Source organism: Malaclemys terrapin, chromosome 9, assembly GCF_027887155.1.
Source record: "Malaclemys terrapin pileata isolate rMalTer1 chromosome 9, rMalTer1.hap1, whole genome shotgun sequence".
Lineage (NCBI taxonomy): Eukaryota > Metazoa > Chordata > Testudines > Emydidae > Malaclemys > Malaclemys terrapin.
Genome location: NC_071513.1, coordinates 782,114 through 1,353,695, shown reverse-complemented (window position 1 = coordinate 1,353,695; position 571,582 = coordinate 782,114). Strand labels below are relative to the sequence as shown.

The following is a 571,582-nucleotide window of genomic DNA, read 5'->3' as shown; positions in this document are numbered from 1 at the left end:
CATCGTTCGACACTGTTGACCATGAGATCCTGCTGTCTCTCCTGAGAGAGGTTGCAAATGAGATGGACTCAAGAGCCAGCAAGATGCAGATGACATACAGCTACTTATCCTTCATCCCAGACAATCACGCCACTATCACCAAGATGGCCCAGTGTTCGGATGAGGTCAGCTCATGGCTGAAGAGCAGTTGGCTGAAGCGGAATCCCAGCAAGACAGAAGTGATACTAGTGAGCCCAGGAAGCATTTTGAACAGTTGCAGCCACAGTGCAGCCTCCTTCGGTTGAAGGCAATCACCCACAACTGGTCAATTCAGTCCAGGGGCTAGGAATACTCGGGGATTCTTCACTGACGCTCTGGTGCTTTCTACCATCTTCGGTTCAGTAGGAGACAGTCATCCTGGCAGGCAGTGACCTGGCCTCAGTTGTCTTTATTCTCTCTCAGCTTGACTACACCAACGAGGTACACCTGGATACAAAACCATTAGTATTAGGGGAAACTCCAGCTAGTACAGAACAGCCCAGCATGATTGCTCAGCAACATGGGCTACCACAGACACATCGCACCTGTCCTCCACTCACTCTACTGGCTTCCCATAGAATATCGAATCAAGTTCAAGGTCTCAGTCCTTATCTGCAAGATCCTGCCTGGCCTGGGCCCAGGGTATTTAAAGAGCCTAAAGCTCAGGGGTGAAGATTGTGGGCATCAACTCCACTTCTCCGGCCCAATGGAACTCTCCGCAATAAAGGTAAAGCTCATCGGCGTGGGAGACAGAACTTTGTTGGGGGCCACTCCCAGAGTTTGGAATGAACTGCCCCCCAGGCACTACCGAGCTTCCCAAACGTCCCCGCCTCCTGCTGCTAGTTCCAGGAACACTTGTCTGACCTGTCTTCTCCACACACAGAGCAATGGGGACAGTGGAGTGCAGACACCTCCCCGGAGGAGACGACGAGAGAACAAAACACGTGACAAGCGCTCAGATAACACAGAGGTGAGTGTGGTTTAAGAACAGTAACAGAACAGGAAAAGAGGGTGGTTGAGGGGTGGGAGACAGACGTTGGTCCATATTACACCAAGCACCCCTCAGACTCAGGCAGAGAGTACATCTCCCGGGTGCTGAGTCAGGTGAGAGCTAATGAAGCGCTTGTGGAGACTTCAGAAGGAAATTAACAGGAAGAGGTAAATAGCGAGAGGGAATGGGACCCTGTTGTCAGGTGAAGGCAAATACCTGGTCTGCTCTAGTGGAGGATGCAGAGAGATGCCCTGTGGCAAGGCAAGCTGCCAGTGAGCTCAGCCATCTGGATTGAAAACAGTGGGGAAAAGACTTGGGGCAGGTTAGGCTGTAGGAGACAGGGGATGTCCTGTGAGTTAAGGTCAGGCGTAGAGAGCATGTGATGATTTTGTTTTACATGTAACCATTTGTTTCCAGTGTTCTAACTTAATCTCTAAGGTGCCACAAGTACTCCTGTTCTTTTTGCCGATACAGACTAACACGGCTGCTACTCTGAAACCTGTTACTATCATTTGAATCTCTGCTCTCCGAGAATAAACTGTATTATATACGCTGCAGGGAACACAAGGAAAAGTGCTGTGTGCTAAGCGGCGTGCGACCCTGAGCTGAATCTGGCAAGCTGGTGCGTACTACTCCTGTGGGAGCAGACGATCGGAGAGCTCTGTGACTGCTCAGCGGCACAGGGGCTGGGCACCCCAGCAGGATGCTTGCAGGACTCGGGGTTGGTAGGCGCCTATCGCCACCTGCACCGAGCGTGCGAGGCCTGGACGTCACTGCTTGGGCTGCCAGAGGCGGATGGCGTCAGGGCACTGATGCACAGCAGCATGGCCCCATCCTCCAAACCACAGTCTCTAGGAGATTGCCCAGCTCAGCTGTTGGCATTGGGCCCATCACTGCTAAGTCTACACTGCAAGGAAAGCTTGTGGGCAGGGACTCGAACCAAATCCCAACCTGAACCTGAACACCAGTTCAGAGGGGTTTGGGGAGTGAACCAGAACCAGAACCAGAACCGAAGCCAAAAAACCAAAACCTGGTAAGCAGTTCAGGTGCTCAGGGGGGCTCTTTGGGGTGCTGAGGAAAGGCGCTCCCCTCTTCCACCCCAGAAGGAGGAGGGGGCCAGAGGCTATACTTCCCAGGAAGCCTTTGGAGGAGATGAGAGGGAGAAGGGGGGGAGAGGGGTTCTGAGACTGGCCATTCTCCTGTTCTTATGCCCATGTAGAGGACTGCCCATGACACCTCCCTCCCTTCTCCTCCTCCTTCCTGCTGAGGGCTTGTCCCTGCGACACAAGTCAGCGTAGAACGCTGGCTAAAATTCATTCTGTCACCTCAGCGGCCAGATATGACTGACCGAGTTCTGGAGGATGTTGCACTAGTGCATGCAAGTAACTTGTTTAAAAAATAAATAATTTTTGCCAGTGAAAGAAGTATAGATCATTGTCCGGGACCCTCCCAATCACCAAGACAAACACTAGTTGCTAAACTGTTTTAAGTTTTCCAGTAGCAAATACTGGTAGATTTCCACCAATGTCTGTGCCTTTAAGAGGAAGTTTAAGAAACCCGACTCTGCGCAGGGGTCAGTTTGCATGAGTGAGTTCGACCCAAAGCTACCACAGCTGTGATCTCCCCTGCGCCTGTACAGAAACCTTCACTTACAGCGCCGCTTCATGGCTCCGTAACGACATATTCCGGCTCCCGGCTCATGCTCCGTCTGATTCATGGCCATTCGGGATAAGCTTTGCTTTATGCAATATACGGTATTTCCAACTGTCAGAGGCTTCCCAAGAAGGTGACAAGCTAGATTCAGAATTCAGAGCTGTGACACAAATAAACGACAAGCCTGTCTGAGAACTCCGGTGTTTTCAATGTGTTCAGTGCAGATTAGATGCTGAAACCAAACATACTGCAGACAAACAGAACTGCTGAGCGTTGGGTAGGAATGCTAATGAATTAGAAGCCTGAACTTGGACTGACTTACAATCTCTTCCATCTGGCTACAGGGGCATGTAGTCTGTCCTGCGCTTTGGCAGATCTTGCTGATGTCTCAGTCTATATGTATTTGTACAACATAGAAGTTGGGTTTATTTCTATTTTCTTATTGACTTTTATATGGCACCAGATTGTGCTTGGAAGGCCCAGACCTGTGGCAGGTTTATTTGGAGGTGCTCCAAGAGAAGCAATATGACCAGCGAAAGACTAGGCCGGAGGAGAGGAATTCAGACAAACCAAACTCCTCAACTCCATCAGCACTTCAATCTTTAAAACTTCCTAGCCTGTTGAGAGGATAAAAGATAAAATTATTTCACATTCTTCACAAGCTAAAAGACTATTTTGTACTTTCAAACAAAATGTTTGAGTGGGAGAGAGACTGTAGTTTGAGCTACAATTCTATCAAAATCTTTCCTTAAACATTTGAGTCCCAGTCTCTGAAGATTACTGCCAAATAAACACCTTTTGCTTGGTAAACATGCCATAGGCAGTGTTAAAATGGGCACCACGCCTTTCTTAATCCCTGACATTTCACATGCTTTAATGGTTTCTCTTCTTCTGTATCTTTAATAAAAGGTTGAAAAATATTTTTAGTTATGTGTTTGCCATCAGCACTATGCAGGCCAAGGTCTCTGTATTCAAACCCCTGAACCATGTCAAGTGTTTGATGTTGTACAGTGACAGGATCATGGTAACACCCTTGACTGACTTTCTTATTTATTATATTTATCCATTTACTCCATTGAAATTAACATAACATTCTTCTTTCCATTGGCTGTAATAATTAGGCCAATTATTAACCTAGTTATAACAAAATCATTTACAGTAATACTTTTCTAGTTGCTTTGATCCCCCCCTTGGAAGCCCGTTAGTGTTGACACCGACACACTGCATATGCCAGTTAGTGACTTAAGAACCAACAACAGGATGGTAAGTAACAGGCAAAGCAATTCAGACATTCAAGGGAAGCCCATAATTCTATGGCAGCCCATCATTTTTATCTTGGAAATGTACCGTGAACTACCTAAAAGCTCTTACATAAGGGACATGAACTAATAATTCAGTGCTTTATTTAGGGTCTTTTATTGCATTTAGCAGCATTGAGTTTAAATTTGCTTAGGTGGGCAGTCTCTCTTACTGGTTTAGTCCTAGCAGTTTAATGTCATCGCTACCTTCGGCTGCCAGAGATGGTAAATAACCACAATAAACTGCACAACTGCCCTCTAGCCAAATGTGCTCATTACAGAGAAACAAGGGAGATGATACAAAAGAGACACTGCTCGTGATCAAGTGTCTTCCACAGAATATTAACCAATTGCTGTGTTACTAAATGTCAGTGGCTATTATTGTTTCACACTGATATTCATTGACATACGTTGTTTACAGCATACAATTTTGCCTGGAATTTTCCTCACAACCAATATTTTTGCCTTGCTAAAATTATATCCTTCCCAGGGGGTTGATCTCTGACAAATGATCATTTGTTTGAAAGTTTCCATTTTGCCTTTAGATTAGAGAAGCAGCATCCATGGAACCTCTGCAAGAACTTGGCAAAAACAGAAACAATTACTGTCAAGAGCAGATAATCCACATCTGAGAGCTGTTGATCAAAACAGTTCAAGCATGTCAAAGATATTGACAGTCATTCCCATAATCTCTCAAGAATAAATGGATTCACGCACCACGCAGGATCCTGCTCATTAATTCTGCTATGAGAATTTCAATTAGTTTATTCAGTTATTTTCTCACTTGAAAAAATGTCAAGCAGAGGAAGACAGTTTGCAAGGTGGGGTCATTGTTAACATACCTGAGGAAAGTCCCATATAGCTATCGAATAAAAATCCACATGTGGCCACTGGGCCCAGTCCTACTCGCCCTTCCGAAACCTTCACATCTTCAGTGGAATTACACACACCAGTTGGGGTCTATTAGAGCATATGGAGGACAAGTTCCTGCTCACATTACATCCCCCCCAGGGCGGTCACTTATCTATGCGTATCAGGCCAGAGATCCAGCCCTCTCATCAAGCCAAATGGGAGACAGGAGACTCTTCATCCAGGCCACAGAATGGCTGCAGAGATTCCCTCCGACCCAGCCCACCCTGTGACATGGGTTGGGGACTTCGCACAGGGAAGCCTAGCTTTCAGCCCAAATCATCAGCTCTCCAGCCACATGACATATGTCACTTGGCCTCCCTGAGCTTGGAGTCTGCTACTATATATGTGCTATCAATATTCCTACTAGGAAAGAGTATCTTAAGCCAGCCAGAAAATAACCCAGCTCCTGGTGTCCATGTCTCCTGCCCGCCCAGAAGCTATGACAGCAATGCAGATGAACACCGGTTTGGTTCATCACTTGAGGGCCAAACAGACCTGTGCCTGGGAGAGGAGCAGCAGAGAGGAACTTCTGCACCCTTCCCAGAAGCTGCAAGTAAGGGTGTAAGCCACATTTCTGGGCTTGCCTACCTGGGTCAGCTGCAATCACCACTGTCACCCATTATCAGCACAAGCATCTTCTGTAGTGCAGATAAGGCTGTTTCATCTGGTGTGGGACAAATGGACTGTCTGCCCATCTCTAGCAGCGTACTATAGAATATGCTAGAAAGCTAGAATTCAACGATCTTTTCCTTAAGCTCCAAGAATCACCTGTCCTTCAGCAGATGTTCAGACTTGGATACTTTTAGCCAGCCGTGGAGTTGCTGTGAATCCGTTCTATGGGTTCTCATCTCGCATGAATTGCGGTGAGTGTGAGCTAGATCCAAAGCCCAACTATGCTGTTAGAAAGACTCCCACTGATTTCATCTGGCTTTGGAACAGGCCCGTTATTGCAAATATTCACCATTTTCACTACAATGCTATTCTGTCATATAATGACCACTTACCGTACTAGCGCCACAATGGTGCAGTGCAAAGGGGGATGCTTAAGCTAATTGGACATGTTACGTTACAGATTTGAGACCTTAAACACTAACCGTTTTTAAAAAACGTGAATTGCAATTCGCTGTCACGTAAGTTTCCCACAAAACTGACAAGGGCAGAAACTGATCCAGAGGGAACATCTGTGCACAACTCCCGATGCCTCATGCCGTTTTTGAAGCAGGTTCAGCTCCAAGCTCTGGTTTTGGTCAGGCGCAGAATTCCTACTTCTGAGTTTAAAAACAGCCCACAGGTTGTTGAGTCAGTTGACACTGTTTACATGGGAAATGCAGAGACGCACAATGTGTTCTGTGCAGCAAACACTGTTCTCTTCACAGTATTAGTCTCACACAATTCCGCTTGTCATGAGCCACGTGGAAAATGGAAAAACCCATCAAGCAGAACAAGATCTACCCAATCCTTTGTGTATCTGTTGCTCTGGCCCCTCTGAATATATATTTGATCTGATGGTTCTCTGCACCAGAATTCATTTTTCTGAAGAAAAGGCATCAGCCTGTTCTGGAAAACAGGACTTCCCTTTGAGGATGTATAGGAAATATTGATGCTGCTAATGTATATGTTATCAGATTACTACCTACTGCTTTAAAAGGCTACTCTAGCATTGGTGAAGAGAAGCTGTGGGCAAGAACTGAGTACCAGCAGAAATAGCAAGAAAACTCAAAATAAAGAACCCACTTGTTAAGTTGCTGGCAGTACATACCATGACAGTTAACATTTAGATTTATTCTCTTCATGCAAGCTTAACAAGTACAACTCAGATTCATTGCCAATTTGCTACTTCTTGTTGGATTGCTGGCAGGTCAGATACCACAGGGATGGGCACATTAAGTATACAGAGACGGGGGAATAAAAGCAGATTTCCAATTTCCTTGGCACATTTTAAAGTACCCTGCATGCGAAACTGCATGCAGTGATGATCCTAATTACCGTGAGATAGTGCGAGGTTATGCCCAATCAGCCGGCAGTGATAGGATAGTGACTTTCGCCTCGTGGCTCTGTTGGGCCTCTGACACTGGGTTCTCACCACTGCCTCATACTTCAATTGAGCTGTCAGGCTCTTCTTCCGTTACCCTGTATGGGACTGACACCGAGGTGGTCTGTCCCCTTATGGGTAATAGGGCCTACTGGTGACCCCAATCCTGTTCCATGGCATGGCTCCTTTAAAAGTTTGGTATGCAAGGGTCTATGAAAATGGCATCAGCAGATATGGGGAGAGAGGAAGCGGCCTCAGGGACTACTCTGGGTTTGAGGAAAACCTATGCTGCTATTCCTTTAAGGTCCCCAGAGTGAGAGTTTTGTAGGGGGGGGCAGAGCAGGGCTCCCCCCTCTACCCCAAACACCCCAAACGCCCTCTGGCAAAGCGGGCGGAATGTTCTTCGCTTGCTCCCTCTGAACCGAGACACCGGCAGGGGGAGGCTCGCGGAACCATAGGGCTGGCAGGGGCCTCGAGAAGTCATCAAATCCAGACCCTGCTGAGCTCTTCCAGGCCAGGGAGAAAAGGGACTCACGTGAACAAGGCGCCAGCTGCAGGAGCCGCCGGTGGAAAGCCACAGCTGGTCACAGGTAACGAGCACAGCCCAGCAAGGCGAGCGTGGGCCTCCTGGACCAAGGGAGGTGCTTGACAGGAAATGCCCCTGGCGCCGAGGGGGGGGGGCGGGCTGGGAACACCCCTGAGCCGAAAGAGGAGCTCTTTTGAAGGAAGCTGATTGAATATCCCCCTTCTCCTGGGTCTGGCTAATTTAGTTCAAAGACCCTAGAGACAAGCGGTTTATTGCTGAACGCCCTAGAGGGAGCTGAAGGGAGTGTGTCTGCAGGGCTTCACTGTGCCAGCAGGGGGCGCTCCGGGCCACACCCTGCCACTGCGCTCCCCAAGCACCTTAAAGTCCAGACACTTTTATTCAGGTGTCTAAGTGAGGACTGAGCAGCCTGGCTTTGACACCTACCTATGAAAACCCTGGCCTCTTATCAGATCAGTGACTGCTTGAGCATGGGCGGGGACAGATTGTACGAGACAGGTTCTCTGCAAAGCCATGTCAATATGAGCTTAGCGGTATGAGAAATATGCTGCATGGATCCCCCTTCAAAAAGCAATTAAGGAAAGCATGCATAACGAGACAGTTTATATACAAATGCAAACGAGTGCTGTGCAAATTGAGGACATTATACAAAATAAATGGAATTTAATCAGTTTATAGTTCTTTTGGTGGGCCTGCTGCTTTCTGCTGTCAGTCATGTAGCTATAATTACCACCTTGTGCTGGCTGATTTCCTATTGTCTGGGAGTTTCCAATCACTAGATCTCACATTCTTCATGATCTTTAAAAAATAGTTCTGTCAAATCGACAAGTGCAGTCTATCAAGGAAAAACGACAACATTTGTCACAGAGAGATTAAGCGGACTCGATTAATAGACCAAAAAAGGAAATGAACATCCACAGCTACATTCGATAATTCTTTTCAACCTAGCCACCAAAATTTGGGAAGGGATATAAAGCCCTCTGCTTCAGGGCATCAGCCATCTCCAGCTGAGGGGGTAGGAAAGAGCTTCCTTTATGGGCAGATTATTCTAGTATTGGTCATGTCGCGTCTCTTGCACTCCTCCTCTGAAGCAGCTGGTCTTGGCCATTACTAGAGACAGGACACAATACCAGACGCCCCCCTGGTCTGATCCAGTCTGGCATATTCTATATTCCTAGTTCTTAAATTTATGGTGAGAGTAAATCATAAGACAGTGAAAGCCCAGTATGCTTAAAATTAAGGGTCCAAATCCATGAGAATCCTTCCATTGGCTTCAATGAGTATTGCCTGGGACCCTAAAGGAGCTAGTCTGCCTTTCACATCTGTCCTTTTGCCTGTGCTAGTTCCTTTACTTTTCTAGTGCTAAAGAGAAACCTCTCAATGTGTAGTTCAGAGATTGTTCTGACATGCCCAACAGACCATAACATCTAATAAAGTACTATACAGAATCAAGCCTTAAATTAGTTCAGGCAAAGCGGGCAATATGATGTGTAAATATTCTGTTTGTGCAAGGAAATACAATTTTACGTGTGAAAAATAGATGCTCATATTTCAACCACAGAACCACGAACTGTAATCGCCTAAATTTTGTCACTTGAGAAAAAACTCCATCCACGCCAGAGCTGCACAAAGTGTTCACAGCACTATCAAAAAGCACACAAGTTAGCCAGCGTTGGGTTTGGTTATTAAATTGGAACTCCAGCCAGGTTCACGGAAAGTTTGCCTTTCAAGTGACCTATGGACAGGGCCGGCTCTAGGCACCAGCGCTCCAAGCATGTGCTGGGGCGGCACTTTCCAAGGGGCGGTGCTCCGGCTTTTTTTTTTTTTTTTTTTTTGCTTGGGGCGCAAAAAGCTGGGAGCCGGCCCTGAGCGGAGGTGAGCTGCGGCGGTGGAAGGCGGTTCCTCTGCCCCCCCCCAGGGTTACAAGCCTGGGAGGGACGGGTAGGAGGGGAAATGCGGCACGCCTGGGGGAGGAGGCGGAGCCGGGGATTTGGGGAAGGGGTTGAAATGGGGCGGGGCCGGGGGGGGCACGGGAAAATGTTTTTGCTTGGGGCGGTAAAAAACTTGGAGGTGGCCCTGCCTATGGATCTTATGCAGTTTGACATGGGAATCACAAGAAATGCTGGTGTCTCTGTCTGGGATTGAAACCAGGTGACAGTGAAATTAAACTGAAAACCACATTGATATTTTGGATTTGTTCAATCCTGGGTGTGTGTGTGTGTGTGTGTGTGTGTGTGTGTGTGTGTGTGTGTGTGTGTGTGTGTGTGAAAGAATCGACAAGGACCTGAGCCACACACCTGAGCAAAGCAAACCTATTGAGCTCCAGAAGGCCCTAGTGCATACATTAGCATGCCCACTCCTATTGGTTCCTACCAGAGCTTGGACCCCGTCGCTATTGGGAAGCAGGGAGAAGCTGGAACAGGCGGTATGCCACACGCAGCCTATCACACCTAGTGTCGCAATGGAATAAATCCTGCTCTGACTTTACAAAGCTACCTAATTAACCCACGCATTGCCAAGCCAAGTGGGAGGTTTGCTCCGCTCGGCTGTCTGTTTAGATGTTTGAGGGGCATACACGTGTCCCTACTACTTTGCTTGCGAGGAGCCTGCAACGTTCCATGTGGGTTCTCTTCAATGTAGATAGTGTGAACTTCCGTATGTTGCTGTATGTGCACACTGTATCCTCTTCATCCATGTTCTCAGTGCATAGGCTCTGGAACCAAGTGCAGAGCCCTAGGAGTGGAAACATTTCATTCAGGAGGTTGAGACACTCCCTCATAGAACCATATTCCTGGGATATTGCTTCCCCTTGCAAGAGACCCAAAGAAACAGAACAGGTGCTCCAGCGTATACTGTTGCCCAGCTGCAAAGGTCTGGGCAAGTTATGATGACAGACAGAATGGAAAAAGAACAATAACTGAGTGATTGTAGTAGATAGAAATAGGGTCGTATCCCTTTAAAGAGTCTGTGGCCTCTAGTGGCACTCACCATGTGCTATGTTTCAGAAGCGCCCAGAACCCAAACAGGGTGTGTTTGAGTGTCAGAGTGCGCATGGCAAGAGTTTGTGCTAGGCCTGGTATGTTTGCACATTTTTAGTAAGCAGGGTTATTTGGACCCCGGCAGTGCCTGTGAGGTTTCTTATTGTGCAAGGAGCACAATCTAATGTTGAGCTTGTGATATTATAACAAACAGGAAGCATTTTCTTCTTAGAAGTGCCCGTACTAACAACTTACAGTCAGGATACCCACCCTGCAATCAGATCCACTTTGGCAGTGACGGATCTTAGCAAGCAAGCAATCTGCCCCACGTGCACACAGCCCAACTTAGATTTCTCCCAATCCAAAAGATTCATAGATTCATAGATTATAGGACTGGAAGGGACCTCGAGAGGTCATCGAGTCCAGTCCCCTGCCCGCATGGCAGGACCAAATACTGTCTAGACCATCCCTGATAGACATTTATCTAACCTACTCTTAAATATCTCCAGAGACGAAGATAAACCTGCACACCAGGAATTTACTGCTACAATAAAATTGCATAGATTCTGTTTATTTAATATATACCATATACTCCACCATTCTTTTCAGAGCGCGGTTCATTAATACCAGTGACCTCCCTAAGAACAATCACCTTCATACCTGTAAAGAAATTCCCAACACTACTCTAACTCCAGAGCACCGCACCTCAGCACTAAAACAGAACAACTACACAGAAATAGGACTCTTCTTGCGCTGAATCACAAAGCTGGCAAGTTGCCTGAAGATTTAGATTTCTCTGCACCTGTCACATTTTTAATGGGGAGACATTCGCCTCAGAATCTAACATGTTTCCTTCTTCACTTTTTTCTGCAATTTTTTCTGTAATTCACATTACACAGCCAGATTTATCTCAGTGCTACACTGAATTAAACAAGAGAATCTGAACCTCAATCCCAAGCACATCTAAAAAATTATAATTTATTAATTTCTAGGTGGATGCCAAAGAGAATTGATTCCGCAAGAAGCTACTTGACATTAGAACTCGAAGCGAGCGATGGAACTGGAGCAGCTCTGTAGTGTCTGGATGCTGTGTGCTGGCCTGGTTATGGGGATGGTCACTGTATGCATATACTGGGGCTAACTCAACAGGAGCCTGTCTGGAAAACAAAAGAATGACTCAAGATAAGCTACCCCAGAAGAAAACTGGAATTGTGACGGGACAATGCCGGAACGCGGGGGCGGGGGCTCGGGACTAGCTTGGAACAGAAAGGTCAAAGCCCAGGAACAGAAGAACTAGAGCAGGCAGGCTTTAAAAGGGACCCTCAATCAAGAGTGGGGGTAGATGTTTGGGGAAACCAGACAGACCCAGGGACCCGCTGAGGGCGTCTGGAGAAGTCAGGCCTGCCTAGGTTACCGTCTGGGGATTGTAAGCCTGTAGGTAAGAGACATGTATATAAATGATGTTTTAAAACACTTCCCTCTAAGTGCTTTGTTCCAAGGGTTGCCACCGTTCTAATGGCTGGAAACCGACCACCCTTGCCCTGCTCCCTGGATGCTGCCCGGTTCCCTTTTTGACCAGATGTTCTGGTCGAAAACCGGACACCTGGCAACCCTGTTTGTTCTACTGTTAAAAGCAACAGTACCCTGGTTTAGGAAGGCTGCCCGCTCACCAGGGGCACCAAGGGGCCATTGGCCTCCCACTTTTTGAAAGTGGATGGGCCTGGCCTGTCCACTTTTCGCCCAGGTCTGGCCCCCTGCCTAGGGTTGCCAACCCTCCAGAATAGGCCTGGAGTCTCCAGGAACTAAAGATTAATCTTTAATTAAAGATCTGAAATCTCCAGGAATTCATCCAACCAAAATTGGAAGCTGAAGCCCGGCCTGGGCAAGAATGGCCCAGGTTGTCTGGGCAGGTGTGGGGACAGAGCATTTCTTCTCCAGACATTTCCTGCTGTTTCCAGGGTTGCATAAGGCAGTGCAGCTTCAGTGGTGGAAACAACAAGCACTAGAGTAGCTCTACGGATGTATGGCACAGAGCAGGACTCCCCCAGGCACAGTAGCTGAAACATGCTGCATACCCTCAAGCCAAATGTCTAGCAATCAAATACCTGTATAAAGAAGTGTAATAAAGCGTGAATACAGATTACTCACCTCTTTGCTTAGCTCTGTGAACTGCAGAATTTGATTCATCAACACCTTCTGTTACCAACAGATGTAAAGTCACAAAAGGGCTTTTGGCCTTCAAATACAATGTAAAGAATTTTGGTAAATACAAAAGTGTACACCAATCTCTTTATCAGACGGGAGTCTATGAATTCTGCAGCTGGCTTTCTTGGCTGATACGGTATTTAGATTTCTCAATAGACTCAATCACTGGTTTCAATAGCCTCATCTTTATCCGGAGAAACAACAGCCTGATTCAGATCTCAAGTGTAAATGAAGAGCAAGTCAGCTGAAGTCTACAGAGTTACACTGGTGTAAAATGAGAGCAAGTGAGATCAGAATTGAGCGCTTGACGTCCATGTTACAGGCAAAAACACAAATAAAATAAACCAAACATTTGTGGCAGGAAAAAGTTGATGAAGGAATAACAGAAATGATGGTCTCCTGCAGAAAGAACGGGGTCTCTAATTTGGACAGCTGCACTATTTCATAAAACAGATTTTTTTGATGAACACTCAAGTCCGACAATCATTCCCAATCTCAGGACAAGGAATTACAATTCTTTTTTCCTTGTAGCAATTTAGCTGATGTCTTTCAAGCGACGAACAATCATTTTGAATTCTCAGCATCAGCCATAAAAGACTACCTAAAGGTTTCTGATCTCACAATCAAAGCTTTCCTGTTTGCAGGAAGATCTATGTGCAAATCTTGTTTGGTTCTGTGAAGACGTTTTGGATGTATTAAACTCACAGGCACTGTCACACTGGACAAAAACCAAAAACCACAGGGCACCATCTTCTTCCCGTCAAAGTGAATTCAAGTTTTCTCTGACTTCAGCGTAACAGGATCCATCTGAATGCAAATGGAAGCTGTTAGGAACAAACAGTACATTAGGTGGGTCACTGAAGTCCACTGAGATAGCGTGTAAAAATCTAAAGCTACTTAACGCATTGTCAAAGACTTCAAAAATCCTGGCTCAGCTTCAGAAGCAAACATTAAAAACCTCTGGGAAAAAAAAAAATCAGACAGTTCCTGTTAGCGAGGGATTAAAAAGCAGTTTTACCCTGCAGAGCATCTGAGAGTTTTACTGTAGGGATAAGTTTGCAATGAACAATAAGCAGAACTGCAACAGGTCCTGTGGGAGAGCTCACACTCTGGACCCTCCCCTTTATTCAAACAGTTAATACTGTCATTGTTTAGTGTTTTATGCACTAATGCCCTCTGCTAGGGAGAATCAGAACCGCTCACCTTTGTCTCAGGCCCTGTACTGCTGAGAGCGCGTTCTGTGTGGTAGGGCCCAGGCTCCTGTAGAAACTGAGTCCGAGTTCAACTGCTGCTCTCACCAGGAGATTCGGAGTGGCCATGGTGTAGCACAGGACAGCCATAAGGCCTAGGGGGATCTTGGGTTTGTTAACACACTGTTAACTTCATCCATTACAGTAACCTCCAGAACCTTGTGGAGATGGGATTCATGCCAACACAGTCTTACCTATGCACAACACATTGGAATGATTTGCATGATTCCTACAAACTTTCTCAAATGCGGCCTACCAGAGAATGTGGGGGAATGAGGGTGGCCATATCTCTCTCTCTCTCTCTCTCGCACATACACACACACACAAATGGACAGCGTCCCAGTCTTAGAAACTGTAGCCAAATGTTCTAGCTTCCATCAAATAGGTTTACTACCTGATTTTTCTTCACTCCATGGGATAAACAGTCTTAAGAAAATAAATTGCAACTTCCCTTAGTGGTGCAAAGAGAATACTCTTTTGAAGATGGGAAAGCTCCCCTGCCACAGTTGTAAAGACGACTACGCCACAAAGGATTGCTTCAACTGAACACCTTATTTATAAGGCTGAGGGCAAAACAACAATTCCACATGCTATGGGAGGAGTCTCGTCTAAACTCAAGAAGTTAACGGATGTGCATGTGAAAGGTACAGGAGACTAGAGGCAGTATTCTATGGGTGGTCCATTATAGCCACGACAACTGTTTTTTTTTTTTAAAGCCTTTGCCTGCTTGTGATGCTAATCCATATTTTATGTTATGTTTCATTTTCATAGAATCATACAAATGTCAATCTAGAAGGGACCTCAAGAGGTCATCTAGTCCAGACCCCCACACTGAGGGAGGACCAGCGGGAAGCAGCGACCAGCACATCCCTCAGCCTGCACCACTTCCAGCAGCTCCCATTGGCCTGGAGCAGCGAACTGCGGCCAGTGGGAGCTGCGATCGGCCGAACCTGCGGAGGCGGCAGGTAAACAAACCGGCCCGGCCCACCAGGGGACTTACCCTGGCGAGCCGCGTGCCAAAGGTTGCCGATCCCTGGTCCAACGTGTTCTTAGAAACCTCCAGTGATGGGATTCCTCAACCTGCCTTGGAAGCCTGTTCCAGAGCTTAACTAACCTTATAGTTAGAAAGATTTTCCTAATATTTAACCATCATCCCCCTTGCTACAGATTCAGCGCATCGCTTCTTGTCCTACCTTCAGTGGACAGGGCGAACAATTGATCACTGATCTCTTTGCCCTTAACATAGTTGACGATTGAGGGTGGGACCTGAAAACAGTCTTCTTTTCGCAAGGCTATACATGCCCAGTTTTATTAACCTTTCCTCACAGATCAGGTATTCAAACCTCTAATCATTTTTGTTGCTCTCCTCTGGACTCTCTCCACTTTGTCCACAACTTTCTTAAAGCGTGGTACCCAGAATTGTACACAGTACTCCAGCTGAGGCCTCATCAGTCCTGGGCAGAGAGGGTCAATTATCTCCCATGTATTACTTTCAACATTCCTGCCGATACACCCAGGAATGATATTAACCTTTTTCACAACTGTATCAAATTGTTGACTCATATTCAATTTGTGATCCACTATAGCCCCCAGCTCCTTTTCTGCTGTACTACTGCCTAGTCAGTTAGTCCCCATTTTGTAGTTGTGCATTTGATTTTTCCTTCTTAAGCGTAGGACTTTGCACTTGTCTTTATTGAATTTCATCCTGATGATTTCAGACCAATTGTCTAATTTGTCAAGGTCATTTTGAATTCTAATCCTGTCCTCCAAGTGTTTGCAGTCATTTCCAGGTTGATGTCATTCACAAATTTTGCAAGCACACTCTCCACTCCATTATCCAAGTCGTTAATGAAAATATTAAACAGTACTGGACACAGGACTGCTCCCTGTGCAATCCCACTAGATACACCCTCCCACTATGACAGCGAACCACTGATAACTACTCTGAGTACAGTCTTTCAACCAGTTGTGCACCCACCTTATAGTTCTTTAATCTAGACCACATTTCCCTAGTTTATGAGAATGTCATATGTGACTGTGTCAAAAGCCTTACTAAAGGCAAGATATAATATGTCTAGTACTTTCTTCCTATCCACTAGGCCAGTAACATGCCAAAAAGGAAATGAGGTTGTTTCGACATAATTGTTTCTTGACAAATCTATGCTGGCTATTCCTTATTACCCTATTATCCTCTAGGTGCTTACAAACGGCTTACAAACTGGGTAATAATTTGTTCCAGTATCTTTCCAGGTATTGAAGTTAGGTTTCCAAAAATTCCCTGGATCCTCCTTGTTCCCCTTGTTAAAGATAGATTCTACGTTTGCTCTTCTCCAGTCCTCTGGGACCTCGCCTATCCTCCATGAGTTCTCAGAGATCATTGCTATCGTTTCCAATATTGCTTCAGATCCTTAAATATCCTAGGATGAATTCCATCAGGCCCTGCCAATTTGAATACATCTAACTATTCTTTAACCTGTTCTTTCCCTATTTTGGCTTGCATTACTTCCCCTTGTTAATATTAATTGTGTTGAGTATCTGGTCACCATTTACCTTTTTAGTGAAGACTGAAGCAAAATAGGCATTAATCGGCCTTCTTGATGACATCCATTATTTGTTCTCCCTTCCCATTAAGCAGAGGACCTGCACTTTCCTTCACCTTTCTCCTACTCCTAATGTATTTAAAGAACCTCTTCTTGTTGCCTTTTACGTCCCTTTCTAGGTGTAACTCATCATATGCCTTACCCTTTCTGATTTTGTCCCTACAAGCTTGTGCTATTCTTTTGTACTCCTCCTTAGCAAGTCATCCATGTTTCCACTTTTTGTAGAATTCCTTTTCGATTTTCAGGTCATTAAAGAACTCCTCATGGAGCCATATTGGCCTCTTACTAGTTTTCCCATATACATAGGGGGCGAAGCCAACCTGGCTGTACCAACACAGGCTCCATAGTGTAGACACAGACACAGACACAGACGTTCCCACATTGAAGGAAACAAAGAACTGGCAACAGTTCTTTCTTATATCATTCAGCCTAAAAGCCACCAACAGATGTAAGACCAATCAAGTTTTAATAATCATGAACATAAGAACGGCCACACTGGGTCAGACCAATGGTCCATCTTGTCCAGTGTCCTGTCTTCCCACAGTGGCCAGTGCCAGATGCTTCAGAGGGAATGAACAGAACAGGGCAATTTATCAAGTGATCCAGACCCTGTCATCCAGTCCCAGCTACTAGCAGTCAAAGGTTTAGGGACACCCAGAGTATGAGGTTGTGTCCCTGACCAGCTTGGCAACCAGCCACTGATGGACTCCATGAACTTACCTAATTCTTTTTTTTTAACCTAGTTATAGTTTTGGCCTTCACAACATCCCATGACAACAAGTTCCACTGGTTGACTGTGCGTTGTGTGAAGAAATGCTTCCTTATGGTTTGTTTTAAACCTGCTGCCCATTCATTTCATTGGGGGACCTGTGCTGCTCGTGTTATGCAAAGGATTAAACAATACTTCCTTGTTCACTTTCTCCACATCAGTCATGATTTTATAGACCTCTATCATATCCCCCCTTGGTCGTCTCTTTTCCAAGCTGACCAGACCCAGTCTTTCTAATCTCTCCTCATATGGAAGCTGTTCCATACTCCGAATTACAATAATGATTCTGGTTTCTGGAACTCTTTCATGCACTGCTTCTAGGACTACCAGAGAGGGGGGAAAAAGGAACAGTCAGTCCAGAACTTCTTTCCCCATGGCAAAATGGAACAGCCCTCAGAAGCCTGTTCTAAATCTAGTGTCTGAGTTAGGGAAACATACTCTGCTGAAACTAACCCATAGAAAAAGCACAGAGGTTGAAGATAACTGAGCATTTCCTACAGACACATGTAGAGTTAAAACACAAACATTTAATAAGTATTATTGGTTTAAACAGTACTCTGCTCAATTATAATTGCTGTCGGGTAAAATGTTAATTAAATGCACAAATATTCATTGTAATAGTAATGTAACCATAATTATCTCATTACACATATATAGTCCTGTATAAATAGTTGAGTTATTTACATCAGGGTTGAAATTACACATCCCACAACAATTAAACCCCTGAAAATCCAATTGATCTTTAAAGTTTTATTTTTTACATAAATCTGAGTTAAATGCCTGACAAAGAGCTTTGTGTAGCTCAAAAGCTTGTCTCTCCCCAATAGCACTTGGTTCAATAAAAGATATTCCCTCACCCACTTTGTCTTCTAACGAATACATTTGTTTTTATGAACCTAGGATTTTTTTCTTGCCAGTCGACTTTACTGAAGTCAAAACAAATATTTCTACTGTTTCTCATTTGGTATTTTCTTCTTGAAAACTTAGAAAGAAGAGAGCTTCCGGATACCATTGTTTTGTAAAGGAAACAAACCACACAACATCCTGGCTTTATATGTTGTCTAATATTTCATCATCTGACTATTGGAATGTTTACTCCTGGAGGAATGCTGCACCATTGTGTGTGTGCGCGCAGTATTCATGTCCCCCGCATATTTTTTTGCTTCCCCACAGAAAAATGACTTTCTGATGGGGAAGCAAAGAAGCCGCAAGAGCAGTTATGTGCCGCTCGCCAGCGGTGCTGGCACATCGTTTCAGGTGCCAATAGCAGCTAGCCAAGAGGTAAATCACGGGGGGGGGGAGGGAGAAGAGCTGGGGACACCACGGCTAGTGGCGTCTACCCAGCTGCTAGTCCCAGCTGGGCTGGGGAGGATGGGACTTCCTCTTCCCCTGCAAGTAGCATCCAGGGCTAGGTCAGATCCACTCCCAGAAACCTCTCCGGCTACAAGAAGTTCCACACCCCGCCGCTTCCTGTCTCCATCACTCCTCAGCTGTGATGGTGGGGAGGGGTCACTGTTCAGGAAGCCTCTCCCCCAACCACCCAACCCCCACAAATCTGAACTTCTCATACCCAGATCACCCCACAAAACCTGCACCCGGAACCCATATTGAGCCCCACCTCCCTTCATCCAGACCTCATCTCTGCACCCAGACCGCCCCCCACAACCAAATCCCCACCCCAACAAGCCTCACCCCCTGCATCCGGAACCCTCCTGCACCCAGCTCAGGGGACTGATTATATAGCCAAGGTACAAAGACAACAATATTGTAACTGGCATCAGTGGCTCAAGTCGAGGTAGGCTTGGTACTGTTCTACAGAAGTTCTTATTGCGCAGCGATGCAAGTCGCAATCTGCCAGGTATTCAGTGCATCTGATTTGGCAATTTCCATCTAGCTCTCAGTGTACAGGTGTGCATATCACACCAGGCACCAGCACAGTTCACGTTAGTTGGCACCCCTTCTTGGCAGACCTAGCCAGTTAAAGAGTGAATGGATGAGGACTATGCTATGGGCCAGATCTTGGACCCTACCCTACCAGTGCAAAGCAGCTGTGGCGGAGAAAGCAACCAGAAAGCCAGAGAATCCCCTCTTGCCACTATGGCAGCACCTTGACGCAGTGAGTGTGGCTAGGAGAGAGGAACTGTGTTAGCGTCTCCCATCTGGGTGTACGTTACAGCCCCCTGTCTACGGTGAGAGCCAGCTCGAAAAAGCTGCCATTCGGCTGGCCAGGGCTAGCAACAGCTCATGCAACCTGCACTGAGGAAACAAATGCAGAACAAGGTGGCCAAAAGGGACATAGGTTGAGACTTTAATTGTCTCTGCTTATTGGATATCTGGAGACAACCTTGCATAAGTAATCAAGCCAAACACACTCTGGGTGCCCTTAACAACAGGGGAGAGAATCAGCTTGTTGAATCATCATAAATATTCAACAAACAGTCACCAACTCTCTTCAGAGAGCTCATTACATAGCCACACTTTTAGTCTGATTGCTTTAACATCTTTCCTCTCATTGTAATTTCTATCTACCTGTTACAGAAGCATCCTATCATGTAAATTACGCTAATCCAGAACAGACAGGGATGAACTACGCTGAAAATCTTTTCACAGGAAGAGAGTCTTACTGAATCTGCCACTGATGTCACCTGTCACAGTCCACTACAAACCAGATTTAAAATGAAAGGTGCCATGTATGTGACATAGCAGTAAACAACCCTTCATCTCAAATGTTCAACCCAACGCTAAAATGCACGCTTACAATTAAGCCAGTATTGAAAGCTTATCCCCATTCAAAGCACATTCCTCACTTTAATTTACATTAGTCAGCAAAATATTTTAAGCGGAAATACTGTTTTTTAAGCATTGGTTCAGAATACAGGCTACTTGCTGAACATTCATTCCATCGCCTTATTTTGTTCTTTATGTTCTTCACAGCTACGTAAGTAGGTGCTGCGGTATAGCTGCACAGCGTCTTTCCAACTGCTTTGCCGTCTCCCCAGATGTGTACAACGGCACACTGCATGCTTCAGCAGGTTCTCAGAATGGCTTTGCTCATGGGTGAGAGAGCACAGAATCTAATTTTAAAAGATACATTTAAGATTTGAGACCTTGCGGTCACCCAGCCTCCCAAGAGAATGTCATGAAAGTCTAGACACGGCTAGGCAAAGCGCCGTATTACCTGCATTTGGTCTGCAAGTGGCAGTAACCAGGTTCTTGTAGTGGGGGGGGCACCTTGGGTTCATTAAGCAGATCCCAAATTCCAAGCCAGCTACCTGAGTGCCCTGCTTGCCTCCTGCTAGACCCCTGACTCCTTGGCTCCCTCACACGCTCTTTGCAGGGGTAGCGCTAATCTCCAGAGTAACTGTTACAGAAGCCAGAAGTGGGTAAGACACTGGGAGAGTGGGCGGTGCTGACCGCCCCCCCGCGTTACAGCTGGGTGGGGAGACACAACAATCACAGCCCAGAGCACTACATGGGCCTCTCTAGATCATGACAGTTTGGGACCTGATTCCCAAACTATTGGGATTGGCATTTCTGCTCTCTGGCGGTTAGCAATACGACATATACGGCCCGGGCGTGGCAGAGTCCTGGAGACCCAGGGGTGGGTTCAAGTCGGTCTCCAGTTCCCTGGAGGAGGGAAGGTGAGCCCCTCTGAAAGAGGGCCGGTTTGGAAACTCCTCCAAACTAATGGAATTCACCCCATCCAGGGGACAAGAGTCATTAGCTGGAAATATGAACGCATGCTGGGGGCCTGCCACACCAGATGTACTGCTGGGCGAGCCCAGCAGAACCACTTGTTCTAGAACCACCTTTCGCATTCAGTCCAATGTGAACGGGGTAAAAAGCTAAAACCAGCCTTTAGAGGCTATAAAATGTAGCTACCCCCTGCTAGCGTAGTTCGAATACGAGTCTCTAGGCTGTAGCAGTACTTCCAACCTCGCGTGCTCAAAAATCATGAGTGTTGTGGGTTTCGATCTGTGGTTTGATTTCTGAACTCCCCAGACCCATTCCCAGTATGCACGGTGACAGTTAGTGGTGCCCACTCTCCCAAGGTTATTGGGATTATGGCCCCCACTGTCGGGGCTTACACCCCTAGATCTGCTTGTTGTCCCCACCCACTGCTCCAATCCCTTTAGCCCCCACCCTGTTCAGTTCAGACACTCAGTTCTTCCCACCCCCAGCCTCACTGCTGCTCCTTCCAGGCTTCATCGCTCCACTCTCCCAGGCCTGGGGGGCTGCAGCAGGATCCCCCCTCCCTTTTCCCAGCTCCAAGGGCTCTTCGCCCCTTCTGCCCCTTCCCAGGCCAGGTGCTGCAGGGAGGGAAAGGGGAGGAGCAGAGGCCCAGTCCTGGATGCGGGGGCGACTGGGTGGGCTCTTTGCTCCTTCCTCCCCTCCTGGGAGGGCCGCAAGTGGAAGGGGAAGACACTGCCGGCTTCATAAGGAGGCTGGGATATCTCACGTCAATGGGCAGACAAGCTCCAGACCCCTCTGCAATCACTCAAACACTGCGAGAGTTGGCACTGCTGCCGAAACACACCCACCGTTGGGAGTCCTGCATCGGTGCGGCCGGTCCTTCTGCCCAAGGAGTAAGCGCAGTAAACACAATGATTATAAAAGCTACTGACTTTATTGGTTTTATTCATTCAATTTCGCTGGTGTGCTAATTGAAGCACAGCAAGAATAAACCACTTACCTAGGGTCACAGAGCGTCTATGGCAGAGCTGGAAACATAACCCACTGATCTTGACTCCTAGGTTCCTACTATATTGTTTTAAAACATGGCATAAGATTATACACAGACATAGATGTATGTGGAGTAGAGACAATATATATTGTCACATGTTAACAAGCATGTTGACAGTGAATCAGTTTATTGATCACTAAATTCAATCCATTTCGTTAGTCTTAATTGCAGTTATCTAACTTGACATTTACATTGAGCCATTATGTTTGTATGCAACAGGTCACTGAATAGTTACTTAAATTGCCACCAGTCACATAGGAGAAAAAAAAAATATTGAAGACAGAAGATGAATAAAATAAAAGACATTACAGGGGGCAAGGTGGTACAGCAGGGTCCTTGCACCTCTGGGAATCAGAGTTCAAATCCCAGTTCAGGGCACAAGAGGAAACTAATTCTGTGGTCTCATTGTTGCTTCCCGTTATGCACATCACAAAATCACCATGGGAAATGCTGTCTGTTCAAAAGCACCACAGGATTGGAACAAGACGGTATGTTCTCTAAACCATCAAAGACTCAAAAATTCAATGTGCTCTTATCTCATTCTGAAGAATGGATGTAGAAAGGCTAGAGGCTGGAATTTAGGACTGTCTCCCCCCACCCTTCCCATAGCCATGCATTAACAGTGACAGGGTTTAAAGTATGCAGTAAAAAGGGGACTGTGATATCAGCCTTAACTCTTACTTTTGTTATGAATTTGTGTTTAGGTTCATTTTAAATAGAAGCGTCCAAGGAACGGAATAAGTGTTCTAGCTGCTCCAGTCCCTGTAGGAAATACATCATTAGGCTGTTTTGGGAGATGGGGGGCATAAAACATGTACCTGAGAGATCAATTCATTATGAACTGTAAGTTATTTGAGCACAAAAACAGCCATCTATGACCTGCAAACTTTTGTTTTTCTTTTACTGCAAATAACGATTTCCAAACCTACCGAACTGTCAGATCTGCCTTGTCCTTTGTATTCAGGGGGCTGCTTTACAGTAGAGATTGCAATGCCGTGGGAATAGGAGTTTCTGAAACTGAACTTTCAGCTCATTGGCATGACCGGAATTTACAATGACGGGAACACATCCTGGCCAGGAAGAGCAGAAGTGACTCGAGGGATAGCTTCTCTTAACACGTTCACCTAGGACAGTGGTGTTTAACAGAGAATCTTCGCAGACACACAGCACAGCATTTGTCTGACTTGAGGAATGCTTTATTAGTAGTTACCTAGCCGCAATTCTGACCCTCTGCGGTTACCTTCTATAGAGCTGCAACGGATCCCTGCTCTGAATCGCATGGTACTGTCTCAGCAGGAGGAGCAGCACATCTAGCGCCTGCCATCTGCCTTTCAGGCGTTGGCCAGCAGCTGCCACCACACAGTGTTAGAACTACACCAAACCTCCCCCCGCGCTGAGGGAGGAGCAGGGTAAACTAGCTATTACCCATCTGACCTGCGCCAGAAAGACAAGAGGCACAGTTCAGGACAAGAACATTCTTCGGACACACAGTACTTCACGTCAAAGGTGCATGTATTTTGAAGTATTCCGGTATTTAATGTGAGGCAGGAGAGGATGAGCAGAGTCACCAGAGTCCGGTTATCAGCTGACGGGGGTGTCTGCTTTTCATAGACGTTAGAACACTAGAGATGGTCAAATTTTAAAAATAACAAGACAGGAGCATTTCAATTAATAGAAGTTCAGAGCTACCTTTGCTACGCCAGAGCATTCATTACTCCTGAGAGTTTGGAGAACCACTCAGGACCCCTAGAAATGTCTGTGAATCCCAGAGTTTTCACAAATTAGGCACTAATGGCTATTCAGCTCAAACACTGGACCAGAGATGGGTTATTTGCTGTTCCTTATTCTACTTTTTGAAGTGTTTGTCATCCAAGCAGCCAGCAGAAACAAGCCTGAAAGTTACTAATGAGAAACAAGCGTTTAGAAAATGAGGATTGGCTCACAAGCTATTTGCAAGCCAGAAAGGTAGCTAAATTATTATCTGTTTTTATCTGAATAAATCTCCAGCTCTTCACAGGACATCCGAGTCAAGAGGCCATAACTAATCAGATGTTCCTTTGTGACATTCAAACTAAACGTCTCATGACACTTAAGATCAAAAAATTAAAAAGTAGTTGTTGGATACAGGACTCCTATCTCCACCTTTTCCAAGGAAAATTCATTGTTCCAGTAATAGTAAATCTATATTCCGTAGAGGTAGATTCTTATCTATTATAGCAGCATATTTTTAATTCTTTATTAAAAGGGCTAATACAATACCTAGAGCGTTAGACATTGTCCTGTACTTATAAAATGCCATTTAATTTTTAAACAATGTCTTTAATTAAATGTATTTTAAAACAAGCAAAATAGAGTCAAACATTCCTATTAAAAGATCCTAATTACTCACAGCCAGCTAGAACAAGCTGTGGGAAATTCTGATTATTTCAGCAGCTATTCCACTTCAGCTCTTGCTCACCAGCCAGATGTCCTGAATCTTTGGAATTATTCTACATAGAATCTGAGATAGAGGAAGTGAGATCTAAATACACGTCTCTGCAATGTTCAGAAAGGTTCATGTCTGGTGTCCTAGGCTGACCCCTTTTATAGTGTAAAGTCTGCACCATTTGAAGATGGCGTCCCGTGAGGTAAAGAGAAGATGGGTTCAGCTACAATGAGAATTAAACAAAGCCTTAGTAGTTCTTGCAAATGTCTATTGGTTTTATAGTTTTCCATACATTAAATGCATGCCAAGACTACAGATAACAGGCAGCACAAGATAGAAAATTCTGCCTAAACAGACAGACTACATTGTAAGCTTCCCTATTCATCTTTTCTTCAGATCTCGTCATTCTGTTCTTTGAGAAGTAGCCTTCCTAGAGCTCGTTATGCCAAAGTGAAAGTACACACGTTAATTCCAAATCTAGCAGCTAGCCCTCCAGATTTACCCCAACCCACAAAAGTGACCAAAGTAATCAGCATTCTGCCCAAGCCTGGAATATTCCCCCAATGCTGTCACCCAGTTAGTGTCAGCTCAGCATTACTCAAGGTGTCTGTCCCTGTACCTGTTCTGACCTGGTCCCAGCCTGTATATACATCCCAGCTGTGTTCATCATAAGATCCATTATGCTCTTCCAGGCATGGCTGAGATCCAGTCGAACAGGGTATTTTGCACACAGTGCCTCCTAGTGGCTGAACAGTATAAGACAATTTAGCATTCTATTACATCTCCCCTTTAAGTTCTACATCCCTACCATTTACACTATTTATACTATCATGCTGTCTTTGAAGTTCAGTATATATCAGTCTTAGGTGGCTCTGAATCATACTGGTTTTCTAATTATATGACCTAAACACATAACAGCTTGGCCATCTGGCTGTCCATTAGTTGCAACAACTGGCGGTGGTTGGTTTGAAATGCTTGAGTCGTCTTCCTGTTCTGCATCTGCTATCTGTACAGTTTGTTCTGTTGATTGTTCTTTCTGAGGAACAATCTGTAGATGTCGATGGTTCCTGTTGAACTCTCCACGGTTGGTCTCTATCACATTTGATCTGGGCACTTGAATTTTTTCTTTACAACAGCTGGAGCTGTTCATCCCATTTCTCCATCCAATTTGACATGAACACAGTCACCAGGTTTAACACCCAACAGTTCTGAGTATCCTCTATTATTAACGTGTTCATTAGCCAAATCAGTTAAAGAGCCTAAAAGAATCTCTCCTCATCTGGCCACTTTGGAGATTAGAAAAAAAAAAACAACCTAAGTTCTGAGTTGTCTTCTCATCAGGAGTTGTGCTAGACTATATCCAGTAGCTGCTATTAGTGTTGATCTGTAACTCAAAAGAACAAGGAATGAATCTTCTTGCTTTAGGATTTTCTTGGCTGTCTGTACGGCTCTCTCAGCATCTCCATTCGCTTGTGGGTAATGTGGGCTGCTAGTAGTATGATCAAAATCATATTTCATTTTGAATGACTTAAATTTTGCTGCAGTGAGTTGTGGTCCATTATCCATCACTGGTGATTCTGGAATACCAAAGTGAGCAGAAGTGTACTTCAGTTTCTCGATAACACTGACATGTTAGTTCTTTCAAGTACATTATTTCTATGTACCTGGAAAAATAGTCCACAACCAGGTATGATATCCTCTGAATTCACATAAATCTACAGCTAGTCTCTTCCAAGGTCTGTCTGGTAGAGGTGTTTGTACATTGTATGTTTCAGCGTTGTCTTTTAAGTTGATTTGTACAGGATCTCCTTTGAAAAGTCCAATATAATCAAATCCTCTGTCAGGTTCTTCCCTCTTTCTCACTAAGCCCATCATGGCCGCTGTGTTACAGCTGAGAACGTTGTTGGTCTTTGAGCCTTTGATCACCTGCACTCTGAATGCAAAGCTTTTGTCTTTGTACGTTTCTAGCCCAGGCCAGGTGACTTCAGCTCCAGAAGGGGTTGAAGTTGATTGTAAGTCCCTTCTGAGATGACTGTGACCTCTGCTCCTGAGTCAACTCAGAGTCAGTGTTACCATGAACATACAGTATCACTTTCCAAGCAGGCTCTGTCATCACATGGGATAGATCCCAGAAACAATGGCTCTCGAATGTTTGTTCTGGTGCAGCAAACACACAGATATCTTCTCTAATTATGCGATCTCCAGTTTCTTTGTGGAGTTTGTTTACAACTCAAAATCTTGCAAAATGCTGCATCCAGTCTCTCCATTGTGAAGATCTGTTAAAGCTGAAGTTCTCTGGAACATTGAGGAGTAGCATGTTGAGATCCTGCAACCTCTGTTGCTTTGTTCCAAGTTTACTCTTGACACCATGTCATGTACTTCTATATAGACTGGCCACAGAGCGTGCTTATACATACCAGTTGTGTTCGTAAGATCCTTTAATGGTCCACCAGGTACAGCTGAGGTTCGTTTAAATAGGGGGTGTTACACAGCACCCCTGAGTGGCTGAACAGCATAGTACAATTTTGAATTCCATTACACAAGCTGCAGTGCTCGGGCTTCCAATGAGTTTTTAGGAAAACTCAATGTTGCTCACTTTTGGCTGCCTCCCTTTTCTTTTGAAGTCCAGGCCAACCCAGCCCTGCCTGGATCAACACTACCTATGCCCTCTAATATCCCAGGACACCAGCAGGTCAGGGACGTAGGCAGCCAGACTCATGGAGGGAGATTTCAAGGGTGAACACTGGGACTGGGCATGGATGGGCTCTCTGCCCAGTCCCAGAGATGGATTATACCACAGCTCATTTGAGAAACGAGGCTTTTGAGCGTAGTTCCCTTTCCTCGGGAGCACTCCGTTCCAACGCATTATCTGTCCGGCAGTGAAATCCCAGATTTAAAAAGCCATTCCTGTCTGGAGTGAGGAGCCCACGGAGATCCGGTGCCTCAAGGTCCCACAGTCAATAAGTCTACCCTTTATGTGCAGAGGTGACATGTCAGGACTGAGGTGCATTGGGCAGCGATTTGGTGGGAATCGCCAGGGTCACCCAGGTTTACCATTAAACACCTTTTTTATCACACAGTGTGTGCCACGTACTTCCTCAGCTCCAGAAACAATAGAAAACGGGTATCAGCTTTTGTACAAAATGCAGAAGTTGCTTTGTGTCGTGCACGTTAGCGCATAATGAGACTGTTTGCAATGTCTGTCCAAGTGACTGAAAGTGGTCAGTTTTTAGGATCCATGGAGCAGGCCCTCTGCGAGGGCTAATTCCAAATCACAGAACTGAAAAATATCCCAAAAAGTGATATTAATATTCTGTCTGTCACCAAGGATGCAAGACTGTCCTCTCAATGCAAAAGAAGTGGTTTGATTTCCTTTCTAAATGCAGAAGAGTAATGTATTGTTATAAACAAAGATGAGCCTAATTTTGGAACATATGGACTCTACCATGTGCTTGTTTACTTAGATTGGATGCTTTAATTTGTCTTGGCACTTGCTAGTGTTTAGGGTGCCTTTCAGGATAAGGAATAGATGTATGGACACATTGTGGGCTAGAATGGAATATAATTAGATAGCAAAAGCTTCACAAAATCCTTCTTTATTATATCCACAACAGTGAGCACATTGTATATTGCTGTACCCTGGAATAGAATACTCACCATATCTTAACAGACAAATATAAAGATTTAAAATAGTAGCATGAACAATTTTCCATATGTATTTTCAGAGGGGAAAACTGACATACAAAGTTAAATTCAGCTATACAAAATCCAAATTAATGAAGATTTCTTCACGTATAAATCTTGATCTGGTCTACCAAGGTGTGATTTAGAGCTACTAAAAGCCGTAAGAACCTGTAACAATGTCTTGCTTATTCAAAATATTTGAAGAATTCTATTCACCTTGAGAAACCAGTTTAATCACTAAATATAAACACAGCATTCGCTGTGCACACCTGTATAGGACACGTTTGTGGTTTTTATCATTGAGCCAAGTTCTGAAGTCTGGGTCATGCAAAACAATTAAATCTTTGGATGTCAGACCTTGGTCCGTTGTTTGAATATGCAACCTGGTGCCATGGTAGATGCATTTTTATACTCAAATTAATTTTACACGCTTGACTTCCATCTTGAGATTCTCAGATGGATACTGCAGAGAACACAAACTTCCTCAAACACTTGCCACTTACTGGCTTGTTATAACAGAGTTTCAGTCTCTGGCACACAGTTCTATTAATGATGGTTCAAATTAGAACACATGAAGTGCAAAGCCAGTAGAAAAGGAGAGAAGCAAGTTACGGTTGCATCAGCAAGTCAAAACCAGGAACAAGGTCTGTAGAACAGTTTTCTAACTAACTAATTAAAAACTAGCACTGACATTTTTAAAGTAGGAAGTCCTGGAGCAATGATTCACGAGTAGGGTTGCCAACTTTCTAATTGCACAAAACCGAACACTCTAGCCCCCCCCCTTCCCTGAGGCCCTGCCCCTCACTCATTCCATTGCCCTTCCCTCAATGGCTCGCTCTCCCCAACCCTCACTCACTTTCACTGGGCTGGGGCAGGGATGCAGCAGGGGGTGAGGGCTCTAACTGGGGGGGGCCAGAAATGAGGGGTTGAAGGTGTGGGAGGGGGCTCCAGGCGGAGACAGGGAGTTGGGGTGCGGGAGGGATTGAGGGCTCTGGCTGGGGGTGCGGGCTCTGGGGTGGGGATGAGGGGTTTGGGGTATAAGAGGGGGCTCCAGGCTGGGGGGTTGGGCCAAGGGATTTGGAATATGGGAGGGGACTGTGGGTTGAGGCAGTGGTTAGGGTGTCGGGGCGGGGGTACACAAATGATAAATGTAGCTAGAGCAAAAGTCAGACTCCCTGCCTGGCCTTCACCAGGACACTGTTGCACTCCCGGTTATTTATGGATTCAGTTTAAGTCATTTAGGCATCTCAATAGCTGTGCCTGCAGATCAGGTACTTAAACATCTACGTGTTCTAAACAGCCAATAAAGAATCACGGGGGCAAAAGTCTTCCCTGGCCTACCTGAGCCCACAAGGACTGGACGCAAAACAAGAGGCCAGTGTTCGAAAGCCTTGCTGATAAGGGGCAGGGCTAGGCTACGTCTACACTGCATAGTAAGCCTGCAGCTTGGGTGTTTCCAAGTGTCCACACTGCATTGGACAATACAAAGGAGTTTGTAAAATTATATTAGAAACAAAAAGAATCCTGACAATAATATTGGTCCATTACTAGACGGAATTGGTGAATTATCAATAGTAATGCAGAAAAGGGAGAAGGGTTCAAGGACTGTGTGTGTTGTATATTTGGGGAAGAAACAGATTATATAATCTCATTGTATGGTGATGACTTTTTCCATTCTCCTAGTATCTCTGAGGGATGTTCAACAGAAACGACTAAGGTTAAACATTTTTAAAATCAGCGGGCCCAGATAACTTGCATCCAAGAGTTTTCAAAGAGCTGGCCGAGGAACTCGCTGGACTGTTATAACATTGATTTTCAATAAGTCCTGGAGCAGTGGGGAAGTTCCAGAAGGCTGGAAGGAAGCTAATGTGGTGCCTGTTTTTTAAATTGGTGAATGGAATGACTGGGTAATTATAGGCCTGTAGGCCTGACATTGATTCTGGGCAAGATAATGGAGAGGCTGACATAGGATCCATGAATAAAGACCTAAAGGACGATAAAGTAATTAATGCGAACCAACATGGGTTTATGGAAAATAGATCTTGCCAAAGTAGCATGGTGTTTTTTGGTGTTTACAAGTTTGACTGATAAGGTTAGTGTTGACATAGCTAAGGGGTGAATGACCTTACCAAACCTTTACTCGTGGGCATAGTTCTGACTCTAAGGGCAGGTCTACTGCCGACATAGCTTCCGCCTCTCCCAGAGGTGGAGTAATTACGTTGACGGGAGAGCGCTCTCCTGTCTCCATAGAGCATCTTCAGTGCAGACGCTCTAGTGCATCTGGTGATATAGCGCTTCTAGAGCGGACTAGCCCTCAGACCTCTGTGCCCACACTGTGAGAGAACTACTCCAGCATAACACTTCACTAGATTGGCACCAAAACCTTTAAAACAGGACTGCAGAATGAGGCTGTCAAGCCATGCCCAGCAGCATTGGAACAGCTCACCGGCGGGTTCTCCATCACTTGACATCTTAGATTGAAGAACCTGTGGGGATCTGCCTCATCCCAGGGCAATGCCCTAACCATCAGGCCAGAAACAGAACGTGTCAGTCTCTCTCTCTCCCCCCCCGCAGACCAGAACTGACAACGCTTCACTGGCGAAGAGCTTGTTGAAACGGAACTGTCTCCACAAAATGTTTCAGCTTTGACAAACAGCGTATTTTGCTGAAATTTCATTTAGTCCAAAATGTTCCAACCAGCTCCAGCTTTGAGCCCTGAGCTCGTTACCAATAATCAGCATTCAGGGCTATGCCTGCTGCTGCTAACCCAGCACGCCACCTGCCAGGCTGTATCTTCCTCCTCTTTGTATTATCAATCACTCCTGCAGAAAACTACAGAAGTGGTGCTTCTAAGAGACATGTCTGGAATCTGAAGCTCTCCCAACTCTTCAAGCTGAGTTTATAACTCCCACTTCTGTTTGCTTCTTGACCGGCTGCTCGATATCTACCCACTTTTTAAATACCTTTGTATCTGCTGAATAGCCGAGCGCGCTGTATGAGCGCCTCCGGCTAATTTCTCCAAATCAAACACCTGCCCAGGCAATTACAAATCCAACAAGAAAAATCAGATCTCAGTAAAAAGCTGCATTTACTTTCCAACAATGATTATACACTAAAAACGAGGAGGTGTAATTAGCATGACACTAAATAATAACTAGAATTATGAGAGGGGTTCTCTGTATAAAACGATGGAAGAGTCAGGGTTTAGGAACAATTTTATCTCTGTCAAAGCACATGAATACTAACCAGAAACCACCTTTGCATGCAACAGAGCCATGTCACAACTCTCCATATCCCCCCTCTGCTATTATAACCCCCAGGACAGGGCTCCCCAGGACTTCGGTTTGGCAACTCATAGGACAAGCTGCAAGACCCTCCGGTGTTCCCAGACCTTCTAAAGGGACAAGGGAGTTGGTTAAAGCCGTAGTTCTCAACCTTTCCAGACTGCTGGGCCCCTTTCAGGAGTCAATTTATCTTGGATAACCCCAGGTTTCACCTCATTTAAAACCCAGTCGCTTATAAAATCAGATGTAAGAATACAAAGGTGTCACAGCACACCATAGGCGCCGACTTACCCTTTGCCCAGAGCGTGCTCACCCCCCCCCCAGCCCTTCCCACCCCTGCACCGTCCTCACCCTGCCCCCATTCCACCCCTTCCCCGCCTCTTCTCCCCCTCCTCCTCTGAGCATGCTGCATCACCGCTCCTCCCCATCCCTCCCTGAAAGTCCAAAGCGCCGCCAAACAGCTGTTAGGCAACGAGGTGGCAGGAAGCGCTGGGAAGAAGGGAGAGGAGCAGGGACACGGTGCACTCGGGGGAGGAGAGGGCGGGGCAGCTTGGCTGCCGGTGGGTGCGGAGCACCCGCTAATTTTTCCCTGTGGGTGCTCCAGCCCCAGAGCACCCACGGAGTCGGTGCCTATGCATCACACTATTACTTAGAAAATTGCTACGTTCTCATTTTTACCATATAATCATAGAATACATCAATTGGGATATAAATCTTCTATGTACCTTTCAGTGTCTAGCATAGAGCTGTATAAACAAGTCACTGTCTGTATGAAATTTTAGTTTGAACTGATTTCACTAGTGCTTTTTATGTCGCCTATTGTAAAACTAGGCAAATAGCTAGGTGAGTTGATGTCCCCCCAGAAGATCTCTGTGTACCCCCAGGGGTACATGTACTGCTGGTTGAGAACTACTGGGTTAAAATACAGGGTGGGTTCATTACTTGGTTCTGCTACAATGGGCTGGACAGACACAAAGAGGCATGGTCCTGGCAGACAGCCTGGACTCTAAAAGCCAGATGGAGATAAGGCAAAAGGCGAGATACCAGGAAAGTGGCCAGGGAGGGGTGAAATCCTGGAGTGGGTTTTGTTCAGGTTTCATATTGTTTCATGCTTCCCCTGTCCCATGGCCTGAGTCTTCTCAGGTACAGTGACTGAAACTGAGCACAATACTCCTCCTCACGCAGCCTGGTCTCCCTGTACTCCTCAACCAATTCCCTTTACATACTGCACTTTCAACGCGGCTACTCTCAGCCCAGAAATTACCTTACAATTGGTAGACAGGCCCAATTCAGGACTGCCTCCATCCCTCTCCACCACCATTCCAAGCTCTGGGAGGAGGAGACTGCTGAAGACACATTCCTTCTTATAGATTTTGTTGCCCACCTCTTAAATCAGTTTATATGAATTCAACTCAGGGTCACAGAAAGGCAGGACATGAGACTGGGTGACACCTCTGGGTCATCTGTTGTAGTCCCCTGATATCATGACATTTTGATTAAAAAACTAGAAGGATATCAAATTAACATGGCACACATTACATGGATTAAAAACTGGCTAACTGATAGGTCTCAAAATGTAATTGGAAATGGGATATTTTCCTCAAGCAGGTCTGTTTCCCATGAGTTCCCACAGGTACTGGTTCTTGGTCCTATGCTATTTAACATTTTTATCAATGACCTGGAAGGAAATCCAAAATTATCCATAAATGTTCTGAGTAATACCACAAAAATTGGGGGAGTGATAAATAATGAAGACGAGAGGTCACTGAATCAGTTGGTAAACTGGGCACAACATGCATTTTAATACGGCTTCATATAAACATACACATCTAGGAAAACAGAATGTTGGCCTTACTTACAGGATGGGGAATCTACTCTGGGAAGCAGTGACTGAAAAAGATTTGGGGGGTGTAGTGAATAATCACCTGAACATGGGCTCCCAGTGTGACGCTATGGCCAAAAGAACTAAATGTGATCCTGCATAAACAGGAATCTTGAGTAGGATTAGAGAGGCTGTTTTACCTCTATATTGGCACTGGTGTGACCACTGCTGGAATCCTGTGTCCAGTTCTGGTGTCCAGAATTTAAGGAAATTGGAGAGGGTTCAGAGAAGAGCCATGGGAATGATTCAAGGATTTAAAAACATGCCTCATGGTGATAGACTCAAGGAGCTCAATCTATTTAGTTTGACAAAGAGAAGGTTATGGGGTGACCTGATTACAGTCTGTAAGTATCTACATGAGGAATAGATATTTAATCATGGGCTCTTCAGTCTAGCAGAGAAAGGTATAACAAGATCCAGTGGCTGGAAGCTGAAGCTAGACAAATTCAGGCTGGAACGAAGGTGTATATTTTTAATAGTTAGGGTAATTAACCGTTGGAACAATTTACCAACTGCTGTGTTGGATTCTCCATCACTGACCATTTTTAAATTCAGACTGGATGTTTTTCAAAAGGATTTGCTCTAGGAATTGTTTTGGGGCAGGTCTCTGGCCTATGTTATGCAGGAGGTCATCAGAGACGTATTCAGCTGCATCCTCAGACTAGCTAGGTTGTTTGCGCCAACTGTTCCTACTGAGAGGCTGTTCCAGAACCTCATCCCTCGGATGGTTAGAAACCTTCTTCTGATTTCCAGACTAAATTTATTCCTGTCCAGTTTATATCCATTTCTTCTTGTGCCAACATTGCCCTGTAGCAGACATAGCTCTTCTTCCTCCCTGATATTTATCCTGGAGGTAACGAGAGCACAATCCAATCCCCTCTCCGCCACTCTTCTCCTAAGTAACCAAGCCGAGCTCGTCCTACTCTCCCAACAAGATTCTCTACCTGATCACAAGCTATTTGGGTCAGTGACTGTCTTTGTTATGGATTTGTACTGCGCCTGGTGTCAGGGGGCCTGGTTGGGGCCCTGGGCACTACTTCAATACAAATAATTTATCTGAATGAATTTCCCTCCTTCTAGTTACTATTAAACTCTGTGCTCTTGGTGATGGCCCCTGACACCTTGCCCCAACATCAACTGCTTCGGTCTCCAGTATTCAAGCCAATTCATTGGTCAGTTAAGGAATGCAACTCACGCCAACTGTTGACTTATAGTTTAGTTCTTTGTATAACATGGCATCAAAAAGGTGGAAGCTCCAGTAACTAGTGTCCACGGCTGGACCATGTTGACAATTTATGTTCAGAACGTTCTAGCATATGCGCTATTAATCACTGGATCATGTTATCGCCATATGCATAGTCAACAGTATCCAGTAATGTATGCAGGCAGCAAGTTCAGAAGGTTTTTGCATCATCTAAAATATGGGGAATCTGTTTGTGCCTGTACAACTACCGTATTATCAATTACAGCTGTTTTAATTCACTTTCTCCCCGAGCACATTTCTACAGGACATACCTCATTCAGACCACAAAGACCAGAGTCAGTTTAAATATCCATGGACTTGAAGGAGATGCCTGGGGGTTATCTAGAAGGCCCACAACTTTTGGTGGACTCAGAGGGAAGTGTGGCATCCCTTTCTAGCTAGGATGCTGAAGGAAATACTTTTTGTGATTTACAGGGCTAACCAAACCCAGGCTACGAGTCAAGTGCCTGTCTGAGGCCATGCCGGGGATGGGAAAGTCATCAAACAAATGCGTACGACATGTGGTTTCGCCCAAGGAAATGGGAAGCCTATCTACTTGATTTATTGTTTCACTTTGTTTTAGATCTGCAGCAAAGAATTTTTTTTCTAGTATTTTGTACACGGCTTCCAAAAGATACATAGATGTGACTAGCTGGTAAAGCAAGGGTGTCACTTCTGACCTACAATGCTCTCCTCAAGTATTTGTTCCTGGAAGGAGAGGGGCAGAGTACCGGATCATGTTTGTATTCGTTAAAGATCTGACTATTTAAACCAGCACAAGAGTCAGGTTATTGGCCGGTACAGAGGAGGCAAAATCTGCAGTGGTTTTTGTTTGTTTGTTTTTAAATGAAGAACTTTCCATGGCTTTCTCATTAAGTCAGGATTACAAGATGTGGCTAGTTTACAATATCTGCAAACCATTCCAAATGTTAAATTCTGCCTTCAAATATTGCATCTCTCCCCCCATTTACATGAACAAGTACAAATACCTGTTCGATTAAACAAAAAGCTGGTTAGAAACTGAGCAGAAGGCGATTCCACAGTTCATTACCTCTGCCTTCCCTGGCATTACTGCAGTTAATGGGAATCAGCACTTCAACATTTCACAGGGCAGCATCCGACCCACTAGATTACAGAGGTTTAGAAACGCATCTGCTAATCTTGTGCAGACTGAATTTTCCACCATTACAATCCACCATCAAGCTCTCTGTTTTAGATTAAATTCAAGTGCAGTTTAGAACAGATACTTCCCCCCTCTCTTTCTGCCGCCACTGAAAACAATCAGTTGTTTGCTAAGATCATTCTCTTCATTCTAGTCAGTTTCTTTTTGTCTTTAATTTGCAACCTAACTGGCCAGACAAGTCAGCATGTTTAGCAATTTACTGGGGCTGTCGATTAATCGCAGTTAACTCACACGATTAGCTCAAAAAATTAATTGCAATCAATCACAGTATTAAATAGAATACCAATTTAAATGGTTAACTATTTTGGATGTTTTTCTACATTTTCAAATATATCTATTTCAATTACAACAGAGTACAAAGTGTAGAGTGCTCACTTTATATTTGATTACAAATATTTGCACTTTAAAAATGATAAACAAAAGAAATAGTATTTTTCAATTCACTTCATACAAGTACTGTAGTGCAATCTCTTTATCATGAAAGTGCAACTTAAAAATATAGATTTTTTATTACATAACTGCACTCAAACAAAACAATGTAAAACTTTAGAGCCTACAAGTCCACTCAGTCCTACTTCTTGTTCAACCAATTGTGAAGAGAAACAAATTTGGTTACATTTATGGGAGATAATGCTGCCCACTTCTTAATTACGTCACCTGAAAGTGAGAACAGGCGTTCGCATGGCACTGTTGTAGCCGGCATCGCAAGATATTTACATGCCAGATGCGCTAAAGATTCATATGCTTTTTCATGCTTTAGCCACCATTCCAGAGGACATGCTTCCATGCGGATTATGCTTGTTCAAAAAAATGTGTTAATTAAATTTGTGACTGAACTCCTTGGGGGAGAACAGTACGTCTTCTACTCTGTTTTACCCACATTCTGCCATACATTTCATGTTATAGCAGTCTCGGATGATGACCCAGCACATGTTCGTTTTAAGAACACTTTCACTGCAGATTTGACAAAACACAAAGAAGGTACCAATGTGAGATTTCTAAAGATAGCTACAGCACTCGACCCAAGGTTTAAGAATCTGAAGTGCCTTCCAAAATCTGAGAGGGATGAAGTGTGGAGCATATTTTCAGAAATCTTAAAAGAGCAACACTCCAATGCAGAAATGATAGAACCCGAACAACCAAAAAAGAAAAATCAACCTTCTGCTGGTGGCATCTGACTCAAATAATGAAAATGAACACGCATTGGTCTGCTCTGCTTTGGATCGTTATTGAGCAGAACCCATCATCAGCCTGGAGGCATGTCCTCTGGAAGGGTGGTTGAAGCATAGCCTTACTCAAGAACGCTCTAATCCTGAACAGCCACTAGGCTCCACTGTGTACCCACAGAAGTTGGCCAATAAAAGATACTACCTCATCCACCTTGTCACAATGCATTTTACTTCAGGTAAAGTTAGACACAGAGCAAGTATTTGGAGCAAAAGTTGGTAATTGAGTTTGCAGGTTGGAGGAATCAATGGAGCAATGGTGGGCATTTCACGAGTGAAATCTTTATAGTCATCCAGTACCCAAGCGATGTGGAGTTACATTCTGAAAGATCAAAATTCAATTCTTTATCATGATTTACAATAACTCAAATATGCTCTTTAGACACTGAATCCCAGGTCATGGTGAAACCAGCATATACCAAAGACGCTAGAAGGTGTCGTCAATGTTCTGCAAGCATACTAGTTACTGTACTCGCTTCACCAATATTCACTCACATCTTGATGAAGACACTTGTCTTCCTGGCAGTAATGATAATAAAATAATACTACTACTAATAATAAAATAAGATCAAGAAAAAAAGCCTATGAAATAGGCCAGTCAACTACTTTATCAGGTTACCCTCACTGATTGCAACAAGTCTCAATTAGTTCTGGGGAGCCATTTTGAACCAACAGCATGTTCAGCCTCTTAACACTTAGTCTGTCACATGAGTGAATAAAAACAAAACAACTCAAATGGGCAGGTGGAACAGCCAGATAATTTTTCAGTAATAACAGTTCCAGAGCAGTTTTTCTCTGAATGCAGAGCACTTTGCTGCAGTTTAGTAATTGTCAGTTCTTTGAGGGACACCCCAAAAGTAAAAGAAATCTTATATCTAAGACCAAGGATACCAACTTCAGGAAAAACACCAGAATGAAAGCAGATGAGTGACTGTGGTCCTGGGGCAGTAACTTCTGCACTAACCACTTTTATTCAACTTAACTATTCAATTACCGACATGCATGCTTGCAATGCGAAGTCAGGTACCTACTGATACATACAGTAGTGTTTACAGGGCTAGCCTCTATAGCCAACACACACACTCTAATGTTTCAGGAGGGATTTAGTGGGGCTCATGTTGTTTTAAAGAGGATAATCCGAGCTGAGAGAAAAATAATCTTTTCCAAGTCCAGACCACTGGATTCTGAGCGGCCCTGGAGCGCTTGCTTACAACAGGCAAAGATGGCTGCAGAGATGTAACTGCTTCAGAGTGGCGTGTGGTAGAGGTGTAACCGCACAGGAAGAGCCTGACCCCAGATACACCTTGTCCAAAGCCTCGCGCTCCGCCCAGCCGAGCGTGGTGTCTCCCCTCGCTATTGCTGCCATCTTCTCTGAATTCCCAGCTGTCGAGACTATGTTCTGCTGCTCCCTGGATTGCTGTTTCCATGGAGATTATCGTTACAGGGAGCAGCATTGCGGAGCATAACCTGAGGAGGTTGAAAGCAGCCAATCAAGCAGGAAAGCTGGGTCCAAACCACCCAAACTCACCAGCGAGGACAGCCGATGGGCAGACACGTCTGACAGGCCATGGAAGATACCTTAGCCCAGAGGTTCTCACACGTTCCGTACAGAGCCCTTTGCAATAGTGTTGTGCTGACTCCCACCTTCCCATCCTGGAATCTTACTCTTGCAACTACTGCTGCAAGAACTAACAGCCACAACATTGTAGTACGACGTCTCATTCGAAAGACAGACCCTCCAGGAGCAAAATATTCTCCAGTGCCAGGCACTGACTCGGAAGGGACAGCCACAAATCTAGCACCATCTGCTCAACTGGCCCCATCACCATCAGCTGGGCACGGGCAACAGAAGAAAAGGAGAGACAAAAAGACTTGTCTTGTCACCTCATTAATTCACTCAAATTCTTTCTATGGATAATTCGGTTGTACACACTGTGAAAAGGCAAGGGGGGGGGTCTTTTATTATTATTTTTCCTTAGCTTTTTGGCAGTCTCATTTGTTGGCAAACATGGCATTTTTAAATGAACTGCTCTAAATTCAGACCCAAGCCTGGGACATGTAATTTGTAGCCAAGCTCACACCCAGCGCAGAGTTTAGCTGGCGTTATTTAAATGTGTCACTGAGTGAGAGATTTCTGGAGCACGTGAATGATTTCAAGGCGGACAGGAATGCCTGACCGTGAGAGACTAGAGGCTCAGCCCTATGCTCTTCTTTGACAATTTAGAGCAGTGATTCTCAACCTGCGGCCCAATCAGCACGGAGCTGCAGCCCATGTGACATTCTCAGGGCCATACAGGTCGTATTGGATGCGGCCCACAATGGTAAATAGGTTGAGAACCACTGATTTAAATGAAAACAAATTTTAAAATTCTGATTTCACTTCTGCACCTTTAAATACTGGTTCTGAACTTGCAACTTATTTTCTTGCCTCACTTAAAACGCGGGGGGGGGTAAAATCAGTCAAATAAAAGGTGAATATATTTTCTTATTGTTTTAAAAGTTAGTTCGTTGTATACAAGAAATCTACTTGCTATAGCTGTCATTCTCCTACCAACTTAGTGGTGAAAATCAACCTGAGATTCTGAGTAAAGCTGCCAAGCTAAACAGAACCCTTACAGAAACAAAATGCCAGGATATGGAAACTCACTCGGAGCACCCAAAATATGAGTCCGAATGTACAGCTCAGGTATTACATTTCACAGTTTCAAGTTGTTTGAAGTGAGATGCACAATGCAGAAATCATCATTGTATTAATGCCATTAAAAACACGCATTGAGTGTATACACGCCCCATGGTGAGCCTGGGTTACTTTTGCACAAACTCAGCACATAGCACGTGTCTGCAGCATACCCACAATAATGAAACCAAAGTCTGCCCTTCATTACATCCACATAACAGAGGATACAGAGTTGAGATCCATGGGCTGCATTCTGAACTGCGTTTCACCTGTGCAAACCTAGAGCAACCCCCCCAGGGCTCAGCGACAGTGCCCTGCATCTAGAATGGCATCCCAAGAGCAGGTCCGTCCCACTATCAGATTCTACTACATAGCTCTGTCTGGGGGTTACTGATTTGTAGTGGCCAGAATGGGACAGACGTCTACAGCAAGATTCCATGAAGTCAATGGATCTTAGGTTTAGTTTAATACCAGCGTAACTGAAATTAAATCCGGTCCTCATACTCCAGTGATTTCATTTGAGGCTAAAAAAATGACACGGGCCAAATGCATTTGTCATTTACATCTAGGGCAAGATCCGGGGCTTCATCAGTAACATAGCAGAGTTTTTCCCCACAGTCCCTGTTAAAATCTGTATTTTCTTCAGGCAACTATCTGACTCGCCCTGAGGCCATCATTCAGCATGGATGGAGGCTGCATGTGAGACGTAACTCTCTCTTTACAGTCTCAAGATTCCTGAATACCTTGTTGCCCTGTGGCCCAGGTGGTTAGCCAACGCTTGGGGTCTTGCCAGGCTGGAGATACTGAGGATAGAAGTCAGGTATTTCTTTGGTACAATCTTGTTTACTTAAAATGCCCACAAAGTTCTGGTGCCCTGAACACAGTAGGAACAAAATCTCAGGCAGTTTCCTTGCTCACAATTTCCAAGCCTGCCCTTTCTAGCTAGCCCTGTATTCGGTCTCTCATCCCTCCCTGGGCCATGCTCACAACTGCTTCTCTGACTTTCTCCTCATTTTCTGGTTCTGACACCATGGGGTCATTTCAGATTTTTTGGGGGTGGGGGACAACTTTAACCATAATTCCAAAGGCTACTTGAGCACCTGAAAACTTTCTTTTTTTTTTTTGCAGATAACTTAGATACAGTACTCCTGTCAGATAATAATTTCTAATTCCTATATAAAGAAAGAAAATTAAATAAATATTAGGCCCAATCAGCTCTAATACTTGTTCTGACATCTTGTCAATTCACTTAAGGCAGTGGTTCCCAAACTTGTTCCGCCGCTTGTGCAGGGAAAGCCCCTGGCGGGCCAGGCCGGGCCGGTTTGTTTACCTGCCGCGTCCGCAGGTTCAGCCGATCGCAGCTCCTGGTGGCCGCGGTTCGCTGCTCCAGGCCAGTGGGAAGCGGCGTGGGCCGAGGGACGTACTGACCGCTGTTTCCAGCGGCTCCCATTGGCCTGGAGCAGCGAACCGCAGCCACTGGGAGCCGTGATCGGCCGAACCTGCGGACGCGGCAGGTAAACAAACCGGCCCGGCCTGCCAGGGGCTTTCCCTGCACAAGCAGCGGAACAAGTTTGGGAACCACTGACTTAAGGGACACTGGTTAGGTCTAAAAATTTATGTCTATTCTTATTTTGCTACTAACTCTGAATACAACAATTGAAAAAACTGTAGAAAAATCTATAAAAAGCAACAGAGGGTCCTGTGGCACCTTTGAGACTCAAAGCTGCCACAGGACCCTCTGTTGCTTTTTACAGATTCAGACTAACACGGCTACCCCTCTGAGACTAGAAAAACCTAGATGACTTTCTGTCACTTCTTTGCAGTTCATCAAGCTTGGAATAGATCGTTTAACTTTTGGACATATCCTACTAGGGCAAGGCCCTGTGAGTTTATACTGCACCTGCCTGGGGCTCTAGGGGTGTTACCTCACTACAAATAATAGACTAGAAACTGGCTTTAAACAGGAGTGAAAGTGACACTTTTACAGTATTGCCGACCCCAAATGTTCAAAAAAATCATGAATCAGGCTCTCCAAAAATCCTGAGATTGGCTCTAAAGTCGTGAGATTATGTAAAAATTATAGATTTGATGTTCTTTTTATTTACATTCTGCTTTTTGAGCCTTTAGGGTGCACTGGGGTCACATTTTGAAGCGTTCTCCACAGCCACAAGGGCTAGAAACTTCATTTTTCTTTAAGAACGAAGGCTGAAATCATCACATATCCCCTTGACTCCAGGAGCAGGGTCTTTAAGGAAAACAATTATCATGAGACGCATGAGAAAATCGTGAGAATTGGCAGCACTGCTTTTACTTCTGTTTAAAGGCTACTTACTTTCCAGAAGGCTCTTAAGCACAACACTACAGTGACTGAGTTGCAGTTTTCACAGCAGAATATTTTAAATCAAACACCAAGAAAATTCAACGTTTTAAAGTTGGGGGGGGAATTGACACTTCTGAGGTACATCAGGGCAACTGCAGGCAGGACAGGAAAATAAACAGGCACAGGAGCTCTGGACAGCTCTTCCTCTCGAAAGAAGGTTGGAGGGTCAAATCTTCTAGTCCTGAATCAAGCAAAACTTCTATTGCCATCAGCGCCTCCACTCAGATATAAACATCACAGACGGTGCCCAGTGAATAACACAAATCATGACAATAATGGTCGCCTTTATGGACTCTGTAGATGCAGTTTCTGTTCTTTGTTCTGGAATTGGCCTGGATACAGCTGAAACCCGAAGAATTTGAGGCATAAACACATCTGATACTCAGACGACGCTCTCTGATCCCTTCCTTTTCTCAAATGCAGAACAAACAATGACTGAACAAAATGGTTTTCAGTTAAAATGTAAAATTGCCCAGCAGCCATTGCTCTACAACCCAGCCTGGGGCAGAAGCTGCCACCCCTTGGGACTTAAGTGAGCTCCTCTCATCTGACTCTCATTCTCCATCCTTCCTGACCTCTGTGCTGCTTTTCATGCTGTCAACCATGACCTCCATCCCAACCTCCTGGGACCATTTGCCGGAGTCTTAGAGAACTGGCTGCCTTGGTTTTGCTCCCATCCATCAGAGGCCTCTATTTTGCAGCATGCAGCAGAGAGAAAGAGGCTGGTCCAGTGGATAGGGAGCTAGCCCTGAGAGACCTACATCCCACCGGGACTTCCTGTCTGATCTCAGGTCAGTGCCTTAGGGACAGAGTTTCAAAGGTTTTTAGGCAACCAAAGACATAGCTAGGCACCTAGTGGGGTTTACAAAGCACCTAACCTTCTAGGTGCCTAAATACCTTTGAAAATCTGGCTGTTAGTCTCTCAGTGCCACATCTGTACAATGGGGATAACAGCCCTGCTCTACCTCGCCGAGGGGCTGTGATGTAAGGCACTTAGATAATACAATGATGGGGCCACATAAGTACCAGAGGTAGCGTGAGAACTTCTCTATGCCACTGCTAGCCCTTCCCTGGGTTTTGGGCCCTTCTTTTCACCTATACCACTCACATCTTCCTCTTTTCTGAATGTAACATTGGCTCAGAGGTCTTGGCTGTATTTCTTCTGAGTCCCCTGCATTCGCTCTTCAACCATCCCCCCCCCCCCCCAGGGATTCCTGTTTTACAGGTTCATCTAATGACTTCCAGATCCTTAATTAAATTACCAGCCTTTTTTTATCTTAATCACCCTGCCTCCGTTTGTAAACAAAACACTGACTCCCGGCCCCAGGGACACAAGCTGGGAGAAGCACCTCCCCTCTGCAGAACTCACATTTCACACTAATGGGGAGCAGTTCAGAGCTCCGCCTGGGAGCACCCCTCCTGTACGAAACTGGGGGGAGGGGAAGGAGAGAGGAGAGAGGAGGGCCCCCCCCCGCCCTACCTAATTGGCGCCCTTGTCCAACACACAGCTCCAACCCAGCCCTTGCGTCTGCAGTCAGTCCCCAGGGAAATCCCTCAGCCCACATGACCCAGCTCTTGCTCCTGCTATGCTGGCCTGTGCCTTGGGCAGTGTGGTCTCCACTGTCTCAGTCATCACCACACAAAAGGGCATTTAATTGCTCCCCCATTTAGCCTGAATGATGCATGCTCCGTATACCAGTTCACTTCAGCTAAGTCTGTGATTGATGGCCACCACTGACACCCTCCAGTTTAACAGTATTTAGTGCAAGAATAAAGTAAGAAGTTGTAACTCATCTAAATTTAAAATAATTTGAGAATCCAGACTATATCATCCCTACTATCTGATTCCAGGGATCTCAGTGTCACCTGAAAAAAGAACAGGAGTACTTGTGGCACCTTAGAGACTAACAAATGTATTAGAGCATAAGCTTTTGTGGGCTACAGCCCACTTCTTCGGATGCATATAGAATGGAACATGTATTGAGGAGATATATATACACACATACAGAGAGCATGAACAGGTGGGAGTTGTCTTACCAACTCTGAGAGGCCAATTAAGTAAGAGAAAAAAAACTTTTGAAGTGTCACCTGAGCCACCATCACAAATAATGGTTGATTGTTATAGCTGGTATGTATTGTTCATAGATGGGGGTGGACAGCTGTTTTACAAAAATCAGAGACTAAAAATAAAGGCACCCCTGTGACACTAAATCCGGGCAGGAGAAATGTAATGCAAACATTTACATGGTATTTCATGTTAGACTAGGAGCAATTGTTGAGGGTAATGTTGCTTTCTTCCCTGGGCTCATTATAATGGATTGCAGCCCCCCAGTGGTAAATCACTGTATCTCCACAACACTATCGGTGTGTTATAGGAACCATTCATTCGCATTGTGTTACAATTAAAAGAGGAGTTTGTCAGGACCATACAAGCCTGATATTTTTTCCTCTGAAGTCAGTGAAAACACTCAGCTGACTTCCCAAACTAAAAGACTCTAGAATCGCTAACAAGGAGATCGGCGAAAGGAGCGGCTGCTACAGGAACTAGCTGTTGAAACGCTGAAGTACGACCTGCTCCTAAATGAGCCAAGAGGAATTAACATAATTACAGGCTCAATGAAAAAGGCAGCAATACACAGGGGCCAAGTTTTAGCTTAATCAGGTTCCAGCGACCGTTTCCTCTATGCCTGACCTCCTAGGAAGAGTCTCATTTGTCATTCTCACCACATTTACATACAGTACTTAGTGGAGCCATGCTTCATTTGGATAAAAGGGGGCTAAATGGAGTGCTCATTAACTCTAACAGATGGTTTTGCATAAGTTGCATAGTTCCTAGCAAGTGGAAGTGATTAGCTGGTACAATAACAGGCTAATGTCACACCGGAACAGAGAAGGTTACAAACCTATCCAGAGATGATACTCTCTGTAACACAGGCTGATTAGTCCTACAGAGTGTTACTGTACCGGCTCCTTTGATCGTGATCTTTCCCAGGATAGTTTAATAACAGGGTTTTGTACAGCCATACTGACTGTTTAGTGCAGTTTGGTTTTTAGGGATTTCTGCTAAAGCACAAAGCTTTTCTGCATGCTAGCCCATAAACGGGCCTTGTCGAGACAGAGCAGAAGCTGTGCTGAAAACAGGGATTCTGTGGGCTGTCGGAGAGATTCTGGCAAAGGATCTGCTGGGTTGAGAAGCATTGGTCACAGCTTTACGCTGTTCCTAGCCCTGCACTCTCAAGCCCATCCGGCTCACTTGTGGACAGCGTCTGATCCATCAAACGCTGCTGACCAGTGCTGGGTGACTGCAGAGCCAGCTGCAGCCCAGGAGGAGGTAAAGACATTCACCTGGTTTGCACAGCCTTTGTTTAGACAGTGCTTTAGAAAGGTCAGTGGTCAGGACTCAGGCTTGGTGCACTCTTCAGCAAGCTCTCTGGTACCTGCAGCACTCTGGTATCTGCAGCATGGAAATCCCACAGCAACTTCATGCAAATTAAGATGCTGGGGCCCATCCTCACTTGGTGTAAATCAGTTAAACTCTATTGCAGGGGTCGGCAACCTTTCAGAAGGGGTGTGCCGAGTCTTTATTTATTCACTCTAATTTAAGGTTTCGCGTGCCAGTCATACATTTTAACGTTTTTAGAAGGTCTTTCTATAAGTCTATAATATATAACTAAACTATTGTTGTATGTAAAGTAAATAAGGTTTTTAAAATGTTTAAGAAGCTTCATTTAAAATTAAATTAAAATGCAGAGCCCCCCGAACCGGTGGCCAGGACCTGGGCAGTGTGAGTGCCACTGAAAATCAGCTCGCGTGCCGCCTTTCGCACGTGTGCCATAGGTTGCCTACCCCTGTTGACTTCCACATATGTCGCCAGGCTATACCCTCTCAGCACCTGGCCCAGAGATTTTTTAAATTAAATTTGAAATGTCAATTTTGATATTAAATTCAATGTACTCAACTCTCCGCCCACATGGTCAGGTTCAATAAGATGCAGATTTGTATAGAGAGAGCACAGCACAAGGTATAAATTGTTGATGACAGCTGGGAGCTTTGACAGCCAGGAGACAATCAGTGAGAGAAGCATGGGAACTGGTAAGTACCTAGGGTGACCAGATGTCCCGTTTTTATAGGGACAGTCCCGATTTGTGGGTCTTTTTCTTATATAGGCTCCTATTACCCTCCAACCTGTCCCGATTTTTCACACTTGCTGTCTGGCCTCCCTATAAGTACCAGCTCCTTGGAAGGTAAAATCCTTTGAGAAAGATTCCCATGGGGCTTTTGGAAGCTTTGAAATTTTTCATGATTTTTGGCAAAACTGGTCTAAACTTTTGCAGGTATTGGCTGAGTGTTCAAGAGTGATATTCATTAGAATACAGGAGAACCTCAGAGTTACAAACAGACCAGTCAACCGCACACCTCCTTTGGAACCGGAAGTAAGCCATCAGGCAGCAGCAGCAGAGAAAAAAGAAAACAAACCAACACAGTACAGTACTGTGTTAAAAGTAAACTACTAAAAAACCAAAACAAAGGGAGAGCAGCATTTTTCTTCTGCATAGTAAAGTTTCAAAGCTGGATTAAGTCAATTGTAAACTTTTGAAAGAACAACCGTAACATTTTGTTCAGACTTATGAACAACCTCCATTCCCTCCTGTGTTCGTAATACTGAGGTTCTAGAACACTGCACACAAATTACATGATAGCTTATTCATAAATGCACAAAAAGACGTGGAATTTTCATCTCTACAGCACTGTTTGTATTGGAAGCTTTTTGTGGTTGTTTATTCTGGTAGAATGGGGAATTTACAGTTTGAGTTGACGGGCTGCCCTCTCCAATATTTCCCTGCTTTATCTGGGCTTGGAGCAGCAGAAGCAGCATTAAATACCACTGCTGTAACAACATCACAGTACTTAGCAAAAAAGGAAGTTTTGTCATTTTTTGCTAAGAAACAAGCTCTGAATTCAATCTGCAGTGTGTCGTCTTTTCATCCGACAAAATGGGGGTTAGGTTCTGAAGTCAGCGCATAAGGCGAAAATCACGTATAGTCAAACGCTCCTTGAGTGGAATGGCGGGGGGAATCACCCGCACTACAGGTACAGTATTTAAACTGTTATTTTCCTCTTCTTTTTGTTTTGTTTTGCCGAGCGCGTATAGTTAAAATCGCGTAAGTTAAATGCGCCCATGATGCGACCGCACTGTAGTTCGGAAGACACCCATTCGTTTGAACCCTAGTGGATAAGCGTATATTATGCAAACTACCTCAGCTGCCTGGCATGCTCTCAGATACAAGTGACTGAGTGCTATACTATGGTATCTCCACCCACGTACTGTATAAATCTGTAGCAGAAATCCAGGACGTTACAATCCAGGTTGAAAACTGACTGTAACTGTAGTGGTACTGGAAGGTCTGGACCTGTTCTGCAGCTAGGCTGTGGAGGTAGAGCTGAGCTGAGCTTTGGGTCACACCTTAAAGCAACTGGGTGGGGACAGACACCTGAAGGTTTGGAGCCAAGTTTGAACAACAGAACAGGGCGTTTTGTAGCGAAGGAATTCTGAATTAACAGGAGGGCATCTGACACCCAGAGCTCCACACTCAACCCAACAGAAGCCAGCCTGTGCTTTGCTCGGCATGAAGGAGCTTTGCTAGCAGAGACCTTCCTTTGTCTCTGGCAAAGGGATTTAGGCACCCAACTGCCACTTTTGGCACCTAAGTCCAGCACAGAGGTGCTACGGATCACCTCAAAACCCCCCTCAGCTGCCGACGAACTGTGGAGGCCCCTAGTCCCTAGCAGAGGTGTTGGCACCTTGGGAGGTCCCTTATGGGGCCTAATTTCCACTGGTGAGCACGCACAAACCACCTAAATCCTGATGCCGCAGAGCAGGATTCTCAAACGAGGCATTCCGCCGCCTCTCACCTGGGGGCCCCGATCCAGGTGTGCTCAGGGCATGCCAAGCAGATTGGGCCTCCCACAAAAGACAGATGGGGAAACCCAATTGGGAATTTTCAGGGCATGCCCATAGCCCAGAGTCAGAGCACTCCCCAGGGAAGAGAGGGCAAGTCCCTGCTCCAATCCGACAGAGCAGAGCTTTGAAAACAGGTCTCCTACATGCCAGGCAAGTGCCCTGGAGACAGTAAGAGGCTGGGGGTCTCTCTCTGCTTAGATACGAACAGAAAGGACTGCCCTGGCTGGGCACGACTCCAGGAGAGGGCTCACGGTTATGAATCCCGAGTGAGGAGCGGCTCCTCCCTCCGCCCGCGTCCAGCTCCTTGCTACCTTTGAGGGGTGGGGCTAGCATTTCCCAGAGGCTGGTTCGGGGAGCTCCCTGCTCAGCCAACCCCATCCTCAGGCCCCGATCTCTCCCTGGGCATCGGCTACAGATCCTGGGCACCCAACTCGGGGCCGAGGATTCCACTGGGGCGCAGGATAGGGGACCATGGCCCAGCCGGCAGGGTGCAGAGATCACTGCCCATCACGCTGACCCACGTCATCTCCTTGGGCTCCCCCAGCTGCTGCCTCTTGTCTGTGTCAGCTCTGTGGGGCAGGGACCACCTGTCTGTTTGGGCTAGGCGCTGCACAAACCCCTGTGGAGTCCTAGGCCTTGGTAATGCACATAACAAACAACAACGGGCATTGCAACCCCACGAGCCTTTGTGGTTTTAGCCCTTGGCTCTCCGGTTAGAGAGAGACGCTACACGTCTTTAGGTTCTCCTATGGGATGTAGTAATGAATTCCAGCAGAGCACAACGCGGGGCCTTCGGGCAGTCCCTGCACTCAGCAGGCAGCCGTGGGATTCTCTCTTCTAAGGAGGAGACGTCTCACCCTCACCCTCCCAGTGGCAGGCTGCTGTGCAGGCCACGAGGCAGAGCTCATAATTTGTTAAATAAAACTATTCCTCGGGGTCTATGGTGATAAAGACCAGCATCAAAAAGGGAGACTCGAATGGGGTTATTGAAATCACCCCCAGACAGAAGCAGCTTTAGAAAAGTACTGATCAATAGCCGTTGAAAAATTGAGAAGATTAATATAAATATCCAAATGTTCAGGACAAATGGCAGAAGGTTTGTGACTGCCCAGGGTATAGATTTTTAGAGGCAGAGGCATTTGTTAACAATTTGGGGATGCATTAGGCTCACCAGAATGGCTGAAACTAGAAAGGGAGATGGTGGGGGGGGGGGAAGAAATATGCTATTTGTGAAAGTTTCCCCAAATGTTTTTAATTTTTTCCTTTCAGCAAAAGTATGAATTTGAAAACATTTGGCCATCTGTATCTGAAACCCCTTGTGAGCCATCCCCATCACAGCATTTTTATGTAACTGAGATTTCAAATAATGGAAGCTAGGAGGGGTTTGTTATTTTAAATCCTTTAAACAACCCAAGCCACAGTTTATTCTTCCCAATACACCTTTCTAAACAAGAAAAGCATAGCTCTGGTTTATTCCCATTCCCGGCGTTATGGTTGTCAAAATCCTGCTACATGTAAGCAGGAATCTCTCTGATGCTTTGATTGAACACAGGATGTATCCTAAAAAATGGGGAGCCGGTCACCCATTTGCTTATTTGACCCCTGTGCATGGAAACTGCATTTACCAGGGTATGGCTCTCTGTACAACACCAGATTGCTTCATTACTAGTTAGGCAAAATGGACAGACTTAATCAAATATAAAATGTTATATTTTTCTATGTTATAAGAACATGACCTGATTCAATAATTCTGTGAGGAGCTTTAAAGAAATAGCCAAAGAGCATTTTTTGTTTGTTTAAATAAAACTAAGTCACAAACCACTCTATTTTCCTTGAACTGGTTTTCATCACAACTAAGCTTATGCAGCAGAAAAATCAATCTGTGTCCAGCCCCATGTGACACATTCCAAGTTGGCTGATTAGCTCCGTTCCTCCCTACAGGTCTGTTTATAAGTGACTTGTTTTTACTTTGAATAAAATATTCCAGAGGAATGTTTAGTTAAAGACACAAAGAACATTGCTGGGACACTCTGAAGGAGAAAACTGTAGCAAACAGACTAAAAGCCCCCTCACAGTGAGATCAACTCAGTAAGTGACCATGCTAAAAACCCCTCCAGCATTTTATTTATTATTCCCATTTCCTCTTGCTGATGCAAAAGCAGCAGCTTCAAAAAGTATCCGCATAGTGATACAAAACAAGTGATCTCAGTGAGGGAGGTGCTGTTTAAAGAAACTTCCACTTCTATACACACTTGGACATCAAGTGGGTTATTCAACAAGCTCTCCAAGAAAAGTAAACACCTTAGGAAACCATTATATTAAAAAGGAGTGGCTCAGACTACACACGGATTATTAAAATGGTACCTTTGGGGGCTGCTGGTGAAGCTGATGGCATGTGTTACTGGACTGCTGAGATCAGAAGCAGTACTACTGAGGCCTTAAGAGACCAGTATGTGCTATCAGCTCTGGAAAGGGTTGGAGCTTTTATAGCTGGGAACAGGGTGTTCTGGGAAATGTAGTTTTGGAATCAGGTGGTGGCACAGAGTGCAGCGCATTAACAGGTGGCTAATTGGCTCCCCCAGAGAGCTCTGATTGGGAAATGAAATGCAAGTGGCTCATCAAGATAGCAGGCTGGGTGAGCTAAAGGATTAATTAGCCCAGCAGCTGAGGACTGATCAAAAAGGCACAGGAAGGCAATAGTGTGGGAGGGGAGGAGAAGACAAAAACAAACCAAACCAAACCAGACCAGACCAGACAGGTTAGCCTAGGGAGATCTCTTGGAAGCAAGTCTGGCTCTTCCAGGGTCCTTGGAAATGACACGGCCGCCCACAGGTGGAAAGGTGTGGGTAGCGGGAACCTCTGTAACCAGCGCAGTGGCTCTCCGGCCGGTGGAGTCTGAGCAGGGCTCGGTGGCGTGGGAAGGCCGGGTGCAGACCATGCTCTGCCAAGGCTGGCTGGTATCTTTGCAAGGAGTTGAACAATGCACCGTTATCTGAGAAAGCTACATTGCAGTAGTTCAGTGGGATGAGTGTGGGCTATTTGCATGATATGAGTATTTATTTTTAAGCAAACAGGAATCTTAAGGCCAGTTACTCAGGGGATTGTGAGTAAATCCCTCCTCTAAATCAGGCCTTGTCAGTCCCATTGTGTTTCCAGGCCTCTACAGCAGCTGTGGTCTCTCACAGCGAGACCAGGCTTCAGAGGGAAATGCTGCTGGCCATTCGGATGGCTGGCTTGGATGCAGACCACCGGGCTGCTCCTGGCCTCATGGGAGGACGCAGCTATAAGGGCTCAGAAGCTGGACTTGCCCCATTGTAGCCAGAGGGGGGACCCCAGAATCCACCCCCTGAGCCCTACTGCCTGGGGCGCCTTCCGACCCAACTTCCCCCCAAAGTTCTGGCAGGTCCAAGCTCCCTTCCCACCCCCACTGGGGGGAGATGAGCGGCAGTCTCACCTGTTAGAAATCTCACAGGTGGATGGGTGTGAGTCTGAACTGCTGCCCTGGGCGGGAGAGAGGGACTCAGGTTGGGGCTATTGCTGGGGCATAGACAAGCTGTAACGTTTGGATCTGTATCGCTGGAGCTTCCCAAAGCCCAGCTGAGCTAAGGGAGGGAGCCAGGGTTCCTTGCCAGAGCCTCCCTACCTAGATTGACATACAGGCCAGATTCTGATCTCCGCTACCTCCACTGGTGTGCCGGACCCTCTCCGTGCCCTCAGCACGCAGCTTTCCCCTCCAGCTCTCCTGCCGGGGAGAGGTGCGGGCAAGGCTGGTCCTAGTTCCTGGCGCGCAGTGGGCATGATTCTGACCTCACGCTGGTTGGAAATGGATTGCGGCAGCTGTTTTGGATTGATGTGGGTAGAGGTGAGAGGCCGCTGGGAACTTAGCAGAGTCCACTGAGTTGTGCACTAAGCCCAGGTGCAACCCTGTCCGTGAAAGCCCAGCACACTGAAAACGGGAGCAGAGACAGAACCTCTGGTGGCAAGGAGCAGCTGTATGTGGAGGCCATGTGAGCAGAATGGAGGTGGGAGCTTTCTGGCAGCGGTGCAGCCAATTCAGATCCCAGAACACTGGCCTGACTCTGACCTCGCTCAGCGTATAGCAGGAGCGACAACACCTTTGCCTTCAGTGGATACATGTGCCAACGAGCCAGAGGCAGTGAGATCAGAATCAGGCTCATTTGACTGGACCTGTCTTTGCAGCTAAGGAAGACTGAACCCCTCTCTTTTGGATGGGGGTAGTGGAGGAATTGAAAAATATCTGCAGCACGCAGAAGAATGAGTGGACCAGTGAGGTAGAGTTCAGAGTGACAGCCATTGGGTACTTCAAAATAGTTGTGCAGAAACACTTCATAAACAAACCCACATTTACACAGCCCAAACTCATTTTTAAGGCTTCTAAAATATCCCACCTCATACCTAAGATAAAAAGAACAGGAGTACTTGTGGCACCTTAGAGACTAACAAATTTATTAGAGCATAAGCTTTCGTGGACTACAGCCCACTTCTTCGGATGCATACAGAGTGGAATAAATATTGAGGAGATATATATACACACATACAGAGAGCATGAACGGGTGGGAGTTGTCTTACCAACTCTGAGAGGCCAATTAAGTAAGAGAAAAAAAAATCACTTCAAAAGTTTTTTTTTTTTCCTCTTACTTAATTGGCCTCTCAGAGTTGGTAAGACAACTCCCACCTGTTTATGCTCTCTGTATGTGTGTATATATATCTCCTCAATATATGTTCCATTCTATATGCATCCGAAGAAGTGGGCTGTAGTCCACGAAAGCTTATGCTCTAATAAATTTGTTAGTCTCTAAGGTGCCACAAGTACTCCTGTTCTTTTTATAGAAAGTTTATCGTTTTTATTCAAGTCTGTGAGGATTTCCCATAGGAGTTAACAGGCGCTCGCTGTTATCCCTCTAGGAATAGCTTTCCAGCCCCACCGGGGTCCTTTCCCATCTGACAGCCAGTCCTCCTGCAAGGATTTGAAGAATGCTGTCAGAGGAAAAGAAGCACCCCTGTCCCCTCAAGAGAAGGACGCATCTAAGCCCAGGAGACCTGCCGGTATGAGCAGAGCCATGGGTCAGGTAAGGGGGGGGAGTGTGGGTGGGCAAATTGGGGAGGGTTTCTTGGAATGTGGAGTTTGTAGGTGTGATAGTATTTCTCTATGGACTATTCTTTCTGTGTGTATGCACACACATACACACATGCTACACCCATGTGGAATTAGATTACATGTGATAATAGATTACATGCTGATGTGGGGGGTATTTGTGAGTTTTTCCAGCATCAGCACCCTGCAAGGGTGGAGGAAAAAACTGTCTCACCTCTTCTTGTCTCAGCTAGTAGTAATTTGGGGTGGGGTGGGGGGTGGAAGGAGGAAACATTCCCCTGGCAAGTTGATTATGTTTTGTGACTGACAGCTGTTGGGGGAGTTGGCTTCATGTGTCACTAAATCCTGGAGAGAAGGATTAGTGAGCAGGCGATAGGTGTGTGATAAGTTGCACAAGTCTGTGCAATTGATCGACTACTTGGCTTCAAAAGACCCACATATTTGTTTTAAGATGTACTGCATGGCTCCCAAATGTATCACTCGGACTGCACCGCCACAAATCTACACTGTGTGTCAGATATCTGTCTGAAAGGGCAGTGAAGGCAGCAGAGCTCGGAGATGTGCAGTTATTAGATTTCACAGCACATCAGCAAATATGTACTCTTTAGATGCCAAGTATTTGATCTCCCCAGCAGTCATCCATATTCAGACATGTACCAGAGTCGTACTCGTCGAATTAACAGCTAAGGAACAAATGAGAGAATGCAGAACCCAGACACTCTACTTCACGAACACCCATAAGGTAAAACTTAGTACACCTCTACCCCGATAGAACGCTGTCCTCAGGAGCCAAAAAATCTTGCCGCGTTATAGGTGAAACCGTGTTATATTGAACTTGCTTTGATCCGCCGGAGTGCGCAGCCCCACCCCCCGGAGCACTGCTTTACCACGTTCTATCCGAATTCGTGTTATATCGGGGTAGAGCTCTATTGTGGATAAATTTTCAGAACTGTTTAAGTCACTGACTGTGCATCATACACCTGCAAATAGATTTAAAGCTAGGGGGAAATCTGCAATAACAAATCAACGGGCTAAAAATCAATAGGGCTCAACTGTAAGAAGTTCTGCTTGAAGAGATAATGTAACATCTTGAACTCACCAGTATTTAAAGACACTCAATTTTGTGCTGTCAAAAGCACTGCCTCTCAGAGCCTTTCAGTATTGAACAAGATCATTTCCTGCTACGGAACGCTCCTTTTCCAGGAATTTAAACCACCCAGAGTTCTAGCATTTGTCCTTTTGGTTTAAAAAAATTGAAAACATATATCAAGTGTCTGCATCTGTTAGCTGTTTTCTGCTAGACCATCACATCCTCCTGCTGCACAAAGCACCAGGACTTTGCCTCATGTAAGGCCAAGAGACCCCAGTAGTCGGCGGGCGGCGCTGAACCTGGGACCTCAGTATATGAGCCTCTACTGCATGAGCTAAAAGTCACCTGGCTCTTAGCTAAGGCTGTAGCAGACTCATTCATCTCTAAGTGGTCTTGGGGCCACTAGAGGAGGCACCACACCCAGGAGATGTGTGGGTTACATTTGCTCATTCCCATAATTCCCATTAGCCTCCCTGGTGAGGTCAACACAGTTGAGAACTTTTAACTAAATTCAAGGACAGTGCAAATAATTTCAGCTGGACTCGGTCTCTTCCACTCAACAGCATGGGAGCTAGTGACAAGATCTTTGCCATCTGCAGTGACTCCTAGAAAGGGTGGGCTAGTTCACAAAGACAGGCAGTAGTTTTCGTTCATTTTAAAATGTATTTTCAGCTTAGTGTGTGCAGCCATCCTAAGAAACTGAAGCTGGTGTTGCTTTCTTATTGGGAGGAGGCTCATGGAGCCCAAGCTGATCATGGGGATTTTCCCCTAAAGAATTTGTATTGAAATAAAAGAATTACGAAGACGCAGCAAAGCGATGTGAAAGGGGAACCCAGCCTGGGAACTAACCTGATGTTCCCTTTCTGGCACTCCCTCTGGTGAGTGTTTTACTGACTCTGCAGGGGCAGAGTACAAATACCAAGGCTTGGTCTGCCCGTGAGTTATACCAGCATAGCTCCATCAGTCAGGGGATGGGAAATACACCCCCCCCCCCCCCCCCCCGGACCTACGGAGCTGTGCCAACGAGACCCCAGGGTAGGCTCAGCAGAAGAATGCTTCCAGCGACGTAGCTAACGTTGCCTGGGGAGGGGGGTCCTCCCCCACCAGCAAATCCCCTTCTGTTGGCATAGGAGCTATGCAGGACAGTCTCTGGAGTGCACCCTGACTCACATGGAAACAAGGGCTTCAGTCGGAGCAGCAGAGTGTGGATTTAAACTAAAAACAGTTAATCTGGTGATAAATGTTCTCTCCGTTCTGAATCAAGCTATTCTCCCTAAACTCTTACACCCTGGCCCATCCACGAGCGGGATCTGCAAGCATTACACAGCACCCATACATTAATGTAACCTTGCATAGCACAAGGGCTAAGGGTCGAATACAAATGCTTGCACAGCTCTTTAGCTGAAAAAGCAGTTGTGGTGTGCCACCAAATTGTTCTCTACAATAGAAAAATTGGGGTGAGTGTATTGACTGATATGGAGTAAGAGGCCCAAAGAGTTAAAAGTGTTAACATAACCCAGTTGCTGTCCAACATGAAAGCATGGTAAGCCAGGGTCGGGGTTTGGTATAGACAGTCCAGCCTGCTTAGTACCATGGCAAACAGATTATAAAACTGATGCCAAAGGTCAGAACTGTATTGATTGAAGCACACAAAAGGGAAAGACTCAAAATGAGATAAAGAGCATTGAATCTAAAATGAATTGATTAGGAAAAACAAATTGAATCAAAATCTATCAAAGTCCCTTTCTGGAGACAGAGAATATCGGTTAAGTCTCTTATTCAGTCAAACAGTCCTTGGTGGGACAGTTCTGTTGCTCAATTCTGAGTGGAGAATGGCAGTCACTGTCCTGCTTTAGAGAAAACAGACAGCCCCCGAGAGAGAGGAGATGGGATAAGAAAGGTGGGGAAATAGGGGTTTTGTTGATGCTCTCAAGATAGAGGGTGGCTGCTTAGTCCTGGATGAATCCTTTGCGCTGGCGGGTTGGCCATACCAGCAGTTGCCTTAGACCCTGGCTCACCTCCTTGGTCAAGAACATCATTTGGTTGGTTTAATAGAGTCCTTCTCTTTCACTGGTCCTTCTCATGCCAAGCAGAGCTGAATGGGCCGTCTCATCTCACCTTGAGAGGGCTATGCAGTATAGTTAATTTCAGGATCAGGTGAATAGCTGAGCAAGAGCCAGACAGGAGGAAGTTTGGGTGGAAGGGGACTGAAAGGAGGACACGCAAGGGAGGGGAAGACAGAGCAGGATCTCACATCAATCAGGTTGGGATCCTCACCGGTGTAGTGATGATGGTCAAGAATTCCCGCTGGAGTATCCAGGTCTGGTGTCACAGCAACAATCCTTCCACCACAGCCACAGTGACAATAAAAGAATTTTTTCTCCCTTCTTTATTTAAGGCCCCCCCAAAAAAATCGATAGGTAGAATAATCCATTCTCTCATTATTTTGTCCACCAACTGATTTCTGACACACCAATTTTGGTTCATTGATTTCTGATCCTCTAATCCTCTTGTTTAACAGTCATAATCTTAACACAGTCCTTGAATGGTATTAATTTAAACAGAAGTTTCTACTAACTCAGTCTTTGTCTCCTTCTCACATCAATTTTTTAAACAGGTTTCTGTAAGAAGACATTTGTAACAATTCTTGAACCTCTACCCACTGTTCACTGGTTAGACTAACAAGCAACGAAGGCCTGGTAGAAGATGGGAATCTCAGCCTTAATTCTACTTGTTTTAGAACAGTGAAAAGAGAAGGTTGGCCAAGAAGCTTGGGAGCCTCTGGCTGATATTCAGAGTCCAGTTTTTCAGCTAAAATTTTTTATGAAAGAATTTATCAAAAATATTATGACCTGCTACACAATGTTCCACCCTCATATTTTGCTGGCACAAGTGGCAGAACCTAGACTGTGGGCTCCCGGCAGCAGAAACTCTCCCTGGAGCAAGTGTCTGCGCTCTCTGATGGGGGGAGAGGGGAGAGAGCAGGCTGCATCCAGCAGTTGGAATATAAAACCGCTGGGGGCTGTAGGAGGCAGCATGACCAGCTGTCCTCCCCAGGGTAGATGGCCCAGGGGTGCCAGCATGGAATGGTTTCAGTGGTAGGCTGACGCCAGTACCATGACCTCCGTAGCCAACACAGTGACCTGCGACTGGGGGGATGGCAAGATGAGCGTTACATCACCCCGAACTCTGACCTCACGTTGCCTGCCCCTTGGGCCTGTCCCTGGGACTGACGGGAAGCGTGTGCATGGGGCGATGAGGAGTAGGAACAAGAGAATGCTATTCACTTGTCCAAGGGTTTTGCATGTAGCAGAGTCTTCATGCCAGAACCATTAGTCAGATTATGCAGATATGAGCAATTCAACAGACACAAATGATTGTGGCAGCAGAGAATGTGCCTGATGTGAACTCCCAACACAGACAAAACCTATTGAAAGAAACATTATTAGCCATCACAGAAGCCTGGGGGACAGCAATATAGAGCCATAATCCATTTGCTAAGGAATCTATTAGTGCCTAACGTATGCAAAACTCCAAAACACAGAGACTCCGACACCCAAAGTAGCACTTTCTGCTCCAGGAGACATCACGACAAATGGCCCTTCCAATTCTATGCGTACTTGAGGAAGCCTGGGATAGAAAACGGAGCCTGTGCCAGTATCAAACCTGGATGGGACAGTCAGTCCGTTTCAGCGCCAGATCGCTCAGCCTCCTTGCTTGTCTGCTGGGAAAAAACAAATTAAATCTTCCTTTAGAAATAAGGTCAGCGCAGTGAGGAGCGAGATCTTGAGAACTCTTTGCCCTTTGCAGTGGGGAGTAAAGTTCTAGCATAGTGCTTGAAATGAGAAGGAAAGCCCACAGAACGAGCCCAGTGCGCCCGCTCCCGGCACGGTGACTCTGGAGTAGGGCTCATGGAAGCCTTCCACATCAGCGCCCCCTGGTGGAGGCTTAGTTTACAGCAGGGGTCGGCGACCTTTCAGAAGTGGTGTGCGAGTCTTCCTGTATTCACTCCAATTTAAGGTTACGCGTGCCAGTCAGACATTTTAACGTTTTTAGAAGGTCTTTCTATAAGTCTATAATATAGAACTAAACTATCGTTGTATGTAAAGTAAATAAGGTTTTTAAAATGTTTAAGAAGCTTCATTTAAAATTAAATTAAAATGAAGAGCCTCCCGGACCGGTGGCCAGGACCCGGGCAGTGTGAGTGCTGCTGAAAACTAGCTCACTTGCCACCTTGGGCACGCATTCCATAGGTTGCCTACCCCTGGTTTACAGGCAGAAGGGACGTGTTCGCAGCATGCGGCAGATCTCACAAGTTTACACAACCCCAATGCTGGAGATGCAGCACACTTCAGCTACAGCTGCGTGCTTAGCCGCTGGGGGAGAGTTTAAAGGACACTATGTCCTGTATTTAAACAAACATACAGTCTTAGTTAATGACCATGCTTGAAAACACACCCAAATCCTGCCTCCTTTTATTTCTCTGAAAGCAGATTGTGCAGGTCAAAAGCTGGCATTGGCTTTTTGCAAAATACCTGCAACTGAAACCAAACCATCCCAAGAAGGATGGGGCTCCCCAAGGTGTAATGGCTGGCAGGACAACATATCTGCCTGGTGAGCTTTTGAGGTCAGCTTTAATTTTATCAGAAATGTCTCCAGATTTCACCTGCCGTAACTGAACTGATTAAGACTAGCTGGACCCGGAGGATTCTACAACAAGAAGAAACACTAGAAGTTTGAAGAGGATGAAGTGGGTTCTAGCCCACAAAAGCTTATGCCCAAATAAATGTGTTAGTCTCTAAGGTGCCTCAAATACTCCTGTTCTTTTTGCTGATACAGACTAACACATCTACCCCTCTGATAGAAAACTTAGTTGCTCAGACCAAGACTTGTGTGGTCACTACATTCAAAATGAATTATTGGACCAAACACAGTGCTTAATTATGTGCCTACTGAAGGGGTCCATTTTCAGAGAAGGACCCGGGGATTTAGCCACATGACTTCAGCTCTATGGCTAACGCCCCACTCACTGGGCTAAAAATGTCAGACTACCCCTGTACTGTAGGCAGCCGAGCATACTTCAGTGCCTTACAACCTGCCTTACAACCTGCCAGGAGAGGAAGGCCTGATAACGTCTCATGAGCAGTAAGTGAAATGGGCCGTGTTACCTGGCCAAGGAAGGACTATGCAGTTTTATGTTTAACCAACTTTTCCCTTTAAGGGATCAATTTTGCCAGCTCCCCACCCGAATTTTGCAGGTGCAGCTTTGTAAGCAAAAATGTGAGTGCGATTGACAGCAGTCAGACAGCAGGATGATTGGCAGGTGCAATCAATTATTTAGCAGCTGACATGGCATCAATGATACAAAACTGGGGGTGCAAAATGAAACCATATCTGAAAAGCTGCCAGTTCCCTGGGTTCCAGGTCGGTGAGCTCCTCCTGCTGTAACTTAGGGTAGCAGGTCAGCGGCACAGGGTAGTAGAAGGATTGCACACTCACTGTGCATTGCAGAGATCTAGTGCATTGCGGAGCAGTTGACACCAGTGCAGAGGGGTGTGAAATGCTTCTGCTCTGAGAGCATTTACACCCTGGTGTGAGCGACTCATGCAGCTGCAGGCCGAAGGTCTCTATAATGGGTCACCATGCAGGATGGGGCTATTGTGGGATGGAGAGCAGGATGGCAGATTCGTGGCCAGTGTGTGTGCACAGCAAGGGTGCCTTGGGCCACGCCCGGGATGGGGAACGGGACACAGACGCGGATGCGTCTGCTGTCCCCCTATGGCCAGAGGAGCAGTTGCAGCCCAGAGAGGCGCCCACACTTGCCTTTCCACCATCCCTCTGAGCGAGGGCGCAAGGTCACAGGGCAAGTCCACAGGCTGCCCTGGGGCATGGTGGGATTGCCTCAACCAAGCCCTGGAAGGGAGATGTTAATTGTACTAATTCTCCAGGTGTGTCTAATGCAGCCCCACAGACGCTGCAGCAATGGTGGCTGGGAAGCATTCAGCACAGGCCTTTGAACAAGCACATTTCCCTTTGATGGAGCAAGGAAAAATCTCCCTCCTGGCCTGCGGAATCTAAGCCCCTTTGGCACTTGCCCGCTAGGCTGCTGCAGCCTTGTGCGGAGCCCTCCCCTCCTCGGGAGCCACTCTCTGGTCCCGGGACTCTCTGCAGAGAAAAGAAATCCCAGTCACAGCTAACTAGGAGATGCCAGAGCATGGTCCATCCCCGGTAGGGCCTTGTCCCCTCCCATCAATTGAACTAATCTCTGCTCAGACTTCTCCCACAGTGGTCTCTTAGCTTAACCCTTTCGGGCCAACTTCCGCTCTCAGGAGACTTGTCTTCACTTTGCCTTATAGGAAACCTGCTGCCAGCACGATACCTCCAGCGCAGCGGCACCAAGAGGGTAGCACAGGCACTTTACCACCTGTCGTCCGCACCTGCTCCGAGCCTCAGCCAGGCCCGTGTGAACAGCACTCTGCGATCTTCCATGGTGGCAGGTGCAGGGTCTGCAGGGAGAGCGTGTGAGGTGAGCACGGTGGCAGGTGCAGAGTCTGCAGGGAGAGCGTGTGAGATGAGCACGGTGGCAGGTGCAGGGTCTGCAGGGAGAGCGTGTGAGGTGAGCACGGTGGCAGGTGCAGGGTCTGCAGGGAGAGCGTGTGAGGTGAGCACGGTGGCAGGTGCAGGGTCTGCAGGGAGAGCGTGTGAGGTGAGCACGGTGGCAGGTGCAGGGTCTGCAGGGAGAGCGTGTGAGGTGAGCACGGTGGCAGGTGCAGGGTTGGGCACGCAGTTGGGTGGTGGGTGTAACAGGCCAGGGGAGGCTCTGCCAGATGCCCCGTTCTGGGTTTGGCGGGGGACGTTTTTCCTTGATTATGCCCCATGCAGGTTCTGGGGCAGCTGAGGAGGTGGTCTGTGCTATTCAGCTTCCTGGTTTCAGCAGTCATCTCCCTGGACTCCAGAGCGATGACTGATGAACCCAGGAAGCTGAGTAACATGTACCACCTCCTCATCCGCCCCAGAACCTGCCTGGGGCATAGCAAAAGCTCAGGGTCTTCTCCGGGAAGAGACGCTGTCACGCTGCGGCTTTTCATGGGCGGCTTGGGGTCTGGGGAGGGGAGGCGCAGTGCGGCTGTGGCTGGCCCAGGGCTCCTCCCGGCAGGTGGGGGGGCTCAGGGCTCCTCTGGCTGAGGGGGTGGGGGCACGCCAGCAGAAGGGGCGGAACCTGGGGCTAGCCGCCCCGAAGGGGGGCTCCACCTGCCACCCGTGGGCATGCACAAAACTCAGACTGCAGCAGAGTTGTGCAGTTCTCATCTTTTGTAAAAAAAAAACCTTCTGAAAGGATGTCACAGAGTGAGCCACACTGGCTCCAAAATGATTCTTCTGGTGGCTTAAACTGCTTAATGAGACAGCAGGGCGGAATAGCATGACTCAGAGTGGCTGTATTACAGGCTTCATTTTATATTGTCTCAAAAATCCTGGGACTGGGACAGACATTATCATCCCCCGCTGCAGAAGAGTTAGCGGCATCCCTTCCTGGCCAGATGCTGTTGACAATCGTCTTTTATTGCCTCTTTTACTTTTAATAGTCATTGAAGCATTTGGGAAATTGCATTAAATCTTCTTCATCCTTTCTTTCAGCCTCTGGTGAAGAGTTTAGTTTCGCTTTGACTTTGTCAGAGCAGTTCAAACAGGGCTGCACTTTAAACAGCCACTAGTATTCGGGCACCCTCTGTCCCGGCGGAGATGCCCAAATATGAGCCTTGTGCCCCGAGGAGCTCAGGTTTCAAAAGTGGCCTTGAGGGCTTCAATGCAGCAAAACATTTCAGCACATGCTTAACTTTACATATGTGAGTAATCCCAGCCCTGCTCTGCCAATCCCTCACTGAGAGATTTACAAAGATGTGGTCGCCCCATCTCACAAAAGAGATATTGGATTTGGAAAAGGTTCAGAAAAGGGCAACAACAATGATTAGGGGTATGGAACGGCTTCCGTATGAGGAGAGATTAATACGACTGGGACTTTTCAGCTTGGAAAAGAGATGACTAAGGGGGGGATATGATTGAGGTGTATAAAATCAAGAGTGGTGTAGAGAAAGTAAATAAGGAAGTGTTATTTATTCCTTCTCATACTGCAGGAACTAGGGGTCACCAAATGAAATTAATAGGCAGCAGGTTTAAAACAAACAAAAGGAAGTATTTCTTCACACAACACACAGTCAATCTGTGGAACTCCTTGCCAGAGGATGTTGTGAAGGCCAAGAATATAACAGGGTTCCAAAAGAACTAGATAAGTTAATGGAGGATAGGTCCCTCAATGGCTATTAGCCAGGATGGGCAGTGATGGTGTCCCTAGACTCTGTTTGCCAGAAGCTGGGAATGGGCGACAGGGGATGGATCACTTGATGATTCCCTGTTCTGTTAATTCCCTCTGGGGCACCTGGCATTGGCCACTGTCGGAAGGGCTAAGTAGACCTTTGGTCTGACCCAGTATGGCCGTTCTTATGTTCTTATGACACAAATGGGAGTTTGGCATCCAATACCTTTTGCTGAATGGGGATGGAATCACACACACTCTGAAAGCCAACCATATGCTCAAGAACTTCACCAAATAGGGACCTTAATTAATATGACCCCAATCCTGCAATGGTTTTCTTGCCCTAGGGGCTGCCCATGCAGCACTCAGGGCAGGATCACAGCCTGTGTAACTGCTACTAGTGGTGGGTGAACACCAGGAAAAAAGAAGTGTCTATGCCTTGGTTCTCATTTGAAAAGAAAATTGACCGACTCTGTCTCCGGCACCAGCACGATGCTTTCCGTGAATGTCCTAGCCAGCGAGTTTGCCCACAGCAATGGTCACTGAAACAGCAAGTACTGCAGAAGATTCACAGAAAGCCAAGTGTGCATTCACGACTACCAGAAGTCGCACAGAAATCCTATTTTAAGCCTTACACAGCCACCATTCCCTGGTGAGCACAACCATGTTCCCTGGCAACCTCTGCCCGAAGGAGAGCCAGGTGGCCAATCTGCATCAAATGGGGGGGGGGGCACTGACCCTCTCTCTGACAGTCCTGGGACAGGGTCTGCCATGCCCTCAGGGCAAGGGCACCAGGGGGTGTGTATGAACATTCATCTTCTGTAGACACCGAACGTGGTGATTAGCGTTAAACGTTGGATGTGTGAATGGTCCTTTCACACGTGTGATGCCGCTGCCCGGCCGCACTCGCTGGTGCCTCGGAGTTCAGTCTGGGCTTCCCTTCCAGCCAGGGAAAGGAGCAGGTGACCACAGCACATACATGGGGAGGCCAGGCTTCCTAGTCAAACTTGGGGCTTCCGTGTGGCAAAGTACCGTGCATCCACCCCCCACCACTCCCACGGACATAGTACCAACCATTCCTTTTCCAGGACACAGGTGCTCTCAGGTCTTAACTGCCTGCCACCCACGCTTCCAGCTCCCTGCCAGTACACCCAGCATCTGTGCCATGCCCCCTTCCTCCCAAAACCCACCCCAGCTCCTACACTGCTCTGCAAGGGACAGCAGTCAAATGAATGCTTCATAGATTGACACAACTCTGTGGGCACCAGGGAGTGAGCCCTAATGTCACCCTATGGAGAAAGGAGCAGCATCGTGGGAGTGCCTAGCACTGCAGTAGGACATGTGCCAGAAGCATTGATTATTAAAGATATCACATTGTACATACGGGTCATGATGCTTCATAAGAAATTGCTTTCCTAATCACTAGAAAGGATCTAATTGTTCAAACCATTTCCCAGGGCCTGGAGCAGCTCCAGATACATAACAAATAATTTGTTTTCCACCTCGGAGCAGCTCTGAATGTTAAATACAGCTGAAGTCGCTTCCCTTGGCTGTCGGCTCCTCCAGCCACCACACTTCACCGAACTCATCTGGCCCAGCACGTGTGGCAAGTATTTCCTGCATGGTACTTTCTCAGCGCCACACACAAGATGAAGCCTTTGAAGTTTTGTAACCTTTGCAAGCTCTGTAACCTTTTCAAGTTACCACTTGTATGAACTTCCAAGCTTTGTAGTAAAGACTTCCTCTGTTGGACCTTATCTCCTGAACCCTGAACTCACCGAACCGAACTGAACTCCACCATATGAGGGTCATCTTATCCTCATTACCCGGACCGCTAATTTATACCTATGATTGCCTGTAATTCCTGTATGAGTGATGTACCCTCACTGCTTGCTGACTGTACCTTGATTCATCCACCTATACCCCCCCATTGGGGATATTGCAGACTGTATGTGTTATGAGCTATCCAATATCAAAATACTAACACCCCCCTCCCCGATGACTAATAATTGAAGTTTCAACACTCTGTATCATTTATTTTTAAACATTTTCTAATAAAATTTTAAATCCCATCCCTCAGAGAGAAGGTGAACGAGGGAGTGTATGTGGGACTGGGCGGAGAGGAACTGCAAGGAGAAGAGAGCCCGGAGATAGGAGCCACGGGTGCCTGATGTAATCTGCCCGGAGAAGGCAATGACGGAGTGCTGTGAAGAGAAGATGCATGAAAGGAACTGGACTGGGAATGCTTCTCGGTGACGGACACAGAAGGAAAACTCAGTGTATGTGACAGGCGCTGCCCAGTTCCAGAGAAAGGAATCAGCCACGCACACAAGCAACTGCTCCTTGACCTGCTCAGCAGCCTGGATTCGTGATCGCAGGTGGACACACCAGATCTCCCCCGCTTCGGCTTCTCGGTCTCCATGCTGTCTCCGGTAACTCTCCGCCTGTGTAAATGTGGGGGTGCATGAGGGTATGACTGCGGTGAATGTGTGCGGGTGTGGATAAGTTCCATCTCTTTTCTATCTGACCCAACAGCGGCATCGTAACAAAACTAATACAAGTGTGACCCTGGGTTGGTTTTTAGGGGAACAGAGGTAACAGTTAGGTTCACTCCCTCTGGGGCACCTGGCATTGGCCTCTGTCGGCAGACGGGACACTGGGCTGGATGGACCTTTGGTCTGACCCAGTATGGCCGTTCTTATGTTCTTAACTTCCCTTTAAAAGATATTGACAAGGTGCTGTCTCCATTGTCTCTGGCCCCAAAAGAGATTCCGAAACCCCTGCCACCAACTCCTGGCAGCCTCTTGTGCAGCGTCATAAAAAAGAAACATGGCCTCCAGTAATATATATACTTGGTGCTTTAACAGGGCCAATTTCACAAAACTGAAAACAATTATCAGCCAAATCAGCTAGGAGAATGAATTTAATAAAAAAATGTGAATAATTGGGAATCATTTAAGAACACCTCACTAGCTGCCCAAAAAGCCAAAAACCCACAACTGAGGCCGAAGGTGTGCTGGTTAAAAAACTAACCTGGTTGAGATGGTAAGTGAAGACAGCTGTAAAAAATAAATATATAATAAATGGAAGAAAGGGGACATTAATATAAATCAGAAGTTAGAAACTGCAGAAAACTGATAAGGGAAGCCAAGGTACACAAGTAGAAATCTATGGCCAGCAGAGTTAAGGACAATAGGAAGGTGGGTTTTTTTAAATATAGAGAAACAAAAAGAATTCTGACAATGGTATTGGTCCATTTCTTGATGGAAGTGGTAGAATTATCAATAACAGTGCAGAAAAGACAGAAGTATTCAATAAATATTTTTGTTCTGTGTTTGGGGAAGAAACAGATGATACAGTCTCATCATATGTTAACACTTTTTCTATTCCACTAGTATCTCTGGGGGATGTTAATCTGAAATGACTCATGCAGACATTTTTAAATCAGCAGATCCAGATAATTTGCATCCAAGAGTTTTCAAAGAGCTGGCTGAGGAGCTCTCTGGACTGTAAACACGGATTTTCAATAGGTCTTGGTGGAGTGGGGAAGCTCCAGCAGGTTGGAAGAAAGCTAATATGGTGAAAGAATAAACGGGATGACTCAGGTAACTATAGGCCTGTCAGCCTGACATCGATTCTAGGCAAGATAATGGACAGGCTGATACAGGACTCAATTAATAAAAAATGAACCATGCAAACCCCATGGACTGAAATGGGGTTGTATGCATATAAATGAGACTGGAATTTGGCTCAGTGCCCCTGTTACTGTTTCTAAGGCACTTTGAGATTCATGGATTGAAGGCGGTGCAGCGTATGTGTATAATACACTATAAGAGAAGGACTGTTATATGTCTGCCCCCATATTTCTCACACCTCCTGGAAAAGGCATCACAGAGACCTCGTCTGCAGCTGGTCTCCTCAGGGTTCCAGCAGAACAGCTGACTCCAGCTCTGGAGAAGTTCTGGGATGTGGGCCTGTCTGTTTAAGCAGACAGTCTCTGCTGGCTTAATAGCACAAAGGTTAAAGTCTTGCTCTCCCGTACAGACCAGTGCTGGCATTCCCGCAGTAAACCAACCCACTTTTACAGCTGGAAGCTCAGAAACAACAAGGGGCTTCCTTAGCTGAATGCACTGACTGAATTAACAGTTTCAATGCAACTGGGATGATTTTGCAGAAGGCCAGATAAGTTGGGCAGCAGTTCTCAGGTGGCGTTTAATAGCAGGGGCTCCTTGGTATCCAGAATGACGGGACACAGAGAGGAGAAAAGATGTGCTGTAGCGGTATGACGATAGCTCAAAGCAGCGATTGCCAACCAGACTTCATCACTACCCCCGCAGCAAATCCAAGGAGCGGAACAAGTAGTCCCCGCTCCTTTTATTGTGCACTGCCTTGCTCTCCAATCTATTTGTCAGCGCTAGTGCACTGCTGGCACGCCTCACCGTTCTGCTGCTACCACGGTAATAACAGAGTAGCTACAGAGTGCACTCTGCTCTGGCCCTGGGTGTACAATAGCAACTGTAGCACCAGTTTCAGCCAGGGCTCAGCACAGGGTAATTAATGCCATTAATAATCCACCCTCATCATCCCCTTGTGGGCACACGATGGGAGCAGTCATCTCCCCTGGGTTTCTGGTAATATATAACGTAAGCCCTGCAGATCCCAACACCAGGCCTGGCAAGAACTCAGTCACAGTAATGTTTAGTTGTAGGGGTTTTAACTAGTGTGAAGGAGTAAACTAGCAAATATGTTGTTTTGCAATTACTCACAATTATTTTAAAGAAAACTTCAAAATCTGTATTAATTGAAGCCCTGCTGGGGCTTATTCACCAACCCACCAAGCTAAAAAGCATTAATTTGGCCCTGGATTGCCCCACTCCTTCACAAATAATCATCTTGATTATAGCCAGACTGTGTGAGTAGCCTCATTGGTACACATAACTTTAAATGATTTCAACTTGTTAATTTCCTGACAAGTGCAATCAAGAGATAATGTAAGTTGCTTGTTAGAGTACAGACATCTCTGAATAAAAAATTCTCACTTCCATCATTAGGAACAAATGTTTTCTCAAAGTCAGAAGAATCAACATAATCTGCCTTTTGATGCTGTGCTGGTGCCTGGGGAATAAGTGTCTCATCACGCTCTTTTAGTTCTTTAATCTCTTTAATTTAAGGCACTGGCAACTTTCCAAAATGATTTACACTCCTTTGTATTGCCACACATCTTCCCAGTTTTGCCTCTGAAATTTTATTTGCATGTCTCTGTCTAAAGAACTACTATTCAAGGGGTAGATGGGAGCTACAGTACCTGTAAGTGAGGGGCTGTGGTATTAGCATTGTTTAATGATGAATTGAAAAATTGAATACTTTAGGACAGATGTTCTAACAAGCAGTGAGATCTTGGCACCTCTCTGTCAGACGTGATAGGTTACGCTTGAATCTGTCATTTCCTATGAATGCTCTATCACTGCGAAAGAATGCACAATAAGTATTAGTTCTTCTTGTTACATCTCTTCCTACATGAGATGTTTCACTTATTTTGCTTGGATCTATAGGAGTTTGTCTTTCGCCATCTGGTAACCTTATCTGCATGTACCGTGGTGTGTACAGAAGAATCACAGAGTATCCACTTCGATTTCCTCAACAAAGTGTTTAATTTTTATTGTCAGAAAGAGAGAATATTTCCATGGCATGGAAGAAATCCAGACAGATCCTCACCAGGTCCCAGCCCACCTGGCCTCCCAGGCAGTCAATCAATACAGCTGACAGCTAAAACTTTCATTCACCTTCCATCTATTCCCAGGTCATTTCTACCCAGTAGGAAATTAGCAATTCACAATGGACTTTCGTGCATGGTGATATAGTCGGCCTTTTAGGCCCATATGATACAAACAGCACATGACTTCACACACTGAGCGCGAGGCTACAAGGCCAGTCATTCAGTGCTATAGGCAAGGATGGCTCAACCTTCAACCCTTTCTCCATAAATTGCAGCTGCCATTTTCCCTTTGTAAAATGCTCAGATCACTAGAGTTTTTCCTGTTAAACTGAATAATTAGGGCCCTACTGACTTCATGGCCATGAAAAATGCATCACGAACCATGAAATCTGGTCTCCCCACTGTGAAATCGGGTCTTTTATGCTTTTACCCTATACTATATAAATGTCATAGGGGGAGATCAGTGTTTCTTAAAGTCGGGGCCCTGATCCAAAAGGGAGTTGCAGGGGGGTTAAAAGGTTATTTTAGGGCAGTCACAGTATTGCCACCCTTACTTCTGCGCCGCTGTCTTCAGAGCTGGACAGCTGGAGAGTGGGGGCTGCTGACTGAGGGCCCAGCTCTGCAGACAGCGGCACAGAAGTAAGAATGGCAATCCCATACCAGGCCATCCTCCTTCCTTCTGCACTGCTGCTGGCAGCGGCTCTGCCTTTAGAACTGGGATCCCGGCCAGCAGCTGCCACTCTCCAGCTGCATAGCTCTAAAGGAACCCTGCCACCAGCAGCAGCACAGAAGTAAGGGTAGCAATACTGCAACCGCCCCTACAATAACCTTATGAACCCCCCCCCCAAACACACACACACACACACACACAACTCCTTTTTGGATCAGGACCCCCACAATTACGACACCGTGAACTTTCAGATTTAAATAGCTGAAATCAAGAAATGTATTATTTTTAAAATCCTATGACTGTGAAATTGACCAAAATGGTCCGTGAATTTGGTAGGGCCCTCTGAATAATGTTGTGATGATGGGACGTCAAACATGACTTCAGCACAGGTCTCTCTCTCTTGCATCCCTGCGATGCTGGGGGCTGGAGATGAGAAGTTCTGCAGCTCCCTTTCCGGCCGACATTTCTACCATTCTATGAAAGCGATGCATTGAAGTGCCAGACTCCAGCCCTGAGCACGTCCAGTGACCCCCATTCATGCTTGTTCTTCGGTGGGTCTAGGACTGAACACAGGTGCCCCCAGAGATTGCACAACTAATCCTGGCGAGCGGTTGGAGTACTGAACGGCATGGACCGAGCCCCCTTGTTCCACACGCTGCCCAGGCCTGGCCTACACACAAGACGCACTGGTTTAAATAGAGGTTCGATTTTAAACTGGTTTAGTTGAACTGCTGTAACTTTGTGTGTGGACTCTGTTAAACTCATTGACACCTGGTTTATAAATTCACACCTGGCAAGCCAAACGGATATAGCTATTTTATACTGATATAAGTAGGTCCACACAAGGGTTAGCACCTGTTTAACTAATTTGGGATTTAAACCAAGTTAAACCAGCGCAACTCCTGTGTGAAGACCAGCTGTAAGAATGGCCCCTTACGCCCCACATTTATCACCTACTCGCAGCTCAAGGTCTGCATACAGCCACGCCTGTGTAGAGTCAGTCGGCAATCTAGGATGCATTTAATCTCCAGGAAGCACATAGTTTTTCACTCTAAAGTCTGAGGATCGGATTCTGATCTCTTTCACAGCACAGTAAATCCGGACTTACTCCAGATATACAGTGGTGTGGATGAGATCACACACTGTTACTAGTTATTTGCATTATTGTAGAGCCCAGAGGCCCAAACCAGGACCAGATCCCCCCAGCACTAAGGGAGAGGAAGTCACGGTCCTGAATTATTTTGCCATCTGGTTGGCTCTAGGATTGGATTTTTACATACCTGGTCTGTGTTTGGAAAACGCAGACTGTGGCTACTCATGGCTGTGTCCATGCTCAAACATTGCACAAAATGGTCATTCGTCCTCTGTCCTGGCAGCCAGGAGCAGCCAGCAAAGGAAAATGTTTCTCAGTGGGATGTATTTGTGGGGTAGGAATTTAAATCTAGTGTCCTCCAAGATTTTGCTTTCGATATTATGACAATCACACGGAGGCCCAACATAAATGGCCCTTGAGGCTGCATCGGGAGTACAGTAATGAAATGCATTTGCAAATTTAGAGCTGTCTCCCCAGACAAGTGATTTAGTGCAACAGCAAAAACTAGGGTTACCATACGTCCGGATTTTCCCGGACATGTCCGGCTTTTGGGGGCTCAAATCCCCGTCCGGGGGGAAATCCCCAAAAGCCGGGCATGTCCGGGAAAATCGGGAGGGCTGGGTGGTGCTCGGCCGGGGCCGGCGGTGCGGGGCCAGTGCGGGGCCGGGGGCATGGTGCCGGGCCGGGCGCGGGGCCGGACGGGGAGCCGGGGGCGCGGTGCCGGGCCGGGGTCCGGGCTGGGAGCCGGTCAGCCGGGCCGGCGGGGAGCCGGGGAGCCGGGCCGGTGGGGAGCCGGGGAGCCGCTCAGCCGGGCCGGCGGGCAGCCCGGGGGTGCGCCGGGCCGCCGGGGGCCGGCAGTGCTGGGCGGGCCGGGGGTGGTCGGCCGGGGCCGGCACCCCAGGGCCCGAGCCGACCCAGGCTGGAGCCGCCGGGGGGGCCAGACTGGGCCGCGCCTCCTCCCCCCCACACCCCCCTTACCTGCTTCAGGCTTCCCGTGAATCAAATGTTCGTGGGAAGCAGGGGAGGGGGCGGAGACTTTGGGGAGGGGGCGGGGTTGGGGCGGGGCGGGGGTATGGGCGGGGCTGGGGCGGGGCCGGGGGCCGTGGAGTGTCCTCCATTTGGAGGCATAGAATATGGTAACCCTAGCAAAAACAATCCCATGGAACTGCAGCTAACTGTTTTAGGGAAATGTGTAAGGGCATCTGCACAGATTGTAGTAGCGCTAGAGGCTAGCTTGTTGCTTAAATGAGCTTTATTGCTCCTTCTATTACAAAAGGAACATCTTTGAAGTGCTACCAGCTAATCAGGGCTTGTGACTGTCCAATGCTCTGCTCTACACATTTCATCTCAGCAGTTTCTCAGTGCACTGAGAAATCAGGAGCAGTGATTATTTATGGTGCCATTGAAAACAATCACCCAGAGTAAGGATGAGAATATGATCTTCTGATGATTGCAGATGGTCATGAGCTTGGTTCACAAAATTATGGTGTCCGATATTATATTTGCCCCTTAACACAGCTTAGATTTCTTCCCAAGATTTTTTTTCTAAATGAAAGAATAGTGTCATACTGGCTTTGAATTTGGAAAACAGTTTCACATAAAGAAAGGAAAAAGGTCTCTGGGGTTCAAATCAAAACCATTTGCTAGGAAATTAAACCGGTCTTTGAAACCATATTGGCGGAGTTTCTTTCCCAGAACCAGCTGCATTATGGTAGCTCGGGTCTGGGGTGTGAATGGTGCAGGGAAGGAGGCCGCACTGTTCCAAGTGTCCAGGGAAGGAGCAGCCCAACCCCACAGTACTTCTCTAGGCAGGATGTCCCCTGAGGCCAGTGGGCTTTGCGTGTGGCTTAGAAATAACACCGCAGTGTTCTCGGAAGTGGGAGCTTAGGGGTGCCTGGGCTCAGTGCTGGGCTCTGCTCAAGGCAGAATCTCAGAACCCTTCCTGAGCAACCTCTCCTCTCCACTTGAGAGGATTGAACACCGTCATCCAGGCCAGTCTGGACGCTCCCCAAACATTTGTCCTGGGGTATGATTGTTTGTGCGAGCCCGAGCGCAGCAGGTGCCACTGAACACACACAACACGTCAAAGGCAAAGGACTCTGAACTGCATGAGCCCTGCTGAAGGCCTCATGCCAGTGGTGGAGCAGGCATCAGCAGTCCCCTTTGCCATGCCCCCAGGACACCGTCCTCCCCTACACTGGGACCACTGCGTGTCCTCTGCCATCATTCCACCAGTCAGCAGAAGGGGAGAGTCTCCTCCGGCCACTGTATGTCCACTTTTTGAAGCAGAGCAGACTTAGCAGACAGGAGAATCCAGCTACAAGTCTTGAATAATCATGTTAGAAATGGAACCCGGATGCCGTGTTGGGCCCTGAGGGTCCTTTATAGCTCCCACTGCACACGACCACCATTGTTCCCTTGGCTCCCAACCCCGGGGCCAATGAAAGCAAGGCTCCAACTCACAGGGGTACCTCAGGCAGCTGCTCACGTCATGCTCTGGTAAGTCAGGAAGGGAGAGTGCCGCTGACACTTGGAAGAGCAATCAGCAGCTCCTGGCTTTGTTGCTAATCTTCTCCTCAACACATGACAACATTACAAAAACCACTCCAAAAGCACAGAATCACATCCCCCAGGCAATGGGGTGCAGCTACCCCCAGCTCCTGCTAGTGTTATTCTGAGAGACTGGGACTGAGAATATTTATCTTCCCTTCACTTCTTAAACCTAAACAGGATTTAGCACCTTGGTCCCAAATAACTAGCATTTAATTTAAATACTCACTCTCAATTAAGCCTCTGTGTAATTATAATTATTAAACGTTCATATTGTGGTAGCACCTAGAGGTTAACCAGGGGATCGGAGCCCCACTGCACTGCATGCTGTAAAAAAAGAAACAATCCATAATATATGACAATCCCTGCCCATAAGAGCCGAGTGTCTCAGAGACGAGGCGTGACAGGTGGAGGAGACAAACAAGGGGACCAGGATGAGGCAACACAAATCCTAGGACGAGCACAGTTCTTAGCCAGTCAGGAACAGGGATCTCTGTCTCTCATACACACACTTTATTTTCTATATACAAGTTTGTAACCCATCCACAAAACCCATCCACAGAAGCAGCATGAAAAGAACTCTAAACAAAATCAAGACTAGACAATAGATTGATGACTTGATGTCAATTCTGTTCAGCCTAGTAACGATTCTAACTTTTAGACTTTTGATTTTTGGCCTCTCTCTATCACTTCACGGGAATCTGACTCAGAGATCTCCATGAAACGCTCACGGAGATACGGGGCAATCCGTTGCCGCAGGTTCTTCGGCAGAGCTGCTTTGTTCCTTGCCCCATTAAGGGTAACTTTCCCGTGCCACTGTGCCGTCATGGCGGGGGGACCATTGCTGCACACAGGTGAGCCACATAGGGGCCAGGGTGGAAGCTGCAGTCTTGGAGAAGACCCTCCCTTGATTCCGTGCTCACCCTCAGCAGCGAGAGATCTTCCATAATGAACACAGCCTGTGGAAAATGTGGGGACAGGAATGATTATAAGGCCCCCCCTACAGTGCTGGCTCTCCCCAAGAGCCCCGTGCCCAGTGTACAGTACGGTCCTGGAACACTGATTTCCCCTACTCCTGCGGTTACTCACCATTTTGGGGATCTCGTGGCTCACGTGTGCTTGCCTGGGGTCAGCCAGTTAGTGACAGGTATGTGAATAGTGGCTGTGTTTTAAATCACTGAATCAGTGGTCTGGGTGTTGCAAACAATACTGCTTCTGTAAAATGTTGCACTTTGGCTTCACAGAGATGACCTTGAGAGCCCAACCTCCCTCTGTTATCGGCGGCTGAACGGCTGTGCAGAATTAGAAAGCGGCCACGAAGAACTAAAGAGAACTTTCTGCATGAGGTTATGATGCACTCTGCTGCTGAGGAACAGGAATTGAAGGAGTGGCGGGACAGCGAGAAGAGGGACTGAAAGGAGAATGTGGTGCGCCAGAACGAAGCCATGGAGCAGCTCTTAACGATATGAAGCGCCAAGTGGACATGCTCCAGGCACTACTAGCACTGCAAACCGAGCAGCTTCGCGCCCGCCCCCCTTCCCCCTTCCCTTTGCAAATATTATGGAGCATACAGCATGTGGCTATAAGCGTAGGAATATTGTCATCGGCCAGGTCCAGCCTCCCAGATAGGCAGCACCAGCGGGCCTTTAAACGGCCAAAAGCACACTCAGTTATCCTGCACTTGCTCAGCCTGTTGTTAAACTGCTCCTTGCTGCTGTCAAGGTGCCCAGGGTATGGCTTCATAAGCCACGGCATTAAGAGATAGACAGGGTCTCCCAGGATCAGAATGGGCATTTTCACGTCCCCAACGTGATCTTCTGGTCTTGGAAGAAAGTCCCTGCTTGCAGCTTCCTGAACAGGCCAGTGTTCCGAAAGATGCGAGCATCATGCACCTTTCCAGACCAACCTGCGTTAATGTCCGTGAAACACCCACGGTGATCCACAAGCAGTCATCCTGGGCAGGGATTCACTTCCCTGCCTTAAATAGGTTTTACATATGGTGGGAATCCTTTGTTTTCCAGTGTGGTTCCCTCCCCCACTCCCCCCAGTGGAAAAATACTGGTATTCTATCATGGAGTCCAGCACTAGGTGACTTGATCACATAACCCTGCAGTGTTAATGCAGCCATGAGTCAGAGGCTGTTTGTAGACTCCCAGGAAAGCTTCTCAGGAAGGTGGGAGATTAGCATCTTCAAAGAGCTATTGTTCTCCCTAATGGTCCATTGACTTGTTCCCAGCTAACCAGCCAGACTGGTTGCATTCTGTCTGGTGGGCATTCCCCAGGTGCAAAACACTTTTGTAGTACAGATGTATAGTCAATATTCCTAACTTTATATACAAAAATGGTACATGCATACAATTAGAATACTCCTATTCAGTAAATCATAACCTTTCCAATGATACCTCACATGACCTATCTTGCATAAAATACATTATGATTATGACACAATCATATAATATTACTATGAAATTATGGGAAGTATATATGGGAATCTCCCCCGTAGATTACAGCCAGAGGGTTAGTCACTGACTAATGCGAAGGCAGTGTGCCTAAAATCCTCCTTAGGTCTTGGTTATCTAACTTCCGAGTTTCAGAGTAGCAGCCGTGTTAGTCTGTAGTCCACGAAAGCTTATGCTCTAATAAATTTGTTAGTCTCTAAGGTGCCACAAGTACTCCTGTTCTTCTAACTTCCGAGTGTTACCAAAAATTTTAGTGTTATCCATAGGTGTTTTTACAAAGTTCTGGGTTTCTTTTTCCAGGTTGCCTGAAAGCATTTTAGTGTGCAGCATTGTTAACACAATGTAGATATCAATATCTTTTAGAGCAGTGGTTCTCAAACTAGGGCTGCCGCTTGTTCAGGGAAAGCCCCTGGCGGGCCGGACTGGTTTGTTTACCTGCCGCATCTGCAGGTTTGGCCAATCACAGCTCCCACTGGCTGTGGTTCGTCGCTCCAGGCCAATGGGGGCTGCAGGAAGGGCGGCCAGCACATCCCTCGGCCCGCCTGCTTCCCGCAGCCCCCATTGGCCTGGAGCGGCGAACTGCGGCCAGTGGGAGCTGTGATAGGCCGAACCTGCAGATGCGGCAGGTAAACAAACCAGTCCGGCCCGCCAGGGGCTTTCCCTGAACAAGCGGCAGCCCTAGTTTGAGAACCACTGCTCTAAAAGATATTGATATCTACATTGTGTTAACAATGCTGCACACTAAAATGCTTTCAGGCAGGTAAACAAACTGGCCCGGCCCGCCAGGGGCTTTCCCTGAACAAACGGCGGCCCTAGTTTGAGAACCACTGTTTTAGAGTGTAGGTGTCTTGGCATTTAGCCACCAAAGCCATGAGATGATGTGCCTCAATTTCCCCTTCCACACAGCAGTCTAGGTTTGTTATGCTTTCTCTGCTGTGCCAAGCTCTAAGCCTGTTTACAGGTACTAGCTGAGAAGCAGTATTCTTACAGGACTTCCTTGGTACCACTCCCCGCATGTTCAAAAGTTTCTTTCAAAAATCATGCATGTCCCACATTTTTAAAGGATTTACCACCAATACCAAATTTTTAGTGACAACCAATAGACTGTGTATTATAAGACATAACAGTACCAGAAAATTCATGACAGGGAGGTGCTTCCAAGTATGTTTATCATACCACGCCTTCAGTTTAGACAGACCGGTTTGTTAAGCATTTATGGTGTTTTGCAGCCCCTTCCTGAACCATGGTCCTGCCATGAGGGCAGGGGACTGGACTCTATGACCTCTCGAGGTCCCTTCCAGTCCTAGAGTCTATGAATCTATGAAACCATAGTATGTGTTCAGGTATTTGATTTTTTTCCCCCTTTAGTGTTTTGTTCAGTAAAAGTTCTCAATTCATGTATGTCTTTGGGGCTTTGGCGAGGAAAGGGTGTAAGGAGACCCTTGCATGTTACTGGCCACCCCCCTGCAGAGCTGCATTCCATCTCCAGGGCTATGCCCATGCAAACAATCCTCCACACCACCTTGGGGGTTTTTTGTATCCTCACTCCTCATGCTGGAACCCTCCCCACCCGCTTTTCTCAGCTCAGGAGAATGCGTCCTCCTCCCCTTTCTCAGGTCGGTCATTAGCATTTTCACTGACACCCAAGTCATTAGAAAGACTCTTATCCTGCCTTAAAGAGACAGCGTTTGTTTTCACGAGTACAGCGGAACACCATTTTGCAGTCTAGGTTTGTTATGCTTTTTCTGCTGTGCCAAGCTCTAAGCCTGGACTGGGGTCGCGCCTCTCTCTGTTCCCACGAGGTCTATTGTAGGAATGTTCCCCTCCGGGAGGTCACTTACACAGAGTTCCCTCTTACAACCTAAGCTGCAGGTGGGGAGCCTGGGAGCTGGAGCACAGATGCCAATCTAGCAAATTTCTCCTGAGCAAACCCTCCCATGCAATCAGTGAAGAGACGCTCCTGTACCCCCCCGCCACACACACATTTCTTCTTAACGTCTCTGTCTGGGCCCCCCTCTAAGGCACACACCTCTGTGCTCTCTAGAGTGGGATCTATCCCCTGTTCAGCTGTGGGCTCACAGCTAACAACCAGAGCAGTCCTTTCACTGGTAGGCACTACACCTTCCTCCCTCTTTGAACTGGGCTTGCCTGCAGGTAGAGCCCATGAAACCCTCACCCACCGCAGCGGTCTCTAGGCTTCCATCCTCTCCTCTGGGCTTCCCTCTAGGACACATCTTCCTATGCATGCTAGAGTGAGGTCTGTCCCTCGCTTATCTGCAACCTGAGGGCAGCCAGCAACCTGGACAGTCTTCTCACAGACAGGCAAAACATTCCCTTCTGCCCTGGAGGAAAAACTGCCTTTAGCCACCAGGCCGCAGGAGCTGGTCTCAACCACACCCTCCCCTGGTAGCAGACTGTTTTCCACTGCTACATTTCCCCAGAAGTTCCTGTTACCTTCCTCTTTCCCTCTGGGGCTTCAGCACAAAATTCTTCCTTGTTGCTGACAGACCCCTGGACAGCCTGAGCCACGTTGAAAAAGTCGTTTCCTAATAATAATAACTGAATTCCCTCTGATTTGCCAGGAACTTAACGGGATAAATATTAACGCCCGTAAAACACTGTTCACCTACAGAGTGCTAAGTATTATCATAACCCACCAGCTGGTGTGTTTTATACCTTCCCTTCTGTGCCTGAGCCCCAGAGGATGGGAGTCTGCTCCAGCCCCATCTCGCAAGGCTGGCTTTTTAGCTCATGCTTTCAGTTCTGGAGGCCCCTGATGTCAGCCGGGTGGGCAGCTGTTGCATTACCACCAACATCTTTTGGAGTATCCAGGTGCCTGGATCCATCCACAATAGTCCAAGTGGTCTCTGGAGAGAAGGCAGCTTATTGGCGCTGTGCCCCGCTTTTGGCTGAAAAACAGAGAAAACAATCGTCGCCGTAATTTATTTCTATAGAACATCTCAAGAGATTGAAGATCTTAAAGCGTTTCAGACAATCGCTTGATTACATGCTGTAATTGAGAAATTGTACGTAGGCAAGCATTATGTCTTGACAACATCTTATATACAGCCATGGATATTTGCACTAATACTAATTAATCTTTGCCATTATCAGAATGGGAGAACAGATAATTAGTTTCGAGAAAGAAATGAAGAATTACACCTTGTACAATAGATGGATTAGGAATGCATAAAATCACCTACCCATGAGAAATGAAAAATAAACGAATTACATAGGAGTTTTAAGCAGCATGAATCCTGAGAAAAGTTTTTAACTATAAAAACAGACTACACAGTATTTCCTGGGGCATTTCATCCCTGAATAGTTGGGCCAGTTTGTCTTCATTGTGCTAGTGGCCAAACCCTGCTCCCCTTAGTCCTACAAAGAGTCCCATTACAGACTTCCCATCCAAGTTTTTCCCTCATCCTTGTGACTGCTTATATGGATGAGGGTTGCGGGATCAGGACTTGTCTGTCTTGATACTCATTCATAACTCAAAACGCACAATGTTGAAGACAATGGGCAATTTTTCTAATGACACCAATGTAAATGTTAATACCACCATGTAGAGATAAGGCACTGAATCAATAGGTGTTCATTTAGTCTTAGTCCCACCATTCACCATAACTGCAAAACACTCCCAAATGAGACAAGGTTGCTCAGTGCAGCAGCATCACTACATCGAATCCGACACTGGATTTCATCTCCACATTTATTCAAGCAAGCAATTTCCCCAGGATCCTAGACAGCAGTTGGCTCTCTGAACGTAGACTCTAGAATGCAGAGTTCCCTGATCAGCAAGGTCAGACAAGAACACCCTTGCTTTATACTACGCATTGTGAGCAAAGCCCACAGGTAAGTGGGGAACATGGAGACCGGGAAGATGGGTCGGAAACGAGAGGGAGTGTGGGCTATATTGGCAGAGAGAAAGGAGAGTCAGGACAAAACTGGGAGGAAAGATCAAACCAGTATCTTAGATGCCTATATACAAATGCGAGAAGTATGTGGAATAAGCAGGAAGAACTGGAAGTGCTAATAAATAAATACAACTATGACATTGTTGGCATCACTGAAACTTGGTGGGATAATACACATGATTGGAATGTTGGTGTGGATGGGTACAGCTTGCTCAGGAAGGATAGACAGGGGGAAAAGGGAGGAGGTGTTGCCTTATATATTAAAAATGTACACACTTGGACTGAGGTAGAGATGGACATAGGAGATAGAAGTGTTGAGAGTCTCTGGGTTAGGCTAAAAGGGGTAAAAAAACAAGTATGATGTCATACTAGGAGTCTACTACAGGCCACCTAACCAGGTGGAAGAGGTGGATGAGGCTTTTTTTAAACAACTAACAAAATCATCCAAAGCCCAAGATTTGGTGGTGATGGGGGACTTCAACTATCCGGATATATGTTGGGAAAATAACACAGCGGGGCACAGACTATCCAACAAATTCTTGGACTGCATTGCAGACAACTTTTTATTTCAGAAGGTTGAAAAAGCTACTGGGGGGAAGCTGTTCTAGACTGGATTTTAACAAATAGGGAGGAACTCATTGAGAATTTGAAAGTAGAAGGCAGCTTGAATGAAAGTGATCATGAAATCATAGAGTTTGCAATTCTAAGGAAGGGTAGAACGGAGAACAGCAAAATAGAGACAATGGATTTCAGAAAAGCGGATTTTGGTAAGCTCAGAGAGCTGATAGGTAAGGTCCCATGGGAATCAAGACTGAGGGGAAAAACAACTGAGGAGAGTTGGCAGTTTTTCAAAGGGACACTATTAAGGGCCCAAAAGCAAGCTATTCCGCTGGTTAGGAAAGATAAAATGTGGCAAAAGACCACCTTGGCTTAACCACGAGATCTTACATGATCTAAAAACTAAAAAGGAGTCATATAAAAAATGGAAACTAGGACAAATTACAAAGGATGAATATAGGGAAACAACACAGGAATGCAGGGGCAAGATTAGAAAGGCAAAGGTACAAAATGAGCTCAAACTAGCTACAGGAATAAAGGGAAACAAGAAGACTTTTTATCAATACATTAGAAGCAAGAGGAAGACCAAAGACAGGGTAGGCCCACTGCTTAGTGAAGAGGGAGAAACAGTAACAGGAAACTTGGAAATGGCAGAGATGCTTAATGACTTCTTTGTTTCGGTCTTCACCGAGAAGTCTGAAGGAATGCCTAACATAGTGAATGCTAATGGGAAGGGGGGTAGGTTTAGCAGATAAAATAAAAAAAGAACAAGTTAAAAATCACTTAGAAAAGTTAGATGCCTGCAAGTCACCAAGGCCTGATTAAATGCATCCTAGAATACTCAAGGAGCTAATAGAGAAGGTATCTGAGCCTCTAGCTATTATCTTTGGAAAATCATGGGAGATGGGAGAGATTCCAGAAGACTGGAAAAGGGCAAATATAGTGCCCATCTATAAAAAGGGAAATAAAAACAACCCAGGAAATACAGACCAGTGAGTTTAACTTCTGTGCCAGGGAAGATAATGGAGCAAGTAATTAAGGAAATCATCTGCAAACACTTGGAAGGTGGTAAGGTGATAGGGAACAGCCAGCATGGATTTGTAAAGAACAAATCATGTCAAACCAATCTGATAGCTTTCTTTGATAGGATAACGAGTCTTGTGGATAAGGGAGAAGCGGTGGATGTGGTATACCTAGACTTTAGTAAGGCATTTGATACGGTCTCGCATGATATTCTTATCGATAAACTAGGCAAATACAGTTTAGATGGGGCTACTACAAGGTGAGTGCATAACTGGCTGGATAACCGTACTCAGAGAGTTGTTATTAATGGTTCCCAATCCTGCTGGAAAGGCATAACGAGTGGGGTTCCGCAGGGGTCTGTTTTGGGACCGGCTCTGTTCAATATCTTCATTAACGACTTAGATATTGGCATCGAAGGTACGCTTATTAAGTTTGCAGATGATACCAAACTGGGAGGGATTGCAACTGCTTTGGAGGAGAGGGTCATAATTCAAAATGATCTGGACAAATTGGAGAAATGGTCTGAGGTAAACAGGATGAAGTTTAACAAAGACAAATGCAAAGTGATCCACTTAGGAAGAAAAAAATCAGTTTCACACATACAGAATGGGAAGAGACTGTCTAGGAAGGAGTACGGCAGAAAGGGATCTAGGGGTTATAGTGGACCACAAGCTAAATATGAGTCAACAGTGTGATGCTGTTGCAAAAAAAGCAAACATGATTCTGGGATGTATTAACAGGTGTGTTGTGAGCAAGACACGAGAAGTCATTCTTCCGCTCTACTCTGCTCTGGTTAGGCCTCAGCTGGAGTATTGTGTCCAGTTCTGGGCACCGCATTTCAAGAAAGATGTGGAGAAATTGGAAAGGGTCCAGAGAAGAGCAACAAGAATGATTAAAGGTCTTGAGAACATGACCTATGAAGGAAGGCTGAAAGAATTGGGTTTGTTTAGTTTGGAAAAGAGAAGACTGAGAGGGGACATGATAGCAGTTTTCAGGTATCTAAAAGGGTGTCATAAGGAGGAGGGAGAAAACTTGTTCACCTTAGCCTCTAAGGATAGAACAAGAAGCAATGGGCTTAAACTGCAGCAAGGGAGGTTTAGGTTGGAAATTAGGAAAAAGTTCCTAACTGTCAGGGTGGTTAAACACTGGAATAAATTGCCTAGGGAGGTTGTGGAATCTCCATCTCTGGAGATATTTAAGAATAGGTTAGATAAATGTCTATCAGGGATGGTCTAGACAGTATTTGGTCCTGCCATGCAGGCAGGGGACTGGACTCTATGACCTCTCGAGGTCTCTTCCAGTCCTATAATCTATGAATCTATGAATATACATCCTTCTTCCAGGTGCTGTTCTGAGAGCAGGAGCGCCGCCAGCTTTTCTGCCACCCTAGGCAGCGGAAGGTCCCGCCCCAAAATGCCGCCCCCCCCAGAGACAGCGGAAGGTCCCGCCGCCGAAATACCACTGCAGTCGCCGCCCCCCAAATTGTAGCGCCCTATGCGACCGCCTAGGTCGCCTAATGGGATGTGCCGGCCCTGGCTGAGAGCAGCTCAGCAACACCCACAAAATGGGCCTACAGACTTCATCTTCAGAAAGCCAGTATCCCACAGCACCCACACAAAGATGCTGGCCTCCCTCAAAACCCACCTTTCCAAGACTGCTGCACTGGCAGGCCTTCTGTGTAAAGGGGGAAGAGACTTTCTTCTCGGAGCACCATTCACTCTAGCCCTGACAGGCCTGGGATTGCAGGACTCATGCTATAAAGCTCTGACCTAGAGATTTCAGATGCCCAGTCTCCCCGCCCTGCTAGCTCCACCCCTAGCTATTGTGTAACTCTTGGCAGAGTAACTCTCAGCGCAGCAGGGAAGGAACAGAGAAGCTAGGGTGACCAGACAGCAAGTGTGAAAAATCAGGACAGCGGGTGGGGAGTAATAGGAGCCTATATAAGAAAGACCCAAAAATCGGGACTGTCCTTATAAAATCAGGACATCTGGTCACCCTAAGAGAAGCCATTCCAGGAGAGTGGCCCAGCTGAAGTCTCCCCACACTCCGGATCTTTGCAGCGTTATCAGCACAGCACGCAGTCTGACATTGGTCAATCTCTGCTGGTCAGCAGCTCTCTGACCTCCTCCCCTACCCCAGCCCATCTGCAGGGGGAACCAAAAGAGCGCTGAGTGTGCACCAGACACCTTGGCTGTAGCTGCAGTAGGAGGACAGCAGAGGTAGGAACGCCGAAAGGAGGGCCAAAGAGACAAGCTGTTACTTTTAATGCTCTCCTCTGCAAAAGGAATCCTTGGTGCCACTTCCTGTAGGTTCACGACACCAACCTGGGCAGTGCTGCCTACTAGGAATAGTTGGATTCTCCAGGGTTGAGGATGGAAACTGTAGCTTTCTAGAGCAACTGAAATTTGCATTACAATTGTTCGACATAACAGCGCTGCAGGCAGAGGAGAAAGGTGCAGACTTGTCAGGATCTCTGGAACTTTAGCAGAGGCTAAACCAAGCTTTCAAAAATAATAAAAAAAAAATTATTCAAAACATTCCTTCATAAACAGGAAGATATAGGAGAAAAAAAAGATACAGGCCGCTCTGCAGGTGCCGCCAGCTCTCCCCTCTGACCACCACACACAACCCCTCTTCCGCAGCTGCTAAAGGAGAAAGGAGAAAGGGGAACAGTGGCCAGTCAATCCCCTCCCTGTGCTCCCCCAAAACCACCTTCACTGTAACATTATCAGATCCCTCCCTGTTTAGGGTGACCATACATCCCGTGTTGGCCAGGACAGTCCCTTTTTTAAGCTGTGGGGGGCAGGGCTGGCTCTGGCTTTTTTGCCGCCCCAGGCAAAAAAGCCTCCAGCCGCCGCCCCACCCCGCACAGCAGGGGAGGGTGCCGGGAGGTGGGGGGGAGGGCGGCCGGAGCCCCGGAGGGAGGGCGGCGAGCCCCCTCCAGGTGCCGCCCCAAACACAAGCTTGGTGGGCTGGTGCCTGGAGCCGACCCTGGTGGGGGGACAAGTTGAGATGCCAGCCCGCCACACGGCAGCAGGGGAGGCAGAGAGCTGGGAAGGGGAGGCAGGGTTCCAGCATGGGTGGGGAGCGGCAGGGTTCCAGCAAGGGGCCCGGCAGCCTCCTGAGGGCCCCCCCCGCAGGGTTCTAGCCACGGGCAACAGTCTCATGGGGGGGGGGGGCTCGGGCGAGGGCTGGAGGTGTCCTGTTTTCTCTTTGGGAAATATGGTCACCCTATCACTGTGGCTCTCTGCTGCACAGCTGCCATGAAGAGGGCACCTGGCAGAAGGCCAGGACAAGAGTCATGAGCAAATGGTTAGTTTAGTCTCTCTGGGAAAGCGGCAATTTTGTGTAACTGTAAATTGGCAGAGGGTTAAAAGGACAGAACTATCAGAGCCATCGAATCAGGCAGCCTGTTGGCCTAAGGAACCACAAGATCTCCTCACCATCACCTTAGCTTCCATCTTCCCGCTACCCCATGCAACAGACATTCGTTCCATCTCCTCTGCATTAGGCTGTAAGCTCTCGGGACGTGTTCGTACAGCATTCAGCACAATGTGCTCCCAGCCTACGGAGGCTGCTGGGCTCCACTGCAACACAGGTAAATAATCCACAAGGAAAATATTGAAATAAAGTACTTTGAGAGTAGGTTTTAGTGCGCACAGAGTGCAGAGAAGGCCTTGTTCGGATCTCCTATGTCGGGGCATTTCCACCTCTTGCTAAGCAAAGCAGATAGTATTTCCCAAGTATTAAGAGTTCATTACTGAGCTCTGCTTAGGACATGAGAATACTGGGAACAGAAGGTTCCTTCCCCGCCTCATGTGGCCATCTGCATGTGGCTTGATCAAATCCATGGAAAGGCTAAAACAATAACACTTAGCATTTTATATCATATTTCACCTAAACAGCCCAAAGCGGTTTGCAAACACGGATTCATTAAACCTCACCATTAAGCCCCTGTCTGGAAGGCAAGTGTCTTAACCTCTAATTCACATCGAGGTAGACATGGAGTGATCAAGCCACTTGTCCTCTGTTTCACAGCAGACCAGACCAAAGAACAGAACTCAGGAGTCCCAGTTGTCAGTCCCCTACTCTAGCCACTAGTTCACACTTCTAGGTGAAGTGTCAACTAGTTTAGGCCTTGGCTACACTCGCGGATTCACGTGGCAGCGCTGTGAAGCGCGAGTGTAGTCGCGCCACCAGCGCTGCGAGAGCCCTCTCACAGCGCGGCAAGTACTCCACCTCTCCGAGGGGAATAGCTCGCAGCGCTGTATGTACTCCACCTCTCCGAGGGGAATAGCTCGCAGCGCTGCAAGTACTCCACCTCTCCGAGGGGAATAGCTCGCAGCGCTGTATGTACTCCACCTCTCCGAGGGGAATAGCTCGCAGCGCTGTATGTACTCCACCTCTCCGAGGGGAATAGCTCGCAGCGCTGTATGTACTCCACCTCTCCGAGGGGAATAGCTCGCAGCGCTGTATGTACTCCACCTCTCCGAGGGGAATAGCTCGCAGCGCTGTATGTACTCCACCTCTCCGAGGGGAATAGCTCGCAGCGCTGTATGTACTCCACCTCTCCGAGGGGAATAGCTCGCAGCGCTGTATGTACTCCACCTCTCCGAGGGGAATAGCTCGCAGCGCTGTATGTACTCCACCTCTCCGAGGGGAATAGCTCGCAGCGCTGTATGTACTCCACCTCTCCGAGGGGAATAGCTCGCAGCGCTGTATGTACTCCACCTCTCCGAGGGGAATAGCTCGCAGCGCTGTATGTACTCCACCTCTCCGAGGGGAATAGCTCGCAGCGCTGTATGTACTCCACCTCTCCGAGGGGAATAGCTCGCAGCGCTGTATGTACTCCACCTCTCCGAGGGGAATAGCTCGCAGCGCTGTATGTACTCCACCTCTCCGAGGGGAATAGCTCGCAGCGCTGTATGTACTCCACCTCTCCGAGGGGAATAGCTCGCAGCGCTGTATGTACTCCACCTCTCCGAGGGGAATAGCTCACAGCGCTGTATGTACTCCACCTCTCCGAGGGGAATAGCTCACAGCGCTGTATGTACTCCACCTCTCCGAGGGGAATAGCTCGCAGCGCTGTATGTACTCCACCTCTCCGAGGGGAATAGCTCGCAGCGCTGTATGTACTCCACCTCTCCGAGGGGAATAGCTCGCAGCGCTGTATGTACTCCACCTCTCCGAGGGGAATAGCATGCAGCGCTGTATGTACTCCACCTCTCCGAGGGGAATAGCGTGCAGCGCTGTATGTACTCCACCTCTCCGAGGGGAATAGCGTGCAGCGCTGTATGTACTCCACCTCTCCGAGGGGAATAGCTCGCAGCGCTGTATGTACTCCACCTCTCCGAGGGGAATAGCTCGCAGCGCTGTATGTACTCCACCTCTCCGAGGGGAATAGCTCGCAGCGCTGTATGTACTCCACCTCTCCGAGGGGAATAGCTCGCAGCGCTGTATGTACTCCACCTCTCCGAGGGGAATAGCTCGCAGCGCTGTATGTACTCCACCTCTCCGAGGGGAATAGCTCGCAGCGCTGTATGTACTCCACCTCTCCGAGGGGAATAGCTCACAGCGCTGTATGTACTCCACCTCTCCGAGGGGAATAGCTCGCAGCGCTGTATGTACTCCACCTCTCCGAGGGGAATAGCTCACAGCACTGTATGTACTCCACCTCTCCGAGGGGAATAGCTCGCAGCACTGTATGTACTCCACCTCTCCGAGGGGAATAGCTCGCAGCGCTGTATGTACTCCACCTCTCCGAGGGGAATAGCTCGCAGCGCTGTATGTACTCCACCTCTCCGAGGGGAATAGCTCGCAGCACTGTATGTACTCCACCTCTCCGAGGGGAATAGCGCGCAGCACTGTATGTACTCCACCTCTCCGAGGGGAATAGCTCGCAGCGCTGTATGTACTCCACCTCTCCGAGGGGAATAGCTCACAGCGCTGTATGTACTCCACCTCTCCGAGGGGAATAGCGTGCAGCGCTGTATGTACTCCACCTCTCCGAGGGGAATAGCTCGCAGCACTGTATGTACTCCACCTCTCCGAGGGGAATAGCGTGCAGCGCTGTATGTACTCCACCTCTCCGAGGGGAATAGCTCACAGCGCTGTATGTACTCCACCTCTCCGAGGGGAATAGCTCGCAGCGCTGTATGTACTCCACCTCTCCGAGGGGAATAGCTCACAGCGCTGTATGTACTCCACCTCTCCGAGGGGAATAGCGTGCAGCGCTGTATGTACTCCACCTCTCCGAGGGGAATAGCTCGCAGTGCTGTATGTACTCCACCTCTCCGAGGGGAATAGCGTGCAGCGCTGTATGTACTCCACCTCTCCGAGGGGAATAGCTCGCAGCACTGTATGTACTCCACCTCTCCGAGGGGAATAGCGTGCAGCGCTGTATGTACTCCACCTCTCCGAGGGGAATAGCTCGCAGCACTGTATGTACTCCACCTCTCCGAGGGGAATAGCTCGCAGCGCTGTATGTACTCCACCTCTCCGAGGGGAATAGCGTGCAGCGCTGCAGGTGCTGATTACACTGGCGCTTTACGGCGCTGCACTCGCTGTGCTGGGGGTGGGGGGTGGTTTTTCACACCCCTGAGCGCAGCAAGTGCAGCGCTGTGAATTGCCAGTGTAGCCAAGGCCTTAGTCTCCTCAAGGAAGCCAGCTTCATACTTTGAAAAACGCTGGCCTAAGGTTTTATAAAATCTGTAGAGATTATTTATTCTCAACATCATCTCCTGCATCAGTGGATACCAGCCTAGATGATTATGGCATTGGTTGATTGTGAATCCCCTGCAGATGCTCTCAGCTGGGAGCTGCTCATTGGCCTAAAACAAAAAACTCTGGTTGCCTGGCTCTCCCAGGCAACCAAACAAGGTGACGCAATCAAAGGCACACATGACCTTCCACGCTGATAATTCACTTATGCAAATGGCTAACCAGTGAATTACAAAAGTCAATATGACAGATTGGAGGGGACTGTCACTTTTGCTTGATCAATCAGAATTTACAAGATAATGTTAAAATAAAGAATGAAACACATGCAAAAAAAGAGGACTTCACTCTGCTGCTTAGCACATTTGATGGGCTCCCCTACTGAGCAAACAGATTTTCTCAAGGTCAGAGGAACGTTTGGGCAGACAGGCTTTCTCTGCTTTAAGTGACTGCTGCTTTTCTGATATGCAGGCTCTTGGGAAACAAGCTCTGCCATCCTTAATGGCATTCTTTTTAAATTGCCATATTGCGCTCACTAGCATAAAGCAAAAGGATGTAACTGGGGCAGTTATTTTTATACAGTGAAGATCTGAATGAATCTAGCCATCATTGCTGACAGTGCTTCTGCAGTTGCTTGTTTCTAATATTAAGATGGTACTTTGGATGTTCCAGTTGTCAGCAGCCAAGTTCTCCCCCCACTTACACCTTCTGCAACCCCATTGACCCAGGGGGTTGCACCGTGCACATGAAGGCAGAGTTGGTCCCTTGAAATATGTAACATTTCATATTCAGCTTTGCAATATTGCAATGTTTGTAGAGAATTTTGAGATCCTTGGGGGAGCTATATAGTAATACTTTACACCTCCAGAATCTAAGGTATATAGACTTACCTTCCCCCTATCAGAAGTTGGCATGCTCCAGAACTCTTCATCCATGGAGAGTTACTAGCAGATTTTATACAAGGGCAACACATGGTACAGGTGGTGGGGGGTCATCTGTTTTTTCAACCTTGTACCACCTTAAGCAAGAGAATTCCTACCAGAAAAGTGGCAGGTATTAGATATTGTATTTGGAATAGAATTCTAACTTTAAAACTATTAAAGACTGGCTGGGATCACAGGGCCTTTTCTACTTCTTCCCTCAATTATTAATAGTAAAACCTTCATAATCTTTGGATGATGGCTCCAAAAGGTGGGGAATTTTAGCACTGCTAGCTCTGCATTAGATGTGGATATGTAAGAACCCACCAGAGTCATAGTATACTCCTATGCAACTCTAGAAGGGCTTGTCTGCACTTGAATTTTGAGTCAAGTTTTGATACGTTACACAACATTATTGTAAATTATAGTGCAGACACTCTACAGGCCTTTAGCAGCTTAGGGTGAAACAACTAGCAAGGTATGTTTAGTGTTTGTAATAGGATTTATAATCCTGTAAATTCATGTGGCAAGACACAACCAACAATTCAAGTGCAGACAAACCCAAGTGTCTGTCCAGAGAGCCTGGAGACAGGAACTCTCTGCAGTATTGGTAAGACAACAGTACTTGGGCCTGAGTTAGGATTTTACAGCAACTAACCCGCTCACAAACTTCTCTTGAGCTTTGAGGACATATCCTCCAGGAGAAGCATGAAGAAGTTTGCTATCCAACCACATACAGCAGCTACCATTATCAAGTCAGTGTTTCCCTACGTTCCACAACGTGACCTGGAAGTGGGGACAGCATGTTGTGGCTAGAAGACACTGAGTTTTTAATGGCTTCTAGCTGCCTGGCTTTGCATGTCATTAGAAGTGAGTTGTTTGGTAACATAAAATAAATGTCTGGTCCCACTCAGGGCCTGGAGTAATAGCTTTATTATAGGTAGTTATGTGTGCCAAGCAACTTCCAGTATTTAGTAAAACAACCTGCAGGGACTGCAGTGTGTGTCATCGTGTGTCCAGCACTAGTGTCACAATGGTAATCTAACATTAGTCTTTCCACAGTGAAATGAAAATACTGGTTGTTTCCTTCTGAAAGCCAATGGGTAGTCTCCAGTGCAGTTAGTATTAGCTGGTAACCTCACAGCAAGTAGGAAGTACATAGGAACTTTAGATGTTAAATTCAAACCAATTCAACAGAAGATTACTAGATTTTGGCTGCTATCACAGTTTGAGTATTACCCTTACTTGCAGCATTCTGCTTGACCAAAGATGTAGAGAACATCTTTGAGCAAGACACAGAAGCCACTCCTCATCCCAGGAGCTGCAGGTGCTGAATGGATTATTTTCAAGTGGAATTCTGCAACAAATTAAACATGAGAGCGGCGGTATCGCGTCATTACCAAGCTGACACATTCAGAGCTAACACACTGTGTACGGGGGATCTGAACAGAAGGGAGATGCACCTTTGTTTATAATGGAGAGATGGGCCAGACTGAGATACAATGTAACACCACTGATGTCAATGGAGTTACACTGGGAATTAGTGTAGTCGAATGAGGTTTGGATCATTATCTTGTACCTGTTCTCTAGAAAACACGTGGCTCTAACTCATTACTGCACCATAGAAATAACGCCTTCTGATGTGAACCCAGGAACCGCGAGCCCCTTCAACCTGGTCATCAGGACCCTGCCCCATGAGCCTCCCCAGCTGCCCCTGTCAAAGAAAGTGATCAGGTTGGTTTGACAACAATTTGTTCTTGACAAATCCATGCTGACTGTTATTTATCACCTTATCTTCTATTCTATTTACTTCCTTGCCCTCATGTCCCACCTGATAACCAACTGGTGGGACTTGCAGCCACCTGAGGAGGGCAAGGAACCTGAAGGAGCAGCCTGTACTCCACTCTGGTCCCATGGCCCACAAGGGATATTAGTTGTCACCTCCTACATGGAGCCGTGAGCACGGGCATGTACCTGCCATGGTTCACGAACTCCCCTGACACCTTCCCTTTTGCAGCAAGAGGGAGATCCTGGTGCACATCTACACCGAGTGCATCAGGTTGTAGCCCGTCCTCCAGCTCCTGCAGAGCGTCTTACTGAAGTTCTGGCTGTGCTTCTCCCCTCACCTGATTTTTGCACATCCCATCCATGGCCCCACTAAGTTGAGAGACCAAGACGGCCATTCATCATTCCAGGACGAGGAAGCTCTGACTGTGGGACCTATTTCCTGTGCCTTATCCGATCACACCTCGGGGCAGAGTTCTTCTTGGCAGCAGCCACTGGCCCCCAGCATGCCTTTCAGGAGTAATGCACGCTCTTAGGGGATTTCTGCTTGGTGTTCCCTCTGGATCCCTGATTCTTTACCTCTGACCTCACTCCCACTCCTGTTTTTTCATTTGTTGTCCCCAGAAATCAATTGTAGCCTGGGCTTAGTGGTTCTTCCCCCTTAATTGAAGGGGTATGCGTTAGTTATGGGCAGGCCTAGACCAGCCTGCCCCAGTACTACAGGGAGTACACACCTTCCAACTTTTGCAACAGCCTCCTTCAGTACACAACTCTGATTCATCCTGACAGCAGGTCCTTCTTGTGCTCTCACAAGTTTCTGCCCAAACAGATAAAGTTTGGCAAAGTCATAAGCAACTGAAAACAAGGTCTGTTAATGGGAAGTGTCAGACAATCTTACCAGCCCCATCTATAACTGAAATAGCATCTATTTGTCTTTTTGTCTCCAAATTATAAAGAGAGAAGTGATGCTAACAACCAATGCTTTCAGGTCATTGCTGAGAGACACAGCCTGCCCGTCTATGAAGAATGCCCTTGACCAGTGGTCCCCAAACTTATTTGGTCATGCTCCCCCCTCCTTACCCGGTCCTCCCGCCCTGGCCAGGAGCCACAGTTGGGGCCAGGAGCTGGTGGCTGGGAGCCGGGCCAGACCTGCAGCTGAGGGCAGGACCAGAGCAGGGGGCAAAGCGGGGCTGGGTGGTACTCCTTCCCATGGGCCCCACCGCGCTCCCCGGAATGTTCCTCCACACCCCCTAGGGGGGGCACACCCCTCAGTTTGGAGATCACTGTCCTAGACTGAGTAGCTCTCAGATGGACTGTGGTGACTCTCATACCTTCCGCACCCAGGGAAAATGAAGGTAACAAGTCCTTGAACTGACGTGTACAGACATAGGGGTTCATTCTGGTCTTTTATACCGACAAACTCATTGCGTTAGACAACATTACTGATGATTCACACCAGTACTTGGGCGATCCCTCAGTCTGTGCGCATTAGAAGTACCACTGATTTTGCCTTCCCTAATACTTGGTGCTTACCTTGTGCATTATTCTGGATTAGGCTGTGGCTAGTTTTGACCGGGGTCCTAGTGGGGAGCCAGTTGTGGTCACTTAATTAGGGTGAACTGCAAAGAATGGGACAGAATCCCCATAAAGCTAGTGGATATTCCAATACTTAAGGTAAGGCATGATCCAGCCGGGGTCGATTTATTGAGTCTAGACTAGACCCCCGAGTGCTCTCCCGTCAACTCCTGTACTCTGTCGCCGTGAGAGTCGACGGGAGAGCGGCAGCAGTTGGCTCACCGAAGCAAAGACACCGTGGTAAGTTGATCTAAGTACGTCGACTTCAGCTACGTTAGTCACATAGCTGAAGTTGCATAACTTAGATTGACCCCCACCCACAGTGTAGACCAGGCCTTAGATTCACCAAGCCAGCATAAAACAGCTTCTTTATGACCTTACTGGTTACTCAGAAGTCCAAACAACACAGTTCCCTTAAAGTGATCCAGCCTCAGGCCTTATATCTGATTGCAGGAACTGAAAGCTGTGTCATTCTTTGTTCATGTTCAAAACAGGCATTCTCGTTCAGCAGCTTTCCTTCCATATCAGCTGTTTTTTGTTTTTGATGAAGCCTAAGTAGATCTGAGATGACAGGATCAGGACCCAAGGATGTTTTATACAATTTCATGTCTTTTTGACAAGTTGGGATTTCCTCGGGGGAACAAAAGGTAATTAGGATGACTTTGAAGGAGGTCCATCACTGATACTTAGCTACAGGGCCGCCGGGGGGGGGGGGGGGGGGGAGAGGGGGGGACAAGTGGGGCAATTTGCCCCAGGCCCCACAGAGAATATAGTATTCTATAGTATTGCAACTTTTTTTTATGGAAGGGGCCCCCGAAATTGCTTTCCCCCAGGCCCCCTGAATCCTCTGGGCAGCCCTGCTTAGCTATAGAATTAACGTAAGGCCATTTGCTTGTTCCTCCACCATTCACAGATTATTCGCTCTACATTTCAAAGACAGGTTTCAGAGTAGAAGCCGTGTTAGTCTGTATCCGCAAGAAGAACAGGAGTACTTGTGGCACCTTAGAGACTAACAAATTTATTAGAGCATAAGCTTTCGTGGACTACAGCCCACTTCTTCGGATGCATATAGAATGGAACATATATTGAGGAGATATATATACACACACATACAGAGAGCATGAACAGGTGGGAGTTGTCTTACCAACTCTGAGAGGCCAATTAAGTAAGAGGGAAAAAAAAAAAACTTTTGAAGTGATAATCAAGCTAGCCCAGTACAGACAGGTTGATAAGAAGTGTGAGAATACTTACAAACTCCCCTTGTAAGTATTCTCACACTTCTTATCAACCTGTCTGTACTGGGCTAGCTTGATTATCACTTCAAAAGTTTTTTTTTTTTCCTCTTACTTAATTGGCCTCTCAGAGTTGGTAAGACAACTCCCACCTGTTCATGCTCTCTGTATGTGTGTATATATATCTCCTCAATATATGTTCCATTCTATATGCATCCGAAGAAGTGGGCTGTAGTCCACGAAAGCTTATGCTCTGTGGAAGCAGAGAAAGAACTGACAGGAAGGGGATGCAATACATGACAGTTCGTTAGCAAGAGTCAGGCTAACTGTAACCCTGATAACGCGAGATTTGTAGAAGCGAGGATTGTGTGAGGCGGGTGAGAAAGAACTGTGTAAGAAGTCATTATGACCTGGTATAGATAAGGTGTAGAAGACCTTGTGTAGATAAGGTATAGAAAATATTGTATGTTGGCAAGAGTCAAAACAAGTGAGGAAATGAGAGATCAAGATGGCCTATGTATAAACAAAATGCAACTGTTGCTCATTATTGTCTGTAACAAAAGGTATAAATGCTTGCTGTAATTGTTTACCTGTTGAGAGACCTGCTTAGCTCTCTCCCTCTGCGCAATTGTGAGAGTTAATAAAGCATCTGACTTGCTATACCTAAACAAATAGTGAGAACTCTGTTTTTCTCCGACAATTTGGGGGCTCGTCCGGGATGGCAACGCCCGCAGAGGCACCGGCAGCTGCTACGGATCGTTCCCCTTCGAACCCCATGGCGCCACAATAGAGGTAGGAGACCTTTTGAAATCTCTATTGGGGTGTCGGAGGAGGACTGTCCGTGGGGCCGTCTGCCCCTGTTGGGCTCACGCCATCCGAACTTATTGACTGTGCAGCAAGGTCAGATGCTGAGCGGCGTAATAGGGGAATTGTTTGCCGCCCCCTGTAAGCATATGCTAGGTGTATAGGGTTTGCACCTGTGTTGAGGGGTTGTTACCGCCTCAGGAGGGGTTTTTACCGCCTCGAGTGATGCATCGAGGTACTTGGGAATAGTACCTGGAGGTACTTGGGAATAGTACCTGGAATAAGGCCTTGGTATGTGTATGTGTGTGTGTGTGTGTGTGTGTGTACACCAGTGTGAATTGAGTGTTACCGGAAGACGCCCAGAGTACTCTGCGAAGTCTTTTGGCTTGTGACCAGAACTACTCTAATGCAAGCCCGGTAGCTAGAGGATCTTTTAGGAGATCCGACCCACGGTGGGCTAACTCGGCCTGGCATCGTCCGGCGAGGAGGCTACCTGGGTCTAGGAGTGTGTGAACCCATCTTCCCTCCCCTTTTCCTCTCCGTGTGAGCCACTGACAGTCTGATCATCTCACTGGATGCAACAGAGTAAGCGGCGCCATCTCTCTGAGACTAGCTGACGCTCTTTGCTGAAGGGAGGTGTAGGAGGGTCGTGGCCATCCTCGTTAGTCTCTCCTGTGTGAAAACCCTGTAGGGAGAGATCCTTAGTTTATGTGCCGCTAGCGCGGACAGGGCATCCTCCTCCCTGTGTGTGTGATTGGAAAATGGGTGGGGGACAGTCTAAGGATTCCCTCTCACCCACTAAGGGTACCCCAGCTTATTTCATGTACGTACATTATGGTACTAAAACCTGCAGGTATTTAGAGAATTGAAATCATTACACGCGTGAAAATTCATCTAAACAATGCCCACTAGAAGGTACCTTCAATCTAGATAAGATCATACATCTCAGAGGAGCTTTTAATCACCAAAAAGCCTCTGACACACAATGGGAGCAATTTGTCTATTGAGGAAAGGAACGGGTTAATTTGAAATTCAGCTTGGTCCAGAGATAAAGAGAAAGTTAATCTGCGTTCAAGGTAAAGAATCAATGCAGACCAGGCTAAGTACAAAGAAAAACTGCTTTCGGCCCCAGCTGACTGTGAAAAAATATAGACATAGTCAAACCAAAGGCAATACAAGTTACAGTGCTGGGATTACATTTGCAAAGCTTAACTGTCCAGTGAGATCCAACAGTCTGCCTTTGCGACCCTGGAGCCGGCGTGGTTTGGGGAAGCTGAAGAAGCCACAGGCAGCCGGCCTGGACTGGAATCACTGAAAAGACGCCCCAGGAGACCTCAGGGTGTAAAAGAACTGCCCTCCCAAGAGAGGAAGCAAGTTGGAGATTGCACAGCACCTTCTCTGAACGTTCTACACAGACGTGGCCAGTCTGGACGTACGTGTGTGAGTATGAAAGTGTGCCTACTCTCAGCCGCAGTAAGTCTGAGAACCGGAGAGGGATTTAGCATTCCTCTTTCCACCCCGGCTGACCGGGAAGGGTGTCAGGTGGATCTACCCCAGTCGTAGCAGGACTGGACAATAGAGAAGTTGGAGAAAAGGGAAGAGTTGTGTACTTGATAACTAGAATTGAGCAATTAAGAGCATAGATCATGAACCAGGCAGCAACTCAAACCTATGCCCAGGGCAAGTTGCAAGCCTTGAGACAGGACTTCCAGGCAGAAAAGGAAGCACTGGCTAAGCAAGTACCGGTCCTTCAGGGACTTGTCAAAATTTAACCATTTGTGTTTGCATATGCTGTAAGAGCAGTGTGTTTGCCACAAGAGAAAATTGAATAGTTAAATGCCAATGGGCCATGCGTTTTGCCCAAGTGGCAAGCCTCACGAGGGAGGACTCGGGTAGCCTTGTGAGTAAGAATTTTTAAGAGAAGAGACCAGGAAGGGTGGGGGCTAGTTGAGAAGCCCACCCTCCTATCTAAATTGGTAGTGAAAAAGCTGGTGCCCATGGAAGGGACGGTTCAGCGAGAAAAGCAGGATCGGGCCCAAGCGGGCAGGTAATAGATAGAGAGATTGGAGAACAGGTTGGAAACTTTGAGGGCATAGTGGAAGGAAAGGAGTAAGTAATTATAAGCATGGGGGATTTCAAATCCCCAGGATAATAATTGAAATGGTAAAATGTGTGTAAGACAGAGTCTTTGTACCAAGGTGCAAGGCTCTCCTTTCTTCTGCTGAATAAAGCAACTCTTCCTTATCCCTGTCTGGCTGTTATTGGCTCTCAGCTAGGTGGACCCGATATTTTGGTGACAGTTATGGCAACTCCGGTTAATGAATTTCTGTCTTATACATTTAGGTGTTAGGTGTGTGGACGGAACTGAGCCTCTCATTCGTAATTCCTCAGAGTGGAAGCCATCGCGTGCAATGAAGCTCTGAGGTCGAATTGGGATCCTTCTGTCCCGTCCCTTGTAGCGGTCAGTATTAGTAGAAATTCCTGTAATAGGATCCTATTAGGCCATAATTCCCTCTGTTCTCTGTGTAATTCTCTGTTAGAGTGTCAGCAGGCAGATGGGTGGGTCTCTGGTAAAACCCTCTAAGGATAGCCTTTTGAATTATATGTTAAGTAAATGGCTTTTACCCAGTGTTCAGGAAAGAATAAAGATTTGAATTTGTTTTTGGGTAACAAAATAGCAGATAAAAGATCTGGTAAAAAGAGAGAGAAGGACAGTGCCCCTGGCTCTGTGTGGTCGAGCTGTCACTTTACTAGGGGTGCATGGAGATTTTGTAAGCACAAAAGAAACAGTTACACCTTGTGTAGAAATTGATGTGGCTAGTGTTGTGGAAATTGAATTGTGGAGAGGATGTGCATTTTCCCCAGAACATGTGCAGTGTATATTGTAGCAGAGGTAAAAGAAATGCAAACCTACCAATATAGGTTGTGTTGTCTTTTTCAGATCACTGGGTGTTTGAAAGCAGGAGTTAGAAGTAAAAGGCAATCAAAAGTCTGGGAAAGTTAATTGTGACTTTTTACATAAGAATTTTTAAGCTGTGGATAGCTTTGGATCTGGAAGCAAGCCAGAAAGCATCTGTATTAATGCAATTTTCTAACTAATAAGGTAGAAGCCACTGAAACCTGGGCTGCCTATGAAACAAATACAAGGAAATATGGGGTAATTCCTCTGTTTTGTCTAAAATCAACAAGAGTATGTGTGTATATAAAGGAAATATTTTAAGCAATGACTGACTACCCAGAAGGGGTAGACCTCTGTTCTTTTGTCTTTCAGATCATCAGAGAAAACGGATGCCAGCTGAACAGCATTCAATGTACCATGCATTTATTGGTACAATAGGAATTATTTTTGTGTTCTTTGTCCTGTCTTGTGGTGTTTGTCTTGTGGCCAGAATTGTTGGGTTTAATATTTTCATAAGACAGTCTAGTTCAAAATTAAATAGAAGGGTTAAATCAAAAAGCAGATACTTGTTTTTATTCAACTTGGAATACAAAAAGTGTTTGGATAAATCAGGAAAATGTGATATACTAAAGTCTAATACAGTTGCTTAAGAAAGAAAAAGAAACTTCATTGGCCAGATTTTTTTTTAATTGAAAAAAAATTGTTGTTAAAATTTGCATACCAACAGTCTTTGGAAGCAAGGACATGGAAGGTTAACCCACTCCCCATATTGCCCATGGGATCCTTCTGGCTACTTCAGATTTCTAGCCAGAGGGCTGGGGAGGGAGGAAAGCTATTGGACACCTGAGGTTGTACCGAGTGGACTCCTCAAAAGTGGGTGTGCTTGTTCTGGTTTGTTGCTCCAAAGCTCTGTAATAAAGTTATTTTACTGGAAGGGTGTACATGGCATACATTGAATAATAAGACTAATGTACTGTATAATGGCAATGTGTATGTGTTCATTGTTGGGAAAAGGTGTATGAGTGAAAAGTGGAAGTTTCCTTTGTAGATTAAAAGAAGCCAAGAAGGGGAGAAGGAAAAAGAACAGAATGAGTTAACTGAGGAAAAATAGCTAGCAAGCTCAGTCCAAAGATAAGATGCTGGCACCATCCAAGGACACTGCCCACAGCTAAGACTTGGCTGATAGCCAAGAAAAGGGGGGCCTGAATGTGCCCAAGCAACTATGAGATCTGCAAAACACTGCCAAGCATTAATGAAATGTGTTAGGTTTCTTTTCTCACAGATAAAAGAAGTGCTACCCAAAGACCCTAGCAGCCCTGCCATTCATTGAAACAAGGAGACTGAGTCTACGTAAAGTCCATCAACGAAAGACTGCTTTGGCTCCACACTGGAAAGGCCCTTTCCAAGTCCTGTTAACCACCACCACTATGAAGTGCCAAGGACTACCTGCCTGGACCCATGCTTCTCACTGTAAAAAGACCCCTCCACCTCGGGAGGACTCTCCGACTGATGATAAGCCTATTTCTCCTTCTAGCTCTGCTGTGTCTTCTGGACAGCAGGAAAAAGAAAGAAAGAAAAAAAAGACAAGGTGAAGTGCTAGTAACCTCTCCCTTGTCCACTGATAGACCTACTGTGCCTCTGGATTTTTCTAGAAGAAGCAAAACCATTACAGGGTGATGTGCTAGTAACCTCTCCCCTGTATGATGCTAAACCACACTGTTTCAGGAAAAGAGAAGAAGGAACACTTGCTTCATTGAAACCACAAAGTCCAGGGATTCCTGACTACAAGAGACATTAAGAACTGACCCTGGTGAAGAAACAAAGAATTATACACTGGCAGGAAGAAACTTGTGGGACCCATGCTTGGGAACGTGGTATTGATTGGATTTTGGGGTTTATTCTACAGGCTGCGCCCTGTGTTTTGGATAAGTCCTTCAGCATGTATTGCCCTCCCTAATTGGATTTTAAATGATAAGTACCAAAGGCACCTTGTTGCCATTGCCCCTGCCATCTCCTCCATTACACTATTACCCCTGTAACACATCCAAATACAGACAATGCCATAGATTTGATAAAACCAATGACTAAGGCCTTCACACTTTAGTGATTTATTTAAATATTGTTTGAAAAATATATATTTTTAAGGTTCAGGATATCCCATATAAGCGAACAATTGAATGGATCAGTGGAGATAAAAGTATATGATATCACTACCAGTGAACCCCAAGAATTTATAATTGCTCACAGGGGGCTGCCATTAGATTAGCACAACAGAGGGCTTGGGTTATTTCCTCTAGAAAGAAGAGAGACTTGACCGGATCCCTTTGGGATGGGGCCAATAATGCAGCAGCAGTTTGGAATATTTTTAAGAACCAAGAACATGATGAGAAATTGGGGCAACTAGAGAAGGCCATTGGCCTTGTTTCTGGAGCACAACTAACCCAGGTACAGGCTGGAGTTGATGAGTTACATGTTATTTCCGCCCTTAGTTCAATGACCCAGAAGTTGCTGACAGAGATGGTATTGAATATCACTGAGGCTGGGAAGGCATTGCAGTGGGATCTAGCATGCTCAGAGATTCAGGATTTCTTGAATGACCAGCTAATGGCCATTCGGAATGATCTAGAGCACCAGGCTTGGCCCACTGCCCTTACAGATACATCAGGAGTACCATCTGATCTGTGGCCATGGAGACATACTTGGAAACTTTCTGGGTGGAAGTGTGGACGTTCTCAGTGCTCCTTCCAAGCATATGGACCGGTTCAGGGGGTGTGGGCTCCCACATACCGAATCCTGCCGGGTCCATGGGGAGGATGCATGCGGGATTGGGTAATTCACCGAGACATTTGGGAAATTAGACCTCCTGGTATGCCCAATCGATTTTTAGTCAGTGCTCCTGGGATTACATCTGACATTTGGATGGGGTTAGGGAGTCAATGGACATTTTGGCCGTTACAACCCCCACAGCTTCAGTGTATCCGTAAACTGAAGCCAGGAGAAGTTGTTACTCTTCATGACTACGTTTGCTGGGAGGGTAGGGGACAAGGAACTACCCTGACAGGACACTTATTTTTTTAAGCTAATGATAGCTGTGTGTATGTTAAAGCCACCACATTGCAAGACATACATTTTAATCTCATTACCACTGCAGACAATCATATTATTTACTGGCCTGCAGATAGAATTTTGCAAGTAGTCCTTAGGTTCCAGATACCCTTTAATTGGACTAGTTTAGTACTTGATCGATTTCAAAATTTGCTTTCACTGTTACCAGAGGTTCAGAAAATCTCTGAAGTACAAGGGCAAATTCACATGCTTCAAAATATGTATCAAGTTAAAAAGTATGCCTTTCAGACAGCTTATAGAGTATCCACCTTATGTACTAAGTATGATGTATTGTGTTATATGACTAAGATTGTACAACAACCCCATCATATTATCGCTATGGGAATGTTATTGCTTGTGTTGTGCAGGAGTATGTTATTGTTGTTGTAAAGGACGTAATAATAGTAATACCTTTCTTGTCCATGCTCATCATGCATTGTCATTACATCCAATCAAAACCCCTAAGGTTGAAGCATCTGATGTAGAATCTGAATTCCGAGATTTAATGCAAATAGAGATTTGAAAATGTTTGTTGTACTAGTAGTACAAAAGGGGGGGTTGTGGAAGCAGAGAAAGAACTGACAGGAAGGGGATGCAATACATGACAGTTCGTTAGCAAGAGTCAGGCTAACTGTAACCCTGATAACGCGAGATTTGTAGAAGCGAGGATTGTGTGAGGCGGGTGAGAAAGAACTGTGTAAGAAGTCATTATGACCTGGTATAGATAAGGTGTAGAAGACCTTGTGTAGATAAGGTATAGAAAATATTGTATGTTGGCAAGAGTCAAAACAAGTGAGGAAATGAGATATCAAGATGGCCTATGTATAAACAAAATGCAACTGTTGCTCATTATTGTCTGTAACAAAAGGTATAAATGCTTGCTGTAATTGTTTACCTGTTGAGAGACCTGCTTAGCTCTCTCCCTCTGCGCAATTGTGAGAGTTAATAAAGCATCTGACTTGCTATACCTAAACAAATAGTGAGAACTCTGTTTTTCTCCGACAGCTCTAATAAATTTGTTAGTCTCTAAGGTGCCACAAGTACTCCTATTTCAAAGACAGATGAATACAGAGATATCCTGTGTCTACAATTCATTTAAATGCCAGGATGTTCTTTTGATCTCTGAATTATCAGAATACAGCAGAGACAGGGATTGTTGATTACATTGTCGGCCCTACTCATACATACGTAAATACACAAAAACACAAACATGATCTCCCCACATCTTTTGAGGGTTATTTATTTTACAGGATGTTTAACCCTTTCTAGCCATGTGTCACACTAATATATTCAGGGTTGTGTTTACTGGATACTTTAGATCAGACACACTGTTGCACTCTGCATTTCTTTAGACAAGAACCCTACATTTAGGCCCAGACCCTCAGAGTTATTAGTCGGCTAATTCCCATTGAAATCAAAGGGAGTTCAACACCTAGATACCCATGAGGTTCCTGGTCTCTGTCACTACATATTTCAAGTCAATAACCTTGGTGAATACAAACATTACTATCTTCCATAATTACCTTGCAAGAAATGCCGTGAAGTATCCTGTTCTCCTCTGAACTGGCAGTGTCTAGGGTCACCATGTGTCTGGCTTTCGGGTCTTTAAATAGCCGTCCAGGGGGAATTTGTCAAAAGCTAAAAACGTCCAGGATTTCCCCCGGACGGCTATTTAAAGACCCAAAAGCGCTGACAGGGCAGCCGCGCTGGGGGAACCGCGGCAAGCCGGCGCCGCCACTCACCTTTTGGGGCAGCGCGCAGCTGAGAGCTCCCGGTGCGGTGGTGTCAGCCCACGGGGCCTCCAGCCTGGCCCGCAGGAGCCTGCAGAGCGCAGCTCTGCCCCTGCCCCGGCACACAGAGAGGCAGCAAGGAGGTCTCACTCCCCTGCGTGCTGCAGCGGGGCGGGCCCTGTAGACTCGGGCAGAGAGACCCACCTTGCCCCTGCCCCCCTCCCCTCAACCCAACCCAACCGTAGGAAGGAGCCAGAGGGACTGGGAGGGACCTGCCTGCAGGATGCTTCCTGGGAGCCACTCCAGGTAAGCACTGCTGGGCTCACCTGGCCCCCTGGCAGATCCCTCTGGGGGGGCTCCCCTCAGCCCCACTGCCCTGAGCCCCCACCCTAACCCTGTTCCCTCAGCCTCCCCCGCAGTCCCCCCTGTGCTCCCCACTCTCAATCTACTGCCCTCAGCCCCCCTGACCCTGTTCCCTCTGCCTCCCCCACAGCCCCTCCCTACCCCCGATCATCTCACCCTGCATGGATGTGGAAATCTGTCCCGGATTCCAAGCTGTCGTTAGCCCCTGGGGCAAAAAATCAGCAGAGGTTTCCAAAGGGAAGTTTGCAGCCTTTGCTCAGACCCAAACATTTTCACTTTAAAAAAAAAAAAAAAAAAACCCAAACCCATCCTGACACCTCTGCTCTGTCCAGATTTGCTGTTATCCCTGTTGAGGCCAAAGTGGTTTGAAAAATTAAAAACCCATGACACCATTGTGTTGCTTCCCCCTGTGTTGCTCGTTAATCTGATGGACCTGCCGATAATGAATAAAGATGAATGCCCTGGGAGCAATGTGTCAGGCAGACAGTTTGTCAAGTAGGAAAGTGAATGCTGAAGCCCTCACAAAATGCAGAGGCTTTTCTTAACCTGAGAACTGAAAAAGAGCCAGATCCCCGGCATGGGTTTGAAAGTGACAAGAGCCTAGCGACTGACCAGAGCAGCATCAGGTTTGAAGTGACGAGGAGGGTCTGTGTCATGAAGTCTGCATTTCCACTGAGGACTCTTCCATCGCCAGGGGAGCGCTGGCGCAGGTCTGCCGCCCGGCACAGCAATGCGGAGAGGTGCCAGTGTAGACCCAACCCACTGCCCTCAGCCCCCGTCCTGACCCTGTTCCCTCAGCCTCCCCCGCAGTTCCCCCGTACCTCCCACCCAGAACTCACTGCCCTCAGCCTCCCCCGCAGTCCCCCCGTACCTCCCACCCCGAACCCACTGCCCTCAGTCCCCGCCCTGACCCTGTTCCCTCAGCCTCCCCCGCAGTCCCCCCGTACCTCCCACCCAGAACTCACTGCCCTCAGTCCCTGCCCCCGGTTCCAACAGCCTCCCACACAGTCCCCCTGCTCCCCACAACCCACTGCCCTCAGCCTTGCCCTACCCCAAATCTCTTCTTCAGCCTCCCCCATCATCCCACCCCCTCACTCCCCCTGCTGTCCCACCCCCTCAACTTCCCCCCATTCCAGTCCTGCTCCCCTCTGTCTCATCCCCTCCAGACCCTGTCCCTCTCCCCAACCCTCCCCCACCCCACTCTACACAGCTCTCTCTACCCTGTCCCATTCATGCTCCCCTCAGCCCCTACCCTACTCCCCCCATCCCAGTCCTGTCCCACTCAGTTCCTCCACCCTGCTTCCCCCGGTCCATCCCCACACACCCACCGACTCCCTCAACCTCCCTCCCCCCAATCCCACTGCCTGGACCCACCCCCATCCCACTCAGGACATGCATGAAAAAGAAGCAATGGGCTTAAATTGTAGCAAGGGAGATTTAGGTTAGACATTAGGAAAAACTTCCTAACTGTAAAGGTAGTTAAGCACTGGACAAATTACCTAGAGAGGTTATGGAATAGCAGTCATTGGAGTTTAAGAGGTTAGACAAACACCTGTCAAGGACGGTCTAGTTGTTACTACTCAGTCCTGCCTCAGTGCAGGGGTTTGACTAGATGACCTGTTGATGTCCCTTCCAGTCCTACATTTCTGTGATTCGGGGGGGGGGGGGGGGGAAGATAGCTCAGTGGTTTGAGCATTGGCCTGCCTAGTAGTAGTGGCACACAGTTCTCTGACATGCAGGTTTATAAAATTGTAGTTAATATACAGTTTAGAGCATAGCAATTGTAAAGCTCTGCATGTTCAGATCAACTGAGCTGAAAATTGTGATCTTGTATTCAAAACTATTAAGATGTGGGCTGAAATAAAATCAGCCTGAATTGCTCAACAATATCAATGGAATCAGCATTGCGCTGCTCTATATTGTAAAACATTACAGTGAAATCTTGCAAATATTCCATAGCACGCCGCCTTGCCCAAGTGGTAACTAAGCATAACATCTTCCTGTTCCAACATTCTTAACTTGTATCCCTCCTAGAAGTTGTTTTTTTTCAAACACTGAATGCTGCTAAATTACGAGTTTTAACAGGTTTTTTTTTTTCTTTTAAACCACAGCACTGAATGTTATTCTAAAATTGTTTTCCAAATATTCTTAAACTCCCAGTTTATCCCCCGCTGATGTTCATTGTGAAAAGTATTGCAGGTCTAATAATAATATTTGGCACTTTTGTAATTCACTGTCCAACATGTGTTTTGTGCCCTCCTCTGGTGGATTTTTAGAGGATAACTGTATAGCTACCAGCTATGGGAGTTATATCTTGAACTCAAGTAGCAGAAGCTCATGCTTTTAAGTCTGGATGGCTCGGACTTTGGTGACTAGCTATGATGGAGGTTGCTACACTTATAATCCCTTTAATCAGAAGTTCTGAATATGCTTTGTTATAGGCAGAACTAGCCTATAGTTAAGCAACTGAAAATTTAGAATGGGAAGTGTTGAAATGTTGGGAAGCCTTATAATTTTGCCAATCTGGAACGAACATCCCATCTGAGGGATGGGGGCGGGGAGAGAGGACAGTGAGGCAGGACCAGGAAACTGGGACAAGGAATCCAGAGTGGTAGTGGGGTCAGTTGAAATCAGATGAGGAGCTGGGACGGGTTAGACAGCAATAGGAAAGACATAGACTGGAGGGGACGGGGAAGAAGGGTCTTTGACTACTAAAGACCACTCCGTTCTCCGAACATTTGATTTGCAGTAAGCAGGGGAGGGGGAGGAACGGGGGTGGAGCGTTCAGGGGAGGGGGCGGAGTCGGGGCGGGGGCTTTGGGGAAGGGGCAGAGTTGGGGTGGGGAAGGGGTGGAGTTGGGGCAGGGCCGGGGGCGGAGAAGGGGCGGAGTTGGGGTGGGGCGGGGCCGGGCCGGGGCCCCTTGGAGTGTCCTCTTTTTCCAGGACTGCAATATGGTAACCCTAGTAGTGTCCAAACCATGGGCTTTATTCAAGAAAAAGAGACGTCCTGCCTCTTATGCTCCTGTCACCCAGTAAAAAGGCAACACCTGAGCAGCAATCCCTTGCGGCTGAAACCTTCTCCTTGACTCTAGCCCTTGGGAGAACCAGGCAGCATGTCTGAACAGTCTGCGCCCCCTCCAAGCACTTACACACCATCCTACAGCCGCTGAGAAGGCACAGCCTGCGCCTCACCAATCTGAGCCGATCTCTTTTACTCCAACCTAAACATGGACCAGAATTCAGCCAGAGGATAGCGCTGCAATCAGAGTCTTCACACAGGCTCCTTCTAGTAGGTAATGGAGTATAAACAGAACAGAGAGTTTTGTGAACAGCTCCTGCAGAAGAGATCTTGGTGTCAATGTTTTATCTGATGGATGTGGAGAGGAAGCCAGTGGGGACAAGCCACTTGGGTGAGCTTTCAGGAAGTAATTACAGTGTTGTATTACATTGTGGAAGAGGAGAGTTTGGTTTTTTAGGTAGCAATTTATACCTTCCTGCACTTTATTTTAGCCATGTTCTGTTGCAGGTTCATGAGCTAGAATGCCTGGAAAATCTTGAGAAAGAATGAGGGGTCTTGCTACACAGACTTTATCCAAAGTTTTGCAGTCCTAGTTTGCACCGGAAAAGTAAAATGTGAACCCTGAATTTGTAAAATACATTTTATGACGGAACCTTTGCCTTTGATCTCTGTAAATATTCCTATGATAAGATTACTTTTAAATCGTATCACAATTTATAAATTGCCCTGTGGAAAGCTGCAGAAATGAAATGAAATGCCCCCTCAAACATAAATGCCAAATAAAATCCCATCTTCGTAATTTGGGTTTTGTTCATCGAAGGCCAATCAAATAGGCACCTACTTGTAGCCTTTTAACTATGGCATAAAAATAAGTCAAGATCTGAGCACAACACAGAAAGTGAGGGCCTACCATCAATGTACATAATAGCATTATCATAGTTTCTAGCCCATTCCTTTCCCCAAATTGTTAACCACTAGAGCACCTGACCTAGGGATGTGATGGACCTGAAATGTATAAATCAAAACGAGCCGTCTCTTTCTAAATACCCTGGTCTAACTCAGTCCAAAGTTATGGGTTTGAAGCATCAATGATCAGGTGAAATTCTCTAGCTTGCTATGTGGGAGGTCAGGATAGATTATCAGAATGGCCCCATCAGGTCTTAAAGGTTATTAATCTATTATGTAGCCTAATATTGTTTGGCATTTTGACTACTGCTGGCATCTCCATTGAGCTACCCACAATGACATTCACCCAAGCCGATTTCTAAAGTGGCTACAGTTAATTTACAACAAAGAAGTGATTGTACAAGTTAGGCCGATGAACTTCTTGTGATAAATAAAAATAACTTAGCTGGAGAAAACAAGAACTGAAGATGAACGACAGCCATTTAGGAGAGATACAAAAGGAGAAGAAAAACAAGTATGCTAGATTGGGAATGGCTTGATGACAAAAGGGCCAGGTTACTTAGAGACGACATCAAAATATATCAAGCAGATCGAAAGGCAAAACCTGTTACTGTCCAAAACCAAGCTAAATGGAGAATTAGAGCGAACAGCTGATAAACCAGACAGCCAGGGAGTGGGTGAGAGAATTCCAATATGGCTGAAAGCATGACGTGAGGTAGAAATGGGGAACGTTATCAAAAAAATAACTGAAAAAAGGATTAAAGAGGGAAGTTAGTGGATAAAAGCTAATTTTTGCCTGTATTCAGAACCCAGACCATACAGCTGAGCTACTGTGAATGAGCGCTCACTTACGGGGAAACGATGGTTTAAGTTAAATGTGCATGTGTAAGTAATTGCACAAGAGTCCCTCCAGTTACCATGCGCCATTACCACACTGACGTTCACACCCCCTTCACTTTTATTATCCAAAATTTTTGAATGAGCAGTACAGAGATGTCTTCCTATCTATTGCAGGTTGACTCTGCTGTCCGAGGCCCCAGTGCAAGTCGGGAGTCACTCACGGGCCTCAAACAGAGTGACTATGGGTTTACACTAGTCAGTGACCTCTTTATCTGGTTTTAGAATCTTACACTTTAAAATACTCAGCTGGAGCATACAGAGTCAACTCTGCTCCGAGAGCGAACGGAGAGAGATAGAGTCCAGGTAAGAGTGCAGAGGCCGGGTGCAATGGAGTGGCGTTGGGAGAGAAGGTTACTGACCCCTCGGAAGGACAGGCCTCCAACAGAAGGCGGTTGGGACTCTCTGGACTGGGATGCACTTGCACTGTATTATTCAATATGGATAATTTTTTCTCTTTGTCAATGAAGTTTAATTCTATAACTGACAGTAAACTTGGAATCAAGAGCCATCTTACAAAACTTTCCTCAGAGTACTGTTATTTGTCTGTAAAACTAAAGCATTTTTAAATAAAATTATAGTAAAAAACATGCTAGAAGATTAATGGGTAGACCCCAGTCGTCGCGGGTGGGATCAAACCTGGGATCTCTGTAGCTTAGTGTATGAGCCTCTACTGTAGGAGTTAAAAGCCAAGACTGGCTAATCTGCTAAAACTGTAGCAGATTTATTAATCTCTAAGTGGCCTCAGTACCACTAGAGGGGACAGAGCACGAGGAGGTGTGTGGGTTACATCTGCAGCAGGAATGTACTATCAGCGAGCCAAATTCTGCTCTCCCCCAATTCAGCATATCCACAAATATTGAACTGGTTGAATCTGCTGAGTTAATTACTTAGACACGCACAATTTCTAAGTACCATTATCCTATCCAGCTAGTGAAATTAATATTTTTCCAGTCTGATCAGTATCTAAGTTTTGTGCAATTGTCTCCAATGTTCCATTCTTTCCAAAATATAAAGTGATTTGAAATTGTGAAGCTCTATTTTATCCAAAGCAGTTGTCCATATTTCTCGTGCTGTAAGGTTACAAAGCAAAGTTTTGTCATTACCTAGGCTACAGAAATACAGCTCTATTCACAAACGGATAGGCTTCCCCAGAGCCTGACTTTGATAGTAATGTTTAGAAAAACAAAACTTGTATTCATGCTTACCTGAAAATCTCTTCAGTTCAAGAAGCCAGGTGTGCAGCTACAGCAGAAACATTCAGTCTGCTTGTAGGTTTAAGGGCAAATTCAGAACTCTCACGTGCTCCAGCATCACTCCAAGATACAGGACAGCCTATTATAATATATACCAATTGAAATTAAACTGTGTGTGTCAGTTCCGGAATAAATGAAGTTCTTTCTATGATGTACTCTCTTGGCTTTTGTACCCTATGTGGTCATCTGCTTTCTAAGGTCCCAGTCTTACAAACTACTCCACATTGGCTGAGGTCAGTGTCTGTGCAGCACCCCTTTCACTTTAATGGAATCCACCTGTGCACACAACCTTGCCGGCTAGGGGCCTAACTGGCTGCATTCAGTCATTTGCAGTTGGTCTCCCAGTTATCAGCGAGGTTGTGCTGTGAGGACTGCCAGAATCCAGCCCTCTACTGACACGTTCCCAGAGATAGCCTCAGGCTTAGAAAAGATCAAACAAATCTCCCCAGCAGAGATGTCCAGAGAGAAAACACCATCAGCCCCTCACACACATACACAGCATCAACTCCCTACTAACCCCCCCCCCGACACCCCATTGGCTCCCCTCTAAACCCCCCCAGCCCCAACCCCCCGCAGTACATGGGCCAAGAGAACTCTGTAAAGTGTGAACATCCAGTATCAACACCACAATACAAACCATCAGCTCCCCTCCAACACCGCCCGAACTCCCTACACACCCCATCAGCTCCACTCCAACTCCCCCCAGTCCCCAACACACCCCATCAGCTCCCCTCCAATACCCCCGAGTCCCCCACATCCTATCAGCTTCCCTCCAACACCCCCCAAACCCAAAAAACCCGCAGTACATGGGCCAAGAGAACACTGTAAAGTGTGAACATCCAGCATCAACCACACACAAACCCACCATCAGCTCCCTTCCAGCACTCCCCAATCCTCCCCTGCACCCATCAGCTCCTCTCCAATTCCCCCCAGAAACACACACACCATCAGCATTCCTCTAACACCCAATTGAACCTCCAACACCCCATCAGCTCCCTTCTAACACCTACACACACATATACAGCATCAACTCCGCACTAATGCCCTCCAAACCCCTTCACCCACACCATCAGCTCCCCTCTAGCCCCCCGCCCCCCATGCACACATGAATTCACATCTGTGCTTCCCCTTCTGCAAGACTCGGGGCCTTCCTCTTCCACCAGCTCAGACCTGGAGAGACCCACCTAACCACAGGACCCTGAGCTCTCCCTGTAGTCAGGACGGACAGACAGACACTTTGCTCCCAAGATTAGCAGTAAAGTGTCTCCAAATAAGCACTGAGAGCCAGAAGAAACAAGCCCCAAACTTCAGCACTTCCTAAGCCTTTTTAGTTACACTAACTAACCAGCTGAACTCCCTTACCTAAAGGGCCTATTTGATTACTGATAAAGTCTTACATGGATATGAGAAACCTGCTCTCCTTGCACAGTACAGTCAGGAGACAAAGGAGCAGGAAGAAGAGGGTGTATGTCAGGAAGGGGAAGTTTCAAGTCCAGTGATTTAAGTTCAGGTCTGTGATTTCAGACTTCACAAGTTCTAGCACTTTGAGATCTACTCAGGAAAAACACTATATAAGAACTAGGTATTATTACTCTTAACTCCACTGTGACCATGCTGTTCTCTTTGACTATCAGTTCTTCCCCTCTGAAAGATAAAGATAAAAATACTACTACTTATTTACCGTACTAACCTATAAACAAGTGCTCTAGTAAAGCTATTCCTTTCTTAGTCATCCTCACTATGCTGCAAGAGTCCCCTTTTATATACATTTTCCCCAGCATGCCTTTGTGGGGGCTGGCCCCTTAAATTGGCACAACCCAACAGCTGCAGGCTTGCAGGATAGGTTTTGCAAGTAGTAGCATTTCCTGGCTCTTTCAGCTGGTAAGTACCTACTATTATTTTTTCCTTTGGTTTGCTAAGAAGCTGGTTAGTTATCCTGCTTTCCTGCCTCCTAGAAGTTCTGAGGCTCAGTTAGTTATACCTGAAAAGAGCTGTTACAATGTAGCTAGTAAATAATTAGGAAAGTCAAATGATAGTATCACCCTGAGAGGAAGTAAAAGTTTACCTCAAAATAAACAGGTGTGTCAGACTATGCTAGTAAAGCTCCTCCCTCCCAATCCCTGCAGACTGTCTGGGAAGGTTACTTCCCTTATAATTAAAAAATGGTGGTCTGGCTGACTAGCCCATCCTATGGGCCGTGGGGAGTGTAAGGGCACAGAGCTGGTCAGGGTGTGCTGCTGGTTCCCTGAAGGTGATAACAAGGTATATGTAAGGGGGGGTGGCTTCCTTTTGAGGGCTCTGGTCTTCTCTCCCAGAGGTACAGAGCAGAGGGAAAAACCATTGTTAGCATGGTGTGGCTGACTGTGATGGAGACTGGTACTCCCAGAACAACCCTTGATATAGTAAAGTTCTGGGCAGCAAAGATGGTATCCTAACTGGTTTTACTGTAATATCCTTCCTCTGTAACAATCAAGCCCAATGGGCTATGCGGGTGTTGGAAACTTGCCCATCTTTAATCCGATTAGATAGCAGAAACTAAAGGGGTGTGTGCGATGAGCGTAATACGATCAGGCTGAGGCCAATTACAAAAGCAAAATGCTGTATGGCCCAACTAGTAGCTAGTAAGTACGTCTCACAGTTGTGATGGGGCAACAGTCTCTACTGATACCCAAGTATCTCCATTATGGCACCTAGTTCTACGTTTAGGTGCTGAAACTGGCACTTGGACCCCTCCATTAGCACTGTGGTGCCCAAGATCAACCACTGTCTCTGTGCCTTGTGATCTCTAGGCCCTGTGCTGCATGCTATGATGAGAGCGCTGCTATTTCTGTGAGTCTGTTTGTTCCTCATTGATACTATAAGTGAGACCATGGTTTATCAGCATAGGCAGCAAACTAAAGCCAGTGCATGGCAGAATTCTGAAATAGAAACTAGTAATAAAGAGAAGCTGGTTCATGCAGCAAACGGCTTTTCATTTCACAATATTTGTTAATGTGCTGACCTCGCAGCCAGCCTCCTATCATCCACAGGAAAAAGTGTAATTCTGTGGTAACCATAATTCTGAGCACAAATTACAGGCCTGACAATAGTGGAAAGCAAACATCCTATTACAAGGGTTTGTTTTCAGTGCTAAAATAATGGTGTATTTTAACAGTTGGCCAACAATAAAGAAGTCTGAATGCCAAAATCATTTTAGCAGAAAGGTACACAGGGAAGGGGCAGACAAGAAGTGTATTTGCTTTTTGAAAAGAAAAAGGCTGCACTGTTCCTGGAAAACTTCATTATCAGGCAGAGGCATCTTATAGGCCAATCTATCACTGTTCTGAATGTGCTCAAATTCAGAGCAGATTAAGCTAGGTAGAACCTCAATATGCCTCTTTCCACAAATTACCTCTTGCTGGGCTAATTAGCCTTACTTAGGGCTTGTCTACATGAGGAAATTGACTGGCACAGCTACAGTGGAATAACCTAATAATAATAATAATTCGGCTATAGCTATGCCAGTCAGTTTTTCCCATGTAGGCAAACCCAAAGAGAATGATGCACTCTTCTAAATTAAAGTGAATTATAGTTCTATAATGTATCTTACCAGCATCTCTTGCCATATTAAACCTGCTTTTAATATGCTTGTTTCAAATCTCTTTATATTGAACAGTTAATTTCTAATAAGTAGTCAATTAGGAAATAGCAAACAATAAACACTTTGAAATTAGTCATAAATTCTTCACACAACAAATCATCCTCTAAAGGAAAACAATCATTGTGATCCTTTAGAACTCACCAGTGAACTTGGGCATGTGCTTCCTGCAGGAAAGATTTGAGCTTGGTGCATCTCCTTTCCAGAGTCAAGCACAGGGCTTTACTGCAGGGCTGTTTCGCACACGGCAAATACTCTTAAGAATAAAATGGTGGCTCCCTCATGCATGTGCATTATGATAGTCTTTAATTACATGATCACATTCTATGTCTTCCACAGGATTGCTGCTTCATTTAGTGTACAGCATGGGTAGCTATTTAGTAATTCCTTGTGTGCTTTCAGCATGAATTCAGTGTTTGTGATGAATTAAACTATTTTCACAACACCCTTTGAGATGAGTTGTTATCCCAATTTACATGCAGGGAACAGAGGCATGAATTAAAGACAGTGTTTAAAAAGTGCAAACTAATTTTGGGTGCCTCCTTCAAAAGCCAAAGGGCCTGAGTGTTCTTTATTTTTATGTTTTGAGTATGTAAATTTCATATGTTCAGAGCTCAGCTTCCATTGACCTCAGTTATTGCTGAGCATTCCCAGCTACTCTGATGATCAGATCCCAGGTATCTCCTGCTGGACACCCAGATAATGAGCACACAATTAGTGATCACTCATGCTGTTTGGTTTAAGAGATTTGCCCAGCATCACATAGAAACTCTGTGGCAGAGGCAGGAATAGAATCCAGTTTTCTAGGGCAGCATTCAACTGCCTTAACCATGAGAACTATCTTTTTTTTTTTTTTTTTTTTTTTCCTTCCTGTTGTCCTCAACATCATTCACTTACACACCTTCCAACTTCTGCAACAAATGAGGCAGGGTCCTGCAGACAACAGCCTCCTTCACTACACAGCCCTGATTCATCCCCGGGGCGTGTCCAGCCTGTGTACTGAATGAGGCTGGTTCCTGTGGAAAATAATTAAGGACTAACATAACGCATACGCACAAGTGGGCTCAATTAGGGTTGCATGGGCAGCCTTAATTTTGGCATTTCCTAACTTTTGAGTGGTTGGCTTTGTGACCATAATGTTCGTTTAATATATTTTATTAACTCCTTAAATTAAAAAAAATTACCATGCAGAACTATATTGACCTTCCCCGCGCAGGTCATCATCAAGGGTCAGATCTTTAGATTCACAGCACAGGCCTCTGCCATCAGAACTAATTGTGTAACTGGTAGCAATAGAAAGCTGTTATCCACATGGACCTGCCAGTACAGGGGAATGAGATGCAGGCTTTGCCAGTGGATTTCACAGCTGTTTGCTGACTGCAGAGGAATGAGGAGACTTGGGACTCCTGAGTTCAGTTCCAGGTTCTGTAGGGAAGCTACAGATTGTGTCCCCTAACTTCTGCCCTCTGGTGCTCTGCTCCTGCCCTTCCCCACCCACTTCTTCCTCCCTCCATCTTCTGTCCTCCTGACTCCTGTTCCTCTCCCCTCTGCATTCAAGTGGAGTCACTCAGTTCCCTCCTTCTCCTCCCAGCACTCTCTTCAGGAAAATCTCCCACTGACTTCAGTGCTTATAAACCTGTTTAAGCTATCTGTGTATGAAAGGTCATATAGACACATAAGATCATTCTCATTAAATAGCATGAGTCCTGACTTCATGACAGTAGCTGAAACTATTTTAAAGCCTCTAAATCAAAACTTCACAGGTTACTGTCTCTAGGTGTAAAAATGCAGATATCAGGATATACAAGATGTTTGTATCTGCAGTAATGTGTGGATGACTGTCAGAAACACTAATCCTTTCTCTAAATAAGTCTCTCTTGCTTTAGGGCTGAAATATTACAATAAAATTAATCAAAATAGTTTCTGTCCCTTTTAATGGGGGGAAAAACCACTATAAAAACAGTTTGACTCAGTCATTTAAAAGTTTCAATAGAGTGTTTAAAACTAGATATTGGTCTTTCCCAGTTTCAAATCACATCTTAAACCAATTCAGTAATGTGTGGCACATGAAAGCTTAAATTAATGGGCAATATTCCAAGAAAAATGCCCAATCCTATAAGCGGCTCTATGTAATAGGAACAACAAGAGACAGAATGAAGTAGCAGGCTGTTGCTGTTAACATAAAAATGTTAAATTTATGTTGTAAATTGACTGGCTTAAGATCTAGCCAAGCTGATGAAGTAGGACTGGATTTCTCAGTGCATTATATAAATCTGGGGCTCACTCCAGCATGTCTGAATAGAACTTCTTGTCCCTGGCCATGGGATCTAAGCAACTCCAGCCCCCATTGTGATAGATCAATATAAACCTCCATACCCACTCGGAACGAATTCCAGTGTGTCTTTTCTCCACTCCCATTAAAGTAACATATATATATATAGACAGAACTCCAGTTTCAGAACAAACAGCCACAGGAACAAGTAAAGACGCTGTGTCATCTCTTTCATTGCTAGCAACTCCCATGGATTTCCTTGGAAAATGAGAGCAGAATGTGTCTATCATGTACAAATCCGTCCCATGTACAGAATGGAGGGACCTGAAATTCATTAGGTGATATTCATGCTGAAACAAATAGCTTAAATGGAATGAACATACAACTGTACAAGGACAGAACCCTACAGATGCTCTCTGCTGCATGCCATTCCAAAAACAGCAACACATTGCTATTGATTCCTAGTGCCTGAGGATCAGCTGTGCTAGTGCTTAAAATAAGGGCAAAGGCAAACTAAATAGCATTGGTGCTATGCTGTCATTGACCTTCTTCCGTCGATGGATTTGAATAATTACCCCGAAAGCCAGCAAAATGCACACAGGGTGGGGCTTCCTGAGTAGGGCTGGATTTCAGTGGTGTCCGGCTGTGAGTCTCAAGACTAAGAATCTCCTTTAAGAAAAGAACAGATACAACACTTCCTTTTGAACTAACAGCTTAAAGACCATTACACATGAACACTGGTTGCAGAGATAGTATGGTAGGCCATCATGCATCCTTTCCAGTCAACAACCACTGAACTGCATGCAAAATACCTCCAACTCTTGAGTTGGGAGCATAACAATTAGTACAACCAATTAAAACTACAGGCCAAACTGGCTTCCTGTGAGCTTCCTCCCCCCCCACACACACACACATGCAGCTGATGCCAGAATATCACTCTTTATGTACTCTGAATTTATAACCCTCTACAGAGCCCTGTTGCAGACCTGAATTCATGACCATCGTAGGGGAACAAGAAGTCCTGAATGTCAGATCCACAAATAACTATAAAATCCTTAGACTTGTAGTTTGACTATAAACTCTCTGAGGCAGGGGCAATCTCTTTGGTATATATCTGTACTGTACCCTACATAATGCGGGGCTAGGGCCTCTAAGCACTGCTGTGACACACATAAAGTCACAAACCAATACTTTGTTTGACATTAGTTAGGGCTGTTTTAATCAAACTAAACCATGGAAAACTTGAAAATACAAAGTTAAGGATTGAATGATTGCAAAATCAAGCGCACTCAAGTTAAGAAATGCCCCAGTTAATATTTCCTATGTAACCTTAATTCAGCCTCCTTGTGGATACGCATTATGCTACAGTCTTTAATTACATACAGAGATGGCAAGCTTGGATTTAAGTGACTTGCACAGCATCTGATAGAAATTCTGTATCCCTACCTCTGCCACAGCCCAATTCTCTAGGGGGGGCATTCGGCTAGCTGTATACATCTGTGGAAACATAGCATGGGATCATGTAGTTACAGACTGTATCATAATGCAAGTGCACAGGGAGCCTTAATTCTGGTATTTCGTAAATGTTGTGTTGGACTTTGCAATGTGTGGAAAGAGACGACTAAAGGAGTATGAAAGAAGTCTATAAAATCATGACTGGTGTGGAGAAAGTAAATAAGGAAGTGTTGTTTACTCCTTCTCATAACACACGAACTAGGAGTCACCAAATGAAATGAATAGGCAGCAGGTTTAAAACAAACACAAGGAAGTATTTTTGCACACAACGCACAGTCAGCCTGTGGAACTCTTTGCCAGAGAATGTTGTGAAGGCCAAGACTATAACAGGGTTCAAAAAAGAATTAGATAAGTTCATGGAGGATAGGTCCATCAATGGCTGTTAGCCAGGATGGAAAGGGATGGTGTCCCTAGCCTGTTTGCCAGAAACTGTGAATGGGTGACATGGGATGGATCATTTGGTGATTACCTGTTCTGTTCATTCCCTCTGGGGCACCTGGCATTGGCCACTGTCAGTAGACCGGATACTGGGCTAGATGGATCTTTGGTCTGACTCAGTATGGCCGGTCTTACGTGTATTATCCTAGGCTTTCAAAAAACAAACTGAGAACTCTGTTTATTCAATCATATGGCATCATATTGACACTGGCATGGATCATCAGTAAGGGTTGCAATCTTTAGATCTACTTGAACTAATGGAGTAACTGATAGTAGACTGTCCTCCTCAGTGGACCAGCACTAGAGGGAGATGATTCATTTTGTGAATGGGTTTCACAGATCTTTTCTCTCAGAGGAATGGTGATACTCAAACCTTGGCCTCCATTCCCAGCTCTCCAGGGCAGTGTGCTCTAGGGGGCAAAACTCTTCTGCCCATTCCCTCCACCCCAAAGTGTCACCTTTCTGCCCTGTTCTCTCCATGTCCTGGTCCTATCTCTTCTCCACTCTGGCTCTTCATCTAACCCATTTCCTCATCTAGACAATCCCAGTCTCCACTCAACAGGCTTCTCATCCCTGTCTCCCTGCTCAGTTTCCACCCCCAGCTCCTTGTCCCAGTCTCTGCACAGCCAGTCCCAGTTCCCCCAGGCTTCTCATCAGATCTTCCCCCTGTCCAATGGGTCTCCGTCCCAGTTTCCTTCCCGGACAGTCAGTCTTCCACCCAGTCTCTCCACACTTCCCCTTCCAAACTTTGTCCACCCAGTCCCACCCCCATCCCAACTCCCAGTCTTTCCCTCCCTACCTTCCCACCAGAGCCCCCAGTCCAGTGTCTCCCCCCCCACCCCCGCTATTTGTCCTAATCTATTTCCTATTCTCCCTGCAATCCAGCTTTTCTCCCTCTCCATTTGAATCAAGCAGCTGCCTCCTCCATGCCACCTGGGCCCAGCAGGGGGGCATTTAGTGCTTAGGAGAGAAGCTCCCTGCTCTCAGTTCAGGTCTCCAGACCCCAGCACAACCTGCAGCAGCTCAGAGCTGCAATTACAGGGAAAGTCCTACACAGCCTCAGGCTGGAGCATGCCCAGTGCATGCAAAATCTTTCTTTGGGAATTTAACTGGCAAACTTTAAAGTCTGTAATGAGTATGTGTGAACTGCAACTTGGAGCATGTCTACACTGGCAGAGTTACAGCGCCGGCAGGTACAGCGCCGCTCAGAGAGCGCTGAAGGGAAACCGCTGTTGTGTGTTCACACTGTCAGCTACCTGTGCAATAACATATTCGCATTTGCAGCGGTATTCAGAGTGGTGCATTCTGGGCAGCTATCCCACAGAGCATCTCTTCCTCTTCTGCCGCTAAGAGTTGGGAAGGCAGAGGGGGGTCACGGGGCATCCTGGGTCCTGTCCCAATGACCTGTGATGCATTGCTTCACATCCCAGCAATCCCTGTGCTTCCGTCCACATTTGGTGCCTTCTTTCAACGGTTTGTGTACTGCATGCCTTGTCTCTTCGGGCTGCAGGAATGTATCCCGAACCGTTGACCAGTATGCTGTTCACTCTGACCAACATATCCTGAGTGGCAGTGGAGTTATTCCTTAAACTACAAAGGCAAGAGGAGTGCGACCTTGATCTCACCAAGCGTAGTAGCTATGACATGAGCTTGCTTGTCATTCATAGAGGTGCTGACTACAGTGGAATGCTGCTTTTGGGCTTGGGAAAACAAGCACTGACTGGTGGGATCACATCATGATGTACGCCTGGGATGACGAGCAGTGGCTGCGGAACTTTCGGATGAGGAAAACCACATTCAGGGGACTGTGAGCTCGCCCCAGCCCTGCAGTGCAAGGACACAAGAATGAGAACTGCCCTGGTGTTGGAGAAGCACGTGGTGATTGCACTGTGGAATCTGGCTACTCCAGATTACTACCAATTGGTCGCTAATTAGTTTGGAGTGTGAAAGTCTACCGTTGGACTCGTGTTGACGGAAGTGTGCAGGGCCATTAATCGTATCTTGCTTTGAAAGACTTTGCACAAATGGGCTTCCCTAACTGCGGAGAGATGATGGATGGCACGCATATTCCAATTCTGGCACCACACCACCTAGCCACTGAGTACATTAATCAGAAGGGGTATTTCTCAATGGTTGTCCAGGCACTTGTGGATCACCATGGGCATTTCACAGACCTTGACACAGGCTGGTCCAGAAAGGTGCATGACGCATGCATTTTTCGGAACACTGGCCTGTTCAGGAAGCTGCAAGCAGGGACCAGAAGATCATCGTAGGGGAAGTCAAAATGCCCATTGTGATCCTGGGAGACCCCACCTACCCCTTAATGCCATGGTTTATGAAGCCATGCACGGGGCAACTTGACAGCAGCAAGGAGCGGTTCAACAGGCTAAGCAAGGGCAGGATGACTGAGTGTGCTTTTGGCCGTTTAAAAGCCGGCTGGCGCTGCCTCTATGGGAAGCTGGATCTGGCTGATAAGCATAGGAATATGGTCATAGCTGCATGCTGTGCACTCCATAATATTTGTGAAGGGAAGGGTGAAAGCTTCACTCAGGGTTGGACCACAGAGGCTCAGTGCCTGGAGACTGAGTTCAAACAGCCAGAGACCAGGGCTATTAGAGGGGCACAGTGGAGGGCCATAAGGATCAGGGATGCCTTGAAGCTGAAAGCCACTGATATTTGTTGATCTGCTTGGGAGTGCAGTGCTTGTAATGCTAGGAGGTGATTGGTGCACATGATGCAATATGTGGATTAACATAATTGTATGTTGCTTTGCAGTGCTCTTTTTGCTTTCAGTTAATAGAATAAAGATTGCCTCTCTCCTCCAGTTGTCTTTAATTAAAAGAATTGTTTTTTTTTGTTTTGCTTTCAAACCAGCAGCAGAGAGGGGTATGGGGGAACGGAAGGTCCCAGGAGGCGGTGGGGTCTCGGGACGGCTAAAGATTTGTGTATGTCCAGGGATCATATCCAACCTTCTCCTTTGGAGTACATTGCAGTAGATCCTGTACTTCAGCAGGGCCAAACTGCAGAGGGCTGGGTGAGTGCAGTGGGTAGTAGGAGTCCGCAGTGCTGGACTGTGAGGGGGGAGGAGTGGAATGCCGTGGGTATAGACTGGAGCCAGGAGGTTGATAAGAGTGTGTTGGTGATGTCTGTGGAGGCTCATGGGAAAGAGTTTTGTGACCAGGGCTGCAGGGAAGGGCAGGTGTGGAGCTGCTCAGTTTGAAGAGTTAGTATCACCTGGAGCATGTCTGTTTGGCGCTTCATAATCTTTAAGAGCTGCTCCGTGGCTTCATTCTGGCGTGCCACATTCTCCTTTTGGTCCCTCTTCTCGCTGTCCTGCCACTCCTTCAATTCCTGTTTCCCAGCGGCGGAGTGCATCATAACATGCAGAAAGTGCTCCTTAGTTCTTCTTGGCCGCTTTCTAATTCTGCACAGCCGTTCAGCCGCCAATAACAGAGGGGCCAGGGCAGAAGCCACAGTCTTGGAGAAAACCCTCCCGATAACAAAGAGGGAGGCTGGGCTAACAAGATCATCTTTGAAGTTTAAACACAACATTTTACAGAAGCAGTATTGTTTGTTTGCAACACAAACACTGATTCGGTGATTTAAAACACCACCAATACTCTCTCACCTGTCACTAACTGGCTGACCCCAGGCAAGCACACATGAGCCACAAGACCCCCCAAATGCTGAGTAGCTGCAGGGGCAGAGGAAATCACTCTTCCTGGACCCTGCTGTACACTGGGCATGGGGCTCTTGGGGGGGAGAGCCAGCACTGTAGGGGGGCCTGATAATCATTCCTGTCCCCCCACTTTCCACAGGCTGTGATCATTATGGAAGATCTCTCACGCTGAGGGTGAGCAGGGAATCAAAGGAGGGTTTTCTCCAAGACTGCGGCTTCTGCCCTGGCCCCTATGCAGCTCTCCTCTGTGCAGCAATGGTGTCTCTTTCTCTTTCTCTCTTCTGCCCCCCCCCCACCACTCCCCCCGTGGTGGCATCTGAAAGTTACCGTTAATGGGGCAAGAAACAAAGCAGCTCTGTTGAAGAACCTGCAGCAGCAGATTACCCAGTATCTTCACAAGTGTTTCCTGGAGATCTCTGAGGGAAACTTCAATGAAGTGAGGGAGTCAATCAACAGCCTGTTCTGCCACTTGGACTAGGCATGCAGTGGGAGACCAGCCTGCTTTCTGCAACCCTCCTGCCCCCAACAACTCGCTTCAGCAATTCCCAAAATCAGATCCAGGGGCCTCCTCTCCTGTTTGTGCTTCTCCAAGATCTGACTGCTGTGACTGGCTAGGCTCCTCTGGGGTACAAAAAAGCTCCTGGCTGCCTGCATCTCTGGCCTCCGAGTCCCCCCGCCTCTAGGTCCCCCATCCGCATCCTCGTCCAAGATTTCCTCCTCCTAGCTCGGTCCACTCTCAACTGGCATGTGAGTCACCGAAGTATCCACAGTGGCCTTCATAGTGCAAGAGGGGTCGCCACCGAGAATCGCGTCCAGCTCTTTGTAGAACCGGCAGCTCGTGGGCACAGCACCAGAGCGGCGGTTTGCCTCCCACTCCTTGTAGTAGGTTCCACAGCTTCTTCACTTTGACCCTGCACTGCAACGTGTCCTGGTCATGGCCCCTTTCTGCCATGCATTGTGAAATCTGTCTGTAGGTATCAGAATTCCTATAACTGGAGTGCAGCTGGGACTGGACAGCCTCCTCTCCCCTCATGCTGACAAGGTCCAGCAGCTCGACATTGCTCCAAGTAGGGGATCGCCTGGTGCTTGGCGCAGGCATGGTGACCTGGAAAGATGCGCTGAGACCACTGCCTGCATCACCAAGCAAATAGGAAGGGGACTTTGAAAGTTCCAAAGGAATTTATGGGGTGGAGCTGACAGTTAGTCACCTGAGGGCAGGGCAGTAGAGGTCAAACCAATGACCAGAGATGCGAGAACAGGCATTGTGGGACACCTCCCAGAGGACAATTGCAGCGCTGTAGCCCCAGCGCAGAAAGCTCTATGCCTCTCATCAGGGTGGCTTTTTAAAACACTACAACTGCACAGTTTTTTGCGCACTAAGTGGCTTGGCAGTATGCACCTCAGGAGTTACAGCGCAGAAAGCTGCTTTACTGCGCAGAAACTTGCCAGTGTAGACAGGACCCGAATTTACTGACAAAGAGTTGTGCATACTGTAATATTTACTCAGAACATGTTAGTCTACAGGACCTTAGTTTAAAATGTGCTTTAAAAATACTTCATTAATGTGTTGCTGAAGATTATAAAATCACATCTCAAAAATCCTTGCATAGATTTTTAGATGCACAATCTGAGTGTTCATCTTTAGCCTTAAATGCTTGGATCTTCAGACATCTAGTGTGTGGTTGTTTGTTTTTTTGTTTGTTTTTAAACAAATCCTTCAAAAGACCACCCTTAACTAAAATGCCCATTTTGATTTTAATTACTATAGTACAAAAAACTTGCTTCCAAAGTCTTCCTGTCCATCCCTTTCTCCCTTCACCTGCCTGTTGAAGAGAGCCCTTAAAGGGACAATACTCCTTTCTTTCCAGATAAACTCATTTGTCCAGATTTCTTTACTTCTATTCTCTTGAAACGAGTTAATCAAACCCTCCAGCAAAATCAGTACCTTAGTAAGATATAAAATCCTTTTGTTATGCCTAAACATATTTGGAAACATTCTTTAAAGTTGGTGAAATTTCATAAACATGTCTATTGTTATGGAGATCACACAAAGTAAATTGGTGTTCCCTTTTTCTAAAAGCAATGAACGTTGTTATGAACATACTAAACCTCTGAGACTGATTTAATTTAAAATGTCTTTGTTTCAGTGAGTTAAATACGTAGTAATCTGGAATGATTACTTTATGAAGGCTAAAGAGTACATTTAAAATATAAAATCAGCTTAGAAATAAATACTGATTAAAAAAATGTAAAACCGAGAAGAGCTGCATCATGTATTCCATATTTAATGTTGTATTCAGCAGGACAGGTGACTTGCCCTTACTACGTTTTTTGCAAATAAATCTGACAAACTTCAGGGTATATCAAAAAACTGTGACTGACACTTTTTTTTATTCCCAAGTTTAGTGCTTTTAATTAGGTACCTTCTGCATGTCCAGTCTTTCTCATCTGGCATGCAGTGGAAAACATGCTCCATATTCTTTAGAAAGAAACTGCAGAAGAGTGTTTTGTCTTTTGTTTTTCTTCTCTTCTTTCCCCCCCCCCCCCCCCCACTTCCCCGCAAAGTCATTTGCTCCATTTGGGTTCAGGGATTTGGCTGGAAGGGGGTGAGCAGGGAGGGGGAGGGAGACTGTGGTGAGAGGGTAGGGCCTGGGGCAGAGTGGGGGTGGAGTATGGGCAGGGCCACAGGCAGAAGAGTTGGGCTGGGGAGCTAGCCTCCCCAAGCCACAGCTTCACCCACGGCCCATGACGCAGGTAAGAGGGGGTCAGCTCCTGCACACTGCAGTCCCCTTAGGTAGGGGCTGTATTCACAGAGCCAAATGTGCTGGGGCCATGCATCGTGAGGGAGAGGGTATGGGGATCTCTGTGGGGAACTGTGACTTGCCGCTGCCATGAGGCAGGCCAGGTGGCTCGGTATCCTTTGCTGCCTCATCTCTCTTCCCTCCCTTCCCCCCCCCCTCCCGGTGGGCTGCAGTTGGGCATAGGTGCATAAGTTTAATAATAATACTGCGTAGGGCCCCATAAATCCTAAGGACAGCCCTGAATAAGCACCTTCCATTAGTGTATTCAGCAACTTGACTAACATCTATCATGTTTGCTTTCTGTGCAGTGGAGTGTCTTGTTGTGTGTTGGGGGGTGTGTGGGGTTTTTTTTTTTTAAGAGTGATAGATGTTAGCAACAAGAAGAAAGTCAAGGAAAGTGTGGGCCCCTTACTGAATGAGGAGGCAAACTTGTGACAGAGGATGTGGAAAAAGCTAATGTACTCAATGCGTGGTTTTTTGCCTCTGTCTTCACAAACAAGGTCCACTCCCAGACTGCTGCACTGGGCAGCACAGCATGGGGAGGTGGTGACCAGCCCTCTGTGGAGAAAAGTGGTTCAGGACTATTTAGAAAAGCTGAATGAGCACAAGTCCATGGGGCCGGATGCGCTGCATCCGAGGGTGCTAAAGGAGTTGGTGGATGTGATTGCAGAGCCATTGGCCATTATCTTTGAAAACTCATGGCAATCGAGGAAGGTCCCGGATGATGGGGATTACATTAGCCTTTTTCTAATCTTTAAAAAAGGGAAGGAGGCTCTAGGGAGCTACAGGCCAGTCAGCCTCACCTCAGTCCTTGGAAAAATCGTGGAGCAGGTCCTCAAGGAATCAATTCTGAAGCACTTAGAGAAAAGTGATCAGGAACAGTCAGCATGGATTCACCAAGAACAAGTCATGCCTGACTAACCTAACTGCCTTCTATGATGAGATAAATGGCTCTGTGGATGAGGGGAAAGCAGTGGACATGTTATTCCTTGACTTTAGCAAAGCTTTTGATACGGTCTCCCACAGTATTCTTGCCAGCAAGTTAAACAAGTATGGGCTGGAGGAATGGACTATAAGGTGGATAGAAAGCTGGCTAGATTGTCGGGCTCAACGGGTAGTGATCAATGGCTCCATGTCTAGTTGGCAGCCAGTATCAAGCAGAGTGCCCCCAGGGTTGGTCCTGGGGCTGGTTTTGTTCAGTATCTTTATTAATGATCTGAAGGATGGCATGGACTGCACCCTCAGCAAGTTTGCAGATGACACTAAACTGGGAGGACTGGTAGATATGCTGGAGGGTAGGGATAAGATACAGAGGGACCTAGACAAATTAGAGGATTGGGCCAAAAGAAATCTGATGAGGTTCAACAAGGACAAGGGCAGAGTCCTGCACTTAGGATGGAAGAATCCCATGCACCGCTACAGACTAGGTACTGAATGGCCAGGGGGCAGTTCTGCAGAAAAGGACCTAGGGGATACAGTGGACGAGAAGCTGGATAGGAGTCAGTGTGCCCTTCTTGCCAAAAAGACTAACAGCATTTTGGGCTGTATAAGTAGGGGCATTGCCAGCAGATTGAGGGACGTGATCATTCCTCTATTCGACATTGGTGAGGCCTCATCTGGAGTACTGTGTCCAGTTTTGGGCCCCACACTACAAGAAGGATGTGGAAAAATTGGAAAGAGTCCAGCGGAGGGCAACAAAAATGATTAGGGGTCTGGAGCACATGATTATGAAGAGAAGCTGAGGAAACTGGGATTGTTTAGTCTCCAGAAGAGAAGAATGAGGGGGGATTTGATAGCTGCTTTCAACTACCTGAAGGGGGGTTCCAAAGAGGATGGATTTAGACTGTTCTCAGTGGTGGCAGATGACAGAACAAGGGGTAATGGTCTCAAGTTGCAGTGGGGGAGGTTTAGGTTGGATATTAGGAAACACTATTTCACTAGGAGGGTGGTGAAGCACTGGAATGGGTTACCTAGGGAGGTGGTGGAGTCTCCTTCCTTGGCGGTTTTTAAGGCCCGGCTTGACAAAGCCCTGGCGGGGATGATTTAGTTGGGGTTGGTCCTGCTTTGAGCAGGGGTTGGACTAGATACCCCCCGAGGTCCCGTCCAGCCCTGACAGTCTGGGTTGCTGGGCGCCGGTTAGCGGAGGCAGAGCAGAGCAATGCCGCCGGCGCTGGGAGCAGGGGCGAGGGGTGCGATGGCGGTCCCAGCAGCGGGTCTCTCGCCAGAGGTGACCGGGAGCCGGTACACGGGCAGGGCGAACGGGGCAGCCGCCCTGGCCATGTCCAATGCTCCGGGGCGGGGCGGGCAGCGCTGCGGGGCTGGCGGGGGAGGCGGGTCCCAGCCCCTGCCAGGGGCCCCCAGGGGCCGCTCCCCGGCCCAGGGCCCCGCCGCCCTGCGTGCAGTGAGTCCGCTCAGCTCCCCCGTCCCCATCAAACGGGGGGGGGGGGGACAGACTGACCGTCTCCGCGCTCCGCCCGCCGGGCTCTGGGAGCGCGTCCTGCCGCCCACCCGAGGGGGCGGGGCCCTGGCGGGGGGGGCGGAGCGCGGCGGAGGGGGCGGGGCCCTGGCGGGGGGGGGGGGCGGCGCGCGGCGGGCGGGCGAGCAGCTCAGGCGCCGGCGGGAAGCCCGTCTCTCAGGCTCTGTCGTGAATCGTGACTATCGCGATATTGGCCCGGCGAGGTTTTGCGTCTCACCGGCCACCGGTTCTGCTGCCGACCTCACTTTGCCCTTATTCGAAATGGCCGCCGCCTCCCTGCGATGACATGGGGACCGAGGCCATAGGCTGCCCTCAGTCAAGATGGCTGCCAGTCCCGGGCGGCTCTGCGCGCGGCAGCCAGGCTGCCCCTAGTAAACATGGCCTCCATCTCCCACCGCTCCTTGGGCGCTGAAGCCAGGCTGGCCTCAGGGAAGATGGCTGCCGCCAGTGCTCCAGGAAGGGAGAAGGGCACTGTGAGGAGGCGGCTGACCCGCTAGAACGGCCTTCCCCGGGGTGACCGAGCCCAGGCGCCTGAACCGCCCGAGTTTCATGGCCAGGCAGTTGCTTTGGCAGCGCTAGGAGGGGCCCTCATGCAAGGAACCATAGAGCAAAAGGGGCGTGGGCAGAGTGACCCCAGAGCAGTCCCTATAGCAGGAAAGAGCCATAGAGCTGCAGGGGCTGGGAGCGCACCCTCTCGTGGCTGGAGTGCGTCACTGCAGCTCAGCAGGTCCCCGCAGCAAGCCGTGTTCGCCCTGGGGGGCACTGAAGTCTCTTCCCTTTGTAACCGCAGGGGTAGCTCTACCTGGCAGCACACCCCAGGCAGCACCACCCAGCTCCAGGGCTTGTCTTATCTGGTGATGCTGCTTCGCTCTCATCCGATGAACAGCGAGGAGTCCGGTGGCACCTTAAAGACTAGCAGATTTATTTGGGCATCAGCTTTGGTGGGGAACAAACCCACTTCATCGGATGCATGGAGTGAAATGATGCAGGCATTGTTATGCTGACACGTGCAGAGACGGGAGTCGTGTCACTATAACAATGCCTGCATCTGTACAAGTGGCTTTTTAACCCACGAAAGCTTATGCCCAAATAAATCTGTTGGTTTTTAAGGTGCCACCCGACTCCTTGTTGTTTTTGTGGATACAGACTGACACGGCTCCCCCCTGAGACATCTCATCAGATGGGCACTAGTGACCCGGTTTTGTGAGCCCTGGTCTCCGGGTGCACTAGGGGTATGGGGCTGAGCCTGCGTCCGTGCAGACAGGGACAGTGTGACTGGCAATGGAGGGAAAGAGCAGTGCAGGCCTGGGGGGCTCCTGGATACACAGCCTGAAAACTCAGTGTGTAAACGGGTGACTTCCTGTCATTATGCAAATGAAGCCTTTGGCAAGGGGGACAGGCTGCTTCCCTGGGGCTGCTAGTGCAGGTAGCCCTACAGCGTAGCTGCCCGAGGAGCTCCATCCTGACCTGTCCGGTCAGTGCAGCTGGGCCTGCTGCCAGAATTGCTCAAGGCTGCAGCGGGGCTATGGTAGCAGCCGCTGCTCAGCGGCTTGAGGAGACCCGTTGTTCTGTGTTGCCTGGCAGGGCCAGTAACAGTCTGTAGTTAGAGAGAGGGAAGGGAGTTCACCATGGCCTGGTCTGGCCTGGCACTCCCAGCCGTTCACATCTGCACAAAGTGGGTGTGAAAGCCCCAGAGCAGAGGGGAGCCATTCACATTCACTCTGCACAGTGGGGGCTTGGGGGCAGAGCTGCGGGGAATCGGGCTGGGTTCTTTCTTTGCCTGCTGGTTTCTGAGCCTTTAGGCTGCACGCGGGGCCCAATTTCAATCTCTTCTCTTTTCATAGGAGCTAGAAACGATTTTTACAAACCCAGAGTGGGTTCTTCTGCAGTCACGTGACTCCAGGTGCTGGCGCTTTTCAAAAAGCGCCAACTGTTGGTGTGAGCCTGGAGAGCCGGCAGCACTGGAGTGCCCACGATCCGTAGCTGAGCACTTGTCTCCAAGGGCAGCAGCAGGGACCAGCGCGAGCCACAGGCTCCCTGTATGGCCACGTCAGCGGATCCCACCCAGATGGGACGCAGTCCCAGGGAGTGGGGAGACCGGCAGTACAGAAACCCAAGTCTTGGCCAAGGCCCCTTGCTGCTCCTCCATGGAATGGCAGTGTTAGTGCAGACAGAGGGGGCTGTTTCTGGGTTGCCTTGGCCTCTGCGCTGGTCCCCCCGCTGCCCTGCCCCTCCACAGAACTGAGCCGGGGGGATGCAAGTACAGAGCCTAGTGCCCCTATTTCCTGAAGGGGGCTCAGCCTAGAGCCATGAGTCTGAGCCTGCCTCTACCACCTTCCCCGGCCCTCCCTGGTGGTTAATCTGGCGGGAGCGTGGGCTGCCTGCAAACTCCTGAGTGCTGGAGCTTGTCCCGCTCCCCCTGGGGCCCCTTGGCCGGCAGCCCTGGGAGTGAGTGACAGGCCCGGAGATGGGACAAAGGAATTCTCCCCAGCCCTGCTGCCCCCTCAACCCCGAGTCCTAGCAGCACCACTGCTTCCCCGATCCTCCTCCTCCCCCAGGCAGCCTGGCTGCTTGCCCTGCCTGTGAGTCAGCTGGGAGCAGCCCTGGAGGTGGCACCGGCTCTCGGCTGGGAGAGCCGCACACCTTGGTACAGGCGAGAGGAGGCAGGGATCCCAGGGCTCCGGAGCAGGGAGAACGAGGGACAGGCCTGAGCCCCAGCTTGCCCCACCTCCAGCAGGGAGAGAGAAGACCAGAGCAGGTATTTTTCCCCCCGCCCCCCATGCCGAGAGGAGGGGGAGCACTGTCCTGCTGGGAGGGGGGCATGAGCAATAAGAAGGGGCTGCCCCTGTGGTGGGGATAGGTTCCTAGGGAGTGGGGAGGACCAGGACTGGGGCTGGGGTGTGGATTTGGGGCAGGCGAGTGCCACCTTCACTCGGCGGGGGCAGGCAACAGCAGGGCACTGGCTGAGCGCCAGAGCTGTGCGGTGCCAGCCGGGCAGGGAGCTCAGGGAACTGGCAGGTGGGTGGGGACCTGCAGCAGTGCCTGGCATCAGCCCCAGCCCAAACGAGGGGTGACAGGAGCAGCCTGCGTGAGCCCCCCACAGTAACGGCTTCCTGGGGGGCTCTGAGCAGCACAGACTGCACATGTCTCCAGCCTGTCCTTGGTACCATGCCTGGCCCCGGCATCCTCTCCAGGGAGTGTGGCAGCCGGGGGCTGTGGCTTCCCAGCCTTGTGATGGGCCTGGGGCTACTCGCAGGAGCCAGGCACTGGGGAGCTTCAACCCCCTTCACACCCTCCATCCACGTGTGGCCCCAGACCCAGATCCCTGCCAGCCAGCATGGACCAGTATGGCCAGCTCCAGCGCGTCCCCGGGTCAGGGACTGTGCTAGCCCCGCCGGCAGGCACAAGCGGGGGTTTGGATTCAGGCCTCTTACCCTTGTGCCTCTGCACAGCAGGAGTGACGCAACCCAGCTGGGTCTGGGGCATCCAGGAGGGGCCCGTTGGGCTGTGACTAACCCCCCAGTGCACCGTGTGCTCTGCCCCACTCTGGCACACGTCCTTCGGGCCGTGCTGGGAAGTGCGTGGAGGGCACGGCTGAGATCCCTGATCTCCATGAAAGTGGCTGGGGGCTCAGAGTTTTCCTGCCACTGCCTGGGCTGCAGAGGACAGAAATGCCATCTTGGTTAACGACCCTCGGAGCATTCCTCACACCAGGGCCTAGCTCCCCTGCTGCACAGCGCCTCTGCCGAGCCCTCAAGCAGGGGTACTGGGTGAGGTGGCAGTTCCACGCGATCCCTTTTCCCTGGCCTCGGTGGGTTTGGCACTGCTCTGGGGATGCAGGCACCTGTCCCCAGTGAGCACACTGCAGCCAGGCAGGCCTGTCGTCCAGCTGCGCTCACTACCCTTGGGCCTGTGGGGAAGGGCTGAGGCGCTGGTGGAGTCGAGGATGCCCCAGCGTGAAGCAGCGCTTGGTACTTGTAGGCTGCAGCGTGGCTCTGGGCCGGGTTGCTGCATGGAGCCCACTGCTGCTCCCAGCATGGAGCCTGGGGGTCCAGCCAGAGCAACTGCAATTTAACAAGGTGGGAGAGAGTCCTCGGTGAGGGCCCAACCAGCCTCTGCAGCACGCCCCCCCCCCCCCACTGCTCTGCCATGCATCCCACCTCTGCTACTGCCCCTTGCCCTGGCCATCCAGCCCTCTTGGAGATGAGGCTGGGCGTTTCAGGGCTCTGGGCTATACAGCAGCCTGCAGAACTGGGGCTTGAGCAGCGGGAGGGCACACAGGACTGGCCAAGGCAGAGGCTGCTCAGGGCTGTGGCTACCTGGCACAAGGTCCCTTGTCAGCCCCAGGCCTTTGGGTTGCTGCTGGCTGAATGAGCCCTGGAGCTGGGGGTGCAGGGCAGCAGGGCAGGGACAGGGTGAGGAGTAGGGAGCACCCAGCCCTGAGCCTCCCAGAGTACCTGTTGGGCTAATGCATGTGGTCGCACCCTGCTTTGGGGCAGCCTGTGTCCTCAGCCCCCGCTCCTGGAGCAGCCCGCTGGCAGGGGCAGTGCAGGAGGCCAGTGGGTCTGTCTCACCTGGGCAGAGGGATGGGGTCAGGACTCCTGGGTTCTACTCTCTGCTCTGGCTGGGGTCTAGAGGGTAGAGTGGGGAGGAATGGGAGTCCAGCTCTGCCTCTAAGTCCCTCTGTGACCAGTGGTGAAGCCTCTGTGCCTCAGTTTCCTTCCTGCACACGGGGGTAGCCCTGCAGAGGGGGCTGTGAGGGGCCATCCCGGAATGCCAGAAGGGCTGGGGAGACACTCTGAGCACAGGTCCTGCAGGTGGGTTAGCTCTGTGCAGCAAGCCAGCAGCTGGGATTTCCCAGACTGCTTCCTCCAGCTGTGCAGCTGGGATCCCTGCTCCCAGGGCAAACACCGCCAGCGCTGATGGGCTGGGGAGGAACTCCCGCCCTGTGACCACCACCATGCTCTATGGCTCAGGCTGTGCACTTCCACCGGCAACCTCCCCTCCCCTGCCTTGTGGCCAGAGCAATCCTCCTGTTGCTGGACAAGGGCGATTTCCCCCTGCCCTGGGGCATGGCCTATGGGCCAAGCATAGCCTGGCAGCTGCCCCTGGGGATCCTCCTCCCTATGGCTCCAGCTGCTTGCCAGCCCCCCTCGCCACCCTACCCCCTTCCTGTCCTTCATTAACAAAGGGGTGGGTGGCAGGGGCTTGGCCCAGCGCAGCACCCACCTCCTGGTGCAGGGAGTCCCGCGGGTCCATGGGGCACCCTGGCAGCTGGGTGGCACGTGGCTGTATCCAGTGGCTCCCAGCATCCTGCAGAGCTGGGGAAGGAGGCGCAGGCATCAGGGCCTGAGGGGATCCCAGCTCCCTTCACTTGCATGGAATTAACGGCCAAGGCAGAAATGCCAGGCCCTCCCAGGCAACTCTGCCCCGGTGCTCAGGGCAGCTGGGAAGTGGGACGTTGGGGCTGCTGTGAGTGTCCCCCTTGGGGGCTTGGTGAGCATGCGGGACGGCTGCCAGAGCCCCCTAGTGACATGCAGCAAGCTGTGGCTGTTGTGGGAGTGCCAAGGGGAACGGCAGGGGCCTTGGCGTGTCCAAGGGCCAGGGCACGTGGGCATGTGCCCTGTGCGTGCAGAGCCCAAAGCAGCGCAGGCCAGGGCCCTGCAGACAGGACCCTGCAGGGGGTCACTCAGTCACCCCCCAGGAAGACCAGGCCTGGGCCAGGCAGGGGTGCTCCAAATGAAGCAGCTGCCCAGGACAAACCTGGTGAGGGGCCCCCGCCCAGCCCGGAGATCCTCCCTACCGTGGCTGACGCATGAAGCTCTCCGCTCCCCCCGGGCATGGGGTGGGCACGGCTCCATGCTGTGCAGCTGGCTTGGGCTTGCCGGGGCTTGCTGAGCACGGGGGGCGGGAGGAGAAGCCTGCTAAGCTGGTTAGGCTACACCGGGTATGTTCCTGTTTGCCTCTTGGCCTGGCGCCCGTCCTCTGCGTCTCCACCACGCGGGAGCTGGCTGGCTGAGCCCCCAGCGATGCCCAGTCACCGGGACCATGCAGGCCCCCGAGCACAGGCTGCCTGGTCCCACCCTCCCACGTGCTCTCTTCCCCTGCAGGAGGCCTGACCCCGCAGTGTGGTGCTGGGGACGCAGACCCGCCACATGGCGAAGGGCCCCGGCTGCTGCCACGGCTGTGCCACCTGCCTGCTCGGCCTGTACAGCTGCCGCTGGGCCGAGAACAAGAGGAAAGGCCTGAGAACAACCAAGGTGAGTGGGTGGGAGCAGAGCCGAGCTTGGGCCCTTGGCCTGCCCCTCACGCCGTGCCGCACGGGGAGAGCCTGGGCCTCCTCATGGGGGGCTGGGGTTCCCTCTTGGGCAGAGGGCATCTCCCTGTCCACTGCAGTGCGGCAGGTGGGGGGGCCCTCGTGGCCCAGGCTGTGGGAGCTGGGCAGCAAGCGCACCTGTCCTCATGCTCGCAGGCAGCTCTCCGTGGGGCACAGGGCAGCAGGTGCCGGGTCACAGCAGCACTGCCCCGAGGGGGGCGCTCAGACATTCCCCTCTGCTCGAGGCACAGAGCTCTGCCAGGGCTGGGAGTGTTGCCAAACGCTGGGCCAGGGGCGCATGGCCCATCCCGTGCTCTGGGGGCATGACCATGGTGGGGGCAGGGGGTCAAGTCTCCTCTGGCACGGCTGCATTTCCTGGGAGCAGTGGTGATGTTAGACTCGCTCCCAGCCCTGCTGGGCTCCTGCACCCATCCCGCACCACAGACCGCCCACAGCCTCCTGCGCGTGCCAGGGTCCCCAAGGCCCTGCAGTGCTGGGGGGCCGGGAGATCCCAGGGGCTCTTCAGGGCTGGGGCTGTTGGGGGATCCCAGGGGCTCTGCAGGCTCGGGGGCGGGGGGCCCTGGGAGCCTCTGAGGCCTCTAGCTCCCATGGGTGGGGCTGAGTAGCAGCTTGTCCCATCTTGTTGGGAATTTGAGAACAAACCCTGATTAGAAACGTGCCCCGCTTGGCAGCAGCAGCAGTTCACTGGGTGTGGGGCATGTGGGGCCGGCCTGAGGGCAGAGGACACCGTCTCTGGGTCGGTCCCTGCTTACACTGCTTGGCTAGGGCACCCGGGCTGCCAGCACGCCCACATGTACTTAGTAACAGCACTGGAGGCTCTGTGCTTCCACCCAGGGTGTAACGTACCTGGCAGCCGCACAGGCAGGGCTTAATTTGTACCGAGCTGGGGTGGTACCGAGCGGCCGGGGGCATCCGTTATGAATGTCAAATACTTTTTTTAGCCCCAGCCCCTCTTCCATTGCACAAGGCAGTGAGGCCATGGGGAGGGGAAAGACGGGCCCAAGGTCACACAGCAAGTCGGGGAGGGGCTGAGAATAGAACCCAAGAGTCCTGGCCCCTGCTGTAAGGACTATTCCAACCCTAAGCTGTTTGAACCCCCACTTGTTCTTATGGGACTCCTGTGCCTGCCCCATTTGGGGCTGTGGCTCCATCCTGGCCTGCTCCGGCCTGTCCCCGATGTGGGTAAAACAGCCCCCCTGGGTGGTGATCACCACCCTCTTTCAGGGCTTGGGGGAGGTCCTGGCACCTCTTCCCACTGTAGCGTGGAGGCAGGGGCGGGCAGAGCACAGAGCCAGGGAAGCAGCCGTGATGGCCTTTGGCACACAGCTGGCAGACAGGCGTGGGGCCAGGCTGCCCTGGGCTCTCCCGCGGAGGCTCTGAATGCCCGGGTGGCTGATAGCTGCTCTGGAGGGGCCAGTGCGTGGCCGGTAGGAGCCTTGCAGTCTCTTACGTGTCCGCTTTGGTTTTCAGTGCGACTGTAGCTGGTTCTTCTTCCTCTTCTGCGTCTGCCTCTTCGCACTCGTATGGCTCTACCATGCCCTCATCCTCCTCAATGACTTCCACAACTTCAATGAGTACGTACCTGTCTGGACCCTCCCTGCCCCCCACAGTCTGTCTCCTCTCCTCTTCCCCCCCTCCCCCATTACTCCATCCCCCCACTGTCTGCCTCCCCCAGCACCTGGCATCTCCCTTCCCCATCCCCCACTGTCTGCCTCCCCACCCAGCACAAAGCACCTCCCTTCCCCACCATCTGTGCCTGCCCCTGGTGCCCCCAGCACCCAGCCTCGTCTGACTGTCCCCTCTGCTTGGCAGGTTCCTCTTCAGACAGACGCAGTGGTGGGTAGACTGGTCCCTGCCCCTGCTCGGAGTCACGGTGCTGCTGGTCACGTATTCGGCCCTGCTGCTGGTAGGTCCTGCTCTCTGGGGCCCTTGCTGCAGCTACCTGCTGGAGACACTGCTCCAGATCTGCTGTGCTGAGCTTGCTCAGGTCCTCTGCTCTTTGGAAGCTTCTGAACGACGCTGATTGGCCTGGGGCTGGGACCCAAGGGGGTGGGCTGGCCTGGGGCCCTGGCTGTCTGAGCAGGGCCCTGCTCTCGGAGATCAGAGTGTCCCAGGAGGGCTGCTGGGCGGGGGCTCAGGAGCTGTCCTTGCAGGAAGCTGGAGAGGGTATCCTAGAATTATAGGAGTGTAAGGGACCTCGAGAGGTCATCTAGCCCAGTCCCCTGTGCTTATGGCAGGACCAAGGATTATCTAGACCATCCCTGACCGGTGTTTGTCTAACCTGCTCTTAAACATCTCCAATGATGGAGATTCCACAACCTCCCTAAGCAATTTATACCAGTGCTTAACCACCCTGATAGGTAGGAAGTTTTGCCTAATGTACAACCTAAACCTCCCTTGCTGCAATTTAAGCCCCTTGCTTCTTGTCCTAGCCTCAGCGGTTAAGAAGAATTGTTCTTCTCCCTCCGCCTTGTAACAACCTTTTATGTACTTGAAAACTCTGATCATGTCCCCTCTCAGTCTTCTCTTTTCGAGAGTAAATAAGCTCCGTTATTTCAATCTTCCCTCATGGGTCATATTTTCTAGGCCTTTAATCATTTGTGTTTGCTCTTCTCTGGACTTTCTCCAGTTTGTCTGCCTCTTTCCTGAAATGTGGCGCCCAGAACTGGACACAATACTCCAGTTGAGGCCTCATCAGCACAGAGTAGAGCAGAAGAATTACTTCTCGTGTCTTGCTTACAACACTTCTGGTAATACGTCCCAGAATGTTTGTTTGCTTTTTTTGCAACAGCATTACATTGTTGACTCGTGTTTAGCTTGTGGTCCACTATTGTTAGCCAAATGAGTTCATTTCCCCCTGGAGCTGCCCAATTACCCTGAGGAGGCACGGGAGTCTAGAAGACGGCTTCAAGTTCTTTATTGATCAGTCAGCTGAGTAGGTGTCCCCCTCGACCAATGCCAGAAGGAGGAACACAACTTACGAGTGCAGAGCAAGCCTTTTTTATACACAGTAACAAACAACTTAGCGTGCATACATTCTGCTAACCTATGGAATTTAAAAATTCCTTTCTAGGAGTAAACAGGATACGTCTGTTGGACTTCCTTGATTGTTTTGTATACGTATAGGCGGAAGGCAGCCTCTTGCCTGTGGGGAGCAGCTGGGAAAATAGGCAAATAGTTGACCTTTGCTCTAACAAGGTTCTCCCCCCTTAAAAAGCATTTTGAGAGCTCTATGGCCCCCAATCCTCAGTCTTCACCGGCTGGTACAGTGCCATCATTTGTTGATATACAATTTGATTAGTCATTCGTCGGACTAACACAACTAAACAGGGAGCAAAGCAAGCTAGGATTAGTAGGGTTGATTGATCGGCCAAAAGGTCAAGAGCCGCGGCTGTTCGGTTGGTTAAGATTTCCAAAACAGCCTGTAACCTTATTCGATTTAGGTTATAAATAGGTTCTCTGGTTGTTCAAAATATAAATAAGTACCTGGCCCTAAAGGTCCCCCCCAGTTGTAAAAACCTATTTTCCCAACCATAATAGTGATGGAAGTACATAAGCAGAAATATTAACAATAATTTCATTATCTTTTCCTAAACAGTCCCTTTAGTCTGTCCAGCTGCTGGTATTCCCAGGTGGAGTCTTCACCTGTGCCACCCCGGGCGTCCGGAGCCAGGGTGGGCAGAGGGCCGGTGTCCTCTTCCACTGACTCAGTTTCCAGGTTAGGGTTCAGAAACCATTTTACCCATGTATGGTGCGTCCATTTGTCACTCCCAAGAATTTTAACTGCAGCTTGGCTGATGAGCGAGATAATGTGCGGGCCGTCCCACCGTGGTGTAAGGGGGTCGCGCTTCCACTTCTTGACAAGGACCTGATCACCGATCAATAAGAGCCACTAGCTCTGCCGCTTGGGCGGACAAATTAGGGCTAAGTTTAAACTTGTGTATTCCTTTGTCCTTAATTACTACTGCTGCTCTGGTATACCGCTTGCCATCTATCACATAGCTGGACCCGTCAACGTACCCTTCAATTTCAGGGTCGGGCCAAGGCAAGTCCGAGAGGTCAGGGCGGGTTTTGGTTTCCTGTTGCAAGACTTCAATACAGTCATGAGTGGGGCTGGTCTCATAGGAAACCCGAGGGTCGGGCAATAGGGTAGCTGGGTTGAGGGAGCTAACTGTCCTAAAGGTTAAGTTAGGGGCTAGCAAGAGCCCTACTTCATATCTGGTATGTCAACTGGGATTTAGATGCTTTTCCCCAGCGCCTGTCCCCAGTATTTGAGGCACCCCGTGGGGGACCACAACCTCAGTGTCGTCCCCCCCCCCCCCCCCCCAGGGTCAACTTTTCAGCCTCCTGAACAAGGAGAGCAGTGGCTGCAACGGCCCGTAAACAGGCAGGCCACCCTTTGGCGACAGGGTCCAACACCTTTGAGTAGTATCCAATGGGTCGCCAGGTTGGTCCCGACCTTTGGCATAGAACTCCAGCAGCCACCCCTCCCCTCTCATGAACGTATAGGGTAAGTGGCCTCCGAGGGTCGGGGAGGGCTAGAGCGGGAGGCTGAACCAAGGCTTCTTTTTCGAGAGCTAATGCTTTTTCCATCTCTCTGGTCCACGTCCAATGGAGCAGACCTTCTTTAGTTACGGATTCATACAGTGGTTTGGCTCTTCCCCCGTAGTCAGGGATCCAGAGCCGACAGAAGCCAGTCAATCCCAGAAAAGCCCTTAATTCTCGGGGGCTCCAGGGTTGGGGACTATTAAGTATCACCTGGATTCTTTCTTTACCCAGACTACGACTTCCCTGGCACAAACGATACCTGAGAAAAGTGACCTGCTGCTTAACCAGTTGGGCTTTTTCCTTTGAGACCTTATACCCCTGTGCCCCAAGGTAATTAAGGAGCTCTATAGTTTGCTCTTTATAGGCTGCCTCTGTTTCAGTACTTAAGAGCAAATTGTCGCAATACTGGACTGTTACATGAAGGGTGTTTAGCCAGGAATGGGGCGAGGTCCCTTCTTAACCGGCTGCCAAAAATCTCGGGTGCACAGGTAAGGCCTTGTGGGACAACGGTCCAAAGGTATTGAGCTTTGTAGTGGGTATCGGGGTCCTCTCACTCAAAGGCAAACAGTCTCTGAGACTCCAGATCAAGGGGGATGGAAAAGAAGGCATCTTTTAAATCTATGACAGAGAACCAACTGTGATTTTTGGGAACTTGGCCCAGAATAGTATGGGGATTTGGGACAACTGGATAGGGGGCTTCTATTAACTTGTTAATCTGTCTTAGGTCCTGGACCAACCGATACTGCCCATTAGGCTTAGGCACCCCCATTATCGGAGTATTGTATGGGGACGTGCCTTCCCTGAGCCACCCGCACTGCAGAAACTTTTGAATCAGAGGTTTTAACCCGATTCTAGTGCTCAGCTTAAGAGGATATTGTCGAATTCGGGCCGGGTTGCTTCCTTCCTTAAGGGAAATATGCACTGGTGAAGCATTCCAGGCCCGAGCGACGCCTCCCTCCTCCGCCCAAACCTCAAGGTTAACCCCTGACAGCTGGCTCCCTTCATTCCTCCCCTGGCACTCCGGGAAGTGATTTCTAGCGCTTGTCAGGGCCATCTGGTAGTTGGAGGATTGCTGTTTAGGAAGTCTAACTTCCATAGTCCCATTGTCGAACGAGATCTCCGCCTGCAGTTTAGTAAGGATATCTCGTCCAAGCAGCACGATGGGGCAAGAGGGGCTGCAAACTGGTGGGAAATTGGACAGTCCCCTATTTTCACTAGGAGAGGCAAAGTTTTTTCCAAAGCTGTAGTTTGTCCCTCTATCCCTTGGACCATGGCACGTCCCCGAGCTCTACCTCGGGGAGCCTTATTAAGGGGGAGCAAACTAAGAGTGGCCGCAGTATCAATAAGGGCTTCAATTGGGCGGCCCTCCACTTTAATATTTACCGTGGGATTCAGGCTAGCAGCTTGTGCTGTCAGGAGGGACCGCTGGGTCCCCCGGCCCCCCTATGGGGAAGACTCCTCCCCTGAACGTCCTGTACTGTTGTAGAGGATGGGAAGGGACGGGGTTTTATCTTTACGTTCCTTTCCCATGGCCTGTCGCCGGGGGCATTCATTCTTCCAGTGCCCCTCTTTCCTACAGATAGCGCACTGATTTCGACCCAGGCAGGGGCCCCGCCCCTTCCCTGGTGGCCCTGGCCGTCCCTTAACTTTGTCAGCTTAAGCCTCAGACCCGTCAGCGGCACTCATTCATCTTTCACACAGATCCTTTAATCAGTTAAAATCTCTGTTTCCAACACACCATTAAGAGGAGAAACAAGATTACCCTTCCTATAAACAAGAGTAATCCCTGAGGTTGCTGCAAGTCCCAATAATTGTTAAGAATGGCCCATGGACTTGTGGAGTTAGTTACGTTACTCATTTGCCGTTATTTGCTTACCCTTTAACCAAAAACACAACAACAAGACATTTACAAAGCTACAATGTTGTTAATATACCTTCCCGTATACAGGGTGCCTAGGGGATTTCCACCATCCAACTCACGGTCGGGGGCGTTATTCCTCAAACCCAGGAGGTAAACGCACTTACTGCCCAAAGTGGCTGCGTCCGGCAGTCAGACTTCCCCTCCTTCTGAAGCTGTCTTGCTTCCGTGTCCTTCAGAGCTCTCTTCAGAGAGGACGCAGCCGCCCCAGCCGATTGTGACGATCCGAGGCCCGAGCAAACCAACAGCTCGAGGTGGCCACTCCTCGGAATCGCCCTCGGCCGTCGGTCAGTGCCCTCTACAGGGAGAGAAGTCCTGGCGGAGTCGCCATTGTTAGCCAAATGGGTTTGTTTCCCCCTGGAGCTGCCCAATTACTCCAAGGAGGCACGGGAGTCTAGAAGACGGCTTCAAGTTCTTTATTGATCAGTCAGCTGAGCGGGTGTCCCCCTCGACTCATGCCAGAGGGAGGAACACAACTTACAAGCGCAGAGTAAGCCTTTTTTATACACCGTAACAAACAACTTAGCGTGCATACATTCTGCTAACCTATGGAATTTTTAAATTCCTTTCTAGGGGTAAACAGGATAAGTCTGTTGGACTTCCTTGATTGATTGTTTTGTATACGTATAGGTGGAAGGCAGCCTCTTGCCTGTGGGGAGCAGCTGGGAAAATAGGCAAATAGTTGACCTTTGCTCTAACACTATGACCCCCAGATCCCTTTCTGCCGTACTCCTTCCCAGGCATTCATTTCCCATTTTGTATGTGTGCAACTGATTGTTCCTTCTTAAGTGGAGTACTTTGCATTTGTCCTTATTGAATTTCATCCTATTTACTTCAGACCATTTCTCCAGTTTGTCCAGATCATTTTGAATTTTAACCCTATCCTCCAAAGCACTTGCAACCCCTCCCAGCTTGGTATTGTTAGCAAACTTTATAAGTGTGCTCTCTATACCATTATCTAAATCATTTATGAAGCTATTGAACAGAATCAGACCCAGAACTGATCCCTGTGGGACCCTGTTATGCCCTTCCAGCATGACTGTGAACCACTAATAACTACTGTCTAGGAATGATTTTCCAACCAGTTATGCACCCACCTTATAGTAGCTCCATCTAGGTTGTATTTCCCTAGTTTGTTTATGAGATGGTCATGCGAGATAGCATCAAAAGCCTTACTAATGTCAAGATATACCACATCTACTGCTTCCCCCCCACACACACACCATCTACAAGACTTGTTACCTTGTCAAAGAAAGCTATCAGGTTGGTTTGACACAGTTTGTTCTCGACAAATCCATGCTGACTGTTACTTATCACCTTATCTTCTAAGTGTTTGCAAATTGCTTGCTTATTTATTTGCTCCATTATCTTCCTGGGTACAGAGGTTACGCTGACTGGTCTGTAATTCCCCAGGTTGTCCTTTGCCCTTTTCCAGTCATCTGGAATCTCTCCCTCTTCTATGACTTTTCAAAGATAATTGCTAATGGCTCCAATCTCTCCTCAGACAACTCTTTGAGTATTCTAGGATGCATTTCATCAGGCCCTGGTGACTTGAAGACATCTAACTTGTAATTTTTAACTTGTTTTCCTATTTTAGCCTTTGATCCTATCTCATTCACTACATTAGATGTCCAATCGCCACCAACCTGCTTGGTGAAAACCGAAACAAAAGTCATTAAGTACCTCTGCCACTTCCACATTTTCTGTTATTTCCCTCCCTGCCCCCACATTGAGTAACAGGCCTACCCTGTCCTTGCTCTTCCTCTTGCTTCTAATGTATTTGTAGAAGGTTTTCTTGTTACCCTTTATGTCTCTAGATAGTTTGACTTGCTTCCCATGGGATCTTACCTACCAACTCCGAGTTTGCTAAAGACTGCTTTCTTGAAATCCATTGTCTTTATTGTGCTGTTCTCCCTCCTACCATTCCTTAGAATCATGAACTCCACCATTTCATGATCACTTTCACCCAAGTTGCCTTCCACTTTCAAATTCTCAGCTAGTTCCTCCCTATTTGTCAAAATCAAATCTAGAACAGCCTCCCCCAGTAGCTTTCTTCACCTTCTGAAATAAAAAATTGTCTCCAATATATTCCAAGAACTTGCTGGATAATCTGTACCCTGCTGTGTTATTTTCCCAACAGATGTCTGGGTAGTTGAAGTCCTGAGCTTTGGATGATTTTGTTAGCGGCTTAAAAAAAGCCTCATCCACCTCTTCTTCCTGGTTTGGTGGTCTGTACTAGACCCTTACCATGACATCACCCTTGTTTTTTACCCCTTTTATCCTTACCCAGAGACTTTCAACAAGTCTGTCTCCTATTTCCATCACAACCTCAGTCCAAGAGTATACTCTTTTAATATATAAGGCAACACCTCCTCCTTTTTTTCCGTGCCTGTCCTTCCTGAGCAAGTTGTACTCATCTATACCAATATTCCAGTCATGTGTATTATCCCACCAAGTCTCTGTGATGCCAGCTATATCATAGTTGTGTTTATTTATTAGCATTTCGAGTTCTTCCTGCTTATTCCCCATACTTCTCGCATTAGTATACAGACATCTCAGATACCAATCTGATTTCCCCCTGCCCCAGTTCTGTCTTTTCTCTCCTTTATCCCTGCTCTAACAACCCCCCAAATTCCGACCCTTCTCCCAGGTCTCCATGTATTCCAGCTCCAGCATCTCCCTTGTTCCTCTTGCAGGTTCTCGCTCTGTGCCTGCAGCTCTGTGGCCAGCCGTTGAAGTTGCATTGTCTGCACAAGGTAAGGGCCAGCTGGCTCCTGACACTCAGTGTATCCTACACAGCCCATCCCCACCCCAACTAGCATCCAAGCCCTGTCCCAGCCCCCGGCGCCTCCACACCCTGTCCTAATGGGTGTGTTTCTCTTCTTGGGGGGCGAGAGCTGCTCCGGGGGACAGCACCTGGCATGGTCAGCCCTGGGTTGCCCCCTGCAGTGGACCACACCCCTTCCCCCTCCCCGCCCCCAGAGGTCTCACTTTTCCTCCAGAGTGAGCCATGAGGCTTCACTGCCCCCTTAGGCCCAACCCCTGTGGCTCCAGCCCTCCTGCTTCCCACTGTGAGATCTGGTCAGCCAGTGCTGCTGAGACAGACTCCTGGGAGAGACTGGGACCTGCTGCAGGGATCAACACACTCGGCCAGTATCCGTAGTGATGCTCCGACTGGGGCCAGCTGGAGCACATGGGCAGGGTCCGCGCAGAGCTGAGGGCTAAAGCCCAGCCCAGCCCGCTCAGCCACGCTGGCATGAGCGGGCTGCAGAGCCCTGACTCGCTCTTCTCACCCAGGCCTTCTGCCCCTGATCTGGGGGATGGCACAGAGAGGTGGGGAAATCCTCTCCCTCTGGGTCGCTACACGTCCATGTGACGGGGTTCGCTGTCTTCTTCTCGGACTCCCCACTGATGCGGGGTTGCCCTCAGCCAGTCTTTCCACTGAGGCATCCCGGGTCAGACAGCCGGGTGATATTCATCCCGATGTCTCTTAGCCTGCCCTGAGAGCAGAGTCCTGCCCCCGACCCCTCTGCACTGGGTAACAATATGAAATGGAACCCTGAGGCACACGTCGTATTGTGTGCCACACACAGTAATATTACAGACCATTTTCCCCCTTTGCCACGGGGAGTCGAGCTCAGCGTTTAACCCAGGGCAGCAGGGCTCCAAGGGGGGAGGGGCCCAGCATATGCAGGGTGAGGGCAGGAGCAGGGACCCCAGCTGCAGGGGTCGGCTCACCCTGCCCAGGGGAGGGGAGGCCCCAGCAAGGTCCCTGGCTGCTCTGTGGTGTCCAAGATGCATCTGGTCCTAACTGCCCCGTGCCCTGCTCCCCCTCACTCCCCCCCCCCCCCCCCCAGTGCCTGCTGATCCTCACTGCCCTGGTCGTGGCCGCAGCCTTCGTCGCACTCGATGTGAAGTGGACTGAGCAGTGGCAGAGTGCACGCATCTCTCTGCAGGTGAGAGCAGAGGCAGAGCCCTTCCCATGGCCCAAGGCTCTCCATATGGCAAAGGGGAGGGGATCCTGTGGTTAGCCCCAGCAAGGTTTGGCTGATTCTCCCACCCGGCCTGTCTGACTCCTGCAGCTCCCCCCTGCAATGGGCCCTGTGTCGCTCCAGGCTAGGGCCCTCCGGGGGCTCTCACTGAGCACCAGGTGCTGCACGGCCCTGATGAGAATAAATAACCCCTCCCAGAGCCCTGGGGCAAAGCCGCCTGGCTCCCAGAGCCTGTCCCTCCTCCATTCACTCCTCTTGGTGTAGTCACTTCAAACCCAGCAATGCCAGCTGCTGGGCAGCCCAGTGAGCGGGGCCCAGCCCAGCAAGGGGGAGCCCTGAGGGGCCGGCTGTTCCTGGCAGGTGCAGGGAAGCCTGGCGTGCGGGGTGGGCTGCTGGGAGCTCTGGGTCGGTGTGTCTGATGGGAGCATGGAACCAGCATTCGTAGCTGGGCACTGAGTGGTGCTGGTGTGTCTGACCCACAGGCAACAGGCCCCTTCCTGCACATCGGAGCTGTGGCAGGCGTGACGCTGCTTGCCTGGCCCGTGGCCGACTGCTTCTATCGTACTCGTCGTGCAGGTATTCCTGGGGTGCTGAGCAGGGGAGGGGCCATGGGGACTCGGCTTTTGGGTCAGTTCGCCCTCCCACATCTCCCCTCTGGTGCTGAGCAAAGGCCGGTCTGCATCCTGCGGCCGGCATGCAGCTGCCCTGATGTCATAGCCCTGTTGCGCTGTGGTGCCTGCTCCCCAGGGCTGAACCCAGAGATGGGCCATAAACACTGTCCCAGCAGGACCCCAGAGCTGTCCCTGCACCGCCTCACCTGAGGATGGGCTAGTGCCCAGCATTTCCCCTGAAAGCGTAGGCTGGGAGGCAGCTCTCCCTTTGTTCTCAGCCATGCGGGGTCTAGGACACGCGGCAGGGGATTCCCCTTCCCTCCATGCACACGCGTCCTAGCCAGCACCCCCATGGCTCAGTCCTTTCCTGGACTGGGAGCTCTGCAGGGCTGGGGCGGCTGCCGCAGGACAGCTGGGAGCCCCAAACGCTAGCAACCGTCTGGGCAGGGGCTATGTGGGCAGTGCCCTGGCGGGACGGGTCTGTGCAGGCCCAGCCACGCAGCGCTGCTGGGTGCCCAGATCCTGTCCGGGCTGGGTCTGGGGCTGCCCACACACCTAAGCTGGCGGCTTGGCACAGTGCAGGGTGGCCAGAGGCACCTCCGAGCCCCTGGCTAAGGGCTGCTTTGCAGGGGGCACCTATCTCCATGGCTGGGGATCTGGGGGGGGACCTGTCGCTCCTTAGTCTCAGGCAGGGGTGGGAAGCTGCCCCCACACACACGCACGCACTGCAGGGGGAGCAGCCCTGGCTAATCCCTTCCCACCTCCAAGTGCCTGCGGTGAGGCTGTCCCTGACCAGGCTCTGCCATGTCCGTGTGTCTGTCTGCAGCCCCCAAGGTGCTGCTCCTGCTGGTGTATCTGGGTGTGACAGCTGCGCTGTACCTGGCTCCCCTGATGATCTCCTCGCCCTGCCTCATGGAGGAGAACCAGCTGCCCCCCAAACCAGCGCTGGCCGGGCACCGTGGGGCCCCCATGGTGAGTAACCTGTGCCCAAGGGCAGCTGCCCTTCCCCCCCCCCCCCCCCCAGTCACAGGCAAGCAGGTAACCCCCAGAGAGCCGTCTCCAGTCTCCACAGACCAGCTCGGGGAGGGGAGTCCTTGCAGCCTGCCCTGTGGGTAGCCAGGCTGGACAGGGTGTGGGGCATGGTTGGGAGGGGCTGAGGCAGCCCTCGGGGTTGAGCTCTCACACATGGGGCCAGGAGCTAATTGGGACGTGTTTCTTCTGGGTAGACCTTAACCCCAGCCCTGGGCTCTTCCCCCCCCCCCCCCCCATACCCCTCAATCCCAACCTGCAGCCCCCATGCTTGCCAGCACTGGGGTCCCCCCACCATTCCTGCCTATGCCCCTCAATCCTGCCTTGCAGCCTCCTGCTATCCCAGCCCTGGGTCTCTCCTGGGCAGAGCTGGGAATTCAGCTACTTCCTGAAATCCCACCACTGCCTTCGATTGAGCCCAGCAAACTCACTGCATGTCTGAGTCTAGAAGATTTGAGCCCAGCAAACTCACTGCATGTCTGAGTCTAGAAGATTTGAGCCCAGTGGGGCAAGCGCCCGATGCGCTGCACCCCTGCCCCACCCAAGCTTGGTTTGCCTGTGCCATCTCTTCCTTGTCTAGCTGGCTCCAGAGAACACCCTGATGTCATTCCAGAAGTCAGTGGGCTGTGACGTGCGTGTGTTTGAGACCGATGTCATAGTGAGGTAAAGCAACACCTGGGGTCTCCAACGGGAACGTGTGCTCAGCTTGCCGGCCCCAGCTCCCCAAGCCCCAGGCCTCTGCTCGCTGCCCCCTCTGGGGTGAAGGGGGCAGCTCCATGCTAGGGGAGGTGTCTCCAGGCCCCAGCCTGGGCTTTGTGAGAGTCCCTCCTCTCCTAACCCCTCGCCCATTTTCCCCCCCCCCCCACACCCTCCCAAGGGAAGCTGAGCCCAGCTCCGCTTCTGGTGCTCTGGCCTGGTGCCCCACCCTGCTCAGTCCCCATTTCTTGGGGAGAGACACGGGGCTCCCCTCGCTGGCCTGCAGGGCCAGATTAACCTTTTGTGGGCCCCCATGTAGTCTTTTTGGGCTCAGAGTGTGGGCCTGGTGTGGCAGTCCCATTGGTGCCATAGTATACCCGGTACTGAATCTCAGAGACCTTCATTTTGATCACACACCTCTACAGGACTATCTGCATTGCCACACACAGCTCCCTCAGCCCCCAGTTCTTCTCACTCAGCTGTACCCATGTGGGCAGAACTTTCATAGTGATCAGGGAAACTCCCCACAGATTTATCTCCTTCCTCATTCAGACCTTCTCTAGCCATGTCTCAGTACCCCCCATGTCACCAGTCACTGGATGTGGCTCTGGTCTCAGCTCAGAGTTCCACAGCCAACAGATACCTGATCAATTCCGACAAATCCCTCGCTCAGCCCCTATCTTGCCATGTGAGTAAGCCACCTGCAAACACCATTTCCCCAACGTGAGGGCCTAGCCCTTGGGAACGGAAGACACCAGCCTTTCTCCCTCTGCTCCCAGCTACACGCTAGTCTACTACCTGGTGGTCACCACCTCTCCCCAGGCTTGTTTCCTCTCTACTTTGGACATGCTCCCCAACCAGCTGGGGCTGTTCTCCCGCTCCAAGCCTGACCTGCTGCCTCTTTCCCTGCTCCCCTTGATGTTCCTTTCCTACGGGTGACCTCTGTTCCCTGAGGTTAACCCCAGTTTCTTTATCTGCTCCTAGCTTAATTGCCCCCAATAGTCACAGAGCCACCTGCAGCTTCTCTGGCTACAGCCATGGGGCCAATTGCCAGAGGCCAGCCTTGGATAGCTGCAGCTCCTAGTCAAGGGAGGGGTGGCAATTCCAAGGCTGAGCATGCTTGAACCTTGCAACGGCGGCACTAGGGACTCTAAATCCTCAGCGCTGGCCCTAGGCAGCTGCAGACTCTGCAGTTAGGCACTTCCCTCCTCTAGGCCCTGCCTTTAAGTACCTGAGATGCCCATCACCTGCAGCAGAGGCCACCAATTCCCACGCACCCCTCAGCTAGCACATAGTTGAGCAGAAAGTGCAGCCTGAATGATTTTGGAGGCTGGGGTGCCAGGAGGTTCCTATCTCTGAGCAGCAGCTCTGCAACAAGCTCACATGCCCCCCCTCTGCTGTGGGATCAGGATGCTATGAAGACAGTGGAGTTACCCTGGGTATAACCAGTTCTGTCCAAAGCCCGTTGAAGACAGTGGGAGTCTTTTCATTGTTTTTAATGGGCTGTGTATAGAAGCAAAGGACCCCATTCTAGACTCGAGAAGCAAAGTGGTTTACTATTGTAACAGGAACGTCTCACATTACCTAGTGAATAAGCAACACCTCCTAAAGCACCTAACTTTTTCTGAGAGGCTTCCCACCCAATTACTAAATGTAAACCTGCTTAGCTTACAAGGGCTGAAAATATCAGGTGATGTGGTCACAAAAGCAAGGCACTTCTGAATTCAGTAGGAATTTTGGATGTGCACAGAACAGACAGGACTGGTTCCCGCATGGCTACAGAACTGCAGTAAAGTGGAACAATTTTCAGCTTGTGTGATTGGAGGATATCTGGATCCATATTATAAGACTGTCCTACATAAATGAAGAAAAGTTGAGGTGCCTTTATCAGGGCCGGCTTTAGGCCGATTCAGCCGATTTGGCTGAATTGGGCCCCGCGCCAAGAGGGCCCCCGCGCTGCAGCTATCAACCCCGCCCCCAGCTCACTTCCCCGGCCCCTCCTCCCCTCCCCTGAACGCTCCGCCCCCTCCCCTGCTTCCCACGAATCAGAGATTCGCGGGAAGTCTGAGACAAAGCAGGGGCAGGCCAGCAACATGAGGTAAGCTTGGGGGGGGAGGGGGCGGGAGAAGGGCTTGGGGAGGCGCGGCCCGTTCCCGCAGGCCCCAGCGGCTCTGGCCCGGCTTGGCTCCAGCCCGGCCCCCGCGGCTCGGGTCCCGTCCCCCCTCCCCCCCCCCCCCCCCCCGGCGTGGCTTCCGCGGCGCGGCTGGGATTTCCCGTCTTTCCCCCCCCCCCCCCCCCCGGCGCAGCCCCCGCGGCGTGGCTGGGGTCCCCCCCCCCCCGCGGCTCGGCTCCTGGGGGCGGGGCTTGCAGCAAGCCCCGCCCCCCAGGAATCGGGCCTGCTCTTGGTAAAGCCGGCCCTGGCCTTTATTATTCTTTTGTTCCACTTTTTCTTTCTATGGTGAATTTGCCAATGCAATATCACTGTCTTCCTTTTAAAGAAACAAAACTTAAAAAAAAAAAAAAAAAAAAAAAAGTAATGGCTGTTGAAAATAACAATTCCAGTCCTAGTTAGCACTGGGAAGACCCCAGCATTTGTTGCTCAATTTTATCCTACTTTTTCTACAGCAAGTTACAGTGGATCAGTATATTTGATTTGGGAGAAATGAAGTAACAGCCGCCCAAATTGAGCTTGAGCACTCCTGAATTTTGAGGTGTTCAAATCTGGAAGGCAGGGGCTAGATTCCCTTTCTGAATATTGGATAAATCTGGAAAGGAAAAGTCAATTTCTGCTTCCATGGCTCAGAAGTGGAAATCCTCCCGCATACCTGGTACTGTACCTAAAGCTGCCCAGGTGCTCTAGTAGAGCCTCCCCTCCCTTACTTTTCATTTTAACTTCTCCTAGTGGGGTCCACATCCCTCCCCTGCTAGGCTTCAGATAGAGAGGTGCAGCGTCCATTCATTCCACCTAGTTCCTTCTTTGGGGGCTGCCAGGCGAGGTCACACCAGCATCCCTAATCCAGTCTGGGGAAGTCTTCTGAGGGTGATATCTTCTACTTAAGGTGACCAGATGTCCTGATTTTATAGGGACAGTCCCGATTTTTTAGGTCTTTCTTATACAGGCTCCTATTACCCCCACCCCTGTCCTGATTTTTCACACTTGCTGTCTGGTCACCCTACTTCTACTCCTAGGGCACATTTGTTCCCCACTCACCCTGCCACCCCCTTCTAGCAGCCAGCTCCCCACCCACAGCAAGCGCATGGGGTCCCCGCTTCCCCACTCCCTTCCCCTCCCTTTCCTGAGGATAGCTGCCAAGGGAATGCTGGGAAATGTAGTTCCTTCCCTGCTCCAGGGCCGGCTCTCTAGGCAGGGAGCTGGCCAAGGAACTACAGCTCTCAGGGCCCCGTGGGGTCTCAGCTCTCATTCCGGTTCCCTGCTGCCGCTCCGGGAAGCGTGTTATGGGCCCCTTTGGCCCTTGGCCCGATGCCATGGTGAATCTGGTGCTGCTGGCCTGTGAATGGGGTGAGGGTGGGACTTGGGACAGGCCGGGTGTCGGGGAAAGGGCCGATAAGTGACCAGCTGCTGCCACTGCAGCACCGAGCATGGACTCTGGTGCAACAGAGGGTCCTGTGGCACCTTTAAGGCTAACAGAAGCATTGGAGCATGAGCTCTCGTGGGTGCACTTGCGTCTGAAGTGGGCATTCACCCACGAAAGCTTATGCTCCAATACTTCTGTTAGCCTTAAAAGTGCCACAGGACCCTCTGAATCTGTAAAAAGCAACAGACTAACATGGCTACCCCTCTGGTGCGTCTGTCTCTGGCTCTCAGCCCCACTCCCCTATGGCCCCGCGTACTGGGACACACATGGCAGGGTGGGGGGGCTGCTGGGCTGATCCCTGGCAGAGGTGCCTGGGCAATCAGGTTGGGGGGAGGGGTGCAAACAGCCCATGATGCTGCATTGGGCAAGGTCCTAACTACCCCACCCTCCTGTCCCTTGACAGTGCTGATAGGGTCCCCTTCCTCATGCACGACGAGACACTCACCCGGACCACCAACGTGCAAAAGGTGTTCAATGCCCAGGCCACCATGAGCGGCACAACCTTCAACTGGACGGATCTCCAGCAGCTCGACGCCGGCAGCTGGTTCCTGGAGGTCAGGCCCCCCTCCTCGGGGCGTGGTAGGGCTTCTGCATGGCCTGGCCCTGCGCTGCCCTGCAGAGGGCTCTGCCTGCTGCACTGATCCAGGCTGCTCTTGGCAGAGCCCTGGGGCCAGCCGCTCAGAGCCCTCCGGGGTTCCCAGGCCCTGGAGAGTTTTGCCTCTGCAGACTATAGTGCCTCTTGCTGTGGGGTGGGGGTGGGGGGCTACCTTCCAAGCCTCACTGCTAGAGCTGGGAGTTGCTGTGACCGTCCGGAGGCCTGGGGAAGGCTGGCTGGGAGGGGTGAGCCGTTCCCTGGCTGTGCTGTTTGGCTGGGCTCGGTGCCTGCCTACACAGCGATGCTTTGGTTAGCACCCAACTGCTGAGCTGCTCTGGTCTCCTGCAGGTGGCAGGGCGACCTTCCTCCCTCTGTGCCCTCGCCTGGGGTCTGAGCAGCTCCTGTGCCGTGCTAGTGAGGGGCAGTGAGCACTGGGGGGCACTGTCGGCGCGAGGGAGAGCACCCTGTGCCTTTGGCGCTGGGAGATGGTGTTGAGGGGGCAGTGTGGGAGGCCAGGGCCCTGGGGCCGGCTGTGAGCGCTGCCCCCCATGTGGGCTAGCTGCTAACTCTCTGGCCTGTCCCTTCCAGAGGAATCCGTTCCACTCGGTGCAGGGCCTCTCCAGCGAGGCGCAAGGCCAGGCGCGGGCACAGAAGATCCCGTCTCTGGAGCAGGTGCTGCAGGAGGCCAAGCAGCACAACATCTCCATCATGTTCGACCTCCGGCCCGAGAACCACACGGACTACCAGAGCTTTGTTAACGTCACCGTGGCGACCATCCTGGAGTCGGGCATCCCGCCGCAGCTGGTGAGCCTGGCGCTGCCCCTGGAGTCTGACGCCTGATGGACAGCCGGAGGAGGGAATGGCTGAGCATCAAGGCCAGACGTCCTCCCCCGGGGTCCCTGAGCCTGCCCTTTACCAGCGGTGAGCTCCCCTCCCGACAGGGCAGGTCAGACCCACCTGGTGCTCTAGAGTCTCCCTGAGCGTGCTCAGTCTGCCCTTGCCATGATCCCAGGTACCCTGAGTGCCACAGCACCCACACATCACACACGAGATGCTTGAGTGTGTCCTCGCCTGTTGCAGGTCCAGCCCTGACCCGTGTCCGCGATAGGCTGCCGGACAAGCTGCTGCCCTGTGCCCGTTCCTAGTGGCCTGGGGTGCTTTGTAGTACGGTTAATCGGCAGGGAGAGGAGTAAACTTACTTGGAACTCCCTGCTCAAGTGCCACTTCCCCCCCCCCCTCATGTGTAAACAGGGACTCAGGAGAGCCCTGGCAGTGAGCCAAGTTGGTGAGGAAGCAGGAAAATCCACGAACAAGCTGCCACCTTCGTACTCCCTGCTGCTACCACACCCTGCAGCTCCATGGTTCCCTGACGCTACAGCCTCACTTTCGTTCCCTCCGCCCCTAGCCCTAGTCCTAGCCCTTGGGTGCTGGATGTACATGGCCTGCTGAGACCAGCCTGGCGGCTGGCTTCACTGCCCCTTCCTGCTCACCGGTTAGGGGAGAAGTTGTTTACTTTGCAGACAGAACATGCCCTGGCGTAAAGGACCTGCGGGCTCTCTGCCCCGTGGGTGCCCTCTGCCCATGACCAGGGCACTGGGACAATGTGTACAGTGGGGGGGCTGAGAGCCATTGAACCAAACTGTAAACGCTGCATATGATGGAAAGCATGTCAAGCCAGGGGGTGCTGCACCCCTGCACCCCTAGTTCCAGCACCTGTGCCCAGGACTCGCTGGGTGCAGGGGCTCTGAAGGGGTTGTTGGGGCTCTGAGCCAACCCAAAGTCCCAGGCACATCTTGGCCAGTTCTAGCTAGCCCCCATCATGCCTCATCCAGGTCTGTCTCTCCCAGACCTGCTGGGGGAGACTCCCACGGCAGGTGGCCTGATGGGGACTCTGCTGGGGCCAAGAACTGGATGGGCACACAGAGAAGGGGCTGGGTAACTGCTTCCACTTGGATGCGCACATCAGTGCGGCTGGCCCTGCAGCCTGGGTCCCAGAGCACAGCGAGTGCCCCCTGGTCTCCCAGCTCACACCAGGCCTGACTTCCCTCCCCACCCCCTTAGATTCTCTGGCTGCCCGACGGGTTCAGGGAGCAGGTCAGACAGCAGGCACCAGGATTTCAGCAAATCTACGGTCTGAAGAGCAGCTGGAATGAAACTGAGTCTCCACTGCGACTGAACTTGCCATACCAGGACGTCAGCACAGAGCAGATTGGGTGAGAGCCCCTTGTCAGGGTGCGGAGCACAGAGCAATGGCGCCTGAGCCCCGCAGAGGCGAGTCTAGCTCCCCACTGTGGCCACGTACACACCCTGACACCACAGCTGGCAGTAGGGCTCGAACCCCAAGTACGGGGAGCGCTGGGTGGGAGCCAGGCTTTCCCAGTTCCTGCTGGCCTGTGCCACACTAACGAGGCTCCATCCCCTCCGCAGCCGGTATCGCCAGGACAACGTCTCTGTCAATCTGTACGTGGTCAATGAGCCCTGGCTCTTCTCCGTGCTGTGGTGCGCGGGGGCCGGCTCCGTCACCACCAACGCCTGCCAGGTGCTGAAGGAGATGAAGCGCCCCCTCTGGCTGCTCGTAAGTGACCCTACCCTGGGTGGCGCTGGCAGAGGCTGCATGCCCTGAGCCCGTCTGCACTACCACACCCCAGCGAGGGGGCCAGGGGGTGCTGCCAGGGCCTGTTCTGCTGGGGTCCCCATTGAGCTACTCGTCCTATCTTGTTGCCTTGCAGCCCCGCAACACCTATCTGATGGTCTGGATTGTGATCGACTGCGTCTCCTTCCTCCTGCTCCTCTCAGCCTTCCTCCTGCTGCAGTAAGTTCAGCCTCTTCTGGGCTCCCGTAGCTGTCCATGGCATAGGAGGCCCCATGTCTGCTGCCCTCTGGGTGAGCTGTAGGTAGGGCAGGGTCTGCCCGGCCAGGTGCTGCTGCCATCACCCATCCACCCTCTTGATCTGGGGGAACTGCTCCACAGCGCTGGGAGCCCACTTCTCCCACTTTGCACTGCACTAACCTGGGACACAGCGGGCTTAGAGAGAGCTTTCCTCCCTGGCCTCTGCCGTGAGCCCGGCCCTGAGCCGCTCCATCCCACTGCTGTGGGACTTGGTCACAGCTTATTGGCCCCCACCTATACGCTGAGCAAGGTGGGCCTGGCATGGGAGCCCTCCAAGGGGACTCGTGTGACACCATTGCCCTGGGACCCTCCATGGTTCATTAGGGTTTGCAGGCACTCCCGTCCCGTTCCAGCCATGGCAGCAAGGCCTCTACCAACTCGGAGTTCAAACCACAGTGGCCAAGTGATGGGGCAGAGCCCTGGGGGAGCGGCCCTGGCCCTGGGTGTGGGCTGACCTCTCTGCGGAAAGGACTGAATGCTGACTCGCTCTCCTGAGTGAATTTCAATCCTGTTTGCTTTCCAGGAAATGCTCCAGGAGAAAAGAACCGGCAGGTAATGGGCCCCTGCTCCCCACCCTGCTCCCCCCTTAAGTCCCTCTCCTCGCCCTCTTGCTCCTGGTCTTCCCCCTCCCTCTTCCTCTCTGCTCACCTGCAGGGCCAGGCCCTTGCCACAGCTTAGCTCCCAGGGGCTCTCCGCACCCCAGGCTGGGGAGCTTTCAGGGGGCTCTGCCAGGAGGACAGCCTGGGCCCAGAGCCTAACTCCCCTGACAGAGAGAGGGAGCTGCACCTTCTCCCCTCCCTGTGGGGAAAAGGGGAGGGAGCCCAGCCAAGGGAGTTCCCATCCTGCCTGCTTCCCTAGCAAGCGCTACTCCCTGAGATGATGGGAGTGTAGGGGGGCCAGGCAGTGCCTCCTGCAGCAGCTGCTGCCTTCCACCCCACGATTGTTGCTGGGCTGGGGCAGCCCTGGGGAGGGCAGAGGCTCCTGGAATGACCCTTTCTTCCATTTGGTTCCCCAGAGTCCAAGTCGGACGTGCTGCTAACGAAGATCAACAGTCTCATGCAGGAATGACGCCCAGCCCCCGCGGTGCCTGGTGGTGGAGGGGTTTGAGCTGGGCACAGGTGGTGGTTAGCAGGGAGCGCCCAGACTTGCTCCTGCCAGCCTTGAATGCCCTTTCCTCTGCAGGGCCCTTTCCAGGCTGTGGGCACCCCACAAACCCTCTGTCTCTGCCCTGTTCTGCTGGGGCTGGGTTTATCCTGCCCCCATGGGCACAACTCCCCTGCAGGTCAGGGGCCTGTGCAGAACACCCCTGGTGATGGGTCTGTGTCCTAGAGTAGACAGGCGTGCGTTCCCCTGCCCACGGGGACAGAGCTGGGGGTGGACACTGAGATCTTGGCCTTGCAGCCTCCTGGGGCTACGGGAACAGATACTGTCTTGGAGGCTCCTTGGTTGTGACCTGCTGTGCAGGGGCACTTGAACCACAGCAGGGACCGGTGCAGCTGCTGCTGCTGTGAACTGACTTTTCCTGTCTCCTGAAGCGTGAGAGAGGCTGCTAGGCGCCTGAAGGGTTTCGTTTACAGGGAGCCAGGTTTAAAGCATTGTGCCATGGGGGAGCCTAGGACTAGATTTGAGCTGTGTCTGGGGAAAGGTGAAAGGGCAGGGGCGCATCGTAGGCCTGGGCAGCAGGGCTGCAGCGTGGGGATCCTAGTGCAGCAGGATGGAAATGAAGGGTCCCTCACTGAGCAGAGGAAGCCCATTATCCTCCTTGAGCCTTTGACACTGGCTGCTAGGCAGGTGTGCGGGATGCAACAGTAGGCCCAGCCCCATGAGACCCCGACCCTGCTTGTCTAGTGAAGAGATGGGGTTTGGCTTTGGATGGAGGGGATCGTGTCGGGGGCTGTCTTTCCGTAGAGAACACAGGTGCTGGGTGAAGGCCCCCAAAGCACCATCCCTGGACTGGGTGTGACGCTGTCCTGCTGGGGAGGGGGTGTGCTGGGGCATGAAGTGCAGGGGTCTCAGCAGCATGTCTCTATTTTACTTGTTCTTAATTATGTATGTTAATAAACTGACCCAATTGGATAAAAAACCAAACAACTAGCATGTCTGAGCTGATTCTGAACTCCCCCAAAGGGACCCCGGGCTCTAGGAGCTAGCATCCGTCAGCTCTTTGGGGGCAGGCCCTGTCTCTCGCCTGTCTGGAAAGCCCCGGGCCCAGCAGGGGTGCTATACCAATTAGATGAGGAATCCCTGCTTATACTAGTGAGGTCAGTGTCAAGCAACAGCTCCGAGCCAGGGCCTCACCACACTGAGAGTGAGTAGGGGAGATCCTAGCTCTGCGCTGGGCCTGCTGGGGGCCTGGGCTCCTCCCATCCCTGCTCCATGCTCTGCTTTCCCCATCTGTAAGAGCCAGAAGCTGCAGCAGGCTGGAAGGATTAGTTGATGGTGGGTGGTCAAGTGCTGCCTCTGCTGGGATGTGCAGAGTCATTGATGGCAGCCCTGAGCAGTTTGCTCAGCAGGGACAGAGTGCCCACAACAGCGCCAACAGACACGTGCTCTCACTGAGCAGTGCCCCTGACTTTGGGTACCCACCTCAGGCCTGATTCCCAGGGGCCCATCAGGATCTGTAGGAGCTTGGCACGTCTGCACATCAGGCCTGCGGTGGGCATCAGCATTAGGAACTACTTTTGGGAAAACTGGCCCTTTCCGTGGGTAAGGATGGGAAAAGCAAACACGGGAGCTGTGCTATCTGTGTTCTGTCACCACCACCTAGTGCCAAAACGAGGAACTGGCACCTCTTGTTACTGCAGCGTTGTAGCTGGGTCGGCCCAGTGCCTCGCCCACCTTGTCTTTAGCTATCCTATGTTATTGAACCAACCTCTGTTAGTGAGAGACACAGAGGGATCTCCAAAGCTTATCTGACTTATCTGTCCTCCTCCTCGAAGGAAACCTGTGCACGACCTTCAACAGACGAGCCAGGGAGATTAAATTCATAACTGGACTGAACACAGACACTGGAGTTATGGCTTATTACAATGATCTTTAACCCACTAACTCCTCTCTTGGTCCCGTGGCTGTGGGATGTTAACAGGCCACTGTACCTTGACTGGTGCCTTAGCATATGTGCCAGCTTAGCATAAGTCATTATCTGTTCCCCTTTGTACTGAGCTGGGACACGGAGTTCCTTTCCCAGGCCTGGACACGAGCTCCCTGGAGCGCCAAAGTTTTGTCTCTCACCAACAGAAGTTGGTCCAATAAAAGAGATTCCCTCACCCCACTAGAGTTAAAACACTCCAAGCTGGGGGGAGGGAGAATGGAGTGGGAACAGGCCCAGCGGTGACAAGTGTCAGTTTTAAAGTTGTTTCCAGTACAAGCTGTGACTGCAGCAGGTCTAAGCATGCAGGGTTGGGGCTGGAGCTGGGCTGTGGGCCTCTGCCTGAATCAACTGGCCTTTGGGGGAGTGTGAGCATAAGGAGGGAAAGGAGGAGGCCCCTGACAGCAAAATCTCTAGGACCCCTGTCGACCTGCCTCCTTGCTCAAAGCATGGGAGTCTGTGTGACTAGTAATAGCCCAGCTCCAAAGAAAATAGGTCTGAATTTAGCAGTGTGCAGAGGTACCGAGTGTGCACCTCAGTAGCTGAAGTTGTGAATGGTCTGGGCCCCAGAACACTTTCCAACCTATACAGGCAACTTTCCAAATACTCTGAGTTTCTGCTGTAATCCCTGTAAAATGCTCTCTGCACCGGGGAGCTGGCTCTCCTCCATCTCTTCTCGAGTGTATGAAGTTCTGATGCCTTCTGTTTTCTACGTACGGCACCTTTCAATGGCTAAGCCCCTCTCTCTGTAGGAAGGTTCAGCAACCATCTTGTTCTCAGTTGCTGCAGCTCGGTACAGAGGAGAGATGAACACTGAGGGACAGTTTGCAGACAGGGCCGGCTTCAGGCACCAGCGAAGGAAGCAGGTGCCTGGGGCAGCACATCTGGGTCTGCAGCGGCAATTTGGTGGCAGGTCCTTCACGCCCTCTTCCTTTCCAGTGGCATTTCGGTGGCAGCTCAATCAGGGTTGTTGTGGTTTTTTTTTTTTTTTTTTTTTTTTTTTCCCTTTGCCGCTTGGGGCAGCAAAAAAGCTGGAGCCGGCCCTGTTTGCAGAGGCAGTAGTGGGGGGGAACCACCCCTCCTTGCTGGATCCATCCTAGGCTCTCCCTGTACCCCTAGGCCACTGGCCAGCATGCTTAGGAACCCTGGGCAGCTACCTTGCTCTGCTGGACTCTAAGCTGCAGCTCTCGATCTCAGTCCAGTCCGACTGCTGCTCTCTCCATAGCAGTGGTGTCCTGCTACCTCCGCCTAGCTTATGGGGTCTTATTGTCCCAGACTTCAGCACTGCACTTTGGCAGCCCACTGTCCCTGCGTGCCTCCTGCTGGGGCCTCCAGCTAAAAGCTGTGATGATGGCACCCTGGCTTCCTGCTGCGCTACTTTTGAGTTCGTTCTCTCTCCCTCTCCATAGCCTTGAACTGAGTGTTAACCAGGCTTGTTGTAGGAAAAGTTGCTGCCGCTCAGTCATCACACTGTCCAGCGTCCCCTCCCAGTTCTGCCCCTAGGGGCTGGAACTAGGGGTGCTGGGGGAGCTGCTGCACCCCCTGACTTGAAGTGGTTTCTATCATATGCAGGGGTTACAGCTTGGTTCAATAGCTCTCAGTCCCCCCCACTGTACACGCTGTTCCAGTGCCCCTAGTTCTGCCTCCCTTTCACCCCTCGATCCTGATCTTCAGCCCTGGACTCTCCTGTCCAGAGCTCTGCCAGTGCCCCCCAGGCCTGACCCATAACACCCCCAACTCCCCCACCCCCGTTATCCCAGCCCTAGGCTTCCCCCAGCTCTCCTAATGGTACGCACGTGCTGAGGGCCCCCCCACACACACACCTCTGACCCTTAATTCCCAGACCAGCTTGCACTAGTTGTGGTGAGGTCAAATTATGTGAAGTGATTTTGGTGAAGTCCTATTAGTGCAGAGGCCCCCAACCTGTGGGGCATGCTCCCCTGGAAGGCACAGAGGAATGTTTGGGGGCAAGCAGCTGGGGCCTTGGCCAGCCCCTACAGGGTGATTGGGGGTGTGTGTGCCACCCAGCTCTGCTCCCAGCCTTGCCCCCAACTGTGGCCCCAGCCTCTTACCCCTGCCTGTGTCCCTTTCCCCCCTGCCCCCCGAGCTGCAGCCCCACTTCCAGCCCTGGCTTGGGGGTGGGGCATGGACAGGGGTAATGCGGGGGGGGCATGAGGTAAAAAGTTTGGGGACCACAGCATGAGGGTGACCAGCGGGCAAGTGTGAAAAATTGGGACACTTTTTTTTCTGTGGGAGGGTGTGACGGGTGTCAATGTATGCAAAGCCCCTAACATTGGGGTGCCCGGTCCCCCAAAGTCCCACCCCACTGGCTGCAGGGCCTGGCTTCCCTCTCCTCTGGCAGTGCCGGGGTTAATGTCTGGCCTGGCCCAGCCCCACCTTTAGAGCCAAGCCCTGAAGTGCTGACAAAGGCGGCAGGGCTGGGCCAGGCCCGGGTCCAAGGGGCTGTGCGGGGCCAGGCCCCCCTTCCCCGGCAGCCCAGGGCCCTGCTGCCAGCACTGCAGGCCAGCCCTCCTCCATGGCTGGGCCCGCCCCTGAGCCCAGCCCGGCCCCCTCCACTCCACACAGCCCAGGGCGACAGCAGGGAGCCTCGGCTCACCACTTCCCTGGCCAGGCAGAGTTGGCTGTGCCCGCCCGAGGGGCTCGCCTGGGGCTGCGCCGGGGCACGGTCCCAGCACCGCCAGGCTGGGTGCTAGCCGGGGGGAGAGGCCCAGTTTCCAGACTGCAGGAGCTGTTGCAGCTGGAGCTGGGGAAGGAGGCAGCCAGCTCCTCGTATCGCTTTCCCAGGGCAGGGCCAGGCCGGGGGGGTCCCAGCTGCTTGCTGCCTCCAGGGCCCGGCCTGTGGGGCTGACATGAGGGTAGGCGCCTGGAGGAAACGGCTGCGAAGGGACCCGCAGCCCTGCCAAGCGGAGAGATGATCAGTCGGCAAGGTAAGGACTGGAGCCCGAGCCCTGGCCAGGCGGCCGGGGCGAGGGCAGGAGACACTGGCACTGGGGCAGCCAGGGAGGCGTAGAGCCGCAAACAGCCCTGCCCGGAGCTGCCTGGGCAGGGTCCCACACCCAGAGAGCAGGAGCTTTGATTCAACACCTGCCTTCGGCTGTGAGACATCAGGGCCAGGTGCAAGGAAAGCCGTTAGCCTAGCTCCCCCGGCTGGGCAGAGCGGGCTCCTTGTCCCCAGGGCCGAAGAGCCGGGATGGGGCCCAGCGACACCTGGGAGTGAGGATGGGCTCTGGCTGCAGAGCGGCTCTGCCCGGTGCCAACCCCCCTGGGATCCCAGAGCGCGGGCGAGTTCGGGGCACTGGCAGGTCGGAAACCTGAGGAGCTGCCCTGCCCTGGGCTGCTTTGCCCAGAGGTGCCTCTGCAATTCCTCCTGCACTGCCCGCCGTAGCGACCCCCCGCCCCTCCTGCTGGCCCCGCAGTTCCCAGCTCTGCCCAGCACCAGCGCGGGGCTAACGCCCAGGTGCCCGCCAGGCCCTGCCTGACTGGAAAAAGCCCAGCGGCTCCCCTAGGCATGTCCGCCAGGGCACCTCCGCCAGCCAGCTCCAGGAGACGCTGCAGCCTCAGCATGAGCGAGGCCCAGAGACCCTGGGCCCGGACTGGGCCACGGGTGCTGGCACCGGCAGGGTCCTGCTGGTCTCGGTGTGCTGAGGGCCTGAGCTGGCAGCTGTGAGCTCACCCCCTGGTGCTGGTCCCTCAGGCCTTTAGCCCTTCGCTAGCGGGTGGGAGGCACCTGGGCTCAGGCTCTCTCCCGTCACTGCTGCATCCACCAGGCCTCATGGGGCTGTCGTGTGACATGTTTCCCTGGAGTCCAGTTTTGTCTGTGGTCATAGGCCAGGGGTAAAGTAAGCGGGAACACCCTCTTCTTCCTCCCCTCTGGGGACATGGCCCTCCCCTCCTCCTGGTCTGGTGTGGTGAGAGCCCAGCCCCCAGCTTCAGGCTGCGTTCCCTTCTGATTGTATGTGACCACAGGGGAGCGAGGCCAAAGTGGGACCCCGTTGTCACAGAAGGAGGAGATTCTGGAGCACTTGCAGAGGTTCTGTTTTGTGGGGTGCAGATTGGGCAGACCCCTCCCCACCAGCACCTGCGGGGTGGGCCTGTGTGGGGTTCAGTGCACTGTATCTGTCACACTCAGACAGTACCGGACCCCCTCTCCACAACCTCGCAGGGGAGGGGTGAGCTGTGTGCGAAGCCGGGTCAGCCGCTGCCCGGGCTGAACTGGTTTTGTAGGCAGAGGGGTTTTAGGTTCCAGGGCTGGCAGGAGCCTGGAATCCCTGGCAAACCCAATCAATCCAGCTGGCGTCCCAGGAGATCCCAGCCTCTCACCCGCTCTGGGCGGGGAGGGACTCTGTTTGCATTAAGATTTATTCATGCTTCACCCGCTTCCTCTTTCCCTTCTGGGGCCTGCAATACACCAGTGTGGGAAAGTGACACAGACAAAACCACCTTCCTCTTCCAGCCAAGAGGAGATTTTGGTGGGGGGGGGTTGTCTCCCCATCGGGACCACGTCCCTGCAGAAATCCCCAGGCCCAGAGAATGGGAGCAGGGACCCCAGGTGGCCTGAGTCTAGGCTCTGAGGGACACAGATCCCCTTGTTCTGTGCTCTGTCCCCTGCTGTGAGCGCTGGATGCTGCAGGACTAGCAAGGCAGCTCAACCCTTTTGCATGAGTTCCTAGGTCCAGAGATGTGCCCCGACCTCCCTCCTCACCTCCTCCCCCACACACAAGTCCTTTGTTTTTCCTGCTGCCTCCATAACAAAGGGAAACATTTGCTGACAGGGATGGGACCAGCCCAAGGTCTGTGCAAAACCTTCTTGTTTGTGTGAGAACCGTTGCTCTGCTAGGCCCAGGGGCTGCTGCTGGATTATAGGAGCTGGCCTGCGTCGGGCTATAGAGTTGGGCTGATGGCGCAAGGAACTCGTCCAGAGACACATTCAGCTCTCCAGATGGAAATGGATCAGGCCTCTGCTATCCCAGCCCTTGGCTCCCACGCCCACCTCTGCCTGTGTGCTTCAATCCCAGCCCCCAGCCTGGACCCAAGCCCCACCTTGCCATTACAGCCCCTCTTTCTTTTGGTGAAGGCAGCATGTCCATAATGTAGCCGTCAGGCAGCTCCGAGCAGACTTGGTTCCTGTCTGCCAAAGACCAGCTTGGGGAGCAGGGGGATGTCCAAACCCAGCCCCGCTGAGAGCCAGCCCTGGCCCGGGGGGAGCCAGTGGGCAACACCCATGGTACGTAACTGCCCTAGCTTACGGCTGCTCTCACCTGCTGGAGCGTGGCCTCACATGGAGACCATGATTCCCAGGATGCAATGCAGCCAGAAACCTCTCCCCTCCTTCCAGTGGAGCTAACAGCCCTGCTCCTGTGGAGATGTGGGATCCCAGCATGCCGTGCAGCTGGGCGCACCCCTGGGATTGGCCTGTCTGCCTTAGGGCCAGATGCTGAGGGTTGGGGTTGCAGTGTAATTCCGGCGTGTTTGGGGTAGGTGGGTACAGTCTGTCCGGTCTCTTGCCTTCAGGCTCAAAGGAATCAGATTCACAGAGCCACTAGTTCCATAATTTGTGCCTGGCTTCAGCAGTGACCCTTCGTCTTTTACTGCCCGGTAAATCAGTGGTGCAGGGTCTGGCCCACTTTCACTGGTGTGCCTGAGGGGTCCCTGATGGCAGGGATTGATCTGGTGGGTGGCAGACCCCTTCCTGGTGTGGGTACGGAGAAGTGCCACGGGGCAGTGATGGGTGGTGATGTGTTGTGTTGTTGTGGGTGATGCGATGTGTTACGTGATGCTCTGATGCTGTCTGAGGGCTCTCTTGTGCTGTTTCTCCAGACACTCAACGGGCAGTGGCGATTCTGACCAGGTACCAAACCACGCTGAGGGCTCCAGAAGAGCAGCAGTTGAAGGCCTCTATCGGAAAGGTCTCGCACATCTTCCGAAGTGACCTCTTTCAGGCCCTGCTGGGTAAGTGCCTTCCGCCTAGAGAGCTGACTGCTGGCTTCGCACTGAACAGCCACCCAGTGGCTGACACACACGCGTAACCCTCCCCTCTCAGGGTGCGGATGCTGGGGACCCGGGCTCTGATCTCCTAGTGTCTGTGGCAGGACCCCAGCTTCTCGAGGGAGTGAGTTCTAAGGAAATTTTCTACACTCTGGCTGGGGCCAGGGAAGAGCCCTAGAACCCCCTTTGTCTGCGGGAGTCAGCGACCTGAGCTCAAAACCCAGCACCTAGTGCGGCTGTACAGTGCCACAGAACGATTCCATTCAAAGCATGTGAAAGAGCTCAAAGCTTCAGGACAGCGGGAGCTGTTACATGGCTTAACCTGCGAGACAGTAACTGTAATAGTGAAAGGCAAAGCAGGTCATGCATAGGCCCTGTGAACTACGATTCCCAGAATGCTCCTCTCACTGACTGGTCTTAACCTTCTAATTGTCGCCTCAGTCTTTCGTTTTCACTGCAGATTTGTGGGGCAATGTGGATTTTTTCACCCCTAGGATGCCCAGGCCAGTGCACGTTAAGGGGCCGTTCAGTTTTATAAAGCACTCCTTGCAGTGTTCAAACATGATGGTGTTTATGGCCCGTCAGCTATGGATCACGTGATGGAGCTTATTCACCTTCCCCTCGTGGCCCTGCCACACAAAGCCTGCTTGTGTCGGGCATTGCTTCTCTCTATTCTTAGTACCATCTCTTGGGGAGATGTAGGTTTTTCTCCACTTGCTTCCTGTTGCAGATAATATTTCACAGGTGTGGGAAAGCAGCTCCCAATGCAGCCCTGTCTCTCAGGAACTCCGAACCTGGAGTATTTGCAAGGAATGTGATGTGTTGAGGGAAAAGAACTATTCACAAGAAATGGCCGTAATAGGCAGCCCCATCTTGCAGATCAGAGAACTGAAAATGCCTTCGCTCACAGCGCAGCAACTCCCTGGAATTCCATCAGCGCAGCTGGAGTCTTATTAGAAACTAGACAAATACAGTGAGAGAAACTCCCACACTATCCTGTTGAATTTTTACACACCCCGACTTCCTACTTTCATGCCCCTTTCCTGTTCACTTCCCATGAATTTTCTAGCAAACAAATTAATGGCCAGGACTGTTCCTGGAAGCAGCAAATTTTAAGTGATTACTACAGACTATTCACACAAACAAAATCCTGAGTCCAGGACTGGCAGAATTCCCGGCAGAAACCCGCTTTTAACAGTAACCCTTGAGGGGCACAAACCCTATCATGTGACTTATGTGTCCAGTCACCATTAACACAACTCCAATTCTGAATGCTCCAACAAGCCAGAGACAAAAAGGTATCTGCAGGAATTAGTCTGCTAATAAGCTAAAATAGTGAATACATGCTTGAGAACCACCGTCTGTTTGTGGGCATCTAAATGAAATTAACTTGGCCTCTCCCTAAGGTATTTGTATGGCCCCTATCACCTGAGCTCCTCACGATCTTTAATGCATGTCCCCTCAGACACCTGGCGAGGCAGGGACGTGCTAGCCTCCCCATGGTACACAGGAAAATGGAGGCACAGAGACGCTAGGTGATTTGCCTAAGCCTAGGTCATATATGAAGTCTGTGGGAGAGCAGGGAATTGAACTAGGGTTTTTTGAGACACAACCTTACACTCCGACTCCTGCCTTGCTCAATGAATGACTATGAATGGTTAATGATGACGCATTTGAAGCTGGTGAGGCAGGATGGGTATTTCTAGGATGCTGGCTCCCACCTCCTTTCCATGGAGATGGATGGATGGATGCTCTGTTGGCATGCTCAGGGCCACACTGCTGCTTCACTCGCTCCCGCTCCATGTGTCCTGCAGGCACAGCGTAGTCAGAAGCTTGTCAGCGCCCAGGTGCGATGGCTGCTGGGTGGTGGGGGTGTGGCTCCATTTGCCGAGTCATGTGGGCTCAGGCTATACAGAAGAACAGGTGTTTTGAACAGGGAAAGAGAACCCAGTGGCCAGTAATGTCTTTCCACCTCCCATTTCCAGGCCTGAGTAGTACAATTTGTTTGGATGGCATCTCTAACCGTATCCCACCAGACTGAAATCCAACCTGCCGATACGTCTGGGGTTCTCAAACTTCACTGCACTGCGACCCCCTTCTGACAACAAAAATACTCCACGACCCCAGAACGGGGGACTGAAGCCTGAGCCCCCCCCCCAAGCCCCGCCGCCAGGGGCAGGGGGGCCAAAGCCAGGCAGGGGACCTATAACCTGAAGCCTGAGGGCTTCAGCCCTGGGCAGTGGGGCTTGGGTTCAGCTTTTCCTCAGCCCCAGGCCCAAGCAAGGCTAATGCCTGCCCTGGTGACGCCATTAAAACAGGGTCGTGACTGTTTGAGATGATTCTCTTTCAGAATGGGCTAGGGAAACCACTCCCTGCGCTGTCTTTTCCTCTGATCAACTGATCCTTGTCGAGGGGTTTTCTGATCGGGCAGGGATCTCTGCTAAAACTATTGTGGCTTGCTCAGTGGGGGGACACGTTAGTTTTCTGGGCATTAAAAAGAAGAGTTAGTTGTTTGATACCAAATGTATAACCATCTAGGAAGAGTGTTTTATTTTCATAGACTCCTAGATTCCACGGCCAAAAGGGACCATTGTGATCATCTAGTCTGACCTCCTGCATAACATGGGTCACAGAACTGTCCCATAATAATTCCTAGAGCAGAGCTTTGAGAAAAATATCCGATCTCGAGGTAAAAATTGTCCGTGATGGACAATCCACCATGACCCTTGGTAAATTGTTCCAATAGTTAATTACTCTCACCGTTAAAAATTTGCACCTGATTTCCAGTCTGAATTTGTCTAGCTTCAGCTTCCAGCCGTTGGATCATGTTAGATCTTTCTCTGCTAGACTGAAGAGCCCATTATTAAATATTTTTTTCCAAGTAGGTACTTACAGACTGTAATCAAGTCACCCCTTAACCTTCTGTTTGTTAAGCTAAATAGATTGAGATCCTTGAGTATAGACTATACTATAAGGCATGTTTTCTAATTCTTTACTCATCTTTATGGCTCTTCTCTGAACTGTGGCCAATTTATCAACATCGTTTTGAATTGTGGTCACCACACCTGGACACAGTATTCCAGCAGCGGTCGCACCAATGCCAAATACAGAGGTAAAATAACCTCTCTACTCTTACTCAATAGCCCCCGGGTTATGCATCCCAGGATTGCATTACTCTTTTGGGCACAGCCTCACATGTTCAGGTGATTATCTACCACAACCCCAACATCTTTTTCAATCACTGCTTCCCAAGGTAGAGTCCCTCATCCTGTAAGTATGGTCCACATCCTTTGTTCCTAGTTGTATACATTTATATTTGCTTATGCTAAACAATCTGTTCCACCTTGTATTTATCTGTGACACTCTGAGTACCTTTCCCAGACCTAAAGAAGAGCTTTATGTAGCTCGAAAGCTTATCCCTCTCACCAACAGAAGTTGGTCCACACATCTTGTCCCTGTAATATCCTGGGACTAACACGGGTACAACACCGCATACAACAATATGGTAATTTTATATCATTCTAGTTGGGCAATCAAAATGTCGTGTGGTACCAAGTCAAATGCCTTAGAGAACTCTAAGGACATTACATCAACACTATTACTTTTATCAACCAAACTAGTAATCTCATCAAAAAAAGATACCAGGTTAGTTTGACAGGATCTATTTTCCATAAACCCATGTTGATTTGCATTAACTACATCACCCTCCCCTTTAATTCTTTATTCAGCGAGTCCCATATCAGCTACTCCATTATCTTGCTCGGGATTGATGTCAGGCTGGTAAGCCTATAATTGCCTGGGTCATCCAGTTTGGCACCACATTAGCTCTCTTCCAGTCTTCTGGAACTTCCCCAGTGCTCCAAGACCTATTGAAAATCACCTTTACCGGTCCAGCAAGCTCCTTAGCCAGCTCTCTTAAAACTCTTGGCTGCCAGTTATCTGGACCTGCTGATTTAAAGATGTCTAACTTTAGTAGCTTCTGTTTAACGTCCTCCAGAGATACCAGTGGCATGGAAGGAGTGTTATCATCACCTTGTGATGAGACTCTATCCTCAGTTTTTCCCTAATACAGAAAAGAAATATTTGTTGAACGCTTCTGCCTTTTCTGGATGATATTGATAATTTTACTATTTCCATCTAGAAATAGACCAACACCATTGTCAGGATTCTTTTTGTTCGTAATACATTTTTAAAAACTTCTTCTTAGTGTCCTTACCTATGCTGGCCATAGATTTCTCTTTGTGTCCCTTTTGCTTTCCTTATTAATTTTCTACCATTCCTAACTTCTCATTTATATTCATTGCTATCAACTTCCCCTTTCTTTTGTTTTGTTACATTTTTGTGTGTGTATTTTTTATAGCTGCATTCACTTCCCCTCTAAAACAGGTCTTTTTTTGAACCAGAACAGCCTTCTGCTTGATTGTGGGATTGTGGCTTTTGGGGCATCTCGTAAGGTGTCCTTAAATTATTTCCAATTATCTTTCAGATTTTTCTGAACAAATTCTTCCTCACGGCCAATTTGGCTCATAATTATTTTCAGCTTTGTGAAATTGGACCTGTTAATCTGCCAAGTGTATATCTTACTTGTCTTAATTTTATACTGTTTGCACATTATAGATGTGATCAAGTCACGATCACTTGTACCCAAGCTACCATTAATTTTAGTTCTGTGTGGAGCCAGCAGGGGAAACAACAAATATATAATAATTTTGTGGGTTACATAAAAATGAGGCCATTAAAAAATGTAACCCCTTGGTGAAGGATTTTTTTAAAAAACAGAAATAATTTGACATCTAGAACCCAGAGGCTGCTCTGTTTTGTGCTGTACCAGGTCAGGATAAATTCTGGGCAGGAACTAGTTATGAGTGTCTCTTAAGATACAAAAATATAAAGACAATACCAGGGAACAATTTACAGCAGAAATAATCTTCAGTGAGACAGAGCAGCTCCCTATCTGATCTCTTCTCCTTGGATTCCACCTGCCAGATGCCTAAAGACTCCAGACCTCAAGGGAAATGTGCAGCAATTCCAAAGTGTCTTCAGAGGTCTCTTAAAGGGATGTCTGATTCCCCAGTCCCTTGGAAAGAGAAGAAATGCCCCAGCTCTGCTGTTTCCCCCCCAGACCTCAGAGATGTGTCTCAGGCTCGTATGAAATCTTCTCGGTGAACGGTAGTTCAAGTGAGAGCTCAGGAGCATCTAGTTAGCTCTGGCCAGGTGGTGAGAGCCTGGAGGATCCATCTATCCATTCTCAGTACACCCTATCATGGTAATTAATGCCAACCAGTGCTCTTTCAGGCATTTCTGAGGTTCATGTCACCTTATGACCTAGGCAGTTTGCATCTTTACCACACGTAGCTGCACCCAGAACCTGTTTCCCGCACAGCAATCCAACAGAGGGTGTTCTCCTTAGTCTCTCCTCTCCTCCCCCACTGTATCCTTGCATTCTACCCCTTCTTTTCTTTTCTGCCGGGTTCCAGGAGCTCTGTCTTCCCTCCCCGAGAGATCGTCCTGGGAACAATGACCGAGCTGTTCCATGGCTTTGGAGAGGAATGCAGAGCCCTCGTCCTTGGCAGAACATGCTGCAGTGGTCAGGGGGCACCGTGGTGTCAGCAGGAGGTGTAAAGATAAACTGGCTGGTGGTGTTTTGTTAGCGCAGGAGTGGAGTTCAGTCTGGCTCAAAGCAGGCTAATCTAGGGGAGAGGCTGAGTCCAGCAGGGAGGCCCTGGCCAATTAGCTGGAATTTCCATATCAAATACATTTGAAATCCACAATATTTGTTCCCGAGCCAGGTTTCCAGAGTCCTCTCTGAGGGTGTAGTTGGTTTGGAATAAACAAAATCCAGTGACGGGTCAGTGAGTCCCTGTGAGCCCGAGTGCAGCTCCTACAGTCCACCCCACAGACAAACCATGTGACACGCAGGTGTATGTGTGCAGATGCTGCTAACCCAGGGCAGCTTCGCTGGGTACCTCCTCCTCACTCCATGTATTTGTTCTATCCACCAGCTGTTCTCATCACATGCATAGATCATAGGCTCTTCCAGTCTGGGACTGTCTTCCTACTCTAGGTGTGAACCGCGCCTAGCATAACGGGGTCCTGAGCCCCTGCCAGGGCACTGAGGAGCTAGCACAGTAGAAAGGGACTCTGGCGAGGGCTCATGATGACATTAACCTGTGAAAATGGGGCTCCGCCTGGGTGGAATCCCCTTGTTGCGTGTGGCTTTATTGCCCGTGGTGGTGGTGGCAGCCAGTGGGCCTGGGTAGCTCTGGGAGAGATGAGGCCGTTTCCGTCCCAGTCGGTTTGCCGGCTCTCTGGTCACTTTCCCGCTGGGGTGGTGTTTCTCCAGTTTGGAGCCCAACGTGTGCGTAAATCCCTGGGGTTGGCGGGGAGCTATCCCAAGGGAGGAGTGGCATTGTTCTTTGTTTGGTTAGTGCCCAGGCAGCCTGGCAGCCCCACTTGCCTGGGCTCTGTGCAGCCTCGCAGAAGGGCACCTGCGGTGGCTCAGACAGTGCTGGGCTGAGGAGGAGGTCTGTCACTTGGTGTGCTTTCAGGAATGTGGTGGCTGCTTTCTTTAGGCCTCTGTGTGTGCCCTGGGGGGACCCAAAAGCATGTGTCTGTCTTCAGAAGTGGGGCACTCACACTCTTGCAGGACCTGGGCGGCACCTGCCTTCCTCTGCTAGTGCATCCCAGCGAACAGGGCCGCACGGGGGGGGACGGACGACAAGTGGGGCAATTTGCCCCGGGCCCCACAGGGGCCCCCACGAGAATATAGTATTCTATAGTATTGCAACTTTTTTTAATGGAAGGGGCCCCCGAAGTTGCTTTGCCCCAGGCCCCCTGAATCCTCTGGGCGCCCCTGCCAGCGAACAGGCCTTCTCCTCAGGGATTGTGTGTCGTTCCTGGGCTAGGGCTAGCGACTGGTGGGGGCGGAGCTGTGTCCGGCTCTGCGCCGGGAACAGGCTGTGCTTGGCTTAGAGACGCTGTGTGAGAGGGTGATTATTTCCGGGCAGAGTGCTGCCGCTGCTGCTCAGGAATGCAGGAGCACTGGGCTCAGGCACAAAGGAAATTATCTGGTCCTGAGCAGCGAAAACAGGATTTGCTGCCTCTGGCCTCCTGGCCTTTTTCTTCATGCGCTTGAGGCCTTTGCCTGCTGGTGAGCCAAGGTTGTGATTTGTAGTGAAACTGCCCAGGGAACAGTTCAGGCCCTCGGGCCTAGGGGACCATGGGAACAGCCAGCTCTTACAAACATGCTGCAGGAGCCTCGTGAGGAGTCAACAACTGCAGCCTCTATGTGATTGTGTGCGAAGGAAGGGACTGCCCCATAGTACCCTGGGGTAGAGGGGAAGGTGCACTAAGCTGCTATCCCAGAGACCATACATTCTAGACCTAGCTCTTCTCCTAGCTACTGTTCGTACGGCTGTGACAATCACAGTCCTTAGTACAAGGCAGGGTTTCAGTCCGTGGGGGATAACTATTATTCACCAGTTTTACAAAGAAGATAGTTGTACTTGCACTTTAGGCAGAACTGGGAACAGAAATCCGGTTTCTAACATACCAGATGCCACCTTGCCATATAGCATTTCAGAAGGATCATGCTAAATTAGGTGCTTGTGTAATCTACGCTACAAGAGTGGCTCTGTGTCACTCTCTAGACTATTGTGGTTTATGACTCTGTTAGTGCTTGTAGACTAAGGGTACCTCTACACTGCAGTTATACACCCGCGGCTGGCCTGTGCCACCTGACTCGGGCTTGGGGGGTCAGGGCTGTTTAATTGTGGTGTAGTTGTTTGGACTCAGGCTGCAGCCCAAGCACTGAGACCCTCCCAGCTCGCAGGGTCCTAGAGCCCATGTTCCAGCCTGAGCCTAAACATCTACACTGCAGTTAAACAGCCCCTTAGGCTGAGCCTCGTGAACCTGGTCAGCCGCTGGTATCTAATTGCAGTGTAGACAGACCCTTCGAGATCTGCTTTCGCTTACGAGCAAAGATCTCAGGTAGATTGCTAGTGTTCAGTGTCACAGGGCTGTCTCACAAATACTTGTGTATCCCACTGGCAGGTGCACGCTGGCTCCATTTGGACCGACTTGCACAGAGGACAGCAGTTCCTTAGGCCTGGTCTACGCTAGGAGCTTAGGTTGGTATAAGGATGTCGCTCAAGGGTGTGTAAAATCCACCCCCCGGAGCACCACAGTTAAGCTGACCTAACCGCCAGTGTAGACAGCGCTAGGTGGACAGAAGAATTCTCCTGTCAGCCTGGCTGCCTACACCAGCGTGGGCAGCGTTGTAAGTGCAGAGCTATTGGGGAAGCAGGAAAGGTCTGGACTCTCCATCCGAAGGGTGTGCGTGCAAACAACTACATCTCTGTACCAGAGTTCGCGTAAGGGCCCTGAGACCTTGTGGGAGTATTTTAGTCTGAACGACATTGTATGTAGAAGTGAAACTAGATGTGCTAATTGTTTGATTGTTGCCTTTGTATTAGCTGTATGTGGCTAAGGGAGAACTGTTCCTCTAGGAACAGGCACAGGGTGTGGCAGGCTGGGTATGTTTGAGACTCAGGGGGGCCTGTGTGTCTGAGCTCCAGAAAGGTAAGCACTTGATTGAATAACCTCGTCTTTCCAAACAGCTGCTTCGTTCCCGAAAGTGCAGCATTAGTGCTCCTGGGGGACTGGCTGCCTCAGAGCATTGCTAATGGGCTAGGGTATCTTTCACCTGTTCATCACAGCTTGGAATTTTGTCCGGCTCAGCAGGGATTAAAAGTCGTTCCCAGCCAATGGCTGGTGGATGGACCCGAGAGGGAATTCGTTTGGTCCCTGTCACACGCTGGCTCCCAGGCTTGGCATTAGACTGTAAGCTGCGGGGGCAGGGAGAGTCTCTGCTGTGTGTTTGTGAGGCGTCTAGCTGCAACAGAGCCCCTCTGGCAAGGGACCACAGTACCTTACTCGCGTCCATCCGGCCGAGCCAGCAGCACTGTGCTTGTTTCACACACGGGACAGGGGAGTGCAAAAATGAGAAGACAGCCCCAAAGGCCCAATCCCGTCTACGAAAAGTCTCCTGCTGTTTGGTCCCATCTCACGCCGCTTGAATGTTTGGGGCTGGTGATCCTGAGGCCGCTCAGCCTCCTGCCAGTGGCTGCGTGGGCAGCCTGATTCCATGGCTCTCTCGGGAATCGTCCTCTCACGTTCACAGCAGCCCCTGACAGCTCCTTACTGAGATGCAGCTTGCAAGGCTCACAGGACACATGCAGTCACTGAGAGACTCCAGCGTTGGTGGAGCAGTTCGTGCTGGAGGATTTGCTGGGCTCCCTGGAAGCCTGATCACTTCATTACTGCCGGCCCTACCCTAGGGTATGTCCAGACTACCCGCCATATCGGAGGGTAGTGATCGATTTATCGGGGATTGATATATCGCGTCTTAAGCTATATATCAATCCCCAAACGCGCTCCCTGTCGACTCTGGAACTCCACTGGAGCAAGCGGCGGTAGCGGAGTCGACGGGGGAGCCGTGGCCATCGATCCCGCGCCGTGAGGACCCAAGGTAAATCGATCTAAGACACTTCGACTTCAGCTACCCTATTCACGTAGCTGAAGTTGCGTATCTTAGATCAATTCCCCCCACCCCCCAGTGTAGACCAGCCCTTAGTTGTGGCAATCTGCAGATTCCCCTTCCACACCTGGTGCACTGACCCAGCTTCCCGCTGTGTGCCCTCTGCTCCCCTTGTATGTCCCGTGTGCTGCACATGATCCCTGTGAAATCATCACAAACCAGCCTCAGCTGCCACATGCTGCCCTGCATCATTGCCGACGCTGCTGAGGATCAGTGCCTTACATAGCCCTTTTCTTCCTCTTGAGCAAGAGCACTGCTGTGGATTTGCTGGTGTCCTGTCTCCTCGGAAACTGACACCAGCTCCTGCTGCTGCTGCTGTAAGCCCTGACTAATGGGAGGATGAGTCTCTCCCTGGATAACCTGACCTCTGCTGGGCTGTGAGACTGCCTGGCTTGGGCTGTTGGTGGGTGTGCTGGATACAGCGACCTCTCAGCAAGGGGCACAGTACAAAGAGTACGCCGGAGGACACACCCTCAGAGCGTGGTGTTCATGGCACAGGAGCTTCTGTGTGTGTCTCGGTGTCTGAGCCTCTGCCGGATTCTTGCTTGAAAACCAGCTTGTATCTGATCAGGAGTTTTTCAGTGCTCCTTATGGAGTACTGGGTGGCCTGCTTGCCGTCCTTTGCTGCAAGGCACCGTTCACAGATACAAACCTGCCTTGGAGAGACGCTGCCCTGTGGTGTCGCAGGGCAAGAGGTGTGTGTGTGTGGGGGGGTGGTCCTGGGCTCCCCCTTCCTTCCTCTGGCTGCTTCCATTGTCACCCAGCTCCTTTTCCCCCTGCCCCTCCCTTCTCCTGACTTTTCTTTCTCACATGAGCACATCCAAAGTACGTCTACACCCCAAATCCAGGTGTATTCAAAGTTTGGGTAGGATCATAGAAGTGTTGGGCTGGAAGGGACCTGGAGAAGTCATCTACTCCAGCCCCTGCACTGAGGCAGGACCATGTAAGCCTAGACTAGCCCTGACAGGTGTTTGTCCAACCTGGTCTTAAAAACCTCCAATCATGGGAATTCCATAACCTCCCTTGGAAGCCTGTTCCCATGCTTAACTATCCCGAGAGTTAAAAAGATTTTCCTAACATCTAACCTAAATTTATTTTGCTGTAGATTAAACCCATTACTTCTTGTGCTGCCTTCAGTGGATGTGGAGAACAATTGAAAACCGTCCTCTTTCTAATAGCCCTTAACATATTGGAAGACTGTGATCAGGTCCCTCCCCTCTCCCCCCCACCCCACCCGTCTTCTTTTCTCAAGACTAAACATGCCCAGTTTTATTAACCTTTCCTCACAGATCTGGTTTTCTAAACCTTTGATCATTTTTGTTGCTTTACTCTGGACTCTCTCCATTTTGTCCACACCTTTCCTAAAGTGGACACAGTGCTCCAGCTGGGGCTTCACTAGTGCCGAGCAGGGTGGGACAATTACCTCCCAGGTCTTACATACAAAACTCCTGTTTAATACACCCCAGAAGGATAATCAGCCTTTTTCGTAGCTGCATCACACTGTTGACTCATATTCTATTTGGGATCCACTATAATCCCCAGACCCTTTTCTGCAGTACTACCACATAGCAGGTTATTCCCCATTTTGTAGTTGTACATTTGATTTTTCCTTCCTAAGTGAAGTATTTTGGACTTGTCTTTATTGAATTTCATCTTGTTGAATTCAGACCAATTCTCCAATTGGTTAAATTCATTTTGAATTCTAATCATAACATAAGAACGGTCATACTGGGTTAGACCAATGGTCCATCTAGCCCAGTATCCTGTCTTCCAACAGTGGCCAATGCCAGGCGCCCCAGAGGGAATGAACAGAACAGGTAATCATCAAGTGATCCATCCCCTGTCGCTCATTCCGAGCTTCTGGGAAATAGAGGCTAGGGACACCATCCCTGCCCATCCTGGTTAATAGCCATTGAAGGACCTATCCTCCATAAATTTATCTAGTTCTTTTTTGAAGAATCTTGTCCTCCAAAGTGCTTGCAACCCCTCCCAGCTTGTTGTCGTCAGCGAACCATGGATTACTACTCTTTGAGTACAGTCTTTCAACCAGTTGTGCACCCACCTTACAGTAGTTTCATCTAGACTGCATTTCCCCAGTTTGCTTATGAGAATGTCATGCAGGACTGTGTCAGAAACCTTACTAAAATCAAGATAGTATACTGCTTCCCCCATCCACTAGGCCAGTAACCCTGTCAAAGAAGGAAATCAAGTTGTTTGGGCATGATTTGTTCTTGACAAATCCATGCTGGCTATTCCTTATAACCTTATTATCATCTAGATGCTTACAGATTGATTGTTTAATAATTGTTCCAGGATCTTTCCAGGTATCAGGTTAGGCTGATTGGTCTTTAATTCCCTGGAATCTCTTTCTTCTCCTTATATTTGTCATTCTCCAGTCATCTGGTACCTCCCCTATGCTTCATGAGTTCTTGAAGATAATTGCTAACGCTTCTCATATTGCTTCTGCTAGTTCCTTAAGTACCCAAGGATGAATTTCATCAGGTCCCGCTCACTTGAATACATCCAATTTATCTAACTATTCTTTAACTTGCTCTTTCCCTACTTTGGCTTGCGTTCCTTCCCCCTTGTTGATAATATTAAGTGTGTTGAGTATCTGGTCCCCATTAACCTTTTTAGTGAAGACTGAATCAAAGTAGGCATTAGACTCCTTAGCCTCCTTGATGTCATCAGTTATCCTTCCTCACTAAATAGAGGACCTACACTTTCCTTCATTTTTCTCTTGCTCCAATGTATTTAAAGAACCTCTTATTGCCTTTTATGTCCCTTGCTAGGTGTAACTCATTTTGTGCTTTAGCCTTTCTGATTTTGTCCCTGCAGGCTTGTGATAGTCTCTTTTACTCCTCCCTAGAAATTTGTCCACGTTTCTAGTTTTTGTAGGATTCCTTTTGATTTTCAGATTATTAAAGAACTCCTGATGGAGCCATATTGGCCTTACCCGTCTTCCCATCTTTCCTTTGCATTGGGACGGTTTGCAGTTGTGCCTTTAATATTGTCTCCTTGAGAAACTGCCAGCTCTCCTGAATTCCTTTTCCCCTTAAGTTTCCTTCTCATGGGACCTCACCTACCAGTTCTTGGAGTCTGTGAAAGGACTAGCTGAGCTAGCTTTAGTCTAGCTCCCAGGGGTAACGGGAACAGTAGCAGTGAAGGTGTGACAGCATGGGCCCCAGCACGATCCAGTGACCCACATACATTCACAGAGTCCTCGGTGGGCTTGTACGTGGGTGGCTAGCATGCACTAAAGTCTGCACTGCCACATGCTCACTACCACTGTGGCTTGTGCCAGTGAGACTAAAGCTTGTGCAGGTATACCTACCTGCGGTGACAACCCGCAGACTGAACGTGAGGGCGAGGAAGTGTGGGCTGGGCGGTGAAAGCGAGCGAGGGCCAGAGAGCCGTGGAGCGGAGGTGCTAGCGAACAGGGGTATGGAATGAATGAGGGTGAGTCAGTCTGTGGTGGAGAAGGAGAGGCGGAGTGTGACCGTCAAGTGAGATTAGCAAGGGCCCAGTAAGGGGGGCAAGACTTGGCTCCTAGGTTTCCAACTCAAGTCATTTGTGCTACACCCAGGGAAGAAGCAGGAGGGAGCTTCGGTCTTAGGGTATCAGGCACCAGCAAAGGGACAGCCTGGGAGAGTTGCCTGATGTGGGGCCGAGAGGAAACCACATCCTCCGTTAGAATGTGCCCTGGACATTTCACTCCCTGAAAACAGGCCTGTGGCTGAAAGGAGCTGTTGTGTCTTCTGTGAAGGCTGGAAAATCTAAGCAGGGGGAGCAGAGCCAGAGCTGCTGCAGGCACTCCCTGCACAAATCCACCCGAGGCAGCACCCTGACGAGCAGGCAGCCACATAATGGACAAAGCCTCCCCCTTTCACCCTCCAGGGCTGGAGTCCTGTTGGAAACACCCGTGAGCTGTCACGCCAGCAAACTGGCTGGGGCGGCGAGGCAGCCAGAGGTCCTGTGCTAAGAGCAGGAGCTGATCCAGCTCCCTGCTGCTCCTCCGGGTGAGGCTGCCGCCCAGCCAATTAACTCCCTTCTGACCCCTATCCCATCCCCTTCCAATTCATGCAGCAAACCTCCCACCACTGAAAGTCCCTGCAGTACCCCAAGGAGAGCAGGGGCATGGGCCTGCTGTGCTGAAAGGGATCTTTGTATTGCCCCCAAATGTTCCCAGGCCATGGGGAGGGGATAGTGCACCTAGCATCAGTGTTCATTTCCCGAGGGATGAGAGCATCTGCTCAACAGTGTCACTTTCTTAGCAGGCTGGTGGCCTTATACTGCTGATCCGAGGATTCCAAAGCCCTTCCCAGGCTCATGGAACAGTGCTTCTCCTACCACAGCCACCTCTGGGGTGGAACTTGCCAGAGCGTAACAGCTTCCCAAAATGGCCTGATATGATAATGAATGTAGCATTGGTGCTGCAGGCAAGAATCCCCAGTTATTTCCAAGTGCTGCACCTGCGTAATCTGAGGGGATGGGAAAGATGTCTATTCTGAGCAAGTCTCTCATCATGTAATTAAAAACTGGATGCTTTCTGGGGCATGGATTGTCATTTTCTATATGTTTGTACAGCATCTGGTATGCTGGGCGCTCAGCCTCTTGGCCTCTAGACACTACTGCAGTGTAGCTGTTAAATAATAATATTCACATGACGTTTCTACCCTGGGGGAAAGATTATGGCCAAATTCTGATCTCTATTATCCCATGTAAATCCCTAGTGACTCTTAGTAACTTCAGTGGAGTTACTCTCGATTTACACCAATGTCATGGTACAGAATTTGGCCCTTAAAGTTGAACATGTAACCTTAACCATGGTATTTCCTGTCTTGTGCAGCTATAACATTCTCTTACTGTTGTTTTTGTGTAATAATTCTGTGTAACCAAATGTATGGGAGAAACAAACATGCATTTCCTGATGCCCATGAGAAATTAGTGAATTAAACGACGAAACTGTGCACGTCCCCGAACTGAGACACGTGTGATGCTGCTGTAACCTGCCTTCTTCTCTGTCCTGCCCTTCCCTACTGTTTCTTACTTCCATCTACTGCATCCTGTCTAAAAGGAGTCCCTGATCCTGCAAATGGCCTACATGGGCTCAAGGGTTCTCTTGCACAGATCCACTGCTTGGGGCAGGAACCTTCGTATTTGCTTTGGGGAGTGCCTCACGTACTTGTGAGTGCTGAAAAATCGTAATCCCAGGCTCCATACCACTGGTATGCCATGAGAGCTCAGCTGTACTTACCTAAATCCAGAGACTGGATTGTTTGGTGACACACTGGGGAGAAGGTTTTTCATTTTTAATCCTATTTTCATAAAGTTTAGCGCATTCCAGGCAGTTGCTGAGAATAACTGAACAGGGAGGAGCCAATGCTCCTCTGTTACATAATGATTATTTTTATAACAGGACTAGATGTTTTCTCACTAAAACAAAGTCCTGTTTGTGTTGCAACCAGGTCTGTGGCAGCCACCGAAGGGGTAGATCTCCTGCACAATCTTCAGTTTTATGTGCATGTGGCAGAGTCCCCCTTGGTGTGCCAGAAGTTGGTCCTGGTAGAAACCACCGGGATCAGGGACCTCCTGGACTGTGACCAGGGGCACTGGGTGGATCTCCTGGTGCTAGATTGGCGCATGGGGTTCTCCACCCTTCGGATTCCCCGGCGCGTACTTCAGGAGATGGAGGCCGCCTTACTGCCTGTTTCTCGGGTCGACCTCGAGTGGGTCCTGCGAGAGGGTGATCCCTGCCCACCCCTCACCCCGGGCCCTCCGGATAGTGTGCGCAGAATTTTCAAAATTTTGACGCAGAATTCCCCCAGGAGCATCTCCTTGAAACCCACTGTTGCTGTCCATTGCTGACTCCCTGGCCTCAGCCATTCTTCTCTCCTGTCTGTCCAGCAGCTGTTGGGAGGGAAAGGCGTGTTTCTAGGCTGGGCTTGGGTTCGCCTCCTGGGTGCACCAAAGGGCTGTCGAAATAATGGAAGAGAGTGAAACACGGCTTGCGGCTTGCCCTTGGCTCACATAAGCACTGTAGATGCTTCACCTGCTAGATCACATGGCCCCTGGTCCATACCAGAGCCCTATCAATGCCTCCTACTGCCACGCCCCCGTAGGTCCCCAGAACACCTCACTGTGCACCCACCCCCAGCTGCCCTGGAATCCTGCCTACTGGTAACCGAGATCTCAGAGGGGCTTGTGGGCTATTCTCCTCCTACCGTCCCATGCCAGGGGGTACCCAGTGCTGCGAACTTAGAGAGAGCCGTTCCCGAGCGCGTTCCCGTCCCCCTGGCCAGAGCCGTTCCCGAGCGCGTTCCCGTCCCCCTGGCCAGAGCCGTTCCCCGAGCGCGTTCCCGTCCCCCTGGCCAGAGCCGTTCCCCGAGCGCGTTCCCGTCCCCCCGGCCTGCAGCCAGAGCCGTTCCTGAGCATGTTGCTCCGCTGCAGGTGGTGCGGGCGCCTGAGCCTGGAGCAGTGCCTCCCCCATTCGCAGTGAAGCAGCTTCCTGAGTTGTCTTTGCCTGTGACAACTGGACGACTGTTGGAACAGGTGTATTGGCTGTAATGGAGGGGACTGACTAGCCTGGCCTCTCATCTGCTCGGCTCTGTGCTCCCGAAGCCAGCGGCTGGGGGTAGCTGCAGCGGGCGGGGGAGCAGTAGCCCTGGGGTGCCTGGCCAGGGATGGGCACACACTGCCTCATTCCGAAAGGGGCTCAGTGCAGGTGTGACCTGCTCCTGTCCCACCAAGCAGGTTGTCCCTGTGCAGGCGGCATTGTGCCCTTTCCCTCCACTGGGAGCTAGCCTAGGGCCCAAACTCCTTCCCAATGGGGTGAATTTCGCCCCTGGCTGTCTTATTTTCCTTTGGCTGGGAGTCAGCATCTTGCTCTGGGGACCGCACTGTAGAGGAGAGGGGTTGAATGCAGATGTCGTCTCATTAAAAAGCAAAGCAGCATTAAACTAGAACTGGGAGGAAACCTGTGCCTCTGGCGACTGCCCTCTCTGCTGTCCAGCATGTGGTTCTGGCTTTCCTCCCTCCAGACAGAGCCGGTGAGGCCCTGAGCACGCCCAGCCTCTGTCGCCCCGGAAGGGAGTGGGTAGCTCTGGGAGTAGAAGGTGTGGCCCATATAATAATTACAGATGGATTAGCTAGTCTCCTGGGGAAACTGTCCAGGGGCCATCGCTGCACTGCCTCCAGCCGGGGAGAAGGCCTGGACTAGAAGTGACCTAACGCTGAACCTCGCGGGAAGTCCTTTATTGCTTGATGCTGGTGAGACAGTTGGGACAAACCCAGCGATGGAAACATCCCTGTTTATTACGCTTGGGTTTGTAACTTGGTTTATTTTTAGCAGTTGACTCAGATCTCCTGGAACCCAGGAGCTGGGTGTCTGCGCTGTGCCTGCTGTGTGTGTTGACAGGCAATTGATCACATGCTTACACCCCTTCCACCTCTGGGGCAGCCAGCGTTTGATATCAGAATAAGGGTTAAATGACACAAGGGCCTCTGGACACCGCTTTGCTGTGCACCGGCAGCAGAATTCCGTGGGGGAGGCGGGAACTGGCAGGGATCCAGGAGCAGCTGCTGGATGTCTAACTCCGATGGAACGGATTTGCTGCTCGTTGCTGGTGCTTTCCCACACCCCTTGACCTGCGCCGGGTTAGCCAGCTCAGCAGCTAGCCAGTGCCGACTCCGGCCTGAGAGGGGCTAGGGAAGGGCAGTAGAACCCTGCGGGCACCAGGCGCAGGAGGGAGCCGGCGGCTGCCTGCGAGCAGGAGCAGCAGGCTGGACTAGCCTGGACGCTGGCGGTGGAAGGAAGGCCACGCAGCAGGCAGCCGAGAGCCAGGCTTGGACGCAACACGTTGCCTCTCGGTGGCTGGGGGCTCCGTAGCAGCAGCTGGAGGATACCGGTCAGCAGCCAGCAAGCAGGACATGGGGGTGGTGGGGGGATGGGGTGGATGGGCCCCAATGGGACACGGTGGTTACCCTGACACAGCTCTACTGCAGTGCCCCTCGGGGCTGAGTTCAGAACAACTGGTGCTGTTTGCACTGGAACTGGGGTATTCGCACCTTCTGATTTCCTGCCAGTCCCAGGAAATGAATCATCTGTTACTTACTAGAGATGCTTAAGTGTTTGTAGGGACCCTCCAGGGGCTAGCACCTGAAGAGCCTAGTGCAAGGTGTGGGCAGGGGAACCAGGTCCAGCATGTGCCGCTGAGCTCATAGTACACATTAGTTCCGTGCAGACAGCTGGTAGCCTGCAGAAGCACTGCATTCCCAGCGACAGCCTGTGGAGTGAGTGTGTCTAGCATAGGATGGCTGTCCTGTGGGAGGCAGAGGAATCCCGTACCAGTTATCAAGGCAGAAGTTTACCTGCACCAGGTCTCACAGCCATTAAACGTGACGGGAAGGCAGAGAGAGTGGAGGTCTGTCTGTGGTTCACTAGGCAGGGCGCTCTCAGTTGTTCAGTTTGGATTCCCCACTTCTATGGATGTTTCTCATACTGTTTTGCAGATATTCAGGAGTTCTATGAGCTGAGCTTACTTTCTGCACACCCGCAGCATCAGATCCCAGATCCAGCCCCCCGTATTTCTGAGAATCAACATGATGCTGGAGAGCTGGGCTCACCTAATAGCCCTGGAGATCCCCAACGTAATCTGGAGGTAAGAAAAGTGACTCCCCCTTTCTGTGCCAAGCTGCATGAAAACCCAGATCCTCCGCACTTTGTTCCACTTCAGTTACATAGATACAAGTCAAGTGAGGGGAAAAAGAAGATTCTCTGGGCAAACTAACAAATCTGTAACTGTGCCACGAATGGGTTTGCCCCCCCTATACAAACAGATAAGCTATTTTCAACACAGGCATCGGGTAGCTGATGCTGACACTTTTTTATTCTGTTCAAGACACATTCTTAAATCATCCTCGCTGCAGTATCTGAGCACCTTCCAGTAACGCATCAAGTGATGTGAGTAGCATCTGTTGTGTGTGGCTTGTCCTCTCTCCCATCCGCTCCTCACCTTGCACTTGACATGGAAGATTTGGGATGGTAGGAGTTCATTTCATAGTCTGGGGTCAGCCCACGAGGAAGTTCTGTCTGCACAGATGACGTTTATCCTGACAGTAGAAAGTTCCATTGTGCCAGGGGTGTGGAGCTGTGGGCCACAGGCCTCATCCAGGTGCATCAGGCAATCTTTTAGATATCCTCCTGGGCCCTGGCCAGTGAGCGCATTGAAGATGAGGACCGGGACCTTTGAACTCAACTCTGTATTCATTGAGAAGCGAGTACAGGGAGCAGAGGACAGGTGTGATGTGCTCAGGATAGCCCATGTCGCTGAGGAGTCATGCTGTGCCATTCTGTACTAGTCTGACTTTCTGCATTGCTCTAATCCAGACTGGAGGTGACTAAGATGTGTCTAACAGAGGCCAGGTGGTTGTTCACCAGGATGGAATGGAACCTCCTAGCCAGCTGGAGATGGCAGAAAGCATTACTTGCAGATGCTGCTATGCGAGCCAATGGGGGTAGTGGTGTGGTCAGATGGGTGAACGACAGATAAAGCTGTGTCTCACCTTTATAGGCTGGCAGCTGAGTCCAGTTCACCTGCCGTCTCCATGTAGGTGTTGACTAGGATCAGAGAGAACTTACCCTGTTGGGACTCCAGGATCTAGCTGTTAGCAGTGGACCTCTTTCCTAGCATAGATGGAAGGATAGTTTCAAGGGCCTTTCCCTTCAATACATCCCCTAAAGCCTAAAATTACTGGATGGTATCCCGCTACTGTCTGGCAAGAACAAGTGCTCAGGGCAGAAAGAGCAAAGATGGGAGGGTTTTCTGGTCCCTGGGTTATGAGTGCTTGATTTCCTCACCCCCTCAGCAATCTGGTCACATGCAGGGATACTGAACCGATAGCTTCAACATCAAGTGCCAATATAACAAGTTCCTAAGCTAGCCTCTTGTCTGTCAGTTCGTCTTGCCCGCAGGCAATATCTAAATACAAGTCCACAAACCCAACCCTTGTGCTCACCACCCACGGGTATTTACTCCACTGTTGGCTAAAAAGGTGGACAGAACAGATGCCTAACTTTAGATTCAGAAGGCTGCAAATGGGAAATGAATACCTAGAGTCATAGAGTTTAAGCCTAGATGGGCTCATTAAACCTGCTCGTCTGACTTCCTGTATATCACAGGCTGTTAAATTTCACCCAGTAACCCCTGTGATGAGCCCAGTAACTTGCTGGCTAAAGCATAACATCCCAAAAGGTATCCAGTATTTATCTGAAGACGTCTGAGGCATCACTTCCCTTAACAGTTTGTTCAAATGGTTAATCACCATCACGGTTAAACATTTGTCCTGTATTTCTAACTTGAACTTGTCTGGCTTCAGCTTCCCAACTTTGGTTCTTGTTTTCTCTTTCTCCGCTAGATTAGAGAGCCCCTTAGCATCCCCTATTTGCTCCCGATCACAGCTTGCCTGAGCCAGCAGGGCATCTTGCAAAGAGAGCTCACCGTAACTTTATAGCAATACATTCAGACTTAACTCAAGATGGCCACCTGGGCTTTACATTGCTTAATATAAAACCGGTTCAGTGAACAAGGTGCAGCCAGAGTTAGGCCCTTGATCAACTTGGGTTGCTTGGGTTAAGACTCAGGAAACCATTCCTGTCCTTCCCAGCTGCAGCCAGGCCTTTTGATTTTGTCTGCTGGGCCCTGATTGGCTTCTGCCGGCTCCAGCAGCTGGGTGGCCTCTCCAGGCAGTTCTTTGAAGTCTAAACTTGCTGCTCTTGTTCTCCAAAAGGGACACCTTCTTAGGCTGGGGTGTGCCAAGGCTGGGGCCTCCAATGGGGGAAAAATGCCTGGAACACCCAGTCACAATCCCCACTGTAAGCAAGTCATCTCTCTGTTTTCTTTTCGATGGGCTTGTTAAATCTCATTGTCGGGCATTTTCTCCAGCCCTTGAATCATTTTTGTGGATCTTTTCTGCACCCTCTCTAGGAAGTGTGGACAGCAGAAATGTACACAGTATTTTAGTAGTGGTCTCACCAGTACCATGTACAGAGGAAAAATCTCCTCCCCCTTTTCCAGATTCAAACTCGGTACCCCAGGACTCTGAGCAAGAGAACCCGGCCACCCATCCATGCATCCCCAAGAGTTCATCACTGTGGATTATGCTTCTCAACCTGCCACGGCCTAAATGTGGGACACAATGTGTGCCAGACACAAAATTAGGGACACAAAAAATTTAATCACACTGGAAACATAAAATGCTGCAGGAATCCTCCCTTGAATTAAATAACTCTTTCGATGACTTTAATAATTTAAGGATTAAAATCTTTTAGTTTAATGATTCTGCATTTCATATTTACATAATTTTCAATTATGCCAGTGAGGGAACTCCAGATCCGTATGGAGTATAGAGAACTTTGGAGCTGAAAGAAGTGATGTCCCTTTAAATGAAATTCACTTGAGAGATAGAAAAGGATAGATAGCAGTGCAAAGAAACCTGTGGTGGACACAGGAATGCTTTGACTCTCTGGGGGGTATTTTCTAGAGAGCGTTTCTCAGCCTTTCCAGGTTGGCAACCCCTTATTTTAAATCAAAAATTTCTGTAGCCCCTCTATTTTCTCTGTAAGTAAGGGTAGAACATGTATCAATGCTAAGTCTAAATCATTGATTTGTGTATGTGTTTCAAGAGACTGACAGAGAATATATAATCTTGAAACATAAGGGTGTGCAAAATTTTCCCTGCTTTAGTTTGTAAAAAAGTCAATGCCTCACACACAGGGGCGGCTCTATGTTTTTTGCCACCCCAAGCACGGCAGGCAGGCGGCTTTCGGTGGCGCGCCTGCGGGCGGTCTACTGGTCAAGCGGAGTCAGCAGCATGCCTGTGGGAGGTCCGCCGGTGCCGTGCCATCGGTATCCCCGCCGCCGAATTGCTGCTGAAGCCATGGGACGGCGGACCTCCCGCAGGCTCGCTGCCGAAAGCTGCCTGCCTGCCGCCCTCACAGCAACTGGCAGGCCGCCCCCCCCCGCGGCTTGCCACCCCAGGCTGCTCGTGCCTGGAGCTGTCCCTGCTCACACACTCACCCTTCCCACCTGCCTTTAGTGACATCTGTTAGGGTCGGGACTAAAACAGCGAAGCATGGATTTTTTGGTTTGAGAGCTGAACTGAAAAATCGGGAAAAAAAAATGTGGTTCGGTTCAAACCAAAACTGGAGTTTGTTGGGCTTTTTTTCACCAAAACAAACCTCTCCCTCTGCCACAAAAATATTTTGGGTAAAAAATTTTCAGGTGTGTTTCACCTGTTTTTTTAAATTAACTAAATTTTAAAATGAAACACTGTTTTGAAACAAAAAGTTGATAAATTTCATTCTGAAATCATGAAATGATTTTCAGTTTTTTTTAATATGAAATTATTTGCTGAATTCTACCTGAACTTATGAATAATTTTGATGCCCTGAAAAATGCATTTTTCAGCAAATTTGCCATTTGCTGACAATTTTTTGCCCAGGTCTAGTTGTGACCCTGTGATTGAGAAACGCTGCTCCAGAGAACCTTTAGATCTTAGTAGCTTTACACTTGGTCAGCAGCTGGACTGTGTGGGGTACAGCAGCTGGGAATGAGCCAATGCACCTAGCTCTGAGGAGGAGCTCTGATAATCAGTAAAGGCAGGTGGAAACAAATGGGAAACCCAAACCAGGCCCGGAACAGTAGAGTGGGAGGAATGTTTACAATAGCATCTTAGCTGGCAGCGAGCGCTTGCTCCAGTGATAAGACCACAAGTCCTGTTACACCCCTGGGCCCCACTGAGTTGGCCTTCCTCAGATAAGCAGGATTTTAAACATTCTCGGTGGAGTGTTCAAAGGGGAGGGACAGCTGCATGTACTTTCTTTAATTAGTTGTTGTACGAGTAGCAGAGTAGCAGGGCTGAGGAACGGGATAGCAGAGATCTCTGGGCCTCCCCAGCCCTGAATTCTCTCCCATCCTGCTCTGCTTCCCATTTTCCAAAAGCTTAATATCTCTCCTGCAATTCATGCTTTGTGTCCTCAAACATATGTTTGCTTTACGTTCAGGGCCAGCTCCAGGCACCAGCACAGCATGCTGGTGCTTGGGGTGGCCCATGGAAGGGGGCGGCACGTCCGGCTCTTCGGCGGCGGGTCCCTCAGTCCCTCTCGGAGGGAAGGACCGGCCGCTGAATTGCCGCCGAAGAACTAAGCGGTGCGGTAGAGTGGCCGCCGAAGTGCCGCCGATCGCGGCTTTTGTTTTTTTTCCTCTTCACAACTTGAGGCAGGCCCTGTTTACATTTGAAGTATTCCTAGTATTAAAGAGTTAAGTGCTGGCAAACAGACCCAAACCATGACTCCTGCCCAGCCTAGCAGAGAGTAGGGGGATTTCCTGTAGTCCCGCCCTCTTCCCCCTGAGGAGCGCCCCCTTTTCATGGAGCCTGTGACCACTGTTCTGCACTGAAGACTCTGGTAGAGAGCAAAGAGTTAATCCTTGCTACAGTCTGAATCTCACCAGGGTGGATTATGACCTCCCAAGGGACCTTCCCGCCCTGCATTTCCGAGTCTATAAATGCACGAGACCGTTCATCTGTCCTTGAGGAGAGTTAATTTTTAACCTGTTCAAAACGTGGCCACCAGGGGGCAGAAAAGGCGCCTTCCACTTCAGCAGAGCTTGGAGGCCAGACCGTGTGTTTTCCGGGGAGCGCGATGCTGTGGTGCCAGCAGGCTGTGCCAGGCTTGCCCTGTTATATGGCCCCGAGCTGGAACACCGTGTCGGAAGCCAGGTCCCCGGGTCCTTCTCTTTGGGAAGGAGGAAGGCTGGCCTTTCGGCTACAGTTACTGCGTACGTGTACAGCACCTGTCACAGTGGGGCCGTAGAATCCAAGTCCCAGAGAGCAGTGATCCCTCCCCGAAGAGCTGTGCTCTGCTGTGCCAGTCAGGAGCCCCAGGTGTCCCCCCAGACTGGCTAGGTTTGTGTGTGGGAGGGTGGCGCAGCCAGTCAGAGCTGCATTTCTTCACTTGATAGTAGGCACATTCGCTTTGCTCCTGCCTGCAGGCTCCTGCGTCACTCGTTCCTCCACCCAGGGAGCATGGGTCTCTCATGCTGGTGGAGACAGGCTGAGTCTCCCGTCATCCTTTTCCCAAGTGCAACAGCCTGGACTCGCGTGAGCTGTGCTTCCTGGCCCCCCTCCATGCCTTCCTGTTCCCCATCTCTCTGGCTTGCAGAGGCAGCTATGCTGAGCACATGACCTGCACAGCAAACACAGGAGTGGCCGTAGCCACCTGAGCTTATCAAGGGAGTCCTGGGGTTTTGGCTCAGTGGTGAGGTGTGTGGAAGAGATACTGAGCGAGTCCTTAGCGACCTGAGTGTGTCACTGAACTCAGTGGAGAAAAGTCCAGGTTTCAGAGGCCTATGGCACAATCTCTGGCACTTGCTTGGATGGGCAATTTCTCCCTTTCTGTGCCGATGAGACTCTGCCTAACACCAGTTCCCTAAGTTCAGGATAGCAGTAACCTGGGTATTTGTGTATTGGCAGCGGGCAGAACCTCAGGGATCCCTGTGCAGCGTCTCTCACTGAGAACTCTTAGTCCCGGGCTGCTGGCACTGGCCTGTCAGCGTCGGGGGGACGGGTCTTTAGCAATGCAGTGGCATCAGAAGAAAGTGTCTGAAACTGAACAGTGACAAAGCCACAAGCTTCTAGTCTGGTGAGCGGCATAGAATTGCATTCTGTCAGCCAGAGGGGTACACTGGTTTGTGGTGCACTACTCAACCATCCAGCAGGGGGCAATAGTGCACAGACATGATCCAGCCAGCCCTGGCACTGGGAACAGAAGGGAGCCTAGGCAGGATTCTCTTACATGCCTGCACGGGACCGTGATATTCTCACCAGCAGCATGGGCACAACCACAGGGGGGGGGGGCGTGTCCCCGTCTAGGAACCTCCCCCTCAGCGTGGCTGTGGGATCAATGCACCCCACCCTGGTTCCTCTCTATCGGCTCACTTCCATCGGCAGGGCTCCCTCAGCCGAGAGAGATGCGTTTTATCCCTCCCGGCTTGTCTGATGTCCCTCTCCTGTGTTTTCCTTCGCTTCCATTGGCTCTGTCCCACCCCCCTCGGTGTTCAATTGCAGGACACTCCTCTGGATACCGAGCAGAGACCGGCTCAAGGGGCCCAGGGAAGCAGCGGGCTGGGGCAGCAGCCACAGCTGGTGAGAGTGACTGTGAGCAGCCTGGAGTCGCCAGCCAGTGTTTGCAGCCTGGTGGTTCGTGCCCACAGCACCCTACCCAAGGTGAGTCTCCAGGCTGGATCTGGCCTTTGATGCTCAGGGCTTCACAGGGACTTTTCATTGGTGTAACTGAGTGTGGGCGCGAGGCCTTTAACCAGATAGAGTTAAAGCAGCAAAACAAAAAGTGTAGACGTGCTCTAAGAAAAGGGGGAGCCTGGACTGCAGCGTAAAGCCCCTTTCAGCTGGTTTAGGACTGCACCAGACACAGCAGAGCCACAATGCAGGAGTGTGTAGAAATCCTGTTCCAATTCTCTGCTTCCCAGGGCTGCAGCCAGATCCCATTCCAAACAGACATAAAAACCCAGTTAGGGTTCTTCTCTTCCTGGTCTCCGGTGCTGGATAGTTTGTCTGGTCTCATGTGCTGCTTGCCTTCCCCTCCTGGCTGCGATGCTTGTCGCTGGATCAGCACATCTGGTTCTCGTATGCAGTCTTGTGGGCACAAGGGGTAGAATGACATAATGGTGAAGGGCATGAGAGGGTGCTGGCTCCCCACGTCTTCTTTTCCTGTTGAATTGATGTTTACAGACTCTCACCACGAAACGATGCTGACTCCAGAATTTTACTGGGAAAACTAAGACTGCTGTTTCACTCGTGTGATTCAGCTGAGCCTGAGTCCATCCCAGGGTCCCTACGGACTCCAGCTCTCGAAGGCAACTTCCTGGGAGTCTGCCCAAGAGCTGGAAGTGTGAGTTCAGTGCTGCTTTAGTGTCTCCATAGCAAATTGTGTGTAAGGGCTGGGAAGGCACTTCCATTCTTGATCTCTTTTCAAACGAATTAGCCTCCGGACTGAGAGCGATTCTTTGGCAAAGTTCGGTACATTTCCATATGGGTGTTTTGGAGGCATCTGGGAATGGGGAGGAGCAGGTATAAGAAATGTAGCAGATGCTTTTCTTGTGCCTGGGTAACACCAAAAACCAGGTTGTTTTAAAAACTCCAGCCTTATCGTGGTGTCAGTCCTCTGGGACATAGAGAAATATAAAGTAGAAATAAAGAAGCTGTAAATCCTTCCCCACACATACGCGGTATTCCCATTTTCCACTGAACTTTAAAAACAGTGAAGTCCAGAGTTTGGGTCACCAGGTGTTTGACTCTTGCATCTTTCATAGCTGTGCACGCTCCTAGGTTTCACATTGCACACTGAGTAAATGGTTTGGTTTGGTTTCCTCAGTCGCTACTCTAATATAACATGATGGCTGAGAATGTAACCTAGTTTTAGGCATTACTAAGAGAAAACATGTGATGCCTTTTTCCATGGGTTAGAGTGAGTGAGGTGAGTAGAGCCGGTCCAAAACATGGAGAAACAAAACGCAGCCTAGCAACCCGAGCAGCCAGTCTGCACATGTGCATTGGCTATTGGCTGCTGTTTCACCTCATGTTGCACTGCTGTAACTGTACTGGTTTCAAACCAGTATTATAGTTAAACCTGTGTGTAGACAAGTCTCTAGATTCATGTATCTGCCTTCACAAGTTTATTCTAGTATTGTAGTCATGTTGGTCGCAGGATATTAGAGACAAGGTGGATGAGGTAATATCTTTTACTGGACCAAGTTCTGTTGGTGAGTGAGGCACATTTTTGAGATCTGAAGAAGAACGCTATGGAAACTCAAAAGCTTGTTCTTTCACAAAAACAAGTTGGTCCAATGAAAGATATTACCTCACTCACCTTGTCTTTCTTCAAAAGTTCACAGCCGGTAAACTGAGGATGTGTCTTTCCAAGACCATTTCTGCGGGCAGCTTGTTACCTCATAATCTACAGTGTGATCTCCTGGCATCTGATTACCTCCTGAGTGTTTGCTTTATAAACATCTAGGCATGTAGGTAGGTCACCTGTCTCTACGTGCACAGTTGTGTCCCCGAGAAAACTGAGAGAGTCAATATGTAGATCCGAGGAAAGAACAGAGGGTAATGAGTCCATTACAAATGGGAACAGAAATCCAGTTCAGGTTCTGCTCCTTCCAGAGATTTTACTCTCCATTCACTCTATGTGGACACAGAATCTGCATCAGTTTTCTCTTCTTATAGTCTTCACTATAGGCAGAGCCAATCAAAGCAAAGGAAAACATGCAGTCGTCACTAGGAAAATTATCCACTGAACCATGAATCTCCTGGTCGCTCTAATTTAGGTTAGTCAAGTCCAAAGAGGATGGTAGAGATCTTCAGAGGGACCCATCCAAGCTAGGTGAATGGGTAACCCTATGGCAGATGGAGTTCGTTGTCGATAAATACAAAGTAATGCACATTGGAGGGAAATTTTAAAATTATTCTTACACCTTACAGGCAGCTAAGTTAACTGTATCCACTAAGGAAAGGGACCTCGGCATCACTGTAGACAGCTCAGTGAAGATCTCTGCTCAGTGTGGAGCGGTGGTCAAAGAAAGCAAACAAGACGTCAAGATGCCTCGGGAATAATATGGAAAATATTATAATGCCTTTATATCCATCAATAGTACGGCCTCACCTAGAACACAGTGGGCAGTACTGGTCACCCCCTCTCAAAAGGATTTTGCCAAATTAGAGGAGAATTCAGAGCAGGAAGACAAGAATGACGAGGAGCCTAGAAAAGCTCTTGTGTGAGGAGAGATTGAAAAGACTGGGATTGTTTATTTAGAAGGGAGACAGATAAGAGGGGACATAATAAAAGTATCTGAAATGACTGGTCCGGAGAGGATAGACTGGGCGCTTCTGATCTCCCTGTCTCATAAGAAAAGAACAAGGGAACATTCAGTGAAATTTAAGGTGGCAAATTCAAAACAAATCAAAGGGAATACTTTTTCACACAACATGTAATTAAACTGTGGAACTCATTGTCACAGGATGTCATTGAGGCCAAGAATTTAACAAGATTCAGAAGGGATTGGACATTTATATGGATCTCCAGAATAGCCAGAATTGTTGTTGTTAATACTAACACATTTTGGAAGAGCTGTTAAACCTCATGGTTCCGGGTATAAACCAGTCTCTAATTGTAAGGGATTAGGAGATGTAATGTGGGAGTCAGATCATCTTGTATCTGTTATTGTGGGTTTCTTGCATCTGTGTCTGAAGCATCTGGTGCTGGTCACTGTCAGACAAGATACTGGACTAGATGGATCCTGGGTGAGACCCAAAATGGCTATTATTATGTTCTCTCCACTGGGGTTGAAAATTGTTTGGGTGCCAGCATAGGCAGCACCAAACTGTCTCCAATATCTACTACAAAACAGTAGCTAGACCCCTGGGGAGTGAGAGGGAATAAGGGGAACTATATCTGTCATTTCTTGTCAACAGCTGGTGTGTCCTAGGAGTCTTCTGTGTATGACTAGTGTACAATCTGTCAGCAAACCATGCTGTCTGGGATTCTCACATGGACTGTGCTTGCAAGTGTCATTCTGGTTTATATTTTATTGTGGGGGAGCCCAAACCAGGCCTTTCATGGGTACTTCAGTGGGAGAGGTAATGCCCATGCCCTTGGGCGGTGGAGGCATGGGGTTAGCCCTGGAGTAGAATGCTGGCCGGGGGCACCGGGATGGAGGGAGGAGGAAGGGATCTGGTGCTAGGCTGGAAGTCCAGCACAGGAATATGGCCTTTCTATTTGTAAAGTACCACAAGTCCCTCTGGAGCCTGAGCAATAACAGGATTTCTCCTGCTGGAAACGTCGGAGAGTCTCCGTTCTGGCTCAGCCAGTGTTTGTGGCTGAAGTTGCAGCGGGAGGAGCGGAGGAGGTCCTGGCAGTGCTGTAGAGTTGTTTTCCACTCCCCATGCAGCCTGGATTTTCTGATCCCCTCTTTTTGAATCCCCCATTTTACATCCTGTCAGCCACTGTTCTATTCTGGTTCCTCTGGTCCCTTCCCAACAGTTCTGTGTCACTTCCCCTTCCGAGCCTGTCTGCTATGAATGATCCAGTGTAATCCCTGCAGATGGCTCATTAATAGCACACCTCAGGCAGCGGATGAGGAGGCTGGCGAAGGAGCCCGCACAGAGGAGAGCAGTAGCTCTCCCTGGATCTTCTCCTGGCAATTGACTGATTCACGCTTGTTTTCCATCAGTTTAAACTATCAATTAGACAAAGAAATCTTTGGGGAGCAAAGTCCTGCCAGCCTGCTGACTGACGAGGAATCCGTTAGCGAGTCAGGAGGGACCAGGAGTCTGATCTCCTGCATTGCACAAGCTGGAGAATTTCACCAAGTGATTCCTGCATCACGCTCATAACTGCTGGCTGAGCTAGATCAGATCTTTCAAACGAGGCAGTGATCCTCATTTCAATACTTCAATCCACCCCTCCCTCGGGAAGTTGGTCCAATGGTTAATTACCTCACTGTTAAAAACGTGCTCCAGCCATTGGATCTTGTTCCGCCTTTGGTGGTGCGATTAAAGAGCCCTCCGAGATCTTCTCCCCAGGTCGATATTTATAGACTGACCAAGCCCTTTCTTAGCTCTTTCTCTGTTAAACGAAATGGACTGCGCTTCTTTAGACTCTCACTCTAAGGCAGGTTTTCCAGCCCTGAATCCTTTCTTGTCGTTTTTTTCAGACCTTTCCAGTTTTTCAACATCATTTTGACGTGTAGACACCAGAGCTGGGCACAGTATGCACTAATGGCCTCACTAATGCCATCTGCAGTGGTAATACCACCTCCCCGCTGGTACGCAGTATTTCCTTCTTATACATCTGAGGCTCACAGTAGCTCTCATTGCAATGGGGGCTCATGTTCCGTTCATTACCCACTATGTCCCAAGCCCTTATCGGAGTCACTGCTTTCCAGGCTAGCCGGCGGTCCCTTCTCAGTAGAAGAGAACCATGTGATGGGCCAGGGCGTTGGATTGGGACTGGTGTGTAATATAGGAATCTGCTTTACGTTTACATTTTAGTTTTTGATTGCCAGTCCTGGAGTCTGAAGCCCTGAATTTATTCCCCCAGGACATTTGCCACAGGCAGTACAGGCTTTCCACGTGCCCAGCCCCTCACCAGTATTCCTCACTCCTACTCCAGGGAGATGGAATTCAGCCTGCCTGGGGCTCTGCTGAGGCTACCGGTACAGGGGCAAGCTCTGATGTGGAACATCTTGTTCCACCTGGAAGAAGAGATCTACCAGCTCACTGCATGCAGGAGCCCCTTGCTGGATAGTAAAAAACAAACCAACCCTTTGGTGGCTGCAGACTGTAGCTGAATGTGAAGCAGGGACCTAGAGGTGAAAATCTCCATCTGCTTTGGGCTCGTTCTGGATGATTCTTGCATTCCCAGTGCCTGAGCCACACGGCCGCCTCCTCTACTGCAGAGGTGGAAGGGACAGGGAGCAAGGGAAACTGCTCCTGTTAGTAAGAGTGAAGAGGAGTGATGACTCACTCCAGCTGGATCTCAGTCTGTGGAGGGACTGGGCAGCAGGAGGACGAGGGAGTGAAATTCACCCTGGGGGAGAGAGCTGGTTGTGAGACTTGCTGGAGCTGGAGATGCTGAGAGCTGCCTCATCAGCAATTGGGGATCCCAGACCTCAGGATCTCCTGCTGCCTTTCACTGAGAGTGGGGAGGAGGAAGTCAGAGCTAGATGGTTGGTTCGCTCTGTCCTAAAATGAGGGGGGCCACTGAACGAGCCGCTGTGGCTTCTGAAGGGGGGGGTTGCTGGGGACTAGCAGGGTTTATATCTGCATCCACCTGAGGGAGCAGCATGCCCCATGAGAGCAGAGGGCAGTGTCATGAAGAGGATGCCGCAGTCCTGGGAGTGACGTGGGTCCCGGAGCAGAGGTGACGGTGGGCGAGACACCACCAGAAGAGGGCGCAGAGCTAATTCCCAAGACAGCCAGTAGGAGGCGCCGCAGTGGTGAGTCTCCTCGGTTTACAGGAATAAGGGATGGTGGGATAAACATTTGTATCCTGGTGTAAGCACATGCACACGGGGGGCTCACTGCTGTAAGCATATTGGCTCCCCAGGCTCCATTCCTACTCATGACCATTTTTGCTCTGCACTGATGTTTCATCCCTTCCTAAAAGCTGCTCTTTCCCCCCCTCCCGTCCAGGGAGCAGAGTGCAGGCAGCTGTGGAGATAAAATTAAACAGGAACAATAACGCTGATGAGCAGACACGCGGCACCACCAGGCAAACGGTGCTCTCCCCCCCGCCATACATCTCTGTTTCCCACGTGACTCTGAACCGACTCAGACCTCATCTCTGTGGGCCTGCCACTGTGGTCCATCCCCTCCCACAGTCCTCTGCTCTGAGCACACGGTCAGTGAGGTGTTGGCTCCAGCCCTTCCAGCCAGTTTGATGTCCTAGATCTGTGCTGCTACCACTCTAGGACTGTCCTTAGTGAGCAACGGCCCGTCTTAACAAGAGGGGCACAGAGAGACTATTTCAGAGAGCACATTTCCTGAGTGCTCTGAAATTGTCAGCCTGCCCAGTTTGGGTTGGGCAGCTGTAACATCTGCTGATTCTATATGCATCCTATAAATAGGAAACCTCCGAGTGTGGAGATCCTGCCTTATTGACAGTATGTGGGCGAGCAAGGGCATTGCTGAATGCAAAGCACAGACCTGGGAGTTACACAGTAGCTTGCTCTGGGCCCAGCAGGGGTAATGGCAGGAGCAGTTTTCCCTGTGTCAGCAGAGCTGAGGGCAAACCGTCCCCCTTTCAGAACGGGCCAGTATTTTATCAGGTGCAAAACCGTGGGGAAATTGCTGTAAAAGCAAACGTGTACTAAGAAATGAGCACGGCGTTTGTAACTGCATATCCCCTCGGCCCCCTGGGAGCAGGCGCTGGCTGTGGTGTATTGCGGCGTTCAGCCCAGTGCACATAGCTGTGTGAGAGGGAGGCCTGATGGCCTCATAAATTAGGGAAAACCCCTTCTCCTAGTCAGGGACCTGCCTCCACGTGTCTCTTCCCCTCCCTTGCACTTAGGTACTGACTGGCACTAGGGACAGATACACTAATGCTCCTCCTGAGGTGTCTTTAAATAGAAAACAGCCGCAAGTAAAGCAAAGCAAGGGGTGCAGCTCCGCTGGTTGTGAGAGAGGCTGTGGGGACTAGCAGCACGTGTAACCTCTTGGCTTTAGTTCATTGGTCCAGTGTCCCGTGTCCACCCTCAGGCCGCCTAGTCCAGGTGTGCTGCTGGGGCAGTGCACTCAACCCCTAGGGGCCTGGAGCTTCTCACTGTGCAGCCAGCCTCTCTCATCCCCCCCTGCTCAGAGCCACGGGGCTCGGTCCCAGAGCTGAAAATAGGAACCTGCAGGGCATTGAAAGGGGATTTAAAGCAAGAAGCTGAGTTGTGTGGCAGTGCTGGTGACTCCTTGTCTTTATTGCCTCTTGTATTTGAGCGATTTGCCCCACGCTCTGATTTCTCTGCACTCAAACAGGTAGCGGTCCCACCCGAAGCTTGCTCCTGGGCAGGAGTGGGTGCAAGCTACATGGCTGTAGGCTCTTGTTGCCACATACTCCCATGATCAAACAACTGGGTGTGTTTGGGGAGCTCCGGTCTGGCCTGCAAACAGTTAGGTGTTCTGACCTGTCGTGCACTACAGAAAGGGCTGTTGTATAACCAACATCCATCATGCCGCTCTGAATACGTAACTCATGCGAGGTGATGGGAGGGAGGGAATAGAAATCCCCATTTTTCTGGCCCTCCAGAACAAAACGGAGAAGGAATTAGCAGGTGAACATGAAGCAGCTGCTTGCTAACCAAACAAGGGCCCAGGGTCCCTGCTTCTGAGATTTTAATACCTATCAATAAAGTCTTTTGCTACAGAAATGGCCCTGATATACGGGAAAGTCCAGTCAGGCTGCTGGCAAAGGATACAAACCCCACAATGCATCATCGCATGGCTGTGTTGCATGTTCTCTGCTGTTCGTGCATTTCCCCGCTGAGTGAGATGCGTAGCCTTGTCAAAGGATGGCTCCTGCCGTTGGCCAGGCTGAAGCTGTTATTACAGAATGAACTTCCTGCTGCCTTATTTGGAGGCTGTCAGCTGATCAGTGCCAGCACCAGCCTTGTGACATCAAAGAACCTAGGAATTGCTAATAATAAAGAGGTGAGCAGAGAGGCACCCGGAGCACCAGAGGGAGAGTAAGTCTTCCCTGTTCCTCCGTGTTTATTTTTAGAAATGCCGAGCAGCTATTGCCCATGGCTGAGTAGGAAGAGAAGGAAAGCAGTGACCCACTGCCCAGGGGCCGGGATAGCAGCTCTTGCTGGGGTCAATCAGTTCCAGCCGCTGGAATTTAGAAGCTCATCAGCAGTTTGTGCTTTTCAGTAGCGAGCACAAACTCAGAAGCCAGAACCATTGGGGTTCCAGTAAATATTGTGTCTTTGCTGCAAGCCTGGTCTAAGTGAATTATTCAATCGGCTTCATATCACAATTGCAACAGGCTTGGTGTCTAATCTGCCTGTGTCCAGAGGCTGCTGCTGTTCGAGGGGATTTCAGCACTGAATGTGTCCTTGGGAACTCTCGCTTCCCTGGACATTTGGGGGTTGAGTGGCTCCAGTTTTACTAGAGACTCTCACTATTCCTACCCCAGGGATGAACAAGAAGGCAAGGGAGATGTGTAAACGGCTTCAATAGAGAGTAGAAAAAGTCAGTAGATTAATCTAATCTAATCACCTACTGCTGCCCATCACCACAGTATCTGAGCACCGTCCATGTAAAATCAGTAGCAATAGTGAAGTCCCTAGTGGACTTCTTGGATTCTCTGGCACTTCTCCATTTCCAAGTATAAAAACTCTGCCTGAGGAAGAGTTATTTATTGGTTGCTTGGTTGGTTCATTTGATTGTTAGTTTCAGATCTAATTTTGTTGTTTTGCGGGTTTATTTTATTTTGTCGTGGGGAAGACAGGTAGAAAAGGTGTGTCAGGGTTAGGAGCAGGAGGGGATGTGAGGGGCAAGAGGGGGGGTGTCAGTGTTAAGGGCAGGAGAGGGTGTCAGGGTGAGAGTCGGGGGGGGTATCGGGGAGGGGACAGGAGGGGGTGTCAGTGTTAAGGGCAGAGAGGGTGTCAGGGTGAGCGTCAGGGGGTATCGGGGAGGGGGTCAGTGTTAGGGGAAGAGGGGTATCAGGGAGAGGGGCAGGAGGGGGTGTCAGTGTTAAGGGCCAGGGGGAGGGGGGGAGGACGTGCCAGTGGTGTGCATGTGACTCCTGTGGTGGCGGAAAGGCCTGTTCGAAGTTGTAGGTTTCTCAGTGGTCCCTGGGGCCATCCAGACTCTGGATTCATCCCATCTCCTCTGCAGGATCTCTCCGAAGCCACATCCCCGGGGCCCGGAACGCTGCGTCCAGCCCCCCGGTGCTCCGTGCTGGGGTCTGCGCTCTCCCGGAGCAGCTCAGCTGTCAGGTGGCTCAGCTGTCCACATTCGCTCCTTAATGCAGCTGGGAATTAATCCAGTTCTGCTCTGAAGACGAGGACCAAGGCCTTGAACTGGCGTCACTGGTGGACTCGGGGCCAGGACGGGGACCGGCTGACAGACTGGCTGTTTTCACAGTGGCCTGAGCTGTGGAGGAGGCAGGCAGCCCCATTTGGGACCAGCTGCACCTGTGCATTGTTTGCACATTCAGCTACAGCAGCGCATCCTGCACCGCTGTGCCCCTCCCCCGGTGTTTCTCATGCAGCGTCATGGCGTGGTCCTGTGCCGCCTTTGCCTGGTGCAGCTGGGCAGGAAACCAGGGGTTGTTCGGGAGCTCGTGGAGATTCTGTACGTTTTAGTTTGTGTTAAAATTAAGGGCTTGGGACTGACGAGACAGCTGCTGCTGCTTCCCCCTGCCCAGACTCTCTGCCTTTCGCTGTCCTCCACCTGGGCTCCCCCTCACAGCTCTGAGATCTTACCCCCCAACCCTTTGCTATTCCAGCCCTGGTCTCTCTCCAAACCCCTCAGTCCGGAGCTCCCCATGCAGGCCAGGCCTGGTCTGGTGTGAAAAGTGGGCCATTACTTTTTGTTATGTGGTAGTTCTTTCTATTGTGGAACAAAATTCCTTTACCAGAGTGTCCAGAGCAGAAACCTGGCTGCCTGCAGCTGCACCCTCTCCCCTACCCAAATGGAAGGGTGGGCCCATGCTTCTGTCTGCAACCTCGCTAAGATCTCGGGCATGGAAGGACAAATCTCCTGGGTGTATTACTGCAAAACAAACTCCATTTGTAAAAGAACAACCCACACTTGAATGCAGAGTCTGGCAGCCCAGTGGCTTTCGGTCTGGAATGGTGGAGCAGGGGGAACATCCCTGCATTTTAATGGAGCTGGGCTGTGTGGAAATCAGGATGCTAGTTGCAGAGGCAATCCCAGTGCTATTCTAAACAGAGCAGCTAGAATAACTGCTCACAAAGGTGTTCAGTCTTTAGGATTTGGAGGATCAGTATTGAGTTGTGCTGAGAGATCCTTATCCCCGGCCTTTGCAGACGTGTCTTAGAGGAACCTGCTTGAAGGGGATTGAGAGTGACGGATGAGTGCAGGGTTGGAAATGGCCTTGACTCGCTCATAAATTCAAACGACTCTTTGATCCTTCTTTCGAAGACCATTTTTCTTTCCTAAAACTTTTTCCTTAGGTCATGTCTTCACTGGGGTTGTTAGCAATAATGTCGCTGCACTGATGCAGACTTTCAGTGCAAATGCGCTGCAATGAAAAAACGTGACATCTACGGGGTGGGTTTAGACCGGTGTTTGTACCCAAACAGCTACATCAGTGCACTGCACTGGTGCAAAAATCCCAGTGTAGATAAACTCCTCAGTTTTCATCTGTGCTCTGCTTTGGGCAGGGAAGGGCATGGACAGCCACCTCTGAGGCAGTGCCCAATTCTACTTGATGGATTGGATGGCAGGAGGCATTTGTGTAGTAGTTACCACAGGAGGGGCTGTGTCTACATCCTTTAAATATATGCAGAATGTTACCACGTTCCCCACCTCTGCAGTCGTTTCATAGCCAAGACAGACAGATTTCGCTCTTTTAATCCTCTCCGTAAAACAAGTCCCTCCAGCTTCCTGATTATTCTTGTGGATTGTCTTTGAACTCCCTGCAATTTGTTAATATCTTTTCAGTTTTCAGGTGCCCAGAATTGCACTAAGTGACTTAGGAGCACAGTCTCATTAAGGACAATTGCCCCTAAATCACTTGGGCATTTTTGAAAATCCCACCTACAGTTATTAATTACACAGAACCGTAGATGTGAATAGCACTTTGTAAAGCAACAAAAAAGGAGCCAATAGGGTTATCAGAGGCAGTGTGGTCCAGTCAAGAGGGCAGAGGACTAGAATGAGGGACACTTGGTTGTAATCCCAGCTTTGTCACTGACTTGCTGTGTAAACTTGGGCAAGTCACTTTGCTGCTCTGTGCCTCAGTTTCCCCTCTGACTCTCTGTCTATCTGGTTTATTTAGTCTCTAAGCTCTCTGGGGCTCTTATTGTTTGTACAGTGCTGAGCACAGTGACACAGCCACAGTCTTGGCTGAAACTTCTTAATACAAATAACTAGTCAAATGGATTGTGGATTCCCCATCCCAAACCGTTCACCGCCTACATGAAGAAAAGATCAACAGGAGATGATGACATGGGAGGGGGTGTGGGAGAGGATGACGGCCAAGGTCATTTGGGAGAGAATTGAGGGGTTATGTAGGTTGAGATTGTTTTTAATTGAAATATAGAGAAGACTATAAGCTTCCTTGTGTGCGTGAGTTTGGAAAGGACTTAGAGGAGGGGAATGAGGAATGGCAGATGGTCAGGGAGGGGGTTCTAGGTGCAGGGTACTTCATAAAGGAAGGGGTGGGGATAAAGCTCATAGTCAGACAGAGACGTTAGCTGAGCAAAGAGGGAATGAGCAGGATGAAAGAACTGAGGAGAGGGCTAAATAGTGGAAGGCTTTGAGGGCTTGCATTTGGTTTGGGAGCCAGTGGAGAGATTTGAGTTGGGGTTGAGCACAGCTGTGAGATTGAGGTCAAACTGGTATTTTCATAGTTGAATGCTGAAGTCAGACCAGAGCTACCTAGAAGGGGACTGTTGCTTTCTTGGCCATGTATTTGCATATAATAACACAGTGTCAAATCACCTTGCAAATGTAGGTCTTTTGTTCTGTCCCCAACTGCCACCCAGTCACTGTCATGCTTTTGCCACCATGTAATGTTCTGGTTTTGCTGGTGTGGGTACGGTATGTAGGCAAGAGCACTGCACCTAAAAAAAAAAAAAAATATTCCAGCGATTGAAAGTCTGGCAAAAAGAACTGGATTCCTGGCATGCAGCTTCTTGGAATAAATGATCTTTTTAGATTTAACTTCCCCGACATTTAGTTACCCAGACGACTTGTCACAGCGCTACGTGGTGCTTCCCAGAAGCAGTGCAGGCTCTTCCCTGCACCCCTCCTTTCTCCCTCAGGTGGTATGTTTGCTTCTTATTCATTCTCCACACGTCAGGTGAATTTTCCCAAGTTGGATCTCATTTTATTTTCGGCAGTGAGAATTTGTGCAGCTGTCTCTTGTGCTTCTGTAACGTGTAAGAGATGTATTGTGTTCCCTTCTGGTAGCCGTTCCACACACAGGATAACAGCCTGCTATTGTTACCGGCTAATTCAGTTATTCTTCAGGTAGGAGAAGCCTGTGAGTTTTGGTGCTCAAGGTCCTGTTTTTAAGCCTTGCTGATAATTTATGGGGAGGGAGGTTACACTTGTGAAGGTTTAAAGGTTTGCTGTTGCTGGGAATGGGAACCCTCTGCTTCTTCCCGGGGAATGGACGATGCCCGAAGAATAAGAACATGTGATTTACACTGTAAACGTTCTCTCTCTTTTCCAGAGACCTTTGGTTACTGAAGCAATCCATAGCTTAGCGTCGGTTAGACTGCCTGGGGACCCTTAAACTTATTTCAGTGATGGCCACATGTTTGAATCTCATCAGAACTCTAGTGTAATAGAAAAACAGAGAATTTATGTCCAAACAACCCACCTGTCCTTGTCTTTGAGGACAGAGGAACTGAAATGGTTGATAAGCACAGTGTACCTTTAAGAGAGACAAATAAACTGGCTGCTGCAGCTTCAGCATGCCACCTGATTGGCTGAGCAACTAGCAGGCAGGCTGAAGGAGGGGGCAGCCATTCAGAAATTTCCTGCATTACTGCCCTGTTTAAAGGGGACAGAAAAGGGGAGGGTGGCTGAAGGAACATCCTAACTTTCCACCCCAGTCTGTGAAACATGAGACTCCTGCCCCTCCCTTCCTGCTGGGTCCCCAAGGCTCCCAGTGACAGCACTTTTATGTAGTTCCAATCCAGTAAGGAGGCCTGAGTCCATTCAACAGAATCATTTGGAAGATTCTTAATCAATGAACTTCAGATAGTTTATTAGCTGCTGCAGGGAGAAACAGTATCAGAATTTCACGAGGCTGAGAGGCCAGGAAAAGTGGCAGTAAACAAATAATGAGCAATGTATTTCAATCAGTCCAGCAGCACCCAGGGTTTCTGGTTATCCAGTCACCTTTCCAGTCTGACCTGTTCAGAGGTATTGTTCCCTGTCTCAGCAGGGATATTTTCCAGGCTGGGATGTGATGACACAGCCCCTGCCCAGTGATCGTTAAGGCTCAGCTGATGTTTTGGTTTTAAACCCAGATTCTCTCCAGTTTTTTGTGTTGTGACCATTTCAAATTGCCTTGGGTGGGAGGTGGGGCCTGCTTCTGCAGTGTGCTGAGTGGGAGGTGAAGGCGCTCTGCACCTCACAGGATGGTCCGTTGGTGTGCAACTTGGCAGCCTCCATATCCTGTTCTCCTTTTGTGCCCTACAGGGAGCTTTTACCTGTTTTCTCTTATCTGCAGACAGCTCCCCTCCTCCCTCAGGGCCCTACAAGCTGCAACCTCCCTTCTGTGGAGGAGGGTCAGAGGGGATTCCTTTGTTTTCTGGCTTTTGAGCCTTGAGGCTGCGCTTGGGTCATGTTTTCAAGCTTTTCTCTGCAGTGGGGGCTGGAAACTTCCCTTTTTTTGTAATGAAATTGAGATTCTCATGTAATTATGACCCCAGGCACTGGGCCTTTAAGAAAAACACCAATATCATGAGACTCGTGAAAAAATCATGAGTGTTGACAACACTGTAATGCAATGATCCAATCGTGTTAACGTCACCCTTTTGGAGTAAGGGCTTGTGTTATCCGAGTGTCTTGTATGACACTGACAATGTCATTGGTGCTTAAAGTGCAGGTCTGTTCTGAAATGTGACTATGCAAAAATGGGCTCCTGTGTTAACAAAGCTGCTCCCATGACACATACAACCATAGCAATGTCGGGCTGGAAGAGACCCCGAGACTAAACTTGCCCAGTTTTTATAAATAAAATAATGGAGATATCCTATCTCCTAGAACTGGAAGGGACCTTAAAAGGTCATCGTGTCCAGCTCCCTGCCTTCACTAGCAGGATCAAGTACTGATTTTGCCCCAGATCCCTAAGTGGCCCCCTCAAGGATTGAACTCACAACCCTGGGTTTAGCAGGCCAATGCTCAAACCACTGAGCTATCCCTCCCCCAACCTTTCTTTTAAACCTTTCCTCCGGTTTTCTTTAACCTTTTATCATTTTTGTACCTCTTCTCTGGACTCTCTTCAGTTTGTCCACATCTTTCCTAAACTGCGCTGCCCAGAGTTGGACACACAACTCCAGCTGAGTCCAGTGCCGAGCAGAGCAGGACAGCTGCCTCCTGCGTCTTGCAAACAACACTCCTGTTACTACACACAGGATGATATTTGCTTTTTTCGCAGCTGCATCACATTGTTGACTCATTCAATTTGTGATCCACTGTCACCCGCTGACCCTTTTCAGCAGTATTGCCACTTAGCCAATTATTCCCCGTTGTGTAGTTGTGCATTTGATTTGTCAAGTGAAGTATTTTACATGTTGTCAAGTATCAGGGGGTAGCCGTGTTAGTCTGTATCTACAAAAACAACAAGGAGTCTGGTGGCACCTTAAAGACTAACAGATTTATTTGGGCATAAGCTTTCGTGAGTAAAAACCTCACTTCTTCGGATGCAACCGAAGAAGTGAGGTTTTTACTCACGAAAGCTTATGCCCAAATAAATCTGTTAGTCTTTAAGGTGCCACCAGACTCCTTGTTATTTTACATGTGTTTACTGAATTTCATCTTGCTGAATTCAGACCATTTCTCCAAATTGTCCAGGTGGTTTTGAATTCCAATCCTGTCCTCCAAAGTGCCTGCAACTCCTCCCAGCAAGGTGTCATCTGCAGGTTGCATAAGCATACTCTCCACTCCATTATCGAAGTCATTAATGAAGATACTGGCTAGTACCAGATTGATGCAGAGCTGTTTTCTCATGCCCACATATGTTGGTAGCAGAGATGCTGCTGGCTTTAGTGAGAAAAATTAGTATTCCCTTCTTTTTCTTTCTGTTGGCACGATAGAACCAGTGCAGGTACAGAGAGGGGGCCAAGTTCTGTTCCTGCTTGTGTGTCATCAACCGAATTGCTTCCCAAGATCTGAGAGACAAGGTGGGTGAGGTAACATCTTTCATTGGACCAAATGCTGTTGGCGAAAGAGAGAAGCTTTTGAAGTAACACAGAGTTCTTCTTCTTACTAAGTTCTCATCAGTTACACTTGTGCAACGTCACTGGAAGCCAATAGGTTTGCACAAGTGTCATTGAAGGGAACATTTGTCCTGCAGAACCTTTATTACGGAGGAGGAGGAGGGAAAAATCCAGCCTGATTCTGAGAGCTCTGGGGGTGCTTGTGGCGCTGGCAGTCAGAAATAAACGTCATTTGACTTGTAAATTGAGCATATTTGATTGGATGTCAAGGGGAGATGCTAAATGATTTCATTGGCAGTCCTTGTTCAGGGTAGAAAGATACTTTAGCTACTAATAACCATGCAAGCCCCTGGAAATTCTGAGGAAAGGTCCAGGCCACGTCTTTCTCTCCCCACATTCCAGTTAGGTATTGCCGTGACACACTCCCTGAGGAAGAGGGTCTCAGAATAGGCAGCAATCTCATAGTGCTGCGAGCTCACTCCAGACCTGCTGGCAGAGCCTGCTCTCATGGCAAACTGTACCAAGCCATGAGGGTTTTTTTATGACTTCTGTGCAATGCCACAGGGTTTAGTGGCCATGTGGGATGAGAGATCCCTTCTCTGTTGGTAGCACCCTGCCCCCAACAGGTCTCTGGAGAGAAAAGGTATTACCCCTATGTCCCTTGCAGTGAGGTATGCAGCATCCACAGGGGTTAAACAATTGGATTGACTTGGCAGGGGTCTCTAGTTACTCTGCCAATGAACCCCTCAGGGAGCATATAGCTTGCTGACCTGCTGTGGAAAAGAGCCTAGGCAAGTCACAGAGACTGGCTCCAGGGAAGGACTCTGGTCCAGATAGCTGGAAGAGGGGATTTCTCTGCAGGGTAGTTGCTATGGTTTCCTTTCTTGTTGTTTGTTTATCTAAATTGCTTTTTTTTCAAGGATTGTAGCAGGAGCCCCTCTCCTGGGACCCTAGGGAATGGGGCCCTGGGGGGGGGGTCTCATGATATTGTAGCAAAAAATAGAGCCCCTAGCAAGTGACTATTAAATGGGTCTGAGGTCTCCTTTACAGGACTGTGTTGTGGAGTCTGCAGCTGGGCCCCCCGGCGAAGAGGATAATGCATCAATTCCCCTCCCCCTGTGGTCACAACTACAGTGTACATTTGGTTTGCCTTGTTTTTGTCGCACAAATGAACTGTGGGTGCTTAGTGCGGAGCATCACCCGTTGACTCTGGGAGTAAAGGCTGTAGGAACTGGCCCAATGGCTGTGGGTAACACATCAGGAATCGTCCCATAAAATGGTTTTGGCTTGGGGAGGAGTAAGCTGTTTGACAGTAGCACCTTGGGGTGCTGTGTGCAACCAGTTCCCTGGGGTGTCCAGTTCTTATTATGCCCCCTTGTACTTAGCCCCGCATGAATTACTCCGTGGTTGCTGTGGGGAAACCCAAACTCAGCATTTAACATTTATTGTTCTTGCCTCTTCCGACCTTGTCATGTGCACCCCTCACCCATGTCACGCTAGCCTTGATCCCGTTTGTCTGCTCCCCCCACAATCTGGGCTCTTTAACGTCCCTGCAGAGCAGACAGCATCTTGGTAGGGAAGGTCTCAGCTGAACAACCCACACCCAGTAAATTGTGAATCAACCTTGCTGAGTTGGGAGACTGTCGTTTTAGGGAGTCGGCACGAGGAGCCCAGTATTCAGACCATTGCATTACCTCCTCTCCCACTCCCTCGCTTTCCACCTAGTCTCACTAGACACTTTACCTCCTCTGTGCCCCCATCTGTTGGGCTAATGGCTGCAGACTCCGCTGTCTCGGATTCCTCCCTTCTCTGTGACTGGAGAGTATGTGGGAGATATCAGAGTGTCTAGCCCTCGGATGCTGGGCTTTCGCACCTGCTCTAGGTTGCAAGTATTGGGGGAGCTGTGTCAGTCTGTAGCCACAAAAACAACGAGTCCGGTGGCACCTTAAAGACTAACCGATTTATTTATCAGTCAAATAAATCGGTTAGTCTTTAAGGTGCCACTGGACTCCTCGTTGTTTTTGTGCTCTAGGATGTTGCGGCTAACAGAGATACACCCAGGGTAAAACTGTCCAAAGGTTTATCCCAGAAGAGTAAACCCAGATTGTCCCCACTCAGTTCTAGAACACAGTACTTCCCGCTGCACGCAATTGTCATCTTCTTTCACAGAGATCGCCCATTTCCAGGAGGGCCTTGTAGGCTCCAAATCTCACAAGAGCCCATAGCAGGACCAAAGAACACAAGACTGTTGTTCAAAGACCTCAGCCCATTCCCACAGAAGCACTGACAGCCATCAGGCCACCTCATCCGACTCTGATCCCTGTCTTTCCTGGGTGGCAAAGGAGCACAGAAGCCCTGGGGGCCCAACTACCAAAGACTGTCAGCATCTGCGACAAGGGGAATCTGCTGCACACTGTAAAACAAGCCAAAGTCCAACCAATCCTAGAGAAACCGTCGCTACGTTCGACAGACATTGCGGCCTGCAGCCCAGTGTTGCCTCCGTTTCCTGGAGCAGCTAATCAAGGAGCTTGCAAAAGCCAGTCTCTCCAGTGGCACGTGTTAGCTGTCAATGTTCTGGATCCCTCTCAGTCAGGCATCAGGCCTGGGCACAGTACAGAAAGAAGCAGCATGCGTTGCTCTGGGGGTGACTTCCTCCTGCCCAGAGACAAAGGGAAGCCGTCCACATTTTCCTTGCTTAGTCTTTCTGCAGTGTTTGATGCTGTTCCCCACACACTCCTGTCCCACCGCTGAGAGTACGTCTACACAGCAGCTGGGAGCGAGCCTCCCAACCCAGGGAGACAGACTCATGCTAGCAGAGCTGGAGCTAGTGCAATAAAAAGAGCAGTGTGGACATTGCAGCTTGGACTGTCGGGCCTAGAGCCAGCTGCAGTGTAGACACACCCTAAGGGGCTGCAGCGTTGTTATTATGGGCAAGTATTCTACCTCCAAGTCCTCTCTTCAGGAGTCCCACCCACCCAGCCAGGCAATTCTGACCTCCGAGAACACATTGTCCCTGTGCTGCTCTCACCAGCGGCTCCCTATTGAAGAATCCAGTCACCTTTTTATTAGGATTATTCTGCTTTTTAAACAAGTTTTATTTTTCATGGTGTGAGTGAATGAGTCAAGACTGTTGCCACCAGCCTTTGATGGAGCACGGGGATATGGCTGGGTCGAAGAGCTGTGGGGATCAGGACCCCAACGTTATAGTCCTTGCCCTGCCATCAGATTGCTGTACAACCTTGGCTAAGTCACCTCGCTTCTCTGCTGAAGTTTCTTTGGGTGAAAACCAGGATGACTTTGCTGAAGGTGTTGTGAAGATTGATTGATGTTTGCAAAGTGCTTTGAGATCCGGGTGTGCAAAGAGCTATTATTATGTGATCTGTTTTCTATAAGAGTTGGGGAGTATTTTCTACTCTGTGCAAAGTGTTGCTGAGACAGATGTTTGCAGCCCTTTTATTGTGCATAGCTTACCTGTGTGGATGAGACTGGCTGCCATGAAAAAATGAGGGCAACTGGTAAAGAGCAGTGCAAGTCCTTTGCAATGGATATGAATCTTTTGAGCAATGAGACCAGCAGGAGACAGATGCAGCTAACTGTAGAAAAGCAGGAAATAAGCAACAAATTGTGCAGAGATTACAGTGCAGGGGTGTTAGAGCAGATGTGCGGGGATTTGGAGATTACAAAACATGAGACAGGGAGTGAGTGACAAAAGCACCAGTAAGAGTTTCAGAAGAGGAGGATGCAAGGTTAGGATGTATTCTGGCCATTCAGTAATGGTGATAAGTAGCTTACAGATAAGGGAGGTGTGGGAGGAAAACGGAGGTTTGGGTCATGGATGCCTCCAAGTTTTCTAGCCTTTGAGGGAAGGAAAGTTGAGTTAAGGGGAGTGGTATCCACACTGGAGACCTGGCATGGAGAGGATTCTACCTGAGGATGCCACATGGCTATCATGTCTGAGGAATTCCATGGAGATGGAGCGGGCAGTATGGAAGCCTGGATGCTAGTGAAGAGAAACACCTTTTCTAGGACGCCATGTTCAAATCTGCTGATGGAAAACAGAGATCCTAATGCTTCTTTTGATTATTCCTAACACACTCGCTTGTTACCAAAGTTCCTCTGTTATAATCCTCCTCCTTGGCCATTGCCCCTCCCCCCCCCCCCCCCCCCAGTCCTTTCTAGTTAGACTGTCATGTCACATATGCATGTCTGACTTCAGTGCAGGGCTTAGGAGCAGGAAAGAGGAAACCATTACCAAAATACAAATAACGCTAGCAGGAGAAGGTGCCTGGGACAGCCCCAGCCAACGAGAGGAGGCAGCTCCTTGTATAAAGCAGTGGATTTCCCCCAAGTGTGATTTTAATGTTCCTTCCTTTAAGATCAGTCCAGTCCCTCCATGAGGTGGACCTCCAGGTCCGATGTCACCCCACCCCCTAGAAAGAACTCTCTAATATACACAGACTAGTAAATGAAATGGGCCTCCTCATTGCCCTGCTAGCATCAAGTCAGGCTCGTTCATCTCCCGCCCCAGCATTATCACCCTGCTGCTTGGGGGGGGACTTTAGCTTCTGACCTTTGGTTTTGGAGCAACAATTCATTGTCAGTATTTTACAGTATCCATGAAGAATCTCCTGGTGATGTGTGAGTGAGGTATATCTGAGGAAAGTTTACCCAGTCCAAATGGTGGTGTAACTAGCTGGATGAGACAGGACTTCTGCTTTGTTCTGGAGTTGCTGCTGGCTGTCCCTCCAGCTCACAACTTGCTGCTCTGCTTGGTGCTGTAAGCGTGAGAATCCTCTCAAGCAGAAGGGAGAGCACCAGTTTCTTTAATGCCCCTGCCAGCCTCCGCACAAGGCTCCTGCCCCTTCCATCTCGTTTCACTCTGCTACTCCTGGCCCTGGCACGTCGGCTGCTAAAGAGGTGCAGCGTCGCATAGCGATTGCCAGACAGGATCAGAGCTGGGGTCCATCTACTTCAGTATCCGGTGTCCTACTGTGGTCAGCACCAGATGCCTCAGAAAACAATGCAAGAAAATCTGCAACTGGCAGATGGGGGATAATCCGCCCCCCAGGAAGGTTGCATCCTAATCCGTAAAAATTAGGGATTGGTTTAAACCCTGAAGCTTGAAGTTTTATATCCATCCCAAACCTTAGCCCCCATCTTTCTTCACTAGTTATAATTCTGGATATTCTTATTATCCATATCCATGTCCAATCCCTCTTTGATTTACTAGATTCTTGGCCTCAACAACATCCTGTGGCAGTGTGTTCCACAAGCTAATCATGTGTTGCCTGTAAAAGGATTTCCTTTCACTCAGCGCACAATTAGCCTAACCGCTTAGACTGTCTCTTTCCATGAATCCTGGTATGGAATGAGGAACCCCACTCCAGGGTTACGGGTATGTCTGTGACACCCCCTTGCAGGGCTGGCAGACACAACAGCCATTATTAAACCAGAAGAGCTGACTTATGTGCTGGTTTCCAGAGACCTTTGGGCTTTCCTAGGCTTGGAATTGTATTTGGCTTCTGTTTGTGCTGACTTGAGTGGGGTTGGGCTCTCTCAAAGCCTGTGGGGCAGAGGTGGCATTACGAATGTTCATAACGTGGTAGCGTGTGTCATTTTAACCTGAACACACACGAGCCCCCTAGGGACCTGTGCCACGGCCCCTTGGGGCTAAACAAGTGAGGGGCTCTGCAGATGACTGGAAACTTCATTCTACTGCTCAGCCCCACGTCAGCGACATACCGTGGGGGCCTCACACCTCTCAGCTGGGGCCTGGGGTTGGTCCTTGGGGTCCCTGTGTGCACCACATCTTAATCAAGAGCACGTTGGTGTCCATCTCCCCTCCTGCTGCGATTGCATAACATCCTTGTAGCGTCTCCAGCAATTGCTCATGGGGGAAACGACATTAGGAAAATATTTCTGTATTTTTAGCTCTTTGTTGCAGTTTAACAGCTGGAAACCAGGCAGAGCAGCCAGTGCCGTCCGTATTATTCATTTGTGTTGCACGGCCAGCCAGAAACCCCAGTCAGTATCAGGACTCCTGGTACTAGTTGATGTACAAACACCTAGCAAGAGACAGTCCCTGCCTCGGAATGCCTGCAGCCGGAGTCAAGAGAAGACACAACAACGTGAGCAGCAGCAGGACTGTGGATGCTCCAGGGACCAGCACTGTCTGCAATCAAGGAGCAGCAGTGATGTGTCCCTCAGGAGTGTGGGAGGTGGGGATTAAAGTGGGTACAAATTGAGCCATTTGGATTTCTCAGCATCTCTTAACACCCAATGGCAGTGGTGCTGAGCTTTGTCTGCTGGGTGGGCGCAGCTCCCTGCCAGGGAAGAAAGGTGTATTCGTTATTCACCCTTCTCTCACACTGAGCATCCCGAGGGAAGCTGCGTACTAAGTGGGAATTTCTCGTGCTCTTAGTATCTCCATCTCCGCTTGGGTTTGGAACCTGGAGGTACACTGAGCTAGTCCCAGCGGCTCTTCCATTGTATAGAATCCTAGCACAGAAATGATCACACCTAGGCTCTGTCTAGTCCAGGCCCAGGGAGCTGGGGCAGGACTGTTCTCCTCAGCAGTCTTCAGGGCCTTAGCCAGTCTAGTTTTAAATATCCTGAGTGGTGGTTCCTCCCTTCTTCCAGCAGGAGACAGTCCTGCAGGCTTCAGTGTCAGGGCATTTGTCTTGGTCTTTCATGTTTTCACTGTTCGTTGGCGTCTGATCTGGTTATCTAGGTTCTAGACTCTGTTTTCATCCCATTGCTCCTAGCTGCATACGCCTGCTCTAAACAATTCCTCTCCCACCTGGGTGTGGATTATGCCCTTCAGATACTTACAGGCTGTTTTCAGTTTCCCCCTTAGCAGGAGCGTGACCTAACTAAACAGATTCCTGTGACTGTCCCTCGCAGCACAGCCCCCAATCATTTTAGTGGCTCTTCTCTGAACTCCTTCCAATTTTTCACTTTCTTCCTAGTACAGAGGTGACCTGTATTCCAGGGGTCATCTGTAAGTACCTGCGTGGGGAACAAATACTGAATTCTGGGCTCCTCAGCGCAGCAGAGAAAGGTTTAACATGATCCCTGGCTGAAGGTGAAGCTGGACAATTTCACACTAGAAATAAGGTGTCCATTTTTAATAGTCAGGGTAATTAACCATTGGAACAGTCTCCATCACGGGCAATGTTTAAATCAAGATGGGAGGTTTTTCTAACCGCTCTGCTCTCGGAATTACCCTGGGGCAGTTCTGCGGCTTGTGTTTCGCAGGAGCTCAGACTGGGTGATCCCTTCTGGCCTTGGAACCTAGGAATCTGCACAGAGACCTGCCCTCTGCTTGCCCAAGCTGCTTTTTCCCTCCTATGGTGACCTTGAATTGAGTCTCATCCTGACCCCAATCTGTGCATATCACAAAACCCCTGCACAAATCAGCAGGACTGTCCATCTCTGCTCTAGGTCTGTAATAGCAGGGTGGGGGCTGGCACAGGAGAGAGTTATAGTGTGCATGTGGACTGGACTAGCAGGCGGCAGCAGAGTGGGACTGAAGGGTGTCAGCGGAGCTGCCTCTGGGGAGCCCTGGAATAACAGTAGGAGCTGCAGGTCCGGACTCAGATTCCTGGTAGTGCCGTGTGGGGCCCAAGGCTGAAGTTTGCATGTGGGGATGGGGACAGGACTGCACTGGGAAGGGGGGCTCCATGTCAAGACTGAAATGTGTTTGCAGAGTTGTGTTGTGGAAGGTAGTCCCCAGCATCTGCCTGTGCTACCTGTGATCCCAGCACTGAGTCTACCCACTGAAAACGTGTTCTCCGCCCTGCTTATGCTAAAAGAGAAAAAAACGGGGGGGGTCTCATTCCCAGCTAATGGTAGAGGGCTCAACAGCAAGAACATAAGGATTTAACGATTTCCCTCTGTTCTTAGTTTCCCTCCATTGTGCCTAGGTGTTGCAGCACATGGGGTACAGAGCGATAGGCCTCTTGCTGTTTGGAAAGCAAATGAGCAGGCAGCCTTCCTTGGGAATTCCCTGTCGTGAGGGAAGAGGCCGCCTGAGTTTGTTTTCATGTAGATTCTGGATTTACGGTGCAGTGGTTACCCTGATACACCTTCCAGTTTTGCTTTAGATAATTACTATTGCTTCAGTGCATTCAATATTCCCTAGTTGTTCCCTGTCCTGTATACCGGGAGCATTGCAAGTAGTGAGGGCACTTTATATGTGGCTATTTTAACTCCAGTTCTGAAAGGTGACCACTGTACATGGCATTTGGGTGACACCCAAATGCCAGATCAAAAGGGTATTGTCTGTGTAGGCTGTAGAATGACAAGAATATCCCTTGCTTCTCTTCGTGATCTCCTGAGCCTTTTCCACCGGTAACTTCTGTGGGCCTGGGGATTTTGTGGGATTTCTGACTGAGTCATTTCAGCCGGGATGGGTTTTTGCCCCTTATTTCCCAGCACTGTGCTTGGCAGCTGGCTCCATGAGGGGGCTGAATGGTGCAGCAGGCTCCAGGGGTAGGAATGAGGCAGCTGTGTCTTTAAGGGCCTGCTGTTTAACATTCTCACTGCCGCTGCTGATGCTGCCCTGTGCAGTGATTGGCTGAGGGCCGGGAGAACGGGGAGGCTGGAGATAGATGCTCTCGCCTTCTCCCTTCTCATCCAGGGACCAGAAACAGCAGAATCCTCCAGCCCAAGCCCTGCAGGTGAAGCAAGCCGCCTTCTCCCCACCCCCTGCACATACCCACTGAGGGAGCCTGACTGCGCACACGGCTGCCAGGGCCAGAGACTGCTCTGCCACGGACCCTCACGGGGGAAGCAGCAAAGCAGATCAATGAAGCAAAGCAGAGAGCTGATCGCACCGAGCCCCCCACGCCAGCAGCTCTCCAGGGCCTGAGGGGCAGGCTGACATGCTCGCACCTGAATGGCCGGCAATGCAGAACAACAGAAACCCTTTTTATTGTGTGGCTATCCTTTGGAGATAATAGATTTATAATTCTGGTTTTTGTACAGAAGACTCTGGACCATCTCTGACTACAAGAGGGGGAGGAGGTGCGTGGCGGGAGAGGAGGCGGACGCATTTTCTGCTCGGGGAGGGGGGTCCCTTTCTCCATCTCTTGCCTTTTTTCCCTTTTGTTCTTGGTTGTGTGTATATTATGAAAGCAAATATGCACAAGCACCATCACTGTTGTAAGTGCCCAGAGTGCTATGAAGTGACGCGGATGGCGGCCCTGCGTCGCATGGAGCCTCCATCCTACGGCGAGTGGCAGCATGAGCAGTACGGCTACGGGGGCTACGGCTCGCAGACCCTGCCATCCCAGGGGGGAGCCACCCCCACCTCTAGGAGTAAGAGCAAACTCATCCCCACCTCCCGGGACAATGTCCCTGCTCCCCTGAAGCAGGGGCAGGGGAAGAGCACCCCCAAGATGAACGGGAACAGCACAAACTGGTGGCCAGAATGCACATGTTCGAACCGCGACTGGTATGAACAGGTATGGGACACGGGTTGGCTCCCCACGGCCAATGGGGGGGGCGCTTTTATTACAGGGCTTGTTACCACTCCCCAGGCATCCTCCGTGTGTCTAGAGTAAATGGGGGGGGGGGGAGTTGAGGTACCTGTGGATGGGGGAAGTGGCTGGAAGGACCCCTGGATTCTGCAGAATGTGGGTAAGTCATTCGAAAAGAGGCACGTGTTAGCAGGAAGGTGGTGTCCTGTAGCACATTTCAGCACTGCTTGGCTATTGGGGTTGGCTGGACGGGCCAGGACTCTCCAGGCCAGCATCGGGGCTGTGCGCGCTCGTCTCTCGTTCTGCTCTGGGCTAGGAACAGGCTTCTGAGGCCTTAGCTGCTAAGGCCTGTCTGACTTCTGCCTGGCCCAAGTCCCGGTGGTCATTGGCCCCCACCCCAGGTTCTCACTGCTTGGGATGCCGTTGCCGGAAGTCTCGCTGATGTGAAGTGTCCCATCAGACCTTGTGTGCAAGGCACCAGGCATACTGCCCGCAGGGCAGTCTCTGAGCCTGTTGGTGCCAACTGCCAGCACTCACCAAACTAGTTTCCCACCTTCCATTGGGCTTGGGAGCCTGTTCCCCACTCGTTATTCCTAGATCTCCATCCCCATGGATAATTATATAACTCTCTTCTGGTCTCTGGCATGCTGTGTGCTTTCTGCCCCATTTCACTGCCTTTATTTCTTCCCATCTGATTACTGGTCTCCTTAAGGAGCAATTCCGGGCTGTCTCTCTCGTCTTTTCTACATGGAGAGACCATTCTTATTTTGAACCCATCAGCCAGCTTAGAAAATGGATGGAGTCTGTTTGCAAAGCCGTAAAATGGAGGCTGGACCCAGGCTGAGAAACAATTTACCTTGCTTTAATGTAAGTCAGCATTTACCTCTGTCTCACTGCTTCTCTCACTCATTAGCTTCAAACCTGACGTTGGACTTTTTATTGATTCTTCTAATTATCGTTTTAAGAGCTATACATGAACCGACAACAATAATCATTCGGAAACTAGCTCCCCTCCAAATCCTGTTCTTTCCCCTCTACGTCCTTCTTGGTTACTGGCTGAATCCGTGTGTGTCTGAAATAATCTGGTTCTGAAATGAAACTCCCAGAGGAGTGTTTACAGAAAGTGCCCCAAAGCCAAATGTCCTCCTAGGAGGATGGTTTCTTTCCATCTGGTTCTTCACCTAAATCTGTATCTAGCTTTCCTGCTGGCTCCTGGTAAGCTGGCTCTATCCCTTCAGTGCTATAGCTCCATCCAATGCATTGAGCTTGAGAGGCGAGATAGGTGCAGGGATGTCAAAGCAGCCAGTGCCTGTTATTCCTTCATTTCTCCTCCCCGCCCCCAACCCTGGCAGAGACGGGTGCTGGGATGGCCCAGGGTCCTGTTAAGATGATTGCAAACGGTGACAGAGAGAGAGAAATGTCCGTTTGATCAGTGCCATCAGCCGAGCTGGGTTGGGCAGAAGGGGCCATGCTTTCAGATGCAGGGATCCTTCATGTTTTGCAATGGTAGAACAGGAGTCATTTTCTCTTTGTGATGCTACCACTGAGCGTTAGAGGTTGGTTTGGCTTGAATGTCTGCAGATTGGAGAATGCTTTATGAGGTTCTACCATTGCTAAGGGGAAAAAAGCAAAACCATCTCCCAGCAGCGCAAGGTATAGATGGAGTGATGCTTTGCCTGTGTGCGAGGTTACATGTGCCTAGCAAGGCTCTGCATGTATCATATGATATGTGTGTGTGTGTGGTATGAACACAGACTGTATCAGAGAAGGCAGAATTGCTCCCTGGTGTGTAGCAAATGTATGCACTGAATAAAGGTGTGCAGCAAATGCCTCGGCAATGTTCCCATTCTGCTAGGAAGGTGCAAGATGTCTGAGCCTTAGGAATCAATGTTCTTCACTGTCCAGTTGTGGACAGGCAGAGGGACAAAAGGTGGGCAAGTAGAAACAGCTGTGCCTGGCTGGTCCAGCAGTGAAGGGGATTGGCTCTGTGAGGCTGAAAGGGCTTTCATGATCAAGTGGAAGTGTGATGGGGGCTGCAAATGCTAAAGGTAATTGTTCTGGAGGGAATGTGGAACAAACATCATGGCACTGTGGCGCACTAGGGATAAAGCCAAGCCTGCTCTTACATAGGGCTGTCCCTTTAAATGGCATAAATGTTCCTGGAACCACTTCCAAACCTGAGATGAAAAGGAATGTGCAGACAGAGCTGGAGGAGGAAGAGGGGGCTGGGGGACCGCACTGTGAGAGGAGGGACCCGCTCGCTTCGCTGTGGGCTCTGCACCTCTCCTCCTCCGTTGCAACCTGTTCTCTCTTCCTCACATGCAAGCAGGCACGTGTGCACAGTGTCTGCTCAGATGCTTGCAGGCATGCAGTATACTGTGACACACACAAGAGGTGTTCGCGCATACAGTATTCACTCCCATATGGTACATGTTCATTTACCGCCTATAAACACATGGACTGTATGCACCACACAAAGGCATACATTATGTGCCCACACATGCTGCCTTGCACAAAAGCACACCGTATAATCAGAAACATTAACACACACCACCTCCCTCCTCTCATGGCCTGGCTTTTTCCCCTCCTCCCCCCACAAATTGCCTTGTGCCGGCAATCGAGAAGCCCCTATGCCCGATTCCAGGAAGGGCATGAGGGCTCAGATAGGCTTCTCACTCCTTTCTCTCTTTTCTTTTTCTTTTTATCCCCAACTCCCCCTCCTTTTCTAGCTCTCTTCCTTCTCTTCTCTCAGATCCCCCAGTCATCTCTTTTCCTCTTATTAATTCGGTCCTTTTTTTCTCCTCCACTTTTTCATTCACCATCTCTCTTTCTCTCTCTTGTTCCTTAATTGTTCTGTTTTTCCTCCTCCCTCCCCGCTCTGCCTGCCAGCACACTGGGAATGGGAAGTGGGGCCGGGCGTGGGTGAGCAGAGGAATCAGCACTAACCCTTTCCTAGAGAAAGGAAAGAAAGGCAGAGAGCAACATTATCCTGTCAGGAAGCATCACTGAGCTGCAGTGGCTAGAGGAACTAAGTGCCAGAAGCCCCTCCCCTCCCCTTCACATTGATGCTCCAGGCTTCCCAGGGGAGAGAAGCATTTCGAAATTCCCAGTACGTCCATCTAAGGCTGCGCTGACATGTTGTGCTGAAGCCTCTGCTTTGTTTGTCCCTTGCACTGAGGTGCTAGGACATGGATGCCAATGTTTGCACTCCATAAGCCTGGCACGATCACTAGCAGAGCAGGCAGGAACCAGACCCTTTCCCACCCCACCCCGGAACCAGCCTCAGCTGAAGGGTCCCCTCTCCACCCAAAACACAACGGGGTTCTGGTCACTGTGAAGGGGAGCCCCAATGGTTAGACATAGACAAACTGAGGCGTCCAAGTTTCAGAGAGTTGTTCTGGGACACTAAGAATTTCCGGTGACAGATGGAGAATTGCCACACGGGCAGAACTTCTGGGGTCTGGGGGGGAGCGTAGCCATACTTTAAATTAAGCTGGTCACTGACCATCCTGGTAGCAAATGTCCTGTATTTCTTGAGGCTGCCTCAGCTTCACTGTCCCTGCTTGATGTGAAATGCCCATTACTGAATAAAGTATCCAGCGCAGCAGAGTTCTCCCACTGTCTCCTTCCATGGGCCTCTCTGGAATGCCGTACCACTGTAGAAGTTTAAAAAGACTGCCATCCATGTCATTTGGGGTGTGGGGGGAGACTATGCAAATGGGGGGGAAATATGGCCACGCAGGCAGAGTGGCATTAGAAGAATGTTCGATAAACAGCCAAACGTGACTGTATCTGAGTGTAGGAAGTACCCACAGACGCAAACCAGGAGGTAGGTGATGCGGGTGGCTCCGAGTACCTGTGGGCCCATGGCCCAGCTAAAGGAGCAAGAATTGCCTGGTGGTGTCTTTTCTGAGGGAACCTAAAGACTAAACTTCCTGGAGAGGGTGTCTTGGGGATCCCAGCAGCAAGTAGAAATGTCCCCTTTTGTGCCTGTGCAGGGAAAAGCAGTAGAAGGGTCGGGCAGCCATGTTCATGGGTGTGGGCTGGTTTGGTGTCTGTGGGGAGTTGCTAAGGAAAGGTTAGTTGACCGCTGAAAGTATCATTTGCTTTAATTTCTCCCTTCAGTTGGGAGAATTGACGTGGTGTTTTTGGCACAATCGCGGCAGGCGTGTCTGGAGCTAGCACTCGGTCTGCAAGGGCCGGCCTGCTGTTTTTGACAAGGATTAGGATGTTGGCGTTCTGAGACCCCAGGGGATAAGGGGTTGGAACCAGGACAACAGAGCACCAAGAATCCAGAAAACTGTACCCGACATTTGGGAAGGAGGAAACGGTTTTTAACATCACAGGGACCACTGGGGCTCAGAAGGATAAGGAGAGGAGTGAGCCAGGCTTCACAGCGCTGTGAAAGGGAAAGAAGCCCATCTGGAGATGGTCTCAGGTGCTGTTATGAGAGGGGTTGCTTAGGTGGGTGACCTCTAAGATTTTGCTGGGAAAGGGGAGGTTGATGTGGGTCTGTATCTGAAAAGGGAAGATGTAGGGAGAATTTCTGAGATGAGCGTGTGGATATTGGTCTTCAGAATATCAGGGAAGACACAGTGGGCTAGTGAGCAGTGAATGGCTGATTACCGGAGTGCTGTAAAGGGCAAGACTAGCAAGCAGGACATACACGGAGAGGGAATAGGCTGGAAGCCAGAGATGATGCCTTGCTGATTTCCAGAAGAGGTGGCGGAGATGGTGAACAAGAAAAGGGTGATGGGGACATGGAGATATACGAGGTGGTAAGGTTGGCAGGCTGATGTTGCTATGGCTACTTATATTCTATTCATGGAAGAAATTAGCTAAATCTTTGCACTTGAAGATGGAGGAGGAGGGAGTTCTCGGCGTTTCGGGGAGAGAGAAGCCGAAGCAGGAAAGGGGTAAATTTTCCTTCCAAGCTCCATTCCTGGTGTGTGGAGAAGTAATTCTATAAAGCGTGAAATTCTGGCCTGTCCAGGCCAGGGCAAGTGAAGGAAGGTGAGAATTTACAGACCAGAAATAAGGCACGGTAGCAGCTGAGTCTCCACGGCACAGTGAGCCTGTCAGCTGTCTCCAGCGGGACTGATACAGTCCAGAAGGAATGGGGACTCGCACGTGGCAGGCCATACCGGAACGTACCAAGCAGGCCTTTCCATGGAAGGAGCGAGCTCTGCTGCACATCAGGGGGGATTTGCTGCACATCAAGACTTGGTTTTAATTAAAGATTTCAAACCCTGTGAAAGCTATTTTTAGCTATTTAGACGTAGATAAAACAATAGCAAAATCCGCCCTTAGCCTCTCCTCTCCCCTTGCTGTTTCGGGGGCTGAATACAGTGCAAAAGAGGATGCATTGATCCTGTTCCTATGTATGTTCCCCTCCTCCCCCCATTGCTGTCACCTCCTGGATTTCCTGTCACCTCTCTGACCATTCCCAACATGTCTTTCACTGGGTTAGCCTCACCCTACCCTTCCTCTCCCCTCAGTTGTGGGAGTCCTGGGGCCTTCCTCTGTCTCTCACTTGACACCCTCTCTTCTGTTCGCCTACATTCATTTACCATCTCTTCACTGCTGATGTGTAAATCCGCGTAGCTGCTCTCGCCGTGTCTCCTTCCATCCAACCCTACATGTGAGCTTGTGTCTTCACAGGGCTTCCTGGCCGTCTTGCCATCCGCTAGCTGAACATGGCCAGAAACTGAACTGCTCATCTTCCTTCGCCGCTTCCCCTTGGACAGATACTCCTTCCTGTCACTCATGCCCATACCCTAGTAACCTTCTTCAGCTGCTCCCTCGCCCATGTCCTACACATGCAGGCTGTGTCCAAATCCTGAAAAACATCTGAAAAGTCTGTTCCTTTCCCTCTCTGTGCCTACAGGGAAACGCTCAGTCAGTCCCTTGTCATCTTAATTATTGTAACCTCTTCCTCTCTAGCCTTCCTGACACCCCGGCACCCTCTCCCGTCCACAGAACGCTGCCACCAAGATAATCTTCCCACCTGTTTGATAGGACCGGTCTCACACACCTTTCGAATCCTGCACTGCTTCCACCCCATCTGCTTCCAGCATCTTCTGCGCTTAAGTCATATTGGGCCAGATCCTCGGCTGTTTGTAACTCAGCCAAGCTCCATTGACTTCAGTGGCACTTTGCTGCTTTATGCCATCTGAGCAACTGGCCCATCAAGGCCCACTGACTGTCGGTCTCCCTGCTCGTTTCCTTTGCTCTGTCCAAGCCCCTCTGCCCCGAGAAACTGTCAGTGAGATGGCCTGAAATGCTGCATTAGACGGAGAGAGGCCAGGGGTGGAGAGGTAAATTTTGTGAATTATTGGCATAAAGATGGTAGTTGAAACCATGTGAGCAGAGAGATCACCCAAGAATAAGGTGCAGAGGGAGAAAAGGGGGGTGAAATCCATGAGACCCAACGAAAATATGGGAAGGAAGGGGACCTGCTTTCTTGTCTAATTAAGACATGGACCAACAATTCAGAAGATGGGAGGTGTGGAGAATTTAATGGCGAGGGTTACAAGGCAGGAAAGATTTTTGTAAGATGCAGGTTTCAGGAGAGATGGTGTTTTATGGAGAAGATTGTCATGCCAGAAAGATTGTTGCCCTGTGAGAATTATCAGGTTGTGTTACCATCACACACCAAGGCAGGGCATGCTCAGCGTCTCATCCTATGTGCTTTTTGACATGGAGCAATGGCTCCTCTAGTCTACAGTAGACTAGGTCACTGCTATTCGTTGTCTAGTGTCCTCCAGGTGCTTCATACGGGAGGTGACCTAGGAGCTATACTCTGAGTCAATTTCTGGTGAGCACAGAAATCCAGATCAGGGACTGTTCTCCCACAGGGCCAATGGGCATTTCCCTGAGTGAAACCTGAGTAAGCGATGTCCCTCCAGAGCTGACACTGCAAGGTGCTGAGAATTGGGGGCACTCCTAATCTCACAGGGGTGAGCCCTCAATGATCCATGATAACTCCATTCAAAAGCAAGTCTCCAGCCACAGTATCATTGGCCCTTTGACATGTGACACACCATGACACATGGTGAGGCAGATGGGTATATCGCCGTTGGAAATATTGTGCCAAGTCCTGCCATGGAGTTATCGAAAGGGTAAATCAACCCACATGTGTAAGTCTTTTTCAAGAGTGTAAATCCAAGCTGGATCCCATGGTACAAAGCCTGCCGACTGAGGAAGGTGTGAGTCCCAGACACCGGTGGGTGGCTGGCTGGCACAACATGATTGACAAGCTCGGAGGGTGGCCCAACTTGGCTTGCAGAAGCTGCACACTGACACAGCACAGAGCCCTTGTAACAGGCAGGCTGCTAACCCAGGGCAACCAAGCCAGAAAGAGAAAAGGCAGCCCTCCCAGCTGCTCAAATCACTGCAGACAGGAACCACCCAGAGGGCCGGGGCCATCATGGCTCCCACATGGCAAAGGAGAAGCATCCAAAAATGTAGTAAAATAGACCCTTAACCCTGAAAGTGGGCTTTAAGTAGAACAAGTGAATGTTTGTATAAAATGTAAAATATACAGCATGTGTGATAATATATGGCCATGTGCTTAGCCACACCTTAGGGACGGGAGTCAGTGTGTTTGAGCGGATAAGGCACTGGACTAGGAGGATGGAAACCTGGATTCTGTTCTGAGTTCTGCAGTGACCTGGGGGTGGTCTTGGGCAAGTCGCATCATTTTCTTGTGCCTCAACTTCCCCACCTGTACTACGGGGATCAGACCTTCACTGTACAGGGATCTGAGAGCTATAGATGGAAAGTGCTGTGTAAAATCAAACGATTGTTATATATAAACCTAAGGCTAAGAAAAATAGATTACCCAGGGAAAAATGTTGTGAAGTTGGAGCTATGGTTATAAATACATATCAGTAATTTAAGGGGTAAAAAACCCTTAATACAACGTTTAACAAACCCAAGCATCTCAATCTGAAACGTAAAGTTAGAATGTCAAAAGTTTACTTGACACTATCCCAAGGTGTGTGTGAGCGTGAAAAATGCCGGGGCTGCCTGGAGTGAGGCTTAGACAGGGCTATTCAGATGCTATCAGCATAAAGTTCCCCTTTTTGTTACTTCTTTGGTTTTTACACTTCTGTGAACAATCATTTGGATTTGAGGTTCTGTTATCAAGGATGTGGTTTGCTTTTACAGCACCCAAGAAATGCTTCTTAACGTTCAGTAACTATTCAACACACAGCACAAAGCAAAACAGAAAAGAAAATGTAATATTTGAAACTCCAAAGATCAAGCAAATCGTCCTTTAAACAACCTCCCATATAGGGTCTCTTCTAGTCCCTAAAAGCCCCCCCAGAGTGAACACGGAAAAGCACGGAGCTCTGTGTCCCTGCTAGTGAATGTTAACCCTGCATATCTCAGCAGCCCAGCCAAGAATCCGTGCAACGGGGACGTTTTAAACCCTGTGTGTTTCCCTGTTTTGCACAGATCCGGGATGTTTAAAACTAGGTCCACAATGATTTATGCAGCACAGTGTGTGCAGCCTAAGTGCAAAGGTGTCTCCGGCTTACGGTTCAGATTGGGAGTGGCTGAGCATAGTACAGAGTTTGCTAGGTTGTAAAATCTCAGACTCCTGGCATGAAAGCTGTGCATTAGGAAAGCTGAGGCAGTTGGATGTGTCTGTTGTTGTTATTTGTTTCTATTGCGGTAACACCTCGGAGCTCCCTGGTGACGGGCACTGTTCAGACCCAGAACTAAAAGCAGTCTTTGCTCCAATGAGTTTCTGTGTCCAGTGTCCCAGGGGAAAAGCATCAAGGGAAGGTGAACAGGAGCACAGTCTCTGGTTGAGTCACGGTATGTCTAGCGGTGAAGGTGTGGCAGTGTGGACTCTGGCATGGGCTAGGCCTGTGAGTATGTATCCAGGCCGGCTGGACAGCCCAAGCTGACATCTCCATGACTTTGTCTTTGCGGCTAGTTTTAGCCGCGCTAGCGAGATTAAAGCTAGCACACGTATGCCTACGCCAGCTGCAATAAGAGCACTGCCTGTCGTGTAGGCACACCCTAAGTGGTGTGGGGGGCTGTGCTCCCAGTCCAGCAACAGCTCCGCTTGTGGCCACATACAGAGAGCTGCCCGAGTGCTGCTCGGCAGCAAGCAGAGGTTTGCAAAGACAAGGCCCCTGTGTGGAACGTCATGGCCTGTCTCCTCTCCCCCGTCCATGGTTTCTCCTACAATTGCCAGCCTTGCAGTGGGGATAGGGCTTGCTGCTGGCTCCCCTGCAGACTCCCTGGGGCGGGGGTGGGTTGCGTGTGGCTTTGCGGTCAAGCTGGGGCATTTCTTTACCGCTGCCGGCTTCACCCCTTTACCTTCGGGAAATGTTTTTAATGGCCTCAGCCTGGGATCACTTTTGTCAAAGCCAAGAAACAAATAAACAAATGGCGTTTGGGTTAAGATCGGACTTCCTGCACTTTGGTGCAGGGCTGTTTTACAGCCTTACTGCCCACTCACTGCTTGGAAAATGTCCTGACATTCAGCTTCAGTTTTCCTTTGCCATTCCTCCGAGTTCAGCTCCGTGGGATTCCTAAACTCTCCCTCTCTCTCTTTGGAGTTTGCACACTTCCGACAAGTGCAGACAGTTGTTCTGTCCTCTCTAGCTGTTCTATAAAGAGACGATGCAGGTAATAAAAGGCAGCTCCAGAGAGCTGCAAGAAATGGCCCGGTCCCAGCCAGAGTGGAGGGTGGAAAGAGTGCCGAAGCATCAGTGCCGTGCAGAGACTTACAAGAAGCCCAGCAAATGGCAAGAATGTGAGCTGGGACTGTAGGGAGCCCATCTCAACATGAAAGAGGAACTATACATCATCTCTTCATGGAAGCCTTATAAAAGCAGATTTTCTAGGCCACCAGCCAGACGAATGCTTAGAAACGGTATATAAATCTGCATTCTCCTAAGGGTTAGATGACAGATGTGAGCACTGGGCAGTCTGAAGGCATACGATAGGAGCTCCTTTCTACCCCACTGGAGAAATACAGATTTCTCTTTTTCTTCTGCAGTCTCCTGGGATTAGAAAGGGGAAGCAAATCTGCTCTGTCCCATTGGACGTGGCAGGTGAGAACCCTGCCAGACCTTTGATGGTAAGGCACGGAGACCAGGCTTTGGAGTGCTCCAAAAAGGCTGAACCAGGACAACTTGGAATCCCTTCGACACAGAGCCCAGTGCAGGAGGGAGAGACCAGAATCTCTTCTTCTGATACACAGAGTGACATTCAGAGACATGGAGAGAACATCAGTGCAAACCGAATTCAAACACTGAGGATCACGGACTTTATTATACACAGTTTTCAGAGTGGTAGCCGTGTTAGTCTGTATTAGCAAAAACAACGAGGAATCACATCAGCCACACCATCAGGGGCTCGTTCACCTGCACATCTACCAATGTGATATATGCCATCATGTGCCAGCAATGCCCCTCTGCCATGGACATTGGCCAAACTGGACAGTCTCTACGCAAAAGAACTAATGGACACAAATCAGACATCAAGAATTATAACATTCAAAAACCAGTCGGAGAACACTTCAACCTCCCTGGTCACTCAATAACAGACTTAAAAGTGGCAATTCTTCAACAAAAAACATTCAAAAACAGACTCCAATGAGAAACTGCAGAACTGGAATTAATTTGCAAACTGGACATCATGAAATTGGGCCTGAATAAAGACTGGGAGTGGATGGGTCACTACAAAAACTAAAAACTAATTTCCCCATGCTAATTTCCCCCTCCTGTTACTCACACCTTCTTGTCAACTGTTTGAAATGGGCCACCCTGATTACCACTACAAAAGTGATTCTTCCTCCTGTTGATAATAGCCCACTTTAATTGAATTGTCTCATTAGAACTGACCCCCCACTTGGTAAGGCAACTCCCATCTTTTCATGTGCTCTGTGTGTGTATATACACCTCTACCCTGATAGAATGCTGTCCTCGGGAGCCAAAAAATCTTACTGTGTTATAGGTGAAACCGCGTTCTATCGAACTTGCTTTGATCCGCTGCAGCGCGCAGCCCTGTCCCCCCGGAGCACTGCTTTACCGCGTTATATCCGAATTCATGTTATAGTGGGTCACGTTATATCGGGGTAGAGGTGTGTGTATATATATAAATATCTTCCTACTGTATTTTCCACTCCATGCATCTGATGAAGTGGGTTTTAGCCCATGAAAGCTTATGCCCAAATACATGTGTTAGTCTCTAAGGTGTCACAAGGACTCCTCGTTGATTATACAGAGATATGTAGCACCTTCCACATTCAAACTCCAGGCCTCTGACCTGAAGGTAGCAGCATCACCCCCTGACTAACGATAGGAGACATTTCACTTTACTTAGAAAGGGGACTAATGGATCCAGACAAGCCCTCCCAGTGGTGCCAAGACACAGATCAGATCCAGGGAAATGTATCTCTGGTGTAAAGAGAAGCAGGACCTGGGTTAGCTCTACCCCAGAAGTTCAAATATAGACCCAAAATAACTGCACATCTATATGCGCCAAAGGAAGGAGCTGGAGGGATTGTTGTTCTGCCTTCTGGTTTGCAAGTTGCACCTTCGTGGCTCTCACTCAGTTCCGCAGGGAGGAATGTCTTCATCCCAGAGTGTATGCATCTTGGCGTCCTAAGGAACTCGTTCATAGCGCAACAGGCAGATCGGGTGGTGGGAAAAGAATTCTCCATGAAAAGCTTCAGCAGAGGCTGGAGAGAAACAGATGAGCAACTCCGTACGTACTAGGGTGAATCCTGCTAAAGGTAAGCCAGCTTGGTATGCTGTTGCACAGAGACAGGGGCTCACTCCTGGGAAATTAATTAATTTAAATAGTGAGAAACTTCCCCACCTACGGCAGGACACTGCTTCTGTGGAGGTGACCTGCCAACAGAACAGAGTTTCCATGAATCTGTGCTTTCTGTACACCCCATGGCACTGACACTCCAGTGCAGTTGCCTGTCCAATCCCCAGTGAATGTCTGACAATCTAGGGTCTTTCAGGCTGGCAGTTTTTGAAAAGTTTGTACAGTTTTGTGTAGAAGCTCGTCCTGTGGCAGTGGGCGCCAGAGGATTGCTTGTGGCACATTCCTCCCTGTGGATGGAACTGTCACTGAGCCTCTCTCTCCCCACGCTGAGATTCCAGGCATCATACCTTGAGCGGCACAAAGCTCCATCATCAGATATTTGAAAACCCATTTCCTTGTCTGTGTTCCTAGTAACCCCTGAGAAGCTTACAAAGTAAAGACATTGAAAAGTCCAATTGGCTTTTCCCTCTGTATGTGCTTCATGCAAATGGAGGGAGATGTAGAAACTACCGAATGAAAATAGGCAAGTCAGTGTAACTTCTTGTTTCTCATGCACTAGCACAAAGCTACAGATGTGGCCCTCGGCCAATGTGCGTGTGTGTCGCTCTGTGGCTGAGCCACAGGGCATGCGACTCTGTTAAAGAGCCTGGCTCTGTAGCCCAAACAGCCTCCAGGCTCTCAGCCAAGATGGCAGCCATCAAACCACATGGGAAGGGAAGGGTTTAAAAACCCAGCATTCCCATTTTCATGTGACTGGAACACTTCTCTGGGCCTAAGGCTTATCCTGGATTTTGGCTCAGGTACTGACCACAACAGCGCAGGAGCAGAGGAATATTAGTGTGTAAACTTCCAAAGAGTGTGACTTGTACTAGGCTCTTGTGCTGAAGGGAACAGCGACCTCCTTGCGATACGGCTAAAATGGACAAACTCATGCCCCTTATTAGAACTGGCCAGCCGGCGTGATCTTTGGCTGCATTGTGGAAGGCAAACAGGTCTTTGTGCATTCAGCCCCTGCGCTCCTTGGGCCTGGCGGCCACGAACTCCTAACCAGCTGTGCTGTGGTACCTCACAACTTGTTGGAGTGAAGGGAGCAAAAGCAGCGTTTGACAGACATTGTGAGAAGGGCTTCTAAATGGGGACAAATGCAGATCAGCTTGCCGGTGTATGAATGGGTGACAGACTCCAAAGGAGACGCACGGTAAAAGCCAGCCAAAGAAAAATCTGGAAAAGACGTGGGATTATCCTGTAAACTCTTCTGTGTGTACCACACCCCCACCCCACCCCGTGCTGATTGGGGCCAATAGGCACAACCACAAAGTCAATAAACGTGATCATTTCTATCCCGTGAGTTCAGGTTCCTGACTCCACACCTAATAAATGGCAGCCCGGCAGGTCTGTATGGCCCAGGGTAGGTTTGGGGTTACTGTGAGGAATGGTTGAGAGCAATTGGAAGGAGGAACACAAATTTCCCACCTCCTCCACCCAAACCTGCAGTCTCCCCTGCCGGCAGAAGTTCTTGCTCTAGTCCATCCCGGCAGCAGCTGTGCCCTAACCAACACTTTGCATCCCCAGGGAGATCTGTAGGGCGCTAGACCCGTCCAGAGAGTCTGTGATTGGGCAGTCGCTGGCTGCTTCCGCCATTGTTACTTGAGGGCTGGGTCCGGTGCTGGCTTCCATCAGTATTTGGTGCTCTGGCCAGCACCGTGTGCAGATCTTCCCGCCCTGCACCACAGACTGCCCTGGCTGCTAGCAGCATACTCCTGCTGGAGCTCAGGTGCCATGGAAGTCTGGCCTTTCCTCTGCATCCCAATGCCCAAAGCTTGTTCAGGCCTTGTCTCCTTCTCACCTTGACTGCTGTAACCGCCTGCTCTCCGGCCTCCCCGTGCTCCCTGCCAGCCCTCGTTTTCCTCCCCTTCACTCCGACCACATCAGTGAATCCCTCCACGCAGATCACCTTCCAGACCCTGCACAGCTCCACCCTGTCGTCTCCCTGCTCGTTTCCTTTGCTCTGTCCAAGCCCCTCTGCTCGCCTCTCCCTCTGCAGCCTGCACCCATGCTGGCTTTGTACCGGCTTTCCTTTAGCTTGGGACAGACGCTTCTCGCGTCAGGTGCTCCACCTCCCTCCTTATGTCACATTTCCCATGAAGCCCTGCAGTGAGCCCCATGCGACTCCCGCAGCTCCTCAGACTCAGACCGGCAATGGACACATGCTCTTGGCCTGATATTCAGGGGTGCTGAGCACCTCCAGCTCCCGTGGACTTGAGTGGGATTTGTGGGTGTTCAGCTATGTGTCTCCACTGCTTGGTTTGCGCCTGCCCAAGCTGGTGAGCTTTGTAGGGCCAGGGCCACTTCTTCCATTTGTACCACCCCAAGCATGATGGCAGGGCTCAGTAAACAATAATAATGTGATTGAGTGTTTTCGATGGAAGAGCTCTGACAGCCCATTGAATGTGATCTAAGTGCGCTGCTCTCGTTCCCGCTCCTCTCTGCATGGGACCACACCGCTCACCCTCGGGCGTAAATTACTTACAACTCCACGCAGACAAGGACAAAGTCAATTCACCAGCATCTGCTTGCTGCCCAGCAAACAATCATGACATTCCTGCCCCTCCTGCTGCTGCCTGGGGGCCCAGTGTCTGTGTGATGGGGGAATCAGTTCATCTAGAAACCCTCTCTTGGGCTCGTCAGACTTTCCAAAAAACATGGGCAAGATACAAATGTAGGGATCCCTGCAAGTGCAAAGTCACTAGTGACTAGTATCTAAACGCCTCTCCCATAATACTCGGCTTCCGGGAGTAGCTCCCAACTGGAGACAAACGGGGGTTTCCTGGTCTGAATTCCTTTTGCTGGGATGTGGCTTTGTTTTAAGCAGCCACTTACATTACTGTTCTCCTGGGTCCCATGTGGGAAATGGGCTCCTAGCAGTATTTTCCATTGTAAAAAGCGATCGCGTGGAATGACTGGGACGGATGCTCAGTGCATGGAGAGCAGGAACACAATGAGCAGGCAAGACATGTAGCGCAGAGAGGCAGTGAGGTGTGGGACTAGTAGAGAAAAGGGACTGTGATGGGGCATACCAGGTGACATTGGCTGGGATGTAAAAACTTCTGGGACTTTACCATTGATAGCACTTGTCCTGCAGAAGGGTCACAAAGCACCAAAGTGGTGGTAATAGCCAGGCAGTACTTCAGGGGGCCATGCGATAAATTGCATTTACCTTTACCCACTTCCTCTGCACTCTGCCACCAACCCATCTCCTATGAGATGGCCTCTAGCAGTTCAAACCTCTGAGCCACTATTGTTTTTTAACCACCAGCTATAAAAGTGTTTTCTTTTTACTGTGAAATGTGGAATTTCCTCCCAGAATTGTACTGGTTTGGGACCATGGGCATGCAATGTTCAGACCTAGCCCAGTGTCAGGTTTAAGATACGCTACACAATTTATCAGGGTCAGATATGAGCACTCCGTAGTGCCAGGAAGGGGAGCTTTGCAGTGGGGACACGGCGCTTGCTTCTAAGCCTCCTAGTTCCCAAGACATTGCAGCTTAAGTGTGACACTGCTTTTTGTGTGGGTGGAGTTCGGCAGGAGCATTTGGAAGCGGTTGTGTTTGCCTGAGCTAAAGGAGAATTACCCATCATCCAAATCTATCCTTTTATAGCCTGTAGTTATGGTCGCAGGAGAGATGAGAATGCATCCCTGAATTCATCAAATTAACCATCTCCTGCTCCATTCTGTCATCAGAATCTTTCCAGGTAAGACCAGAACTCACAGCTTGTTGATTCCCAATTCCCCCACCTACAGTGCTAGGAGAGTTAAACATTCAGAAATGCAAACAGCTCAGACATGAAAAAATCAAAATTGGCATGCTGGATCACACTCGTGGTCCTCTCTGCCAGTGGCTGGGACCAGAGGTTTCAGAAACCCAGTAGTAGGTAGTAATGGGATAATCTGTCACCAGGGCAAGGTTTATAGCTTAATAGGTTTTAACACCAGAAAGGTCTAGTAGGATCATCTGGCCTGACTTCCTGCATAACACAGGCCAGGGAAACTCATCCAATAATTCCTGCATCAAGCTCATAAGTTTGAATTTTCTCCTACTCTCCATTACTTAGAGGCTCTCTGATGACCTGAAGTAGAATGGTTTATATCCCTTCCAAAACTCTTTTTTAAATCTTTACTATTCCAACTCTTGCAATTTTTTTTATTCATACAAACATGCAACATTTTTGGAATTCTGCTAAACTCTTAGCCTCGGTGCTACCTTGTGACAATGAGTTCCATATGATTGTGCACTGTGTGGAAAGTATTTCCTTGTCTTAGTTTGCCACTTTTCTAATGTCACTGAGTATCCTCTTGTTCTTCTGTTATAGAGCCACAGAAATGTAGGGCTGGAAGGGACCTCAAGAAGTCATCTAGTCCAACCCCCTGCGCTGAAGCAGGATTAAGTATACCTAGACCATCCCTGACAAGTTCTTGCCTACCCCTTTCTTAAAAATTCCAGCGATGGGAATTCCACAACCTGCTTAGATAACTTGTTCCAGTACTTAACTATTCTTAACGTTAGAAAGTTTTTCCTAATTCAAACTTAAATCTCCCTTGCTGCAAATTGAGCAGGTTCCTTCGTGCCCTACCCTCAGTGGACATAGAGAACAATTGATCATTATCCTCTTTGTAACAACCCTTCACAGATTTGAAGACTCTTATCATGTCCTCAGTCTTCTCTTCTCTAGAATATACATGTCGAATTCTTTCAACTTTTCCTCACAGGTCAGGGCTTCTAAACATTTTATCATTTTTGTTGCTCTTTTCTGGACTCACTCAAGTTTGTCCACATCTTTCTTAACATGTGTTGCCCAGAACTGGACAGAGTACTCCAGCTGAGGCCTCACTGGTGCTGCGTAGAGTGGAACAATTACCTCCCAGGCCTTACATCCGAGACGTCTGTTAATACATCCCATAATTTCATTTGCCTTTTCTGCACCAGAATTACATTGTTGACTCGTTTTCACTTTGATCTGCTGTAAACCCCCCGTTACTTTCCTGCAGTACGGCTGTGTAACAACCAGCCTGGAGGGATGGACGGCCTGGTGCTTAGAGTGCACGGCTCCCAACTCCCTACTTGGTTGTGGGGCCTCAGTCTCTAAGGCTGGTGGGGAGCTGGAGAGAGTCCTAGGCCCTCCCTCTTCCCTGGGTCCCAACCCAGGTTCCTGTGTTTGTTACCCCTCCCGGCAGAGAGTCTAAATTCACTGCCCTGGGCTACTTCCTGGATGGCCGGTTCCTGCAGGCTCCTGCCCTGGGGTCTGGAGTGGCACCTCCTCATGGTCCCAGGCTCTGCCAATGATGAGGCCAAGCCCCACAATATCACTGGGCTTCACCCACTCAGTTGCCTTTGGAGCTGGAGGATCCTGGGTTTCCCATGGCTGGGGGCACAAGGCTTCCTCCCTGGTGGCTGCCTGGGTGGGCAGGTTAGTGATCCTTCCCCTCGCTTAGAGAGGTGGCTTGCTTCTGCCCCTGCGCCAGTCAGCCCTGAACTGAGCTCAGCTCTCTCCTTTTCTCCCCCTCCAGGCCTGGCATAGCTGGCGGTATAACAGGGCTAGCTGGGCAGGGGCAGAGCAGAGCATCTCTTTAATCCCCTGCTGTGCTGGCTGGCAGTCGCTCTGCTTCGTCACAGGCTGCCTAGCCAGCTAGTCACCATTGTATATTGGTGTATTTGACTTTTCCTTCCTAAAGGTAGTACTTTGCACGTGTCTTTCTTTTATGAGAAAGGGAGACTATAGATCAGCAGTTCTCAGCCCGTGGGCCGCATGCAGCCCAGTTAGCACACAGCTGCAGCCCAGCCTGTGCTAACAGCCGCCAGGCCATGTGGTGGGGTCCAAGTTCCTGGGTGCCTGGTGCAGTGGGGGTCCACAGCTGCCACCCAGCCCCGCATGGTCTGGGGTCTGGGGCTGCCAGCCGGCCCTATGGGGTCTTGGATCAGGGTTGCCAGCCATCCCCACAGGGTCCGGGGTAGTTGCCCAGCTCCCCACAGTGAGGGTCTGGGGTCCGGGGCTGCTGCCCAGCCCCACACAGTCCAGGGTCGGGGTCACCGGCTGGCCCCACAGGGCAGGGGTCCAGGGTTGGGGCTGCTGCCTGGCCCACAATAATAAATAGGTTGAAAACCACTACTATAGATGGTATGAAAATGGGTTCCCAATCTTCCTTCTCTAGGCCATTCATTATTTTGAATACTTTTATTAATTATGGTGGAAGGTTACATCTGTTCTTATTGAACCTGCTTGGAAGAAGTGGAGCAGAAGGAGGCGCATCCTTGAGAACGCTGTTTGTGGGGAGGGAGGAGGAGGAGGTTACCAAGCAGCAGCAGGCCGAGCACAGCTGGTTAGGAGCTGTGTTGGAAGAGGCAGAGGGAGGGGAATCTGGTACAGGAGCTTTGTTCTTCTGTGCTAGAGGTGAGTGTCAGGAAGGGAGGAGGCCTGGGGGGGCACAAATGTGCAGAGGAAGTTTCTAATCGTACTTCTGTAAAATGTCTCTTGTGTTGGAGGGTGAGTGATCTTGTGAGATATCCCCCTTTACTGCCTTGCAAGCCTAGTCAACCCAGTGTCTTCCTGGTGGCAGAGGGCTGAATGTGGCTCTCTTGGGAACACATCAGCACTGCTCGTGGCTGGAACAAAGGAATCATAGAATATCAGGGTTGGAAGGGACCTCAGGAGGTATCTAGTCCAACCCCCTGCTCAAAGCAGGACCAATTCTCAACTAAATCATCCCAGCCAGGGCTTCATCAAGCCTGGCCTTAAAAACCTCTAAGGAAGGAGCTGCCTCACCAAATCAGACCATCTAGCCAGATGCTTCAAAGGACAAACCCCTGTGGTGGACAGTTATGGCCGGCAATGGCAATTCAAGTGGTGCATCATTTCGGGGGGTGGGGGGGAGCATGCTGTCTCCACATCAGCCCTGACTGTGGAGAGAAATAGTGAGTTAAGGGCCAGCCTTTGATCCCTGAGTTTCAGGGCATGATTCTGTCTCTAGATCATTTTGCTCAGCCACGGGAAGGATTTCAGCATCATCAGCCAGTTAATGGGCATAATGGTTTTGCCCAGGTGAAGCCGTGTTCATTGTTTACTAGGTGTTTGGGACAATTGTACGTGTGTATTCCCAGAGCTGCAGAGGGCCTGCAGTGGCCAGGATATGCTCGGTGCCTCCTGCCGTTCTCAGTTCTTTGATTCTTGCATTTCTCTCTAGACCGGTGTGTGGGGAAGAGGAGCCCCGGGGCAGTAGCAGGTTGTGCCTGGGTGCTGTCCTTCAGGAGGGTCTCTTGCTGGACAGCTCCCAGCAGGGCTGAACATAGACTCAGCACCAGGACTGGGGCAGCAGGTCCCGTGAATGGACCTACAGCTGATACCTCAATAACTGTGTCATGTGATTTGTCCCATTTTCACTCTTTGTGTCTCACCTGCACTCGTTCCAGACTCTGAGCCCAAGCAAAGGGCTGGAAGATGGTGAGTCCCTGCATCCCAAAGCACAAAAAAGCTAGTGCCTCATGTGTCTCGAGGGGATGGAAAGCGCCCGATGGAACGTTTGAATCTCTCAGTACAGCTCTCACTCTCTAACCACACAAGCCATTGGGGCTTTATCACATGCTCTTCTCCACCTCTGCAGTACTCATCGCCCAGCTCTCTCGCCTTGCTGCTCACCTTCTGCCATTGGGTGATCGCTGTATCCCTCTCCCATCCTCAGGGCCTGGACCAGTCCTTTCCCGGCCTCCATTCTCATTCCGGCCTGACCTTGTGTCAGGAAATGTGCTTCCCTGCCTGCCTATGCTCCAGGTCATTGATACACAAAGACATTCCCGCACCTGTGGCTACCTCTCGTCACCGCCCTCCCTCTCACCTGGCCTCAGGAGCTCTCAGGCCTGCTCCGCCTCCTTCCTCCAGCACACGTGTAGCTCTCCTCTGTCAAACACAGCGCCAGAAGCAGAGGAGACCAGGGAGGGGAGCTGCAGCGACTGGAGAAGCTCGTTGTCTAGGGCAGAGAGGATCCCTAATGCCTGGAAAGGCACCAAGTAGCATTCTCGAGGTCACAGATCAGCTACGCTAACAGGGAACAGCCTAGAGTGTGGGGAGGAGGGAAATCCGCCTGGTGCCGAGGGGAGGAGAGACACTCCTGGGCCGTCTGGGGGAGAGTCCGTGTGGTGCTTTGGGAGGAGAGCTGTCGAGTGCTGGGGCGGGAGGTGCTTTGGGGGATGTATACATGGTGCCCTGGAGGAGGTATGGACAGTTCAAGTGGCTTGAGGAAATGGAAGCTCCTCTCCATTGTCTGCAAATCATTGACTGCCATGGCCCATCATGGGGCACTCGACGGTGTTCATCTTCGAGGTGCTGGGACAGAGAGGCCAGCTGTTTACTGGTAGTGCAGCAGCTGGTTGGCTGTTCAAAGGAAGCCGAAAACCCAGGGAGGCAGTGTCGGGACTGGGACATGGACAGGCTGGCCCAGTGATCGGAGCAGGAGTGGTCAGGCCAAATGGTGAGAGACAGAGTCCAAGCCGGGGGTCAGAGCCAGAATCAGAAACCAAGGCTCAAACAAGAGTCAGGCGCAGTGCAGCAGCCAGTCAGAAAGTCTCTCCATTGCTCAGACAACTTCCTGGGCCTCCTTCTGATTAATGTGGTATGGTCAGGCCAGTCACTGTCCCCAGTCAGGATCCTTGTGGGAGGGTGAGAGTTCTGCTAGCCCCTCACTTCCAGTAGTTCTGGGTGAGCTGTCCAGTGGTGCTTGGGTCTGAGGGATGCACGGAACCTATGGGTCTGGATTAGAGGCCCACACGCCCTTAACAGGCCAGATTGCAAGTTGTGAAACGAATGTTGACGCCCGAGTTTCTGCAGTTGCCACTCCCCTGAGCACGTTGGCCAGGCTGTGTGCTCCTGTGTGCTGTGCACATATTACGGAGTTCATTCTCACAGCCCCTCCATGAGGGGAAGAGAAGGGACTCACCCAAGGTCACAGGGTGCATCTGCTGCAGAATGGGGACTGGAACTTGGCAGTTCCCAGCTCCTTCCACTGGTGTTGCTCCACATTGGCTGGAAGTACCTTTTTTCCCTCTCCCCAGCGGCCAGGCTCCCAGTCACCGGGGATTCGGGTACGAGCTGGGATAGAGGCTAGGGGTGGGATCTGTTTCCTTCCCTTCCTGTGCCACAGCACCTGGGCTCCCCAGGGACTGGAACGCTACTGGACTGGATGCGGCACCTGGAAAGCCTGTGAGAATCTTGCCAGGTCTCTATTGCCCAAAGGGAGAACAGCCTGGGTGGGGTATCTGAGAGCATGGGGTGGTGGAGGGAGAGTGCCAGAGAACACTGCCGGTTTCAAGTGGAGTGCCCCAAGGGTCGGTCCTGGGGCCGGTTTTGTTTAATATCTTTATTAATGATCTGGAGGATGGTGTGGACTGCACTCTCAGCAAGTTTGCAGATGACACTAAACTAGGAGGCGTGGTAGATACACTAGAGGGTAGGGATCGGATACAGAGGGACCTAGACAAATTAGAGGATTGGGCAGAAAAAAACCTGATGAGGTTCAACAAGGACAAGTGCAGAGTCCTGCACTTAGGACGGAAGAATCCCATGCACTGCTACAGACTAGGGACCGAATGGCTAGGTAGCAGTTCTGCTGAAAAGGACCTAGGGGTCACAGTGGACGAGAAGCTGGATATGAGTCAACAGTGTGCTCTTGTTGCCAAGAAGGCTAACGGCATTTTGGGCTGTATAAGTAGGGGCATTGCCAGCAGATCGAGGAACGTGATCGTTCCCCTTTATTCGACATTGGTGAGGCCTCATCTGGAATACTGTGTCCAGTTTTGGTCCCCACACTACAAGAAGGATGTGGAAAAATTGGAAAGAGTCCAGCGGAGGGCAACAAAAATGATTAGGGGTCTGGAGCACATGACTTATGAGGAGAGGCTGAGAGAACTGGGATTGTTTAGTCTCCAGAAGAGAAGAATGAGGGGGGATTTGATAGCAGCCTTCAACTACCTGAAGGGGGGTTCCAAAGAGGATGGAGCTCGGCTGTTCTCAGTGGTGGCAGATGACAGAACAAGGAGCAATGGTCTCAAGTTGCAGTGGGGGAGGTCCAGGTTGGATATCAGGAAAAACTATTTCACTAGGAGGGTGGTGAAACACTGGAATGCGTTACCTAGTGAGGTGGTGGAGTCTCCTTCCTTGGAGGTTTTTAAGGCCCGGCTTGACAAAGCCCTGGCTGGGATGATTTAGCTGGGAATTGGTCCTGCTTTGAGCAGGGGGTTGGACTAGATGACCTCTTGAGGTCCCTTCCAACTCTGATATTCTATGATTCTATGATTCTATGATTTTCATGTCTTGCTCTTCTGTTAAGTGCCGTGTGATTGTGTGTCTGGTGGGCAGGTCTTGGAGTGGGTGGCTGGGTGGCTTGGAGCACGGGTACCCATAGCTCAGTGGTGTGATACTCTGGGTTTTGTCTCCATCTCTCTAACAGGCTAACCCTGCTCCCATTATCGTGAACACGGACTCCTTGGAACCAGGGATCTCTGTAAGTCTCCTGCTTGGATTTTCATTTTTTTCTATAGAAATAACACGTTAACCCTGCCTGCCTGGGTCCAGGGGATACCACTCCCTGGCGTCCCCTGCCTGCCTGGGCCCTGGGGATACCACCCCACGAGATCCCCCTGCCTGCCTGGGCCCAGGGGATACCGCCCCACGAGATCCCCTGCCTGCCTGGGCCCTGGGGATACCGCTCCCTGGGATCCCCTGCCTGCCTGGACCCTGGGGATACCACTCCATCCTAGCATGGCTGTTATCCGGGGGTGGGGGGGAAGCTGGCCTCTCTAGCTGCTCCTCTGCTCACACCTCACCCCAGCTGTTCCCAGACCCGTTGCCAAGGGGCGGCCATTTTAGTGCTGCTTCTGTCCATCCACCCCATGCGGCGTTTCTCAGCATCACTAGGGGAACTATTACCTGAAAGCAAAGCTCTGATCAGAGCGATTGGCAAATTCACCAGCCCCCAGGCGGGAAGCAAGGAAGCCGTCTCCGTGGAGATCGTGCAGAGGGTCTTAGCAGCAGGAAGGCAGGGTGGGGGAGAGAGTGGGGAATGGACTCTGGGGGCGGAATCCGGGGAAGGGAACATATACTTGGGGGTGGGGGAACCAGAGAGGCTAATCTTACTGGACAGGGGTTTTAACCTGGTGACCCGTGAGACCCACTTCAGCCCTGCCCCCGCCGTTCAGCGGATGGGTTTGGCCAGACCCTTAGCAGTGTCCCTGCCCAGGGCAGAGAGGAAGCACAGTGGACAGTGGCTGGGATGAATAGTGGTTCCTGCAGCGCTAGCTGCATAGCCCTGGGGCACTCAGACTTTACCCCGCTGAGAGACGCACTGACAGTGTGCCAGGCCTCTGCCAGCTGCACCTATTTGTCTTAGGAGGCAGCACATGGCAGCCACCCTCCTCTTGAACCCGGCGGGCAGCTCTGGAGATGCCTTGTGCCGGGCTTGGCTGGTCCTCGGTCTCAGGACGGAGTATTGCACACGGGGTCAGTAGTCCCCAGGTGGCACCTCTGTGGCCAAGCATTTTAGATGTGACACGAAGGCCAGTTCCGCACGCAGCCCAGGGCGGGCCAGCACCATGCTGGTGGGTAGGTCAGTGCTGAGTCGGAGGGAGGGAAAACAGCAACTACTTGATGCATCCACTTACCTTTGTCTTAAATCTCAGCCCAGGGCGACCTCCAACACCATCTCCTCTCCTGCCTGGGTGTGTCTCCTCTCACTCCGCGCTGGCTGCGTGGCTAGCTGGTGCGTCTGACCCTGCTGAGCTGCCAAGATCTGGCCTTGCTCTCAGCACCAGCTTGCTCCAATCTGCGTTGACGCAGAGTCCTGATGTAGGGGCGTACCCCATGCTTCACTGCAGTCTGGGACGCTGATGGCTGCGGTGAAAGGTTCCCTACGACCCGCGCCGAGCGGAGAGCAGGGTTTAAATCTGAACATGATCTGCAGACCTAGAGTCAGAGCCAGTCCCTGCCCTGCAGAGCTCACTGTCCGAATGGCTGGCGTTGTGCTCCCTTTCCAGTCTTCAGAATCGTATCATGCCCCAAGGTGAGCCGGGCTCCTCCCAGTGCCGCAGAAAGAGCCAACCTTGCCCAGCTGGTCGGAGCCCAGGGCCATCTGCATCCCATTTGCTGATGCCATTTTACCCGTAAGGCTGAAAGAGGAACCTGTTTTCTAGAAGGGAACAGGAGCCCTGGGGCAGGCATGCAGCAGGGGCCAGCACGGGCTTTGCCCTGAGCAGGCCGAAGGCAGTTAGGGATTAAAAGCTCGTTTTTGTTCCGGGTTTGGCTCCTCTGCCTGTCGCCTGGAGCTCAACAAGGCAGCGGGTGAGACTCTCCCTCTTGCCACTTGGTTCTCTCTCTTTCCACATTGGCCACCATCCTCTTGTTCTTCCTCCCTCACCAGCACCAGCCCCTGGCTCAGCTGGGCCGGGCCCCGTGCAGATGGGCAATGAAGGCAGAGGGTGCAGGCAGTTCCCACTCTCTCCATGTCCCTGCATTCAGCTTTGCACGCAGGGATCACAAGGACCTGTGAGACTGACATCACAACCAATACTGGGCTCCTCCAGGGGGCCTTGGCCATGGCCCCCCAACTCCACACAGACCCATACCTGGAGACAGCGGCTCCAGCCTCCCTGTGACTGAGTCCCTGCCTGAGCCCCAGTTCTCCAGGAGCGCAAGCTGGGCCTTAGAGGCTCAAGATAGCCCCTCACTTTTCTTCCTTCTTTGTCTTGTTTCCTTCTACTCCCTCTCCCTCCATCTTGGTAGCTTACTGTCTCTGTCCTCCTCCCCCACTCCCAGCTCCTTGGCTGGGAGCCCTGTCTTGCCTCTCTATGATTTGAGGTCTGTTCCTACTGCCCTGTTCTGGTGGGTTTGATTAGATTATTAGAGCACACTAATCACCATGGAGACAGCTGGCAAATTATCCCAATCATCTCTAGAGGCTGATCCTGGGGGTCTGATCCAGGCACCCATAAATGTGTCCAGAAAATCAGCCGTACCCAGGGCTACGGACACCAAAATCAAGGGCCACACGTGGCTGTGGCTGGGTTGCTATTGTGTGGATCTTACTGGCTGTAAATCCAGGGGAGGCCTTGGGTTTAGAGACCTGGTGCATTTTGTCTTATCACCTTCAAGTGGCAGCATTTGGGGCAGGGATCTCTGGGTTTTGTAGAGAACCCAGCATCCACCACAGCATTGAATCTAACAGAGCCCAGCACTTCAGATCCAATTCCCGAGTGCGTTAAATTCTGCTCTGTGTGGGTTTTTAACCCACGCTTATCACCCTACAAGCTGAGCACCGTAATGAAAGAATCCCTTGGAGTGTAATCCCCCTCGTGGGCCAGTTCTGTGCACAAGTAAATACCTACCTGTGAAGCCGACTCCACTTTCTGCACATTCTCCATCAATGGCTTCCAGACGTCCTCTCACAGGCCTCTGCAGCCTGTCCGTAATCCTTCAGAGAGAGCCACTGGCGCCAAACGCCACCCACAGCAATGTCTTTCCACCCGCTCCACCATCACCCACTCCAGCTTCCTGACTTCTGAGTTTCCTTCCTGCTGGCATTGCTTCAGTTTGCACTGGCAGAGCTGTGGGTAAGAGAGGCCTGTATGGAACCGATACCACTATTCCCTTTACAGTTACAGGGACCGGGGCGGTGCCCCACCTGGGAATGGAAGACAAGACCTTTCCTCTTATTTTCCTGGTGCTTTGTTCACTCTAACATGAAATGTCCCAAGCTGCAGGGCTCTCTCCCCTTCCCTGGGCCTCAGACATTTCACACTGACCCCGACTTACAGGGAACTATTGGGCTGTCTCCGTTCCAGCCCATTCCTGCTCCTTGTTAGAAGTGAGCCAACAGTGCCAACATTTCCCTTTACTTCAAACATGAATTTGACGCAGTGTGCGTCTGTGGCATAACTTGCATGCCCTGCTTATTCGTAGACTCACAGACTTTCAGCCAGAAGGGACCAGGGTGATCATCTAGTCTGACCTCCTGCACATCGCAGGCCACAGACCTCCCCCACCCACTCCTGTATCAAACCCCTAACCTCTGGCTGAGTCACTGATGTCCTCACATCATTAAAGACTTTAAGTTACAGAGAATCCACCATTTACACTAGTTTAAACCAGCAAGTGACCGAGCCCCACGCTGGAGTAGAAAGCGCAACCCCTCCCCAGGGTCTCTGCCCTTCTGACCAGAGGGAAAATTCCTTCCCACCCGCAAATATGGCAGTCAGTTAGACCCTGAGCATGTGCATGAGACCCACCAGCCAGACACCTGGGACTGAATTCTCTGTAGTAACGCAGAGCCTTCTCCATCTAGTGTCGCCTCTCTGGCTATCAAAGATATTTGCTAATAGCAGTTGTGGAAGGACCATAAACCATTGTAGGCAGACTCACTGTACCATCCCCTCCATAAACTTCTCAAGCTCAGTCTTGAAACAAGTTAGGTTTTTTGCCTCCACTGCTCCCTTTGGAAGGCTGTTCCAGAACTTTTCTAACAGTTAGAAACCTTTTATCTAATTTCAGGCCTAAACTTGATGGTCAGTTTATATCCATTTGTTCCTGTGCCAACATTGGCCCTTAACTTACATAACTTCTCTCCCTCCCTGATAGTTATCCCTCTGATGTATTTATAGAGCACAATCATATCTTCTCTCAGCCTTTGTTTGGCTAGGCTAAACAAGCCAAGCTCCTTAAGTCTTCTCTCATAAGGTAGGTTTTCCATTCCTCTGATCATCCTAGCAGCCCTTCTCTGCACCTGTTCCAGTTTGAATTCTTTCTTAAACATAGAAGACCAGAATTGCACACAGTGGTCCAGATGAGGTCTCACCAGTGCTTCATATAATGATAATAACCCTTCTCTATCTCTACTGGAAATACCTCGCCTGATGCACCCTAGGAGTCAATCACCCTTTTTTCATGGACACATGAGATGGGCAGCTCATACTCATGCTGTGATCTATCAATGCACCCCGGTCTTTCTCCTCCTCTGTTGCTTCCAGCTGATACATCCCCAGCCTAGAGCAAAAATTCATGTTGTTAGTCCCTAGCTGCTTGACCTTGCGTTTTGTACTATTATATTTCATTCCATTTCTAGTTTTCAAGGTTGTCCACGTCATTGTAAGTATGCCTTGCTTATTCTTGGACAGGTTGTGATTGATATTTTGCAGTGAGATCTCTGTAGCCGTTTGCCATCCTCTGTCCATGACAATGAGAGGCTATTGGTCTTTGTTTGGTCTGTGTACATTGACCCTCAATGAGGGTGAGAGGTTGGCAAGGACTTCTGCGTACTTGTGTTTTTTGTGTGTGCGTGTGTTGTTTCTCTGTGATCATGAGTTTGGGCATAGTTGTGTCCGTGTGGTACTGGTATTTAACGCAGGATGATGCCAGAAGGGTGTTTGGGATCAGCACAGAGAACACCGTGTGTCGGAAATAAGATTCCCAACTGGCAGCTCTGGACAGTGGGCCAAGTGAAGGGGGCTGCCCAGCTCCAAAGGTTTCCTGAACCCCAGGACTTTGGAGAGAGAGAGGCATGTGAAGGAGGGGCAGAGCAAAGAGCTGACCCAGTTTTCCGAGTTTTGTACAGGTCCGTGTGATGGGAGAGGGAGGAGGAGATGGGTAAATCGTGTCAGTGGGAGAGCCCAGAGTAAGGGAAATGAGACCCTTAAGATAGAGCCTTTAGCCCCACCAAAGGGCTTTACTCTGTGCACAGGAATCAGTCACCTGTGGTGGAAGGAAAAGCTGTTTAACACCTGCGCAGCAATGCAGCACAGCTGCTTAGAGCCATACATATCCTGTTTTCAACTGAACATTCACGGGGAATTTGGAGAGCAGTAAAGGATGTAAGTACCTGAGCCAGAGTTTAGCTGGGACATGGGTCTAGCACCGCTGCTTCCCGTAGAAGTCTAATTCTGGATGTCATTTGTGAAGACATGAAACAGCAGCATGAGAGCGCTGAATCATGGGGCAGTCCATTCCGTGGAATACGCCACCAACTTTTCTGACCATCTCGATAGAGAAATGTCGATTCTTGGGGAGGAGATAACCTGAGCATCTTGCTATTTCTCAAAATTCTTGCCAATTTCAGTAGAACTGCACATTGGTTCAGTGTCATAAGCAGCTGACAGATCAGCAAACTCAACCACTGTAAACTTACGGGTTTCAAAGCTACCTGTGATGTATTGAGTTAGGGTCACAACTTGCCACAGCATGAATGGCCTGGGCAGAAACTGGATTGGTCCCTGTCAGCTGCTCTTGCGCTGTTGATTCCATTCTACCATTATCGTCTGCTCGTATCGCTTATAGGTCGAGCAGAGTACAGCTATTGGATGGTAACTCTTTGCAGAGTTCGGGTCTTCAAGTGGTTTGAGCAGTGCGATCACTTTGGCCTGTCTTCACAGCCTGGGTGTCTGCATTGTCCCCAGGCAGGAAATAAAGAAGTCAAGCAGCTGCTTCTGCGCTCTCATCCCAAAGTGTAGTGAGAGTGCGTTAGATTTAGCCTCACGCCCAGTTGCCTTTCCACATGTCAGGGTTTTCAGGCTGTTCTCAGCTCCTCCATGTCGAGCTGCTCATTGTGGACTTCGTTGTCTCTGAGGAGTGAGCGCAGTTCCTGCTTGATTTGCTTTGTCCGAGGCTTTGCTTTGTGGGCTGAATTGATGGCTGGGGAGACAGCGGCAATGCGCTTTGTTTGCTGTCCATCAGGGCCCAGCTTGCAAATGGTGGCCCTTGCTTTTTTGCTGTTATGGCACGGCTTTGTTGTTTCAACCAGCTCCTTCCAGTGGTCACATCGCTCCTTTCCAGTCTCTCTCAGAAGCATTTCCCCAAGCCCAGTGGTCTCTTTACCAAAGGGATCCAGGTCAAACAGTTCTGAGTATCTCTTATTGTTGGCTTGTCTCTTCTGAAAGACCATGCACAGATAGTGTCCATCACCCCCTAGGATGTGCTTTTGGGCAGGCTTCCACACCAGGGAGAAAAATTCCCCATCGTGCTTGTGTGTCAGAACAATATTACAGATGGATTCATCCAGTTCAGAGGTAAAACCTTCCCAGTCAGCCTTTCTACAGATGAGTCTCTGCAGGTACTTTGTTGTCCTGCAGCCTCTATGGTCACTTGCACTGGTCTGCGCTGCGATCTTAGGATCGCGATCAAGACCTTCCTTCTGCAGGTGCCTGCGTTTTCAGAGGTGACAAAGGCTAGGTTGGGACTGGCCAACCAACTTTCTCCTGCCAGAAAAGCCATCTCTTGTCCTAGGCAACCTCAGCATCCACACCACCATCTGGGGCTCCCTAGGAATGACCGCCTTGGGGAAGACGTTGAGATATCCTATCTCCTAGAACTGGAAGGAACCCCGAAAGGTCATCAAGTCCAGCCCCATGCCTTCACTAGCAGGACCAAGTACTGATTTTTGCCCCAGATCCCTAAGTGGCCCCCTCAAGGATTGAACTCACAACCCTGAGTTTAGCAGGCTAATGCTCAAACCACTGAGCTATCCCTCCACCCTAATGTGGGTGGCAACAAACAACTTGAGCTTGCTCGGTGACTTCATGGACAAATGTACCTTTCTAAACGCCCAGTGGAATAAGGGGTCCATTCTGCAGAAGTCAGGCTGTGAGGAGTCGCGTTTGCGAGTAGGGAACACACCTGGGGAGCAGGTTGGTCTGGGCGGATTCATGAGGAGGGCTGTCTTCGGCCTTTGCTCAGCTTTGTTTGAGGGTGAGACTAATGCCCCCTTATTTAGGGAGCGCCTGTGCATGCCCAGGAACGGGAGTTGCACTGCGAGGGCAGCTTCACCAGTGGAAACCAGTAGCAGCCACGGGAGCCCCTGAACTCCCACCCCCCTGGCTCTGAGCACTCTGAGAGCGAGGCTACGAAAAGGAGCCGTGCTCCAGCCACTTCAGTTCCTACCAGCTGCAATAGTGACCAGACCTGGACCTCGGCTGGGACTTTTAACCCAGTTTCCTTGAAGTCTCTTTCCAGGGCCTTTATTTTTTAATAAACAGTTGTAGTTTTAGAGTAATGACATTAGTAGAATGTTTGTCCCGGGGGTGAAAGAGGAGTGCCGGAACTGACTCCAGGAGATCCGTCTTTGTGAGGCCTCTGCAGGAAGAACACCTGGTCCTGACACTGCTGGATCCATGCAGTGCGTTGTTGAGCACCACGAGGCTTTTTCTGCTCCTAGTCCCACCCTGGGTGCGAAGAGGCCTGGCAAAGCCCCCACAAGAGGAAAGCTGGTCCCATGGCTGGGGTGCTAGCCTGGGACTCAGGGGACCTGTGTTCAATTCTCTGCTTCTACAGGCTTCAACCGTGACCTTGGGACAGTCTGTGCCTCCATTTCCCCATCTGTGAAATGGGGACAGTTGTACTTCTCAACTTCACTGGGGTGTGGTGCGGATAAAGACATTGAAGACTCTGAGACACTCAGGGACCCAGATAGATAGATAGGTGTCAGGGAACCAGCCACTAAGGATCCGGTGGGATCAGATCTGGCTACTGGAAAGGAGCCAGTCTGTACAATGTCCTTTCTGAAGATGGAGCCAAAGCTAGAGAGAGGGCTGTGGATCCATGCACTACGAATCTGACTGTCCCCAAGGAACCTCTGGCAGCGGAGATGCCCCCTGCAGTTGATGGCTGTTGTGGGTCCAGCACTCTCAGGTAGACCCATGCCCCTGTTTCAGTTCACACCTCAGGCTCTGACCACAACATGGCACCTGAGCCTCATGTTGAGGGCACTCACACGTAAGGGAGAGAAACGTAGCGTGGATGTAGGAATAGCTCCGTCTCCTTCCCCTAAGGAAAGGACGATCCATCCCCATGGTGCAGAGGTTAAGACTGCAGCAATGGCAGTTCAGCCGCTGGAATTACACAGTTCCAATTTCTCAGACCCCTGTGCATTTCCTTAAAGGGTCTGGTCCCCAATTTAGTCACTGTTAGTGAGGATGCCCTTACTAACACCAGAGAGACCTCCTCCAGATTCGTCCATGGAACTCAGGAGCTCGATTCTTGGGAAGCATCCGCTATTGTTTCCCACCTAGAGAACAATCAAAGGCATCCACTCAATAAAATTAATAGGCAGCAGGTTTAAAACAAACATAGGAAAGTACTTTTTCACACAATGCAGAAACAGTCTGTGGAACTCCTTGCCGGAGGATGTTGTAAAGGCCAGGACTATAACAGGGTTCAAAAAAGAACTCGATAAATCCATGGAGGATAGGTTCATCAGTGGCTATTAGCGAGGATGGGCAGGGATGGGGACCCTAGCTTCTGTTGCCAGAAGCTGGAATTAGCGACGGGATGGATCACTTGATGATCCCCTGTTCTGTTCATTCCCTCTGGGGCACCTGGCCACTGTTGGAAGACAGGATACTGGGCTAGATGGACCTTTGGTCTGACCCAGTGTGGCTGTTCTTATGTTCTTATGCTGCCTATTAATTTCATTGGGTGACCCCTAGTTCTTGTGTTATGTGAAAGGGTAAATAACACTTCCTTATTCACTTTCTCCACACCAGTCATGATTTTATTGTCCTCTACCCTTAGTCATCTCTTTTCCAAGCTGAAAAGTCCCAGTCTTATTAATCTCTCCTCATACGGAAGCCGTTTCATACTCTTAATCATATTTGTTGCCCTTCTCTGCACCTTTTCCAATTCTAATATACCTTTTTTGAGATGGGGCAACTGGATCTGTATGCAGTATTCAAGATGCGGGCATACCATGGATTTATATAGTGGCATTATGTTATTTTCTGTCTTATTATCTATCCCTTTCTTAATGATGCCCAACATTTTGTTAGCTTTTTTGACTGCCGCTGCACATTGAGTGGATGTTTTCAGAGAACTCTCCACAATGACTCCAAGATCTCTTTCTTGAGTGGTAACAGCTAAGCTAGACCCCATCATTTTGTATGTATAGTTGGGATTATGTTTTCTAATATGCATTACTTTGCATTTATTAATGTTGAATTTCATCTGCCATTTTGTTGCCCAGTCACCCAGTTTTATGAGATCCCTTTGTAACTCTGTGCAGTCTCGTTTGGACTTCACTATCTTGAGTAGTTTTGTATCATCTGCAAATTTTGCCACCTCATTGTTTACCCCTTTTTTAATCTCTTTTATGAATATGCTGAACAGCACTGGGCCCAATTCAGACCCCTGGGGTTCACCACTATTTCCCTGTCTCCATTCTGAAAACTGACCATTTATTCCTGCCCTTTGTTTCCTGTCTTTTAATCAGTTACTGACCCATGAGAGAACCTTCCCTCTTATCCCATGACAGCTTACTTTGCTTAAGAGCTTTTGGTGAGGGATCTTGTCAAAGGCTTTCTGAAAGTCCAATACAAATCCACTACTACACTATATCCACCGGATTACCTTTGTCCACATGTTTGTTGACCTCCTCAAACAATTCTAATAGATGAGGCATGATTTCCCTTTACAAAAGCCATGTTAACTCTTCCCCAACAAATCATGTTCATCTGTATGCCTTGTAATTCTGATCTTTACTGTAGTTTCAACTAATTTGCCTGGTACTGAAGTTAGTCTTAACAGCCTGTAACTGCCAGGATCGCTTCTGGATCTTTTAAAAGAAATTGATATCACAATAGCTATCCTCCTGTCATCTGGTACAGAAACTTATTTAAGTGATAGGTTACATGCCACAGTTTTGTAATTTCACATTTGAGTTCCTTCAGAACTCTTGGGTGATACCATCTGGTCCTGGTGACTTATTACTGTTCAGTTTATCAATTTGTTCCAAAACCTCTTGTATTGACACCTCAGTTTGGGACAGTTCCTCAGATTTATCATCTAAAAAGAATGGCTCAAGTGTGGGAATCTCCCTCACATCCTCAGCCTTGAAGACCGATGTAAAGAATTAATTTAGCTTCTCCACAATGGCCTTGTGTTCCTTGAGTGCTTCTTTAGCACCTCGATTGTCCGGTGACCCACTGATTGTTTGGCAGGCTTCTTGCTTCTGTACTTAAACATTTATTTGCTGTTAGTTGTCGTGTCTTTTGCTAGTTGCTCTTCACATTCTTTTTTGGGCTGCCTGATTACACTTTGACACTTGACTTGCCACTTTACATTCCTTTGTTTTCCTCAGTAGGATTTGACTTCCAACTTGTAATGAATTTTGAAGTAGTTTCTGATGCCTCCCTTCTTGGTTCGAGTACTCATGGTCAAGGCTCCAAGATTCATGGTCACTAGAACCTCTGGGAAGAAAGCTTTCTTATCAGTGTAGTGGAGTTGAGAGCAAATCCTTCCTTCCCCATCTCTGAGGGTGTGTGGCTCGAGTGGTCATTGACAACACTACAGCAGTGTTTGATGTCAACAGGCAGGGAAGGATCCTCTCCAGCCAACTCTGCAGGGAAGCAGTGGCTCTCTGGGAATGGTCCATAGTGCATCATAATTATCCTGTGGCTCCCTGTCTGGCAGGACATGACAATATCCAAAACAGACAAAAGCCCAGCTGAGCAGGAATCAGCCGGACTCGGTGGGACTCTGACTGCCTGTCACAGGATGACTGCCCCTTCAAGGAGAGATGGGGCCAGCCACATCTGTGCCATAATGAATTAGCTGTTTCCCAGCCTGAGGGGGTGGGCCTGAGGAGAGGCAGGTGATAATCTGATGGACAGCTAGGCCTTAGAAAGGGCTGAGCGAGATGAGGGCAATGTGGCTGTTGGAAAGGCTGGCTTGCTCATGTGTTCCTGTGGAAGGCCCTGAGACAGGGTCTGAGCAGAAAGGGTACACCGGGGAAACCGCCTGGGGCTAGAGCTCTAGCCCAGAGGGGGGAAAGACAGAGAGACTGTCAAAGGTAGTGCAGGAAGGGCTGGGAATAGGGCCCAGAAAGTGGACTGAAAGAACCTTTGTTTTCTGGAGATTTCTTGTGTTGTGCCTTGGCTGGAGGGTGAAGACCTCTCCAGAAGTGCCTAGTGTGTGGAGAGCTGAGATGACACATTTTGGGGAGTGCCTGCAGTGCAATATTTGGCCAGCAGGGGGTGTTACAGCATGGCCATGTCCACATACACTGCCCCTGCACTTGGCAGCTCTAATCCAGTTCAAAAAGCAATGTGCTTGTTCCTACTATCCCTGCAAATTAAATAAATTCTCCCTTTGGACAGCTATCAATAATATGTGGCTTCTGTTCAGTCCATACTGGACTATTTCCTTCTCCTCTTACCGCTGGGTCTGTCCCTCTCCTCCTTTAGAGCACTCCTGGGTTTCTCTGATTCTCACGTACGAGTAGAGCATAAAATGGTATTCAGCCACCCTGTGCTAGTGTGGCCTCGGAGACGGAGGACTGGCCTGGGCCTTGGGAGAGCTGGGCTCTCCACTGGCCTGCGGGGTGACCCTGGGCAAGTCACTTCCCCTCTCTGTGCTTGTCTTCTCGTGCGTAAGATGGGGACAGTGATGCTGACCTGCTCTGGGAAGCACTTTGAGATCTGTGGGGAAGAGGCTGTAGAAGAGTTGTGTGGTGTTGTATTACTATTGAGGTAAAATGGTTTCTGAAGGGTCTGACAAAATGATGTTTTGGTAAGAGACCCTCCTCCCACCTGGGACCTCAGTCTTGTCCTCACTCCGCTCACACAGCCTCCCTTTGAACCCAGGGGAAAATATTCCCTTTTCCATCTTTCTGTCAAGGGAGCTTTTATTATAGCTACTGCTGCACCTAGGGGACTTAATAAGCTGCAAGCCCTTGGGCTGACCTCCCTTTCACAGGACAGAGTGGTCCTTTGTTCTTTATCCAGAGTTTGTGCCCAGGGTGGGAACTGACTTTCACCTAAATCAAACTGTGACTCTGCCAGTAATCTTTCCCAGACTTTATTCTCACCCTAGGGAGTGGAGGCTGGTGGGTGCTAAGAGGGCATTAGTCTTTTATTTAAATGGGTCAAAATAACACAGAAAGTCACCAAGATTCTCTCTGTTTTATGGGGACAGTCACAAGGACCAGGGCATTACATCTCAGTGCCTGTCCAAGTGGATCAGGCTCGAACTATCACCAGAGTCTCTTATACCTGAGGGACTTGAACCCTTTCAGCCAGAGATAAGGCAAACTCTGGCTTTTTTGAGCTGTATCCCAGTAGTTGAGATCTGTAGAGTGCTCCTTGGAGCTCAATCCACACAGTCACAAGACACCACTCAATAGACGTGGCATCTAGATCACATGCCCAATATGGCAGAGTGGTACCACACTCTCGTCAACTAGTCCTCCTTCTCCCACCATCCTGGGAGGATGCATTGCCTGCTAAGCTCCCACAAGTGGCTGTGTATGGAGGCCACTGGAAGAAGAAATGGAGGATACTCACCAGTAATTTGAGTTTCTTCTAAAGAAGCCTCTACAGATCCATGCTCCCTGCTCAGCCTTCCCACTCCTCAGAGTCCTGTTACCATCTGCTGGGCTCCAGGAATGCGGTGAAAGGAGCAGAGGTGATTGGAGCCCGGTGCCCCCGTTCATTGCCTTGTTCCTGGACAGTTCAAAGCCACAATGGTGCTGCTGCAGGCACTACTGCTGCTAGAGGTTCCCCGCAGCCCAGCTGCACCCAGTAGTGGGAACATGCAGAGTTTTCCAGCCGGTGCTAAGTAACCTAACCTGATTCCATTAACTTCATCTTGCCACTGCTGACTCTCCGGAGCGAGCTGGTGTCTCTGCTCCACACAGTGAGAGCCTTGTAGTGTCTTCCTGAAGCATGTGAACACTCCCAGCCCTTAATGTGACTGCGAGAACCAGCAGCAACAAATCAAAACCCCCCACCCCCGAGAAAAGAGGTGCACCCATTCCTATTTCCAATGAGTGAGACATGGCAGGTCGGGGGATAGTGATGGAGCCTCTCAGGCACTGCCCAGGACATGTCTGAAAAGCCCTTACGTTAAAAGGAACTAGAGGTGTGGAAGGGAGGTTTTACCCTCACTCCCTTGTCGCACCACGAGCAGGAGGAGCCAGCCACAGGGAATGAGCCATGAGCACTGCAGCATCCCCACGGAGGAGATTTAAAGGATGCCAAGCGAATGGAAATGAGGTTTTGCTTCTGTGAATCTGCAGCTCTGTGAGAGTAAATTACCCCCTGCTTCCTTTCTGCTCCAGCACGGCTGGTACCAGGCAATTACAATCATTATCTGCTAGAGCAGTACTGAGTGGTGACAGCAGCCAGACCCTTCCCCTTCCCCTTCTGCCATCACAGCCATTCTCTTCCTGTCCACCATCACATGGGCTCATGCTTCTCAACTTGCCACGGCCCAGACACTAGGCAGAACGTGGTTACGAGGATCTGAAACAAGGCAGATAAGCAAATGAACCCAGAAGGAAATAGGAATGACGTGAAGTTTTATTCCCTGTGTAAATAACATTTACCGCGGCCTCTTAACGCTCATGATTCAGGGTTTCAGATTTTAGTAATTTTATTACCTTAAATCTGAGCTAATAAGGTGCATTGGGATGCTGGTGAGTGTGTCGCTCTAGAAACACGTGTTGTTCTTACTCCAGTCAAATCACAGAGCTGGGAAGCTCCTGCTGAACAATCCTGTGGCTACTTGGTTGCATCTTTCAGTAATTTTGTTTTGGCTGCATTCATATCTCTTTTGTGTTTGCTTTCCATGGACCTTGTGTTGAGCAAGTTTGTTGGCAAGAATGTCACAGAAACGGGGCGTCTGAGAGAATAGCCACAGGGTGTGAATTTTTAACCTTGAACCCAACTATTCACGTTCATCCAGTCAGGGAACGGAATCAATAAAATGTGACCTGTGAATCCAATCAAACATAACAGCACCGCTCCGATTTTGGATCTGAAGTATTTGCAGCAAGCTGCTTGCACACAATCTATGGGCTGTCGATTAATAACAAATAAAAACCCAAAAGCATGTGAACTGCTCGCAGGCCATTTCTGAACAACAACAACAACAACAACAAAGGAGTCTAGGAACATAGGAATTGCCAGTTTGAATGGGACCCGCGGTCCATCTAGTCCAGTATTTTATCTCTGACAACAACCAGCACCAGATGCTTAAGAGGAAAAGCATAGGAACCCCACAGGCACAGATGTGGGGTAAACTTGTCCCCTCACAGGTCTCATTCTGGTCTCTACTAGTAAGATACTGGCTTAACCCTGAAGCTTGAAGTCTAATATCCCTTCCACACTTTTTTTATAATTAATGACAACTCTGGATATTCTTGTGGTCCATATATATGTCCAGTTGCTTTATGAACCTTACGAGGTTATTGGTCTCAATAACATCCTGTGGCCATGAGTTCCACTGTCTAATTACACATTGTGTGAAAAGGTATTTCTTTTTGTATCAGTTTTGCATTTACCCCCTTTTGGTTTTATTGAATGTCCCCTTGTTCTTTTGTTAGGAGGCAGGGAGAACAAAAAGCTCCCAATCTTCCTGCTCTAGACCATTTATTATTTTATATGCTTCTATCATGTCACCTCTTATTAGTCACCTGGCTAGCTAAACAACTGCAGTCTTTCCAATCTATCCTTCTCTGAACTCTCCCTCCCCCACCCCACCCCTCTAATTCTGCTGTATCCTTCTGAATGGGGTGACCAGCACTGTTGGCAACATGCTGTTCAGGTGAGGGAGTACCATTCAGTTTTATATAATGGCATTATAATACTTTCTCCAGTCTCCATCCCACGCCCTATGCTTCCTCACATCTCTTTTGACCAGCTAAATTAGTGGAATAAATTACTATCTGAATTATTTACTCCACCATATTAACTAGTTTATGTTAGTAAAGCATTTGAAAGGTATAAGGTGCAAGTTAAGTGTTATGTATAAATCTTTTAAAAATTGATTAATCCACTTTATTTACCTCAATAATATCCTGCAGCAGTGAGTTCCAGGGGTTAGTTATATGCTGCAGAACACATAAAATTGCTTTTTTGTTGTTTGAAATGTGCTGCCATTAAAGTCACAGAAGAGAGAACCAAGAGGACAAAGGAACTCTGGGCTTTGGATCAGGCCCAAAGAAAGAAGTGTTTGTCTTAATTTTAGGGAGGGGATTATGTTTGTGATTTTCAGCTTCAGAGCCACAGATATGGGGCCTGATTCTTAATAGTAAGATGCAGGGCTGGATTTACACCTTATGCGCCCCTAGGCACACCATCTTCAGCGCCCCCCCTACACACAGTTTTAGAGAGGTAAGGCGTCCCTAGAATGCCGGCGCCCCTAGGCACGGGCCTGCTGTGCCTAACTGGAGATCCGGCCCTGTTAAGATGTTGAAGGGAAAGCCGGCACCTGTCTAAAGCAAGAGATGAATCTCTGTGAGCTGGCTGGGGGTGTAACACACTGTCTCTCTTTCCCCAGGTAAACGGCAGCGATGGCATGTTTAAGTATGAGGAGATTGTCCTGGAAAGGGTAAGTGCGACGTTGGCGCTTTCCAACGCGGTGTCGCCCTGAGCGCTGTGGGTCACCATGTGGGTTTGCTGCTGCAGGAGAGCAGAGCACCAGCACAGGCTGACCACTCACAGCTTGAAAAGCAGGATTTTCCTGAGCACTGCTGTCCCCCCAGCAATCTCCCACCCACTCACCCCGCTGGCCGCCTGACACATGGGGTCTCTCACACGTCTGCTCACGCACAAGTAGCTGGAATCTCCCACACACACAAGATGGAGAGTAGCTAGGGTCAGAAATCAGCAAAAGGCACATGAAGTCAGCTGTACCCTTTTCTGCCCTGTCAGCTCGTTGCGTATCACTTCAAGGTATTAATCACGGTGATATTAACCAGCAGAGACAGGTTTTCTAGTAAACTGGGTTGGAATGGGGGGAATTTCTGCCTGGGCCTTCTCCTTGTCTCTCTGTGAGCTACTGACGACGCAGGGCTGATGGCATATAGTGTACAGACAAGAGCTAAAATTAGCTCCCACACAGGAGCTTGTACTAGGATGAGCTGGGACTTTCAGCAGAACATGTATCTCTGCCACACATTAATTCCTTACATCCTCTGCGCGGGTGAGTCAGGCATTGCTACAGGTCCTGCGTGGGAGGGCAAGTACTCCGTCCTGGAGCCCGTGCTGCGGCGAGCCAGGGAGGGGACTTTCCCTGTGATTCCAGATGAGCAGTGACAGTGAAGAGAGGAGAGAGGCTGTCCTTGGGCACGGCAGGAAGAGGGCTGGGCAGGCTCAAGGGGGACCGGTTTTCTCAGCTCCCTAGAGTGTCAAACAAAGGGCCAGAATCTGCCCTCAGACATACAGGCAGCTCTGCTGAAGGCCACGGGATCTGCACGCCAAGGCCAGAATGCTGAGCTCTATAGCATGATTGTATTAAACCACCCCCTTCCCACACCATGAGGGGCTCACCCCAGGCTCCAGGAGCCAGGGCCAGCTCCAGCGTTTTTGCTGCCCCAAGCCGGGGGCGGGGGGGGGAGCCGTGATCGGCGGCACTTTGCTGCCGCCACTTTATTCTTTGTCAGCAATTCGGCGGCAGGTCCTTCCCTCCAAGAGGGACTGAGGGACCCACCATCCAAGGGCCGGACGAGCCGCCCCTCTCCGTTGGCCACCCCAAGCACCTGCTTGGTGCGCTGGTGCCTCGAGCCGGCCCTGCCAGGAGCATAAGGATAAGGGCGGAACCCCTGCCTCCCCCCAGCAGAACGATATGTTGCACGTGAGAAAGCGAGTGGCTTATTTTGATGGGTGCTTTTGGCGCTGAGGTGGCCAGGGTGCCAGCTGTGCAGGTCTCTGCACCACAGACCAATGACAAAATGTCCTGATACTCCAGGATACCAGCGAACCCCTGTTCTTCCCACCACCGTTTGCCCCGGGGGTTCCTGCAGTCAGGTAAAGCTGGGTTTTGCTCAGTTTTTACGGCATGTCATGGCCTGAGGAGATATACTGGCATTCCGATACCATGTAGGGTCAGGAATGCATAGGACATAGCATCAGGACGTCACCACACAAACTGGGAAGCCACTCCTGGCTCTGGGATAAAGCTGGTGAATGCCAGGCCAGGCTCAGGCTGGCCAGGACAGCAACAGCTTTATGGCCATTGTTTCATTTGCACGGCACCTCCTGGGCAACAGCAGCCAGGTGGGTTTCAGCCCATGGGCCCAGGCAGCCACAGTGAACTGTGTGTCCAGGCTTGGCTGGGACTCACACCTCAATAGTGAGATTTTCTTGCAGGTAGGTATCCAGCTCACTCCAGGGTAAAGGGATACTTTCTGGTTATTCTCTTGTAGAGACCTTGACTTCCGTGCTCCACCACTTCTCACGAGGGATGCACACAGGGGCACACTAACATGAGCAGAGTGACACTAATTTGCACAAGTGCCAAGGCAAATCCCATTTTGAGTCCTTGGAGAACTTGTATTGGTCTCGTTAGCTTGTAGACCCAGCAAGGCCAGAGGCTATTTGAGGGTTGCCCACGGCAGCGACCAGTTTCCTGCGTAACAGAACTACACCCCCGCGAGTCCACAGCAGAGGAAGACATACCTGGTAACGCTGCTTTTCTTGGCCTGCAGACGTCTCCCTCTTCTCCTCCACTTTGTATCTTGGGGGGTTATCCAGGGACGGAGCCTCCATCCACCTGCCCTTCCGCAGCACTCTATGGCTTGGGAGCGAGCTGCGTGGGTGCAGGTAGTGGCACTGCTGAATACACTGGAATTAGGCTCCAAAGTGGAGCCGCCGTACAGTAAGTAGGACAGGTCTGAGGTGATTTCCCCCTTCTCAGCCATTGCAGAAATCTCTGCCTGGGAACTCTCCAATCGAGGAAGTGCCTTTCTCACTGGCGGGAGCGACAGACTAGCAGGCCCCTAAGAGCCCAGCGCAGTTTAGCAGCCCGTGGGGCACGCGAGCCCTCGCACAGATCAGCAGGTGTTATCACCCTGAATGCCATTTTTGTCAGATTGTCAGTCTGGATGTAGCTGTATGGCGCACAAGAAACCCCCCTTTTCCTGGGCTGACTACTGCCCACTGTAGCCCGAGCTCAAAGGAGGGGGCAGACCCCCAGACCTTGTGAGCCTCTCCATAGTGTTCAACACCGTGGTCCCTGGAAACATGGCAGAGGCTAGCAGGATTGCACTGAGATCAGGTCGCTTCTTCCTCTCCATCTGCACAGGGGCCATGAAGGGCACCTGCTCCTACATCTCCTGAGCCCCCGCCCATGGCGCCCCACAAGGACCCTTCTATCTCTCCAGCAGCTGTGAGGAGCCACTTGGGGAGATCATGAACAGTGTGGACTGAGGTGCCAGCTGCACAGAGGCGACAGCAGCTTTACATCCCCTTCGCATCAGACAAATAACCTCATCTCCCAGTGCTCCCGGGGCCTGGTGAGATCAGCCCTGGCCGAAGCTTAGTCCTGGAGGCACAGGGGTGCTGCTGGTCGGGAGAGTGAGGTACATGGAACTCTCTGCCTCTACAGAGTTATCCTCCAGTGAGCCATCCGCCCTCCCACCCTGGAGACCGTCCACAGCTCTGGTGGCCACCTGGAACTGCACTGCAATTGGAAACCCAGATAACCCAGGGTGTGACGAGCACCCCCTGCCACCCATCACTAGAGAGAAGACTGGCCTGTTCTGCCAGATTCGGACCTAGCCCCAGGGCTCCACCTCTTCCTGACCTCACCTTCTGAGCGCTGTCATTCTAAGCTATTCTTGTCCTAGTCTGGCTGCTTCAAAAGCTGCAGCCAGGTCAGAACACAGCAGGAGGTGAGTTGCTCTAGAGGTTCTAGAGAGCAAAGGGCAGATCCTGCTCTGGGGCTGCCCAAGATTTACTGAGTATTGCTCAGTTCTGTTCTCATGAAGTCCCTGACACAAGGCGGCGTGAGCCCCTGTGGTGGGCGCCGCTACTCCAGCAATAGCCACCGAAGTTCTTCCCTAGCAGGAAGGACAGGCGCTCTCAAGGAGTTTGTTTAGTAAGATTAAAAATCTCTCTCTAAACAACGAGCCTGCAGCCTTTTGGAGAGTCACAGTGCCTCGTGCTCTCACCTGGAGCAGCCCTGGGGCAGGCTGGAGAGTTCTCTGCACTTGCCATTGTCTTGGCTGCCAAAGGGAAGTGAAATGGCTCCAAGATATTTTATTGGCGCTAAGTTCTCAGCTCACAGTATGGGTTGCCCCATCATAGTTAGACAATTAATGGTTCAAGTCCTGGGACATGACCCTATATCTTAGAGCAACCTTCTCCTTTACTAGCACAACTTCCCTGGGGAATGGACTCAAGACAGCAATGCAGGAGGCTCCAGGGGCTAGTAAAGCTCTCTGCAGCTTTCCCAAGACTGACCATAATGCTGCTGGAAGTCAGCGAAAGGAGGGAGGGTAACCCCAGAGCAGGAGAAGCAGCTTTTCTTGTACTGGAACCAAAGGTTACCTGTCATGTGCCTGCTTGTCAGAGCCAGTTTCCAGCCCACAGAACAGCAACCAGGAGCCTTTCAGAGCGCAGCGGGGAGGAATATTTCAACACCTCCTGCACTACCTTGACATCCTACAAATAATTGGAAATCATATGCAAATGCTATCGTACAGAATTCAGCTGCTCTCCCCCCACCATCTTTCTGCAAGCCAAGGGGGAAAAGAGTGCCTTTTAAATTGGTCTAGAAAATCTACAATGTATGGAAGAGATTAACCCTTTTCCAGGGTAACAGATTTTGCAGCTTCTATTCTCAGGGTAGGATGATACCCAAATAAACAAGAGGAATTTGTTCCGTTTTGGATTGATCTCCCTCAATCAGATGGGCTAAGAAAAGCCACATTTTATGAAAAATCTCAATTTTATAATCCACGAGATTGCTAGATCATCTATCGTTCATAGATTTCATAGCTCAATCCAGCCAACTCATGTTGGATTCCTTCTGTTCATGCTGCACAGAAGCAGTCATTGCTTTTGGTTTTTCTCCAGCATCTTGTGTAGTTTTCAAACAGATTCACTGTATGAGCTTGGCCAATTCACTTTGTTTCTCGATGCCTCAGTTTCTTCATCTGGGAAATGGGGGTAGTCATGGTACGGATACTTACCTCAGGGTTGTTGTGACACAATGCCTATATAGTGCTTTGAGCATGTAGAATCATAGAATATCAGGAGACCTCAGGAGCTCATCTAGTCCAACCCTCTGCTCAAAGCAGGACCAATCCCCAACTAAATCATCCCAGCCAGGGCTTTGTCAAGCCGGGCCTTAAAAACCTCTAAGGAAGGAGATTCCACCACCTCCCTAGGGAACCCATTCCAGTGCTTCACCACCCTCCTAGTGAAATAGTGTTTCCTAATATCCAACCTAAACCTCCCCCACTGCAACTTGAGACCATTGCTCCTTGATCTGTCATCTGCCACCACTGAGAATAGCCGAGTTCCATCCTCTTTGGAACCCTCCTTCAGGTAGTTGAAGGCTGCTATCAAATCCCCCCTCATTCTTCTCTTCTGCAGACTAAATAAGCCATATGATGGGTTTGTTGTAATGTCAGAGAAGTGTTCACTGCCTGTCTGAAGGGCTGATACATGGGATGAACCTCATTGTTTAGAGTGGGAAGAAGAGGACGAGTCTCAGAGGACTACATCATGAAAACTAAAGAGCAGCTGGTATAGGTCACATGGAATCTCCAGGCTGTCTGCAAACTCTCAGCTCCGGGGTTGTATTCAAAACCCTGGGCTCTGTTTCACTTACGTTTCTTGGCTTATTGGCATCCCCCAGACGAGGGTATATCTAATCCTCTGAGTGTTCCTGTCCATCTCACCAGCTCTCTTCACAAGTGATTCTCCAAGCCCAGCTGTTTAAGGGGAGACCTCTAGCAGACAACGCCAGTGCTCGTCTGACATCGATGGGATCCATCCAAGGGGCTGAGCACACAATCACTGCATTGATCAGACACAGTTCTCTAGGGTCCTGGGCCACAGAAGTGACCCAGAGCTCGAGGTCTCCCTTATGAGAAAGTCATGAGGGGGCGAGACAACAAGGTGTCAGCCTTTCTGTTTGAGGAGACAAGGAGAAAATGTGCTTTCCCAAGGCAGAACAGCAAAACCAGGTGGTCTTTTCCACTTCAACCCAGTGTAGGAGAATGGAAACGTAATCCGAAGGCCTGTCACTAAACGAGAGCAGTGCACACGGGCTTGCGACACAGAGGGATGGGGTGTGGGCAGCAGATGCCTTAGGCACTAGGATATGGCAGGGAGGGATGCGGCGTTCAGCACCGCCCGCATGGCTTCTCACCAAGAAAGGACAATGCCAGGTCGCTTGGTTTCAGTGTCAGAAAGGAGGATTCCGCACCGTCCCTGCTCTTGCCCCAGGCCATACTAGAGCTGTGTGTACACCTGGCCATTCCAGAGTTCTCTGTCATTCCGACTCCGACACAGAGACCAGGGGCCTGTTCTCCACCCGTTCACACCCGTGTGCCTCAGGAATAACTCTGCCAAAGTCAGTAGTTACCCCAGTGTAAACTGGTGCATCTGAGAGAATCAGAGTCCAAATACCACGTTTCTGGAGCTCTTCAGGGAGCGCGCACACTTTCCTCTGGGCTCTAGAGACCGACAGAGGGAGGTGGGGATGCCAGGGGAAGTCTCTGTGAGGTCTCTGCCTAGCACTGGCTCTGTGCTGAGCCCCTGTGCAGGTGTTTTCTCCTGGGAGGCCCAGGAGATTCCCCTTGTCATTGGATCAGACGCGTTGGTACCAGCACAAGCCGTGGTTCTCTCTCCTGGCAGACACTGGGCTGCTGGCACTGGTGGTAGCCTGACCCTGGCTCAGGCTGTCACCAGGGACATGGCTCCTGGGAGGGAGACCTCTGGCTCTTGCTGCTCCACCTTCTCAGCACGCCTTGCTGGAGTATCAGAGCCCCTCAGGCCGCGTGCATCAGCCTCTGTAAACCACTGTGCGACTCCTCTCAGCCTGCCCGGATGAACCCAGATTCTGCAGGTGCTACTGTGCCATCCTGAGAGTTGCTGGTCTGGGAGGGTTTCACTGGCATGGCACCATCAGAGAGGGGAGGGCGGTGCCTTAATTCAGCCGCTGGCCTGGGGGTGTACAAGCACCTAGGGAGCAAGTTCCCTCCTCAGAAAGGCTCCCTGTGTTTTGCTTTTCCCCAGGGTAACTCTGGCCTTGGCTTCAGCATTGCAGGGGGAATTGATAATCCCCATGTTCCTGATGATCCAGGGATTTTTATCACGAAAATCATCCCTGGTGGAGCTGCAGCGATGGATGGCCGCTTAGGGTGAGTACCTGAAAACTGCTGGCCTGGCCTGAACACGATGCGTGGGGTCACTTGGCAGCAGCTTGTTCTGGCTTTACTGCTGCCCAGGTCGGTGTTCACGGCGCTCGCTTTCCCAAGCCCAGCGGCTAGGCACAGGGTTAGTGCGCAGGGCTTTCCAGCAGTGCGGAACAGGCTCCCCCATGCAATGAGTTGGCGAGTCTCAGCTGAGTCAGAGAATTTGTTCACCTGGCTTGGTACATTTGGCAGCTTCTCCTCACGGGAGACCCCTGCCAGGAGTAGCACGGCGCCTTGATGTCCGGACCGGGGGCTCAGCAGCACTCGGAGGTGCTGTGGGGAAGCCCGTAGCTGGGACAGCCGGGAGCTTTTGAGTAGCAGGGTGGTGCTGGCAGTACAAGGAGAGGGGCTGAATTCCTCGTGGGGAGAATGGGGTAATGGGCTACGTCGAGGGTGATTTGGGACAAGAGAATATGGGGACTGGTTTCTTTGCCTATTCTCTTTATCTCCCCCTTTACCACCAATGAGTCATCATACCCCCTGCCCCTCGCTCCATGTCAGGGATCTGCCATGCTTCCCTGTCCCCCAGCTGAGGGGTCTCTCTCACCCCTCTGTCATGCTGAAGGATCCCCTTCCTGCAGGACCCCCACTCACTGCAGGTGGCGCCTCCTCCTGGCCGCTCTGGGGATTAGCTCTTTGCAGGTCCAAGGCCCCCTTCTGCTGCTTATTGCACATCCTGCAGCCGGTCTCTCCAGCAGACTTAGGCAGTCTTCCCATTCACTGACCCATGGTGCCACTTCCCCAGCGGAACCCGGGCCTGCCCTCTGCTCCGGATTCCAGCTCAGGGACCATCTGATCAGCACCCGAGGTCTGCACGATCCCGAACCTTGCTGCCTTTTCCCTGAGACTTTCCTGGTCCTTCTGGCTCCCCTCACCAGGTCTGCCAGCCCTAACTCCCTCCTCCCAGGGAGTGACTGCAGACCAATTTCTATAACCCAAACATACCTCCCTTCCCCCAGGGAGTGATTGCAGACTGCTTCCCTGCAGCCCCTCTCTGCTAGCAGCTCCCTGGCTTTCTAGAAGCCCCACCTGCTCCCACACAGGTGAGCTTCCCCTAATTAGGGCTTTCTTCTCAGCCTGATAGGTTAATTGGCCCACCTGTCTTCCATTAACCCCTTTGGAGCAAGTGTGGGGTAACACCCCCTCTCCACCCACCTCCTGCTAAGTGGCTGGGCTTGGCCTGAGAGTGTCCGTACTGCAGTCCTGGCCACATGCTCAGTGTCCTGATTCAGCGTCTCGGGGTTCAGGCGGATGGAAAGAGAGAGAACTGTGTTTTCAGTGGCGTTCCCAGGGCTCTGGGTGGAGATCTGTGGCCTTGGCCAAGGTGTGCAGTGGTCAGAGGAGATCGGAGGACAGTGGATGCAGGGGAACTCCCAGGAGATTCCCCAGAGACTTGAGGCAAGAGCTGTCTAAACACCGTGATGAGAGCATCCAGGGTTCGGCCAATGATGTGTGTGCTGCTTGCAGGGTGAACGACTGCGTCCTGCGGGTAAATGAAGTGGATGTCTCTGAGGTGGTGCACAGCAAGGCAGTGGAGGCACTGAAGGAAGCGGGCCCGGTGGTTCGACTTGTGGTGCGTCGGAGGCAGCCCCCACCTGAGACTATCCTGGAAGTTAACCTGATGAAAGGACCCAAAGGTGAAATCTCTTAAATGGCCGCAGTAGCCTAACCCAGCCCCTGTCACCGGGCAGAAATGGCCTGGGGGGCTGTGGGTCAGGACTGAGGGGCAGCAGCAAGCTGTGTGGGGCCTGGGAAATCACAGTTCAGGGTATAGCAACGCTTGGTAGTCAGAGCGTACTGGCCTCTCCATACGTCCCTCTTTGCTCAGGGACCAGAGCCCACCATCCTCTCCATCTGCTCCATGTGCTTAGCCAAGCCCAAGTAACAGGTCACCAACAGGAGGAGCGGCATGAGAGCCTGGGCGGAGGAGCCATGGGGGGCGAGCCCATTGGCGCTGTAAATGCCCCATGTCCCCTGGCAGGTGTGTTCCACTCACCATCTAGGGACTTTTCAATCTCCCCTCATTGCCTCTTGTGTCCCCTCAGGACTAGGCTTCAGCATCGCGGGTGGAATCGGAAACCAGCACATCCCAGGAGACAACAGCATCTACATCACCAAGATCATCGAGGGAGGGGCTGCCCAGAAGGATGGCCGGCTGCAGATCGGGGACCGGCTGCTGGCGGTGAGCGCACGCACCTTCCTCTGAGCTCTAGAGACGGAGAGAGGGAGGTGGGGATGTCAGGGGAGGTCTCTGTGAGGTATCTGCTCTAAAGCCCTCTCCACCTAGCCCTGGCTCTTGCTCCATATACAGCCTGGGCTTTCCATTGCTCCAGAGCCCCTTTCTCCCCACCAGAAGAGCACGAGCTCTCCTTCCCCAGGCCTGGGCACCAGGGGTTACATGGCTGGGCCCAGTGGGCAATGAGCAGGAGATGTTAGTTTGTACTCACTTATAATTAGATTGCCGTAAGGACAAAGTCCCAGCAGCTGATCCCCTTCAGGGCAATGGAGAAGGGACAGGGGAGAGCTTGTCGCAGAACAGACCGATGGGTAGTGGCTACTTTGCATCACCAGGTGACACAGAGCAGCTGGTGAATGTGGCCTGCTGCATGTAGGATTGTTCCCGGTTGTTACTATCACTGTTTGCTGACAAGGTGAATGTCCTGGCAGGGCTGGGGCCGGGGGCCCTGAGCGAATTCCCAAATATGACATTAATGACATGCCTGAGATTTGATGTGCACTGACGTCAGGGAGTCCCACCATGGCTGGGAAGGGACCGCACTTCGGGCACTGACTAAACCAAGGGTAGTTGGAGGATGATCATGTTCCAGTATTTTGGGATAGCGGCTGGGTGGGGCGGTGAGATGAGCAGTATGCAGACCCGGAGCGGGTACAGCTGGCACCATAAGGAGGAGTTTCTGTGTCATGAAGATAAACAAATACCCAGTGTGTACAAGAGGGACAAGGTAAGAAGCCCGACTTCTGTTAGAGGAAGGGACAAGCTGTGAAGCTTCACAGAGCTCTTCCTCAGGTCTGGAGAAGGCAACCAGCACGTCCAAGCTAACCACAAGGTGGGACAGATTGTTAAGCATAAGAGGTTCACACATGCTGTAGGAGACCACTTAAAGTGAAGTGGGCAATTAAGGGTTAGCGGGCAGAGGGGTGTGTTAAAATGGTTGTAATGAGCCATAACACCAGTGTCTCTATTAAGACCCGATCTTGCATCTGAAGAAGTGAGGTTCTTACCCACGAAAGCTTATGCTCCCAATACTTCTGTTAGTCTTAAAGGTGCCACAGGGACCCTCTGTTGCTTTCTATTAAGACCATGGTTCTTAGTGTCCAGCTGAATTCTGAATGGAAGTTCCCAGCCTCGTCTCTAGAAGGTGTTGTGCAGGTTTCCTGTGAGGACGAGGACTGGGAGATCGATACCGAGTGATCCCTTTGAGAAAAGTGTTCACCCACAGGTGACGGGGTGTTTTTGTCTTATTTTTCTTTGTGAGTTCATTCGAGAGCGTAGTGATTGTCAGGTTTCACCCACATAGTTATCATTGGGGCATTGAGAGCAGTGGATGAAGTACACCACACGTTGCGATAGGCTTGTGTAGGACCCATAGATTCTGAAAGGTGCATTGTGGGGGGTGTTGATCATTGTATCAGCAGAGATGTGTCTGCAGGTTTTGCATCTGTTGTTCTGGCAGGGTCTGTTGCCACTTTGAGTTGGCGTCTCCTGGTCTGTGTGGAGCTTGCTTCTGATGACGAGCCCGGTGAGGCTGGGGGTTGTTTGAAGGCCAGAAAAGGGGATTCAGGAAAGACTTTTTTAAGGCTGTGGTCCCCATCAAGTCTGAGTTGTAATTATTTGATGATACCCCAAAGAAAGGCTTAGGCAGTCTTAAGACAAAAACACCCCGTCACCTGTGGGTGAACACTTTTCTCAAAGGGATCACTCGGTATCGATCTCCCAGTCCTCGTCCTCACAGGAAACCTGCACAACACCTTCTAGAGACGAGGCTGGGAACTTCCATTCAGAACTAGACCTGAGGAAGAGCTCTGTGAAGCTCGAAAGCTTGTCCCTCTCTCCAACAGAAGTTAGTCCCATGAGAGATACCTGGGACCAACGCGGCTGCAAACAGCAGTGTTTGAAAGGCCCAGTGAATGGCTGTACTTGCTGCATGCTGCCTGGGAATCAGACTCTAGCTGTCTCTGCAGCTGAGATGCAACCCAGCACATGCTATTGAAACGCCACTTGGAGACACATCGTATCCCACTTCACCAGGGATGTATCAATGAAACAAAACTGGGATCATTTGAACCCAGTCCTTTCTCTCCTCCCCGGCCCCTCCTCTGCCTCTCATGCCTTTCCGTTTGTTTCCTCCGTCTCCCTCACCGCCCCTGGCCCGTTCTCTCTCGCAGGTGAATAACACGAACCTGCAGGACGTGCGGCACGAGGAGGCGGTGGCCTCTCTGAAGAACACCTCCGACATGGTGTACCTGAAAGTGGCCAAGCCTGGCAACGTCCACCTCAACGACATGTACGCGCCCCCCGACTATGCCAGCAGTACGTACGCCAGCCTGCCAGCCTCAGCCTGGCTCCCAGGGGAGCACAGCTGTGCCACAGCGCCAGCGGCGGGAGGGGAAGGCCACAAGAACCCTTGGGGAAGGATGTAGGGGTTGAACAGCAGGGTCAAAGGAAGAGGGGCATGTGAGAGTGTGAAAGGGGATGGGAGGGTCTTGGGGCGCGGGGAGCCCCACAGAGTGCGGGGCACTGTAAGGAAATGTGCATTAGCCATGGGAACACCGGGCTCTTGCTCCCCTGTTGTATACGAGAGCAGCCGGGCCCAGGACTTCTGCTCCTGATTTTGTCTTTTCCTTCTCTACAGCCTTCTCAGCCTTGGCCGATAACCACATAAGCCATAACACCAGTCTGGGTTACCTCGGCAGTGTTGAGAACAAACCCACTTACCCAGCCCCCCCACAGGCGACCCCATCTAGGTACTCGCCCATCCCTCGACATATGATTGGGGAGGAAGACTTCACCAGGTGAGCAAGGGCCTGAGGATAGAGACAGCTCCGGGAGCTCTCCCCCTCCCTCCCTCTCTTCTTTTCCAAGGGATCTGTGGGTGGAGTGACAATGTTTATTGACCCAGTGAATCTGTCCCCAGGCCTAGGGCCACAGGTGCTGAGCTTCCTTGCAGCAGGTGCCAGCACAAAACCCCTATTTGTCAGTGGGTTTAGCATTCTTTAAAAGTCCCTGGGGCAGATTCTGCTCCCTCGGGCCTGTGGAAATCCTGAGGGATAAGTGCTAAGCTAGAGAGATCGCTTCAGTGGCTCTGACCCCATTCCCCATGTCTCTCCCATTCCCCTTTGCCTCCTCTGTTCCTCTTTGAACTCTTTTGAGACTTAAGTGCTCCTACGTTTCTGATTCTTTGGTTTTCATTTCCTTTGCTCATTAAAATCCTGTAAATGCAAATCACATTTATGGTGGAATCCCACACGGGCAATTCAAGCCGTTCCCCCGCTCAGAGCCCAGGGCCGCTCCCCACCAGTGCACTGAAACCTGGAGATGATGCTGAGGTCCTTCGGGAAGATAGTGGTGTAAAAATGTTGGCAGCCCAAGTACATCTCTTCATCCTGGGCCACGCATGCGTCTCTGCTTTGAGAGTCCTGGGTCTTCAGAGGGCTCCGCTGCCATCTGTTCATGCACCAGGGATTCTGCCAATGCTGTAAGCTCTCCTGCTTCCTGCATGTCACTCGGAGGTTCCTCGCGCTCATTAACATCATACACAGAGCAATTCAGCTGGGTTCCAAGTGGTGCCAACTCTTGCCTCTCTCGCAGTGGAGCAAGGAGCAGAAATGGGTCTTGGGTGAATTTGAAGTAGGAGGCAAAGCTCTTTGAGGCAGAGAAAGACAAAGGGCTTTAGTCACTGTTACTGTGATTTGCTACTCTCTGTCTTCAGCATACAGCTGGGGTTGGTTCAGGGTTAGAACTGACTTTAGTGTTTGGTAACAGCAGGGCTACAATTGGCTTTAGGGTTGGGGTGATGGCAGGGTTAGGACCGGCTTGGGGCAAGGGTGGGGGTGAGGGCGGGGTTAGGACTGGCTCGGGATGGGGGTGAGGGCAGGGTTAGGACCGGTTCGGGGCAAGGGTGGGGTGACGGCAGGGTTAGGACCGGCTCGGGGCAAGGGTGGGGTGACAGCAGGGTTAGGACCGGCTCGGGGCAAGGGTGGGGGTGAGGGCGGGGTTAGGACCGGCTCAGGGTGGGGATGGGGGCGATGGCAGGGTTAGGACCGGCTCAGGGCAAGGGTGGGGGTGAGGGCGGGGTTAGGACCGGCTCGGGGCAAGGGTGGGGGTGACAGCAGGGTTAGGACCGGCTCGGGGTGGGGGTCGGGGCGATGGCGGGGTTAGGAGTGGCTCGGGGTGGGGATGGGGGCGATGGCGGGGTTAGGAGTGGCTCGGGGTGGGGATGGGGGCGATGGCGGGGTTAGGAGTGGCTCGGGGTGGGGATGGGGGCGATGGCAGGGTTAGGACCGGCTCGGGGTGGGGTTCGGGGCGACGGCGGGGTTAGGAGTGGCTCGGGGTGGGGGCGACGGCGGGGTTAGGACCGACTCGGGCTGGGGGTTGGGGTGATGGCGGGGTTAGGACCAGCTCGGGATAGGGGTTGCCCAGCCTTGGAGCATGCTATTGGGTCCCAAATATAAATAATAAAGGACTGTAAATTGTCCTCACGTGTCCACTTCGTCTCACAACCTGACGCTGTTGCACTGTGGCAGCAGCATCACATGATGACGTGCTGGTCTCACAGCATCCGTGGATGGAGTGCTCCGTGTGGTGTGAAAGGCGATGCGAGGGCACACTGGGGTTGGACTGATGTGCGAGGGGAGGGTTGTGTTTCCTTGGCAATGGGAGATGTGCACACGCGGTGTGGATACAGCAGCCGATTAGCTGTTTCAGCAGGGAATGGCAGAGCTCCTATGCGGAGTATCAGTGATTTGCATTGCATTCGCTCCTGAGACCCCTCAACGCTTGGGGCCCCTTTGCAGCCCTGTGCTGTCGCTGGGCCCCGTCACTCGGGTCCTGGTGGCTGGGCTCTGTCCCTGCTTTAATTTCTGTCCCTGAACAGGAGCTCCTGCATGTCCAGGGCAGTGTGGAGTTCAAATGAAGTCAAGCAGTTAAGTGCCTCCATCTTGCCCTGAACGTGCACGTGTGTCCCCGTACCCAAGGTCTGCAGCATCCCAGCTCCAGCTCCCCTGGGAGCCGTAACATGGGGGCTATGACTGGAGGCTGTAGTGTATCATTCATGTTGGGCCCATCACTGACGGGCCTTTCTGTGTCAGACGCACATTCATGGGGACAGACGTGGGTAAAGCAAAGCAGCCCCTCCCCTCCCCTCCCCTCCCTCCCTCCAGACCCTTAAGCATAGACTAGGCGTGAAGAAGCGATGAGTGGGCTGGTGTTTGTGGTGCAGTGCCAGTGACTGGCCACTAGAGGATGCTGCTGCACGCTGCAAAAGACACTGCCCAGGGCCATCGAGGCACAGACCCAGGGAGGCTGGCAGGAGCCGTGTCTAACGGCCGGTGCCGGCTGCTGCTGGAGTCTCCAGGCTTTGATTTGTTGTGTGGTGGGCTCTGCCTAAGCGCGCGGCCTTCCTCGGCTACGCCAGCTTCACTCTGCGTCTCTCTCAGTGAGCTGCCTCCAGCGCTTGCGTTCTCCGCAGCCAGCCCTGCGCTCACCGCCCATGGCAGACAGTGCCCACGTCGTGCCCCTGCTCTGGCTTCCCTCCTGCCCACCCCTCGCCCACTCGGGCCGGTAATGGAAACCTATGAACTCGTTAGGCCGGGGGGCGCGGGAATTGTTCGCTGGAGAAGTTCTATCTGAGTAGACACCAAACAGCAACTCATCCTCATGTACCATGTGCAGCAAAACCACCGTGACGCACGCAGGGCCCTGAGCGGGAGCCAGCCCAGTCTCCACGTGCGTTTTACTGCTGCGTGACCAGCAGTCACCTCTAGCCCGGAGGGCAGCTGGGGTCTTTCTTTCTGATGTCACAAGAGCTCTGGTAGCCGGCTGCTCCGCTGAGTCAGCCCTGAGCCCATCCCTGCCTGGGGCGGCACTGCGGGGAGTGGTGTTGATTCAGGAGGAGCCATTGTTCCTACCGTTAGCACGGACCCCAGTGCCCAGCATGCTGCTAGAGGGTGCTGTACTGCTGAAGGCAGTTGTGGGGTTTTGGGGGGGTTTTGGTGGGTGGGGTGGGGTAAGGCATAAAATCAAAGTCCTGGCTTTTCTGTAGTCATTAAAGACCCCACTGCATTTTGTTTGATACGAGGGTTGGGGCATTAATGCGGCAGTGTGCTATTCACTAACTGCATCCTACTCCCATATGAGCGTAAGAGAAGAGAAGGGTGTGAATCATCACTGAGATCCGTTGGGTGGGATAAGAGACTTAGTTCTTTGGGCTTTATCCTATTCTTCCTATTTATCTCTCCAGGTTCTTATAGTGTGCCCTTTGATGGGATCTTGTTGTCCTGTCTTTCTCTGAATCATCTGGGGCTGGTCACTGTTGGAGACAGGATACTGGGCTGATTGGAGCACTGGGCTGATGCAGAATGCCTGTGCCTGTGCTCTTGTGTTTTCCTTCTGTTTCGCATTGGAGACGACAAAAGGAGAGCTGTACGAAGCCCAGGAGATCACCTTTGTATAGGCACAGCTCTCAGCTCTTGGCCAAGTCGTTCGCCTAGTTACAAACTAACCCCTCCAGTCCCCCGTGCTGCCAGCCACGTGACGTTTCCATAGGACTTGGCTGAGATCACTCTGTGGCCGTGCCTTTGTGGGGACGAAGCGTTTACATTAGGCAGCTGCCATCCATTACTCCAAGCAGACACTTCAGATGTGGCTTCCAAAGCCAAGAGGGAAAGGGAGCAACTGAGAGGAAATGCACCCAGACCCGCATCCATGGAGTGGTTCAAACACAGCTAGGGAAGCAGGGTTAAAGGTGCTGCCCTGATCTGGCCAGTCAGTGGGGATGGGGCCACACCATGTCAGAACTCTGCTAGCCTCATCTAGTTGAGTCCTGTCTAGTCTGAGGTGTGGTTAAACCCTGGCTGCCCAGACCATGTTAGAAACCTTTTTGGGTGGACCTGTGCTAAACCAGATTAAAACCTGGTTCCTTTCCTTGAGTCCTAGCCTGATATAGACAGTCCAGAAGCAGAGGACACGTGAGTCCAGCCATGCAGGGCTAGCACAAGGCAGGGTATTTGGGGCCAATCCTGATTTGAACAAAAGGGGCCATGATTTTGGTGCTGTCTCATTCCAGCCCCACGTGGGTGAGTCACTCCGTGCAGAAGAGGCCATGGCTGTGCCAAGCGCTGAGACGCTAACAATGAAGTGTTCTTCCCAGAAGTTGTGCAGTAGCAAGAGACACTCCATGGTCTGCAGCCTCCCCAGTCCCCTGAGCCCAGGGCAAGTGGGGCCGGACTTGGAATTTCACATCATAGGCCTGCCATCCAACCACCTTGTGGCATGCCCGGCATTCCAGCAGCTCTTCCTCAGGATTTCAGTGGCCTGGCATGGTGAAGACTTGGCCTCTGGCCAGGCCCCAGGATAGTTCCACCCCTTCTGGGTATCAATGTCCCAAACAAATAATGTCCAACAAAATAAGAGTAATCAACAGAACATCTTTCAGTACATCTGGACTCCTCTTCTGTCTCCCTCTTCTTCCAGAGGAGCAGCTCCCAGGGCTTCTCCCTGGAGTCCCTCGGCAAACCCCCAACACCAGACAAAACACGTACTCAGCAACGTCTACCTGTGTCAGGCTGGAGCCTTTAGCCCATCTTAGGCTCGCCTGTTCCCCGCTCTTCTGCAGAACATCAGCCAACAGGGCGACCCCCTGGAGCTCTGCTCCTTTGTCAAGGTTCAGCACAGGTGTTCTGTCCAGCCCTGCGGCTTTGCCATGGTTCCCTCTCTGCTTGACTCCTGCCAGAGCAGGGACTCCAGCCTACCTCTGCCCTGGGTCTCCTCTCCACTGCTCTGAACACCTTCCTCTGGACTGCGCCCTAGTCTGACACATCTCCAGCTGGAACACACTCGGCTAATAGAGCTCTCTATTAACCCCTTCTTACCACAAAGGGGTTTATACTCCCCCTCACACTGCCCCCTCCCCTCAACCTCCTCTCCGCAGTCATACCCTTCCTGCCGCAAAGCCATTCAGCCACACTGGGTGAGGCCCAGGCCTGCCTCTCTCTGAATGGGGGAGTCTGGGCCTGGACTAGCCTGTCCACCTCCTGGGGCAGGGACTGTTTCTACGTCTGCCCCCCTCCGGAGGGTTACTCGTCTCCATAGCGACCCTGTCTGTTAGTCGGGGTGTGGAAACACTGTGGGGGGAGAGGCCTTACCTCAGGAGAGGTCAGCCTCCCTTCAGGAGTATGATGCAGCCTGCGGGAAGGAGGAGAGAGCATCTGAGCTCCTAACACCCCAATTCAAAGCCATTAACACAGGCTCTTTGCAGTCAGCACTGGTGCTTTTGCCTGGTTTCCAGCCCTGCAGCCTCACCCAGTGGGGAAGTGTGGCAGGGGGCCATTCCTGGCCCACAGGGAAGGCTAGGGAGGACACTGACTGAACTGAATGGACAGCTGAACAAATGCTGGCTGGGGCATGGCCAGAAAAACAAAGGTCCTGCCCAGCACTCAGGGCGCTCTTGGTCTCAGACAGCCGTGTGAGACATTGCCAGGGACAAGGCCTCTGCACGGGCACTTCAGTCCCTTGTTACCAGACAAACCCAGTGTTCAGAGTGGAAGCTAGAGAGAGAGAAATCAGCCAAAGCCTCAGGACCTGGGTGTCTGGGTGTCTTAACTCTGTGCCTGCAGGATTTACTCAGGGCCGGCCCTTGTTCATGATAACCTGCTTACCACTGGCACAGCACTTTCCATGTTCTCTGCCCAACTTCCCATCCCCACCGTCAGCTGGCTCCACCGCCGCCCCCACTCCACTCGCCAGCCGTGCATCCGGCTGCTCCGCTGCCCTGTACTGACAAGCGTCCCCACATTCCACTCTCTGAATTTCCAGCGCAAACTTAGCCTGGTGAGAGCAGCACCCCCATCTTCCTCCAGAGCCCCACCATCTGCCCCCAACTCCCCAGATTAGGCCAGGAGAGCGGGAGGGGGGGTGGATTGTTTAGGATGGGGATTGGGGAGAGAGGCGTGGCAATTTAGACTAAGGGGATTTGGGGCTCACCACATGAGGGTAATGTTCTCTTTTGACAGCCGTTCAGAGGGTCTGAATACGATCACTTTAATCTGATGGGTTCTTTTAATGCGGGGTTCTTGCACTGGTGATGGGGTGTGAGGGCTCCCTCACGGAGGGAGCGCTGAGCTCTTGTGCACACAGCTATGTGCTAGGGCAGCAGATAGAATGGTGGTGTCTGCTCTCCTGATCTGCCTGGACAGGCAGCAGCCAGTCCTCCTGTCAGTGTCAGCTGACCGTGCGAGCACTGCTCTAGGTGAACAGTCAGAGGCTGTTGGTACAGCAGATGGTTGACATGAAACAGGTGTTTTTGCCTGTATCAGTGAGCAGTGTACTGGCCCTTTGCACTCTGGTACTGCAGGCTGATTTGGCCCCAACTGCATAGGGTTTGATTGGCGGTTTGATGCCATTGCACTTCTGTATTCTAGGGGAAGGTGCTGCTGAGGGGCCTAGGGTCAGTGCTGGTGGGAGAGGTTAACACGGGCCAGGATGTGTTATTGGACAATATTCCAAGTATACAAAGTAAACTTGCCAGCTTAGCCTTTGTTCCGCACCTTGGCTTGGATGATACTGGCTTTGCCTGCGAGGGCAAGAATGGGTTAAGTCCGTAAGGTCTAAGCAGAGTGAAGTAAGTGCTGAAGTCTGTGTCCTCTCAATAGCTGAGTGCGGGTGAAGAAGACGCGTGTCCTGCAGCAGCCCCAGGAGAGAGAAGGCAGAGATAAACAGAGCAGGGGGTTGAGAGCTGAGAGCATTCAGAACATTCCTGTTCCTCGCATGCTCAGTTGGGGAGCAAGAACCAGGCAGGGAAACCACAGGCAGAGCACACAGCACACCAATGTTCACTGTTAACGTCTCGTCATCCATGTCCTATGGGGGACCCCCATCTCTCTCTCCCTCCCGGCAGCAGCCAGGCCACAGGAAGAAATGGGACCAAAGGTACTGTTCTGTAATACCACTTAGTCTGAGCTGATGCAGGGAAGGGGAGTGGGACCATTGTCCAGGCAGCGAGGAGCGTCTGGGAGAGGTTTCCGGGCACAGGGTGCAGTGCCTGGCTGGGGTGATACCGGAACTGACCGAAAAGTCCTAGCTGTTCTATGCCTGGCATTTCTGCTTGTGCCAAGCTTTGGTATAACCTAGGAGTTAACGATGCTTATCCTGGAAGGCAGACAGGAGTGTGTGCAGCCCCGGTTAACATCAGCTGGATGTAACGCAGACACAGAACTGGAGTTAGGGGGTTGTGTTGGGGGAACGCTAGCCCTCAGTGTCTGTGGTTTTGAGCAGTGGTGGGCGGAGGTTTGTACTGAAGTTTACTCCACTGAAACAACGCCTCCCTGCAGTGGGACAGGGGGTCTGTCTGTCAGCAAGAGTGCAGGGCACTGGGACTTACAGACTCCAGCTTCTGTAAGCAGAAGACTAAACACTCCAGGTTGGACACAGTGGTTTAGATGCCGCAGCCAAACAAACTGCTCTCCCTGCTGTCTGAGAATTCCCAGGGTCACAGAGAACCAGGCCAGCTGTGAGCCCATGGGCGCCAGCCTGGCCCCCTTCCCTGCAGCATCCTCTCTCTGCAGAAATGCCACAGTGCTTTAAGGGCTGCTGCCCTTGAGCCACAGAGATGGCAGCTTTCGGGGCAGGAGGGGGCAGCCTATGAAGTGAGGTCCAGAGGTCCTATCCAGTCCATCTCCTAGGGGCCAGGGCAGGGTTGTTCTCTATTGAACATTTACTAGCATAGTGTCGTGAGCGGTGGGACCCCCACCCCTTCCCCTGGAGACAGTTCCATAGCTGGCTCTTGTTCCCCGTCAGGGCTTGGCTTGAGACTCTGCCTTCCTTTTTCCTTAATTCCATCACATTCCTCCTAGTGCCAGCCCCCCCACCCCAGTCCCTGTCCCGCCCGCACCATGGGGCCTATGCGGGCCTGGGGCGAGAGGCTGCAGCCCAGGCCTAAGCCCTCCTTAGACCATCCTACTCTTCCTTCTTTCTTTCCTTCGCTTGCTCTCCCTCTCGTCTTACTAGCTACTTCCCGTAACTGTCTCCAAGGGACATTCACCCCAGTATGGGGAGGCGGTGGACTGGGCTCCCTCCCAGTGTCCCTCGCTGTAAATCCTGCTGCCAGGATGTGTATGTCAGTGAAGGGGGAGAAATCTCCCTCACACCTCATGGTAGTGGAGCCTGTGTGTGTCCCGTGGGGCTCATGGAAAAGGCTCCCCTGCAGCCTGGCAGCATTTTGCCCAGGGTGTAGCTTTTCTGGAGCTCCATTGTAGCGCCCAGAGTCGAAGTCCTTCCCTGTCCCAGCTCTTCCCCTCTGTGCACAGAGGGGCCTGTTCAGTCCCCTGAATCAGAATCTGAACCTTCCTGCACAACCAAACTTGACTTAGGGCATGAACAGGGTTCCACTCTCCCTGTCTGGCCTGGGCTGCTCTTTGCATGGCCTCAGGGTGGTTAAATCCCGTATGTTTTACTTCTCTGAGTAGTGTCCTGCACAGGGATTACTGCCACTTTAACATGTTCCTCCACAGCAGATGCTCTGGCTTCATTCTTAGCACATGTCCTGGGTATTTCCATCATCTTCCTGGGTAACTTTAGAGATAAAGTGTTGTTAAACTCTCTGATGGATCTCAGCGTTTTGGTATCAATTTGTTCCACTTAATGCTTAGTATTTTCCTGAGGCATTTGCTTCTAAGGCACTTAAATGTCCGTCTCCCTGTACCTTTGGTGAATTTCCAGCTTTCACATCCGTATGTTAAGATAGAAATAACATTTGGGCTCCAGATTTGTAATTTGTATAGATTAGATTTTCAATCACCAAATCTTGTTTAAGCTAGTAAATCAGCATTTCTCAAACTGGGGGTCTTGACCCAAAAGGGGGTCACAAGCCTTTTGTAGGGGGGTCACGGTATTGCCACCCTTACTTCTGTGCTGCCTTCAGAGCTGGGCGGCCAGAGAGTGGTGACTATTGGCCGGGCGACCAGCTCTGAAGGCAGCACCGTCGCCAGCAGCAGCACAGAAGTAATGGTGGCATGGTATGGAGGGAGGGGGTCATCAGAGCCTGAAATATTTTCAAAGGGGTCCCAGCAGAAAGAGTTTGAGAATTCTTGTGGTAAATGCAGCTGCTGCCTTGCCAATTTGTGACATTATTGCTTTCTGGACATTCCCATTAGCTTGCATGTTAATACCAAGGTACGTGAATTGACTCACTTCTTTCTTCCTTTGCCTTCCAAAGGAATGCTTGAGTTGGTAATTGCTGGGGTTCTTGTTCAGTTTGTTTTTTTTCATAATTAACTAGTAATCCCATCTGTTTTGTGATGCTGGACAGTCTAGTTGAACTATCCCTTAGAAGGACGATGTCATCAACCAAATCTAGATCTTCTAGTGTATTGCTGCTGAGCCAGGCATTACCTGTGTTGGATTTGTCCTTAAGGAAGTCAATGGCAAAGCCAAACAGGAGAGATGACAGAACACATCCATGCTTGACACCAGTGTCTGTGTTAAACCATTGACTCACATCTGCATTTATTTCACCTGGGCGACCTGCACCTTGGTATAAAGCCTTGATAAAGTTCATTATTTGTGTTAGCATTCAGTAGCACTTCAAGATGTTCCAGAGTGACTCGCGATGGAAATGATTTTGTAAAATCCATGCCGGTGCCAAGTGGGTTTTGCCAGTCCGTGCTCTTTGCTTATTCCCAGGGTGAAAGTCTGGCTGGCATAAAACTGCCTCCCAGCTCGCTGCCAGGCAGCCTTAGCCTGGTGGCATGTTGCCCAGGCTGCAGCTTTTCTGGAGCCCCATTGTAGTGCCCAGAGTCAGTCCTTCCCTTCCCTTCCCTTCCCTTCCCCAGCTCCTTTCCTCTGTGTACAGAGGCCTGTTCAGCCGGCTGCTGAGCTCCAAACGCCTCCAGCCCTTGGCCCAGATCCTGTGACTGACGGGAGCCCTAGGCTCCAGCCTGTTGGATGGTGCAACTCCCAGCACCTGCTCTGTGATTTGCCAGCCTCCTCATTGCTGGCTGATGAGTCGCAAGAGGCTGAGCTTGGGTGCAGGGGAGACTTCAGCCCTGCCGGATTCCAGATGCGTCAGGAAGCTCTCGCCCTGCTGTGCTCAGTGGCTTTCCTTCTTTCTGCACAGCTGGAAGCACCAGATCCCAGGGCACTGCAGTTGACTTTGTTGGCAGTTGTGCCCTCCTTTCTCTAAATGTCTGATGTCTGTTCACATAGAGAGCCCCGGAAAATCATCCTGCACAAAGGCTCCACTGGACTGGGCTTCAACATCGTCGGGGGAGAGGATGGAGAGGGGATCTTCGTCTCCTTCATCTTGGCTGGCGGCCCTGCCGACCTCAGTGGGGAGCTGCGGAGAGGAGACCGCATCTTGTCGGTGAGTCCTGTCACTGCTGCCGAGAGAGGCCTTGACCAGCTGCAGGGCTCGTGTGCCAGGAGCTGCTCTCGCTGTTATAGCTGCATTATGTCTAGCAGTCTGCCTCTTCGATCTGCCTATCTCCCCTACCTCGGGCATTTACAGAGCGCCTGTCCCTGGCCTCTAGCAGTTCATTTGATCTCCTTGTGTTTTGCATCCCTAGTTATAATTCTCAGCAGTGCAGACACAAATCCATCTGATTCTGACCCTTTCCACAGCAAAATGAGGCTGGCCGGGCAAAGCTGGGAGAGCGAAGCTTGGATACCAGGCCCCATGATTGAACCCCAGCGGCTGAGTCCGGACAGCAATGTATGCAGTCCTGCTGGAGTTCCCAGTCACAGACACGTGTGTTTTCATTCCTCAGCTCTCCGTGTGCATGGGGAGCTTTGCAGTATGAAAACTGAGCAGTCTGGCCAACAAAACCCAGATTCCCTCCCTCAAAGAGTGAGGAGCCCCAAGGTGCAGATGGGGGCAGTAGCACTGTGTGCTCAGGGTAGCTGTGTGTGGATGCTGCCTAGAAACCATCCTTTCAGCCACACACCAGAGAGATTCAGAACCAGGGGGTTCTGAGCTTGGCCTGGCCTGGCAGGTACATTCCATCTCTCAGTTTGGCCCCTGCCACTGGGGTGAGTGTATTGAGTGTATTGATTCCATGCAGATGAGGCCAGAGCAGATCTGGGGGGCTGGATTTTCCTCCTTTCCCTGGGGTTTTGAAGATCCCCACCAATTTATGCCCTTACCTCACAGGGACCAACCCACAGATGTGACTCCCAAAACTGAGCAGCAGCGAACGCTGTAGAGCAAGGTTCAAATTCCCCATCCTCAGCCTGACCCTGCTGTTCCTAGCACCACTGTCCAAGCTTTTGCCAGCCCAGGGAGGGAGAGGCTGAGGCTAGGAATTACAGCTGAGCCCTGGGGCAGAAACGCAGATTGCCACAATGCTTGGGAGGGGAATGATTCTCTCCGGGTGTGTCTCCACAGCAAGCGAAGATGTAATCGTAGAGCAGGGAGGCATACCCACGCGCGCTTCCATCTAGCTAGTGCAGGTGCGGTGACATGGGCCAGCAACCGGAGTCTAAGCCCCTGGGAACCTAGGTGTGTATTCAGCTCACCCATGGGACCATGTCTATGGTTCTAGAGACCTCGGTTCGAACACAGAGCAGGTCTCAAGGGAGTTTGGAATGAAATCTCCAAGATGCCTTTGTTCCCATCATAAAACAACAGTACTTGGCGTAACTGGCCTGGGCTGAAATCGCAGGTCGGGACTGCGGAGGCGTGGCTAGAAGTCCAGGATGGGACTAGCTGGAGGTGCCTTGGCAGACCAGTGAGTAGGAAGCTTGCACAGCCCTTGCCTCCACTAGCCCTAGCTGCTGGAGTTCTACATTGCTAGGGAAGACATCAGTCCCCTGAAACCTAGGCATGCCAGATTCCGAGGCATTTACTCTAATGGGGTTCAGCTGGGAGCTGGACTTTGAGCTGAAAAGATCCCCGGATGCAGCTGAGAGTTTGGCCCTGAGCGAGCTAGTGGGAGGGCACTGTCTGGGGAGGAATGCCCTGATGTCTCCTCCTGGACAGCGCATGGGGTGGGGCGGGGGCTCTCAATCATCTGGGTGAAGGAGGACACTAGTGTGATCCGAGAGACTCTGTGATAGTATCTAGAGCCGTTTTGGAGAGGGGTCAGTGTGTGTGTGTGTGTGTGTTATTTGTAATGGTTTCCTGTTTGGCTGCTGAAATGGGTGTGTATTGTTCCTATCGGCTGTTGCTCTTACTCAGCCTGTAGTTTGGAGTGCTAGTCCTTGTCTACACAGGACAGTGTTTCCGTATGTGCTAAGGTGTGAATTCAAACTGGTCTAGTTATACTGGTATACTCCACCCTCCCCATGTGGACACACTATACAGGTAGAAGAGTAACTTTTTACATATAGCTTATGATGCTTGAGAAGGGGTTTAAGAAAGCCACTCTTATACTGGAGTACGTGCCCACACAGGAGGACTGTATAACTAGATCAGTGTAACCAGAAAATCTTTTCCCTGTAGATAAGGCCTTAGTGATGGGAAAACCCCTTTCTCTCTAATGCATGTGAATTTGTTACTGGTAGGTTGTAGATATTGGCCTGACCTCCATGGGAGAAACTGTCCCTCCCCTTCAGCCAACTGAAATGCATTTTGCATCCACACACAGAAATATTTCAGTCCGTTGCTGTGGGTGTAGCAGTCACTGCAAGTTAACCCAGAATTTGTAGAGGTGACCACCAACTGAGTTTCAATCGCTGCAGTTTCAATCAATCCAGAACATCTCGCTGGCACAGAGGAATGTCAATGCTGACAACTGTCACCTTTACCTTCAGAGCTGTCAGCTCCCTCACAGGTTTCTTTCAGTTCACCAGCAGGCAGTCCAGGGGAAAACGGGTGCATTCGCAGGACGACTCCCTCCCTCAAAGAGTGAGGAGTCCTAAGGTGCAAACAGGGGCAGTAGCACTGTGTGCTCGGAACTGTGTGGATATAGAACCCTGAATGGGGGAAGTGAGCACCTTCCCCGGGCTGTATAGGGGGTGAGTGAAGCCATCTTCCCTCTGCACTATTCTCAACCAGCAATCTACTTGTGGTAGCCAAACTGCAACTTGCAGAGAGAGAGAGAGCTGTGCAGGTGTATCGCCTTGGCTAGGACTGGAGTCTGGGGTCAAGATATAAATGGGGGGTTTCTAGTGGTGTTGCAGAGGGATCAGAGAAGGAACTTGGTCACTGATCAACAGTTGGATTGCTTGCTTAGTATCTCAGGGGGATGTTAGCTAAGGGGATTATTTCTGGAAAGGGGCTTCTGAGCAGAATGTATGGAGCAGACTTGAGAGGGAGAGAAGCAGGTCTCAGCTGGTGAGCTGAGGACAGTTCAAGGCATTGTGGCTCTCAGCTGCCCTGTCAATAACTAATTGGATTCCCTCATTTGTGTTTGGTCAGGTAAATGGTGCAAATCTACGGAATGCAACTCACGAGCAGGCGGCAGCAGCTCTGAAACGGGCAGGGCAGACAGTGACCATCATCGCTCAGTACAGACCTGAAGGTAGGAAATTGCTGAGAGTGCTGACGCCCACTTTAAGGCCTGGCTGTGGGGCCCCCTCCCTTATACACTAGTCCCAGCCAATCAAATCAGGAGCCCCAGCTCCAAGGTGATCCTTAGTCTTTGGCTTTTCACTGTGGCTCTGTCGCCCTGGCTATTAGATGTGGGGCTGGAGTGCTAAGTCTAAAGGTTCTTCAGCTGAAATTGCTCCCCACTCGATGGATGCTGCCCAGTGTTGTGTCATTGGCCTACCTCTAGCAGGAAACATATGTTCCTCCTTTGCACAGCTATTCCAGCAGCCTCTCCTTTTTTGTCCATATATGGAATTGGAAGCACTGGCAGCTACGCCTAGTGGTGACTTCTGCAGATGTTCCTGGCTCTCGAGTAGGCTGTGAAGTTTTTGTTTCTCCATGTTCTAGAGGTCAGACCTAGCCTGTGTATAGAGACCAGGACACACGGTGTCCCTGACATGCTGGTTTTCTTGCCATCAGATCTGGCTGCTGATATGGTTCAGCTGAGGTCACAAGGTCATTCGGGTTTGCAGTCCCCATCATCCTCTAGTCAGAGGTGGAGAACCAGTCTCCATCCTGAGTGCAATTGGAGAATGTCCACTACTGATGGATTAGAATGGTGCTTTTATTGCTCCTGTCCCCCTCGGCGCCTCCACTCCTCTCGGTGCACTCCTCACTCCTGCCCCCTTTTGGCATGCCCACCACCCCTGCCCGCCTGTCCCCCACCCCTCTCAGCGCACCTGCCGCCCCTGCCCCTCTTGGTGTGTCATCCACTCCCAAGTTGTCGCTTTGAGGTGTCAGATCCTGGTGCAAATCCCTCATATCAAGACCAGCCACTCCTCCAAAACTGCCTGTAAGCCCAACTCCGAATCAGGGTGGATGGCCTAGAATGATGAGCCCTCCTACCTATACTGCCCACGGGGATTCAGCAGCCATCGGATGCCAGCTTAGATTATACTGCAGATGTTGGGCTAGCCTCTTCTTAAGGTAGCCTCAGAGGACAATGACATGCCAGTGGTCCTAGGCCAAACAAGGACATTCGCTTCATGTATCGTTCCTGATTCCCTCAGCCTTAAGATTGGTAGCAGGTTCACAGACTATTTACAGTGTGCAGGGAACTTCCAAATGTGTGGAAACGTGGGAAAGAGACTCAACTGCTTTACCATCCCTTGTTATATCTGGCACAGTGGAGTCCTGGGGAAGTAGTCAGGTGTTTGAGTGAGATTCAGGTGTTTAATAGAGCAAGTAGATTAGCCCTTGGCAGTGTCTTCTCTCCAGGTCAGCATGGCTCACTGGCCTGAAATACTGGTGTTTAATAACTTGTTATATCTGTGAGCCCTCATCCTGCCCAGGGTAATCCAGAGTCCCTGCAAATTAGCAGGACTTCATGTGTTCAGAAAATCTATTGGAGCAGCCCCTGCCAGGTGAAGCAAGGGGCCATGGAGTAGACTAGGGCTGAAATTGGAGCCAGGGGAGAAATTCTGAATCACTCTCATTTACAGCCAGTCTAAAATCCTAGAGTCCCAGCAGGCCATTCTGAGTATGTCTACATTGCAGCTGGGCGCGACCCATCCACCCTAGTTAGACAGACTCAGGGTATTGGGGCTGAAGCTAGTGTGCTAAAAATAGCAGCATGGACGTTGCAGTTTGGGCTCCCAATCTCATCCGCCTGCTTAGGCTTGAGAGCCAAGCTGCAGGCCAAGCAGCAATGTCCACACTGCCCTTTTGAGCACGCTGTCTAGCTAAAGCTTCACTCGTCGGAGTTTGTCTCATTCTCTGCTGTAAACTCTTCTTCCAGGGGCAGCAGCCTGTTCAGTGTGGAGGGGAAGGTTCTACACAAAACAGACATTCCCGTGTCGTTTCTCATTTAATAACTTAGTTTTGCTCCAAGTCACTAGACAACTCTATATTTAACTAACACCTAAAGTGACTTTCACTAACTGTACCCACTCACAGTGGGGTTTCTTATCAGCTCCCTGCAGACTGGTCATCTCCGCAGCTCCACTGTCAAGGCTGCTCACTCTGGCTTTGTAGTTTTATTCCCAAGATGGCCCTGTTCCCCAATCAGCAACAACCCAGCTTTGAGTAGTTCATCCTTTGTGTAACTTTGCTGAAGTTGAATTACACTCAGGATGAATTTGGCCCAGATACAAGGCAGCTCCTTAAAAGGAAATGGTGCATCTTGCATGAAGGGCCCAGGTCTGTGTCTGTAATCAGCGGAAAGTCCCTTTCCTCCAGTGGAAAGATTAGCAAGTCCCCATCATGCTGGAACCAAACTTTCCTGCTTCTTCCGCCGGTTGTGTTACTGGATTCGCCGCACCCTCGCCCGCGACAAGCTTCCACTCCCGCTCAGATGGGGAGTTTTTACTCCCTGAGGTGACTCTGGGTCACTCGGATCCCCGCTCCCAGGCAGGGCCAGCCCTGGGGGCTGTCGCTTGCCCCCCGAAAGCCCTGCGTGCGAAAACGGCCCCGTCGCTTGGGTCTGGTGCTTAGCCCCGGGGAACGAACGCCCGGCGGCCCGGCCCTAGCAGGTGTGGACGGCAGCGCGGTGCACCGATGTAGTTAGTGCGGTGCCAGTCTGCGTGTGAACGACCGGCTCCGTAACCACCGTCCTTCTCCCGCCTGCGCACAGCGGCCGGGCGCTCGGGAACGCCCGCGGGCCGGCCTGGGGGGAGCCGCTCGGCGAGTCCCGGGGGGGCCTGCATGGCGGCGCTGCAACCGCCTCCCCAACCGCCGCCGGCCCGGGGGGCGGGGCCGGCGCGTGGAGGATCCGCCCGGCGCGCTGCGGGGGGAGGGGAGCGACCAGGCCGGCGAGACGCCTCGCACCGCCCGTGCTATGGGCGGGGCGTCGTATGTAAAGGACAATGTCGGTGATAGGCCGAGCGCGGGGGCGGGGCGGGGCTGAGGTAGTGAGCGGATGCTGATTGGAGCGAGACTGGTCTGGGGGCGGAGCCGCCGCCGCAGCCTCCCGCCCGTGCGGCTTTGTGTGCGGGGCCGGGACTCGGAGCCGGGCTGCTCCGGCGCGCGCTGCCATGGGGCGAGGGGCCGCCTGGGATCCGGTCTGCTAGGTGAGCTGGGGCCGGCCGGCCCCTCCCCCGCTCAACCCCCCTCCCCTCCGCCCTTCCCCCTCCCAGCCCCCCTCCCAGGCCCCTTCACCCCGGGGGGCTCCCCCGGGCCCCTCCCCCCGCTCAGCCCCCCTCCCCTCGGCCCTTCCCCCTCCCAGCCCCCCTCTCAGGCCCCTTCACCCCGGGGGGCTCCCCCGGGCCCCTCCCCCCCTCCCAGCCCCCCCTCCCCTCGGCCCTTCCCCCTCCCAGCCCCCCCCTCCCCTCGGCCCTTCCCCCTCCCAGGTCCCCTTCCCCCCCGGGCCCCTCCCCCGCTCAGCCCCCCTCACCTTGGGAGGCTCGGCCTGGGCCCCGCTCAGCCCCCCTCCCTTCGGCCCTTCCCCCTCCCAGGCCCCTTCACCCCGGGGGGCCCGGCCCCCTCTTACTTCCCCCGTACCTCCCCCCCACCTTGGGGGGGTTCGGCCTGGGCTCCTCTCCCCCGCCCCCTGGGGGGCTCAGCCACCCCCCACCCCCCCCACCCATTCCAGGGGGCTGCGCCTCAGAGCCCACCTGCCTGACCTGTAACCGCCCTCTCCCGCCACGGGCTGGGCTCTCTTGTCCCCACACCTGCCCAGCCGGCCTGGCACGGTGGGGCTGTGGCTGTAGGAATGAGCTGATTGCCAGTGAACTGACAGTCGCTAGCAGCCCTTTGCCTGCTGGGCTGGATGTCCCCCAAGCATCCCTCCCGGACACGGACTGGCCAGCACAGATGTGTGGGGTCTAAGGGCCCTGGTGATGGTCTAGTCTGATTTCTGGGTAACACAGGCCATAACACTTCACCCAATGGTTTCTGATTCAAACCCACATCTGCTGGTTGAGTTGGGCTGTATCTTTTAGAAAGACGTCCAGGTTTGATTAAAACGTCTACTGATGTAGAATACACCCTGTCCTAAGGTAAATTGATCCAGTAGTTAGTTTTCCTCGATGTGAAAAATGTACATTTTATTTCTGTTCTGATTTTTGTTTAACTTCTTCTTCCCATCATTGGATCTTTTTCTGCCATTGTCTGATAGATTAGCTTAATCCACAGGATTAAGTTAAACCGGAATAAAGCACACTCCACTCCATATGTAGACACTTCTGGAATTCAGGAATAGCTGTTGCACTTTAAACTCACACCCTACCTTGATCTGAATGAACTTTCAAGCGTAGGCAAGTTCTAAAGTCCAGCGTTTGATGATAGTTCATTTTTGTAGCAGAGCATAGATGCTCTTAATAAAATGCAGTTTGTACCCGCAAAAGAGTGCTTTTGCCAGTATAGCTTCTACTGGTTCCCCAAACAAAATAAGCTGCCAGTAGAAGCATATGTTGGTAGTATAACTGTGTCTGGAATGATTGTGTGCAGGTACATAAATGTCATTAAAAAAAATCATGCCAGTAAGTGACATTTGAAGGTGCTTTAGCTGGTTGTATTGTAGCCTGGGGTGCGCTAGGCTTTAACTCTTCCAGTTTATGCTATATCTTCGCCACCAAAACAAGTGATCTCCCTGGGGGAAGAAAAAAAAAAAAGCCATCTAACTTGCAATAGCTATCTTGCCGTAAAATCCTAGTGGAGACAAGGCAGGTAGATTTCAGCATGTCCTGAAGTGAGCACTGTATCCCACTCTCTATTGGGCATGTCTTGGAACCTGGTAGAAACCTTTGGGTATCCTGCAATAGTGTAATTTCTGAGCTCTTTGGGTTTAGCCTACTGTCTTTCTCCTGGGTGTAGGGCTGATGGGTGCAGGGTGAGGGGATGGTTAAGTGACATGGGTGCAGGGTGAGGGGATGGTTATGTGACATGAGCTCTTCTGACCCCTGAAGGCTGTTCCTAGTGCCCCTTGCTGATGCTCAACATGGCTTTGAAAGAGGGTGGGGAGGTAATGGGCTTTACAAACATGTTGAATAGTTGTTGTAGTCCCTTAGAGGGCTCTTCTGGCATCTGGGGATGTGTGCAGAGCTGCCATTTCTAGGGGGCACTGGGGCTATTCCTGTCTCTGAAGCAGGTGCTTTAGTGGCTGTGTCAGCAGTGAAGAGGTACTCTCTGATGCAACAGCTGGCGCTGCTTGGTGAAATCTGGAATCTGTGTGCTGCTTGGGAGGCGATACTGTTGGTTCTTTCTCTGTTTACTGGAAGCAGAGTTTGTCGGGGAGACTGAGTGGGGGTGCGGATGTCTTGTTTCTGTGACGGGAACAGTAAATATAGTGCCACGGTGATGCTGAGGAGAAGGCAGCAGTGGACTCCCATGAGATCCTGTGGAGAGGCGAAGCTTGCCGACAGCCCAGGAGATTGGGCACAGAAGAGGAAGAGCTGAGCCTGCTAAGTATGTGGCTCTGATCCCTACTTAGTAATGTGCTAACCTGGTAGCTGCTGTAGCCCACGGAATAAGCTGTCCCTGAGCATGCTGGGCTAGGTCGTTTCTCTCCAGGCTACTGCCACAGGGGGACAGCTCTTAATGTATTCATCAGTTTTCAATTTTCAGAACCAACTGCTTTCAAAGTCCAAAAGGGGCTGGAGGTCTGTGTTCAGGGGCTGGATCCCTGCGAAGCTTGAGCAGGTGGTAGGAGTCTCTCTTTAAAAGTTGCTAATTAAACATTGTTTTTAAAATTAACAGATTTGCCTTTAATCCCCTCACAAAGGTGTTAGCAGCCAAGTGGTGCTGCCTGTGCCAGGCTGAGTGGCAGCTATTTGGCAAGGCAATTAATCCGAAGTGTCCCTGAAAAAAGGGAACAGTTGGGTTCTGACACCTTACTTTGCATGTTGCTGGGCAAGGCAGCTGTTAGTTATCTACTGACCTGCTGAAAGGAATAAGGACAGCTGCACTATGTCAGAACCATGGGCCATCCTGTCTGGGCACCAGCAGACCCAGGAAGCTTGTGACTGAATGTCCTCACTAGCCATACAAATGGCTAATGCTTTGTTGAATCCTACTGAGCTTTTGGCCGCCATGATATTTTGTCGCAGTTTGTTCCATATTCCATGAGTTGTGGCTTTAAAATACGGATTTCCTTGTCAGTTTTAAATGGTTCCCTTTGATTTCTTTGTGCCCTTATTCTTGTATTAGGAGTGTAAGAGGAGCACCCAGTCTCCCTTCTCTTTGCTGTTCTTCTATACATTTCTATCACACCCCCTCTTAGTTTTTGTCCTCTCTGACCTCTTTATTCCTTTTCTCTTCATATGGAAGGCTTTCCAGGCCATTGATCATTTTTGTTGCCTTTCCTTCTATTTCTTCTCTCTCATTTCCAAAGCAGGTGTTTTGGGGGAAATGTTCACGTGATCCCTTCTTCTGCCACAAAGCCCATCTGTGAAGGGAGGTGCAGAGGCTTTCCCCAGAGAGGAGCGTTTTGTGCAGCCCAAGGAGTATGGCATGTGGTGATGTTTCAGGAAGCACTTTGTGCTCCTGTATTTCAGGTTCAGTTTGCATAGTGAGATTTGGCAAAGAAACAAGCAGGTGTGGGCTGAGCATTTCTTAAATGTAGGAAAAGGCAGAGTGAGATTTTAAAATAAGCGGCTGGTCACAAGGCTATATGTTGTTGGGGTTTGTAGCCCATGGCCTTCATGTACGTATGTTGTGTGTCAAGTGTCATAATATGTTGGCCCCAGGCGCACACATGCATTAAGACCATTAGAATGATCTGTTGTCTGCTTGGAGAAAAGCAATGATATCTCTAGAAAAATGTTAGGGATTGAAGAGGTGAGCAGAGCCCTAGACTGCTGAGGCAAGACAGCCAGATTCTGACCCACGTACTTCCTCCGGGTCAGAATCTGCTTGTGCTTTGCTGCTTTCAGTCCAACCTAGGCAGAGAGGACAGTAGGTATTTGGGTGTGTGGGATCCTGCCTATAACTAAAACCGAAAGTGGAAGGCCTGGCTTTCTGAGGCAGTCAGGATCTCTTTAACTCATAGGAGGTGCGGGGAGGCCATCCTTTGAGAGCAGTTAGAAGGCAACAAATCAAAGCTAAGAGTAGTAAGCTGCTAACCTGGATAGGCCGGTGTAGCGAGTATCCCAGTGCCGCCTCCTAGGGATGACAATAAGTTATAAGGAAATGCAAAATAATATGTCCAGATGTTCAACAAAATCACGGGTCAGCATTACAGACGATAGACTGAGAGCTCAAAAGAATTGAGACCCTAAGAACAATCCTAGAGAAGGAGAACCCAATCAGAATGGCACTAGTAGCAACAGTGGTCCCTGCTTATGCACAAAGAAAAGGGAACAGTAAACCAAGGAGCAGATGTGAATCCATGATTGAAATGGACATGGACGCAAGACACAAGCATTTAGAAAGCAGTGGATATGAACTATCCCTGTTCAGAGCCTGGCAATGCAGACCCATAGGAAGGAGCTGGCAGAAACTTACCCTTATCAGCAGAGATCCAGGATCTGCAAAGTTATCCCCTCCAAGCCCCGTGTGATTGCAGGAGAGGCTTGCCCGGGGCTGTGGCTTTTTCATGCTGATGAGTGCCAGAGCTTGGACACAGAAATTCTGGATTAGTATTGACACTTAAGGTACGTCTTCACTACCCGCTGGATTGGCGAGTAGTAATCGATCTATCGGGGATCGATTTATCGCCCCACTTGACGAGACGCAATAAATCGGTCCCTGAACGCGCTCCCCGTCGACTCCAGAACTCCACCAGGGCGAGAGGCGGAAGCGGAGTCGACGGAGGAGCCGTGGCCATCGATCCCGCGCCGTGAGGATGCAAGGTAAGTCGATCTAAGATATGTCGAGTTCAGCTATGCTGTTCTCGTAGTGGAAGTTGCATATCTTAGATCAATTTTCTCCTCTCTTCTTCTTCTTCTCTCCCCCCCCCCCCCCCCCCATAGACCAGTCCTTAGTCACTTGCCCAAATCTCAACAACTTGTGTATCATCTTAATGCCAGGAATTCTTCTTCTCCTCACCCCAAACAAACAGGTCAAAGATAAAATCATGGTGAGGCAAGTTACTTCTGTCTTCTAAGCACCTGTGCATAGAGATGCAAGCTTGGTGCAAAGCCTTTGGAGGTTACCTAAAGTCTTCTAAAAGAAAAAGCCACTTCCAGGTGCTGTTCTGTGTTGCGATTCTGAAAGGATCCCTTTCATGTTTGTCTCTCTTCCTGTCAACTTTGCTTTCTATGGACACAAAGGCCAAGATTTTGACAAGGCCATAAATATCCATGAAGGAGTTATTGTCAGGCATGTGACCCAAGCCAGGGGTGCCTGTTATTTTAAACTTTAAGGTCTTTACTGTGGTGACTCTTCCTGCAGCTGACTTCAGAAGGGAACGGGAAACCATGGAGCGGGTACAGTGATTGGTTTTGGTTTGGTTTTTTTAGAAAGTCACATGGCATTTCTCAGCATCATGCCTCAGCCCCTCTCCTCCAAACATACTGAGTGGTCGGTGCCAGAGGTGCATGCTGGATGCAGTCAGGGGAAACTAATGAATTAACCCCAAAGTTCAAAGGGGGAGAGAGGAACAGCAATAAAATAAGTCAATTTTAAAGCAGAAAAAAATCACTGACTGTAACTTTAGCACAGGGCAAGTCACAGGTTCCGTAAGTGAAAGCAAGGGACTCTTTCTTCCCTCTGCAATGAGGCTGCACATGGATGGTCCCAGAACATACAGATCTGTTCCGTGGAGTCTGAGGCTGTGGCAACGTACTTAGCAAGACTTCCCACCTCTCCTCGGAGTACCATGTCCCTTCCCTGGCTTTGCAGGTGGATGCAGCCAGCCCATGCCCTACTGAGGTTCATCCATCCTGGGCAGCACTTCCTGCTAGAAATAGTCATTATGGGTCCTGTTGAGTTTTGCGACTAGGTATGATTCACAGTCACTTCCTTGCCCACTGGGCCTTCGGTCTTATGGGATGTTGGTTGGCTCTGAGCATAACTCCCACGTGCAGGGCTCCTGTATCCTCAGGAGGGGCTCCTTTCCAGCTTTTACTGTCGCCTTACTGAGACTCTCCTTCTCTTTTCTCACATGGCTCCTTGATGGCTTTCATTTCCTCCTTTTTCACTGTTTCCTGGTGTCACAGTAGCTGAAATCCGAGAGAGCCCTCTTATACTGGGCCAGAGACGCACAGTCTGCGGGGTGCAACATTCTTCATAAAGTGACATTTAGTGGGAGGGAGATTCTGGGCCCAGTCACTTGCTCGGGTTGACGTGCAGGGCTTTGCTGCTCAGTACAGGAAGCTGCTTACTGGCAGTTCTGTGCAACCTGCCGCCGAACTGCAGGAAACTGCAAACAGACATGAAGATCTAACTCCGTGGTTCTCAGACTTTTGTACTGGTGACCCCTTTCACGCACAAGCCTCTGAGTGCGGCCGCCCTTATAAATTTAAAACACTTTTTTTACATATTTAAAACCATTATAAATGCAGGAGGCAAAGTGGGGTTTGGGGTGGAGGCTGACCGCTCACGACCCCCCCCCCCCCATGTAATAACCTCACGACCCCCTGAGGGGTCCTGGCTCCCAGGTTGAGAACCCCTGATCTAACTTAATCCCAGACGTTAGGCAGGCAGTCCCAGCCCCTGATCTTAACAGATCCATACTATATCATCACAGCCCACATGGTACGGGAGGTCCTGTACTGCTCTTGCACACTTATGGGACTCCCAGCAAGTCCTGCATCAGCCACAACTCTGGCACTGATGAGTGGCAGTTGTGTCCTGGGGGGTTGCTTTTTCTGGGGGTTGTTGAGTTAACGCCTGGCTGGTTCGCTGTTTTGGCTTCACTCACTGAATGTGTTTACCATAGAGAAGGAGAGGGAGTAGGAGAAGGAGTGCTCTGTTCACAATAACCAGGAGCCCACATGGAATTGTAACTAAGGCCATTAACACTCAGGCTCATTATTCCCCCCTGGGGGTGGAGAGGCAGAGAGAGATGCAGACAATAGCCCAATGGATTTCTAATCCTAGAGCAGCCTGGTTTGGGGAGTTCCAGTCCTTTCAGGCTTGCTGTGGCAAGAATTCTGAGCACAGAGATTTCTCCAGGGTGGGTGTGGGGATAGCGTGGCTCTGCGGCCTCCAGGGACAGGTCTCTACTTCATGAGACACGACAACATGCAGCGTGGCATATGTGTTCATGGCAGTAAGCCTGCCTGGCAGAGGAATGGCTCTAAAGGCTCTTTACCAAGGTGTGAAGTAGAAACAATAAATCCTCCCCCTCTCTTAATGCTGGACTTAGTGCCCAGTGAGACACTGTGTACAGCAGTGACACTTAAATGGAGAGGCAGTCTTACCTGTTACCATTTTGTCAGATGTGGTGTGTTCTCTAACAGCCTACCTGAGAGCATGGGATGGACGGGGACCCACAGTAAGCCTCCTGCTCCTCACAGCTGTGCTGGTTCATGCTGGTAGCCTCTCGGCTCCCAGGCCATGAGCAGGTCACTCTCCCCAGCTACCTAGCCACTGAGCAAAGGTTGATCTGACTGTCCCAAGAGGTCCTCAGCCAATAACGTACCAAGTGAAGCTGGGTCCGAGAGCACATGCACTCGTGTGAGTGCAGCCTGGGCCTTTCCCACCAGCCATATACCCTCCTCACAATGGGACCACAGCTCTGACTCTGCCAACCAGGCCTGGACGTGCTGGCCAGCCACCCATTCCTTCCTGGGCTGGCCTTTCTTCTCCCCTGTTCTTTTCCTATGCCCGTGCCTAGTGTGCTGTTTTTATGTATGTTACAGGCTGTTCCCTACCCTGGTCGCTTGGCACCCTCTCTGAGAGGGGCTGAGCATGGAGAAGAGGGCTTTGCTCCTGCACTGCTTGCCAAGCGAGTGTGTCAGGCCAGTGGGAACCCCTCCAGGAGAGCCCGAGGACCTGCCCAGTTGTTCCCTCCCAGGCTGTGATGGGCAGCCTGGCTGGGGATCCGGAGCCTTCACTGGGCTCAGTATGCGCTACTCTTAGCTAGCTGCTCAAAATAAAACCAGTGTTGCTGAACTGGGGTGGCTGCAGGTATTGTAGGGCCTCCTTGCTTGTCTGTCTGGCTCCCACTGGCTCCAAACCAGTAACAGCCCCCCGCTGCCTCGGGCTGTCTGTTTTAGCTCCACTTAGCTTTGGGCTCTGTGACCCTGTAGCGGGGCCTGAAGCTATGGCACTGCGAATGGGAGTGGGGGAGCTGACACATCAGGAATGCAGGGCCGTGCAGGGTCAGAGCACCTGGGTAACCTGGGCTCTTTCCAGAACCAACCCCTTTCTCCCTCTCTAGGCAGCTGGAGAGCCAGTCGTTGCCTGGTGTCCTGGCAAACGCTGGTCTAGGCTGCTCTAGTGCAGGGGTGTGTCTGTGGACACTGCTCAGCACCTTGGCCTTTGCTGTGGCTAATGGTTACCTGGCTGGCAGCAGCAGCAGGAGGGAGGGGGTTGGGAGCTGGAGCATTTCCATCCCCCCCATCCCTGCTAGTGAGCTGTTCCACACTGATCCTGCTGCTAGTTAATATTAAACCTGCCCCCGCCCCTTTCCGGCTGTTTGTCTCCTTCTAAACCAAGCCATTGGCTTTCCCTGGCAGGAATTAGGTTCATCTGTCAGTAGGCAGAGAGGGTTTGTGTGTAACAAGGGTTGGGAGGTCCCTGATCAACTCAGGACAGCTTGTGGGAAAGGCAGGGAGCTGGACTCCTCCCTCTAGTGAGGTGGGAGACAGGACAGCTGTGACCCAGTGGAGTGCTTGGGGGTATGTACAGGGTGCTGCTTCTCTGAAATGGGGGGATGCCATGTTTCATCTGGCTCCTCCAAACGGTGGCCAGACCGAGCCAAGCGGAGGGGGTGTCTGATGGGAATCCTGGGGTAGGAAGCCATGTGTGACGCACAAATAATGTTCTAGCCTGTTATAGACATGGGCAGTAAGTGCTGGGTCTCAGAGTCTTGGTCTGTCATTTCACTAGGAACACTGCTGCAGCTGGCTGGATTGCCAAGGTTGCTTGTTAGCCTCTCCCCGAAGGGACAGACAGACATCTGCTGTCCCGGGAAACAATGGTGACTCGTTTCACTTACATAAAAAGGCAATTGCTGGGCCCCAAACTGCTGCTTCATCTGCTGAGGGCAAAAACAGAAAGCTTCCCCCTTAGATTTGGGTAACTGAAACCGAAATAACCAACTGGGTTGTAGTGGGCTGTTTGGTGCCAGCCTGTATGTGGCTCTTTGACTTTAAGTGAAATTTGCAAAAAATCAACTTCCTGATTTAAAAAGCAGATGATGGAGTTTGTTTGAGTGTTCTTGCAGCAAATGACTGTCCTGGCCTCTTGTCAGCATATGGTACGGGGCAGTGGAGATCTGCCTTTCCAGGCTTTAGCTTTTGATTTAATACACTTGTAGTGAAACCTAGTGAGTAACGCTTCTCTGGAGAAGGATATGCCCTGTGGCTGGAGAAGTGTCTTTTCTTTGTCTCATGACATTCCGTTCAGCTATTGCTGAGGTAGACTTTAAAAATTGCCAGTTTCCTCTTTACTTTTGTGTTCCTTAGGAAAACTGTGGCAGCCTGTCAGAATAACTGAACAGGAACTCTGTAAGGCAGGGCTCCAGCTGCTACTGTAGCAGCAACACATGCGGTGCTGGCAATACTTTGAGCTTTCAGCCCACCTGTAGCAAGTGGGGGCAAGCCAGACCCAGTAGCCTAAGTTCCCTTTCTGGGGGCACCACATGGGGAAGGAGCTCCTGCATCTCCCAGCTAGGGGAAGAGAGAGAGAGAGAACTAGCCCAGGCTCCCCCTAACCATCCCATGGAAGCCCATTTTCCTTTGTTTGGGCAAAACAAGTTTAGTTCCTGGGGAGTGGGATGGAGGACTTTCTTGACTTTATAAAAATCCTTATGACCTTCTTTTGAACATCAGTGGACATGTGTAGTGTAGCTTTGGGGTGTCGTGCAACCCAGCAGAGCTTCAGAGGCCTGTTCTGTGCATCTCCAGCTCAGACCCTTTGTTTTTTAGCCTCACTCTGGCAGTTCAGTGTAAAAAGGTTGTTCCAAGAATGCTACGGCTGCACAGTTAAGTGTTGGAAAGTCAGGAAATGCCAAGAGTTCAGGTTGCATAACCCTAACCCCGCCCCCTTTGTGCATTTGTATTGATATGGTAGTCTTTAATTATATTGTCACATACTGTTATTCAAATGCCACGTAATACGCAGCTTTTTGTACAGCTTTGCTATACATGTGCAGTATCTTGTAGTTGTGTATGGTAGGCAATCAATTCATGAAAGCTTTTTGAAGAAGTATTACAGAGAATGCTGTTTATGTACAGCATATGACAGAAATTACAACATACTCATGGTCAAAGTTATGTGTTGTAGGTAGGCCCTGGTCCTGTGCAGAGCCCCATCGACTTCAGTGGGGCAGTGCTGACCCAGTCCGCCCATACACAGCTCAGTGAAATTCCATGAGTCTCAGCTGTGAACTTAGCTCTGCAACTAACAACCTCTCTCAGCCCCTGAATTGCATGCAAGGATGGGTGTGCTGCTGGTTTAACAAGAAAGTAAGTATTACGTAATTACCATAGCTACCTTTATAGTGAAGAGAGCTTGTCTAAAAAGTCTGCCAGTACAGATAAGGTTGAACTATTCTGACAGAAATCGCATGAAATTACAAGGGTACAAAGTCTCTTATGCTCTTACCTAGGTATGTATCTAACGGTTAGTAAAAACTGTGTTATACTGATGTATTTGAGAAAGCATGTGACTATGTAAACCAGGGGTAGGCAACCTATGGCATGCGTGCCAAAGGCAGCATGCGAGCAGATTTTCAGTGGCACTCACGCTGCCCAGGTCCTGGCCACCGGTCCGGGGGGCTCTGCATTTTAATTTAATTTTAAATGAAGCTTCTTAAACATTTTAAAAACCTTATTTACTTTACATACAACAATAGTTTAGTTATATATTATAGACTTATAGAAAGACCTTCTAAAAACATTAAAATGTCTGACTGGCACGCGAAACCTTAAATTGGAGTGAATACATGAAGACTCGGCACACCACTTCTGAAAGGTTGCTGACCCCTGATGTAAACTATCAATGCACCTGCACAGGGGACAAAATTAAAGGCACACCATCAGCTTACACACCATACGGTGACTTGAATTTTCCCCCAGTACTTTTAACGAAAGCACGTTAACGTAACATCAGGGGGCACAAAAACTGAAAGAAGAGGACCAATATTTCTTTGTCCTGTGTGTGACAGCATGATGTGTCTGATCAGTGTCTCTGCTTCCCCTGTTGTCTGTGTGGAGATCTCACAGCAAGAGGGGAGAGGAGAACATCCTAGAGAAGGGAAATGTGTCTGAAAAAGCTCATGTTGACTGGGGTCTTGCACAGGACCTGAAATGACTCTTCAGTCTTTGTTTAAAACAAAAAAAACTAGATTCAAGTTGCTTCTGTTCCTTTGGCGTTTCCTGACTCTTGCCTGTTTAACCATTCAACCCTACCATTATACGGCTGTAGTTTTTTGGCTGGATTAGTACTTCGTGAGGAGGAAACTGGTGCAGCAAAAGGTAGAACACAATAGCAACATGAGCATTAAAAGGAGGGAGAGTGTCTGGGAGATAAATGCTGAGTCTAAACTGCATTGCAAGTAACAATGGCGTCCCCCTAAAGCTATTAGAGCAGTAGCTCTGCGTGGTGCTCCAGATCCTAGTGCATTTCTAAGGATGTCTTCAGCTCTAGCAGCAGCCGCCCCACCTTTTTAGGAAGAAAACAAAAGGACATCACTTGCTAAGTAGCTGCAATAGGCCTGTTACCAAGGAGTGGATTCTGTGGGAGCCGTGGGCTGCAAAGCAGGAAGAATTCAAGCCACAGAGCAGCACTCGGGTTGGGGAGTATGGTTGTCTCCCCTGCTCCCCACATGCAACCCTCAGGGTCTCTGATTCCATTTCTCTCTCCTCCTTGCCCTGCTCAGGATCTTGTCTTGCACTGATCCTCCCAACTGAGGGAGGCTGGGAGGCAGCCAAAGAATGGTTAAAACATAGAGTTCCCCCACCCCCACATGACCTGAGCATGCTCTGTGTGCTGTGCTCCCCACCCAGCCAAGGCAGCTTGGCACTGAATGAGACTTGATTTTGCCAAGGCAGCTTTCTGCTCCTGGGCTCTGGATCTATCTCTTGGTGGAATCTGTGGCTGTATTTTGTTTTCAACGTATGTGAATGGTGCCTCCATACTGGAAAGAGGTAGAAAGGGCCTGTATATGTGATGGGAAGGACACCGCTTTTCTGAGCGTGACAGATGGCCTGGGCAGATGTTTCCCCGGGAGTGCCTACTATGCCGGAGCAGGGTGGAGGGGTGTCTCTTTCTCGTGGGATTTGAGGGCTGTTGGTAAAAGGATTCGATTTCATCACCGATTCCATGACCTATGTGACTGCTTCAGCCCCTGCTGCCCGCAGCTGCGGGGCCGGAGGAGCTTTGAGCCCCCCGTGCGGCTGGGGCTCAGTCTGTCAGTCCCACTCCCCCAGGGCCTTAAAAACCTCCAAGGAAGGAGATTCCACCACCTCCCTAGGTAACGCATTCCAGTGCTTCACCACCCTCCTAGTGAAATAGTGTTTCCTAATATCCAACCTAGACCTCCCCCCAAATAAATTAATGGAGATATACCTATCTCCTAGAACTGGAAGGGATCTTGAAAGGTCATCAAGTCCAGCCCCCTGCCTTCACTAGCAGGACCAAGTACTGATTTTGCCCCAGATCTCTAAGTGGCCCTCTCAAGGATTGAACTCACAACCCTGGGTTTAGCAGGCCAATGCTCAAACCACTGAGCTATCCCTCCCCCCCGAGTGGCAGCACAGGAGCAAATTTTCTCTAAGCTGCTTCTGGTGAGCAGAACCCTTGTCTCCACCCTCTGCCTTCCTTCCCCGACCTTTACACCCAGCTAAAGGTCAGCCTGGCGTCTGATGAGGGAGCTGGGAGGAGTGTCGGGTGTTAGGAATGAGGTTGCAAGCAGCTCACTGCAGGGTTTTGCCAGCTTCTCTGGAGCTCTCCCCAGCCAGTGAGTTACTGTTCAGCTGCTTCTACGGTTCTTGGGGGGGATATGCAGTGAATTTGTCATGTTCATCCTCCTGCCTTCTCAGATCTGAGGCTTGGCTTTGATTCTTCCCAAGTCACCCCATCCCAGCTGCCTGTGTGCACAGTGACACCCCTCTTGGGGAGGGACAGGCTGGGGGGCTGCTCCCAAGGGGGTCCCCAAACTAGAGAGTCCTTTGGAACTGGCGAGTGAGCCCAGCTCCGGTGCAAGCTGTGAGCCCAGGGCTGCTAGTGTCCGCAGAGCTGCGCAGGACTTTCTCTTAGCTTGGCTGTTCTCTTTCCGTAGTATCCAAGCACGTTCCGGGGTGAGTTAAGTGACTAACGTTGGTCATTCCTTCCTCTGAAATGCTTTGGTAACGAGTCTGTGCTGCTACTGGGGAGTAGCTGGCGTGGGAGCAGCCATGGGAGACCCTCACACTGGGCTGTTGCCCCATCCCCAGAGGGTGCAGCTGCTCCTGCCACTAGCTGGCTGGCCCAGCACTAGGATGCCTGGTTCCCCAAGGGTCATTCTCTGCAGCACAGTGCCCGGCACTGGGGAGTGCATCGTGCAGCACACCCCTCTCTTCAGGTGGGTCAGGCACCGCACTGGAAAGGCGATCAGGTTTGGGAGCCCGCAGGCCCACGCACCTGCTGGCAGCTCTCTGCGCAGGGCAGCAACCGGTGATCCACTGCTCAGCTCTTGGGTCTGCAGAGGTGCTGCACAGCAGGGGTGGCTTCTCTGCCGTCGCTCAAGAGCCATGCTCTGTGCTCGAGGATGGCAAGCGGTGGGGTTCCCTCCCCCCCACAGAGAACGAGTTGTTTTGCAGATAGACTAGATCTGGGGCCAAGATGGCAGTGCCTGCTCTGCGTCTCGTGCCGGCACCTCGTGTTCACACATCCGAGCAGAGAGATGGATCTGGATTGATGCTGCAGTTTCATCCTCCTCTGTCCTGTGTCTGGGTCAGAGAGAAGCTGTGTCCCCTCCAACTAGGTTGCAACTGCCTCCTTTCTATGAAGCTTATTTAACCTAGGAACATGCTTTCTGGCTCTCCCTGCTCCGTGGGACTGGGGTTTGGTGGAGGTGTGACAGGCCAGCTCCCTCCCTTCACTAACCGTCCCTTTCTCTCCTCAGAGTACAGCCGCTTCGAATCCAAAATCCACGACTTAAGAGAACAGATGATGAACAGCAGCATGAGCTCTGGGTCGGGCTCTCTCCGGACAAGCGAGAAGAGATCTCTCTATGTAAGGTAAGGTACACTTCCACCCCCTTTCCCAGGCTCATGAGGAGGGGGCTGCAGGGAACCCTCACCCCCACCCCCGGGGCTGCTGAGGTTTGGGTGAAATCCTGGCCCAACTGAAGTAAAGACAAAACTTCCATTGACCTCATTGGTCCCAGATTTCACCCCAAGCCCTCCCTTGGTAAACTGCAGTGTGAGGCCTTTCTGCCTGCTGCAGTGCCCCACCCCTGCTGCAGTGAAATGTCAGGTGCTCTGTCCGCCCTTTGGAGTCAGCTACTGCGGGGGATCTCTGCAGTGACTAGCTCCTGCTGGGCAGAGGCCACTGCAGCTTAGGCCCCACCTCTGAGCGTTTACCAGGCCAGTCTCTGTGGAGAATCTCTGCCCTTGGCTTGCAGCACCCCGGGAGAGAGTTCTCTTCACCAGAGGGCAAGGTGGCTTTTTACAGTCCAGAGAGGCAGTCCCCTCGGCAGGGGCTCCCTTCTGGCCAGGGCTGAGCGAATGCAGTTCTGTTGGAGCCCACTGAGGGCCCTGCAGGCTGTGAGCTGCATCACCCTCCTTAACCCAGGGAGGAGGGAGCTTGGCTGCTCAAGTGAACCTATCTTCCTAGAAACGTCTCTGGCCCCCAGGCCATGCCTGCTGAGGGGAAATAGAACTTAAGTGCAACCTTGTAGCTTAACAGTTCAACCCAGCACTCTGGCTTCCACAGCAGCCCTGGCTAGGTCCATGTACCTGTGCAGAGTGTGTTGTCCAACCTTTGCCTTGATACAGACCGCCCGGGAGGCATGAGGCAGAGTGCATGTTACTGAGGGAGCTGTAACTTCACTGCCTATAATACCAAGCCCTAACGTTGTACTGAGGTAGTCCTTGCATTGCATTAAATCTCTAGTTCCCCCTCTTTGAGATGCACCCGCTTCTTGGTGCTAGGCTCTCTGCACAGACCCTGTGGCAGATCCAGGGACAGGGCAGTGTTGTCTCTGACTCTCCAGGGAGTGGGCCATTTGGGACTAAAAGGCCCAATAGGAAATGGGAGGAGAATTCAAGTGAGGCTGCCAGGGGCTGGAGTGAGCACTGACCTGGAATCCTGACGACCGAGATCCGTCCTCTCTGCGTGGTGAGGGGTGCCCTGCGTTTTCCCATAGGAGGCACTTGAGGCAGGGAGGGCAAGCAGGTGACTCTCAGAACTTGGCGCACATCCTAGCTCACTGCATGGAGCAAGCCGGCCCTGTGGTGCAGTGAGCCCCGCTCAGGCAGAGGCTGCAGTGGATGCCGTGGAAGATGTAAAACCCCCAGAGCTCACCTTGTCATGCAGTGCAAAGGGAGTTTCTGCTGGCTGCAGCTGGGGGTGTGGGTTCATAGCCTGAGGGGGGAGGACTGGAGATCTGTGCCGGGGCGCTCACTGCTGCTGCACCCCCCAGGGCTGTGGTCGGGGTGTAGGATGCTTTCTGTGGGACTCCTCTCCTCCCACCCCCACCACATCCCTGAGGCAGGATCTGGCTGGAGGGGAGGGGAGCTCTTAGCTGGATTATTGCTTTGATCCCTGGACATGGCTCTGACCCATAAGCAAGTTTATAACGAGATGGGTTAAGTGACAGCGGCTATGGCCCTTTTATTCCTGCCCCACTCCCAGATCCCTGCTGTAGCACCCATGGGCTCCCCTTACAGGGATCCAGCCATGCCCACTTCTCTTTAGCCCAGAGCATGTGAGTGACTCAGGCTGCTTCAGCTGTGTAGAGAGTGACAAGTCCGTAGGGCTCTACCTGCTCTGGGGCCGTACCTCCCCTCTGGTAGCATGGTGAGTCCTGGCCTAGGGCTGTCACTGAGCCAAGAGGCCCAGTTCTCCTGATGGCTCTAGTCCATGGTCTCCGCTGTACCTTAACTCCATGAGAACTCCCAGGAAAGGGTCCTGCATGGGGCTCTCTGGGCGAGCCTCGCACTGTCTTGTGGCACTTCAACCAGGGGAGAGCAGAGCCAGTGGAGCTCCCAGGAGAGGAGTGCTGGCTCCACTGCTGGCGGGGACGCTGCCCCTGCTCTGTAACTCCAGGCGCTCGGCCAGCAGCAGGTTATCTGTCTCTGATACTCGCTTCCCTGAGGACTGGCATTTTCCCTCTCGGGCTTGTAATTAAAAGGTGCAGGGCTGGTGCTAAATAAGCTGTGGTTTGATGCACCCCTTGGCATTCCCAGGCCCTGCTCACGCTGTCACCCTTTCCGTTTGGGTCCAGCCCTGGGAGGCCGAGCCGGCTGCATGTGGGGGCTGGGGTATGTCGTAGTAAACGCCAGGAGCTGCTGTGCTGACTGGTGCACCGAAGTGCTGGGTGCTGAAGGTGATGGTGACCAAGGGTGGCTGGTGGGTGCAGTATCAGTCTGGTTCTGGGAGCTGAGCTGTGGAAGGGCACGGGGGTTGGTGGGTAGTTCGCCGCCGTGCTCAGCCAATGGAAAGGCAGGTTGGCTCCCTTAGGCCTGGTCTACACTTGGGGGGGAACGGGGGATCGATCTAAGTTAGGCAGCTTCAGCTACGTGAATAACATAGCTGAAGTCGATGTACTTAGATCTACTCACCGCGGTGTCTTGGCTGCGGTAAGTCGACGGCTGACACCCACCCGTTGACTCCGCCTGTGCCTCTCGCCCTAGTGGAGTACTGGAGTCTCGGGGGTGATGGGAGAGCGCTCGGGGGTCAATTGCTGCCTGTCGATCCAGCGCGTAATGTAGACATGCCCTCAGTGATGGTGACTTTCCTTCTGACTCTGCTCACCCAAACTGCCTGGGGCACCTGGGGAAGGGGCAAGGAGAGGAGCTACACCTGTACAAGAGAGCGTCCCAGTGCGGAACTGTCAGCCTCCCATCAGCCTGTACTGTTCTCTGTCTGCCAGGGGTCAGGCCTTGCAGGGAGGTCGTGCAGCGTCCCCCTGGGGCCAAACAGGAGCTGGCGTGTACATCTGCCTTCGCTCTGGAAAGGGCTGTTCATGGGATGTGGTTCAGGTGACCACCCCACTCCTTCCTACCGGGAAGCATACAAGCCTGAGTGACTGAAATGGCATGATTTTTAACCTCAGTCTGCCCCTCCCCGGCTCATCTCTAACTGCTCTCATTAATGGCAGTCCGGTTAAACCGTACTCGGTCACAGACTGTCAGTGGTTCCTGTGGTTTGTGACCACACTTCTCAAAGCCATTTTATACCTGTCTTGAAGAGCCCTGCCCCAGCCCTTCTGGGTGGGGTAGTTTCGAGCACGATTTAGATGAAACTGGTTGAGCTGTCGTGTTGTGGACAGGACAGTAATTACAAGGTTTGCTGCCAAACTGCCTTAGTCAGTCCTGCGAGGCAATCCCACAGTGCATGGCATGACATCAGTAGGGGAAATGCTTGCCACACTGTCTTCCAGAGCAGGAAATAGCCCCCTATTCCTGAGATGAACCCACCTGCGTTCCCTGGCTGTGGATACTCCAGACCTCCCCTGCTGTTGGTGAGCTGTGCACAAGTGCCTGCCCCTCTCTCTGGAGCTGGTTTATAGACTGATAGATTTCAGGCCAGAAGGGACCATTGTGATCATCTAGTCTGACCTCCTGCACAGCACAGGCCATGGAGCTGCCCCAAAACTATCCCTAGAGCAGAGCTTTTAGGAAAACAGGCCATCTTGATTTAAAAATTGTCAGTGATGGAGAATCCATCGTGCACCTGGGTAAATTGTTCCTGTAGTTAATTGCTCTCACTGTCAAAATTTCCAGTCTGGATTTGTCTAACTTCAACTTCCAGATGTTGGATCACATTAGACCTTTCTCTGCTAGATTGAAGAGCCCGTTATTAAATATTTGTTCCCAGTGTCGGTACTTTTAGACTGCAATCTAGTCACCCCTTAACCTTCTCTGTAAGATAATGTGATTGTGCCATAGTTTAATGCACACTGGAGGTCCCCCTCCCCCTGTGAGATGTCGGTCAGTATGAATAAACTCGTGGGACACCACGCCCCAATGCCAGCCCTGTGATGCCCCAAGAGGCAAAGTGCATCTGAACTGGCTCCAGAGATACTGGATAAGGCTTTACCTGGGCCGGGAAATAGATGTAAAACGTACTTATGCCCGTGTAACTGGGAGTGAGGCCAGGGACCAGCCGCTGTGCTACGTTGAATGTTCTAGTTTCTGTTCCCACTCCAAAGCCCGGGTGCCCCAGGGTCATCTGGTACTGAGCTGGGTGCCCGTAGCTCTGCTCCAGTCTGGCAACTGCAATGCAGCTGAAGGGGGTGGCTTCCTTCTAGGGCATCTGGCCTTTCCCCAGGGCTGCCGTTGGAGACTCCAGACAATTGCTCTCACTCACCGAGCACGGCAGCCTTGTGTGCATTCTGAGGCCAAGATTGGGAGCTGATTGTCAGAAACACTGAGCACCCCATCTACTGCCCCCAAGAATCGGGCCTTGCAGAGTCTCCGGTAGGGCACCTGGAATCCCTAAGCCGCTTTGGAAATGGTGGCGTGCAGCTTTCGGCCGTGCTGTGTGTATGGTCTGGGGTCCTGGCTGAATCCCACTGAGATTAGTCAAGTGTGTCGTGCACACTTGTGGAGCCCTGTTGTGGGTGCTCTCCATGGGTCTGCTTTTTGCTTTAATCCCAGACATAAGGCAGCTCATTTCCAGAGCGGGGTCTGTTCCCCGCCCCTTCCCCCCCCACTCCTCAAAAATCACTTGAGGAGGAGGGCAGTGCAGCGCAGCCTGGTATCACTGATTCATAGAACCACGGTTTCTCCTCCCTGCCCTCAGGTGCCTGACTCTGCAGAGATTGGGGCATCCTCTGCCTGCACAAGGTATGCCTTAGAACAACATTCAGTCTTGAGAAGGCTTCTGTTGGCTGATGATGGGCACTAACACCTAATCTAGTCCAGGCCTTAGCACGCGGCTCCATGTTCTGCATCAGATTGCCAATGCCAGGCAGGATTCGCAGCTCACCTTCTAGCTGCCAGTGTTCAACTCTCCCGGAGGCCACCGGTGGCTTTCCTTCTCCTGTGTTGTCACGGTAATGCAGATTCTGCAGGTCAGATGTAGCTCTCAGTGATACCTGTATGGACCTTTTGTCCTCAAACCCTCCCCAAAGTGATGCCTGCCTCAGCCACAGAGCACGTATTGCTGTACTGCTAGTTGCCAGAGTGCAGGCATTCTCGTTAGTACCTTGCCACCTTTGGGGTGTATCTGTGGGCTCAAACTAATTAACCCTTGAGATAGCAAGGTGACAGACCCCTCGGGAATATCCTAGGTAGGTAGATCGGACAGTTGGGTTGCTCTTTGAGCCAGCCTGGAGCCCAGTTCCCTTTTCCCAAATCTGTGCTGGCGCTGCAGGGCATCAGCAGTTTCCCCTGACACGCGAGGGTAGCAGAGCTGTTGCACAGAGCATCTCTTCAAGCCAGAAGAGCTCTTCTGACCACTGCCTGGCCCCCCAGGCACACCCTGTTGAGCATGCACTGGGTGATCTAACACGGCCAGTCAGGGTGTGTCTACACTCCAGTTAAAAACCCAGCTGACGGGCTCAGGCTAAGGGACTGTTGAACTGTGGTGTAGACACTCAGGCTTGAGCTGGAGCCCAGGCTCTAGGACCCTGTGAGGTGGGAGGGTCCCAGAACTCCCAAGCCCAAATGTCTACATGGGGCTGAGGGCCTGAGCCCCTCAGCCCGTTAGCTGGCACTGGCCAGTGCCGTCAGAGAGCAGTGCGTGTGCAGCTGTATGGCCAGAAATGCAGCAACGCCTTTCTCTAAACTGATCCAGGCTTGTAGCCAGGATTCAGTGCCTTGGCTGGGTAAGCATCACTAGCTGTTGTAATCCCTGTTAGTCTCACGGGAGAGGAATAGTTAAATAATTCTCCCTCCTCTTGTTCTTTGGCCATGTTTGTCCTGCTGAGGATTGGGTGGCTGGACTCAACTTAGTTAATTCCTTTGTGAGCCACTGGATTTACCCTGTAGTAATATACCCAGCCAACTCCCCAGCTCCCTGTGTTTTAAAGGCAGAGACGGTTGGTTTTTGCATGTACATTCTGTCCGTGCAGCAAGTTCACAGCTTGGAGACTGAAGGAATGCTCAAAGGGCCTGTGTTTACTCTGGAACCTGCCTGACCAGTTCTCCTGGGCTCTCACATTTCTTTATATTTCTAATCACTCTGCTCCCAAGCAGGCCGTGCCAGCCACACACAGCCTTAATCCATTGGCTTCAAAAGTTCCACCTCTCTGGGGGTTATATGCCCTTAGCTAAAAGGACCCTGCCGTGTTCTGCTGTTGGCTCCCTCACCCTAAGTGCGGGGCTTGGGGCAGGGGAAGCTACATCTGACATGTTGACTAGAGTTCCTAGTGTCGGGTTTACTGCTGAACAAAAAAGAAGCATGTTTTTGGATGTGGCTTGTCCGTTGTTGCCGAACAAGTTAGGAATGGTCTCCCGGGAGACAGATTGGGGCTGGATTATCTGGGATGCTTAAAACTGGACAAAGGCAGTAAGCTGCGGCTCTGCTGGGGTTTTCTGTGAAGTTCCCCAACCCCCACTCTCTAATGTTGCTCCCCTGGTTTTAGTGTAGATAGTTTCTGTCTGCTGCATTGTGAGAGAAAGCAGTGCCCACAGTAGGGACCCCCAAGTTTTAATGTCGCTGGTGTAGATGGTACCAGAGTCCTAGGACAAGGGCTTTTGCTTCCTGGGATGTTGAAGTGCTTTATCCCCTCTGCTGTAGTCCAGAAGTTCCAGAAATGCCCATTTAGCTGACAGATCACTCACTCTCCCCAGCCTGGTTGTGCTGCAATAGTTGCTGTGTGAAGGGGCTGTAAATGGGAATCTCTTCTTTCCTCTCCCTGGATGTTGAGGGGCATTGTGACCAGTTCCGTGGGGAATCCCAGGTGTGCCAGAACGGCAGCACCACTGCACCAGGCTGGCTAGAGTGGGGTGAATATCGCACAGGTGGCTAGGTACAGACCATGGACATCTGATTCACTTCTGCTTCTCTACCTGGCTTCCCTGCACTTGCGGTTGGAGCATAGGGTTTTGCTGGGGTGGATCCCGAGGAATTTCTCTGGCTTCAGCCTGTTTCCTGTGTGTGACAGCATGCTATGCCTAGCCAGTCTCACGGCCTCCCCTCTTGTCTGTGGGGGGTTTCACAGCAACAGGGGAGAGACTAACACATTGAGAATAGGGGAATGTGATTGTAAATGCACAAATGTTGGCTGGGGCTCGAGGGCTGGATGTGAAAACTAGAAAGATTAGATCTTTAAAAGGACAGCAACAACTTGAGTTTCTCTTAGAAGCTCTGGTTTTAGCCACCACCGCTCCCCAATAATTCAGAAGGTAATGGCGAGAAAAGGTTTCTTGGAAGTTTGGAGAAAATCACTCAAACCGTTTTGTTACTCTGACTTGACACTGTAGCTGCCTAACCTGTCTAGCCCAAATTACTACTTGGCTAATCTTCCTGGGAAGCTAGTGCCCAACCCAGCTGGTCAGTGAGCAGAGTCATTAGGGACTAGGACAGTCGTTAGCCTGATGGCCTATACCACACACTGTGGAGCTCTGTGTAGATGTAGAGTTATTTTGCTAACTCAACCAAGGAGAGAAGGCCAAGTGACTCTGAGATGAGTTAGAGGCCTGGGATTAAGCCATTTTGAGAGTAAGCCGTGGCCAGGGTCTGTGCAGGGAACTACTGGAGTCCAATTCTGCTTTAGAGCCACAGAATAAAGACAAGTCCGGGGAGAGAGGATTTTGTGTGTTGTTTTGGATCCTGCTTGATCACAGGAAGCTAGGAGCTAGTTGCATCTTAGAGTGAACATAAGGGTCCTCTTATGACAACAGTTAACAGAGCTTTCCTCTAGCTTGAGTGAAGGCAGCTGTAAAGCCAGGCTTCCAGTCCCATTCTGCAGCCACGTGTGGCACGCGCCGTGACGGTTCACTTGTAGTCCTGCATTTGGTGCAGAATGAGTGTGTCTGTGTGAAGGAAGCAGGTCATGTAAAATCGTGCCCTGTGTGGAACCACTCAGGAGCAGCTCCACAGATACACTGGAATCCAAACCACAGCCGTAAGCTCTGGATTCACTCCCCTCAGAACTTGCGTAGAAAAAGTGCTGCTGTTCCTTTCCCTTTGAGGGAAATGATCGGATCTATCTTCATATGTAATTTTGTCGCTGATCGGAAATACTAACAATGGAACTCCTGCATTGTAAACGAAATACATTAGATAAACTATTAGCGCAGGAAGCATTTAAAAGTGTGGAAGGGAGCTATAAGGGAAGGTAGATAAATATTCAGACACATTCATAGTTCACACAGTCTGTGAAATAAAATGTACACATCAAATGTCAATGTAAATTCTGGAAATGGCCTGACCTGTTTGTGTAGCTGTCCCTACCTGTCTACAAGGGATTTAACCACAACTCTAGAAATACTCTAATCCCTGCCTACAGAGGAAAGGTTAACACATTCTGCATGCCTATCAATTCCCTTCTCTCCTCCTTGCAGCCTGGCTTGGAGAACAAGTCTACTTTGAGTTCTGCAGCATCCATGGGTGCAGATTGTTGGGTGTAGAGATGTCTGACTCACATCCAAAGGGCAAATAAGGAGAGAACGCTGCTGCTGTCCTGACTGCTAGACTGGGTTTTCTGCTGTGTGGGGGAGGAAGCTGTTTCTGGAATACACATGAAGAATACAGTGGGTCTCTTTGATCATAGTGGGTAGTTGGGATAGGAGAGGGCTGTGCGGTCTCTCTATGGAGAGTAGGTATACCTGGCCAGTAGTGGCCGTGGAACCGGAGGAGAGTCTGTGGGTTATGTGTGGCGTGCAGCTGGCTGACATCGCCTGTTTTGGGAAGGTTTCTGCTGCAGGAGGAGTGGCTATTGGACACCGGCAGATTGAAGCTGGCAAGCACAAGAGCTGAGTCGCTTTTAGAAGGTGCCTTGTGATATTTGAGTGTTTCTCTCTCCTGTTTTAACTGTGGCATTCCTTGGCATGCACCGGCTGCAGCTTTCCTGCTCTGATCAAGTGTGTCAGTTAATAATTACACACACAGTGTAGGTTACAGCCATTTCTGCTTCACATACTGTATGTAGCCAGCCTAAAGCTTCCTAAGGAGAGGTCCTGGGGGAGGGGTCGGGGGAAAAGGCTGCTAGCGTCTCCGCTCAGCTGATCAGGAGTGGAACGGCACCCTCAGGACTCATTTTACCCCATCCAACATATTAAATGGCAACTTCTCCAAACCCAGGGCAGGGAAGCCGGTGTGGGGAGACAGCTCTGATGTGGAATGGGCCCTTCTGAGCCTTTCTGGGCCCCAAGCAGTGATTATGGAAACGCTGATGCTGCAATACAAAAAATGACATGCGAAAAGGCTCATGTATTTTCATAGACATGCAAAAAGGCCCATGTATTTTCTGAACAAATGACACTGCATGAAAGAGTGAATGTAACTGGAGCTGGTTTGGAGCATGACTTTCTCAAGAAATTCTGCTGGATTGGGGGTATTGAAGGCAGAGAATCTCTAGCCGCATGTTGAATCAGTAAAAAACAATGCAAGTGATTGGCTCAAGGAAGAATTGACAGGCCTGGTGGATGGAGCAAGAGGAAAGAACCTGAGGATAGTGGGTCTCCATGAAAGGGAGATCAGAGATGATCTGCTTTCTTTTATCAGTAACTTCATCAAGGAAATCTGGGCTGAGACAGAACAAGCTCAGTACAGCCTCCTGCTGTTAAACCACCAGAGCGGGGAGCATGACTTAGTGTTGTAACAAAGAAAATTAATTCAAGACGCTACGAAGAAAGAAGTGTCTTCCAAAGTCGCGTGCGTCCCTCTTGTCCAATAGCTGGCTGGCAACCAGCCCTGCAGGATGAGCACTCGCGGCGAGGCTGGTACCAGCATTTGGGATCTTTGGTCCATGGTTCAGGTATCTCAAGAAACAAAAGAAGCCCAAACTGCATGTACTCTGCAACTGTGTTCAGAGCTCCAAAGCCTCAGGTCTCTCCCTTCCTCCCCCTCCTCCTGCAATCTGAGGTTCCTCTTGCATCCCGGGATACTGGTGGAGGTAAACAGTGATAGCAAGGGTGGCATCTCTGTGCTCCGTCCGTTCACCTTCGTCTGTGTGCATCTGGAGGGCAGGTTCATCTGATGGAAAGGAATTGGATAAATCTGACTCTTGGCCTCCCCAGTCTCTTTTCCTCCCTCCTTGGTCCAACAGCCTCTGCTGGTTATTACCGTATATACTCGTTCATTAGCCCGTTCGTTTATAAGCTGACCCCCCAAGATCGTTTGCTAAAAATAGCAAAAACTGCAGGACCCTTTCATAAGCCAACCCTATATTTCAGGGGTTGGCAAACTTTGGCTCCTGGCCCGTTAAGGTAAGCCGCGAGTGGGCCTGGACGTTTTGTTTACCTGGAGCGTCCGCAGGCACGGAGCCCCTCAGCTCCCAGTGTCCACGGTTTGCCGTTCCCAGCCAATGGGAGCTGCGGGGGAAGTGGCATGTCACTTCCCGCGCAGCTCCCATTGGCTGGGAACAGCGAACCGCGGCCACAGGGAGCCGAGGGGCTCCGTACCTGCAGACGCTCCAGGTAAACAAAACGACAATGTATTAAATATTCAATTGAATGATTCCATTGAGTTTAAAATCATCAAAATTTGGCAGAGACCCGTTCATAAGCCGACCCCCCGCTCCTTGATGCATCACTTTTTTACCAAAAATATTCGGCTTATGAATGAGTATATACAGTACTTCCCCAGTTTCTTCTCATGTTTCAGCCAATTTACATTTCTACAAGCACATTGGGAGGGCATCTCTCGTGATTGAGAATAGCCCCTCACCATGTTGTAGGAGTCTCTGGTGTCTGGCCTGTTACGATACTTCATCAGCAAGGGGAGCTCATGGGTGGCCATCTACAGTGAATTTTCCCATCTTCCCTTGGAGAGGGAAGCCCTGGTGTGTATGGACAATGTAGAGTTTTATCGTTCATGTTGGTCAGGGCTGAGACTGCTTGAAGAAGTTATAGGATGTCAGAGAGACCCTGGTAGGTTAAATAAACCCACCTGCTCTGGGTTACTAGGGAACCAGAGATCCTGGAAGCTTGCAGGAGTTTTTACAATCTATCTTCTCAATATGCTGTTCACATCTCTGGTCTCCCTTCCCTCTGAGCAGGGGGAACACAGTATTGGTCAGAGGGTCCCGCTGGGCTGGAGGGAGACAAGGGGGCTTCAAATTCTACGGGAGCAGGGGTACCAGGAAATGCCTCACCATGTGGGTCAGTGTCTCAGGCTGGGAGAGGTCCTCCCAGCAGAGCCAGGTGTGAGCAAGGAATGAACTGGTTCCTGAGGATCCCAAACATGTCACTTCAGCCTCGGGTTCCCTTGGGGTGCCCAGCTCAGCCCCAGTAGGTTATGGGATGTCGCCTGGTCTGACCCACCTGCTGTCCAGTAGCCTCAGGCTATGGCAGTCTCGCCTGCTGGAGTGGCCTGTACCATTGTCCGCAGGGGGGAGTCACACATCTCCTGTTCCTTTGCAGAGCCCTGTTTGACTATGACAGGACCCGGGACAGCTGCCTGCCAAGCCAGGGGCTCAGCTTCTCCTATGGGGACATTCTGCACGTGATCAATGCCTCCGACGACGAGTGGTGGCAGGCGAGACTAGTGACCCCCCACGGAGAAAGTGAGCAGATCGGGGTCATCCCCAGCAAAAAAAGGTGAGTGTCCCTCAGCAGCCCTGCTCCCCTCTCTCCACAATGGATCGGGCCAAGCGCAGGGACTGGGCCCCATGTGCATTGCAGGGACCTGCTCCAGCTGCTAGGAGCCATCGGTGGTGGTGGTGCCAGGGACTCCCACCCCCAGCTGTGTGTGTGACACCCCCGCGGGCAGCGGCCAGGAGGCGGCTCTCACTGATCCCCTGCAGGGCTGTGCACCATCGAGGTCGGGGTGAATAGGAAGCAGGGGTTGTTGATAGGTCTGCAGTGAGACCCTTTCTCCTGAAGCGACCTGGATTGTGAATTCCCGGAAGAGCAGCTGAGGAGACGAGAAGAGCAGTTGGTCCTGTTCAGCCGGGTGAGAGTCTGGCTCTGCCATGGTTGAAAAGGGGAGTTGGGGAGTCCCCAGCCCTGCTAGCCCTGAGGAGCTCAAGGTCCCTGATGCCAGAGCCATGCAGCCTGTGCCTTGTGTGCCACCGAGGATCTGTCTAAGCCAGGTCCCATCCGATGTGAAACCGCAGAGCCCAGAGAGAGGAGGAACCAGCTAACCACCAGCTCTGCTTGTGGTTTCTGTGGGTTTCATGTCGAAACAGATGCTGGGGTGGGTGAGACAGGAGCGATGTTTTGCTCCCCTCTACCGCCAGGCAGAGCAGTTGGGACGTGCAGGTGCCAAGGGGTACGGGGGCTCTCTGCCTTCTGCAGGGGCAGTGCCCAGTTCTTGCTGGCAGAACCGGATCCGCCTGCTGCGGGGAGGGGGGTCCTGGTCTGCAGAGACAGAGAATGTCCTTTGGGCGGCTTTCTAGTGCGACGGGGTGAAGGCCTGGGGCAGAGTTCAGCCTCTCTAGTGGCGCTTGCTCCCTGGACAACCTCTGCACACGGGAGGGTTGTGACCTAGCACAAACCCCATTCCTAGTTCCAGGGGGACCAGCTGAGGGGTGGGGAGAGGCTTTCTGTGTCCTCACCCTAATTCCTCCTAGAGGTGAGCTGTTGTGCTGTGCGCCTCTGTGCAACATGTCTGTCCATCTGTCTCCTTCCTCGGGAGTGCCTGGGAAGGGGCAGCCCCACGCCCCCTCTTTCCCCCGAAGGGCTCTTTGTGTTGGGCACACTGTTCAGTTGATCAGCTTATTGCGGGCTGGGCTCCCCACTGGCTCTACTCTCCTCCAGGTTCCTGGCGCTGGTTAGACTCATGACAAGCTGCCTGGTCAAATCGCTGCTAATAGCAGAAGCTGCTCAAAGGCCCAGAGCCGCCTCCAAGTGTTCTCTCCTTACAGATGGCGTGGTCAGGTGGTTTGGGTGCCAGAGGGAGCTTTATTGCATGGATGGGGCGCAGAGGTGACCCTCTGCCCGTTGCTGCTCAGCAAGCACCGTATGGAGAGGAGCAGGGCAGGGCAGCGAGTGCACACACATGAACTAGGGCTTTCTCTCGTTTGACTTGAATCAGGGTGGAAAAGAAGGAGCGTGCAAGATTGAAAACAGTGAAGTTCCACGCCCGGACTGGGATGATTGAATCCAACAGGGTAAGTGCCAGAGCGGGGGTGCCCCGGATGGCCTGAGGTGGAAGCTAGAGGGGCGAAGGAGCGTCCAAGGCTAATGTTGTAACGCTCCTCACTTGGGAAAATAGCCAGAGCGTTCCTGAGTCGAGACCAGTTGCACTCGAGTTGTGTGTGGCTGAGCTGCTTCTTAGGCTTCTGTTCAAACTGCACAGCGGATCCCCTGCCTGGCTGCAAATCTTCAGAGCTGGCAGCCTGGGGTTGGCCAGGAGATTTTGACACAGACACTTCAGCTTGTAGCAGAAGTTCTCTGTGACACTGTGTGTGACCCCATAAGCTGGGGGTCAAGCCCTAGATCGCTTGTGAACAAAAGATGCATCGCAAAACACCCTGGCTGGGTGGAGCTGACCTCAGACCGTCTTGCACAGGTGCATGCGACTTCCCTACGATGGGAGGCTGGAGGTCAGAGCCTGGCTGCTTAATAAAAACACTTCAGACTAAGAAGGGGGCTTAGGGACATGGCCTTGCTCCTGTGGAAAGCGGATTGGGTAGTCAACCTTCCAACATCCCTACAACATTTTTCTCTACACTTAATTTTTCTCCTGCATTATAGTTTCCATGTAATCTCCATGATTTCATTTGAGGGTGATTGCCCTGCCACAGATCCTCATTGTCTCTTCATTTTAATTTTTCGTGCATGCGTTAAACACCATTTGTTTTTTCTGTCCTCCCTTCCATCTCCATGTTCTTCACAGTTGATCAAAACGAAACGTAAAAAGAGTTTCCGCCTCTCCCGAAAGTTTCCATTTTACAAGAGCAAAGAGAACCTGGCCCAGGAGAGCAGCGGACAGGAACGTAAGTAGCCGCTGGCTAGAGAGGGCAAAGTGTGCAACCCCCACCCAAACCCCAGCGCCTGCTCCATGTGGCGGGCTGGGCTGAGTGCATTTCCCTCGCCAAAGAGCCTGCATTCAAAATAGCTGGGAATTCCGTTACATTGGGCCAAACGGCACGACTCCACCCTGTGAGAACTGTTCTGGGAGCCTTCTCAGTTGGAACTGGCTCAACAAGCAGATAGAGGCAGGATGGGACTTGCTGTGGGACCAGTGGGTCCCTCTGCAACTGCTTACCAAGCTCTGGCTGCACCTCCCCGAGTGTCCCAGTGGCTTCCCACCCATGTTGAGAGACAGACCCAGAGCCTGCAATGGCTTCCCAAGCTCAGGAGACTCAGATGGAGTGTTGCCTCTTCTCCCGCTGCCTAGCAATGGTGGAAGTGGAGATTCCTGCCTTGCCCTCTCCTCCAAAGCTGTTCCAGGGACAGTGGCACTCAGGCTGGGCTCTGGCCATCACAGCCATGGCTGGCATTCTAGAGATGGCATAGAACAATCCGTGTCACTGGGCAAAGCCAAGCCAAGCCCGGCCTGCCTGCCTGCCTGTAGAGAAGGGGACGTCTCTCCTACCTGCCTCATCCCTTCCCTAGTGCTCGACTCCCAGCCACGGGTGCTGTGTCAGCAAAACTGCCTCTCCCAGCTGCTGCCAGTCTAGCTGCCTCTGGCCATGGCCCAGGATTTCTATCCAGCCTCTGGGCGATGGAGACCTGCCTGGCACGCTCTCAGTTGTTTGGTGTTTTCATCCTTTCACAACTTCTCAGCACATGATCAAACCTCTACTCTGCCTTTCTCTGCTCTCCCTGATGTGCCAGGGGCTCTGCCTTCCCCCACTCTCAGAACAAGGCGAGGGAATATGGTGCTCAAAGGCTTGTGTTTAATGTTGTAAATGGGCAGGTGTGAGTGGGTGCAGCCCCTTGTTCCGCTCCTGGAATTGGGAAACTGCCTTGCCGTCTATAGCGAGAACCTGGCAGTGCTCATCTGCGTGAACCAATTAGGAGTAGTGAATCCAGCCAGCTTTTGTTATGTGACCATCTGCTCCAGAAGCACCTCTGTGGGCGAATCACTCTGGCCCGCAGAGCTGTCCTGTGCCTGGCTCCCTTTCTGGAGGAATTCCAGCTGCCTGCAGAGACAGCGGCACGTTCCATAGTGACTCTGGTACCATTTCCCAGAGGGTGGTAAGGCATGAACCCCTGGCTGGCAGCCTCATTGCACTCTCCCTGCTGGAAGGTCAGACCTGTTCATGGCGTCTCACCCATCCCGCTTCCCACATGGAGCTAGGAAGCTCCACATGAGGACAAACCCTGGATGGGGCCACGCTCTGATGGTGCATGGCTGTGATCGAGGACCTCTGCTCTGACACCCCCGGCAAACCCCGTGTTGAATGGAGGGTGTTCAGAGTGGGGCAAATGGAGCAGAGAGACCAGGACTGTCAGAGGCTGCCCACCCACCCCCAGCACATGCTCTACAGGGTAGCAGCTGAACTGAGCATGTGTTACTATCATGTGGTGAAAACGGCAGTGTGTCTGGGTGCGAAGAGCTGTGCACTCCGGCGCAGGAAAGTGCAGTCGATTCAGATCAGTCAGAGAAGCGTGTGGACTGTGCTCCTCTGAGGAACTGAAGGGTTCAACACACAAACCTACAAAGTATTTCTACGGACAGGTTTGCTGGCCAGTGAGCCACTGAGGGAGGTGTTCCCAACCTGCGTTCTGGGCTGCAGGGCCACTCGCCTGGCACTGCCCTTCCTCTGCACTTGCTACACGTCCTCAGCTCTCAGTAATGCATTGGGTGCTTTGTCAGCAGTGTCCATGTAGACAGCTGTGGTCTCACAGGTAGGAGAGGAGGTGGGGCCAGGCAGAGCGAATCCACCTGCCCTGCTGCATTCCCATGTCATGGTGCACTGCTCAGAATGGTCTCTGCTCTGCGGCTCAGTGCAGCTGGGGCCAGGACCCAGAGCCTGTCCACACACCACCTGCATGGTGTCTCACTTCGCTGGCACAGACCTCCATCTCGTGTGTTTATGGAGGGAGAGCAGCCAGATTTTCAAACGAGTTCAGTACCCAACCTGCTGAGCTCTTCTAAAAATCTGGCTCTGGGTGAGTCCAGCACGCCTGTGTTCCTTCCTGGGCCTGACTTCAGCCATAAAAGCTGTATGTGCATCTGCATACTCCAGGGCCTCTGGCGTAGGATGGTTGGTGACTTGGCTGCCCAGTGCGCTTGCTAGACGCATCTGCATATGTGTGGTTGCAGGTGTCATAACAAAGGTAGGACAGACCTGAACTGCACTGGCTAAATGAATATGCAAATCCTCCTTAGGAGGGCGGCCCCCTCTCTCGGCTCCCCCAGCTTTGCCAACGGATTGTGAAATTCCAGCGTCCCCTCTGCTCAGGGTGCACAGCTCACAGTGCACCAAGGTGTCCGTCCCCAGTGGTTGTAGGGATTTGTGGGGGAGTGGGAGCCATGTCTGGGAGAGTCCCTGGGGAGGGGGCTTGGCTTGCTGCTTTCCCTCCTAGAAGGGTTTGTGGTTGGGGGATGGCTTGCTTGTAGAAGGTGGCATCAGGCAACTGAACATAATTGAATTCATGACTGAAGTGGATTCACCACCTGCCTGTGGGCTCTGTAAAGTCTGTTTGAGGGCTCATTCTCTGCCAGCTCCAGGTTAGCATGTGCTCACGGTGTGTGGGGGGGGACCCCACTCCCCATCTAGTTCCTGTTGTAGGTAGAAACTTGCAGCCAGTCTCCCTCCCTTGAAATGCTTCACAGCACTTGACTAAATCTGCTTGTGGAGTGCTCCTCAGGGAGCAGAGTGCTTCCTCTGCGCACTCTGCACATGGAGACGTTGGGATTAGGGGAGCTGAAGCAAAGACCTGCAGAGGGATTTTCAGTGCTCCTCCGCCCTTCCAGGGAAGCTGAACGGCTCAGCCTGGGACTGTACTAGAGCAGGGGTGTGGGCAGAGGGCTCTGGGGCACAGATCCCTCAGACACCTGGAGTGGGAGATGCAACGTACCTGGCCTTCACGAGTCCATCAAAAAGCTGAGTGAGGCACATTCTTGAGAAGGCCTCCCCTCAACTTCCAACAGCACCTCTGGGATTGGAGCAGCTCACTCGGGGGTGGAAGTTAGCCTGCTCCAGGGGGCCAACTCTTCCTCCGGAAGAGCCTTCCCAGAGTGCACTCGATGAGCAGGTGGCCTGAGGAGGAGTCCGGCACACGGGCACCATTGGTCTCTGGGCTGTGGTTTTGGCAGGGCTGCCCTTGGCCCTGTGGGGGCTGGTTAGAGGCCCTGCGATGGCCATGGGCTGGGTGAGAGGACACGGCTCAGCTCAGCAGTGCGAAGGCTGGCCGTCCTGCCTGCCCCAGCAAAGACACTTCTGAATTTTGTAACCTCACTTGCAATTGCAGCTCGCAGCCGTTCTGCACTCCTGTCACTAATGCTCACCTGGCTCTGTCTTCTTCCTCTCCTCTCTCTGTCTCTCACTCCCCTCTCTCGGGCTCTCTGCCCCTTCCTGCGGTCTATGAAATCAGGACTTCCCTGGGTTAAGTGACGATTATTATGGAGCAAAGAACCTGAGTAAGTCTCATTTAAATGCACATCGTTGGCTCTCCGTGTCTGGCATGTCTGGCGCTGCGCCGGGGGGAGGCTGGGGTCCAGGACTGGGAGTTAGTGCTGCTCTTGGTGTACAGCACTAGTCACGCTGAAGGCTTTGCTCTTGCTTCTGAGGCTGTGGGTTCCAGTCCCAGTCAGTGGAGGTGGAGGGGGCTGGGCTCTGGGGGAGGGAGAACTGCCCCTTGTGCTGCTCCCATGGTGAGTTAGAATTCCCTAGCAGTGAGTGACGCAGTCCTGCCCTCCAGATCGCAGGGTGAGCTGCTCTGTTGCCTCTTGTTAGACTGACGGTCACAGCTGAGCTTGGATCCAGCGGTTCCCTGCTCTAATGCCAGCCCAGGTGAGTTAGCGTCAGGGCTGCACTGGAGACAGCTGCTGGCAGGCAGTCAGGCAAGTGACGGGCCGCAGGCGCGTCACTAAGCAGGTAGCTGCGTCTTTAAGTGCTACCTGCCTGCTCCCCGTGCCGGATGCGTGCACATGTACCCTGAGCTGTGGAACGGCTCCTCTTCCTGACTCCCTTTGGGGAGACGATCTTCACAGCTTCCGCTTAGAGGCCAGCTCTATGCAAGCGGTCCCCTGGTTGCCCACACCTTCGGGACCAGCACAGCCCCACGCCCCTGGGAGGTGCAGGACGAGTGAGTGACCCAGTGTCTGCGGAGGGGCCGTAGCATTGGAAATGGCCTAAACAAGCAAGGCCCCGAACTCTGTTCCGTCTTGTCAGTGTCTTGTCTCTGTGAGTCCCCCCGTCCCCCCAGGCTGGTTTGCCCTCGTCAGACTGCACTTTGCTTTAGGGTTTGTGCTCGTGTATCCGTGTGCTGCGGCAGCTTTCCTCCTCTGCTCCCCCTCCCTGCATGACACCTGGCCCAGGGGGACTTGAACTGGCAGGGCCGTGCCCCGTGACCCACGCCTCTCTGTGGATTTATGCCGTATCCTTCAGGCGGGGGGGAGGCAGCTCCCTGCTCTTGGAGATGCTGCAGGATGAGGCCTGGTGCATTCCCTGGGGAGGCCATTACTAATGCCAGGGGCAGAGCTGCTTCCCATCCCTGTGCACGCTGCCTGGGGAAAGGGAGCCCTGTGAGCTCGTGCCCACTGGGCACAGAGAGAGCCCTGCCTCCGGCGTTCGCATCTTCCCCCTTTCACTCTTGGCAGGGTGTCCCAGACGCAGTTAACTGGATTTCCCGGTTGAAGCTACTGACTGAAGGACCCGGAAACAAACCTCCTGCAGTGGTGCCCTACCCCTGGAAATGCCAGTTCTAATGCAGGAGTAAGGGATGGGGGCTGAATCTGTAAGAGGAATCTCACTGGGTCTACAGGCTGCCATTGGCTGTGGGGGCCCCAAGGCTGTGCTCGACCATGCCCTCTGCCTGTGTCCTGTGGCCACTAGCGTTGGGCCACTGTCTGTCTCCTACCCCATGTGCCCTTTGTGAGTTCCTGGCTGCACGTGTTCTGAATTGGCGTCTTTTTCTTGTTGGTTTGCAGAGGGCGTGACATCAAACACCAGTGACAGCGAGAGCAGTTCCAGTAAGTGTCTTTCTCTCCTGCTGTCTCTCACCTCTGTGTGTGTGCGTTCTAAGCATTTTCATTCCTCTGTTGTCCCCATGGTGTTTCCTGTTCGGAGGCCGATGCTTCCTTTGGCCACTCGAACTGAAGGCCCTAGAGATGCTGTGGCCTGCTCCCTCGAGGGGATGGGAGCTTTTTGCCAGGCCTGGTTAGCAGTGTCCTTAGTGGCAGTGATGGGATGCAGTGACATGGGAGCCATGAGGTGTTAGAGGTCACTCTTTGACCTGTCCCAGCAGAGGATCCCGCCCCAAGGCGCGCTAGTTTCGGGGTGCCACATGGCTCCTGTCCTGACTTCTAGCCCCTGGGATAACACCCCATAGGTCTTGGAAAGCTTGTGCTCAGAGAGGAAGATCTCTGCCAGCTGCTAACGCCCTGCAGCCCACCTACAGCACAAGCCCTGCAGGTGCACTAACAGCTACTGCAGCAATAACGCGCATTCTGCCTGAGGCGTCTCTCTCCTCCTGCGACAAAGCTGCAGCTGTTCTGCTTACGCCTCCAGCTAGGAACTGATCCTGCCCTGCCGGGTCCCCAATTTGCCCTGCCAGGGTGCTCTGAACCAAATGCGCTGGTGGTGCCGGTCAGGCAGCTCAGAAGGGCCTGGCACAGAAACTGTGTGTGTAATGAGGGCAGTGTCCCCAGCGCCTTTTCTCCCACAAGCCTTCAAACAGGCAGCACCCAGCCCAGGCAGGGAAATTGGTGCCAGGGATCCAGGGCCTCTGGAGTGTCCCCGCAGCGCAGATGGGAGCTGGGTTTACGGTCTCCCCGCACGCTGAGAGGAATGGGTTCCATACAGCTAGCCAGAAAGGGTGAATGGCTGAGTTGGTCCTGCCTGGCTTTGAGCCCAGAATGTGGCTATTCCAGGTGTCATTCAACTGGTAACCCAGGGAGCAGCCGGGCTGTGGAATCGGATCCTCAGAGCAAATAGTAGCCAGGTTGCCGCTCTGGGCTGGGGGGGGCCATGGGAAGGGAGCCTGGGTCATAGCCCGCAGAAAGAGCGCCCTCTGGTGTTTGCCCTAGTGTTCCAGGCAAACTGCCATGAAACTAATGTCTGACCAAGTCATGGGCCACCTGGGCTTAGAGTGCAGCCCACCCGTTGGCCACAGACTAGCCTTTGAGTTGGCTGCAGGGGCAGCGTGATGGGGGAATGACTCTCGCTCACGTTTCGGGTCTTCCTGGGGCAGTCAGAAAGGAACACTGCCCTGAGGCAGTCCTGGTCAGGAGCAGCACCCCAGGCTGGGACTCTCCTGTGCACTTCGCTGTCACCCTGGGACTTCACTGTCCAGCAGGGTGGGCAACCCAGAGGCCTTTGGGGCACTTCTGTGTATGGCAGATCCTGGCTGGCTATTGCCTTCATGCCACTTTTTGGTCGCAAAGAGTCGAGGCAGGAAAGGCCCCTGCCAAACACTCACCTGCTTCTCCCTGGCTCTATTCCAGAAGGACAAGAGGACACTATCCTGTCATATGAACCAGTGACACGGCAAGAAAGTAAGTATGGGGTGGTGTCTTGAGTCCCAGCTCTACAGCGCGTGGTGGTCTTGAGAAGTGCCTACACACAGCGAGTCCTTAATCAAACCTTGACTCTCCAACCAACACCTAAAACTGGCCTCGGGCAGGCGTGGCTCTGCAGGGACTCTGCTCTCCCGGCCTCCCAGAGCGGCATGTGTTGCGAGGTGTTTAATGGAAACGTGAGGGGAACCGGGCCGCCTAGCACTCTTGGCAAGCCAAGCAGACACTGCTCATGAAATGCCTCTGGTCAATGGCAAACGCTTGAAACACTGGCTGTGAAACCGTCATTGCTAAAAATGTAACACCCCCTGCCCTGCCCAAGCCCAGCCCTCTCTGCGCTGCCCTTCCAGAGTCTTGGGTCCTTCTTGTACCAAGCACCCGCCTTCACCTCAGGCCACCCACCACTCTGTCTGATTCATGCCCCAGCCGTATTGCACCTCGTGACTGCATCAGGTTGAGTGCCTGGGGCCAGAGGCTAGGAGGGCTCATTTCTTTTTAAAGCACTTAGCACGTTGTTGGTGCTTCACCTGTACCAACTCAAGGCAGCGATTCACCCATGAGCTGCCAGTTTGCTGGTTCCTCAGCCAGAGAGTAACACGTCCTATCCTCCAGACACGAGTAGTGCACGTGCCAGCAGCGTGCCTGGGGAGAAGAGGTGCATTCCTCCCCTGGAGTTTGCAGGCCAATGGGAGGTCAGCCTCCCGCACTTGTCTGAGCGGCTGTGGTGGAAGGGCTTGGGAAGAGGGTGTGTTGAGGCAATAAGTTGGGTGCTCTCGTGGAGGAGCGAACATGGAAGTGCATGTGGAGGCACATAGAAGAGGTAATAAGCACTCTTGTGTTCTGCACCATTTGCCTCTTTGGGAGTGTTGCTGATGCGTCCTGTGGGCTGAGCCCAAAGACAAGTCCATGAAGCTGTTTCCGGGTGCGTGGGAAAGGGGTCCTTGCTCTAGAGTGAGACGGGTTCTGTCCTTGGGTAGACTTGGAGCTCTGCTGAGCTTAGTCCCCACTGCAGGAAAAGGGCCTTCAGTATTTCCACAGACCACAAGTGTGAGTGCTGTGCGAATGGCCGTGGTGTATTGACCACAAATATTCTGGAGCCACATGGCCCACTCCAGGCTTCAGCGAGTGTGGGAGCAGCTGCTGGGATCAGAGACTCAGCCTCAGGGTCGTGGCTTTTCTTGTTTCCAGTTCACTATGCGAGGCCAGTGATCATCCTGGGGCCAATGAAAGACCGTGTCAACGATGACCTCATCTCCGAGTTTCCACACAAGTTTGGCTCCTGCGTGCCACGTAAGTGTTGGCGTTGGTGTCTCTCTCAGGTTGTGAGTTAGTGACCCAGAGGTGTGCTCCGGAGAGGGGCTGCTGTTTCTCCTGCCTGCTGCATCTGAGCCATGTGGTGGCGAAGAGAGGCAAGGCAGGGTCGCTGTAGGTGCCTGACAGGCTGCGGTGGGCTCTGTCTCACGAAGCCCATCTCTTTCAGACACTACCAGGCCTCGGCGTGAGAATGAGGTGGATGGGCAGGACTATCACTTTGTCGTATCCCGAGAGCAGATGGAGAAAGATATTCAGGACAACAAGTTCATCGAGGCTGGGCAGTTCAATGACAATCTCTATGGGACCAGCATCCAGTCGGTGCGGGCAGTTGCAGAGAGAGTGAGTGTAAACGTGGAGGCAGCGACACTGCTCCAGGGAAGCCCACAGCTCACCCAAATGATTTCTGACCCTCTCGCGGCTGCACCCATTGCCCATGTAACTGTGTGTGGAGCAAGAGCCAATTGGACACGGATTCCTGCCACGCCATCTGGCCTTGTTCCACAACCTCATTACCCAGCCCAGACTGCCCAGTGCTCTGCTGCTAAATCCACCTCTCTCCCCAGGCAGGAGTCCTGCAGAACTCAGGCCTCCTAAGCCACTGGGCTACCAAGGCCACCATTAGCCGCACCAGTGCCTGCTTTATCTTCACAAGCGCTGGTGCAGAGGTTCTTTGCAGTGAGTAGAACAGAAATGCTCTGTGCTCAGAGCATGACACAACCCATTGCTGGTTTTTAAACAATGTCCTGAACGTTGAAAGGAAGCCCCAGTCCCTTCTCCGGGTGCTGCCACCCTGCCCCAGTTGAGGGTCCATGCTGGGGGTTGGCTTGTATCTTGGGATGGGCATATTCCATCCCTGGTCCTCCTGCTCCAGGCTACTTTCAGAGAGGGAAAGTGACTGACTGAAGCTGGTCCCCTCTTGTGCCCTGCTAGGGGAAGCACTGCATCCTGGATGTGTCTGGCAACGCCATCAAGAGGTTGCAACAAGCACAACTTTACCCTATTGCCATTTTCATCAAGCCAAAATCCATTGAAGCTCTCATGTAAGTGCATATTTTCCACCTACCCCTTGGGTGCGCTAGCTGCAGGGACCAGGAGCCTGCACTCCTGCTGCTTCTAATTCAGAAAAGGGGTGTGGGAAAGGCTGCTACTGTCGCTGTCATAGAATCACAGAAATGTTGGGCTGGAAGGTACCACAAGAGGTCATCTAGTCCAGCCCCCTGCACTGAGGCAGGACCAGAGTTACCGAAGAGCATCCTTGACAGGTGTTTGTCCAACCCGTTTTTAAAAATCTCAAATGAAGGGATTCCATGACTTCCCTTGGGATCCTATTCCAGAACTTTTCTATCCTCTGAATTAGAAAGTTTTCAGAGTAGAGAGAGGTAAATAGTGGTGTCCCCAAGGGTTCTGTACTGGGACCAGTGCTGTTCAACATACTCATAAATGATCTGGAAAAAGGGATAAACAATGCAGTGGCAAAGTTTGCAGACGATACAAAATTACTCAAAATAGTTAAGTTCAAAGCTGACTGCACAGAGTAACAAAGGGGTCTCTCTGAACTGGGTGACTGGGCAACATGTAGACAAATGCGAAGTAATGCATATAGGAAAACATAATCCCAATTATACTTACACAATGATGGGGTCTAAATTAGCTGTTACCACTCAAGAAAGAGATTGTGGAGTCAGTGGATAGTTCTCTGAAAACATCTGTTCAATGTGCAGCAGCAATCAAAAAAGCGAACAGAATGGAACCAATAGGAAAGGGATAGATGATAAACCGAAAATGTCATATTGCTGCTATATAAATCCATGGTACACCCACACCTTGAATACTGCATGCAGATGTGATCACCCCATCTCAAAAAAGAGGTATTAGAATTGGAAAAGGTGCAGAGAAGGGCAACAAAAATGATTAGGGGTACGGAACAGCTTCCGTATGAGGAGAGATTAAAACTGGGACTGTTCAGCTCAGAAACAAGATGGCTAAGAGGGGTGTGATGGAGGTCTATAAAATCATGACTGGTGTGGAAAAAGTGAATCAGGAAGGGTTATTTATTCCTTCTCATAACACACGAACCAAGGGTCACCAATGGAATTAATAGGCAGCAGGTTTACAACAAACATAAGGAAGTACTTCACTCAGAGCACTGTCAACCTGTGGAACTCGTTGCCAGTGGATGTTGTGAAGACCAAAACTATAACTTGTATAATTCACAAAAGAATTGGATAAGTTCATGGAGGATAGATCAATCAATGACTATTAGCCCAAGATGGTCAGGGATGCAACCCCATGGTGTGCATGTCCCTCGTCTCTGACTCCCCCCCTCCCCCCCCCCCCCCCCCCCCCCCCCGAAGTTGGGAGTGGATGATGGGATGGACCACTCAATAAATTGCCCCGTTCTGTTCATTCCCTCTGAAGTATCTGGCACCAGCTAGTCTCAGAAGACTGGATACTGGGCTAGATGGACCACTGATCTGACTCATAGTGTACAAACATAAAGATGGCCGTATTGAAAGTTTTTCTGAAATTTTCCTTGCTGCAGTTTGACCATTACTTCTTAACCAGTGGACATGGAGAACATTTGATCACCATCCTCTTTGTAATATCCCTTCACATATTTGAAGATTGTTACCAGGATTCCCATTGGTCATCTTTTCTTAAGACTAAATAAACCCAGTTTGTTTAATCTTTCCTCACAGATCAGGTTTTCTAGCCCTTTTATCATTTTGTTGCTCTACTCTGGACACACTCTAATTTGTCCACATTTTTTTAAGGTATTGTGCCCAGACCTGGGCAGAGTACTCAGTTAAGATCTCAGCCACGTAATCCAGGACAGTTACCTACCATGTCTGTCTTATGACATATTAGCTTTTTTTCACAACTGTATCACATTGACTTGTGTTCAATTAGTGATCCAACCCCCAGATCCTTTTCAGCAGTTATACCACCTACCCAGTTATAACTATTTTATAGATTCTAGGACTGGAAGGGACCTCGAGAGGTCATCGAGTCCAGTCCCCTGCCCGCATGGCAGGACCAAATACTGCCTAGACCATCCCTAGTAGACATTTATCTAACCTACCCTTAAATATCTCCAGAGACGGAGATTCCACAACCTCCCTAGGCAATTTGTTCCAGTGTTTAACCACCCTGACAGTTAGGAACTTTTTCCTAATGTCCAATCTAGACCTCCCTTGCTGCAGTTTAAACCCATTGTTTCTGGTTCTATCCTTAGAGGCTAAGGTGAACAAGTTCTCTCCCTCCTCCTTATGACACCCTTTTATATACCTGAAAACTGCTATCATGTCCCCTCTCAGTCTTCTCTTTTCCAAACTAAACAAACCCAATTCTTTCAGCCTTCCTTCATAGGTCATGTTCTCAAGACCTTTAATCATTCTTGTTGCTCTTCTTTGGACCCTTTCCAGTTTCTCCACATCTTTTTTAAAATGCGGCGCCCAGAACTGGACACAATACTCCAGCTGAGGCCTAACCAGAGCAGAGTAGAGCGGAAGAATGACTTCTCGTGTCTTGCTCACAACACACCTGTTAATGCATCCCAGAATCATGTTTGCTTTGTTTGCAACAGCATCACACTGTTGACTCATATTTAGCTTGTGGTCCACTATAACCCCTAGATCCCTTTCTGCCGTACTCCTTCCTAGACAGTCTTTTCCCATTCTGTATGTGTGAAATTGATTTTTCCTTCCTAAGTGGAGCACTTTGCATTTGTCTTTGTTAAACTTCATCCTGTTTAACTCAGACCATTTCTCCAATTTGTCCAGATCATTTTGAATTATGACCCTGTCCTCCAAAGTAGTTGCAATCCCTCCCAGTTTGGTATCATCCGCAAACTTAATAAGCGTACTTTCTATGCCAATATCTAAGTCGTTGATGAAGATATTGAACAGAGCCGGTCCCAAAACAGACCCCTGCGGTACCCCACTCGTTACGCCTTTCCAGCAGGATTGGGAACCATTAATAACAACTCTCTGAGTACGATTATCCAGCCAGTTATGCACCCACCTTATAGTAGCCCCATCTAATTTGTATTTGCCTAGTTTATCGATAAGAATATCATGCGAGACCGTATCAAATGCCTTACTAAAGTCTAGGTATACCACATCCACCGCTTCACCCTTATCCACAAGGCTCGTTATCCTATCAAAGAAAGCTATCAGATTGGTTTGACATGATTTGTTCTTCACAAATCCATGCTGGCTATTCCCTATCACCTTACCACCTTCCAAGTGTTGGCAGATGATTTCCTTAATTACTTGCTCCATTATCTTCCCTGGCACAGAAGTTAAACTAACTGGTCTGTAGTTACCTGGGTTGTTTTTAGTTCCCTTTTTATAGATGGGCACTATATTTGCCCTTTTCCAGTCTTCTGGAATCTCTCCCGTCTCCCATGACTTTCCAAAGATAATAGCTAGAGGCTCAGATACCTCCTCTATTAGCTCCTTGAGTATTCTAGGATGCATTTCATCAGGCCCGGGTGACTTGCAGGCATCTAACTTTTCTAAGTGATTTTTAACTTGTTCTTTTTTTATTTTATCCGCTAAACCTACCCCCTTCCCATTAGCATTCACTATGTTAGGCATTCCTTCAGACTTCTCGGTGAAGACCGAAACAAAGAAGTCATTAAGCATCTCTGCCATTTCCAAGTTTCCTGTTACTGTTTCTCCCTCTTCACTAAGCAGTGGGCCTACCCTGTCTTTGGTCTTCCTCTTGCTTCTAATGTATTGATAAAAAGTCTTCTTGTTTCCTTTTATTCCCGTAGCTAGTTTGAGCTCATTTTGTGCCTTTGCCTTTCTAATCTTGCCCCTGCATTCCTGTGTTGTTTGCCTATATTCATCCTTTGTAATCTGTCCTAGTTTCCATTTTTTATATGACTCCTTTTTATTTTTTAGATCGTGCAAGATCTCGTGGTTAAGCCAAGGTGGTCTTTTGCCACATTTTCTATCTTTCCTAACCAGCGGAATAGCTTGCTTTTGGGCCCTTAATAGTGTCCCTTTGAAAAACTGCCAACTCTCCTCAGTTGTTTTTCCCCTCAGTCTTGATTCCCATGGGACCTTACCTATCAGCTCTCTGAGCTTCCCAAAATCTGCCTTCCTGAAATCCATTGTCTCTATTTTGCTGTTCTCCCTTCTACCCTTCCTTAGAATTGCAAAGTCTATGATTTCATGATCACTTTCACCCAGGCTGCCTTCTACTTTCACATTCTCAACGAGTTCCTCCCTATTTGTTAAAATCAAGTCTAGAACAGCTTCCCCCCTAGTAGCTTTTTCAACCTTCTGAAATAAAAAGTTGTCTCCAATGCAGTCCAAGAATTTGTTGGATAGTCTGTTCCCCGCTGTGTTATTTTCCCAACATATATCCGGATAGTTGAAGTCCCCCATCACCACCAAGTCTTGGGCTTTGGATGATTTTGTTAGTTGCTTGAAAAAAGCCTCATCCACCTCTTCCACCTGGTTAGGTGGCCTGTAGTAGACGCCTAGCATGACATCTCCCTTGTTTTTTGCCCCTTTAAGCCTAACCCAGAGACTCTCAACACTTCCGTCTCCTATGTCCATCTCTACCTCTGTCCAAGTGTGTACATTTTTAATATATAAGGCAACACCTCCTCCCTTTTTCCCCTGTCTATCCTTCCTGAGCAAGCTGTACCCATCCACACCAACATTCCAATCATGTGTATTATCCCACCAAGTTTCAGTGATGCCAACAATGTCATAGTTGTATTTATTTATTAGCACTTCCAGTTCTTCCTGCTTATTCCCCATACTTCTCGCATTTGTATATAGGCATCTAAAATACTGGTTTGATCTTTCCTCCCAGTTTTTTCCTGACTCTCCTTTCTCTCTGCCAATATAGCCCACACTCCCTCTTGTTTCCGACTCATTTCCCCGGTCTCCATGTTCCCCACTTACCTGTGGGCTTTGCTCACCTGTCCCCGTCGAACCTAGTTTAAAGCCCTCCTCACTAGGTTAGCCAGTCTGTGTCCGAATAGGGTCTTCCCTCTCCTCGAAAGGTGAACGCCATCTCTGCCTAGCAGTCCTTCCTCGAATAGCATCCCGTGGTCTAGGAAGCCAAAGCCCTCCTGGTGACTCCATCTTCGCAGCCAGGCATTCACCTCCATGATGCATCTGTCTCTGCCCGGGCCCCTACCTTTAACAGGAAGAATTGAAGAGAATACCACCTGTGCTCCAAACTCCTTCACCCGTGCTCCCAGAGCCCTGTAGTCACTCTTGATCCGCTCAGTGTCACACCGCGCAGTATCATTTGTGCCCACATGGATGAGTAGCATGGGGTAGTAGTCAGAGGGCCGGATAATCCTCGACAATGCCTCCGTAACGTCTCGGATACGGGCCCCCGGCAGGCAGCATACCTCTCGAGATGAAATGTCAGGGCGACAGATGGGCGCCTCCGTCCCCCTCAGCAGAGAGTCTCCGACCACCACTACCCTACGTTTCCTATTCGCAGTGGTGGCAGCAGACTCTCCAGCCTTAGGGGTACGAGGCTTCTCCTCCTTTACTGTAGGGAGTGATTCCTTCTTTCCTGTATCAAGAAGAGCATAACGGTTACCTATAACCACGGCAGGAGGGTTCGGAGCAAGGGTGGAGCACTGCCTGCTGCCAGAAGTAACCAGCTGCCAGCGTCCACCCTGAGCCATCTCCTCCTCCACCAGTGGTGTATCAGCAGTCCTGTGTACTGGGACAGCTACCTCAGCTGTCTCCACATGGACACTGTCGAGGAATTGCTCGTGGATACGGATGCTCCTCAACCTAGCCACCTCCTCCTGTAGCTCTCTCACCTGCTGCCTGAGAGATTCCACCAGCAGGCACCTTTCACATTGGATGGTCCCCCCAGCCTGGATATCCGTAAGTGGAAATTGCAAGTTACAGTCTTTGCAAAACCACACCAGGATCTGGGTAGAGGCATCCATGCTTAGGCACTCTGTCTGGCTACAGGCACAGGTGGAGGAGACAGTAGCAGTGCTGGCACAGGTGTTGCGGGTCTTCCTAACCATCGTAAGCCTCCCTCTGTCAAACTCCCGTCTGCAGCCCCCTGTCAGCTGAAAGGGTTGTTTAAGCAAACAGTTAGAATGTAGTTGCTTTATAGGTATTAAGGGGAATCAAGAGAAAACAGATGGAACCGGCAAGGGACCCTCGCCCCCTTCCTGCTCCCCTTCCAAACTCCCTTGCGAAACTCCCTGTTAGCAGCCCCTGGTCGCTTGTGCGCTGCTTTATAAAGCCCTGGCCTGTATGAATGCCCCGCCCACTGATTAAGGCTCAGCCACTTACCAGAGGCTTCTAGCTTTCAAACCTTCCTTTGAAGCTCACAGCTTCCAACTGCCAGCCACAGCACACGGTCCTTCAAACAACCAAAACAAACAAACAGACTGACAAACACAAGCTCAGCACACAGCAAGTAACCCTCAAACACAAACAAACACACACTACAGACAGTCACTTACCCCAAAAGGTTGCTGTATTGCTCCTCCTTCACCTGGAGAACTCCCTTGCGAAACTCCCTGTTAGCAGCCCCTGTTCGCAAAGCTCCCTGGTCGCTTGTGCGCTGCTTTATAAAGCCCTGGCCTGTATGAATGCCCCGCCCACTGATTAAGGCTCAGCCACTTACCAGAGGCTTCTAGCTTTCAAACCTTCCTTTGAAGCTCACAGCTTCCAACTGCCAGCCACAGCACACGGTCCTTCAAACAACCAAAACAAACAAACAGACTGACAAACACAAGCTCAGCACACAGCAAGTAACCCTCAAACACAAACAAACACACACTACAGACAGTCACTTACCCCAAAAGGTTGCTGTATTGCTCCTCCTTCACCTGGAGAACTCCCTTGCGAAACTCCCTGTTAGCAGCCCCTGGTCGCTTGTGCGCTGCTTTATAAAGCCCTGGCCTGTATGAATGCCCCGCCCACTGATTAAGGCTCAGCCACTTACCAGAGGCTTCTAGCTTTCAAACCTTCCTTTGAAGCTCACAGCTTCCAACTGCCAGCCACAGCACACGGTCCTTCAAACAACCAAAACAAACAAACAGACTGACAAACACAAGCTCAGCACACAGCAAGTAACCCTCAAACACAAACAAACACACACTACAGACAGTCACTTACCCCAAAAGGTTGCTGTATTGCTCCTCCTTCACCTGGAGAACTCCCTTGCGAAACTCCCTGTTAGCAGCCCCTGTTCGCAAAGCTCCCTGGTCGCTTGTGCGCTGCTTTATAAAGCCCTGGCCTGTATGAATGCCCCGCCCACTGATTAAGGCTCAGCCACTTACCAGAGGCTTCTAGCTTTCAAACCTTCCTTTGAAGCTCACAGCTTCCAACTGCCAGCCACAGCACACGGTCCTTCAAACAACCAAAACAAACAAACAGACTGACAAACACAAGCTCAGCACACAGCAAGTAACCCTCAAACACAAACAAACACACACTACAGACAGTCACTTACCCCAAAAGGTTGCTGTATTGCTCCTCCTTCACCTGGAGAACTCCCTTGCGAAACTCCCTGTTAGCAGCCCCTGTTCGCAAAGCTCCCTGGTCGCTTGTGCGCTGCTTTATAAAGCCCTGGCCTGTATGAATGCCCCGCCCACTGATTAAGGCTCAGCCACTTACCAGAGGCTTCTAGCTTTCAAACCTTCCTTTGAAGCTCACAGCTTCCAACTGCCAGCCACAGCACACGGTCCTTCAAACAACCAAAACAAACAAACAGACTGACAAACACAAGCTCAGCACACAGCAAGTAACCCTCAAACACAAACAAACACACACTACAGACAGTCACTTACCCCAAAAGGTTGCTGTATTGCTCCTCCTTCACCTGGAGAACTCCCTTGCGAAACTCCCTGTTAGCAGCCCCTGTTCGCAAAGCTCCCTGGTCGCTTGTGCGCTGCTTTATAAAGCCCTGGCCTGTATGAATGCCCCGCCCACTGATTAAGGCTCAGCCACTTACCAGAGGCTTCTAGCTTTCAAACCTTCCTTTGAAGCTCACAGCTTCCAACTGCCAGCCACAGCACACGGTCCTTCAAACAACCAAAACAAACAAACAGACTGACAAACACAAGCTCAGCACACAGCAAGTAACCCTCAAACACAAACAAACACACACTACAGACAGTCACTTACCCCAAAAGGTTGCTGTATTGCTCCTCCTTCACCTGGAGAACTCCCTTGCGAAACTCCCTGTTAGCAGCCCCTGTTCGCAAAGCTCCCTGGTCGCTTGTGCGCTGCTTTATAAAGCCCTGGCCTGTATGAATGCCCCGCCCACTGATTAAGGCTCAGCCACTTACCAGAGGCTTCTAGCTTTCAAACCTTCCTTTGAAGCTCACAGCTTCCAACTGCCAGCCACAGCACACGGTCCTTCAAACAACCAAAACAAACAAACAGACTGACAAACACAAGCTCAGCACACAGCAAGTAACCCTCAAACACAAACAAACACACACTACAGACAGTCACTTACCCCAAAAGGTTGCTGTATTGCTCCTCCTTCACCTGGAGAACTCCCTTGCGAAACTCCCTGTTAGCAGCCCCTGGTCGCTTGTGCGCTGCTTTATAAAGCCCTGGCCTGTATGAATGCCCCGCCCACTGATTAAGGCTCAGCCACTTACCAGAGGCTTCTAGCTTTCAAACCTTCCTTTGAAGCTCACAGCTTCCAACTGCCAGCCACAGCACACGGTCCTTCAAACAACCAAAACAAACAAACAGACTGACAAACACAAGCTCAGCACACAGCAAGTAACCCTCAAACACAAACAAACACACACTACAGACAGTCACTTACCCCAAAAGGTTGCTGTATTGCTCCTCCTTCACCTGGAGAACTCCCTTGCGAAACTCCCTGTTAGCAGCCCCTGTTCGCAAAGCTCCCTGGTCGCTTGTGCGCTGCTTTATAAAGCCCTGGCCTGTATGAATGCCCCGCCCACTGATTAAGGCTCAGCCACTTACCAGAGGCTTCTAGCTTTCAAACCTTCCTTTGAAGCTCACAGCTTCCAACTGCCAGCCACAGCACACGGTCCTTCAAACAACCAAAACAAACAAACAGACTGACAAACACAAGCTCAGCACACAGCAAGTAACCCTCAAACACAAACAAACACACACTACAGACAGTCACTTACCCCAAAAGGTTGCTGTATTGCTCCTCCTTCACCTGGAGAACTCCCTTGCGAAACTCCCTGTTAGCAGTCCCTGGTCGCTTGTGCGCTGCTTTATAAAGCCCTGGCCTGTATGAATGCCCCGCCCACTGATTAAGGCTCAGCCACTTACCAGAGGCTTCTAGCTTTCAAACCTTCCTTTGAAGCTCACAGCTTCCAACTGCCAGCCACAGCACACGGTCCTTCAAACAACCAAAACAAACAAACAGACTGACAAACACAAGCTCAGCACACAGCAAGTAACCCTCAAACACAAACAAACACACACTACAGACAGTCACTTACCCCAAAAGGTTGCTGTATTGCTCCTCCTTCACCTGGAGAACTCCCTTGCGAAACTCCCTGTTAGCAGCCCCTGGTCGCTTGTGCGCTGCTTTATAAAGCCCTGGCCTGTATGAATGCCCCGCCCACTGATTAAGGCTCAGCCACTTACCAGAGGCTTCTAGCTTTCAAACCTTCCTTTGAAGCTCACAGCTTCCAACTGCCAGCCACAGCACACGGTCCTTCAAACAACCAAAACAAACAAACAGACTGACAAACACAAGCTCAGCACACAGCAAGTAACCCTCAAACACAAACAAACACACACTACAGACAGTCACTTACCCCAAAAGGTTGCTGTATTGCTCCTCCTTCACCTGGAGAACTCCCTTGCGAAACTCCCTGTTAGCAGCCCCTGTTCGCAAAGCTCCCTGGTCGCTTGTGCGCTGCTTTATAAAGCCATTTTGTAGTCGTCCATTCCGGTTTTCCTTCCTGAGTGTAATACTTTGCACTTGTCTTTACTGAATTTTGCTTGTTGATTTCAGACCAATTCTCCAATTTGCAAAGGTCCTTTTGAATTCTAATCCTGTCCTTCAAAGTGCTTGCAACCCCTCCACGCTTGGTGTCCTCTGCAGATTTTATGAGCATACTCCGCTCTCCATTATCCAAGTCATTCATGAAAGTATCGAATAGTACCAGACCCAGGGCTGACCCCTGCAGGACTCCACTACCTATGTCCCTCCCGGTTTGACAGTGAACCATTGAATGCAGTGTTTCAACCAGTTGTACACCCAGCTTACATTTAATTTCATTTATATCATATTTCCCTAGTTTGCTTTTGAGAATGTCATCTGAGAGACTGTGCCAAAAGCCATACTAAAATCGAGATATATCACTTCTTCTACTTTCCCCTATCCACTAGGCCAGGTACCCTGTCAAAGGAAATTAGGTTGATTTAGCATCATTTGTTCTTGACAATATAACCTATTATTGTCTAGGTGCTTACAAATTGATTTGTTCCAGAATATACCCCAGTATCGAAGATAGGGTGATGGACTACTCTATAATTCCCTGGGTCCTTTTTGTTCCCCTTTTAAAGACAGGCACTCTGTTTGCCCTTCTCCAGTCGTCTGGGATCTCACAAGTGCTCCAGGAGTTCTAGAAGTTAATTGCAAATGGTTCCGAGTTCGCTTTAGCTAGTTCCTGAGGTACCCTAGGGTGAATTTCATCAGGCCCTGCTGACTTGAATACAGCTAGCTTATCTAAATATTCTTTAACCTGATCTTTTCCTATTTTGTCTTGTGTTCCTTCTCCATTGTTTTTAATATTCATTGTGTTAAGTATCTGGTGATAGTTTACCTTTTTAGTGAAGACTGACGCAAAATAGGCAATTAATACCTCGCCTTTCTTCACATCATCATTGGTTAGCTCTCTCTACCCATTAAGTAGAGAATTTACATTTTCCTTCACCTTTCTCTTGCTCCTAATGTATTTAAAGAACCTCTTCTTACTGCCCTTTATGTCCCTTGCTAGGTGTAATTCATTTTGTGCCTTAGCCTTTCTGATTTTGTCTCTCCTGCTTGTGCTATTCTTTTGTACTCTTCCAGAGCAATTTATCCGCATTTCTGGTTTTTGTAGGATTCCTCTTTTAGGGTCATTAAGGCACTCCTGATGGAGTCATAATGACCTTTTACTTTTTTTTTCTATCTTTCCTTCCCATTGGGATAGCCTGCAGTTGTGTCTTAAATATCGTCTCTTTGAGAAGCTGCTAGCTCTTCTCAACTCCTTTGTCCCCTTAGATTTCTGTTTTCCCCATGGGACCTTATCTACCAGTTGTCTGAGTTTGTCTGCTTTTTAAAAGTCCTTTGTGCTTATTCTGCTGCTCTCATTCCTTCCTTTCCTTAGAATCATGAAATCTGTCCTTCAAGTAGTGTCCCTGTGGGCACTCTGCTCCAGGTGCGCCGGTGCCTTTGATCAGAGATGTTTGGTAGCAACGTCCCCACACATTCATGCCCTGGGCGGAAAGTATAAAGGGCTGCGTGGATGAACAGCCATCGGTTTCTTTTCAGCCACCTTCAGTCTGACAGAGTCTGCTGGGTGCCTGTTCTCTTTAATGGTGATTTTAGCAGTTAGTATCTAGTTAGTTCTCGGTAGTGTTTTATAGTTCCTGGAACAGTTGTTCCCTTTTTTCTTTCCATTTTTTAAGGAAAGATTTTATATCTATAAAATACTTTTATTTTTGGTTATTTTGCTCAGGGATGCCAGAGATTTAAAAGGCGCCTCTCTCACTGCGAGGCTCTCCTGAGCAGTGACGGGCGTTCTTAATGCCTCTGCTGTTTGGGAGAGGCTCCTATTTCCCTGTAAGTGCAAGATCTGCACTTTTTTTCCAAGGGTACATCCTGAAAAAATAGGGAGCCCAAGTTTAAACTGATGATGGAGCAAGCCTTAAGACCAGCTTTGGATGCAGGGACAGAGGACCCCCCCAGTATAGCTAGCACTTATATATGTATATAGTGAAAACCAGTAAAAGTTTATTTAACAAAGTGCAGAGATTCAAGTGATCACAGTAGAAGTATTGGAAACAAATGCTGTATATAAAAGTAAATCATAATGTGCATTCTAGAACCTACACTTACGTCACTAGCTGCTTTTCTCTCTTACAGAGCAGTGGTCACCCAAAGTCCTTCCAGCGTTTTACACTCAGGCTTGGCTGGGCTCTTAAATAAGTCACACTGTCAGCTTGCCTCCTTGATAGAACAATCCACTGCCCTTATTTCTAAGCAGGACACCCCTGCTGGCTGTCTTTTTCCTGTACACTCCTTTCTGGTAGATTGTGAAATCTCTTAATCAGCATCTGGCTCAGTCTGCAAATCGGCCTACGTTGGCGGACATGATACACAATGGCCAGATAAGGAGATAAGCATCTGTTACCCCATGCCTGAAAGGAACCTGTCCGAAACATGCTAGGTCCTGGTTACCTGTCTTAAGAACATAATTTTCACTATAGACACGCAACTTCTTAAATATGATCCATCCATCCATTTCACAGTGATTGATGACCAGTGGGCTACTGGCTCTCTGCAGAGACCTCAGACCCCACCCTTTTGTGAATTTATATCCAACCCATGGAATCTCTGTAAAATTGTGACTCCTCTGTGCCCTCTGCTAGTTTGCACTACAAGGTTCTGGGGTCACATGCACTGCAGCAGAAGGCTGGGGATTGCCTGGGCTTCCCAGCATACCTCTGTTCTTTGGGTGAAGTGGAAAGATGTTGGTGCTGGAAGGAATTGCTGGAGCTGGAGTTGTATTGCAGAGGGCAGCAAGAGAGCAAGTGAAGTTCGATATGTGACCCAGTCTCTTGCAATTGAAGTCTGTAGGGGCTGCACTAGGGCCTAGCTCGCTGATGCATGGAGGGTTCCCAGCACTGGTGGTGGCGGTAGCTTTTGGCTTGTTGTTTTAAGTAAAAAGAAACACATTCAGACTGTTCTCATCCATGCCTGGCAGGGAGATGAACCGGAGACAGACATATGAACAAGCCAACAAGGTCTTTGATAAAGCCATGAAATTGGAGCAGGAGTTTGGAGAGTATTTTACAGGTAAGAGTCCTGGATGGGCAGGAGTGACCCCATCAGCACCACCTTGCTGTCAGAGTCATGGGACTCTGTCCCTCCGAAAACAAAAGAATCAAGAAATGGATATGAGTCTGTGAATGTGGCTCCATGGAGGGGCCCTTCAGCTATCCGGAGGTAACGGCAAACCTGCCCTCGAGACGCAGAGGGAGGCAGCCATACAGGATTTTCTGAATTGCTGAAGGCAGCAAGGAGAAAAGGGGCCAATAGAAAAGCAAGACTTACAAATGCTGCGGAAGGACTGCATAGGACCAGGGATTTTAGCACATGAGGGCAGGGAGCACTAGAGAGAGGAGGACCATTTAAAAGAGTTGAAGGATGAAATTAGTGACTTGATGGGTGAAGACTGAACTGCTTTTTACAGTCCGTCTTCAAGAAAAGCATGGGCACTTGGCTGCTTAGGAAGAGAAGGAGCATTTGCTGAAGGGCCAGTAAGGGAGTACTTGGCAACTTGTGCCTCCACAGATCAGCTGGCCAGCACAGCAGGTGTCCGCGCGCGTTAAGGAAAATAGTGGACACGCTGTACCACACAATTATTTCTGGAAAATAATGGGCAGCTTTGGAGGCACCAAGGCTGAAGGGGAGCAAACGTGTTACCAATTTGAAAGGAAAGGAGTGATCCCACCAGTTGCCATTTCATATGCCAGACTGCTACGCTAGGAACTTTCCCAGCCAAAACACCTGCCAGAGGAGGAGTTCAGGCTAGGATGGGCCAGTTACTGGCAAGTTAAAACCCTCCCCAGAATATTGTCCTTTCACAAAGGTGAGCAGGAGAAGCCCAAGGAATTCCCAGTGCTTTTTGGGTTGCTTTTTGATATGCTCATGCCAACAGCTGGGGGGGGGAAACAGGCGAGGCACACTGTCTTTATTTGCTACCAACAGACAGTTTCATGTGGAAAATAAGTTCAAATTGGCTCATTTGAGCTGAAAACGTGGGTAAAACCCATAAACAGGGTGCTGATAACTGGGAGCATCTCAAGGGGAGAGAGGGGCCTCTTTGGGAGCAGCGGAACTGGGGTGAGGCAGACCTTATGTAACATGTTTGTGATCATAGAGACAGGGTGAGCAGCACATGGGTGACGTTCCCAGGTGACACTAAATTGGGAGGAGGCTGGAAACATGGGCAGGAAATAATGGAATGGGATTCTGCTGGGCAGGGGAACCCAGGGGAGCAGGAATGGCAGTGTGAGCCCTGCAGCAATAAGGGAGAGCAGATTCGATTATCTTGCAATGTAAGATAGCTGCAAAAGAGCCACTGTGATTCTGGGCTGCATGTACAAAGGCCTCGTGTCATGGACATGGAGGGGGGATGGACTGCCTGTCTGTCGGGCTCTGGTGCGACGTGGGAGCCAGAAAGATTGACAAATTGTGAGGAGTCCAACAAAACGATCTGGGGGCTGGAGCAAATGAGTTCTGGGGGGAGAGAGGAAAAAGCCAAATCTGCCTGGTTTCATTAAGTGTTGGTTTTGTCCTATTGAGTTGGACTCAATCATCTACAGTTAAGTGAAGGCATGTTATCGGAGAAATAAAATGGGATTGCAAAAGGGAAAACACATGTGTGAACTTGAAACTTTTGGGCAGTGAGATGCGCTTGGCTGGGGAATCCTCTCCCAGGAAGCCCCAAGAACTTCTCCCCTTGGGAGCTGGAAGCTAAACTAGGTCCCTGGGCCTGCTGGAAGCTGTAATGAGCCAGTCTTTATGAAAGTGCCTGCAGCTCCTGCTCAAAGGTGGATGAAGTAATGAATACAGAGCTCCCAAAGGCTCTGTACCTAGTGTGTTTTAATGAAATTGTCTGAAAAGTTGATTCTCAGCCCCTTGTTGAGAGACTAGTTGGTACTTTGTACACATGAAAAGAGTATGCCAACATGAGATCAGCATGAGCTCTCCCTAGAATTAATCTGCTTGGAGGTACTCTGTATCCTTAACTCTCCATGTCCCAGTTTGCCTGTTGTTCACCTAGCGCAGATCCAGAACTACTTACAGGATTCGCTCAGGTCTGCTGGTAGCCGTGCCGCACCGTTCTCTCCCATCCCTTCTGGCTGCTTTGCCTCACTCGCTGGGCGAGGGACCTTTGCATGGCATGTGCAGGTGTGGTGCAGTGTTGCCTGATGTTGACTGACTGGCTTGTTCTTTCCCTTTTTAGCCATTGTACAAGGAGACTCTCTGGAAGAGATATACAACAAAATCAAACAGATCATCGAGGACCAGTCTGGGCACTACATCTGGGTCCCATCCCCTGAGAAACTCTGAAGACTTCCCCCATCAACTTCCTTGTGAGCAGATGTCTGAAATCCCTCCCTCACCTATGCCCCAAGGGGGTGGACATGAATACTTCTCCTGCCCCCTTTTTTAGATCGTCGCAAGATTGAGTTTTCTAGTCCTGTTTCTTTTTGTTGGGATGAATCAATCTCACTTATCACGTGACTGTCCCCACCATTCCTGCATGGACCTTCCCGCTGCTCCATTAAAGACAGATGAGATCCCATTCAAGTCGTTTTTTATTATTATTAAAATTTAACCCAAGAAGCAAGATGGGAGGAGGCGGCTGAGGACTTATGTAAAGAACGACTGAAACAACGGATTTTTTTTAAAATGAGCTAGGACTGGAGCTCCTGGGGGCATTTCTCCAAGCATGTGTCACTGCCTTGTAGCTCTGAACAGTGCAACAGAAAGCATTTTATTTATCTGTATATGTAATTTATATATAATATATAAAGATATTATATATATATTATATATATGTGGACTAGAAAACCTGAGGGACCTCCTAAAACGGTACTATATTGCAAGGATCTTTTAAATTGTTGTATCCCAGTCACTGGGCATGGGAGTCCCACTCTGGTCAAGAAGAGATTGAAATGGTACCAAGTGCTTCGGATGCTTCTCACATCTGGTCAGTTTTCTGAGAACCAAAGCCCAGCTCTTTGGGATAGAGCAGAGAAACTGGGATGCCGTGTGCGTGCAGAGAGGGCCGAGGGTCCAGACTAACATGTAGCAGCTGATCGGAGTGAAACTGGAAGACCCAGACTGAGCCGGAGGCTGCAGAGTGAGAGAGAACGTTATTAAATTGCACATTGTTTTACACACCACCTAATGTGTTTGCATGAGAGGTTTCCTTTTTGTTCTATTTTTTTAAGCAGATGTTAAACCAAAACCATGTTGTGTTGCTGTGTCAGCTTTTTTTATTAGAATTTTCTCATGTTAATAATGACCTGTGGGTATAAAATCCAGTTTTTTAACTTATTTTTTAAGATGGTTACATTGTAAATAGAATCCAGACCCAGGGTGTCAAAGGAAATAATCTACAGACCATATGGAATGAGCAAGCCAGCTGCTCTGTGCTGCTGCCGGAACACTTCAATGTGGATGCAGCAAATGCCATCCATCTGGTCTCCCTGGGGACAGACACTGGATTTGAATCTGGTGTGTGATAGGGTGAGGGAATTCCAGTCTTCCTCATGAAAGCACACGAATTCCCCTCTGCTGCTGGAAGAAGACCATAGCTGTGCCTGGAATGGAAGCTCACAACTTCCCAAATGAATAATGGAATTTAATACAGAGTTCAGAATTCCAGTAACCGTGAAAACGGCTGTTTCCCCTGCAAGGGGTGAGGACCTTTGCTGTGGAGCAGCTGTGCATGCCGTACAGCAGGGTCCCTTCCTGAGTCCCTGGGACTCAGCGCTTGGCAGATAGTGCTTGTTCACCTCTTCTGTTGAATATTTCTGCTATTGACCACTGTCTGCATAAAGCCTGTTCTGAAGTTTGGGATCCACTTTTAGAAAGTCTCAGGAGCTTTGCAGTCTGTTGGGGATGGAAATGCAGACAGAATTGTACCATCATGCTGTATAATCAAGAGATCTTGTGACCAGGTGAGTGGCATAAGACCACAGACAGGTAGTCTTCCTTGGCCTGAGGCTGCTGCTTTTGAGAAGCACAGGTGTGTGTGTTCGAATGTGGCTCTACCTCAGGAAAAGAGCTTCCAAAAGGATTTGTGGATTTTCCAATCTAGATTTTGTTTTTCAAGTACCCCTAATTCTAGTGCAAGAGCCCTCTCCTCTGCAGGGAAAAATGTAAAAACGTTCGCCATGCCCCATTCCTGTACACCAGAGCAAAGGTCGTCACCCTAAAAATGTGAGCAGGTATGTCTTCCTCCTTTCCAGGTGGTGACAGTTGGATGCTACAGAAGAAAACCAAGCTGTTGCTGACCTAACCTAATAGGATCAGACCACTGCTGTTTCCAGCTAGACAACAGCATGCTAACACTGTCCACTGCCTGAGGTGATAGCTGATTGTGTCAGTGTGTTTTGTGCAGTGGCCTCAGTTTTAAATATAAGTGAGAACTGCTGTAAGTTTGTAAAAATACATTTGGGTAAGTGGGAAGTGTCACCGGAGACCAAAAGGGATTTAGCAATCCTGTGAGACTCAAAGCAACGCTGCAAAGCTCATTGATGGAACCGCTACTGTTGAGAGGTGGAGCTAAAGGAGAGAGGACTGCTGTAGATTCCGGCCATGGACTGATGTCCAGTGTTCTAGCTACTGCCTGCTCGGTTGGTTCTGCTCTGGATGCCACAAGCCCCATTCTCAAGAGCTGGCTTAAGTGAAATAGGAGCAAGTTCCTAAGATGCTAGTCACAAGGTTACAGCTTCTTAACTTTTTTTCTAAGAGCCTGTCTCCCTCTCTTCTAGTCACACGGAGAAAAAGGCCAGTGTACTCCATGGTATAGGTGAAAGTATCCAGTCAGTCATGACACTAGTTGGTTACCAGTGTTTCTTCCAAGGAGACATATATTTTTAATAAACAGAGAGTTGCAATGAACTCTGACTCAGAAACCTTCTTGTAAAAACCTTTTATTGTGTAGTGGATCCCTGCCCTTTGGAGGTTGATCCTGGCACCTGAGTGGGGTCTAGTTGGGCTGTAGTGAACCGAAGGGTTACGTTCAACGTGCCAAAGCCTGGAAATGTTTAGGTTTCTAAGTGGGAGGGGATGACCCCTAAAAATCAATCCTGAAAAAGAGCAGTTATTGGGTTTAGATGAGTGACCATAGCAACAAGAAGGCCCCTCTGCAGCTTTACCAATGCCACTAGCTCTTTGAGGTGGGGTTGTGGTTGCAGGCCTTCCCTAATACTGTATCAGAATATATTCTGTGCCCTGCAAGCAATGTGGGGGACTAGCTGTACCACTTTTTTTTATCAATGGAAATTATGTGCCTTTATGAAACCCTGCTGCATCTGGTCCTGCCTGTACTGCAAAGGAGGGGACGTGGCTTGTTTTTCACTGATAGGAATATGAAGCTGGGGGAGGGTCGTACTAAAATTTAACTTAGTCAGACATGCTCTTTGTACAATATAGATGGGCAGAGGTTATAATGACACCGCTACATTGAAGTAAAACATTGGGGATGGAGTTGTCTTTACTAAATGTAGTTAAAACCTATTTTTGAAATTCCCAGTGTACTCATTCAGCATGTGAATGGGTTATCTGCTCTCGGGGGGAGAGGCTACTATTGTAATGGTGCATCACTGTACGAGCCCCGTAGCAGGCCCAGCCTCAGAATCCAAAAAAAAAATCAGCTCCCCCATCAAAGGGCTGGAAATCTGTTTCCAAGTAAAGCCTAATTTAAAAAAAAAAACTAGCTCATAAACCATTTTTAAAGAAGCGGTTTCCGGTCTGGTTATTTCTATTACAGACACTGTAGCAGTGTAAGTGAATAGCTGAGGATTGATAGAGTTGGAGTGACTGAAAGCTCTGACCCTGCAGTTTTCCTTTCAGAAGCTGGAGCTGCGGGAATAAAGTAGCTTTTGAAGAACTGGTAACAGAAAGCACGAAGTAGTTTACTGAGGACTCTCAGGTTATAGTCCACATATTTAATGTTTTGTTTAGTTAAGCATATTAGTGATTATCAGACTGAAAAGATCAATAGTCCCTCTACTCTGGTTTCTGACAGTGGTGTATATACCTGATCCTTCAGGCGTAAAAGCCTCAGAAAAGACAATTAATTAAATAGCATGACAGAGGAGAAGTTCCTTCCTCAATCAGGGCTGTTAGTGGTTGGCTCATGTCCTGAAGCAGGGGTAGTCACATAGCTTACAAACATACCCAAGCCTGCTGTAAATACAGATACCATATAAGTGTAGAAGCCTTTCTTGAATCGTACTGCATACTCCATCCCAAAAATACCGTGTGGCAGCAAGCTCCATACCTTAATTACTCTGGTGTAAAGGTCTTCCTGCCCAACCACGACATGAACAGAAGGGTAACAGGCCTGCCTCAAGTCCTCCAAGAGCTCGCTTAGCAGCTAGACCCAGTAAATGAATGGAAAGGTGGTTCCTTTCTCTGCCCCCACTCCAACTGACACTTATCACAGATGCTTCAGGGACAGGCTGGGGTACTCACCTGAAGCAGCTACAAAAGATTGTCTCAGAACAATTTACAGCTACACATGAATGTCCTGAAGTTGAGAGCCATCAGCCCAGCCTAGCTAGCATTTCTGCCTGTTCTGCAAAACTCCACAATGCAAATTCTGATTGACAGGGCTGACCTTCACTATGGAAACAAACAAGGAGGCACTCAAGCATTCCCTCTTTGCCAGGAAGCCATCAAGTTCTGGAAGTGGTGTCACCATCACAGGATAACGCTGCTGGCTCTACACATACCAGGGGTCAGCAATTACGGAGCAGATTTCTCAAGCAGACCTGCAGTGACCATTTGCAAATGGTTACTGAATGGGTCTGGCAAGCAGCTACTGTCTATCATGGGAGAGCGGGGGTGGGGGTAATTGTCCTTTAAACTTCTGCTCAAGCAGAGATGAGAGCTTAGTCTTGTTGCCAGATATGTATCCTTGAGACCACCCAAGGAGAAAACTATCTTCCTGCCTACCAATTGCCCAGATCCCTAAAAGAGTATACAAGATCAGGCAGTCATCCTGATAGTCCCTTGCTGGCCGAGACAATTTTGGCCATCAGACCTGCTACAGCTGTCCATGTGGCAACCTATCTCCCAACCAATCTAGATGTAATATCCCAGAACTAAGGTCAACTCCTGTCCCCAGACCCGCAGTCACTGCATCTGACTGCTTTGATGTTGGCTGATTGACCACTGCTAAAAGAGAGGCATTCAGAAAATTCTCATCCAAAGCAGGAAGTCCATCCACCAGGAAGATTTACCTTCCAAATGGAAAAGATTTTTCCACACAGGTGGTCCAAAAGAACATGGACCTAGTACAGGAATATACACTGACAATCCTTGATTATATGCTGCTACTAAAACAGGATCAATTCATATTTAACACTCTCAAGGTCAACCTAGCAGCAATAGCTGTGTGCCACACACTGGTACAGTCACAAGAGACATTCTCTCATCTAACAGTATTGAAATTCCTTTAAGATCCTCCTTCATTCTTGCCCTCAGGTTAGATAGGTTATGTCCTTCCATAGGGACACGGTAGTGGTCAGGCCACAGTCCAAGGTCATCCCTGAGATGGTCTGACCTCCACCTGAACCAGTCGCTCACCTTGTCAGTCTTCATGACGCACTCTTGCTACTGAGAGAGAAGCAGCTGCAGACTCTGGATGTCGGCAGGGCTTTGCTATAATACCTTGATTGGACCAAGCCTTTCTTGCTTTCTCCCTGTCTCTTTGTGGCTATTTCCAGTCATGCAGTCTTTTCACAGTGACTCTCCAACTTGATCTCACTGCATGTCCATCTGCTATTAGCTGACTGGTGAGCCTGTCCCGTAGGGCACAGGGTGTGTCGACCACCTGCTTCAGGAACAGTCCAACCTCTCAGGTTGGTAAAGCTGCAGCTTGGAGTAACTCACTGAATTTTGTTGAACATTGCCCTTGACATGGCTACCTGGGCAAATGCCCATTTGGCAGGGCAATACTCCAATTGTTGTTTGGTATGGCTAGAACGCCACTCCCACCATTCAGGGAGGAATGTTTGCCAGTCACCAACAGTGAGTTCCATGCTTCTTAGTGTAGGCACAATGTGCCTCAGGTGGCACATGACCAGATTCATCACCAAATTTGGTCTGCTGATTGGATCATTAGCTTCCTTGGCACAGGCCAGGTACTGATGGGGAGCACGAAATGAACACTGATCCATGCTCCCCAGCGTCACACTGACACATACTCAAAGGATGGTTCTTTATTTTAAGGTAACTGTGATTCTTCAAGATGTCAGTGCAGATCTGACGACCCACCCTCCATCATCGTTTTTCCAAGTTCACAACTATTACAGGCTTTGAACTGCAAGGGAACTGATGAGGTGTCAGCATCACTCTGCCCTTTCTGCCTTCAGAGGGGAGTATGAGGCAGCACAGGGCACATGTGCAGCCCCCCACCCCCCCCCCAACAACAACTACTGCTATTCAAAGAAATACTGTACAGATCTCACATACAAGGAGGGGATCCATACTGACTACACCATATCATGGAATCACAGGTACTTTAGGGTAAGTAATTCTTCTGTCTAAGTCTGCTACTTCAATTAAATTCTGACCAACTAGCATTGAAACAAAGTCTCTCACTGCTGACTTGAGCCATACTGAAAAGCATCTAGTGCAATATATATAATGCAAGTCAGTTTCTGTGAATGCTGCAATGGCATCTGCTTGTGTCAGTCTTCAGGAAATGAGCTAATTACCAGCTGTAGAACACCTCAGGAGGAGACCTAGATAAGGTTTCAGAGTAGCAGCCGTGTTAGTCTGTATCCGCAAAAAGAACAGGAGTACTTGTGGCACCTTAGAGACTAACAAATTTATTAGAGCATAAGCTTTCGTGGACTACAGCCCACTTCTTCGGATGCATATAGAATGGAACATATATTGAGGAGATATATATACACACACATACAGAGAGCATGAACAGGTGGGAGTTGTCTTACCAACTCTGAGAGACCAATTAAGTAAGAGAAAAAAACTTTTGAAGTGATAATCAAGCTAATACAGACAGTTTGATAAGAAGTGGAGATAAGAAGTGGGAGAATAAAGTATCTCCACTTCTTATCAAACTGTCTGTACTGGGCTATCTTGATTATCACTTCAAAAGTTTTTTTCTCTTACTTAATTGGCCTCTCAGAGTTGGTAAGACAACTCCCACCTGTTCATGGGGTGTGTGTGTGTGTGTGTGTGTGTGTGTGTGTGATAGCTCCTCAATATATGTTCCACTCTATATGCACCCGAAGAAGTGGGCTGTAGTCCACGAAAGCTTATGCTCTAATAAATTTGTTAGTCTCTAAGGTGCCCCAAGTACTCCTGGTTTTTTTTGTAGATAAGGGTTGGCTTCCAGCTGCTGGGTGGAGATGGGGCATCACACTGCAGACTGGTTATTAATCAGGCCCCCACAACCATTAGCTTGGCTTTATGCCACGATTTTTAAAACTAAATGTTGGCTTTTTAATTTGCCCTCTGGTGGTTGAGCCTTTAGGCTTCACATTTCTAAGCTTCTCTAAAATGCCACGCCCTCCTGGCAGTCAACTTTTTATTTTAAATGAAAGCAGTTCCTGGAGCCATGTGAATACCTGATTCTGCCCAGATTGTTGTAGAGAAAAGTGTGAAACTGTGAACCCTAAGCCTGAAAAAACAGAAGGCAAATAATCCAAAATTTATTTTGTTTGGCTTAAATGATTTTTTTGGGGGGAGAAGTGAGGGAAGGAGAAAGCTTGAGTAGGAACAGGCACCCTCTTGTGTCCGGCCTACAGAAATAATACGTTCACTATACAGAGTAACATTGCAGCCTGCTTTTTACAATCAGGAGCATCTCTGACCATGAGCTCTGCTAATGCAGCCCTTAACAATTGCAGGGGGTGCAGTGCTGCCTGGCCTCTGCCAATTGTGCACTAGTGTGGGAGTTAAGCACCAGCTGCTGATCTTGTGCACGTATAGCTGAATTATGTCATCTGCCAGCGTTGCACTGTGACACTGATTGTCAACTTTCCTTCCAAATAGCAGCAAAGCTGACACCTGCAGTAAAGCTGGAGTGATCTTCTCTAGGTGGTAGATGCACTACTATAGGTAAGTGCTCTAAAATCCACATGCTTTCTCAGATTACCTTGGGGGGAAAAAATCACTGTCCCTCCTGGGCATTTGGGGTAGAGTGAGTGGTCCAAATCTTGAGATCACTTGAGTGCCAATGCCTCTCTCATCGTTCAGCATGAGGTGTAGCAGTGTGCTGCAACTACTCCCTGCCCTTGTCAACCCAATGGTCCTTAACATAATGAAGAGCAGTTGCACTGCATGCAAATAAATGAGGCTACAATTCTGGACCACCCCCCCCTGAAATGCCCATTTACTTAATTGTTCTTCATGTCTGCTTACCATAGGGCAGCCCTCGCTGAAATATATTGTCAGTGTATCCCCGAAGGCACTCTCCTTCCCCACTCAGCTGTCCCTTAAGGTAATCACAACTCAAGCTGCTTTAAGTGAGCATGTAACTAATGTTTTAAGTTCTGTGTGAGACCTACTCAAACATTCTATTTGCTTTTTTGAAATGGCAGCTGCACACCAGTTTTACTGAGCTATAACGCTGCTTGTGAAACACAGGCTGCACCAAGTTGTTTAGGTCAGGTTGTATTAGTCCTATTAAATTTTAGCTGGTGGGGTGGTGTCTGCTCACCCCATCCATCCAGCTGTGGATGGAGGCTCCAGCCTGTGTACTGCTTTTGGGGAGGTTAAGGGTCAGCATTGACTAACTCAGGATGTTATATTTAGCAGCTTATAAACAGCAGCACTAGCCAGAGCTTTAGCATTTTGTGTGTGACAGCGTGAGCGAGCCACCTATTCTCTTTAGTATAGGGTTACCATACGTCCGGATTTTCCCGGACATGTCCGGCTTTTTGGGCTCCAAATCCCCATCCGGGGGGAAAGCCCAAAAAGCCGGACATGTCCGGGAAAATCGGGACATGCCGGCCGGCGGTGCGGGTGCTCGGGGATCGGGCCGGGGGCTCGGGCCGGGCCCGCGGTGCGGTGCCTGGCCGGGGGCTCCGGGGCTGGGCGCTTGGGGGCTCCGGCAGGGCCGGGTCGGGTCGGGGCCTCCGGCGGGGCCGGGTTGGGTCGGGGGGGCCGGGCCGGGGCCTCCGGCGGGGCCGGGGCCGGTCGGGCTGGGTCGGCCGGGCCGGGGCCTCCGGCGGGGCCAGGTCGGGTCGGCCGGGCCGGGGCCTCCGGCGGGGCCAGGTCGGGTCGGGTCGGCCGGGCCGGGGCCAGGTCGGGTCGGGTCGGGGCCTCCGGCGGGGCCGGGTCGGGTCGGCCGGGCCGGGGCCTCCGGCGGGGCCGGGTCGGGTCGGCCGGGCCGGGGCCTCCGGCGGGGCCGGGTCCGGTCGGGTCGGGTCGGCCGGGGCCTCCGGCGGGGCCGGGGCCGGTCGGGTCGGCAGGGCCGGGGGCTCCGGCGGGGGGATCGGGGGCGCCAGCCGGGCCGGGGACTCGGGGGCCAGGCCGGGCCGGGGGTGGTGGGCCGGGGCCGGCACCCCAGGGCCGGGGACAGCCTGGACCACGCCTCCTCCCCCCACACTCCCCCTTACCTGCTTCAGGCTTCCCGCGACTCAAATGTTCGCGGGAAGCAGGGGAGGGGGCGGAGACTTTGGGGAGGGGGCGGAGTTGGGGGCGGGGCTGGGGGCGGGGCCGGGCCCCCGTGGAGTGTCCTCCTTTGGGAGGCACAAAATATGGTAACCCTACTTTAGTATAACAAAGTGAGTGATAGTTGCAATCCTGGCCAGCAGTTCTAAATGCCTGTCCATACCAAAATGGACTGAAAACTAAACAACCCAGTAAATATTTATGTAGGAAGACAACTCTGGCAGCCACAAGATGCATATAGTGCTAGAACACTTTTATTGTTCACATGGCTACTTCCTACATTTAAACTAGCCTGGCTGTACAACAGCAGCCCCATCTCATAAAGTTATGACTCAGCTTCTTACCGTTAAATAGCTCTATAGCATGAATACAAGTCCCTGAAGGAAAACAGTTACATCTCCAGTAAAAACTTCCTTAAAAGTACATAGCTTTCAAATGGCCAAGAGGAGCAGGCCCTGGCTGCTGGTCCCAGCAGTCGCTGAAGAGCTAGCAGTCTCTTCTATCCAGCTGAATGTTTACAGGGGGTGCCATCATGCTGGCTTGCTGCACTGAGTGTTATTCTTCATTTGGAAGGAACCCCTTTGCTCTGTCCAACTTATCCAGCACCTCGCTGTAAAGACCAATCATCTGGGGGAATAGAACCACCAACAGTCCTCTGAGTAGATAAAGAAAAACAAAGCTCCGCCATTCGATTAGAGGGGAAGGGGCAGGGGTCAGAGCATGTTCCTACAACCTGAGCTACACACTGGTCTACACACAGTTGGGTTTTTTAAACCAATGTAACTATATCTGTTTAGAAAGTGATTAGTTAAATCAGTGCAGCCCATCCCTCTTAATGTGCATGCATTTATACCAATGGAAAGGTGCTTATAGCAGTATAACTTTCAACTAGGGCTGTCAAGTGATTAAAAAAATTAATCATGGTGTTAAACAAAAATAGAATACCATTTATTTCAATATTCTGGATGTTTTCTACATTTTCAAATATATTGATTTCAATTACAACATAGAATACAAAATGTGCACTGCTCACTTTATTTTTGATTACAAATATTTGCATTATAAAAAACTAAAAAATAGTATGTTTGAATTCCCCCATTACAAGTACTGTAATGCAATCTGTTACTCATGAAAGTTGAACTTACAAATGTAGAATTATGTACAAAAAATAACTGCATTCAAAAATAAAACAATGTAAAACTTCAGCTCCTACACGTCCACTCAGTCCTATTTCTTGTTCAACCAATTGCTCAGATAAACAAGTTTGTTTACATTTGCAGGAGATAATGCTGCCCACTTCTTGTTTACAATGTCACCTGAAAGTGAGAACAGGCATTCGCATGGCACTGTTGTAACCGGCATCGCAAGATATTTACGTGCCAGAGGTGCAACAGATTCAGATGTCCTTTCATGCTTCAACCACCATTCCAGAAGACATGCGTCCATGTGATGACGGATTCTGCTCGATAACTATTCAAAACAGTGTGGACCAATGCATGTTCATTTTCATAATCTGAGTCAGATGCCACCAGCAGAAGGCTGATTTTCTTTTTTGGTGGTTCAGGTTCTGTAGTTTCCACATCGGAGTGTTGCTCTTTTAAGACATCTGAAAGCATGCTCCACACCTTGTCCCTCTCTCAGATTTTGGAAGGCACTTCAGATTCTTAAACCTTGGGTCGAGTGCTGTATCAATCCTTAGAAATCTCACAATAGTGTCTTCTTTGCATTTTGTCAAATCCACAGTGAAAGTATTCTTAAAATGAACGTGCTGGATCATCATCTGAGACTGCTATAACATGAAATATATGGCAGAATGCAGGTAAAACAGAGCAGGAGGCATACAATTTTCCCCCCAGTCACAAATTTAATTAACACATTTTTTTAACGATCATGGTCAGCATGGAAGCATGTCCCCTGGAATGGTGGCCAAAGCATGAAGGGGCATACGAATGTTTAGCATATCTGGCACGTAAATACCTTGCAATGCCGGCTACAAAAATGCCATGTGAATGCCTGTTCTCACTTTCAGGTGACATTATCGCCTGTAACTGTAAACAAATTTGTTTGTCTTAGCGCTTGGCTGAACAAGAAGTAGTGGACTGAGTGGACTTGTAGGCTCTAAAGTTTTACACTGTTTTGTTTTTGAGAGCAGTTATGTAACAACAACAAAATCTACGTTTGTAAGTTGCACTTTCACAATAATGAGACTGCACTACAGTACTTGTATGAGGTAAATGAGAAGTACTATTTCTTTTATCATTTTTACATTGCAAATATTTGTAATAATAAATTAATATAAAGTGAGCACAGTCAGTATATTTGAAAATGTAGAAAAACATCCAAAAATATTTAATAAATATCAATTGGGATTCTCTGTTTAACAGTGTGATTAAAATTATGATTAATTGTGGTTAATTTTTTTAATCGCAATTAATTTTGTTGAGTTAATCGCCTGATTTAACTGATTAACTGACAGCCCTATTTACAACTGCAGCCACACTAGGGATTGTGTTTCAAAAACTGATAAATTAAATGGGCACAAAAACTACTGACCAGCCCGCAACCAATCAGTGTTAAACTGGAGCCAGTGTAGGGGTGTGTGTAAGATAATGCACGATGACTGCACACATCATCCAGTCTATAAATTGCTGCAGTAGGGATGGGCAGGCTTAAGGGCAATGGAGCCAAAAGTAATAGAGCAACAGAAAGCATGATTTGATGTGGCAAAGGGCTAAGAAAAGCTATACAGCTCTCTGCAGAGGGCTGATCATTGAAGTGTCCTGCACAGCAGAATCCTGCCTGCTCTACATCCAGAAGTTGCACTGGTTTCACTCAAGATGAGATGTTGCAGCAATTTAGTTGCATCACTTAATGCCAGGCTTACAGCAGTTCAGTTTGATTTAAACCTGGCTTAGAGCAACAATGTAAAAGCATCTACAGACATCAGCCTGATTTAATTAAATCAGTGCACCGTCCCACTGTTAGTGACACTGGTGCTACTTGTGTGTATAGAAAAACCCTGGTTTCTTTTTAATTCATTAAAGCACCTGCCTTTTTGCAGAATGTCCTCTCTGCCTGTCTACTTCCATTGTTAGTTGTATTGCTTCCAATGTTTCATTGCTTGTAGCTGCATGAGTGTGATGGGTTAGATGACCGTTTCCCAGTACTGTGGTAAGAGGCTCAGTTAAGTGATCAGCAATCTTATTAAAAAAGAGAGGTAACTGCTTGGGGATGCAGTGATTGGGGAAGAGACCTGTTCCCCTGTGTCTCTTTCAGTTTTCATAGTAATAGAATATAAGGCCAGAAAAGACCATTGTAATCATCCAATCTGAGCTCCTGTACAACACCTGTCAGAGAACTTTACCCAGGTTTTTCTCCTCTACCTCTCATGTTCAAACTTTTATTCTTTTCCCTAACAGTTTCTGCCCTGATCCTAAGACTCCTGCAGCCCCTCATACTGAATGCAACGCCCCACCCTGGCAGCACATAAGCTTTGCCTCAGTGAGGGTCACACTGGTAGCTTGTCCAAAGCTGTGCCTAAAATGGAACAGAGGGCAGCTGGCCTCATCATGGATAGAGTGGTGCAGCCTGCAGCAATAACTAGTGTCTCCATCTTTATCTAAGCAGCCAGCCACACTGCATGCTGGGATCTGAACTTTTCATGCCTCCAACATGTCTATGAAATATGTCCCACTGTAGAATGCTGTGGCAGCATATAGTGCACAGGCTGCAATTTGGCCACCCTACACAAGGAGAAGCCAGCATAGAGCCAAAGGTTTGCCCACAGCCACAGCTGAGCTGAAAACTACCTCCACTCAGTTGCTTGCACAAGCTCACTAGTATCAGGACTATAAATTCCTTTCTGCCTGTGTGCCACATCCATTATGTTCTCTCTTCCCCATGGGTTTAGACAGTCGTAGCAGCAGCTCTGGAACACAATTTCAGGCTTAGACCCATAATAGCGCATGTTGCTTAAGCATCTAGTGACTTCTTCGGTCTTGTCCATTTCCCTGTGGAGCAGTTTCTTCCATGCTTTCCCCTCCACCACTCACAGTTTTTGCCCCCCTGCCTTCTGCTCACACTCACCTGGCTTTCATAGCTGCTCTTCAGGGATCTCAGGTGATTCAGAAAGCGCATACCCAGCCCACACCAGTGCTCAGCCTCCTTGTATTTACCGACACTGTACTGAAATATTCCTGTATTCCAGGCTCTGGTCATCAGCCAAAGGGTCTCCACCTCTGGGTAATCATCCTACAGTAGCCAGCAAGGCAAAGCAACAATGCAAAGATTAGGCTTTTCACTCCTAAAGATACCTGGTCTAGAGTGCATTAGAGTTTATTCTTAGAACAGAGAAACAGAAGAAAGTTCTTCACCCTGGGCATGCAAAAGCCAGAATTCCCTATGGTCTTTCCGATAATTCACCACTCACCTGCACCACTTCCGAACTGCTTACTGCCAACGTGGGTGAGGAATGCGGCACTCTTGTCTATTATTAGGACAGAACATTCAATCCTATGGTACTGGGAATGACCCCATGGTGGCTGCACGTGGCAGGAGAACTTGCATATGATCTATGGGAATGACCCCATGGTGGCTGCACGTGGCAGGAGAACTTGCATATGATCTATCTGCAGATTGGCTGAAACATTTTCAACATGCACTGAATGGTGGGAACTGATTGTTGTGCAGACCTGGAATGACCTGCAGTGGTTCCAGAATTTCAGGATGTCAAAGACCACATCCCTGGAGTTGTGTATCCAAGCTAGCTCCTGTTCTGCAGCACAGGAACACCAGGATGAGAGCTGTCCTTAGTGGCAATCACCATGTGTAAGCTTGAAAACCCAGATCGCTACCAGTTAACGGGAAACCAATACAGTGTGTGTGTGGGGGGGGGGAAGAAATCAACAAATTCATCTTCCTCCTCCTTCCTGAGCCTCCTCCCTGATGCTGAATAAGGAACATATTGTTTAGAAGCTCATGGATGAAAATAAGCTAAGGCCAAATCTTGCTTTGGCTCTTGGGTACCAGCTGTTTCGACTGTCTGGTTTATACTTCAGGCCTGCCAAGAAGGCACACACAACCAGGGGGGACTAACAAGGCCTGAATAGAAGGAAGATTTCACTCTCCAGTAGGCCAGTCCCCATGGAGACAAGGGCCTGAAAACTAAGTGCAGTATAGCAAGTACTGACAGCAGGGAAAACCATTTCCAGGTCATTTGAAAAACAGGAATTTAATAAACCCACAAATAAATTTAACAAACAGTTGATTCATCAATGCCAACATTACAAGCCAAATTTCACCCAGCCTCACACTGAGGACTGGAGAAGGGCAAACAGTACTTCTTTCTTTAAAAGGGGGAGCAAAGGGAACCCAGGAAATTTATAAACTAGGCAGCCTAACTCTGATACCTGGAAGGATACTGGAACAATTATTAAGCATTCAGTTTGTAAGCACCTAGAGGATGATACAGTTATAAGGAAAAGCCAGCATGGATTTGTCAAGAAAAAAATCATGCCGAACCAACCTAATTTCCTTCTTTCACGGAGTACCTGGCCTAGTGGAAAGAGGAATGCAGTAGATGTGATATATGTTCTGACTAATTTGAATAAATTCAAATCAGAAGGGTCAAATGCTATTCACCCAAGGGTACTGAAGGAATTATCTGACAAAAATCTATTCATCTATACAAACTAGGAAAATGTGGTCTAGATAAAATTATTAGAAGGTGGGGGCACAACTGTTGGAAAGAATGTACTAAAAGACTAGTCATGAGTGGTTCGCTATCAAACTGGGAGGGCGTATCTACTGGGGTCCATCCTGGGTCTGACACTTTTCAATATTTTCATAGGTGGCTTGGATAATGGAGTGGCGAGTAAGCTTCTAAAACTTGTGGGTGACACCAAGCTTGGAAAGGTTGCAAGCACTTTGGAGGACAAGCTTGGAATTCAGAAGGGACTTTACAAATTGGAGAATTGGTCTGAACTCAGCAAGATGAAATTCAATAAAGACAAGAGCAAAGTACTACACTTAGGCTTGGTCTACACTAAACCCCCAAATCGAACTAAGGTACGCAACTTCAGCTACGTGAATAACGTAGCTGAAGTCGACATACCTTAGTTCGAACTTACCGCCGTCCAGACGCGGCAGGCAGGCTCCCCCGTCGACTCCGCGTACTCCTCGCGGCGAGCAGGATTACCGGAGTCGACGGGGAGCACTTCTGAGTTCGATTTATCGCGTCCAGACTAGACGCGATAAATCGAACCCAGAAGTTCGATTGCCTGCCGCCGAACCAGCGCGGTAAGTATAGACAAGCCCTTAGTAAGGAAAAAATAAAATGGCACAACTACAAAATAGGGAATAAATGGCTAGGTGGTAGTACTGCTGAAAAGAATTTGGAAGTTATAGTGGATCGCTCATTGAATACGAGTCAGCAATGTGATACAACTGTGAAAAACAGCTAATATCATTCTGTGTATATTTAACTGGACTGTCATTTGCAAGACACAGGCGGTAACTGTCCTGCTCTGCTCAGCACTGGTGAGGCCTCAGCTGGAGTACTGCATCCAGTTCTGGGCACCATACTAAGAAAGTTGTGGATAAACTGGAGAGAGTTCAGAGGATAGCAACAAAAATGATAAAAGGTTTAGAAAACCTGACTGTGAAGGAAGGCTAAAAAATTGGGCTTGTTTAGAAAAGACGACTAAAGGGGATCCGGATAAGTCTTCAAATATATTAAAGCTGTTATAAAGAGAACAGTGATCAATTCTCCATGGCCACTGAAGGTAGGTTAAGAAGTAATGGATTTAAACTGCAGCAAGGGAGACAGGAAAAACTTTCCAACTATAAGGATAGTTAAGCATGGGAATAGGCTTCCAAGGGAGGTTGCGGAATCCCCATCATTTGAGATTTTTAAGAAAAAGCTGGACCGATAGCTGTCAGAGATGGTCTAGGTTTACTTGATCCTGCCTCAGCACAGGGGCCTAGACTAGATGACCTCTTGAGGTCCTTCAGTCCCTACATTTCTATGATTCTAAAATCTGGAATGTCAAGTTGTATTTGCAGACAGGGTTTTTTTTAAGAATGGTGGGCTATATACTCCGTCTTCAGGCAATTTCTAAACCCAGGACTAAAAATAAGCCCTAAAATGTCTCAGAAAACCCTCCACAAAAGCCAGGACACACTCAGTTAAGTCATAAGGATCCAGGAGATATTCAGTTTGAGGTGCCCTCACTATATCCCTCGGGGAAGGGGCTTGTCCCATGTGAGCAGGGGCGCCATTTCAGACTGGGGGTGTGTGTGACTAACCATGATTCCGGGGGCTACTTAGGTACTTGAAAATTCTAGTTTTTTGGCAGATAACTTAGCAATTAGTTGACAGAATTACTGTAGCTAATTCCTATATAAAAGAAAGAAAATCAAATAGACCTACTCAGCTCTAATACTAACATGTTTTGACATCTTGTGGCAAGTCACTTAAAGACACAGGTTAGGTTTAAAATTTTAATATATATTCTTACTTGGTTACTAACTCTGCAGAGAGAGATAGCGACCCCATCAGGACTCCTGGGTTCTATCTCAGCTCTGGGAGGGGTGTGAGGTCTAAGGGGTTGCAGCGGGAGGCAGATACACCAGGGTTCAATATAAGAATATGAGAATGGCCATACAGGCTAAGACCAATGGTCCATCTAGCCCCGTATCCGGTCTTCCAACAGTGGCCAATATCAGGTGCTTCAGAGGGAATGAACAGAACAGGTAATCATCAAGTGATCCATCCCATCACCCATTCCCAGTTTCTGGCAAACAGAGGCTAGGGACACACAGAACATGGTATTGGATCCCTGCGCATCCTGACTAATAGCCATTGATGGACCGGTCCTCCATGAACTTATCTAGTTCTTATTGGAACCGGGTATATTTTGGCCTTCATCATTTCTCCAGGCAACAAGTTCCATAGATTGACTGTGAAGAAATACTCTTTTGTTTGTTTTAAATCTCCTGCCTATTAATTTCATTGGGTGACCCCTAATGCTTGTGTTATGTGAAGGAGTAAATAACATTTCCTTATTCAATTTTTCCTCACCATTCATGATTTTATAGACCTCTATCATATCCCCCCTTAGTCATTTCTTTTCCAAGCTGAAAAGTCCCACTCTTTTTCATCTCTCCTCATACAGAAGGTGTTCCATACCCCTAATCATTTCTGTTGCCCTTCTCTGTACCTTTTCCAAATCCAATCCATCTTTTTTGAGCTCAGGTGACCAAATCTGCATCCAGTATTCAATATGTGGGTGTACCATGGATTTACATAGAGGCAATATGATATTTTCTGTCTTATTAGCTATCCCTTTCCTACTGATTCCGAATATGCTGTTTGATTGCCACTGCACGTTGCGTGGATGTTTTCAGAGAACTCTCCACACTGACTCCAAGATCTCTGTCTTGAGTGGTAACAGCTAATTTAGACTCTGGTGTTTTGTATGTAGAGTTGGGATTATATTTTGCCATGGGCATTACTTCGCATTTATCAACATTGAATTTCATCTGCCATTGTGTTGCCCAGTCATCCAGTTTTGTGAGATCCCTTTGTAACTCTTCACAGTCAGCTTTGGACTTAACTATCTTGAGTAATTTTCAACAGAGGGTCCTGTGGCACCTTTGAGACTAACAGAAGTATTGGGAGCATAAGCTTTCGGGGTAAGAACCTCACTTCTTCACATGCAAGAGGGAGGAAACAAAGGGTAGGAATGAATAAATGGTGAGCATGGAAAAAAGTAAGTAGTGGTGTCCCCCAAGGGTCTATACTGGACCAGTGCTGATCAACATATTTATAAATGATCTGGAAAAGGGGGTAAACAGTGAGGTGGCATCTGAAGAAGTGAGGTTCTTACCCACGAAAGCTTATGCTCCCAATACTTCTGTTAGTCTTAAAGGTGCCACAGGACCCTCTGTTGCTTTTTACAGATTCAGACTAACACGGCTACCCCTCTGATACTTGAGTAATTTTGTATCATCTGCAAATTTTGCCACCTCAGTTTACCCCCTTTTCGAGATCATTTATAAATATGTTGATCAGCACTGGTCCAGTATAGACCCTTGGGGGACACCACTACTTACTTTTTTCCATTCTCACCATTTATTCATTCCTACCCTTTGTTTCCTCTTTTAATTTGAGTGCCTGGCAATACTTTCAGGATCATCTAAGGATCCTTAATTTAATTTAAGGACAAGCCTTTTGTTATCTTAATCAGCCTGCCTCTGTTTATAAGCAAACTCCCTGCCCTAGGAGTGGAAGCTGGGAGCAGCACAGAACTCATCCCATATCACACTCAAGCTGTGTCACAGTGAAGAGCTCCCTCTGGGGCTAGGGAATACACGGCAAGTGCAGACCTCAGGTACTAAACTCAGCAGAGGCTAGAGCCACCCTCCCCAGCCTCCTTAAATGACGCCCCTGCATGTGAGAGCCTAAATATTTGAAGATTTGTTTGCTGATTGCGCTCATTGTGGTGAGGACTTTTTAAGCTTACTCAGGATCATTTCCAATCTTTTGTTTTTCTGTTCAACTTACTGTGGTGCTTACAATGCTCAGAGCATCTTCAAAGTAGCCCCACACCTCCTCCAGTACACAAGCATCTGTGTCTATCACTCCAGTTGGCAGAGAAAGGTGAACCAAGCTGTGCAGACATTTGCTGGGAATCAAAACAGCAACAGAGAGGAAAACTTGTTAAATACCATATGGAATATGCATCTTTGATTACTCAGCAAAGCAACCATGCATGGAACAAATTAGCTGAGTTTTAACAGCAGCACCACTCCGGCGTGTGTCTCCATTTGTTGTCTGCACTTCACTGCTTTGTACCCTACCCGTTTCTGAAAGCAGGACATCCTTGCCCTGGGCCTGAGGTCATTCCTGCAGTCTATAGATGGGAGGCAGCAGCTATTGTATTTTAGGAGTTGCCCAACTGAAAAGAAGGGGAGAGCAGCTATTCTATCCCAATCCCACTAAGGGAGCTAACTGCAGGGCCGTGCTTGTCTTGCTGTCCTTTGAAATCAAGAAAAACAACAGCAAATGCGTGCACCTTGAAATGGTTCTCCCTGCTCATTAAGGGAAAAGGCAGCTCCTTCATGATAACTCAGCCTGGACTTTAGGAGAGGGAGTCACAGAGCATTGTCATGGCAGTTCAGGTGCAGGGGGAGCAGAAGAGGGGATTCCATTACAGGGAATGGAATCTGAGGCCAAAGGATGTCAGGTAGTATTTCAGATTCCGTATACAGCAGGTACCCTGGGGAGCTAGCTACTCAGCAGCACTATATCATATATTTGGCATAGTATCTTACAGTTAACTCCCCCCAGTCCCTGTGGCTTTCCCCACAGTTCTCTTCACTTAATTTCTTTTGAGACGACTACATCGCACCCAACCAGCTACAGTATGCCCTTTGGAGCACATCACAGGTTAAGCCAAAGCTGCTTACTGGCGCCTATTTGTAGCCAAGCATCTTCATTGGCCTAGTTACCACTGGGAATATAAATTGTGTTAGAAAGCATGTTAAGTAAACAGGTTTTAATTAACACTGTTGTTAAAACATTAGCGTAACAAAGATAATCGTGTTGAAAAAAGTGTTAACTAGCCAGGGGTAAGGCTACGTTTTAGTCATGGGTATTTTTAGTAAAAATCATGGACAGGTCACGGGCAGTAAACAAAAATTCACAGCCCTTGACCTGTCCATGACTTGTACTATATACCCCTGACTAAATCTTGGGGGGGGGGGGAGGGGTGGGCGGCAGCCCCGGGGCATCGTGAGTGCATGGGGCGGGGCAGCCTGGGGGTGCCGGGGTGCTTGGGAGGGGGTGCCCGGGAGGGGGTGCTACGGGTTCTTCGGCGGGGGGGGGGAGCAGCCAGGACCCCTACTGGTGCTGGGAGGGGAGGGGGTTGGCGGGGCTGGCAGGCTCCCTACCCAGCTCCTTGCAGCTTCCCGGAAGCGGGATCTGTCCCTCCCTCAGGACCTAGCTCCCCGTACTGCCCCCCCACCCCAAGCGCCGGCTCCACAGCGCCCAGTGGCTGGGTACCGCAGCCAATGGGAGCTACGGGAATGGTGCCCGCGGGCGGAGGCAGTGTGCAGAGCTAGGAACTGAGGGTGGGACATGTTGCCACTTCTGGGGAGCCCCCTCCCCCAAGGAAAGCGCCACACCAGAGCCCCCTCCCACACCCAAACTCCTGGTGCTGCTGGGGGTGGGGCAGTGGCCCAAGACTGCCCCAGTAGCAGCCTGTGCAGCTGGCCCAGGGGCTGCCCAAGCTGCTCAGGCGGCCCCCGGACCAGCCACACAGGCCACTGCAGAAGTCACGGAGTTCCCGGAAAGTCTCAGAATCCATGACTTCTGTGACCACCATGACAAACTTGCAGCCTTAGTCATGGGTAATCCTAAAGTGACTAGTGTTGCCCATTTGTAGTAGCAGATATTGGAGCCTTGCAGCAGGTTAGTTTCCCACTTGAAGGGAATTTGGTGACATGGAGTCAGGGTATTTTCTGTGTAATTTACTAACTTACTAAATGTTCACAAGTCCTGTTTATCTTGAGCAGAGGCAACCAAAATTGCAGCAACCTCAGCTACTACTGCCCTGTCACCAAGCAGCAGCTCCCTATTTTGCACTAATTTACTTAGCACACTCTGTTCTCGCCTAAGCCAGAGTCTTTTATCTGGGACACCCTTAGCTCAAAGCTGCTTGTCCTGGACTGCATGATCTAGCAAGAGGGGCCTTAGCATGAACCCTCTTGTTGTTCTTCTGCAACACAAAGGAAGCACAGACAGGTTTGGATGGAACCAGCTCCTTGCCAGTTTCCTTCTTGGAGGCCCTAGGGTTAATTACAACCAGCTACCACATTTTTAAACATGATGACCTTTGTCTACACTAGTGGCTAAGTGATGTATAACAGCATATTAAAAGATATTAGTTAAACAAAACCAACAGAAGATTTCCTCCTTACATACTGTATGTATGCAGCACAAGTACACAAACCTACTCCATTACCATTACCAGCACTAATGAGTTCACCCTTGAAGAGATCAGAGAGGAAACAGAGTCCCTGTGCCCAGAAGCTCACATTATGTTCTGGAAAAAGGGTATCTATTAAGGTCTTGTCTATATTATAGAGTTTTGTCAACAAAAGTCAGCTTTCAGCAACAGAACAGTGGAGGTATACACACTATAATGCTCCTTCTGCCGACAAAACTCTCCTGCTTTGCAGAAAAAATAAAACCACCTCAACAAGAGGCGTAGAGCTTTTGGCAACAAAATATCAACAGTGTCAGTGTAGACACTGCATTTGTTTATGTCACTGTAAACGGCCTCCAGGAGGTGTCCCACAATGCCCATCCTGACTGCTCTAGTCAGCAGTTTGAACTCTGCTGCCCTGCACCTGGGAATTTCTGAAATTCCACTTCCTGTTTGCTCAGCATGGAGAGCTCACATCACATCTTCCCAGCTGATTACAGCGTCTCCAGGCAGCAAACACTCTCCTGCTTGGAGTACCTGTGTTGTTGGATCTGCTGGCTCTGTGGGGAGGAGGCTGTGAAGTCCCAGCTATGCTCCAGCTGTAGAAACTTCGATATCTATGGTCAGATTTCTTGTGGCATGTTGGATAAGGGCTACGAATGGGACACGCATCAGTGCCGTGTGAGGATAAAGGAGCTGACGCAGGCACACCAGAAGGCAAGGGAGTCAAACTGTTGCTCTGGTGCTGCCTGAAGACTTGCCGCTCCTAGACAGCAATCCCACCTCCACAAACCGTATGGATACTTTGGCGAGGTTGAGGACCTGAGGACGAAGTCATGGACAAAGTGGTCAAGTTGGAGGATGATGTGGAGCACACAGCAGGACCTCTTTTCCACTCCAGAGGGGTCAAGCCAGTCACAGCAGTCCATCTCTGATGCGCATGAAGCAGGAGAGGGGAGCTCTGGTAAGTGACCCTTTTGAGTTGATGCTGTTCGGTTATATGAGGTAGAGCGGTCCTTTGCTTTGTTATATTCTAGAAGTGGGTGAAGGGATAGAAATGTACAAGACTAGCTGTGTTTGCATGTGATTCACATCCCCCTGTGCAGCTAAGCAATGCAGCAGAACAGTGTGTTAATGCACACCGAGATTTCATGGGAATCCTCTAGAGAGATCTCTAGGAAACTTTCCTGGATGTCCTCGCCCATCCTCAGCCAAAGATTCCTTAGCAGAGCTGCTTTGTTCCTCCTGCCGTTTTAGGAAACTCTCCCATGCCAATCGGCAATCACTCGTGCAGGGACCAACACGGCACACAGACGAGCAGCATAGAGACTCAGTCTGAAGCTGCATACAAGCAGGAGATGCACTCTTGCATACCCTCAGGAGTGAAATATGGCTTCAGACCCCCGCCTATGGAAAATAGTGGCAAAATTTACAATATTGTCCTTAGTTGCCTCCTAGATCCTTTGTCCCATCTTAAGCACTCCCCTAGGCCGAACTCACCATGTTTAGGGCATTTGCTGAGATGTGTGCTTTCCAAGGGATAGCGAGAAACTGATTCATATTTCAAAAGAGGTGCATTTTACTATAATGATTTGATGCTATGCATGCACTAAACAATCACGCTTCTGTTTATTGTGCTTCTACATATGTGGCCTTCAGAGGAACCCCGTACATACCAGCAGAGTGCCTCTACCCGATAAGTATCAGAGAGGTAGCCATATTAGTCTGTATCCACAAAAATAACGAGGAGTCCGATGGCACCTTAAAGACTAACAAATTTATTTGTGCATAAGCTTTCGTGGGTAAAAAACCACCTCTTCAGCTGCATCTGAAGAAGTGTTTTTTTACCCACAAAAGCTTATGCCCAAATAAAACTGTTAGTCTTTAAGGTGCCATACTCCTCATTGTCTACCAGATAAGGAAGCGAGCAAGGAGGACATGTTTCGAGAGATGCTCCAATCCTCAAAGGCCAAAAACCAAGAACGCAGGATGTGGAAAGAGAGTTTAAAAGAAAATTATAAAACAGATAGGACAGCAAGGAGATCCAGAAGTGAATTTTAATGGGCCAGGATCAGATGATAAAAGTGATGGAGGAGCAGAGATGTTAAAAGTCCCTAATCATGCTGCCTGCAGAATTAATCCGTGCTTGTCCCCGCCACCTCCCACCGCCAATACAGAACTGCTTTCCATGCCATCCCCAAACTCCTCCCACACATTCCTTGCAACTTTCCAGCCCGACTCGGTATCCCATTCACTCCACCCCTTCGGACAGCTTCCAAAATGATAGCTGGACTTACACACAGCAATAAGAGCCTACACTGCCCATCACTGTTATCTCCCTTTCCACCAACCCTTTTGTGTGTGTTGTTAATTGGTATTTAATAAAAACATACTCTCTGAAAGATAACAAATCTTTATTTGTCTCTTACACATGGTGGTTGCTGCTGGAATTAATACACAGTTGTAATTTGATCATTTGCGGATTACAAATCATGGTCAGAAATCAAAATTTCATGAAAGGCGGCAAATTAAAGCATGACAGAGTGCTGTATAGAAAGATACATGACTGGTGCTCACTGTCAAAATGGTGCCTCAAAGCCTCCCTGAATCAAATAGCACCCCACTGTGCACCTCTAATAGCCCTGGTATCTGGCTGCTCAAAATCAACCACCAGGCGATTCGCCTCCGTGCTCCACCCCAGGAGAAACTTTTCACCCTTAGCCTCACAAATATTACTCAGTGCACAGCAGGCTACTACGACCATGGGAATATTTTCTTCATTTAGGTCTAACCTGCCATAAAGGCAGCGCCAGTGTGCTTTTAATCTGCCAAAAGCACATTCTACGGTCATTCTGCACCTGCTCAGCCTATTGCTGAAGTGCTCCTTGCTGCTGTCTAGGTCTCCCATGTAAGACATCATGAGCCATGGGAATAAAGGGTATGCTGGGTCTTTCAGGGTCACTATGGGCATTTCAACATCCTCCAATGGAATCTTCTGATCTGGAAAGAAAGTCCCTGCTTGCAGCTTTATGTACAGGCCAGTGTTCCTGAAGGTGCATGGGTCATGCACCTTCCTGGACCACCCCGCACTTATGTCAGTGACACGCCCAGTGATCCACAAGCTCCTTCAATACCATAGAGAAGTACTCGGTCGCCAAAATTGGGGTCGGGGGCCAAAATTGGACTCTGCATGCCATCTATCGCCCTGCCGCAGTTAGGGAATCCCGTTGCCGCAAAGCCATCTACAATTTCACACACATTGCCAACAGTCACAGTCCTTTGTAGCAGGATGCAATTACTGGCCTTGCATACTTGCAGTAACGCAGCCCCAACCAAGTCTGAACTGATTCACAACCGACTGGTAGCAGTCTGTAGTTGCCAGCTTCCACACAGTGATCGTCATGCTCTTCTCCACCGATAGGGCAGCTCTCATTTTGGTGTCCTTGCGCTGCAGTGCTAGGGCAAGTTCCGCACACAGTTCCAGGAAGGTGGCTTTGCGTATTTGAAAGTTCTGCAGCCACTGCTCGTCACCTTAGATCTGCATAACGATGCAATCCAACCACACAGTGCTTGTTTCCCAAGCCCAAAAGCGATGGTCCACTGTGTGCAGCTGCTCCGTGAATGCCAAAAGTAATCTGGTGGTGTTTCTTTCCATGGCACACAGAAGGTCAGGCACCTCGGATTCCTGGTCACATTGGATGCTCATGATATATTGCATAATCAGCTGTGATGTGTTCATAATAGTGACCACAACAGTAGAGAGCAGTGCAGGGTCCATGCTTTCAGAGATAGCAGGCGCACAGTAAATAGGGAAAATTGGAAAATGCTGTGAAATGCAGTCGGAAGCCCATGGAATGTTGGGACGGAAAAAAAGTGCATCATGGGACGTTGAGCCCACATCCATGATACACTGCAATCCACTCCATCTTCCCACAACTTCTAGCTGCAGAAGGTGGCAAGTAGCACAGTGGGATAGCTACCCACAGTACACTGCTCTCACTGTTGATGCTAGAGCACCAACTGTGGACACGCTCCGCCACAGAAGGAGCATTGTGCGAACATGCAAACGTGATTATATGCAAACGTGATTATACTGGGTTTTGATCGTCGGCATAACCTGCGTTGACAAAACGCTGTAGTGTAGACAAGGCCTAAGTGAGAGCGTTTTTTATTCAATGAACATGGGCTCATCTCTTGGGCATCATGTTTTAAGCAGTCACTCGCTGATTCAGAAGCTGCCTCCTTAGCATAGGCTGACATCTTCTGGCTCTCCCCTCCCTAAGGATAGATCTTCACTATAGAAGTAACTCAGGCTCTAATTCAGGCCCCCATAATTCCTCTTCTGTCCACATACTACACCCTCTCATCCGAGTTTAGTGATGCTTTCAAGCTGGGCTAGCTGGCTCTTCTGGGGCTGTAGATAAAACCCAAATGTTGCTTTCATTCAGGGTGGTGACCCATCTTGCAGGCTAATCCCCCTGCATGCTGACAGTCCTCGAATGTGTTCCCACAATTCCCCTTGTGTGCCCAGAAGAACAGACAATTTTTTCCGCAATTCACTGGGAATCATAAGGCAGCTCAGCTTACTGCCACACCAAGAACATGGGGTATGACCCCAGAAGGCGAGATTACTTACTTATACAGTAACCGAGTTCAAGAAGTTTTGTTTCTACAGGTACTCCATGTGAGAACGATAGCACATGGGTGTGCGCACAATCAGATTTTTGTCAGCAGTGTTCATGTATCTGTGCCTGTGCCCTATGCACCCTCCTGCTCCAATACGAGAGTATGTAGGGAGAGGCAGACCCACCACCATTCCAGTTCCTTCCCAATCAGGAAGTCCAGATGCAAAGACTCCAAAGTAGAGAGGATAGTGGAAAACCTATAGGGACAAAGCATTTTGAAGAACTCTGGTTACTGTAGAGGTAAGTAACCTCTCTTCCTTCTTCAAGCTATTGTCCCTATGGATGCGGAATGTGTGGAGATTCTTGCACAGTACCTCAATATGGAAGAGGGTGCTGAGGAGGCAAATTCAGTATAGATCACAGAACCGCATCACCAAAGGCTTCATCTGCCCTGCAAGCAGGTGCAATAGTGTAGTGAGAAAATGTGGGCACAGAAGACTAGGTGGCAGACCTACAAATGTCTGTGATGGGTATATTCTTAAGTAGGGCTACAGAGGTGGATTGGGCACTAGTAGGATGGGAAGTAATCCTCGGTGAGGGAACCCCTCCAGATGCTTCACAGCATGCCAAGATCCATTCTGAGATCCTGAGATAGTCTTTGGGTGAAAATCGACTGTCCATTCATTCTAAAAAGAGATCGAGTCGGGGATAAGTTCTGGAGGGCTTCGGCCTATTGAGATAGAAGGCAAGAGCTCTTCTTACACCCAGATTATGAAGACTAGCCTCCTCTCTCAACCAATGAGGCATGAGGTAAAACGCTGGCCATTGAATGACCTGATTGAGGCAGAAGTCTGATGAGATCTTAGGCAGGAAACAAGGATGGGGGCATAGAGTCACCTTCTCACAGTAGAATATCATGTACAGGTGGGGTCAGTCATAAGTGCCCCTAGTTCTCCTACCTTTCTGGCTAAGGTGATGGCTATGAGGAATGAGACCTTGAGGACCAAATGAAGAAATAAGCAGCTTCCCAAGGATTTGGATGGGGGTCTTCTTAAGGCAATGAGAACCAAATTAAGGTCCCAGAGTAGGGTGGAGGGTTTCCTGCTATTCAGTAGCACTGTCTGAACCTCAAGAGAACAATTCTGTTCTATGCCCAAGAGCCATCAAGGAAGCCTTGAGGTGCAGCGATGAAAAACTGAGGTGGGTTATGGTTACTGATTCCTGGGTCAGAAGGTCTACTGTCAGAGGAAAGCAAAGCGCAGAGAGAGGCAAAGCAGATCTGAGAACCACACCTGCCTCGGCCATGATTGTGCTATCAGAATGGTCACTACTCTCACCTGTTTCAACTTCTTCAGAAACTTCAGGATTGATGGTGTTGGAGGATAAGCATACAGCAGGACTTGAGGATGGGGAAAAACCCGTGGCAGGCCTGGCATCCTGAGGTTTTTGGCATTACCCATAGAAGGAAAGGCAGCAAACAAACAGGGATTGAGGGTAAAAAAGGCCATGAATGCAAAGAAAGGAGGGGGAGTGGAACCCCCTTCAAAAGCACAAACCTGTGCTAAAAATATCCAAAACAAACAAACTTACAGAAAAGAAATAAAACAATAAAATGTTAAAGTGAAGTAAGCTGTGAAGCTATGCTTCAGACACCACAATTGCTCTATCTCGAGCTGCAGGCAGTTGAGAAGGAACTGGAGTGGTGATGTGTCTGCTCCTCGTGCCAGAGCACAAGGGTGCATAAGGTGCAGGTACAGACCCACAGACGCTGCTGACAAAACTCTCCAATCAAGAGCACATGGGGGAGACACATCTTCACATGGAATACCCATAGGGACAATCACTGAAAGAAATAGTCATAGTGACACACATGGGGGAGTGCGGCACCTGTGAGGACGTGGTAACTCAGGGCTTTGCAGTGTGGCTGTTCACAGCTGGGCTAGGCTAACCTACATGCTGATCACCCAAGTTAACTCTGCAGTGAAAACACAGCCTTATTCAAGTGAGCAGATCCACTGAAATCAGTGTGGCTATTGACATAAGCAAGAGTTTGACCCCTTCTGTTTATCACCATAACCCTTGTGCTCATTACTACGTTTTCTATCAAGTAACTAAGATTTTACTGGGTGCCTCACAGCCATAATACAGACAGGTTCCTGCCCCACAAGGCAAAAATCAGAGAGCACAGAGAAAGGGATCTAACATGCAATCAACAACTGATTCCCTTATATGTCTTCCTTCCCTGCCAGTCCCTCCTTGGAACAGTTTGACATATATGCAGGATAAACAATGACCAGTTGATGGGATACACGACCACCTGACTGCCTGTGCACATTCCCGGCCTCAGTCCTTCTAGCAGTAATTGGTGTGAACACTAACCTGACTCTCACAGCATCAATGGCTTCCTGTTTCCTATGAAGGGTCAGAGCGCTCTTGAGGGCCCTCTTACACACAGAGGGATAATGAGCAGGAGACTCCATCGCTAATGCTTGAAAAACAAAAGAACATGGAGAAAGAAAATGAAAGTGAACAAGATCAGACTTCCCGCACATTGGTCACTGCACTGTTTCTGGTTCCTTGTGATAAATGAATGAATCTAGATTTGTACAACAGACATGTTATTTCATAAGCAGCAATTTTATTCTTGCCCTGCAGAGCTGCACAGTACTAGTGACTGCAGGTGCAGAGCACAAGCCAGCATGCCTTTACTTCTTTCTTGTCACAATATCATAAATGATAGTTGCAGAGCTTAAAAAAATAGGTTCTGTAGTTAATGAGAGTTCTCTTTGTTGACTGGCTACGTCTCCTGCAGCAACAAAAAAATAGAGGTGTCCTACATTAACAATGGCTATTTGGTTTTGTTTTACATTTCCTGGCAATACCATGTCTGATTTAAAAAAAAATAAAGAGAAATGCGGAATCTAGGAGTCGTTCCCTGATCAACACTAATAGCTTCAAAGTAAGTGAAATGTAAACAATTTGTCATTTTGGTTCTAAAATTCTCCCTCACCTTCCTGAAAACCCATTCTAAATGCTCAAGTTGCAGAAGGCATGGCTAGAGCTTTGTGAGGAGGACACAGAGCAGTACAGCAAGTGCCAGTTACAAGCTTCTTCATTATCTTTGGATTTTAAGTCAAGACCGGACGTCTTCTGAAGGATCAGCTCTAGCTCAATCAGAAGTTATTGGACTGGATACAAGAACCACTAGGGGACATTGCATGGCCTGTGTCAGGCAGGAGGTCAGACTAGACAACCATATTGGTTCCTTCTGGCCCTAAACTCTATGAAAAGGTTTTGGATTTTTGAGATGGAGGGAGTCTGTAAGGCACTGGCTCATCTCCCATATGTATCACCAACAGGTTGATACTTCAAAATATGGAGATCTCTGGGTACTACCATGATCACAAATACCTCCCCCAGGCGACAAAGAATGCCTGGATTTTGCATAGATTTTCATTGCTGTAGAGCAGTGCTTCTCAAAGCCGGTCTGCCGCTTGTTCAGGGAAAGCCCCTGGCAGTCCAGGCCAGTTTGTTTACCTGCCACTTCCGCAGGTTCAGCCGATCGCGGCTCCCACTGGCCGCGGTTCGCCGCTCCAGGCCAATGGGGGCTGCGGGAAGGATGCCCAGCACATCCCTCGGCCCACGCCACTTCCCACAGCCCCCATTGGCTTGGGACGGCGAACCGCGGCTAGTGGGAGCCACAATCGGCCAAACCTGCGGACACGGCAGGTAAACAAACTGGCCTGGACCACCAGAGGCTTTCCCTGAACAAGCGGCGGACCAGCTTTGAGCAGCACTACTGTAGAGCATAATCCCACCCACTCCAAATGAAAGCGAAAGAATATCATAAGATGCAGCCATGGCCAAGTTTCTTTACATGACTTCAAGAATGTGGAAACGTAAATAGGGCCCTTACAAGCAATGGTTTCCAGCGTCTTAGTCTCTATTTGTGGCAGTTCCCACACCAATTCCAGCAGGGTTTCCAGTTCTGGATCATTGAGTTTGGCTCTTGCTTCAAATTCATAAAGCAGCAGCAATGTGTCTGTTGGGTCTTTGGAGAAATCTCCTGCAGAGGACACACAGTATTGCCTGTTATTAGTCAATCTGTTACATCAGTTTATGAAATGAAGCTGCAAGGTGCAGCTTTGCCTTCAGTAGCAGGAAAATCCTTAAACCAAGGCACTGAGACTTAACAGTAAGGAACAACTAACTATGAGGTTTACTTATGTTTGAAGTGCATAAATACACACGGCACAGATTAAACTCCTGTAGTTTTCTCCCAGCATTAATCTGGAGTGAATAATCCTTAGTAAATTACACCTATATAGAGAAGCCTACCTCAAAAGCAAGCAACTTTCTTAATATTCCAACGTGACAAACTTTTTGCTCTGCAGAAACTGGGAACTCTCTTGGAAAGAAAAGTAGATGACTATTCAGAGCCAGAGGACAGCTTCCTAACTGTAAAGGGACTCTTCATTATGAGACTCTGACAGGCTGGGATTGTGAACCTATTCTTCATGTTTTAACAATCAGAACAGGTTAAGATTAATCATTAGGTCAAATTCTGGGCTCAGAGATGTGTGCACCACTCCCACTGAAAGCAGAATTTGTCACTAAGATTGAAAATTAAGCAATAAATTTCTTCCGTTTATTAAATGGGTATTGAAGTCAAATGGAAAGTGAGCAATAGGCTCCTATGTAAGGCTCCTATACTGTTGTTTCTACAAAGGACATTGCTTTTAAGCAGTATGATGGCTCAGAAATGCCCCTTTTCATTAAAAATGTCTTTTTCTCTCAGATAGTTTACACCTTATAGAGATGGTGCACTAAGCAAAATAATGGCAGCTTCACAGAATTGAAAATATTGTTCTACACATTATAAAAAGAGTAACAATCACACAGAGGAGGCCTCTACATAATAACGACCGAAGCTAAGAGGAGTGCTAGCAGTATCTTCCTTCAGGAGACCCCGTTGCCATGATACTACAATCTTGTAAGGGAAACTGAAAAAAAACAATCAGATTGACATTTGAATATGTGACGCTGTATGGAATATGCGGAATGCTGTGATGTTATTGATACCACTATTATAAAATTGCAATGAATCTGATCAGATATGCCGTGTAAGGTATCTGCGAAAATGTTATAATTTGCCAAGTATGATAATCTCATTTATATGTTTGTATCACCTTTGTATTATGAGTTATAGCTATGCAGGGTACAGCTGTATTTCCAAACTTGTGCTGTTTCTGGATGACACTCACAGACTAGGGTTGCCAGGTGTCTGGTTTTCAATCAAAAAGGGATCCTGGCAGCTCTGGTCAGCACTACTGACCGGGCCGTTAAAAGTCCGGTCGGTGGCGCAGCGGGGCTAAGGCAGGCTCCCTGCCTGCCATGGTTCCGCGCAGCTCCCAGAAGCAGCATGTCACCCCTCCAGCTCCTACGCGTCGGGGCAGCCAGGGGGCTCCACATGCTGTCCCCTCCCCAAGGGCCAGTTCTGCAGCTCCCATTGGCCAGGAACCGCGGCCAGTGGGAGCTGCGGGGGTGTCACCTGCGGACGGGGCACCGCGCAGAGCCACCTGGCCGCGCCTCCGCCTAGGAGCCAGAAAGGGACATGCCACTGTTTCCGGGAGCTGCTTGAGGTAAGCGCCACCTGGAGCCTGCACCCCTGAGCCCCTCCCACGCCCCAGTCCTGATCCCCCTCCTGCCCTCCAAACCCCTCAGTCCCAGCCCCACCCCAGTACCTGCACCCCCAGCTGGAGCACTCACTCCCCCTGCACCTCAACCCCCTGCCCCAGCCTGAAGCCCCCTTCCGCACCCTGAACCCCTCATTTCTGGCCCCACCCCGGAACCTGCACCCCAGCTCAGTGCCCATATCCCTTCCCACATCCCAACCCCCTGCCTCAACCCAGAGCCTCCTTCCATACTCTGAACCCCTCGGCTCCACCCCACGGCTCCACCCCACAGCCTCGAGCACCCTCCTGCACCCCAAATCCCTCATCCCTGGCTCCACCCCACAGCCTGCACCCCCATCCAGACCCCTCATCCCCTTCCCGCACCCCAACCACCTGCCCCAGCCCAGAGCCCCTCCCACACTCCAAACCCCTCAGCTTCAGCCCAGAGCCCCCTCCTGCACCCCAAATCCCTTATCCCTGGCCATACCCAAGAGCCTATATCCCCAGCCGGAGCCCTCACCCCCTCCCGCATCCCAACCCACTGCATCAGCCCAGAGCCCCCTACTGTAGCCTTAACTCCTCATTTCTGGCCCCACCCCAGAGCCCGCATCCCCAGCCAGAGCCCGCACCCGCTCCTGCACGCCAACTCCCATGAGCCAGCTCGGTGAAAATGAGCAAGTGAGTGAGGGTGGGGATGGTGAGTGACAGAGGGAGGGGGGATGGAGGGAGCTGGGGCAGGGTCTCAGAGAACCTGGGAATTTTTGTACAGGGTGCTCTAGTCATTGGCCAGCCCATAAAATTAATCTGAAATCTTTGAGTTCCAAACCTGCTGAATCAGATAGCATCTAGACAATGAGAAAGCCAACAAGGATACACAAAAATCATTGTGCTTCTGGCCTCTCTAGTTCTTACATCAAATCATTTTGTCATTCAGATGTTTCAACACTTTTGAATTGGAAAGAGCAGTTCCTTGATACACAAATTTTCCATTATCAAAGTGATAAGACTCTTAGAAATATTTGTTCTAAGTAGTGCTATACTACATACAGGGCCGGCTTTAGGCCGATTCGGCCGATTCCCCTGAATGGGGCCCCGCGCCTAGAGGGCCCCGCGCAGCTGTCCATCCGGCCCACGGCCCACTTAGCCCTCCTCCCCTTAACGCTCCACCCACCTTCTCCTCCCCGCGAATCAATGTTCGCGGGAAGCTTGAAACAAGCAGCAGGCAGGAGGTAAGCAGGGGGGTGGAGGAGAGTTCCAGGGGGCTCAGTGCGGCCCAGGTCGAACGCGCGGCTCCCTCCGGTCTGGCCCCAGCCCGGTCCCGGCCAAGTGGCTCTGGCCCGGCCTGGCTCGGGCCCCGCGGCGCCGGTCTCGGTCCCGGCTGAGCGGCTCCGGCCCGGACCCAGAACCGGCCGAGCGGCTCCAGCCTGGCTCGGGCCCCGCGGTGCCGGCCCTGGCCAAGTGGCGCCGGCCCGGCCCGAGAGGCTCCGGCCCGGCTCAGTTCGGGCCCTGTGGCGCCGGCCCGGCCCGAGAGGCTCCGGCCCGGCCCCACGGCCCCGGGCCTGGCCCCGGCCCGCACGTGGACCTGGCCGAACGGCTCGGGCCCGGCTCAGCTCGGGCCCAGCTCAGCTCAGCTCGGGCCCTGCAGCGCCGGCCCCAGCCAAGTGGCACCGGACCGGCCCGAGAGGCTCCGGCCCGGTCCCGCGGCCCCGGCCCGGACGTGGACCTGGCCGAGCGGCTCTGGCCCGGCTCAGCTCGGGCCCTGCGGCGCCGGCACCAGCGCGGACCGAGAGGCTCCGGCCCAGGCCCAGACCGAGCAGACCCGGCCCAGACGCGGACCCAGGCCCGGGCCGAGCGGACCCGACCCAGACCCGGACCCGGCCGAGCGGCTCCAGGCAGCGCAGTTAGAGGGCAGGGAGCAGGTGTTGGAAGAGGACAGGGGAGTTCGGAGGGTTGTGGGGGGGTGGATAGGGGTTGGGGCGGTCAGAGGGCAGGGAACAGGGGGATTGAATGGGGGCTAGGGTCCTGGGGGGGCAGTCAGGAAGGAGCAGGGGTTGGGTTGGGCGGTGGGGGGCAGTCAGGGGCAGGAGTTCCAGGGGCAGTTGGGGACAGAGAGAAGGGGTGGTTGGATGGGGCAGGGGTCCCAGTGGGCCATCAGGAATGAGAGGAAGGGTTGGATGGGGTGGCAGGGGACAGTAGGGGACAGGGAAGGGGGTGGATGGGGCAGCGGTCCCGGGGTGTGTGTCAATAACTTTAGGTAGGCTTAGCATGCATCCACATACATTACGCAATGTATGTAATATATAATTTTATTATTTATATAGTTATGGAAAGTAAATAATACATGGAAGAAATGAAAGGTGTTTTTTACGTGTGTTTTTTTTTTTTTTTTTAAAGTAATCCCTGTCAGGGCCCCGCCGAAAATGTTCGAATTGGGCCCCGCACTTCCTAAAGCCGGCCCTGACTACATAATCAACAGCATTTGATTACAGAATTTCTAACTTACCTGTTAGCTTCAGAACATTCCAGATTTCCCTGCATGCCTGGATATGATGAAGGGCCTGAGACAGAAGCTCAATCTATTTTGTAAAATTAATACATTATTTTTAAACTATGTTTTAAACAAGAAATATGAATATAAATCTCACAGCAAACTACAGTAGAGATGCCTCCAGAGAACCTGGCTACATAAGTGAAAAGCCAGGCTAACTCTAATGCATCATCAGCACCCAGTTTTCTTTTTCTTCTTCTTTAGGAGAGACCTCTACACCCCATTCAAAGCATCAAGGGTCCTTCACACTTGAGGCTCCATTGGTCCAGGCACATAGCACTAAGACGACTCTTAGGGACATGGCTTATATGAACCATCAGCCAGGAAACACTGCTACTGAGTGCAAGACATTACCTGGGGGGTCGGGAGCTGCCAGCCTCCACCCCAAAGCCCGCTTTGCCTCCAGCATTTATAATGGTGTTAAATATATAAAAAAATGTTTTTAATGTATGGGGGGGGGGTGTCGCACTCAGAGGCTTGCTGTGTGAAAGGAGTCACCCATACAAAAGTCTGAGAACTCCTGCCATACAGAGTTGTAAGAAGGGCCATGCATAGGTTGCAAACCAAATGAGAGCAACTAGCAGCACTGGTCTGTTCTGCATGGCTGGGCTCTCAATCCTTGTCAAAGAGGTGCAAAGGCAAGATCATAGTGTCACAATTAGGGCCAGTACTTACAGGAAAGAATCACTCCCAGAGTGTTTTTTAAAAAGAAACTTATTTTTGTTCAATGTTCTCTGCAGAAAAGACAGAGGCCCCAGCACTGAACCTCGCTCTGCAAACATTTGCACTGACCACCACTCAGACTTCTGTTCATCTTCCACAATCTATTAACTTGAATATTTTCCTCCAGGGTGTGTGTATGTATCAGAAAATAAAAACGGTGACCTTCATGATATTCACATCACCACCTCAGCAACTGCATAATCCTACTGCTATAGTCTTAATCTGCCTCTTCCACCCTGGTTTGTTATCACCCCTTCTTACATGTTATCTTAATGTAGATGGTAATGTAAACTCCTGGGGGCAGGGACACTGGCCCAGATCCTCTGATAGTATAAATCCATTTAGCTCCATTGAAGTCAACAAAATCAATTTACAGCAGCTGAGAATTTGGTCCAATATCTTATATTGTTTGTAAAGCAACATGCACATTTACTCTATATTGTGAAAGGCTTGTATTTTCAAGCTCCCATCCTACGGGAAATAACTGAGAATTATAAAAACACCAAAAGAAGCTATGTTTAGGGTACATTAAAAGCCAGATGTACACCTGCCCGATATGTAAAGGGCCAGCACTAGACCTGTTCACACAACAGCACTCTACCTGGTCAGTGAATGTTAAACTGCATCGCCCCATTTCCAGATCAACTGCTGCAGCCAACAGCAAGCATGTCTTCTGGGCAATCAGAACAGCTTTATCAGAAGGACAAAACTGGGACAACTAAAACAGAAACATGAATAGACAGCGAGGATACTGCTAGGCCACGGCTAGCGATTAACAAAGAAAAACATTTTCTACTGCAAGGATAAAAAGGAAGCAGTTTACTTATCATTTCCATTTTTCCTTTATCTCCCACTGTTTGTGACATTTTTCCATAGGCTCGATTACCATTTCCTTCCTTCCCACTCATCTTTTTCCAGCTGGAGAGCACTGATTACGTCACTTCCGTTGAAGCTGACCCTTCTGGGCCTGTTTTGTCCTTGGTTTATACAGCAGCAACAACAATAATGACAGCACAATTTGGGGACAAGTTTTACTTAAAGGGACACGAGGCGGGTATATCTTATATTGGACCAACCTCTGCTGGTCAGAGAGACAAGATTTCAAGTTTACACAGAGCTTTTCTTCAGGTTCACGTAAGTTCAAAAGCTTGTCTCTCTCACCAACAGAAGTTGGTCCAATTAAAGCTATTACCGCACCTACCTTGTCTCTCTAATATCCTGGAACCAACACCGCTACAACAACATCACATACATTAAAGGGATACTCTCAATCATTCTTTTATATTTTTCCTATATTGCTAGCTCTCAAAAATCACTTTCTCCTTTTCTTGTGAGCAAACATTTTTTCCCCATGTTCTGTATAGAACTGAAATTAACAGACATTTCTTGTTAACAGGGACATAGTACAACCTTCAAATATGCCTCCCCATTCTGAAAATGGCAACACTTATTTTAAATGACAGGTTTCAGAGTAGCAGCCGTGTTAGTCTGTATCCGCAAAAAGAATAGGAGTACTTGTGGCACCTTAGAGACTAATCAATTTATTTGAGCATAAGCTTTTGTGGGCTAAAACCCACTTCTTCAGATGCACAGAATGGAACATATATTGAGGAGATATATATACACATACATATCTCCTCAATATATGTTCCATTCTATGCATTCAAAGAAGTGGGCTGTAGCCCACGAAAGCTTATGCTCAAAAAAATTTGTTAGTCTCTAAGGTGCCACAAGTACTCCTGTTCTTTTGGCAGATACAGACTAACACGGCTGCTACTCTGAAATAAAATTACGCCAGATTTAGACCAGTGTAAATAAGATTAACCCAAACTCTCTCTCTTATGTTGATGAATAGTCAGTCAGTCACTTTTTAAGGCACTCAACCCTTTGTCCCCACAATGCCTTAGAGCCTAAAGCCTGGGCTGAGGACCAAAACTACAGTACAATGGAATTGCACAGGTAAGGCTCATCTGTGAAAGAGACAGAACTTTCTCAGGGGCCAATATTGAACTGTGGAACATACACCCACAGGCTCTAAAGACCATCATAACCCTCACTATCCTTTCACTCCTGGTGCAAGGTACAATTCTACCTGCTTTGCCGATATAAACACAGAGCACAGTGTACATGTAATATATTAAATTACTTTGAAGAATAGAAATAACCCCCAGACTCAGAAACTCTCCTTCCTAGGGAGAGGAATACAGAAAGAATGAACCACACATGACAGGGGCTAGTCACATCGCTTACAGCACTTCTGGGAGATGCTCAGTTACTATTGTGACAAGGGTCATATTAGAACCTGAATAGAATTCAAGTATGTGATTCACTGAGAATTTTAAAATCTCCACAAGTCAGTTGTCTCAGCCTGACATCCCAACAATTGTCTGAAAATAAGAGTCTTTTGAAGATGCAACGAAAATTAATCTTGGATGGTACTCTGACTGTCACACACATGCTGTGCCTCCCCTAGGAGGTGCTGGAGAAGGACACATTTATCACAACATTTTGGGCAGTAAGTAGAGAGATACTGCATGTCCATTCATCCCAGCAGGGGTTGGACATTACAGTAACTGCGTGAGTTCACACGATTTCAAACCTCCATCAAATAGCAGCTCTTTGTTATTTAAATTATTCAGTGACGTCAAAGATAACTGGAAATATCCTTCCCCTCATAGATTTGGGGCTTAAACTACATGTCTGTGTTCTTCTCATTGACAGCTTTTCCCAGTTAAAGAAGCCCTTGTTTGCCCACCTTTACTGGTAGAACAGATAACGTTGCACTTGCTCTGAAATCAGGATTGACAGATGGTTGTGCTGTTTTGAAGATTAAACAGTATTCCTAGAACCCTGCTTTTAATTTCAGCCTCAGGTCACAAGTGTTCAGGTAGCTGGATGGGATGAACCTGTCCTGTACAGAATCCAGTTCTACAGAGAGGAGTTATGTATAGACCAGACTTTGGGTAATTGTAATACAACATATTTCTGGTATATTTTATAACAAAGTGTAAGTTTATTTGGATAATTGCAGGACTATGAATAAAGAGGTGTTATTCACCTTGTGCAGTAAGTGGATTTCTTTGAGATGTGTGTCCCTATGGATGCAGCCCTTCAAGCATACTCACACCCCTGGCACCTTTAATCAGAGATTTTTGGTGGTAGTGACTATTCGGCCTGTGCATGTGTCCTATGTTTCTTAATCCCCTTCTCTGAGGCTATACAGGGCTGCGCGGGCGAACTGCCCTCAGTTCCTTCTCTACCACGTCCCCAGAGGATTCTCCAAAGCAGAGAGGAAGGAAGATGGGTAGCGGAGCACCCATAAAGGGACACATCTCCAGTTTCTGCACAGGCTGAGTAACCTCTCCTTCTTTCAGTAGGCCCCCTATGGTGCTTACCAAGGTGATTACTGAGCAGTACCCCCAATTGGAGAGGGAAGCTTCAGAGCCAAGTCAAGACTCAAGACAACACAGCATTTCCATGGAGAATCTGACATAGAAACCCTATTTCTCCCACCCTACAAGCGGAGGTGAAAACAACCAAAAATGCTATCTTCTGAGATAAACTAATGAGGAAAGATGTAGCCATTGGCTCAAAGGGAGGCCTCATATGGCATTTAAGTACTAAATTCAAATCCCAGATAGGTGTGGGTTCCTTATCTTGGCGAAAAACGTTCCCCAATCCTCTCAGAAACCTTCCATTTGTAGGATGGGTAAAGAATGAGAATCCCTCAGCAACTGAATGAAAAGCTGTTACAGTCAAGTGGACCCGGATAGAGTTCATAGATAATTCCATCTTTTTAGCTGTGGGAGGTAATCAAGGACTGATTGAGAGAGAAATCTGGTCACACTACAGGCTGAATCTTTTCTACTTGGGGAGATAAGTGTACTTTGTGGACTCTTTCCCACGGTTCAATTATACCTGTTTACCTCCTTGGAGCAAGTTGATTCTAGTCCCATGAACCATCAAGGAGTCAAGCTTTGAGGTGAAGTATCTTTGCATAAGGGAAAATGAAGATTTCCTGGACAGACGTCAGGAGATGCTTCTACGGCCACAATGTTCTGAAGATTCAGAGCAGGCGCAGCAGGGACAGAAGGATTGTGAGGAGGTTTGGCAGCATGTGACCTCCAGAAGAAGAAAGAGGAGCGTCCATGCACCAGCAATGGAGATACAGGTGAGGAATCGTTTCCATGTTCTCTCTACAGGTGCTAATGCGGAGAGTGGACTAGATGGCCCATCTGAGGGAAGGGAGCAGAAGGAGACTCCACCGATTGGAAGGCAAAAGATGCACTGTCCTAGGGATGGGGGTTCCACGACCACCACTCCCAAGAGGAGGAGGAGGGTGGTGGTGGTCGGGGACTCCCTCCTCAGGGGGACTGAGTCATCTATCTGCCGCCCTGACCGGGAAAACCGAGAGGTCTGCTGCTTGCCAGGAGCTAGGATACACGATGTGACGGAGAGACTGCCGAGACTCATCAAGCCCTCGGATCGCTACCCCTTCCTGCTTCTCCACGTGGGCACCAATGATACTGCCAAGAATGACCTTGAGCGGATCACTGCAGACTACGTGGCTCTGGGAAGAAGGATAAAGGAGTTTGAGGCGCAAGTGGTGTTCTCGTCCATCCTCCCTGTGCAAGGAAAAGGCCGGGGTAGAGACCATCGAATCGTGGAAGTCAACGAATGGCTACGCAGGTGGTGTCGGAGAGAAGGCTTTGGATTCTTCGACCATGGGATGGTGTTCCAAGAAGGGGGAGTGCTAGGCAGAGACGGGCTCCACCTAACGAAGAGAGGGAAGAGCATCTTCGCCAGCAGGCTGGCTAACCTAGTGAGGAGGGCTTTAAACTAGGTTCACCGGGGGAAGGAGACCAAAGCCCTGAGGTAAGTGGGGAAATGGGATCCTGGGAGGAAGCACAAGCAGGAGAGCGCAACAGGGGAGGACTCCTGTCTCATGCTGAGAAAGAGGGACGATCGTTGAGTTATCTTAAGTGCCTATACACAAATGCAAGAAGCCTGGGAAACAAGCAGGGAGAACTGGAAGTCCTGGCACAGTCAGGGAACTATGATGTGATTGGAATAACAGAGACTTGGTGGGATAACTCACATGACTGGAGTACTGGCATGGATGGATATAAACTGTTCAGGAAGGACAGGCAGGGCAGAAAAGGTGGGGGAGTTGCGTTGTATGTAAGAGAGGAGTATGACTGCTCAGAGCTCCGGTATGATACTGCAGAAAAACCTGAGAGTCTCTGGATAAAGTTGAGAAGTGTGAGCAACAAGGGTGATGTCGTGGTTGGAGTCTGCTATAGACCACCAGACCAGGGGGACAAGGCTTTCTTCTGGCAACTAGCAGAAGTTGCTAGATCACAGGCCCTGGTTCTCATGGGAGACTTTAATCACCCTGATATCTGCTGGGAGAGCAATACAGCGGTGCACAGGCAATCCAGGAAATTTTTGGAAAGTGTAGGGGACAATTTCCTGGTGCAAGTGCTGGAGGAACCAACTAGGGGCAAAGCTTTTCTTGACCTGCTGCTCACAAACAGGGAAGAACTAGTAGGGGAAGCAAAAGTGGATGGGAACCTGGGAGGCAGTGACCATGAGATGGTCGAGTTCAGGATCCTGACACAAGGAAGAAAGGAGAGCAGCAGAATACGGACCCTGGACTTCAGAAAAGCAGACTTTGACTCCCTCAGGGAACAGATGGGCAGGATCCCCTGGGAGAATAACATGAAGGGCAAAGGGGTCCAGGAGAGCTGGCTGTATTTTAAAGAATCCTTATTGAGGTTGCAGGAACAAACCATCCCGATGTGTAGAAAGAATAGTAAATATGGCAGGCGACAAGCTTGGCTAAACAGTGAAATCCTTGCTGATCTTAAACGCAAAAAAGAGGCTTATAAGGAGTGGAAGATTGGACAAATGACCAGGGAGGAGTATAAAAATATTGCTCAGGCGTGCAGGAGTGAAATCAGGAAGGCCAAATCACACTTGGAGTTGCAGTTAGCAAGAGATGTTAAGAGTAACAAGAAGGGTTTCTTCAGGTATGTTAGCAACAAGAAGAAAATCAAGGAAAGTGTGGGCCCCTTACTGAATGAGGGAGGCAACCTAGTGACCGAGGATGTGGAAAAAGCTAATGTACTCAATGATTTTTTTGCCTCTGTCTTCACGCACAAGGTCAGCTCCCAGATTGCTGCACTGGGCAGTACAGCATGGGGAGAAGGTGGCCAACCCTCTGTGGAGAAAGAAGTGGTTCGGGACTATTTAGAAAAACTGGACGTGCACAAGTCCATGGGGCCGGATGCGCTGCATCCGAGGGTGCTAAAGGAGTTGGCGGGTGAGATTGCAGAGCCATTAGCCATTATTTTTGAAAACTCATGGCGATCGGGGGAGGTCCCAGATGACTGGAAAAAGGCTAATGTAGTGCCCATCTTTAAAAAAGGGAAGAAGGAGGATCCGGGGAACTACAGGCCAGTCAGCCTCACCTCAGTCCCTGGAAAAATCATGGAGCAGGTCCTCAAGGAATCAATTATGAAACATTTAGAGGAGAGGAAAGTGATCAGGAACAGTCAGCATGGATTCACGAAGGGGAAGTCGTGCCTGACTAACCTAATTGCCTTCTATGATGAGATAACTGGCTCTGTGGATGAGGGGAAAGCAGTGGATGTGTTATTTCTTGACTTTAGCAAAGCTTTTGATACTGTCTCCCACAGTATTCTTGCCACCAAGTTAAAGAAGTATGGGCTGGATGAATGGACTGTAAGGTGGATAGAAAGCTGGCTAGATCGTCGGGCTCAACGGGTAGTGATCAATGGCTCCATGTCTAGTTGGCAGCCGGTTTCAAGTGGAGTGCCCCAAGGGTCGGTCCTGGGGCCGGTTTTGTTTAATATCTTTATTAATGATCTGGAGGATGGTGTGGACTGCACTCTCAGCAAGTTTGCAGATGACACTAAACTAGGAGGCGTGGTAGATACACTGGAGGGTAGGGATCGGATACAGAGGGACCTAGACAAATTAGAGGATTGGGCAGAAAAAAACCTGATGAGGTTCAACAAGGACAAGTGCAGAGTCCTGCACTTAGGACGGAAGAATCCCATGCACTGCTACAGACTAGGGACCGAATGGCTAGGTAGCAGTTCTGCTGAAAAGGACCTAGGGGTCACAGTGGACGAGAAGCTGGATATGAGTCAACAGTGTGCTCTTGTTGCCAAGAAGGCTAACGGCATTTTGGGCTGTATAAGTAGGGGCATTGCCAGCAGATCGAGGAACGTGATCGTTCCCCTTTATTCGACATTGGTGAGGCCTCATCTGGAATACTGTGTCCAGTTTTGGTCCCCACACTACAAGAAGGATGTGGAAAAATTGGAAAGAGTCCAGCGGAGGGCAACAAAAATGATTAGGGGTCTGGAGCACATGACTTATGAGGAGAGGCTGAGAGAACTGGGATTGTTTAGTCTCCAGAAGAGAAGAATGAGGGGGGATTTGATAGCAGCCTTCAACTACCTGAAGGGGGGTTCCAAAGAGGATGGAGCTCGGCTGTTCTCAGTGGTGGCAGATGACAGAACAAGGAGCAATGGTCTCAAGTTGCAGTGGGGGAGGTCCAGGTTGGATATCAGGAAAAACTATTTCACTAGGAGGGTGGTGAAACACTGGAATGCGTTACCTAGTGAGGTGGTGGAGTCTCCTTCCTTGGAGGTTTTTAAGGCCCGGCTTGACAAAGCCCTGGCTGGGATGATTTAGCTGGGAATTGGTCCTGCTTTGAGCAGGGGGTTGGACTAGATGACCTCTTGAGGTCCCTTCCAACTCTGATATTCTATGATTCTATTCTATGATCTTTGGGTGGGGATGAAAAGTACAGCCGATGCCCTTGGAAAGATGAGGAATGGGTGGGAGGCTGATCACCTGACAATCACCTAGGTGAATCAGGTAAGGACACCATCTCTGTCTTGGCCACGTTGGGACTATTAATATAATTTTGGCTTTGTTGTGTTTGATCTTGCTGATCACTTTCAGAATAAATGGTGTTGGAGGACAAGCATATAGAAGGTTTCTTGTCCATGGAAGGAGAAAGGCATCTCCCAAAGAGAGAGTACCCAAGTTCCCCCTTGAGAAAAATGTTCGCATTTCTTATTGGTCACCATGACAAAGAGGTCTATTTCTGTGGGGGGGAACCCAAGTCTGAAAAATTTGCCTGAGAATTTGAGGATTCAACACACATTTGTAGTCCTGGGAGAAATCCAAGGTCATCTGCTAAGCTGTTCTGTATCCCCAGAAGGTAAACTGCCAAAACAAGGATGGAAATGGCCATACATCAATTGCAGAACTTTACCACTTTGGCACAAAGGGAAGGGGACCTGGCTCCTCCATATCTGTTGATATAGAACATGCCAACTACGTTGTCTGTCAGAATCTTTATAGACTTGTTCCTGATTACAGGCAGAAAACCGATGTCAGAGGTAAACTGACCACCTCCAGCGCCACTGAGAATGTTTTTGGGGCAGACAAAAGGCCGAATGGGAGCATTCAATACTAAAAGTGATCCTGGCCTACTGAAAAGTACAGGAATCATTTGTGAGACAGGTGAATTGCAATATGAAAACAGGCATCCTATAGATTGAGGGTCATAAACCATTTTCCTGGTTCTAATGACAGAATTATAGCTGTGACAGATAACATCCTGAATTTTTGAGACCTGACAAAGTTGTTTAGGACTCTTAGGGCTAGTCTACACTAACAACGCTAAAGCGCTGCCGCAGAAGCACTTTAACGTGGTTTGTGTAGTCGCAGCAGAGCACTGGGAGAGAGCTCTCCCAGTGCTCTAACAAAATAAAAAAACCCACCTCTACAAGGGGCATAGCTACCACCACTAGTGCACTGTCTATACTGGCGCTTTACAGCGCTGAAACTTGCTGTGCTCAGGGGGTGTTTTTTCACACCCCGAGCGAGAAAGTTGCAGCACTGTAAAGGGCCAGTGTAGGCTGATTTTAGATCTAAAATCAGCCTCTGTCCTCAGTTCTTTTTCAGGAAGTGGTTAGAAAGTGGTTAAAATAAAACCCCTTCCCTCTGTGCTGAACAGGAACTGGTTCCACAGCACCCATTTGTAGAAGTGAGTAGACTTCTTGCTTTAACAGGTGTTCATGAGAGGACACTCGGAAGAGGGACAGGGAAGGGGACTGAGTATAGGGGAAGGAGGTAAAATGGATAGTGTACCTAATCTTATAACCTTCAGCACCCATTTATCTAATAGGTTTCAGAGTAGCAGCCGTGTTAGTCTGTATCCGCAAAAAGAACAGGAGTACTTGTGGCACCTTAGAGACTAACAAATTTATTAGAGCATAAGCTTTCGTGGACTACAGCCCACTTCTTCGGATGCATAACATTTATCTAATGTGATTCTCTCCTATGCAGAAAGAAAGTGGAGAGATGGTTTCCAAAAGGTGAAAGATGGGTAAAATGGTGTATATGCATCTCAGTGTTGTGGGATAGTTTCAGGCCCTTGACCAGGCCATCAAAAGTGGTGCTTAAGTGATTATGATGGTTCAGTAGCAGGCATACAGGGAGCAAGTGGTTCCTTTCTCTGGTGATGAATTTGGCATAATTTGAGTGATTGTATTTAGCCATAAAAACTTAATAGTTCACGATCCTAAATTGAAGAATCCTGGATGAGTATGTCTTTCTGCCAAATAGATAGAGGCATTTTTGATCCTTATCATATGGTGTGGCCTTTGCATGATGTTGTCTGGCACATTTGTTCATTGCTGCACAACCAGGGAGTTCAGTGTTGGATGGATGAACAGAAATTCAGAGTCTTTAGCTGGGACATAATATTTCTTATTGTCCCATTTACACATCAGCAGAATTGTTGCAGGGGTCCACCAGATGGATCCATTAGAGCCTCATTAATGGGCAGGGCAACTTGGGTAGCAGCAGTCCACTGGAGGATGTCCAGGAACTTACGTTGTGACTCCATGACCTCTTCCAAGGGAATATGGAGGGAATCCGCAATACGCTTCATTAACTATTGGAAATGTGTGATGTCATCAGTCACAGTCAGTGGGGGAAGCATAGCCACTTCACCAGGGGAAGATGAAGAAATATTTGTTTGGGGAGTAACCTCTTTCTCGATCCTAGCCTTCTGCTAAAAGATTCTTGTGCCTGAGGTAATGAAGAAGGCAAAGCTGGAGTAGGGGAGCATGTCACTCTGTATTCCCCATGAGAGAGACCAGGAGCATAGGATAATTGCTGAGGATATTTTGCCCAAGTATCCCAATATGGCCACTGGAGAGGTCCGAAAGGCATTGGTGATGGCATCAACCGGTGCTTGAACCAGGTCGGGGGAACATGGGCCTGTCTTTGGTGCAACTCCCCCATCTTCTCAAAAGTGTCAGGATAGAAATCCCTTGTCTGAAGTGTCAGAGGAATCCTGGATCAAAATATTCGAATTGGAGGAATATTCCTCCTCTTCAAGAAGGAGAGTTCCAGTATACTCTGAAAACGAGAATCAAGTGGTACCGGAGAAATGTCCCACATTGGTGAGGTGCTTGTCTCGGTACCAATAATCTCTTAGTACTCAGTACCAACTAACAAGGGAAACGCCAGCTCCTCCAAAACAAATAGATTCTGCAAGAATCCAAACTCCTGAGGTACTGGGTGGGTTTTGGAGTGCGAGGACCTGTTCTGTTGTCGGTACCCAGGGTATATGCTGCTCTGGCAAGTCCACTCCAGTCAAAGTGGACAGTACCAATGAGAATGCTTTGGGGGGTGCCAAGACCATATGAGAGGCATGGTGTCTTCGCGGTATCTCAGTGGTCAACTTAGATGTAGATAGCACTGAAGGAGTAGTGGGTACCGTTATCTTAGAGGTGGAATGATTTGATATGGCAGTGTCCTGCTTGTGTGGCACCAAAGGTTTTCATTACCAAGGCATGCTTGCTGCCCTTTTTCTCTGGTGAGCCTGGAACCTAGGCACAGGATCCATACTTAAGAGTATCTGAAGCCACAGCCACATCCAGGGTGGGGCATGAGGTCTCTGCAGCAGCCTTGCTCTGCGGGGGGACCAAGGTCTTTTTTGAGTTTGACTTTTTCTGTGGAGAATGACTATTTTCTATGGGTCTTCTCCATGGATTTATCTTGCGTACACCCAGATGAACATGGCACTATCTTAATTCAGCAACTAATGTCTAGAGGGCCCTCCAAGCCTGGATCTGAGGCTGGTTGGAGGGAATGCTCCATCATTAGGAGTCTCACTTTTAGCTCCTGGTTTTTTTCTTGCCCTGCCCTAAAAAGCAGTGCAGATGGATTACTTTTGGAGGATCTGAGACTCTCCCACACAGCAGATACAACAGGAATGCCCGTCGCTGACAATGATGGCCTCTTGGCAAGAAATGCCCCACTTGATGCCTGGAGAGTCTAGCATATCCCAGGACAACAGTATGTAACAGGGGAATGTCTCCCTCCCAAAAGGGGAAAGGGATCAAGAGAAAGTCCCCCTAAACTCCTAAATAAAAAGTAAATGAAATAACTAAAGAAAAAAACAATAAGCTAAAGAAGGGTAACTAGGCTAAGAGACTTCGAAAGTCAGGCACACTAGTGCTCCATCTCAGGCAGAGACGGTCGAGAAGAAACTGAGGGTGGTTCACCCATGCAACCCTAGATAGCCTCAGAATGGGGCACAATAAAGCATAGGGTGTGTGCATGGCCCGAACAGGCATCACCACCAAAAACCTCCGATTAAAGGTGCAAGGGGTGGGAGTATACCTGAAGTGGAGCACCCATAGGGACACTACTTGAAAAACTGATTATTAAAAGTGTATTTACTGAGGTATAATGAGTACATAATTGATAAGTATATGAATATGCTACTGAATGGATGATGGTTGAACCTTAACAATTAGGTTCTTAGTAATTAATCAGGTGCAGTACACTGGATAATACATATTAATTAAACCAGAGGATTATTTACAACATCAGAGGTTTAACAACTTTTTTTGGAGCTTGTAACAAAACCAGCTGCACGACATCATCTATCACATCACAGACAATACTAAGCAGAGCACATACCTTGAACGACAGTATAAAGAAATCCCTCATTGTTCCTGGGCAGTTCTCGAACTGTACAGCCAAGTTCCAGGCTCATAAAATCAATAAGACAGGAGACTAGAATAAAAACCTTCAGCCTGTATAGTCTCTGCCCATAAAATCTCCAGTGACAGGCCTTTCAGGCCCAGTATTAAATTTTAAACATGGGGCTTGTGACATTGCATTCCATATGCTTTATGAATGTGAATATGATGTAACTGGAATATTCTTTATGCAAAAGGTCTCTTGTAAGGAAACATTATCATTACAAAGGTTATAACCTACTGAATATATTCATCCTATTTGTATGAATGTATCATTCTTGTATCTGAAACTAGAAATATTAAGTATTACTCTGAGGTCATATTGTAATTATGCAAAGTGTGGGCCATTAATGGTGGCTTAGGATCTTGATGGCTCCCATTGACTAGGACAATTGGTTGTGAATGGGTTTATTTACCTGCAAGCCTTCCTGTGTACATAATGAAGAATGAGGTCTTACAGTGACATGTAACCATGTCACATGATACTGGAATCCATTTTAAACCTGGTGTTTTTCCATTTAGAAGGAAGGGTGGGTACCCAGAGAGACAAAAGATTCCCACCTTAGGCCAAAGCTATAAAAGGGTGTGGAACAGAACAAACGGGGCTGCCAGTCATGAGAAATCCCCTAGTTACCACCTGAGCTGGAACTAACAAGGACTGTTCAAGTGGAAAAGATTGGGCCCAGATTAGGAAGGAGTCTGGGCTGTGAAAGAAGCTTATTGGAACATCTCTAAGGGTGAGATTTTACCTGTAAACAGATTCTTCATGTATTAGGCTTAGACTTGCGTGTTTTTGCTTTATTTTGCTTGGTGACTTACTTTGTTCTGTCTGTTATTAATTGAAACCACTCAAATTCTACTTTTTATACTTAATAAAATCACTTTGGTTTATTAGTGAACCCAAAGTAAGTGATTAATACCTGGGGGAGCAAACAGCTGTGTATCTCTCTCTATCAGTGTTATAGAGGGTGGACAATTTATGAGTTTACCCTGCATAAGCTTTATACAGAGTAACACAGATTTATTTGGGGTTTGGATCCCATTGGAAACTGGGTGTCTGGGTGCTGGAGACAGGTGACCAGCTGAGCAGTTTTTGGTTAAAGTCTGCAGCTTTGGGGGCGTGGACCAGTCGTGGGTCTGTGTTGCAGCAGGCTAGCGTGCCTGGCTCAACAAGGCAGGATTCTGGAGTCCCAAGCTGGCAGGGAAAACGAGCTCAGAAGTAACTTCAGCACATCAGGTGACAGTCCCAAGGGGGTCTCTGTGACCGAAACCATCACAGGGCTCATTTAACAACAGCAGGAAATACTGTCAGTAGCTGCTATTAATATAGATTATTCATGATTTCAAATCCGTTCTCAATAACTAATCTTTCTGCCATTAAATCCATTCACACCAAGTTGAATGAAGAAAAGCCAGATTCTGATCTAAATTACTCTAGTATGAAACCAGAATAATTCCTTTAACTTTAATGGATTTACTCCAGATTTACACAGAATCTAGCTGAAAGTATCCAATACCATCCCCAGACCCATAAAAGGCAATCGTTTCAGACTGCTCTGCATATAGTTTCTATCCTGACAAGTACATTCAGAAGAGAATTAGGCATACCACTCCCATAAAGATTTATCAGTGATCTAGCCCTCTCGATAGTTGTGTCATTCCCATCACTGAAGAATCTGAGCATCTAATTGGCCCAATCAAGGGTTGATTTACAGGTTCTGACCTGCATGTTACCCTCTTCCCTGGGTCATGTCTTCCCTAAATCAGAACTTAGACCTTGTCTACACTATGGGGGGAGATCGATCTAAGTTACGCAACTTCAGCTGCGTGAATAACGTAGCTGAAGTCGATGTACTTAGCTCTACTTACTGTAGGGTCCACACTACGTGATGTCAATGGGAGACGCTCTCCCATCAACTCCCCTGGCGCTTCTTGTTCAGGTGGAGTACAGGACTGTATGGGAGAGCGATCTGCGGTCAATTTAGTGGGTCTTCAATAGACCTGCTAAATCGACCGCCAACAGATTGATTGTCGTTTGTCGATCCCCCAGTAAATGTAGACAAGCCCTAAGTTTCCATAAGAAATTTATTCTGTGAGTCAAAACTTTGCTGCAGGAAGATTCAGAGATCACCAAGTGTTAGTTCTTCACACACAGATTTTTATTCCCAACCCTTTGCCCTTTCTTCCCTCTGTTTACACGCTGGCAGTGCTACTCACCTATTTTTCTAAACCAGTGAGCCTCATGGGTCCTCATATCCAGTGTCATACTCCCTTCCGTAAAAGACTCAGCAAGTCTCCGATGTGCTGCAGAAACATGTCATTTGACAGATAGGAAACGTTTCCTGAGCAGAACAACTGCATTTCCTATGCCCAATATTAACCTACAACACACAGTATGGGGCTTCAGAAATCTGAGTAATTCAGCATGTGGGGTACCGCTCACAGGTTTGATCTAATATATTTAGAGAGAGCTCACAGAAAAACATTAGAATGTGCCCAAACTAGCATTTCCAGCTAGATATGCAGGACTGTCACAAGGGACATACAAACAAAATGAGTCATGCCCCTTCACCAAGAAATTCATTGACATTGGGGCCCAACTGGGGGTCTGTGGGGTTTGGCTTAATCTGATGGGAGGAGTTTGGGGCAAGAAAATTAATCCCCTCAGGCCCTTGAAATACTATTCTTAGGGTCCCACTCGAGTCCAATGGAGAAAACGTCTTCTTCAGTGGAGGACAGAATTAAAATTCAAATTGATCTGGACAAACTGGAGAAATGGTCTGAAAAAAACAGGATGAAATTCAACACGGACAAATGCAAAGTACTCCACTTAGAAAGGAACGATCAGTTGCACACATACAAAATGGGATATGACTGCCTAGAAAGGAGAACAGCAGAAAGGAATCTGGGAGTCATAGTGGATCAAAAGCTAAATATGAGTCAGTGTAACACTGTTGCAAAAAAAGCAAACATCATTCTGGGATGTATTAACAGGAGTGCTGTAAGCAAGACACAAGAAGTAATTCTTCTGCTCTACTCTGTGCTAATTAGGCCTCAAGTGGAGTATTGTGTCTATCTCCGTGCGCCACATTTCAGGAAAGATGTAGACAAATTGGAGAAAGTCCAGAGAAGGTAACAAAAATGATTAAAGGTCTAGAAAACATGACCTGTGAGGGAAGATTGAAAGAACGGAGTTTGTTTAGTCTGGAAAAGAGAAGACTGAGGGAAAACATGATAACAGTTTTCCAGTACATAAAAGGTTGTTATAAGGAGGAAGGAGAAAAAAATATTCTCCTTAGCCTCTGAGGACAGGACAAAAAGCAAGGGGCTTAAATTGCAGCAAGGACAATTTAGGTTGGACATTAGGAAAAACTTGCTGTCAGGGTGGTTAAGCACTGAAATAAATTGCCTAGGGAGGTTGTGGAATCTCCATCATTGGAGATTTTTAAGGGCAGATTAGACAGACACCTGTCAGGGATGGTCTAGATCAGGGGTCGGCAACATTCGGCCCACGGTCCGCCAGGGTAAGCACCCTGGCGGGCCGGGCCAGTTTTATTTACCTGCTGACGCGGCAGGTTCGGCCGATCGCGGCCCCCACTGGCCGTGGTTTGCTGTCCCGGGCCAATGGGGTCGGCGAGAAGCAGCGCAGGTGAGGGATGTGCTGGCCGCAGCTTCTCGCCGCCCCCATTGGCCCGGGACGGCAAACCGCGGCCAGTGGGGGCCGCAATCGGCCGAACCTGCCGCGTCAGCAGGTAAATAAAACTGGCCCGGCCCGCTAGGGTGCTTACCCTGGCGAGCCGCGTGCCCAACGTTGCCGACCCCTGGTCTAGATAATACTTCATCCCACCATGAATGCAGAGGACTGGACTAGATGACCTCTCAACGTCCCTTCCAGTCCTATGATTCTATTACATGAGCTCTCCACTCTCCCTGACGTGGTCATGATGTCTATAGCAGCTACAAGACTAAATGTACATTTTCTATGGGGCTTCCAAGACAGGAAGAGAGGAGAGAAAATAGCTAGTGAAAACAGAGGTTACTTCCTGTAACTAGAAATTCTTCGAGATGTGTGGTCCCTGTAATTGACACATAGGATATGCATGCACACCCTGGGCGGTGGGCAGGGGAGGCTGTGCCTCCCCAAACAGCCAGGCGTGACCCCACCCACAGTTCACCTCCAGGGTCCCGCTTTGGCGGTGCTGCTGAGCTCCAGGGGCTCGGGCATGCTGCTCCCTTCCCGGGACTGCGGTGGTGCCACGCGCTCTCCCTCCCAGCGTGCCGGGCCTGGGGGGGCTGCCGTAGTGCTGCCATGTGCGCTCTCTCTCTCTCTCTCTCTCCTGGCACGCCAGGGCTCGGGGGGGCTGCGGCGCCACCGCAAGCTCTCCTTCCCGGCACTCTGGGACTGGGGAGGCTGCAGTGATGCCGCCTCACACTCTCCCTCCCAGGGCTCTGCAGCGGGGGGGGGCTGCAAGCACTAGCTAGCCTGGGGTGGGGGCCAGCAGCTGCAGTGGGGGGGGCTCTGAGATCCGGGGGCGTGGAAGGGGCAGGGCTGGGGGCTAGCCTTCCCCAGCCAGCTGTTCCCGTGCCACCCACGATGCACACCATGCACCCGAGCTCAGAGATTTTAACAAGCATTGTCCATTGGCCTGCATATGCACAAAAGATCATCTCGTGCTCCTGAGCGAGGGTACAAGAGGCAGTGAGGGTCAATGCCCCCACAGTTCCTCTTCTTACCACGAATCCAATCCAGAGCTGAAGTAGAAGGAACAGAGGGCAGGTATTGTAATAGATATATAGGGTTACCATACGTCCTCTTTTTCCCGGACACGTCCGGCTTTTCGGCACTCAAACCCCCGTCCGGGGGGGAATCGCCAAAAAGCCGAACATGTCCGGGAAAATGCCGGCCAGGCACTTCCCCTCCCGTGGCGGCTCTGCTCCTCCCCTGACTCTTCGGCTCTGTTTAAGAGCCGAGCTGCCCGAGTGCTATGGGCTTCAGGCAGCCCCCCTTGCCACCGCCGGAGCCTGGGAGGGGAAGTGCCCAGCTGGGGGCGCAGGGTCCGGAGGCATAGGGGCTGCCCGAAGCCCAAGCACTACCGGCTTCACGGTTTGCCGGGCAGCCTCCAGATCCTGCATCCCCGGCTGGGCGCTTCCCCTCCCGGGCTCCAGCTGTAGCCCGGTAGCGCTCGGGCAGCCTTTCCGCGTGGCTGGGAGTGGGAGGGAGGAGGGGACGGAGTTAGGGTGGGGAAGGGGTGGAGTTGGGGTGGGGTGGGGAAATGGGCGGGGCCAGGGCCCATGGAGGGTCCTCTTTTTTTATTTGTTAGATATGGTAACCCTAAGATATAGACCACACATCTCAAAGAACTTTCAGTTACAGTAAGTAACCTTCATTCTGTCTTCAAGTGCTGGTCCCTATGTGTATTCCACGCGTGGGTGATTGACAAGCAGTACTCAGATTGGAGGTGTGTGCAAGGAAGCCAGAAACAAAGATGTGTGCAGCTCCGGCGCAACCATAGCATCGGCGCCTATGGAGAAACCCCGTCCGGCTCACTGTCTGATCCATCATTTGACATCGGAGGGGCAAGGCAGGATTGTGAGGAAATGCCCCTTGGTCGGCCATGGCTCCGTTCCATGATCGTGGTGGAGAGTAAGGAGCTTCCACCGTAGCCAGGTCACCAGCCTGATGGAATTCTACCAGTACCAAGTGTCCTGGCGTTGGTGGTGGTGCCAGGGGAGATGGGGACCTTGCCCGTACCAATCTCTCCAGTGCCCCAGGGGCCAATGCTGCTGGCAGTACTGACAGCTCACATATTCGGTGCCTGTCCCCAAACAGTCCATGGGCCTATCAACGGTACTGGACATTGACAGTCTCCGTGAGATGTGGGTGCAAGGTGATCTCAGTGTCGGTGGTGCCAAGGATACTGAGCAAGGTGGTGATTGCTTTCAGATATCCCTGGGCTCACTGAGTGGTCTTCCCACTCTCTTTTTCAACTTTTGAGAGGAGTCCCCGGGCCATTTCTTCGACGCAATATCCTTCAAAGTCAAGGTTGAAAGGAAGACTCCCGTCCATTGGAGGGCTGGGGTTGGAGAGCTGCTACTATAAAAATGATTTTCTGGCAGAGCTCTCTGTCCTTGTGGGATCTCGGTTGGAGCTGCTTGCAGAGGGAACACTTTTGTTGGATGTGCCCGCTCCGAGACAGCTAATGCACGAGGAGTGCTTGTCCACAACCGGGATTGCTTCTCTGGAAGTGCGACAATTCTTGAAGCCCAGAGAGCCAGGCATATCCTTATCCAGGGGGGTCGCCCAAAACTGGGGGCCGACAAGAATAAAGCCTTTTCTTTCTTCTTTTGTTGATTTTTTTTTTTTTAAAGGCACCGCCAAATAAAAGTCAAATGAAGGCTAAAGGATTTCTAAAATCTAAAGATTAACAACTGAAAAGAAGAGTTAATGATCCGCTAACAGGCAGCTAAAGGCTCCATCTCTAGTCGGGGTGGTTGAGAACTAACTGAGGACAGTTAGCCCTCAGTTGGTTAGCCTCGTGGTGCAGCACTAGAAGAGACAGCACATTTGCGGGCCCAACAGACATTGCTACCGAAGTTCTCTGATCAGCAGCACAGGGACGCAGACACAACTACAGTGGAGCACCCCATAGGGACACTGCTCAAAGAAGAAGAGGGATTTTTTGGGAGGGAGGCGAGGGGTAAACTGAAGTGAGTGTCAGTATTGTAATTAGCCCCTCATTTCTCTTACCAACTTTATATTATTTTCTGCAGTTTCTAAGTTTCAGAGGAAGAACAGAAGACACTTTAATATAAACAATCCTCTTCTTGTAAATAGCTAGGACAATGAAGAGCCCGCACTTGGCCTTTAACTACCACATTTATAAATTCGCACTGGAAACTCATAACAACAAAACAACTCTTTTCTTTTGTCATAGCTCCTGCCTGCCTAATAAAGATGCTGTTCTGAGCCCTATCTATGCAGGCAGAGTAGAGAACTGCCACTTCGGGCCATCCCAGACTGAAGCCCCTAGACCTGCTAGTGTGGATGGTACCTGATTGCTTTGACTGCATTTGTGATCATAAGTAGGGTTTCCCCTTCCCAAGGGGAAACTGTAGGAAGAGGGAGCCTTTTGTCTGAGGGAAGCAGCTAACACCGGCCCTACTAGGAATGAAGCTTTTCCAGCTCTAGTCTGCAGGCTTTCCAGAGCAGAAACACACAGCATTAACTGTACCATCAACATGTTCATAGATGTACAACCACAGAAAATGGATGGGGGCTAATTTAGCTACAACTAATCAGGAGAGAGATCTTGGAGTCATTGTGGATAGTTCTCTGAAGATGTCCACGCAGTGTGCAGCGGCAGTCAAAAAAGAAAACAGGATATTAGGAATCATTAAAAAGGGGATAGAAAATAAGACAGAGTATCTTATTGCCTTTGTATAAATCCATGGTACGCCCACATCTTGAATACTGCGTACAGATGTGGTCTCCTCATCTAAAAAAAGATATACTGGCACTAGAAAAGGTTCAGAAAAGGGCAACTAAAATGATTAGGGGTTTGGAACGGGTCCCGTATGAGGAGAGATTAAAGAGGCTGGGACTTTTCAGCTTGGAAAAGAGGAGACTAAGGGGGGATATGATAGAGGTATATAAAATCATGAGTGATGTGGAGAAAGTGGATAAGGAAAAGTTATTTACTTGTTTCCATAATACAAGAACTAGGGGCCACCAAATGATATTAATGGGCAGCAGGTTTAAAACTAATAAAAGGAAGTTCTTAACACAGCGCACAGTCAACTTGTGGAACTCCTTGCCTGAAGAGGTTGTGAAGGCTAGGACTATAACAGCATTTAAAAGAGAACTGGATAAATTCACGGAGGTTAAGTCTGTTAATGGATATTAGCCAGGATGGGTAAGGAAGGGTGTCCCTAGCCTCTGTTTGTCAGAGGGTGGAGATGGATGGCAGGAGAGAGATCACTTGATCATTGCCTGTTGGTTCACTCCCTCTCGGGCACCTGGCATTGGCCACCATCGGTAGACAGGATACCGGGCTAGATGGACCTTTGGTCTGACGCAATACGGCCATTCTTATATTCTTATGTAAACTACGTACCTGAGGTCAAGTAAGTCACAAGTGTGTCCATATCTTTAGTCCTAGAGTAGAAGAAAAATCCAGTTTTACAGAACACTTTATTATTTTATATGGTATGACAGAATACAATAACTCTAATTACAGATACAGTACTCCTGCTTTTGTCAAAAGCATATAGACTCAAAATCCATAGTGTTGTAAGACCTGGAGTAGCAGTGTTGCAGGCCTGTAGTAAGAGTGTTACGACCTGTAGATTTGTAGGCCCAAAGGAGGAGTATTGTAGGAGGAGATTTTCAGAAGGGAAGCCACAGACTCAACTTCCAAGTTTCATTTACATAGCCTTGTTTCCTTGCGATATCAGAAGTAAGCTGTATGGTACTAACTCCAACTTGGGTGCATAGCAAAGTGACGGAGCCCACTCCAAGGAGACCCGTGGTCTACCATCAACAGTATTCCTTTCCTGAGCTTTTGGGCACTCAACACAGAGTTGAAAAATGCTTGGTCTCTGGCAGCGAAGACCACACTGTTCTCAGAGCTCTTGACAGGCACATCCTCCAAATGTCAACTGGAGATGTCAACCTCAGAGAAGCAGCCTGATCTACATTCCCCACTGAGGACTGATTTAGTATCATGCTGGCATCCAGTTAACAGGAGAGGGGGAGGAGTACAGGTACTTGGAGGAAAGTTATACAAGGTGAAGAGATGGTCACACTTGATGCCACTGGGCCCACTCCTTGAAGTTCTTATTCAATTATGTCAATTGGTGTTTAGCTTGACATAACTGAATCCCATAATCACATGATAAGAAAATAAAAACCATATATACTTTTTTAAGTGGACAGTAATCGTACAGAAATGTGTTTAGCAAATGGCCTCACCTATTCTCTTTGGGTTCTGCCATGACTTTTGACAACACAAGGCGAACCAAACACCTACATGTACAAGAAAAACATAGAAAATGAGACTTAGAAATTACATCTCCATCAATATTTTGTGCCTTTTCAGCCCCAACAAGAGACAACCTTTTCTCAGCTCTTCTCCATGCCATCAATTAAATATACCTACTGAAAGATACAGGGTATCAGATTGGGATTAAGATTATAAGATTTTCCCCATTCTCATCCTTTATTTTGTCCTCCACTTTGCTAAATCAATGCCTGGCTGGCTTGGAGTAAACAATAGAAGAAATATGTTTGTCTTATAATTATTATTCTTAAAATAGGGTAAAAACATTTTAACATGATATTTTAAAAAATTACTTAGTTATCAACAAACCCAAGTTCTAGGGCTAGATACCAAACCAGTCTTTTCACCTCTGGGGATCATCGATAGCAAGTCAAATGCATTGGTTGTAATTTCATTCTAGTCACTACTGGCCATTTGTCCACATCACAAAAACAACATTAAACTCAGAGCAACTGGCCTCCACTGCTCAAGAGAGGCCTATGATAGGCTGGTTAAAGGTGTGGCAGTTCAGGATTGAGATATGTTTTGCAGTGTCATGGGATGCTCTGGACTTCAACAGCATAGGAGCTGCTGGCTAGCATAATACACATCACCTGCTCAGTTCTTCACCTTCATGAAAACTAAAAATTTATCAGATGTAATAAATTAAAAGAAAGAAAAGCAGCACAAATTCCCTTCCTTTATGGGTATCTCAAATACTCACTTTAAAGCTGTAAACACTTGTTGACAATCTTGTGAGTGCTGAGATAAATACTCCAAAGCTTTGATAGCCACAGCCTGTTGTTCATTCTGAAAACAAGTAAACATTTTCTAAAAGCTGTGCCAATTGTCAAACAACGCCATCCTACCCACAACTGGAAAATGTTTGCTGGGTTTATATGGTCTTCTCGTGGGGGAAAGGCAAGAGGATTCTGCATAAGAACATCCCCACATGCAAGGAAAAAAATCTTAACGAAAGATCCTGTGATTCCTTGCACAATCAGTCCATAGACAGAACAGAATTAATACAGCTTGGGGAAGCCATTAGAACCTGGGATATTATTAGCAAACCCCAAGAGATAGCTAAAAGGGGGGCTCTATATACGCCAATATTCATTCATTCAGTGCTCACACCATTCAGCCATTGCTCACAGACGAACAAGAGGGACAAGTAACTTTTCATAGTCCTTCAGGATTTCCCAACCCCAGAATCTGAGCTCCTTAAGAACATATAAGCAGCTTCTCCTTCTGAATTGAGCATCTTCAGCAATCAAGCCATAGAAGACAACAGAAATCCTGTAGCTTGTGACAGAAGGGAGACCTAAGGAAGCATCTGATGCAATGTCCATTTACTAATATCTATAGCTCAGGAATTTTCCTTAAGAATTCTTTTAAAACTTTATTTCTTTGGTTTAGAATAAACCTCTGCTTCACTTTATTCAACACACTTGAGTTTACATAGCAAGGTCTTCTCTAGTGTAGCACATAGCAAGAAAAACTACACGTATGACAGGCTACAGCTGCTACATTTATCTGAAAATGAAGCAGAAGTCCAAGAAAATATTATCAGCTCTCCCTACCTCTAAAGCAATCTGGGCAGCTAAACTCAGAAGGCTGGTGGCTGCACTTCCATCTGCTAGTAGCTTATCTTCATGCTGAGCTGGCTTTGCTGCTAACTTCCCCATTGCAACAATTGCTTCCACAGCTGAAATACATGAGGAACCAGCTGTTAGCAGAATTTTTCATAGAAGCACATGAAAGTATCTGTACTCTGATATTTTAATATAAATATCATACTGATTTGTGGAAAGGCTGACATCTTCAACTAATTTTCACAAGTTCCCCCTGGAAAACCTGTTCTGACTAGGTAAATATGTTAGCATTTCTCCACAGTTAAGCACTGGGCTTGCTAGAAAGATGTTAACATGGTTTTTCTGGCTACTGCAGACAGTTTTGCCAAACAATGGAAGCCTTGTCTAGCACCCCAATCTTGTCACAGAAAGCAGAACGCTCCCTCTAATAATATTACCCATAGGTCGGGTGGGGCTCCACTCTCCCATGTCTTGGCTCAAACCAACAAGAGTTACTCCAGCGGGCATTCTGCACCAAAACATTAAAAATTATGCACCAAAAATTATGTGCACCATATTTTTAAATTCTGCAAAATTCCAGAGGCTCCAGTGAGGAAAGCAGGATTGGGCCCAGACAAGCAGGCAGGCAACAGATAAAGAGACTGGAAAACAGGTTGGGAGCCCTGAGAACCTTAGTGGCAGGAGTAAGGGAAGGAGTAAGTTCAGGCATGGGGAATTCAGATCCCTAAAACAATTACTTGAAATGGTGAAATCTGAGCTGATGAAAGTGTCATTCTTAGGGTTACCATACGTCCGGATTTTCCCGGACATGTCCGGCTTTTGGGGGCTCAAATCCCCGTCCGGGGGGAAATCCCCCAAAAGCCGGGCATGTCCGGGAAAATCGGGAGGGAGGGCTGGGCCGGGGTCGCGGGGCCGGGCGCGCGGTGCCGGGCCGGGAGCCGGGCCGGGGCCGCGGGGTCGGGCCGCTGAGGGGGTGCGCGGGGCTGGGGGGTCGGGAGCCGGGGGGTCAGGCCGGGAGCCGGGCCGCCGGGGGGGGTGCGCGGGGCCGGGAGCCGGGCCGCCGGGGGGGTGCGCTGGGCAGCGGGGCCGGGAGGTCGGGCCGGGAGCCGGGCCGCCGGGGGGGTGCGTTGGGCCGCGGGGCCGGGAGCCGGGGAGTCGGGCCGGGAGCCGGGCCACCAGGGGGGTGCGTTGGGCTGCGGGGCCGGGAGCCGGGGGGTCAGGCCGGGAGCCGGGCCGCCGGGGAGGGGGGGTGCGTTGGGCCGCGGGGCCGGGAGCCGGGGGGTCGGGCCGGGAGCCGGGCCGCCGGGGGGGGTGCGCTGGGCCGCGGGGCCGGGATCCGGCGGGTGCGCTGGGCCGCCGGGGCCGGGAGCCGGGGGGTGCGCTGGGCCGCCGGGGCCGGGAGCCGGGGGGTGCGCTGGGCCGCCGGGGGCCGGCTGGCAGTGCTGGGCGGGCCGGGGGTGGTCGGCCGGGGGCCGGGGCCGGCACCCCAGGGCCGCAGCCGACCCAGGCTGGAGCCGCCGGGGGGCCAGCCTGGGCCGCACCTCCTCCCCCCACACCGCCCCTTACCTGCCCAGGCTTCCCGCGAATTAAATGTTCGCGGGAAGCAGGGGAGGGGGCGGAGACTTTGGGGAGGGGGCGGAGTTGGGGCGGGGGAGGGGCGGGGCTGGGGGCGGGGCCAGGGCCCCGTGGAGTGTCCTCCTTTTGGAGGCACAAAATATGGTAACCCTAGTCATTCTGTATCTAGATAAACAAGTGATTTAAGGAAAAAGAGTGAGAAGTTAATTCTGCAGAGGCTGGAGGAAATTAAAACAGCTGAAAATTGTTAAAATGTTAAAAAGAAAAAAAGTGTTATAGGAAGAGAATTCTTGGTTTCTTTGCAGCCATTTGAAGGAAAAATGGGCCCTTTTCCAAAGGAATGTCTGTAAATAATCCAGGCAAAGAGACAATCTGATTGAAATCATTTGACTATGGACAATTTAGTCAAATTCGCTAAAAGAACATAATTCCACTGGAACTTAACTGCCCCCAAATGTATAAAAGGGAATGTAATCTACGTACAGCTGTGTAAAAATTATTAGAGCTGTGCAAAGGATGTTAAGAAAAAGAGAATGTATGCATGTATGTATGTATGTATGTATGTATGTGTGCAAATATATTGTGTAAATGTGATGTTTTAAGGACCTAAATCAACACTCCTGGTTTGTAAAACTCTTGTTTTGTTGGTTTAAGACGAATTCATAGAATCATAGAATATCAGGGTTGGAAGGGACCTCAGGAGGTCATCTAGTCCAACCCCTGCTCAAAGCAGGACCAATTCCCAACTAAATCATCCCAGCCAGGACTTTGTCAAGCCGGGCCTTAAAAACCTCTAAGGAAGGAGATTCCACCACCTCCCTAGGTAACCCATTCCAGTGCTTCACCACCCTCCTAGTGAAATAGTGTTTCCTAATATCCAACCTAGACCTCCCCCACTGCAACTTGAGACCATTGCTCCTTGTTCTGTCATCTGCCACCACTGAGAACAGCCGAGCTCCAACCTCTTTCAACTACCTGAAGGGGGGGTTCCAAAGCAGCTATCAAATCCCCCCTCATTCTTCTCTTCTGGAGACTAAACAATCCCAGTTTCCTCAGCTTCTCTTCATAAGTCATGTGCTCCAGCCCCTTAATAATTTTTGTTGCCCTCCGCTGGACTCTTTCCAATTTTTCCACACCCTTCTTGTAGTGTGGGGCCCAAAACTGGACACAGTACTCCAGATGAGGCCTCACCAATGTTGAATAGAGGGGAATGATCACGTCCCTCGATCTGCTGACAATGCCCCTACTTATACAGCCCAAAATGCCGTTAGCCTTCTTGGCAACAAGAGCACACTGTTGATTCATATCCAGCTTCTTGTCCACTGTGACCCCTAGGTCCTTTTCTGCAGAACTGCTACCTAGCCATTTGGTTCCTAGTCTGTAGCAGTGCATAGGATTCTTCCGTCCTAAGTGCAGGACTCTGGTTTTGGTTTGGTTTTTGTTTTTGTTTGGTTTTTAAATAATACCACTAAAAATCCATTTGAACTTTTTATTCAAAGATGCAAAACTGACAGACACTTTTTGCCAGACACAGGTAATTAGTGTTGTTTGGCTCTGATATTTAGCATTTAACCCTTAAGGTACCTCAATGCTTTATAAAGTTCAATATCTTTTTAAAGACCAACTAGGAGAATGGGGAGAGATTCTAGATTTTTTTGGTAACCAAGTAGCAGATAAGAGCTGCAGTAAAAGAATAAGAAATGAAAAAGACAGTACCCTCTGGAGCAATAGCAGGGATGAGGTGCACAAAGTAGCAATGTTAGGAACAATGAAGTTGGCTCTGAGTAATCAGACTTTCACTTTTATAAGGGTATATGGAAACTGTGAGCACAAAAGAAACAGTCACACCTTATGTAAAAATTGATATGATTAATATAATGTTATAGAAGTTAAACTATGAAAAAATGTGCATTTTCCTATGACATATGCAGTGTATATTATAGAAGGGGTGAAAAGAACAAAAATGCAAGCAAAACATGCTACTTAATTAAAATTCTATTAGGGCTCCAAAAAGGAGCCACAATAGGTTGTGTTTTCTTTTTCAGATCGCTGTGTGTTTTGGAAGCAGGAGGCAAAAGTGGAAAGTAATCAAAACTCAGGTGGAAGTTCATTGTGTCCCTTTAAGACAGAGTCTCTGAGCTCTGCTGATGGCTTTGAGTCCAAAAGCAAGCTAAAAAGCATCTGTTTTGATGCAAATTACCTAGCTGATAGAGGAAGGAGAGAACTGCCCATAAATGATAGCACAAAGGAGCTGCAGATAATGGACATACCTGGTCAGCAAACAAGCTACTTGTAATCAAAAAGACTCCGATTATGGCCCTCCAGAAAGGAAGGCAGAAAAAGGAGTCAAGCCTGAGAATAGGAGTAGACATCGTCTAAGGACCCCCAAGAGTCCGTGGACCACCGGTTGAGAACCACTGACCTAGAATACAATGTATGGAAGAAAAGGAGGGGGTTGGAGACGGAGACCTATGAGATTCCATCAGAAAGTGGGAGAGAGGAGGACCACCCATCAAAAAACCTGACAGAACGGTCAGAGAGATAAGAGGAGACTTAGGAAAGTACAGTATCACAAAAGACCAGGGGAGATAAGAAGTCAAGAAGAGGATGATCAACAATGTCAAAAGCAACAGAGACTCAGGAAATCAAGGATGCAACTGAGGCACTGACATTTGGCCAAGAGGAGGTGATTAGAGTCTTTGGTGAGAGCAGTTTCAGTGGAAAGGGCAGAAGATAGATTGGAGAGGGTCTAGGATGTAGCTGGGGAAGACAAACTTGAGACAGTGATGCAGATAGCATTTCCAATTAGTTTCCAGGTGAAGGGGAGAAAGGAATTTAGGGCATAGGTGGAGAAACAGGCTAAGTCAAAGGCAGCTTTTTTGTTGGGAAAAGACCAAATCAATGAAACTGCAAAATAATCATGTGTTCATATGTACACAGCAACATATTACCCTTCTGATTGTTTCTACCTTTTTCAGTGTTACCCTCCAAGACCGCAACCTTATACACACTGAACTGAGTGAAGATGCTGCTAGGATCACACCTCGCTGCTTCCTTCACTGCCTCTTTTGCCTGTTGACAGAAAAGATTAACACGATTTTATCGCAGTCATGACAAGGAGTCAGTAACACACATTGTAGTTGGGTGAGCTAAACTGAGAGAGAAGATATTAATGATTATATACGTGCTGTATAAATCCACAGCTGTATAAAGCTTGGTGTTTTACAGACAAAAAAAAGTCCATGCCCTGAGGATCTTAAAAGTCTTAAGTTATCCATAGCTGAAAAACAAAATAAAAGTCACAAAAATAAGCTTTTGAGCACATATAGAGGGACAATAAATGTTAATGTTGCAGTTAAACGTTTAAAACTCAAGAAATGCTAAAATTACAGTTGCAAACACACCCTTAATTCTGACCCCTTAACAATACAGTCGTTAATTCCAGGGTCACACACTGTTTCTCAACTGATACAAAATAACATCAGGCCATTTCTTCCACAACCTTGAAAGTTTCACCTTGTGAGCTAAGAAGTAAGAGTGAAATTCAGCCCAGTGCAGGCGGCCAGCACAAGGCATAGGCTCTATTACAGTCTCACTGTGCTGACCCGCTGGATGGGGTGAAATTCACCTTGAATGAGGTAGGGGTCTGCAGAGCATCTTGTTTATAAATGACTCTCCTGGACTCTACTTGGCATACACAGCATACATGGAAACAGAAGTTGCCACATATATTCAAGGTTAGATAATCGTGTTTTGCTTTGTCCCTGTCTAGTGGTGGCTGGAAGAAAAAGGTTGATGAACTTGCTGGGCATCCCTGATTCTCAGATGTGGGTCATTCAGCTCTGGCAGTGCAGGCTCTTGCATTTAGATGTAGAAGTCCCAGGTTCAACCTCTGCTGTCAGGGTATGTATGGGGATTAGAGCTGGATGGACTTCTAAAACTCAGGCAAGCTTCCTCATCATGTAACCCATACCCACTTAGTGTGATGCTCTGTCCCTCTCTAGTGGTGGCTGGGAAACATATAGAGATTGATGAGCTGGCTAACAGAGTGGGACTTTTTAATTCAGGCAGTCAAGGCTTCTGCTTTAAGATCCAGAGAGCCAGGGTTCTATGCTACTGCCAAAGGACCCACTCGGGGTACAGCATAAGTGAAGAAGGCTAGTAGTGCCACCAATAGTTAACACTGTCGGACACTTCAAAATACTATTTCCAGTTGCTTATAACATTGCCAAACTTTGTCCCTTCAAGCTAGAATTTTCCATGCCGAGTGTCTGCCTCTGGCTGAATTTTTTTGGAAAGTTTCAGGTCAAATGGTTCAGCCATTTCTGAGGATGAGATTAAGGAAAATACATTGTTTGGCCCAAATTAAAAGAGTATTACAACCATTTTGTTAAGAAGTTCTAGAGCCTTCATGCTTTGGAGCAAGAATTTTAAATTTGTCAGGGCAGTTCTCCTAGTATCAGAGATGCGCCTTTTGCTGTCCCTTGAAAATTTCGCCCAAATTTGCCAAGCTAGGAGCCTTTGAAAAGTCTCAATCTTTACATACTCAGTAGAGACTTCTTAGAGTTTGGCAGCTACATTTTCTGATGATTCCATCTGCACTAAGCATGCTCCAGCCCAGCCTGGAGGTGCTGAGGAGGACTTTTGCTGAAATTGTTCCTTCTATCGGCCAGGGGGCTGACGTGGCACTGGGCATAGCAACTGAGAGCAGGGAGACTGTCTCTCCTATGCTCTCAATGCTCCTGATACTACCAAGCAGTCAGCATGGTGAAAGAGGATGCAGCCGAGCCTGATTTGAATTCAGAGGGATGAAGAATGATGGACAAGAAGAAGGGATTGCAGGAACCATGCAGGGGGAGGGAAGTAGAAGTTAGGGCGGGAGGAGGGTGGATAGGCACAGAGGGAGGCAAGAGCTGGAGTGGGAGTGGGGAATGGGTAAGAGTAGAGGGGGATGGGGTCCAAAGCTAGGGTGAGGGTTGGACAGGAGCAGAGGGTATATATGAGAAGAAGGGGACTGGGACAGTGGGGGACTGGTGGCTGGTCCATGGAGATGTTAATAGCCTACTACTGCTACCAGTTAGGGGATGGAGCCCAAAGCCATGCAGCCAGAGCCCGGGGCTGGAACCCAAAGCCTCGCAGCCAGAACGTACTTCCCTGCCACGCCCGGGCTTAAGCCCAGATCCTGAGCCCCACCTCCCCCTGGGAAGATGGGGAACTCACCGGCTGCCTGCTCCTCCAGCATTGTGCCCCAGGGGTCTCCAGAGGGAGGCAGTGCCCAACACTTGCTGGAAGCCCCAGCAACCAACACCAAGGCATCCAGGAGCACCAGGGAGGGGGAGGAGCCGCTGCTCTCCCCCTTCCCCATCACAGCCCAGGAGGCTGTAGCCCAGGGGTGGGCAAACTACGACCCACAGGCCAGATCCGGCCCCTCAGGGTTTTGGATCCAGCCTGCGGGATTACCCTCCCCGTGGCACCGTGGGCCCTGCTTTGCTCCAGGAAGCGGCCAGCACCACGTCCCTGCGGCCCCTGGGGGAGGGAGGGCAGAGGGCTCTGCGCACTGCTCTTGCCTATGGGTACCTCCCCCAAAGCTCCTATTGGCCTGGAACGGGAACCGCAGCCAATGGGAGCTTCGGGGGAGGTACCCACAGGCAAGGGTGGCGCACTCAGCCCTCTGCGCCCCCTCCCCCAGGGGCCGCAGGGCCATGGTGCCAGTCGCTTCCAGGAGCGGCATGGGGCTGGGGCCGGCAGGGAGCCTGCCCTGGCCCCGCTGTGCGCTGCTGCCACCCCGGAGCAGCTCCAGGTAAGCGGTGCCAGGCTGGAGCCCTCACCGCGAACTCCTCCTGCACCCCGCACCCCAACTCCCTATCCTGAGCCCCCTGCTGCACCCCAAAACCCCTGCCCTGAGCCCCCTACCACACCCTGCACTCCCTTCTGCACCTCAACCCTCTGCCCTGAGCCCCCTTCTGCACCTTGCACCCCTCCTGCACCCTAACCCCCAGCCCTGAGCCCCCTCCCACACTGTGCACCCCCTCCTGCGCCCTGCACCCCTCTTCTGCCCCAACCCCTTGCCCTGAGCCCCTTTCTGCACACCGCACCCCCTCCCACACCCCAACATTCATGGCCCTGCAAGCAATTTCCCCACCCTGATGTCGCCCTCCAGCCAAAAAGTTTGCCCACTCCTGCTGTAGCCACAAGAAAAACCCTTGGTGGCCACATTTGAGAAACGCTGGTCTAAAGAACTCCAAAAAGCAACTCCGCCCTTCCAGAGACCAGACTCCAGTAAATTGTTCACTATTTTCCCAGCCTCTTTAACGCTCCCCTTTCCTTCAGTTCCAAAAATGTTACTGGGCTGGGACACATGAGGGTGCAGCACTGCTCCCCTAACATCTGTCATACACATTAGTAGAATACAGTGAGTTTCCAAGAGACTCTTACTGTGCTACAGGACCTGAGACTTGCAGCGTCTTGCAGCGTCGGGTTGGTGTGTACACAGGAAAGTGAATGCCCTCAACTTCATGAGAATATCACACTAGTTGCTGTGAATCTAACTTCAAGGAGCAGCTCTGGCTGCACCTCACAGCATGTCTCTGCTCTCCATTCAGAATTAGAGACCACATAGGCAGTATCAGCAGGCAAGTTTGTACATCATTTGTAAAGTACAAACATAGCTTAGAACTCCATCTAGTGATCACTTAAAGCAAGTGCTCAAGATGCTTTTTTAATTTAGGCAAAATGAATTAATTTTGTAAGTCCTATCTTAAGAGTAGCAAGATTTTTAGACTTACACACAAATGATACTAGTTATGAGTCTGCTCTAGTGACACTAGCTGTTATGCTAAGAGGCACAAAGATAACTTGCGCCATGTGATCTCTCTAGGTCTTTATAGCTGTTAATGCATACTTCCTTGCAATCATTTTGTTACTCAGCTCATTGAAATTAGTGGTCTGATGACATGCTGAAATATAACTTTACACAAGACAGTCCATTTACCAGTAACTCCAAGGCAGCCTTGCTATACAGCAGCTTTTCAATCACATCAAGCTCAAACTTCTTGTCTTTCAAGGCCCTCCCAACTTTTCCACCTTTGTGTCTTTTTACATTGCTCCCCATCTGTCTGTTCCACCAGTGATGCAGTCATGCTGCTTCATCTCTCTGAGCTGGTGCACTTTGAAGAAAAAACTTCTACCACGACACCCTTAATAAATTACCCAACTAATAATGTCCATGTCAAGTAGCAAATGGGGATAGTTTTATATTTCCATTTTAAAACATAGTAGTATCAAAAACATTGTATTATCAAGACGTGACAAATCTCCACTTTTGCCATTTTATTTATCTGCTGGACCGCTTCTCTCTACTATATCATTTCTTTACATTGTAAGCTGTTTGTGGCAGAAATCATGCCCTCTATTATGTTTGTACAGGATCTAGAAGTGGGGGGACCCTAATGAAAACAAATATATTAATAATTAAGTGGGTACATTTTTAAACCTTAAAGTCCCAAGTGTAATCATGTAACTCAAAACAGAAAAGCTACAGAACAAACTTCCATTCCCCTTTAACCTTTCACAATTTGAAATCAAGTCCCATTGACACTGCAACACACCCCCACGCCTGCCCCCCCCCCCCCCCCACACACACATACTTTTTCAAGTTGTTTCAGATGAAAGTAGCAGGAAGCCATATTCCTCTGCAACTTAGCCAAGTTCTGATCTATCTGCCCAGATGAATAGAAGCTGAGAGAATAGTTATACCACTGAAGGGCTTCAGAGTAGTTTTTTGCCTAGAAATTTAAAAAAAAAAAAAAATTAAAAACAGCCACATTGAAGTTTAAATTGACTACATTTTCCTAAGCTAAATACATCAGGCTTCATAAGAATCAAAAGGTTGAAATAGTCAAATACATTCATAGATTCCAAGGCTAGAAGGGACCCTTGTGATCATCTAGTCTGACTTCCCATATGGCACAGACCACAGAACATCCCCAAAATAATTCCTAGAGCAGATCTTTTAGAAAAACATCCAATCTTGATTTAAAAACTGCCAGTGATAGAGAATCCACCATGACCCTTGGTAAACTGTTCCAGTGGTTAATCAGCCTGTTAAAAATTTACACCTTATTTCTAGTCGCAATTTGTCTAGCTTCAACTTCCAGCCATTGGATCGTATTACAGACTTTCACTTCATTAAATATAACAGGGTCTAACCAGCATGGTTTCTGCAAAGGAAAATCATGTCTTGTCTGTGAGAATTCTTTGAACATGTCAATAAAGTAGTAGATAAAGGAGAATCAATTAACAATTTATTGAGGGCTTCAAAAAGCCTTTGGCTAGGATCCTTAAAGAAACTTAGTTGTCATGGGATGAGAGGCAAAGTATTGTCATGGATTAAAAACTGCTTCGGAGATGAGAAACAGAGGATATGAATAAATGGTCAATACTCATCATGACTAAAAGTTAAGAGCAGAGTGACTTAAGGTTCTATATTAGGTATGTGGTGTTTAAGATATTAATTAACAATCTGGAAAGGCATGTAAGCAGTAAGGTAGCAAAATTTGCAGATGACAGAGTTATTTAGGCTAATCAAGACCAGAGAATGGGAAACACAATGGTAGATGAAGTTAAGTGTTGATAAACACAAAGTAATATACACTATAAGGAACAAATTGAACTATTCATATACCTCATAGGGTTCTAAATTAGTTGTAATAAATCAAAAAACGGACCTCGGCATCATTGTGGACAGCTCAATGAACATCTTTGCTCAATGTGCAACTGCAGTCAAAAACGCCAACAAGACGTTAGGATGCAAAGCAATGGGTTGGTGATAATATAGAAAATATTATAATGCAATTATATAAATGAATGGTGCAACCTCATCTGAATAGTGTGTACAGTACTGGTGACCCCATTTCAAAAAGAATATTGCAGAATTAGAAAGGCATTCAGAGGACAATAAATTATTAAAGACCTGAAAAAACTCACATGCAGCACTGGTCGCCCTGCCTATTACTATACTATTAATGTTACCCAACAGTTCTCTTGATAAAACTCTGTTTTCAGTGACATATAAAACTTTGCCAAACTTTAATCCTTTAAACTTAAATTTTTTGCGCTATGTATCTGCCTCAGATTGAATTTTTTTAGAAAATTTCAGGAAAAACAGTTCAGCCATTTTTGAAAACGAGGCTTGGGAAACATCTGTTGTTTTGCCCACGTAAAATAATTCTGGTGACTTTCTTTGAACAGAACTTTGGAACGGGGACTTAAAATTTGGTAGGGGTGGCGCTTGTGTAATCACTGTGAAAATCCATCCAAATCTGGCCAAGTTTTAAGCCTTTGAAAAATTACAGTTTGCGCATGCTCAGTAGAGATTTAGCTGCTAAAATCTCTGAAGATTCCATTCTCCATGAGTATACTCAATCCTCCCACAGCTCCAAGTGCTGGACAGACCGTGTATGCACTATCCCCACACAGCAACTGAATATGTTCCATCCCCTGATAATTCATACATGTGACAAGACTGGGCATGCCCTATCTCCACCAAGCAAATGAGCAACCTTCCTCCAGCCCAGGACTAGGAGGCGAAGCTGGACTTCCCATGTCATGGCTGCTCCCAAGGACTCCAGGCCAGAGTGCGGCTAGGCACTGGAACTAAGAGCACGGAGCCTCTCTCTCCTGTGCTCTCAATGATCTCCTTGCAGGCCCCACACAGCATGGAGGAGGAAGCCATCTGATTGGAATGCCAAGGGGACAGAAGTCAGAGCATGGGGAGAGAAAGAAGTAAGTTGGGATAAGGAGCCTAGTGAAACTGGAACTGAGACTGGCTGCACAAGGAGAGTGGGACTGGGAACTGAGGGGGGAGAGGAGGCTGGGTCCTAGTGAGAGAAACAGGGGTGGCGACCGGGAACTAGTTGTCGTTGGCTGCAGGAAGGAGTAATGAGGTCAGACAAGAAGCTGAAAGATGTGGGCAGACTGAGACTGGCAGGACAAAAAAAGTGGGACTAAGGAACCAGGGAGGAGAGGGGAGACAGTTCTGACAAGGTGCAGGAGAGAACTGTGATTGGCTGGGCAAAGAGAATGGGACAAGGAGTCAGGGAAGGGGCAAGAAATGGAGGAATGATACTGAGATTGGATGAGGAGCCCAGGAAGGAAGACTGACTGGGAGCCAATGGGGAGACAAGGGAAAAACCAACTGGAGGAGGAACCAGGAGGGAGGTGGAACTGGGACTTGCTGGGCAAGGAGGAAAGTGGAGAGGAGGAGAGGAAAGTGATTAGGAACAGTCAGCATGGATTCACCAAGGGAAAGTCATGCCTGACTAACCTAATTGCCTTCTATGACGAAATAACTGGCTCTGTGGATGAGGGGAAAGCAGTGGATGTGTTATTCCTTGACTTTAGCAAAGCTTTTGATACAGTCTCCCACAGTATTCTTGCTGGCAAGTTAAAGAAGTATGGGCTGGATGAATGGACTATAAGGTGGATAGAAAGCTGGCTAGATTGTCGGGCTCAAGGGGTAGTGATCAATGGCTCCATGTCTAGTTGGCAGCCAGTATCAAGCGGAGTGCCCCAAGGGTCAGTCCTGGGGCCGGTTTTGTTCAGTATCTTCATTAATGATCTGGAGGATGGCGTGGACAGCACTCTCAGCAAGTTTGCAGATGACACTAAACTGGGAGGACTGGTAGATACACTGGAGGGCAGGGATAGGATACAGAGGGACCTAGACAAATTAGAGGATTGGGCCAAAAGAAATCTGATGAGGGTGAACAAGGACAAGTGCAGAGTCCTGCACTTAGGATGGAAGAATCCCATGCACTGCTACAGACTAGGGACCGAATGGCTAGGCAGCAGTTCTGCAGAAAAGGACCTAGAGGTTACAGTGGACGAGAAGCTGGATATGAGTCAACAGTGTGCCCTTGTTGCCAAGAAGGCTAACGGCATTTTGGGCTGTATAAGTAAGGACATTGCCAGCAGATCGAGGGACGTGATCATTCCCCTCTATTCAACATTGGTGAGGCCTCATCTGGAGTACTGTGTCCAGTTTTGGGCCCCACACTACAAGAAGGATGTGGAAAAATTGGAAAGAGTCCAGCGGAGGGCAACAAAAATTATTAGGGGGCTGGAGCACATGACTTATGAAGAGAAGCGGAGGAAACTGGGATTGTTTAGTCTGCAGAAGAGAAAAGTGAGGGGGGAAGAGAAAAATGAAGAGAAAAATAGCTGCTTTCAGCTACCTGAAAGGGGGTTCCAAAGAGGATGGATCTAGACTGTTCTCAGTGGTACCAGATGACAGAACAAGGAGTAATGGTCTCAAGTTGCAGTGGGGGAGGTTTAGGTTGGATATTAGGAAAAACTTTTTCACTAGGAGGGTGGTGAAGCACTGGAATGGGTTACCTAGGGAGGTGGTGGAATCTCCTTCCTTAGAGGTTTTTAAGGTCAGGCTTCACAAAGCCCTGGCTGGGATGATTTAGTTGGGGATTGGTCCTGCTTTGAACAGGGGGTTGGACTAAATGACCTCCTGAGGTCCCTTCCAACCCTGATATTCTATGATTCTATGAAATGAGAAGCCTGAGGAGTGGAGAATGGGACTGGGGAGGTGAGTAGAATGGAACTAGGTCAAGAAGCCAGAGGTGGGAAAGAGACAGGACTGGAACAGAGGCAGATTGGAGGGAATGGGGACAGAAGGGTGGATGTTGGGGACTATGGGCAGAAGAGTCTGCACCCACTGGAGGCACACACCTCCAGAGCCTGAAATGGAACCCAAGAATCCTTAGTCTCACCTTTCCTCTGCTGTCAGCAAATAGCTGTGAAACTCACTAACAAAGTGTGTGTCCCATTCCCCTCTAGTTCTGGTCCACATAGAGGATGATGACATACTACTGGTATCAATTACTCTGTTAGCTCAAGTGGCAGAGGTCTGTACAGTGAATCTAAAAGTTCTAACCCTACAGATGAACCATGTCAGTGTCAGTATGATGTCATACGATGGAATTTGTTTCTTCAGTTTGTGCTGGAAAATTTAGGAAATTACACACATAAAACTGAACTACAAGAGCATTATTACGGTTGCAAAGTAAAGCACTCAAAGGTGGGATATTCCAGAATTCAGAGGAAGTGTGGAGTTTTGGAAAAAATACAGGTAGGTATATCATTTGAGGATATGGAACTCAAACAATGTCAGGGAGAATTTTAGAATGTAGTCCTGTTCGGTGGGTAGATCAAATGGAGCCAAGCTTGCAGACACCACAAGTGGAGTCTGGAAAACTGTGTCATGTAGGTGCATGCAGCCATGTGGCCTAACAGTGAAAGACACTGGCGCACTATAGCTCACGGTCTGCGGGTAATGCATGAAATCATGTTGCTTATTGTATGAAATCTGTCTGCGAGGAGCAGTGCTCTCAGAGAAACAGAGTCCAACATCGCCTCTATAAAGTTTATTGCCTTTGTTGGTAATATTATGGACTTGTCTTCATTTATGCAAATGCCAGGGGCTGCTAAAAGTTGTATGAGAAACCCTGTTGCTGACCTGACCTTCTGACGAGACCAGCCTACCAGGAGCTAATTGTCTCGGTATGGAAACACCGTATAGCCCTGGGTGGCTCATCTGGGATGCTACCACAAAGAAAACCTTCGTAAATACACTGGTTGCTGTAGTGAGCCCAAAGGGGAGGGCCTGAAATTGGAAATGTTTGTGGCCAACTGTAAAATGTAGTGCAATGGGTGAAGGTCCACATGGAAATACGGATCCTTTATGTTAAGAGCCGCAAACCACATCCCTTTCTGAAGAGAAGGGATTATTGATACCAACGTAATCATCCAAAATTTCGGCTTTCGAATAGATGTTGAGTCGCTGAAGGTCCAGGATGGGTTTCCACCCTCCGTCTTTGTGGAGGATTAGGAAATCTGGGGAGTAGAACCCCATCCCACAGTAATGAGGCGGGATGCAATCCATTGCCCCTCAATGTAAAAGGGATTCCACCGCCTGTTGAAGAATTATCTTGTGAGAGTGGTCCCCGAAGGGAGCCCAGGAAGGGGGTTTGTGAGGTGGGAAGGAGAGGAACTCTATGAAGTATCCCTTATGGATAATCTCGTTCTGGTAATGGGCAAAGAGTGTAAGACAGCCCCAAAGATGACAGGGGAAGAGGTGGGTGGCGTCAATGGTGGTACACACGTCTTGATCAATATGTCAAAAATGGCTTATGGCCAGCAGTTAACAGAGGTAGAGGCTGTGGCAGTATAGGGGGCCAAGAAGCAAGTTTCTGATTCCTCTGGCGCTTGTGTGGAGGTGCAGTTGGGCACTGGTAAAAAGGTGCATGAGGATGAGGTGGCCTTGGGCTGATTCTGATGTTTCCTCCTGGGGGCTGGAGTATAAATCCCCAGTGTGTACAGAGTTAATCTTGAATCCTTTAGTGAGTGCAGGGACTCGTCCATTTTCTCATTAAAGAGGTTGCACTTGTCAAAGAGGAGGTCCTGGATGGTGTTTTGGGCCTCCCTAGGAAACCCTGACGATTGCAGCCAAGAGTCCCCCCTACAATTAAACCAATGGCCAAATTTCTGGAAGCTGTTTTCTGCAGTGTCCACTGCAACCTGCAGGGCTTCTTTTGCCACGAGCTTCCCTTAATCTAAAAGGGACTGAAATTGGGCCCTGTCCTTTGAGGGAAGCTTATCTCTGAAGTCTGCAAGCCTGGAATAGTTATTAAAGTCGTATTTAGCTAACAAAGCTTGGTAGTCAGTGACATGAAATTTCAGGCCCGCAGAGAAGACCTACTTCCCCAGGAAGTCCAGTCTCTTAGAGCCTTTATCTGCCACAGTGGCCCTTTGATAGTGTGACAGAGCTCTTTCTGTAGCCATCTGTAAGTTCAGAACAAGATGGGAAAATAAAAATTCATCTCCTTTGGCAGGAACAAAGTATTAACTCTTAGCTTTTTTTGGTGTAGGGCACAGGATGCTGGACTGTGCCTTACCGCTCTGGCTAGTTCTAGTATGGCCTCATTGATCAGAAGGGCCTCCTTAATCAGTCCCTGTGGTTGTAAGATGGCCAGGAGCTGGTGTTGAAGATCCTGGAACTCCTCTAATGGGATCTGTAGGTTACTGGCAACCCTTTGTAACAGCTCCTGGTACTGCCAGTGGTCATCCAGCAGAGAAGACAAAGAAGGGGTAACCACACTGTCCAGGGACAATGAAGAGGCACTCATTGGATCTGTCAGGACCTGTGGATCTGGTTCCAGTTCTTCTCCTCGTACACCAATGGATCTGAAGAAGGGCCCAGACCCCTGCCATAAGGATCTCACTTATCCCAATAAGGCCAGAAAAAGGAATCAATTGGTTGCAGGGGATCCCAAGGGAAACAGGGTGTGGGAGGTCATACCTGGAGAAAGAGTTAGTGTAACCCCTTGACCATCAGGGCTCAAGTGTCTCTGGGGAGATACTGGTGCAACTATCTCCTCTGACTCATCCAAGTCAGAGAACCATTCCATCAGTAGTGGCAGAGCGATCAGTACCATGGCACTCCTGACAGATGACTGGAAATGGGACTGCTCCTGGGACATTGATATGGACTGCTCCTCCGAAGTTAGGACATTCCTCAAGAGGGCACAATTGGAAAGAAGTGGAGACCGTAAATAAGGGAGGAATATATCCTCCAATATTATGTACGCCTCCGTAAACCCAGGTGTCCAAGGGCTTCCAGCAGTCAAGTCTGATGGACTTGGTGCATCTGCAGCAGCCAGACGATCTTTAGATGAACAAGGCAGTGCCAACAACAGATCCAGAGCAGCACTTGTAGATGGAACTGGCCAACATCTGTCCTTACGCTTTGGTACTGAGGTGACCAACAGAACCAGCAGATCTTTCCTTTTATATGCCTTTCCCTCCAATCTGATGGTCTTCTGCAGAGTCAATTCCTTAAGTTCTGTAAGCATCATCTCATCCAACCTGGGCAGTCTCGGGGCGGAAGCACATTTGCCCATGAGAGTTCCCTAGAAGAGGAGTTGTTGGGCTTAAATGTAGAAGGCTCCACTCCACAACACATGCAAAGGCACTGCTGGTCAATTGAGGCTGATGTACCAGGGTGGGAGGGTCTCCCTAGCCTAGATGAGAGAGGGTCCTCATAGCCTTCTCTATCAGGTGTTTTTGTAGGCGAAGCTCCCAGGCTTCTGAAGTTCTGTGTGGGAATGAACGATTGACACTGCACTTTGCAGCAATATATGTGCCTCATTCAGACAGTACAGGCACCATTGATGTTTATCACTGATGGAGAAGGAGCAAGGGCAAGAGATGCAATTCTTGAATCCCGGGACTCTGGGCATAGTTCTGGAGCCAAGGAGTGGTTTCCCAACTAGAGGGAAAGAAACACTCTATGCTAACTATAAACTTTCACTACTAACTAACTACTAAGCTAAGATATATAAGTAGTTACATTTTTTTTCTTTGCAGGTTATAGAATGGAGTGGAGGAGGACACTTAGGAAGGAAAAATCAATTTCACACATACAGAATGGGAAAAGACTGTCTAGGAAGGAGTACGGCAGAAAGGGATCTAGGGGTTATAGTGGACCACAAGCTAAATATGAGTCAACAGTGTGATGCTGTTGCAAAAAAAGCAAACATGATTCTGGGATGTATTAACAGGTGTGTTGTGAGCAAGACACGAGAAGTCATTCTTCCGCTCTACTCTGCTCTGGTTAGGCCTCAGCTGGAGTATTGTGTCCAGTTCTGGGCGCCGCATTTTAAAAAAGATGTGGAGAAATTGGAAAGGGTCCAAAGAAGAGCAACAAGAATGATTAAAGGTCTTGAGAACATGACCTATGAAGGAAGGCTGAAAGAACTGGGTTTGTTTAGTTTGGAAAAGAGAAGACTGAGAGGGGACATGATAGCAGTTTTCAGGTATCTAAAAGGGTGTCATAAGGAGGAGGGAGAGAACTTGTTCACCTTAGCCTCTAAGGATAGAACCAGAAACAATGGGTTTAAACTGCAGCAAGGGAGGTCTAGGTTGGACATTAGAAAAAAGTTCCTAACTGTCAGGGTGGTTAAACACTGGAACAAATTGCCTAGGGAGGTTGTGGAATCTCCGTCTCTGGAGATATTTAAGAGTAGGTTAGATAAATGTCTATCAGGGATGGTCTAGACAGTATTTGGTCCTGCCATGCGGGCAGGGGACTGGACTCGATGACCTCTCGAGGTCCCTTCCAGTCCTATAATCTATGAATCTATGAATCTATGATTCTGACTTAGTCCATGCAGCAATAAGAAGAAACTAAAGAGGTGTCAACCTGCACTGTCTATTAAACCCTTTGTTGGGAGCACAAGGAGAGCTACTCCGTGTGTGAGGGCCAACAGACGCTGCTTTGAAGAATTTCTAGACTCAGGGACATGGTGGGCAGGCATACCCCCACGTGTAGAATATACATAGAGACCATTACTCCAAGAAGTAATGAGATTGTTTAACTCAGAAAGGAGATGAATAACAGGGGACATCATAAATGTATATGAAATAATGACAGGTCTAAGGAAGGGAGATTGGGGCCTTCTGTTCTTCCTGTCCCATAATAAAAAGAACGAGGGAACATTCAATTAAAGGTGGCAAATTCAAAACTGATAAAAGATTTCTTCACACAATGTGTAATTAGATTGTGGAACAAACTGCCACAAAATGTCACTGAGGCCAAGAATTTAGCAAAACTCAGAGTGGGATTTGACATTTATATAGGCAAGTATCCATAGCTACAATAGTTAATGATAACAAATTTATGTATGGATATAAAACGTCACACTTCAGGGTTTTAATGAATCTTTAACTATTAGGGATCAGGAAGAGACCTTCATGGGAGGCAGATTACCCCACATGTGCTACAATAGGATTTCTCGCACCTTCCTCTCAAGTATCTGGTGCTGATAATTATTGGAGATATGATACTAAGCTAGATGGACCTGTGGGCTGATCCATTCTGGCAATAACTATGTTCCTATTCTAAAACCCTAGAAACAAGATTATTCTCAAGTTTCTGATGTGCTATAGAGCACCTAACTGCTTGGAAATAAAGAAAAACATATTCTCTGCCTGGATCAGGGATCTTAGCATAACTTACTTTCCAACTAGGAACAGCCACAGCAAACTAGCCAAGAAAAGTGACTTTAAGACAGTGGCCCCACCCAGGAACTCTCTCCTATGGCAGGATGTGCCATGACAGGCACACCTGCTTCAAGTTCCCCTCAATCTAGCCATGAAAAGAATATAGTCTCTCCCAGTGTCCACTTAAAATCCCACCTCTGGGCATAAATTATTCAAATACACATGCAATAATCCACAGAACCCTCATGATAAAACTGTTTTCCCAGTTTCCAAAATAAAACATAAAAATGTACAGGGATTTTTCAAGGGAGGTTGTGGAAGCTCCTTCTCTGGAGGTTTTCAAAAGGAGGCTGGAGCCATCTGTCTTGGATGGTTTAGACACAACAAATCCTGCATCTTGGCAGCGGGTTAGATTAGATGACCCTTGCGGTCCCTTCTAACCCTATGATTCTAAGCTTGACACCCATGAGTCCACCAATACTTGGTTCCCAGTTCCTTTCTGCCCTTGTTCCACGGCCACCCACTCTCCAGGATATCCACCTGTGACTAGTTTCAGGACTCTTCTGCCCACAACATGGGTCAGTGACTCAGCCATTTTTATCCTCCTGGCATTGGCTCTTCAGTTCAGGAAGGTCAGCAAATTAGCTCCTGCACTGGCTCCCAGCTCTCAGCCCCTTTCAGTCTCCCACCACTGGCTCTGTACCTCAGGTAATCAGCAAACGAGCCCCACTTCCGGCCTCCTACTGTGCGCTCCATGTCCATAGGCAGCGGCAGCTCCAGGCACCAGCACTCCAAGTGCGTGCCTGGGGTGGCAAGCCGCGGGGGGCACCCTGCCGGTCCCTGCGAGGGTGGCAGTCAGGCAGCCTTCGGTGGCATGCCTGCAGGAGGTCCGCCAATCCCACGGATTCGGCGGCTATTCAGAGGCGGGTACGCGGAAGCCGCAGGACCGGCGGACCTCCCGCAGGCATGCCGCCAAAGGCAGCCTACCTGCCGTGCTTGGGGCAGCAAAAAGTTACAGCCGCCCCTATCCAGAGGCACCAACTCCGTGGGTACTCCAGGGGAAAAAAATGGTGGGTTCTGAGCATCCACCAGCAGCCCCCTCCCCCCCCCCCGATCAGCTCTTCCCCTGCCCCCAGTGACTCCTGCCCACTGGCAGCCCCACCGATCAGCGCCTGCGATCAGCTGTTCTGCAGGGTGCAGGAGGTGCTGGGGGGAAGGAGGGAGGAGCAAGGACGGGGTATGCTCGGAGGAGGGCATGGAATGGGGCAGGATGGGTGGGGTGGATCAGGGGCAGAAAGAGGCAGGGCAGGGGAGTTAAGAGGCAGGGTGGGGGCGAGGCTTTGGGAGAAGGGGTAAAGTGGGTGGAGCTGGGGAGGTGCACCCTCCGGCACATTAGAAAGTCAGCGCCTCTGCCCATGTCACAAGCATAGATCTTTCCAGCAGGCTGGAGAAAACTATAAAGAGGGGAAGTGACATCATCACTTCGCCTCACTCCCCTTACAACTCAAAACCTGGAAACACGTCTAGAGGACAAAGACTTTGAACTGGGGAGGGTGGTCCCAGCCTGGAGGAGAATTCCAGCCTGTGTACTGAAGATCTGTAACCTGTTTATACCATCTACAGTAATTCATCACTTAACGTTGTAATTATGTTCCCGAAAAATGCAACTTTAAGTGAAACAATGTTAAACGAATCCAATTTTCCCATAAGAGTTAATGTAAATGTGGGGGGTTAGGGTCCAAGGAAATTTTTGGGGGACAGACAAAAAGCATTATATACTGTACTGTGTTGGGAGGTGCCCCTTGCTTACCGCACACAGGCACAGCCTGCTGCAGGCAAGGACGCTAGGAAGTACCTTGCACAGCAGCAGCGGCAGCTTCCCCCCAGAAGAACAGGTGCCAACTTTGCCGGGGGATACTCCAGGCCCACCTCTTCCCATTCCCACTCCACCTCCTCTCTGGAGCATGCAGCGTCCCCGCTCCTCCCTTCCCCTCCCAGAAAGTCCTAAGCCCCGCCAAACAGCATTGCAAGGGAGCATTGTACAACTTTAAATGAGCATGTTCCCTAATAGAGCAGAGACGTAACTTCGAAACAACGTTAAACGGGAGGACGTTAAGTGAGGAGTTACTGTATCAGGGTGAGACATGGCTTGATTCAAATCCTGTTTAGTTTATAGAACTCAAATTGTGAATTTACTTTTATTTCTTATGTACCAACTTTGATCTCTACACTTTCTACTTATAATCACTTAAAATTTATCTTTCTGTAGTTAATAAATCTGTTTTATATTTTACCTAAAGCAGTGTGTTTTTGTTGATGGGCTTGGAAAATCTAAGCTCAGTTTACAAAGGCTAGTGCATGTCTTCTCCACATTGAGGGAGGGGCAGATTGGGTAATGAACTTACACTGGTCAGGCTTCTGACGAGCGCAAGACAGTACAATTCTGGGGTGCAAGGCTGGGGAGCTGGGGAGAACTGGCTGGAGCCTCTCTATTGTTGGTTCATGAATGGCTGAGCGAAGCATTCATATAACTCAGTTGGGCGTGCCAGTGCCTGTGGATGTCTGTGTAAGTGCAGTGCCTGTGGATGTCTGTATAAGTGCTGCCAACAGCATCACAGTGTGAATGATATGTCAGGTTGGTGGGACAGAGGACTCAGCAGTCCCACAGTCCAGGTTGCATTCGGGAATCCCATCACACCTACCCAGTTGCTCCTCCTTCTCAGACAGCGCCTGCAGAGCATTCTGCTCTCTGATAACTGTCTCTCCCAGGCAGCTCTGACCTGCCCCCCTTTCCTGTCTCTCAGGTTCCCCTTGACTCACCAGGTTTCTTCCATTTACAAGTGCCCTCCTGTAAAACCCAGTTGGTGTGAGCTGGTGAGTCACAGGTGCACTAGCTCTCTCTTAAATGGCAAGTATCACCCTAGAACAGTGATCCTTCTTTTTTTTTTTTTTAAAGCAAAGAACAAAGACCCTCTTTGTTCCCAAACCTCATAGCTCTTGGCAGCTCTGTCCCACAGAATGATGTGCAGCCGGTTCAGTGTTTCAGGTGACAGCTGTTTTCCTGTATAGTGACCTGAGAAGTGATTGAAATTAAGCAATTACAAGGTCTTAAATAAAGAAGAAACTATTACCTACCGTACAGTAACTCTTGTTCTTCAAGATGTGTTCCACTATTAGTGCGCATGAGCCCAGTGCACGCCAAACAGATTCTTGGACTACAACGTCCATTGCAGCAGTGTCTGCACCCTGAGTGTCCTCACACATTGAGCTGAAGGCATAAAGAGTGGGCCACCCCAACCGCCCCTCTGTTCCTTTGCCAAACAGAAACTTGTTAATAGACTCTGTAGTAACAGGGATGTGGTGGGGCAGATCTTTGGGGGAGGGTGTGTGTGTATATATATATATATATACACATACATATATACATATATACATATATATACATATATATACATATATATATACACATACATATATATATACATATATACATATATACATACATACACACACACACACACACACACACACACACAGAGTAATGCAAGTACGGTGGTATGCTCCAGTACGCCGTACCAGCAAGGTATTTATAGCTGATACGGCATACTGGAAAGACACAGGAGGAGCCGTGGGCCCCACGCCGGCAGCTCCTCTGGTGCAACTGTACCACCCCCAGCCCTGCTCCCTGCCCTTCCACGGAGCTGCGTCTCCTCCATCTGTACAGCAGCAGCCCCGCTGGAGGACAGGGCTGGGGGGACAGGGCAGGGGGTGGTACAGCCGCCAGAGGAGCTGCTGGCATTCTGCTCCTTTCCCCGCTGCGGTTCCCATAACTATAATGTTAAGCGAGGAGTGACTGTACTCTGAACTGTATGGGTCATTTAACCACAGAAACAACTTACAAAGACAAAAGCTTTGCATTCAGAGTGCATGTGATGAAAGGATCAAAGACCAACAACCTTCTCAGCTCCGGCATGGCAGCCATGATGGGCCTAATGAGAAAGGTGGAAGAACTCAACGGAGGATTTGATTATATTGGACTTTTGAAAGGAGATCCAGTACAATTAAACTTAAAAGACAATGCTGAACCATACCATGTACAAACACCTCTACCAGACAGACCTTGGAAAAGACTAGCTTAAGATTTACACAAATTCAGAGGACATCATTACATCGTAGTGGACTATTTTTCCAGGTACATAGAATTAATGAACTTGAAAAAACAAACATGTTGCAGTGTTATCAAGAAGTTGAAGTGCACTTTTGCTTACTTTGGTATTCCAGAATAACTAATGACGGACAACAGAGCACAATTCACTGCAGCAGAATTGTAGTCATTCCAAACAAAATATGATTTTGATCATATTACTAGCAGCCAAAATCACCAAAAGCAAATGGAGAAGCTGAGAGAGCTGTAAAGACAGCCAAGAAAATCCAACAGTAGGAAGAGCCACTCCTTGCTCTTCTCAATTACAGATGAACGCCAATAGCAGTTACTAGATATACTCCAACACAACTCCTGATAGGAAGGCAATTCAGAACTACTATTCCAACTTTGGAAAAGAATCATATCTCCAAAGTGACTAGCCACAAAGAGAGTAGCCAAATCAGATAAAAAGGAAAAAAGAACTTATGATCACTTTTCCAACAGACAACACTCAGTTAGAGAACTGTTGGGTCTAGAACATATTGAACGTCTTCAGGGCCATCCCTGGAGGGGAGGTGGTGAGCCCTGGGGCAGAAGTCATGCATCCATCATTTCCAGGACCGACCGCGCCGGCCCATGGGGCCCCCAAAGCATGGGGCCCAGAGCGGTCCCCCCATTCGCCGTACCCAAGGGACAATTCTGATCATGTTCATCTCAAATTGGATGGAGAAAAAGGATGGACAACTCCAGCTGTCATAAAGAAAAAATAATTCAGCATCCAGATCATTTGTGGTCAAGACTACAGTAGAGAGATCAACAGAAATCATCGACATCTACAGTTTGTTCCTCAGAAAGCAAAACCAACAGAGCTGACGAATGAAGAACAAGAAGATGACTAATGGACAGCCAGATGACTAAGCTGTTATGCTTTCAAATCATGTAATTAAGAACCAGCATAATTCATAGACATGTAACGGACCGATCCATATTGAACTTCAAAGATACCGTGATAGTGTACATTTTGTAAATGGTAGGAATGTAGAATTTAAAGGGAGATATGTAATAGAATGCTAATCTGTATTGTACAGTTCAGTCACTAGGTGGCACTGTGTGTAACATACTTTATTTAAGCTAAACTCAGCCATACCTGGCATAATATTAAAGGATCTTATAGTGAACACATCAGGTCTGCATCTCTCTGAGAAGGAAGCTCTGGCCAGTCCAAATCTGGTACAGGAGCATGACCTGCTAGTAGCAGCCCTGCAACTTACTATATACAATACATGACAAAGAGTAAGAAAAAGATATAAAGGAAGGAGGAGGAGAGGAGGAGTTAAGGAGAGAGAAGTGGTAAATCAATTACTTAAGTCAATTAAGCCCTGTCATCAGCAAAGGACAGCAGAAGTTGGACACTGACCTGTAATGACATCTTCAATTTTTTGCTTGGCAAGCGGCTCCTTCATCCTTTGTAACAGAAACTCGATGTGGAGTAAGATGATTTTTCCGAGGTCAGGTGAGGACGCAAACCGCCCAGAGATGGACTTCAGAAAATCAAAACCAACCAATTCCCTATTCACAGAGATGCATTTTTAATAGAGTTGTGCAGAAGGAGCTGTTGACTTCCCATTCTGCCCAATATATACATCTCAAAATCTGTTTTTCACTTAGATTGCTTTTCACAAAAAAGAATCTAGATGGTTTAACCCAGTGATTCTCCAGCTTTTTCATTCTGAGGACCAGTTCATAGCAGAAAGATGCTCCACCGCTTCTATGAGCCACCCTCAATTCCTGACTCTCAAAGGCTCTGTGGATCCCTTGCAGTCAACAAAGCAGACTGGGAACTAGTGCCCTAACCAGTAAATGTTCATTTGGCTCCAGGACAGCCCTGTAACATGTCAGTCCATAGTCCATAAACATCTACATTTAAGAAACATTCAAAGTCTGGTTAACCCTTCCAAAAGGAAATAAATCCAGCATTAAGGCTAAAATTCTATCCTCGATAACCTATGTGATTCCAAGATATGTATACTGCATAAACACAGAGGGAGACACAGAGGACAGCAGTGTAGAAATGGGACTTCCCTGTTCACAGACATATTGCTTATAACCTAACCTCTTCTATGGGTTTGTTTCCAGAACTGCAGGCCCCAAGAATAGTATTTCAAGGGTGTAAGCCCTTGTTTAAGACAGTCTGGAAATGTATTATCACATAGGGGACAAGAGTTTGGCATTATGCTCAATCCTTTGCTGGCAGGTCATAGAAGCACTATGGGATAACATGTTCAAACCCCACAGAAGGGAGCCCTTTTTAACACCCTCAAGAGAACTGTATCTGTGGTCACAGTGTCCATGGAGTAAATGGGAGAATCCTGGAGGAGACACCCTCAAAATAGCTTTTGTTGGTCCATCGTAGCTTTCCTGCTGGCTGCCAGAAATCTCCCTTTGCTCCTCTTCAGACATTTTCTTATCTAACTGTTGAAAGATAGGCAAAATACATGCCAACACAACTTCATGACTGGGGCCCAAAAAAGTATAATCTCCTTCCTCAGAGCCTCAAACACATCACATCAGTGCCTGAACGCACATGCCAGAGACACAACTGGCACAAGTTGCTCTGAACCAACGTCTCACACTTCAGTGCACAGTAGTACTGCCAAACTACCTGAACTCGGATGACCTGACAACAGGAATTTGTAATGGAAACTTAAAACAGGCCTTGAACTACAGCATCTCTCCAGATAAAAGGCAATAGCTATAAATATAGCACCCCTGATTCAACATTCATCCTGAGCTGTGCTTGGACAGAGTGGAGGAAGCAGCTCCCAAAGTCAGGGCTGCCAAGCCTTAATTTGTGCCTTGGCTACACAGGGACAACCTACTATGCCAATGTAGGATAAGGTGTAGCAACTCTCTCTTTCATCACAACTCACACTGTATCATGCCCTGACACACTATTTCTACAACTTAGCTCTCCTGTTGTTGGGTATCACTTTGTAAGAATACTGGGAATCCCAGGCAATGTATGTTCTCCCTCAAGTAGGGGGTGCTGAAGTTCTGTACCTCTCATGTTCCAGAAGCAGCTTAGCAGTGTTCAAACAGAAATCTAGTGACACCTCATGATGCAGAAGTTCAGCAATAGCTAGAGAGAAGAAAAAATGGGGATTACTGAGTCACTGAGGAAATTTATCTGCTCACTGTAAAGATATGGGCTGTCTCTATATTCCCCCATGCAGACTGGTATGGTGTCGTGGGTGTGCTCCATTTTAATTTCCCCCAAATGGGACAGCATTAGGTTTGCTTTAACAGCCTGGGGCAAGGAGAAGCCAGCACGCATGAACAAAATAGCACGTCCCCTTTTCATAAGGTTTCAGGACAACAATTACAATAAACTGTTCATAAGGTCCTCATCTAAGGACCGCAGATCAGAGCTCCCATACTTAAAAATCCACAAAACAAAGTCTGAGTCTAGCTTAACCAGTCTCCTGGAGCCTCAGATTAAAAAAACACCAGCCACTGCAGCCTGCCTAGCTTCTACTCTCCTGTTCTCTACTTAACTTCCTGTTCCTGTTTAAATAGCCCAGTCTTAGTGCAAGGCAGGGCCTCCTTGATTACACTCCAGGCTGTTCCAGCCTGTCCCATAAAGTACATTCCTTCACACTCACTCTCAAGTCTTTTGTCTTCTTAGGAAAAAAAAATCATAATTCTAAAACTAGGCAACTGTTAAACATGTTCTTCATGTTTTCATTTTCTTTTCATGTTTTCAAAATAAATTTGGGACTAGTGAAAGGTGCCAAATTGACAGCTCTGGAGACTCAAGTCCTCTGTCTCTCATAAGAACACAAACAGAAAGGACAACAACAATGCAAGCTTCCTCCTCAAGCTGTCCCTTCACAATGTGCCTCCACCCTGGCCTGGAGGGACCACTTCAATGACTGTGGGGAGTTCAGTCTCTGTGGACACTCAGTTAAGACTGCAACCAAAGAGCAAGTTAGCATGATGGTGGGTTTTGGACACCTGTCCCTAGAAATTGGACTAAAATTCCTCAACAGCCATCTGAAGGTGAGTTTCAATCTGCCAGAATTCAAACCAGTTACCTGGAGACCAAAATTTATTTCTGGAAGTGCCCACTATGTACCCAGTGATTTCCAGAGAAGACAGCACAGTGCCTTCCTTGAACAGCTCATCATCTATGAACAGAAAGTTCTTCCTGAGCCACCAAGTTTTCTGAATTCAAATCCCTTCTGAAGACACTCTTCTGTTGTGATACCACCAGAGAAACCAATTGACTTATACTGTGCTGACAAGTCTGAGGAGCACGTAAGAATAGTTTATATATCCTGTATGAAACAAACAAACCTGTGTTAACATAAGAAGTTACTCACCCTGTGTGGTAACAATGGTTCTTCAATGTGTGTGTCCCTATGGGTGCTCCACTGCAGGTGTGTCTGCATCCCTGAGCTGCTGATTGGAGAACTTTGGTAGCAGTGTCTGTTGGGCCCGCACACGCGCTGTCTCTCCTCATGCTGTGCCATGAGGCTAGCCAGTGCATGTGGGCTAACCTTCCTCAGTTCCTTCTCTACTGCAGAGTCATAATGAGAACTCCAAAGTAGATGGGAGGAGGGCGGATAGTGGAGAACATCTTGAAGAACCATCGTTACTGAACAGGGTGAGTAACTTCTTCTTCGAGTAGTGTCCCTGTGGGTGTTCCTCTGGAGGGCTGGGACTTCAGAGTCGGATTGGTCACAGAAGAAAGAACAGTGGAGCCAAATATGGTATCAGAGGCAGAGTCCTCAGTGGTCGCATAACGTTCTGCGAAGGTATGGACTGAAGCACAAGTCGCCACTCTGCAGATCTCCCAGATGGGGACATGCTTTAAGAAGGCAACAGATGAAGAGACCGATCTTGTGGAGTATGTACAGATCGAGTCCAGAGGGGTCATGTAACAAATCTGGTAGTACTTGCTAACACAATTCAAGACCCACTTAGAAAGTTATTGGGCTGATATCACTGACCTTTCTGGCATAGAGAGAAACAATCTAGGGGATTACCTGAAGGCTTCTGTCCTATCGAGGTAGAATGCAAGGGCTCTCCTAATGTCCAGGGTATGTAGTATGGCCTTCCTAATTTCCCAGTGAGGCTTGGGGTAGAAGGTGGGAAGGTGAATAGACTGGTTCATGTGGAATGAGGAGGTCACTTTAGGCAGGAACTTTAGATGTGTGACCTTGTCTGGGAAGAATACCATGTACGGAGGATGTGTCATTGAAGCTGCTATCTCCCCTATTCTTCTAGCACAGGTAATTGCAACTAGAAAGACCGTTTTCATCAACAGATAAGTTAGCGAACAGGTGGCCATGGGTTCAAACGAGGGCCTAGTCAGCCCTTTTATACTAGATTTAGGTCCCAAGTGGGGGAGGGAAGTCTAGGCTGAGGGAAGAGGTTTGTTATTCCTTTCAGGAACCTTTTTATGGTTAGGTGCAAAATTACTGAGTACTCCTCTATGGAATGGTGAAATACAGAGGTGGACTCAGAGAGCTCAGAGATAGTCCTGATTTTTTAAGGGTCAGGGCATATTTCAGAATATGCGGAAGAGTTGTCCACTCTAGACAGAATTGCTGGGACATGCACCAAATCTGGAACCTGGACCACTTCTGCAAGTAAGTGCATTGTGTGGAGGACTTTCTACTGTGTAGTAGGAGCTCCTGAGCTTCCTTTGAGCATGAGCTTTCTAGGAGTTGGAACCACCTAGGGGCCATGCTTTGAGTCAGAGGATCCCCAAGTTGGGATGCATGGTGCGCCCTTTGTCCTGTGTGAGGAGGTGTGGGATGGTCAAAAGGGAGATCAGCGCACATCACAAGCTGCATTAGGTAAGGGTATCAGATCTGTCTCGGCCAGGTAGGGGGGATCAGAATCATGTGAGGCCTATCCTCTTTATCTTGAGCAGGACCTTCAGCAGAAGAGGAAACAGAGGGAAGGTATAAAGAAGGTCCTTGTCCCATGGAAAGAGGAGAGCATTGCCTAGAGATCGCTGTCCAATCACCACCCTGGAACAGTATTGTGGACACTTCTTGTTCTGGTAAGTGGCAAACAGATCAGTGGACAGTGTTCCCCGCCATGTGAACAAGCCCTGAAGTACTGATGGGTGCATCTCCCACTCATGGTCGTGCAGGAATGTGCAACTGAGTTTGTATGCTATCGTATTTTGCGTGCCAGGGAGGTAAGCTGTGGACCAGGTGAGCTTGTGAGAGATGCACCAATTCCACAGTTTCATCGCCTCTGCGCATAGAGAGGTGATCAGGCTCCTCCTTAGAGATCTATGTAATCCATGCAGGCTATGTTGTCCGTCTGGATCTTTATATGTGAGCCTGCTATCAGCAGGAGGAAATTGGTACAGGCGTTCCTGACCGCTCTCAGTTTGAGGAGATTGATATGAAGGGAGCTCTCTGCCGGTGACCATTTGCCTTGTGCTGTGAGACTGTTTAAATGTGCGCCTCATCCTAGGAGGGATGTGTCCGTGGTAAGGAGCGACAAAGGTGGCCCCTGTAGGGAGAGGATCCCTTTGCATGCATTGGTTGGGTCTTTTCACCAGTCCAGGGAGTTTTTGACCCTGGTGGGTAGTTACGGGGTTTGGCCAGACTGTCCCTGTTCAGTCTGTAAACTGAGCTGAACCACAGCTGTAGGCATCACGTGAAGTCTGGCGTGAGGAATCACCGCCATGCCGGCAGCCATATGCCCCAGAAGCTGGAGGCAGGTTCTGGCTGGCACTTGAGGGCTGTATTGAGTCGTGTCTATACGAGATACCAGGGAGTGAAATCTATCCTGAGGTAGGAAGGCTTTGGCTTGTAGTGCGTCTAGGTCGACCCCTCTAAATTCCAGGTATTGCACTGGCATAAGGGTTGACTTCTGCGAGTTGATTTGTAGTCCCAGATCTTTGAACAAGGTTATTGTCTCTCCAGTGGCTCCATGAGCCTCCTGAAGCAACCAGACTCTGAGGAGACAATCGTCTAGGTAAGGATAGATCATCATCCCTTAAAATCTTAAATGGGTGACCACCACTGAGAACTTTGGAAAATACTGTACTCTCGGGGTCGATGAAAGTTCGAAGGGAAGGACTCTGTATTGGTAATGGTTGTTTCCCAGAGTGAACCTGAGGAAACATCTGAGAGCCAGTAGTACTGAGATGTGAAAATAGCCATCTTGTGAGTTGAGGGCTGAAAACCAGTCTCCGTGTTCCAGTGATGGAATGATCGTCAATAGTGTGACCATCTTGAATGTCTGAGTTTTGACAAACTTGTTGAGAGTTCTTAGGTCCAGGATGGGTCTCCAACCTCCCTTTTGGGTATTAAGAAGTACCAAGAGTAGAACCCCTAGCCTCGCAGATGTTGAGGTACTATGGTTCTATGGCTCCTAACTGCAGGAGGCATAAACTGCACGATAAGGCGCGAGGTATTTACAATGTTCATGACTGCTGTCTTGAGCTGAGCAGGCTCCATGCTTGCCATGGTATGGCGTCTGCACTGTTCACCCAGGAAAAAGGCGCGAAACGCCATTGTTTGCCGTTGCTTCCTGGAGAGGGGGGAGGATATACCCAGAACCACCCGCGACAATGTTTTTAGCCCCATCAGGCATTGCGATCTCAACCCAGAATTCCAATGAGGGGGAGGAGACTGCGGGAACTATGGGATAGCTATGGGAAAGCTACCCACAGTGCAACGCTCTGGAAATCGACACTAGCCCTGGTACATGGACGCACACCGCCGAATTAGTGTGCTTAGTGTGGTTGCATACAATCGAATTTATACAACCTATTTTCCAAATTCGAATTATATAAATTCGGATTAATCCCGTAGTGTAGACATACCCTATGTCCTGCCATAGTAGACTCTTGTGAGAAGGGTCCCTGAAGAGGGACAGGGAAGACTGTTGTGGAGGAGATAGGAAGTGAAATGGATGGAATATCCAGATCTGACAATCTCTAGGACTCATCTGTCCAATGTTACGTGCTCCCAGGCACTGCGGAATGCTGCCAAACAGTGGCCAAATAGGTGTGTGGTCACAGGTGATAGTGAGGAATGGTCTCATGGAGCCTCGACCTCCTCGTCAAAAGTGGTGCGTAGGGGCAGGTGGTTAGGCCAAGGACTGGGAGCCTGAGGGCTTCCACTTCGAGAATCTCCCCTTCTTCCTCTGGGGCTCATAGTGCTGCTGCACGGGGAACAGTGCTGAATACTGCCTGTGTTGGTATTGTGAGCTGAATCGTCTCTTTTGCACCAGTGTATAAACTCCCAGTGATCTCAGAGTGGCCCTGGAATCCTTCAGGGAGTGGAGGGAGGCATCAGTCTTCTTGGCGATTCCTTTGTGGGGACACAATATTTTTTGTCCACTTGCTTGCAAGTTGGAACTATCGAGGCCTGGGGTTCCCACACTGCCTTAGCAGGGTCAAGGATGGCCTCATTAATTGGGAGGATGACTGGAGGTGGATGAGACGTGCAGGATATCAATAAGTTGGTGGTGCGTATCCTTAACCTCCTCCAATGGTATATGGAGGGTGTCGGCCACTCTCTTTGCCAGCTCCTGGAATAGGAGAAAATCGTCTGCTCTGGAAGGCTGTGATGGCATGACCGCCTCGTCTGGCGAAGAGGAGGATATGGCATTGGGTGCAATCTCCTCCTCAGCATCCATCTCCTGCTCCACAACTTCTAAGGGTACTGAGGCTCAAGATGCTATAGCGGAGGGAGGCGGTCTGTGAGGTTCTCTGATGACACACGGTGCCCTGGAGGAAGGCTGGCGATGAGCTGTCCAAGCGGTCCCTGTAGGGCCACTGTGGTGGCATAGGGCCTGGTGGAGGTGCACATGGGTGACCATACCAGGATGGCAGCAGTGTCATCTGGTGATACATTCTTGGACTCTGTTGGTATTGGGTCCCATATGGAGCCCAGGAGGAGTACTCAGAAGCCCCATCTGACTCACTGTCAGATCCTTTGCTTGACCATGGAGGAGCGTAGTAAGATTGTAGGGAAATACCTCTTGAGCGACCCTGGCTCGGTGCCATCCTCTGAGTACCGAGAGGTGGTGAGTTCAGAACTTCCAATATAACCAGGTCCCCGGCCTGCTGGAGTTCTGTCGGCACCGAACATCCCAGGATCGGTGGCGGTGCCAGAAGGGATGGAGACCTTGCCCATATCGATCTGTCTGGTGCCAGGTAGGTCGGTGCCACTGGTAGTACCAATGACGGTTCACAATCTGGGAGCAGTTTAGGGCATTTGCCCTTATCCTTCCGTACCAGAGACTCAGTGCCCATGCCCAAAGGTTCCGTGGGCCTATCAGCAGCTCCAGGTGCCAACGGTCGCTGTGAGGTATGGGTGCCGGACGATCTCAGTGCCTGCAGTGCCAAGGATACTGAGTGAGATGGTGATCTATTTCAGTTATCCCTGGGCTCGCTGAGGAGACTTCCCATTCTCCTCTTTAGCGTTTGAAAGGAGTTCCCAGACCGCTTTCTCGACCCACTATCCTTTGAAGTCGAAGACTGGGAGGAAGACTCGCGCCTGGCTGGGGACTGTGGTAGGGTGACCAGATGTCCCGATTTTATAGGGACAGTCCCAATTTTTGGGTCTTTTTCTTATACAGTCTCCTATTACCCCCCACCCCCGTCCCAATTTTTCACATTTGCTGTCTGGTCACCCTAGACTGTGGTCGGAGATCCTCATCCATGAAGATGATCTTCTGGTGAAGCTCTCGGTCTTTGCGGGATCTCAGTCCAAGTTGTTGGCAGAGGGAACACTTTTGTTGAACATGGCCCCCACCAAGGCAGCAAATGTATTGAGAGTGCTTGTCCGTGACCGGGATTGCCTTGCTGCAAGTGACGCTTTTTGATGCCCCGAGAGCCAGGCATACCCTTGTCCACAGGGGTCCCCCGCCCCCACCAGGGACGATGGAAGAACAAAGTCCTTTTTCTTTTCTTTTTTCTTCTTTTCTTCTGGCAGGGCCAAAATAAAGATAAGGGAAGGCTAAAGAACTTTTAGAAGCTAAAAATTAACAACTGAAAGAAGAGTTAAGGATCTGCTAATGGTTCCGTCTCTAGCTGGGGCAGTAGAGAAAGAACGGAGGACCGTTAGCCTGACTAGCCTCGTCTAGCCTCGTGGCACAGCATGAGGATAGTACCGCATGTGTGAGCCCAACAGACACTGCTACCAAAGTTCACCAGTCAGCAGCACAGGGACAGAGACACAGCTACAGTGCAGCACCCATAGGGACACTACTCGAAGGAGAACTTTATTTGATCAACACATGGCCAATCATTATCTTGACCACTCTACTTATACTCAGCCAGACTCATCATTACTCATGTGAAGTAGTATCTCACCCCCACAAGCAGAGGAGTAACTGTGTTGGCCTTTTGCACAAAATTTAATTTCACCCTGAGTGAATCCAGCCCAAAGTCTAAAACTATCAACATTTTTACACAGCTGCCTTTTCACTATCTTAGTACTAACAAGTCCTCCCTCAGCAAATGCATGTAACTGTCACTCGCCAGCAAAAGTAATTTTTTCTTTTATTCAAAGTTACACCGGGCCCTCAATAGCATCTGTATTCCCAAGGATAGCGATAATAATTTTAGACAGATTTCCACACCACATACATCCCAAAACCAGGCTGTAACATTTCACAAATAAGTCCCCTTCTTCTATAATAGATGAGAGATTAATTTCAACTCTCTTCCACATCATTCAGTCTTATTTCTTGGGCCTCGAATACAATGACATTATTCTGAACCACATTACATACGGAGCTGATATACCTGTCCTGATGCCTTCATCAGATGCTGCACTTTTCAGAAGGATTTTAATTTTCAAGAAAAACCCAGCTGGATGCATATTCTCCTGCATATTGAAAAACAATGACATTACATGAACAGCCAAATTATTTTTTGAAACTCAGAGAGCAATTTCAGCTGAATCCTATCAAGAGTCCAGCACATTCACAAACATGAAAGAATGTCAGGAAATTCTAGCCAGGACAGAGCCTGACACAAATCATAAGTAAAAATTAGTAATAACCTAGTAAATAACAAATGTTAGAAAATGGTAAATGGTGCAAAATAAAAATGAAAAAATTGAGAATCTGAATAAATGGAAATTAAGCTATATAATTGTTTAAACAAATATATGGTAGCAAAAAGAAGAACCAAATTTAGTGTAAATGCCATATTTAGTTCCAAATCAATATGTTTTAATGGTTACCAACCAATGATAACCAACCTTTGCTTAGGAAAATAACTAAAAACACAAATGCAAAACAAAATTAAAATCAATTATTTAAATCAAGGTTTCCTGCTTGCCAATTTAAATCATTATTAAAATTGGTGTCTTAAATCAATCCAGCCTGCTTAGACATCACAGTAAGTTACAACCTCATTAGCCAGGCTTATAGCTCTGAGAGCCTTGTCTTGATACTGTTCGCAATCCCACTCCAAATAGACAGTGGCTAATAACCGCAGCACTTTAGCCTAGAAAAAAAAGACAAAGTGAATAATTAAACACAAATGAAATAACCAAAAAACAACATTTAAATATTGCACAAAGGAGTGGAAATAAAGGAGATGGAAATATAAGCTGTGAATAATATTCACTGTAAGCACACTGGGCCAGGGACTGTCTTCTCTGTTACTAGAGGTACAGTGCCCAGCACAATGTGTTGTTCCTTGATTGGGACTGCTAGGCACTACCATCATATAACAATTGTATTCTTATCCCTTCTGAAGATTTGTCTTGACATGGTAAACTGGTTAAGTTTAGGTCAGGCTTAATAAAAGTGCTAACTAAGCCTGACCTAAGCTTGACCTTTTTCCTTCTGTAGATGCAGGATAACCTTTAGCTCAATTTAGCTGGTCAAGTTCAAAGTTCATTTAAACTAGGAAAAAGATCAAGTTTAGGTCAGACTCAAAAACACACATTCACTAAACCTAACCTAACTTGACCACTTTTCCCAGTCAAGATGGAGCCTATGGGTTCTAACGTAATTCTTCCCCGAATACACTAGCTGGAATATAGTATTAATGCACTAGCTTTACATCTGCATGAAAATCTACGTTCACATATGACTAAGGACACACACAGCAATGACTCAGTCTCAGACTCAGCCTAGGATCTAGTAGAGAATTATTTACACTATACTACCTTTCTGCGGGACTAAAATAGCAGGAAGTGCTAAAGATCAGGATGGATAACCACTGGCAGAGCTATGAGGGGAAGTCCAAGACGGGCACAGAGAGGCAGTGGGGGCTGCAGAGCAGGACTGGCACTAATGACATCCTATTAGTCTGTGTGTAATTCAGAAGTTTCTGTATGTGTATTTCTTACCTGCATTTCTTCCCCGGGAGAATACTTCTTATCCATTTTCCCAATCTCATAGCTCTGGCTATAATTTAAAAGAAAAAAATCAGAATTATATGGGCTAAGAGATGTAAGAAGAACTCAGTCAGCTTTCTGGGCTATGCAGCAAGCTCATACTTACCTTTTCCATTTCATTTATCGTTAGGAGCCACATAGAGCACACAGAGGAAAATATTAGCTAAAATAAATGGTGACAAGATAAAAGATCCTCTGATTGATATCAAAGCATCAGAAAATAATATCCTTTAATAATATCCATGAGACTGCCGACAGGGCACTTTACAGGAATGAAAATCAATAGAGATAGGACCAAGATATGTCAACTGTGTAAGCTGTGTCAGAAGCAGGCTCTAACACCTGCCAACACTTTTGAATGTCATATGGTAAAGAAAGTGATACTCTTCAAATTTAGCACTTTGGCTCAAGGTGTCCTTACAAAGGACGCTGTAAGAGTAACTGAATTCATTCTTGAACTTCTCAGCCTGATATGATTATCATGGGACAAGATGATAACAAGACAGAGCACACAATCATACACAATATTCACCATTATCTAAGAACAGAGGATTTAATTTGCCTTCTAAATCCCCAGATCTGAATTGCACTAAGTTCTTTCTGCTTTACTCAAGTTAGTTAATTAAGCTTCATAACCCCACTTTGAGGTAGATACGTGCTGCCCCTTTTTTTACCGGAGTGGCTAGTCAAATTTCTGGGCCCAGGAGATGTTCCAGCTGGAAGTAGAAATTGATGGAGTCTAATATTTTCTTTAATACAAACTTGTTTATTTACAAGCAATGTACAAAGTCCTGCTTCTCCAAACACAAGAGAAACCAAGAACAAAAGAATCAAATTCTTAGCTTGTACCCCGAAGTCTTTTTAGCCAACAGTCTGAAAAGCTCTCACTGGCTTTTCTCAGGTCATGCTGTGCTCACAGGCTACTGCATGGCTTTCTTGCTTTTTGTCTCTGCCTCTCTCTCTGTGTTGTTTGTTCTCAGTTTGTGTATGCTCTGCCTTCCCTCTCTCACACACACAATGTTCAGCAAAACCCCTCTTTCCACTCAGTCTAAACTCCTAGATGGGTTCACAACCCCATTTTGTCTTAGGTGAGGTGCTTCTGTTTAACATTCTGATACTCATGTTAACTACAGGGTGCATTCACAGCCTAAGCTCAAAGAGGTGTGTGACCCAAGCAGTCACCAATACCTCTCAGAATAACAGAATTATCATTCCCACTTTACAGATGAGGAAATTTAGGCCTGGTCTACACTAAAAAGTTAAGTCAACCCAGCTACATCACTCACGGGTGTGAAAAATCCACACTCCAGAGCAACTAAATTAAGCTGACCTAACACCCAGTATAGACAGCGCTAGGCTAATGGAAGAATTATTCTGTTGACTTAGCTACCGCCTACTGGGGAGGTGGATTGCCTGTGAAGATGGAAGAACCCCTCCCAACAGCATAGGTAGTGTCTATACTGAAGAGCTTACAGCGGCGCAGTTGCAGCAATGCCACTGTAATGTTTCAAGTGTAGACAAGACCTAAATCACATAGAAGGTAAGTAACTTGCTTTCAAGGTCATGGCAAATCAGTAGCAGAGCCAGAAACAGAACCTAGGAATCTCAATTCCCAGTCCTTGTTCTAAAAACTAATTCACAGTATAAAAGGCCTCTGAGGTGAATGCCTGTGGGGAATTCCATAAAACTGAAGGTAGGTAACAAATGGGACATGGGCAAATAAAACTTTAGGGATGCAAAAACAAATTACATCTGTGGGCAGTGGCGGATTAGCCAAGGGGCCCTAGCCAATTGGGGGGCCCCGGAATAATGGGTGCCCTTCCCCCAGCAGACAAACACCGGGGCAGGATGGGGGAAGTCTCCATGCCCCGACCCCTTTCTCCAGCAGGAGCACCGGGTGGAGGCAGTGGAGCAAGCCCCACACCCCAACCCTGCTCTGCTCCCTGGCAGCAGCGCTGAGGGTGGGGGGGGGAGGAAGCCCCCATGCCTGACCCCGCTCTACTCCCTGGCAGCAGCGCTGAGGGGAGGGGGAAGCCCCAGTGCCCCAGCTCCACTCCCCATTAGAAGCCCCGAGCAGCATGGGAAGCTCCAGTGCCAAGACCCCGGCTGCCGTCCTGGAACTGGAGGAGCTCTGACCCACTGCTGCGGCCTCAGAGCTGGGAGAGCTCTCACTCCCCACTGCGGCCCCAGAGCCCTGTGCGGGGGACAGAGCTTCTCCAGTCTTGGGGCCACGGGGATGGGGGGTAGAAAGGAGCAAAGGAGGGCTGCAGTGAGCGGGTGGAATGGGGAAGGACCATGGGTGGAACAGGGGAAAGGGACAGAATGGTGTGGGACCCTGGGCAGGGCCACAGGCAGAAGGTGTGGGGAGGGGGCCCCCCATGTGCTCTGGCCCAGGGCCTCATGAAACCTTAATCTGCCTCTGTCTGTGGGAATTTATTCCCAGAGTTGATATTTTCTCAGTATGAGATAACATTAATCCCACTAGATGGTGCTATAACATTCTATCCAGGCAAATGTTTGTGCTTTGCAAAGGTTAGTTCGGTACTCCAAAGATTTTCTCACTGGTGTTTGTGAGCACTTAGTATCCCATCTTCTAAGTACAGGGAACAAAATAAAGAGATGTTCTCTAAAATATCAGTTTTAACTAACCCTAAACTCTACTTTAAGACTTCCATGACTCCATATCTATGATCATTAAATGTTTGAGATTAAAGGGGGCATTGTCAAGTTGACTTCTTCTAAATAATTTTTTTAAAAATCCATTCTGATTTTCTGAGTCTGGCACAGGATAATTTTTCCTGATAGCCTAAATGTTCTTTTTCTTAATTTTATTGCACTGCTTCCTTGGTCTCCATCTTACCATCCCTTACAATTCCTTTCCCACGTTGCAGTATACACCCTATAATATATGTAGATAGTTAGCATGTTGTCATTTAGTCCAAACACATCTCTACCTCGTTATAACGCTGTCCTCGGGAGCCAAAAAATCTTACCACATTATAGGTGAAACCGCGTTATATTGAACTTGCTTTGATCCACTGGACTGTGCAGTCCCTCCTCACCGCCCCCGAGCACTGCTTTTCCACGTTATATCCAAATTCGTGTTATATCGGGTCACGTTATATCGAGGTAGCGGTGTAGATAGACAAATCATTTGTGTTGCTGTTTTGTGGATTCTCTCCAAGTTGTCAACCTTGGAAACCTAATAAATCTGTCAAGGTCACATGTAACAGTGAGCGAGCAGTAAAGGCACCAGGCCAGTTGCGGAGCCGCCTGAGCCCTTGTAGCCCAATGAATGTGGCTGAGAACACTAAAGTAGGGAGAATTAATAAATGAAACAAACTTTCATCAACAGTATAATTATGGCTTTTGGTATGTAACTCTTTTATGAGCAATTCAAAGACTACTCTTAGCAAATGCATGTAATGCTGACATTAATTATTTTTCTGCATTTTTCACATCTCTTCAGGTGCAACCATCACCATGGCATTCTGAAAGGGGCAATAGCTGAGAACAATCCTCCTAAAGCACAGCCTCCTTGGGAGAATAAGATGTATGGACAGAATTAAGGAGAGCCATGAATATTTCTACATGCAAAGAAGGGACCTCTTGTCAGAACATGAAAATCCATGTGAAAGGAATGCCTGATATTGAGACAACAGTGAGGTTGACATGAAAGGATGTGCCTGTAAACAGAGAAATGCCATTAAGCTGGGTGTAGGCCTAGCTTTGCTCAGCCAAGTAGAGTTTTAGATTTGTAAGCAGCGTCTGAATGAGCTCTCCCCTGACATCTGTGATGAGCTGTGGAAGAGGACTTCAGGAGCTGATCTCGTTTGCATGGGCACACCCACTCTGCCTAGGTGCTCAGCATGATGGGATTGCTTCCCCAAATGATCACTTGTGGCTGGTGTTGGATCCCCAGTCTCCTTGTTATGGGGGCAGGAGTAATAAAGCGTTGTTACCCTTAGGGAACATTAAAAAGGGGATAGAGAATAAGACGGAGAATATATTATTGCTCTTATATAAATCGATGGCACGCCCACATCTCAAATACTGCGTACAGATGTGGTCTCTTCATCTTAAAAAAGATATACTGGCACTAGAAAAGGTTCAGAAAAGGGCAATTAAAATGATTAGGGGTTTGGAACGGGTCCCGTATGAGGAGAGATTAAAGAGGCTAGGACTCTTCAGCTTTGAAAAGAGGAGACTAAGGGGGGATATGATAGAGGTCTATAAAATCATGAGTGATGTGGAGAAAGTGGATAAGGAAAAGTTATTTACTTATTTCCATAATACAAGAACTAGGGGTCACCAAATGAAATTAAATAGGCAGCAGGTTTAAAACAAATACAAGAAAGTTCTTCTTCACACAGCACACAGTCAACTTGTGGAACTCCTTACCTGAGGAGGTTGTGAAGGCTAGGACTATAACAGCGTTTAAAAGAGAACTGGATAAATTCATGGTGGTTAAGTCCATTAATGGCTATTAGCCAGGATGGGTAAGGAATGGTGTCCCTAGCCTCTGTTTGTCAGAGGGTGGAGATGGATGGCAGGAGAGAGATCACTTGATCATTTCCTGTTGGGTTCACTCCCTCTGGGGCATCTGGCATTGGCCACTGTCGGTAGACAGGATACTGGGCTAGATGGACCTTTGGTCTGACCCGGTACGGCCGTTCTTATGTACCCTTGTTGTGTGAATCGAGGGCACCAGAACTGTACCTGGCATACCCTGCTGGAGGGATTCATTGTCAATGAAACAGCACGCAGTAGGCAGGGAACATGGGTTCCAAAACCCAGTGAGTTGAGAGAGAGTGGGGACAGGTACTTGCACCCAGTGGTGTGGGCCCTGCTTAAGGGTCCTAGGCAGCATTTGACCCTTCCTCTCTCCACTGTGTAATAAAAGAGCTAATTTAGACTCAATTGACAGTCTTGTTGCATGCTGCAGAGCTGAAATCACTGATACCTAGGTCTAAGTATTAGACCTGCTTTGAGACAGCGTCTCTGATGTAAGAGACTACCCAGTGTGTACCAGCAGTGAGGCTCCCCCACTAACAGCTGAAATCACTGACAGCTGTGTTAAGTGGTGGGCCCTGAAGACATCTTGGTGAGTGGCCAGCAGGGTGGCTGGCAGAGAGGTGCAGCAAGCGGCCTGCAAGGGGGCTGATGGAGAGGCATGACAAGCGGCCAGCAGGGCAGCTGGTGGAGAGGCGCGGCAAGTGGCCAGCAGGGTGGCTGGTAGGGAGAGGTGCGGCGACTGAGTGCCCAACCAGCGGAGCGTCTAAGGTGCCTCCTTACCATCCCCTCCACCTAAGATGGGAGGTGAACTCTGCAGATGAACCTCTGAACTCTGGGGCTGCACTGACCAAGGACAGCAACTGTGAGTGGGGTGCAGAGAAGGGACAGGCATGTTAAAGGGACTTTTGGGTTGCTGCCCTGAAGAACCGGAGGGGAAAAGGACACTGCCCAACTTACTTGGGGAGTGGGTCTTTTGCTCATGGTTTATGTTTGTGAACCCTGTTTTCCCAAATTGATGCTAAGTTACTTCCCTCTTTATTGCCTCTTAGAGGTGCCCAGGGGGTGGTGTGTAATTGTCGCAGGTCACTGGGTGGGGGCTCAAGACGGTTTTGTGTTGTATTGTTGAAAAGGAACCAATAGATACTGAACCAGCCCTTGTTTCTGCCAACTCTGACTATCAGAAGGGTTACAGATTGATTCATTTAATACTAGAGCTAGATGAAAATTTTCAAACAACTTTTTCCCCATCAGGAAACTACTTTTTCAAAAACAAAAATTTTCACAAAGAATTTTTTTTTAACCAAATGTTGCACTTTTTCAATGAAATCCAAAAACTAAAAATTGCTTTTTCCTATTCCTTCAGCCACATTTGCTATTTTCTCAGAAAAAATACTTTGCATTTTGCTTTCCCTTTTACATTACCTGAGCCAGAAGGAGCTCTGTTCATACCCCTTCTGTTCATAGGTTTCCACTCCAAAGTTATAGCAGAGGATTGATAGATAACAGGTCTGCAATTAAAAAAAAAAAGTGCTTCTCCTGTTAGGTTCTTGCAGTGACTTTCAGAAATCTAAGGCAGATGAGTCTCAGACACACTTAAAATACTTTTTATATCAAAGCTACACCCACCCTATCAGAGCTGATTTTATAGAAGGGAAAAGGAATCTGACTAAAATTGTTGTATTGTTGTTCTATGGGAAACTAAAGCAGCATTAATAAATAAATCCCTCAAGGTCACACATAACAGTAGAACTGATCGAGTACATGTTGCAGCCCACTTCCATCAATAAATATGACAGAGTACTTGATCAGGGACAACTAAAAAAGGGGAAATTAGAATAGGAGAGGAAACACTAGGGAGCTAAATGCTCGGGAGTGAATAAAAACCCATCACAAAAGCAGGAACTATTGCACTGTACAGTTTGGGGGAAAAGGTTCTTCCAATATTTGATATTTCAGAATACTGCGGCTTCATTAGCTCCTCTGTGTGTAAGCATTAGGAACCCGAGTTACCTCAATTAAGCCTGGGGCTAGATCCCTGCACAGATACAAAAATGTGGATGCACATCCAATCCGCATCCGCCAGGATCAACCCGCGATCCAATCCGCTAGCCGTCTTTTACCTGTATCCGCATCTGCACTCACACCCACAGCAGCAAGATGTCTCACAGGGCTAGCAAGGAGGGGAGGGAGGGAGGGAGGAGAGGAGGGAGGATGGGAGGAGGGGAAGGGAGCTAGTGGGTAGGGGGCGGGGTCTTGCAGGGAAGAGGCAGCACGAGGATGGGGACTGGGGGTAAGGGGCAACATGAGGGCAGGGTCTTGAGGAGAAGAGGCAGCGCAGAGGGGGTTGCTGGGAGGAAGGAGGGTTGCATCACATGCTGCTCCCAGGGGGCTGGTGAGCAATGGCACATGGCAGATCAGTGCGTGTTGCATCACAGTGTGTTGGAGGGATGGGGTGCCAGGGCCCCACCCGCTCCAATCCCATGGCTGTGGGCAGGCCCTGCTGCCCAGGAGCCGGCGGGCTGGGCCCAGGAGTGGGAGCGTGGCCAGTGCTGCCAGGCCAGGCCATGATGGGGACGCTGGCGCTGCCTGAGGAGCCCAAGCTGCTGGACAGGAAGTGACACAGCAAGTGGGTGCTCGACAGCCCCAACTCTGATCTGCTGCCCAGCCCCAGCTGCTGGCTGCTGGCCACCAGTCCCGAGCGTGCTACGCCCCCAGGCTGCCCAAGCCGGACACCACGGGCCAGGCGCCACCAGTGACTAGAGCCCTGTATCCAATCCACTATCTGCAAAAATGGTCCATGGATGTGAAGCGGATATCCGCAGATTTGCAGGGCTCTACCTGGGGCTAGCCAGCTCAGCCATAAGGCTGCAGCAGAATCACCTGACTGGCCAGCCCAGCCCACCCAACTGGCTTCAAGATCGCTACAGGTCTGCATTTAAGCTCAGCAGCAGCAAGTCACTGGAGACTCCAACACTTATGCCTGCAGCTGTGATCCTATATGCCTTCTTCCCAGCCTTGCTCCACCCCTGCTCGGTTCCCAGCTCTGGCCCTGACCCCTGGTTCCTAGCTCCGGCTCTAACCCTCAGCGCTGCTCCTGGCCTCTGACACTGAGTCCGACCACTAGGTCTGACCACCACTTCTCCGATCACTAGGTCTGACCGCCCACATCCTGGCCCATGACAGTTTGAGCGGCCCAAAAAGACAAGATGTAGTTTAGCTGCAGAATGGACCACACTAAAGTTGATGCCTCTTTGGCAGAGTTAGCGAGCACCCTGAAGAATCTATTAAAGCCAGGTCCGTGCCCTTCAGGCACAGAATGTAGTGCCGCAGGCACAAGCCACGCCATCAGTGACTCAGGCCCATTGAGTATCAAATATCCCAATTGTCTGATAAGTTTGATGGTGACTGTGGAAAATACTGTGGGTTCTTAAAGCAGCACCAGTTCCTGTTCCTGCTGTGCTCACAGTCATTTCCTGCCAACCAAACCACAGTGGGACTCGTCATTAGTCTGTTGATTGGGGAAGCGTTGACCTGGGATTCTACACTGCTTGAGAAATCAAGTCCCCTCTTGAGTGAGTTCAAGGAATTTGTCCAAGCTACTTCAATGACCTTCAACAAGCCAAATAGTAACATACAGCAGAAGCCACGCACCAGGTATTGAGGCAGGATGCCAGCCGGTTGCTCACTATGCTGCAGATTTTCAGCACCTGGTAACAGACACAAACTGGAACAAGGCCGCTCAGTGCTATCAAGTCCAGCTGGGCGTAAATGAGGGACTCAAGGAGGAGCTGGCACAGATAGAATCTCCGATTGGGCTGGATGCATTTCTCCAGATAGGCATCAAGATTGCCAATAGCTTATCATAATGCCGCAAGAACAGAGGGTGGCTTCTTGACCCACACCTGTCTTAACAGAACCAGCCAGCCAGCCGTCAGCACCCACTTTACAGCGTGAACTTCTGCAGGCAGATGTGGTCTACAAGCATTAAACTGATTGGGGTCACCAGGCTGCACCTAACTTTAGCATCAGTTATCTGGTCTGGTTATCAACTCAGAATCTCAAATCAACCTGAGCATCGGCTAAGCTGGATCACCAATACCTAGGCCCACCCAAGATTCTCAAGCAGATCAATCCAGTGACATTCAAGATTCAGTTGTCAGTGAAGACCCATCCTCTGTTCCATGTCTCCCTCTTAAAACATTACCTAGAGACCTTCCCAGGAAAGGTTGAGAGCCACTGTCCTAAGCCATCAAGTTTAACATTATTTAATGGAAGAGTTTCGTTGGAAAACATGTAACATTTAAAATGAAACAAAAAGCAGCAATACAAAAACCCCAGTGGGTCACTTAATGATTCATCCACTGATTGCAGCTTTGTCCATGCAATAAGAATGAAAGCAGAACTCAAGTGAGTTACAGTCACTCAGATGATCTCCGCATATCCTTAAGAGTATCACAGAAACCAGTTAAATCCCATTCAACCACAACATGCACAGTGCCACATTTCACTTTCAAAAGTCATATTTCAGCCTTCATCCATCCCTTCAGATTCTATTACTTACGCTTTAGAGTAGTAGTGGGCAACCTGTGGCACATGGACTGCATGCGGCCCGTCAGGGTAATCCGCTGGCGGGCCACGAGATAGTTTGTTTACATTGACTGTTCGCAGGCACAGCCACCCGCAGCTCCCAGTGGCCACAGTTCACCGTTCCCGGCCAATGGGAGCTGCAGGAAGCAGGCAAGAGCAGGTGAACTTTGAAGAAACAAATGTCCTTAGTACAAAGAACAAGGAAAGGAAAGACACAGAATAGATGTACAGAGAATTGTCTTGATGAATATTTTTCAGAATTTTCTGAGACATCAGTAAATGTCTTGAAAAGCTACTTTCTTTCTTGTTAATATTAAACTTTTGGAAGGACACAAAAGGACTGATTTCACTGACCTGTTTTGGCAGCCTTGTCAACATATCTTTGCAGCGTTGCAAACATGTCACTGCTTTCTGAAAATACCCTTGAACAACTGCCTAAGAAAGCAACAGAATATGCCAATAAATTGTTAGAATAAAAGCAATTTGTCTTTAAATACCCTGCCGGCTCACAATACAGTGCAACTCACTATACTGTAAATGGAGAGATAACAAAAACAGCAAGACACACCGTGAAACTCTGAGGTTATAGTGCGTGAACATGTAGGATCACGTGATCATTTCCTTCAAATGTTAAAATTGCCATGAAGATACATGAAATATGGTATAAGCCAGAGATCCCAAATAGTGGGTCATGGAAAGATTGTAGATGAATCATGGGCCTAGTGTGGAGGGAAGAGGGCATTGGAGAATGAGCCCACCCTATCAGACAGTAGTGACTCCGTCCTGTCCCGCAGGGCTGTGCCCACCTCCCCACTTGTCACAACTTGTCACAACTTGGTACACATGGTTGCCATGCCACTCAGGTTTGACCTAGGCACCCCTCCATTGGCCGGATCAAACCTGAGTGGCGTTATGACCTCATGCACCAGGTCAAAACATCTGGAATGGGAAGCCAAGCCCAGTTCCACTGGAGCCACCACTGTAAAGTGAATGCAGGGTAGGTTCACTCTCCATCCCCTCTTCTCCAGGGGCCTCCTCCCCATTCCAGGCCAGGATCAGGATTAGGATTGCGGTGTCAAGGCAGAGGGTCCTACTGCATGTAGTCAATGCCCCTCAGTGGGGCGATGAGGAGGAGAAGGATGCTGGCCTATGATTTTTGGGCCTCCCCCATGAATACAGACCCTGAGAGAGTCACACACACAAAAAATGATAAAATGCAGTTGGTGGGTCACCATAGTAAAAAGTTTGGGAACACAGTTCAGCAAATCTGATCTCCAGACACATTGGCCCCTCCATTGGCTCCCTATGCAATTTAGGGATTGAGGCCTTCTATTTGTATCCCAATGTCTGTACCACTTTTTAGTTTTGCCAACCCCAACTATTCAAAAATCATGGGTGGCTTACAAATCATGAGATTTTTTTTAAAGACAGAACGAACAAAAGAAAGGGTTGTTTTTATTTTCTTTTTGGTGCTTTAGAAGAGTACAGTTGTGTCATTTTCAAACTTTTCTTCTAAAGGACTACAAATTTACTTTTATTAAAATTATTTTTAAGAAAGCTGAGATTCTCGCCTATTTGCATGATTTGCAGGGGTTGAAGCTTTAAGAAAAATCACCAAATATCATGAGACTTATCATAAAATCATGAGTTGGCAACGATGACCTCCCTACTTGTATATAAAAAACACTGTACATAAAAAAATAGTTTATATGTGTGTGTGTGCATAGTTAGTATATCTAAAGATTACCATCTAGTGGCACATTCAATAAAGTTGTTATTATGCACTGCAAGTAGCTTCCTGTGTGCAGCTTTTAGATCTTGGCTACTTGTGATCTAGATGCAATGTTGCACTTAAGTATTATTTGATTACTTTAGTGACAGAATACTGGCACAGAGATGTGTGGTTTTGAATTTACATATCTCACTAAATATATATTGCACTCCTGTGGATGTGGAGACCCTGGTTCCAAAGCAGCACCAGATATCTTGCTTCTTCAGCCAGTGAAACACAGATCCTTGTAGGAGATGACTCAGGCCTCGAAAAGGTAGCTGTCCATTTTATAAAAACTCCTGTCCTGCTAGCTAAATGACAGAAGGTATGTCTACACAGCAAAGAAAAGCCCATGGCTGGCCTGTACCAGCCAACTCAGACTAGTTGGGCTTGCGTTGAGGGGGCTGTTTTAGTACTGTGTAGATTTCTGGGCTCGAGCTGGAGCCTGAGTTCTGGGACACTCCCATCTCGCAGGGTCCTAGAACCCAGACTCTAGCCCAAGCCAGGTGTCTATACAGCAGTGAAACAGTCCCACAGCCCCAGCCCGAGTCAGCTGGCACAGGCCAGCCGCAGTTGTCTAGTTGCTGTGTAGACATACTCAGTCTTCAAGAAATGATCTAAACAACTTTGCAGGATTATGATAAATTAGTGAAGATGCATGTCGAAAAAATAGGTATATTAAGAACGCTTAAATTACTGCAATGCTGAGGGATCAAATCTGAGACCTTACAGCAGATCTAGGGAAACACATCTTTCCAGTTTAATGACAGGAACTCACACTTCTAACAACCGAGTCAAAGTTCCAGTATGATCATTCATACATTCCATATGCCCCAGTGACCTATAAAGGGAAACTGGCCAGGACACGTACTGATTCAGCCTGATAAGACAGCACTTTGAATAGGTCCTTCTCTACATCAGCTTTGTGCACCTGAATATCTGCCTCACCACTGCTCCTCTTCATTAATTGGGCATATAGTTTTTCTAGACTCTGGAAAAGAAAACATAAGCACCCAGAAAGCTGTTACTCAATTGTAGCATTTGCTAGTAAGAGTGTTTGCAGGAGACTGTACCTAGCCAGAAACTTACATTTACGGCAATCACAAGAAATCCATCAGCAAGGGCAGCTTTTCCAACCTCCACCCACCCTTTTCCAGTCTTCATGGTCATCTGAAGCAGAAAAGGAACATGCGTTTTGTGAAAATTCAACCCAAATCATTTCTCACTTGTTCTCTATCCATGGCATCATCAACCTCTGAAGAACAAAGGAAGCAGAAATGCACTGGGGGAAAGATCCTGATTGAAAGAGGTTCAGCCAGTAAGATTGTTGGAACATATGGTGAGAGACACCTTTGCTTTGTTTTCACTTAGCTTGTTAAATTAGGTGTTAGTTGCATTTTACCTTTTATTTCCTTGTAACCAATTCTGACTTATATGCCTCATTAATTGGTCACTTAAAATCTATCTTTCTATAGTTAATTTTTTTGTTGTTGTTGTTTTATCTAAACCAGTGTAAGATTGAAATGTTTGGGAAACTCCATTTGGGATAACAAGATTTGTGCATATCATTTTCTATTAATAAATGACATACCTTATATGAGCTCGTATCATCCAGGAGGGTGCTGGGCAGTACAAGACACACATTTCTGGAAAAGAGTCCGGGACTGGGAAGTTTGCTGGTGTTGCCTTATAGTGTAATTCTATAGTACTCATGGACTATAGCAGAGAGTGATTTACATGCTGGAGGCTGCATGAGAGCAGACCTGGACTGGTTGCTCTCACAGCAAAGTAGGGTAAAAGGTTGCAGAATTGAGGGGACACAGCTATCCATCAGTCCAGATTGTACCCTGAGTAATGTCTCAAAAGGGTCCCCTGTTCTTTGCAAACACCTCTCATCTCAGATCTAACAAACTCACTCTGCCAAACATGTCTTACAGGATATTTATCCATAAAGAGTAACATGTAAGGTATCTACAGAACACTCATAACTTGTCAAGATTCATAATTGTTGTGAGAGGCATGTATGGGTAATATTTAAGGAATAATGTATTTATTTTGAAAGTTTGCTTTATGGACCTGAAGTACAAGCACTGGGAGATAATGTGTCTTGGTGATAGCCCATTCAGGCAAAGAGAAGTTATCATCAGTCCCTGTTTGGCCAGTGATGCAATGCAAGGTTCAACGGTTTAGGCTTGTGCAGTAACTAAGACTGTGAATGGGAAACCATCAGAGCAACAAACAACAATTGAAACCACTTAAAGATTTAAAAAAAAGAAAACTTTAAACAAGATTATTGCTTGCTCAATCTATAAATAGAAACAAAAGGCTGTTTTCAGTATAACACATGGGAAGAAGAGAACTCTGTATCCATTCGCTGAGAAAATCCCCTTATAGAACAGGGTTGCTTTCATGAACATTTGGATCCTCGTTCTTGAGAAACTAGCCAACTCTGCAACAGACTGAATTTTGAAGGGAAATCTACTTTATTGTATAGGAAAAGTAACTATAAGTATAGACCCAGATTCATGTTGTATGATTTTGTTTTGTACTGTAACCATTTGTTTCTACCACACTCTTGTTCCCAGTTAAATTCTTATACTTACTTAAATAAACCTTCTTTTGTTTTATTATAAGTGCTCACAAGTGCTATGCGGTTACAGAAGCAGTGATTAAAGATAAAACTGGTAAACAGAGGTACCTAGTCCTTGGAGGCACAGGATCTGGAATTTTTGGGAGTAGACAGTGACAGAGGGACTGGTGTGTACTCACTATTAACCTGCAAGGTGAAGTTAGGGCTGGCATAGCCCAGAAGATAGTACTTGAGTGACTGAAAGCCTAGCAGTGTCACACACCCAGCTAACACAAGAAAGACACACTGTTGCTGGAGGCAGGGGGTAACAAGGTGACCCACAGCCCTGGGTATCCCAAGAACCATCACAGGTATATTGATACCTCAGCAGGGGCACCAATTAGGGGGCAGGGGAGGGCGGGAGGAGAGCCCCCCCAAGTTTCCTACAGGAGGTGTAGGAGTTCCAAGGTGGAGCTCTTAACTACAGTACAACTTTAGTGTGAAATGTAAGTTCTGCAGAGGAGAGGTGCTCCTGGGGCAGGGGGTACGTCTTCACTACCCACCGTATCGGCAGGTAGCAATCGATTTATCCGGGATCGATATATCGCATCTCATTAAGACATGATGTATCGATCCCCAAACGCGCTCACCGTCGACTCCGGAACTCCACCAGAGCGAGAGGCGGTAGCGCAGTTGACAGGGGACCCGCGGCCGTCGATCCCGCGCCATGTGGACCCCAGGTAATTCGATCTTAGATACTTTGACTTCAGCTACGCTATTTGCGTAGCTGAAGTTGCGTATCTTAGATCGATCCCCACCCCAGTGTAGACCAGCCCCGGGAGTCAGTATTTTCTTTGCAAACAGAGGTAAGGTGATGAAGGTAAGGAAGAGCTGGTGATTAAATTAATGATCTGAAAGTCTAGCCTGTAAAACAGGAATCTGGGGGCGGGGGGAGGGAGTTGTTTTAGAGCAAACACAGGGGACTCAGAAAAAATACAGCCAAGCCCTTTGAGCCAACATTACATTCAGAAAAGAAGGAGATTTGGGGGTGCAGGTGAAAAGAAGGGCCAAAAACCCAGGGTAGGGATAGCAGTGGTACAGAGAAGTTCCCACTCTACCTGTGGTACTTATGTGGCCTCATCCCCATAGTATCTGAGCGCCACACAAGTTCTAATCTATTTCTCCTAGAGCAGTGCTATTATCCCCATTGTACAGAGGGGGCACTGAGGTACACACAGACTAAAGGCCAGATTTTCAAAAGGTATTTACGCACCTAGTGAGATTTTCAAAAGCATCTAGAAGGTTAGGTACTTTGTAAACCCCACTAGATACCTAGCAGCATCTCTGGGTACCTAAAAACCTTTGAAACTATGGCCTGAGGTCATACAGAAAGTCCAAGGGGAGTAGAACCCAGGTCTTTCAGAGCTAGTTCCCTATCCAGCAGGCCAACCACTCTCTCTGCTGCATGCTGGAAAAAAAAGGACTCTGATAGATGGGAGCAAAACCCAAGGTGTCCAGTTCTCTGAGACTCCAGCAAATGGACCTAGGAGGTTGGGATAGAGGTCATGGTTGACAGCATGAAAAGCAGCACAGAGGTCAGAAAGGATGGAGAATCAGAGTCAGATGAGAGGAGCTCACTTAACTCCCAAGGGGTGGCAGGTTCTGCCCCAGGCTGGGTTGTAAAGCAATGGCTGCTGTGCAATTTTACATTTTAACTGAAAACCATTTTGTTTTGACTTTTTTTTTTTGTTCTATGTTTGAGAAAAGGAAATAATCAGAAAGTGTCATAAGTATCAGGTGTATTTATGCCTCAAACTCTTCGGATTTCAGCTGTATCCAGCCCAATTCCAGAACAAAGAACAGAAATTACATCCACAGAGTCCATAAAGTCAACAATTATTATTATTGATTTGTGTTATTCACTGGGCACCGTCTGTGTGCTCAGCACTGTTCAGAATATGCCAGACAATCCAGTCCCTGAGAGCCAGTGTGTATCAAATGTGTAGCCCTGGCTCAGATATTTAAGTATGACGTGTATACTTATTAAGCACATGTTAATATCTATGAGTGGAGGCAATAGATGTTTTACTGGATTCAGGACTAGAAGATTTGACCCTCCAACCTTCTTTCTAAAGGAAGAGCTGTCCAGAGCTCCTGTGCCTGTTTATTTTCTTTTCCTGCCTGCAGTTGCCCTGATGTACCTCAGAAGTCTGTTTTTTCCTCAACTTTAAAATGTGGAATTTTCTTGGTGTTTGGTTTTAAATATTCTCCTGTGAGAACTGCAACTCAATCACTGTAGTGTTGTGCTTAAGAGCCTTCTGGAAAGTAACTAGCCTTTAAATAGAAGTAAAAGCAGTGTTACCAAGGCTCAGGATTTTGTCATGCGTCTCATGATAATTGTTTTCCTTAAAGCTCTAGCTCCAGGAGTCAAGGGGATATGTGATTATTTCAGCCTTTGTTCTTAAAGAAAAATGAAGTTTCTAGCCCTTGTGGCTGTGGAGAACGCTTCAAAATGAGACTTTAGTGCACCCTAAAGGCTCAAAAAGCAGAAGGCAAATAAAAAGAACAACAAATCTATTATTTTTACATACTCATGAGTTTAAAGCCAATCTCACGATTTTTAGTGAGCCTGATTCATGATTTTTTAACATTGTAACATGATTTTTTAACATTAACTTGAAAGTGTCACTTTCACTCCTGTTTAAGGTCAGTTTCTAGTCTATTATTTGTAGTGAGGTAACACCCTAACAACCCCAGGCAGGTGCAGTATAAATTCAGGGGGCTTTGCCCTACTTGGATGGTTCCAAAGTTAAATGATCTATTCCAAGCTTGATGAACTGCAAAAAAAGTGATAAAAAGATCATCTAGATTTTTCTACAGTTGTTTCAATTGTTGTATTCAAGAGTTAGTAACAAAGAATATACATTACAATTTTAAACCTAACCAGTGTCCCTTAAGTGACTTAACAAAAGATGTGAGAACATGTTAGTATTAGAGCTGAGTGGGTCTAATATTTATTTAGTCTTCTTCTTTTATATAGGAATTAGATACAATGCCCTAATCAGCTAATTTCTAAGTTATCTGCAAAAAACCCTAGAGTTTTCAGGTGCCTAAGTAGCCCCTGGATTCACGGTTAAAGTTGCCCCCGCCCCCTCCCCCAAATCTGAAATGGTACCCCTGTGCCTCAGCCGGCTTAGTACCGTGGCAAACACACCATTAAAAATCCTTTTACCCTTTTATTAATTAAAGATACAGACAAGAAGGAAAAATAGCTAAAGCATTTAAATTGTAAAGTATTAAATAAGGCTTTCACTTCAACAACCTTTGTCCCTTTTCCCTTTAGCTGGAAAAACCCCTTAGAAGGAAAAACCCTTTTATATGACAGTCTCTAGGAGCAGTGGTTTTCAAACTTTTTTTCTGGCAACCCAGTTGAAGAAAACTGTTCATGCCCACGACCCAATGGAGCTGGGGATGACGGGTTTGGGGTGTGGGAGAGGCTCAGGGCCAGGGAAGAGGGTTGGGGTATGGGGGTGAGGGCTGTGGGATGGGGCTGGGAATGAGGGGTTCAGGGTGCAGAAGGGGGCTCTGGGCAGGAGGTTAGGGTGCAGGAGCGGGTCAGGGCTCTGGACTGGGGGTGCAGGCTCTAGGTTGAGGCCAGGGATGAGGGGTTTAGGGTGCAGGATGGGGCTCCAGATTTGGGGGGGCTCAGGGCTATGGCAGGGGCTGGGGCGAGGGAGGGGGGTCAGGGCTCTGGGGTGGGGCCAGGGATTGGGGCACGGGGTTGGGGCATGGGTTTACCTCAGGCAGCTCCCAGTCAGCAACACAGCGGGGGTGCAGAGGCAGGTTTCCGGCCTGTCCCGGCACTGTAGACCATGCTGTGCCCGGAAGCAGTCAGCAGCAGGTCTGGCTCCTAGGCGGAGGTGCACAAACAGCTTTGTGTGGGTCTCGCCCGCAGACACCACCCCTCCGCCCCCATTGGCTGGGAGTGCCGAGCTGGCGCTCAGGGCGAGGGCAGCACGCAGAGCTCCATGGCCCCCCCGCCTAGGAGGCAGACCTGCTGCTGGCCACTTCCGAGGTGCAGCTCAGTGTCGGAACAGGTAGGGAATAGCCTGCCTTAGCCAGGCAGCACCGCCAGTGGGACTTTTAACAGCCCAGTCGGCGGTGCTGACCAGAGCCACCATGACCCAGTCCCTTCCATCCGCAACCCATGGTTTGAAAACCACTGTCTTAGAGGATATAAACATGGTAAAAACAGTCATTTTCAGGGAAAAGATGTTAGTTCAGATTGGCTAGACCTGTTGTCATTGGTTATGTTAAAGTTTGATTCTGTTTCCTAAGAAGATAAACACACAAACGGGGAGAATAGCAAAGATAAAAATGCAGTTTGTGTCTTTGGTGTTGACTTTCACTTGCAACCTCATTGCTGGAAAAACACAGGCATACTATCATTCCTACCAGCCACTCCAAGACCTTGCAAACTTATACACCAGTACCAGGCTGTTTAGGGCATTCTATTTAGCTACCTCTTCTTTTTGGTCACAGCCTTACACCAGTGTTGCAAAATATAGTCTTGGCTGGCTAAGCCAGACTCTTAGAAAGAAGAAATAAAAGATTAGAAGAAATAAGGTGGGGAAGAAAAAGGTCACACCTGGGGTGTATGTGACAGTCTCACATCCCAGGTTGTATCTGGGAGTTAGCTAGAGTCAGTGGAGGTGGTGGTATCATCTGGGTCTCTCTCTCTGGCCTGATCAGGACATCCATCAGGATTAGGATGAAGAAGGTACTGGGTCCCAAGAGACAGTGGACGGCAACAGCCATCATTGTGAAGATTGCTCCTTCCCCTTCTCTAGTCTTTCGGTCAGCCAGCATTATGGTAGCCCTCTTTTCCCGAAAAAAATCTCTTTTGAGGACCACAAAAGGGGAAGAACAGCCCATTCACTCATCGTTTTGTCCACCAATTAGACCTCGTGTCTGACACACCAATTTTGGTTCACTGATTTCCAGTTCCACACTTTTCTTGTTTACCAAGCAGGATCTTAACACAGTCCCTGAGTTATATCAGTCGGCATTTTTGCTTGGCCTAATTCAGTTTGTCTTGCATTTGTTGATACAGGTTACTGTGGCGTTTTATGAACTTGCACTCGCTTTTTACAGTTGAGCTCATAATTAGGGTAAATTTGTAGGCCCAGTTATCACAACAGGATGTATTCTTTTCCATAAGGTACTGAAGCAGTAATTTACTTCTTTCACAATATTCGTATTGGCTGGGTAAGGCAGAACTAGTGCCATTAATTTCCATGTGGGAGACCTCAGCAATTCATGTCCTCACCATGGACTAAGGGGTGTTATGCTGGTTTATTATGGAAGTCAAGGCTCATAATGGTATGGCTGAGAAACCCCTAACTACAGTGGCTCAACCAGGTGTCATTGTGATAATACAGATCCAACTTTAGCAGATACATTCCTCAGAAATATAATTTCACTCACTTTCCTGAATTACTCTATCATTTGAAAATACCTTTCCAAAATTTCCCTTGGAACCCACCATACTGCACTTGCATTCTCACCATTTAGCTAGACTTACCAAAATCTGTCTTCGCACCTTTTCCTCTGGAGGATCGCTGCCTTCACACAGGCACACTAGCCTGCAAGAAACATGGCGCACTGCAAGAAAACAATGCATGCATACATAAGGATGGGCCATTTCCCCTGTTCTTTCAAGCCCTTATGAACTCCAACTCTAAAGTCAGACTATGGAGAGGCTACTTCTTCACCAACTGATGCAGTCAGAAACAACATTTCTTAGGTAATGTAAACCCCCATAAACCTAACAACCAGACAGGGCCAGCTCCAGGCACCAGCTTAACAAGCAGGTGCTTGGGGCGGCCAAGGGAGAGGGGCAGCACCTGCGGCAATTCGAGGGCGGCAGGTCCCTCACTCTCTCTAGGAGCGAAGGACCTGCCGCTGAACTGCCGCCACCTATCGCGGCTTTTTTTTTTTTTCCTCCCCAATTGCCGCCGCCGATTGCAGCTTTTTTTTTTTGCTTGGGGCGGCAGAAATGCTGGCGCCGGCCCGGCAACCAGAACACTGTTGTGTGCTGACTGTCTCATATAACCAGAGTAAAATGGAATTCAGCACATTAGCTTACAACTGATGTTTTTATAAGTCCAAATCTCAGAGCAGATCCACTGCAAATTAGAAGCTTCATCTCCACATCATACCCAAGCACCACACCAATGGGAAAGCGCCCTGGAGACTGCAGCCAGCCTGGAAACCTTACTCCACTGCAAAGTATGACGGGTAGTATATGTTTCTACCATGTGGGACTTAAACATGTTCCCACTGAAGTCAATAGGAGTTTTGTTATTAACTTAATTGGAACAGACTTAGACTCTCCATATTTGGGAGCAGATTCACCTAGTGTTTATCTTGGCATAAACCCTGGAGGTCTGTGTCAGCAAATAATTCTGCAAGGGACAAGGCTATAGAGGTGCACAGAAGTCAAAACCTTAGCTATGCCCAGGGGAACATTAGAATACAGTGCAGCCCACAAAGCAGGGTGGAACAAGCTGAGAAGAGAAAAATTACCAGGGAGTTGCCTGATTCAGCACCTTCTCTCTGCAGCTTCTACAAAGTTCCAGGAGGAGTTAAAGCTTGTCCTAAGCCGAAACCCCAAGGAAAGGCAGCTGCGAAAACACAGCCTGCTCTTCATCAGAGTGAATCTCTCTCCAGTGCATGGAGATTAGCTGGCACAAGAAGTGTAATTTAGGCACATCGGTAAACATTTTGTAATGAATGAATAACAAACAATAACAATGGACATCAGGGTAAATACCATGATACAATTCATTTATTATTGCTTGTTAAGAATCAACAGTGTGCTGCTCTGTGATGTACACCAAAATATCCTCTGGCAAAACCAAGACAGACGAGATTGACGTTCTTTATATGTCAAAAGTTACAAGTTAACAGAACAAATCTTTCAGTTCTTCTTCATACATCAAAAAGTAAAAAAAAAAAAAAAAAAAAATAACAACCCCATTTTTTTAAAATATCCTTTGCAGGTCACCTTTAACTATGATATGAGAGCTGATGAGATTGTGCCCTAGAACTAGTAAGCCTCCCTCCCCTTTGCCTAATATCATCTCTCCCTGCATTATGTATATAACTTAGACTGTAAGGCCCTTACAGCAAAAACTATGGACCAGATACTGGGGTCCTGCAGATTTGCACAGAGAGCAGGTCAAGATGCAAATACAAAGGTGGCTTTAAAGTTCACTTTTGCACTCCACCAATCATGATGCTCCCCTTGTGCAGGGCCACTTGCCTTGCACCAGGTTAGATCAACCTTAGGTCTGCAGAATCCTTAGGGTTTGTCTACATAGGTTTATTAGAGATACAATGTGGGTGAGGTAATATCTTTTATTAAACCAAATTCTGTTGGTGAAAGATACAAGCATTTGAGCTGCACAAAGCTCTTCAGGTCTATATCAGCATCTATCAGTGCAGCCCCCCACAGCCCAGACACTTATATAAGTACAGTTTATTTCCAAAAATGTATGGACCAAAAACATAGCCAAGGATTAGTGAAGCACAGAGGAGTCCAGACACAGCTCCTTTCCTCTGGTCTGTCCTACAGGCAGCAGGAAAGGGGAGCAATATAACAACACCTACACTGACTGTGTCACCAGAGGATCATTTTTGCACTGGAGTGATCCTTCCTTAGTTGGTTACACAAAACAGCTGCAAAGTACTCTCTGCCTTCATTTTATCTGCAAAGATACACACAACCCTATGGCACTATATACAAACGTTAAACAAAATAATTGTACCATAAGAGTTTTTCTTTTACAATATAAAAGAACTTTATTCTAGGACACAAAACACATACATACATTTAGCTCTTTGCTCATCATTGATGACTGAATCTACTCGGTTAGTCACAGCCCAATTCCATAGGCTTATTGCACTTTCTTCCATCTACGACAGAAAAAATTTGATTAGAATTTGCCTTTTTGTCTTGATCTGGGTCATATTTGAACTTCTTGATGTAATAGAACCATATATAGGTAAATATCTATATGCTTGTGTAAATCAAAGAATGACATGACTTACAATTGAAAAGATCTAATTAGACTGATGGCAATAGCACCCATCAACACATACCCACGTTGGCCATCAGTGTCTTCAGTCATAATTTGAAATTGTGCACAGTGGGGAATTCTGTATGTGAAATCAAGATTTCAGAAACATTTTAAATCCTCTGTTTTGTGTCAGTAAAGCATCTTCCTGAACAGATCCCCTTCATCTATCACTTTACTCAATTGTCCTTACACTCATTTACAACAAGCCCATTCCTGAACTTGTCAACATTTGATCCGGTTTATTCCATCCGTCTGGAATTAAATGATCTCACACACACAAACCTTGTGCAATAGCATATCCATTACCATTAAGAAACAACGGACTTACTAATGTCTTCCAAATCTAATAAGGATGTTCAAAACATGCAAAGTTCCCAACAGATGTTGAAAAATTGGAACAGGTTCAGAAAAAAGCTATAAGAATGGCTTCAAGTCTAAAAATCCTCTCACAGTGACAGACTTAAGTAGTTCAATCTACTTAGTTGATCAAAAAGAAAGTTAAGAGATGACTTGATTATGGTGAATAAATTCTAACACAGGGAGAAGACTTCTGACAGTAGAGGGCTATTTATTCTAGCAAGACCCAACAGTTGGAAGTTGAATCTATACAAATTCAGACTGGAAATATGGTACATATTTTTAAGTGAAGGTAATTAGCCATTGGAACCACATACCAAGGGACATGGTATATTTTCCATCACTTGATGTTTTTAAAATCAACAGTGATGTCTTTCTAAAAGATATACTCTCTAGCTCAACCAGAAGTTATGGTCTTGATGCAGAAACCACAGGGTCCAATTTGTTGTGCAGGAGGGCAGAATAAATGGTCAGAATGGTTCCTTCTAGTCTTAAAAGTTATGCATCTATGAATCAATACAAATCAATAGAAGGAAATATTTGGTTTCACACCAAATTTCTGAAGTAAATGCTTAATAGGTTGCTCTCATAAGAATGAGTCCAAACTGAAAAGGCAAAAGTAGCATTTTCAGAAGGGGAACAGGGCTGGGGCTGGAAACAGTCAAGACCCTTGCGCTTCCCCTTATGGATATACTACTGACCTAAGGTGCTGAACCTCCAAAAGATTTCCACTGTAACAGGCCCCAGTTGTTACGTGCTCAGGAAGGACTTTCATAATATCTAATTCACATGTCAACAATATTCCTTGTAAGCTACACACAGGCACAGCCATGCCTGTATCCAAAGAGCACTAGCCAGAATACCACCAAAAAACAAGCCAGAAAATATAAGCGGACAGTGGGGGTTGCGTCATTATGCTGGGAGGGGTTGCGTCAGGATGCCATGATGCTGGGCAGGGTTTGTGTCAAAAAACATCCACGGGCAGCAGGGGGCATAGTTAAAATAAAAAAGCAGAAGTAGTCACAAGACAAGCAGAAAAACCTGCGGGCTGTGACTGCATAAAAATGCCAACCCAACTGCTCCGAAACAAGCAAAAAGTCACCTGTTTTAAATTGACTTGGTACTATATATTGAGCATGCATGATTCTGAACAAGCTCAGTAATATCTGCTGAAGCTGTCCTTACTCTGCCCTCACTCGGAACCACATTTGTGCTCTCTTCTGTTAACTGGGGCTAAAAGGTGCAGAGGGGGGGCAAATTGGCAGGGAGGGCTAAGCCAAACTCACATTTATATGATACTCTATTGTAGTAGGCCCTGTCAATACATTCTTGAAGTCCTTAAAACACATTTACATAATCCAGACTTTAAACACTCTTGAAATACTCTTTTCCACAATAGACTAATCTCTTTAAAAAGCAATTACAATCCATTGTCTCTACTCTCACACAATTCTGTGAGGGATTTATGTGACGTTATTGACATAAACTGGGACCATATAGATCATTGTTGCAACCAAGGTCCTGTAGTGGCACCCAAATCTTGTATAAAGGGGGTCAAATGGGGTGTCTAGGACAAGGTTATGGTTTACTGGTTATGATTATGCTGTCTATATGTATGTATCAGTTTTGTAGTTGAAGTTATGAATATTGGCTCTATACTGTCTGTATGGCAAACTTATGCTATGCTTCTGGGTGACATCCCAGACAAGCTGAGATTAGCTCTGCCTAGCCTGCTTGATGGCCCATTAAGGACCATCAGCTATACAATGGACCCATTGAGAGAAGGCAGATACGCCTTGTACCTCAGCAAAGTATGCAGGGACTGGCCCATGTGACTCCAGACTCCATTTTGCTGTAATTTTCGACAGTAAGAACAAAGAGGTGTTCTTACACCTGGAAAAGACTATATAAGGCTGATGCCTGATCTCCATCTGGTCTTCAATCCTGCTTCTTACCTCTGGAGGGACTTTGCTACAAACTGAAGCTCTGAACAAAGGACTGAGGACCCATCCCAGCGGGGGATGTATTCCAGAGACTTGATTTGAACCTGCAGTTTATTCCATCGCTGCTGCAAGCCTGAACCAAGAACTGTGCCATTACTGTATGTAATTGATTCCATTTAACCAATTCTAATTCTCATCTCTATCTTTTCCCTTTTATGAATAAACCTTTAGATTTTAGATTCTAAAGGATTGGCAGTAGCGTGATTTGTGGGTAAGGTCTGACTTGTATATTGACCTGGGTCTGGGGCTTGGTCCTTTGGGATCAGGAGAACCTTTTTCTTTTACTGGGGTATTGGTTTTTATAACCATTTGTCCCCATAACGTGTGGCACTGGTGGTAATACTGGGAAACTGGAGCGTCTAAGGAGATTGCTTGTGAGACTTGCGGTTAGCCAGTGGGGTGAGACCGAAGTCTTAGTCTGGCTGGTTTGGTTTGCCTTAGAGGTGGAAAAACCCCGGCCTTGGGCTGTAACTGCCCTGTTTTAGCAATTTGTCCTGAGTTGGCACTCTCAGTTGGGTTCCGCCAGAACCGCATTGTCACAATTTAATACACACAAAAAAGCGTAAGTTTGCCAAAGAACAAAAATATAATGCTCAGTGCAGTTTGCGGCCCACACAGTATAAAGAAAATTTAGAAGGAATGTTATATGTCAGTAACGTTAGAACTAAATATATGGCATTCTCTTTCCAAATGAAAAGAAATGAATCTGGTCTGAAGAGTTGTTGGAACCCTACCATATTATATAATAAATATCTCCTGCCAGTTGCTAATATGGCCCCTGGATTTTTTGTTAGAGAACATTTAAGAAGTTATTACTTTAATATGCCTCATGTTTTATATTAATGTGACAGAAATACCTCGACTTTCTTCAAATGTGCTGAAGGAGATATAAAAAATAAATGTTATACTATTATGCTCCATACTTTTATAAAAATGTGAATAGAACATATTCTAAGCAAGTGTCAGAACCAGGCCTACGCATTATCCGCACTGGCCAATAGGCATTCAAGTTGTGTCACATGGCCAACACAGAGCTGTTCACCTTTACCTTGGCCACAAGATTAGATTGTTTTTAAATACCCAATGTTTTCAGCAATTGTTTCTGGCCCTCTACCTGAGCCTCCTGAATCTCATTCCCAGCCTCGTTATCCACAAGTTCTATCTCACTGAACAGTTTGTCAATGATCTCAGGTACGTTTGATGAGGTGTCTTTCTTCACCAGCTCTTGAATTAACACTGAAAGAAAGACAAACAAGAGACAGCAATGCAGTGAACTTCACACAAAGATTAAGAGCAGCACATCATTTCTGAATGTCTGAACAAGAGAAACCAATCAGTTTACATTTTATCCATAGCCTTCTGTCTACTAAATAAACACAAAGTGAAGGCGGAGCCTGAGGAAATAATTCTGAAACCTAGAGGAAGTTTTTACATACGCAATGAAACTAAATTCTGGTGAGCTTCACCAATTAAATCTGTTGACTTACATAGAGTTGAATCCAGGCAATGAGAGCATATTTTGACCCAACATTTAATTTGCTAATAAAATATCTCTTTCCTGACAGTGTCTTTTGTTTCCATTCTAAATGACTTTTAACCTTTGGCACTCTCTAACAGTACAATGCTGCATGAAACCTGCATTCAGTAACTTTACTGTGAGTGAGTCAACGCCAGTGCTTTTATTAAGAAGACTGAAAACAAAGTCACTATTTTGATGACAGGTTGAACCTAGAATCCTGAAACTCCCATACAATCGGTTATGAAGCATATGATTAAAAAAAATGAACAAATAAAACTGCTATTCTGGGTCTCTAAATTCCTCCCCTGGTTTAAAAGGAAAACTGACAAACTCAATTAACTGCTGTATTAACCAGTCACTGAATAGAGAGAGAATTAGGTCACTTTACTGAGTTTCCAATCAATGTAAGGCCCTCACTCCCTTTTCAATATGCGGTGTTCATCATAATGTAAAAACTTCTCCACATACAGGTTTGAGAAACAAAAACCCCTCAATGTCTCCCCTGTCTCTAGTTCTGTAATTATTCAAGTGTTATTTTAGCCACTAACCAGTTGCTTTTCGAGCACTGATTAGCTAAGCACAGTACAAGGAAAATAAGAGGGGGAGGGATAGCTCAGTGGTTTGAGCCTGGTAAACCCAGGGTTGAGAGTTCAATCCTTGAGTGGGCCACTTAGGGATCTGGGGCAAAATCAGTAGTTGGGCCTGCTAGTGAAAGCAGAGGGCTGGACTCTATGACCTTTCAAGGTCCCTTCCAATTCTAGGAGACCTCCATTCATTCAAGATACCTTTAGGGCCTCTGCCTTGCTGAGAACAACCTTTAGTCAGATCCAGGGCAGGAACATTTTTTATTCACAACAGATATTTGTTTTTACACAACTAAATGCCAATGGTCAGATAACAAATTTAAGCTATAGAGTCACCAAAAACAACTTCCAGAAAAAGCAAAAAAAGTTTTGTTTAAATGTCCTAACTGAAAGGGAAGGTTTTCTTCAGCACCATGAAAGCCCATTTTGTGGGGTTTCACAGAAAGCTGACTATATATCTTTATTATATTTTTTCTAATAAAAATAGAGTCTGTCTCCAAAATTTCTTTGACTGTGACTAGTTCTTCTAGCACATCAAGCCTAATCAAACATTCTTTGATTGCAAGTTATGTAATGTGATTTGTTTTTCTTGGGCTGAAGGTAGTCATAAAGTGGCTATTTTGGACTGCAAACCGGACAGCATGCTTGATATTTCCTTCCCTATTTCTCCTTTGTACTTGTGTGCTCACTTTACTGGGCATGGGGCTAGACAAAACTCTGACAGCCCAAGCTAAACTAATCTCCAAGCATTTATTCAGGGCCAGAAATATTATTCTCCCTAGCTGCCTAAGAACACCGTCCTCCCACACTGTCTAGCTCTTACTGGTCAAGCCTTCCCTGACATTCAGGCTTCAAGACAAAGCATATCATCAGGAAGAGTCAGATTTTCCTGACTATAATTAGAAAAACCTGGGAATGAGGCTTTTATTCCCTTTGGCCTCCCTCATGACACACAAAATATACATGTGTAGCACTGAATTATTTACACAATTATCAACTAAACATTTAGTTTTTCAAAGATTACTGATTCGTACCTTTAATTTCCAGTAAGTGAGATTCCCCCTTCATTTCTAAAGCGTTGAATCAAGTCCTTTAACACACACACAATTATTTTAAAAGCCATATAGTCAACTTTTCTACTACACAGGCCTATATCTCTCAACTATTCCTTACTATAAGCCTGATCTCACTCCCATTGAAGTCAAGGATATTTTACCATTGACTTCAATAGCAGCAGCATTCCTAGAGACCCATTTTTACCATCATCCAAACATCTACTTGCTATTTCCTCACTTCCATTACCACAAGTGATTTACTGCAAAAATTCTAATTCAGGAACTAAGTTACAGAAATGTGGCAGGGCATTTAACATAAATCACAATTTCTGATTGGCTATTTTTGACTCTCCCATTTTTAATTCTTGTCTCATATCTTACTCCTGGGGGAATTCTGCAGCACTGTACATGCATAATTAATGAGCCATGCATATTTTTAATTTTTTGCACAGAAAAAAGCTCCTGCCAGAAAGTTGCTGCACTTTTTCCCAACAGAGGGTGCTATGGCACTAGAACAGAGCAGCAGCGCCCCGCCAGCCAAGGAAGAGAAAGAGCCGGCCTTCTTCACAGTGCCTGTCAGGCCAGGCCAAGATACCGGGGATATGGGGAGACAGACAGCATGGGCCTGCCAGGGGGGGTCATAAATAGGGGCTCATAAGGGCTAGTGGGGGAGGACAACCTGGGGCAGGGGCTGAATGGGAGTGGAGGTGTAGGGCCACAGCGGGGGAGGGAGGTGCAGGGCCACATGGGGATGGGGGAGGGGGTACAGGAACACCTAGGAACAGAGGGTGGCTGAGTGGGGCCACAGAAACACATGGGGATGGAGGAGGGGTGCAGGGCCACATGAGGATGGGGCTGGTTGGTGTCTGAGTGGGGCTGGAAGGACATGTGGACAGATGGTGCAAGGACACATGGGAACAGGGGCAGATGTGCCTGACTTAATGGGAGAGGCTAGGGGTCAACATGGGGGAAGCTCCCTAACAATCCCTCCCAGCTCCCCCCATCAAATCTTCCATACTTTTCCCACCCATACCTAACAGCCCTCCAAGTTCACATGCAGGCTCTTTCCCAGTACTTACTTCCCTCTCTCTCAGCTCCTCTGTTACTCCTGACTCCCGCAAACCTTTGCACTGCTTCTGAGGGATGCAGGAAATAAGGCTCTATATTGTAGTTTAAATGATTTATTACTCACAGTTCTGTATTAATATGCCTAGTAAAGAATCTATTTGTCAAAAAACATTTTATGAATCTTTTTTTGTTGTCTGTATTGTTACAGACATACTTGCTGACAGGTATTCTGAAATAAATGACCAAAAATAACTGAAACTGATGTGATTATTTTGACAAATAAAATATGCAGAATTTGAAAATATTGTGAGCAGATGCAGAATTTGAAAATATTGTGTGCAGAAATTTTTTTTTATTGCAGAACTTTTAATTTCTTGGCACAGAATTCCCCCCAGGAGTAATATCTGGGACTCACCAGGTTGACAGGTATGCACAGATCACAGATGAAATATTACACAAGTAATCAAAGCTCTGTGTAGTTCTTGCATTTATAGGGACAGTTAAGTAGCTAAGGACCATTGTGCAGTCTTTCTTTAAAATGGGAGCTGAAGGGAATCTAGAGAAGGGTCTAGCCAGCAGCTCTTCAGCCAGCCCAAGGAACAACAGGGGTGGTAGGGAATCACATTTGTACATTTATTGTACTACAGTGTTTGTCTGAGCCCAGGGGAAAGGTGGTTGTCCTGGGCTGACATGGACCCACTGTATGTGGCACACACAGCGAGATTGGCTAGCTGCCGCCAGCATGTCTGACCACAGGTGCCGATTCCATGGGTGCTCCGGGGCTGGAGCACCCACAGAGAAAAATTGGTGGGTGCTCTGCACCCACCCACAGCTCCCCACCCCGCCACAGCTCATCTCTGCTCTGCCTCCTCCCCGTGCCTGCTTTTTCCCCTGCCCTCCCAGCACCTGTGCTGTAAAACAGCTGTTTCACACGGGGGGGGGGGGGGGGGGAGAACACGGCATGCTCAGGGAAGAGGCGGGGCCAGGGCGGGGATTTGGGGAAGGGGTCCGATAGGGGCGGGGAAGGGGCAGGGACTTTGGGGAAGAGGTTAGAATGGGCATAAGACAGAGGTGGGGAAAGGGCGGAGTCGGGGCAGGGGGGGCACGCCGGGGAAAGTTGGCTCCTAGGTGTCTGACATCACACCACCAAGGGAAGACAAAAAGCATCCCAGGAGCACACGTTGGTGCTTCTCCTGGCCTCTCCCCTGCCCAGTTCTGTCCCTTGACACCCTGCCCAGGGGCATCTCCTGTTCCCTCGCCCCGCCCCACCCCCCTAGCACCCAGGCTGGATGTCTGGTGCTTCTCCTAGTCACCCCCCACTCCGCCCCCAGGCCATAGGGGCACAGCGCGCCTCCTGGCCGCCCCATCTTCCGCCCCGAGCCTGGGGTCACGGCGCTTCTCCCCACTCTGCGCCCCCCGCCCCAGGCGGGTCCTACAGGGAGCGCGAGGAGCCCCACGCTGCGGTCCTATCGCAGCAGGCCCCTCCCGGGCTCCCCCCCTCACAGCGTCCGTTGAAGCTCGCGCCTCAGGAAGCCAACCCAGGCGCTACAAGGGCGGGCCAGGCCCCGTTTGGCTCTCGAACCCCGGCCCCTGGGAGCGCTCGGGCTCCGCCCAGGGACGCACGGACACCCGACGGGCGGGGCGCCAGCACCACTCGCCTCGCGCTTCCTCAGCGAGACGCCGTTTCCCGCCCAGGCGGCGTGTGCCGCCGCGTGGAATGTTGGGATATGTAGTGTCCAGCGACTTACCTCACGCGAGGTGACGAACTACAGCTCCCAGAGACCGCGGGGCGGGGCTCTCGGCCCCGCCACCATTTTATTGGCAGTAGCGGCCGAACCCAGCGCTCTGATTGGCTTTCCAGGGCGTGATGGACGGCAGCCACCGTGCCCCGCTCCAATGAGGTTGTAGGCCCGACCTCCTGGCGGTGAGGAGCAGGCGCTAAGCCAATGGGGCTCTTCGGTCCTCTCCTTTCCCGGCAGTCGGCCGCGCGCTGGTTCTGGAAGGTTCCGGGGGCCGGGATGTCGGGGGTGCTGAGCGCCACGCTGAGCGGCCTCAACAGCGACTCCTACTGCGAGATCAGCCAGTACCGGGACCAGCACTTCCGGGTGCGCGGCCGTGCCCGAGCCTCGGGGGGAGGGGCAGGGATTGGGGGTGCCCAGCGCCCGGGGGGGGGGCAGGGATTGGGGGTGCCCAGCGCCCGGGGGGGGGCAGGGATTGGGGGTGCCCAGCGCCCGGGGGGGGGCAGGGATTGGGGGTGCCCAGCGCCCGGGGGCAGGGACAGAGCCTGAGGGAGCAGCACTGGGGGGCGGTGTCTGAACCTGAGGGTCGGGGTGCCCAGCGCCCGGGGGGGCGGTGTCTGAGCCTGAGGGGGGATGAGGGTCGGGGTGCCCAGCGCCCGGGGGGGGGTAGGGGTGCACAGGGACAGCACTGGGGGGCGGTGCCTGAGGGGGGAGGGACAGGGATTGGGGGTGCCCAGCGCCGCGGGGGGGCAGGGATTGCGGGTGCCCAGCGCCGGGGGGGCAAAGATTGGGGGTGCCCAGCGCCCGGGGGGGCGGTGTCTGAACCTGAGGGTCGGGGTGCACAGTGCCCGGGCGGGGGGACAGGGATGCACAGGGACAGCACTGGGGGGCGGTACCTGAGGGAGGAGGGACAGGGATTGGGGATGCAGAGTGCCTGGGGGGGGCAGGGACCATGCCTGAGGGAGGGTCGGGAGGGTACAGCGCCGAGGGGAGTGGTGCCTCAGCCTGAGGGGGGATGAGGGTCAGGGGTGCTCAGGGACAGAGCCTGAGGGAGGGGTGGGGGGGTCAGTACCTGAAAGAGGCAGGGGTCTCTGGGACAGGGAGCGGTATGTGGGGCACAGCCCAGACATTCCCAGGCCCGGTGCAGTGATTTCCAGTTTTGCCATCTTTAACCCAGGCGCTCCAGAACTCCGAGTAGGAGCAGCTGGAGTCGAAGGAGGAGGTCCCCGGACGGGCACGTGTAGTGGTCACGCGGCCTCTGTGGCTCAGGCACCCGCTGAGCAGCAGGTCACTCAGGCTGCACTTGTTCTTTGTTGTGCTCTCAGGGTAGCCGATACCTACAGGAGAAGGCCCTGAAGTTCTCTTGCACACTGTATGTGGGGAACCTGTCCTTTTACACCACCGAGGAGCAGATCCAGGAGCTCTTCTCCAAATGCGGAGATGTCAAGAGGATTGTCATGGGGCTAGACAAGGTCAAGAAAACCCCTTGTGGCTTCTGCTTTGTGGAGTATCCTTTCCCATTTACTGTGGCCATGGTTTTTCTCCCACTGCTCTTTTGATTGAATCACATGATCCCATCAGCTCTATTGAACATGTTACAAAGTGTTCCTGGCCTTTCTGGAGGAGCTGGGTATGCCCCGTGATATGTTTGGCAAGCATGAAAGTTGTGAACTCTCAAAATCACAGTACCAAACCCTTTCCTTCCCTTTACAGGGTCTGCTATCTCTCTCCCACGCTGCCTCAGTCACAGACGTTGCTGTGGTGCTTGCAATGAAAACTAAAACAATGGGACAGCCTCTTGTATTTTTTGTGTGTCACAGTGATTCCACACCATCTGATCCCTTTATTTCCATCTCTTAAATTGATGTAATAGCTTTTAAGGCTGGAAGGGATCATTGTGCTCATCTAGTCTGATCTCCTGCATAGCACAGGCCAGAGAATTTCACCAGGTGTTAAGACCATCTAGCTGTGCCTTCCTCAGCCCATTCAGTCTAAATATGAATGGGCCAGTAGAATAGCCTAGTGTGCTCTTCTTAAGCACAGGCTACTGCCCTGGCCCTAGTCTAACAGACAGCTGTCCTTGCAGAGCCTCTTGGGTTAGGCCTCTCCCCTTCCCACTTACACCCCGTAGACTCTAGTGTAGCATAAAGAGGATTGTTAGGAAGACTGTTATACAAGCAAGGCTGGAAACAGGAGTGCAGGTTCAAACCCTCATAAAACATTCAGAAGATCCTGTCCCAAAAACAAATGCATTTAGCAACATGATGGCAGGCTTGTCCTGCTTGCTTCATCTCTGAACTGAGAGATGGCAAGCTACTTCCTTCTCTGCAGTGGCACTACAATACAACCGTGTGGTGCATGGGTAGGCAACCTATGGCACGTGTGCCGAAGGCGGCACGCGAGGTGATTTTCAGTGGCATTCACATTGCCCGGATCCTGGCCACCGGTCCGGGAGGCTCTGCATTTTAATTTAATTTTAAATGAAGCTTCTTAAACATTTTAAAAACCTTATTTACTTTACATACAACAATAGTTTAGTTCTATATTATAGACTTATAGAAAGAGACCTTCTAAAAACATTAAACTGTATTACTGGCACGTGAAACCTTAAATTAGAGTGAATAAATGAAGACTCGGCACACCCCTTCTGAAAGGTTGCCGACCCCTGGTGTAGTGTGTTGCTGTGCAAGGAGGGAGCTAGAATCGGATGGCTGTGAATATAGCAGTTGGCTCTGTAAAGATACTGGTGTCTATTGGCTTGGAAGGCCGGGCTCCAGAGTGCTGTGAATACCATTCCCCTCTTCTTTGCCCATGAGCAGCTGGGGTTCACCAGCTTAATAACACTTTGAGTCTTCCTTATAACGCATTCCAGATATTACACAAGAGCAGATGCTGAGCATGCAATGAGGTTTATCAATGGCACCCGACTGGATGACCGGATCATCAGGACTGACTGGGATGCAGGGTTTAAGGAGGGACGACAGTTTGGGAGAGGAAAGACTGGAGGACAGGTAAAGAGAGTGCTAGCATCAGAGCACTGAGCCTGGCTTCCTTGGGGCTGGGAGATGTGTGGGGCTACCTTTGGCTGATCCAGTACAAAGATGGGTGCATGGCAGACTCAATAATGAACTGAAGTTAATTGAAAGTTGTTTTTAGAGCTGATTCTATAGTAGCACTAGAGTTGGAGCGTGGTGCTTAATGCCATTTGAGAGTTTGGATTCCAAGCTTCCTATGGTCCAAATGAAGCATTGCTCTCGTCTCAACCTAGTGTTCTCAAAAGGGTGCAGCAATCAAGGTGGGGAGTGAGAAACAGGATAATAATGGGGATGACATGGTTGTAAGGCTAGTCTAATCCTCAAATGATACCCACTCATGAGAAGGTAAGATTCCTTCCCAGATTTCCAGCAGGAAAAAGCTTTGGGGTCAAGCCTTGGTGATTCATAAAGGTGAACTGCAAAGCAAAATCAATCAGTGTTTGGCCCTTCCCTGTTGCTTTGTTATGTCTAAAGATGATCCCACCATTAGAAATGTGAGGTCTTCTCATCAGTCACCTTGATAGTGGTTCCTTGGCAAGATAATTCAAGGAGTTGCAAGGGCTTGTAACCTGAATTTCAACCCACCACCAATTGAGTGGGAAGAGGATGCCGATTCTTAGAATGTCTGTGTTTCGGCAGGTGCAGGATGCTAATTTCTGTTACTGCTTTGCCCCAGGTACGAGATGAGTACCGGACAGACTATGATGTGGGAAGAGGTGGCTTTGGCAAGATCATTCAGATGCAGAAAACCAATCACCAGACTATAATCTACTAACTGCCTAATCTGTCCTAGCACACAGAGGGGCTTTGTCCCTCTGCAGCTAGTCCTGTCCTGGCCCTTTGGATGGGGATGTGGAGTGGGAGCCAAGTTCCAGCAAAAGGCAATCCTCCTTAGACTGGCTGTTAAACATTTGTTCATTCCTTCTCTCTCCTGGGCCGGAATGGCTGGTCTGTCCTGATACAGGGCAGCAAGAAAATAGAGTGGCCAACTCTGCAGGACTTCTCATTAAGAATAAGTGCAGCATGTCACGCTCAGACTTCTGCCTCCAAGTTGTCATTACAGCTGAGTTTGCTCTAGAGCACAGATTTCTGAGAAATATAACAGCCATCAAAGCCCTCCTGGCTGCTTGTGCATCTCTCGGGTAAGGGCAGGAGTTTAAAATATGTTATTTACGATCTCGTGTGCTGCTCTAAAGCATGGTTGCTGGTATAAATTAGAGAAGCAAAGCAAGATCTTACTGATCACTTGCAAGTGCTTGTCTGCACTCCTGGCCCTTAGTTCACTCAGTCCTGCAGAGTCTTAGTCCTTGCTGTACCTGTGGTGCTGCCTGGCTGTTGCAGAGCCTCACTGTTACACCATGGTTTTGTTTGTCTTTGGGTTTTTTAAATAAACGTTGAGTCCTGTACGTGCTGCAGTTTGTGATTCATTGTCATTGGGCATGTGGCAGGGCTTCTGGGGGACACATCCTTTTGGCATGTCAGAGCTGCTCTCCTCTGACCACAGTGGGGGAGACAAGTCTGCGTACTGTTGTCTGGGTCTTCCCTGTGAGGCTGGTCTCACTGGTCTTCCCATTGCACTCTGTGCTAGTAGCTGGTTTGTCACCACGTGGAAATCGTTGGTAAACTTACACTCACCTGCTTGTACTAAGATGAGGAGTTAGTCCATAATTCCCCACATCAGCGAATGCTGGGAAATTGCCCTATTTCCTACCATCACAGTCAGTGCCAGGTCCTATAACGTAGAGTATATGAAGCATCGTGAATGTCCAGAGTGCACTTGAGGCCAGACCAAGAAGCAGGAGCTGGAAGCCTACTGCTCTTGCTTGAGTCCTCCAGCACATTGCTGTGCTAAAAGCCAGTTTAGCTGGAGACAAGAGAATCACCCTAGTGAAGAGTTCCCGTAGCTCCTCATCCAGTTTGAGACCTGTGAAGGAGCATGCCCAAGGTTGTTCTAACTTGGGGCTGGCATCTGAGGAGCCCTTAGGAGCAAGGAACCATAAAGGTGCTGACAGCACTTACTGAGTTTCACCAAGTTCTGCTCAGCCACTCTACGTAAGTCAAGCCTTGACTGGGAGTTGGTTTTAGGTCATGTAAGCACCAATTACTTGTCCCTGCACAATGGTCTCTTCTTTTGCATTAGATAACCTACTTTAGAGCAGCTCAAGGCCTCTGAGCTTGAGAGGGAGCAGGGGCTGCCTCTAGCCTTCCTATTCAGTGGCAGGACATGATCAGGCATCCAAACTAAGCTATAGTTACACTGTGAGTTACCCAACAGCCCTGATGACTAAGGGGTAATCACCCAAGAAGTGTGTAGGGAGGCACAGCCACTTAAAGGAAAACAGAAGCAGAGTGTCAGGGAGAATCTCACTCTGAGAGCTGTGGGAGTGTCTCCCACGACAAAGAGTAGAACTGCTCAGGATCAAATGTACAACAGGGAATAACCCTTCACTACCCCCTCTGCCACTCACCCATGGAGGGGCTGGCTGTGACCCATGAGTCTCTTCTACCTCTCATCCATGTTATAGGAGAGAGCAGCTGAAAATCTACACCAGCCTGGGCACATGTTGGAATTGTTTTGTTATTAAAAGAAGCATCAGTGTTCCTCAGTTATAAGCTACTGGGAGCAGAGACTGTCTGTTGTCTCGTTAAGTGCCACAAACATCTAGTGGTGCTACACCCAAGCTCCCTTCACCACTCTTGTCAGGAATGGGAGTGTCTCAGGGCTCCAGCTATAGCCCAGCACCCCTGCACCTTCATTAGCTGAGTCCCTGAACAGCCAGGACAAGCTCCTCTGGTGGCATGATCTCAGGAAGCCAAGGCAGCACCATCACTATCCTGTGTCTGTCGGTTCCAGCTCTATAGGAAGAGCACCTCCTCTGGCAGTTTCCTAGTCCAGACAGATGAGTTCCCTTCCTATTTCTTGCATGACACAAAGAAATCTGTACTCACACTTTTTTATTCATATATATATTAGCCTAAATGGATCCATCGCAAACGTTACAGTGATAGTAAAGGCCACTACCAGAAGATAAAGACTTAGGAGCCCTAGTGTGAAAAAAAATGGTGGGGGTGAGGGAGAGGTGGCTCTCAGTCCAGTTCTTAGTGAACAGGTGTTTATCATCCTACACCAATTAGAACTGGCCTTGCTGATAGTCTTATCAGAGGGCAATAACTGGATGAGCCATGGAGACCGGCCCCACTCCCACCCCAGCTGGGCTCCTCGCTATGCATAAAAGAGTCAGTCTCCAGGGCTGCTATTCAGGCCCCTTTCACCAGCATACCAACAGACATTTTCACCAGGACCCAATAGAAATTCAATGCAGCTCGGAAGCAAACACACAGAACCTCAGTCTTCAGAAGTAACACTGAAAGCAAGAGGTCTATTTTCAGTGACTGAGGGTCAGGCTGCTTTTGCAAAACCAAGATGCTGGGGAACACAGATCACACTAACTTCAGCCACAGGGGCTCAAACCACTCACCAGCCCTTTTGGAAATAGGGACTGTGCATCTCTGTCCAGGTGAGCAAGGTGCTCATGCAGTGGAACTAGGACCTGGCCAAGCACCATGGACTGAATGCCACGGGAGCAAAGAGAGAGCCCAGCCTCTGTGTGCACATTGCCACAGGCTCCACACACCCACCAGCCTCAGGGAGCGCAGAGACAGAGGTGTGCACCTTTGCCCACGCTGAGCTGCATGGGAAGGGAAAGATTTATTGTAATTACCCTTAAGCCAACGTTGCCTGGGGCTGAAGGAGAGGGGGAAAGTTGTGACTGTGATCCTGCTCCTGCCATGGGGTGCCTTTCCCCAGTTGATCCCAAGTGACTTGCAGACCTCCTGAAACACAAGTAGGATAAGGCTTGGCAGTGTAGCAGCCTCGCTAGGAAACAGCACAAGTTCATCCCCACTCAGCAGCGGGTCCTTCTCACATGCCTGTGCAGACCCCAGGGACAGGGCAGGATCAGTGTCAGGAAGCCCACAAACCCTGTCTCTGGGGCGGATGGTGGGTAAGTCCCAAGCTCACTCATTCTGACAGTTTGTATAATCTCCTTTGATCCAGTAACAAACCTGAGCAAACATCAGGGCTGTGAAGGAAACAAGACACATTATAGTCATGCTGCTCCCCAGCCTCTTGTGACCTGAGAAGATCTCAATGACCTTCCTCTCCCACTTGGGCTGCTTGGGGTCCCACATTTTGCCGTAGACCCCAGAGCCAGAGGCACCAGGCCTGGCATCACAGTGCTAGTAGATGAGGTGGGCCATCTCATCCTCCACACCACAGAATCGGTAAACCAGCTCGTCAGGCCGGTCGCTGTCAAACCCAGAGACATGGAGCCTCTTCCCAGCCAGGTCCTCCATTGCTGATGCCACCATTAGCGTCATGTAGGGACACTGATGGGGTCTGCACAACTCCAGCAGGGCATAATCATAATCCATGTGTTGATGGATCGGAGCCCTGGATCCAGCCTTGGGGCACCTGTGTGTGCTTCACCTGCGCCCAGTGCATCACCAGCTTCCCCGGCTCAGTCTCATTCCCAGTATTCTGGGACAGTGTTAAGAAGCCCACCTTGATTTTTGTGGCCCCCTCTTCATATTGTCTTTGCCGTCATGGATGCAGGGGGCAGCGGTGAGCACCTGGCGCTCAGACACCAGTGCGCCCTGTGGAGATTTTGACTGCAGGAGAGAAGGGGAAGTCCAGCAGAAACCGGTGCCCACTGAAAGAAAATCACCCATAAAAACATAACATAAGAACATAAGAACGGCCGTACCGGGTCAGACCAAAGGTCCATCTAGCCCAGTATCCTGTCTGCCGACAGTGGCCAATGCCAGGTGCCCCAGAGGGAGTGGACCAACAGGCAATGATCAAGTGATCTCTCTCCTGGCATCCATCTCCATCCTCTGACAAACAGAGGCTAGGGACACCATTCCTTACCCATCCTGGCTAATAGCCATTAATGGACTTAACCACCATGAATTTATCCAGTTCTCTTTTAAACGCTGTTATAGTCCTAGCCTTCACCACCTCCTCAGGTAAGGAGTTCCACAAGTTGACTGTGCGCTGCGTGAAGAAGAACTTCCTTGTATTTGTTTTAAACCTGCTGACTATTAATTTCATTTGGTGACCCCTAGTTCTTGTATTATGGGAATAAGTAAATAACTTTTCCTTATCCACTTTCTCCACATCACTCATGATTTTATATACCTCTATCATATCCCCTCTTAGTCTCCTCTTTTCCAAGCTGAAGAGTCCTAGCCTCTTTAATCTCTCCTCATATGGGACCCGTTCCAAACCCCTAATCATTTTAGTTGCCCTTTTCTGAACCTTTTCTAGTGCCAGTATATCTTTTTTGAGATGAGGAGACCACATCTGTATGCAGTATTCGAGATGTGGGCGTACCATCGATTTATATAAGGGCAATAATATATTCTCAGTCTTATTCTCTATCCCCTTTTTAATGATACCTAACATCCTGTTTGCTTTTTTGACCACCTCTGCACACTGCGCAGACATCTTCAGAGAACTATCCACGATGACTCCAAGATCTTTTTCCTGACTTGTTGAAGCTAAATTAGGACCCATCATATTGTATGTATAGTTGGGGTTATTTTTTCCAATGTGCATTACTTTACATTTATCCACATTAAATTTCATTTGCCACTTTGTTGCTCATCTGTCCCTCTGCCTCTTCGTCTTCACGCTGCCCACAAAGGGGCCCAGCTCCACTGTGGTAAGCATGTGGGTACCATTGGCAGACACAGTCTCAGAGGAGAGGTGTTCCTGGAAATCGTGGGGGACCAGACTGGCCTCTCGCTGGGCACACTCTGATGTGGGGAATTATGGACTAACTCCGGTAGGAGGCTGATTCTGTAACTTCAAAACAAACTTGCACAGGCAGTCTAAATACATACAGCGTTTCATAGCTTCCCTGCCCTAAACACACACAGAGAGAACAGAATCCCTTCCACAGCCGCCTGTAGGAGGACTGTCCCTCAGCCAACAGCTCGTGTGTTAAGGAAGCTGCTTAAACCCAACCCCAGCAGGGCCACCAGGAAAGACACTGTAACCACAGCCAGGTCTTATCAGAATATTTTCTTCTGTTAAAATATGTGGAAGTTAATATTTGATGAACGTTAGAGCAGAAGAGCACTGGCTGGAGCCAGGCAGAGCAACAAGCGCCGTGCAGGCTTTCTGCACACCAGTGGCTTCAGTTCTGACCTGCAGCCCCCACTTCTATGCCAGCCCTGGGCTTCCCACACACAGCTCTATCAGTGCCCCTCAGCCTGGAGCTTCCTGTTCCTGTCCTGGGCCCACATCTTGCGCCAATGCATCTCATCTTGACCCGCCAGCCCAGTACTCTAGGTCTGAACATTTCCTGGTTGCCAACCATGCCAAACCACTTGGTGGGCTACCCGGCTATGCAAAAATGAAGCTGAAAGGCAGTCAACAGTCCATTTTATTTATTGATTGTTACCCTAGAAGGCCCTGGTATGAACCCAGCTCCAAGCTGTGAGCAAAATGCCCCATGGCTGCAGCCTGTTTGAGACTCCCCAGGATACGAGTGAACCTTCCTCACGTGGCTTGGTGTTTACTGACAGCTTCTGTGTGATCAAGAAAGTTAAAGAAATTGGAAAATGTATTTAATTCTGGAGGGACCATGCACCAGAGGCATTCCAGAGCCTACCCGACTGGCATCATAGCTAGGGGGAGGGATTAGAGAGAAAACCACAGAGACACACTCAGGGAGCAAAAACACTGAGGAGTCCTTGTGGCACCTTAGAGACTAACACATGTATTTGGGCATAAGCTTTCGTGGGCTAAAACCCACTTCATCGGATCAGGGAGCAGATGCTACTCTGAAACCTTTCAGCAATTTCTCTGAAAGCTGTTGTTGCCACCTGGTGGCAGAACAGGATGAGCCTTCAGGAAAGGGGGCCTCTGAGTGGTACATGCTAGACACGCTCATTCCATGCTCTCTAGGGCTGGCACATGGCCATAGACACTTCTCATCAAGGGCTTTGTTCAAACTCTCACACTGCCCATTGTGTTGGGGGCAAATGCAGCATTAAGAACACTTTCCTCTTATCAGACTCCCGACACCATCACGCACCATCTTACTTAAGAGGGAAGCACACACCTACCCCAGTAATCTGATAACCATGCTTTCCCTTACCCAGCAACGGGTAACCCTCCCAGGCCTTTTCCTCCCCCCATCAGCCAGGCTCTCTCCAAACTCAGAAAGACCCAGCTCACACACACACACACACGCATGCACAGGTCCTTAGGCGACTTGGCAAGGCTCTAGTAAAAAGGAATTAGAGGGGCACACCCAGGAAACAAAAGCATCTCTCATACCTGCAACATGCTTGGGCTCAGGCAAGCAACAGAACAAAAGGGGAAGGCGCCTTATAATGGCTGCATTATTCATTTCCCCTTTTTGATGTTTTGAGCTGCACAGTGAAGTTAATACGGCCCTTGAGAAGAACAGACACTGCCCTAGGGGCAGGCTGAGCAGGGGCAGGTGCCCAGAATACAGATAAAAGGGGACCGGAAAGAGCAGAGTTCAGGCTGCCTTTCACATCCCTCCCAGAGCACAGTGAACTGCAGAGCAATGGGACTTCCTCTTAGGTTTCAAACCTGGAGAAAGCTGTAAAGATAAAGACATGTAACTGTCAGGTGTTACTGCTAAGGAAGCATGAAGGGAAGTATTGTCTAGTGGATAAAGCACAGGACTGAGAATCAGAAGATGTGGGGTCAAATCCCCCGCCAACACAGACTCACTGGGTGACCTCAGGCAAGAAATTTCCACTCTGTCTCCCCCTGCTTCCCAGCCTGAAGAAGGGGAATCATGACACTTGCCTACCAGGGGATTGTGAAGGGTTCTGAGATCCTGAGATGGAAAGCACTAGATACAGGCAAAGCACTACAAAACAGACAGTAAAAATCAATATCCACACTTCTGAAGCCCATTTTATCTAGAAAGAGAAATCCTAAAAAATAGATTAATGTACATTTAATTTGTCAGATGGTATCAGTCTGAGGCAGTAATTAATGCTGCTTAGACTGGCACAAGACTAACCACAACACAGAATGTAAGTTACAATCAGCTTTCTCCAAAACCAAATAAAGGTTCTGTTGGATCAATCCCTGCCCCGTTATCCAAACGGACAAGCCACCATCTGGATCCATCATTTGAGAAGCAAAATCCAAAACAGATTGAACTTTTAGTCCCTAACCTCAAGGAAACAAAAGGGGCTTAGAGTTATAATAGCAATTCTCCCAGCATGCTCTGAGGTAAGGATAGTCACAGTGCTGAGTATTTTATAGCATATGCTCCTCGGGGCACGAGCTGTGTGCTTATTTGTCTAGAAAGCCTCTTGCACATTCTTGGTGCTATCTGGATAAGCATTCTATCCCCAACTGGCAGATGGAGACAAAGAGAAGGGGAAGGGATTGGAGGGGTCTCTCCGCAAAGACTGTTACTGTAGCAAAAGGCCATACATAGCGACTCAGCATCAGAGCCAGAAGAATTACTTCTTTCGTGCTTGTCTTGCTTGCAACATTCCTGCTAATACATCCCAGAACGACATTTGCTTTTCTTGCAACAGAATAGGGTTGACTCATTTCGTTTGTGATCCATTACAACACCCATAGCCGTTGCTGCAGTACTCCTCCTTAGGCAGTCATTTCCCATTTTGTATTTGGGCAATTGATTGTTCCTTCCCAAGTGCAGCACTTTGCATTTGTCCTTATTAAATCTCATCTTATTGAATTCAGAAATGTCTCTAGTTTGTCAAAATCATTTTGAATTCTAATCCTGTCCTCCAAAGCAGTTACAACCCCTCCCAGCTTGGTATTATCTGCAAACTTGATAGAGGTACTCTCTCGGCCGGGGTGGGCAAACTACAGCCTGTGAGTCGTTTTAAGCCGTCTGGCCAGCTCCCACTGGGGAGCGGGGTCTAGGGCTTGCCCCACTCTGGCGCTCCAGCAAGGGCGCTGGGTCGGGGGCCGCTCCGGCACTCCAGCTGTGGGATGTACCACGCAGCTCAGCCCCGCTCCGGCGCTCCACCTGGGGGCTGGGTCGGGGCCACACCACGTGGCTCCCGGAAGCAGTGGCATGGCCCCACTCCGGCTCCTACGCACTCCAACGGGAGCTGCAGGGACGGTGCCTGTGGATGGGGCAGCGTGTACAGCTGCCTGGCCTTGCCTCCACGTAGGTGCTGGAGAAGGGACATAACGCTGCTTCTGGGAGCCACTTGAGATAAGTGCTGCTCGGAGCCTGCGCCCCTGAGCCTCGCCTCAACCCCCTGCCCCAGCCCTGATCCCTCTCCTGCCCTCTGAACCCCTCAGTCCCAGCCCAGAGCACCCTCCTATGCCCCAAACGCCTCATCCCCAGCCCCACTCCAGAGCCTGCACCCCCAATCAGAGCCCTCACCTCCTCCTGCACCCCAACCCCAATTTTGTGAGCATTCATAAGAATGGCCCTACTAGGTCAGACCAAAGGACCATCTAGCCCAGTATCCTGTCTACTGACAGTGGCCAGTGCCAGGTGCTTCAGAGGGAATGAACAGAACAGGTAATCATCAAGTGATCCATCCCCTGTCGCTCATTCCCAGCTTCTGGCAAACAGAGGCTAGGGACACCATCCCTGCCCATCCTGGCTAATAGCCATTGATGGACCTATCTTCCATGAATTTATCTAGTTATTTTTTGAACCCTGTTATGGTCTTGGCCTTCACAACATCCTCTGGCAAGGAGTTCCACAAGTTGACTGTGCATTGTATGAAGAAATACTTCCTTTTATTTGTTTTAAACCTGCTGCCTATTCATTTCATTTGGTGACCCCCCTAGTTCTTGTGTTATGAGAAGTAGTAAACAACACTTCCTTATTTACTTTCTCTACACCAGTCATAATTTTATAGACTTCAATCATATCTCACCTTAGCCGTCTCTTTTCCAAGATGAAAAGTCCCCGTCTTGTTAATCTCTCCTCATACAAGCCTCATGGCCTGCCATACAATTTCTATTCCCAGATGTGGCCCTCTGGCCAAAAAGTTTGCCCACCTCTGCTCTAGATCATTATCCAAATAATTTATGAAGGTAATTAATAGAAATGGACAAAGGACACTCAACACTTGCTTGAGCTACAGGGTCCGAGTAGCTTGGGCAAGGCAGGCATGTCACCACCACTCTCCACAGCTCACAGCCCACTCACATGAGAGCTTGACTGCTTGCATTTCTGCCCGTCTTTTGGCCGAGTTTCTAGCTGTTCAACAAAAAGCCCAGCAATCCTGAGGCTTACAAAAGTCTTGCTGCTATGGAGCTTCCAGCACATCACAACACTGTCTCTCCCCTAGTGGGGCTGTCGGCTCTGTGAAGGTACCTGGGCCCCAGGGCCAGCTCTGGCTTTTTTGCTGCCCCAAGCAAAAAAAAAAAAAAAAACCTGCGGGGGGGCCTGAGCAGCAAAACACACACACACAGACACACACAAAACCTGCAGGGCAGCCGGAGCGGCAAAACACACACACACACACACAAACAAAACACCTGCGGGGCGGCCGGAGCGGCAAAGCAAAGCAAAAAAAAAAAAAAACCTGTGGGGCGGCCGGAGCCAGGGTGCAGGGGGGCTCCCTGTGCTGCAGATGTGCCCCAGGCAGCGGGGTGCGTGCCCGGTCTAGCGGGGGGGAGGGGGAGGGAGCAGGAGGGAGAGAGAGAAGGGGGGTGGCCAGGGCTTCAACGGGGCGCTCGCCACACAGCCCCAACCGCCGCCCTGCCTGCCGGGAGAGCTCCGCGCCGCTCCGCTCGGCTGGGAGGGAAGGACGCGGGCTGCCCTGCCGAGTTTGCTGCAGGGTGCTCCCGTCCTCCATGCCGCCGCTCCCTACAGGGCGGCCGGAGCGGCAAACCAACAAGAAAAAGAAAAAAAAAAAGGCGGACGGAATGCCGCCCCTTGGAATCTGCCGCCCCAAGCACGAGCTGGCTTGGCTGGTGCTTGGAGCCGGCCCTGCTGGGCCCAGGCCACCGTTTTATTTACATGACCATCACCTTGCATTGCAGGTGGGACCTGTGGGGCAGGAGCCCAGCACCGGGTCCGATAGGGCTCCTGCATGGTTTTGTCAGTGTCTTTCCCCTGGCTAGAGAATCACACTAACTGCAGACTGGGAGGCCAGACCACTTTCCCACTGAACAGGGCCCTGCTGTCTGCTCCTATCTCTTGAGAGTACAGAGAGCAGCTGCTCTCCTGTCAGTAAGGAAGTTAGTGATCAGAGTGATCTGCCATGGTTACAAAGCATTTGCTTCTATGTCCTGGGGAGATGGGATCGCCCTGCTCCCTCAGCTCCTGCTGTGACTCGCCCTACTGCTTCTGCCTTAATGTGGAGAAGAGGAAACAGGCGAAGTTCGTTGGGTCAGGAGAACAGGCTGGTTGCTGCCATGAGGAGGGAAGGGCATGTCAAGGATCAACGTTCATCCCTGCCACACTGACCCAGGTGAACCTGCAAACTCTAGGAAACAGCTAGCACCTCAGGACTGTACCTGCCTCTGCTCCAAGTCTATCCCAGGAGTAGGCAGTTCTGTGCATTCTCCTTTCTGGGGAAGGCTGAAACCGAGGGACACCACTCACTCCCAGACATAGGAGAAATCTGGGAGTTCAAGCTACACCTAGGCTAGGGTGACCAGACGTCCCGATAAAATCAGGACTGTCCCACTATTGAGCAGTTTGTCCCACATCCTGACCGAAGTACAGTCAGGATGCCATTTGTCCCGATATTTTGTTTCGGGGTTTGTTTGTTTTTTTCCCCTTTTTCTTCCTTGTTGCTTAGGCGGTGGTGACTGGCAGGGGGAGTGCCTTTTCAACTATTACACTTTGGCGGTGGGTACTTCCTTCTTTGGCGGCAAGGTTTATTACTCACCGCCAAAATGCCGCCAAAGACCGTCAGCGACTGAAGGATCCTTCGCTGAAGTGCCGCCGAAGACTTGGACGGGTGAGTGTAACAGTTGAAAAGGTGCTCCCCCTGCGGCGGTCCCAATATTTAGGAATTCTCATCTGGTCACCTTAACCTAGGCTTCTGTCCCTGAGAGTTCCCATAGGTTTAGCAACAGTGGGAGCTTGAATGCAGACATGTCGCTCACCCCCACCAGCATTTTCAGCCTAGAGTTGTCTAGCACAGCACCAGCAGGGATGATCAGAGAGAAGAGGTGCTTATAAGTAAGGCACCAACAGGGCCGGCTCTAGGCACCAGCGTTCCAAGCATGTGCTTGGGGCGGCACTTTCCAAGGGGCGGCACTCCGGCTTTTTTTGTTGTTTTCCTTCAGCAGCGGCGGCACTCCAGCCCCCTCCCCCCCTCCTTTTTTTTTTTTTTTTTTTTTTTTGCACTTGGGGCAGCAAAAAACCTGGAGCCAGCCCTGGGCACCAACAACAGAACATTCCAGCCAGAGCCTATCCACTCCCTCCAGCCCCTTCTGTACCATGCTGAGTAAAGCAACGGCGTGGTCAATTCCAGTTCTTCGAATTGACACTGGTGCCGTCTGCTATCCAGCAGATGTCAACTGCCTGATTCCAGAGCTGTAAAGGCGAGCGATCAGTTCTCCAGCCGGTAGCAAAAATCACTAAGAGAAGACTGTTTATTTAAACCAGTCTCCCCCTTGCTGCTCAGAGGGGAGGGATCAGTAAGGAAACTTACCTTAGCGAAGTCAGAGAATGTAGAGATAGAGTGAGAAAGGCCAAAGGCCGGGAAGAGTTGGACTTAGCGAGGGGAATTAAAAGTAATAGTAAGAGGTTTTACAGCCATATAAATAGGAAGAAAGCAAAGAAAGAAGAAGTGGGACCGCTGAAGACTATAGCCGGAGAGGAGATTAAAGATAATCTAGGCATGGCGCAATATCTCAATGAATATTTTGCATCGGTGTTTAATGAGGCCAATGAAGGTATTAGGGATACTAGCACCGTTACAGAGGGGCATACGGGATGGGGGATTACCGCATCCGAGGTAGAAACAAAACTAGAACGCCTTAATGGGACTAAGTCGGGTGGACCGGACGATCTTCATCCGAGAATATTGAAGGAATTGGCGCGGGAAATAGCAGGCCCGTTAGCGACTATATTTAATGAATCTGTAAACTCGGGGGTAGTCCCGTTAGACTGGAGAATAGCCAATGTGGTTCCTATTTTCAAGAAAGGGAAAAAAAGTGACCCGGGTAACTATAGGCCTGTTAGTTTAACATCAGTAGTGTGCAAGGTGCTGGAGAAGATTCTGAAAGAGAAACTAGTTGAGGACCTTGAAGTTAATGGCAAATGCGATAAATTACAGCATGGTTTTACGAAGGGCAGATCGTGCCAAACGAATCTGATCTCCTTCTTTGAGAAAGTAACGGACTTATTAGATAAGGGAAATGCGGTGGACCTAATATACCTGGATTTCAGTAAAGCGTTTGATACAGTACCCCATGAGGAACTATTGGTTAAAATGAAAAACATGGGGATCGATATGAAAATCCAGAGGTGGATAGGGAATTGGTTAATGGGGAGAATGCAGCGGGTCGTATTAAAGGGTGAATTGTCGGGTTGGAGGGAGGTTACTAGTGGAGTGCCTCAAGGTTCGGTTTTGGGACCCATCTTATTTAATCTATTTATAACTGACCTCGGGACCGATTGCAAGAGTGGGCTGATAAAGTTTGCGGATGATACGAAGGTGGGAGGAGTTGCAAACTCGGAGGAGGATAGGGATACTCTGCAGGGAGACTTGAATGAGCTTGTGAATTGGAGTATCAGAAATAGGATGAAATTTAATAGTAAAAAGTGTAAGGTGATGCACTTGGGGACGAATAATAACAATTTTAGTTACAAGATGGGGACGCATTGGTTAGAAGTAACGGAAGAGGAGAAGGACCTAGGGGTCCTTGTGGACCGCAGGATGACTATGAGTCGGCAATGTGACGTGGCGGTGAAAAAAGCCAATGCGGTCTTGGGATGTATTAGGCGAGGTATATCTAGTAGAGATAGGGAGGTCCTGCTTCCGTTGTATAAGGCGCTGGTGAGACCTCATTTGGAGTACTGTGTGCAGTTCTGGTCTCCCATGTTTAAAAAAGATGAACTCAAACTGGAACGGGTGCAGAGAAGGGCGACTAAGATGATCAGAGGAATGGAAAACCTGTCGTATGAAAAGAGATTAGAGGAGCTTGGGTTGTTTAGTCTGACAAAGCGAAGGCTGAGGGGGGATATGATTGCTATGTTTAAATATATCAGAGGGGTTAATACAAGGGAGGGAGAGGAATTATTCCAGTTTAGTACTAATGTGGACACGAGAACGAATGGATACAAACTGGCCGGGGGGAAGTTTAGGCTTGAAATTAGACGAAGGTTTCTGACCATCAGAGGGGTGAAATATTGGAACGGCCTTCCGAGGGAAACGGTGGGGGCGACGGACCTGTCTGGTTTTAAGATTAAGTTGGATGAGTTTATGAAGGGAATGGTTTAATGATAAAACATAGTAGCCAAGGAAAACCAAGCAATGGTACATGAACAGCATAATGGCCAACAAGGGTCAGGCTAGAGACTCTTGCCTATATGCTCGGGGTATTACTGATCGCCATATTTGGGGTCGGGAAGGAATTTTCCTCCAGGGTAGATTGGCTGAGCCTCTGGAGGTTTTTCGCCTTCCTCCGCAGCATGGGGCAGGGATCACTAGCAGGAGGGTCTCAGCCGATTGAAGTCACTAAAACACAGGATTGGGGACTTCAACGGTAGAGTCCAGGGAAGGATCTTGCGGCCTGCAGCATGCAGGGGGTCAGACCAGATGATCATAATGGTCCCTTCTGACCTTAATGTCTATGAGTCTATGAGTCTATGCTCTGACCTCAGGGGCTGACTGGAGGGAGGCCCCATCACCAACTCAAACCTGCCCTTGCCTAGAACTCTGGAATAGAATTATTGAGTGCCTAAAACTTATTTTTCACATTTACAGTTCCTGGTTGTAACCAGGACAGGAAGCAGAAATACTGCCAGATAGAATTCTCTGCGCTGTGCTGACAAGGCCAGAACCCTGCCATGTTTTTGGGGCTAAAAGGGGACAGAGATGCAAGACTTGCCTCCACGCAAGAGCTGAGTTAGAAGCTGGTAGCCTTCCAATGAGCTCTGTTCCTGCCACCGGGTATCCTGAGTTGCTGGGCAGATATAAAGTCTGTTTGTTCTGCACTGAGAGAAGCTTGGTTTGTTGGACAGGACCAGCACCCGTGTCTGATTGTGCCTTACCTGCTTTGAGGGTCACAAGCACCTGCCTAAAACCATCGCTGCTTTTTTAACCGAGCCTATTTCACCTTCAGCTGAGCACGTCTCCCCAGTTCACACTCCATGACAGATACTAGCCACACTAATTCCCCTACAGACGCAGACGGAGTTCAGCTTTACTGCCTACACACACAGACCCAGGGGTGCACTGGTCTCTCTGGGGACGTGGCCTGGCCAGAGCACGTGCTAGTAATGAGCACGTTACAGAGCAGAGTCCCAAACCCATCCAGTGAGTTGCACTGAAGCTACCTGAGCTCTTCCTCCAGAGATGGCGAGCGAGCCCCTGCCAAGGCTGCAAGGAGCCAAGCTACTCAAACCAGGGGGCAGCCAGGAACATGCTGGCAGAGTTGTGATGGCACACACTACGCACAACACTGAGGCCCAAGACTCAGTCACCAAAGGCTGGGCAGGCTCTGAGTGCCTGTGGTGCCAAGTAAGAACACCGCCAGGGCAAGAAACCTCTGTGCACAGGGATTGAAGTGGGAATCCTGCTGTCGGAGGCAGCTGACCCTTTGAAGGATTTGCCCCAGCCCCACCTGTGCTGCGTCATCCAGTCCCAGCTGATGGGTTTGGCCTGTAGTTGAGTCAGGTGACCAAGCATCACACTGGCAGGCTGGGGCCAGGGATGAAGAGGCCCAGGTGCTAGGTCTGTCTGGAAGAGCCGAATCTGCAGTGGGCCTGGCAGGGCTCCCCGGCACAGAGGCTCTGAGGGGCTGAGGCTTGAAGCCTGTCACGGGGATCCAGAGGGACCCAAGGACAGGGCTCTCCACGCCAGTCTGATGGCACGACCTACCGAGAGCAGATGGCTGACAAGGAAACGCCAGGCAGCAGGAGATGGAGGCTTTGGGGAGAAGGGCAAAGGCCATTTCAGTTGTCAACGGAACTTAATTTTAACAAACAACTTGCACAAGAGATGGTAGCAGTTTCCATTCTATATTCATCCGAAGAAGTGGGCTGTAGTCCACGAAAGCTTATGCTCTAATAAATTTGTTAGTCTCTAAGGTGCCCCAAGTACTCCTGTTCTTTTTTTGAAAACCAAGGCAGCAGCAGGAACTCCCATGGCACTGCATGACCAGGCCCCGTCCCCTCGGGATCCAGAGCTCTCTTGGGGGTGCCAGGCCCTGCAAGTTCCCACCGTGCTCAAACACATTCCCCCACCCTCTGCAGGAAGGAGTCAGGGCTGCTGGCTTCTCCCCATGGGAGGGAAGGGAGACATTGAATATCCCATCTCCTAGAGCTGGAAGGGACCTTGAAAGGTCATGGAGTCCAGCCCCCTGCCTTCACTAGCAGGACCAAGTACTGATTTTGCCCCAGATCCCCCAGTGGCCCCCTCAAGGATTGAACTCACAACCCTGGTTTATCAGGCCAATGCTCAAACCACTGCGTAGCCTCATCTGCCCCGACAAGGACTTTAGAGCCATCAACAGCCCTCTCAGAGCAGCCAGCTCCCCTCTGCACCCACTGGCCCCAAAGCACTGCCACCTGCCTGGGCATTCTGTAGAAGTAGGGGCATTGCCAGCAGACCGAGGGACATGATCGTTCCCCTCTATTCGACATTGGTGAGGCCTCATTTGGAGTACTGTGTCCAGTTTTGGGCCCCACCCTACAAGAAGGATGTGGAAAAATTGGAAAGAGTCCAGCAGAGGGCAACAAAAATGATTAGGGGGCTGGAGCACATGACTTATGAGGAGAGGCTGAGGGAACTGGGATTGTTTAGTCTGCAGAAGAGAAGAATGAGGGGGGATTTGATAGCTGCTTTCAACTACCTGAAGGGGGGGTTCCAAAGAGGATGGATTTAGACTGTTCTCAGTGGTGGCAGATGACAGAATGAGGAGCAATGGTCTCAAGTTGCAGTGGGGGAGGTTTAGGTTGGATATTAGGAAAAACTATTTCACTAGGAGGGTGGTGAAGCACTGGAATGGGTTACCTAGGGAGGTGGTGGTGTTCAGGGATATTTTGGCAAACCAGTAAAGTGCCTAAACCACTACTGCTTGTTGCTAACAGTAGTCAAGTTAGCAGGCTGTACTGAACCATTCTTGCTTATTGCTAAAAGTAGCCAAGTTAGCAGGTCATAAATTAGTGATGCAGCGGCCTCAGTGTAACCAGACAGGAGGGGAGGGGGTTTCAGGTGCCACAGACAGGGCAGCTTGACCCCGCACCCTTCCTGCAAAGAGTGTTAAAATTGCTGATGCATGTATCGTAGAAGAAGCAGCAGTCTGGTTATATGTGCCCCCGGGAATGTTTGTCAGGGCCCCCAGGCCTGGACACTCAGAGAGAACAATCTCTGGTTAACTGGCAATCATAAGGTGTCTGACCTTTTAACTCTGCTTGCTTAGCAAGTTATCTGTAAGGGACAGGTCATTGTATTACTAATGTATAAATAAGGGGGGGGAAGTTTGAGGTAATTGGACTTCTCAGGAGGGACTCTTCAGGGACGCTCCCTCTGGACGCATCTTCGGGTGCCCACCAGCAGACAGAAGCCTGGCCAGCTGAAGCCTGTCACGGTGCCACTCGAAAGCCACGCTCAGCTTCAGTAATTGAGGGTTGGGGGGTGTTACACACATCCACAACAGGTTAGTGAAAGTGCTTGAGACTAAGTAAAGTTTAGCTTTAAGTGAAAGCACTCGTGTTGTCCTGTTTGTGCCAGCCATCTGTCGGTCGGACGGCCAGGTCTCCCTTGATTTATTTCCCGATACCACCTTGCACAGAGTAAAAGTTACTGAGAGCTTTGGGTTAAAAGAACCCCAGGCAACAGTGGAATCTCCTTCCTTAGAGGTTTTTAAGGTCAGGCTTGACAAAGCCCTGGCTGGGATGATTTAGTTGGGAATTGGTCCTGGTTTGAGCAGGGGGTTGGACTAGATACCTCCTGAGATCCCTTCCAACCCTGATATTCTATGATTCTCCCATCACTGCTGTCCGAAGCGGATGAGGAGCAGCCCCTGCAGCTTGTGACAGGGTGGGCTAGATAGCCCAGAGACATGCTCCTTAATACCCGCTCCAAGGGTCCGGCCTCCATTGCAGCTGGGAAGGACCATGGCCCAGCAGAGAGGGCCCAGGAGTGGGAGTCTGGAAACCTGGACTCCACTCCCAGCTTTGCCTGCCATTGACAGGAGGGGTTTAGCATTGGTCCCTCCAGGCAAGCACCTGTCTAAGTGATGCCTTGCTCCCCACAGCTGGACTCTGGTTTAGCTTCAGGCCCCTGAATTTCTCCACCGGTAAAGTTAGAATAAGTCGTATCTGCGGGGCTCTTGGGCTCCCCCAGCATTGTAGCGTCTGAGCCTCACGCACACAGACAGGATTAGCCTCATCTTGCTGACAGGGAAACAGCCACAAACACAGGAAGAGATGTGCCCCACATCTGTGGCAGAGCTGGGACTAGGAGTCCAGATCACATGGCTCCCAGCACAATGCCCTAATCTCCCTCTGCTTTGAGATCTGCAGTGACAAGTGCTCAGTGGAACACCCCTGGCAAGTGGACGCCATTCTAAGGATTAACAAGCCGGCCAGAGCCAGGAGGTCTGCCTGGTGTTATACAATTGTCCAGGTGCCGAGTGCCTTTGGGAGCCCAGAATTCTCTACCTCATCTGCCCTGCAGCGGGAGCGGTGAGCACTCCCAGGCAGGCTGGGTCATTATGCTAGCTAGCTGCTGCTGAGAAGCTACTGGGCACCTCCAACACCAGCTCCTCTGTGGCCAGCCACCATCCCACTGCCTCCTACAGACATGACACCGGGAGCTCTGCGGGTAGTTCTGGGGCAGGTGAAGGAAGGCCAGAGGAAGGCTGATCTTCCCTGAAACTCCCTGTGAGCAGATGGTCAGTCCAGACCAGCCTCCGCAGGTGCCTAGCACAATGGGGTCCTGGACCATGACAGGGGCTCCCCAGTGCTATGGTAACACAAATCCTTCTTCATAAAGCCCTGGTCTCCACTTCGGTTCTGCCAGCATTGCTATGTCCGAGGCATGTGAAACCCCCACTCCTGGAACAGTTCTGGCTCTGCTGGCAAAATCCCTAGTGCAGATGCAGTTGTACAGACAAGAGGTTCCAGTCCCACTTATTTCACCTGCAGAACTGGCCTAAGTGGCACTGGCAACAGCACTGCCGCTGGTCTGACAGGATTACTACGGTCTCCCTGCTGGTAGCTAAGCTGACAGACTCCCTTCTAGTCTAGACCAGGCCTAAGAGCGCCAGGAAAACACCACTGGCTGCAGCACTGAAACCCTGGGAGATCTGCAGACCAGCAGAAGTTAAAGTGCCATTAAAGGCGGTTGAGACTGTGCCAGAGGAAATGCTACCATAGGATACACTTAATTAAAATGATAATGGAACAGGGCTCCTTGGGGGACACATGCCTTGATAAAGCCTCTCGCTTATCTGAGTAATTACCCAGGCCTCTGTCTCCCCCGAACACCAAACCCTCCCCAGAAAGCTGCTGGGAAAGAGTCCTGCCCCGTTTGTTGTGAGCCCCTTCCCCAGGCATTCCACTGCACGGCTCCGGAGCCACCACTTCCCAGCCGGGCCTGCGCCTGGGACGTGCCCCAACCACGTGTAACTGGGAAATAAAACAAGCATCCAAACAAGCCACCAGCAGACTGAAGGAGCTGAATATTTAAAAAACCCTGGAGTTTAATAGTACAAAAGCCAACGTTTAAAACCGATTCTACACAAAGAACGTGTTAAGAACCATGGAACACAGGACTATTTACACAGACAGACAGACGAGAAAGGCAGCCCCCAGCCACATGGCCGGACAGAATAAATATAGCTGCACTATTTACATGGGGGCCTCTTATCAGCCAAAGAAAGCAGCATTCCTGACACAACAGCGTCAAAGGTAACAACATCCATCCAGGGGAAAGAGGTTGGCAGACGACTGGCCCCGTCCCGATCCTCAGGTTGGTTTGGGATTTTAACATCCAGTTCATCAGGGGACCCAACTGGGCTTTGCCACATGACCTCATTTTCAGAATCCGTCTGACTAGGGCTTCGCAGTCTTGCTCAGATTGCCATTCTGCTCCATAGAAAGGAGGGGCCAGGAGGACAAGGGCCTTCAGGGAGTCCAGGATGCAGATGAGACTGCGCTGAACATCCTCAGTCTCAGACTGTAGCAGCTTCAGGGCGGAGGTCTATCCCAGAGACGAGCTCAGACTTGCCTGCTGTGGAATGGGATTTCTTCCCTTCTATGCTGTTCCGAATTCCGTAGCCAAAGTAGATGGCAAAACCTGCAAGAGAATTTCAGCACTGGAATCAGTCCCCAAGCAGCCCAAGAGCTGTAGAAACCTGCCACCCAGTCCTGGCACACCCTCCCCAGAGCTCAGACAGGCTAATGGGCCTCTTGCTTCCTCCCCCCAGCACTGCCTCCCTCTCCCCCAGGAGGAACGGGCCTGTCCTAGTGCTCTAGTGAGCTGCAGGCAGGGCCCAAACCCCACTTCTGGTGGGCTCTAGACCAAGAGCAGCCACAGTGGGCAGATTAACGTCACCTGTTGCCAGCTGTTGACTCCAGAGGGCTCAGCTCTCAGCATCTCTCACAGAGTGGCAGGACACTGCCGCACCCTGCTGCTTCTAGACGTCTCCACAGCGAGGTGTGAAAATCAGGGTGGAACAGGGCAACTGAGCCCCCGTCAGGCAGGGATGGAGCAGCCTCCCCACCCGCTCCGGGTCCAGAGCTCCTCTGCCAGGCCCAAGCCCATCACCAGGTGAATACTGGGGAGTCCAGCCCTTGTAAGGTCCCCCTTATGGGGCTTTTCACGGGGAGGGGAGGTGACGAGTGCGAGTCCCTGCCTCAGGGCCAGGACACGATGCCCGGAGCAGTGTGTTCGCTTACCTATGACCATCCAGACAGCAAACCGGGCCCAGGTTCCAGCACTCATCTGCATCATGAGGTAAATGTTAACGAAGATGCTGAAGAGCGGCAGCAGCGGCAGGAAAGGCACCTGTGAGAGGAGAGAGGCTGAGCCACTGCTGCTGCGGAGAGGAGCACAGCAGGCAAAGGCTGCCCTCCCCCTCCCCGTGCTCCCAGCCAAGGAGGGGCCAGCCAGAGTCTGTCACAACCTGGGGACAGACACACACTGGGAACATTCATTTTTTTGCCCAATTATCTGGCAGCAAAATCTCAGGGACCCGGGCGGCTCTGACAGGCTGTGTCCTGGCCGGATGGCCCTGGCTGCACCCACGGCCAAGCAGCCGGCAGCAAATCCCGCTGTCCCCAGCAGAGGTTGCCATGGAAGCGGCAGTGGTGGGAATACCTCCTGGGAGGGAACCCAGCTCCCGGCTGTTCCTCTTACTTTGAAAGTCAGCCGGGCGTTGCTCTGTGGCTGTCTCCAGACAATGATGGTGAAGAGCAGAATAAGCACCAGGACCACCATGCAGACTACGATCCACCACACACTGCCCTCCAACAGGGAGTCCATCCTCTGGGCCAGGACCAGGCACAGGATGGTGATGCACAGAGCTGCAAGAAAGGAGAGACCATGTTGTGCTGCCCAAGCAAAACGGCTACTGCCTCACTCCCTGCTCTGATCCCAGCTACAGGCGTGGTCACGGCCGCCAGCCAGGCTTTATTCTCTAGGCCGCCTGCAGATCCCCAGAGACCGGCTGAAGAGCCTGGACTCTTCTCTTGCCCAGCTCCACGTGACTGGAGCCAGTTCCCTTCCAAATAAATGCACCCCGAAGCCCTGGGGTAATCAATAACCACTTGCATAGCACTCTGCAAACACTGTCCCATCTCCCCGTTTCGTAGATGGGGATGTGGAGTCAGGTATTTGTGCTACTCCTACAGGAGATTCCTGCTTAGACGGGAGCGCTGAGGGGCAGCTTCCCTAGTCCAGCAACCGAGTTAGTGACACGCCCTCATTAAGGGGGCCACACAGCACACCCAGGTGCACTGAATCTTTAGTGCTTCCCATTAGTTCCTGGCAGTCCGAGGGAGACCTGCAGGGTTCTCAGCTCTCCAATCCTTGCCCCATGTGCTCCACATAGGACATGCCTGAGCAGTCCCAGGCTAACCCAGACACCCCAGCTCCACGGTGACAGCTCTGCCGAGCAGTCCTGCCTGTGAGTTTTACCCAGACACCACCATTCCAATCAGCACTCTAGGCTAGCTGCCCCCGAGCCCAGTCACTGTACCCCACCCATGAACTTAGCAGGCCCCCATCACATTACGGCAGTGTCACCCCCGGAGTTCTGCAGACATGTGCAGTGGCTGTGTGCTCACCCTGTGCTGAGCTCCGGGGGCACACTGGAAAGCCAGGGCATGTGCATGACACCGGATGCTCCTGTATGGCTTTGGCAACAACCCTGCTCATTTCCTGCCTTCGCACACATTGCAGGCCTGGACTCTGTTCGAGACCCAATTAAAGCAATCGCTGCGTTTCACTTCCTGTGCGCCTACCCAGCTGAGGTCAGGCACTTCCTGGCGCACTTACCGACGGCCGCGGTGCTGACGTAGACAATTTTCCCTGACAAGGTGGTTGGAGTTTTGCTGGGGGGGTTGAAGAGGCTCCCCCACGTGAGCTTCTCCTTCAGTGCAGCCTGGGAGTCACAGACTATGGGGTTCATGATCGCTTTCTCCTCCTCGTTTCCATTCAGCTCCACCATCTCCAGGCCCTTTGGAGAGTTCAGCTGATCCGTCTGATACCTGAACCAAACCCCAAGTCAATGGTGACTCAACAGCTGCCCAAGCTGCCGCCAGAGCAGTAGCACAGAGTCAGGTGCTTCCCTGCCAGGGCATTAGATTTGAGGGCTCCCAGCACAAAGCTGCATCCAGGGCAAGACTTTCAAAGTGCAGGCTGGAGCTAAGTCCGCTGCCAACGGTAACCAGCTGGCCCAATGCAGCCTGGCGCCTTCATCGGGCTCGCTATGTCCAGTGTTCAAATGCTTCTGGACGTGATTTACCATTACCACCAATTGGGGGAGGCTTTCACAAGGCTTGGGGCCTGGCCAGCCTGGCACAGGTGCTGGAACTAGGAGTGTGGAGGTGCTGCACATCCCCTGGCTTGAAGTGGTTCCATCATATCCAGGATTTGCAGTTTGGGTCAATGGCTCTCAGCACCCCCACGATACACATTGTTCCAGCGCCCCGGCAGCCTGGTGACTGCTCAGGCTCCGCTCTGTGAAGTCCCGAGCGAGGAGTCTTTAGGGAAGGTCAGAGAGCGACAGCGCAGGAGAGCTATGTTCCCAGGCTGCCAAGTGGCCTGTGATGGCAGCCAAGGTTCCCCTGCCCCTCCTTGTGGAGCTTTTAGAGCACGAAATACCCGGACCCCGCTCTGATCTCAAACACACACTGAGCGTCCAAATGGCGGAAGGAAGGACAGCTTCCACACAAGCTCCCTCCGAGGCCCAGCTCAGGGCCAGGCTCCCCAGCCTGGCTAGGCCCAGGCCCAGCCTAGCACCAGCTCCTGCCATACACCCCCATGGAGATAGCTGCTGGCTCCCCAGGGCAGCTGCTCTCCAACGGGCAGGAAATGGCTTTCCTGGGCAGGGGGCTTTGGGGGCAGGAAGCTCTGGCTGCAGCGTATGGTCTCCAGCACATGAACCAAGCGGCCCTGTTCAGAAGGCAGCTAACGCGCAAAGGGGCAGGCTGTAGGCAGACACCCACCTGAGAATCAGCACACAAACAGAAACCAGAGAGTACGCCAGCAGAGTGCCGATCGACATGAGGTCCACCAGGTCCTTCAGCTCAAACACAAGCGCCATCAGAGCTGCAATACAACAGGCATGGGATGAGCACAAGCCCTGGGCTCGCTCTCAGCCAGGCCACGTGAGCGGCAAAACACAAGGCAGGAGCAAGCGTCTGCTTACCAGCAACGATGCCAGACACAACGGTGGCCACCAGCGGAGTCTTTGTCCGTGTGTGCACTCTGGAGAGGAACTTGAAAAGCAGCCCGTCCTCTGCCATGGCATAGATCACCCGGGGCATGGGGAACATGGAGCCCAACAAACTGCAATGGAGAAAGATTACACCAAAACATTCAGTATTCGCTGCCTCGATCCAGACCTCTCGCCACCATCCCAGTCACTAGCTGGTCCCTGTGGTCTTTTCAAAAGCCAGGAGTAGTGAGATCAGCACAGAAGGACCCTCCATCCCTTGTCTGGACCCTTTAGATCAGGGCTGGTACATTCTGATCTGACTCTTGGAGTTGGCGTAAATTCAGTGGAGAAACGTTGTGGATGCCCCGCTGAGGGCCGGCGATAACATTCTCACAGCAGTGGCAGCCACAGCCATCTCCCCCAGGAAGGGTCACTCCCAGCACATTTGACAGTCAGTGGTGGGCCGGGTTCTGTGGTCTCAAACTCCCCACTAGATTCCTCACTGAACGAAGCCAGATCGACACCTGGCGCTCAAAGCACAGCAGGCGCTTCCCCACAAGGGGTCGCACAATCAAACGAAATCTGTTCCCAAGCCAACCCAGCTCAGCCAGGACAGTTCGGGCGTGTAGACAAGGCCAGTTAACCAGAGCCACACAGATGTGACACTGAGCAGGAGGAGCCCAGAAGCCATAGCCAGGAGGGTCACAACTTAGCACTTTTGTTTCAGTTTATTTTGTTGCACTGATGAGAACAAGCTCTTACCATGAACCATGCGAATGGAACTTCTAAGCACAGCTGTCAGCACATCAGAACCATGACATCTACTTAAAACAATGCCTCCAATGAAGAGGGGCGTGTGAGGAATTGGCCACAGGAGGGAGTTCCTTGGGGCTTTTCCTGCAGAGCAGATGGGCTGACAAGTACCACCCACCACAAGAAACAGCCCGCATTGCATGGACGCCTGGTTTACATCCATGTGCCGCGGTAGCAGACAACGTTTTTTGGGGCTTCAATACTATTCAGATAAACAAGTGACTCACACCCAGCGATTCTCATTTGCTAGCATCTGAAGCTGAAGAGGCACAAATTATGCATTTCTGGTGGGCTGGTGCTGGGATCTCTCGGAGCAAGTACACAGAGGTTAGACAGAGGCCCCTGCTTTCCATCGCTTGAATTCTGTTGCTGCAAGTTTCTCATTCTTCTGGCCACTGGCTGCATGGAGTCAGTGCAAATGGCACCAAGTGCTTGTCTCTGGTGTCTTCCCATGTCACTCGTGACAGGTTAGGGGATATTGGGGCTCACGAGGTTCCTGGGGTGCTTGGCCCCTCAACGAGGGCATGGGCGTGTAGTGCTGTTGGGGGGGGGGGGGGGGGTACTGGGCACACAAGGGTGAGCTGTCTGGGAGGGAACGTTTCTGTCCGAGGCTGGACAAGGGTTTGCTTTTCACCCACATACACTAGCATACCAGTAAATCTTGTGACTGTCGCCTATACAATTGGTCTAGTAGAGATGAAAACAATTACTGCCATGTTGTGGAAGGAAATGAACCTCTCCCCCCGGCCATCTAGCCCCCCGCACTTAATCACCGTTAGCCAGACACCACCTCCATTTCCAGAGCCAGAACAAGTTTCGGGGGAAGCAGTGACTGGAGCAGGGTGCTGGACAAGTCCCGAGTTCCTTACCTGGTTGAGAGCGCACAGAGAGATCCGACGGCTACAACATAACGGGCAGGCTCCCAGCCCACGTCTTTGAAGGCCTCAGGCAGGGGACTGTCCTTGTTCAGCAGGTAGTAGGGCACCATGAGGGTCAGGGCAGCAGAAACACCAAAATATGCCACAAAACAGATCAGGAGAGACACAATGATGCCGATGGGGATAGAACGCTGAGGATTCTTGGCCTCCTCCCCTGAAAGAGGAACAGAGATGAGACCTGGAGCACTAGCATCTTCCCTCCCGACACATCCGCAAGTGCTGTGCCACTGGAATGTGATAAGGGGACCTCAGGAACCCCATTGCTGCAGACGAGTGGAGAGCGTCGCTGTCGGAAGTCAGCTTCTAAAGAAGTTTAGCTTTGCTTTTGAAACTCAGGACGCTGGAGAGCTTCCCCAATGTGACCCAGTGTAGTGCTGTCTGCCTGAGCCTACATACAGCTCCAATGCCTCCATTTGGCTTGGCTAAACAGAGTGAAATCAGCAAGACTGGTCAGTTCCAGAACCTGGGACCACAGAAAAACTGCCGATAATCAGGCTGATTTCACAGAGCTGCTGTGACTGGGGGAAGCAGAAGCAGAGGCAGGCACAGGGGTTATTCCATGGGGCAGGCCCCTAAAATGAAAAGCAGTACTACTAGCCACAAGCCAACATGGAAGAGGGAACATCCAAGCAGGCCAAAGGCACAACATCCCCGTAGAAATCCCAGCCCTCTCCCCTTCTCACAGGGGAACCAGTCAGGGCAGGCCTGATCAACAGGCGACTGCCCAGGAAGGTCACTGTGGAGCCTCCACTCTCCAGCTAGTAGGTTAGCGCTCTGACTAGTGGGCGTCAAGGACATTTTTCAAGCCCCATCTGCCAGGCCAGACAATGCTGCAGAGTGCTCAAAAAGGGGTGAATGGGGCACAACAGGGCAGGAGAACACGCTGCTCCTGCGACACCTGCCGCAATCTCGGTTCTGTTGGGCGCAGACATGGCGAGGGTACACTTAGATCCTGCCGGCTCGGGGCCTGGGGCCATGCAGCGAAGCTCACTCGGAAGCCTGCTCACAGCATTTCATGGCAGTGACAGGAGGAAGCGGAGGCTCCTCGGGGCAAAGGGGACATTCTCAATGAACAGAGTAAGTTACTATGGGCTGGGATGTCAGCAGCAGGCATCCCAGCCCCAGTTCATATGCTCGCCTCCATGGGCGTGCGACTCCTAGTAGCATTCTCAGGAGCTCGCACGCATGGTGGGGAGAGCAGATTCCAGGCTCTGCACCAGAAAGCAGCAGACACCTCAGGGAAAAGACTCCCTCTGCCTGCTCGGTATTTTGTTGTAAGCAGACTGCACCATTTAATAAGAACCAGTTTCCTCTGCGCAGGCTGGTGAAATCTCATTGTACCCACAGTGCCAATTACCACAGGCAAGTCCCCATGTTTGCAAAAAGGCTCATAAATCTGAGCATTTCCCAGATCAGGAAGTGAAGTCTCTGCTCTTGGCAGCACTCAACACCCCGCCCTGGGCCATGCAGGGATCTCGGCGAGCTGGTCCCTTGGCTTGGCAAGTGCAGCTTCCAACTGCCTGCCCACAGCCCGAACCGATTTGGAAATTCTGCAACCAGAGATCACTGCATTAAAGACGGTGACTCACGGAGAGAATGCCGAGAAATACCCCATCCCAAACTCCCGAACGACACTGCAAAAGCAGCTGCTTTACCTGTTGTAGCGATACAGTCAAATCCCACAAAGGCGTAGAAGCACGTTGCAGCTCCAGCGAGGATCCCTTGAAATCCAAAAGGTACGAAACCCCCTGATCCCAGGGAGCCAATGCTGAGAGAGGAAAGTCTGGTCAGTTTTGGAGGAGTCTGAGTTAACATCTACCTCCTCTGCCTGCTGGAGACAGAGCTGAAAAGCCCCTGAGCAAATGCCACAGGCAGGTTTCAGACTCTGTGTCCTGTGTAAAGCATCCCTGCCATGGGAGCAGGTGTCTACAGTCACCATCAATATGCAGCTTAAGAGCCTGCGACAGCCACAAACCAGACAGTGCAACTGTCAACTGCAGGGGAAGCTGCATGGCACACTGCAGGGTAGGCACAGCCCTTCAGAGCCTGGCTAGCAAGGGGGCACCAAGCAGCAGCCAGAACGGGCATGGGCAGCACAGCTCCCTAGGTAGGTACCAACTGTGGGCAAAAAGCTGGGCTGGGCTCCCGCTAGAGGGCAGAGTTTGGGGCGTGGGACGTTCCCCCTACCTAACGTCCTGGCTGGTGGCCACGGCTGAGTGGTTGTAATAGTCTTCTTCAGACAGCTGCCAGTTCTTGACGCTTCCTTTCACGAAGCCAGAGATGATGACAAAGCAGAGAACCAGCAGGTTCACTGCAGTGAAGATTTTATTCACTAAGGCAGATTCGCTCACGCCAAATGCCAGCAAACCTGGGGGAAGGAACACAAGAGGGGATAGGAGGGGCAACACCAGCCACGCCCTCCCCACAATCAATGCCCCTGGGCCACGCCCTTCCCCAACTCGCCCGCCCATGCCACAAAGCTCACGTAGCTTTACAGAGCTCTGCACCTCTCACCTGTGAGCAGAAGGACCAGGAGCAGCGCGAAGAAATCCGGGTACTCGGCTAGCACGCCTGGCACATGCAGGGAGGTGCTGCTTCTAAGGAAGACTGAGATGTGGTTGCCAATGATATTGTCAAAGGAAGAACTCCAGGCTCGGGCGACACTTGCCGTCCCTAGCAACAAAGAGCAAAGTTGCACGTTAACCAGAGAAGCCTCCACCCCCCCACCTCCTCCCAAGTACATGGCAGAGCTGTGGAGACCTCCCCGCTCCCAGCACAGGGAGCCCAGCTCTGCCACCGAGCACTGGGAGGATACACGCCTTTGTCACGAGAGCCCTCTAGCACCGTCACCACGGCACTGCTGTGCCTGAAGGGAAGAACTTGTGGGGCCCCCTCTGGGATCCCCATTCCTCACTGCACCACCCCTAAGTCTTTGGCTCATTGCACTGCTCTTTGAGCCTAGGCAACACCAGGCACTGCCTAGGCTGGGGTCACCAGAGAGGGGCTCCCAGCACTGTCTGGCCTGGCAGGTGAACCCTGAACTCTGTCCCCTAGACCCCTGGGCTCCAGATGTCTAATAAGCACAGCCACTACAAGCACGGCCTCCAAGAGCCCCCACCCCGGGAGGACTCTGCCAGACCCTCCATCCCAGTAGTGATGCCTCCCCGTGATCAACAAACTCAGGAAGTTCTCCCCTGCCCTCCACCCACTGGAGTGTTCGGGGCAGCCTGCCCCAGTCCTCCTCTTTCCACCATTTCGTACCTATCACATAGGACAGGATCAGGTTCCAACCAGTTGTGAAGGCCCAGATCTCTCCCACTGTGACGTAGCTGTAGAGATAGGCAGAGCCGGTTTTGGGAACCCGGGCCCCAAACTCCGCATAGCAAAGCCCAGCCAGCACAGAGGAGAGTGCAGCAACCAGGAAACAGACAACAATTGAGGGGCCAGCCTTTTCCTTGGCTACTTCCCCAGCTAGCACGTACACGCCTGCCCCCAGCGTGCTGCCAACCCCCAAGGCGATAAGGTCCAGGGTGGAGAGGCAGCGGGCCAGCCGGGTGTCCTCCACGCTGAGATCCACGATTCGGCGGCGGATCAGCTTCTTGCCAAAGCCAGTCATTGTTTTTTCACACATTGTACCCACGCCCAGGAGGTGTTGGACTACTTAAAACTCCTGAAAGAAAAGGTCACTCCATTACCACAAGGAACATTAAAGGTAGCAACAGTGTCAGCAAGACAAGACTGCAGAGATCTCAGGAGCCAGCAGCATGCAGCCAGCCCAGCGGTCCCTGCTGTAGAGCTCCGGCAAACCCGGAGGCTAGGCTAGCTGGAATTTCGGAGTGACTTCACTGCTGCATCCCAGGCTCCACTAACGCCTGTCAACTGATCCCACTAGCACAGGGAGCTAACTGGTCCACCACACCCATCAGCATCAGCCCTCCTTTCATGGTACCCATCACCCGTTAACCTGCTTGATGCCTATCCACCATCACTGGCCAAGGGTTGTGTACCAGCCTTGTCTGCAGCCCACTCTCCCTGAACCAGCTTCTGGTTTATTTGTTTTTCAGTGGTAGGAGGCACAAGCGAAGGACAAGCCCAGCAACTGTTTGTTATGGAAACCTGAGACTCCCCAGGCAAGCACCGAACACTCCACACCCATCAATACCTAAAGGCAGGTTGCACGACCGGTTAGCTGTCTGGTGTGTACTCCCACTCTGCTTGGCAGCCTAGACACTCCCTGGCCCAAATGTGACTGTTTGAATATTTTTATTATGCCACAGTCTGTGGGTGTGAATGGCAGAGACCATCACAAAACGGAATGTTCTGCCAATTAAACGGATAATCAGGTAAACTGGGCTGAGTCACTAGGACGAGGCAACTTTTCTCTTGGCATTAACACTAAGCTCATCTCCACAGTGCCTGACCAGACTCTCAGCCCATCTCAGACCAGCCTCTCCTACTAAGTCACAGTCAGTACTGCAGAGATTCCCAGCAAGCACCATGCTGATGATGCCAACCACCAGTAGAGCTGGTGCATGGAGCCCGGGAATAGGGACAGGGTCAGGAAAAGGCCCTACAGTATATGGTGCAGGTCTGGAAAACTTCTCATGGCCTTATACTGGACCCTCGAGTAAGAACATGCCCTTCATCCAAGGATCTCCAAGGGCTTCATAATCACGCAGCCTCACAGAAGGGCAGCAGAGCTCTGCACATCCACACAATCTGCTGCAATCCCTGCTCACTGATGCCCCATCTCAGTGCCTGGCCCCAAGCCCCAGGAGATGCCTGTGGATGGAGGTGGGTCACACGGGGCAGGAGAGCCACAGCGTTGATGGAACCCAGCTTGAGAAAGGGACTTTGAATTCACTTTTGGAGTACTCTGCAGTGTCTTTACGGCATTTTCAACATCATGCCAGAGTTAATGCCTTGGCATCTGGTTGTCCCCGAATCTTAGCAGGACAGCTCTCTTCGTACCCCTGGAGTTCTGTGGAGAGGAATTGGTATGATCTTCCTCCATAGCCACTGCCTCTCACGGAGGCAAGAGTTGGTTAACCGACGGGAGAGCTCCCGCCCAGCGGCTTGGGAGAGCTCCCGCCCAGCGGCTTGGGAGAGCTCCCGCCCAGCGGCTTGGGAGAGCTCCCGCCCAGCGGCTTGGGAGAGCTCTGCCACAAGTGCTTACATGGTCAGTGCTGTAGTGTAGATGTAGCCAGAGTTACAGCACGGACCAACAATCTGCTGGAAGATGGTTACTGCACCTTAGGGGTGGCTGCACCTAATCCCTAGATGAACCAGCACACTCAGAGCTTGCTTTGTTTGTTTTAAACCTAACTTCCCATGACTCTTTAGCCATTCTGCCTTGGAGAACAGACACAGTATTGCTCTCTCTAACAGAGCACAAACCAGATCATACCAATTCCGCTCCACAGAACTCCAGGGGTACGAAGAGAGCTGTCCTGCTAAGATTCGGGGACAGCCAGATGCCAGGGCATACAGGCTTGTTCGTCCACCTGAGCATCGCAGCCCTCTGAGTGTAGGATCCCTTGCTTCTTGGGAGGTATCGCTGGAATATGCAGGCACACAGAGAGTTTGGAAATTGCTGGGGATCCTGTCAGTTTAAGTAATGCTGATGAGGAATTACAGTCGTTGCTGATCCCAACCACCAGAATTATAATCCCAGAATCATTTCCACTATAACCAGCTGCTTTATCATGATCCAGTTGTGGCCACAATTGCTATTGGCGCTGAACTGTCCATGTTTGGCCTCTACCCAACGGTGATTCTATGGCTGTGAAAGTGATGAACAATTGCAACCATTTGAGCCATGCAGCTGAAGAGGCTTTTCTAGATTTTAAACTCTAACCACCACCCACCTTACAGGGGCGAACGACCCCAGCTGAACTCAAATCTCAGGCCTGGCCCAGATCTACCCCTTGTTGTCCAACACATGCGGCAAGCAGTGCCGGGCAGGCAGCTCCTGCACCTCCAAGCACAGCTGGTTACGTGCTTCAGGGAACTCCAGCTTGGACGGTGAAGTCTGAAAACTGCAAAAGATAGGAACTGCCAGAGTGGATCAGGTCCATCTACTCTAGTAGCCTGTTTCCAGTCGCCAATACCAGGTAGTTCAGAGGAAGGCAGGTGTAAGAAACCCTGCCGTAGGGAAATGCAGTATAACCTGTTCTCCGCGAAAGTCTCCCAATCCCTAACAGATGGGCTGAAGCCCTGAAGTAGGAGGTATTATACTCGTCGCAAAAGAAACACAGAGGCCATTGATAAAACTGGACACTTCACGTCCTAGTGCAGTAGCGAACGCAGCTATGATCTATAGCAGTAAAACTCCACAGTCAGAGCCATTGCAAGGGAAGAATTCTCAGCTCCATCGGGGCCGTTGAAAAGCTTTGCCCTTAGCCATTCAGAAGCCTGTCCAGCGAGCCAGGCGATCAGCAGGACACCAGAGATCAGGAACTAACGCGTAAAGCTGAGATGGGATAGAACAGAAAAGGGTGGCAGCGGCAACTGCAACAAAGTTCAGTTCAGACTGCAATCCCAGGCACACCAGCAGTTAGTTGCCACTAGGGGGACCAGATAGAAAGTGTGAAAAATCATGACGGATGAGGGGTAATAGTCACCTGAATAAGAAAAAGCCCCAAATCTCAGGACATCTGGTCGCCCTGGCCTCCACCAAAATGGGAAGCCTTAGCCCTATTTAAATACCCAGTCACTTGGTTTGTATTATTTTACATTAACTTCTGGGTTTATCTATTTTCAGCCTCCATGAGCTGCCATCCACATTTCTCAAACAGCACCTGAGTCAGACACGAAACAAACCTCAGCTCCAGCCTTCCAAAATTCACTGCCCAAGAAACAAATTGGCTGTTGCCATGTGGAGCCTACCAGCTGCAGTCATCAAGACGGCACAGATCTGCCAGGTACTGCACAGGACTCAAGTAGAACCTGCTTAGGGGAGGAACACGACAGCCACGTAGAATTAAACCACACAGAAAAACATTCTCCACCCTCGTGCTGTCCACAGGAACTAGGCAATGACAACATTGCAACAGTAAGGCTAAGCGGCTTAGAGGCCTTAGCGTGTTCTAATAGGAACCTTTATAAGCACATGCAAAACATACCCGGCAGACTCCAGCCTAACACTGTAAACAGAAGCATTTCAAGGGACACACAATCTTCCTCTAGCAAAACTCAGTTGGCCATGGCACACACGTTTCTAGCTAGTCTGCCAAAGCTGGGCAACATCGGTCTGAATAAAGACAGATGGGCTTTAAAGAGCTATTAATCCCCCCCCCCCCATGAGAAACAGCTGCCTGCCAACTGGGACCCCAAGTTCTCCGCTGCCTAGCCCCCTGGGGAGAGAAGCACACACCGTTCTTCAGGGTGCCAGCATTTGGAGGAGAGAGCAGCTGGGAGAGCATCAGAGGTCTGGGTATGCCTAGGTGTGTTTTGACAGGCAAGTCAGTAGCTTCAATGCTAAATTGGAGTGCAAGATGTGAACGTTGGCAGCGCTGATGAGTGAGCAGTAAGTGCTGCACAGCAGGTGTGAGCCACTGTCTCCACGCTCTGAAGAGCCAGAGACAAACAGCAGGAGGGGAGAGAATCAAAGCAGGCGAGAGGCGCTCCTGTGAACTGTGCCATTCCTAACGAGCCTCCAGATAAACCAGAACCCAGGCAGAGCTCAGCAGTGATGGAAGCATATTTTAGAGATTGAGAATTTAACTTACTCAAGCTACTGGCCCCAAAGCGCTCAGTTGTGAAGAGTACTTAGCAGGGAGCTGCTCTGAAGCAGTTACTGACACAACAGCTGTGGTGTGTGTGGCAATTCCCATGGCCCCAGCTCCCCCGCCCTGCGAAGGGGTCAGTGGCACAGACTGGAAGCATCCCATGCAATGTTGCCGATTTGAAAAGGCTACAAATCCAGTGTGATCACTTCAGCATGTTTCAGCTGATCCTTCAAAGTCTCGTTCCTGTCTACAGAAAACCAACAATTTCCTTTCCTTGGGGGGAGGAAGGGAGATGGCCCAGTTTGCGCCTCCTGCTGCCTCCATGCCCCCAAGGTTCCACAGCCAAACCAAACAGGAGCGGCCCGTCTCCTCTGACATCCTACACAGCACAGCTCAGTCGCATTTGGAAAGGGGCGGCCTGGAGCGAGCGAGCACATGATCCGGCAGCAACAGGCAGGAGCGAGAGCCGTGCTCATACGCACCATCGCCAGCCGCTCTCCTCCAGACGAGCATTCCTGATCCTCATTGCCACGCAGGTTTGGTACCGGAATGCCAGAAAGTCAGCCGAGGGAAACCGACATGGCAGACACTGTCCCGACTCCTAAGACCCCCCGGAAGTTTTCAGTGTTTGCTCGACACCCATGACTGCCTGAGGTGCCACCTTGTCATAGCGCCTGACAGAACTGCCTGTGTGGTTCTGAACGCAACCACCCCTGTGAGCTCCTCCCAAGGCAGAGGTTAGGGAGTGAGTGACGCTCCACAGGGATTCGTGGACCAACAGACAGGCAGGAAGGGCCAGCCTGGAGCAGGCTGCTTAGCGCAGTGCCAAAGGCTACGACTGCTACTCTGTGCAGAGGCATGCCGGCCACAGGGGACAAAGCCAGGAGCCAACCCTGGAGGGTGAGGAAGGCGGCCAAGCTTCGCCCACACCCAGCTGTTTCGCCTCTTTGTTCCCAGTTGCAGCCAGGCCCCCACAAGCCCCTATCCTTGTATGCTTGTTGCTATCGGGGATTTTCATAGGAGTCTAGTTTTTCCCTGGTAACAGCAATAAATGAGCACAGCTCCCCAGTCCAATGCCCACGTCAGTTCTGTCTCCTTTTGACTTTGTGATGCTCTCTGGCAACCCCTGCGGTGCCTGAGCGGGACTTGGGGGCAGCGAGGGAATCCAGGCATGGCAGGGCTCGCATGCCTCAGTGGGTGGCAAGACAGTGCAAGGGATTTGATGCCTGGCCTCTTCCTTTTCTATGATGAGGGCGACGCTACCGAGGCTCTCAACCTTCCCCGGCTGCCGTGCCCCTTCCAGGAGTGGGCTCTGTCCTGTGTACCCCAAATTACACCTCACTTAGAAACTGCCGGAGTAGGAAATCAGAGTGTCACAGCACACTGCTACGCTCTCATTTTACCCCAGAATTATCAAATGCACCAACTGGGCGATAAGCCTCGCACCTGCATTTCCGTGCATGGGACACGGAGCACCACACACAAGTCACGGGGGGACAGGTTAGTTTGCAGGGACTTTGCTGGCGCTTTCTACGTGGCCGCTTGTCAAAGGAGGCGGATTTCCAGCCGTGCTGCTGCACCCCCAGAGCGGTGCACCCCGAGGCACGTGTCCCTCCCGGGGAGCCGCGGGGCGCCGGCCCCGCTCTCGCCGGAGGAAGGAAAGTGCCGGGCAGGGCGGGCGGGATCCGGCACCGCCACATGAGCGCGGGCAGGAGCCTCCCCAGCACCAGCTGCGCGGCGCGGAGCCTCGCGCGGGAATTTCCGCGCCCCCTGCGGAGAAGTTTCCGCGCGAAGCTGTCTCGGTCCCAGCGAGCCGCCGGCGAACTCGCAGCTCGCGAGCCCGGAGCCCGGAACCAGGAACCTCACACGCGGTCCCGTCCCCGCCCCGCCCCGCAGGCCCCGAGACTCGCCCGGCGCCTCCTGGCTCCGGGACCGGACCGGACACCCCCCCCCCTCGCCTCCTGCGCCCCCCCCCCCGGCCGGGTCCCGCGGCCCCCGCACCTCGCCCCGCACCTCGCCCCGGCTGATGTAACCGCGGGCCCCGCTTGCGAGATCGCCGCCGGCAGCCGGAGCGCGGGCAGAGCAGCGGCGGGGCAGCGCCGCCCCGGCCCCACGCACCACGCGGCCCCACGCGGGTCCCGTCCCGCCCCGCCCCACTCACCACGCGGGTCCCGCCCGGGCCAGCTCCGGAACTATGAATGGGGGGCGCGAGACACTGCCGCGGTTTTACCAGGGGGGAAGGAGGGGGCGGGGCTCGTTGGCCCCGCCCCGCTCCGCCTCGGCCCCGCCCACGTAGGATCAGCCGCGCAACTAGATCTAGTTGGAAAATGACTAAATCAACAACCCTGCTTGTAACTAGTTGACCGCGGGGGACAGGAGGGGGCAGTTCAGGGGGTGTAAGGAAATCCCTTAGCCCCGGGATTTGGGAGTCAGGTCCTGCAGAACTAGGGAAGGGGTGTGTGCCGGCCGATCCTCCCTTCGCACCACCTGGTTGGGTAGCTCCCAGATGAGAACTTGCCTGGGAGTTGCTTGAGAAATTGTATTTGACCTGTAAAGACCTTTGCGACTCCTCCACAGGAGCAGCAGCAGGAGCTGGACCGAGGCCATTGGCATCTCCACTTCAAAGAGGTGATTATTTATCCCTTGACAGCCCTGCCAAATACTCCAGAAGTCGATGCCTGGAAGTGCCATGGGAGCAGGTGGGGCTGGGTCTCTGCTGCTGCCAAAGCACCACGCCTGGAAAGCACCTCTGCCTGCACCTCCCTCCACTTCCTGCAGAGTCTGTGGTTTTCCTGCCCTCTCTGGAATGTGCTGCACCCTGAGATTTGCCACCCACAAACCTCCTGGGGGCTGCGGGTAAAGCCTGGATAAATGGGGGAGGGAGGGCTCCGTTGGCGTCTCTCTGCGTTAGGCTGTGATGATGGTGGTGGGTTTCACTCCAGGCCCCAGAAGCACTGACTGGAGTGGAGACCTAGCACGGGAACGCTCAGAGCTCTGCAGCCAGCTCTAGGTAGGAGCGGGGAATTGCCTGCGTCCAAAGCACCCAGCCCCAGCCGAACATGGCACCATCCCAGCTTGGAGCGTCTTGATGCTTAACCAGCTCTTGCCTGAACTTCTCCTGTCCTGTCCTGTGATGCAGCCCCAGGGATGGAGCCTGCATCATCCGCACAGCTCTGCCGTGGTTCTGGTAGGAACTGCCTCTCTGATTAGGGGGTTTGCTGGTTCCCGTGAAGCTAGCCCCAAGGTGACTTTTCAGGGCCATGACAACTATCATTTTGCAAGCCCGGATCGAGAGCTCAGTGCCAGCCCCAGGCTCAAAAGAGCACTAGGGGTCTGAGAGGGCAGGACTGGCGTGGCTGCTACACACTGGGACTGAGGGACATTGGCAGAGCTGTGGGGGGGGAGGCTGGGGGTGTGACTGAAGGGCTGTGGCATTCCTGCTTCACTCACCTCCCGCTTCCCTCTGCAGAGCAAGAAGAGAGAATGGTGCCCGGAGTCCCCTTGGCCCTACTCCAGCAGGGCTGCCTTGTCAGTCCTTTGTGTGCGGCCCTGCACGCACCGGGGCTGCCCCTGCGCCTCACCTCTGCCCCCGCTCCTTCAGCGCAGTTTAGCCCTGTGAGCCCCTTAGAGCAGCAAGAGCGCTAGCACCACACATCTTTACCAACATCTCAGCGCCCAGACTGGGTCAGACCCATGGTCCATCTAGCCCCGTGTCCTGTCATCCAACAGTGGCCAGGGCCAGGCACTTCAGAGGGAATGAACAGAACAGGGCAGTTATCACGTGGTCCAACCCCAGCTTCTGGCAGTCAGAGGCTAGGAACATCCAGATCTTGGGATTGCATCTCTGACCCCTGGCTATTAGCCCTTGATGGACCTGTCCCCCTTGAGCGTATCTAGTTATTTTCTGAACCCCATTACAGCCTTAGCCTTCACCACGTCCCCTGCCAATGGGCTCCAGAGGCCGACTGTGCTTTGAGGGAAGAAGTGCTTCCCTAGGCTTGTTTTAAACCTGCTGCCTGTAAAACGAAAGCTTTGCCCCACAGACCAGCTCAGAACTACACTTCCCAGAATGCCGTGTGTTACCACTGATGCAACCTGTGCCATGGTGTCATCATCTGCTGGTCCTGGCAGCTCAGATGTGCGGTGCCGCAGGGGGAAGTGAGCCACCCTTTCCCTGCCTGAGAACCGCTTCCAGGAACAAAACGCTGAGTGGCCTGCGGCCTTAGCGACGGCGAGGCCTGGGCTGCACGCGAGAAACATCGCCCAGGCCTGTGCCGGCCCGTGTCCTGGAGTAGAGCTGCCGCTGCCCTGCCCTGCTCTAGGATTCCCCACTCACCTGGCTCCACGGAAGTGGGGTCACTGCAAGCAGCGGTTCTCAAACTGTGGGTCGAGACCCCATTGTAATGGGGCTGGCCCAAGACTTGCTGGGGCCAAAGCCAAAGCCTGAGCCCCAATGCCTGGGGGGGGGGCAGGGCTCAGGCGTTAGGTTCAGCCCTGAGGGCAGGCTCACATTATAGGCCACCCACTTGGGGCCGAAGCCCTTGGGCTTCAGCTTTGCCCCTCACCATCCCCGCCCAGGGCAGCAGGGCTCAGGCAGGCGGTCCGCGCTCCTGGGGGCTTGTAGTAATGTTTGTCAGAAGGGGGTCGCAGTGCACTGAAGTCTGAGAACCACTGCCCCTTCCAATGCTGTGTAAGGGTCTAGACCCGGGGTAGGCAACCTATGGCACGCATGCCGAAGGCGGCATGCGAGGTGATTTTCAGTGGCACTCACACTGCCCGGGTCCTGACCACCAGTCCAGGGGGCTCTGCATTTTAATTTAATTTTAAATGAAGTTTCTTAAACATTTTAAAAACCTTATTTACTTTACATACAACAATAGTTTAGTTCTATATTATAGACTTATAGAGAAAGACCTTCTAAAAACGTTAAACTGTATGACTGGCACGCGAAACCTTAGATTAGAGTGAATAAATGAAGACTCGGCACAGCACTTCTGAAAGGTTGCCGACCCCTGGTCTAGACTACAGCATTTCCAGTGCAGACACACTCAGGCTTTCGGGTTCCTACCACTGCTACCCCAACTCAACTGCTGTTTGAACAGTGTGTGCGCATCATAGGCCTCCAGGCCAGCCCCCCGTTGTGCCCTTCTGGCCGGGGGCCCAGACACTTCCCAGAGCTCAGGAGCCAGCTCCAGGAAGCAGAGACAGCAAAACCTGCTGAGAATCCCCCGGTCTGTCCTGGGGCAGAGCTGAGTCACAGGGAAGGGAAGCAAAAGTGCCCCACCCTTAACTGCAGACCTCTTCCCACGCAGCTGGAGGTGGGCTGCGGCTGGGCTGGACTCTGGGCTCATGACCAGAGGGGCAGAAACAGACACTTCCTCCTGTGTTGGCTGAGATACAGAGGGACAAGCAGACGCTGTCCCAGAGCTGCTCCCCGCTGCTCAGAAGGAAGGAAACCTGCCTAGAATGGGGAAAAGAAAAGCACAACTCCAGCTTACCGCCAGCCCTGCCCCGCAGCAGCAGCGCCATGTGTGCACATGCTTGAGAGCCAGGAAACACCCGGGTGCCTGGAGCTCAGCAAGGGGGCCCTCTCGCATAGGTGCAGCAGGAGTGTTAAAGCCCTTGGCAGCCTGTGTCCTCAGAGGCTGGCGGGGAGGGAGGCCCCTTTCTTGCTGTAGCTAAGGAAAAGCACTCTCTCAAGCAATGCCCGCAGGGTCCAGAAATACATCTGGGGCAATGTGCACGTGCCAGGCCCGAGAAACATACCAAACGCCACCCCTTGGTGCAAGCTGGTGCTCAGGGCCCCTTGGGCAGGGCCCTGCAGGTAGCCAGAGCACAAGTTCCTTGTCCTTCAGCAGGGCGCCTCTGGCAGGGATCATGGGCTGGCGGGGGGCAGGTTTACCTGCCAGCAAAGGGAACGCATCTTATGGCATTGCTCCTGTAATAACAGCAGGCAGTAATTCCCAGACCCTTCTCCCACTTTAACCTCCCATGAGGTGCAAGGACCCACTTCCCCCTCCTTTATCCTGCACGCTGAGCAGTCACGTGAGCATTCACAGCCTGCAGCACCCTTCCCTTGGCTCAGGGCAACCGCTCCAACCCCCCCTTAGCTCTGGTGACAGAACTGCCCAGCCATCCCACACGCCTTCGTGGTACAGGAGCAGCAGATGTCCCTAGCAGGCTCACTGGAAGCTGCAGACGTTCGGCCCCAAGGTGCTAGATTCAGAACATAAGGGTTAGTCCGGAGTCTGTCAGGCCCTCCCTTCCCAACAGCTGCAGCTCCTGCTCATGCAGCCGAATTCCCTGCTCTGCCCATGCTCCCAGCCTTGTTCCTCTAGCCGGGCGCTGCTCCCACGAGCACCTCTGCCTTTGCTTCCAGGCCACCCTCGCTGCACAGGACCCTCGGCATTCACAGCCCTCTGAAGACCTGCAAGAAGGCAGCTAGCTAACTAGTGGGTCAAGGAGCCAGTGGGAGCATCAGGTACTTCAAAGGTACGGCCAGGGTCCAGTGGCTCATTCCCTTGTCCTCTGGCTGCTTGTGCTCTTTGGGGCAGCAACCGGCCCTTTCCTTTTTGTTTCCACAGCAGAGAGCAGAGCATGGGAACTGATGACAATCAACACCAGCTCAGTCAGCGCCGTCCAGCCTGCTCTCAGCCAGCTGATCTGTGCCTGGGGGCTTTACCCACAAGAGCCCAGGCCCCACAGGCAGCCGGAGCAGGGTGCTGCAGGCGGGGCAAAGGCAACCCCAGCTGCCTTCAGTTCCCTCTTGCATGCAGGGAGGATGAGTTCCGGGTACTTACGCAACAGCTGGAGGGAACGAAGAGCTGATCGAATAAGTGACTGGTTCAGCCCCCTTCTGAGCCAAAATACCCGGCGTTGGTTCACACTGAAGATGACTGTGTGGGTTTCATACACACTGAAGTGAAAAACCAAAGCCCGGGGTGGGGGTTGTTTCAATTTTTCCAAAGTTGCTTTATTTTGGCCTAATCTATTTGCCAAATAAGCTCAGGGCCCTGCAAAATTCCCCAGAAATTTCCCCAGCTCTAGAGCAGAGGGCAGGGCAGGCAAGGACCAGGGGACTGAGTGGGGCACAGGCTCAGAGGCAGCCCCAGAAGATGGCCCCACTGAGCAGGCACAGCTCCTGGCTTGTGGAGTGAGGAATTCGGAGCCAGCGCAAGGGGAGAAGAGAGACCCAGTGCAGCAGTGGGCGAGTTTGACCAGCTGCAGTGCCCTGGAGAGAAATCACATCAGCACGAGGAACCCTGCAGGTGGACGAAGGAGAAGCTAGGACAGTGGTTCCCAAACTGGGGTTCGTGAACCCCTGGGGGTTGGCAGAACATTACAGGGGGTTCGCCAGAAAAATTTCACTAATGGCGGACTGAGGACCCCGGGCATTGGAGACAGCAAGTGGGACCTGGTTGCAGGGCAGACACCCCAAGCCCCAGGGACAGTGGGGCCGGGCAGTTGGGGCTGGCAGCCTGAGTCCCAGCGGCCAGCGCAGGAGCCGGCAGCCCGAGCCCCAGGGAGAGCAGGGCCGGGCAGTTGGGGCTGGCAGCCCGAGTCCTGTCCCCGTCAGCGGGGGAGCCGGCAGCCCGAACCCTAGCCCGAGCCCGAGGAAATTTAAACTTAAATCCCTGAAAATATTCATTTTTAGGAGGGGGTTCACGAGATTTCACAATTTAGTGAAAGGGGTTCACGGGCTGTTAAAGTTTGGGAACCACTGAGCTAGGAGAAAGCAGACCAGCAGGATTTGACAATATGGCTGGGAAGCAGGGCCACCCAACAGGCCTGAGGGTGCCAGTCCAAGCCTCTGGTGTTTCTGCAACACCCAGCCATGCACCAGCTGGACGTGCTCTACTGCCAAAGCCTAGGGAGCCAAGAACCCAGGGCCTGGCCGGATACAGCACTAGCTGTGCCACAGCCTGTAGACTAGGGCTGGCTGAGGCTGCACATCTGACAGATCTTCCTGACTCTGGCCAGGCTCAGTGGGACAAAATTCTACAGGGGAGAAGCTGCCCTGGCTTCCTCCGGCCTCATGCCCAGGGCAGATAAGCACTGCGGGCACAGCAGGTCAGAGACAGCCAGGCCTGAAGCCATTTGAGCCCCGGAGCGAGGCTCAGGGCACGTGTTCCGGCTGGACAGTGACTAGCACAAAGTGCTGCTGTGCCATCCTCTGAGCCACAGTCCCCCCAGTGCTTTTCAGCTCACCCCCCGCAAGCCGTCCCCTGGAGCTGTCACAGGAAAGGGCACAGGTACAGCATGAAGAGCCAGCTGTGGGGGCATACGCAGGATTGAAGTTTCACTGTATAAACTGTGGTCCAAGGAGGAGACCAGCTGGGAAGAGAAGGAGGAATGACCTGGAAGAAGAACTCACCCCCAAGACTCAGCCCAAGGTCAGAGCTGTTAAGAATCCTCTGCACAACCGTGATGTGCAGCAACTAGGACCCAGACGAGACCAACCTGGCCTGGCCAGCAGGGAAAGGCCGCCTGCGTGATCAGGGTTGGTGAGCATGGCATTGTGTGCTGACTGTGTGCTCTGCTTGGTGAGTGTTAATAGAGGATTGGGAGATTACTGTGTAAGGCTTTCACTGCTACACTACTTCTGCAGGTGTGCAGGACATTTTATGCCAGACCCCTATGTAGAGGGAAGGGGGTGGGTACTTACATCGACTAGGTTACTTACCCCGAGCCCTACATGTAGGGAAAAGGGGTGGGTAGTGACACCCGGAGCCCTACAGATTGGGAAAGGGCAGGTGCTTTTCACCTGGAGCCTTATGAATTGGGAAAAGTGGGGATGCCTAAATTAACTAGGTTACAGCTGGAGCCCTACAGCCTGGGAAAAGGTGGAATGCCCTAATGTGTGCAGGTAACAAGCCAACCTTGCTGGGGGGACAGCAGAGCCACGGTCCCCCCCATGCTTTTCAGCAAGCAGCACCCTGGTGCGGTCTCACAGGAAAGGGCACAGGTACAGTGTGAAGAGCTGGCTATGGGGGCATGCTCCTGGAAATCTAGTGCAGGGAGGAGTCAAGCCAGCCCGCAGACACACTGGGGAGTGCTCACACCTTCCAGGCCAGTTCCACAGAACGCTGCCCTCTTCGGCTTGAACCAGAACTAGCTGGCTCCCTTCTAGGCCCAGCCTCTGCCAGACAACCAAGACTGGGCACAAGGGGCAGCCGCAGCACCTATGGAGGTCTAAGCAAAGCTCAGAAGGAAGGTAACAGTAACTGGGGCTGCAGGCCAGGCACCTCCTTGCCTCACGGCAGCGGCTCCACGCCCCAGCTGCACAGACCTTCCTAGCCCGGCAGCTAATGCTACGAGACACGCTGGCTGTTTGCCTGCCCGTAGGAAGGGATTAGTAATCGCTCTCCCAAGAGGCCTAGGCATGCCCCACTCCAGGAGAGAATTCGGAGAGGAACACGTAGGCCTCCCCCTCTATCTCGTGTCTCCAAGTGGGACAGCAGAGGAATTCCCAGCAGGGAAGACATCTTCCCTCCCCCCCGCCCCACACGGTCTCCCCCTCCACAAGCTTGAGGCTGGAACTGGCTGGTGGCAGAAGCTTCGCCCACTCTCAGTTCAGCTGCAGGAGGCTTGGAAGATGCTGTGGTGACCTCATGCTGGCTGCCACCCTGGGACATTTCCTCTAACGGGAGGAAGTGAGAGTGATGTGGGACTAGGCACTAAGGAAGGGAGGGGCCTGTGGCCTCTCCTCCCCCCCACCCCCAGGTGCTGGCTGGCTGGGTCAGAACCAGGGCTGGGAGAGACAGGTGCCCTCAAGGCAGAGTGAAGAGGAGGATTCCTTAAAGCCCAAGCAGCTGGCACTGCTGGAGCCAGTGTCCTCGCTCCCTGCCCACCCGACAGACACTGTGATGTGAGTGAGGGCCACAGGGGGACCCACAGCCCAAGGGTCCATGCCTCACACCACACCTGTAAGGGCCTCAGAGGGAAGCTGTGACAAGGGAGCTGTGCCCAGGGCAGGCAGGTGAGCTGCACTATGGGACCCCACGTACCACAGGCGTCACAGGTCTTGCCCCAAGGCAGCACAACAGGACCCAGTTTGCAAGAGGGCCACGTCCAACCCCAGGAGTGGTGCTTCCTGTGCTGGGCGCTGGCTGCAGCCTGGGGGGCTCTTTCCAGCTAGGAGCTGCATGCCCCCCAGCCAGCAGAGTAACACACGCCAAGGGGAGCAAGAGGAGGGCTCCACACAGCACCAAGGGGAAGGAAGAGAACTTTATTTACCTTTAAAAAAACAAAAACAAAAAAGCCACAATTAAGAATTCCCCCCGCAGGTGTCTGTGTGAACAGTCACCGCTCGCTCCAGGCGCTGGGCTGCAGGGTTTTCCTTCAGGCTCTCCAGAGCAGTGCACCTCTCCGAGGAGCCTGCTAGAGAGGCAGACGCAGGCCCTCCATGCTTCGCTGTCACTTGTCTTCCAAGGCACAGTCCTGTGAGAGGGAGCCTGGGGGAGGGGGAACAAACAGGGGCATCATGGGACAAAAGACACTGACAGCGAGTCACTGCTGCTCACTTCTGTCACTTCAGCACATGCCTGGGCCTGGGGCAGGGAGAACAGCTGGCACCGTGGCCAGCTGCCCGGTAGCACGAACCCTTAACGGCTGGCCTAGTCCGCACAAAGGTGCTCCCGTTGCCTACAGGAAGGGCACAGACGGAGACTTCAGTGCCGTCTGGCCCACCCGCGAGGGAAAGACCAGGAACCCCAGCCCAGGGAGGCTGGTACGAGAAAAGATGCTCCCAGCTCCTGAGCCAACTCTCTGCAGGGGCAGGAGGCATTGGGCTACAGCCAGCACCTCACCTTGGTTGCTGTAAAGAAGCGCATGGTCTGTCTGCCCCGGGGGCAGGGGCTGCACTCACTGGCTCTGGTCCACAGTGAGCTCGTGGGGTGACCCCACACACACTGCTCCAGCTGCTAGGCTGTGGGACTAATTCCCCCCGTGCGATGGGCTCACAGCGCCACCTTTCCTCAGGCAAGGAGGGGGCTTTGGGAAGGTTGGCAAGAGGGATTTCCAGGGGCATGGCCACTGTCAGAGGAGGGGGATCACCTACCTGCCCTCAGCTGAGCCTCCAGGGAGGAGATCGTCCTTCGATAGGCTTCACATTGGGCATCTCTTGCAGCTGAAGAACAGGGGAGAGGTCAGTGTGTGCCCAGCCAGCCCGATAGAGTGCGCTGCAAGGATGCTTGCTGGGCAGAGGGGAAGGGAGCCCGAGCGCAGGATTCTGGTGGTGGTTCCCACCGCATGGGGTAGGGACACAAGGTCTGAGTGCCCAACTGCAGCACGGGCGCTGGGGCTCCCAGGAACTGGAGGGGGCTCCCCACCCCAGGGCCATGCTTCAGCAGCAGCGCTCCAGCTCCCGCATGGCACCGCTAGGAGGGGGAGGGGTTTCTGCCCCACATACCAAGCTCATTCTTCACTCTCTGCAGCTCACTCCTCACTCTCTGCAGCTCCTGGGAGAGCAGCTGATCTGGAAGCTGACGGAGAAAGGCTGTTCACCACCAACCAGGGAAGCCGGCAAGCTACGAGCCGTTCTGCTGCCCCTTGCCCAGTGCACTTTGATGCTGCAGGGGTCAGGAGCAGAGTTTCATAGGGGGACCCTGGTGTCCAGCTCCACCCAGGAGGGGACCGGAACAGCCCATTGCATCAAGACAGTCTGTAGCTGGCACATGCCCGATGGAAGTAATTCCTTGGGAAGCGGGAGCTTTGAGCACCAGAGGTGGACATGGCACTGCATAGGGGAGATGGCAGAGCGCGGACATGGCTCCATCACCACAGTGCCCGGCACCTCCCAAGCATTTAGAAGAACACGGTTCCCATCTGCTTGGCTTGTGGTCCGTCTGCTGCGTGTGAACAGGGCACATGTCTGGGCAGGGCCAAGTCTAAGCAATGGTCCTGCACTTCGTCAGGGCTGCTCACTCCTCCCCCTTGCGGCAGAGCCTGTGCCCAGTTCCTATGAAATTTCTGTTCCCTGTGGCCACCAGCATCTCCCACTGGGGAGACTGGTCAGGGGAGGTCAGGGCTGCAGAGGGAGCAGCAGCTCACACACCCAGGCCACTCCCAGGCCGGGCTTTCATTAGCAGGACGAGTGCACGGCTCCAGGGCTCTGTGGAGTAGGGAGCCACTGCTGAGAGCAGCACTGGGATGACTAAGGGTGGAAGTTCAAGGAGAGGAGAATGCTCCGAAGCTCTTCCTTCCCCTCCAAGTCTCACCTCACTGCTGCTAGGGGGCAGCTTTGGGAGCTGCTCTGCATTCATGCCCGGCCTGGCTGGAAGCCATGAGAGCCCCTGCCCTGAAGAGCCCGTGGTTTAAAGGTTCAGGTATCCCAGGGCCCATCCCAGACCCACAGAGCACCTCCTTCATCCCGCCATTCCTCCGGCCCTGCTGCGCTGCACCCAGTCGCCTTGTGAGAGCTGTGCTGAGCGATGCCAGGAGACGGACGGTTGTTACCTGCATGAAGGGCGCTGCACCTCCAGTCTCCAGGGCAGAGTCAGGGAGGAAACTGAGAGGAGCTGGGGAATTCCCACCCGTCTGAGGCTGGGCCATTCCACCTGCAAAGAGACTCAGACATGGTGCAGAACCATCCAGGCCCATCCGCTCTCCTGCTCCTCCGTCCCCCCCGCCACGCCTTGCTCCAGGCACCTGGATCGGGGTGGGTCCCAGGCACTCCCTGCCCACCAGTGCTGCAGTCTGAACAGCTGCCACTCACGGGCACAGGACAAGTCTTTGTTCCAGCACCGGGCATTTTCTTGGGATGCTGCTGCCCTCCACTGGCAAGAAGTTGCATCTGCACCACTTAAAACTTCCCCCAAATTGCCCACGGGCATCCAAGGGGCGACCAAGGCTTAGGGCTGGTCTACACTGGGGGGGGGGGGGGGGAGGAGGGAAATTGATCCAAGATACGCAATTCCAGAAGTCGAAGTATCTTGGATCGAATTACCTGGGATCCACACGGTGCGGGATCAAAGGCCGCGGCTCCCCTGTCGACTGCGCTACCGCCGCTCGCTCTGGTGGAGTTCCGGAGTCGATGGCGAGTGCGTTCGGGGATCGATATATCGCATCTCGTTAAGACACGATATGTCGATACCGGATAAATCGATTGCTACCCGCCGATATGGAACAGTCCCCTGGCTTAGTCAGGGAACCACGTTTCCCTTTGTTTACTGGCAGAGATTCGCAGTCCCTTTCTGCTCCTTCAGGAACAGAGCTCAGCACACACTCTCCCGCCAGGAGCCCACAGAGGATGTGGAGATGGGCCCCAAACACACTATGCCATTTGCCACTCCTTTAGCCCTGGCCAGCACATCAGAGAATCTCAGGAGCCACAAATGCAGGTGGGAGCCTTAAACAGCCAGTGGCTGGCCCAGGACAGCGGCACTGAAGGGGTGGGGTGGATGACAGATGCCAGGCTTGTGTGCTGTCTAACCATGTCAGGGCCCCGCACAAGAGGTTCCCTAATTCCAATGGAAGGATAAGCTGAGCCTTAGCGCCGGGAGAAGCAGGCCTGGCCAAGGAACCACCCAGGCAGGAGTTCCTGCTCCCTTTGCTAAGAACCCAGCCCCAAAACCGCTAACCATGTCTCGTGGCATCCCAAAGCTACTGAACTGCTCGCTCACCTGCACTGGTGCAGTCTTGCCCCACAGCCAGCACTGGCTTGTCCTCAGTGTCTACAGAGAGCCCTTCTCCGCCACTGGGCTCCACGGCTTGGGCAGCTGCTGCTGAGTTAGTGTCTAGAAAGCGAAGGTGAAGGGTGTCACCCTCTGCCCAGGTAGCGTCAAGCCAGTGGGATCTGCCCTAACCAGGGCATGCCATGATGGAGCCCTCGACTGGAGCTCCACGCTGGGAAAGCCCAGGAGGGCCCTGGGGAAGGAGGCTCAAAATAGCACTTCTGCTTCCCACTGTGCAGCCCTTTGCGGAGCCCAGCATCCACACTACACCCCAGGAATCAGCCCGATTCTCTGAAGACGGGAGGAGATGGATAATCTGACCTGGCCCTGCAGCTCTCTGTCCACCAGCCCTGCCTGCAGCAGGGAGGCACCAGGACTGCGAGCCCCTTCCCCTCCCGGACCTACCTTTACCTAGGCGAGCTCGCTTGGGGGAAGGGAGCCTTTTGGGGGAGGCTGTTGTCCTCCCTGTTGGTCTCAGTCGGGAGTGGGGAGCCCTGGTGGGAATCGCAGCGGTGGCAGCCCTTCGAACAGGCAGCTTGTTGCAGCCAGGTTTGGTGACACCTGCTGAGGAGGTGAGGAGCGTTAGCCTGGAGGAGACCTAGGCCAGCTGCAGAGGGGCTGGCCCCAGAATAGCACGGCCAGGGACTGGAGCATGTGCGTATGCAGCCTCAGAGCTTAGCCATGCTCCTCTCACACTGCCCCAGCGTGGACCCCCCAGCCTCCCCTGCCCAGAACGCAGCATTCCCACCACACAGCAAGCCCAGCAAGGCTGTGGCCGCTCACAGAACACCACGGAGCTGGAGCTAGGGTCCAGGACAGCACTCCCAAGACAAGTGAGCAGGCACCTTCCGTTCCCAGCCCATGCTGCTCTCCAGATGAGCGTTGGGGGTGCTCCCCCATAACGCTGCTCCCTGCCTGCAGCACTACCGGAGCTCCCTGCTCTGCACGCAGCAGGATTACAGGCAGTTACTTTCCGTCTCTTTGTCCTGGGGGCTGGATCTGGCTCCTGGCTGCCCAGTGGGAAGAGTGCATGCTGGCTGCAGGGTCCCATTGATGTGCTGCATGCTGCTGGGTCTGGGCTTCATTAGTCTTAGCCTGGTACCTGGGGAAGAGAAGGAAAGGAGAACAAGGATTTCACAGCCCCCAAGGGCAGCCAGGGGAGCTGAAAAGTCCAGCCAGGGCACTGCCACAGAGAGCAGATGGCCTCCCCATCAGGTCAGACCCTCCTTCCCATCCCCTTCCTGCCCCCCCCCCCCCCCCCCCCACAACTCTACTGGCTTCCTTCCATTGAGTGCTCACCTGGGTAAGTTGGGAGTTTGGTTCCCGGAGCTCCAGCCCCTTTGCTCGTGCAGAGGATCCCTGGACCCAGAGAAACTCGGGATCCCATGAGCAAGGGTCTGCTGCTGCTGCTGCTGCTGAGTCCTGGGACTTTGGTAGGAGGCTGGAGGGATGAGGGGCACTTCTCACTGCAAGGTAGCTTTGTAGCACTCTGCTTCACAGTGCCGCTGGCAGGGAGCTAGAGCCAGACGGATGAGCCATGGGTTAGACCCTGGTGGCAAGCAGGGAGGCAGGCCAGGCCTCTCCTGCCCCCTCCCCTGCTACCATTCAGACGCAGGCTCAGAACTGGAGTCTGTCCAATCCCACCTCCAGAACAGCAGCCAGCCCAGGGGATGCTCTGGTGGACTCCTCTGCCTCCTGAACGCCCCCTGGCCTGAAGTCTGTGGCTCACTCCCGCCCCCCACCACAGAAGGAGCACCCCCTCTGAAATGGCATTTCTGGAGCCACCATAGCGTCACAACAGCAATAAAACAGCTCCCCAGAGAAGCACCAGGAACCTGCAGATGGCCAGTCCCAGGCCCTCTGCTCACCCTGCTACTCCTTGTGCGACTGCCCAGGCTCCCCCTGCATGGGGAGCTTCCACAGTGGAGTCATCACCCACATCTAGGGGTTAAGCCTCGGCCAGCTTTTGAGAGGCCCATAGCCCCAGTCTTAGTATCCACCCACCTGTACCAGCTTTCCTCAAACTAACCATCTCACCAACTCCTAGCTCCACCACAAGGCCCCCCAGTTCACAGATCCAAACCAGGCTGTTCTAAGAGTCAACATGAGTCATTGTCCCCCACCTCTAACTTCACATTCATCCTTCCTGAGCTGGCAGGGCAGCTTTGCCTTCAGGTCTCCCCCGCAACAGTAGTAGGTCTGCCACCCATGTCACCTAGATTCAATCCGGCTCAGGTAGGCTGGCCATGCACAGCTTTTGCTGTGTAGACAGACCAAGGTCCAGCATCCCCTCTGACAGTATCCTGTACCTGTACCAAGTGCTTCAGAAAGTGAGAGAGCCCCTTGTGAGGAATTATGGAGTAACTCCTTACCCACCCCAGGCAGACATGCTCTGAAGCACAATGGTAGACATCCCTTAGGAAGGAGTCTTCCAGCTCCTCCAAGGACTGATTGGGCAACCCGCATTCTCCCTATCCTCAGTGGATCCAGCTTGTGGGTGGAGCAAGAGAGGCGCAGCCTCCCTGACTCAGTGTCTTCTCCCCAGCTCCTGGCTTAACTCTCTCTCCTCAGTTCAGTTATTCTAACAGAAACATGAGCACGTTCCTCCCAAGGGTGCCAATTAGGGGGTGCAGGGAATGGTGGGAGCCCCCCTCTGCGTTTCATACAGGAGGTCTGCAAGCTCCCAGGTAGAACTCTTAACTACAGCACAGGATTAGGGCAGGTCTACACTGCCCACTTACAGCACGGCCAGACTGTGTCATCACGCTTTTTTTTTTTTTTTTTTTTTTTGGGGGGGGGGGGGGGGGGAGCTCTCCCTCCGGCCATACAAAATAACCACCACGAATGAGGGCTGGTAGCTTTATCGCCGGGAGCAGCAAAAGCATGGTCTATACTAGCGCTTTTCAGTGCTAAAACTTTTGTCCCTGAATGATTTAAGTTTTAGCGCTGAAAGTGGCAGTGTAGATACAGCCTTGGTGTGAAATATAAGTTGTGCAGAGGAGAGGTGCCCTGGGGCAGGGAGTCAGTGTTTTGTTTACAAGCAGAGGCCAGGTGATTGAGATAAGAAAGGCTGGTGATTAAATGAAGGGTCTGGAAGTTCAGGTGTAAGAGGAATCCCTCCATGGAGGGGGGAGAGGGAGGGAGGAAGGGTTGTGTCAGAGAGAACAGGGGATTCAGAAGAAAATACAGCAAAGCACTGAGCCTACGTTACATTCAGAAAAGGGGGAGGTTTGGGGTGTAGGTGAAAAGAAGAGGTCAGACCCAGGAAAGGGCTAGCAGTGTAGAGAGAAGTGCCCACGCTACTTGAGGTACTTATGTAGCCTCATCACCATAGTATCTGAGGCTGCGCCTCACAACGCGTAACCTATTTCTCCTCCCAGCCCCTCAGCGAGGTAGAGCAGGGCTATTATCCCCATTGTACAGAAGGGGCACTGAGGCACACACAGACTAAAGGCCAGATTTTCAAAGGTATTTAGGTGCAGGTTTTTTACCCCACAAAAGCTTATGCCCAAATAAATCTATTAGTCTTTAAGGTGCCACCAGACTCCCTGTTTTTTTAGGCACCTTCTGAGATTTTCAAATGCACTTAGAAGTTTTGGTGCTTTGTAAACCCCGCTAGATACCTAGCAGCATCTTTGGGTGTCTAAAAACCTTAGAAATTTTGTCCTTAAAGCACTGGCCTGGGGTCAGACAGGAAGTCCGAAGGCGGGAGTAGAACCCAGGTTTTTCAGGGCTAGTTCCCTATTCAGCAGACCAGCCGCTCTCTGCTGTATGCTGGGTGAGGCGGGGGGGAAGAGAGAGAGAAAGGACTCTGATAGATGGGACCAAAACCAAGGCAGCCAGTTCTCTAAGACTCTGGCAAATGGTCCCAGGAGGTTAGGATAGAGGTCATGGCTGACAGTATGAAAAGCAGCACAGAGGTCAGGAAGGATGGAGAATGAGAGTCAGATGAGAGGAGCTCACTTAACTCCCAAGGGGTGGCAGGTTCTGCCCCAGGCTGGGTTGTAGAGCAATGGCTGCTGGGCAATTTTACATTTTAACTGAACACCATTTTGTTCAGTCATTGTTTGTTCTGCGTTTGAGAAAAGGAAGGGATCAGAGAGCGTCGTCTGAGTATCAGATGTGTTTATGTCTCAAATTCTTAGGGTTTCAGCTGTATCCAGGCCAATTCCAGAACAAAGAACAGAAACTGCATCTACAGAGTCTGTACTTCCACACCATAAAGTCAACGATTATTGTCATGATTTGTGTTATTCACTGGGCACCATCTGTGTGCTCAGCACCGTTCAAAATATGCCAGACAAGCCAGTCCCTGAGCCAATGCATCTAAGCTGTGTGACTCTGGATAAGATGGCTCAGATATTTAAGCATGAAGTGTATAGTTATTGACCATACATGTTATAAACATCAGTGAACATGTGATATGTATGAGTGGAGGCACTGATGGCAACAGACGTTTTACTGGATTAAGCACTAGAAGATTTGACCCTCCAACTCTCTTTCTAAAGGAAGAGCTGTCCAGAGCTCCTGTGCCTGTTTATTTTCCTGTCCTGCCTGCAGTTGCCCTGATATACCTCAGAAGTGTCAATTTCCCCCCCCCCCAACTTTAAAACGCTGAATTTTCTTGGTGTTTGATTTAAAATATTCTGCTGTGAGAACTGCAACTCAGTTGCTGTAGTGTTGTGCTTAAGAGCCTTCTGGAAAGTAACTAGCCTTTAAACAGAAGTAAAAGCAGTGTTACCAAGGCTTGTGATTTTTGCCATGAGTCTCATGATACAGGGAAACCCCGCTATAGGATGGATCTGTAAAAAGCAACAGAGAGTCCTGTGGCACCTTTAAGGCTAACAGATGTATTGGAGCATAAGCTTTCGTGGGTGAATACCCATTTCGTCAGACGCTGAGAATGTTCATATTAGAGCTAAGTGGGTCTAATATTTCTTTTTTTAAAAAACATCTAATCCCTATCAGCTAATTTCTAAGTTACCTGCAAAAAAACCCCCCCCAAAAAACAAAAAAAAAACCCCACACCCCCTAGAGTTCCCAGGTGCCTAAGTAGCCCTTGGAATCACGATTAAATTTGCTCCCCCCCACCAAATCTGAAATAGCACCTTGGTCCCTCCCTCATGTTGCTCCCATGGGATACTGAAGTAAGGGGCAGTTGGAAGAGGCACTTGGCATTATTAGTCAGCAGTAATGCTGTAGCACCCCCACCACTTACTTGGGCAGCAGGCTGGGTCTCCACGTTGGATCCCGGGCTTGTTTTTCCAGTGGCAGCTGCTTTCTGCAGGCTGGGCCCGGAGTTACCCAGAGACAGTCTTGTTGCTTTCCCCTCGGAGGCGATGCCTCTGCTCCTCGGAGGCAGGCCTGCTCTCAGCAGCTCCCGAGAAGCTCTCCGAGATTCAAAGGAAGCGAGGGCCAGACTCCTACTTGCTCTTGGGGTGGTAAAGGCCAGGGGCAGTGATTTGATAGCAGCTTGGCCTTCAGTACTGGTATAGCTTCTGGAAGAGACAGGCAATGCAGTACTCTTCCGAGGTGGTTTGAGACAGACCTTGCCACGGGACTCTTCTTCAGGTAGGTTCCCGCACTTGGGCATGGCGATCTGGGTTACCTTGGGTGCTGCAGATTTGGAGCCAGCCTGACTTGGGCAGGTTAGCTCTCTTGGCATTGAACGTCTAGAGGAGTTTGGGTCCCTCTGTTCCAAATCATCTCCTAGGGGACTCCCTGTCACAAAGTGAAACTTTGCTGGGCCCATCAGCGGAGTGGAGGTTGCAAAGGAGCTGGAGCCTAAAGAAACGGTGCTTTCGTTGGCTAGGATTTCCAGCTCATGGGTTCTATAAGCAGACCTGCTCCGCTCTAGATCCTCCACCTCGGACTGGTCAGCCAGGTGCTCCCTTTCCACAGGCAAGGTCACAGTGGAGCCCAGCTGGTTAGCAGCAGAGACCTCAAATGTTACCTGCCTAAGGGACGCACTGGTGTGCCCAGACCCCTGGAGCTCAACGGTGAGGTTCAGAGCATCTGGCGCCTGCGGGCCCAGCAGCCCCCCGTGCTCGGGCTCTGTGCCCTGGGCTGGGGCGGCTCCCCCGGACCCGGCGGGCGGGACTTCCACTGCCCCCGGGCTCTGGCAGCCGGGCCCCCGGGCCCGTAGCCCCTCTTCCTCCCGCCGGGGAGCGAGCGGCTCCCGACCCGGCTGGTCTGAGCGGGGCGGCGCCGGGGGCCCGGGCCGCTCGCCCCCCAGAGCCCAGGAGGTCTCCAGGGGCAGGGGCTCCGCCTCGATGCCGGAGAGCTGCAGCTGCAGCTGCCGCGCGATGGCCAGGCACTCCTCCGCGAAGAAGCTGCGGAAGAGCGGGGTCTCGGGCGAGCCGCAGCCCAGCCGGAGCCGCCCCCGCTGGGGCAGCTCGGGGGACGGGGCCGGGGCCGGGGCCGCTCCCGCGGGCTCCGGCTCCTCCTCCCACACCGGGCTCAGGTGCCGCGGCCCGCGGGCCCCGCGCCCCTCCCACGCGGCCGCCTCGCCCCCGCCCCCGCCGTCGGGCCGGGACCCGGGCCCGTGGGCAGCGCCACGCGCGGGGCTCCCCGGGCCGCTCCACGCGGGCTCGGGCTCGGCCCCGGGCGGGGGCTGCGGGTCCTTCATGCCGCGCCCGGCTCCCAGCGGCGCCCCGGGGATGGGGAACCCGCCGCCCGCCTCGCTTTCGTACGCCGCGTCTCAAGGCTATTGGGCGCCTGGCCACCAATCAGCGCACTCTATCCCCTCAGCCAGTCACCGCGCAGCGCTCCTGAGCACGTGCCAATGACTCACCAATAGCAATGGGGATCGCTGCGCGACGGAAACTGCCTTGTCCAATGGGAGTGGGCGGGGTCTCTCCGCATGGGCCAGGCCGCTCGTTGCCTGCGGGCGGGGGCGCCACTGGGCTCTAGCCACAGCCCAGCCCGGGCGCTGCAGCGGGAGCCAGGGGCCGGGAGAGCTCAGTGGTTTGAGCATTGGCCTGCTAAACCCAGGGTTGCGAGTTCAATCCTTGAGGGGCCACTTAGGGATCTGGGGCAGGGGGCTGGACTCGATGACCTTTCCAGGTCCCTTCCAGTTCTCGGGGATGGGATGCGGCTGGCTGCCCAGAGGGTTCAGGGGGCCTGGGGCAAAGCAATCTTGGGGGCCCCTTCCATAAAAAAAGTTGCAATATTATAGAATACTATATTCTCCTGTGGGGCCTGGGGCAAATTCCCCACTTGTCCCCCCCCCCCAGGGGCAGGGTGACCAGACAGCAAGTGTGAAAAATCAGGATGGGTTGGGGGGTAATAGGTGCCTGTATAAGACAAAACCCCAAAATCAGGACTGTCCCTATAAAACTGGGACATCTGGTCACCTTGGAGCAGGGAATCAGTGTTTTCTTTGCAAACAGAGGTGAGGCAATGAAGGTAAGGAAGAGCTGGTGATTAAATTAATGATCTGAATGTCTAGCCTGTAAAACAGGAATCTGGGGGCAGGGGGAGGGAGTTGTTTTAGAGCGAACACAGGGGACTCAGAAAACATACAGCCAAGCCCTTTGAGCCAATGTTACATTCAGAAAAGGGGGAGATTTGGGGGTGTAGGTGAAAAGAAGGGGCAAAAACCCAGGGAAGGGATAGCAGTGGTACAGAGAAGTTCCCACCCTACCTGTGGTACTTATGTGGCCTCATCACCATAGTACCCCCACCTAACAGCTGTTTGGCCGCACTTCCGACTTTCCAGGAGAGAGGGGGAGGAGCAGGGAGGCGGTGAACTCAGGAGAGGAGGCAGGGCAGGGGCAGGGACTTGGGGGAAGGGAGCAGAAGGTGGCAGGGCTGGGGTGGGAAAAGGCAGTGTGTGGCAGGGAATTTTGGGAAGGGGTGGAATGGGGGTGGGGCAAGGGCAGTGCAGGGGTGGGGCCAGGCACAGCAGGGGTGTGTGTCAAGCACCCACTGGGCAGAGGGGAAGTCGGCACCTATGCCATAAGGCACTGGCCCAAGACCAGACAGGAAGTCCAGGTGGGGTGGGGAGTAGGTTTCTCAGGGCTAGCTTCCTATCCCCTGGACCAGCCTTTCTCTCTGCTGCATGCTGCAAAAAAAGAGGACTCTAATAGATGGGAGCAAAACCAATGCATCCAGTTCTCTGAGACTCCAGCAAATGGTCCCAGGAGGTTGGGATGGAGGTCATGGTTGGTAGCATGAAAAGCAGCACAGAGGTCAGGAATGATGGAGAATCAGAGTCAGATGAGAGGAGCTCACTTAACTCCCAAGGGGTGGCAGGTTCTGCCCCAGGCTGGGTTGTAGAGCAATGGCTGCTGGGCAATTTTACATTTTAATTGAAAACCATTTTTTTATTCTATGTTTGAGAAAAGGAAATAATCAGAAAGTGTCATAAGTATCAGGTGTATTTATGCCTCAAACTCTTCGGGTTTCAGCTGTATCCAGCCCAATTCCAGAACAAAGAACAGAAATTGCATCCACAGAGTCCATAAAGTCAACAATTATTATGATTTGTGTTATTCACTGGGCACCGTCTGTGTGCTCAGCACTGTTCAGAATATGCCAGACAATCCAGTCCCTGAGAGCCAGTGTGTATCAAATGTGGAGCCCTGGCTCAGATATTTAAGTATGACGTGTATACTTATTAAGCACATGTTAATATCTATGAGTGGAGGCAATAGATGTTTTACTGGATTCAGGACTAGAAGATTTGTCCCTCCAACCTTCTTTCTAAAGGAAGAGCTGCCCAGAGCTCCTGTGCCTGTTTATTTTCTTTTCCTGTCTGCAGTTGCCCTGGGATATCTCAGTAGTCTCAATTTTTTTCTCAACTTTAAATGGGGAATTTTCTTGGTGTTTGCTTTTAAATATTCTCCTGTGAGAACTGCAACTCAATCACTGTAGTGTTGTGCTTAAGAGCCTTCTGGAAAGTAACTAGCTTTAAATAGAAGTGAAAGGAGTGTTACCAACTCTCATGATTTTGTCATGAGTCTCATGATAATTATTGTTTTTCTTAAAGCCCCTGCTCCTGGAGTCAGGTGGATCTGGGATGATTTTAGCCTTCATTCTTAAAGAAAAATGAAGTTTCTAGCCCTTGTGGCTGTGGAGAACGCTTCAAAATGTGACCCTAGTGCACCCTAAAGGCTCAAAAAACAGAAGGCAAATTAAAAAGAACCCCAAATCTATTATTTTTACATAATCTTATGAGTTTAAAGCTAATCTCATGATTTTTGATGAGCCTGATCCATGATTTTTGAACATTTGGGATTGGCAATACTGTGAAAGTGACTTGAAAGTGTCACTTTCACTCCTGTTTAAGGTCAGGTTCTAGTTTATGTGTAGTAAGGTAACACCCCTAGAGCCCCAGGCAGGTGCAGTATAAACTCACGGGGCCTTGCCCTAGTAGGATGTTTCCAAAGCTAAATGATCTATTAGAGGCTTGGCTTTTTTTAATATAGGAATTAGATACAGTGCCCTATCAGCTAATTTCTAAGTTACCTGCAAAAAGCCCTAGAGTTTTCAGGTGCCTAAGTTGCCCCCCCCCCAGCCCCCAATACCAAAATCTGAAATGGCAATTCTACCTGCCAGGCCCGGCCATGCATGGGTAGCTGGTGTCCGGGACACTCCTGGGCCCTACACACACTGCTCTGGCCCCCTGTGCACCCATCCGTAGCTGTGAGCTGAGCAAACGTGACCAAAGTCACAGCGCCCCACAGGTGGGTGCGGCAGGGACTAAGGCAGAGAGAGATTCGGGTCGAAAGCATCTGCTGCTTTTCCTTGCCTAGCCTGAGACAAGGGCCTGGTTCAGAGTATTTAAATGGCACTTGGTATGTTCAGAGCACACCTCCCTTTAACTTCCTTTACAGCTGTGAGTGCTTAGCCTATTGAAATCACCTGCCCCCCTCTAAAGGCCCCTCCCCCAGCCTTTTTGAGTCCTGGGTCCAGTGGCTCCTCCCTCAACTGAAAATGGGGGACAACCAAGGAATAACAGGGCCAGGAGTGGAGGTCACAGGTTCAAAACCCAGGGGGACACTGAGCAGAGAACCCTGGACAGCACCCACTGCTCCTCGAAGCTGTCTAGGGAGCCAGTGGAAGCCACCCAGAGGAACTCACCTGGGTGCATTTGAGATGAGACCAGGGAGGAACAGAGATAGGCCCCACAGTCACAGAGCACCCCCTCGTCCAGCATCCTCCTCCTGGTGTTGTAGATGGGTACTTTGGCCAGTGCCAGGGGGAGGTTGACAAGGGGCGCATATATGAAAATGTATACGGGGGGGGGGGGGGGAGGGGAGTGCAGCCAGAACCTCGACAGGAGGTTCTGGAGGAGCCAGAATAGGGGTTGCTACCTGGCACATTCTAGATCAGCATCATCAGGGTCTCCCTCACGCTGCAAAATGGACAGGTATTGGGGAGGGTGGGTGAACCACCCCAGGTACAGGCCCGTGCTGATGAAGAGATCTCACAGAAGACGCCTCGGATGGAGATAAAAGAGCTGCTGGTTATATCGGAGCCCTGGGAGGTGGTGGAGGAAGGCGTGTGCTAATGTGCTCCATACCAAACTACCTGCACCACAAAGAAGTCTCTGCGGGGCCTGGTGGCGGAAGACATGGTAAACCAGGCTCTGTCCTCCCTCCTCCAGGGGAAGAAGCAGAACCCCTGCAGAGACCCAGTGCAGTCGTGACCAGAAAAACTGCAGAACTAACCTCTGGAGCTAGGCCAGGATTCCCGGGGCCGGGCTCAGGGTGTTGAGCTTGCGCCAGAGTATGGACAGGACTAGTTGGTTCAGCACCAGCACCCTCCCTAACAGGGAGAGGCACGGGAGGAGTCCTGTCCATCTCTGCAGCCGCTCACCCACCCTGGCCTTTAAATGCTGCCAGTTCTCCAGCAGAGAAGGATGTGTGACAGAAAGGTAGATGCCGAGATAGAGCAGTGGACATGCACTCCACTGAATAGCTTGAAGCACGGGTGGGAGGGAGCTCACCTGCCACCCATCCCTGACCACTAGGCCAGAGCTCTTGACCCAGTTGACCTGGGCAGAGGAGGCCGCGGCAGGCCTTCACCCACACCAGGGCGCCTGGACCACGTCGTTGGCATACGCCGACAGGACCAGCCACAACTCCGGCTCAGGGAGCCCCAACCCTGTCAGCCTTTGGCGGAGGAGAGAGGAAGGGCTTGATCGCCAGAGTATACAGCTGGCCCGACAGCAGACACCCGACACACCCCACACCCAAAGCTGATTGGCTCGGTCAGGGTCCAGTTGAGCCTGACCAAACACTCTGCAGAAGCAGAGCACCTGGAGAACACCCACAAACTGGGGTCCGAACCTGAACGGCCGCAGAGTGCCCAGGAGTTACCCGTGGTCCAGCCTGTCGAATGCCTTCTCCTGGGCCAGGGACAGGAGGGCGAACAACAGACCAACCCTACACCCGAGCTCCAGGAGCTCCCAGACCAAATACAAATGATCAAAGATGGAATGGCCTGGGACGGTGTAGGTCTGGTTGGGATGGACCACATACACCAGCATGGACCCCAGCTGCAGTAAGATGGCTTTTGCTACGACTTTGTAATCCATGCTGAGGAGGGAGACAGGACGCCAGTTCCAAACAGGGCTGTCTCCAGGCACCAGCGAAGGAAGCAGGTGCCTGAGGCAGCCAATAGAAAGGGGCGGCACTCCGTCCAGTATCTGGGCGGCAGGTCTGGGTCTTCGGTGGCAGCTCCAGTGCTCTGCTTTAGAAGTCGGTGGTGAGTCTTCACTCCATCTCTTTCTCTTCAGCGGCACTTCGGCAGGAGCTCAATATGGTTTTCCTCCCCCCCCCCCCGCCACTTGGGGTGGCAAAAAAAGCTGAAGCTGACCCTGGTTCCGAAGGTCGCAGAGCATGACAGGGGGAGGACCCTGCTCCCCAAGGACTCGGCCCAGATGGTGACATGGTCCCAGGATAGGAAGACAGAAAAAGCAACAAAGTAAAGAGTATTGAAGTAAAAGCAGTTTAATGTGGTGGTTTATTTCATGAACTGTACATTACCAGTACCTACACGGGGTGGTGGTGGGGGGGGGGTGTCTTCCACTACATTCCCTTGCTTTAACAGACAGCCTCACATTTACACTTAAGACTCATTAACTATCTAATGTAGTTATCTGATTTTCCTAACAATCACTATTTTCATATACTTGAGTGGTCCAAAATTATCATAAAAAATCAGCACAGAGTAGCTTTTGTAAAATCCAGGAATATTTTGGTAAAAACAAAAAACAAAGGGCTTTACACACTCATAACAAGTCTCAGGGGGTAAGCCCTGTTAGTCTGTATCCGCAAAAACAACAAGGAGTCCAGTGGCACCTTAAAGACTAACAGATTTATTTGGGCATAAGCTTTCGTGAGTAAAAAACCCACTTCTTCAGATGCATAGAGTGAAAGTTACAGATACAGGCATTGTTATACAGACACATGAAGAGAAGGGAGTAACTCGCAAGTGGAGAACCACTGTTGACAGGGCCAATTCGATCAGGGTGGATGTAGTCCACTCACAATAATAGAGGAGGTGGTGTCAATTCCAGGAGAGGCAAAGTTGCTTCTGTAATGAGCCTGCATCTGTAACTTTCACTCTATGCATCTGAAGAAGTGGGTTTTTTACCCACAAAAGCTTATGCCCAAATAAATCTGTTAGTCTTTAAGGTGCTACCGGACTCCTTGTTGTCATAAGGAGTGTGTGCGCGCAAAACAAGTTCTCCCCCCCTCCCCACGCTGATAATTTGGTCAAATTTGGGTAGTTTTTCCACAGGAACAGCACAAGGCACATCCCTCACACCATGGCATCCCTTCTGCCAAATTTCAAGACTCTCCTACACAACATATTTCCCCCATCTCATTCTCAGAAATGGTTGAATCATTTTTGCTGAAGCTTTCCAAAGAAATTTGCCCTGAGGCAGACACCTAGCATAGAAAATTCCAGGTTGAATGGAAAAGTTGGGCAAAGCTGTAACTGAAAATGGTCTTCAGTATTGGGCAATCTTAACTACGGATAGTGCTACCAGCTCAATCACTGTCCTTTTGTTTGTCTGAGGCTATTGACAGGTGCTCCTAGCTGAAAAGGAGACCAAGGGAGCTGACTTTTAAAGCTGTTGTAATTTAGTTTATTAAGAGATTAAAGTTTCACCATTTATGCTCACCTATGCTAGAAAACTAGCTATTCCTCCCCACCTATCCTCCACCTTTTCCCTGCAAGTGCATTACATGTCCTTTCCTGCCCTCAAACAGGACAAAATGTTTGCTAGGCTTCCCTAGTGTGTACTTCCACCTGCTCCATTACAGCAAGGGGAATCACAATGTCACCCTGCTAGTGAAAGGATCCTAGCTGGGTCGAAGTTAGTACATACACCCTTTTCTAACCCCCCACTCATGTTTCCAACATAGATAAGTCCTCAGGGGGTCTACTCTTATTCATGGGGTAATCAAGTGTACCCTCCCAAGTGTAAGGTTAGATTAGAAGAGAAAATTTTAAAATGCAACTGGTTTATTCCCATTTATGCTCTTTTTACTTTTCTTCTCATCTTTAAAAATTAAAGTCCATGCAAGTAGATTCACCTTCAGTTGCAATCATGAGACAGTTATTTCTAAACTGCTGTTTCATTGTTCAGTTATGGAAGCATTTTTATTTCTCTAGTTCCTACACAAAATAGGGCATGTCTGAATTGATCATATCCCTACAAACTTACAGTTAGAACAAGTCACAGTGTGTCAACTCAGCTTTCATGTAAAGAAAAATTGAGGGTTCTAGTCCTCACGATTGCAGAGGAAACCTTGAATATATGAGCCAAGGGCACCCTAAAATCAAGAAGGAAAGAACCTTATGAGTCAAGCCTAAAAAAAGCCATGATTTTTGAACATTTTCATAGATTCATAGATTCTAGGACTGGAAGGGACCTCGAGAGGTCATTGAGTCCAGTCCCCTATCCTCATGGCAGGACCAAATACTATCTAGACCATCCCTGATAGACATTTATCTAACCTACTCTTAAATATCTCCAGAGATGGAGATTCCACAGCCTTCCTAGGCAATTTATTCCAGTGTTTATCCACGCTGACAGTTAGGAACTTTTTCCTAATGTCCAACCTAAACCTCCCTTGCTGCAGTTTAAGCCCACTGCTTCTTGTTCTATCCTTAGAGACCAAGGTGAACAAGTTTTTCCCTCCTTATGACACCCTTTTAGATACCTGAAAACTGCTATCATGTCCCCGATCCGTGTTCTCTTTTCCAAACAAAACAAACTCAATTCTTTCAGCCTTCCTTCATAGGTCATGTTCTCAAGACCTTTAATCATTCTTGTTGCTCTTCTCTGGACCCTCTCCAATTTCTCCACATCTTTCTTGAAATGTAGTGCCCAGAACTGGACACAATACTCCAGTTGAGGCCTAACCAGAGCAGAGCGGGAGAATGACTTCTCGTGTCTTGCTCACAACACACCTGTTAATACATCCCAGAATCACGTTTGCTTTTTTTGCAACAGCATCACACTGTTGACTCATATTTAGCTTGTGGTCCACTATAACCCCTAGATCCTTTTCTGCCGTACTCCTTCCTAGACAGTCTCTTCCCATTCTGTATGTGTGAAACTGATTTTTCCTTCCTAATGGAGCACTTTGCATTTGTCTTTATTAAACTTCATCCTGTTTACCTCAGACCATTTCTCCAATTTGTCCAGATCATTTTGAATTATGACCCTGTCCTCCAAAGCAGTTGCAATCCCTCCCAGTTTGGTATCATCTGCAAACTTAATAAGCGTACTTTCTATGCCAATATTTAAGTTGTTAATGAAGATATTGAACAGAGCCGGTCCCAAAACAGACCCCTGCGGAACCCCACTTGTTATGCCTTTCCAGCAGGATTGGGAACCATTAATAACTCTGAGTACGGTTATCCAGCCAGTTATGCACCCACCTTATAGTAGCTTCATCTAAATTGTATTTGCCTAGTTTATCGATAAGAATATCATGCGAGACTGTATCAAATGCCTTACTAAAGTCTAGGTATACCACATCCACCGCTTCTCTCTTATCCACAAGACTCGTTATCCTATCAAAGAAAGCTATCAGATTGGTTTGACACGATTTGTTCTTTACAAATCCATGCTGGCTATTCCCTATCACCTTACCACCTTCCAAGTGTTTGCAGATGATTTCCTTGCTCCATTATCTTCCCTGGCACAGAAGTTAAATTAACTGGTCTGTAGTTTCCTGGGTCTAGCACTAGGAAGAACCAGTCGCTTGTCTGCCTGCAAAGGCCAGAATATATCCAATTCGCAGAAGCATCACATTTCTGGATATGCTTATGGAGAAATGGTCATCCTGCCAGAAGGCTGAGGCAGAACTATAGGAACCTAGCGTTCCTTCTTTGTGATCTGGCAAGTACAGCTATGTCTACCACCCGGGGCTGCATGCAGCCTAGACAAGCCATTGACCAATACAAGCACAATCAATCAAATTACACTGATTAGTAAACAGGATGACTCAGGTTAATACAAGATCTTTTCACCTCTAGAGACTTATGCTCAATTCATTGTTATGGACAAAAGCTTCATGGGAGGACTTCTAGTTTCCAACCAATTCCTTAGCAGCAACTGCAAAATATACTGTTCAGCATAACAGCTGATATTCACCCAACTGGAGTACAGTGGTGCTGCCGGAGCTTGTGACTAAGGTGCACTGGCTAGACTACTGGGGGACCTACAGCCCACGGAGCCTGCCAGGACTATGACTGCAGCTCCAACTAGTGCTATTAGTTTCCATTTTCACAAGCATCACGTAACAGATTTAGAAGAACCCCTCATTTTTTCAAGGGTCACAACATGCAGACATATTGGCTTCACAGTGGTTTAATATGAACAGAACTTGGACATTACATTATCAGACAGCAGCATGAAGACAGTTTGTGAATTAAAGCCCCACATCAAGATATATACACAGCAGAAACAGCCTTCAATCACTCAGCACTTGTGCATGAAGGGAGTTTTTAAAAAGTGACTAATATAGATCAAAAAGGCAGCAGATTGCTTTGAACAACAGAAAGTTAGCAAGGCAGGACCATATATGCCACTTCAATCCAAAAAGCAGAGTAACTGGTCAGTGCAGAGTGCTTCTTTGCAGAGTTCGGAGAGGAAAGGAGCAGACCTAGAGACTCCAATCTCCTTCTGGAGCCCTCTCCTTGTTTGCATTACAAGTCAAAGATCCACCTTTCAAGCTGGCTCTGAATCCAGTGCCAGGATTATATTTCATGCACATTTTACATCAGCCACTCCTCAATCCGTGTCACTCCCAGGAGCAGCTCTCTCCAGGCTGCTTCAGTGACTTACTCTTCATTTGGGTTTTTCCAGCTTTACCCATTCCACCCCAAGACACTGAAGTTCCTCACTGGAAAAAAACCACAAACAGGAAGAATAGTGGATGCCGTGGTGGATAGGTTTGGCAGGAATCTTTGTGGATACAGTGGGGGGCCTAGTCATCCCATTTCTTTGTGAAGACAGAAGTCAGGTTACTGCACAGAAACAACTCAGAAGTTAGGAGCTGCCTCCCTCTAGAACCAAGACACTCACTGCTTCTTGATCTAGCGCACTCTGCCCAGAGTTTACCTCTTCTGCTAAGTCCTTAGCGACACTACAAAGCAAATGGTAATCCTGGGCCTGACTTTTGGGGAACCCCTGAGCAAAGCGCTCAACTTCATCTTTTACAGTTACTCCAAGGGAATGTGTATTTGTGGTGCATCAGCAGTGCACAGCCCATTGCACCCTCTCACCAAAGGAAAGTGCTTTTAAAGAGTAGCTACTTGACTAGTTCCCATGTCTTTTCTCCCCTATACAAAAGCATGCCTGGCCTGCAAAGCCACCCTGGGGGACAAGGGAGGAGTGAAAAGGAAGGGCTGAGGATGGCAGATACTTGTGCTGCCATTCTAAAGGCACACTTCCAGTGCAGATTACTGATCACAAATCTCCTGCCTCCAGACTTAGATGACTGGAATGCTTCTGCCACTCAGCACTATGCAGTCTGGGAGTGACTGTGCCCTACTCCCCCTCCCATTCTCTCTTCTCAGTGACGGGCAGGACCTTTCCCTCCAGGTACAGGGATGGGAGCCAAGTCTTTGGAGAGACAAGGCCAGTGCAACTCTACTGACACCTTCTGCAGCATGCCAGTCAAGAGCAAGCTGTGGCATTTTCTGAACTCATCAGCTGTCCCTGCTCTGCTGCGTGGGCAGCCCAGGCCCAACTCCACCAGACTGCACTCTCAGAGCACCTAGAGAACTCGCCGACAGCACAAACACCCCAAAGCTGCCAGCAGCATGTTAGAGAGGAGAGGGATAAACGCTGCTATGCTGAGCAGGCCTGTAATGCAGGAGATGGGTCAGAGTGGAATCTTGGGTCTCAGCACTTGCAGACAGCACAGGGTGAAGGTCTCATGCAGGGTGGAAGGGGATTTATCGTGGGGATAAGGAAGGGACTGGACATCCTACCTGGCACCTGCTTGCTCAGTTTTTGGTTAAACCCTGCTAACATCCTAAAACTTGCTGCAGTCACTGACCTATATGACAATCACTGTTCTGCTCTGGTGTTCTTTACAATGCTTGAGGCCGCATGGACGGGGGGGTGAAGGACGAGGCTGGAAGGACATCTTGTACCCCTTTTCACAGGAAAGGGGCAGCCCAGTCACATTGTCATAATGCCCTAAGACAGTTCATGCCCCACCCTCACACTTACTCACTCCTGCCACCGGGTGCACAACAGCAGATTCATGGCTTAAATCTTCACACCCTTTGGCAGATATCAAAGCTCATCTGAACACAACATTGCTGCCAGATACAAAAAAGAAAAATACTGGACAAACAGGAAGGTTCAGAGAGGAAAAGCTGGTTCGGGAAAGACAGATTTAGTGTAAAAATAAATGTCATTTCTGCAGGAGGGTAGGTGGAATGGAGGAAGACGGAGCATCGGGATCTCCTACTGGCGGACTTTGCCTGGGACGTAATTCCGATCTATAGTTTCCTCTTGCAGGAACATGTGTAAGCAGCGCTCGTTCTGTGCCAGCGGGTGTCCAGCGATCCTGCCAGGGAACAGGGAGGAGCAGAGGTTAGCACGCATGCACCAGCTGGAGCCCCATCTTAAGAGAATAAAGGCAAACACCTGGGCCTCAGAGCCATGTAGAGTGAACGGTCAATTCCACTGTCATTAGGGGCAGAGGAAGAGAGAAGCTGCAGCACTTACACATGTTGTCAGAGTCAGATTCTATACACATGGACAATGCACCTGATCAGCTCTGCTAAGGACAGAGGGGCAGGTGCATAACTCATCTTCTCACTCCCAGACAATCAGCTCTAGGAGGACAGAATTGCTCATGACAACAGCAGTGATGGTCAGCTCTGCAGCCTCACGACACCAGATAGCACAAGAGGAAGATGGCAGCCCCAGGATTTTACATGCTTCAGTGCCACACTGAAGTGCAGAAAAGTATCTAAACAATCGCTCCCTCGGGACAACAGTGCTGCAGAGGCATTGCACTGAGCCCCTAGAGAAGGGAACGGTGTGTTGTGCATCAGTGCTCCCTTTACAAAGGACTTCCTTCAGAGCTTGACTATCCGGTCAGAATGATGGTGGCTGAAGTGAGAGACTCTAGGTAGGGGTGGTGGTGTGTGTGTGTGGGAGGCGCGGCAGTGGAACAAGACTCCAGAACTGACATTGCGACTGCCCCATCCCCATCCCTGTTCCTAGGGCCATTAACCAGCATATGAAGTACAGGGCAAGCCCAGGACATGAAGCTTACTTGTTAATAAACTGTTCTAGTCCCTGCCTCCTCTCCTCAATGAAAGACTCCTCGAAGATCCCCTCATCTCCTCGAAATGGAAGCTGTCGTTTCAAGGCTTTTCCAGGCAGCGGTGGCACTACAATCTAAAAACATACCAGTGTGAGCGAGCAGAGGAGTAGGAATGGATAGGCCCCTCAAGTGGTCACTCTTTCACAGTGATCCCCTCTGGCCCACAGGCTGTGCTCCTACACCGTTCACTAGCTCGCTGGGAGAGCAAGGCTGTCAATTCTGGAAGCTCTCTCATTTCCTGGGATAGCCGCCCACAGCAGCCTCTCCTGCAGACCTGCAAGGACTGTTCTCACAGCCCAAGCTGGTTAAAACCTGTCTATACAGGAGCAGGATTGGCGTAACGGGAACAGGAACAGGTCTGTGCGCAGAGGGCCTCACCTTACTGTCTCGCTCCAGCTCACTCTTCAGCCATTCAAAGTCACTGTATCGCCTCCTCACACAAGACTCTTTCAGTTTGAAGATAGGGAGGTTTGTCTGCAAGGAAGAAGAGGTTGTTAATTTGCAGATTGCTGTAGAAACCAGGCTGACTTTCCTGCTTCCTACTGAAGTCTGCAGAGCTGCATTCAGAGGCCTGAAACCTCTAGACACTATAGGCATTAGAGGTCAGTAAAGAGTGCATATAATGCTGCAATACAGGAAAGTATTTGCAAGCCTCCCTGTGGTTTTTCAGAAAGAAGCAGGCGTTTTTCAGACTCCTCTGGGCAGAGAAGAGTGAACTGTTCACCCAGGTGTCCTTCACACTCCAAGAGCTATGCTTTCAGATGCATGGTCTCCCTTTTGAGTGCACTGATGGTGCCTATGCTTCCATTTCACATGTGCTATTTGTAACTTCAAGAAGAATCTAGGCCTCAGCCCTTTCAGATGTCCACCCTTATGAATTCCAAACAGCATTACAGACGGAGCTACACTGCCAGAGACCTCGCCGCAGACCTTAGGACCTTTCTGAAGAGGTTGAGGAAGGAGGTTAATCCCTGACTACATCCAAGCAACAGGCTGAGACCTTGCTTTAAGATCTCCAAACAGCAGTAGTAACCCTCCCCGTTGCCAGGAAAGGCTTTTGCATGTCTAGCGATGTAGCTTGGATCTAGCCAGGAGCCTGTAGGCATTTTCCCAAAGCTGCATTAACTCTAAAGCCTGATCTCTCACCTGGTGATTATGTTAACTCCACCTTCCCAATGCTGACCCCCCAGGAGAAGTTACAGAACTTCGTGGGGAGGGTGGGGGAGAAGGGGAGCTAACACAGGGTGGGGGAGAAGGGGAGCTAACACAAGCTCTCGGATGAGCTTTTTAGTGACCAGATACCCTCATGTTAAACCTATTGCGGCTACATTTAAACACTTCTTACTAAAGCCTCTGATCAGCTTTTAGGCAGTTCAGCTGTATGGTGCCAGCAGGGACTAGAACTGCAGAGAAACACGAGATCGTTTCCTACTGTTCTCTAGCAGCCACCTTTGGCTGATTGAAGAACCAACAATGACAGTTTTTTGTGGGAGTGCAGCGTATCAACATCCAATCCTCAGATGGAAAATCAGTCATGTGAGGTGTGAGGACGACAGTAAAATTAGCTAATGAGGAAAGACTGTATCCTTTAAGGGGCAGGGATTGTATCTTCCATGGTTTGGAAAGCACCTACCACACAGAGCGCAAGCACAACATACATAATCTCACAGGAGAGGGGAGTAATTTCTCAGTCTAACCAATTACTCATGGGACCATGGTGATGCATGGCACCTTACAAGGACACCCTGCCCCGAAGAGCTCACCGCCTAAGGCAAGACCATGCAAAGGGATGTTGAGTACACAAGGAGTGCTCAGCCATACTGATTATGCAGGCTGTACTGCACAACCTCCATGGTTGCACTACTTGTTTGTATAAGCATATCCATGTTTAGGACTAGAGTTTGTCTATAATTGGTAGGTAATTAGATTGGCAACCAAAACACAAAAGCCATTCAGCACCCAGTTACCTAGGAAGGCTGTTAACTAACAGCTAGCCAAGACACAACAAAAGTCCGCCTCCCGTAAATACTGTTCTCTTCTCTCTGCCCCAATTGGAGCAAATGCCCCTGGAGACACAACAGAGCACCTGTCTTGGTTTCTGAGCAGTGCGCAAGAGGCAAGTGTACTCTACTTACATAAAGAGGCATTCCAGCACTAAGGAGGGGCACAAAGTGGCTGCACTTGGACTCATTGGTGCCAGCAGAATACAGCTAAGAGGGACTGAGTGCATAAAACCACTGACTTTGGATCTAAGCAGGACCTGATGTTTGACCACCACCATTCTTGTTCACATATAGAGAACGAGACTGCACCAGGTTCGAGGGATGTAGTGGCCTCTTGAGATCCAGCAGACATGTTGGGATTTACCACCTTCTCTGCAGCACTGGACAGGAATCCTCTGTTAGATATGGTAGGTGTAGCCCTCTCAGAGTTCGGTAATTCCAGGGGCCTTGGTCAACGCTTCTGAGATCAGACTGGGGTTCTACAGGGTTGCAGGCGTCTGAGGCAAGGATGCGGTGAGATCCTATACCTCTATCACTACGCTCAAGTCAGAAAACAGCCATGCCTGTTTCCCTGGACAGGACTGGCTGTAGACATACTCTGACCTTGAGTCCTTTTCCCATAGTTCAACGTGCAGCCAGATGTGCTTGAGAGACACAGGTCCATGCAACCCAACAAAACAGAGTGAAATGACCCAGGCCTCTGTGGGTCCGTCTACATTGCTGCTGGGAGCAAGCATCCTGCCCAGGCAGACAGACTCGGGCTAGCAGGGCTCGAGTGAGCACGTAAAGAACAGGGGTTCCGAATCCGCCCCGACCACACTCCTACCCGGGGGTCAGGTGGGCTTGAGTTGCTGCCTGAGCTGGAATGTCCACACACCTGTCAAGCTCCAGCTGGCGGCAATGAGCCTGTCTACCCAGCCAGCAGCTGGAAGCCAGCCTCCCAGTGCAGACATGCCCTGTGGGCTCTGTGTGAAGTACAGGGGATTCATACACCAGTGTTATTCAAGGGCCTCACTCACTAGAGCCTTCTGCAGGGGACTATTTTAGAAAGGAAGCAGAAAACCTTGTAGTCCCAACTCCAAACAGCATTCCCTTTACAGTCTGCAGTTGGAAAATGAGAGGCTACCTTGATCATCTCAAAGGCTGCTGAAAGGAGGTCAAGGGACCCTTTGCGGGATCCTTGTATGACACCTCTCCCCTCCCCCCCAAGCACATGCTATAAAAACTCCATAGCCCACCTGTGCCACAACAACTGGTTTTCTGCCAGGGCCGGCGTTAGGGGGTAGCAAGCAGGGCAATTGTCTGGGCCCCCACGCCACAGCACCCCTGCAAAGTTCAGTTGCTCAGGCTTTGGCTTCAGTCCCAGGTAGCGGCGCTCAGGGCCCTGGGACTTTGGCTTTCTGCCCTGGGCCCCCGTGAGTCTAACGCTGGCCCTGCTTCGAGGGCCACCTGAAACCTGCTCGCGGCCCTGACCGCTGGCTGAGAAACACTGGTTTATAACACAGCAGCACCTCCAGTGTGCTTGGCAATCCCCAGAGACATACAGAGGGTGGCAGGCCCTACCCCGCAGGGCAGTGGGGGGACGAAGGGCACATGTTGTGATCTGTCATTCTGCCTGCAGCCACACACCCAGATAAGCGGCCCGCCCCGCCTATCCCCCAGCCATTGGTGTCCGCTCCAGGCTGCCCAGGGCAGCGGTTTGATGCAAGCTCGCAGCCGCTGTAACGCCCGGCCCCTCACCCGCATGTGGAGCTCGCAGCTCCTGTAACGCCCGGCCCAGCCCCTCACCCGCACGCGGAGCTCGCAGCTCCTGTAACGCCCGGCCCAACCCCTCACCCGCATGCGGAGCTCGCAGCTCCTGTAACGCCCGGCCCCCGGCCCGGCCCCTCACCCGCACGCGGAGCTCGCAGCTCCTGTAACGCCCGGCCCAGCCCCCGGGCCCTCACCCGCATGCGGAGCTCGCAGCTCCTGTAACGCCCGGCCCAGCCCCTGGCCCCTCACCCGCATGCGGAGCTCGCAGCTCCTGTAACGCCCGGCCCCCGGCCCGGCCCCTCACCCGCACGCGGAGCTCGCAGCCCCTGTAACGCCCGGCCCAGCCCCCGGGCCCTCACCCGCATGCGGAGCTCGTAGCTGGTGTAGCGCGCCCGGCCCACGCCCACGGTCTGCGGGTTGAAGATGTCGATCTCCAGGAAGTTGCTGGGCGGCCCGTACGCGTCCGTCAGGTCCTGCGGCTTCGAGTTGAGGCGCCGGGTATCGGCCACCGCCGCGTCCGCCATGATGGAGCGCGCGAGCCCGGCCCGGCCGCGCCGCAAGACGTAGCGGCCCCGGAACGCGCCCGCCCCGCCCCGCCCCGCCCCGCCGCCGGCATAAGCCAGGGCCGGATCCAGGGTCCGGGGCGCGCGTGTCCCGGCCCCGGAACCAGCCTGGGCGAGTCTCACCGCCGGCCCCAGCGCCGCGCAGCCCCGCCCCGCGGCTCGGGCAACCGCCGGGCCCAGCGAGCCGGGTCCCGGGGCCGGCCCACGGCCCCTGAACGCGGGGTGCCCGGCCCCGGCCCCGGCCTCGCCCGCCACGCGAGCGGCAGCGGCGGCATACAGGGTCCGGGGTTCCCGGGCGCCGCTGACGGGGCGGTCACACGCCGCGCTAACCCTGGCCCTGAGTAGCGTGTAACCCGCCTGGGCCGGGCCCCCACCAGGCAGATCCCTCACACCCCCTATGGGCCCCAGACCCCACAGGGCTCAGCCCCACCGTGCAGATCCCTCACAGCCCCCCTATGGGCCCCAGACCCCACAGACCCATACAGGGCTCGGCCCCACCATGCAGATCCCTCACACACCCCCTATGGGCCCCAGACCCCCACAGACCCATACAGGGCTCGGCCCCCCCCTATGGGCCCCAGACCCCACAGGGCTCAGCCCCCCCATGCAGATCCCTCACACACCCCCTATGGGCCCCAGACCCCACAGACCCATACAGGGCTGAGACCCACCATGCAGATCCCTCACACACCCCCTATGGGCCCCAGACCCCCACAGGGCTCAGCCCCACCGTGCAGATCCCTCACACACCCCCTATGGGCCCCAGACCCCCACAGACCCATACAGGGCTGAGACCCACCATGCAGATCCCTCACACACCCCCTATGGGCCCCAGACCCCACAGGGCTCAGCCCCACCGTGCAGATCCCTCACAGCCCCCCTATGGGCCCCAGACCCCACAGACCCATACAGGGCTCGGCCCCACCATGCAGATCCCTCACACACCCCCTATGGGCCCCAGACCCCCACAGACCCATACAGGGCTCGGCCCCACCGTGCAGATCCCTCCCACACCCCCTATGGGCCCCAGACCCCACAGACCCATACAGGGCTCGGCCCCACCGTGCAGATCCCTCACACACCCCCTATGGGCCCCAGACCCCACAGACCCATACAGGGCTCGGCCCCACCATGCAGATCCCTCACACACCCCCTATGGGCCCCAGACCCCACAGACCCATACAGGGCTGAGACCCACCATGCAGATCCCTCACACACCCCCTATGGGCCCCAGACCCCACAGACCCATACAGGGCTGAGACCCACCATGCAGATCCCTCACACACCCCCTATGGGCCCCAGACCCATACAGGGCTCAGACCCACCATGCAGATCCCTCACACACCCCCTATGGGCCCCAGACCCCACAGACCCATACAGGGCTGAGACCCACCATGCAGATCCCTCACACACCCCCTATGGGCCCCAGACCCCCACAGGGCTCAGCCCCACCGTGCAGATCCCTCACACACCCCCTATGGGCCCCAGACCCCACAGGGCTCAGCCCCCCCATGCAGATCCCTCACACACCCCCTATGGGCCCCAGACCCCACAGGGCTCAGCCCCACCGTGCAGATCCCTCACGCACCCCCTATGGGCCACAGACCCCACAGACCCATACAGGGCTCAGCCCCCCCATGCAGATCCCTCACACACCCCCTATGGGCCCCAGACCCCACAGGGCTCAGCCCCACCATGCAGATCCCTCACCCCCCCCCTATGGGCCCCAGACCCCACAGACCCATACAGGGCTCAGCCCCCCCATGCAGATCCCTCACACACCCCCTATGGGCCCCAGACCCCACAGGGCTCAGCCCCACCATGCAGATCCCTCACACACCCCCTATGGGCCCCAGACCCCACAGACCCATACAGGGCTCAGCCCCCCCATGCAGATCCCTCCCACACCCCCTATGGGCCCCAGACCCCCACAGGGCTCAGCCCCACCGTGCAGATCCCTCACACACCCCCTATGGGCCCCAGACCCCACAGGGCTCAGCCCCACCGTGCAGATCCCTCACAGCCCCCCTATGGGCCCCAGACCCCACAGACCCATACAGGGCTCGGCCCCACCATGCAGATCCCTCACACACCCCCTATGGGCCCCAGACCCCCACAGACCCATACAGGGCTCGGCCCCACCATGCAGATCCCTCACACACCCCCTATGGGCCCCAGACCCCCACAGGGCTCAGCCCCACCATGCAGATCCCTCACACCCCCCTATGGGCCCCAGACCCCACAGACCCATACAGGGCTCGGCCCCACCAGGCAGATCCCTCCCACACCCCCTATGGGCCCCAGACCCCACAGGGCTCAGCCCCACCATGCAGATCCCTCACACACCCCCTATGGGCCCCAGACCCCACAGACCCATACAGGGCTCGGCCCCACCATGCAGATCCCTCACACACCCCCTATGGGCCCCAGACCCCCACAGGGCTCAGCCCCACCGTGAAGATCCCTCACAGCCCCCCTATGGGCCCCAGACCCCACAGACCCATACAGGGCTCGGCCCCACCATGCAGATCCCTCACACACCCCCTATGGGCCCCAGACCCCACAGACCCATACAGGGCTCAGCCCCCCCATGCAGATCCCTCCCACACCCCCTATGGGCCCCAGACCCCCACAGGGCTCAGCCCCACCGTGCAGATCCCTCACACACCCCCTATGGGCCCCAGACCCCCACAGACCCATACAGGGCTGAGACCCACCATGCAGATCCCTCACACACCCCCTATGGGCCCCAGACCCCACAGGGCTCAGCCCCACCGTGCAGATCCCTCACAGCCCCCCTATGGGCCCCAGACCCCACAGACCCATACAGGGCTCAGCCCCCCCATGCAGATCCCTCACACATCCCCTATGGGCCCCAGACCCCCACAGACCCATACAGGGCTCGGCCCCACCATGCAGATCCCTCACACACCCCCTATGGGCCCCAGACCCCCACAGACCCATACAGGGCTCAGCCCCCCCATGCAGATCCCTCACACATCCCCTATGGGCCCCAGACCCCCACAGACCCATACAGGGCTCGGCCCCACCATGCAGATCCCTCACACACCCCCTATGGGCCCCAGACCCCCACAGACCCATACAGGGCTCGGCCCCACCGTGCAGATCCCTCCCACACCCCCTATGGGCCCCAGACCCCACAGACCCATACAGGGCTCGGCCCCACCGTGCAGATCCCTCACACACCCCCTATGGGCCCCAGACCCCACAGACCCATACAGGGCTCGGCCCCACCGTGCAGATCCCTCACACACCCCCTATGGGCCCCAGACCCCACAGACCCATACAGGGCTCGGCCCCACCATGCAGATCCCTCACACACACCCTATGGGCCCCAGACCCCACAGACCCATACAGGGCTGAGACCCACCATGCAGATCCCTCACACACCCCCTATGGGCCCCAGACCCCACAGACCCATACAGGGCTGAGACCCACCATGCAGATCCCTCACACACCCCCTATGGGCCCCAGACCCATACAGGGCTCAGACCCACCATGCAGATCCCTCACACACCCCCTATGGGCCCCAGACCCCACAGACCCATACAGGGCTCAGACCCACCATGCAGATCCCTCACACACCCCCTATGGGCCCCAGACCCCACAGACCCATACAGGGCTGAGACCCACCATGCAGATCCCTCACACACCCCCTATGGGCCCCAGACCCCACAGACCCATACAGGGCTCAGACCCACCAGGCAGATCCCTCACACACCCCCTATGGGCCCCAAACCCCACAGGGCTGAGCCCCACCAGGCAGATCCCTCACACACCCCCTATGGGCCCCAGACCCCCACAGACCCATACAGGGCTGAGCCCCACCAGGCAGATCCCTCACATGCCTCGCATGGGCCCCAGACCCCAACACAAACTCATCTAGGACTGAGACCTCCATGCAGATCCCTCATACACTCAGGGCCAGATTAAGTATCAGGGGGTAGCCGTGTTAATCTGTATCTACAAAAACAACAAGGAGTCTGGTGGCACCTTAAAGCCCTCGTATTAACTCTCCTGTGGGCCTGGGGCTATTAGATTTTGTGGGACCCCTGTATACAAATTTTTTTTTTTAATTTAAAACAACATTATCACAATTATGGCATCGAGGCTATTAACGCTATACTAAACTTGCCTTTTAATTAACATCAAGCCGTTCTGTGGTTACATTTCAGTCTTAAATGTAGAATATAGTGAAGTTAATTCAAAATAGACTACTTCTTACCTTAGAACAGCTGTTATATTAGTTTATTTCTGGGAGGGAGTTTGGGTGCAGGAGGGGATTCTGACCTGGGGCACAGGGTTGGGGTGCAGGAGGGGGTGCAAGGTGCAGGCTCCGTCTGGGAGGTGCTTACCACAGGCAAAAACAACAAGGAGTCTGGTGGCACCTTAAAGACTAACAGATTTATTTGGGCATAAGCTTTCGTGAGTAAAAACCTCACTTCTTCAGATGCATAGAGTGAAAGCTACAGATGCAGGCATTATATACTGACACATGGAGAGCAGGGAGTTACTTCGCAAGTGGAGAACCAGTGTTGACAGGGCCAATTCAATCAGGGTGGATGTAGTCCACTCCCAATAATAGATGAGGAGGTGTCAATTCCAGGAGAGGAAAAGCTGCTTCTGTAGTGAGCCAGCCACTCACCACTTACCACAGGCAGTGCAGCAGGGCTCAGGCAGGCTTTCTGCCTGCCATAGCCCCACGCTGCTCCCAGAAGCGGCCAGCTGCTGGCGTCTCAACGCACCCCTGGAGCGAGGGGGCAGCATGTCTCCGTGCGCTACCTGCACCCACAAGTGCCGCCCCCGCAGCTGGGGGTGCAGAGACGTGCCAACAGCTGGCCGCTTCCGGGAGCGGCATGGGGCCACAGAATGCAGGCAGCCTGCCTGAGCCCTGTTGAGCCGAGCCCCCCTTAGCCCGGAGCCCTGGGCTGCAGCCCCTAAAGTCCCTGCATTAATGTGACCCTTCATACACCCCATATAGTCCCGAGACTCCCACATAAGGGTGTGTGGGCTGACAACCCCATAATAACCCCACATACAGGGCCGGCACCAGCGCAGCAAGCAGGTGCCTGGGGCAGCCCATGGAAGGGGGCGGCACATCCGGCTCTTCGGCGGCAGGTCCCTCACAGAGGGTAGGACTTGCCGCCAAAGAATGAAGCGGCGGCAGTAGCATGTTGATCGCAGCTTTTTTTTTTTGTTCTTTTTCTTTTTTGTTCTTTTTCTTTTTCCACTTGGGGCAGCAAAAACGCTGGAGCCAGCCCTGCCACATACACGGTATATGGGATCAAGACCACCTTCACCCTTTATGAGACTAGAGACCCCACATATGTGTAGCGGTGCTGGGACAATGCGTACAGTGGGGGGTCTGAGAGTCATTGAACCAAACTGTAAACCCTGTATATTATGGAAACCACTTCGCGCCAGGGTATGCAGCAGCACCGCCACACCCCTAATTCCAGCAATGATGCATACACCCCAATGGGACCAAGATCCCTACCTACGATGGCCTATATTGGACTGAGACACCCTGTAGAGACTTCCACATTTGTTACATATGGAAATGATAAGGCCAAAAGAAGCCCATCAGTATTATTATTATTATTGCTTTATCTTGTTTATCTTGCTCTTCCTAGACATTGGGGATCTGATTAGGGAAACCAGACCGACACAGACACTGGGTGCAGTGGCTGAAGAAGCTGGGGCTACCCAGGCTATCATCAGGGGATGGCAAGACTTTAGGTAAGATAGACATGTGTGGACCATGTTGTTATAAATTCCTTTCCTCTAATTGCTTTGTTCCTTCTGTTAAGATAAATAATATTCTATTTTAAGACAGCCATCTGGGTCACCCTATGCCACTGGTCACAGACTCCTGAGGGGCGGGAGGGAACTGCAGGTACCAAACCCAGTTGGACAGGCTGGGTAAGTGTAGTAACATGGTGTCAGGCGACACATGGGGGGAATGGAAACCACTTCAAGCCAGGGGGCACAGCAGCACCCCCAGTTCCAGCACCTATGAAGAGATGTTAAAATTAAAGCCTTATTTAATACTTTACATTTCAAACTCTTTATTGTTTTTCCGTATCTGTATCTTTAATATGTTAAAAAGATTTGTAATGATGTGTTTGCCATGGTACTAAGCAGGCTGAGGTCTCTGTTTACCACACCCTGGCCCTTGTTTAACACCATTTAAAGTTGGGCAGTGACTGGGTTATGTTAACACTTTGGCCCCTTTATTCCAACTCAGTTAATACAACAGCACATGTCAGCATGACATAGGAATGAGACCGAGTGTTTGTGGTTATTGCTAATGATGGTATTCAAAGTCTTTCACCAATGCAAGAACTCTTGTCATTGGTTCAAATCTGGCCAGCTTGCTAATTACCACCTGATGGGTGGAATAAGAACTGGGAATGGCTGAGCCATTACAAACATTGAATCTATCTCCCCTTGTAAGTATTCTCACACTTCTTATCAAACTGTCTGTACTGGGCTAGCTTGATTATCACTTCAAAAGTTTTTTTTCTCTTAATTAATTGGCCTCTCAGAGTTGGTAAGACAACTCCCACCTGTTTATGCTCTCTGTATGTGTGTATATATACCTCCTCAATATATGTTCCATTCTATATGCATCCGAAGAAGTGGGCTGTAGTCCACGAAAGCTTATGCTCTAATAAATTTGTTAGTCTCTAAGGTGCCACAAGTACTCCTGTTCTTCTTTCCACCTGATGGGTGTTTCAACAGCTATGCATTTCACCAGTCCCTTCAATCCTGCATCCCTTCAGATTGGTGTTCCATGCGTAATACTGATCCTGGGTTCACCTCACTGGAACATGTCACCCAGAATCGAGATGTAGGGGAATTTAGGAAGTGCAGGAGCCCTACATCTATCCTTGGCACAACTTAAAAAGAAAAACTAGAACCAGTGAAATGAGGCTTCTTAGGTCCCAGTGAGATCTAAGTGGCAAAGCGCTTGCAGAGAATTTGTGTAAGACATTAAGATGAACAGTATTAGATCTGATTTGGAATGAAATGGTACAGGGAAAGAGAGGCATGTGTGTTTGTATATGCTCACTTGCATAAACATGTGTGCGTGTAGGATGGAACAACTGTGGGTATATATTGGAATAACATGGAATAATCTGTGCAACAGTTTTGAAAAGTTGAGACAATTAGTAGAGATATTAGCCCATATCAGGTCGTGGTGATTGAATCCCAAGGTATGTAGTGGGGGTGGGGTAGAGAGTGCTATTGGCACATGGAGGTAACCCATCTGCTCCCAGCAATATTATTTTGTGGGTTAGAAGTTGTCCAGGATGACGCATTGGATCACTGATTTTCTGGGACAGTATATCGGATGGTCTCCTCTGGATGTTCTTTCCATTGTCAGCTTTAGGTTTATAGCTCTCCTTGCACCTTTCTGTCATGAATGGCCCTGCTTTTTGCGCACACGCTTTTCATGGACCAAGACAAGACAGGAGTTATAAACCGAGTTCAGATGATAGCCAAGGGACTGTAATGCTAGAGGCTGTGCAGCAGAGGGCAACAGATGTGAAAATGCTAAATATTGCTCCTTTTTGACCTGAGCCACTACTCAAATTGCTGGGCCTTGGAAATGTTCCAGTTGGAAGCAGAAAGTGAGCGAGTTTGATATTTTCTTTGATGCAATCTTGTTTACTTACAAAAAATGTAGAGTCCTACTTCTCCAAATGCAGAAGGAACCAAGAACAAAAGGAACGGTTTCTTAGCTTACAACCCCAAGCCTTTTTGCCAGTAGTTCCAAAAGCTCTCTAGCTTCTCCCAGGGTCACGCTGGGCTCACAGGCTACTGCTTGGCTTTCTTGTTTTTTGCCTCTGTTTCTCCTTCTGTTCTGTGTGTTCTCACTTTCTGTGTGCTTTCTCTCTCCCTCACTCCCCACACAAATCAGCAAAACCCCTCCACCCACTCACTTCAAACTCCGGAGTGTGTTCACAGCCCCTTTTGTCCTAAGTGCGGGGGCTTCTGATTAACTTATCCTGATCATTATGTTGCTTGAAGGTTGCATTTACACCCAATATCAGAGATGTTTGTGACCCATGCCATCATTAGTACCTATCAGCCTAACCATACCATATGTGTGCTCACTGCCCAAGCCTCTGGATACCAGTGATAGACATTACCATACACCCCCAAATAGATAAGAGTACAGGATTAGTGATGTTTGCAGAGAAGGGGTAGGGAGATGGTGGGTTGGAGGATGGGAGCAGCCTAGGCCCTGCACCAGAGTGAAGAGATGGTGGAAAGCAAAGTTTGCAGAAGCCCAGGCCCTGTAGGGCAGCATTGGCAGAAGCAGGGGGGGTGAAACAACCCAAGACCCAAGGTGGGAAAGACAACCGGAAGAGGTTGGAGCACTCCAGACCCAAAGGAGACTTGGGCTGACCCCTGCACGTTGGCTGGCAGAGCTGGGCCAAGGAGATGCTGCCAAGATTGTCTGGCACAGTCAGGTGGGGGACAGCCAAGGTGGCAGCGTGGGGGGAGCAGTAGGGTAGGGGGCATATAGGCCTGACATGGCGAGTAGGAGAAGGGGTTGCTGGCTGGCATGGCAGACAGGGGAGGGAACATGAGGGCCTGGCACAGTGGTGGGTTGCTGGCTAGCACAGTTGGTGGGGAGGGGGCACATGGGCCTGGCAGATGGGGGCATAGCAGGGGGTCGCTGGCTGGCATGGTAGGCAGGGGGTACAGCTGGGGGCTGCTGGCTGGCATGGTGGGTGAGGGGATAGAGGGGGGACAGCAGGAGTCTGCTAGCTGGCATGAAAGGAAGGGGGGTTGCTGGCTGGCATAGTGGGGAGCAGGCACAGTGGGGGATCACTGGCTGGCATGGCAGGGAGCGGGCACGGGGGGGTCGCTGGCTGGCACGGCAGGGAGTGGGCACGGGGGGGTCGCTGGCTGGCACGGCAGGGAGTGGGCACGGGGGGTCGCTGGCATGGCAGGTGGGGGGGTCGCTGGCTGGCACGACGGGGAGCGGGCACGGGGGGTGGGGGGTCGTTGGCTGGCACGGGGGGTCGCTGGCTAGCACGGTGGGGAGTGGGCACGGGGGGGTCGCTGGCGGGGTGCTGGTACGGGGGTTTGCTGGCTGGCACGGCGGGGAGCGGGCACGGGGGGTCGCTGGCTGGCACAAGGGGGAGCGGGCACAGGGGGTGGGGGGGTCGCTGGCTAGCACGGCGGGGAGCGGGCATGGGGGGGAGCAGGCACGGGGGGTCGCAGGATGGGACGGCAGGGAGTGGGCACGGGGGATGGGGGGTCGCTGGCTGGCACGGCGGGGAGCGGGCACGGGGGGTGGGGGTCGCTGCCTGGCACGGGGGGGTTGCTGGCTGGCACGGTGGGGAGCGGGCACGGGGGGTGGTGGGGTCGCTGGCTGGCACGGTGGGGAGCGGGCACGGGGGGGTCGCTGGCAGGGCGGGGAGCAGGCACGGGGGGTGGGGGGGTCGCCGGCTGACACGGCGGGGAGTGGGCACGGCGGGTCACTGGCTGGCATGGCGGGGAGCGGGCACGGGGGGTGGGGGGTCGCTGGCTGGCACGGCGGGGAGCGGGCACGGGGGGGTCGCTGGCTGGCACGGCGGGGAGCGGGCACGGGGGTGGGGGGTCGCTGGCTGGCACGGCGGGGAGCGGGCACGGGGGTTGGGGGGTCGCTGGCTGGCACGGCGGGGAGCGGGCACGGGGGGGGTTGCTGGCTGGCACGGCGGGGAGCGGGCACGGGGGGTGGGGGGCGTCGCCGGCTGGCACGGGGGGGAGCGGGCACGGGGGGGGTCGCTGGCAGGGCGGGGAGCAGGCACGGGGGGTGGGGAGGTCGTCGGCTGGCACGGCGGGGAGCGGGCACGGGGGTGGGGGGTCACTGGCTGGCACGGCGGGGAGCGGGCACGGGGGGGGTCGCAGGCTGGCACGGGGGGGAGCGGGCACAGGGGGTGGGGGGGGTCGCTGGCTGGCACGGCGGGGAGCGGGCACGGGGGGTGGTGGGGTCGCTGGCTGGCACGGGGGGGAGTGGGCACGGCGGGTCACTGGCTAGCACGGCGGGGAGGGGGGTACGGGGGGGTCGCTGGCACAGCGGGGAGCGGGCACGGGGGGTGGTGGGGTCGCTGGCTGGCACGGCGGGGAGCGGGCACGGGGGGGGTCGCTGGCACGGCGGGGAGCGGGCACGGGGCGTGGGGGGGGTCGCCGGCTGGCACGGCGGGGAGTGGGCACGGGGGGGGTCGCAGGCTGGCACGGGGGGGAGTGGGCACGGGGGGGGTCGCAGGCTGGCACGGGGGGGAGCGGGCACAGGGGGTGGGGGGGTCGCTGGCTGGCACGGCGGGGAGCGGGCACGGGGGGTGGTGGGGTCGCTGGCTGGCACGGGGGGGAGTGGGCACGGCGGGTCACTGGCTAGCACGGCGGGGAGGGGGGTACGGGGGGTCGCTGGCACGGCGGGTCACTGGCTAGCACGGCGGGGAGGGGGGTACGGGGGGGTCGCTGGCACGGCGGGGAGCGGGCACGGGGGGTGGTGGGGTCGCTGGCTGGCACGGCGGGGAGCGGGCACGGGGGGGTCGCTGGCACGGCGGGGAGCGGGCACGGGGCGTGGGGGGGGTCACTGGCTAGCACGGCGGGGAGGGGGGTACGGGGGGGTCGCTGGCACGGCGGGGAGCGGGCACGGGGGGTGGTGGGGTCGCTGGCTGGCACGGCGGGGAGCGGGCACGGGGGGGTCGCTGGCACGGCGGGGAGCGGGCACGGGGCGTGGGGGGGGTCACTGGCTAGCACGGCGGGGAGGGGGGTACGGGGGGGTCGCTGGCACGGCGGGGAGCGGGCACGGGGGGTGGTGGGGTCGCTGGCTGGCACGGCGGGGAGCGGGCACGGGGGGGTCGCTGGCACGGCGGGGAGCGGGCACGGGGCGTGGGGGGGGTCGCCGGCTGGCACGGCGGGGAGCGGGCACGGGGGGGGTCGCTGGCAGGGCGGGGAGCAGGCACGGGGGGTGGGGGGTCACTGGCTAGCACGGCGGGGAGTGGGCACGGCGGGTCACTAGCTAGCACGGCGGGGAGGGGGGTGGGGGGGGCACTGGCTAGCACGGCGGGGAGGGGGGTACGGGGGTCGCCGGCATGGCGAATGGGGCGAGGAGTGCGGGTTCGTGCGGGAGGGCTCGGTTTGTTGTCTAAGGAGAGCCCATAAAGAGGCTGTCGCGGGGCATTTCGGGAATTGTAGTTCCCCAAGAGTCCTGTCTGCCACGCTGCCGTTCTGGTCCCTGCCTCGCCTCGGCGCATGCGCCAGGTGTCGGGAAACGGAGTCCCTGGGCCGGACTTGCCCGGCGGGCGCTCCGTTCCTGGAAGGCTGCAGGACTACAGCGTCCAGCATGCCTCGCGCGCGCAGGCGCAACTCGCTCCGCAGGCTGTGGTAAACAGAGCCGTGAGGCTGCGGCGGCTCGGGGTCGCGACAAAGGGGCGACGCGGGGGAGCGCGGGCGCGAGCAGCGCGCGGGGGGCGGCGCGGCCGGGGAATGGCGGAGGCCGCCGGCCTTCGGGGGGCGCGCGGCGGCTGCCGCTGAGGCGGGGAGATGCGGGCCCCGGCGCGGCGCTGAGCCAGCGGGCCCATGGCGGCTCCTGAGCCGGGCCCCGAGGCGGGCGGCCCGGGGGGCAGCGTGGAGATCGACCCGGACTTCGAGCCGCAGAGCCGGCCCCGCTCCTGTACCTGGCCCCTGCCCAGGCCCGAGCTCTCGGCGGCGCAGCAGGAGGCGGGGGGCCCGGCGGCGGCGGCGGAGGAGGAGGGGCCCGGCGGGGCCGGGGCGGCGGCGGCGGCGGGGCCCGGGCGGGCCGAGGGGGCGCGGGGGCCCGGCGCGGCGGCGCGGAAGGGCGGCTCCCGGCGGAACGCCTGGGGGAACCAGTCCTACGCGGAGCTCATCAGCCAGGCCATCGAGAGCGCCCCGGAGAAGCGGCTGACGCTGGCGCAGATCTACGAGTGGATGGTTCGCTTCGTGCCCTACTTCAAGGACAAGGGCGACAGCAACAGCTCGGCCGGCTGGAAGGTAGCGGGGGCCGCCGGGCCGGGGACATCCAGGGCCGCTGCTCCCTGTGGCCTGGGCGGCGCAGCCCCGGCCGAGTGTCGGGGCAGCGGCCGCGCCGGCTCGGGCCCCTGGGCGCAGCCCCTGGCCGGGCTTCGCGGGCGGTGCCGGGGAAACGGCTCCGTCGGCAGCTGGCAGCTGCTGAGCAGTGGCTGTGGGCGAGGTGCGCTCCTGAGCGGGCCGTCTCCCCTTGCGGCCCAGCCTCTGCTTCCCGCCGAACCGGTGCCGGTGTGAGAGGCAAAGTAGAGCGAGACCCTGGTTCAAGCTTTGCTCTTCTTGCCCAATGGCATTTTCTGCTGTGAGGGTGTAAAGTTCGTCTCTTAAGGAGCAGGGCCGCCCAGAGGATTCAGGGGGCCTGGGGCAAAGCAATTTCAGGGGCCCCTTCCATTACAAAAACTTGCAGTACTATAGAATACTATATTCTCGTGGGGGCCCATGCGGGGCCAGGGGCCTGGAGCAAATTGCCCCACTTGCGCCCCTCCCCGCCCCCCCCTCCCGGCGGCCCTGTTAAGGAGTGTGTCCCAGCCAGTGCAGTGAACTCCCCCGGGAGGAAAGAACAGGAGTACTTGTGGCACCTTAGGTCTGGTCTATACTACCCGCCTGAATCGGCGGGTAGAAATCGACCTCTCGGGGATCGATTTATCGCGTCCCGTCGGGACGCGACAATCGATCCCCGAATCGGCGCTCTAACTCCACCAGCAGAGGTGGTAGTAAGCGCCGCCTACAAAAAGCGGCAGAAGTCGATTTTGCCGCCGTCCTCACAACGGGGTAAGTCGGCTGCAATACGTCGAATTCAGCTACGCTATTCACGTAGCTGAATTTGCGTATCTTAAATCGACTCCCCGCTGTAGTGTAGATGTACCCTTAGAGACTAGTCTAAGACAGACTACTCCTGTTCTTTTTGTGGATACAGACTAACACGGCTGCTATTCTGAAACCTCCCCCAGGAGAGTTAAGGATCCTCATAACCCCCCCACCACCACCTTCCACTTTGCAATTGCGTTCTCTGACATAAACATGTAGCTCTGTGTATGTGTATATATACAAACACACTGAAAAAAATCCAAAATAGGGCATGCACTTCTCCCTCTGCAGAGAGGATTAGAGAGCAAACATGTTGCAGATTTAGGTGCTTACTGAACTGCTGGAAAATACTTGGATACTATGGGGAGAACCTCTATAGAATGGAATATCTATTACATTCTTTCAGTTCACCTATATTAAAAAAAAATCACCCGAACTTGAGGTAATATACCTACCGGACGGAGCACTGGACTGGGACTCAGGAGACCTAGAGTCTTTTCCTCACTTAGGCACTACTCTGTAGAGCCCTGAGTGGATACCAAATGTATATCTGCGGATGGGATATCAGCGGATATCCATGGAGCTGCAGGACTCTGCCGGGAATAACAGCGGTGAAAGCAGCCGTATGTCCTGTCGCCACTCACAGAAGCCAGTGCACTGTGTGGGCAGCTCCTCTGGCGTGGCTGTACTGCCCCCAGTCTCCCCCACTGAGGCAGGCACCAGGCTCAGTGGCTTGCATGCTCCCGGACTAGTGTGACCAGGGACAGCTGCCACTGAGCCTGGTGCCCCCCCCAGTCAGGGAGACCAGGGGCAGTACAGCCACGCCGGAGGAGCTGCTCACGCAGGGTGCTGGCTTCTGTGAGCGGTGGTCGGACATGCAGCTGCTTTTGCTGCTGCTGTTCCTGGTAGGGCTCTGAAGTTCTTCGGATATCCATTTCATATTCACGGATATAAATTTGGTATCCATGCCGGGCTTTACTAGTCTGCTGGGTGAACTTGGATAAGTCACTTACCTCCTCATATCTCAATTTCCCCATCTGTAAAATTGGAATAGTGATACTAACTTCGATGTGTCTTGCTCTGCAGACAACAAGTGCTATATAAGAGCTTGGTATAATTCTTATTATTTATTATAAGTCTGCAAATCAGGCACCTAGCTGTGCCTCCTTATGTTCCTTTTACCATCAGCCTTGTCATCCTTCTCTTTGATTTATACCGACCTGTTGCTTCGGGTCAGTATTTAGATTGTAAACTCTTTAGAGTAGGGATTGTCTAATGTTTATATAGAGCTTTGTGTAATGGACCCCCATTCTGATTGGGGCCACTGAGTGCTGCTGTAATACAAATAACCTAGTGGATGGAGGTGGTTGATGGGGCAGTTTGTATGTGTCTCCACTGAATGCACCAGGTTGTTCTTGGACTCACCACAACCTATAGCTTTGTGAAGCAGATGAGGACTGCCCTTTGTGCCAATCTCTGGTCCAGCTGGTTTCTGTATTTCCAGGAAAGGCTGCTCCTTGTTCTCTTTGTGTTCTGAAAGTTTTCCAGGAAAGGAGCTGGCCTGTTAAGCGATTCTTGTGCTAAGCTACTGTATAAGATAAAGCATCATTTGAACTGGTTTTTAAATACAAAGCTGCAGTTCTTTGTCTCCCAGCTTCTCTGAAACTCAGTATAAATAACTCCTTCATAACTGGAGATTCTTGAAAGCCAGGAATACCCTTTAAAAAGGGTGCTCTGTCCCATGGGCAGAGGGGGTGGGTATGTCTGCCCTACAGCAACTGAGGAAGCTCTGTGAGCTAGTGAAAAGTAAAAATAGACTGTGGAATACATTGTTTAAAAATACTAAACCATGTTGCTCTGGAAATAGAAAAGGTAGATACTAAAGTAACATGAAGAGCATTGACCTTTAGTTTCCATCCTCTGCTGCTATCAGCCTGGTCTTCCATGCTAGTATGTTTAGACCAAGGGTCTGCAACGTTTCAGAAGTGGTGTGCCGAGTCTTCATTTATTCACTCTAATTTAAGGTTTCGCGTGCCAGTCGTACATTTTAACGTTTTTAGAAGGTCTTTTATAAGTCTAATATATAACTAAACTATTGTTGTATGTAAAGTAAATAAGGTTTTTAAAATGTTTAAGAAGCTTCATTTAAAATTAAATTAAAATGCTGAGCCCCCCAGACGGGTGGCCAGGATCCGGGCAGTGTGAGTGCCACTGAAAATCTGCTCGCGTGCCGCCTTTCGCACGTGTGCCATAGGTTGCCTACCCCTGGTTTAGACTAATGAATTGAATGAGGAACTGACATCTGAGGGATGCCCTTGGCAAACTTTCTGCCAAGCTACCTCAACACGCTTGCTGCTCCGGTGCTGGGCCTCCTGATTGCATTGGGGTGTTAACTTGCTGCATGTATCACCTAATCCATGACAACTAACTTTAAAATAGGGTATCTTTTTGCTTGTATTGTGTTTATGGCTTATTTGGAATGGCATGTATTTGTAGTTGTATTTATTATTTGAATTGTATTGCTCTAGTATCCAGAGGCCTAGTTAGGATTAGGGCCCTCTTATGCCAGGTGTTGTACAAACATATAGTGACTGTCCATTGCCAAAAGACCTTATTGTCTGAAGACAAAACACAGACCTACAGAGGAGAATGAGATATAACATGCAAGCAAAGTGAATGTTGTGGTGATGATCTTGTTTCTGCCCTAGAACAGCTAATAGAGGCTGCGTTCAATATTTCTACATTACTATTCTAGGTCAAACAAAACTTGCCCTGATATACAGACCAGGAATAACAGGAGCTGTGAGAATTTTGCTATCACACGAGCTAGTAAATGCTGTCCTTAATAACTGTACTTACATACAATGGGGATAGGCATCTTAGAAATACTGAGAGAGAAAGAAATAGGGGTCTTATTGTTGTGGAACAGAAGTCAGTTCCCTGCTCTTTCCAGAGTGTACATTAGATTTAAACTCTTACAGATGCCGTTAGGAGCCTGAATATGCAACTACTCAGTACAGAAAGTTTGTCACTTTTCCAACTGTATGGTGGCTGGCTGGCTGAGGATCTCTGGTGGGGACAAGTATCTGACTAAATTTCAGCTACTCTATTAATTTTTTCAATACTGGCTGAATCCAGTTAGTCAACAGTTGTCACGGGACAGTTTGCTAGGATGTGTTACTTTGCAACAGCTGTAAATACCAATTTTCCAGCAGGTCTGGTTGTCTCACCTAAAGGGAATTCTTCCAGGCCCCATGTTAAAGGTGGTCTGTCCTCTATGCTACAATGATTCTTGTGTAATTATTTCGGCAAAAAGTTGGTGAGACTGATGTTGGATCATGTTCTCTGTGCTGCCCGTTGGGGAATGTCTATATCTAATCTCTAGGCCAGTGGTTCTCAACCAGTAGCACAATTAGCGCACAGCTGTGGCTCAGTTCAGCTGTGTGCTAAAGGCTGTGGGTGTGCCTGGGGTCCCAGGTTCCCAGCTGCTCGGGGGTCGAGCTCCTGGCCGGCCCTGCGGAGTTGGGTGTTCAGGAGTCCAGGGCTCCCTGCCACCTCCGGGGCCACATGAGCTTCGGGGTCCGGGGCAGCCGCCTGGCCCCGCAATCTTCTGGGTCTGGGGCAGCTGCGTGGCAGGGCCTGGGGTGGGTCAGGGTTCAGGGTAGCCGCCTGGGCCTGCAGGCCCCAAGGTTCAGGGGGCTTACACAGAGGGGGACCAGGGCAGGCAGGGATCCAGGGCAGCCGGCCAGTCACGTGGGGTCCAGGGGCCGGGGCAGCTGTGGGGTGAAGGTCCGGGGTCCAGGCTACTACTGCAGCATATGCAATGTGTAATATGTTGAGAACCACTGCTCTAGGCCATGACAAGCAAAATTTCAGAAGGAATGGAGTCCCCTTGAGTTCTCCACAAGACAATTGTGAAGTTCTTTTCTTGACCTTTGACTAATTGCAAAAGAGACATGCCTATGTTGTGAAGTCTTTGGACCACTGCGTCCAAACCTCAGTGTCAAATAGGCAAAGCTGGTTGACTGAATTAAACAGGATGAGAGGCATTTTAGGACACAGCCTAATTTGTTCTATGTTTGTACAATGCCTAGCATAATGGGGGTCCTGGTTGGTAATATAAATTATAATTAATAGTTATAGAAGTCCTATGTAAGGCATGTGCTGCATCAGGATACAGACTCTAAAGTTATATTTAGAGTGGGTTCTAAAAATGTTTCCACTTTGAATAAAAGGTACTGGGGAGGTTGGAGGGTCTAGTATGATATAGCAGTTTCAGACATTTGTTTTCATTATATCATGTTTGTACCCTAAAGGAAAACTAGTCTGTGGAATGCGCAATCAGAATGTTTTTGTGGTACGGCAGACACACAGATCCTTGTGTGATAAGTGAAGGGAATGGATGTTGTGGAAATATGCAGAGGTCTTCCTGCTGCTCTGGAATTGCTACTGTTCTCTAATGCAGACTTCTAGGTAGTGTTACTGAGTTTGCAGCACTGCAGTCTGTGAATCAGTTGATTCAGGATGGCTTTGTTTTATGGCCTTCAGCAGGGGCAGAACAGGAACTTCCATGGAGGAGGCTGCTTAACCATGATGAAATTTTATAATCTCTCATTGTTACTTCATAATCCCTTCATAGCTGTTCCACTCCAATGTACAATTGAATGAAATTTTAAATCTTGCAGACTCTGAGTATAACTAGTGTGAATTTCAGTGAATTTGAGATTTTTGGGGGAGGAGGCAGTGTTCCTTCACTATGCTTTAAAAGGAGAAAGTTAATTTGCTGGCTGTGCAGTTTGCTTTTTCTCTGCAATCATCCAATTTTGAAGGTAAGAACTAACTGGGATTAAAAAGGTGGAAATATTCCAGCAGGGTGTTTCTCTCCCTGGATTTCTTTATAATCCCCTCCTTTGCACTTTGTAAGCTGCTCTCTGGATCATGGGATAAATCTTTCCTGCTTTCAGACTGCTTCTTGGGGTTAATGCAGTTGGGTAAAGCTATGCTTTGTTCTGTAGAAAAGGATAAGCACCCTTAAGGGAATCCATGCCATGCGCCTGAAACTGCTGTAGGGCTGTCTCATTCCCATATGGGTGGGGCCAGTCAGCAAGATGCCAGACAAGCAAAGTGCTAATTCTGAGTGAAACACTTCATTTGTTTCCCTCTAAAATGATTTTTAAAATACCTCTTAGTCGGGATAGAGTGAATTCTGAAACTGTTTCTTCCTCACCAGGGGCAATTTTCCCCATCACAGAAATCAAGCCTATCCCTTTTATATGGTACATATGGAGTCTCTTTATCATCCTTCCTGATAGTATATAATCCTCTCCCCACAAACAAAAAAAAGTCTGACTCGAGTATCGCAGTTGTCATAGGATGGTTGAATTCAAATGGTAGCTACTTTCAGCATTTCTCTAACACTCTCCTCCCAAATACCCTTTGATTAAGACACTTGGATGTTAACAATATCTTAAATATTACACTCAAGAGCATTACAAAATAAAAATCACCAGGCACTCTGTGTTTGAAACAAGATCTATCTGAAAGGTAGAGTAGATGGCTCCTCTACTCCTTAGTGACTCTCGGTTCTGCTGTTTGTGAATAATTTGGACATATCTCACTTTAAAATGTTCATTCAATACACCTCAAAGGTGCATACTGTGCGAGTATCACCTGGGTTAGAAATTGATTATTGGGCCAACTAGGTGACCAGGGATGAAGACTTGCTGGTAATCCTGCATGCAGCACCATGTCTACCTTTAAACCAGTGCAAATCCTAGTGCTCAGAGGTGACCCTCTTCAGATGGAAGTACTGAGAAAGGAAAAAGAAGTGCATTGGAGATTGCTGCAGACTTTTCCATGTGTTCTCTCATACTGTAAAATTAATATGATTTGATAGAGCCTTATTCATCAGCTTCCAGAAGAGCCCCGTCACCCCCACATCTTTTCTTTCTACAATAGGGGTTCTCAGACTTTTGTACTGGTGCCCCCTTTCACACAGCAAGCCTCTGAGTGCGACCCCTCCCCCCTTACACATTAAAAACACTTTTTTATATATTTAACACCATTATAAATGCTGGAGGCAAAGCAGGGTTTGGGGTGGAGGCTGACAGCTTGTGACCCCCCCCAATGCCTCGTGACCCCCGAGGGGCCTGACCCCCAGTTTGAGAACCCCCGTTCTACAATCAGACCTTGAAGTAGCTGAGTTAACTAGTGCCCCCTTCTGGAGATGCACAGCTTATGACAAGGTCTAGCAACAGCTCAAGCTAATAAGGGATGTTCTGGTTCATACCATTTAGAGAAGAATAGTTTTTTTTTCTTTCCAGGGGCATCTATTGGTGACGGGGGGCAGAGGGGCTCTGCGTATATTTTGAGTTCTGACCGTTGGTAATTAATAGTTTCATGGCCCCATTCGGGGGGGAGGGGGGAATAGGGAAATTCTCCAGTCTCCACCCACTGAGGCATAGCTGACATTAAACCTAGACACCATCTAGCAAACGGAAATGGAAAACTTAAATTCTGTATCTTAGTGCTGAGCAAAGCCTTAATTCTGTCTGACTTGTAGCGTGCGTGTGCATGTGTTTCAGGGTGGTTCAGACCAGTGTATAATTTTATACAGGGGTCAGGGAATCACTGACTCTGGAAAAGAAAAAAACGCTACTTACTATTGTCTTGAGTGTACTGCAAAAGTGAGATTACTAGAAAGTTGACTTGCCCAGCAGCACTGAGGTGTGGTGTGCAGCTACACAAATACTGTCCCTGTTAAACTTTGCTGCTATAAGTGGAGCATTGCACGTTCTAAGTGAAGGGTTTGAAACTTAATATCTTTTCCTTTATTCACTGGAAGTGTAATTTAAGTAAGAGTCATAGAGACGCTTGCTGGTGGTGGGAACTGGCAAACATCTTCTTTCTCAGTCACTCAACTGACTTTGAAGCCCATTAGTCTTTAGCAGGTTAAATAACATAAGAATGGCCGTACTGAGTCAGACCAGTGGCCCATCTAATCTAGTATTCTCTTTTCTGATAGTTGCTGGTGCCAGATGCTTCAGAGGGAGTGAACAGAACAGGGCAATTTATTGAGTGATCCATCCCCTGTCCTCCAATCCCTGCTTCTGGCAGTCAGAGGTTTTGGGGCACTCAGAGCATGGGGTTGTGTTCCTAATGATGGTGACTAAGTTTTTGGGTGACTGCAGGTGAAGAATGCTTTGAGTGTCACTTCCTATGAGACATGGGTATTTAAAAGGTTCTAGAAGGAAGTTAGCCATGGTGAAAGTTTGCTCTAGTTTAAGAATTAGCTTGGCTGGTGGATTTTGACACGTATCGTGGACTAAGCCACTGGAATCTTGCTCCTGTTTTTTTGTTTCCAAATGTATTCATATTGTGCTAGCAGCGTGCTAGGTGCTGTAAACAGATTGGGGCTCCCTGCTCCAGCAAGATTTAAAACCTAGATGAGCAACTCGAAGGTAGGATTGGAGATAGGAACCAACAAAAGCCAAGTGACATACTCTGGCATCCCAAGGACAGTATAGGCCGTGGCTACACTCAAAACTTCAAAGTGCTCCCATGGTCGCGCGCCAGCGCTGGTACTCCAGGTACTCCACCTCCACGAGAGGATTAGCTTACGGCGCTGGGAGCACAGCTCCCAGGGCTGGGTCACTGTTTACACTGGCGCGTTACAGCGCTGTAAGTTGCTGCGCTCGGGGGGGGGGTGTTTTTTCACACCCCTGAGCAAGAAAGTTGCAGCGCTGTAAAGCGCCAGTGTAGCCAAGCCCGTACACTCCTAGAGAGTGGCAACACTTTTGGCAAAACTTGTCACCTCAGCACTTTTTAGGGGAGCAAATTAAGATTACTAGATTTTTTTGGAAATGGAACTAGATGAGAACAGAAGGGTTGGGATGAGGGGTGCCAGGTTGTGTAGGGTCCTATTGCTCGATCATGATCTTATTAATACTTGTTAATAGCCTTAGTAATGGTCCTATATAGAGAGCACCTTCTCAATACAGCCAGGTATTCATCTCTGCATCTTGCTGTTCACCGTGAACTCAGCAGGGAAAACAAGGTGTGCTTAACTGAACACGCAGGCCTCCCCCAGACTCTCTAAGGGCTTGTCTACACTGGCAATTTACAGCGCGGCAACTTTCTCGCTCGGGTGTGTGAAAAAACCGCAAGTTTCAGCGCTGGAAAGCGCCAATGGAGACAGTTCACCAGCGCCCCTCATGGAGGTGGGTTTTTTTTTTTTAAGAGCACTGGGAGAGAGCTCTCCCAGCACTCCGCTGCAACCACACAAGCCACATTACGCTTTAGCTTTGCCAGTGTAGACTAGCCCTAAGATTCTTCGTCCTAGAAGGCACTGTACTTTTTTCAAGGGTGGGTGCTCTTCCAGATGGAGCATTACCTGCTCTATGCATCACCAGTCTAATTGTCTCAGAAGATTTTGGTGTCACTTTTCTCTGTCCCTAGGTGCTTTGCTTTTGGAAAGAAATTTACTTCTCTGGAAGAATGCTGCAAAGACACTGCTACATAGCTGAGAGAGCTCCCCAAGAAGGTGGCTGCTGGGAAGTTGGTGCTGATTATACCAGCTGTTCCCGCCTATCCCATCCAACCCCAAATGACTGGAGTTATCCATATAAATAGCCACATGACTTGGTTTAAATCAGTTGCCTTCCAGATCCTTCATTCTATAGAGCATTTTAAGACCCTCATCTCCCAATCCCCCATTCTGTAGGCGAACAGAAAAGACATGGGACCCACTGCATGCATTGAATGGAATATCATTAATAGATGACTGCAGCCTTGTGGCTCAACCTGTTGTGTTCATTCTGGGGGGAGAGGGCATGGAAAGGACCCTGAGGCCATGCGTGGGAAATGCTGTTAGATAACTACCTGAAAGGGGGTTCCAAAGAGGATGGATTTAGACTGTTCTCAGTGGTACCAGATGACAGAACAAGGAGTAATGGTCTCAAGTTGCAGTGGGGGAGGTTTAGGTTGGATATTAGGAAAAACTATTTCACTAGGAGGGTGGTGAAGCACTGGAATGGGTTACCTAGGGAGGTGGTGAAATCTCCTTCCTTGGAGGTTTTTAAGGCCCAGCTTGACAAAGCCCTGGCTGGGATGATTTAGTTGGGAATTGGTCCTGCTTTGAGCAGGGGGTTGGACTAGATACCTCCTGAGGTCCCTTCCATCCCTGATAGTCTATGATTCTAACTGAGCAGCTGCTCAACAAGTCCATTGCAGCTTTGCAGACTCCCTTCAATGCTAACTTTGCATCCTTAAATCCTTTGACACTAAATAACTAAACAAATGTCTGAGAGATGGACGCTGACAGAGATGTATAGTGTTTGGATTTTTTTGTATACATCAGCTTTTAGATGTGGGAGTGCCCATAACATGCTAGGCTCTTTCTGGGCATAGAGATAGGTACAATTCCTGTCTTGGAGAGGGTATGGTCTAAGATTTCTAGCAGTATTACTGACATTGGACGCTAGATCCTTGTCTGCACTATGATTTCTATACTGTTTGCCTGTGGTACTAGTGCTGGTGGTAAGACTTGAATGGACACAAGCATTTTTTTTTTTTTTTTTTTTTTTTTTGCCATCTTATAGCCTGACAGTGGTAAAAATGCTTGTTTATGGTCTACTTTGGTATTTCCATAGGTGATACAACCAACCAGGGGAGCTGTATCAATGTAAGACAAATGGTGAAAAAAGGTCTAGTGTAGATGCACCCTCAAGGTGGTGGTAGTGTTGGGAGGGATAGCTCAGTGGTTTGAGCATTGGCCTGCTAAACCCAGGATTGTGAGTTCAATCCTTGTGGGGGCCATTTAGGGATCTGGGGCAAAAAACTGTCTGGGGATTGGCCCTGCTTTGAGCAGGGGGTTGGACTAGATGATCTCCTGAGGTCCCTTCCAACCTTATGATTCTATGCTGGCAGTGGTAATAAGTGCTTTCAGAGTAGTAATGCAGTTGGAAAGGAAGAAAGAGAGCCCAGATAACTAGGGAAGAGGAGAGTAAATCTAGCTAATACCAGTCAGCTTTTGTCATTTGGACTGTTGCCTCTAATCAAAGTCAGGCCAAGGACCACTGGCAGGAACAGTTGCTGGGTGAGGCCACCTTGCTTGACTGAGTATGATAAACCTATTGGGAAATGCCTCCTTGATTTTACAACTTGTCCCATACTCTTCAGGTTTAGTCACAGTGGGATAATATCCTGCCCATGACAAAAATGGGGGCAACTTTCTTCAAACAAAACCTCCCCTTCACCCCCAGAATCCTGTAAGTGTCACCTAATGTTTGCACTTCTGAACTTTTTCCAGTTCATATTTTGGGTAGGTCACCTGCCTGCTTTCATAAGGTCATTAACTACAGAGCCCCTTGCATTGTCTGTGAAATCACCAGAGTTGGAGGCAAGTCAGCTCTTTAATTCTGCTTTAGAAGATCTGGACACTCAAGTTCATTTTCAGTATTGACCTAGCCTTTCTGCTAGGGTTACTGTACCCAGAATCGCAATGTGTGTGGCTTCATCACAGAATTCCTGATGTGCATGAAGAGTGCCTGAGGTCTGAGGTGTACACATGGGAAAACTGTTTATGGGCTGCTGACAACTGTGTTGACATGAGCATTGGCTTTATTTCAGGGTGTCTTATTTGTAACGTCCATACCGCCAGAAAGCTGGAGAACTGTAAACTAAAATTTCCACTTAAGGCAAGAATGGTGGCCTCTTCCTGTAGGTTTCAGTGTAACTGAAGGATTTGCTGTCATCCAGAGGATTTTTGTTGACGTAGCAATTAGCAGATTGTGGTTCCCGCTATAAACTAGGTCTCTCAGCTCAGTTGGCCTATACCCAGAGACACAATCTTCCTTCTCTTTCTGTACATGTTGTTCTAGGCCATGTGATTTAAAGTCCCGTAGAAGTACACTGAGCCAAAACCCTTCTGTTTATGCAATAGCAGTCATTCCTTCCATGGTGGGCTGTGTACTCCAGCTGCTGACTAGTTCCTGATCAGATTGGGGTAATGCAGGAGTTCACAGCTTAACTGTTGGGAGGGAAGATGAGGCTCTTGTGATCCTTGCTGGTGGTGGCTGCAGAAAATCCTATTTTAAATCAATAACGTTCATGTGTAGTCTTTTTTTGGAAGAACAAAGATGTCAGCCTCTGGAGGAGACAGGATACCATGCTGAATTGGTTGTGTGGGTTTTGGGGATCACTGATCAGTTTATTTAAAACAAAACTTCAGACTAGGGGGCCATTAAGTTGTGCATGTTGCTAAACCTATGTCACCACATGAGCAATGATGGAACATTATTTACTGGTACAGGTAGTCTCTGAGGATCACAACTCCATGGTAACCCCTAGCATGCTGACTAGTTGTGAGGAATTTGTATGCCTTCCGGACTGACTAGTTCAGGGAGGTGGTTTTGGCTGTGGGAATGCCTAGGATGGGACTCGGGGACAGACCCAGTCCTGCAGCTTCTTCCCACTGCAGGAGTACTCTGCACTGCCCCTGTGTTGCTAGTCCCACTCCTGCTTCATTTTGGGCAGGTGGGCAAGAGATCTGATGAGCAAGGCAAAACTGACACAGCTAGGTGCTGATGAGGCCACGATGGGGTTATTAGAATCCTGCCTGCTCTGAGGGATTCTGCTTTGGCAGCAGTGGGTAGGGGTTGGGGAGAGGCTGATAAGCCGTTGGGAGAAAGAAAAGGAGCTGTGGCTTGGCTGGGGTGGGAGAGGATGTAAGGCGGGGGGCAACAGGAGCACCCAGTTAACTCCGTTCAAACTGTCTTGGCTATATGGGTTAAAGCTGAGGGCTGCTGCAGCCTGCTCCAGGGCAGCCCTGGAATCCCTGTCGTGGAAGCAGTGCAGCCTCTTAGAGCAGAAAACATTTGGCTTCCTTAACTAGTTCAAAGTAAACATTAAACAAATCCACCTCTGAGAAACTTGGAGAAGAAAAGTTTGTGTTTATGTAGGACCCACTCAAACCATGGGAACTTCTTCTGTTGGGTCTGAAGTGTCAGTCGTTACGTTTAGAAACTCAAGTCTCTCTACAAAGTGGAATCTAGCAGGAATATATATGCCGCACATGCCAATCTCTCTGTTTATGTAATCTATACAAATGGGGCTAACATGCTGTCTTTTCTCTTTTTTCAGAACTCTATTAGGCACAATTTATCCCTGCACAGCAAGTTCATTAAAGTGCATAATGAAGCTACAGGAAAGAGTTCTTGGTGGATGCTCAATCCTGAAGGTGGTAAAAGTGGGAAAGCACCAAGGAGGAGAGCTGCCTCTATGGACAACAGCAGCAAACTGGCAAAAGTCAGAGGTAAAGCATCCAAAAAGAAGGCTTCACTCCAAGCAGCTCCGGAAGCTACTGCCGACAGCCCTGGCTCCCAGTTCCCCAAATGGCCTGGGAGCCCATCATCAAGGAATAATGAGGACTCCGATGTGTGGACCAGTTTCCGGCCTCGAACCAGTTCCAATGCGAGTACCATTAGTGCCAGGCTCTCTCCTATCATGCCTGAGCAGGACGACCTCCCAGATGAAAAGCTTCTTCCTTCTCTAGTGTACTCCAGTGCATCCAGCAATGTCCCACCAACCGTGACTGAGGAGCTTGAACTCATTGATGGGTTAAATCTGATGTCACCCAGTTCATCTATGCTGCCCACCCAGCAGTCTCCCTCAGGTGGTCCAGTCCAGAGAGATTCCAGCTTCTCTTTGAGGACCCAGCATTCAGCTGGCCAGGCCTCTACTTTTGGCACCTCTCTGTTTAACCCTGTTGATATCTCGCTGCAGAGATCTGTTAACTGTTTCTCTGGCCCTCAGACCCTGGAAGCTCTCCTGACATCCAGCTCTCCACCTCCCAGTGATGTGATGATGACTCAGGTGGATCCGATCCTCCCTCAAACTGGAAGCAGGCTAAACAGCCAGACTTTTCTGCTTCTAGGTGGACAAGTCACCCAGAATAAAACAAGCCCAGTCAACCCACGAGGAAAGCCTTTGGAGCAGCAGTCAGAGTCAATAGGTGCCAGTGCTTTGCCATCTATGCTTTCTGTGGTGGCATCTCCTCAAAACACAGCCAGCATGCCCACTTCGAAGGCCCCAGTTCCAGCACCGACAGCCCAAGCAGTCCATCTGGGCACTCAGCCGCTTCTCTCTTCTGTTAGCTCTGCCCCATTTGGAGTGAACCAGGACAGGCTGCCCACTGACCTGGACGTTGACATGTACATGGAGAACCTTGAATGTGATGTGGATTACATAATCAACAGTGACCTCATGGATGGAGAAGGACTAGACTTCAACTTTGAACCCATTCTGTCTACTCCCAGCTACCCCAACACCTCGCAGGCCTCCAACCATACTTGGGTACCAAGTTAACTTCAGGAATACAAAAGGTAGGTGAGTTTGTCAAATACTCTGTCGATCTCTAACAGACACTACCAGCTTGAGTTGGGATGTTCCCCTTGCAGTCCTCAAATGTGCAGTTCTGTACTAGTGAGGTACATCTGTTTAAAAAGTGGCAGTATCTTGATTGCTGAAAGCTACTGCGGCTGCCTAGCCTAGAGGAGAAATGAGCTTCAGAGGTAGATTGTATTGAAGCTACTTTTAATTTTCAAGTCCTTTTGCTTTCTTGTCTCTCGAGCTGCTGGAGTCTGGTTAGTGGAGTGGCTTGCTCCGTGTGCTCTTCACAGTGAGTGCTGGAGGATGCTGTCTCTGGCATTTCTGTGCAGGTTTAAGTAAACTTTTGGACTGGGAAATGCTGTCTATAGAGTAGATCTGAGAGACCACTCTAGTGTCAGAACTTCCTGGAAACAGTTCGTATGCAATGCCTTCTTCTCTCTCCTTATAGCTTTTAAAAAGTACAAAGAAACAGTCATGCCCCCCTATGCCATTCAGTGACCGTGTACCTGCATGCAGCTCCTAGGCCCTTGCGCTTCCTATATCGTTCCAGCTGTTCTGGAGAGAAGATGATCCTGTTTATAATTCTTGCATCTTTGACTTCCCTGCATAAGCTTTCCTGCATTTACAATTTTATTTTGGAAACATGGCCCCGCTATACCTTGTAAGAGGTGTGAGGTTGCACAAATGGGGTAATTACTGACTTGCTGTAGCCATGGAAGCTGCTGCCAACACTGATGGAGTTAGCAGAGGCTTTTCTCACTCATGCAGTGCGCACCTGTGATTGAAAAGCAGGCTCCTTCGAAGGAGCAGGATGGGCTTCCCTTCAATCCCAGAAATGAGTTAGGAAGCTTATTTTGACATCTGACCTCTGAGCACACATCCCTCTTTCCTAACCCGCCAGAATCTCTCGACTTGCTCCTTGAATAGCTTTGATGTTGGGAGGAACTGATTCAGAATTGCTCTTCGATCACATCGGGGCAGTCTTGACTTGTTTTTGGGAGCCAAGTGTATTGTGGCTGTGTTCTAGTAGGGGGGTCTATTCACAGGAAGGAGTCATGGGTAAGGTAAGTGTCTAAATGCTGGGAACTGAGCTATGTCTGTGACTGAGACCCACTCAGATTTTCCCTCTGCTTAGAATGCACCTCCCCAGTCCCAGCTTGCCTGGCCATTGGATTTCCTTCCAGTATTGTCACTGGGCAGCACTGCACAACTGCTGGTTGTTTCCTGGGAGCTGTAAGTGATAGTCCATGTTTAGGAGAAGGCGACAAATACATTAGAAAGTAAAATAAACTCTTCCTACTGGAGAGCTGTGGGGAATGGAGTTTGGTTAAATGGCTGGCTTCAGAGGGCATTATAATGTGGTGTCAGAATCCCCTTTGTGAGAGGACCTGTTCGTGGGTGGGAGTAAAAGCCTAGAAACATTTTTGTCTTGGTTTCAGGGAAGGAGAGGAGGGGGGCTTTCCTTTCAATTACCATCAAGTCTCTAAATCACATGCCTCTAAAAAGGCTCCCTCAAATCATCTTGTTGGGTAAGCTGTGCTAGGGCTTCCTGGCTTTTGTGGGGAAGACATCCACCCTCTGGCCAGCTGTGGGTGGTATCAATCTGTCATTTGTTTCCATATGGCTTTTCACTTATTGAAGCTTTTCTCCTTATTATCTTCCAACCTGCTATTGGAGGGAGGTTATTAAAAGCAGGAGTTTAATGGGACTCTTAAATGTCAGTTACCCAATTTTAAGCAGTAAGTCTGAGTGGCTTCATGTTAGTTCCCTTAATTTGTTCTCTGAACCATTTGGAGAGAGCTACTTCCCACACCACTAATGAAGTGGCAGTTCAAAAAACTGGTGCCCAGGTTTCCAGTGAGACTGACAATTGCTTGTTCTATGAAAGATGCAGCAGTCTAAGTGAGTTGATGTCCTTGTGTAGCATGCTTCAAAAACACTAGTTTCAGGAATGAATTGTCTGGGGCTTTGCCTGGCTGGATACCTGCAGAATGTTTCACTCTTTCCTGAAGGATTAGTTCAAACTAAAACCCTCCATCTTCATGCTTCAGAAGGGCAGGCTAAGCTGCACAAACAAATACATTTATAAAACAAGTTCTTCTAATGCAACATTTTAAGGCAGAATTATTTCTAACTAGAAATTGTTTTTAATTTGCCGTGTGGTGAACTACACTAGTGTTGGCATTGGTTAACGGATTGATTTTGGTGAGTTCCTCAATACTGCAGGTGACTGCACTACAGATAAGAGCCACTCCTCCATGCAGTAGCCATAATGCTGTACTTGTGATGTCAGAGCATATTCTTCTGATCTCATGGGTAAAGTGATACTCTGTGTATGTAGAACAGTGGTGTCAACCTCAGCCCACCTGATGTGTTCGTATTCAGATTCTGTAGAATCTTTGCTTTAATTCTACAAAGTTCCTTGCAAACATGGTTGGAAGTAACCATTCCAAATGTGACCTGAATGTAACCAGTGCAACGCTGTCTGCCTGAGTCTGCAGACAGCATGACGCAGTGGGTCCCTGCCCCTCCCTTAATCCCACTGGCTTATCAACTGTAAAGTCTATTAAGATTAGGAGTCAATATTTAGTATTTCATTACTAACACCTTCAGCTGGTGGAGTGGAAGGTGGGGGGAGGGGAGAGGAGAGAACTGGTAATTGCTGCAGGGAAGGGAAAGGAAAGCAATGCAATGCAAAGGAAAACAGTAGACACGAGGGTAAAGGGAGAGAACTCGGGGATGGGGTGGGGCGGGGTGGAGCAGGAAGGTAGATACACTGGGAGCACAAATAGTGGCTCTCCTTAGTGGGGGCACATCTTCCTACTGAGTTTTTACCTTGACCTTTGTGCAGACTTTCCACTGACATCAGGTTGGCTGAGGATTGAGGCGAGAATATTGTCATAACTGCATGCAAGGGCCAGAGGTAAAAATGGCATTCTTCTCTTGCCAAGGAATTACACCCTGATCTAGAGGGATGGAATAAACCTTAGTTTATAGCACTTTGATTTACTGCCTTGGCAGTTAAATCATGGGATTGCTATGCATATTGTAGACTTGGATTTCAGTGAGACATAATCGCACAAGAAATAGAAAAATCTCAATTAAATAAAAATACTTGAGCATGGATTGGATATAGTCTGGCAGACAGTAGTGTTACCAAGTGGGAAACCTCTGAGGTCAGCGTTCGGATCATATGAGCTTCCTGAAGGGTCTAGAGTAAGTTGTACATTCAACAATAATAAAATCTGCGAAACAATTGGGCAGCAAACCATGCCAAACTGCGCAGAGATCTGGAGAGGCTTGGATAGTAGTCGTCTGGGCCTGTGACACGTAGACCCATGAACACACTGATGTCATGCTAGCTGCGAATACTTCAGTAGAATTAACTCCCTCTCCTGAGGCATATGGTCGGGGTTCTGTGGCCCATCTGTGATCCCTGCATACTGTCTGCATTGAAAAACTAAGGAGCATTCCGTTTGACAGCAATATTACATTTATTGTACTGAGAAACAGGGACACATGGGGAGAGGAAAGCGGGGCTGCAGGAAAACATGGGGATAGGGGCAGATTTTCCAGACTGAATGGGAGAGGCTAGTAGTCAGTCAGGGTCTGCCTGGGGGAGGCTCCCGCACTCCCTAACAATCCCCCCCCTTCCAAAAAACACCTGTTCCATACATCTCCCACCCACACCCAATAACCCTTCAGATTCCCTCCCAGGCTCCTTCCCTCTCCCTCAGCTCCGCCGACCTCTGTTGCCCCTGATTCCCCCAAGCCTTTGCATTGCTTCTGAGGGGTGCGGGAAATACGTTTCTGCACTGTATTTTAAATGAATTACTCAGAGTTCTATATTAATTTGTCTAGTAAGGAATCTATTTATTGTCAAAAGGCAGTTCCTGATTTTTTTGTTTTGTTTTGTCTGTATTATTACAGACCTACTTGCTGACCGGTATTTTGAAATAAATTTCCAAAATCATTGAAACTGGCATGATTATATTGTGTGGTTTTGCGAAATAAAATATGCAGAATTTTGCAAAATTTTAAAATATTGTTCGCAGAATTCCCCCAGGAATAAAACAGCAATTTCACGTTCAGGTGTTAGAGAAGGGAAGCAAAGGGCTTGTGTACTGCCCCCTCCTGTCTCTCTTGGTTATTTGCTCTCAATCCTTAAACTATTATTGCCTAAGGGCCAACCAAGAATGGGGTCCTAATGTGTTGAGCAATGTACGAAAAGGAGCAGACAGTCCCTGTCCTGAAGCTCGCAGTCTAAATAGACCGGACACCCACAGGATGGGAGCTGTGGTAGAGTCCAGAAGCAGAGTGACCAATGTGATGGAAACAAATGGCATGCTAGTTCCACAGGTTTTGGGGGGTGGGTTTACTTAGGAGGCGGAGCAACTAAATGGAAATAAAAGGGAAGTGAAAGTTTGTGCTGAGGGTGGGGCAGGTGAGGAAAAAGGTAAGAGAGGCAGGTTTGGAGGATATTGGAGCAAAAGCCAACCAGCACAGGGCAGAGAGAGTCCAGTCAAGAATTGTAGAAGATTCTCCAAATGTCCAGCAATCCAGAGGTACGCACACTACATTTGCTTTTATCTGCGGTGCCTGGTAAAACTTTCCAATCTCAGCCATAGCCTGAGGCTAGTGATCAGCACAGGAGGGTGGAGGGGGAGAGATCCCAAGAAGGGAGCAACAGTGCAGTTGGGATAATGGACCATGAGAAGTATGGCTGAAGGGAGTAGAGATCCTAGGAATGGGAATAGGGAGGATGGGCAAGAAATAGCAGAAGGCTTTCTAGAAAATGGAGAACACTAGTAAAGGTCAGAAAATACTGTGTATTTCTCTGTATTTAGATATGAAGGTGAAAACACCAAAATCTATAACTCAGTGTATCAGTGAGGGGGCTGAAGATCTGTGTCTTAAAAACACAACTTCCCTTTTATTCATTGAAGCCATTTGTGGGCCCTTACCTGAAGTCAGTGGGAGCAGGCTAGGACCCTGTATTTGTAGCCTCCCTTCCCTGGCAGAAGTTATGAATCCTTTAGGATGGAAATGCCATGGTTCCCTGACTTGCGTTCAACTATGATGTGGTCTTGGTTCGGTGTCCCTCAGCCCACAGGTTTGTGGGGTCAGCGTCTCTTTGGAAATGCCTGGCTACCAAATAACTCTTGCTCTAGCATGCTAGAAGTTGACCCTCTCTGTTCAAATCCCTCCTGCAAACACGTTCCTTCCCAGAAGCCCATGAATATCAACCTCTGTCAGTGAAACCCGCCTGCACCACTAATATGAACAACAACTCTAAGCTGGCACCATCCTGCCAATGGACTTCTGGGGACTGTAAGCGTCTCAGTCTAGGGACCCAGCTTGTGAAGCACTGAGTATACTGGCACTCGGCAAATACCACTATCATCATGCTGTGTGGTTTGTACAGAGCCTAGGTGAATCTGGATGTTGGGAAGTGTTTCCCTTCAGGAGGTAAAGGGATTCAAATCGCAGTCTAACTTACCGCTTCCTAATAGTGCCCAGGAATAAAACACAAGCTCTCAAAGGGCAGCAAGGCCCCATCTCCAAAGAGAGGCCCCCAAACTGACACGGGCACTTCAGAGTGCTTGGCAAACCCTCCTATGAAGCCTAGGAGGCAGGTCAGGATTATCAGCCCATCTTTACAAAGGGGGAAATCTGAGCAGAGGTTAAGTGACGTGCCCAAGGTCTCATGGAACTCCTGGCTTCAAATTAACTCCCGTTCTCCATTCTGAGCTCAGAAAACACTGCCTTCTCTGCATCCAAGCTGAATCACAGCCTGACAACAAAAATAACTTATATTCAACCCCCCTTCAGCTCCCTTTGGCACATGTGGTGGGAATACTTGTCCTTCCCTGAGAATGTGAACCCTGTCCCTCTGGCTGTGTCGTCAGCTCCTTGGAGCAAGAGCCTGTCATTCTGTTCACTACAGACATGGAAGATCAATCCTCCTCTCTGTGCTTCGTCTAAGCATTTTAGAGGACCTATGATCCTGAGCTGGACACATGGGGCTGGCACTTCGTCCCATTTGAACAGCGCAAAGTCTTGTTTGGCTCCTTGTTTCCAGATTTCCGATTACTTTTTCTCTGTGCATACTTGATTCCCGTTGATCTCGTTATGAGCCGTTCATGGGAAAGGAGCTGCTTATTTTCTGTACATTTACTTCCTATCCCTAGGCAAATGGGAAATCCAAAACCTTCTCCATCGATTCCTGATGGAGTTTTTCATGCTAGTTTGAATGATTCAAAATGGTGAAGTAAGACTCTGTGCAGATTCCTCCCTGCCCACAGAACCTCCTACGTCCCTTGACCACAGCCCGCTGTTGGTTCTGTCTCAGTCTCTCTTCCTCGCCAGGCTGGGTTTTGACACACTCCCCCTCTCCCCGCCTCCCTCCCCCGAGTATTTCAAAGAAGAGTCTGCTGGTGAATTTCCTCAGTTGCTTTTGTGCTTTTCCCAGGGCTGTTCACTCTTGTCGCTTCATTCCCTATACAGAAATGAGTAACATCCCCCCACCCCCCCACAATTGTCTCCACAGTGCCCTTGCTAGATGCTGCCATGCTGGTGTAAAGCCATCCAAGCAACAAGTGTGTGTCCTCCCTGTGCTCCACAGGTGTTTGGACACTGCCTTCTGAAGCAGGTCACAAGCTCACAAGTGGAGGTTCCCATCCTAATTTCTCTCTTAGTTGTTGGTTAACTATTCCAAAGGGTTATTGGAAGGAGCTGTTCTTCCTGCTTTGGCTGCTTGTAGGCTGCTGCTGTGGCTATGGTGAGGGACCGTGCCTGGGAAGGGTTTCTGGTAAGATTGGTTTCTTGAGTGTGATCCAAAATGTGTATTTGCTATTTTTGATGTGTTCAAACAGAGCTGCTTCAAGTGGCTGTGCAGGCAAAAAGCTCTTCCTGGTGTACATGGCCCAGGAGGCCCATGCTCAGCCCTAGTCTGTTTCTCTTGCAGTTAACTCTGGTGGCTGCCCAAAAGGGAAGAGTGACTTTCTCGTCTTGCTGCTTCTCTTCCTAGTTCTAGTGTTATCGGGGCCCTCCCTTAAGCAAAGCTCTTCAGCTAAGCAGTCTTGCTTTAGCTCCTCTGGGGAGCACTCACTCTTGAGACCCTGTGTTGTTCCCTTTGCTCTCCCCTCCTCTCGATCCCGCTCTGAGTGTGGATAGGGTCTTGCTGTATACTTCACTCTGCACTGGTGTGAAACATCTTCCCCTACAGAGGTTTCTCAGTGTGTGCATCCCCAACTGGAATTGGATGCCTCTGCTTAATGATGATTACCCCCAAATCTGTTTCTGTCCATGGCTCCTTTTGAGGCTGAGATCTAACCACCTGCTTTGTTTTTCTTCTTCCTAGTGTCCTTCAGGTTTCTGAATGTTGGGTCCTGACTTCGCTTCCCACCCCTGGCAGAGTCTGAAAAAACAGAGCGCACTGGACACAGCTTCTCTGCACAACATGCTTGGGGCAGACAGAACTGCTCACCTGGGAGGAAGGGGGCAAATCTGCACCTGGTTGCAATGGGAAGAGTTTTGAAAAAAATCCTGTTGTGTGCTGCGTCTCTTCCTAAAAATCCTGACTTGCCATGGATCTTCTGCAGAAGCCCCCGGGCTGTGCACATTCGAAGAGGAGCTCTGATGAAAATCCCCACGCTTGGCCAAAGGCTGTTATGCCAGACAACAGCAATATCCAATGCAAAGGGTTGGGTGTGTTGGAGGATGCCTTATCTCTGCCATAGCAGCAGTTCGCCCAGTGCCTCGGGCTGTCAGAAGGGGCCTGTTCTGTCCCCACTTTGCCCTCTGGGATGGAGTAGCTGGGCCTCTTCCTTCAGCCACCAGCCTTGTGCTTGGTACTCCACAGACATTTAGAAGAATTAGAAGGAGACTCTTGGCAGAAGCCTGGTAGGACTAGGGTGTCAAATGGATTGGGGTTGGTTTCAAAGTACCCCACCGTTCTGCACCCATCTGAAGGGATGAGGGAGTGGCTGCCAGGGAGGCTTCCCTTTGCTCACCTAGGCAGAAGAGGAGGACATACAGTTTAATTTCACTGTGCCAGCTGGGCCCCGTTGAATGAGTAGTATGTTCTAGAGAAGTCCTGTGCTATTCTAAGCACTTTCCTGATACAGCAGGCTGCTGGAAAATAGACACAGGTGCTGATTGCTGTTGCTGGGACTCCAAAACATCTTTGGGGGTTTGTTTCTGGGCTGTCTTGCTACAGCAGAGAAATGGGAAGCCTGGGTGTGGCCTTAACAGTGCCCTGGTTGCTTTTCAGAAGGGCATTTTCTATAGATGAAATATTTTTTTACTAATCTAAGGGCTTTCTATATTGAAAGCCAGTGTAACCACATGTCTCCATTGGCATACTGGGTATCTCTCCCTCTAAGAAGGTGGTACCAATGGCAGATTTGCCTTTCAAAGCTGTGCTGAGAATAAATACTCTTGACATTCAATTATGTGTCTGATTGGGGGAAGAACTGGCAGGCCCCCACAGTTTGGAACCATGTGGGGAGGGGGTTGTACATTTCTTGTAATCTATATGTAAAACTAGCTGCAAATTAATTAGAAGCTTTTTCTAAACCTTTTACAAATATATATATATATATTTTTTAATTGAGAAACAAGATTATTGGATTAAAACACACTTTTTTTTCTGCATCTTTATCCTGTTGATACCACATGAACACTACAGTGAGGCTGGGAACAAGCCTGGGGTTATGGGGTATGAATACAGTTGGGAAGGGGTGGGGCAGACATTTCAGAATGCTTGGGGAATAGCCACACTCTTCAAATCAATCAGACTGGGGCAGATCAGTCTCTGGCCATGTGATTGGACACTCCCACTAAGTATCCCCTAACCTTGTGCTCTTGGCTAATCATTAACAGGGGATAAGCTGGGTATGTTAAGCCCTAGAGTAGCAGGGCTGCAGCTGATGCTTCAGAGGCTTAGGCTCCCTAACCTCTTACTGAATGAGGGAGGCTGAGCCAGGCTTGCTGACATTCTGTGCCGCCTTCATCCCCCACTCGTTTGAAGCCAGGAGCTCAGTCAGCTTTAGTAGCTGACAACCTGGTTGTCCTGGTTTCTATCGTTTTTCCTTTTGCTACTGAAGTTTTTCTGCTACTACTTGCTAATTCTAGTCCTGTAGGCAGCGCTGTAGGAGTCTGATTGGGGTTCTGACCTGTGAACAGTTTTTGTCCCCAGCCAGGACCTGAAGGAACTATGAGGGTCAGCTGGCAGTTTTCTTTCAGCCTTTGGGTGTTTGTGGTGGTAGGATTTGGGGGAGGGGATGATTCTTTGCAGTGTTCTATGGGATTTGTTAATGCAGAAAGTCTCTGGCATTCTTTCTGCAGATGGCAGATGAGTCTTCTTGTGGAAGGTTTATGTGGTGAGGTGCTGGGAGTTTGTATTGCTTTGCTGCCTTCTCTGCATGTCGGTTCAGGGTTTCACTAGAACTGCTGGAGACCTGAACAGAAGTGGTCTCTGAGTCTGGCCACCTGAAATGAGGCCTGTGGAGCAGTCTTGCCTTGAGCCTCATCTGCCACTAGGTCCTTTTGGGGAACGCTAATTGGAAATGACTCGAAGACTTGAGTTCAGTTGTGCGTTTTTACAGTAACGTGCTCTTAGGTTCACACACCCACATACCTTTTGCTGTACTGCCTGGTAAAGCAACCGTCACACCCTGAACAATAGGCAGACCTGGAGTTAGCTAATCCCATGCTTTGCTAAACTGGGGTAACAGCAGTGAAAATATTTAGCCAGGGTCAATCAGCGCAACTGATAGATGATAGTCCTCCAATCCCTTCCCACAAGCCCTGGGCACCAATTGTGCACATTGCCTCCATAAAGAGCAGTGGCTGATGGTCCGATTATTAGGGCAGGCTGGATCCTTTCCTTTGGCACATGACCGCATACCAGCATGGTTAATGCCACAAGTGAATTTTCCAGGCCTAGACCACTTCCTCCTACAATCCCCAACGTGGGTAGACACCCTGCGAATGTGAGCATAGAACAATGCAGTGAGTTCTCAGGATAGTCCCCACGTTAGCTGTATTGCTTCTCACGACCACATAGAGCATCAGTGGGGGTGTGACACAGCGTGCTGACATTAACAATGTGTTTGTGCTCTGGTTGGTTAGGCTATCATATGTTGACTGACCCATGATGGCTAACGCTGTGGTTAGTCAGCAGCGAAGACAGAGCCTAAAGGCGCAGGACTGTAATGTTGGTTACCAGAACCTCAGACCTAGAAATCCAGTGCAAGCCCGAGCCGCTAGTGAGCATATCTGTGCGTTGTTAGCAGTCTGCTTTAGAACTTCCTTTGAATTTGTCCAGTTCAAACAGCAGCATGCTAGTGACTAACGCACTCGGGTGCCTGTTACAGCCTGTGGGCCATGGGTCTGTGCATTGATCCTGCACTCCTGGGAGCTAGGCAGTTAGGTGGCTTTTCTCACCGCTGTGTGCTGGCCTGCCGTGACCCATTGTAGCTCTAGGAGCTGGGGTCAGCCCTAGTGAGGGTTGCTGGAATTGCTGCCTCGCTGGCTGTAAGAGATGGAGTTTGTTGTAGCTGCTACCTCTCCCTGCTGCACCATCTCTCACTGGGATACTCTCACAGAGCACTTACTGCACTTAGGATGGACTGAGACCTTTTCCTTAGGGAGTTAAATGACAACTCAGAAGCAGACTCTAGGACTCGCTGCTGCCACCTCTTCCTGGTGTCTGGAAACTTAACTTCGGCCAGACTTTCCAGTGCGCCACCTAGGAGATGGCCACAGCAGGAAGTGAGCAGTAATGCTACAGCACATCCCGATACAGTTGCATCAGGCATAGGGCACAAATGGTATATCTCTTGGTATCTTCCCTGGTAGCTAAGCATTTTGGCAGCCTCATCTGCAGGGGGCAGAACAGGTGGTGGTGCTGCTGTCCTGCTGCTGTCTCTGGCCTGCAGCAGCAAACGACAGTGTTTTTAGATTAACACTCGGTTGCCAGTATGGGAGACTTCCCAGTGCTGTGAGGAATGGAGCCAAAGCAACAGGGCTCAGCCTACTGGAAAGGTGGCACTCCATTTAAAGGCAAATCAGCCCTTCTCCGGTACAAGGGCAGTGTGTGGTGGATCTAGTGAATGGGAAGGGATGAGGGCAAGGGGAGGAAGAATCTGGTAGTTGCGCCTGTTATGCCCCTTCCCAAACTTCTGACTAGCTCTGTCCATAAATATTGTGCTCCTCTAGCCGTGAGCGTTTTCCCAACTACTAGTGGGTAACCTGTAGTGAAGCGTCCAGTCTCCAATCTGATGGAGGGCCTGGTGGAGAATTCCACTTGTAGAATCACTTTACATAGTATGGGTGGGGGACAGCTGTGTTCTGAGGTGGCCCTGTCCTTCTGGGCATGTGCCTGAGAGAGTTAGCAGGGAGGGGGTGCAGGGCTGTAAGCACAAGGCCTGATACAGTACAGTGCTGTGTGGTGTCCCCTCAGCCTTCTACACGAGTTGAGCTCAGGCCACACTTAGTTATTCCATTCCTGAATTCAACCACAATTGTTCATAGTGTTGAGCTGCCTGTGGAGCCAGCATGAGGCAAACCCATTGCCTTTGTGTACACCTGCGTTCAGCAGCCTCCTTGAGGCACTCTCTGCGGGTCTGTGATACGGTCAAGTGGCCCTAGTCTTACTGCCACTAACAACTTCGAATAGCCAAAGCTTATTGGAGCCCTTCACTCTCCCTTTGCCAGGTTGTCTCTTCCTGCTACACTGTGTGTTTAAATCTGCAAACAGACCATCCTGACGAGAAACTCAAACAGAGGGAGGGTTCCAGAAACCATGTGTATCTTATAAATGATGTGCATACTAGAAGCACACAGCACTAATCAGCTTTTCCAAAGGAAATGCCTAGAAAGATTTTTATGTAGGCCATGAATTCTTTTTTTAAATTTAGTTGCTTATTTATAGTCACGCTCCAGGGCGGTATTGCCCTCAAGCCCCTGTGCGTTGCCATGTAACCCTGGGGGGACCTCAAAAGGCAGAGGCACTCGTACCAATGTGATGCAGTTGCTCTCAATGGGCCCTGCTCTGCATGGCAGAGGACTGTCTTGAGCCTTGTTGGTTTATTTCTAATCAAAGTAAAGTGAGAGTTTGGATCCATCATTTAAAGTTGTGGGACATGAGCATGAGGGGGGATAGTTTGTGGTTCAGGTCTCTTCCCCCTCCCCAAACGCCATCTGAGGTAGGAAAATAGATTGGTTGTGATTACATTAAAAAGCTTGATGATGAAAATTAAATTCTTGCTCTGCTGTGTAAGGCTACGTCTGTGTTTACGATAGCATGTAGAGTACAGACACTGCGCACCCAGCTGGCATGGGTATAAATAGCAGTGTGAATGGTGAGAGTTTAGGCGACTAGAGTACCCTACACGTCTCTACACACCCAAGCGGTGCCTCCCATGTCTACATTGCTGTTTTGAGCAGTGTAGTGTCCTGCTGCCTCACCACTGCAGGGAAAGGCTCTTGCGGGGAAAGTTCCGGGAGCTCCCTATTGCCAAAGCTTTTCATGCCCCATGCAGCTACGTGTGTAGTGCCTGTACTCTGCACACTGCTGCCATCGGAGATGGAGCCTCAAAAGATGGATTCCTGGAGAGGTCGGTCAGTGCATGGAAACCGCCCCCCCTCCTCTCCACCTGCAGTAACATGGTCTGTGGGAAAAGGGATCCCTCTCCAAGCACCAAGGCTACGTCACTCCCTGTGCCAGGGTACATCCTAAGGGAAGAGGCTCTGCATGGGACAGTCTGATTTAGTCGTTGTGCTGACAAAAATGGATGGTGTCAGTGACTGACTGTTACACGCTGAGGTGAAAGGAGGGAGCCCAGGTGTATGAGGCCAAGAAGGTGAAGCAGCTCCTTGCAGAGCTGTGTTCATGGTGGTCTTGTGAAGGCTGTTGACAGCATGTTTCATGGTGTGTAGCTTGGAGGGGATGTATGGTGAAGTGCCAACAGTGCCTAGAGGGGGATTTGGATGCTTGGAGGATGCATCAGTTCTCCTGGAAGGAGGCTTTCATTAGGCTGCAGAGATAGGAAATGGTCCCATGATCTGCTCTTTCCAGGACAGTATTGTAGTGTCATTCTCCACTCCCTCCAGACTATGGCCCAGCCTCTTGCTCTCATGGTGGGATGCCTGCACCAACATGCTAAGTGTGTCAGCTTATTGCTCAAAGCTGGGTTTGTCTGTTGCTGGCACAGTCCCCACAGTGTAGCAGCACCGGCTGGCATAGGTTCCCACAACTGCCCCAGTTGCACTCTCATTCACTCATTTCTCATGAAGTTTTTTACTTTTAAAATCTCTGCTTTTTGTTTGCTCTCCTTAGCAGTGTGATTTCTGAACTATTACAGGCTCTGTTACCATCTGTGCTAGTGAGACTGTGTAGAATGTGCTAGACTAGGGGGAAAGTTTGACAAATAAAGATCTGTAATCCTTTGCTCTGTGTCTGGTGCAGTTTCTGGTGTCTGTTTTGCTGGTGAGACCCAGCACGTGTTCTGATTTCAGCTGGCTGCGGGGGCCAGGCACTCTGATCTGAATGTCCCTGCACCAGCCTGAGGTGGAAGACAGTGCATGGGCCCTGCCCTGAGACTCACAGGATGCTGTGTGAGGAGCCCCCCCTCACAGGCTGAGTGTAAGGGCAAATGGTGCTGCTGGCTCCGAGACAGTCTTGAAGGGATGCAATAATTGAAGGGTTCATCTAGTGTGGAAACCATCCCAAAGGTAGGAGCCACTCTCCACCTGTCCCTTCCCAATCAGAGTATGGAAATAGCCCACCTTATTCTTGCTCCCCAACCTAGCTGTATTCAAGACTTCGATCAGGCAGCTTCCACCAGTGTCAGCAATTCCTGGAGCTTCTAACCCTAAGTGTACAAACTAAAAGGTTCCTAGTCTCTCTGCCTTCTGGTCACTCATTCCCCCAGCAGCTGCTGAGGCTTGCTTAGGGTAGCCAAGCACTTCAGGAGCAAGCTCATCTCTGCAGCATGTGCCACCAGCACAGTCATCAAAAAGAGAATGGCTATGCCATTGTTTGGGCTCCAGCCAGGCAGCACCTGCTGATATCAGTTCCTGTGGGCTTGGAGCTATCCCACCACCATACCTATGACACAGAGCCATGTGCAAGATCTTACTTCTAGGAACAAAGAATGTAGGCCACACAGTATGGGAACTGCATCCTGGAGAGCAGTGACTCAAAGGGATTTACGGTCATGTTGGAAACCAAGGGGATATGAGCTCCCTGCACCATGCACATTTGCTTTTAGCCACTGATAAGATGTATATGCAGGTCAATAAAGAGTCAGTGATGAAATGTTACTACTTCTGTACACAGCACTACTGAGGTTTTTACTGGGATATTGTGTCAAGTTATGGTGTCACAACTTAAAAATATTGACAAATTGGAAGGTCAGGAAAGAGCAATAAGAATCACAATGTCTGGAAAACCTGTCTTGACAGTGAGACTAAAGATATTCAATAGATTGAGCTTCATCAAATAGAAGTTTAAGCAGTGAGTTGATGACTGTCCAGAAGTACCTATGTAGGGAGAAGCTTTCAGAGGGTTCTTTAATCCAGCAGACAAAGGCAGAACAAGCTCTAGTGGAAGCTTGATCAGTTCATACTAGGAACAAGGTGCAATTTAGGTGTTGGAAATTATCTATTGGAACAACTTGCTGATGGACATGGTGACTTCTCCATCACTTGGAGTCTTCATATGAAAATTTAGAAAGAGACAAAGATCTGCTCCAGCTCTGCGTGAAGTTCTGGTGGGTTTGCTGGAGGAAGTGCTGGCAGAAATTCTCTGGCCTGAGTTATGCAGGAAGTCAGTCTGGATGGTCCCTGCTGGCCTTAAAATAGTATGCCCTCAGCTGGTACTATGCATGGTACTGGTCACCCTATTGCAAAAAGGTTATTGCAGAATTAAGGGGGGCTGGGGGCCAGAGGAAAACTTACATCAAAAGAGACTGGAAAGATTGGGATTGGTACCTTAGAAAGGAGAGGGTAAAAAAAAAAAAGAGATGATAAAAGTATATGAAATAATAAATCTTTAAGAGAAGGTGGAGGGACTTCTTGGCCTGTGACATGATACAGGAGACATTTAATTAAATGGTGGGAAATTCAAAACCACTAAATGGAGATACTTTTTCATGTAACAATTGGTGGAACTCACTGCTCCAGAATGTTGCGGAACCAAACAGTTTAGGAGGAGTATGACTGGACATTTATATGGATACCAAGAATCTCAAGAGTTACAATAATTAATGCAAATAGAATGCTGGAAGGGGACCTTCTCTCTGCTCACTGCTGGCAGGGGCTGGTTGCTCCATTCCAACTGATGAGCATCATAGGGGTGCATTTCTTCTACAATTTTGGCTCAAACCCAAGGATAACAGTGTCACTGACATTAATAGGAGTGGGTGTCTCCTAATTGCTGCACACAGGCTCTGAGTGGCCTTTAAATGAGCTTTAGCTATTTCTGCTCTGCGGGGGGCTTTTACTGGGGCATTCCCCTTGCAGTGTCAGATGTGCTGTGCTAAAGGAAAAGCTCCATTTAAGACTTTAATTGGGAAGGCTAATCTACTGCCAGGTGGCTACATGAAACTGGGACAGAACACAGCAGGGCCCATGGAAGGAATACAAGGCAGATGGTTGAAATGAGAATGGATATTTTAGATGCTTTGTCACCCTAGCTTGCCCTTGCTTTATACTCTGAGCTAGAGTCTTGGCTGTTTAGAACGACACTCAGACTGACATTGTTCAGGAGATTGCCACCGTCCAGTCCCGAGCTGAGCAGCTCAGGGGTGGGAGGCAGCTCTCACCTGGGCCTAGTCTTATTTTAGGCACATATGAACTTCCAGACTCGATCAAAGCCAAGGTCCATCTAGCCCAGTGACCCCTCTGACTGTGAGCAGCACCAGATGCTTCAGAGTAAGGTGTAAGAACCCCAATTAGTAGATGTGGGATGACACCCACCCCCGAGGGCTCATCCTAATCCCTAATTAGAGATTGTTTTAAACACTGCAGTATGAGGTTGAACAAATCTCCTGCCCTCCCCAGAGGTGAAAGTAAGCCGGTCCGGTCCAGTATCGTGTACCGCTAAGAAAGCCAGTGCACAGCTGATTGTACCAACAGGGCCGCTGATGGGGGCCCGCAAAAGGGGCAGCTGCCCCATGTCCTGGCAATTTAAAAGGGCCCAGGGCTCCCAGCAGTGGCTGGAGCCCCTGGCCCTTTAAATTGCTGCCAGAGCCCCAGGCAGTGTGGGCTGGGCAGTGGTGAAGGGCTGGCTGGGGGAGTCTGGCCCCAACCCTGCCCCTTCCAGGGGCCCAGAGCTGCCCCCTCACCCCAGCCACCCTGCATACCGGTAAGTCTGTTAAGTTACTTTCATCCCTGGCCCTCCCTTGCTGCCTCCAGAGGAAAGTGGGGCTAGAAATTGTTGGGGTGGAGAACATGCAACCTGTGAAAAGTGCCAGGAGGGGGCACGCCACCTGCCTCATTCTGCTTCCTGGCCCCAGCAACTGGTGAGTTCCTAAGTGCAGGTCAGTGTAATGGGAGAAGGGGAGGAAATTGGACCTAGGACAGGTCACTGCTTGAAGGGTGTCCACATTTCCATTACATCTTTATTATTCCTGCTATTGCAAGAGCTGTACCCAAACCTGTCCTGTAATGGGGCCATGGACTAGCTGTGGACACTAACTATTCCAGCACCGTTTGTTGCTCTCCATGGACTAGTGCATACCATTCCTCCCAGCAGAAAACTTGGGAACACTCCACTGTTCCAAAGCAGCTCTTGTCTGCCCCTGCCAACACAGCCTTGTGCGTGAAGCAGTGAGAAGGAATCATGCTAGGCTGGCAACTGCTCTGGGCCGTGCCCTGCCCCCCTGGCTCATGTGCCCTGATGGCCTGAATCCAAATGAGAGTGTGATGGTACTTTTGCTTGCTGCTTTAGAAGAGACAGTGAGTGGCAGCTGAGCTCACAGCTGTGGGCCAGGGGATCTGCTGTCCCACTTTTGGCAGCAAAAATAGTACTAAAGCAATAATCCCCAGCAGGGACCTGCTTACTTATGGAATTTGGAGGTGGGGGTGCAACAGGAGACTTTCACCATATCATTAATCAGTTGGGGTATAAATATTGTATGTACATTTCAGTGTCTAGCATAGAGCTGTACAAACAAGTCACTGTCTGTATGAAATCTTAGCTTGTACTGACTTCACTAGTGCTCAGTCTTTACGTAGTCTGTGGTAAAACTAGGCAAATAACTCGGTGAGTTGATATCCCCCACTCCCCCGAGCCCTGTGTGTATCCCCAGGGGTACATGTACCACAGGCTGAGCACCACCACCCTGCCTCCTCCCTCTGCAGCAGAACTGAAGGTGTTTCTGAAAACAGACCCGGAGAGAACATTCCTCTGCTGCAGCTCAACTGGCCGAGGGGAGGAGAGTCTGGTTTAATCAGTCAGGTGCCAGGCTCTGGGTCTCCTTCCCTGCCAGGGGCCCTGTGGGGAACCAGCCAAAGGGCACATGCCTGAGCTGCGCAGCCTATGTCAGAGACAGTTGTGGGGCTAGGGTGCCACCTGCTGGTGAATGGGCAGCCACACTCAAGCAGCTTTCTGACAACTTCCAAAAGTTCCCTGGCTGACTTCTCATGAACGCTCCCGCCATGGGCAAGTGCTGCTGACCAGAAATTAATAAACTAAGGTCTACAGCGCCCAGCTGTGTAAGAGGGGACGCCCCTTTGGGAAAGGCTAAGGCTAGCAGAGCTGTGAATGCTACGGCCAGGTCTTGGGGTCTGTTTCTGTGGTCCCTTACACTAGTGCAAAGCAAGCAGGAACACGGCCCCAGTAGAAGGGGAGTGATCACTACCTACTTTGCACTGAGGTTAGTGACTCCACAAAGCAGCAGGAGCCAGGAATTTGAAGTGACTATTTTACCTACCCCTGCCCTTTTAGTTAGGAGGAGCTACTGTTCTTCACGCCTGCTAGAGCAGGGGACATGAATCAGTGGTCAGCATGTAGCCTAGAAAGCTTCCTGGTGCCACTCAGATTAAATCCACAATTGCTGGTTGAAGGAAGGTACAAGCCAGTTATCTTCAACTTTTCCCCCTTCAGCTGAGAGAATCTGAATACAATGGTAGGAGAGAGTTTGAGTCAAGGCCTTAGAAGCAGGGAAGGTTGCCCCAGCCTCTTGTAATGCTGCAGGGCAACAGAAACATGGTGGAACTTGGCCTTCCCTCTAACAGGAGGGCCACTGTTATTGGGGCATAAGTAGAGACATTGCTCATCCCTTGCTGTGATGATGGTAATAAGAAAGTGACTATGCTAATATCTTCTAGCCTCTGAGCACCTCATGGTGAATGAAAAACCAGGCTAAGCTGTGTACTTGGGCATTTAAAATACTGCCAGAGGCACTTAGGGTACGTCTACACTGCCCATGTTACCGTGCTGCTGCTGCGGCCATGCTGTGACATGGGCAGCACAGACACCCTTTAGTGCTGGGGGAGAGCTCTCCCGGCCATTAACAAAAAACTACCCTGCACAAGCAGCGGTAGCTTTATCACCGGGAGCGCAAGCGCTGTCTCTACTGGCGCTTTTCAGTGCTAAAACTTCTGTCGCTCAGAGGGTTTTTTTTTGCACCCCTGAATGACTAAAGTTTTAGCGCTGAAAGTGGCAGCGTAGGCACAGCTTTAGTAACCAGTTGAGTCCCACAGAAGTTTTGTTTGTTAATTGTAGGCCCAGAGCCAGAAGTAGAGATGTGTGTTTTCCCCCCCTCCACTAGTAATGAGAAAAACAATTCATCTCAAACTAAAATGGCAATTTTTCAGAAACTTGCAGCAACTAAAATGTAGAGGTGGGTCAACATGAAACATTTTGTTTCAACCTGAAACTTTTCATGTTGATGTCATGTATTATCAGCAAAGGACTAGATTCACAAAACCATGATAGGGGGAGAAGAGGATGTCTCTTACAACCATGGTTCTTCTATGCTCCTAGGCTACAGAAGGCCCAGGGTCAATTTTACCTTCTGGCTGATGTACACAAGGCATTTGAACTTGCGGCTCCTGCATTGTGGCAGTGGCTTAGCGCCACCCGCCCAGTATTTCTCAGTCTAGCCTGATGAAACAGTGTAATGCTACTTTGAACTTGAGTCTCCCAGATCCTAAACGAGTGCCCTACCCTCCAGACTATGTCACACAGTCCTCTGCCTAATGCCTGTTACGAATTGCCAGCATGAACCCCCACCTCTGAGTTAAAGGTGATAAGAGCTCCAGCATTGTTTCTCTGAAAAATGCCTGCATTGAAAAGTTTCAGGGTAAATTGAAGTAGATGTTATTGAAACACCAACATGAGAATGGCTATGCTGGTCCATCTAGGGTTCTGTCTGAAAGGAGCCACTACCAGGCCTTCAATAGGAGCGCACCAAAGCGGGCAATAGGAATGAGCCACCAGTTTTCTCCTCCCAGCTCCTGGCAGTCAGAGGTATGGTCACATCTGACTGTATTGGTCCATGGCCATTACTGGATTTATCTTCCAGGACTTTTTTTTTTTTTTTTTTTTTTAAAAGCCTTTTTTTTAGCCCAGTTAATACTTTTGGCCATCACAACATCCCCTGGCAGTGGGTTCCACAGGTTAACTGTGTGTGGTGTCTAAATGTACTGCCTCATGTTTGCATTATGGCTGCTGCCTATTAAATTGGGTGACCCCTGGTTTTTGTATGGTGGGAGAGGGTAAATAATTTTTTTTTTTTTTTAAACTTACATCTGTATTATATACACCCCTTAGTCTCTTTTCTAAGCTGAACCGACCTAGTCATTTTAGTATCTCCTCACATGGAAGCCTTTCCATACCCTTGATCATCTTTGCTGCCCTTCTCTGTACCTTTTCAGAGATGGGGCAACCAGAACTGGACAGATTATTCAAGGTGTGGGTGCACCATGGATTTCTGTCCCTTTCCTAATAGGCCCTAACACAGTTAGCCTTTTGGGCTGCTACTGTGCAGAGAGCTGAAGTTTCCAGAAACATTGTTTTTTTCCCCCACTTCAGTCAAAACTATTAGGCAAATTAGACATATTTGCAAATAGTTTAAGGTTGACCAAAACTGCCCCTTTTCAGCACATACACTGCCAAAAAAAAGCAACCCCCTTCTCTCACTTCTGTTCAGAAGTGTTAAAATCCAGTGGGATCTACTTTGTTTACATCTTACAGTTTGTTTGGCCCAAGGTGTGGATAATCAGCATAGGAAAGGAGCCCTGCATGGCTTTGGCCAGAAAGCCTCCCGCTGAAACGTTTGC

General features: G+C 49.9%; 8 protein-coding genes, 1 long non-coding RNA gene and 1 pseudogene across 20 annotated transcripts; 4 read left to right on the top strand and 6 right to left on the bottom strand.

The window, feature by feature from the left end:
- Nucleotides 1–73,048: 73,048 nt before the first annotated feature.
- Nucleotides 73,049–107,708, bottom strand: LOC128842662 (uncharacterized). Its single transcript, XR_008446085.1, has 3 exons — nucleotides 107,603–107,708; nucleotides 77,622–77,854; nucleotides 73,049–73,445 (listed from the first exon to the last, which is right to left on the bottom strand). It is a non-coding gene; the product is annotated as an uncharacterized LOC128842662 (long non-coding RNA).
- Nucleotides 107,709–127,054: 19,346 nt separating this feature from the next.
- On the top strand, nucleotides 127,055–152,765 carry GDPD2 (glycerophosphodiester phosphodiesterase domain containing 2). Of its 2 annotated transcripts, XM_054040617.1 has the most exons (16): nucleotides 127,055–127,226; nucleotides 130,579–130,728; nucleotides 132,276–132,379; nucleotides 132,618–132,711; nucleotides 139,968–140,027; nucleotides 141,129–141,227; nucleotides 141,746–141,839; nucleotides 142,701–142,846; nucleotides 143,484–143,566; nucleotides 147,599–147,749; nucleotides 148,379–148,594; nucleotides 149,852–150,003; nucleotides 150,218–150,365; nucleotides 150,520–150,602; nucleotides 151,204–151,232; nucleotides 151,696–152,765. In XM_054040617.1, the coding sequence occupies exons 2-16, from the start codon at nucleotides 130,624–130,626 to the stop codon at nucleotides 151,746–151,748; spliced, it is 1,617 nt and encodes a 538-aa protein (XP_053896592.1). In that variant the 5' UTR covers nucleotides 127,055–127,226; nucleotides 130,579–130,623; the 3' UTR covers nucleotides 151,749–152,765. The 2 variants fall into 2 exon arrangements, with proteins under 2 accessions (XP_053896592.1, XP_053896593.1); XM_054040618.1 differs by lacking the exon at nucleotides 127,055–127,226 and having other exon boundaries at nucleotides 130,459–130,728.
- A 3,601-nt stretch (nucleotides 152,766–156,366) lies between these two features.
- On the top strand, nucleotides 156,367–331,439 carry DLG3 (discs large MAGUK scaffold protein 3). Of its 10 annotated transcripts, none has more exons than XM_054039081.1 (24): nucleotides 156,367–156,716; nucleotides 159,607–159,738; nucleotides 177,884–178,032; nucleotides 184,499–184,657; nucleotides 231,865–231,918; nucleotides 247,725–247,775; nucleotides 254,417–254,541; nucleotides 256,063–256,232; nucleotides 256,641–256,777; nucleotides 259,003–259,147; nucleotides 259,470–259,629; nucleotides 270,035–270,191; nucleotides 273,186–273,288; nucleotides 290,452–290,566; nucleotides 302,030–302,206; nucleotides 303,645–303,720; nucleotides 308,102–308,147; nucleotides 309,660–309,701; nucleotides 311,175–311,225; nucleotides 312,435–312,536; nucleotides 312,727–312,899; nucleotides 313,491–313,600; nucleotides 326,500–326,591; nucleotides 328,768–331,439. In XM_054039081.1, exons 1-24 carry the CDS (start codon nucleotides 156,701–156,703, stop codon nucleotides 328,872–328,874), a joined length of 2,649 nt encoding a protein of 882 aa, XP_053895056.1. In that variant the 5' UTR covers nucleotides 156,367–156,700; the 3' UTR covers nucleotides 328,875–331,439. The 10 variants fall into 10 exon arrangements, with proteins under 10 accessions (XP_053895056.1, XP_053895054.1, XP_053895058.1 ...); XM_054039079.1 differs by lacking the exon at nucleotides 308,102–308,147 and adding an exon at nucleotides 304,449–304,548; XM_054039083.1 differs by lacking the exons at nucleotides 184,499–184,657; nucleotides 308,102–308,147 and adding an exon at nucleotides 304,449–304,548.
- Nucleotides 331,440–338,424: 6,985 nt separating this feature from the next.
- TEX11 (testis expressed 11) lies at nucleotides 338,425–451,649 on the bottom strand. Its single transcript, XM_054040050.1, has 29 exons — nucleotides 451,604–451,649; nucleotides 448,767–448,822; nucleotides 446,744–446,865; nucleotides 443,021–443,105; nucleotides 440,710–440,789; nucleotides 433,646–433,726; nucleotides 431,140–431,220; nucleotides 427,621–427,706; nucleotides 421,636–421,693; nucleotides 420,687–420,782; nucleotides 420,075–420,156; nucleotides 412,343–412,421; nucleotides 410,700–410,851; nucleotides 408,126–408,211; nucleotides 395,715–395,852; nucleotides 391,038–391,140; nucleotides 386,482–386,606; nucleotides 385,626–385,711; nucleotides 384,835–384,888; nucleotides 383,978–384,018; nucleotides 378,081–378,167; nucleotides 375,802–375,872; nucleotides 364,355–364,471; nucleotides 362,986–363,058; nucleotides 358,724–358,873; nucleotides 357,187–357,295; nucleotides 347,758–347,878; nucleotides 342,279–342,443; nucleotides 338,425–338,819 (listed from the first exon to the last, which is right to left on the bottom strand). The coding sequence occupies exons 2-29, from the start codon at nucleotides 448,798–448,800 to the stop codon at nucleotides 338,748–338,750; spliced, it is 2,634 nt and encodes an 877-aa protein (XP_053896025.1). The 5' UTR covers nucleotides 448,801–448,822; nucleotides 451,604–451,649; the 3' UTR covers nucleotides 338,425–338,747.
- Nucleotides 451,650–451,814: 165 nt separating this feature from the next.
- On the top strand, nucleotides 451,815–456,035 carry LOC128843301 (nuclear cap-binding protein subunit 2). The gene is made up of 4 exons (XM_054040049.1): nucleotides 451,815–451,960; nucleotides 452,920–453,101; nucleotides 454,467–454,605; nucleotides 455,306–456,035. Exons 1-4 carry the CDS (start codon nucleotides 451,874–451,876, stop codon nucleotides 455,402–455,404), a joined length of 507 nt encoding a protein of 168 aa, XP_053896024.1. The 5' UTR covers nucleotides 451,815–451,873; the 3' UTR covers nucleotides 455,405–456,035.
- Nucleotides 456,036–458,646: 2,611 nt separating this feature from the next.
- LOC128843096 (serine protease 23-like) lies at nucleotides 458,647–461,786 on the bottom strand (annotated as a pseudogene).
- A 12,725-nt stretch (nucleotides 461,787–474,511) lies between these two features.
- On the bottom strand, nucleotides 474,512–490,430 carry SLC7A3 (solute carrier family 7 member 3). Its single transcript, XM_054040287.1, has 12 exons — nucleotides 490,354–490,430; nucleotides 483,724–484,132; nucleotides 482,977–483,135; nucleotides 482,650–482,830; nucleotides 482,118–482,230; nucleotides 480,394–480,616; nucleotides 478,703–478,842; nucleotides 478,500–478,602; nucleotides 477,328–477,539; nucleotides 476,188–476,354; nucleotides 475,728–475,836; nucleotides 474,512–475,125 (listed from the first exon to the last, which is right to left on the bottom strand). The coding sequence occupies exons 2-12, from the start codon at nucleotides 484,091–484,093 to the stop codon at nucleotides 475,001–475,003; spliced, it is 1,902 nt and encodes a 633-aa protein (XP_053896262.1). The 5' UTR covers nucleotides 484,094–484,132; nucleotides 490,354–490,430; the 3' UTR covers nucleotides 474,512–475,000.
- A 7,970-nt stretch (nucleotides 490,431–498,400) lies between these two features.
- Nucleotides 498,401–508,493, bottom strand: LOC128843095 (uncharacterized). Its single transcript, XM_054039639.1, has 9 exons — nucleotides 507,084–508,493; nucleotides 503,165–503,381; nucleotides 502,836–502,967; nucleotides 502,271–502,426; nucleotides 501,815–501,928; nucleotides 500,649–500,749; nucleotides 499,603–499,675; nucleotides 499,252–499,320; nucleotides 498,401–498,646 (listed from the first exon to the last, which is right to left on the bottom strand). The coding sequence occupies exons 1-9, from the start codon at nucleotides 508,491–508,493 to the stop codon at nucleotides 498,609–498,611; spliced, it is 2,310 nt and encodes a 769-aa protein (XP_053895614.1). The 3' UTR covers nucleotides 498,401–498,608.
- A 9,200-nt stretch (nucleotides 508,494–517,693) lies between these two features.
- Nucleotides 517,694–524,992, bottom strand: SNX12 (sorting nexin 12). The gene is made up of 4 exons (XM_054039140.1): nucleotides 524,807–524,992; nucleotides 521,071–521,166; nucleotides 520,642–520,766; nucleotides 517,694–519,924 (listed from the first exon to the last, which is right to left on the bottom strand). Exons 1-4 carry the CDS (start codon nucleotides 524,969–524,971, stop codon nucleotides 519,822–519,824), a joined length of 489 nt encoding a protein of 162 aa, XP_053895115.1. The 5' UTR covers nucleotides 524,972–524,992; the 3' UTR covers nucleotides 517,694–519,821.
- Nucleotides 524,993–536,532: 11,540 nt separating this feature from the next.
- Nucleotides 536,533–564,740, top strand: FOXO4 (forkhead box O4). 2 transcript variants are annotated; one of them, XM_054040044.1, is made up of 3 exons: nucleotides 536,533–537,052; nucleotides 550,034–551,278; nucleotides 558,645–564,740. In XM_054040044.1, the coding sequence occupies exons 1-2, from the start codon at nucleotides 536,621–536,623 to the stop codon at nucleotides 551,255–551,257; spliced, it is 1,656 nt and encodes a 551-aa protein (XP_053896019.1). In that variant the 5' UTR covers nucleotides 536,533–536,620; the 3' UTR covers nucleotides 551,258–551,278; nucleotides 558,645–564,740. The 2 variants fall into 2 exon arrangements, with proteins under 2 accessions (XP_053896019.1, XP_053896018.1); XM_054040043.1 differs by having other exon boundaries at nucleotides 536,534–537,052; nucleotides 550,034–551,274.
- The last annotated feature ends 6,842 nt before the right edge of the window (nucleotides 564,741–571,582 follow it).

Excerpts from the sequence above, each read along its gene's own strand:
- SNX12 (XM_054039140.1), bottom strand. The coding sequence starts at position 524,971 with ATGGCGGACGCGGCGGTGGCCGATACCCGGCGCCTCAACTCGAAGCCG. Across the intron at positions 520,767-521,070 it reads AGCTGGAGCGAGACAGTAAG|ATTGTAGTGCCACCGCTGCC; the intron begins GTGAGGCCCTCT and ends GTATGTTTTTAG. Across the intron at positions 519,925-520,641 it reads CTAGAACAGTTTATTAACAA|GATCGCTGGACACCCGCTGG; the intron begins GTAAGCTTCATG and ends GTTCCCTGGCAG.
- FOXO4 (XM_054040044.1), top strand. The coding sequence starts at position 536,621 with ATGGCGGCTCCTGAGCCGGGCCCCGAGGCGGGCGGCCCGGGGGGCAGC. Across the intron at positions 537,053-550,033 it reads ACAGCTCGGCCGGCTGGAAG|AACTCTATTAGGCACAATTT; the intron begins GTAGCGGGGGCC and ends CTCTTTTTTCAG.
- LOC128843095 (XM_054039639.1), bottom strand. The coding sequence starts at position 508,493 with ATGAAGGACCCGCAGCCCCCGCCCGGGGCCGAGCCCGAGCCCGCGTGG. Across the intron at positions 500,750-501,814 it reads GCAAGACTGCACCAGTGCAG|GTGGAATGGCCCAGCCTCAG; the intron begins GTGAGCGAGCAG and ends GTCTCTTTGCAG. Across the intron at positions 499,321-499,602 it reads GAGAGTGAAGAATGAGCTTG|CTGCAAGAGATGCCCAATGT; the intron begins GTATGTGGGGCA and ends CCTGTTCTTCAG.
- TEX11 (XM_054040050.1), bottom strand. The coding sequence starts at position 448,800 with ATGAAGGGGGAATCTCACTTACTGGAAATTAAAG. Across the intron at positions 431,221-433,645 it reads TTCTTGTGATTGCCGTAAAT|GCAGTTGTTCAAGGGTATTT; the intron begins GTAAGTTTCTGG and ends TTGCTTTCTTAG. Across the intron at positions 364,472-375,801 it reads TCTTTATACTGTCGTTCAAG|TTGTCCCAGTTTTGTCCTTC; the intron begins GTATGTGCTCTG and ends TTTCTGTTTTAG.
- GDPD2 (XM_054040617.1), top strand. The coding sequence starts at position 130,624 with ATGGCGAAGGGCCCCGGCTGCTGCCACGGCTGTGCCACCTGCCTGCTC. Across the intron at positions 143,567-147,598 it reads GAGACCGATGTCATAGTGAG|TGCTGATAGGGTCCCCTTCC; the intron begins GTAAAGCAACAC and ends GTCCCTTGACAG. Across the intron at positions 147,750-148,378 it reads CCGGCAGCTGGTTCCTGGAG|AGGAATCCGTTCCACTCGGT; the intron begins GTCAGGCCCCCC and ends TGTCCCTTCCAG.
- LOC128843301 (XM_054040049.1), top strand. The coding sequence starts at position 451,874 with ATGTCGGGGGTGCTGAGCGCCACGCTGAGCGGCCTCAACAGCGACTCC. Across the intron at positions 453,102-454,466 it reads TGTGGCTTCTGCTTTGTGGA|ATATTACACAAGAGCAGATG; the intron begins GTATCCTTTCCC and ends AACGCATTCCAG. Across the intron at positions 454,606-455,305 it reads GAGGAAAGACTGGAGGACAG|GTACGAGATGAGTACCGGAC; the intron begins GTAAAGAGAGTG and ends GCTTTGCCCCAG.
- DLG3 (XM_054039079.1), top strand. Across the intron at positions 270,192-273,185 it reads GAGGAGACCGCATCTTGTCG|GTAAATGGTGCAAATCTACG; the intron begins GTGAGTCCTGTC and ends GTGTTTGGTCAG. Across the intron at positions 273,289-290,451 it reads CGCTCAGTACAGACCTGAAG|AGTACAGCCGCTTCGAATCC; the intron begins GTAGGAAATTGC and ends TTCTCTCCTCAG.
- SLC7A3 (XM_054040287.1), bottom strand. The coding sequence starts at position 484,093 with ATGTGTGAAAAAACAATGACTGGCTTTGGCAAGAAGCTGATCCGCCGC. Across the intron at positions 483,136-483,723 it reads GATCCTGTCCTATGTGATAG|GGACGGCAAGTGTCGCCCGA; the intron begins GTACGAAATGGT and ends CTTTGTTGCTAG. Across the intron at positions 478,603-478,702 it reads TGTGTCTGGCATCGTTGCTG|CTCTGATGGCGCTTGTGTTT; the intron begins GTAAGCAGACGC and ends GTTGTATTGCAG.